The 500,830-nt window shown below is 49.7% G+C and overlaps 19 protein-coding genes and 1 long non-coding RNA gene across 37 annotated transcripts; 11 read left to right on the top strand and 9 right to left on the bottom strand.

Annotated features, from left to right (window-relative positions):
• Positions 1-4,115: 4,115 nt before the first annotated feature.
• LOC122377641 (sodium-coupled monocarboxylate transporter 1-like) lies at positions 4,116-18,090 on the top strand. The gene is made up of 12 exons (XM_043357909.1): positions 4,116-4,560; positions 6,489-6,690; positions 6,910-7,057; positions 7,404-7,578; positions 8,578-8,756; positions 9,306-9,422; positions 9,627-9,756; positions 10,542-10,749; positions 12,548-12,702; positions 13,017-13,246; positions 13,392-13,492; positions 17,428-18,090. Exons 2-12 carry the CDS (start codon positions 6,489-6,491, stop codon positions 17,631-17,633), a joined length of 1,851 nt encoding a protein of 616 aa, XP_043213844.1. The 5' UTR covers positions 4,116-4,560; the 3' UTR covers positions 17,634-18,090.
• A 5,304-nt stretch (positions 18,091-23,394) lies between these two features.
• LOC122377640 (ubiquitin carboxyl-terminal hydrolase 2-like) lies at positions 23,395-25,457 on the top strand. The gene has a single exon (XM_043357908.1). The coding sequence runs from the start codon at positions 23,532-23,534 to the stop codon at positions 25,335-25,337; it is 1,806 nt and encodes a 601-aa protein (XP_043213843.1). The 5' UTR covers positions 23,395-23,531; the 3' UTR covers positions 25,338-25,457.
• Positions 25,458-100,178: 74,721 nt separating this feature from the next.
• LOC122377639 (sodium-coupled monocarboxylate transporter 1-like) lies at positions 100,179-115,597 on the top strand. Its single transcript, XM_043357907.1, has 12 exons — positions 100,179-100,503; positions 105,946-106,157; positions 106,473-106,620; positions 107,017-107,191; positions 107,770-107,948; positions 109,291-109,407; positions 111,874-112,003; positions 112,423-112,630; positions 113,098-113,252; positions 113,465-113,658; positions 114,161-114,261; positions 115,136-115,597. Exons 2-12 carry the CDS (start codon positions 105,956-105,958, stop codon positions 115,294-115,296), a joined length of 1,770 nt encoding a protein of 589 aa, XP_043213842.1. The 5' UTR covers positions 100,179-100,503; positions 105,946-105,955; the 3' UTR covers positions 115,297-115,597.
• A 16,396-nt stretch (positions 115,598-131,993) lies between these two features.
• LOC122377638 lies at positions 131,994-135,126 on the top strand. Its single transcript, XM_043357906.1, has 4 exons — positions 131,994-132,401; positions 132,852-132,986; positions 133,312-133,523; positions 134,574-135,126. Exons 2-3 carry the CDS (start codon positions 132,860-132,862, stop codon positions 133,509-133,511), a joined length of 327 nt encoding a protein of 108 aa, XP_043213841.1. The 5' UTR covers positions 131,994-132,401; positions 132,852-132,859; the 3' UTR covers positions 133,512-133,523; positions 134,574-135,126.
• Positions 135,127-135,257: 131 nt separating this feature from the next.
• LOC122377637 (translocon-associated protein subunit beta-like) lies at positions 135,258-148,363 on the bottom strand. Of its 2 annotated transcripts, none has more exons than XM_043357905.1 (5): positions 148,195-148,363; positions 147,499-147,624; positions 146,652-146,927; positions 145,966-146,049; positions 135,258-135,793 (listed from the first exon to the last, which is right to left on the bottom strand). In XM_043357905.1, the coding sequence occupies exons 2-5, from the start codon at positions 147,619-147,621 to the stop codon at positions 135,659-135,661; spliced, it is 618 nt and encodes a 205-aa protein (XP_043213840.1). In that variant the 5' UTR covers positions 147,622-147,624; positions 148,195-148,363; the 3' UTR covers positions 135,258-135,658. The 2 variants fall into 2 exon arrangements, with proteins under 2 accessions (XP_043213840.1, XP_043213839.1); XM_043357904.1 differs by having other exon boundaries at positions 148,182-148,334.
• A 226-nt stretch (positions 148,364-148,589) lies between these two features.
• Positions 148,590-157,427, top strand: LOC122377636 (myosin light chain kinase 2, skeletal/cardiac muscle-like). Of its 2 annotated transcripts, none has more exons than XM_043357901.1 (11): positions 148,590-148,644; positions 149,801-149,905; positions 150,300-150,443; positions 150,784-152,131; positions 152,482-152,627; positions 152,959-153,125; positions 153,691-153,815; positions 154,112-154,195; positions 154,885-154,971; positions 155,203-155,376; positions 156,843-157,427. In XM_043357901.1, exons 2-11 carry the CDS (start codon positions 149,817-149,819, stop codon positions 156,852-156,854), a joined length of 2,376 nt encoding a protein of 791 aa, XP_043213836.1. In that variant the 5' UTR covers positions 148,590-148,644; positions 149,801-149,816; the 3' UTR covers positions 156,855-157,427. The 2 variants fall into 2 exon arrangements, with proteins under 2 accessions (XP_043213836.1, XP_043213837.1); XM_043357902.1 differs by having other exon boundaries at positions 148,639-148,775.
• Positions 157,428-157,696: 269 nt separating this feature from the next.
• Positions 157,697-163,983, bottom strand: LOC122377635 (argininosuccinate synthase-like). The gene is made up of 9 exons (XM_043357900.1): positions 163,587-163,983; positions 162,612-162,738; positions 162,108-162,226; positions 161,225-161,370; positions 160,608-160,729; positions 160,197-160,339; positions 159,414-159,552; positions 158,396-158,497; positions 157,697-158,030 (listed from the first exon to the last, which is right to left on the bottom strand). Exons 1-9 carry the CDS (start codon positions 163,776-163,778, stop codon positions 157,876-157,878), a joined length of 1,245 nt encoding a protein of 414 aa, XP_043213835.1. The 5' UTR covers positions 163,779-163,983; the 3' UTR covers positions 157,697-157,875.
• A 2,387-nt stretch (positions 163,984-166,370) lies between these two features.
• LOC122377616 (photoreceptor-specific nuclear receptor-like) lies at positions 166,371-188,121 on the bottom strand. Its single transcript, XM_043357855.1, has 9 exons — positions 188,070-188,121; positions 175,650-175,781; positions 173,168-173,477; positions 172,831-172,934; positions 168,682-168,796; positions 168,289-168,458; positions 167,699-167,940; positions 166,933-167,176; positions 166,371-166,630 (listed from the first exon to the last, which is right to left on the bottom strand). Exons 1-9 carry the CDS (start codon positions 188,119-188,121, stop codon positions 166,392-166,394), a joined length of 1,608 nt encoding a protein of 535 aa, XP_043213790.1. The 3' UTR covers positions 166,371-166,391.
• Positions 188,122-196,522: 8,401 nt separating this feature from the next.
• On the top strand, positions 196,523-197,938 carry LOC122377633. The gene is made up of 2 exons (XM_043357899.1): positions 196,523-196,624; positions 197,467-197,938. Exons 1-2 carry the CDS (start codon positions 196,540-196,542, stop codon positions 197,889-197,891), a joined length of 510 nt encoding a protein of 169 aa, XP_043213834.1. The 5' UTR covers positions 196,523-196,539; the 3' UTR covers positions 197,892-197,938.
• A 6,647-nt stretch (positions 197,939-204,585) lies between these two features.
• Positions 204,586-211,565, bottom strand: LOC122377632. The gene is made up of 2 exons (XR_006255892.1): positions 211,464-211,565; positions 204,586-205,167 (listed from the first exon to the last, which is right to left on the bottom strand). It is a non-coding gene; the product is annotated as an uncharacterized LOC122377632 (long non-coding RNA).
• Positions 211,566-224,879: 13,314 nt separating this feature from the next.
• On the top strand, positions 224,880-257,368 carry LOC122377631. Its single transcript, XM_043357898.1, has 2 exons — positions 224,880-225,007; positions 253,229-257,368. Exon 2 carries the CDS (start codon positions 253,260-253,262, stop codon positions 256,914-256,916), a length of 3,657 nt encoding a protein of 1,218 aa, XP_043213833.1. The 5' UTR covers positions 224,880-225,007; positions 253,229-253,259; the 3' UTR covers positions 256,917-257,368.
• Positions 227,179-227,784, bottom strand: LOC122377615 (ribonuclease H-like). The gene has a single exon (XM_043357854.1). The coding sequence runs from the start codon at positions 227,782-227,784 to the stop codon at positions 227,179-227,181; it is 606 nt and encodes a 201-aa protein (XP_043213789.1).
• Positions 257,369-261,590: 4,222 nt separating the features above from the next.
• Positions 261,591-284,419, top strand: LOC122377630 (N-alpha-acetyltransferase 35, NatC auxiliary subunit-like). 4 transcript variants are annotated; one of them, XM_043357894.1, is made up of 14 exons: positions 261,591-262,068; positions 267,520-267,622; positions 267,848-267,996; positions 268,460-268,686; positions 269,226-269,385; positions 269,735-269,939; positions 270,267-270,448; positions 273,361-273,555; positions 275,044-275,184; positions 278,146-278,324; positions 280,723-280,930; positions 281,922-282,092; positions 283,045-283,134; positions 283,510-284,419. In XM_043357894.1, exons 2-14 carry the CDS (start codon positions 267,532-267,534, stop codon positions 283,642-283,644), a joined length of 2,133 nt encoding a protein of 710 aa, XP_043213829.1. In that variant the 5' UTR covers positions 261,591-262,068; positions 267,520-267,531; the 3' UTR covers positions 283,645-284,419. The 4 variants fall into 4 exon arrangements, with proteins under 4 accessions (XP_043213829.1, XP_043213830.1, XP_043213832.1 ...); XM_043357895.1 differs by having other exon boundaries at positions 261,999-262,064; XM_043357896.1 differs by having other exon boundaries at positions 262,067-262,106.
• A 93-nt stretch (positions 284,420-284,512) lies between these two features.
• LOC122377629 (inositol polyphosphate multikinase alpha-like) lies at positions 284,513-286,665 on the bottom strand. The gene has a single exon (XM_043357893.1). It carries the CDS (start codon positions 286,655-286,657, stop codon positions 285,659-285,661), a length of 999 nt encoding a protein of 332 aa, XP_043213828.1. The 5' UTR covers positions 286,658-286,665; the 3' UTR covers positions 284,513-285,658.
• A 91-nt stretch (positions 286,666-286,756) lies between these two features.
• On the top strand, positions 286,757-296,941 carry LOC122377628 (trichoplein keratin filament-binding protein-like). The gene is made up of 12 exons (XM_043357892.1): positions 286,757-287,015; positions 287,298-287,405; positions 289,681-289,817; positions 290,222-290,330; positions 292,040-292,243; positions 293,226-293,452; positions 293,761-293,889; positions 294,303-294,409; positions 294,731-294,857; positions 295,366-295,633; positions 295,921-296,067; positions 296,256-296,941. Exons 2-12 carry the CDS (start codon positions 287,328-287,330, stop codon positions 296,292-296,294), a joined length of 1,572 nt encoding a protein of 523 aa, XP_043213827.1. The 5' UTR covers positions 286,757-287,015; positions 287,298-287,327; the 3' UTR covers positions 296,295-296,941.
• A 128-nt stretch (positions 296,942-297,069) lies between these two features.
• On the bottom strand, positions 297,070-365,933 carry LOC122377626 (mitogen-activated protein kinase kinase kinase 15-like). 5 transcript variants are annotated; one of them, XM_043357888.1, is made up of 28 exons: positions 365,800-365,933; positions 353,521-353,606; positions 338,981-339,094; positions 333,492-333,686; positions 332,584-332,747; positions 331,609-331,777; positions 327,903-328,012; positions 326,736-327,019; positions 324,884-325,043; positions 324,325-324,487; positions 322,243-322,412; positions 321,094-321,280; positions 320,223-320,356; positions 319,385-319,502; positions 319,077-319,221; positions 318,511-318,677; positions 315,654-315,749; positions 315,130-315,269; positions 313,515-313,664; positions 305,032-305,118; positions 303,570-303,657; positions 302,258-302,404; positions 301,767-301,925; positions 300,445-300,550; positions 299,795-300,227; positions 299,302-299,491; positions 298,557-298,633; positions 297,070-297,854 (listed from the first exon to the last, which is right to left on the bottom strand). In XM_043357888.1, the coding sequence occupies exons 2-28, from the start codon at positions 353,599-353,601 to the stop codon at positions 297,716-297,718; spliced, it is 4,173 nt and encodes a 1,390-aa protein (XP_043213823.1). In that variant the 5' UTR covers positions 353,602-353,606; positions 365,800-365,933; the 3' UTR covers positions 297,070-297,715. The 5 variants fall into 5 exon arrangements, with proteins under 5 accessions (XP_043213823.1, XP_043213821.1, XP_043213825.1 ...); XM_043357886.1 differs by lacking the exon at positions 365,800-365,933 and adding an exon at positions 357,077-357,314 and having other exon boundaries at positions 313,515-313,655; XM_043357890.1 differs by lacking the exons at positions 353,521-353,606; positions 365,800-365,933 and adding an exon at positions 353,365-353,426.
• Positions 365,934-377,312: 11,379 nt separating this feature from the next.
• Positions 377,313-389,605, bottom strand: LOC122377625 (proteasome inhibitor PI31 subunit-like). 4 transcript variants are annotated; one of them, XM_043357882.1, is made up of 7 exons: positions 389,566-389,605; positions 381,989-382,148; positions 381,079-381,231; positions 380,286-380,399; positions 379,639-379,781; positions 378,887-379,000; positions 377,313-378,295 (listed from the first exon to the last, which is right to left on the bottom strand). In XM_043357882.1, the coding sequence occupies exons 2-7, from the start codon at positions 382,124-382,126 to the stop codon at positions 378,142-378,144; spliced, it is 816 nt and encodes a 271-aa protein (XP_043213817.1). In that variant the 5' UTR covers positions 382,127-382,148; positions 389,566-389,605; the 3' UTR covers positions 377,313-378,141. The 4 variants fall into 4 exon arrangements, with proteins under 4 accessions (XP_043213817.1, XP_043213818.1, XP_043213820.1 ...); XM_043357883.1 differs by lacking the exon at positions 389,566-389,605 and adding an exon at positions 383,597-383,801; XM_043357885.1 differs by lacking the exon at positions 389,566-389,605 and adding an exon at positions 383,557-383,593.
• On the top strand, positions 387,363-412,577 carry LOC122377624 (basigin-like). Of its 3 annotated transcripts, none has more exons than XM_043357879.1 (9): positions 387,363-387,459; positions 390,819-390,941; positions 391,542-391,826; positions 398,089-398,203; positions 408,836-409,014; positions 409,329-409,442; positions 410,542-410,733; positions 411,079-411,214; positions 411,709-412,577. In XM_043357879.1, exons 2-9 carry the CDS (start codon positions 390,884-390,886, stop codon positions 411,746-411,748), a joined length of 1,119 nt encoding a protein of 372 aa, XP_043213814.1. In that variant the 5' UTR covers positions 387,363-387,459; positions 390,819-390,883; the 3' UTR covers positions 411,749-412,577. The 3 variants fall into 3 exon arrangements, with proteins under 3 accessions (XP_043213814.1, XP_043213815.1, XP_043213816.1); XM_043357880.1 differs by having other exon boundaries at positions 387,398-387,459; positions 411,712-412,577; XM_043357881.1 differs by lacking the exons at positions 387,363-387,459; positions 391,542-391,826 and adding an exon at positions 390,085-390,186.
• A 1,147-nt stretch (positions 412,578-413,724) lies between these two features.
• Positions 413,725-423,494, bottom strand: LOC122377622 (chromatin assembly factor 1 subunit A-like). 2 transcript variants are annotated; one of them, XM_043357874.1, is made up of 13 exons: positions 423,128-423,441; positions 422,761-422,811; positions 420,883-422,006; positions 419,172-419,347; positions 418,515-418,746; positions 417,830-418,031; positions 417,245-417,438; positions 416,825-416,905; positions 416,601-416,699; positions 416,254-416,386; positions 415,824-416,006; positions 414,996-415,493; positions 413,725-414,905 (listed from the first exon to the last, which is right to left on the bottom strand). In XM_043357874.1, the coding sequence occupies exons 1-13, from the start codon at positions 423,132-423,134 to the stop codon at positions 414,298-414,300; spliced, it is 3,588 nt and encodes a 1,195-aa protein (XP_043213809.1). In that variant the 5' UTR covers positions 423,135-423,441; the 3' UTR covers positions 413,725-414,297. The 2 variants fall into 2 exon arrangements, with proteins under 2 accessions (XP_043213809.1, XP_043213808.1); XM_043357873.1 differs by having other exon boundaries at positions 413,725-415,493; positions 423,128-423,494.
• A 275-nt stretch (positions 423,495-423,769) lies between these two features.
• Positions 423,770-432,098, top strand: LOC122377623 (39S ribosomal protein L54, mitochondrial-like). Of its 3 annotated transcripts, none has more exons than XM_043357878.1 (5): positions 423,770-424,010; positions 429,960-430,067; positions 430,297-430,373; positions 430,777-430,912; positions 431,772-432,098. In XM_043357878.1, the coding sequence occupies exons 2-5, from the start codon at positions 429,983-429,985 to the stop codon at positions 431,888-431,890; spliced, it is 417 nt and encodes a 138-aa protein (XP_043213813.1). In that variant the 5' UTR covers positions 423,770-424,010; positions 429,960-429,982; the 3' UTR covers positions 431,891-432,098. The 3 variants fall into 3 exon arrangements, with proteins under 3 accessions (XP_043213813.1, XP_043213811.1, XP_043213810.1); XM_043357876.1 differs by having other exon boundaries at positions 423,947-424,007; XM_043357875.1 differs by having other exon boundaries at positions 423,947-424,007; positions 429,902-430,067.
• The last annotated feature ends 68,732 nt before the right edge of the window (positions 432,099-500,830 follow it).

Genomic DNA, 500,830 nt, shown 5'->3' with positions numbered 1-500,830 from the left:
ACGATGGAAAAATGGAAAACGATCGACAGTGTATGCCGCGCGACAGTATGTGTGCGCAACCTGTTGCCATATGCTTAGTGTAGATCTGCAAATAAACGTTAAGTACCTACACTTATTTAAGCTGTATTTCTTATCGCTTTTGTTATCGCTGTTCAAAAATAATTATCGTTATCGTTGTATCGCTTATCGTTTCGTTATCGCTGTTAAAAAAAACAATTATCGTTATCGTTTTATCGTTTATCGTTTCGTTAGCGCTGTTAAAACAATTATCGTTATCGTTTTATCGTTTTATCGCTATCGCTGTTAATGTTTTGAAAAATTTAATTTTATCGTTTATCGTTTAACGTTATCGCAAACCTGTCTTATCGTTTTATCGTTATCGCAGGTCCGAAAATTAGTTATCGCGGAAAGCACTGTGCAATAGGAGCGTAATTAAATTATCAGAAAGTCCCGCAATAAAGAGAGGTAGGTAACAATAACAGGAGCGATAAAATTGGAGACATGGGTGCGTACTTAGGAAGGTAATTCGAAATAATTAGGAAAACGTAAGCATAAAATGAACGGTGGTGTTAGGCGCACCCAATATTCTTGTACATAGGCGCACCAAAACAAATAGCCATTCCTCACCACGGTCAACAAACTTGAACTCTGCGGAAAACCCGCGGTGTTTCTCTGGGTTTCTCTCGGAGACAAATTCCAGCGCCAGGCGGCGAGAGGCGCTGAACCACGAGCGGCCCACGCTGCTGGTGTGGCACACAGTGACGTCACCGGACCGACGGTATGACGTCACTGGTGGAAAATGGTCGCCGCCGTCGGGCCAGTGGAGGAACAGCGAGAGACAGCCCATTGACCCGGGCCTGGCAGAGAAATGGACGAAACAGCTGGTCACCATGAGAAACTGGGAGTTACATAAGGCGGCGCTATAGGGACAAAATAGCAGGAGGAAGAGGCCACTGCCGCTTTTTTAATACGGAAACTGTTAACTACCCTACCTACCTACCCCCTGCTTTCACAAATCACACCTTTTAAATATCCAGAGTCGTCGTTTTAAGTTTTTGTAATCAAAATGAACATCATATTTTGAGTGGATGGTAGATAACGTTCGTGGATGGATAGCTATGAGCTGGATTAACGCGTTGTTATGACAAAAATTTAATGTTTGCACAAAATCTGTCACTTTAAATTACGCAATTTGAATTTCAAATTCAAACTGATAGCCATTATTGCTGCTCTACACCCACGTACTGACAGCAAAACTACATCAAACCACATAAGACGTTTCCACTCTCCCACATGGCACCCCGAAACGACTACTGCGGGAGGGAAATGAATACAACGGGATAGAAACGCAATAAGATCACAGAATGTGACGGAGGCCCTGTGGTTTGTGCGGTCACCGTCATAGAGATCTTATATACATATATCTTATATCTTATATATAGAGAATAGAGATCTTGTATATAAGATCTCTATGGTCACCGTACCCGGACGGTGACGGCTCCAGGTCCAGATCTGTGACGGTCAGCTTCACAAGGTGGTTCGGTGGTGCCACCAACACGTGCCGTTCGCACAGAGCGCGGTCCGCGAACGGCGCCGGGTAGCCGCGACTGGAGACCTGACCCCGACCCTCCGGCACTGAGGAACCGTTCAGCACCGCCAGCGTGCAGCCTGGAACGTAGCACATCGAACGTAATGTCATTATGGTCCGAGATCCTCGTGCCGAGAATTAGGCGTTCTAATGCCCCCCTTTCACCCAGCTCCTGAGTTATGTAACGCCAAGACGCGGCACAAGCAGTAAGCGACGTTCGGGAGGTCGTCAAAAATAAAAAGTACATTGATAACTTTTAAGTTTACGTCAAATATTGAGGAGCAAAGTTCATTGAAGGCCAGACTTGTCCATTTTCTAACGTTTTTACGTTTGCATTTTTCATTTTTAACGTTAACATGTTCTTCCCCACGGAAAAACAAACCTGGTGACTTAGTGAAGTGACCTTGAATGACCGAGGTGCGGTATTTTCAGCATGAGCAGAAAAGGACGTGCCCTGAGCTAAGCGTCCAGCGACTCAACGTCGTTGACAAGCTACTGGGCACTGAGCTCCTTTCGCCTTTCGCTTTCTTTTTATTTTGTAGGATGGGGCTCTTTCGGTCCAACAAGACCGTTTCAGAGCCGAAAGGATTATGATGATGGGGGAGGAAAGACAGGGTGGGTGGCCAACCTGGTGCGCCACCGAGGCTGCTGAGCCTGTCTCAATGGAAAGACAGCCCAGCCTTTACTAAAGGTCACCCCACCGCAAGTTGGTCTGCCCTGAGAAGCTGCCCACGTCGGATGAACGTGACCGTTCGGTCCAGATTAGGGGTTGGAGGCGCGGCGGAGAAGGATTTGATTGTCCAGAGGGTGGAAAAGACGGAACGGTGTTCGGTTTTTCGCTGCGAGAATTCACATATCTCGCCCGAGACGAATGTGCTCCCATCAAACGGCCCGAAGTTCAAATAGGCTAACAGTTTTTCACGGTTACGACCGCACTGACCTTCAAATGGCCCCCTCCCCGTCACCAACAAAGAACACCAGGTTAATAACCCAGCACAAACCAATGGGAACAGAGCACCTTCAGTGTTCTAGAGCGTCCTTCAGTTTCTTTCAGTGACAAAGGCGCGAGAACATTAGTTCAGGCTTACGTGACGGAGCGACCAATATTAATTAAAATCAACGCTTATTGTAAAAGTCAATGCATCACACCAAGAGGCCGCATGCTGGACTACGGAGATAGCATGCAGCCTTCCACTGATCCTGAGTCATCACATGGATACGTTACCCCATTGGCTGGCAGTCCAGCTGTCTGGCAGGGAAACCGTCTGCGTCGCCTGCGCGTCCACGAAGCACATCCAGACCAGCACCTGTAAAAGGTACCATATGTAAAGTTCACAAGATACCTACGTACAAACTGTGATTACTGACGGCCGTTTTCCACCGTTACACGCAATAACTTCACTGGCATTCTTTTTTTGTGTAGTGGAAAGTGGCTAGAAGTTTTAGATACAAATCACCGATACAACTAAAATTAGGTTTGCTGTTAGGTAAAGAAGTAGCTTTGAGACAATAATAAGTGGATCCCTCCAGCCTAAGATTGAAGTATCAATATGTGAGCTTCCTTGTGCTAAAAATAGACACCGTTCTTCTTGAGACATCTGCAGGGTTCGTGTGGGCCGAATCTGCATACATCCTGTATGGCAGCGACAGCGATGGACCATCACGCAGGTCACATGTGTATAGCATACCCAAGGAGCGCGCTATCGCTTCAATTATAGGCATGCACATATTCCGGTGGGCTATTTCTGAAAGCCTTTGGTGCAGGCCGAGGTAATGTGCACAGTGAACTTGTGCAGGTCATGCAGTTCGTGATTCCGTGCCGGCAGCATCAGAATGCTGTGCACATATGGTTGCTCGATGTCCAAGGTCTCTGGTGTCAGACGAATATGCACGTAAGGCACGAGTCCACGACCAACGTCATAGAGGATATCCGGTTGCTGATTATGTAAGGACATATGTGTGTTAAGAGGTTATCGGTAGAGCCAACAAATAGCTAAATAAAAGTATTTTCATTTAGTTATTTGTCGGCTCCACCGATAACCTCATAACACAAAAGTACAGCCGATGTAGCTGCACTTCCCAGTCGTCCGGTGACCAGCTGAACAATGAGCAGTTGGTGGTCCAACGGTCCAACACATACGAACAGCTGTTTATCGACTGACCACGTATGTAACAAGGGCTGATTAGGTGATTATCGATCTACCGGCTTCATTCACAGCAACGGTGCAACAGCTACCTACATAGGTATGGTGACATGATTGATCGACCGACCACACTGCGCGCCCCTTCTATGCATGAAGTAGGATAATCACGGTAAGGTCATCATTTTTACAGTCCTATTTGTGCCATCTCGTACTTCTAAGCGCAAGCTGCAAAACATTTCGCAACAAATGCATCAAAGGCATAAACTGCAATCTGATTGTAAGCTTTGACTTCCAACGGGACCTGTTCACTCGTTCCGCTCGTGCCCGGGCGGCTGAAGCCCACTGAGGCCGAGACTGGTCCACGGTTGTGTGTGCTCCGCCGTTTCACCCGTCTGGCGAGGCCTCCGGTCGAGTTGACTACAGCGTCTGCTGGTGGCTACCGCCGTCCCCACCTGCCGCAGTTGTGAGCCGGCAGCCGCGCGGGTCTCACTGTGTCAGCAGCGCGGCGCGTGATCAGGAGCGGGCCGAGGGGCACTGTGGCCTAACTGTGGCAGAGGCTGTGCATTGTGGCAGCAACAGGAACACTGTGACTGAGCTGTGACAGCAGGTGTGGGACACTACGATAGCCGTGGCTGCGATCAGAATGCTGTGACAAAGCTGTGGCAGCGACAGGATGACTGTGACGAAACTGTGACAGTGCCAGGCATCCTGTGGACTGTGGCTGCGACCGGGACACTGTGAACTGTGGCTACGGCAGGCGTACCGTGACTGACTTGCGGTGGCAGGAGACGGTTCTTTGTCGACAAACGTCAAACACATTCTGACACGGTAAGTGGTGCTGGCGGTCGGTGAAACGGCACATTTCGGAGTGATGGGATTGGAGTCGGTTGGATGGTAATGGTTTGTAACGATAATGGTCTGTAGTTTGTTGGCCTGGATAAGTTGCGCATAGGTCACTAGAATGCGATAAGGAATTAATTGTGTACGTGTTTCATGTTTGTGCAACGTGCATAATACATAGGTATCGTGCCTTTATAGGATTAAGAATACATAAAAAGCCATGTTACAAAATGCTTGTGGCATGTCAATTTGGTTTCCGAAATAAGTGGCAAGGGAGTATTCCGAGGCATAAAAAGTATTAACATAAATGGTATTATTATTAGGAGAGAGCACGGTACCCAGTGACCATATGACATATACATACACTTGTATGACGTATAGGTACAATACCATATTACGCATGTATCATTGTATATGTTAGCTGTTATTATGTTGTTACATATTCATGCTCTTTTTGTTCGGATTCTACCGGTAGAATCCCCTATCTAAATGTTCACTTGAACGTCTTGGACATATACGTTTAAATGCAAGGTTCTGATAAAGACAAGGCACCCCTTCCTAGGTTACGTAACCAGCATATGAATGCCAGGGGTCGGCTAAGGGGTACAATATCACATCGAAACGAAACAATTTTGTTGCGTTTTGCGATTAACATCCATATTTTTTGGGGGTCACGCCGGTGGAAGACCCTGCGTTTGCAAATGTATTTTTGTTGTTGTTGTTGTTGTTGTTGTTGTTGTTGTTGTTGTTGTTGTTGTTGTTGTTGTTGTTGTTGTTGTTGTTGTTGTTGTTGCAACTCTTGGTTGCGACGTTGAGCTAATATTGCGATGGCGCTTGGTTTTTACTTAAGACTCTATGGCCTTCAGCGGTCTACCTCGGCCAACAGAAACACGACATTCACTGCAGGTTTCCGGAACTTCAGTCGTCTCGCAACTATGTAGGTCAGATACCATGGAGGAGTTTCTGCCCAATGCCCATCCCTTCCCACCGAGCCTCTCCAGCAAAAGACAAAGAGTGTAGTGCGCAGGTGTAGTGCGCTGAGGCGCAGGTCTTTACACCACCCATGACGCTCAATGTATGCCGAACGACACCACACATAGTCGTAAAGCCGTCCTAAAATCTGTTAGCGGTAAATATTATCCATCAACTATGACACAGACATTTCTAAGGACGATTTAATTTAGGCGCCTTTCTTGCATGATTAAGTTTTATTTGCACTTCTGTGACTTTTTTTTACTGTGAAGAACAATGTTATATTCACTTTTTAACCCGCGCCCTGATGGGGTCTGCCGAGCAGCGCAGTCTGATGGGGGGGGGGGGGCATTTTGGCTCCCCTACCTAAGATCTCGAGAACCACGCAACATAGCGACAAGCGACAAACGGCGTTGGATAGCCCCAACAGGGAACTACCTTGTGACCCGATTTCATTGACCCCAGTCCAACCGATGACGTCACAGGTCAGGTCAAAGGTCGAATTTTCACCGTTTACAGGCATTTCAAGAAATGCGTTGTAAAATCGAATAAAATGCATTTCATTGAAAAACATCGATGGGGACATGTTCGTCATACACATATTTTGCTATTTGAGGTCACTGATACCAGGTCAGGTCACCGAGGTCAGGTCACTGAGGGTCACAATATAAAAAAAATATCATGTGATGCAAGTTGTATGGTCCATTTTCTATGCCAAATGCGATTATGTGGGACAGGCACTATAGGCAGCCCTTGGGGTCAGATGAGATTATGTTTTGGTGAAGGTCAGGTCAAGGTCAGGTCAAGGTCAGGTCAAGGTCAGGTCAAATTAGGTCAAATTTCAAAGTTGATATTTTTGCATAAAATGGGTATCGATTCGATGCAGCTCGTCACGGGGAGTTCAATGGTGGTGACTGGTGGATGATTCTGCTGCCCCTCTGCAGATGGAGGGAGCGCCGTCCTTCAGCGTGGTCGACTACTGCGTGTTTGGCGGCACGCTGCTGCTCTCGCTGCTCATTGGCGTCTACTACGCCTGCCGCGGCCAGCACTCCAATGACGAGATGCTGCTCGGAGGCCGCAACCTGCGCGTGCTGCCCGTCTCCATATCGGTCATGGTCTCCTTCCTCTCCGCCATACTCATTCTCGGTTAGTGAGGCTCCTTTGAAATTACCAGACATCAGGGAGGAAGCCACCATCAACAGATTGAAGCCAATAGTCTCCGGCATGGGCCATGAGATGCCATTTGATGTGGAGCAGTCTATGCATCCGCCATTTCATTTCTTTTCTCCGCCTTTGTACAAAGCGCAATTACGCATTATTAATTTGACAAATGAATGATTGCGCCCCCCCCCCCGCCCTTTTCAGGTGTTCCTGCCGAGATGTTCATGAACGGAGCTGAGCTTTGGCTCAACTTTATAACGTCTATTGTGACTGTACCGATAGTCGCATTTCTATACGTTCCTATTTTCTATGCCTGTAAGCTTACATCAGTGTACGAGTACATCCAAGAAAGGTAAGTGAAGTGTTGGGCATATGTTGCACGGATGTAACGCAATGGGTGCATTACTTAGTTACACCGAATGCATAACATATTCGTACCTTACTAGGTACAATCTAAAACTTTGCTCGAATTTCGATGGCTCCTTGGTCCTTGCAGTAGGTTTTGAATACCAAAAAGCTATCTACCTTTATCTTTTTTTGTCGTGGATTATATGGAAACTGGAGTTCATCGTATCCATTGTATTACCTTCAAGCACAATTGAAGTTTTTATGCTCATTCATACATATACATAAACTGTTGTCTGTTACGCTCATGCATGCCATCGATACGATGCCTATTACGCCCACCTTGTTTGCAGGTTCGCCAGCCCGGCCCTGCACGGTGTCGTGGTGGCCAGCTCGCTGATACAGATCACCTTCTACATGGCTCTGGCTCTGTACGCGCCGGCGCTGGCCCTCAGCTCGACCACGCCGCTCACACTCGAGATGAGCATCATCGGAACGGCCGCCGTCGGCACCGCCTACACCGCCTTCGTAAGGGAGCCTTACCGTGTGAACCTTACACTATACGGCCGCCGTCGGCACCGCCTACACCGCCTTCGTAAGGAAACCCTATACCCACCGAGTGAGCCTTTTAGTTTTAACCTTCATATACGGCCGCCGTCGGCACCGCCTACACCACTTTCGTAAGGGAACCCTACCCACCGAGTGAGCCTTTTAATCTTCATATACGGCCGCCGTCGGCACCGCCTACACCGCTTTCGTAACGGAACCCTATACCCACCGAGTGAGCCTTTTAATCTTCATATATGGCCGCCGTCGGCACCGCCTACACCGCTTTCGTAACGGAACCTTACCCACCGAGTGAGCCTTTTAATCTTCATATACGGCCGCCGTCGGCACCGCCTACACCGCTTTCGTAACGGAACCTTACCCTGTGTAAAATGGCACCGCGACTACACCGCCTTCGTAAGGAAGCCTCGCCGTGTGTAAAATGGCACCGCGTACTTACACCGCCTTACGTGAAGCATGGTTAACGGCCGAGTCATTCGTAGAGTCGGCCGAGTCGACTGAGTCACGGTGGCGGATTTGTTGATCCATTTATTTGGCCCTGTAATGTAACCACCCACATACCAGAAATACAAATTTAAAGTGCTTATACACCTGCATGTGTCTTTGTTTTATGTCAGTCCCATTGCGTGAGCTGCAGTTCCGTAACGATTAAAACTGTGAAGATTATTTTTCTTTATAAAAAATGAGGTAGTGTGCACTGTGCACTCATTGTTTCGCACAAGTTTCGAAAAAAGGTTCGTCAAGCGGTCTACATATTACTGTCTACCACATGACTATAACCACGTCGGTTTTCTGCAGCTCAAAACGGCGCCGTTACAGACAAAGGCTCGTTGTGCAATGTATTCCATAGATCCCTCCGTTTTCAAACAGATTAGAATGTTATCAAGTTTAACGAGATTATGGTTCCCATGGAAAAAGGTCCATAAAACTGACTGGAAACACCGTGCCGTTATTTTTCAGGGCGGTATGAAGGCCGTGGTGTGGGCCGACGTCCTTCAGGCAGCCATCATGGCCGCCGGAATGGTCGCCATCATCGTCCAGGGAGCCATCAACGTCGGAGGCTTCGGTAACATTTTCACCATCAGCGCAAAGCAAGACAGGCTGAATATTTTCAACTTCAACTTTGACTTATGGGAAAGGTGAAAAGACAAATGGTAATACCATATACGCTTCATTAATTTGTCGAAATACTAGCCAACTAGGCATAGGGTAGAACAAATGCATTCACAAACATGAAGACATGACGCAAAAATAAATACTAGTAGGTAACGCTCGGGCACATACATTGGTAAGCGCCCGTACGCGCTTTTTATAAAAAAAAGGTAGAGAGTTTCTGAAATACGGAACTGGAAAATTAGAAAGGTTTTAAATAAAAAAAAAACAGTCTATCAGGCTTAGATGAAAAGTGTTAACTAGGTATATACTTGGTTTTCAACGAAATCGGGTAGCGGTAAGCGTGACTAATGCTATAAAAATGCCCTGGGAATTAAAATGAATGATTGGCCCTGGGAGTTAAATATGTAGGTACTTGGATATTGTAGTACCTATTACATTACCAACTCTACGAAAAAAAAGCGGATCAAACTCACTCGACTAGATATTGTAGCATTGAGATCAGAGATGCATTTTCTATATTCTGTAATGTTGTTCGCTAACCGAGGAATGATAACTGAGCTTTGTGATTGCAGGCATAATTTCTGGAATCTCTTCTTTGGCTCGATATTTGCGGGCGTGGGGATGTCGGGAGTCTCACAGCCCGCGGTTCAGCGGTACAACAGTCTGCCCAGCCTGACAGCAGCAAAACAGTGAGTCATATCGTCCATACCTCCGACATAACTGCCTCAGTGCTCCGGCAAGCCTGAGATCTTAATAATGTGGCATCGTTTGCTTCGTCTGATGTAGAGGACAGCGCATGCGCATCAAAGCAGTCCATAATAATCTCAGAGCGGCTCAGGACCAGCAAGGACGCTTTCTTCCGGCTGCCACTTAATTGATTGTTACCTTTACAGATGCTGCCTTCTGTTGGCTCCCGGTTACATGCTCTTCGGGACTCTGGCCTGCCTCTGTGGACTGGCCATATTTGCTAACTACGCCGATTGCAACCCACTAGAGCAGGGGCTGATCCAGAGAAAGGACCAGGTGAATGGAGCTTTAAAGAAAAAATAAAACGTTAGCTAGAGTATCACATACAGGGTGTCCGGAAATTATTTGCCCCTTGTTCATTCAGCTATAATCCCACCGTGCACTTTAAGAACTGTTGAAAATTTGCTATGACCGTGCCTCAGGCTATCCACAGATGTCCGTTAGTCATATGACTTAACCTGGTCACCTGACCTTGATACCTGTGAGGCGCCAGGGGCCAGTGTTTCGCAGGCGTAACTTGCATCTGAACGTGATGTCTACTATGACGAAAGAAACTTTTTGACAAAACGTCATCGCGCTGAAGTTATGGTGAAGACTGGAATGAAGTAGAAAGTCAAATCGAATCCTCTGTCCTAATCCCAATCGAAAGCCTATAAGGAATCATGAAGGAGAAGCTCATCAAGATTGTACCAGCTCCCACAGAAAACGGACTTTAGGGAAACCTGTGAAAGGTGTGGCTGAACATCAGCGCGGATACTCTGGACATCTTGATCTAAGGAATGCCATGGTGGATGAGAGAATGGGTAGGACAGGGCAGGGGATATATCGGTAAATAAACCATGACCCGGGGGCTCTTTGCTTATTAATTATTGCGGCCAGCTGATGGAGGGGCAAATAATTTCCGGGCACCCTGTGTGTATACGGTCTCAAAACGCTTGAAGTTGGTGTTCGCTTTACCCTTGATAAGTGATTTAGGTAAAATTCCAAAATAATTCCCAATCGATAAATATGCGAAACAATGCGCTCTTCGCTGATGAAATGTGTTTTGTTCTCGTTTGCAGCTGGTGCCGTATTTCGTGTTGGACCAGATGTCCTACCTCACCGGCCTACCGGGACTGTTTGTGGCCTGCATCATGTCGGGAGCTCTCAGCACCGTGTCTTCTGGTCTGAACGCGCTGGCTGCGGTCACCTGGAAGGACTTTGTCGGAAACATCCCGCTCTTTATGAAAATGTCGGCCGAAAAGCAGTCGTGGGCCCTCAGAATCATCAGTAAGGGAAAAAGATGTTAAGATGTTGGCTGGCAACAGTCACCACAGGTACTCATATGCGGTAGGTTTGCTCATTGCTGGACTGAGCTGTCAGTCGTCGCGAGACTAATACGGTCTTGTGTGGCAGGTCTGCTGCAGCGCAGGATAAACACGGTCTTGGGTGGCAGGTCTGCTGCAGTGCAAGACAAACACAGTGTTGTGTGGCAGGTTTGTACCGCGGAATTGACACCGTGCTGTGTGGCACTGTGTCAGTACCGCGGGACTGACACAGTGTTGTGTGGCAGGTATGCTGTACCGCGGGACTGACACGGTCTTGTGTGGCAGGTTTGTGCAGCACTGACACAGTGTTGTGTGGCAGGTTTGTGCAGGACTGACACGGTCTTGTGTGGCAGGTTTGTGCAAGACTGACACGGTCTTGTGTGGCAGGTTTGCTTTACCGCGGAATTGACACAGTCTTGTGTGGCACGCATGCTGTATCGCGGAATTGACACAGTCTTGTGTGGCAGGCTGCTGTACCGCGGGGCTGACACAGTGTTGTGTGGCAGGTTGCTGTTGTACGGCGGGACTGACACAGTGTTGTGTGGCAGGTTGCTGTTGTACGGCGGGACTGACACAGTGTTGTGTGGCAGGTTGCTGTTGTACGGCGGGACTGACACAGTGTTGTGTGGCAGGTTGCTGTACGGCGGGACTGACACAGTGTTGTGTGGCAGGTTGCTGTACGGCGGGACTGACACAGTGTTGTGTGGCAGGTCTGCTGCAGTGCAGGACTGACACAGTGTTGTGTGGCAGGTCTGTTGTACCGCGGGACTGACACAGTGTTGTGTGGCAGGCTGCTGTACCGCGGGACTGACACAGTGTTGTGTGGCAGGTCTGCTACAGTACAGGACTGACACAGTGTTGTGTGGCAGGTTGCTGTACGGCGGGACTGACACAGTGTTGTGTGGCAGGTTGCTGTACCGCGGGACTGACACCGTGTTGTGTGGCAGGTCTGTTGTACCGCGGGACTGACACAGTGTTGTGTGGCAGGTCTGCTACAGTAGGTACAGGACTGACACAGTGTTGTATGGCAGGTCTGTTGTACCGCGGGACTGACACAGTGTTGTGTGCCAGGCATGCTGTACCGCGGGACTGACACAGTGTTGTGTGACAGGCATGCTGTACCGCGGAACTGACACAGTGTTGTGTGACAGGCATGCTGTACGGCGGGACTGACACAGTGTTGTGTGGCAGGTTTGTTGTACCGCGGAACTGACACAGTGTTGTGTGGCAGGCTGCTGTAACGGGGGCTGACACAGTGTTGTGTGGTAGGTTTGTACCGCGGGACTGACACAGTGTTGTGTGGCAGGCATGCTGTAACTCGGGACTGACACAGTGTTGTGTGGCAGGTTTGTACCGCGGGACTGACACAGTGTTGTGTGGCAGGTTGCTGTACCGCGGGACTGACAGTGTTGTGTGGCACGTTTGTACCGCGGGACTGACACAGTGTTGTGTGGCAGGTCTGTTGTACCGCGGGACTGACACAGTGTTGTGTGGCAGGTTTGTGCAGCACTGACACAGTGTTGTGTGACAGGTTGCTGTACCGCGGGACTGACACAGTGTTGTGTGGTAGGTTTGTACCGCGGGACTGACACAGTGTTGTGTGGCAGGTCTGCTGTACCGCGGGACTGACACAGCGTTGTGTGGCAGGTCTGGTTAGCGCGGAACTGACACAGTGTTGTGTGGCAGGTTTGTGCAGGACAAACACGGTGTTGTGTGGCAGGTCTGTTGTACCGCGGGACTGACACAATGTTGTGTGGCAGGCATGCTGTACGGCCTCGTCGCCGTGGGCCTCGCGTTCGTCGCCAGCAACCTCGGCGGCGTCCTGCAGGCTACCATGAGCATCACCAGCGCCTTCGGAGGACCCCTGCTCGGCGTCTTCACACTGGGCATCTTCGTCCCCTTCGCCAACGGCAAGGTGAGGTCGGTCGCCACGCCATAGCCACTACCCCGGCGGAACAATGATTCATACCACCAGACGAGCGATATGATAGACACAGTGTGCGTACCATGTGAGAAATTATCAAACTAATTCAATTTCTAGTTTAGTAGTTAGTTTTCAAATAAGTTAATAAAGAAGTGATACTGGTCTCAGATGACAGGTGTTCCGTCATTCAAAATATTAAAATATATTTACAAAACATCAAAATCGAGTGTCGCTCTAGATCGTTCCACGATTGGAAAACACCACCGTGTGAATGCCTGCTGTATCCGTCCCGACCCGTCCGACAGGGCACCCTGGCCGGGTTCGTGACGGCGCTGGCGTTCTGCATCTGGATGTCATTCGGCGCCTTCAGCAGCGGCGCCCAGCCGCCCCCGCTGCCCTCCTCCGTGGCCGGCTGCGGTACCAATCTGACGTCACTGGCCGCCGCGGTGACGTCATCCACCGCGGTGACGTCATCCACACCAGCGCCGACCGCGACCACGTCCAGCGCCCCGGAGACCGGTGACGACGCGCCAGGGTAGGCAGCAGTCAGCACGACTAATAGTTGTCTAGTCAGATGGTCATATGCACTAAGTAATATCTTCGGAATAAATATTTTGGGAGCAAGTGGGCATTTGTTATACCAGCTCTACACCATGGTGACCTGTACCCCCTCCCACCAGTGTCCTGGAGCAGTACATCTACACCGTGTCGTACCAGCTATACACCATGGTTGGACTTCTGATCTGTTTGCTGGTCGGCATCATCGGCAGCATATTTACCGGTTAGTGAGCCCACTCACTTAATGTCAGTCTATCCGGCACACTGCCACTGGAAGATATAATTAGATTACTGTTAGAGTGAAGAGTTTCTGATCACTTTACAGATTAGCAATTGCATTGAATGTTATGCAATCAACATCACCTTGTGGAAGTGCAGCCTTGACTTGATGAGTGCTTTTGAGAAATAAAATGAAAAAATAGGCGTACCTTTTGGCGAGACATGCGCGCTCGCCCGCAAAGATCCTTCCTCGCTGCCTCAATGTTGAGGGAGCGCCGCCCCCTCGGCTCTCAAGTTGGGGTGGGGGGGGGGACCGGCGCCCCGCTGCCCCCCCCCCTGTTCCCGGGTCTACGGTAACAGTTACCTACCTGCTTGTATTTTTGTTTTGGTTTCAGTGCAGACTAACTTTGGCATTTTAAAAAATCAAGCTGATAGGTCAAGATTTCATTTTAAAAAAGCATAGAAATGTTTCAGGGAGCAACGCGCCCTGTTGGGGGCCAATTTGGCCCCCCTAAGATCTCGAGAATCACGCAACCTAGCGACAAGCGGCAAACGGTGTTGGATAGCCCTATCAGGGAACTACCTTGTGACCCAATTTTATTGACCTAGGTCAAACTGATGACGTCACAGGTCAGGTCAAAGGTCGAATTTTCACCGTTTACAGGGATTTCAAAAAATGGGTTGTAAAATCGAGTAAAATGCATTTCATTGAAAATCATCGATGGAGAAATGTTCTTCAAACACATATTTTGCTATCTGAGGTCACTGATACCAGGTCAGGTCACAGAAGTCAGGTCACTGAGGTTCACAATATGAAAATATCATGTGATGCATGTATTATGGTCCATTTTATCTGTCAAATACGATTATGTGGGTCAGGCAGCCTTTGGGGTCAGTTTAGATTATGTTCTGGTGAAGGTCAGGTCAAGGTCAGGTCAAGGTTAGGACGAATTAGGTCAAATTTCAAAGTTGAAATTTTGCATAAAATGGGTATCGATTCGATGCAGCTCGTCACGGGGAGTTCAATGGTGGTCTTTGTTTTGCCCTACGTGGTCTAGAATCGCTAAAAAGTGAGTTCAAAAATTTGACGTCATCATTTTTGAATTTTTTTTCGCTATAACTTGGCCAAAAAACGAGATATCGATCTGAAATTTGGTATGTATATAGAAGAGCGCAGCGACTATCACATATAGTCCGTTTTTTTCAAAATTTGGATTTTTTATTTTTTTTAGTTTTTCAAAAAAAAAATATTTTTTTTGAATTTTTAGGGGTCAAAACCCCAAGTTTTTGAAAATCCAAGATAATAGTTTTGTAACGCCGCTTTTTGTCTACTAGACCATATGTAGAACTTTGAAATTGCTTGGTAACTGTAGATTTGGTGAGCGTTTCAAGATTGCATGTTTTTTGTTCATTTTTGCTCGAACATGACCTCAGTTTGACCTCAACAACTCCTGACCTAAGGTGACCTAAGACTTGAAATTCGGTGTGAAGGTGTCAAATTGATGCCCGGGAAGGTACTGAAAATTTGGCGGCGCTGCGCGTTGCCGTTTTCTTGCTATTCAGGAAAAACCACAGGGGGCCAAATTGCCCCCCCCCCCCAACGGGGCGAGGGTTAACAGAATAAACATTTTACAAAGAAATATTTCGGCAGAAATAAAGCGATTACATGACAAAAAGTCAAAAGACAAAAAGTCAAAAGACAAAAAGTCAAATGCCAAAAAGTCAAAAGAGAAAAAAGTCAAAAAGATAAAAGTCAAATGGCAAAAAGTCAAATCCACTAAAAGCCAAAAGACAAAAATTCAAAAGGCAAAAAGTCAAATAAGCAAAAGTCAAAAATGCAAAAAGTCAAAAGCAAAAAGTCAAAACCGCGAAAAGTCAAAAACATAAAAGTCAAATGGTAAAAAGTCAAATAAGCTTAAAGTCAAATGCAAAAAGTCAAAAAGGCTATAAGTCAAAAATATAAAATCAAATATCGGAAAGTCAAAAGCAGAAAGCCAAATGGACAAAAGTCAAAGACGCTTAATGTCAAAAGGATAAAAAGTCAAATACAAAAAGTCAAAAACCAAAAATAACAATTGCATAAGAGTCAACACAACAAAATAATAGTTTAAATGGCAGAAATCTGAAGAATGGTGGTTCAATGGCGAAAATGTGACTTCGAAATCATTTAGTAACTTTCGACGTGTCACATAGATTTCGACGTCGACGACGTCTCAGAGCCTTTGTCGTACGTATATCTACTTGGATCTGATTTCATACGAGATCCAGGAATACATTATATGAAAAACTTTGAGCTTTGTTAGCAAAAACGTAACCATTCCATGACCATTTACCCTTGATTAGGTCACTTGCCGTTGTGGGTAGTCTTCTTGCTCTCCCAAGGTTAAACGTTAGATGTCAGTGAATTGACTTTACTCAAAATTTTGCGATACGTCAAAAGGTCCGTCTTGGATGGATCAAGTTAAACGTCTGTTGCCCAAATTTCAGCCTCCTATCACCACCTGTTTTCGAGGAATCCGACTTAAAGCGCCCTTTTCCCCGCCAGGCCTACTACGTCCGGTCTGAATCAACCCTCGCATGGGGGGGGGGGGCCAGTTGCAGCTCCCATTAGTTTTTTTTTCTGAGATGGTTGCTAAACAGATCAGCAGAGCGCGACAATATTTTGCATTGCCTATAAGCGGCATCTTTGCGCAACTTAAAAATAAAAAAATAATTGAGGATTACGAATTGACAGATGTGGCATATAGGTAAGTGCATGTATGGCCTAAACTTTTTAAATTCATTTTAAAGAGATAAAAAAGAGATAAAAAAGAGATGGGGTAATTTTTGCGTTTTATCTCTTTTAAAATGAATTCAAAAAGTTTAGGCCATACATGCACTTATAAAAAAATAATTGACGGTCATGTCAGGTCACAGAGCTATGACGTTATAAGAGGTACACCGTACAGCCTCAGGCCAGAAGTGCGTAAAATCGCAGATTATCGCGTGTTATTGGGAAATATCAACCACAACAAAGATTTTGCGGGCTATTTCGGAGCACGAGTGACCTTATCAAGGTAAAAGGAAGTCAGGGGCAAGTCAGGGGAAGGTCATTGACCTTTTTTTGCCTCTGGTGACCGGTCGTGACCTCGACTATAATGGGGTGCATAGGTGTCCTAACTTCAGCTTTGTCTTTTATTCAGAACGTCTAAGAGTGTATATGAAGCATTGTGATGCAAAGCATGAAATGGATTGATTACATCAGTTTCAAACAGGTATCTATTAGGTCGTTCAATAAGTACCTAACAGTCAATGGTTATATTATGCTGCGTACCCTTATATGGAAAATCCTTAAAAAAATGGAAGGCTTCCAAAAATGGAAGAATTGACCACAGTTTTCCCCGATTGATCTGACCTTTGAGTGGTATTAATCGATCAACAATTAACAATTGCATGATGCATACGTTGAAGGAGTAATGTCTTCATATTAATGTGTTTAAATTAATTTTCTGAAAAACACGTTTTTTTGCCATTTTTGCCATTTGACTCTCTTTGGACTTTTTACTTTTGACTTCAAACATTTTGACTTTTATCCATTTTGACTTTTTATATTTTGACTTTTATCTGTTTTGACTTTTCCGCATTTGACTTTTTGCTTTTGACTTTTATCCGTTTTGACTTTTTCACGTTTGACTTTTCTCCTTTTTGACTTTTTGCCATTTTGACTTTTTGCTCTTTTGACTTTTTAGTTTTGACTTTTTGACGTTTTGACTTTTACACATTTTGACTTTCATCCATTTGACTTTAATCCCTTTTGACTTTTCGCATTTGACTTTTTGTCTGTTGACTTTTTGTCTTTTGACTTTTTGTCCTTTGACTTTTTGTCCGGTTACCAAATAAAGCACCTGACGAGAAACAAAGAAAAAATACGATTCAATCCACGACTGGTTCCTTTTACAGGATGCAGCCGACATCATCATTTCAAGAAGTCGCTGGTTAATCCAACGGCCTTCAGACTTCTGAACCGGTTCAACCGTCATCAGGACTCGTTCGATCTGAAGAGCGGCGTCCACAACACCGGCTACACAAACGATGAGAAGGAGGCTGAGAGTAACTATCAGCTGGCGACGTACAGAAGCGGACTGGAGCACACGGAGGGGCACTAAAGGACGCCACTCGCTGTGTACACCGATACCCAATGCTATGCTTTATTGTCATGGCATTGCTGAATTACTCGTTTGAGCAGTTATCATAGTACGATTGACGCTTTTACTTTTTGACATATTTGGGGAGTACGTATAAATGAATCCGACATTTTATGTACGTACAAATGTGGTAGTGAAAAGTGATGTTCCATGTTGTGTTTATACTACGTACTTTTGTGGACGTTTTTATAATGAAGAGGTAAGATGCAAATAATGATGCATTTGTTAGGTATTATAGTAAATAAGAACTAGCAATTGAACGTATGTATGAGATAATAGTTATAAGATTAGCTGTTATCGTTATCCCTTATTGCGAATATAGGTGCATGCAAATACCACATTGGATGACAAATAGTTATTCAACCAAGGTCTCTATTGTTCTCACGTTAAAGGGACAGTATCATCGAAAAAAATCAATGTATGGAGCTGATTTTTTTTACTAGCATTTCTTATTTTTCTGAATCAGAAAAACATAGTTTGAGGACCGAACTCGGTGAAAAATATTTTTTCATGAGCGAGTCATTTTCATGAGCGAACCACCACTACAAGCATGGCCGCCACTTTGGAAGCCTGCGAAATTACTACAGAACTGGCGCAGATAATACATTATTGACGCTACGCTTACGCGGCCGCTCTTCTGATTGAGTTGTCGTTGAGATCGAGACTGATCAGATGACGTCATACATATACGTCATACATTGGAGGGAGATTGTGATTCAAGCTGGAGGAATTCCTTTGTTGAGCCGCTAGAATCCGAAGGAAACAGCGGAAATTGCCTACGACTATTTAATTAATTTAACGATGATGAATAAGTGCGAAAAACGTTTTGGCTTTATAAAATTTGATGAAATGACCAGGGTAAAAGTTTTATTACTGGCGGTCAATTCAAAACGGCGCAAACATTTAAACAGTGAAGATAGTGAAGCACGATTCAAAGTGTAGTACACCTTTCGTACTTTGAGCGGCGATAGCGGGATAACGGTGTGGAGCTTCGAGGATCGGTCTTCAGTTCCCGTACCAGAAAGGTGGGGCCTATGCAATGTCAAATTTCATCAAAATGGTGATACTGTCCAGTCCGGGGGAAAGTGCCGGTCAAATGCGTTCAGAGAATGGTTCTATTAAAGGTAGCGTGCCAGCTTTCCTGGACCGTATGGAGTTAATGGCCCAGATAAGGAGAACCGGACGATAGGCGTTATCACAAGTGTATTCGCGGCCATTGGGGCGACGTAAGAAAAGAAGAAAACAACTGGCCCCAAGAACGTTAAATTATCAGTTAGCATGCACCTTTTCCTTGATGTGTAGATAATTTACCATTAATTGTTAGAGAAAATTGCATTTAAAATCTTCCGTTTATGCATTTTTCATCGTTTGCACAATACGTTCTTTTACTAAGCTAGAAACACTAATTAGGAATAGTTCCCGCATCTTGCAGGGGCGTCGCCACGGATTTTTGAGTGGGGGGGGGGGTCGGGTTTCTAGTCTTCACCCGATGGGTAGGGGTGTTTTTTTTTTGCCACACTTCCCAGTTTTGTGCGTGCGTATGTGTGTGTGCGCGTGTAACAAATCGGCGCGCAGCGCCGCGAAATTTGGTATAACCTATTAGGTAGGTATACCTACCTACATCACTTGCGTAAAAATTATCACTGGTCACTTAAGGTCAGGTCGCCATGTCAAGTTCAGTTATATGGTATACCTCTATCAAACTTTCCCCTCTCGCCATTCTTGTAGCTTTTCTCCCATAACTTCGAAATTTGGTACACTGTATACCTAATGTAAGGGGTTATAGGTACGTGTCAGCAATTCATGATTCTGAGGATTTACATCGATCTGGAGGCAGGTCAAATACGTGACCTCATCATAAGAAAATAATGAGAAATTAGAAAAAGCACGAATGCCTCCTGCTTTCAAAAAGTTCGTCAGAACCGCAAAATATCTTTGGAGCCATGACAAATCAGCTCATCATTGCCAGGGACAGGGTGCAACTTATGGCGAGTGATGACTCGAAAGGTCATTAGTGGAAATGTCCATCGATGGCCACCAGCATTTTTTTTTTCTACAACTTTTGACGAAGACGCGGTAGAGCGATGACAGCACCTGGAAGGTGTTCACTGTTCAGCTCAACAACACGGATCCATTCATATGCAGCAGGAGGTCCTTTTTCGATCAGGACATAACGTCGACCTGAGGTCGTTTTAACGTTAATTCTGAATGGTCAAATTTTAACTCATGTGACGCGTCTCAAAGAGATAAACACGGTGGTGACAAGACAACATATGTAATATATATTCCCGACCGGGGCTGGGAAAATGCGTTTTATTCACCGAGGTTTTTGTGCGGAGTACCGAGTGCCGGTAGGCACGAGGTCCGTAGCCAAAAACCGAGGTGAATAAAATTGCATTTTCACAGCCCAAGGTTGGGAACAAGGCCCTAAAACATAAGGTTGGACGAAGTTTTCTACCAAAAATGTACTAGAATAGCGCGCGAGTCGAAGCTATTTCCGTTGTTTCTTTACAAATATGTCGCAAACAAGCTTTTTCTGCAATAAATCATTATTTTGAAGTTAAGCAAGCAGTTGCTATAAATTCGATAAGCGAACATTTATTTTTTATATAAAAGCCTAGTGGATATAGTCCAACTCCAGTTGAATAATTGGAGTTGGATGTTTAATTGAATTGATTGAATAATTGATGAATAATTGGATGTTTGATCTAAGGATTGAAATGGTCGGACGTCTTTTGGTTCGTCCCGCTAACTTTGCCCATTTCGCGTAGATAATCAGTTTTGTACATACATATTGATATTGACGTGCTCGTAATTTTACGTAGAATAATTTGGTGATAATTTGAACGTAAGAATATGTAAAGTAATTAAGATATAAAGCTGTGAAAAATCTAATATTTTCGTTAAAATCCATAATATTCGAGTAGACGAGTCTGGCCTACAGCGCTCGATTTTTCAGAGTTGATCGCGTGCTTACAATTTAGCACTCCCTTCACTCACTTAGCACCAAAGGAGAAACTAATCCTGCCACTTCCGAAACGCCTAAAAACTACGATGCACAAATGGATATCGATTCCGATTCATCCATAGAGGCCTATGACCCCAGCAGCGGAAAGTGGGTCACCGCAAACAGCAAGAAAACCCCCAAGAGAATAAAAGACATATCTGTAGGTCCCACTCATAACTCATGCCGCAACCCAGTTCCTGTACCTGTGACGAGTAAATCTGACCAAGCAACTACAATATCGCTAAATTCCAGCATCCGACCTACATGCCCACTTTGTGGAAAAACCGGCACCAGGAAGCGGTACATGCAATGTGCCATCTGCAGTCGTCACTGGCACATGTCATGTGTCCGTCTCAACAGGGCGCAGGCGAACGCGCTCCACCGCTGGTGGTGCCCGGACTGCGTCAAGGCTAGCTCCGAGACTCCATCCAGCCCGGAGCCAGGCCCCAGTCTGCCGTCCGCTCTAACAGCGCCGCAACAGCCGGAGCCTGACGTAGACCTTGGGCTCACGCTGGCCGGCCTCAGGCGCTCCCGTCCAGTAGTGCGGAGAATTCCCAAGGGAGCCCGGATCTCCGCAGCCGACGCGCTGGCGACTCTAATAGAGAAGGCCGTCATAAGCAGCGAGGTGGGGCCGTGGAGCAAACTTATGCGATTCCCGTATGAAGCATTAAGTGCGAGAGAAGGGGCTAACAAGTCCAGCCTGACAGCGAAAATAAAACGACAGATATTCGCTTATATCGACGATCGCACTGACCCGTCCGCAACGGACCCCCATCACTACGACGAGACGACTCTGAATGCGCCGAAAACTGTCGCCAAAAACCGAACGAAGGACAGGTCGAGCGGAAAATGGAAGAAGGCCGTGGAGTCTAAGCTGTCGGACGGAGACGTGAAAGGGGCTCTCCGTCTTCTCTCCTCCGCTGATGCAGTTGCCCAAGACACAAGCAAGACCATCGACGCTCTGCGAGCGAAACATCCACCAGCCCCTGAAGACATCTGCCTGCCATCACCTCCGGACGACACGACTCAGCCGCTGCTAGCTTCCTGTGCTGATGTCCAAGCTGCAGTGAAGTCATTCAACACGAGCTCCAGCGCGGGACTGGACGGACTCAGTCCGTCTCATCTCCAGGATTTGACGGGCTACACGTGCGGGGAGGCCGGCAGAAGGCTCATCACTGCTCTGACCCGCTTGGTGAATTTGGCCCTGAGCGGAGACATTCCCCCCGCAGCCCGAGAGGTCTTTTTCACTGCTTCTCTGCTGGCCCTTGAGAAACCATGCGGCGGTATCAGACCCATAGCCGTCGGCTCTTCGTACCGCAGACTCGCCACCAAGGTAGCGATTCGGCCTCTATGTTCGGAACTCGGAGAGAAGCTGCGGCCCGTCCAGCTGGGCTTTGGAACAACCGGAGGATGCGAAGCTGCCGCACACGCCACCCGACATTTTGTCAAGCTCCTCAGTGAAGAGGATGTCGTAGTGAAGATCGACATGCAAAATGCTTTTAATAGCATTCGCCGCGACCACTTCCTGGCCGTGGTGCGGGACAGCGCACCCTCTTTGTACCCGCTCCTGTGGCAAGCCTACTCGTCACCGACGCCTCTTTTCCATGGCACTGCGAAGATCATGTCGGCCGCCGGCGTGCAGCAAGGCGATCCATCCGGTCCTGCAGTCTTCGCCCTGGCAACTCATGGCATCGTTAGCTCCGCTACATGCTCTATGAACACCTGGTTTTTAGATGATGGCACCTTGGGAGGAAACCGCGCCGATGTATATTCTGACCTGAAGAAACTCATTCCAGCGATGGCCAGAGTCGGACTGCAAGTAAACCCTTCCAAGTGCCAGATCATCGTGCCAACGGTCGACAACAAGGGAGAAACCATCAGCCAACTCCACCACATCATTCCAGGTGCATCTGTCCTGTCAGAGGATGAACATTGAACAGACTGTCCTCGGAGCGCCACTGACGGCAGCCGCTGCGGAGCTTTCAGCACAGGACAAAAGGGAGGACCTCGTGCGGATGGTCGGGCGGCTGAAGAGACTCGATGCTCATTCTGCGCTCTACCTGCTCCGCAATAGTCTATGGCTCCCCAAGCTTCAGTACTTGTTGCGGGCTGCGCCATTTTTCCAGCATCCTGCGCTGCTGAAACAGCTAGATGAGGTCATCAGAGCGGCGATAGAAGAGCTAGTGAATGTCAGATTCAGCGACATGAACTGGGAACAGGCCGTCCTACCTACCGGACTCGGAGGGCTAGGACTGAGGAGAACGGAGGAAGTCGCGCTCCCGAGCTTCATCGCTTCGCTCCACCGCTGCCAGCAGCTGCTACATACCATCCTGCCGGCAAGCTTCGCGGATAAAATCTTAAACGAGCTGAAGCAGGCAGAAGAGGAGTGGCTCGTAAAAGCTGGCGGCAAGATGGCTCCTGCAGACGACACACGCGACCGACAGAAATCCTGGGACGCTCCGATCGCCGAACACCAAAGGGACCGCCTTCTGCTCGAAGCCAACCAATTCGACCGCGCTCGTATCCTAGGCGCAGCGACGCCTGAAAGCGGAGCATGGCTCAGAGCTCTCCCGTCTTCTAGTCTGGGAACCCACCTGGACAACGAGACAGTGAGAATCGCAGTCGCTCTACGTGTCGGCGCCGATGTTTGCAGCGGCGTCCACGCCTGCAGGTGCGGCTCGCCTGCCGACGTCAAGGGACACCACGCTCTCACCTGTCAGTTTAGTGCTGGAAGATTACCGCGCCACACAGCACTGAACGACATAGTCAGACGTGCTCTGTCGACTGCAGGCATACCAGCTCAGCTCGAGCCGTATGGTGTCGACCGGGGCGACGGAAAGAGGCCAGACGGCATGACCATCTACCCATTCTCGCATGGCCGTTGCCTAGTTTGGGATGCGACATGCGTCAATACATTCGCAGACTCAAGACTGGGAGGTGCCGCGCTGAAGTCTGGGGCGGCGGCCAAGAAAGCAGAAGACGAGAAGCGCCGAAAGTACGCCCAGCTCACCCAGCGTTTCAGGTTCGAGCCAGTTGCATTTGAGACAGACGGCGCCTGTGGTCCTACGACCAAAGCCTTCCTCCAAGAGCTTGGTGCTAAAATGGCGGCGGTCAGCGGCGACCAGCGAGAGATGGAGTGGCTTTGGCAGCGACTCTCCATCGCCATTGTGAGAGGTAACGCCGCTTCAGTTCTCTTGGAGTGTGCCACTGACCCGTCCCAACATCACCTCAGCGCCGAGCGCCCCAACAGGGTGAGCGCTGAGCAACAGCTGGCGACGGCGGCCGGCTCGAGGCGGTCTGGCTGCTCGGGTGGTTCCCGGTTAGTGGCAAGCCAGCAGAGGTGGTCGCCGCCGTCGCCGAAGAAGTTGGACGAGGAGAGCAGGGCGCTGCAGCTGCACGGCGGCAAGGCGCACACGGCTCGCGAGCTACAGCTGACCTCAGCCGCAGACCCCGACAAACACGGCAACGATCCGCTCTACACCGGACTTCCCAATTACGGTAACTCGTGTTACCAGAACGCCACAATGTACGTTGTGTCTCACCGCTCACTGCCCGGCAACCCCAGCGAAGACGGCGGCGGGACTGGCAGTCAATCTGACGGCAGACCGCTCGGTCTCACCGGCCTCAGGAACACGGGCAACACCTGCTTCCTGAACACAGTCGTCCAGTGCCTGAGCAACACACGCGCTCTCCACGATTACATACTGCGCGATGGACGCTCCTCAGATGCCAGCATGCCTGCCGCCGCTACGAAAGGATCCCTCATGAACACATTCTGCGCTCTGATACGCGACATGTGGACATCCTCGGACGAAACGGAGCGGGTGCTCACCACCGCACCACTCAAGTCGATGATCCAACGGCTCGCGCCGCGCTTCATGGGCTCCCAGCAGCAGGACGCGCAGGAGTTCCTCAGATATCTGCTGGAGGGACTTCACGAGGACGTGAACCGGGTGACGAGCCGGCCAAAGCCGATCACGACCGACATCGACGACTCAATGAGCGCCAGTCAAAAGTCAATGGAGGCCTGGAAACGTTTCTTGCGCCTGGAAAACTCCAAGTTTGTTGACCTGTTCGTGGGCCAGCTCCAGGCTACCCTGCGGTGCACGGTATGTGGCCACGAATCGGTTACCTTCGACCCGTTCTGGGATCTGAGTCTGCCAATCCCGTCACGAAGTGGCCAGGTGCGCCTACAGGCCTGTTTTGACCTGTTCACCAAAGAGGAGGTGCTCGATGGCGACGAAAAACCGACCTGCTCAAAGTGCCAGAAGCGCCAAAAGTGCACCAGGAGCCTCTCGATCCAGAAGTTCCCGCGCATCCTCGTGGTGCACCTGAAGCGGTTCTCTACTCAGGAGAGGTTCGGCGGAAAGCTGAACACCACTGTCGACTTTTCGATGAACGGTCTGGAGCTGTCGCCCTACTCGGCTGGACAGACGCCCTGCCGGTACAGCCTATACGGCGTGGCGAACCACTCTGGCACGCTGCTCTCAGGACATTACACCGCTTACTGCCGACACCCGTACACGGCAGAGTGGTACGAGTACAACGACTCGCGGGTCCACGTGATGGATCAGAGAAACGTCAACAGCGGAAAGGCATACGTGCTGTTCTTTGAGCTGGCCGGCTCGAAACACCGCTCCGGCTCGACCCACGTCTAGTCATCCAGTCACGGGAGAGGAGCCTGCGATCGTCACCCGCTCGGGCCCTGTGTAGTCGCACCGGCCGGCGCACATTCTGCACGGACAACTCTAGCCAGCGGCCTATCGTGATTTGTGATATTGGGTGTAAAGTGTTGTTAAAAACCAGAACGGTCTTTTTTTATCGTGAACTGTAAACTGTCTCGCATAGCAATACAGGCATTTATGTCGAGCAGCTGGCATGTAGCTTGTTGAATAATCAAGTAGCTACTATATTTGCCAGATGTGACACATATTGCGCACTTCAGACAATTGCGTTGCTAGGACGTTGCTAAGGACTCTTTCTCGTGTTTTGCTGCCTGGTTTTTGTTGTGAAGTGAGGGAAGTGAGATAGATGGGCAGGCTTTTTGATTCTTTTTTCTGGTTTTCTAGGACCGTCTCAATTAATTAACTTGACATACTTTTCTTGCTTTTTTATCAGAGGCTTTTTCAATAATTGGTAGATTTTAGCGTGGAAATAAAAGGGCGAGCAGGCCACAGGGGTAAATGCAAGCCGACTGATAGTGAAATAAAAGGTAGAAGTGTCTGTTCCATTAGAAATTTAATGTGATGTGATGGAACATGAAGCAACATGATCAGACGCAAGAACCACCAATTAAGAACCCAGAACCAGCAAGCGCCATGCAATCAAGAGCAGCCATGGCAACGTTTGATTAGCTTTCAGAAACCCTTGGAAGACGCCAGACGGTGAGCAATCAAGAGATCTTACAAGACCAGTATAGTTACTTGAAAACGAGAGCCGCCAGAAAAATCAGTAGATTCTTCAATGGCAACACATTTCAACATCTATCTAGCAATGATTTGCACCAGCGAGGTGCTCTCATTGTGTTTTGTGTCTGTATCCATAACTGCTCAAAAAATATTTGTCAATAAATAAACAAACAAATAATGCGTCTTTTTCTACTGAAAATAAGTCCTCCAAGTGGCAGGGGATGAATAATAGAAGGTACCTACCTAATTAATTGTCATCTATTCAATCAATTCATAGGCAATTCAGGGCATCGATCGGCAGCGCCCTTACTGCATGCTACTGCGGATCGTCGATGGGTTTCTTGATGACTCTGACTCTGACTCAGACTTAAAAAATCAACTCTGACTTTGATTTCAAATGTCAGCTCTGACCGAATCCGACTCGACAGCCCTAGCAGGTCTGCGGCGGCAATGGATTTTTGGTGACTCCGACTCCGACTCTGGCTTTCAAAATCGACTCCGACACTGACTCTGGTCAGAACTGTCGAATCCGACCGACTACAACTCCAACTACGGAACCCTGAAAGGTCTGCGGAGGGGATCGAATTTCGGTGACTGACTCAGACTCCAGCTTTTAAAATCTACTCTGACTCCGACTCGACGACTCAGGTCAGAACTGTCAACTCCGACCGACTTCATGACTCCGACTCCGGAGCCCTACTGGCAGCTATCACGCCAGGGAGCTGCAAATCGTATGTTCCATGGCGTTTTATGGCATTAAAGTCGATAATGCGGCTGAATCGCACTATGAAACACCCTTATTGACTGCAAGAACCACGAAAGTTAGCGCATCACCACTGGAAAACGTGACAAGTTATCGATTAATTGGCCCTGGATTTGGATAAATAACATGTTGATGATCATATTAGCACACATTTACATTATCATCTACCTCAAGGCTGCCCTTCAGGCGGCTCTAAACTATGGCAATTTCCCTATCTTCAACATGTAAATGCCCTCGGGCGTCCTCGTGGTGACGTAGGCATGGGAGTGCCAGGTTGGTAGGAACTAGACTTCAACGCCCCCTGGTTGGGAAGAGATTTACCACATGCCGTACCGGCGCAACAGTTAATATCATATTAATTTCATATCTATTATTATATTCTTAATATTGTGTTAATATTATATTAATACTATGATCATATTTATAGTCACCGTGATTATTTTTTTGTGTTTTTCATTATTGGCCTGCGTTGAGTATGAAAGATGAAATTTCCTACTTCCCCCTTATTTAGGGTTTGAAAAAGCTGAGGATGAAGATTGTGAAGCGTCAGAAGTTAGAATAAAGATATGGAGTCCACTTCCAGCAGGAGTGAGGAAACCGTGAGGAAAACTGAAGATTGGGTGAACCGCTTAATCAAACGCGTCTTGGATCCCAGCTGGAACAATGTCAAATGTTTCATTGTGGTGCTTCGCGCATTTGAAGTGTTCTCTATATAGGGCCTTGGAAGTGTTCGTTTTTTGCGTGCATTATGTTGTAATAAGTGTAATAATCAGTTCGCTGACCATGTTTTGCAGCAATAAATACATTGGCATTTGAACGATACCTATACCCTTGTTTAGTTGAATTACGTTGACAGCAAAAGTAAGTGAAAACGCAGTCACTTTATTTTGCTCACTTCTGCTGTTGCTGTTAGTGAACACACAATTCGTAAATATCTTCTTTGAAATTGGTTCTTCCGCTCAGAATATTCAGTAAAATTTTGTCTGGGAAAATCAAAAAGCCCTAGGGCCGAATCGTTTCCCAAATACCTTCAACATCAGGGGCGGATCCGGGAAAACTCCAAGGGGAGGGTCATGAATCGAAGTGGTGCCCCTACCTATACCCAAAATTAAAAACTCAACGAATTTCGTCCACAATCAACATTAGCCGAGGCGGGCCGAAGCCATTTCCCAAATGCACGTGCTAATGTTAAAGGGATATCCCGGCATGTGGTAAAAACAAAAGCTTCTTATCCTAGGAAAAATAAAATGGGAAATCTTTCAAAGGTGGCACACTACCAGGGTATATTGAGTGAAGGGTAGGACGAACTTTGGTAGGAATTTCTAGTATAACTACTAGAAAACCTACTATATGTGGTCGGGACTAGCAAAAAGTTAGTTCAATCTAGAATATGGTAGCGCTTATGGTTGGCAGTCGTGACGCGCACGTGACAATCATTTCTTTAATTTCTTAAATAACAGGTTTTAAGGGCCGATTAGTGGGCAGATACATTCAATTAGCTATTAATAATTGATTATGCAAACATTCAAGAATCTACATCATTTAATTCTAGCCAAAATCACGCGGCGCTCCCAGGATTCGAACTCACGACCCTCGGATCTGTAGCCCGATACGCTACCGACTGCGCTACCGACGACCGCGAACCGACGATCGGAGAGGCGGATCGCGGGTGCTGGCGTGCAGAGAAATCTTTACCCTGTACGCCGTAGAAGATCGGCTGGGTTTCGTGAAAAATGGTAGAGGAATTGTCGAAAGAAAATTCATCGATCTATCATTTGCATAGGCGTAGGAACGTTTTCAAAAGTGGGGGGGCCAGGGTCCCAGAGGTCCAAAACCTAACCTACCCCCAAAATCCGATTTCTCCTCGGATTTCGGCCACTTTGTTTTCGCAAACATGCTCAGAGGTAAAAAAAAATCGAGACAAAAAAAAAGAAAAAAATTGGTTGAAATTTCAGGGAGTCTCCCGTCCATAAACTCAAACTGATGGACGCGTTCCCCTGTCCTCCGCAGCCGTTGGCACCCATGCAAATTCCAGAGGCATCCAGCAACTTTTTCATTACGAGCAAGCGTGAAACGTGCAAAGCGAGTCTTTTCAATATACCTATAAAAATCAGCATGAACGGCCCAGCTAGGCTCAGCCAGGCCTATAACGTTTTTAAGAGGTTTTATATCAGCGACCACTGCAACTGGGCTGATTGCCTATCACTTTTCAGAGGCCGGTGTGGGACTTTTAGACGGTCTGGGCCTTCAGAGGCCAGTTTAACCCTCCACGGCCCGGTCCTATAGGTTTTCTACATACGCGCTGGCCGAGGGGGCGGGGGGCGGGTACGACCCCCCTCGCTGTTTCGCCCCAGGTGGAGCTAGCGCGTCGCGGTAAAACGAGCGTGTGCGCCGTTACGAGACGCAGAGATCGATACCCGATTTTATGGTCCTAGGTCAACCGGTGACCTCTGACACCGTTCCGTGCTTCTATCCTCAGGATACTGAAATCCTTCTCCTCCACACCGCCACCCCCCTCCGGGCTGGACAGGCAACTTTATCTCATGCGGGCTGCTCCCTTGGAGCGGCACCGCTGCTCCCGAGGGAGCGCACCCCGTAGCCGAGTGCAGTGAGTGCCTTGGGGCTGGGTGGCCTGTCCTCTGGACGGGCTCAGCCCCGGCGACTCACTAGGGTGCCTGCCCAGTGCCCAGACCAATGTCTCCCCCTATATCCTATCATCCTTCCGGCTCTGAAATGGTCTCATTGGACCGAAAGGGCCTAACCCAACAAAACAAACAAAAACCGGTGACCTCTGAGGTCAGGTCAAGTGCCTCAAGGCACGGTTCCGTTTTTGGTGAATAACTTCGCAAAAAATGGCCGCAGAGCCGCGATTTTGCCAGCATCGTGTTCGCCTCTCTCAGGCGCGTCGAATGATATGCTTTTTGTTTGGGTGAGGTAAATTTAGGGTGTTGACCTCGGGTCACGGTCAGGTCGGCGTCCCCAGGTCACGAAATTGGTCGAAGGAGGTCATGTCGCATATCATTCGATTCGGCAGGTCTTCTTGAGTCCATAGGTGGCTTTCCCGACTCGCTAGCTCAATTTGATCGGTACCTAGTTATTGACGAAAAACTAATAAGACCCTTATAACTTCATAAATGACGTCGCGCAAGGTCAACATTGCAAAAGTGACGCATCGAACCTTGCAAGGAGTGCATGAAATCACGATTCGGTGTGCTTGAGATAGTTGGAGATCGATCGTTCCCGGCGCCAGAAAAAGTTTTCAGTTTATCCCCATTGACTTATACCTAATGGTGAGGTCACGAAAATGACCTGACCTCATATGAACTTTAGGAAAAATCCGAGATATACATTATACAAGTTGAGAGACTCCTATTGGATACTAGGTCCTCCAAGGTTCATTTCCCTGTGAAATCTCCTCTGGCAGTGAGGGCGTTGCGAAGTTGCGACATCTGAAGACCGTGCAGAGGTTCACTTATGACCACATGGGTCAGTGACCTGATCTGACCCGAAAATGCGGTTGGTGTCGAAAGATCCCGTTTGATTCAAAGGTCAGGTATGCCAAGCTTCAGCTCTCTATCGCCGGCGTGTTCGGAGCTATCGCAAAAAAAAACTATGGAGGGGCAGCACCCGCCCCCCCCCCCCCAGCCTGCGAGGGTTAAGGCCCTCAGAGACCAGTACAGGGCCTGCAAAGGGCAGGATGAGACCTTAAGATGCCGACTTGGGCCATCAGAGGCTAATGTGGGTCCTTACAGGCCAGTATGGGCCCTCAGAGATCAGTGTGGGACCCTAAAATGCCGGCATGGGCCGGTGTTGGACCCCAGAGGCCAGCAGAAGACCCTCAAAAACCAAGATGGGCCTCAGAGGCCGGCATCAGGTCTTCAGAATCCCGTGCAAGGCCCTCAGAGACTAATGCGTGTCCTTACAGGTCAGCATGGGCCCTTAGAGGTCAGTGTGGGGCCCTAAAAGACCGGCATGGGCCGGCGTTGGACCCCTTAGGCCAAGGTGGACCCTCAGAGGCCGATGCGGACCCTTAGAGGCCGGCATCGGGTCTTCAGAATTCAGTGCGGGGCCCTCAAAGGCACCTAAAGGCTAGTCTTGGGACCCCAGAGACAGAAATGAGGCCACCAGAGGCCGGTGTGAGGCCCTCAGACGCCGGCTGGGCCCTTGAGGCCGGTTTAGGGGCCCTCAAATGAGGTCAATGTGGGTTCTCAGCGGTCAATGTGGGCGCTTGACCGCCACTGAAGGGCCCTCCGAGATCAGTGTAGGACCCTCAAAGACTGGTTTGGGAGCTGTTAATAGCTAGCGTGGGATTCTTGAGTCTCGTGACAATCGAATAAGGGCCAGAGCCCCATACGCCCATGGGGGCCCATTGGTTGTTTGGGGGGGCCAAATGATATGATGGCCCCCTGATTAGCCTTTGGAGGGGGGAAGGGCATGGCCCTGATCCCCCTCTGCGACCGCCACTGCACTGAAAGTGGAAGGGGGAGGGGCAGAAACAGACATTGCTGGCCCCCAGGCTGTTTGAACCGAGGCTGAGGCACGGTCACCCTGGCCCCCAGCTAGTACGCCTTTGACGAACTATGCCGACCCCAAGCAGATAAGGTCAAGCGTTGGTCGTTTGTATACGCATTCTCCTGCACCGTGCTAGTATTGTCTTAGTATTCTGTATTGCCTATACCTTTTTAGTGCTCGCTGTCCCGCGCCTCGTATTCAACAAAATGTTGTCACCAGGACTCACAGTCTTGTCTCTGATATGGTTTCCTTCATTGAGTGAAGGAAATTGCGGCCAATAACGCTGTAGAAACAAAAAGGAATCCTCATTAAAGGGCAAGCTGAATAGTTGTCAAATAACCGGGTGGTAGGTTAGGTACAGACACACTGAAAACAATTTCACCCGAAGCTGGCGAATTAAGCGTTGCTCTGCGGGTGGTATATGTGTATTAACTCGCCATGTCCAGATTCTAGCTAGAGGGTAAGCAGACTTGCCTGCCTTATTACTCGTAAATATGCACTGTACCCACAGTCTGCAGTAAGGTAGCTACCCAGCACCGGATATTGTCCCCGCGGGTGTCGAGTCATTGGCACAGCCCTCACTGAAAGAGTTGGAACTACTCGAGGTATCGTAAACGCGTATCCGTGGATGGCGAACCTTTACATAACCTGCCCTGAAGGAGTTGGATCTACTGTTACAAGTAGATGGCGTTGTCTCATACAGTTTTGAATTACAACAATTTTTTAACTTTTTTTTGAACCAATGATATGTTGGCACATTGTTTGGCGGTTTTCAAGTGGGGGCGAAAGTACAATTGTTAGGGTGCATCTTTAAAACCACTGCAATATTCATCACGGGACGATTGGCAACGCTTTTTCTTCCGAAACTACCAAGTGAGACCATTTTGATTTTTATATAGGTCACGAAAGCAGCGGCGTCACATCTTCTTGATTTCGGGCGGTCTGCATGACTGCCGGTGACTGAGTCAGGTCGAAATTTCTATGGGAATTCGATTTGACATTTCCCACCGATGTGAAACTTTCTCACCGATGTTTTCTAGGTGTGAGATTGCTATAATATAGGTATTTTCCCGCAAATATGGTCAAGCGTGGGAGTTTTTTTGGCCCTCGTGACTTGGTCGGCGAAGGGTAGGCGTGGAGGGTAACCCCATCTCCTAGGAGTTTGTGGGGCGTTGCTGCCAGGTAGGCGTCAATGAATACCTTTCGATGGAGGGGTCGCGAGTCACTGGTGCGCGAATAGTCGTGGAGGGTTACTACTCTCCAGAGTGAATTGCGAAAGTGTTAAGTCCTAAATTGACTCCTGGGAGGGTGGTTAAAAATGGTTGCGGATAGGGGTACCCGCGAGGCACCGGTTTACTCGCCAGTTTTGGGTGAAATTGTTTTCAGTGCAGCAAAAAGTGGGGGGGCCAGTTAACATTGCTGGCCCCCCCACCTCCGAAAGTGGGGGGGCCATGGCCCCCCCGGCCCCCCCTGTTCCTACGCCTATGATCATTTGAGACTAAGAACCATTGATTCCTTCAAAGGTTGACCGAGATATTGCTCGCCGAAAACAGGCCATTTAACATGTAAACCCTATGGGCTGGTAGGAAATGTACGCCGTGGAGCAGCAGTGCTACCAACTAACTTCGGCGGGGGCCGGCACACTACCTTTAACTGGGAAGGAGATGGCATAAAAGAAGTGTAGGAAAGGGTGCAGGGCGTAGAGCGAGAGCTTCGGCAAAGGCAAGGCTATATAAGCCAGGTAGAACGCTCCGGGAAAAAAGTTGGAAACAATAAATTAGTTGCGGCATTCCCTGATGACGCGAATGTGGGTCAGCGGCCGGCGGCCGGCGGCCGCTAACACTGTATGAGGATGAATGCACGGAACTTTTGCTTGTTGGAGATTGCGCTAGGCAGTTAAATGTTAATGTTAGGATATGTTTCGAAAGTAAATTGAACGACGCTTCGAACGCCGTCAATGAATTTGCGATACGACTATTTGTTTAGTTAGAGCCGGCGAACTTTTACCTTCCGACCGCGCAGGGAGGCGATATGGTGCCACACTGACGGTTTTTACGACAGCTCAAAATTCTTTTGAGCTAAAGAGCTGAAATTTGACATGTCCGATCTTTTGATCAAGCTGGATCTTCTGGTACAAGTCGCATATTTAAGGTACGTCAGGTTGTTGAGCTATGTTGTCGCTCGTGAGCCTCTACATTCCAAAAACAACGCAATTTCTGAACACTCAGTGCCAAGAAATCCTTCACAGAAAGATGACACTTGGCGGAAAGAATGGCTGTCGGCTTCTTACCGTTTGTATGTATCGTGTTTTCACAAGAGTTTAGTAAGGTCAGGTCCCTCACGTCACCTCCCCTCATAACTCAATAGGACTAGGTGTACTATCATAGAAGCGTCTATCAATCGCCGGAAATCCTAGCCAATCCCACTGGACACTGGATCCATACCCACATGGGGCCCTCCTGACTGGCCACTCCCTCTGAAATCCACAATAACATTGGGCTGCGGCCATGGTTATGTATTAATGCCTTTCACTAACAGAAATACAAAAACTTCAATTAGCACAATGCACGCCGCCACAACAGTCCGAGTCCGACCAACGTCCCTGATATCGACTAGCACTCGGCCGGATGCACATATGCGGAGCCAATCAGTCCGAATGTGACCTGCAGCTTACAATTGCTGTGTCGCATGGCGCATGGCACAGGACGATTCCTAGCAGCTGTCGGCTGGAGTGGAGAAACAGCACGTTGCGACACACCGCGCCGGCGACAGAGCTCAGCAGGGCTGGTTGGAGGCTGGAGCCGGAGGTAAGGGCGGACACAGGCACAGACATTGCAGGACAAATAACAGGATGTCAGTTAGGGATATAATTCAAGACGAATGATTCAAGACGGACTGAAATAATGCACATTTTGCTCACTTGGATACCAACTTCAAACTTGACGTTTATAGCACCACGGAAACAATGGCCACACAGGAAAGAAACAAAAGATGAGGTGTTTTTAACTCAAGGTAAATAGAGGTTGCATATGATGGAACAGCCCGAAGTGCAGACAAGCACATATTTTTGGTAATAGCTATCAGCTGTCCTACTCCTCTTCTCCCTTCATCAACCACTGGAGACATCTGAGGAAACACCAATGTCCATAACAAAAGCTTGCAAAGTAGTTTTATGAAGCCAAGGGAAATATGCCTACATCATGCATGTAAACTCAAAATTACACATGCATGACAAAGGAAGCTTATGTAAAGGGAAGAGTTGGCAAAAGCATTCAGGGCGTATTTTAACATGTTAACTGGGTCGGCAATTGCCGACCCAGTCACGGAGAATGCCGACCCAGTGACAGCCGTTTGCCGACCCAGTTGCCGCCCCCTCTAGGATGCAGCACGCACATGCAGGCTAGGTGCCGTCATTCATAGCGAGGCTGCTGCCCTCCGAAATGATAATGCCGCCTCTTAAAGTGAAGCAGCCGTCTATAGAAAGTGATGATCCCGCAACTCAATGGGACAGTGCCGCCCCTGAATCTGTTAGTAGCCCCACTCAATGTACCAAATGGTGCCGCCTTTCTAAGCATCTGTGGAGCCCCGCAATGTGATGATACCGCCCCTCAAGAAGATGATGCCGCCCCTTTCAGTATCGGTGGCGCCCCTCAATGTGATGGTGCCGCCCTCAAAGTGCCGGTGGCGCCCCTGAATTGATGGTGCTGCCCGCCAACGAGTCGGTGGCGCCCCTCAAAATGATGCTGCCGCCCCTTAAAGTGTTGGCGCCGCCCCTTACAGTGTCAGTGACGCCTTTCGAAGTGTCGGAGGAACCCACCAATATAATGGTGCCGCCCCTCTAGGTATCCACATAGCCCCTCATTGTGATGGAGCCGCCCCTCAAGCAGACGATGCCGCCCATCAAGAAGATGATGCCGCCCCTGAATGTGATGGTGCTGTCCGCCAACGAGTCGGTGGCGCCCCTCAAAATGATGCTGCCGCCCCTTAAAGTGTTGGCGCCGCCCCTTACAGTGTCAGTGACGCTCTTCGAAGTGTCAGAGGAACCCACCAATATAATGGTGCCGCCCCTCTAGGTATCCACATAGCCCCTCATTGTGATGGAGCTGCCCCTCAAGCAGATGATGCCGCCCCTCAAGAAGATGATGCCGCCCCTTTCAGCATCGGTGGCGCCCCTCAATGTGATGGTGCCTCCCTCAAAGTGCCAGTGACGCCCCTAAATGTGATGGTGTCTCCTGTCAACGAGTCGGTGGCGGCCTTCAAAATGATGCTGCCGCCCCTAAAAGTGCTGGTGCCGCCCCTTACAGTGTCAGTGGCGCCCTTCAAAGTTTTGGAGGAACTCATCAATACAATGTTGCCGCCCTCTAACTTTCTGTAGCGTCCCTCCATATGCATAATGGTGCCGCTTCTCAAACCATCCGTGGCGCCCCTCAAAGTGATGGTGCCGCCCCTTACAGTGTCGGTGGTGTCTCCTCAAAAGTCAAGGTGCCGCCTCTCAAAGAAATGCTGGTGTCCCTCGAAGTGTCGGAGGCGCTCCTCATTGTCATGTTGCCGCCCCTCAAACCTTCCGTAACGCCCCTCAACGTCATGGTGCCGCCCCCCCCCCCCCAATGTGCTCACGGCGCCCTTAACCCGCGAGTTGCTGGGGGGGGGGGCGTTAAACGCCCCCACTTTTTTCGCCGGGCCATAGCATAAAAACGGCGCGCCGCAGGCGCGCCAAATTTTTGGTACCTGTAGGGAATTGACTGAAGTTTATTGTGACAAAGTTTCAAAAAAATCGGTCGGAAAATTTTTGAGATATCGAGGTTTTAGTGACGTCATGATTTCTGAGTTTTCGACCAAAAACGGCATATGTTCAAAAAATCATATAAAATCACAGAATAGACAATACAGTGTACCAAATTTCGAAGTTATGGGAGAAAAGCTACAAGAATGGCGAGAGGGGAAAGTTTGATAGAGGTATGCCTGATCAAAAAGTATCCGACCCCATTGGTTTGCTCGAAGGCCATTAGGCTCAGGTGTGTGATACCCTGTGTGGATGATACCTTAATCGTTGTGCACATGCACACATATTTTCAGCGTCCACGTCCAGCTCAGTCACTGTCCAGCGTTGCTTGTATGCACGTGCCTACTGCTCGGTCGTCGCATTTCCTCCCAGCGTCAAGATGACCGAAAGAAATGAGCCAAAGATATTGCTTCAAATTTTGTCAGAAACTTGGGGAAACGCAGTCCGACACTATCAGAAAAGTTCAGATGACATTCGGCGATGAAGCGATGGGCGTTACCCAAGTCAAGTTCTGGTACAACCGCTTCAAGAACGGTCGAGGTTCAGTAGAGAGCGACATGCGGCCTGGCAGGCCCTCGACGAGCAGAAATCCTGAAATTGGTGTTGACGACGGTGACGATTAGGGTGTTGTTCATCATGAGTATGCTCCAGAAGGTCAGACGATCAACAAACAATACTATCTGGAAGTTCTGCGTCATCTACGGGACGCGGTGCGGCGTAAGAGACCGGCGTTGTGGGCGACGCAGGACTGGCAGCTTCACCATGACAAAGCGCCAGCCCACTCAGCCCATCTCGTACAGGAGTTTCTGGCCAAGCTAGGCATCACGCAGGTGCGGCAGGCCCCACACTCACCTGATATGGCCCCATGTGACTTCTGGCTGTTCCCCCAGTTGAAAATGCCGCTGAAAGGCACCAGATTTCAGGACACAAAGGGGATCAAGACGAATGCGACAATGGCCCTGTTGGCGATCGCGAAGAGTGACTTCTCACAGTGCTTCCAGCAATGGAAGGGCAACTGGGCTAAGTGTGTAGAGTCGCAAGGGGCGTACTTTGAGTGAGAATACAGTTCGAACTCTGTAAGCATTCGCGTTTATTGTTTGGGGACAAAGGTCGGATACTTTTTGATCAGGCCTCGTATACCGTATAACTGAACTTGACATGGCGACCTGACCTTAAGTGACAAGTGATAATTTTTACACAAGTGATGTAGGTAGGTATACCTACCTAATAGGTTATACCAAATTTCGCGGCGCTGCGCGCCGCTTTGTTACACGCGCACACATGCACATACGCACGCACAAAGCTGGGAAGTGTGGCAAAAAAAAAAACACCCCTACCCATCGGGTGAAGACTAGAAACCCGACCCCCCCCGGCCCCCACTCAAAAATCCGTGGCGACGCCCCTGCCTTAAAGTATCCGCGGCGGTCCTTAAAGTTACAGTGCCGCCCCTTACAATGGGGTGGCGTCCTCAAAATAAAAATGATGTTGCCCCCCCCCCGAGTAATGTTGGCGTCTCTTCTAAGTATCGGAGGCGCTCCTCATGGTCAGTTTGCCCCACATCACTGCGCACATGGCGCCCTCCAATGTAATGGTGCCACCCCCAACGCTCAAAGAGATAATTACCCTTCTCACAGTGTCGGTGGTGCCCCTCAAAGTGGTTTAAGTGCCCTAAAAAGTTGGTGGCGCGCCTCAAAATGATGCTGTCGTCCCTTAGCATATCTGCAGCGCCTCCAAAATGATAGTGCCTTCCCTTAACCGGCGCCGGGCTGAGGTTTGAACCCCCCTCCCGACCCCTATAACTTGGCTACTGGGCCAAGTAGCGACACGCGGTAAGCGGCATTCGAAAGAGTGTCAAAAACTACTTGGGTTAGTTGGTTAACCGTACTTTGGTTAGGTCAAGTCAAATGTCAAATATCAGGTGACCAGAGGTCATCAAAGGTGAAATGTTGTCTGTTTCAACATTTATTGACAAACTGGCGATAACTCGGGGAAGAATAGAACTACAGCACCGCGAAAAAAGCGCATTCGATTGCTCTTCAACGTTCCTATAAAGTCCTCAGACTTGACCTAACATCAACGGCTTAACTCCAGAGCACAACTAGTTTAACCCGTGCCGGGCCGGGGAGGGTTGGAGTGGACAGTGGACCCCCCTCCGCACCTCTACTGAGCTGTTTTAATGAAGAACCTTTTTACTGTAATAATTATTGACTCACGAAAGTTATGACATTGTTTTTTCAGTACTGTGCTCCTCTCGTCGAGATGCGTCGAATGAACTATAATTTGACATTCAAATGTCATTTGGGAAATTTGAGCTCATGTCCAGGTCATGACCTGACTGGTAAAGGTCACGTTGCATATCAGTCGATTTGTATCGTCAAACTGATATCATCTAAGGTGTTTTCATCGCTCAGGCATGTCGCATGTCTCTATCAGAAGTTATTGAAAAAACTGATGGAGGCCTTCCATGACCTGACATGACCTCAAGGACATAACGAGGGGTCGTGGGTGGCAATTTTCCGATTAAGTGTTTCATTTTTAAGATGTTTAAATTCGTTAACTTTGACATTTGTCTACCTAAAAAAAGAGGCATGCATGCCCTGATTTTCTCCCATTTCCTTATACCTAATGGAAGGGTCGCAAAATTGTCCTTACCTTTGGTCAAAGACATAGCAATTTCGAGACTTACATTTTATATATACAGTTACACACTGTTTGTCTTATCAATCGCTGAAGTTATAAAGGGATCGTTCAGTCGGTGTATCTCTGGTGAGCATTTGCCTGTTCCGTAGCTCAGTTGGTAGAGCACCGGACTCCCCGCATTGTCTTCGCTTGCGTTTTGTCCGCCGGCCGATCCGGAGAGAAAGTTACCGAGTGAAGGTCATTCAAATTTCAAAAACTCAATGAAAATGTCACTGGGGTCACGAAAATATTTGAGTAGGTAGGTATACCATTCATTAACTTGGGGGGGGGGGATGAACGTATCGTTACAATACGCTGTTCATTACGCGAGTAACTAATGAATAAAAAATGTATGACTTCATCCTTACTCCATCCGCTCTTCCTCTCCATAAAAAGAGAGTTAATTGTGTTGCATTTTATTTAGATGCAGAAAAATAGAGGCGTCAAAGGATATGGCCGAATATCAGCGACCCTTGCTGTGTAAGCAATGGGGCTTGCAATGGGGTATGACAAGTGGGGGTAATGGCCCCGTCCACGGTTCGTCGGAAGGTCATCTCAGGCTCAAAAGAAACGGTATATACCATTCGAAAGCCGACGGTGAGCTGAATCCAAAAATGTAATTTTTATGAAAATCGATCGATGGCCTTTTTTGAAAATTGCGTTTTTGTAAAAACTTAATAATACTTTATTTAACGGGCTGTCCCGGACATTCTTGAAAACATACACATGTATTTTTGAGTTCCAGTGAAAGCTAAACGCCAAAAGAACAATATTTAGCGAAGCAATATTTCCAAACATTAATATGCGTCTCCCACAGCCGACAATAAGGCGCAATCACACAGCTCAGTGTCACGATGGACCAAAGTCAGCCACACAGAAGCGTGAAATGACCCTTATCGACTCGCAGACCGGGCGCTCTCGGCCCGCCTGACCAGCCACGGAAAGAACGTTCGGCTCTCGTTCTACTAAACAAATGTCATATTTGTCAGTTTAACTGCCCACATCGCTATTAAAGCTATTCAGGATACCTGTGAAGAAAATTCATTGTTCTGCTTGATTTACAACATGCTTTAATTAACAATTTTCTTATACATGTTTTGTTCCATCCAGCTGCGATCAGTGCCCGCGCAGGGGAAGTGAGCGGGGTTTCACTGTCAGAGGCTGTACTGGTGACAGCTGCTCGGCCGTGCGACCGGTCAAAGGTTACCCTGCCCCGCCGGGCGCCACCCCCACTCCACCCGAGCTGAGGCCGGTACAACCTCTGACATTTCAGCGCGGCCAATTTTCCTTATATGGGCATGATACCAAGCTCAATTGAGCAAAGTAGACATGAACAAATGCAAATTAATGCATGATGTGAAGATGACAGAACAATGAATTTTCTTCACAGGTATCCTGAATAGCTTTAATAGCGATGTGGGCAGTTAAACTGACAAATATGACATTTCTTTAGTAGAACGAGAGCCGAACGTTCTTTCCGCGGCCGGTCAGGCGGGCCGAGAGCGCCGGGTCTGCGAGTCGATAAGGGTCATTTCACGCTTCTGTGTGGCTGACTTTGGTCCATCGTGACACTGAGCTGTGTGATTGCGCCTTATTGTCGGCTGTGGAAAACGCTTATTAATGATTGGAAATATTGCTTCGCTAAATATTGTTCTTTTGGCGTTCAGCTTTCACTGGAACTCAAAAATACATGTTTATGTTTTCAAGAATGTCCCGGACAGCCCGTTGAATAAAAGATTATTAAGTTTTTACAAAAACGCAATTTTCAAAAAAGGCCATCGATCGATTTTGATAAAAATTACATTTTTGGATTCAGCTCACCGTCAGCTTTCGAATGGTATATATCGTTTCTTTTGAGCCTGAGATGACCTTCCGACGAACCATGCGTCCAGCGCCCATAAAGTGGGCACCACTCGTGCGACCTGCCGACCACTGTTCTAGAGCCATAAAACACCGTGAATGTTTTAAGCTTGACGATACGGATCGACTGGTATGCAACATGTTTTATTTATGGTGAGTTCATGAACTTGACCTCAGGTAAAATTTTTAAATTAATTTTTGTAAAGTCAAATTATAGTTCATTTGTCGCATTATGACACGAGAAATACTAGTTATATCCCGGAAAAATAGACGTAATACCGCTGAGCTTAGGTAGGTTGAATCTAAAATCATTACTTAGAAAGAGTTATAAAAGAACCGTCGAACGTGTCTTTTTTGTCATTAAATATCAGTAGGTATGGCGCGGCGGCGCCCCCCTCAGATGCCAAGTGCGGCCCCTATGAGTGCAAAATGCCGCCCCTAAATGTGATTGCCGACCCAGTAAATCCCTTAAAATACGCCCTGAAAGCATTTCATAGTTAAAACTATTCAAAACTGCACACAGGGCAAACATAAAAAGCAGCAAGTGTGCTGTTCTGTTATGCTAAGAAATAGTCCAAAACAAAATACATCTTTTCATGTTTGAACTGGTTGTTCTTCAATGCCACTTCATCCGAGATTAGTTTTGTGTTGTGTGAAGTGTGTGACCCTGTGCGGGCGTCTGTGCCTGTCTGTGTGGGAGTGAAGTCACTGAGCGCTCCGGCGACTGATCCCGGTTGGTGACCGAGCGGATGCCTACAGCAGGGTACGCTAGTGTGAGCTCTCTTGTGTCCGTATGGATCCCCCCACCTTGTTTCACACTTAGCATACCGAATTAGACCTGCGCCGGTCTCTGTCATCCATCACCGATCGCGCGATTGTGAACCACTGTGCGATTGTAAACCACTGACGAGCCGCTTTGGGAGATTCAGGGCCGTATTTATTTGATTTATTCTGATCGCGTTGATCGCATTGAATTCCCAGCTGGGTAACATTTTCTCTCGGTCTAGTTTTGTGTTCTTCCGCGATTTGTAATGCCTCGGCGCTTACGGCCGAGGGAGGTCTGTTTTCTCCACTTCTGTTTGCATGAATTGCGGCCCGCGTTTGGTGACTGGCCGCTGGCCGCGACACTAACGCTGAACTTCACTATTGTATCGTCTAGTTATATCCTACGCGTAAGAGAGACAACAGCGGGCAGGCAGAGAGATTCAGGCCCAGGGGAGGCTTAACTTTTTTCCGGCTCCGCTGTTCTAGCCGAGTTAAGCCTTATCTGGTAAGAAAGCAATGGGCAGGAGAGGTTCAGGTCCAGGGGCGGCTTAACCCTTCCCAGCACCGTTGTTAAAGCTGTATAAGTTGTTATTTGATAGTGAATATATGAACAAATGCGTCTTAAAAAAAAAAAAAAATCCATATCTTGATTACAGATGGGCTGTTGCTGTAGGCTGATGAAGTGACACTTGATTGCCTTTGTGCGAGTTTCAGTTGCAGCCTCCTGGGTACTGCACTGGAAAGCAGATTGAATTGAATGCCTCTGAAAGATAGGAATACAGGCAAAGTTAGCTGCAGTAGTGTCAATGATAAAAGACATGACATTTTTGTCCTTTGACATACATTTGTTGAAGTACAAAAAGGTACAAAATAAATTGGTTTGTTTCAAGACACGCGCACTGCACAAAGCCGCACAGACATTACACAGGGATATGAAATTGGTACACATAAAACTTGATGATTAAAAAAGTCAAAACTTGCAATAATAATTGAAGTAAAAGTTACAATCACAATCATTTGATTTAAAATGACTTGACAAGTCACAAGACGCAACGCTCCTATTCACTTAAGAAAGGTTTTTATGCTTTCATTATCCTCCACATATCAACCAGCTTGATACCAGGCTGTGCAATAGTGTGTACATAACCCCATGTTGCCATTTTATTTATTTATATTTATTTATTTATTTTTATTAGAGCAAGTGGGGTTACAACAACAATGCTGATGTCAAACCCACATCTGCAACCCATACTGCAGTTTCAATCACCTTACAAGCACACCTTCTGGCAGTTTGATAGGCAGAATGGTCATTACTACTTTCGATCCTCATATTCAACACATATTCCCTTTATACAGATATAGTTTAGAGACCTGGTTATGGCAAGCATTTTCGAGAAAAGATATGATTAAAGTCCAAGACAAAGGTCGAGAGAAACAACACCAACATAAAACACCGACTATGTAGCACTAATACTGTCAAATTCATAAAAATATATACATAAGTCGATCAGAAATTCACTGTAGATTTCGAAAATGGTGTCAAATGCCGCTCAAGTACCCCCATTCGCATGTACGAAGCAATAAAACACTGACCTTCAATTCCGCGTGCCATTCTCCATAGGCCACTGTGTATTAAATAACGCGTTCACTGATAGCAAAAAAAAAAAAATGAGACCCACATATGACGCGTTTGCTACCAACCAATCAGCGCTCGAGATGCCGAACGCTGATTGGTGGAGAGGGCCGTCATTAGCAGTCCATTACACGTTGTTTTCCTTGAACATGTGCGTGAGCGCTGATGCTGCTCACGGGTTGTTACCATTTTTCGTAATGCTGAAGGCACGGGAGCGAACCCCCCTGGGCAAAGGAACCACGTTCATTGCAGAAATTCATTGAGAAATGGCCCAACAGACAACATGATGTGCATTGTACTCACGCATATGTACTTACCACACGATGGCATGATGTGTTATTGTCATGTTGCTCGAATGAGCCCATTTTGCGTGCGTTGCGTTGACCGAACGTAAGAAAATATAAACATGATATGTAATCGTATTTCGGTTACATGAAGAAGAAATCATCGAAATAAATATGTGATTTAAATAGGTGATCGAAAAGCTAAACATTGAGGATGCCTTGGCGCGTCGTTCATCCATTGTTTATAACTAGGCTAACCATATCTGAAACGTTCTATCCTGAGCCAAGTTAGTGTCTGGGCACAGATAACAGTAGTACAGTAGAGGTAGAGGTAGGGGTAGTATAGTCGACTACAGAATGATGTTCCACTCCTCAGAAGCTATCAGTTGACCGGAGCGCTAAGTTGTGCCGTTTATCACGCAATTAAGCGTGTCGATTGTGAGCATTGGGACAAAGGCCCTATCTATTTATTTACTACACTGCACTTGCTCTCAGACGTCATTAATTGACAATCAGCGAGCTTATTACGATTTCCAAATTCTTTGTAGTTTATTATCGGTGGCCATTTGATTCTCACGCCCAAAACCTATCTTCCCGACCTATGTTGTGACTGACCATCAGCCTAACGTCCTCCCGCCATTTGTCCCGCTCCACACCCGAGCAATGAGCACTCGCCTGCTGAGGACTGGCGACCTACAACGGGGCCTGTGGCTGCCCTCGGACGTGGGCCGTGGGAAGCGGCGTGGAGGAGGTGCGGCTGCCGGCGCTCGGGGGCCGCTGCGGCTCACAGATGCGATGCGGCTCCCCCTGGATGGCGTCCTACTCCTGGGGGCCGCTCGGCTGTTGGCGGCGGCGGGCCTCTACTCGCTGACTGTCAGTAGCGACGGGCGCCCACCTGCTGAGGACTGACGACCTACAACCAAGGTATATAAAAACACTAGGTAACACCGAAAAATTCCTTCAACATGAAGGCAACGGGTTCAGGTCTTGACAACTAGTGCTAGCATGATTTGCAAGATACTTGCTACGTAACTACTTTACAGATTTTCCTAATACTTTGCTATTACTTATGTTTCGCGATTTAATAAAGACATATTTTTAGTTATCCTCATTAAAATTCGTTCTTGCCAAGAAATTTGTAATTTCACGGTATGACATCATGCCTTCAGGAAGCCTCGGATATCTCAGTATCTAGGCAGTGAACCTACTTAATTCTGATGTTTTTAGAAATGAAATTGATTTTTACATTCTCTTGATATGAACTTTTTGGAAAACAACAGAAAAACATTAAATTATCGCTTTTCAAAGTGCCATTTTGTGCTTGATAAGAAGTGATGGCCCTTAGACAGAGCGTTCCTATAAAAAATCTAGAGTGAGCTGGCCTCTATAAAAATTAAAATTAGCACCAGTATTTAATTGTCTGTTAGATGTTAATTTTCATTAAGCTTAAGGTTCTACGGAAAAAGGCGAAATTCGCCCCTAAAGGCTTCAATGTCTGAATGAAAAATGGCACTATGGTAAAGAGGTAGTTGAAAAATGGGAGGGAGCTGGCCTCTACAAGTTGTTGATTGAGATAGATAAGCGTATTGACTTTCGATTGATATATCTCATTAAGCATATGGTTTTACGGAAAATGGCTAAATTTGTCGAAAACTATCTCGTTTTTGTTATAAACCGTATATTAGAAATGGCGACGTGCGCCACTTCCGTCGCCGACGCCATTTGGACGCCATGTTGCCCGAGATTTGAGCGCTTGTACGCCTTGGCTTCTAAATTTCAAGATGAATATTGAAGGCAGAAGACGGCGTTGTGCATATGGGGGGCACGCACTGATTTCAAGTGAGTCGGAAGTGCCAAAATTGAACAAGATTGGTTCCAAGTACGTTTCGAAGTCCGTCATTCAGGCCCTGGGAATGGGTGACCCTGGCAAGCTTGCTGGACGATACCTGTGTCATAAGTGTATTTCCTATGGCAGGTCGCAGATGAAAATTGTTCAGGTGAGATTACTTGACTGATGTGTTGGCTCATAGCTGGGCTCTCCAGTTAAGTTTAGTGAAATTTAGTGTTTAATGAAGTTTAGTGAAATCCGATTTTACATAGTTTGCAAAAATACTTATGAATTGTAAAGTTCAAACACTTGTGATCGCAAGTTTTTAGTGAAACAGGCCTCAGATCTGCACTTGTGTCATACTGTTCTGTGAAATAACAAATGTACAGAAATGGTAACAATCGAAAGCTCTTTGGATTTAAATCTGCTTTCGATATCGACCATTTCTACTGCACAGCAACACACCTTTACCACCTACGATTATTTTCACAGGCCGCCGTCCGTGAGGACGCCTCTCCACTGCCGCCTGTGGAAGGGGGATCTCACCATCAGCCAGCGGCGCTGCGCCTCACTGAAGGCAGAGAAGCGCGAGCTGACGGCCGAACTGCGCCGCGAGCGTCGGCGACACCGCGCCGAGGAGCGCCGCTGGAGGGCCGAAGAGAAGCGGCTGCGCACACAGCTAAGCGACGCGGAGGACGCCGTCACCCAGCTGAAGAGCGCGCTTGGTGGGATTTTCTCCGACCGCCAGCTCACCACCCTGCGGACCGGGCGGCGCGTGAACTGGGAGCAGCAGGACATCGTCCGCGCGCTGGTGATCCGCTGCTGCTCGAGGAAGTGCTACCAGCTCCTCAAGGACAAGTTCCAGTTCCCGCTGCCCGGACTCTCCACCCTCCGCCGCTGGACTCGAGGCTTCCGGACGTCACCGGGGATCCTGGACATGGCTCTGCAGATCATGCGCTCGTCCGCAGACGCCATGACGTCGCATGAGAGGCTGCTCGTCATGTCCTTCGACGAGATCACCATCGATCCCCGCGTGGCGTACGACTCCACGGACAACGCGGTCTACGGCCCCAACGACAAGATGCAGGTGGTGATGGTCCGCTCCTTGTGCAGTCGTTGGAAGCAGCCCGTCTTCTTCGACTACAACAAGGACGTCACCAAGGACCTTCTCCACCGCATCATCGCCGCCGTGGAGTCTGCCGGCTACGTGGTCGTCGCCATGGTGTGCGACCTGGGGCCGGCCAACCGGAAGCTGCTGTGGTCGCCGAAGGCCGCTGACGGACTGGGCATCGACCCGGAGGACGGGTTCTTTGCCCATCCGTGCGACCCCAGCCGGTAAGTCAACTTTTCTAACTTTCTTATTCATCGGTTTTTAACTTCGGACACTAATTTCTAGGGAGACCATAAATAAGCTTATATTTCGATGTTGTGTAGCAAGTTTATGTAGCCACAGCAACTCTTCATTCATGTTGCATTGAAACCAAATATGTCATGTATGTCATGCCGCTGGCAACGATTGTCTTGATGGCCTTGGTACCGGCATTCAGCCTTTCGAAAACCACTAAAATTGTAGCTTAATTTCCGTGTAAATGCTAGCTGACGGCAACTTCGTTCCGTTTCACTCTGCAGAAAAATCTTCACCTTCGCGGACGTGCCACACCTCCTAAAGCTTCTCCGCAATCACATTCTCCGGCAAGGCCTCCAGCTGCCAGGCGGCCCTGTCATCGACAAGAAGGTCTTTTGCAACCTTCTGGAGAAAGATAACTCTGAGTTTCGGCTATGCCACTTTCTGAAGTGGAAGCACATCACGGTGAGCAAGTTATCAATGTTAATTACCATAACCAGCAGCATTATGAATGATATGTGCCATCAACTTGGATGATTAATTCCGTGACGCTGAAAAGCAATGTCTTTTTACATTTGATGCAAAGCTGTGATAGTGTAGCACATTATAGTGTGTGTTAACTGTAGTCAAAAATTTATCTCGTCATTGGAAACAAGTTAAAAATTTACGAAATTTGACCCTTCAGTGAGCCTGAATGTTGACCAACAAAAAGTCAACCAACGTCATTATTTATTACTCCTTTGGTTCCCCGTGTGTCGCAGGTGCGGGGTCAGGAATGCCAGCGCGTGTACCTGGCCGCCCAGCTCCTCAGTGAGCGCGTGGCCAAGGCGGTCTCGCACATCTTCGGTGACCGGTACCGGAAGGAGGCGGAGTTCATCGCCCTCGTCGACCAAGCCTTCGACACGTTCAACTCCCGCCACGTGTCGGACGGCAAACTACACCGGTCGGCGTTTGGGCTGGCCCATACCATCGAGGACCAGTACTCCTGCCTCCTCAAGTTCACGAAGGTGATGCGAGACGCGCGCGTGGTCGGCAGCAACTCGATGCTGCCCTTTCAGAAGGACTTCGTGATGTCCTCCACCGCTCTGCGCGGCCTGTACAGCGCTGTGCAGCGGCATCACGGGCTCAGCTACCTACTGACCTCCCGGCTCAATCAGGACTGCGTCGAAAACTTCTTCTCGCAGGTAAGCATTCTAACATCAGTCACACATTTTGATGCAACTCAAATAAAACACGGGCGATTCTTTTCTTTCTTTCTTTCTTTTTTTTATGCAGGTAAACATTAAGAGCAATATGCACATAGACTATCACGCAAAGCCCTTTGTCCTGGTATTGTATCTAGCCTTGAAATTTATTTTAATTTGATTGTTTTAACCCTCGCCGGCCGAGGGGGGGGGGGGCGGGTGCCGCCCCCCCCCATAGGGTTTTTTCGCGATAGCTCCGAACACGCTGGCGATAGAGAGCTGAAACTTGGCATACCTGACCTTTGATCCAAGCCGCATCTTTTGACACCAACCGCATTTTTGGGTCAGGTCAGGTCACTGACCTATGACGTCATAAGTGAACCTCTGCACGGTCTTCAGATGTCGCAACTTCGCAACGCCCTCACTGCCAAAGGAGATGTCACAGGGAAATGAAACTTGCAGGATCTAGTATCCATTATGAGTCCCACAACTTGTATATCTCGGATTTTTTCTTAAGGTCATATGAGGTCAGGTCATTTTCGTGACCTCACCATTATAAGTCAATGGGGAAAAATGAAAACTGCTATTCTGGCGCCGGTAACGGTCTCCAACTATCTCAAGCACACAGAATCGTGATTTTATGCACTCCTTGCAAGGTTAGATGCGTCACTTTTGCAATGTTGACCTTGCGTGACGTCATTTATGACGTCATCAAGGTCATATTAGTTTTTCGTCAATAACTCTTGATCAAATTGAGCTAGCGAGTCGGGAAAGCCACCAATGGACTCAGGAAGACCTGCCGAATCGAATGATATGCGACATGACCTCTTTCGACCAACTTCGTGACCTGGGGGTGCTGACCTGACCTTGACCTGAGGTCAACACCCCAAGTTGACCTGACCCGGACAAAAAGTATATCATTCGACGCGCCTGAGCGAGACGAACACGATGCTGCCAAAATCGGCGCTCTGCGGCCGTTTTTTGCGAAGTTATTCACCAAAAACTGAACCGTACCTTGGGGCACTTGACCTGACCTCAGAGGTCACCGGTTGACCTAGGACCTTAAAATCGGGTACCAATCTCTGCGTCTCGTAACGGCGCACACGCTCGTTTTTTCCGCGACGCGCTAGCTCCACCAGGGGCGAAACGGCGAGGGGGGGGGGTCGTACCCGCCCCCCCCCCCCTCGGCCGGCGCGTATGTAGAAAACCAATAGGTCCGGCGAGGGTTAATACGTCTCGCCCGAATGTGTAGCTTACTACATATCTGGGTTGTGTATATAAGTACTTTGACGGCATTTTTTCTATCCTTAAACAATAAACATTCATGGTTACTCGTAATGAAGACATTGGTCTTTTTTATATATATTAAGTGTTACCCACTCACACTCACCTCTTTTGTGTTATAATAGACTTTAATTACCTCACTCTGATAAACTATGTTTTGTTTCACTTCTTTGATTTCACTGGGTGACCCGGTAATGGTAAAAAACAATAAATATTAGACCTGTTGTCACAGTGGTTAAGTTATACCCCGCATCTTTAATGCCCACCTAATCGAGTCTTTTTTTAGGTATTTTACCAACCACTGTTTCTATTTCAGTTGAGAGGCATGGGTGCGGCGAACACCAACCCCACGGCAGTGGAGGCCAAGAACCGCCTCCGCCTGCTCCTCATAGGAGCTGCGCCGACAGTGGCCGCCGCAACCCACGACGACCCGCGCGAGTCCGGGGCCTCAGTACTGCTGGAGGAGAAGGAGCCGACTTACCTGAGCGCCACGACGCTGGACCTGGACCACGAGCCGCCAGTGGAGCCAGAGGTGCCGGACGCGGACGTCACCGCGGTGGAGAACCTGGTGACCGCCCGCCAGCCGTGTCCGGGACCCGCAGCCAGCGCCGGCGCCGCCCCGCCACCTGCAAGCCTTCCCTCTGGAGCAACCGGTGTCGCCAGTCTCTCCAGGCAGGCGCTGACGTACGTCGCGGGGTACGTGGCCGCTAAGTGCGCCACAGTGGACAGCACGCTCGGCAAGATCACGTCCGATGCCAGCGAGGTACCCCGTGACGAGCGCTACGCCTGGATTGACACCCTCAGCCGCGGCGGCCTCACGGTGCCCAGCGCGCGGTGGCTCGATGAGGTTGAGCAGCTGGAGGTGCTGTTCACCACGATGCACGGAGGAGATGTCGACCGCGGCCCCGGCGTCGTTAGGCGACTTGCCGAGGCTGCTGCGCTGAAGTTCCCGCAGCTGCATCCATACGTACTGAGGAAGTACGCTATGACTAGGACGCAGCTGCGGGTACGTGAGATCCGGCGCCTCATCGGCGACAGAGAACGTCTCCGAAAGGAGCAGCCTACCTGCAGCCGGGAGGCCAAGCGTGCGCGCCTGTACGTGCATCCTGGTGATTAGACTTCAGCGTGGCCCTGCTTTGTGTGCCGCGCCGGCTGTGGCGGAAGCCGGCGGCGGCGTGCCGCAAGACTTTAGCGTGGTCTCGCTTTGTGTGCTGCGCCGCTGTGCTGGCTGTGGCGGGAGCCGGCGGCGGCGTGCCGCAAGACTTTAGCGTGGCCTCGCTTTGTGTGCTGCGCCGCTGTGCTGGCTGTGGCGGGAGCCGGCGGCGGCGTGCCGCAAGACTTTAGCGTGGCCTCGCTTTGTGTGCTGCGCTGCTGCGCTGGCTGTGGCGGGAGCCGGCGGCGGCGTGCCGCAAGACTTTAGCGTGGTCTCGCTTTGTGTGCTGCGCCGCTGTGCTGGCTGTGGCGGGAGCCGGCGGCGGCGTGCCGCAAGACTTTAGCGTGGCCTCGCTTTGTGTGCTGCGCCCCTGCGCTGGCTGTGGCGGGAGCCGGCGGCGGCGTGCCGCAAGACTTTTATGGTATTGGTGATCAATGATCATTCACATTCGTGATCGTGGTAACCTCGGTTATTTGCCGTTTGTGAGACTGTTTGGCGCGGTGAGAACTGATATTTGCAGAGCTGAGTTCGGACCGAGCATGTTGGTTCTGCGCTGTTGGTTACTACTCTGTGCTCGTGGTAAATTCACATTATCATTTATACAATTAATGACAGCTCAAGTTTCGCCTCAGTTTTGCGTGTGAGTGGTGAAGCTTGTTTCCGTTTTAAAGTCGTTAATGTGTGTTTTGTGCGCATATTTTTAACCCGGACTTCTTGAAGCATTGAGATGAATATACGAATCGCTGGGAGGGATGCAGATTTTTGGCTCCTCATCAAACTTCCGAATGGATGGTCGAGACAGATTTTTTTGGTGCATTCTCCATCAGTAGGTCAACAAGTCACGTCGATGTCAGGTTAAGTCTGAGACAAGTCACTGCATTGGGTTTACAGACCAGCTAACGTCATTCATATTGGAGCGTCCGAGTTCTTAAATGTATGTGGAAACCACTGAACTCTAATGGTGGAAACCGATTTCGCTGCGTGTGGTGGGAGGGTGCTAGCAGCGGCCGTGAAACGTCGCTCACGACGACGTACAGTACGCCGGGATGTCATATAATTAAAACTTTCAGAAAGCGCGTTCTCTCGGCCTTCATTTACACTGGAGATAATAGGTGGAGAACCAGCACCATTTCAGAGTTATTTTATTTACAGAAGCGGTTTTGCATCAAAGTCCCTGCCGTAAGTGTTGTGTCTATGCCTGCCGCTGGATATTCGGCATCAGGGATATATAGTTGCGGATGTAAAATAAGAAGCGATGCCAAAATTAGATCAACCAGGAAAGCGACTCTGCTAAATTCAATTCTATCCATTTTCTCACAAATACGCCTATGCTTTACTACGCGGATAATATGCTATTTCTATTTACTGGTAAAGACTCAATTTATAATTTAAGCCTTTTGATAGCTACTTGATTATACATTGAATAACACATTATAATGATTATATTTTGACACAATGTAATAATATAAAGTGTCAATTTATAATAATAGAATTTGAAACATTGGTTAATTTTTAATGTGAACGATATGTACCGTACGCAACTGTTCAAAAGCAGCACACGCATCAATCAGCTGACGCCACATTCCCGGTGGCGCTGCTCACGGTGCACGCCTGACCTACAACGGGGCCTGTGGCTGCCCTCGGACGTGGGCCGTGGGAGCGTGTTTCTTTTTTTCCAACCAAAGGAAGGCGCTATACCCGAAGATGCTTCTTGGTAAACAAACCAAACAAAAACAAACATAACCTAACCTCACCTGACCTAACCTACAACCTACAAACCTACAACCTACAACCTAACCTACAACCTACAAACCTACAACCTAACCTACAACGCGCCAAAAAGCTCGGCCGGCGGCGGGGATCGAACCCTAGTTATTTGATCACGAGGCGAGGGTGCTCACCACTACACCACGCAGCCAGCTGGCGGGTGGGAGGTGTAAGTCACTTTTCAATGACGCAATGGGATATTCTCCGTATAGCGCCTTCCTTTGGGTGGAAAAAAGAATTACGTGCCGTGGGAGGCGGCGTGGAGGTGCGGCTGCCGGCGCTCGGGGGCCGCTGCGGCTGGCAGATGCGATGCGGCTCCCCCTGGATGGCGTCCTACTCTTGGGGGCCGCTCGGCTGTCGGCAGCGGCATTCTGACCCCTTGGGGCTGCTCGACTGCCAGCGGCGGCGGGCCTCCGCCTGCTGGGGAGTGCGGCGGCCTAGGACACACTACCCGTGGCCTGGATGGTGTGCGACTACCGGCCCCCTGGTGCCGCTACGAGGAACAATGACGTTGCGCCTCTCAAACTAGCCCCACGTTCGATGTCTCTCGGACGGCGAAGATTCTACGTCGTCCGGCCAATCCCGTCCAAGGTCATCGGGGGCTCGGTTGCGGTTATGGAACGTGATTGGCCGGACGGCGTAGAATCTTCGCCGTCCGAGAGACATCGAACGCGGGGTAGGTTTGGCCTGGGCCGGGCGTGACGGCCGGTCGAGTTCGGTGTCCGGTCGGCTGCGCCCGACCGGACCATTTGACTGTCGACGACGGGCCTCCGCCGTCAGGGATAACACCGGGACTGGGCTATTGCGCCTGGACGTTGAACCGCTGGCCGCGGCCAGGATGGAAGCTGGGGCATAAACTTCTCTGTCGGTGGGGATAGAGGGTAGCGGGGAGGGGGAAAGAAAGGGTTACGTCGGCGCCGACGATTGGCTGTTTTGCCCCGGGCTTTCCGTGCGCAGCCGCCAGCCGGCGCCACCGTCGGAAGGCCGGCCATGCTGATTGACAGATGCGTCGCCAGGTGAGAAGCAGTGGAGAGTCGTTCAGCCGACGCTGGACCTCAGGGTGTAACGCTCTTATGGTAGGTGAATACCACCGCTGAAAGTTTGGCAGCATGTTGCAAGGGCTCAGAAAGTCGTATTCTTATGAAGAAACGAATGAGCCCAAGTTTTGAGCCTAACATAGTTACAGGTGACGCAGATTAATGAAACTTTGGTCACATATTTTGCCAGTATTTAATGTGAAAGTTTGAATGTGTTATCGTCAGTATGTAATAACACAGAAGCTATGCCTAACTGATCATTACTTATTGAACGACCTAATAATAAAGATCTCAACGTAACTGAATAGACCTCACCCGACCCATGTTACAAATAGGTACAGGGCCCGGCGAAAGCTTAGTCCTCTACCTATGACAACAGTTACCCGGTTCCCAATCTAAGGCATAACGATTTTTTGGCATGATATCAAGGTCAGACCAGGTCTGACCAGGTGAAAACGCTTAAACTGTGCATACAGGCTGCACCCCTGCATTGCACGGTCATTGGCCTAAAAACTGAAGTCGTGAACGGATCTCGGGCCATGGGTCACCGAACTACGGCCAGTTTCACACAGATTGTCCACCCGAACGGCAGCGTCGCAGAATGAAGGTCAGAAATTTCTGCATCGGGGAGCTGAACCAGACATTTGGTATCCTCCAGGCCGAACTGACACGGCATGCCATTGCTGATCAGTTGGGACATCTGCCTGCAATTGTATAGTCCGGCGATGGTGGGATAAGCATACGGCTACTGGCAGTGACGCCGATCATCCCAGGTCGGGTGTTCGCTCACCATTTCGACCGTGACAGAAGTCGCATTTAAAAGGGCGGTCGGGAAGAGGAGCCAGTTGTTGACAAAATTGGCCAAGCGGCTCACGTGCAAGGACTATCTCATCTCCAGACAGACCGTGAGACGCTATTAGAAGAGCTCTCTGAGGCCCATTACTTAGAGCTACAAGAGCCTCCAGCCGCTCCGAGTTCTGTTCCGAATCGACGCACGTTTGATGACAGATCGACATGCCTTTTCGTGCAGGACAGACTCAAACGGCTCATCGTTCTGCCAAGGCCCAGCGGTGGTGCGAATCGAACCTGCCGGACTTCTGAAGGAAGGAGGTGTTAGCCGGCTACCATCCGGACCAAATCCTGATCGAGAAACTTTAAGCTATCGTCCAACAGGGCCTGAACAAACAGAAGCCGGCGGCCAGCCCCGGCGCCCTGCAGTTACAGCTCAAAAGGGAATGGTCAAAAAGCAAGCCGTCTGTGCTGCATAACCTGATTGCCAGCAGACCAAATCGTGTTTGTGCTCAAATCCCTGTTCGTGGGTGCTGAACGTTAAAATGAATTACATATATGGCATCTTACAGAGTTTTTAACATATTTTTGATACGACAAAACTCATGTCAGACCCGGTATAGACACGCAACTAAAATGAGATGAGTGTACGTACATGGTATCCCAGAATTACCCGAACATTTATTTTCTGGCTAAAAGTACGACTGCGCTCGCTTCTAATGATATACAAGCATCATACTTTTATAAGATATCCCTTAGCTATCGAGCTTGGGGACTGTGTGCTTTTGGTGGCCGGTACCGACTCGAATTAACTATTATCCAAAGTCAAGTAAGAGTAGTCCTTTTCCGTTTTCAGCTTAAGCCACTAATAGGCAACCATGGTGAATCAACTCCCACTCTCAACTTTGTAAACGGACTTTCGGCATGGTTTTTGCTGGAGAGCTTCAGCAGCTCATCTGCAAGCAGTTAGGATTGAGCAAAGCGCAATTATATCAGCTAACGAAGCCAGAGAGAGCAAGAGATAAACCTGATTGACAAGCTTGAGCTCGGCCAAAAAGGGCCATGCACCAGTTGTCAAACAGGTGGTTGCTTGTCATAGACAACAAACGTCACCGATCTAGCTAAAAACTAGCTAAACAATAGATCAGGATTATCTACAAAACATCTGTCTACTTTGCACCACTATCTTCGACAAAACTTTGGAATTTGGGGTCCTTCGCCAGAAAAATATGCGAAAACTACGGGAAAAGCAGCGCAAATCACTACAATTAATCCCAAAAACATAAGAGATATACAAAAAAAAAAACAGTATATTGAAGCACACTTTGTGGTCTAACGAAGGTATTATGTCATTTGAACCGCCCGAAAAAGGCGTATGTGAACGTCAGATGGCTACAACGCCCCAACAGCAGAGACGGCCAGGCACCCGTCGAAAATCAAATTGTGAGACATTTTGAACCACCGTGCACTCATTGGGCTTGATACGATGGCCCAAAGACAACCGTTAGCACAGAGTACACCTTTTTGCGTTGTTCGATGGCCAATCAGCAAAACCCATTCGTCTGATCAGCACATAGGTGGCGCCAGTGAGAGGCATTCCGGCAAAACCTTCAGCATATGGGCAAAACGGAATGCTGATCCCACTCCACAGTTCGTCAGTTGGTATTACCTTCGCTATTCGCCATAACTGATTGAGTTCCGGCAAAATCTTTGACGATTTGGATAAATGCTTCGTCATTCGTTAATATCCCTTCGTCTTTCACCATAACATCCCCATGCTAATTTCGGCATTCCTCATAACATTTCGTCAAAACTAAAAACAAATCGCCCCTTTACAGAGAAGTATAAATATGACCACGTTTATACAGTGCAGTGCGAGGCATAGCCACTGTAGGCCGGCAGCCCGGAAAAGCGCTAGAAATTCCTCCAAACTGACTGTCCGCAATATGAACAAAATAGGTATCATTAAATCCCAAATTGATCGAAGAATACGATTCCGATGCCAGTTTTCCCCTAAGGTCAAAATTCAGGTCGTCAGTTGTCACCAAACACAAGACAATTTAGACTCTCTAGTGGCCACCACATTAACTGATTTTAATGATGATCTTTAGTGATAATTTATTAGTTGACCAATCGTCGTTTTGAACGAAATTTTCAGTCAGACTAGTTCAGGGCACTGTTGTTCAGTGTGCCAACAACATTCTTACATATTGCATCGCTGTTCTGCAAGACAGGCTAGCTTTTTGCAAGCAGCTGCAAGACCTAAATAAAAATCATATCTAAATTTTCAAATAGACTTTTATAAAAACGTTATTTCGAGCGGCTAAAAATGAACATGCTATACTATCCTCTGATCACTCATCTTTCGTTCCATATAGGTGCTTCGCTGCTTTTCCCTGCTACTTTTCGAGATATGCGCCAGTCAACCACATGATGTAGGGGCAATTGTCACCTCGCCGCTCTACTGAAGGTCCGGCGCTCTTTAAAGCGCTGAAACTTGTGAAAAACGGACGCTTATAATCTGAATAAAATATATGTCCCTGAGCTCAGAATTGACCAACGCACACAATTCTGTCAAAATTTTTGGGCCAAAGTCAATAATTCAGTCAGTACTAACCCCCAAACACAAGTCAGTGACAATCAACAACAACTTGCTCTTTAGTTAGACTTTTTGAGAAATGTTATTTCGAACCGCTAAAAATGACCATGCCATACAAACCACTAATCATCTTTTTGTCATGCCCTACTCGCAATTTTTGCCAATGCCTGCTACTCTTCGAGGTCACGTGACCTCACCATTTAAAGTAAATCGGGAAATAAGAAAACTGTTGTTTTTGCGCATGGAATGATCTCAAACTACCTCACGCACACGGAATCGTGATTTCATGCACTCCTTTACAAGATCCGATGCTTTACTTTTGCATTTTTGACCTTCCGTGACGTCATTTATAACGTCACTAGGGTCATAGGGGTTTCTCGTAAATAGCTCGTAATCAAATTGAGCCAGAGACTCGGGAAAGCCACCAATGGACTCGGGAAGACCTCCCGAATCGAATGATATGCGATACGACCTCCTTCGATAAGTTCGTGGCCTGGTGGGCTCTGACCTGACCTTGACTCGAGGTCAACACCTTTAGTTGACCTCACCCGAACAAAAAGCATACCATTCGACGCGCCTGAGCCAGGCGAACACGACGGTGCCAAAATCGCTGCTCTGCGGCCATTTTTTGCGAAATTATTTACCAAAAACCAAACCCTACCTTGGGCTTTTTGACTTGACCTCAGAGGTTACCGGTTGACCTGGGACCTTAAAATCGGGTATCAATCGTTCCGTCTTGCAACGGCGCACACGCTTGTTTTTTTCCGCGAGGCTCTAGCTCCATTAGGGGCGAAACGGCGAAAAGGGGTCGTACCAACCCCCCCCCCCCCTCGGCCGGCCGAGGGGGGGGGGGGTCCGACAATAGGCCCGTCGAGGGTTAAGCAGCCCCACTTCTTTTTTAGCATGTTTGCTTGTCACTGAGATCAACAATTCTGTCATCAACAATTCTGTGATCAACAATTCAATCAATCAACAAGTTGGAAGCCAAATATCATCATTCTCTGGCTTCAGAGACATTATGGACGCTAACGAATAAGTATGTTGATATTGCACTGCGTACTAAATATCCCAGATTAATTATATATCTAATAAAATATATATAATAATATCATAATACATACAACTATCTATTGGGTTGGGCGGCCGCTGCCACCACCCGCCGTCTCCGCCGGCTCCCCAGCTGCGTCTGCAGCCGCCGCCTCTGCTGCGGAGCACCGGTAGCGTCGGCTGGCGGCACCAACCAATCAGCGGCCGAGTTATTCCCCCGCCTCAGCCAATCAGCGACCGAGTCGCCTCGATGTGTCGATTGTCCCGAAGAGTCCCGAAGTGTCCCGAATTAGTCCCGAATCGTCCCGAATTAGTCCCGAATCGTCCCGAATGCGGCTACTTCACAGACCGATGGGAGCGATGAAGCTGGGGCATAAACTTCTCTGTCGGTGGGGATAGAGGGTAGCGGGGAGGGGGAAAGAAAGGGTTACGTCGGCGCCGACGATTGGCTGTTTTGCCCCGGGCTTTCCGTGCGCAGCCGCCAGCCGGCGCCACCGTCGGAAGGCCGGCCATGCTGATTGACAGATGCGTCGCCAGGTGAGAAGCAGTGGAGGGTCGTTCAGCCGACGCTGGACCTCAGGGTGTAACGCTCTTATGGTAGGTGAATACCACCGCTGAAAGTTTGGCAGCATGTTGCAAGGGCTCAGAAAGTCGTATTCTTATGAAGAAACGAATGAGCCCAAGTTTTGAGCCTAACATAGTTACAGGTGACGCAGACTAATGAAACTTTGGTCACATATTTTGCCAGTATTTAATGTGAAAGTTTGAATGTGTTATCGTCAGTATGTAATAACACAGAAGCTATGCCTAACTGATCATTACTTATTGAACGACCTAATAATAAAGATCTCAACGTAACTGAATAGACCTCACCCGACCCATGTTACAAATAGGTACAGGGCCCGGCGAAAGCTTAGTCCTCTACCTATGACAACAGTTACCCGGTTCCCAATCTAAGGCATAACGGTTTTTTGGCATGATATCAAGGTCAGACCAGGTCTGACCAGGTGAAAACGCTTAAACTGTGCATACAGGCTGCACCCCTGCATTGCACGGTCATTGGCCTAAAAACTGAAGTCGTGAACGGATCTCGGGCCATGGGTCACCGAACTACGGCCAGTTTCACACAGATTGTCCACCCGAACGGCAGCGTCGCAGAATGAAGGTCAGAAATTTCTGCATCGGGGAGCTGAACCAGACATTTGGTATCCTCCAGGCCGAACTGACACGGCATGCCATTGCTGATCAGTTGGGACATCTGCCTGCAATTGTATAGTCCGGCGATGGTGGGATAAGCATACGGCTACTGGCAGTGACGCCGATCATCCCAGGTCGGGTGTTCGCTCACCATTTCGACCGTGACAGAAGTCGCATTTAAAAGGGCGGTCGGGAAGAGGAGCCAGTTGTTGACAAAATTGGCCAAGCGGCTCACGTGCAAGGACTATCTCATCTCCAGACAGACCGTGAGACGCTATTAGAAGAGCTCTCTGAGGCCCATTACTTAGAGCTACAAGAGCCTCCAGCCGCTCCGAGTTCTGTTCCGAATCGACGCACGATGACAGATCGACATGCCTTTTCGTGCAGGACAGACTCAAACGGCTCATCGTTCTGCCAAGGCCCAGCGGTGGTGCGAATCGAACCTGCCGGACTTCTGAAGGAAGGAGGTGTTAGCCGGCTACCATCCGGACCAAATCCTGATCGAGAAACTTTAAGCTATCGTCCAACAGGGCCTGAACAAACAGAAGCCGGCGGCCAGCCCCGGCGCCCTGCAGTTACAGCTCAAAAGGGAATGGTCAAAAAGCAAGCCGTCTGTGCTGCATAACCTGATTGCCAGCAGACCAAATCGTGTTTGTGCTCAAATCCCTGTTCGTGGGTGCTGAACGTTAAAATGAATTACATATATGGCATCTTACAGAGTTTTTAACATATTTTTGATACGACAAAACTCATGTCAGACCCGGTATAGACACGCAACTAAAATGAGATGAGTGTACGTACATGGTATCCCAGAATTACCCGAACATTTATTTTCTGGCTAAAAGTACGACTGCGCTCGCTTCTAATGATATACAAGCATCATACTTTTATAAGATATCCCTTAGCTATCGAGCTTGGGGACTGTGTGCTTTTGGTGGCCGGTACCGACTCGAATCAACTATTATCCAAAGTCAAGTAAGAGTAGTCCTTTTCCGTTTTCAGCTTAAGCCACTAATAGGCAACCATGGTGAATCAACTCCCACTCTCAACTTTGTAAACGGACTTTCGGCATGGTTTTTGCTGGAGAGCTTCAGCAGCTCATCTGCAAGCAGTTAGGATTGAGCAAAGCGCAATTATATCAGCTAACGAAGCCAGAGAGAGCAAGAGATAAACCTGATTGACAAGCTTGAGCTCGGCCAAAAAGGGCCATGCACCAGTTGTCAAACAGGTGGTTGCTTGTCATAGACAACAAACGTCACCGATCTAGCTAAAAACTAGCTAAACAATAGATCAGGATTATCTACAAAACATCTGTCTACTTTGCACCACTATCTTCGACAAAACTTTGGAATTTGGGGTCCTTCGCCAGAAAAATATGCGAAAACTACGGGAAAAGCAGCGCAAATCACTACAATTAATCCCAAAAACATAAGAGATATACAAAAAAAAAAAAACAGTATATTGAAGCACACTTTGTGGTCTAACGAAGGTATTATGTCGTTTGAACCGCCCGAAAAAGGCGTATGTGAACGTCAGATGGCTACAACGCCCCAACAGCAGAGACGGCCAGGCACCCGTCGAAAATCAAATTGTGAGACATTTTGAACCACCGTGCACTCATTGGGCTTGATACGATGGCCCAAAGACAACCGTTAGCACAGAGTACACCTTTTTGCGTTGTTCGATGGCCAATCAGCAAAACCCATTCGTCTGATCAGCACATAGGTGGCGCCAGTGAGAGGCATTCCGGCAAAACCTTCAGCATATGGGCAAAACGGAATGCTGATCCCACTCCACAGTTCGTCAGTTGGTATTACCTTCGCTATTCGCCATAACTGATTGAGTTCCGGCAAAATCTTTGACGATTTGAATAAATGCTTCGTCATTCGTTAATATCCCTTCGTCTTTCACCAAAACATCCCCATGCTAATTTCGGCATTCCTCATAACATTTCGTCAAAACTAAAAACAAATCGCCCCTTTACAGAGAAGTATAAATATGACCACGTTTAATGTTTATACAGTGCAGTGCGAGGCATAGCCACTGTAGGCCGGCAGCCCGGAAAAGCGCTAGAAATTCCTCCAAACTGACTGTCCGCAATATGAACAAAATAGGTATCATTAAATCCCAAATTGATCGAAGAATACGATTCCGATGCCAGTTTTCCCCTAAGGTCAAAATTCAGGTCGTCAGTTGTCACCAAACCCAAGACAATTTAGACTCTCTAGTGGCCACCACATTAACTGATTTTAATGATGATCTTTAGTGATAATTTATTAGTTGACCAATCGTCGTTTTGAACGAAATTTTCAGTCAGACTAGTTCAGGGCACTGTTGTTCAGTGTGCCAACAACATTCTTACATATTGCATCGCTTTTCTGCAAGACAGGCTAGCTTTTTGCAAGCAGCTGCAAGACCTAAATAAAAATCATATCTAAATTTTTAAATAGACTTTTATAAAAACGTTATTTCGAGCGGCTAAAAATGAACATGCTATACTATCCTCTGATCACTCATCTTTCGTTCCATATAGGTGTTTCGCTGCTTTTCCCTGCTACTTTTCGAGATATGCGCCAGTCAACCACATGATGTAGGGGCAATTGTCACCTCGCCGCTCTACTGAAGGTCCGGCGCTCTTTAAAGCGCTGAAACTTGTGAAAAACGGACGCTTATAATCTGAATAAAATATATGTCCCTGAGCTCAGAATTGACCAACGCACACAATTCTGTCAAAATTTTTGGGCCAAAGTCAATAATTCAGTCAGTACTAACCCCCAAACACAAGTCAGTGACAATCAACAACAACTTGCTCTTTAGTTAGACTTTTTGAGAAATGTTATTTCGAACCGCTAAAAATGACCATGCCATACAAACCACTAATCATCTTTTTGTCATGCCCTACTCGCAATTTTTGCCAATGCCTGCTACTCTTCGAGGTCACGTGACCTCACCATTAAAAGTAAATCGGGAAATAAGAAAACTGTTGTTTTTGCGCATGGAATGATCTCAAACTACCTCACGCACACGGAATCGTGATTTCATGCACTCCTTACAAGATCCGATGCTTTACTTTTGCATTTTTGACCTTCCGTGACGTCATTTATAACGTCACTAGGGTCATAGGGGTTTCTCGTAAATAGCTCGTAATCAAATTGAGCCAGAGACTCGGGAAAGCCACCAATGGACTCGGGAAGACCTCCCGAATCGAATGATATGCGATACGACCTCCTTCGATAAGTTCGTGGCCTGGTGGGCTCTGACCTGACCTTGACTCGAGGTCAACACCTTTAGTTGACCTCACCCGAACAAAAAGCATACCATTCGACGCGCCTGAGCCAGGCGAACACGACGGTGCCAAAATCGCTGCTCTGCGGCCATTTTTTGCGAAATTATTTACCAAAAACCAAACCCTACCTTGGGCTTTTTGACTTGACCTCAGAGGTTACCGGTTGACCTGGGACCTTAAAATCGGGTATCAATCGTTCCGTCTTGCAACGGCGCACACGCTTGTTTTTTTCCGCGAGGCTCTAGCTCCATTAGGGGCGAAACGGCGAAAAGGGGTCGTACCAACCCCCCCCCCTCGGCCGGCCGAGGGGGGGGGGGGTCCGACAATAGGCCCGTCGAGGGTTAAGCAGCCCCACTTCTTTTTTAGCATGTTTGCTTGTCACTGAGATCAACAATTCTGTCATCAACAATTCTGTGATCAACAATTCAATCAATCAACAAGTTGGAAGCCAAATATCATCATTCTATGGCTTCAGAGACATTATGGAGGCTAACGAATAAGTATGTTGATATTGCACTGCGTACTAAATATCCCAGATTAATTATATATCTAATAAAATATACCGGGTGGCCCAGAAAAAACGTTCCCAACTTTAAAGCAACATTTCTCAGAAAGTGATAAAGACACAACATTGAAACTTCCAATAGTCAATGCGGCATACATTTTCAGTAAATTGTATTATTTTTATGTTATTCGGGCAACTACTTTTTAAATGGTTCGTGTTTCTAGCATGCCATGTAAAAATTACTTTTTTGCTCAGATGTTTACTAAAAAAATGTGAGTGAACGGGCCACTTCCATCTCGGTATCACGGCCTGTAGCCATGACTGCTACTGGCTAGCCTCACTGATGGTTCAGGCCTTAGGGTGGCACATTCCCTCTAGCCCTTATTCGGTCGATTTACTGTTTGATCTTCTTGAAGGGAGGGCAATCAGCAGTAACCCATGCACCGTGCCACTCCTTCTACTCGAAACAGGACTCAGTGTTGAAACGAATGGCATCCATTAACATCATTTTGGCTCAGTATTTGAATATTCGGCACATAAGTGGAACAAAAATATTTAAAATAACAACACACGTGCCGGTTTCATTCACGTGTTCCATTTTTCTTTTTTTCCTAACATGGTACGTCTAAGCCAATCATCACTACCGTCCAACATCGGCAAAAAAAGCAAAAACGTCTTCCTTAATTCAACATAAGATTGCTGGCTTGAAAATGATGATAGAGTGTTATAACTTGGCATACCAATGCGCAAAGAAGTGACGCAAAATTGGTGAGAATTTTGGCTCGTTATTTGCACTCAAATTTGAGATAAAGGCCTCCAAAGTTCGGAACGTTTTTTTTTTTTTTTGGCCACCCGGTATATAATAATATCATAATACATACAACTATCTATTGGGCGGCCGCTGCCACCACCCACCGTCTCCGCCGGCTCCCCAGCTGCGTCTGCAGCCGCCGCCTCTGCTGCGGAGCACCGGTAGCGTCGTCTGGCGGCACCAACCAATCAGCGGCCGAGTTATTCCCCCGCCTCAGCCAATCAGCGACCGAGTCGCCTCGATGTGTCGATTGTCCCGAAGAGTCCCGAAGTGTCCCGAATTAGTCCCGAATCGTCCCGAATTAGTCCCGAATCGTCCCGAATGCGGCTACTTCACAGACCGATGGGAGCGATGTGTGGAGAAGTTGCATATCATCAGCATATGATACAAGTTTACACGCGGCAGATACGTAACACTGGATGTCATTCGTTAACAGCAGAAACATCAGAGGCCCCACGATGCTGCCCTGGACCACGCCGTACGCAACCTCGAGGCTCGGTGCGTTTCCGCCTTTTACGATCTGGTGGCGGTCAGTAAAGTAGGGGAGAGTGGGGTAATTTGGCCGCTTTTTTAGAAAACGATATAACTTAAAATTGACGACACATTTCTGCATTTTCTCAACGCTGGCAGGTGTCACATTCATTTTACTTTACTGGACAGTGAACTTGAAATGATAGAGTAATTACTTATATTGAAATTGTGACGTATTACAAAGGTCTGCAAGGCGGCCAAATTGCCCCACTAGCAGGGTTATTTGGCCGGGGGTGTGGGGCAATTTGGCCGGTGTTAGTTTGCGGTCGGGATTTTCTGTTATATTGCGAGTCAGCTTCAGATTCAGCAATGACGTGTGTCCTATGATCCATTTGCCGCATTTTGGAGGTTGGCTCAGGGGTCACAGGGGTCAAAATAGCCAAATTAGCGGCTCTAGATGCGATCACAGTTTTTTACGAATAACTTTTGAAGTAAGCAAGCTAGGCCAAAACTTCGAGTACCATCGTAATTCTCTCGTCAGTCCGCATCGAAAGATATATGTGTTGACCTTGAGAAGCCAAGGTCAAAGGTTGACCTCAGGTCACGTTGCATCAGGTCGCTTGACCTCAAGGTCACGTGATTTCAAGGTCATCATGCATATCATTCGATGCGTCTTGGCGAGCTGAATAGAATGAGACCATTTGTGCGGCTGTACCATTTTTATGCAAGGATTGATTAGCAAAAAACGTTTGGTAGCCTTTGATGACGTCACATGCTCTTACAGTTGACCAATCGGAAGTAAGGCATCAAAGTAGTCAAAGTTGGTCATGAATCATGTCATTTCTGGTACAATTGACCATGAAAACTCGGCCGTCCCAACATAGTGACCATGAGCGCACCGGCCAAGTTGCCCCGCTAGTCCCGGCCAAATTACCCCATATTGCCATTCTGAAAATTTTTGTCTATAAAGTCATCACGGCTTTACGGAATTAGATAAAATTGCTCTTGGAACCGCTGAACACCCCCAAGAATGGCGCTATAATGTATGAATTCGTTTTTAGCCCAAATACTACATGTTATACAATTTTGTAAACAGAAGTAAAAGTTACCATTTTCTAATGAAATTAACGTTTTATTAATTTTGAATAAAACTACGAGGGGCAAAGTTTTGACATTTGTCCTCCAGTTATTTCTACTCATGACAAATGAATAGAGACTAGATTTATTTCACTCACTTTTATTAGACATCGTACAGGTGGGGGCGGCCAATTTACACCACCGGCCAAATTACCCCACTCTCCCCTAGTCGGCAAACCAGTGAGGGGAAATGCCGTAGCACTCGAGCTTCGATAAAAGGGCAGAACGATTAGCGCATTCAAAAGCCTTGGACAAATCAGTGGAGCTAATTGCAATGACCATGCCGCTGTCGATGTTGCTATAAATATGACTGACTATGTCTATCACTGCATGTTCGGTAGAATGATTGGGATGATATGCATATTGTGAGTCAGCTGAAATATGATACTGGAAACATATTCTAAAAGTTGCGTGCAGACCACCTGCTCCACAAGTTTGCCAACGACGCTCAGAATACTGATAGGCCTATAGTTGGATGGCTCGGTCACCGAACCTCCCTTATGTAATGGCACCACTGTTGCTAACTTCCAAATGAGAGGGACACATCCGGTGGTGAGAGAATGATTAACAATATGCAATAGATGGGGACCTACAACCGCAAAACATCGTCTAATAACCTAATTTGCACCTAATCTGCACCAAATGTGCAACAAATGTGTACCAGATGGCCGTCGTGAAAACGGCCACAGTCTACCTAGTACCTACCATTCAGGCGGCGTAACGGCCGGCGTCGGCCGCCGCGCCGCTCCGGCAGGATGTTTGACTTTGCACCGCTATTTCTAGAAAAGTTCCGGATCAATTTACCTATTGCTTGCACGGGAAGATTTGCAGTTTAATTTTGGACAGGTACCAAAAATTAGACGTTAATATAATGGTTACGGCGTGAGTTATTGGCGACAAACAGGTGGGGTTGGAGAAATCCGCCACTTCCACTGCGAGTGCTAGGTACATTGCACTTCTTGTAGCTATATCATCCAAAGCTATCGTTGGCCCACTCTAATTTTCTCAGCACGTGTGCCTTACGTGTAGTGGAAGACTATATCTTAATTTGATCAAAATCGAAGGGTACCCATTTTTCGAAAAAAAAATATTCTAAGAAATTAATTTAAAATAAAATAAATTCAAAATTATCAAAAATTGTAAAAGTTGCCAATGTTGGCTACTCAAGCTAGCATAACTCCTTATGTACACGTTTCAGTTTGTTTGAAATGAATATCTTGGAAGCTGTTGGTCTTAAAAACTTAAAAAACGTGGAAGCTGTTGGTCTTAACCCTCGCCGGCACAGGCCATTTTGCGTCCTTCGACGGCACAAGGGGGGGGGGGGTTGGTACGACCCCCCCTCGCGTTTGGCCCCTGATCGAGCTAGAGCTTCGCGGAAAAACCGAGCGTGTTGCCCGTCACGAGAGGAAGCTGAGGATACCCAATTTTAAGGTCCTAGGTCATCGGGTGACCTTCCAGGTCAGGTCAATGACCCGAAAACCGGGAAAATCGGGACCTGTTAGAAAGTCGTAAAGTGTGGCTGCTGTGTGGTTTTCCGGGGTGCTGATCACGAATATCGTGTTAGTTTTGATCAGAGATGATGTCTTTAAGCATTTAGACCAGGTCGGGTCAGGTCAGGTCAGGTCAACCGGTAGGGGTTGTGACGGGTATTCGTAATACGTGTCAACCGCCTCTGACAGCTTCGTAACATGTTACGAAGGCACCAAAACTACTTCGTAAATGTTCAAATGGTTGCTAAATTCGAATTCAGCTCCAAAAACTAGCCTAGAAACATGTAAAACTCGAAAAAGTGAACCGAGGTCACCCGAGGTCACCAAAGGTCAATGACCTGACCTGACTTTCAGGTGACCTTGACACCCACCCTAATGTATGGGAGCAACATCAAATCACATGTTTGAACGTTTGAAACCACGAAAAACTTGCAAACGCGCGGCTAATGCGAGCCGACATACGCCGAATCGCGATTCCGGCCAAACATGGTCTCGGAAAAGAGGTCACAGGTCAAAGGTCATTTGGGTCAGGGTCATGAAATTTTCAGGGTAGGTGTAAAATTGATCAATGCGAAGGTAAGGAAAGTTTCGTCGCGATCGGCCGCTTTTTACGCGAGTTATTCGCGAAAAACCTTACGGGGGGGTGCATCAACCCCCCCTGTGCCGGCGAGGGTTAAGATTGCAATACATGTCCAATTCTGCTAAAAAAGCAGAAGTTTAGCGGCTTGTATCTCTGTAGCCCGAGGGCATATGACAAAATCCTTTCACCCTCAGAGGCTTCGCCCAATAGCCAATAAGTAGGGGAGACCCGGGAGGTATGGCCCGGTTTTTCACTCTGAGCACGTGAAATTGCCTTTCGCCTGCAAAGTGTGCCTGATATTAGGCATCTGGGATCAACTATTTAGTCTCGAGATAACTTTCAATAAATAATGTGCTTTTTCGATCCATCAGAATACACCGGGAGGTATGGGCCATGGCTCGGGAGGTATGGGCCGGTGCCATGTTTCATATTCTTTTCTCGACAATGAGAACAATACTCTTAGCTGGTATCTAACCATGATCTCTCTTACAGCCCGGAACCGCATAAGAACCGCATAAGCATAAGAACCGCATAAGAGGAACCGCATAAGCGGCCAATAGCTTACTTCATGGAGGTTACTTGGGCACATATGTATTTTGGTAAACTCATTCATGCACCATGAAATAAGATAAATAATATTTTTCTGTTCGAATGAAATTTGAAGTTAAATTTTCAACCTTGCGCGACAAAAATAAAACTTATTGAAGATGACACTCAATGAAAGCATCTTTTTATTGAATTAGGATCAACGGGAGTGGGTGGCCCGAACCTCCCGGTTAGGACGCCAGAATTTGCGTAGCATCTCAGCTCATAATCTTGCAAGAAAACTTCAAATTGTCTATCCAGTCTTAATTTGCATGCTTTAAACTTTATGTTAGTATTGGTCTGATATCATAAAACGAGCCTGGTTCAAATTTATCACGAATTTTCTCTGTGTACAGTATTTTACTCGAAGAGGGCAAAAAAAGCGCTTTATCGCCGCTCATTGCCAAAGAAGACTGAGGAAGATTTTGAAAATCACGTGGGTTGTATAACGGAATGGCTGCTACCAGTTTACGCGGTCAAATGTGTAGAAATACGCAACACTTCTTCAAAACTGCGATGGCCTATACCTCCAGGGGGCCCATACCTCCCGGGTCTCCCCTATACCAAGTTTGAACAAAATCGCAGAGGTGGCCGATTTTGGCTGTCCCGGTTGAAATGGAATGGTCGGATGGGTCGTCGTTCGAACTGTAGGGTAGGGTGGGGTAATTTGAACATATTTTTACGTCTTCTCCGTCGTACCAAATTCCAGCTCAACCCTGGATGAAGAAAACTGCTTCAGTAGCGCAAATGTCACTTGCTTTCACCTTGCAAGCCTCATTTTTGGACGAGCCGAGCATACCTTGAATAGCATAGCCTCACTTCTTCACCAAGTCACGGTGTGTTCGAATTGCCCCACCGTGGGGTAATTTGAACATACTGCCTTTACGTGCCATAAAAACGATAATCTCGCCAGCACCGATGTTGTTTGACCCATAAACAAATAGGCAGAACAATTATAAACATACCTTCATTTGAAAAATCAACACAACAACAAAATTAACTGTTGCAGAGTATCAATATCTGCACGCTGCACACCAGTCAGTTGACAGAAGTCGCCTCTCTTTAATTAAACAGAACGTCTATCATTTCCGTTCGATAAAAACTCTCCCAACCTTACATATTAGAGATGCACCAAATTTGCAATTTCATTACCCGCCCCGCCCCGCAGCTACCCCTTGCCCAACCACAACTACCCGCAAGCTGATTTTGGCTGAGCCGAACCCGCAAAAAACCCGCAATATTAAAAACCTGCCTTTGCAAGGAAAAAATACAGCTGGGTCAATGCTAGAGCTATATAAACCTTACTTGCTTCATTGTTGTGCAGAAAAAGGCAGCCAAACAAATAGTAAGGACTTGAAGTTGCTATGCTAAGTCCTCAGGAAGTGCACACTGGATAATGGAAAACGATTAATGCATCAATACATTTGAAATTCCTTTCTGAAAAGAATTCAGTAAAATCTTTCTCTCACCTTACCCTTCAGCATTGGCTGAGGACCAAAATTTCACTCTGGTTCCTCTCAATGTTAGGCTTCTGGAATGATACTGTTATCAAAATGAATGTTGATATAAAAAGATATGCGATTTCCAGTTAAGAATAAATAGTGACACGGTGAATAATGCGTATCCATAATCCAGTCGATCTACACATAAAACAAATCATGCAAAAGCCCAGCAAAAACCAACTAACCAATGAACCACGCATTTTTGGAAACATGCGTCAGAAGCGTCAGCAACAGCTGATTGCAAGGAATGTTACAGCGACTAAATTATTGCAGCCGTAGTTAGTGCGAACTTGTTGCGAAAACACCGTTGTATAATGCATATTAATGTGCCATTCTGATATTATTTTACACAACAGCTAAAGTTTTACAATTCAGAGGTTAATCACCGGTTAGGAAATAAAGAGACAGTAAATACTAAATAAAATGTAATAATTTTATAGTTGGTCTTGGTAATGCTCTCCGGCCGGTCCTCTCTCGGCAATCGGCATACAAATGATAAGCACGTAAAAAGACAAAAGAAATAAATGCGACCAGCTACGTGGTTTTGTAACATGTATAACTGCTATTTTGAGGTATTCAAAAACCAAGACAGAAAGATTGATTGTAAAATTATTATTGCGTCATCAATGACAGCTTTCCTTCGCCTCAGAGACCAAAATTGACGCAGTCAAATGCCAATCCTTGTCAGAATGTCGAAAGTGCGCCAGTATTGTATTGCCGGCGTTATGTTTGGGCCGCATGCCAGTCAATATTTTGATTTTTTTGTAAGGGTAATTGCAGGTAATTGGTGTGTTATTTTCGTAATATAGGGTGGGACAGAACATAGAGTAGGATAGGTAATCAATGAATTTGCATCAAATTTTGTTTAGCTCTTTTTTATGCCGACCAGACGCAAATAAAGTAACATGGGGCATTTGCTCTGCTTTTCAACATCAACATCTCATTTTAGTCTGGGTTCTTCCATAATGTATATCTAGTGCACACTGCACATAGACTTCAGTTCAGCTTCCTATAAGTTTGCTTTCAGGTTCTTTTATGTTTTATGGAATGCTTTCATCAGCATTTATTTATGCTTTGTAGTTTGTTGTTTGTACCCTGGTTTGGTCATTGCTAGACTGTGGATGCTATTGCTGGTTGTTTTCAGTTTTGCATTTGAAATGTGCTTCCTTGATATATTTTTATATTTGGTTCTGTTTTAAAAGTTGTTTTGATGAATATTGTATTGTTAACCTGAGCAAATGCACTTGGCATTGTGTTTTGCATCTAAAAAAAAAATATTATAGGTTCTAAAGTCTGACCGCCAAATACCCGCCACACGACAAGTTTTGCTTCTCCAACCCGCCAAAAACCCTGCGGGTTTTGAAAACCCGCAGAAAGCGGGTTTGCGGGTTCAAAAAGGGCATCTCTATTACATATGTTAAAGTGGTGCCAATCGGAACCTGGACATTCAGAGTTCCGATTCTGTCCAATGTCCAATTCGGAATTGGTTGGACAAAGGTAGCAGATTGGACAGCATTGGACGATGGCTTGCTACACTTCAGCGTTTTTATAAAGTAATCGTGCATAGCATTGATTTGCGAATGGAAAGCTTAGTTAAATTTTCAATATCATGAACACTTTTCGGCTGATAAAATTACATTATAAGTAGGTTAAATGACAGTTTTGAGTGATGATTAGTGATTACTTTGTAATTTTTGGACATATTTGGCCAAATGGCGGACTTTAACAGTTTTGGACGGAAAATCAACGAAAATGCCGGACATTAGACTGATATTAGACATAAATTTTATAAAACCGGCATCACATAGGTATCTGCTACTGCTTTGGGTCGAAGATATCGGCAGAAAGAAAACTAGAAGCGTTGTTTTTTTCGGAACTATCCCTGTCTTCATTGAAATTATCACACTATGTTCAAATTACCCCACGCTAAATGTTATTTTGTGATATTTAAAAACAGGTTTCAAAAGCAAATTTCTTTGATTGAAGGCATTATTAGTTCATTGTACAACAAAAGTCCTTGCGTATTAGGCGCTAGCATTGTAAGATTTTGCGCTGCAATGAAGTTGCAATGACGTGTTGTTTGGCGTTTTTACTTGCAAATTGATTTTCTACAGCGTGCGTCAACATATTCATTCCATGAAACTTTAAACCCCGTTCATATGATAGCCCTTTTAGTTACGATAATTTCCCTCATTGGTTTTATTGTCGTGCCACTTATGGATTTTCCGTAATTTTGTGTTATTCATACTATGTTCAAATTGCCCCACCTGTTCAAATTACCCCACCCTACCCTATCGTCCTTCGAACCGGTAAATCGGCCGTTTGTGGGCGGCCAGCTAATGTGCCGGCCGTCACCAGTCTCAAACACCCGGCCAAGACGCAGGTCTGGAGCATGTTCAGCTGCTGTGCATGTTCCAATTGCGCATGGTGTCACAGAAAACCACCCTCAAGGACGAGTGTTACCGGTTCGTGTTCCTCTCGTCCAGACGCATCGAATGAACTATAATTTAACCTTGAAAGGTCAACTTGAAAATTTGATGACCCTGACCGGAAAGGGTCATAATGCAATCAGTCGATCCGTATCGTCGAGCTGAACACATCTAAGGCGTTTTCATCGCTCGCGTTTTCATCGCTCTAGCCTGCCTCTATTGAAAGGTATTCGCGAAAAACTGTTAGATACCATTCGTAGCCTGAGATGACCTCAGGGATATAAAAAGGCACCATTTTCCAGTTAAGCGCGTCATGTTATTCGGTGTTTGAGTGTTCAGAATGACGTTCGTCCAAATAAGGCGTATTTAAATTTTGTCCTATTGACTTATAATGGAGAGGTCGCTAAATTTATCTGACCTTAGGTCACCGATATCAAAATTCCGATATATGTACAAGTTTTATACATACATACCTGTTACTTTTATCAATCCCTGAAAGTTTTAACCCTCGCCCATGTAGGGGGGGGGGGTTAGTGCAAAAACGGCGGCGCGCAGCGCCGCCAAATTTTGGGTACCTTATGGGGCAAACCTTGCGCATCTTTTGATAAAAAAAAAAATTTGACCGGGTCATGTCAGGTCACGGAGTTATGACGTCACAAAGGGAACAGCCTCCGGCCGGATTTTCACAAACTGAGTGCCAACGCCCGAGGTTTCCTGCCGGTGGTACGGACATCGGTTGATGGATCGTGATGAAACTTCCCATGCATGTTGGGGCAAGTATTGGCTATCATATGGTATAAGAAACTTGACCGGGTCAGGTCAGGTCACGGAGCTATGACGTCACAAGAGGAACAGCGTCCGGTACTATTTTTGAAAAGCGCCCGAACCACTATTTTGCTAATTCTTGTCACCTCAATGGGAATATGCAGCAATGTTAGCTTCTATAGGGAGCAAATGGACCTTCCAAATCCAAAAATACAATCACATTTCAAAAATTTAAATTTTGATTTTTCGAATTTCTGCCGCCGACTGTGACCTTGCCGACTTCCGGCGCTCCCAACGCGCCATTTTTAGAGCTAGGGAAACGAAATACATACCAAACGATAGAGAATTGATCAAGGAACACGATAGTGAAGGTTTCAAGTCGATATCTCCCACCGTTTTGCCGCAATCGCCGCGGAAAGTTGAAAAAAGTCTATTTTTCCGAAAATTTGACCTTTGACCGGTCAAAAGTAGGTCAAATGTTGACCTAGGACCAAAAAATATACCACCAATCGCGAGATCTCGGCGAGAGCAATCCGTTGGTCTTTTCCGCTAAGCTCTACGACGCTCCGTTTTCAAACGCCAAGGGGGGGGTCGCACCCCCCCCCCCCCCTGCATGGGCGAAGGTGGCAGATCGCCGTTTACGGGCGAGGGTTAAAGCGATCGGTCACTTGGTGTAGCTATGGCAGAAATTGAACCTTGTTATGAGGTGAGGTCACTTGACGTGACCTTGAATGATTTTTTTAGATGTTGGCGAAAAACCGGAGGGGTGTTCAACCCCCCCCCCCCCCCCAGCAGGACGCAGGCTAGCAGCCTCTAATGATGACAAGCAGCTCGCCCGAAGAATCAAGAACTTGAAGTCTGCGCCTCAGTCTGCGCCTAGCGGTGGCCGTGACCGGACGCGCGGGGTCAGCTGGTGCGCGCCGCAACTGCTCCGGTGGTCTGGGCCGCGAGTGGTCAGTGGTCACGGGGGCGCTCAGTTGGTTGTGGCTGAATAATACGGCCCATGCCGAGATTTAACAGGAGTGGTAGCAAGTGTTCTGCTGAGAGAGTGGCAGAGACAGTGAGGACGGAACGACGGAGAACTGTGAGGACGGTGTCGTGAGTGCAGCGGACTGGGGCAATTTTAGTGGTCGAGCGACGAGCTCCAGGTTGGAGGACGCTGCAGGATTGGGAGCGAAAATAATGGGCTCAGCCAGGCAGAAGAAAGATGCAAGCGGTCGCGCTCAGGTTCGCGAGGGTTCGCAACGCCGGACGGCGCCACCGCTGCCGCCTGGTGCGGCGCGTCGGGCCCAGGCGCCGCCGGCGGGCGGGGCCGGTGACCCGGGCCGCTCCAGTGGCGGGCCCAGCCGCGGCCAGGGGTCGGTCAGAGAAATGATCTCCCAGCTCAATTCGAAGAGGGAAGGATCTGAGCACAGGAGCAAGCGGCCCAGAGATGCGACCGACGACTCGGAGACTGAGGTCGAGACGGACGCGGAGCGGGAGACGGAATCCGGCGTCCTCACGCCGAGACTGCTCCGGGCGGAGCTGACCGAGCTGACGCGGGTTCTGTCTACCAAGATGGAGGAGTCCGTGGAGAGGCTACGACAGGAGCTCGGCGACATGCGGCAGCGAGTGCTGGACCTCGAGGGACACGTCGAGCGGCAGGGCGTCGAGCTCGACGAGCTCCGCTCGGCGGTCGACCGGCGGGATGTGAGGATCTCGGAGCTGGAGGGAGCGGTCACGGAGCTGGAGATGGATAGGAACCGTCACTTTCTCGTCTTCGATGGGCCCGGCGTTCCTCCTCCTCCGGACGACCGGGAGCCGTGGAAGGAAAACGTCTCGGAAACTGTCGTGAAGACCGTGCGTAAATATCTGCCGGACATTGAGGTGAGGGCGACTGACATTGTGCAGTCGTATCGTGTTGGAAAGGGGAAAAGGATTGTTTGTCAGTTTGTGTCTGTGGGTCAGAGCAGCGTGCGAGAGCGTATTTATCAAAAACGTGTTTCATTAGGAAAAGATGAGAATGGTCGTCGACGAGACAAAAATGATCAGCTTTACGTAAATGAAAGATTATGTGACGCAGCGGAGGCTGCCTACGCTAAACTGCGCAAAGCGAAAAGAGAAGGAACTATTCATAGTGTTTTTACACGTCAGGGACACATCTTTGTTCGGTTGATTGAGCACGGTCAGGTCATAAGAGTGCGTAACTGGAACGACCTGAGTGACGTTCTAAAAGCCAGTGAATATCATGACGCTTAGGTCACATGGACATGTTTGTTCGTCATGCTTTTTGTCTTTGATTGTTTGGATTGGGGCTTTTGCGTTACACTGTGTTCTGTGCTCGGTCTCGGACCGTTGCTCGCTGCACTATGCCGCTCTGGGTCTCGGTGCTCCCGCAGCTGGCTGGCCTGGGTCCGCCGCTGCGTTGTCTCGCCGGCGCCGGCCGCTGCCTGTCGTCTGGGGTGTGCGTGCGTGCGCCGCCCCTGCCCGGTTGGCGGGTGGGGCTGGGGCAGGGGCTCGGGCGGGGGAATGCGGGGAGGGTTTGACGGGCGAGGTGTGGAGAGTGTGCGAGAACGTGTCCGGCGATGAAAGCGCTAAATTTAGGTGGATTTCGAATGTTACGTGTTGGTATGATTTTTGTCAGTTTCATCTTTAGTCATGGCTGAATTAAGACTTGCCTCATTCAACGTACGAGGTTTAAGGCAGAGAAGTAAGAGACGTGCTATTTTTCATTTCATTCACACAGTATATCCCAATCACATAGTAGCATTACAAGAAACACATTCTTTGGCATCAGATGCTAAGGCATGGAAGGCTGAATGGGGTGGAGAAATCATTTTTGCACACAGTCCGAGCGTAAATGAGTCCGGAGTAGCCGTACTTATTCCCAGATCGTTACAAGCGCGCTGTTCTGTTCTCAGTGCGGAGTCCGATGATCAGGGCCGACTTGTTGTGGCATCCTTACAGATTGAAACATCATGTCTGACATTGTTTGCGGTTTACGCGCCTACGCGAGGGCACGACAGGCAGCAAATGATTTTTTATGAAAATATCCGTGAGAAATTGGAGGCTTTGTCCATAGAAGAACTAAAATATGTTGTTTTATGCGGAGATTTTAACGTACAGTTAAGTAAGCACGATGTCGCAACACAGAGATTTCGACCTACACGAGCCACAAAAGTTTTAGCAGGTATTTTAGAAGACTTGTGTTTGGTGGATGTGTGGAGGGAATTGCACCCGGACACCGTTCAGTATACGTGGCGACGCCTTGAACCTATGCAGCAATCGCGGATTGATTACATAATTGTCAGTAGACACCTGGTCGAGAACCGCATGGTTAGTGGGGCGGATATCCAACCCGGGGTGTTGAGTGATCACAGTGTGGTAACTTTTACGGCAAAGCTTATTTCTCTCAAAAAGGGGCCAGGATTGTGGCGGTTTAATAAGTTGCTCTTAGAGGATAGTGAGTTTGTCTCGGAAGCTAAGCAAGAGATAAGCCAGGCAAGTAGGGCGCAACATATTTATGAGTCAGTTCATGACATGGGCTTAAGATTAGAAATCCTATTAGGTCAAATAAGGACTATAGCTGTGCGTAGGAGCAAGGCGATGGCTAGAGAAAAGCGAGATAGAATAACGCAGGCCATTAAAACAAAAGAAGAATTAGAAAAGGAACTTGCTAGTAATCAGTCCGCGGACGTGATATCGAGATATGAAGAAGCAAAAACGGCGTTGGATGAAGTGCAGGAAGAGAATGGGCGACGAGCAATGCTCTTTTCGGGAGCTCGATGGTTAGAGCAGGGTGAGAAGCCCACGAGATATTTTTTCGGACTTGGTGCTAAAAGAAACGCGGGTAAAAACATAACCGTTTTGAGAACAAGTAATGGGGAACTTCTATCAGAAAATAAAGAGGTATTGCGGATGTGTAAGGAATATTTTGAGAAGTTATATACTTCCAGAGTCTGTAGACGGGATGCTAATGATCCTGATGTTTTGGAATTTTGTTGGCCAGTATGCCCGCAGTTGAGTGAGCCCGATAAGGCATCGTGTGAGGGGCTTATAACGCACGAAGAGTGTAAAGACGCCCTCCAATCTATGCTTAACAATAAAGGTCCATCAGTTTCAGGATTTTCCAAAGAATTCTTTTTGTGTTTTTGGGACGAGTTAGGTGATTTAGTTGTCGATTACATAAACCAAGCAAGAGAAAAAGGTCAATTCTTTTGGACGCAACGTAGAGGAGTGATAACTCTCATCCCAAAGAAGGGTGATCAGACTTTGTTGAGGAATAAACGTGCTATATGTCTTTTAGACACGGTTTACAAAATTGTGGCCAAGGTTGTTGCGAATCGTCTTGCGCGGGTTGTGCATCAGATAGTATCTGAAGATCAGACCGGAGCCATTAGAAATAGATATATTGGAACCAATTTACGGACGATAGCAGACGTAATTGAGCTGTGTGAAAGGGAAGATAAAGAGGGCATTTTAATGGCTTTAGATTTTAGAGATGCGTTTAACTCTGTTGAACATGCGTTTGTATATGAAACGTTGAAGCGTTTTAATTTCGGAGATGATTTCATTGGATGGGTAAAGCTACTTCATAACGGATCTGAATTGTCAGTTATCAATAACGGTTATACCACAGATTGGTTTAAGCCATCTAGAGGATTGCAGCAAGGATGTCCCGCCTCTGCACCAATTTTCGCACTTGTGGTAGAAATTTTGGCTTTAAGTATTAAAGCGAATAATGATATTCAAAGAATACGATGGAAAAGTGAGGAATACATTATAACTCAGTATTGCGACGACACAACCATATTTGTCAAAAATCATGCTTCCGCAGAACGGGTCTGCAGCCTGGTTCAAAATTTTGGAAGTTTTTCAGGTTTGATGCTGAATGTAGATAAGTGTAATTTTATGTGGTTAGGAAAAAGTAAGTTGTCAGAGCGGACAATATGCAGGACGCGTCCTAAATCAGAAGTTAAGATACTTGGAGTTTGGTTTAGCGCTAAACATAATTGTTGTGCTGTTAATGTAGATCCTGTTATAGGCAAAATTAAACGCACTTTGAATATGTGGATGCAAAGGGACCTCACGATAAAAGGGAGGATAACGATAGCGAAATCACTTATAGTATCGCAAATGACGTACCTCATGGCAGCGGGTGAGGTTGATAATGCACGCATCCAAGAGATACAAAAGCTTATTATGAAATTCATCTGGAGGGGGAGGCCACCGAAAGTAGCTGGAAGAGTACTGAGACAGAATGTTGAGGAAGGTGGATTGAATGCGCCTGACCTTGACATGATATATAAGGCGCAGCGGGTTGCATGGCTGAACCGAATGATGAAACATTCAGAGCTTACATTTGTGAGAATGTTTTGTCAGAGACTGAAGATCGAATCATTGAAAGATATTTTGAGTGGTCACTACAGTGATAAGTGGGTTAAAGGACTGAATTTGTCACCTTTTTATAGAGATATGCTGCTGTGGTACAAAGATATCATCCCACGGAAGGAGCCCAGCTGCGGCAGAGAGGTGCGGCTGCAGCTAATTTGGCATAACCAGGCAATTAGGATTGGAGGGAAAACTATTTACTGCAACGCGCTCGCCAAAAAAGGGGTACGCTATATTGACGATTTCATTGGAGAAAACGGAAGGATGTTAAGCTATTCGGAATTCGTGAGTAAGCATGGGGTCGGATGCGTTGATCCTCTGACGTATGCTGGACTGTGTCAAGCAATTCCTGTACAATGGAAGGCCCTGGCTGTTAATACTGCAAAGTTAACTATGGCAGAAAAGACGGCTACTGCTAAAATTTATTACGGAGATCGTGAGGTCGAATTGTCTGGGTTAAGAACTAGTAACTTTTATGCAATGCAGATGCCAACTTTTATACCTACTGCCCAGGAGCGGTGGACTGCGGAAGGAATCGATTTTGGAGATCGCTGGGCAAAGATCCATAGTTTGCCATTTAAAATAACCAAATCAACTCGTTTACAAAGCCTCCAGCACAGAATAACTCATCGATATTTTCCCACTAAACGATTTTTATTTAGCAGGAAAGTGGTGCCAGACCCCTTTTGCGACGAGTGCGGTGAGGTAGACGATCTGCAGCATTATTTCGTGACGTGTCCGCATTTGAGTGCTTTCTGGGATAGGCTTTCGGATGCTATCAGTAACAAGGTTAGGAGACGTGTTCATCTGCAATCTGACAGCACGACTGTATTATTTGGATGCCTGATGGGTCCAAGGTCGCTCAATATGGTTATATTGTATGCCAAGCAGTTCATTTCTCATCAGAAATTTTGGAATGGTGATGTGAGGTTGGATGGCTTTTTGAGATATATTTGTAAAATGTTCGAGGTAGAAAAATGTGCGGCGAAATGGAATGATAACCTAGAGGCATTCAGAGACGCATGGAGGCCATTTATGTCAGACGGCCTCCAATTGGAACTGTAAAGTGTCGAGAATGTATTGTGCAACGTGCAGTGATTAGGTTGCATGGGTACTGGCTGCGTTCTTACGTAGGTAGTGCGTAGGGAGGAAAGTCGTGTTTATGTGGATGGTTTTATGTGTGTTTTAGGTGTATTTAGGTTTAAGAAAAAAAAAAAAAAAAAAAAAGACCTTAGGTCACCGATATCAAAATTCCGATATATATGTACAAGTTTTATACATACATACCTGTTACTTTTATCAATCCCTGAAAGTTTTAACCCTCGCCCATGTAGGGGGGGGGGGTTAGTGCAAAAACGGCGGCGCGCAGCGCCGCCAAATTTTGGGTACCTTATGGGGCAAACCTTGCGCATCTTTTGATAAAAAAAAAATTTGACCGGGTCATGTCAGGTCACGGAGTTATGACGTCACAAAGGGAACAGCCTCCGGCCGGATTTTCACAAACTGAGTGCCAACGCCCGAGGTTTCCTGCCGGTGGTACGGACATCGGTTGATGGATCGTGATGAAACTTCCCATGCATGTTGGGGCAAGTATTGGCTATCATATGGTATAAGAAACTTGACCGGGTCAGGTCAGGTCACGGAGCTATGACGTCACAAGAGGAACAGCGTCCGGTACTATTTTTGAAAAGCGCCCGAACCACTATTTTGCTAATTCTTGTCACCTCAATGGGAATATGCAGCAATGTTAGCTTCTATAGGGAGCAAATGGACCTTCCAAATCCAAAAATACAATCACATTTCAAAAATTTAAATTTTGATTTTTCGAATTTCTGCCGCCGACTGTGACCTTGCCGACTTCCGGCGCTCCCAACGCGCCATTTTTAGAGCTAGGGAAACGAAATACATACCAAACGATAGAGAATTGATCAAGGAACACGATAGTGAAGGTTTCAAGTCGATATCTCCCACCGTTTTGCCGCAATCGCCGCGGAAAGTTGAAAAAAGTCTATTTTTCCGAAAATTTGACCTTTGACCGGTCAAAAGTAGGTCAAATGTTGACCTAGGACCAAAAAATATACCACCAATCGCGAGATCTCGGCGAGAGCAATCCGTTGGTCTTTTCCGCTAAGCTCTACGACGCTCCGTTTTCAAACGCCAAGGGGGGGGTCGCACCCCCCCCCCCCTGCATGGGCGAAGGTGGCAGATCGCCGTTTACGGGCGAGGGTTAAAGCGATCGGTCACTTGGTGTAGCTATGGCAGAAATTGAACCTTGTTATGAGGTGAGGTCACTTGACGTGACCTTGAATGATTTTTTTAGATGTTGGCGAAAAACCGGAGGGGTGTTCAACCCCCCCCCCCCAGCAGGACGCAGGCTAGCAGCCTCTAATGATGACAAGCAGCTCGCCCGAAGAATCAAGAACTTGAATAAGAAAGAAATCAATGCCAGATATGCTGTCATATATGGAACATAACATTCTTGAGTAAACGTCCGAGCAAAAAAGCAAGTTTTACATGACATGTTTGACACACGAGCGGTTCGAAAAGTAATTCACCGAATGGCATAACAATCACATCATTCACTAAAAATATGTGCCGCATTCATTATCCGAAGTTGCTGTAGCTTTAGCTCTTAAAAAAATATCGATTTAACTAAGGTTGGAAGCGTTTTTACTGGGATTCATGAACCGTAGTCCATGAAGCTCCGGATTGCTTTTACCACGTCGTGCTCCGTCAGGTCTGGTCCACAGTCGATACGTTTGCCACCAACTACGAGTGCTCGCGGAGAATTCCAGAGAATCAGTGTTCTCAGCGAGCTGCACCGGCGGCGCAGTTGCAGCACGCCGTCGAGAGTGTAACCGGTAAAGGTCGACCACCGCTCCGAGTAACTGCCCCTACGAGTATGGATCGGCAGCTCCAGCTCGACGAGCGGTGCGGCGCTCAGCTCCTTCAGCAGGTCGTCAGTGATGCCGTCCATGCCGGACAGACTGAGTGAGCGGAGCGCCGACAGCCGGCCGAGCCGCGCCAGCCCACGCGACGTCGGACCGCAGCACCTACACAGAGTGAGCGCCTCCAGGTCCGGCAGCCGCTCCACCAGCCTGCCCAGCTCGCCGTCGGTGATTTTCACATGGGTTAGGCTGAGGTGGCGCAGCGTCGGCAGACCACTGGATGGCAGACAGGCGAGAGGCAATACGCCACGGCATGTTAGGCTCAGTCGTTCCAGCCGGACAAGGCTGGTCAGCATGACCCCAATATCATCTATCTGATAATCCATCGGTACCTTGAACCACCCTTCATGCAACGACAAACGTTGCAGTCCTACACATCGCGATAAGTTAGCCAACGTTCCCCTGCGGAAGGTAAAGCAGGACACTGTTAGGGCGTTTAGCTCTGTTGGTAACTGGGAAAAGAACGCACCGGCCTCTACTCCGGCAGAAACATGAAGCGCACGGAGACCCGGTAGTGCCGACACCAGCACTTGGAGGCCGGCGTCGCTGATCCTGTCTATGAGCGTGACGTCGCTCAGCCGGGGACAGTTGGCGCAGAGTCTTTTAAGGAGGGACTCGTCGGACTCTGAGGAGCGCATCCAGATCATTCGTAGCTTTTCCAGCTGCGGCCAGTGGCTCGAACTATCCACTAGAGCTTGTCGCAGCTCCTTAGGGCACACTCGCTCCGACCTCGCGCTTGAGTAGTCCATATGATCTATATCGAGTTCACGCAGCCCGGACATCCGCAACAGAAGGTCTGTCAGAAGCGACACTGCTTTTGACTGCCGCGACAGTAGACCCGGTCGGCTTCCGGGATCGGAACAGATGTGTCTCCACTCGGACCTGTCTAATCTGAAGGAGCGCAGCCGGCTGAGGTGCAACGCCACGGCGTCCCGGCAGCGGCTCGACACCCGCTCCAGACTGAGCAGGGAGATGTAGTCCAGCCGGGAGACCACCTCCTGCAGCAGCTCCGGCGGCAAGTCGTCCAAACACGCCATCCCGGCGACCCGGCCGTCTCTCTGGGAACCAGCCACGTCCTGCAGGGAGAGCGGAGCCAACTTCTCGGTCAGGTCTGCAGCGGTATCGTCGGCAGGAACGGTGCGCTCACTTCCAGTGGTTCCGGTCGCGGGAGAAGCAGTAGTGACACCAACACCACTCCCGGCGGGTTTGTCGGGACCCACAGCGGCCATGGCGTCACCGACCGCTCGACGGACTCACTGCAGTCGCTCGCTGGTGCGCACTGACGAGCGTGGTAGACACTGCGACGGACGGGACGGACGTGCGGCAGCTCCGATCACACCGCTAAAGGCTGCCCCACGCGTAGCCCCACACGCCCGGTTCCGATGGCAAACTGCTCAAACACTGCTGATGGCGGCGGAATGTTGATTTGATGGCCTTGGAGTTAGTTCGCGGAGCCAGCGGTGACGGCTCTGCGGTCGGCTGGCCTTGGAGTTAGTTCGCGGAGCCAGCGCACACTGGGCGGATTTGCCATTCTAGCGCGATACAACGTGAATGTCAACTTTGCAGATAAGAGGTCTGCACGGCTGCAATTTTCCACAGCCTAGCCGCCCCACAGCCGTGACTCCACAGCAACAGCCGCCCACAGCCGTGGCAAACTGTGGGCAGCCAGCCGTCAGCCAGCCGTGGCCACTTTTTGAAAATGTCCATTATATGATCTTAGTATATTATATGACTTAATTTTTGTTAAAACAAACACACTTAAACACAATGGGCTTAAGATTCTCAAACTCACAGTGCATGCATATACTGAAAGATCCATGAACCGAAGAAAATGGACCAGGATTGACGATAGCAGCACCGATACAATACAAAGCCGCGATCGTGAACGGTGAATCAGCACATCGTCGCTGACCAACAGTGTGGCGGTGGATAAAAGGGATGAGGCTCTCCTGAATGTGTTTTGTTTTGTTTTGTCCGTGTTTTTGACGTGAGTAAATGTGCAAATGTTATGAATAATTAGATTTGCACCCGCGGATACGGATTCTGAGCAGTAATCGCCACGCATTTTGACTGTGGATCGCTCTTAAATGTAAATACAATACAATACAATACAATACACTGTAGGTAGTTCAAATCAGGGCATGACTATTGATGCAAGACAGAACACTAAACCTGGTAGCAAGCATCATGAAAGTTATGAGAACTGAAACTGGAGTTATGAAACTGTCAACGACTCAGACTCCCACAATAAAACAATCATCAACTCTTGCTTTTCTATCTTGCCTCACATTTTCTTTGTAAGTAATGTCATGCCAGGCTATGTATTGAGCAAATGTCCAGCTTTTTAACCCGGCAAGCGGTGGGCCTCCCGGCCACCTTCCGCGCGGCGGGGGGGGGCATTTTTTGCCAATTGGGGGCTGGCCACTTTGCCCCGCGCATTCCGTCCGATACAAAAATATTCCAGCTCAGCTATTGGTGGGGTAAAAAGCATTAAAATTGGTAGAAGACATGTACGATAACCACGCAATGCATGAACAAGAACGCTTATAAAAATTACAAACGGTTATGGAATAAAATAATATTTAAAATTGTAAAAATAGTTGGTAACCTGGCGAGAAATGTGTTTCCGTGTTTCACAGAACAATGGTGATGGGCCGGAAACCCCGGTCTGGCTAATTCGAACGACCGCGAAGAGAAGTATAATTGGAAATAGAGATTGCAATCCCGGAGCGTTTTGCCAATCCCGGGATCCCGAAAGTTTTTATTTCGGGATCCCGGGATCCCGGGATCCCGGGATCCCGGTCTTCGCACTAAAGGTCGTAAGAATGATTTCCTACTGACATATATGTTTTGCGTCTTTTAGCTTACCACAACCAAAAGCCATCCTTAGACCATGTCATTTGCATTAAAAGCGATTGAATTTGCGAAGGAAACGTTTCGATTTGATTACCATTTATTCCCAATTGGCCTTTATAAATCGGTGCGTCGACCAGTGCGTTTACTATCTCGTCATTAAGACGGGTTCCAGCACATCCACGCCTCACTCACTCTTCGTCTACACTATTCGTAGTTAGCGCGACAGTCTTAACCCGCGCCCCCACTGGGGTCTGCGTATAACACGCCCTACTGGGGGGGGGGGGGGGGCTATTCATAGCCCCTCCTCCTAACTCCGAAACTACTGGGCCGATCGTCAGAATTCTAACGGCATCTGATAGCCCCGGAAAAACTGTCGAGCGAAACCTAATTTCATTGACCTCGAGGTCACCGATGACGTCACAGGTCAGGTCAAAGTAAAAATTATTAGCATTTTGTCTTCTTCACGTTTTGGGCTCTGGCTGCCGTCTTACAAGTCAGATCAAGCTCATTTTTGGTTCACACACTCGTGAACAGATGCTCTAGATACTCTGAGGGTACCAAACTTGTACTTTGATTTTCAGGTCAAGGTCAGGTCATCACAGGTCACGAAAATATTATATCATGCGTCGGTCACGTGACACATGTTTTATGGTCCATTTAGGCCAAAAATTTCGAATTTGATGTCGTCTGTGTCATTCGATGTCATTTTGAGTCAAATTTAGCTTAGGTCAGGTCACTTTCAGGTCAAAAAAGGTCAAATTTTTAAGTTAAAATTTTTCAACAAAAAAGGTGTCTATTGGATGCAATTTGAGCTCAGGAACACGATGGTGCTATTTATATTGGCGTACGATGTCAAATTCGTGCTGAAAAATTGATTTGAAAAATTAATAATTGTTAATTTTTTTGCAATAATGCGTATAACTTGGCCATTTTTGAAGATATTTAGCTAAAACTTGCTAGGGTTAGTCATAATAATGCGTTCTATCACATATATTCCGGTTTTTTCGAAAAGTCAAACATTTTTTGAAAAAAAAAGTAAAAATATAAATTTTGAATTTCATTATATAAAATTTTCGAAATTTTCAAAATTTCGAAAATCCGAGATAGCAGTTTGATAGCGCAGTCTATTCTGAGTCCTCTCATGCAAAGAAATTGGATCTAGTTTAAAAACTGAGCTCTTGGGAGCGATTGCCGTGGTTCAATGTTTTGCGTCGAAATCGGCCGAACATGACGTCACTCTGACGTCATTTCCGGCCGACCTATGGTAGTTACGAAGTTCAAATTTTGACACAAGGTGTCAAATTAATGCAGCTGAAGGTATTGAAAGTTTGGCGTCGATACGTCAAGCGTTTTGGAAGTTATTGCAGAAAAACGGGAGGGGGGGCTATAAATAGCCCCCCCCCCAGTGGGGCGCGGGTTAACCCTATTAGTGGCAGGCTCCTGGCTACCCCTATTAGTGGCAGGGGGGGGGCTGTTTACGACCCCCCCCTTGATATCTCGAGATCTAACGGGCCGATTTTCAAAAATCAAACGGCATTCGATTTCGCTCAACGAGATCTACATCAATAGGGGGGTAGAGGGGGGGTAAAAACGGGCAAATTGCAGATACATTTTAGACTGTTTATCACGGCCAGGTTTCTGAACCAATCTTAACGCAACTTTTGCCGATCGATAGAGAATGAACCAGGAATTTACATGGATCCTAAAAATATGCATTTTCAAAAATCATAGGCGGATACAGATCATTGAGATTGGGGGTACACAAAAAGTATAGTAAATAAGGTTTTTGTTGGTACTGTTTCTAAAAAGGGTGGCAATGGTCTTGTTATGTTACAATTTTCTTATGAGAGAACGACTAAAATTGTATTGGTCATGCATAGGCGGTGTCAGGGCACCTATGTTGGGAGGTAAAAAATAACCCCCCTTTTTGGACGCCTGGATCCGCCTATTATAGCAAAAACGTGTCAAAAGCGGATGCACAATAACTTTGTATATGTTATCACATGATACCTTTCATTCACTGTTCGTAAAACTGGTGCAGCATCGTGATCTTCGCCCAAATGACTCGCTTCACGAATAAGACCCCCCAATTCCCAGTGCTCTGGAGCCGCCCCTGGTAAAGTTATGAACTTGAAATTTTCAGGGAATGTGCCCAATTTAGTTTTAGGAAAAGTCAGAAAATTTCAGCATCGTAGCTTCAGCGGTTTCGGAGATATTCCCGAAAAACCTGAGGAGTGGATAAAAACAACCCCCCCCCCTGCCACTAATAGGGTTAAGCCATTGCTGGTAGGTCTGTCTATTTTAAAACTCGCGACCAGTGTACGCCAAATTTGGCAGCTCCCTATTTCACAATGTTTTCAAGACGTCGCTTGGTCACTTCACCTCCTTCCGGTTCCGCTTTCATCACTAATATCTCTCAGACTTTGCTCCGAAGTCGCTTTGAGGGCAGAGTCACTGACTGGGAGAGATCCACTCTACCGTCTTGAAGCTTTGAATCAGTGAGCTCTGCCGTCACTTGCGTGACATCTGTGACATCTTTCTGCGACACGAGCTCAAAGACTGTCTTGATGACCTCTTTTGTTCCGGCCACGGACGGACAAGTCAGAATCGTTGAACGATCCGTGATCCTGATAAAGATGTTGCAGCACTGATGCTGCAATTTTGTTGGCGTTCGGGACCCTTTTTCGTACACATCTAAGCGGCTTATCCGCTGTGGGTGATACCCGGGAGCCATCAACACGGTCGATTGTGGACGGCCGCTACGGGGTGCCAGCTAAATAGTTTCTCTGCTTTATGTCACGCAGCACCATGAACAGTGTAAATAAGACTCGTGCAGCGGCTGCATTCTTTTTATGGTGAAAAACTGATTTTTCGGGATCCCGGGATTGGCGGATTTTCGGGATCGGGATCGGGATTAAAATCCCGCCGAGATCCCGGGATCCCGATCCCGGGATTGCAATCTCTAATTGGAAATCATAAATTGAACTGACGCCAGCTGTGGAGGGCTAAAACGATGGGTGGCCGCTTTGCCCCGGGTGGCCGCTTTGCCCCACTCTCGCCTGCACGCTGTGAGGTCTCTAAAGTACCTATGCTAGGTTCTGTAAGTTTCATCTCCCAGTGAAAGCTCCTCTGGCACCGAGGGCGTGGCAAAGTTACGACATTTTAGGGCAGTGCAGAGGTTCACTTATGACTTCATATGTCAGTGACATAACAAAAAACAAAAAACGTATGAGGGGCGGCACCCGTCCCGGCGAGGGTTAAAACTGACGAGTGACGACAGCCGAAAAATCCGAAGCGCTCAACGCTGTAGCAAGCATCTCAAAAGACGGACACGACAGTTTTAAAGGAAATAGTTCACATATATGTTTTTAAATATAACCTTATGTGATTGCGAAATGCAGAAGGTTCCAAAATTAATTACAAAATGAATATAATTCGGACACTGTCCTTCTTCAGTTCAGAATTGCAACTTAAATCGATTTAATTTAATTTGTTAGGATTTCATTTGCAATTCTGAACTGAAGAAGGACAGTGTCCGAGATATATTCATTTTGGAATTAATTTTGGAAACTTTTGCATTTCGCAATCATTGAACATAAGTTTATATTTAAAAACATATATATATATATATATATATATATATATATATATATATATATATATATATATATATATATATATATATATATATATATATATATATATATATATATATATATATATATATATATATATATATATATATATATATGTCATAATGCTGTTCATACATACAAGTACTTCGCCATTTACTTGGAAATAGTTCACTTTTAACATGGGGTTTTGAACTGGAATAGCAGTTTTGTAGCTTGTGCTGAGACTAGCACAAATCAGAAGCTTTTACGGCCCAAAGATCGCCCTAGACGAAGATATTCCATTTCTCGTTCCGAAAAGAGTGCCTTGGAGAGGAATGCGTGCCTTGCTGAGGAATGCAGCCACGTCATCGCCAACCAATAAGGATGCTGCTTACAGCAAATGGGTTTGTCCTACGCAATATGATTGGTCAACGCGTACTAAGCTTCCGCGTCAAACAATATTCTATACAGAATACAGTTCTTCCTATATTAACCCGCGCACCGACGGGGGGGGCGGATATCCGCCCCCCCCCTGAGGTTTTTCGCGGATAGCGGGAAAACCGCGGCGCGTAGCGCCGCGAAATTTTGGTATGACTATACCCTCATCAATTTTACACATGGTGTGCAAGTTTGAACTTCCTACCTTTTAAGGTCAGGTCAGCAGGTCACTTTGAATGACCCAACCTCAAGTCACTTTTTTGCAACTTTGTCACCGTGCCACAGCTACAGTAGATGTCGGAGGCCTTTGAAAGTCGCAGGATATTATTAGGTCATCAGTAGCTACAATTTGTATATCTCTGAATTTTGATATCGGTGACCTAAGGTCAGGTCAATTTCGCGACCTCCCATTATAAGTCAATGGGGGAAAAATCAACTCCCTGTTTTTACCACTAAAACGGGTCGGAATGGCCCCATATACTTTACATGACTTCATATACGATCAACCTTCACTACCTTGAGGTCTGTTTTGCTGTTGGGCAGCTCTGAGGTCATGTGACGTCATCAAAGGTCACCAAAGGTTTTTGGCCAATAACTCCGTACAGGAACAAGATACAGACGCGTGGATGGTCTCATTGTGTTCAGCTCGTCAAGACGCATCGAATGATATACATGATGACCTCGAGGTCACGTGACCTGAGGTCAACCTTTGACCTTGACCTTTCGAGGTCAACATATATATCCTTCGATGCGGATTGACGAGAGGATCACGATGCTGCCCTTAGTTTGTTCCTATCTTGACTAATTCGAAAGTTATTCGAGAAAAACTCTCTCCATATCTAGCGCCGCCATTTTGACTTTTTCGACCCCTGTGACGTCATCTTTGACCTGACCTGAAAATGACCTTTGTAAAAATTGTAGATCTTGGCCGTGCGTATCCGATGCCGTTTACCGCTTGTCGCTATCTTGCTTCGTTCTCGAGATCTCAGGGGGGGCGGTCATCCGCCCCCCCCCCCCCCCCCCGTCGGTGCGAAGTTGGCGCAGACCCCCGTCGGTGCGCGGGTTAAAATATAGAAAATAATCTTTTTTATTATTTTTTTCTTCGCTGATCATTTTGAGCATAAAAAAGAAGAACTCCATTGCAAAAAAGCTAATTTCGGGAAAGTGAACTTGTTGGCGCAGCGTATCCGGCGCCGATACTTCGGCTGACTGATCCTCGGAAGTGGAAGAACCAGCGGTTTACAACGAACGAGTTTGTTTGTGTATTGTGGAACCAGCCGGCTCAGCTTTGGCTCAGCTGACCGTGTTATTCCGCAAAATGTCTTTGGGCCTGTTCCAGCGCCTCCAGAAACCTCCAGAAAGCTCCAGAAAGCTCTAGAATCCTCCAGAGAGCGTTCCGGCGCCTCCAGAAAGCTCCAGAAAGCTCTCGCCAAAGCTCCAGAAACCTCCAGTAGCCTCCAGAGAGTTGGGAGGTCCAAATTTCTCTGGAGGCTCTGGTCTACAATTATGGCGCACATGTGACAATCACGAATGTAAACAAAGAACTTTTGACTGTTAATTTTACAACTTGAATGTAAATTAAAGTACATTGCTGTAATTTTGTTAATCTTTTTTACTAAAATTGAAAACAAATTTTGCGTTTCAAGAGAGAACAATTGTCATTCTTTTGGTATCTATGACGCCAATCTCCAGAAATCTCCAGATTGCGTTCCAGCGCCTCCAGTAAAACCTCTGGTAGAGCCTCCAGTCAAGAATTTCTTCTGGAGGCGCTGGAACAGGCCCTTTGTTTGCTTAGTTTAGTTATGTGTTATTTTGAAAGATTTTGTCAACGGCTAAATTAAAGAATTATAGTGGACAGGGCAGAACCTCGGTGAGTAATTTCATATACTTGCCTATCTACTACTGTTACGTTCCATATCCTCGGCGTTACGTTCCATATCCTCAGTAATTGTCAGTATCTGTGTCAGAATTTGTTATGACGAATGCTTGTTTACTTTTGTGTTTTGCTTTGTTTCAGAAACCACTTTTGGACTCTCACTCGATCATGTTCAGTTCAAATATATCGTCAAGTTCATTTCAAATAAATCACAAGTGATGAGTCGGTGCGTTTAGAGATCTGACCGTCTAAGAATTGGAAGAACAGAAAGGTAGCCGGCGACAACAGTTTCGAGGGTTCACCTACATTGAGGTATGGACAAAATGGAGACATTATACAAACTCACTGTTCATGAGCTAAAAAATGAGCTGTCAAGAAGGGGCAGAGCCTGCAAGGGTATTAAGAAAGACGTTTTAGTGAGTCGTTTGAAAGATGTTTTGGAATCGGGAGGCACTACCGTGGCTGATTTTCTCACTGAGTTCAATGCATCAAAAGCTGCTGATCTTGCTGAATTTACCCGTGGCCTCACTAGTAGATCTAGGGACAATTTAGGATTTAATGCTGTAGCTCCAGAGAAAGACTGTGCTCCTGATAAGCCCTGCAAGGATGCTGGTATAAATGTCAATGACAGTCAGGAGGCTGCTGAGGCTCAGGGGCTTGACACGAGAGATGACAACCACAAACGAGCTGCGTCTGAGGTAGCCAGCTCTATTGTGTCAATCGGGTCTACCTCATCGAGGCACTCCTCTTGTTCGCGCGCTTCTGTGTCGTCACTGAGGGCAAGGGAGCAGGCGAGGAAGGCAGGTCTCCGGGCAAGGATCGACATGCTGAAGGAGAAGCAGAAGTTGGAGGAGCAAGCAGTGGCGCAAGCAGTGGCAATGAAAATGAAGAAGGAAGAATTTAAGCTACGCATGGAAATCGCAGAGGCTGAAGCAAGGGAGCAGGTCTTTGCCGAAGAAGAGACGTCGGTCGATGCAAGAACAAGTCAACCACATCTGGTAAGATCTGCATCACTCATAAGCCATGCAGCATATGACAACGAACATGAAGAGAGTACAGCCATAGTGGCATGCAAGGAAGAAGCTAGAAGGTGGGATGTAGAAGAAGAAGAGGCCAGAGAAAACAATTCTCCCGAGAATGATGACAGGGAAGGAGACACGCTGAAGGAAGCTGGAGAAGAAAGAAGCATGGATCAACGACAGGTGAGCAGTGAGACGTACCAACATGTCGACACCACACAGGCACTCCTGACCCACCTCCAGAGAGGACAGTTACCGAATGTCGAAATTCCAGTGTTTAGCGGAGAGATAACAAAATACCGATCCTTCGTCCGGGCCTTTGAAAGTCGCATTTTGTCGAAAACCGAAGATGACGAGGAGAAGCTGTTTTTCCTTGACCAGTACACCCGAGGAAAACCACGAGACGTTATAAGAGGCTGTTTGCACATGTCACCTGGTGCAGGATATCGGGAAGCTAGACGGCTGCTAGAGCAGAGGTATGGAGACGACGACTCTATCACGAATGCATTCGTCGACATGCTCATGGAGTGGCCCCTGGTGAAGCCTGGGGACGTAGAGAGCTTGGATAGATTCGCATTGACGCTCAGGTCCTGCCATAACGCAATGGGTGGAATCACATCAGAAGGGAGGGAAACCGACCACCCGAAGACGATGCGGAGAATACTTGGGAAACTTCCGTATCAGCTGCAAGACCAGTGGCGCCGTTTGGCTGACCGGATTCAAGAGGAAGAGAGGAGAAAGGCTAGGTTTGAAGACATCGTCAACTTCGTGGAAAAGGAAGTAAGAATACAAACCAATCCAATGTTTGGACGTCAACACAACAGCAAGAGCGGTGAGCTTGACGGTTCACGGAAGAACGTTCAAACCGTGTCGGCGACAGTCGTCGGAGCAGATTCTGGACGTCATCAGACCTCGCGAGTGTGCTTGTTCTGCTCCAGAGACCATTGGCTAGACCAGTGTGATGACCTTAGAACTTTGGCGCCTCATGAGAAGAACAAATTCATCAGAGAGAAGGGTCTTTGTTATGGGTGCTTGGGCAAGGGCCACCTGGTTAAGAAATGCGCAAAAAGAAGAACATGCACGATCTGCAAGATGCGGCATCCTACAGTGATGCACAACAGATCACCGTCATTGCCTGGTGCAAGCAATGATAATGACAACCACGAGGGGGACATCAGTCGGGACAACTCCAGTGCCAGCCAGTTGGTAACAAACGGCAGGGTAAAGCTAGACAGCGCTTTAAGGGCTAGCGCTGAGTCAACATCCACAATGATGGCAGTACTACCGGTAAAACTGCTCTGTTCGGATCACAGCAGTTCTGTGGAGACTTACGCATTTTTTGACAATGGAAGTTCGGCAACCTTCTGTTCGGAGTCTCTATTGAAGCAACTGAAAGCCGAGAGTAAAGAGATCAGGCTGTCGATGACTACTGCGTCCGTCGATAATCAGCAGCTAAACAGCCGTGTGGTCAGGGGCCTTGCGATTTCGGACATGAATGGCGATATCTGCATTCAGCTGCCTCCGACATACACCCTCAAATCCATTCCCGTGAAGTCAGGAGACATGGCATCGAACGACGAGCTGAAGCAGTGGACTTACCTGCAGGACATCCAGCTGACAAGAATTGACGCTGAGGTTGGCCTATTGATTGGTAGCAACTGTCCTGAAGTGCTCCAGCCCCTGGAGGTGAGGCGTAGTGAAAATGGTGGACCATTTGCTGTTCGTACTGCGCTTGGATGGGTCATCCAGGGTCCAAGGCGAGGCTACCAAGCGGAGGCCGAGGGAGTGAAAGTAAACCGCATTCAAGCCGCTAGGGAAAATTCAGATCTGCATCGCAGCTTCATCGATCTTTACAATCAGGACTTTAGAGATCATGACAGCTCTGTAGAGGTGGGTCTGTCCAGGGAAGACCAGTTGTGGCTGAAAGAGGTGGAGAATGGAGTGCGGCACGTGAACGGACGCTATGAAATTCCACTTCCACTTCGGAATGCAGGTGCCTTTCCCAGCAATAAACAACAAGCGGAGCGTCGTGCAGAGGGTCTGAGGAAGCGGATGCTGCAGAGCGAGAAATATCTGACTGACTACAAGAAGTTCGTGAATGAGCTGGTTGAAAGGGATTATGCAGAGAAGGTGTCTAAAGAAAATAGGGGTGCGCACTTGGGAAGAACGTGGTACATGCCGCACCATGGCGTCTATCATCCCATGAAGCCGCAGAAGATTAGAGTTGTATATGACTGTTCTGCGAGCTATAAGGGCGTGTCGCTGAACGACAGGCTTCTGCAAGGACCCAATTTGACAAGTTCGTTAGTTGGAGTACTCTTAAGATTTCGCCAAGAACCGTTTGCCCTCATGGGAGACGTGGAGAAGATGTTTTATCAAGTCCGTGTACCTGTCCAGGACAGGAGTCTGCTTCGATTCCTTTGGTGGGCTGAAGGGGATTTGTCTCAACAGCTGGAGGAATACCAGATGAACGTCCATCTGTTTGGAGCAGCTTCATCACCATCATGCGCAAACTTCGCACTACGAAGAACAGCCCAGGACTTTGGTGATCTGTATCGACCTGATGTGGCAAGGTGCATAGAGAGGAATTTCTATGTAGATGATTTTCTGAAATCTGCCGCAACTGAAGACGAAGCAGCTGACATCGCGCTACAGGTTCGTGATTGTTGTGCCAGAGGAGGCTTCAATTTGACTGGGTTTGTAAGCAACAGTGAGAAGGTCATGTCGCGTCTCCCGCAGACAGATTGTGCACTGACTCGCACAATGAGCCTCTCTTGTGGTACGCCATCTGCACAGAGGGCACTCGGAGTGCAATGGGACATCATCAATGACACCATGAGTTTTCGTGTCGAGGTTGATCCAGGACCACCTACGAGAAGAGGAATCTTGTCTACTGTCAGCGCCGCCTATGATCCTTTGGGATTAGGTGCTCCATTCATTTTGCCAGCGAAGTTCATCCTCCAGGACCTGTGTCGTCTTAACTTGGGATGGGATGACAATATCCCTGAAGAGCATGCTGAGAGATGGACGCAATGGTGCAACGACCTGAAGGAGCTGAAACAGTTCAGTGTGAGCAGGAGTCTGTCACCTGCTGACTGCAAGGCGGTGAGTCGTCAGTTGCACCACTTTGCGGACGCCAGTGAGAGAGGATACGGCACTGTCAGTTACATCAGACTGGTGGACGAAGAGGGGAAGATTCGCACGTATTTGCTGATGAGCAAAGCAAGAGTGGCACCGTTAAAAGTATGCACTATCCCTCGGCTCGAACTCTCCGCAGCTGCCCTAGCCGTTCAGATGAACACCCTGTTGCTATCGGAACTCGAAGTACCGATGGACGCCGTCTTCTTCTGGACAGATAGCATCTCAACCCTCAGATATATACAGAATAAGACCTCGAGGTTTCAAACCTTCGTGGCGAACCGCCTCTCGATCATACATGCTGGCTCGAATCCCGATCAGTGGAAGTACGTGCCGTCATCTCTCAATCCTGCTGACGACGTGTCACGTGGTCTCACGGCGCGACAGTTCCTCGACTCCAAACGTTGGACTGATGGCCCTGAGTTCCTCAGCGGGCAGATACACGTCTGGCCTGATCAAACCAGCGCACTGCAATCAGTAGAAGGCGAAGAACCCGAAGAGATCAAGAAAGTGACGGTGAATGCTGCTCGTGTAGATGAAGACGATCCTACCTCACAGCTTCTGAACAGATTTTCAGATTGGCACAGGCTAAAAAAGGCAGTTGGATGGCTGCTTCGAATCAGAGCTACGCTTCTCATCCGAGCGAAAACGAGAAAGAAGTTAAATGATGGCACGGAAGACGTGCAGAGCAAAAACGTTTCTGCGCGCCTCACTGTGCGCGACCTTCAGGACGCAGAATCTGCAATCATCAGATTCGTACAGCGACGGGTCTTCCCTGAGGAGATGACCAGAACTAATGTGAAGAAAGGCAGCCCTCTGTATCGCCTTAGTCCACTCGTAGTCGATGGGACTCTGACCGTCGGAGGTCGTCTGAAGAACAGTGGGCTTTCAGATCTGGTGAAACATCCAAAGATTCTTCCCAAGCAAGGCCACGTCACAGACCTGATCATCCGTGACATGCACGAAAGAACTGGTCATCAGGGACGGGAACATGTTCTGGCGGCCTTGCGCTGCGAGTATTGGATTGTGAGCGGGAACACAGCTGTCCGCAGAGTTCTGTCCCAGTGTGTTGGGTGCCGGAAACGACAGGCTGGCGTCGTCACCCAGGTGATGTCTGATCTACCAGAGGAACGTGTAACCCCAAACGAACCTCCTTTTACGCGTGTTGGTACTGACTACTTCGGGCCATTTTTCACAAGAAGCGGCAGGAAGCAGATGAAGAGATACGGCGTGCTGTTCACTTGTCTCACAACCCGCGCTGTGCATATCGAGATTGCTGACAGCCTGGACATCAGCTCCTTCATCAGTGCACTGCGTCGCTTCCAGGCAAGACGAGGTCAAGTCAGGCATATCCGCTCTGACAACGGAACTAACTTCATCGGCTCCGATCGAGAACTGCAAGAAGCGGTAAAGAACCTGAACAGAGACCAGGTTCACGAATTTTTGTTGAAAAGAGGCATCACATGGGTATTCAACGCGCCAGGCGCTTCGCATCATGGGGGTGTGTGGGAGCGGCTTATCAGGACTTTCAGAAAGATATTAGGCGCGCTTCTCAAAGAGCAGACCCTGACTGATGAGTCACTCCGTACGCTGACGTGTGAAGTCGAGGCTGTGATGAACAGTCGACCCTTGACACCAGTTTCCAGCGATCCAGCAGATCTGGAACCACTGACGCCGAACCATCTGCTGCTGCTCCAAGGATGTGCTGAACCCTGTGGCGTGTTTGATGAGCAGGACACGTACTCCAGACGACGGTGGCGTCAGGTGCAGTACCTGGCAGACGTTTTCTGGAGACGCTGGATGGCAGAATATCTGCCTCAGCTGCAGCAAAGACAAAAGTGGATGAAGGTCAACAGGAATCTGTCTGTCGGCGACCTGGTCTTGATCGTCGATCTGAATCTACCCCGACCACAGTGGCCTCTGGGTCGGGTGACTGAAGTGTTCCCAGATGCACAGGGTCAAGTCAGGACTGTGACAGTTAAGACCGCCAGATCTGTATTCAAGCGGCCCATCTCCAAACTGGTACTGGTGCAGGAAGCGATTGTGTGAGCGCCGGACGTCCTTACCTGCCCTTGTTGTTGAACCTGTGTTGGTTCAAGGGGGAGGGTGTTGGCGCAGCGTATCCGGCGCCGATACTTCGGCTGACTGATCCTCGGAAGTGGAAGAACCAGCGGTTTACAACGAACGAGTTTGTTTGTGTATTGTGGAACCAGCCGGCTCAGCTTTGGCTCAGCTGACCGTGTTATTCCGCAAAATGTCTTTGTTTGCTTAGTTTAGTTATGTGTTATTTTGAAAGATTTTGTCAACGGCTAAATTAAATAATTATAGTGGACAGGGCAGAACCTCGGTGAGTAATTTCATATACTTGCCTATCTACTACTGTTACGTTCCATATCCTCGGCGTTACGTTCCATATCCTCAGTAATTGTCAGTATTTGTGTCAGAATTTGTTATGACGAATGCTTGTTTACTTTTGTGTTTTGCTTTGTTTCCGAAACCACTTTTGGACTCTCACTCGATCATGTTCAGTTCAAATATATCGTCAAGTTCATTTCAAATAAATCACAAGTGATGAGTCGGTGCGTTTAGAGATCTGACCGTCTAAGAATTGGAAGAACAGAAAGGTAGCCGGCGACAACAGAACTATTCCATTTATTTCCCTAGATTTCCGTCAGTAGTATCCTCTCACCGCATTAACTACATATCAGTTGGTAGCCAGCAGTCACTTGAAACTTCAGCTGAGGTAATATCAAACCTTTTTTTAAAACTTTTGATACAAAGAAGTTAGAACAGAGAGATGGGAAAATATCTGCCCAGTGCTGATTTTCAATTTTGCTTTTTATGCATTTTTTAGCTAAATGATCATTGTTTTCCGCATACATGATCATTGTTTTCCAGATAAATGGTCATGTCGTTTATACAACTGACCTCGGATGACCTCCAATGACCTCAATATTGACTCTTTAACTGTAATAAAGGCTGCCGTCCACTGTGCGGAATGCTTGCGGTCCGTACGGAATTTAACACAGAACCCTATGGGCGCATCCGGTCCGTACGGAAATCGTGTGCGGACCGCATCCGTGTTGTGTGGACATATCGCTGATAATTGGCGTAATTATGTTCAGTCCTGACTCAGAGGTTACGGTATGCAAGTCGCGCGTGACCTCCCTCGAGCGAAATTTATTCAAGTCGAAATCGGGTTAGCAATCGACATCCGAAGTGGTTTTCGCCAAGGCCGTATGTTTTCGCAGAGACGAGGTACCAAAGTACGACGTGTTGAACCTTGTGCGGAGAACGCAGACGGAATGGATGCGGACATGGGCCGTCGCCCGTCTTCGAGTTTTCAATTGGAAATTTAACCCTCGCCGGACCTATTGGTTTTCTACATACGCGCCGGCCGAGGGCTGGGGCGGGTACGACCCCCCCCCTCGCCGTTTCGCCCCTGGTGGAGTTAGCGCGTCGCAGAAAAAACGAGCGTGTGCGCCGTTACGAGACGCAGAGATTGGTAGCCGATTTTAAGGTCCTAGGTCAACCTATGACCTCTGAGGTCAGGTCAAGTGCCCCAAGGTACGGTTCAGTTTTTGGTGAATAACTTCGCAAAAAACGGCCGCAGAGCCGCGATTTTGGCAGCATCGTGTTTGCCTCGCTCAGGCGCGTCGAATGATATACTTTTTGTCCGGGTCAGGTCAACTTGGGGTGTTGACCTCAGGTCAAGGTCAGGTCAGCACCCCCAGGTCACGAAGTTGGTCGAAAGAGGTCATGTCGCATATCATTCGATTCGGCAGGTCTTCCTAGGTCCATTGGTGGCTTTCCCGACTCGCTAGCTCAATTTGATCAAGAGTTATCGGCGAACACCTAATATGACCTTGATGACGTCATAAATGACGTCACGCAAGGTCAACATTGAAAAACTGACGCATCTAACCTTGCAAGGAGTGCATCGAATCACGATTCTGTGTGCTTGAGATAGTTGGAGATCGTTCCCGGCGCCAGAATAGCAGTTTTCATTTTTCCCCATTGACTTATAATGGTGAGGTCACGAAAATGACCTGACCTAATATGACCTTTAGGAAAAATCCAAGATATACAAGTTGTGAGACTCATAATGGATACTAGATCCTGCAAGTTTCACTTCCCTGTGACATCTCCTCTGGCAGTGAGGGCGTTGCGAAGTTGCGACATCTGAAGACCGTGCAGAGGTTCACTTATGACGTCATAGGTCAGTGACCTGACCTGACCCAAAAATGCGGTTGGTGTCAAAAGATCCGGCTTGAATCAAAGGTCAGGTATGCCAAGTTTCAGCTTTCTATCGCCAGCGTGTTCGGAGCTATCGCGAAAAAACCCTATGGGGGGCGGCACCCGCCCCCCCCCCCCCTAGGCCGGCGAGGGTTAACCCGCGCCCCACTGGGGTCTGCGTATAACACGCCCTACTGGGGGGGGGGGGGGGCTATTCATAGCCCCCCCTCCTAACTCCGAAGCTACTGGGCCGATCGTCAAAATTCAAACGGCGTCTGATAGCCCCGGAAAAACTGTCGAACGAAACCTAATTTCATTGACCTCGAGGTCACCGATGACGTCACAGGTCAGGTCAAAGTAAAAATTATTAGCATTTTGGCTTCTTCACGTTTTGGGCTCTGGCCGCCGTCTTACAAGTCAGATCAGGCTCATTTTTGGTTCACACACTCGTGAACAGATGCTCTAGATAGGTACTCTGAGGGTACCAAACTTGTACTTTGATTTTCAGGTCAAGGTCAGGTCATCACAGGTCACGAAAATATTATATCATCCGTCGGTCACGTGACACATGTTTTATGGTCCATTTAGGCCAAACATTTCGAATTTGATGTCGTCTGTGTCATTCGAGGTCATTTTGAGTCAAATTTATCTTAGGTCAGGTCACTTTCAGGTCAAAAAAGGTCAAATTTTGAAGTTCAAATTTTTCAACAAAAAAGGTGTCTATTGGATGCAGTTTGAGCTCAGGAACACGATGGTGCTATTTATATTGGCGTATGATGTCAAATTCGTGCTGAAAAATTGATTTGAAAAATTAATAATTGTTAATTTTTTGCAATAATGCGTATAACTTGGCCATTTTGAAGATATTTAGCTAAAACTTGCTAGAGTTAGTCATAATAATGCGTTCTATCACATATATTCTGGTTTTTTCGAAAAGTCAAAAATTTTTGGAAAAAAATGTAAAAATATAAATTTTGAATTTTATTATATAAAATTTTCGAAATTTTCAAAATTTCGAAAATCCGAGATAGCAGTTTGATAGCCCAGTCTATTCTGAGTCCTCTCATGCAAAGAAATTGGATCTAGCTTAAAAACTGAGCTCTTGGGAGCGATTGCCGTGGTTCAATGTTTTGCGTCGAAATCGGCCGAACATGACGTCACTCTGTCGTCATTTCCGGCCGACCTATGGTAGGTACGAACCAACTCCTTATCCCATCCCTCAGCCCTCCCCACATCCAATTAACCCATGCGTGCGAGATACCTCCGTTGCTGGGGTTTGTCGTCGGGGGTCCGGCGGCCGGCACGGTGCCGCGCCCGTCGCCCGGCGGCCCTTTCGTCCGGCCCGCCCGTAGTGGCGTGCCCGCTGGCGCTGCTGCCCGTGCCGCAGCCGGGCCTGGCCCCGCTCGGCCGGGACGGCGCGGCGGTCCGATGGCACAGTGTTAGATGTAATATGTATGCATAAAAAAAGAGCTGTGTATAACCGTTATATCTCGCACGGGTGCGTGGTTTGTATGATTTCTGCCGAGTGTGGACGACTGGGGCGTACTCTGGTAGTTGGTGCAGCAATCGGGCGGCCAGCTGTGTAATGTCGTGCACGGGAAGAGAGGACACTCATACCTATTAGGAATCGGGTACTATAGGGCTGGGGCGGCAATGTATGTAGTATGCCCGCCCGCGTATTTAAACGCCACTGCACTTGGATGCTTGATCACGATCATGATTGATAATAAATGAATACATGATTTAAAAAAAATGGTAGGTACGAAGTTCAAATTTTGACACAAGGTGTCAAATTAATGCAGCCGAAGGTACTGAAAGTTTGGCGTCGATATGTCAAGCGGTTTGGAAGTTATTGCAGAAAAACGGGAGGGGGGCTATAAATAGCATCCCCCCCCCCCCCCAGTGGGGCGCGGGTTAAGATTGAATTTCTACTCTTTCAAGACAAAGTACCTAAATAAATATTATTTCCTTGGCATGGCACCATCTTGTTGTGCTAGGCAATGGCCATATTTTCTTTTTGTAACAACTGATATGGAGTGTGCGTGAGCTCTCCGTTTGCTGTCCGGATGCGGAGACATTCCTGACGGACTCCGGACGGAGACCGCATGCGCCCATAGGGCTCTGTGTTAAATTCCGTACGGACCGCAAGCGCTCCGCATAGTGGACGGCGGCCTTTAGTATTCGAGTAGTTATCAGCTTCCTTTCTAATAGCATGGATTCGATGAAAATCGCTTGGTTTACCTATGCCAGAGCAGTGTTTAATGGGCGGTCATCCGCCCGTTCGGTAAGTAAATGCGACTTGTACGCGATCACCGCAACATATGCACAAAAGCTTGCAGTGACAAGCATGAAAGAGACATGCATCACGTAAGCACAAAGCTATACACACGTAAATACGCCGCTGACCATGGCAGTCACGGTTTCGTTTGCACGTGAGAGCCAGCCGGCAGCGTTTTCTGACCAGTGGCCATGACCGGGCGCTGGGCAGTCGGGTTTCTATAGCGGCCCGGTTCGGTCACCACGGCCCAGTCGCAGCGCCGTCGGCGTCGCTTTAGGACCGTCGGAGCCGGTTTCGAAGGTGCACGAGCGGCAGCGGCGGCAGCAGCGGGGCAGTCTGAGGTACGCTGGTGCCGCGTCGACAGCGTTCGCTCCGCGCAGCCCGCCGCTCACCGGGCCGCAGTACAGTGAGTGACGTGCGTGCAACGGTCAGTGATACCGTCCGACCCACGCGCGTCAGAGATCAGGGGCTGATCTCACTGGTGGAACGACCGACGACGGCATAATCGACGCACCGACGACCCTACAATACCGACCAGTGACCGCTACCGAACACCGACCGACAGAAGGGCAGGTCAGTGAAAGCCACGTGAGCGAGTGCCCGTTGCGCAACGCACAGGGTCGAGCGGTGCCCGCGGAGAGGAACGGCACGAGTTCTCAGGCGCGTGCACCGTGCCCGGGCCTCTCTAACCGGTTCTCACATTCTCCACATGAGCAGCGCCCCGGGCCCGGGCGAGGCAGGCCAGACTCGAAGGCCGACAGAAGGGCGTCAAAACACGCCGACAGATACACACAGATAGATAGCCAGGTGCGCACCAAGTACGCAAAGTGGCCGCTTTTCGCAGTGACAGAATTAGGGCACCCCTCACCTACGTGATTGGACGAGGCCGACCAATGGTTCTGGCTTTCTAGGCTAACGTACACGTGAGTGACAAGTGCTTGGCTGCCCGCTTGTTTCGATTGTGAGAAAGCAGTACACTTGAAATGAGTTACGATGTGAAATGCCATCAAGTATCAATCGCTTTCACCAATGACAACCACCGGTGGAGTTACCTTCTATCCGTCTAAAAGTGTGTCCTGAATGCAACGGAGCATAAAACACTAGCATTTCATGTCTTAATTCGTCCCCATATGGCTATAAAGCGCTAAAGCGGAAACAAGTAAGCCATGCGAGTTGTGAGCACCCCATAATGAACCACTCATTGTAGTACCAAACAATGTCGCCGCCACGGGACGTCAGCATGACACGATCCAATCAGCGCACTCGTTTACCCTAAAGAGGATGAATGAAAACAAATGACCTTCGCTGACAGGACTACATGGCCAGGCTCGCTGAGCGTTTTTGTTGTTCCCTTCCGGAGGCATGACGGCTCCGCAGCTCCCTAACCCTATAGCCATGACTCGAACGTCGCCCTATTACAGATAGTTCATCCCATCCTCAACGCGGACTTCATAACTTGGAACTCCATCAGAGTGCGATCAGATCCCGACCATACAGCGTTGGAAAAATATGTGGTGCCATGCAGCCCAGCAATGTACTCTAGTTAAATAAATCTGCAAATTTCAAATGCTTAAGAGATTTAAGCATCCTAGATAAGCCGACGATAGCTATCGTTCCTACCTAGGTAGGAACTTGAGAAACGTGTAAAAGGTCTCATAAAAATGTGACAGAATGTGGTGCAAACATAAAGGATTTAGTCATAGCTCATGATGAACAGCAGCAATTAAAGACAACTGAGAAATAAGCTAAATATTAAAATATGTAGCAAACTGTACGGTTCCCATCGTTCTACAATGACACCCGCTGGTCCGGACAAAGTTAAGGACACTAGGCAGAGTCAATTGTTGATCAGTCAGCGCAAGCGAGCGAAGCTTCAACCCATCATTGACAAGGTAAAAGAGGTAACAAATCGCAGTAAAAGCCAACATCACTTCGTGGCGACGAAAAGCTTGCACGAAGGAACAAATCTGTATCACCGTTCGTTTGTCGTCACAGATCAAAAACTTCTCTTTCTTCAAGTTTTACTTCTCCGTTCGTAACAAGCTGAATGCCAAAGCACGCTGCCACTATACCTAATAGCAGGTTTGATGTGTCATCGGATACATCACGCTCAAATCAGGCATGACAATGGGCAGAGCATGTCATGTAGCCCCGCACTGCATCGTGCAAAGCGGCCCTTGAAGGAGAGTCACGACAGCGAATTATGCAGTTCGCGGACACCAGTTTAAATGCCTTCTGCATGTGGGCATAATATACATAACTGGTTCTAGGCCTAAGAAATGTGGATGTTCTATTACCTCGCAAACCAGAGTTGTGACATTTTCGTCTCACCGTGCGCGTTCCACCTTATTTAGAGCAAGAGATGATCCTGTTCTGCTCTGTGGGCCGGGGTTGCGACTTGCGTGTCACTGTGAGCTAGAGATCAGTCAAATTTGTTGTATGGTGATTGGTGAGCCAAAGGTGAGCAGGCGACTAAACTGTTCGGGCCGCCGCGGGAGCCAGCTGCCATCCCACGGTCTGACGTGGGCAGGACGGAGGGGGACGCATGCTGTGACCTTGGCGGTTGCGAGGAACGTATGCACATGCATGCAAGATGTATGCATATTGCATATTGCTTACATGCATGTGCACATACATAAATGTGTTCTTAAGCCCTCGAGTGAAACCCTTTTCTGATAATACGCTAGTGGTTGATTATAGCAGTCCAACCGCTCCTGGACACCAACTGACTGCATACACCGGGTCTTCCCGAGCCGTCCCGCCGCCCGCCGCGCGGAATCACGCCGACCTGGCTGGTGACACGGTCACAATTGGTTCGCGTGCACCGCGTGGTACATCAGTCACGAAAGGTGCAGCGCACGGTCGGCGTGTGCACAACAGCGTGACCTCGTCAGCGACCGGTCTGTGAAGGCCGACGGCGCCTCCACAGCTCTGTGCAGCTGCAGCGCCGCTTCGACCGGCGCTCTCGAAATACAAACAATTCTCCAAGCGCCGCTGGCCAGTAACTTATCATTTGATGCCTTTGCATGGCAATTGATATATGCACCCGTCATAAAATCAGATCTATTTGTCGTCGATTTTTATATCGATCGAGCATGTGGTAGAAGAGCTATGGCGAAATACATTTGATAAACTTTCATCTTTCGTACTTACAAGTAAGGGCGTCAGCTGTCGAGGCAGAAGGCACGAGAAGCAGGAGGGCTCAGGGTGGCCGTACCAAGGCTTGACACAATGCCACATTAGTCGAAATGTCCCTCATTGTCCTTCCATAGCGATGAATTGCCGTTTGAAATCCTAATCCGGAGCATCATAGCTATGCTATCGCAATATGTCTCTCCGTGCATTCGATGCAGATCTCTCAACGTAAAACAATGGACAAGTTTACGCATCATGAATGGTAGCTGCAAAGATCTACATACTCTGTGTAGCACGCAGCAGATTCTTAGATGCTTGGTAGGCATGCCTAATGACAGCATTTTCTGTGATAACAGTGGAATAAGTACCTATTTTCACGATAAAACATAAATCGTCGATTATCAATAAAAAAAAAAACAGAAGTGTAGGTATGATACGTGCCTTATCGATACATAAAGATTGGAGGTTCTGATCAAACAAATGAGCCCACACATATTTTCAACAATTTGGCGCGTAAAAAAATGATTGATAACCCCAAAAAACGTCCGAATTGAGACCATGGCATGTACTAATTAAACCCATAGATAACATGAATCATATTATGTTATGATTCATGTTTCTATGTTAAACCTGATCCCTCAGGCTGACACTTTAATCATTTAGTTTGATAATGAAATAAAAATGCTAGAATAGAGATAAACAACTAAATGACAAGCAAACACACGGCTGGGCCTGTTTGGTAGGAACAGAGTCAAAACCTGGTAGAAAAAAAAATACGTTATGGCCCAACCGAGCATCGAGGCTAGTTGTATGTTAATTGTATTGTGAACGGTCAGAACTGCACTCCTAAGAGCATGCGAACAGACTGATTCCTGGTAAAAGTAGACGGCTCTACGCCCTACGGCTTACAACTGTTAAATGGGAGCTGATACTTACTATTACGATAATGAAAAAAGATACATGTTACAAAGCCGTCCCAAAGCTGACACTAGACAATCCCGTCTCAAAGCGGGACAGGATGCAGCACAGGTGCTAGGCACTAACCACCTGTTTTTGCATTAGCAACTGTAGGCCGGATGGTATACGTCAGGACGCTATCTACTTTCGACGCTGATATATGTGTCCTTGCAGAGATGCATGTGAAGTAATCGGCGGGGTTTCGCAACGGTCGTGTACGCCACCTGAATGCACATGCAACTGTTAAACAGGACGGCTGATGACCGTCCTTGGGTTACCGAGCCACCTACTCACTTCAAAGCAATGCTGCATCAGCAATCCTGTACCATGGCACACGGTATTTTAATTGTGAGATGTGCTATGGAACATAATATAGGTACCTATACGTTATTTATGCAGATATTTACCTACAATTTCGAGACATTCGGGACGTCTCGAATCGAATCGACCTGACACCCGTATTTACGCGACAAAGCCCTTGAGATAGACATGCGAGACGAAACTTTTTGGCGTCATTTCCCACCGAGTGTCCTAGAGGTCAGCGAAGGTCAGGGACCCGAAATTTGCACAACAAAATATGATCAAAAGTCAGTTGTGGTCCATTTTGAGAAAAGCCTGGCACAGCACACCTTTACTATTGTTATATGCTTAAATGTTCAACTAAATCGGATCATGTCTCGTTGGGCTACTTTTATCGAGTTCCCAACACATGAGTGTCAGCGATGCATCGCTGGCGCGATGGCTTAACCCTATTCCTGGCGGGCTCCGCCGGGACAAGAAACTGGCGGGGGGGGGCCGATTCGGCCCCCCCTTCAGATCTCAAAAACTACACATTGCAGCGACAAACGGCGAACGGCGTTTGATAGGTCGTTTAAAGATCTACAACTTTTACATAAAACATTTTCAGGTCAGGTCAATATTGAGGTCACCAGAGGTCATCAACGATAAAATGTTTTGGAATTAGTTACCTATATAACTTTTAAACTAAGAAACATAGAGACATAAAACCAATACATTTTTTGTTGCTCTCGCCGAGGCGATGCGAAATAAGTATGTGATGACCTTCACAGGTCAATTTAAAATTTGACCTGAGGTCAAGGTCAGGTCATTCATCAATGAGGTTGTGGGGTATGGTCATGCTGCATACCAAACGACGCGCCTTGACCAGGCGAGCAGTTTGGTACCACTTACAAGTCTTTAGCACCATCATGTCGTGATTTATTGACAGAAAAACGATTTATGACGTCACATGACCTCAGATGACGTTTGCCGGTGCCCCTGTCAATTAGCGGCACCAGGATCATCACCGATGAGATAATCCTCCGTAATACTGAAAGAACTGGGTGTTTTTGACTCGTTTACACGAAGCAGGAGGCGTTTCAATATTTTCCCATAGGCTTGCAATGTAAAGGTCACGAGTCTGGCCTGACCTCAGGTCACAGATATGAAAATTCTGAGACATAAAAATTGCACATACTGGTACCCTAACTAAAGCCTGAAGAGAAGAAATTGATCGGTCAAAAACTCTAGCTCTGGCGTGATTGCAAACTTTTCTGAGGTAGGGTCACCAAACCGCCTCTGGTGACCTGACCTGAGGTCAGATCAACTCAAAATTTTCAGAAATGTTGCGTAAAAGCCTTTAAGAAAAAGTCAGAAAATTTGAGCTTCCTAGCTCAAAGCGTTTGGGAGATATAACCAAAAAACCTCAGGGGGGGGGGCTCCTGAGGCCCCCCCCCCCCCGCCAGGAATAGGGTTAAGCCAACGCTCTGTCCACGCCATTGCTCCCATTGCCTTCGTTTAACCCCACCCAACGTAACCCCTCGTTTACAACTAAATGACACCTATACAATCATGTGACACCTTAACCTATGTAGTAAAGCTGCAGCGCGATCTCAGAGCCGCCGCGCCGTGTTTCCGCCGCAGGTGCGCCACGATGGGCGTTCGGCCGACGTTCGGGCTGGTCGACTACTGCGTGTTCGGCGCCACGCTGCTGCTCTCGCTGCTGATTGGCGTCTACCATGCGGTGCGCGGCAAACAGACCAACGAGGACCTGCTGCTGGGCGGACGCAGCATGTCCGTGCTGCCCGTGGCCGTCTCCATCATGGTCAGCTTCCTCTCGGCCATCCTCATCCTCGGTGAGTAAAGGAGGACTCGCAGGTGTATCATTGTCTAGAACGATGAGTATAAGATAAGTTCCAAATGGCCCCTACCCGTATAGTTTTCAGTCATCTGTCGTTTTTTTTCTTATTTCGTTTTTTTTCCTTTGTAATGTCTTTATCGTGTCTATACGTAAGAAAACGAGTAAAATGAGTGTGATCGGCCATAAAGCTACATTGCATTTTCACTTTGTCTGTTAAGCAAACTGAAGAGTTCGTCGAACTTTCAGACCGATTTTCCAAGAACACTACCTGTATCATAACACACATGGTTGAAGCTACCTCGTACCCCAGGCTCACCGGCTGAGATGTACATGAACGGCGTGCAGTACTGGATCTGCAACACGGCCTTCTTCGTCATCCTGCCGGCCGTCGCCTACCTGTTCCTGCCCATCTTCTACCGGTGCGGGGTCACCTCTGTGTACGAGTACCTCCATTATCGGTGAGTCAGCTAAACCGAGCACTTGTCGCACACCGCGGCGGGTTTATGATGACTCTGCAATCCCACCAAACCAGCATTGGCGAGAGGCTAAAACGAAGAGTCGCGTCACGCATCAGTTCAACAGCATTGTCCGGCCCTGAAGGTTAAGCGCTTTTACAAACAACGCTGCACCTCATGCATCATCGTAGCTAGCCATTTTTATGCGCTTTCTATGGTTTAATCAGGAACTCAATGCTCACATCTGATGCTTCTGAAAGCTGGTTTCAAACAGGTATATGCTCAGTTAAAAATTGTAATCTACATTTCTGACGAAGATATTCGAAAGTCATATTTATGACGTACCTCCAGCAGTCTCCAGTCTCCACTCGCCCCTTGAGTCACGCCGCTGCGCCGCAGGTTCGACAACCGTCTGCTGCGCACGCTGTGTGTGCTGGTGTACCTGCTGCGCACCTCGCTGTACATGGCCATCGCGCTGTACGCGCCCAGCCTGGCGCTCAGCTTCGTCACCGGTCTGCCGCTGTGGATCGCCATCGTCGGCTCGGCGGCCGTCGGCACACTCTACACCGCCTTCGTGAGTAAATAAGCCCTGAACACCACCTTCCTGTGCAGTGAACATCTCTCCTTCCACACCGTCTTCGTGAGTACAGTCTGAAACACCAATTTGGAGAGTAGAACCCTCTACACCTCCTTCGTGAGTACATTGAACACCATCTTCCTGTATACAACTGCCTGCGGCACCCTCTACACCGCCCTAGTAAGTAAGCCCTGTACACTGTACAGTGTACACCGTCTCCGTGAGTACTGAGGGTCAACAGTAAGACCACGTTCACTTCTGATCGTTCCATGGTCCGTAACCGGCAAGCTTCAACGCTCGACGTAACTGGTTGAAAAGAACTACAAATTTCCTTTCAATATGTCTTCTGCCCATACCAGATACACATACACCCCACAACAAACATTATGTTGGAATTCTCTGTCGGAAGCTCCTGACGTATATCCTACAATCCTCCAGTTCGTTCTGACCAAGTGACTTAGGTATGCCTCACGGCCCTGCACAGAGTCCTGATGGAAGCTGGCCTGCTGACGTATGTCCACGGTCCTGCCAGGAGGACTTGTGGAAGCTCCTGACGTTTGTCCACGGTCCTCCAGGGCGGTCTAAAGGCGGTGGTGTGGGCCGACGTCCTCCAAGCAGCCATCATGGCCGCCGGAATGATCGCCATGATTGTCCAGGGAGCCATCAACGTCGGGGGCTTCACAAACATATTTACCATTAACGCCGAACATCAAAGGATGACCTTCTTCGACTTCACCTTAAATCCGTGGCAAAGGTGAGCATAAATCTTACATCGCATCGCCACAAATCATATAAAAGGCCGTCTCCGTAAATGTTGGTTGTCTCTTTCAATTTGCGATAATTAAAACAGCACCAAATAAATTGTGTAAATGTTGTGTTATTAACGATTTGTGATGTGATCAAATGTAACGAAAAAGGGACTGTGATCTATGAAGTAAGCTATTTTTTATTTAATTACGCAACTGCTCATCACAATTAGGGTAGACCGGGGCAAGTCGCCCCGCCGAGGTAAAACGCCTCACCGATGTTTCTCGGAACTGGCAAGGTTCTGGAGAAACATCATCTCTTCTATAAAACGTGCACTATATGATCATTATATGAGCAGACTGGAAAGAAATTGTGATGACTCTTTAGGAAGATATAGCCAAAAATGTGTTTTTGGGGTGATTTTTATGTTTTGTTGTCAGCTTATGCATCATGGCGTTCTGTTATGGTCCACATCAGGTTAACGACTTTTATGTATTTTGAACAACTTTATCTAACGCTTATAATGCCGGCTTGGTTCGCGTTAAATTATGCCTTGCTGGAGTGCAAGGCGTTGTTCTCTGACCAAACTACGTGATGGGGTAAAACGCCCCAGTAGGTCGCGGGGCAAAACACCCCATGGGGCGTTTTACCTCATGTGTTGTTCGGACTACCCACTTCCTAATGTTCGGTAGCTGGCTAACAGTAAGTTTCTATGCATTTATATGTACTTTTCTCAGCAACTGGATGGCAAAGGAAGTATTTTGTTAACATTTCCATTGCAATAATTTATTATTTGGGCTTATGAGGCAGGTGAAAAACCTGCTCATACAATAGTGTTTTAGCTGAACACCTGATAGGGTGGAAGGAGCTAACTTCAGTGCCGTGCTTCCCAAGGTCTAACAGACCTCTCATATAAGATTTAAGTCAACTAGCATGTTTAATCTTTAATCTAGAGTATGGGGCTTCTTGCCCCAGGCCGTGGGGCGTTTTGCCCTGGGGTTGGGGCAAAATGCCCCATTTGCAGATGCTTCACAAATCACTTCCTAGCTAGGAGTCCGATCATAAGTGAATGAATTTTAGGGGTGGAATTTAAAGTAAAATGTCCAAAGAACGCATTGAGCACAAATTTAGCCTTCCAGGTGATGTGGGACAAAAGTTGTGTAGCAAAATAAATTATCTGGGGCGTCTTGCCCCGGGCTACCCTACAGTAAAGCCTTAGGCACGCGATAAGCAACAGATATATCCAACCGAAGATGCTACATCTTTTTTCGCTTTAAACGAAGCCAATCATGCATGACAGTGAATCGTCAGACTTGTCACACGTTCCGGATCGCGTGTTTCGTGGGCAGGCACAACTTCTGGAACCTGTTCTTCGGCACGCTGTTCCTGTGGACGACCGTGTTCGGCGTGAACCAGACGTCCATCCAGCGCTACATCAGCCTGCCCACCCTGAAGGCGGCTCGCATGTGAGTATGGCACAGCCTTCACCGTCTACTCAACACGGCCGACAAATTACTACTTGATAAACATTTGGTTATCAAGCAATTTTGTTTTATTAATAATACCTTGCTTCAGTTTTTTAGTTAGTTTTAGTTGTTTAATCTAGATTTAGTGAAATAGTTTTGGTAAATATAGGACACAACGGATGTCCACTTTCGTGCAATATCATCTAAAATATCATCGATTGACTATCGGTAATTATCATCGGTACCTGATTATCGGACGGATATAATGAAACGGCATTCTTAGAAATTTGATTTCAAGACTGACCTCGACTTCAAAAAAAAAATCATCCACCGAGCGGCTAATGTTTCCAAAACCGCATGAATTCATTGAATAAAGCTATCAAGATTCAAGATGCACGATATCTGCACTGCAGTGCCCTGCCTGTCCATTCGGCCTGCTATTCGACGTCTCCTTGGTTGACCCGCACAGGTCGGATTCTGCCAACCGCAGACGGAGGCAAACCGACAACCGGTTCCCGGCGTGCGCCCTTATCTGTCGGCGGTAATGCTCTTTTGAGATGCTAGAAACTGGTTTTTAATCACATCTCAACAGACTAACAGTTTATTGATAACAGAAATAAACAGTTTTGAGGGATAGAGCTGGCACATACCTAATGATCATATTTAAATATGCTAATGTTAATATTTTGTTGGCATTCCGAATAAAAGGCGCCCTCTCGGTGAGAATCAAGAAGGGTCTATAATTGTCCGGTTTCCTTGCTAAACTCAGCGTCTGCCTGAGAAGCCTGGTAGTATCCAGAAACTGCGAAGACCGGTTTATCATGACCGGCAGCGGTCGCAGGGACAGGCATTCCCGTCCGGTCTGGTCCGACACTGGTGGAAGGTGCAGAGCTGGATCTGGGTCAGGTGCGGCCGGCACACGGGCCAGGGTCGTGTCAGCACGGTGGCACCGGTTCAGGCCGCAGCCGAAACTCACCGCCGGCCGGCATAAGTCATGGGTAGAAGTAGAATGCAGTGGAATCATTCTACTTCCACTTCAGCGGAAATAGAACATGCAGCAATGACAAAATAATTGATACCATAACAGCAATGGTTCAGTGGTTCATTCCACCAAGACGCCAGATTTATGTAGGGATCAAAGTGGCAAAGCTGGAGGAATGGATAACTTACATATAGGCACAATAAAGCAAAAGCCCTAAATACAAAAATGCCTAACATCGAAAAAGTTATAAAACGAGATGAATTTCAGGCTGACTATGAAAATCTTTAATCTTTTATCAATGAAAATCTATAAATTATCGGGTAAGCTAAATGATAGGGTAAAAACGGCGCCAGTTGCATTATTATAGACACTTTTCTAGCACCCGAGGACGCTGGAGTGGTCCAACTATGGCACATTCAACTTGACTTGCTGGTCATTACCTGACCTCGAGTCACACGACCCTTCGGCCTGCAGCAGCCGGCATTAATTCCGTACCACAGGCCATCCAGTGGTTCGTGGAAGACCCCCGTTGGCCGTTATAAGATATGTAGCGATAGCAATGGCACAGCACTTCTTATATACAGCAATCCGTCAAACTAATGCGTCCAGTGCTAGATGCACGCAGCCATGATATGCGTATATTCCCAGCCAAAGTGCCGAACACGCGGTAGATTAGTGACCGTTTATTTGATATCTGCCGTGAATACATTCACAAGCGCATCGATGAGAGCGTTAAACATAAATCATAGGTGGAAATGAGTAACTGGCCCGTCACGTTATGATTTAGTGAGCCTGAAGGCCGGAACCCTCATTACTGACACCAACTATATGTAGACTGTAGAGTCAGCCTATGATTGATGATTAGGTATGATGTTAAGAGTTCAGCCAGGGTGCACTGTCCACGTGCACTGTGCACTTGGTGCTTTCGGCATTACCTGCATAGCTACCCTTTGACACATGCCCGCAGTCGAACTGTGCGTGATATCATTCCGAAATTCGACGCCATGTTCTCACCTGCGCCCAAGGCCATCCTGCGCCCAGCGATGTAGGTATCTCTTGGGTCACGCCCTTAGCCCCCCCCCCCCCCCTCCCGCCGGCAGTCCGCGTACTAGCTGCGCCAAGGAGGCGAGTATACCTTTCCCCAGCCGGTGCGTACCTTTTGTCTTGTCACTTGTCATGCATTCACGCTAACCCCTTCCTGCCAGATGTGTGTGCGGTGTGTCCGTCCGTTGAACGTCCCCGCCCTCCGACAATGCGTGTGTGGTCTGCTGAACACACTTCCTTAGACAGTGCTGTCTGCTGAACAGCTCTTTCCTCCGACAAATGTGCTGACAGCTGGGCTGGACACACCCCTCCCTCTCTTATACAGTGATGTCTGGTGAACGTCTCTTTCCTGCGACAAATGCGCTGACTCCCGAATGTCCCCACTCGCCTCCGCCAGTGCCTCTCTGCTGAGCGAACATCCTCCCCCTTTCCTCCCACAGCGCCTGCCTGCTGAACGCGCCGGCCACGGTGCTGTACACGACGCTAGCCTGTCTCACCGGACTGGCCATCTTCGCCACGTACGCCGAGTGTGACCCGCTCAAGGTCGGACTCGTTGAGAAAAAGGATCAGGTGAGAATGAGCAGTTTAAAGAAGAGGGACACTAGGCACTGGACCGGTAAGAATGAGAAATTCCACTTGAGAAATCAGATGGGTAGGAACGAACCATCAACCAGCCGGCCTGAACGAACCTGAAGCAACTAAGGACAGCACATTCCTTTTTAAGGATTAACTCATTAAACTCCGAAGTCCGAAGTCCAAATCATATCATGTCGGAATATTGTTGATATTTAAAACGAATTTGTACCCATTGACCCCCGGAATACACATTTCATGTGCTCACTGAGAGATGGCGACATAATTGATGTCATTTGAGTCTTGAGACATTTAAAAGTCATCATTGACCGCCTGAAGTGCTGGCATCCGCCAATTATTGCGATGACAGAAACTCCGTTCCGATACATGACAATGTGTTTTGTTCTCGTTCCCAGCTGGTGCCGTATTTCGTGTTGGACCAGATGTCCTACCTCACCGGCCTACCGGGACTGTTTGTGGCCTGCATCATGTCGGGAGCTCTCAGCACCATTTCGTCAGGACTCAACTCACTGGCTGCAATCACGTGGCAGGACTTCATCAGCAACATAGCGATGTTCCAGAACATGACAGAAGTCGCCAAGTCATGGGTGACTCGCATTATCAGTAAGCGATTTCACTTCCATGGTGTTTGTTACTCTTCGAGAGACTTTGACCTTCTCGTTTAAATTCATGATTTGTGCATCAGCTAATGTTGTTTTGAACATGATTGATCATTGCAGATGCTGATTGCTGATTGAACTGCTTAGTCACTATCACTAGCTCAGCTTTTTCATGCATAGGTATTAAATTCAAACAGCATCTGCATGACTGTCGCAATGAAACCTATATCTGCCACAAGCCAGTGTCACTTATACGTACGTAAACATAATAAAGATACGGGATGATGGCGCTCATCCCTGTCCCGTTGTGCACACAGCTCTGCCGTAATTGACCTGACACTCAACCCCATACCTAACTGTTCTCCCTATAGGAAGAACAGTTCCTAACGCTCACCCTTGTCCCGCTGTATATCTCTCCAGGTCTGCTGTAATGGACCCAACACTCACCCTCGCCCCGCTGTGTCCCTCCAGGTCTGCTGTATGGAGTCATGGCCGTGGGGCTGGCGTTCCTGGTCAGCAAGTTCGGCGGTGTGCTACAGGCCTCGCTGGCCATCAACGGCGCCCTCAGCGGACCCGTTCTGGGAGTGTTCTCGCTGGGACTGTTCATACCCTTTGCCAACGGCAAGGTGCAGTTGTTTGTCACCACACCAATGACATGTATCGTTCTATATTGTGCGGCTATATCTCGCTCACCAAAGTCTCTGAACATAATTCGTAAGCCCTTCAGATGCGCATAAAGTTGTTTTAAAAACTTCCAAATATGTCAAGAGTAAGACTGGTTCATCTCCGTCTCTCAATAAAATCGCGCTGAGATGACCACTGACTGGTGTGTCGGCAGGGCGCCGTCGTAGGCATGCTGTCGGCCAGCGCCCTCAGTATGTGGGCAGTGTTCGGCGCGTACGGCTCCGGGAAGCGACCGGCCCCCCTGCCGACCTCGACTGCCGGCTGTAACGTGACGGTCGTGTCACTGAGCACGCCACTGCCGACCGAGCTGACCACTCCGGTACCCACCGGACTGCCTGAGGAGGATAGGTGAGGGGAGGGCGGGGTGAACTGACCTTGACCACTCCGGTGCCCATCGGCCTCCCGAGGAGGATAGGTGAGGGGAGGATGTGGTGACCTGACCTGGCCTTGATGACACCGGCGCCCACTGGGCTGTCCGAGGAGGATAGGTGAGGGGAGGGCGGAATGACCTGACTTAATGACCAACCCGGCCTTCCCGAGGAGGCTCGATGAGGCAAAGGACGAGACGGCCATCGTCTAACCAAAACGGGACATGCGATGGCACCGTTCGATATTTCATGTCACACTCCGACCAGGAGCTTTATCACATGTAATTATCCGTTTTCTGTTTCTTGGTGTCGCTTGGTGAGAGGTCATCTCTGATAAATGAATGAGCAATAAAATAGGTATAATAATTATACAAACCCACCAGGAGTTTAATCATAGCTTCATACTGAGGGAAGAAACTTACAGAAGCTTATCGTCGCCTGGTGCCGGCCAGTCCTGTGACTTATCGCCCTCTGTTTTCCAGTTGGATCGACCAGTACGTGTACGGCATTTCGTACCAGCTCTACAACATGCTCGGCTGCCTGCTGTGCGTCATCATCGGCTCCATCGTCAGCCTTCTCACAGGTCCGTAAACAAAATAACCTCTGAGAATGTCATGCGTTCGCAAATGTGTTCAACTGTAGGTATGTACGCATTAGAGAACCTGTTCAATCTTTATCTCATCAGTTAATTATTACGGAGCGAGCGAAGCGAGCGTAGTCTTTCCTTAGATTAACGGAAATTTCTGAGTATGAGCGGCCGGCCGGCCGTGGTCACGCTTTTGCGAGGCTTATATCTCAGCAACCACTTGACCGATTTACATGCGGTAATTTTTGTAGGGTAGCTTCATTCCTTCTACCAAGTATTGCACTATTCCCGATGCATGTGGGTGACCCCTTATGCACGTGCCACGTGCAAAACGAAGAGGTGTCACTTTTGTATTTGTTGCAATATCTCGGTAACTACTGGGCCGATTGCGCTGAGAGTTGGCATGTAGGTAGGCACCCACTAGGCAATACATATCCATGTGCCAGAGTTGGGGGGCTGCTGCACGTGCGCACGTGCAGGGGTCGTTTCCAGATCTCGAGAACGGCTGGACCGATTGCGCTCAAATTTGGTACACGGTTACGGAGCAGTTAGTAGGGTGCCGTGCACAAGTCAGTTGGGACCCATTTTGCACGTGCGCACGTGCAGGGTGCCGCTTCCAGATCTCGAGAACGGCTGGGCCGATTGTGCTCAAATTTGGCACATCGCTAGAGACCGGTTAGTAAGGTGCCGTGCACACTGCACAAGTCAGTTGGAGGTACCCCCTCGCAATTTCGCACGTGCAAGGCCCACCCTCTCGCTCGCTCCGTTAGTCGCCACAAAAGGCGTTATACTGGTTTTATTATTATCTCATCCATGACAAAGCTAAACGTCAGCAGGCCTGACCAGAGTGGTGAATTGGCGCTGTTTGCAGGCTGCAACGATCGAGAGGTGAACAAGAGTCTGGTGAACCCGCTGGCGTACAAACTGCTCAACTGGGTCAACTGCTGCCGAAGAGACTCCTCGGACGCCAAGTACGCGGCCGATAACCCCATCTTCACCATGTCGACCTACAAGCAGACGGCGGCGGACTGAGGGCTGTGTTATCGCGCAGTTTTACAGAGCGTGGACCTCGCGGCTCAGTCAGTGGGCCGACTGGCCTGCAGGTGCCGCGCTCAGCGTCACACAGGTGGCAGCGGCGTCTGTTGGGACCGCTCGGGCGTCCAGCGAGGGACCGAGCTGCGCCGCTCGCGGATCGACTTGGGTCGGATCAGTCGCTTTTTGATATTTTATCTTTTATAAGTGTACGAATGGATAATGATTGTGATGTTTTAATCTAACATTTGTAACTAGGTGACTCGTGCTTCACGCGCCAATAAATATAAAAATACTCAATTATCTTGTATTATGTCGATATCCGACTCACCAGAGGCGCGGGAACTACTTTCAGATGGCGGGGGGGGGGGGGGTACACACGGGCGTAGGAACGTCATGAAAAGTGGGTGGGCCACCCTGTCAAGGGGCCTCCTTTTCCAGGGGGCCTCCTATTTTCAGGGGCCTCCAACTTTTGCATCGTCCTGATGGCTGCTTTCAAGTATGACCTCCAAATCTAGCTTCAGAGATCGGGCAGATGTACCCAGGGGCGTAACCGCTTAAGCGAACAGTGCGGAAAGTCCGCACCATTTTTAAAACTTATTTCCCCTCCGATTTTTTTTTAGAATCTATTTGCCGCAAACGGCGCATGACCCCTGAAAACCCTTACACAAATGTCTTCCTCGTTTCCCAGGTGCCCCCATTAGCTTCATAGGCGCCCTCTTTGGCATATAAGCGCCCTATGTATAGTCATCAGAGACATCCCTATATGTCCCACACCCACAGTCGCCCCGTTGTCGCATATACAACCTGTTATGGACACTTGAAGGCGCCTCTCTTTGCCACGCCGGTGCCCCTGTTTCTTATGAATGCACCCCCATGGCATTGATCAATTGCAGTCTGCAGACCTCTATTGCATGTGGACGCCCATATAGTAGGCCTCAGAGGCACCCCTCTTTCGCATTGAGGCACCCCTATGGGCTTCATAGGGGCCCCTCTATTGCACGTAGGTGCCCTACTGTCTCAGAACCGCTCCCCTTTGGCATGCAGACGCCCATCTTTCGACGGAGGAGCCGCCGTGGTTCTTAGAGACGGCATGTTGCTCCCAGACGCAGATGGGGCTCTCGGAGTCGACAGTGTGGGACCTTCAGTCGCTGATGAGTGCCCGCCAGATGTTGACCCTCGGAGACGCCGGTATGGGGCCCTCAGAGATGCCGGTATGTGGCCCTTAGAGACACCGGTGTGGAACCCTCAGATACTTCAGTGTGAAGCCCTTACAATTGCTGGTGTGGAGCTATGAATGCGCTGGCGAGGCCGGTACATGGGCATTAGAGCTCAGTGAGAGCTTGTGTGGTGCCTTCAGTGGCCTTGTGGAGCCGTTAGACATCAACATGGTGCTCTCAGGAGCCGGTGAGTCCTCAGAGTCACCGGTGTGGGGCCTTCAGAGCTCCGAGATACTGGTGTGGGGCCCTCAGAGGTGTCGGTGTGGGTCCTTCAGATGTAAGTATCTATAGAGCCTTGAGATGCACAGGTGTGGTGGCCCACAGAGGCGCCGGTGTGGGGCCCCCAGAGCCACCGATAGGTATAGGGCCCTAAGAGACACTAGTATGACCCTCAAAGGCGCCGCTGTGTGGCGCTCATAAACACTGGTGTGGAGCCATCACAGGCGGGTGGAGCCGTTAGAGGCCGGAAAGGGCCCTTAGATGCCTACAAGGAGCCTTCAGAAGCACGCGTGGCACCCTTATGGGGATAAGCGTGTCTACTTAGGAGCCCTTGAGGTGCTCTCATGAGCTCTGTGGGGCCCTACCGAGCCGAAATATGGCCACGGCCAGTTGCCGCCGATGGCTCTTCGGACTATCATTCTCAGGGGCCTCATCTGCCTAGTTTGAATAGAAGGGCCTCTCAGACAATCAGTCTCATGGGCCTCCTCTGGCTAGTATAAATAGAAGGGCCTGTTAGACCATCCATCCTAGGGGCCTCTTCTGGTTAGTATGAATAGAAGAGTCTCTCAGACCATTAATCTCAGGGGGCTCCTGTGGACAGTATAAATAAAAGGGCCTCTCAGACCATCAGTCTCGGGGGCCTCCCTAGAAAAGTGTAAATGTGGAGAGAGGGCCCCCTCAGATTCATTAGGAGTGGACCTCTCTGACTATCAGTCTCAGGGGCCTCTTGCGACCAGTATGAATATAAGAGCCTCTCAGACCATCGGTCTCAGGGGCCTCTTCTGACTAGTTTGGATAGAGGGCCCTCCCAGACCACCGGTTTCAGGGGCCTCCAGTGGCCAGTTATATGAACAGAAGGGCCTCACAGCCATCAGCCTCGGGGGCCTCTTCTGACTGGTGTGAATATGAGGGCCTCTCATACTATCAGTCTCAGGGGCCTCCTCTGCCTAGTGTGAATATAAGGGCTTCCCAGGCCATCAGTCTCAGGGGACTCTTCTGACTGGTGCCGGATTGAGGGACCTCCCAGACCGAAAGTTTTAGGGGTCTCCTGTGGCCAGTATGAATTGAAGGGCCTCTCAGTCCATCAGTCTCATGGGCCTCTTCTGCCTGGTGTGATTATAAGGGCCTCTCAGGTCATCAGTCTCAGGGGCCTCCTCTGACTACAGTGTAGATGGATAGGCCTCCCAGACCATCAGTCTCAGGGGCCTCTTCTGACTATTGAGGATAGAGGGGCCTCCTCTGACTAGTGAGGGTAGGGGGCCTCGGCTAGACCGCCAGTGTCAGGGGCCTATTCTGACTAGTGTGGATGGAGGGGCCTCCCAGACCACCAGTCTCAGACCTCTGACTAGTGTGGATAGAGGGGCCTCCCAGACCGCCAGTGTCAGGGGCCTCCCCAGACCAGTGTGGATATTGGGGCCTCCTCAGATCCACTAGGGCCTCTCAGGCCATCAGTCTCAGGGGCTTCGACTGACAAGTATGAACAGAGGGCCTCCTTGGATCCATCACGGCCCCTTGGAGTCTGTGCGTGGGGATTCGTGGAACTTATTTTTACCGAGTTTGTTTATTCTGGAAGGTGACGACGTCCTCTCAAATCGAGACGAGGGGCCTCGAGTAAAAAGTGGGTGGGCCAAAACACATGGTTGGCCCCCCCCCCCCCCACCTCGAAAAGTGGGTGGGCACTTGCCCACCTGGCCCCCCCTGTTCCTACGCCTATGGGGGTACACCATAAAGAGATCAACCTAGGGTACCCCAAATCTAGTTTTCTCACCGGTTTTAGGCCACTTATTTTTCATCTCTTGGCTTTTCCACACTTGGCGCCCCCACGGCCCCAGGGTTGGAGGGAGGCAGGCTGCCCCTTCTGCCCCGTTCCCACGCCTATGATACCTACTGAGATGCCGAAAAATGTCGTGCAATTACCGAAGAGAGCTGATAGGTATAACTCATCTGACATTGCATGATGTTGCATACAAGTTACAACTCATCTGACATTGCAGGTGTTGTTCGCTGCTGCCTAAAGTAGGATCCTTGGTAGTAACACTGACAGCATTTGCCATAGACCGGAGTGTCAGTGTCGCCCGCGCATGGGTAGCAAATTATTGAATATTGATAAACTTTATATACGTCATTGAAGCCTATGGACCAGAATTTCAATCGACCAGATTCCTGTCTTCCACGGAAAGATAAATCTCCCGAAGGACTTACCTCAACGGAGCCCGGCGGCAGTCCTTTCTTCCAGCGCATCCCGGCGATCTGGAGCCCCCACACCACAGTGGTTCGTTGTCTCGAGCCACGCCGTCTCGCCGAGCCTGCGACCTGTCCTCCCGAGCACCGCACTGACCCTCGATCACCCCCGACACACCAGAGCCCACCACTGCACTGGCGCTCGTCTCCCAATCGACTCTGGTCTGCCACAATAGCGACCCGCACACGATCGATCCTCCACGGCGACTCTCGACTCAGCAGTCAGCCCCCCGGCCCCGCCCGCCGCCCCAGTCGTCCTGTCACGTCTGCTCGGCCGAAGAGCATGCCCCGCGGCGATTCTGCTTCGCACCGACTGGCCGGGGGAGGGGAGGGGGAGGGTGATGGAACGATATCATGAGACGCGAGGTGTCGAATTACCGCAGCGCAGAGGGTGGCAGCAGAGGGCGCATACGGGTGAGGGAGGGGCTGGATAGAAGAGGAATATAGCGAGATACCGAAAGAGAGAGAGAGTGATAGCAGGCTATTCAAGGGCTTAGTCGCCGATAGCGATCATTGCGATTCACGGGGAATAGCGATTGGTGGAGGCTGGGTGGTGGGTAAAGTAAAAAAGATCTGAGGGATGACGTCAGCGGCCCAGCCCGTTCAAAACTGCTCGTTAGAAAAACCACCGTCTGGTGGTGGTGGATAATATAGCTCCAAAGTCCATCGGCTACAATCTACATCAGCTTTTCGGCACCACCTCATTTGCAGGTCAGGTCAGACTCAGGTCACTGACCTACGGCGTTCCTTGTCATGCGTGAATATTTTGCACGATGTCCCGATCTTGCAGCGCTCTGTCTTACAGCTAGGGAAGCTTTTATACAGGAGGATGAAAGCCATTATGTAGAAAGTAGCAGGCCTCCGGTAACCTACAGCTTGTTTGTCTCGGATTTTTAAAGGGACCCTCCCACCTTAACATTAGATTTGAGTTGAGATAGCCAAAATGGGGTCCCTGGCTCACAATTATCGGTTTCGGCACTCACAACATCGAGAAATGCCTTTAATCGGAAATATTGAATTTCAAAATTGCAGCATTTTGATTCAGAGGGGCTAATGCATAGGAATACCCCTCTGAATGCGTGACGTCAGCGCAGATATCTAACGATTTTTAAATGTTTGACTAAAACGTTTTGTAGCTCGTGGTGGATGCTGCTTGGCGCGCAACAAGTGCCGCACTTTCAGCTGCCAAACTATTGCTTCCAAATAAAGTCGCTAGGAACAGCGGAGATCCCAAAAAATAAATAAAAGTAAAAGTCTAATATCTTGAAAACCGGTGAATATTTTTCGGTGAAATTTGGTAGATATTCGTTTTCGCTCTTTCTGAACCAAGCGACATCACTTTCATGCCAATTCATAAACTTTTTTGAAGGTGGGAGGGTCCCTTTAACAAGTGGCAAGGGTTATCTTGAGTCATGGGTGTAACTTTGTATACTTTCGAGGTCCCATGTGGGACCCCAGTGCGAACATTTGGGACCCCAATTGTCATTTTGGGACCCCAATAGTGGAGGCCCCCGAGACGCACCAGCTACTTTACAAACGGAGGTCCGATGTTCATATAGAAGGTTCTCTGTATAAATAGGAGGCCCCTTGGACAAATCGGAGGCCCTGTTGGACAAATGGGAGGCTCCCTGGACAAATAGGAGGCCCCTGAGCAAGTAGGAGGCCCCCTAAACAAGTAGGAGGCCCCATGGACAAGTATTGGACATAGGAGGCCCCCTCTGTACGAATAGGAGGCCCCCTGGGCCTGGACAAATAGGAGGCCCTAGACCTAGACAAACAGGAGGCCCCTTTCACAAAAGGAGGCCCCCTGGACAACTAGGAGCCCCCTGGACAAATAGGAGGCCCCTTTCACAAAAGGAGGCCCCTGCACAATTAGGAGGCCCCCAGGACAAATAGGAGGCCCCCTGGACGAATAGAAGGCCCTGGATAAATAGGAGGCCCTCTGAACAAGAAGTAGGCCCCTGGATAAAGAGGAGGCCCCCTAAAATAGGAGCCCTCTGGATAAATAGGAGGCTACTTTAACCAATAGGAGGCCCCCTGGACAAATAGGAGGCCCCCTGAACAAGTAGGAGGCCCCCTGAACAAGTAGGAGGCCCGCTGGACAAATAGGAGGGCTCTTGGAAAAATAGGAGGCCCCCTAGGAAAATAACAGCCGCTTGGACAAATAGGAGGCCCCCTGGACAAATAGGAGGCCCCCTGTACAAATAGGGGGCCTCTTGAACAAATAGGAGCCCCCATGGACAAGTAGGAGCTAGAGGCCCTCTGTACGAATAGGAGGCCCCTGAACAATTAGAAGGCTCCCTTAACAAAAAGGAGGCCCTTCAAAAAAGGAGGCCCAAGTAGGAGACCCCCGGACAAATAAGAGGCCCCTGCACAATTATGAGACCCCTGGTCGAATAGAAGACCCCTGGATAAATAGAAGGCCCCTGGACAAATAGGAGGCCCCTGAACACGTAGGAAGCCCCCTGGATAAAGAGAAGGCCCCCTGGAAAATAGAAGCCCCCTGGATAAATAGGGGAACTTCTGGACAAACAGGAGGCCTCCTGGACAAATATGAGGCCCCCTAGACGAATAGGAGGCCACTTGGACAAATAGGAGGCGCCATTAACCTATAGGAGGCCCCCTAGACAAATAGGAGGCCCTCTGTAACAGTAGGAGGCTCTCTGTACGTAGAAATAGGAGGCCAGCGCTCGACCTGTAGAAGCTTAGCTGTATGTACAAAAAGGAGGCTCTCTGTGCAAGAAGTCGAAGTAGGAGGCTCTCTGTACTGTATGTACCTACAAATAAGAGGCCCCCTGGGCAACTTAGAGGCTAGGTACACAAATCGGAGGTCACCTATAAAAAAGCGGGACTCTGTTGGAATACCTGTTTGAAAAATTGTTTTCCTGATATTCAAATTATTAAATCCTCGCCCGCACATGGGGGGCAGTGGTTTCCACCCCTCCCCCCCCCCCAGGTTTTTTCTGTTCTGCACTCAACATTTTGATTGCTAGAAGCCGGATGTTTCGTATAGCTATAGCTGCTTCTCTATCCTTTCTTAGCGTCCATTGAAAATTCCAAGTTTCTGTGGTTTTGGTTTCGGAGATATGACCTTATTCTTCAGGTGATGTCATAACCCAAGTGACAAATACCCAACATCATGCGTTGGCTATGGGTCTTATGAGCTTTTGACACCTTGATTTCGGCCTTTTTTGCCAGTCTTACCTCCCACCTATCATGGAACATGTTGTTCAATGATGTAGACATGCCAGGGTCAGGGTCAAGGTCAACCTAGGTCGTCTAAAAATATTGCGTTTTAGGCGAGCTGAATTTACTTTCGTGCAGTTTCTTTGACTGCATTTTTGGTAAAAGCTTCTCAGTTCATGATCTCATGTAATATGGACACATTCACAATCGGTGCACACATCAGTATACACACAGACACCCACAGACATACAAACACATATCATTGACCTTGACCTTACTTGACCTGAAATGATCACAGCCAGCAAAAACCTAGTCGGATAATGTGACAAAGAGGTTCTAGCTGGCTTGGCACCACAATACGGCAGCGTCATCGGTATATGATGAGCAGCGCACGTGATATTCCAACAGGCAACGGTGACCCCAAACAGCAACGTTCTTTAGTTTGACCTGACCTGGAAGGTCAATGACTGCCTGATGAGGTAAAATTTGGTATCATTGGATTCGTCTCTTCCCAAAGAATATGTTGCTCTTGACTGCGAAGCTTAAAATTTTGTTTGAATAAATTGTGGTGATGTCGAATAAAATACCTACACAAGCAGCGGGCCCACCCATCATATACCGATGACGCTGCCGTATTGGTACCAAGCCAGCTAGAACAGCTCTTTGTCACACTATCCGACTAATTTGCTGGCTGTGGTCATTTCACGTCAAGTTAGGTCAAGGTCAATGATATGTGTTTGTATGTCTGTGCATGTCTGTGTATGTACTGATGTGTGCACAGATTGGTTTGTGTGTCCCTGCCTATTACATGAGATCATGAACTGAGAAGCTTTTACTAAACATGCGGTCAAAGAAACTTCACGAAAAGTAAATTCAGCTTGCCTAAAACGCAACAATTTTAGATGACCTAGGTTGACCTTGACCCTGACCCTGACATCTGTACCTCCATCGCAGAACAACATGTTCAATGATAGGTGGGAGGTAAGATTGGCAAAAAAAAAAAAAAACGACATCAAGGTGCCTCAAAAGCTCAGAAGGCCCATAGCCAACGCAAGATATTGGGTATCCGTCATTTAGGTCATGACATGACCTAAAGAACAAGATCATATCTCCAAACCCAAAAGCCACAGAAACTTGAAATTTTCAATGGACGCTGAGAAAAGATAGAAAAGCAGCTATCCAAAAATCAGATTTCTAGCTTAAAAAATGTTCAGTGAAGAGCAGAAAAACTAGCTTGGGGGTGCAACCCTCCCCCAGGTCCGGGCTAGGGTTAGCCCTCACACTTTCTGGGGTCGGTTAGATTCCTTGCGCAATGCTGTGCCGTTAAATTCTTTTTTATAATAAAGGCTTTTTGTTTTATTGTCGAAAGTGAAAAGGCCAGAAAGTTTCGTCGATTTCGGTCGACGCGGGGGATATTTACATACAATGTCATCCTGCTGGCCTGGATCCATGAGTAAGGTCAGGTGACCTACCATTTCTTTATTAATATAAAAAAAAATCATGGCATCCGGGCTGTGACGAAAAATAAGTGACCTAAATCCGATGAGAAAACTGGATTTGGGGGTACCCTAGGTTTGGCTTCTGAGCCTCTGGTCCCCCAGTGAAAATTTCTTAGAGGAGGCCCTGACGTGGTTCGTAAATTACCGCTTCCGCAATTGGAGGCCCCTAATTGCTTGGAGGCCCCCACTAAATGGAGGCCCCCTTGGACGTTTGGGACCCCAATGGTGATGTCAAAGTTTCACCCATGTCTTGAGTTAGGCCCGACACGTGACCTCTCCAGGCGATAGCTGAAATGATATGCGCATTGCACAAGAGCAGCACAAAATTGAATGTGGTGGTTCATACGCCATTTGCATAATCTGATTGTTCTTTTTTTCGGACGGTGTTTGACCCAGACATTTTACCAGGTCATCCCTGATGTCACTGAAATAAACAGAACAAAGCGACCGAACTGGACACTTTCAGCAGAGTGAAGCCAGGCGCCTGGTCCAGCGCAGCGGGCGTGCTCGTCGCGCCTGGCTCACTTCTCCCGAGCCTCTACCGCCGGGATCCTGCGGCCAATGGTGGCGCTGTGACGTCACTATCAGAACATCTCCCGTGCTGACCTCAGAGACAGACAGGGAGTCGGAGAGAAGGGAGCCGGCGTGGGAGCTACTCGCCGGGCCTCGGCTCACTGATCGCCAGAGGGTTGTTATCAACATGATGCTCTCTGCCGTCCTTACGCTTACGAATCGGAATCGACGGGAATTAGGGAGTGAAAGGATGGGGGACTGAGTTGTCAGTGATGTCACACCTGAACTGCCTTTGGCAGCTGAGGTCCACTGCTTTTGATTGCTTCTACGAACTGGCGCCAAACTAGTGAACCGATTACGATAGAGCTACAGCGTTACATACATTAGGACAAGGTCGTGCTTGTCCCCAACAAAGTTGATGAGGCAATGCATACATAATTTAAATATACCTATTAGGGTGGCACTTAAAAATCAATTTTTGATTTTAAATGCGTGCGGGTGGTTTTCCAGTTCCTTTCCCGTAAAAAATAAGGGAGACAAATTTTTATGGGAAAATATTGATGTTTAGAAGTCGCGAATCAAGGTCAAAGTTCGGATTTTGGTGGCAGATTTCAATATCATTAAAATCGTTTCGGACTTTCCTATTACGCTGTAATCGGATGATAATGAAGCATTTCCTAGTCATTTTCATATTGTTTTTTGATATTTCATGCAGCTTCGATCACACCAGAACGCTGGTCTATGTACTCCACTACTCAAGTGCCTCCTCTTTAGTAGATTATTGGCGCCTCATTGGAGGGAGGGGTATCATGGGCAACGGGCACCCAGATCACTTTGTTTATAGCCTGGTTAGCAATTGCAGTCGATCTTCGGGTGTCAGGTTAGCGTTTTCTGTGATCTTTTCAACGGCATGGAGGAAGAACTGGCGCTAATATTTGTCTTTCATGAGTGCCAGTCCTACATCAGCGCCATGCCGCGCCTGGTGAAGTCATTCACCAACCGCAGCTCCCGGACTACACGAGCTGCGGTTTGGTAGTTGCTGTCCTCCCAGTGGCCTTGGTCATTGATGATGAGCCCCGCGTCCAGGTCGTGGATCCTTGAGAGCTTTTTGAACGACGATGTGAGGAAGCTCACCAAGGTCTCGGTCGCGAGAGCGGCGTTCATAGTGTCCACTAAGGACTTATGGGGAGGGTCCTCCCTCTCCTACAAGTCTATTGCCCGCACCATGTCTTGATTGAGCCCGAGGGTCGGGGTCTAAAAGCTCCAGAGTCACCAGGCAGCCGATCACTCAAGTACTACAGGTGACGGCCGAAGACCAGGACTGTCGCCTTCGACAGCTCCTTGTCGGGGTAGGTGCAGAACGAGTTCACGAAGGTCAGGTCCAGAGCCGGCGCAGTGGCAATAGAGTCCCAAACCAGGCGGCGGCGGCGGCGGCAAACTTGCAGGCAACGGACAGCGCACAGCGTTTGATGACCTGGGCCTCGGCCGCCGTCAGCCGGAGCCGCTCCCTGAAGAGGAAGGCATCCACAATGCAGATGGTCTTTGCCATCCACCTAACTCAATGGAGTACTCTGAGGCGGAGAAATGGATGCCGTGCTTGGAACTCCGCCGAGAGCAATTACGCAGAGCTTCAGAAGTTTTCGGTAGTCTTCCCGGAGCTAGGCATAGTCCAGCGATGGAAGCGATGGAAGCTGACCAGCAGCTCGTCCCACTCCAGAACGTCGTCGACGGCGAACGCCACCGGTGTGATCCTGTAAATGAAGTATGAACTCCCACCCGCCTTTGAAACTCTTAAACAGCCGGATGTAGAGGCCGCTCGAGATTCTAGGGCAGGTGGAGAAGGCCTTCTCTAGGCCCAGCTCTTACACGTGGTGCCGGCAGGCCAGCTGAAGGACGGGCCGATCTAGCTTCTGCTCGATAAGGGCTAAAGTACCGTTCACCAGCATGCTGTTCGCCGTCGTGGCGTCGAAGCAAAAGGCCACAGTTCCGCTTCTCCAGTTCTTAGTCCCCCAGAGCTGTGAGCATGGCCTCCTGTGCTTTGATGGAGGGGAGGTTGGGAACGGCGAGGAGCTTGGCCACCCCAATCCCTCCCCCCCCCCCCCATCACCAGGACCTAGAATCGGTCGACGCTCCTTCTCTCGCGGTTCAGGATTCGCGGTTCAGCCGGAGTCGTATCCTAAGTTCCATGCCGCAGTTGATAACAGGCTCACGTGTTCTTCACACATTACGGTTGGGCAGTTTGGCCCGGTCGAGGCCAGTTCACTGTTAGAGACGTCCGCTCGCCCGCATACGCTTGGGAGTGTGCGTCGACGTTTCTCTCTCATGGTAGCCATCGTCAAAGACGTTCCCTCCGTGTGTGCGCCGCAACGGCCGGCTAAGTCTGTTGCTGGCACTGACACTAGAGTCGGAAGAAGCGCCCACGGAAGAACATCCCGAAAGCACAATAAACCAGTGCAGCTCAATGCACACTCTCGCCTCTGCTTTCGCCCGCCGACGATAGGCTGACTCCAACTTCTTCACATTCTCTTCGACAGAAAAGGAGCATGTCTCAAAAACCGATAGAACCGTGGGGCTCGTCCTCCCTTTGGAACAAGGGAGACCGGTCACTCCTCACACTAATCAGAGGAGTGACCTTCTGAACACGACACCGTATTCAGAAGGTGATAAACCACTGTGCACAGGTCGTCATGGGGGTCCGACGCTCGGCTCATGTGACGCCTCTGTTGGCAGAGCTATGCTGGCCCCATATAGACAGGCTGGTGGCGGAGAATGACTGCAGTACTGTGCATTACTTGTTGAATAATGTTCATGCACCGAAGTGCCTCTCTGAGCGGTTTGTACAACGCAGCGACGTGTCGAGCAGACAGACTCGAGCCACTGAGAATATGCAGCTCGAACTGCCGAGGGTCCGCACCGAACATGCTCGCAAGTTCTTGTATTACCGCGCCTGTGACGTTTGGAACTCGCTGCCAGCAGACATTCGGTCGTCACGCACGTCGGCCACTTGTCGCAGGCGTTGTCGACGATTACTCAATGGTGACTAGTCACTGTGCGCGTAGCTTTCGGTCATTTGTACCGATATGCATTTTACTTTTTAACTCCCATGCTTTTCATGGTTTTTACTTTTAGCTTTAGTGTTTATTTTAGCTTTATATATGTGCCTACCTATTTACTGTATGACACTTGGACTGAAAAGCCGTGAGTGCATGGAGCTTCCAAACGAAATAAATGATGATGATGATGATGATGATATGACCATCAGATATGATATGACTAATCAGAGGATGGATAATCAAAGGATATATGGAGGATATGACCTCCACTGTGAGAAGGCACCGGTCGCAGGCCAAAACAGGCCTGACATGGGTAAAGCAGCCCAGATCAGACCTGTCTTGGCCTGACCTAGACTGGCTACGATCGGCCGGAAGTGATGGGATAAACAATAGTTATACAAATAAAGGTCAAAATACGTCGGAAATGACGCTTAATGACCACATATGTCATTCCAAATAGGTTTAAAGCAGTTTCCAAAAAGTTGATTTTTCCCAAAAAATGTCAACTTTGACCTCAATTCGCGACCCCTAAATATCAATATTTTTCAAAATCATTTTGCACACATTATTTTTTACGGGAATGGAACCAGAAAACTACCCGCACGCCTAAAAATCGGAAAACATAAAATTCACCCCATTGCTAAGTGCCACCCTAATACCTATCGTTATTGCTAGGATGAGCAAGTTTATGCGTTCTTATCTTTCTAATGTCCATTAAAAGTTATTTCTGAAAAACTGTTGGTGACCTCATGATGACCTACCATGACCTTCCGAGTGACCGCTGATCATCGGTTGCAACCTGAGTTGCAAATTGTAGGTATATCGAAATGCAATAATTCAGAAAAAATCTTTCGGTTTAGGCGTTTTTGTTCAAACCGCGATTATCTCGCAAGCTAAGAAAGGCATAAACACCTACGCGAAAAAAAAAAAACAATAGCTATATCGTGCCTCTTATAAGCTATTTCAGAACTATGAAGAACATTTTTCGATGAGGTCATCGCCGAGGTCACTGGAGGTCACCAAAAGTAAAATTACCACGAAAAACTTTTGCCGATTTTGCAAAATTTTTCACAAACGGCATATAGGTAGCTAGCTTGTGACCCTGAACCAAAAGAGCCCGGAGTCGCGGAAAACACATTCGATGCTCATATCAGGAAGTCTCTCCGAAGTCAGGAAGTCTTTCAAAACTCCTTCGCTAGCATCTCCTCAGATTTGACCTCAGGCCAACGGTTTGCCTCACAGTGAGGGCAAAAATCACAAAATAAGACGGATTTTGCCGAATCATTTTTCAAAAGTTTTTGCAGTGACATTGGCGTCAATTATTGTACGAAATTTATTTTGCCATCATCGCGTTTCTCTCGTCACGACGCATCGAATGAGCGAGTTATCACATCGCGAAACAGGAGTTTGATAACGGGGGCATTCCACGATAGATCGTACCAGGCCCGTCACCCTCATCTCTCAGATTTTAATGAAAATCGGTCCTAGGGGTAATCATAGGCCCCAAAGACGCCTGGCAAAATATCAGACTTCTCAGGTCAAAACTTTTTGAGTTATATTGCATTACATTTTTTTAACTTCGGTTTGTAGCGGTGAGTTTGATGGCCTATAACTCAAGAACGGGTTAAGCAACCAACAAAAAGTAAACAACACTAAGCTTGCGATGAATCAAAAATTAATATTACTATTTAAAAATTCCAGAGAAAAAAAATCATTGTTGAGCAAAAACCTTAATCTTTTTTCATTTGCCTCTAATGACTTTTGGGACCAAAATTTTTCACATTTTTATTTTTTCAAAATAAACTTCATGTCATTGCAAATCGACATGCAAAAAATTAGAAAGGCGTTCTTTCTATAAGTTCCTCATTTTCCCGCAAACAAAAAGGGTTTCGGAGGGGTTGACACGACCCCAGCACGCCGTTTCGCTTCTAATAGAGCTAGAGCCTCGCGGGAAAAACGAGCGTGTGTGCCGTTACAAGTCGCAGCGATTGGTATCCGATTTTAAGGTCTCAGGTTAACCGGTAGCGTCTGAGGTCAGGTCAAGTGACTGAAGTTACGGGTTCGGTTTTTAGTAAATAACTTCGCAAAAAATGGCCGCAGAGCCGCGATTTTGGCATCATTGTGTTCGCCTAGCTCAGGTGCATCGAATGGTATACTTTTTGCTAGGGTGAGGTCAGCTTAAGTAGTTGACCTCGGGTCAAGGTCAGGTCAGAGCCCCTCAGGTCACGAAGCTGGGCAAAGGGTATCATACGGCATATCATTCGATTCGGAAGGTCTTCCCGAGTCCATTGGTGGTTTTCCCGACCCTCTAGCTCCATTTGACCGGGAGTTATTGACGAAAAACTCGTACGACCCTAATGTCGTCATAAATGACGTCACGCAAGATAAACAATGCAAAAGTGAAGCATTGGACTTTGAAAGGAGTGCATGAAATCATGATACCATGTACGTGAGATAGTTTTAGATCATTCTCGGTGCCAAAATAACAGTTTTTATATTTCCCCATTGATTTATAACAGTGATGTCACGTAACCGACCTGACCTCATGTAACCTTAAAAAATTCCCAGATATACAAGTTGTGAGACCTCTGGAGGACACCATGTATGCGTCCTGTAACTTTTATCTCGGACAGCTATGATCATTGGCGTCCAAAACAATGTCAGAACCAAACAGCCTTTTTCACCCTCGCTCTTATAGGAAAGACGGTTGGATGAACCCTCTTTGCACTTTTTTTCAGATGACTCAGACTTCAATTGAAATTTCAGTAACCCGTGATGTCACTAGGCAGCTTTACCACGCCATTTGTAAGCTCCCCTCCCGAAATCACTATTCGAAACCGTTATCGTGACGTAAAATAAATACATTTATAGAAAGAACACCTTCCTAATTTTTTGCATACTTCTTTATAATAAGCCAAATATTTTTTTTTAAGAAATAAAAATTCAAAAAAATTTGGTCCCAAAGTCCAAAAAATACAAATGAAAGAAAACTCGATATGTCATATATCAAAGAAAGCATATTTTTCGAAATTTCAAAAATACATTTTAATCTCTGTTTCATTGCAAGTTCAATGTTATATAACATTTGGCATTTGAATAATCCGTCTTAGAGTTACAGCCCGCCAAACTTAGCGTTGCAAAGCAAGATCCAAAAAATGTTATACACCATAACTCAAAAAATACTTATCTGATAAGCCTGAAATTGTTACAGGTGGATTCAGAGCCCCTGACTACCCCTGAGACCAATTCTCGTCAAATTCCAAGAGATGAGGGTGTCAAATTGGAAAAAAGTGGTACGATCTATCGTGGAATGCCCCAACGGTGTGTTACAAATTCTACAATTTCTCCGAAAACATTTTCACATTGATGGATGAAACATTAAATTTCATTTTTCCCCGATCTTCAAACGTAGCAGCAATGTCTCTCGACAACCTTTTCGTTCCAGGCCCAAAAATGGCCGAATATGACGTCTCAATTTGTATGTCATTAGCGATCGGTCTAGCATCGCCTCTGAAATGATGGTAGTTAGGATGCGTAGAAGATGTAGGATAGGGTAGGTTAGGTAGGGGAGAGTGGGGCAAAGCGGCCACCCGGGGCAAAGCGGCCATCCATCGTTTTAGCCCTCCACAGCTGGCGTCAGTTCCAATTTATGATTTCCAATTATACTTCTCTTTGCGGTCGTTCGAATGAGCCAGACCGGGGTTTCAGGCCCATCGCCATTGTTCTGTGAAACACGGAAAAGCATTTCTTGCCAGGTTACCAATTATGTTTACAATTTTTAAATGTTATTTTATTCCATAACCGTTTGGAACTTTTATAAGTGTTTTTGTCCATGCATTGCGTGGTTATCGTACATGCCTTCTACCAATTTTAATGCTTTTTACCCCACTAATAGCTGAGCTGGAATATTTTTGTCTCGGACGGTATGCGCGGGGCAAAGCGGCCGGGGCAAAGTGGCCAGCCCCCAATTGGCCATAAGTTGTTTCCATCTGGATAAAAACATTATTTATATTCAAATGTGTCGTCATGCATTCATCTTGGCCACTTTTCGGTTACATGAGTTACCAAATTATGCAATTAAATGTTTTTCCAAGAAAATTCTTTCTTTGTTTAGCAATAGGTGGGAAGATAACAAAGTAAACATCCATCTTCCCTCAAACCTTGTCACCATCAAATACCCTAGTCGTGCATGAGGCAACTATTCTGTTTCTCATATCGGGACTTGAGAAGTCGCCAGTGGCCGCTTTGCCTCAGGGATGGGGCAAAGTGGCCAATATGCTATAGGTTTAAAGTTTTGTCAATATCTCCCATATGTGAACGCCTTTGGAAATGAAACGCAGTTGGAATAAAAGACAATTTAATAGGGATCACATTGGTATAGAAAGAATCTTTCCAAGTTTAAAAATCAAGCGTCGGCATCGTTAGAAACGTTAGGGTGGCCGCTTTGCCCCACTCTCCCCTACTCAGCAATACTTTGAAGTTTGACAAACATTGAGAGGAGACGACAGGACTTCCCCTCTCCATGGGCGCGAGTGTAGTGCCCTCACGTGCCCCAACTGATCACTGTGCAGGTTGCCAGCTCATTAAACGAGCACGGCCGAGCCACGTGCCACCAGGTATGCTAAGTGAGGGCCCTCGGTGTCGAGGAGGCCCGCGTCACCAGGGTCGCCCGTCGCTCCCTCAGAGGCGGCGCACGGCGGGCCGCGCTCCTGAGCCCACTGGCCAGCCGTCCAGTTAGCCCGCACATATGTTGGCGAGCTCGCTGTCCCCCGTGCCGGCGGGCCCTGGTCACGTGCAGGGCTCTCGCAGCAGTGTCCCGTCGTCTGACCTACAGCGGTACCCCTTGCCCCGGACACAAGTACAAGCCGAGCGCGCCTCTTGCGGCAGCAGTCGCGCGGCGGCATAATTTGGCGAATTCAGTCGGCGGGCAGCCGATCTTGTCAGACCAGTCAGTCGCCGGTCGCACTGCATCGCGCCCGCCGCCGCCGCTGTCTGCCAGCCCTCTCTCCGACGTCTTTCTGTCAAGCCAAAGTTCGTAGCCTCCGTGTCCGCTGTGGCTGTGCCTCCGGTGATCGGATTAGTGTTAGTGGCCAGCCCAGCTGCCACCATTCCTGACCAGAGCAGGCGAGGAGCGTGTCCGCTCGGTGGAGGCCCCGCCTGTCGCCTCTGCCGCGGTGAGTACCAGGCGCCGGACCTCTGCACCGACTGACCTCCAGGGAGCGCCGCCAGAACGCGGTCACAGGCGGCCGGCCGTCACCGCGCGGCAGCTCGGCCGCCGAGAGGACCGAGAGCTGGGAAAGCTGGGGACGGGGGCAGGGGCGGCAGACACAGTTGCTCCGGTGATGGCGATTTGATGAACATCGGACGGCAAATATTGGAAAGATCAATTCCGACTCAGCTTATTCTTAGCACCAACTAGCCTCGCTCTTTTACTTGCTACATTAGCATCCAGTTGAGGAAATCACATACAGATCTAGCGGCCATAGTTCTCATGCATCCACTGCATTTACTGAATGTCGAGGGCCGTAATTGCACCCGCCCATTCACAGAAAGTACAGCTGGAAAAGTGGCTCCCGGTCCGCGTCTCACGGGCGCTCGCTATAACTGCCCTCTCCCGTTTGCAGATAGCACCATGTCTGTGCCGTTTAGCTTCCACGCAGTCGGCAAGGTTCGCGAGAACCTGGAAAAGGGTGAAGGTTTCACCCGCGGCAATGCCAAGCCGTCGGCACAGCCGCAGGCCGGCTGGTTCCCCGGCCAGAGTGAGTTCTCGAGTGCTTCAGATGTGTTATATAAAACGTTCGGGATTGTATCCCGTTCGTCGTTCAAGGTAACGCAGGTGCTTATTGGAGGTATCCATTCGTTACGACTTACGTGTAAATAATTGCATTTACGAAATGCTGCGCTAGCACGTCTTCAGCTGGCTCTGAGTGAAAGTAACAATCACGTTCGGTTGATCCCCATGCTGTGCTGGGTCCTCCGGTAGTATCTTGACGATGTTTTTCCAGTGGCATGTGAAATGCCGAAATACACCCTACACGTGCATTGATCGCAGCTGATGACCAACCACCCTTCGTCCGTTTGCAGTGGCCGCTGACCTGCTCCAGTCGTACTCGAGCAAGATGATGAAGGCCATCTGGGGCCAGTACAACCGCTACTCGGTGCACAACTTCAAGTCGAACCAGGCCTTGCCGCTGGTGCTGGCCGCTCAGTCCGAGCCGCTGGGCCGGACTGAGCAGGCGGCGGACACTGCGTCCGCCGCCGCCGGTCTCCTGTCCTCCCAGTGAGGACACTCACAGGTGAGAGACGACCTCTCCTGTCCTCCCAGTGAGGACACTCACAGGTGAGAGACGCATCTCACAGGGAGAGACGTCCGCTTCTGTCCTCCCAGTGAGGACACTCACAGGTGAGAGACGACCTCTCCTGTCCTCCCAGTGAGGACACTCACAGGTAAGAGATGACCTCTCCTGTCCTCCCAGTGAGGACACTCACAGGTGAGAGACGCAGCTCACAGATGAGAGACGTCCTCTCCTGTCCTCCCAGTGAGGACACTCAGGTGAGAGACGCAGCTCCTGTCCTCCCAGTGAGGACACTCACAGGTGAGAGACGTCCTCTCCCGTCCTCCCAGTGAGGACACTCACAGGTGAGAGACGTCCTCTCCCGCCCTCCCAGTGAGGACACTCACAGGTGAGAGACGTCCTCTCCCGCCCTCCCAGTGAGGACACTCACAGGTGAGGGTCGTCCTCTCCTGTCCTCCCAGTGAGGGCACTCACAGGTGAGAGACGCATCTCACAGGGGAGAGACGTCCTCTCCTGTCCTCCCAGTGAGGACACTCACACCTGTGAGAGACGTCCTCTCCCGTCCTCTCAAACCACAGCTGAGAAGCGTCCTCTCGTGTCTCCCAAACTCACAGATGAGTAGCATCCTCTCCTGTCCTCCTAGCGAGCAAACTCAAAACTCACAAGCGAGACTCGCTTCCTCCCAGCAAAACCGTTCGATATTGCAAAAACTTCTGTGACTCCAAGCTGCACTGATCGAGGGTAGCACCCGCTGAGTACAGTATCCCCACTCAATGCTACGGGGATACCGTACCCAGAAGCACCGTTCGAGAGTACAGTGTCCCCCTACCTCCCTGCCCCGCCGATCAGGGGCGCGATACGCTCTCCGGCCCTCCCGTCTGCTCTGTGCTGTGATGAATTATACATGTCGCGTCCCAAACCGGTCACCAGGCTCTCCCAGTGCCCAGCGAGCAGACATGGCGCCCGTGAAAACATCGTGTGTGAGGACGTAGTGAATCAGTCTGTAGTACGGTATCACTGACCGGCTGTATGCGTGCGTGTGATTCACAGGAGACAATGAGACAGCATGCAGGCAGTCAGGACCATGTATATCATGGTCCCGACAACAAGCCTGCATTAGAGAATGACGTGAGAAGATCAAATGGTCACTGCAAGAACGGCATCAACGATCGACTGAAACGCTGGTCCGGTAACCGATGCAATAATTTCCAGATAAGAATTTCCGTCCGCACATAGCAATTGTATTCCGCTAGTTAATGACGTTGAAGCTGTGCAATGCTGTGTACGCCTCTGCCTAGAGATGATTCCACATGAATAAGGGAGTCTGTGGATCACAAATAGCTGCCTTCCACTTTTTATAGTAGCCTAGTATAGAAGGTATTGGTTTTGGTGGCCCACGTGGCGACAAACTGCTTGGTGCTGTATCTTTTCAAAGTTGTGACTGTTTCACTGTGTTACTCAGCCTGTTTAGTGCAAAAGTGTAAGAGCATCATGCTCATGTGCTCGCAAAGATAGTGTTTGCTAGGTGCCATGTCGTAACGCGCTAAGATGTGTGTGAGATAACACCGAATATAGTTATAATGAATACAACGGATTCAAACCACCATCCCTTTCATCAATCAACAGTTTGGCGTTAATGAGCACACACAAAATCGGTCCAATGGTCCAAATCTTTGAGGTTGTCAGTTTTCTCCCAAACTACGCCATCTGTGCTGATCGGGTATGTTGGGCTGATAATTTGTCACTGATTTATTTTACCGTCATCAGGTACAAAAACAATGAGTGGGTACTGTGTGAATATCACAAGATATTGAGGTAACCATCCTCGTGCATAATTACCACAGCAATGCATAAATCATACAATCGTGGGAAGAATTATCGTACCGAGACTAACAAGACAAAAGCTGACTGCATCTCACCGTCCACTGAGCGTCACTGGCAGACTACGTCACAGCAACAGATGAGACCGAACGGAACGCGTCCCACCAACGAAATCCGACCATCAAATGACCTATCGGCGCGGAGCACTGGCTAAAACGCACCCATCACCTCCCCAGGCACTGCCTGCCTGTCCACGGCACTGGTGAGCACACACGGCACTTCAGCTTCTCGCACCTACCGAGAGATGGCAGCAGCTACTCGCGCTTCTTGCCCGACTCGGCCCTCTTCTCGCGGATCACGGCATCGTACTTGGACTTGGACGAGTACCACAGCATGAACGGGATGCCGAGCGACGGCAGCGTCATCACGGCAAACACCACCCAGTCCAGCTGTGGGAGGAAAGGGGGCGTCAGCATAGGGGGCAACGTCATCACATGACAGCGTCATCCCGCCATCAGCGTCATCACGGCGAACACCACCCAGTCCAGCTGTGGGCGGCGGGGGGGGGGCGTCATCACAGGGGGAGAGCGTCATCACGACGTCAGCGTCATCCCGTCATCAGCGTCATCACGGGGAGTACCGTCCAGCCCAGAGGCAGCAGCATTAGGGGCAGCGTCAGCACGTGTTCATTTTACATATTTTGTTCATTGTGCGAAATCTGCGCATTTCAGATCCTCTTGGTGACAAATCGTGACAAAATGAAGTAAAAGAAAAGTGAAACAGAAAACCCGGCTTAGCATATTAAATGCAAAGCCAAGAAGAATCTTTTCTCAAAGCATACGATTCTGCCATAGACCCGGGAACAGGGGGGGGCAGCGGGGGCGCTTGCCCCCCCAACTTGGGAGTCGAGGGGGCGGCGCCCCCTCAACTTTGAGGCAGCGAGAAAAGATCTTTTCTCCCTTTTCCGGACTTCTTTCCTTCTTGTTTCCTGTATACATCTACACATCAACACACGGCATTTTCCTTGCCATCTGAATGGTTTCTGCTGATACAGTATCGATTTGACAACATCTGCTATTGTCATCCCGCTTTGATTTGGGCCTGACCTTGGCCATAAATTTGGCAGGCCAGATGGCAGATTGTATACTGCACCAGCTTGAGTCAACTTTTAGAAATACATAACGTACAACGGTGGTAAAATCGTTGCTATGGGTATAACACAGTTTACCCGCTCCGGGTGTGATGGAGGGGTGTGGGGCAATGAGTGCACTGACGTGGCGACCTCGGAGGGCCGGTATGGGATTAAAGCTCAGCGACACTAAGGGCTTGTCAAGTGCCTTCGGTTATCGGTAGCTCCCTCAGAATCACCGGCGTAGGGCCCTCAGAGCCGCCGGTAAGGGGCCTTTAGAGGCACCGGTGTGGGGCCGCCATGCAGGTGCCGGTGTGGGCGCTCAGAGGTGCTAGTGCGATTCTCTCAGAGGCGCCGATGAGGGTCCTTACAGGCGTTGCTGTGGGCCCTCATAGACGCTGGTGTGGAGCCGTTACAGACGGGTGTGGGGCCTTAAGAGCTGCTGTCGCGAACTCTCTACAAGCCGGCAGGGGGTCTCAGTGACCGGCAAGGGGTCCTTAGGCCGGCAGGAGAAGTCCTGTGGGGTCCTTACAGACCGGCATGGTACTGTCAGACGCCGGTGGGGCCCTCAGTCACCGGTGTGGGGCCCTCAAAAGTCACCAGTGGGTGGCCTTTAGATGCACAGGTGTTGGTTGGGTCCTCAGAGCCGCCAATATAGGGCTTTAATAGGCGCTGGTGTAGGCACTCAGAGTTGGTGGTGTGAAACCCTCAGAGACACCGGTGTGGGCCCTCATAGGCGCCGACGAGGGTCCCACAGTTGCCGTTATGGGGCCCTCAGAAAAATAAGTGTGGGACCATCACAGGCGGGAAATACCCCTAGAACAGAGAACTGGCCCCTCATAGGTCGGTAAGACCTCTCAGAGGCCAGTAACGGGCCTTTGGTGACCACCAAGGTGCCCTTAAAGGGACCCTCCCACCTTCAAAAAAGTTAATGAATTGGCATAAAAGTGATGTAGCGTGAATCACAAAGAGCGGAAATGAACATCTACCAAATTTTATCGGAAAATATTCACCCGTTTTCGAGATATAAGACTTTTATTTTTGTTTACTTTTTGGGAACTCCGCTGCTTCTATGACGTCACATAAAGGTTTTCTTTACGTCGGCATTTGGAAGCAATAGTTTGGTATCAAAGTGCGACAAATATTGCGCGATACGTTTATCTTATCAAGGTCAATATATGATGGCCAATAACAGTTGGTGACATACCAGGGAAATAAGCTAAAATTAGAGTGCTCTATTTATTGCTCCTGCCCCATGTTGAAGAGATACCCCTAAAAGCGTGATCTTTTATCGGCCCTTACGCAGCAAGGCAGTACTTCTCAGGCCGGTGGATGGTATCAATAGAAAGAGAATGCGTCAAAGATTAACATGGATTAATTAAAATAACATTGAAATGTTAATTAAGCGTGGAAATTAGTCCCAAACTTAAGCTAATTATTGCTCCTACCTCGGCGACAGCGCTCCCCGCAGTCAGCGGAGAAGCTAAAATAAAAGCCACCATCCTCCTCCGTAAGTCAATTTTAGAGCGGCCGAGTGGGCCGATGCGGGGCCACCAAACTGAGGTGAGACGTGGCTAGCAATTGCGAACTGCCATAGAAATCAATATCTTAAGACGTACAATATGGGATGATTACTCTGAAGCAGGAGTGAAAGCATGAGTAGCTAGCAAGAAACGAAATGCATAGATTGGTTGAATTATGTACAATAGGCACAGCTCATATGAAGCCATTTCTTTGATGTTGACATTTGACATAACCCTTCCTCTCCTCACCTACGACTAAGTACGTTGGCAGTTACCGGCATAGTTTTTTTTTAGCACGAGTGTAATTCGCCATCGGACCGCAATGCATGTTGCTAGGCTGCTGCAATTACAACGAACATACGAATACTGCCTTCATTTGTAGACGTTTGTTTTTTAGGCGGTCTTTGACGTACAAGGGGGCATACCTGTCGACAAATTGAGTTTCTCCGAATTTCAAAAACTCCCAGAATTCCAATTCCTTATGCACTGTTGTAGGTACAGCTATGTTCACAAGTTTTCGTTTCCTCCTGCTCTAAAAAGGATGATATTTGTCGATTTCGTGCGTCGCTGATAGAAGGGTGCGTTTAATAATTAGGCCCAACGCTTTCTGCATCCGCGAGTACCTTGAAAAGGGAACAACAGTTTCCATTTATTACACTATGGGACAAGTGACAAAATGACCACCGCAACACGCATGAAACGGAGCTCATATTCCTAAAAAATGTCTACAATCACTTCTTTTCTGACACTATTAGCAAATACCATCTCAAGTTAGGTGGTTGACAGACAGTCAATGGAGATCTGGGGAGACTGAGTGATGCCAATTCACCACTTAACTGATAATGAGGGCCGAGGGAAGAGAAACATGCAACATGCACAACTGACAACTTGACAAGTGACAAAACACTACCACTATTGCGCAGTGCACAACAAATTTCAGCAGCCAGCCCAAAAATGCTTTTGGTGGCTAATTGCAAAACAAGTCACTAATAAATGTCTTAGTTGCAGCTGAACACTGCACAATGATCACACTGTTCACACATTGAGTGGGATGCCACAGGTGGTTTGAATCACACTTTGGTACAACTGCAAATCTGAAGTGTTGTCATGAGGTTCATGCCTCCATGATCACAGCACTTTGGTTGTGGTTGGCATAACACTTGTAGTCTGCAGAGTTCCACATGAACTGCAGACACCTCATCTGGTGGTCTTCATGTTGCTCAACTTCTTCAGGAGGCAAATGTCGACCACCCAGCGGAAGCATGGTCCTGCAGAAAAGAAAGGTAATGCATAAGGTACAAACATTATCTGCTGAAACAGCCCCTTCTGTTTGCTGTTATTAAACTTTTAACATAACATAACAACATGTATTCCATGTATATTACATTTGTTGAAGTAAAATACTGCCCGCTATTTCAAAACCAGAAAATAAAATTATATTGTGGCATAATTCACATGCTCAGCTATCAGTATAATTAATTTAAAATTTGGCATATTCTATATAACACATTCATAGAATGTTCTACTTCACGTCACAAGGACTCACAATCTTTCTGTTGGGTGTTTGATTGACGCATTAACTAGGTTTGTCTTAGGTTTTATTATTGCAAAAAATTCATATTGCATTATTGTATCAAAATACTGCCAGCAATAACAAAACAAGAACATGAAATGTCAATGAGCAAGCCGCCTTTCCTAAAAATGGATTACTTTGAAAATAATTTTAGTTTCTTTGAAGGAAAAGGAGAAATGATTATCAGGTTATTATCAAAAACCACTCAACCAGCAAGTGGCTGGGTGGTTTCACAGCAAACATCAAGCCAAAACATATGCTTACATTCATCTAACAATTGAGCCATTTGACTACACAAGGATATGTGAGCAGAATAATAATACAATCATCCAATGTTGACTTCCTTGCAAAGTTTATGCCTTATTTTATGAAAATGTGTCACTAGAATATGATACTTATCATCGAATATTATTTAATTTACGATTTATTTCGATCGGAACGCACATGGGGTCCCGCGCCATTTTCGTCGACGATAAATATGATCGTGTTTCATGAAGAGATAAGGGGTTTCAATGGTCTTTCAAAGCAATAATTTGATGCAAAAATTTGTAGGAAATAATATAAAGCTGGTTCAAATGGCCATCAACCATTTAAAACACCGAAAATACTCACAACTCCGTCCCGACGACCACGCAGCACCGCGCACGCCACACTACTGGCACAATGCCAAAACTGCCGTCACAGCAGAAATGTTTTTTTTCTCGATTGCAATTGTGGAATTATTTATTAAACAGAAGATTATCTTTCCGAAAAACCGACTGATTTCATACACAGATGCATGGAAAATAAAAAAATCCCGGTAAGTTTATTTGTATTGTTTTGTCGATTTTGACATGCTCCTAGTTTGCAGCCATATTTCGATATGTTCTACAGGGAGTTCAGAATTATTTCATGACCAATATTTTCCTCATTCATTTTCCCGTCGATCATGAAATTTTTAGAGCGGAACAATTAGTTTCCAGGCGGTCCGAGCGGTTTTCGTGAGAAGGGTGCAAAAATCGGCGTCATTTTTAGAGCCTCGACACCAGCTCAACACAGGACCCTATGGGAGACGGTGAAGCAGCGGGAGCAATTAATAGAGCGCTCTAATTTTAGCTTATTTCCCTGGTGTGTCACCGACTGATAAAGGATTCCAGGATAATTCTTCTTATGGCATTTCTTCGTATCGCAATTCTTCGTCTGCAAATCTTCGTCAGGGCATTTATTCGTATCGCATTACTCTGTCTCGCATCAGGGTATATGAAAATCGGCTCGCATTTCTTCTTCAACGCAAATATATGCAAGAGTAAGAGGGACAAATAAATGCACCGACGAAGATTTGTAGACGAAGAAATGCGGACGAAAAATTGTGCTACGAAGAAATGTCATGCGAGGATTCGTTCGGGTACCATGACATTTATGTGATTTCAAAGTCAAGGTTCACAGCTGATCTGCTAAATCAAGCCAAGAATCCAAACTATCAAAAAACTATAAATATTTGTTTGTCACAGAGGTCTCAAGCAATATAAGGTTGACATTGTTGAATCAAAGATCTACTGCCACAACTCACATCTCCTGCCTTAGTTTATCATTGTTGTTTTAACTTGCTTTCAAGAGAAACAGAAGCCAGTATCTGATATCACTTCAGATGATTGTTTCAAGATCTGAGTTCAAATGGAAATAAAAGCAAGATCAAGATGAAACAAGGATTATTGCTGTTAAAGTAGTTTGGCCATGATACAACAAGCATGTAAATCATTAGCCAAATCAAATACTGGTTGGTTTGTCAAGATGTTTGTTGTCTGTCGTCTGTCGAGCTGCTATGAACACTGAACGCTCTCACTCTTACTTTAAAGAGAGTAGTTTAAAGGAAATAGTTCACTTTTAACATGGGGTTTGGAACTGGAATAGCAGTTTTGTTGCTTGCGCTGAGACTAGCACAAATCAGAAGCTTTTACGGCCCAACGATCACCCTAGACGAGGATATTCCATTTTTTGTTCCAAAAAGAGTGCCTTGCAGAGGAATGCGTGCCTTGCTGAGGAATGCAGTCACGTCATCGTCAGCCAATCAGAATGCTGCTTACAGCCGATGGGTTTGTCCTACGGGGCATTCCACGTCAAATCGAACAAAAATCGGCTGTTTTGCACCTTACCATCAGCGATTTCATTATAAATTTGTGAGCGAGTTCCTGTGTGGCCCCGGACATTACATTGATGTTTTTTTGCACATTCTGACCACAGGTCTTCTAAATATAGGGCATCCAATTTTTACAAAATGTTGCATCTTTATATTTTTGAACGACCATAACTTTGGTGGTACTTGTTTGATTTGAATGAAATAAACCTTACTGTTTAGGTAATTTCTTAAGCATTTGTTTAGAATTGCACCTACTTAAATATATGACCTTGAAATTTGCTTAACTCTGTTCTTAAGCACAAATATTGAAATAGCAAAAAACACGTCACCTTCGATTTGGCTCATTTTCATATATTTTATTGCCTACCATATTCTTAACAACCTGTGAAAAAATTGGAGTGGGCCATTCATAAGTTTTGAAGAAAATTGCACATATGCAAACGTATGTTAGCACGCGCAGTGGAGGGGGAAGAGCGAATTTCGCCCACCCCTCCTGTTTTTCGCCAATATCTCATAAGATTAATGCGAAATTAATTATGGCTACCTGTCAAGAATTGAATTGGACATCTCATCGTGCAAGCAATAAGAAAATCGGTTCACAACTGTTCTAGTAATAGCGGTGTAAAGTGAACATCCTGTCGCCGCAGCGACGCGGCGACTCCGCAGCCGGCGCCGACCGCTACGCGCCGCCTGAATTGTAGACTGTGCCGGGACGGAACGGAACGGTTCCGTCTTTACATCGCGCCGCTCCCTACCGCTGATTACGTTCGATTCGCGTCAAATTTTGTGAGAAGACTAAGAACAGGCAATCTTATGGTGAAAGAATTTTGAAAATCGGTTGGTAAACAATTGAAACATGAACGTGTAAACACAAAATTGTGATTGCTGCGTTTCCCGCATCGGCCGAGCCCGCCTCAGCCGGCGACATGTTACTCTTAGCAGGCCTCTAACTGCCATATTTATTATTGGATTAACTAGAAATTCCTCATACATACTAAAAAATGTATGTTCTTTCGGATAGTGAAGATCAAAAGACGTGAAGATATCGTTGCGTGATAATGTTTTCGTTGAATTTACTTCATGATGCATTTCCACACGGCTCAAAATTCACCGCAAAATACCGTTTGCCTGAGACACTTTTACTATGGAACGTGAATGCTTGACTACGATGACTATGCATTTCCATTCTCGCAGAGTTTGGGATATCACTAATCAGCAATCATTCATTTCAGAAAGTGTACACAAGCAAGCATGTCTTGACTCTGTCTTTCAAGGTCACGCGCGGTTGCGTGATGTTGATGCATGAAAACGGCGTTTGCCGCGAAAGTTATGAATGGCCCACTCCAATTTTTTCACAGATGGTTAGGAACATTGTGACGGACATAATATGTAAAAATTAGCCAAATCGAAGGTGACGTGTTTTTTGCTATTTAAATTTTTCTGTTTTAATTCAAGGTCAAATGCATTTCAAGGTCACTTCAATTTAATTTTATAATTAAAAATCAAAGCCTTATCAATTGCCTATAAGACCCTGTTAATATCATTTTGATACCAGAAAAGGAACCAGAGTTATAGCCATTTAAAAAATTGATGTGTGGCATTTTTCGCTATATTCGATGACCTATATCTCAGCGATACGTTATCAAATTTCGAAAATATTATACGTAACTCAGTTTTGAACCATGCCCAGTCTGCCTACAAATTTTCAGAAAAATCGAAGGGGATGACGGATTTCGGTGTTTGATTTGACGTGGAATGCCCCTACGCAATATGATTGGTCAACGCGTAATAAGCTTCCGCGTCAAACATTATTTTATATAGAATATAGTTCTTCTTATACTAAAATATAGAAAATAATCCTTTTTACCAAAACGTTTTGTTTTATTTTCTGATCATTTTGAGCATAAAAAAACATAAATCCATAGCAAAATACTAATTTCAGGAAAGTGAACTATTTCCTTTAAGTTGAATGGTAGTGAGCTGTAATTAGACGAAGCAGCTATTCAGTGCTCACATCAAGGCAGGCTAGGAAATGGCATCAACTGTGGTGGGAGGAAGCAGGTTCGGCAGCCCTATGTTGTAAACTTCTGTTGTGTCTTGTGTTGGATCAACTGATGTTTTCTGCTCTGTTTTGTGCAGTGATAGTAGCAGGTAACTGCATGTCACTTGTCAAATTATGTGAATAAACGAATTCATAGCATTGCATTTGTCTCTCCATGCAAGGAACAAGTAAGATGTTGTAGAAAATGTAATAGAGGGCTGCATTGCTGATTTTGCACTTTATCAGAGCTTTATTTAGAATTGCTTTCCTGAAAGCTACACACAGGCCACAGCACTGAAATTCACAATGTCATAGCTTTTGGCAGAAAAAAAAGAAAAGACTTACCTAGGTAAAATTGGCTGAAAGTATGGCAGAGCAGGTCTTGATGCGTATGCCCATCCGTGTGCTTGCTGAAGCCGAACTGACTGCAACACATTAACTCTGACCCACCATGGTGGCTGGCATATCCTGAACTTTCACCACTCTAAACAAGACAACTTTCAGCCCTCAGCATTGTATTAAAACACTGTACATGACACTCAAAATTTGTTTCAGTGCGATCCACAGACATCAGTCGCCATTCACCAGGCCAGTAAAAACAGAATAGGTAATAGCTTCAAACCCATGTAGTCAGAGTTACTAGGTCTGCACCTCAAAACAAAATCCAGGTGACATTCACCACGCCAGTAAAAAACAGGTACTTAGGTAACTAACAGCTTCAAATCTGGTAACATGTTGGTCGGACTTTACACTACCATATTTACATGGAATAATATGATACCAAACAATAGTGCAACCATTCTGGACAACAAAAGCGTATGATTAAATTAATTTAGAATACTTTGGCAGCATGATTTACGAGCACGGGCAGGTGTTACCTACCAGCCTTCTCAATGCTCATAAAACCAACATTGTAGTTTTGATTTTACCTTACATGATAACACACTTGGCTGCAATGGCACATTTAATTTAATACTGTGAAAAGACCAGTTATAACCACTTCACAAGCACAATTGCACCTCATGCCGACATTCTTTTCCAAAGACAGCAGCGTCTTTCGTCAAAACCAGAAGATCAATCCCCTTTCACATCAAAAATATTTCTTCATGGTGTGATCTCCATATGGAAACCTTGCAGGAAAAGAATTAATGTCAATTGTCAGCTCTTCAAATTTCTTTGGACTTTAACTTGCACTACCATATCCAGTTTGCTTTGATATTTTGTTTTTTATTCCATGTTGAAGTTGAACACCAAGCTCCAGATATAGCAGGCAGCTTGATCATCTTCGGCCTTGGTATAATATCAGTCCAAGTTCCAGTGGTGGACAACGGTGAAAACAGGGCGCCTGGGGCGATTTGATCAAGGTTCGTGAAATTTACACGTGATGTTTGGGATGTAGAAAGCCCACGGAGGGGGAGCAGCTCCAAATATCACGTGACTAAAATGCCCTGCGGCGCCCTGTTTTCACCGGCGTCCCCAGTGGTGGGTATCTTCTAATATTCAAATTAAAATGAAAATCAATAGGCTTTCTCAGCGCCGACGACGGACACGTTGGGAGCTCAAGGTCAGTAAAATTCGGGTTCAAGGAATGGCGGGCGTTGAAATGACTGCTGACGTCATCAAAGAAACCGCTAATGGTTAAGAGATAGGGACTAAGCTGGTCCCACCCTGCAAGTAAAGGGAAGAAATTTCTTGAACACCATAAAGCTGCGGGGGTTGCGACCAGGATAAATGGTGATTTCTGAGCCTGGCCGCAAACTTGGCTATCTCAACTCAAAACTAATGTTAAGGTGGGATGGTCCCTTTAAAAACCGCAAGAGGCCCTCAGAAGCCGGCGTGGGGCCCTTATGGAGATCTTAGTGTGGCTATTTAGGGCCCATGAGGTGCTCTAACGAGCCCCATGGGGCCCTGCTGAGTAGAAATATGGCCATCGTTAACCCTCAGCGGTCAAATGGCGCCGCAGGGCCCCTCGGACCCGAGGGTCCCTTTTATCCCGATGGGGGGGGGGTACGTGTCCCCTTAGACCCCTAACTACGCCACTGTTTCATATGCATCATGGCAGGTATTTTAGGCTCGCCCCCCCAACTTGAAAATCGTTCCCGGGCCCCTGGATTCTGCTCTGGGTGCGGCCGCATGAAACCACCAAAAGGTTTTAAGAATCACGCTCAAGGCCCGTTACTGATTCATCGTAGGGTTGGGATACTATCTACTACCCAGGGGGAGAACACTTCCCACTCACCAGGTGCGGTGAAAACTTTTTGTCGTAGTCGCGGAACGCCACGATGCCGCCCTCGCCAGGCTCGCTGGTGAAACCGACCGTCTCCTGCGGGCAAGAGCGGTGTTTTGTCAGAAACGGCAAGGCGGCGGCCTGCACAAACGAGCAGCAACACAGAGGGAGAGGAAGGGGTGCCATCAGGAGCGGAGTTTGCGAGCGAGGGCAGTAACACCGGCGTCCGGCAACACCAAAAATAAACGGAAGTTGGTTGGAGATTGCTGGAAACCACCACGACTTCATCCAGAGAATACCTATACATCGCGAAACGCAAAAGCACGTCTGGCTTCAAAGGAAAACTGCATTTTTGGAGCCAGTTATGTACCTATAATAAGTGGCTATTAAAAAGAGGAATAACCCGTTTAGCATCATAACGATCGATGCTCAGGCATTGTCGATAAAAATCGACACACGAATAACTACATGACCAAACAAATACCCATCTTGCATGTAAAACTAAGTACCAGCCTGCCAGCCGCTGAATATTGTGCATCCTGCTTCCCGTAACTCTGTATCGGTGCTAATTATTTATTATCATATTATCAGTACAAACCTACTCATCATAATCCAAAATCGGCACGCAGTGACCCCTCCCCTGCCGTAAAAGACCGACACACACCCCAGCTCCCACCGCCCCGTCGTCTATAGCCCACCTCTGTGGCCGTCTCGCTGGCCAGGTAGGAGACCTGGGCGGCCGTGAAGTTGAAGTAGCCGTACTTGAGCGGCCGCAACACCACCGTGTGCGAGGCGTTGGCGCCGGGCGCCAGCCGGTCCAGCTGGAAGTTCACCAGGCCCGACACCGGCTTGAAGTCGAACGGCCCGAAGCCGGCGTCCTGCACGCGCACCTGCAGCGCGGCCGCCGTGCCCACGTTGTAGAGCGAGTAGCGCACCACCACGTCCAGACCCTCGACCAGGTACTTGTTCTGAATCTGTTGGCAGCGAGATGATCATGTCACGGTGGGAGCGACACTCACTGTAAGGACACGTTGAAAACAGATCGGTACCTACTGCAATATACCCTGACCTACTGCTATGGTTCCATGTTGGAATGCTCAGCTGACTGCAGAACATGTAGAGATACAATAGATACCCACAAATTATTGAGTATTGCTAAATGGAGAAAGATATTAAAGTCAAACCAAAACAAGAGTCTTACAACAAAATTCAGGAAGCAAACATTGAGTGTTGTATGAAAAAAATAGATATCTGAGAAGGTAATATGCAGCATGCACCATGCAGTGTACCTGGCATTATCATGACATGAGTAGCCCAAGCTTTAACAAACCATATGCTACCTATGCTGGGAAAGTAAAGGGATTGACATTCCCAATTCCCAGCTGCACTAAACATTGCACTAGCTCTCATCTTTTTCATGGGACTCAAAACTAATAAGTATAATTTAAAACTCCAGAGACTGGGATTCCAGTTCCTGCTTCAACAGCTTCTGCTTGATTCTATATAAAAGTGTACATTACTTATATGTCCAAATGTTCCACTTACCAGTTTGGATGCCAAAATCCTTGCAACATTCTCTTCTTCTACCTTAAACTGCTCTTCAGCACTCCCATCACTTGAAACCAAAGTGCCAAGAGCCAACAGCCCAAGGATAACTAGCAGCTTCATGATCTGAAATCACATACAGAAACTTGAAGTAGAAGTGACAAAAAACTACATAAATGACAAGAATGTGTACTATGCCATGTTTTAAGACTAAAAAAGAGGTGGTATGATATGGCTTTTTATTAGGTGGCTTTTTTGATTTTCTGCATAAAAAATGCACCAAAATATGCCTAAGCTTTATGCTTTTGAAGAGGATGTTGGTTGACTTTAAACTATTACGTATAATAAGTGATGCATAATGTATATTGCATGCTAATGAGACATAAATAATTCATTTCAGTGAGGAATCAGCGGCCTTGTTATTAACTGCAGATACAATCAGGCAATCAGCTAGCTCAAGCTGGCCAGCTGGCGACATATGATAGCCATTAACATATAGACCATTTATATTTGTTATATATTATATATCAATGCTATATCTCAATTGACAGCAACCACAACAGCCGATAGCTTGAATATATGCATAAAAATGAAAATTGGAATAGCAATTTGAAATGCAAGATGAGATAACGGTGCTCGCTTCTCCATCTCAATCTCTGACGCACTGATTCCTAGGTACATACCATTCTAATTCACCTTCTTGCACGGCGCTTCAAATGATTTTCTTGGACCTCTTAATGTAACCGTCACCCTTTTACAACGAAGCTAAAAGACAATATCAATCAATATCCTCAATTTTCTATCGACTATCAACGGGCAAACATTTTAGGGGAGGGGGGAGGGCACTGGGGAGGGGCTCCACGTCATAATCGTCTACGCTGCGTCATTTCTCCTCACAACACTTCCTAGACTTTTGAAAAATATCGTTTATAAATTTTTTTCAATATTTTTTTTCTTTTTTTGCTTTTTTGAGTATCAAAACATGTTAAATGAATTTTTTTGAATTATTAAAATAATAATAAAAATGATATAAGCGTAAACAAAGCCTGTCAATTTATTTACTGAGACAAACGCGGCTATTTTGAATTTTCAGGCGTCATAAATGAAAACACGGACACGCGACTGTTGGCTGTGAACGATTTGGAGGTTGTTTATATTTTTATATTTTTCATTTCGACATTTCTTTGTTCGAAAGTTTTGAAGAAAAATTAGACAGGGGTTGCTTTATTTAGCTACCAACTTTGGAAACATTTTGGCTACTGTGGATATCAATTTCTGTTGGTGATTTGTTCTGAAAATGCTTGCTTTTGTGATGAATTTCTCCAGTCTTGGCTCTTATGGTTCTGACTCTAATTGTTTGGAAAAGTTTTATGCGATCATGATATTTTTATTGCTTTGCATCTTACATTGCACATGCTTGCATAATCATTTTACCATGGTATGCAGTGTGCAGATATTGATAACATATTCAGTGTGGGTTTGATACAGAGGATCTGCCGCTGAGCTATACATGACACCACTCTGACTGGGCCTTACTAACAACTGGATAAAATAAGCTAAGCTGACTGGCCAGCTGGCGACGTAAGATAGCTATGTTAGGTATTTATTGATATAAACACGGTAGGAGATGAACATGAACGCGTAAAATGGTACTCATAGAAAAGTTAAAAGATAGATTTTTAGTTACTTGTATCTGGCATTGATATGCAACAAGCTCTGCTTGCGCCACCATATGGCGCCAGCTGGCAAATCGCCCAGAAAATAATACAGCCCCTCTGACTCACCACTGACTGATGACTGGCTTGCTACCATTATAATATATGGTAGCACTTATGGCCACACTTAGAATACATACCAATTGGGAATTGTGAAAAGCTTTTTGATGACTTAAGTATCACCATATTATATATTAATGTGTTGGAGAGTCTAATAGAAGGATGACGTTACATGACGATGATAAAGGATGACGGTATTATTACTCATTATATTGATGTGCAGTGTCAAATGCAATCTGACTCTGTAGTCTGTACCACTTTAGGGTCTGCACTGCTAAGACAAAACCAGGAACCTGTTTCTAGCAAATTTGCTACAAGTACTGTTGCCAGAGCAATTTGTAGCACAGTGTACTGTTGTAGAGCTGCACTGGCTGAGAATCAAATTTTGTAAGGCTGTTGGAAATGTATGCAGAAATATGTTTGTAGCTCCAACAAGTTCCATCTTCCTACAAGAAAGTGCTGATTTTGAAGGTGAAAGATTGCTGTGCACTTGTAGCAAAATTAAAATTGATCAGCTGTATTTTCAGTGTCCAGTGCCAACTAATGGAGTCTGAATCAGAAGATACCGGCCTCTCTCACACTGGACCATTGTCACAAGGAGCATTCACATATCGCAAGAGCATCGGGAGATGGTATGTTCCTGTTCTGTACAGTGCCTACTTGCTACATGACCAGTGCTGTTCACCTTTGTGGCTATATTTTACTCTGGATCAGTACCCTTGTTATCCTGGTGATAAGCTGCAACCAGCTGCAACCAGGACTGTTTATTTGTGTGATGTGTGATTGGTTTGCTAACTGCATATTAAATGGAACATTCAGCATACCTTTCTTCAAGGTTGTTTTCAAGCTGTACACCAGTCTTTTCCCTGATTTGTGACTCCCTGGCTTTTAGTAAATGTTCACATGTTATGCGAGCTACATAGGATCAGGGTGTGTTTAAATGTAGCAGAAAAGTGTATGTACAGTGTAAGTGGCGCCTCACATCTGTTCCCTGTTTGACTGTTGACCGTCGCCGTGTTACGGCAGTCTGACGCTGCGGCCCCAGCGCGTGCCGGCGAGCTCGATCCGCGATGAAAACAACAGCGGCGACGAGGATGGCCAGGCGGACACGGCCACGCCGTCCAACTCCGCCACCATCGGCACGGTCTCGGCCATCCTGGCCGCCGGCAGGTGGGCGCCCGGCGCGCGCGGTCGGTCCTTCTTAGTAGCTGGAGAGCGCCCAGTTGAATGTCATTTACATTTTAGTTTGTGCATTGGAGTTAAAGGTTTTATAAGGCATTTTGTGTCGAGCTTTACCTTGCTTGTTGCCATTGACCTGCGTTTCAGTTCTAAGGAAGGGCCTGGATGACGCTGTTAATTAATATCTGATATTGTCCTTATCAATAATTACCATATTTAGACATCATGATATTATGATAATTATGATGATAAGTACAATAATTACGATATTAGATCGAGTGTCCCGTGTCTGCTGTCTATGTGCGTCACATGCCTTTCGTTCTCCCAACAGGCGCCTGGAGCGGAACCCGAGCGGCGAGCCGCCGCCGTCCGACTCCTGTCCGGACAAGGAGAACATGTCCGGTCGCGGCCTGGTGCACCCGTACGACCTGCTGACGCCACTGCCGCGCCGCACCGGGCCGACGCCGGCGACCGGCAGCGGACGCACGCCGCGCCAGCCGCTCAGCCGCATCGACACGCCGTACAAGGTGGCCGAGCCGGACTCGGCGCCGCCGCCCCCGGCCGCCGGCGCCGTCAAGCGGCCGTTTGTGTTCGGTGAGCCGTCTGCGGAGAAGCGACCGCCGCTGCAGCACGCCTCTCGCTCGCATTCGTCGCTGCAGTCTGCGGCGTCGGCGACGCGCCTGACGCCCGGGCTCAGCCGCGGCCTCTCCGAGGGACGGCTGACGGACGTGAGCGCGGTGCGGCGCTCCATGCCCGTGATCTCGGAGCGGTCGGCGGATAGCACGCCGCCTGAGCAACGCGTGGCGCCTCTGAACCAGTCGGGCTCGGCGCCGGCGAGCGGACCGACAGCGCGCGTGTCGCCGGCACCGTCCGCCGAGCCGACGGGGCCGATGGAACCGCGCCGTGGCTCGGCGACGCCCTACCGGCGGGCTGAGCTCGGCACGGACAGACTGACGGCGCCGGCGGACACGCTCGGCGGTGTGCCTCAGACTGGGGCAGGCTCCGCGCGCGAGTACCAGTCCACGGCGTACCGGGCAGGTCAGACCGGCGCCGGAGCCGCTCCCGCGCCGTCCGTCTCACATTGGGACACAGCCGACGGGCCGGGCGCTCGATCACACGCCCGTCTGGGCTACCGTCAGGACCCGACCGCCGGGCTAGGCCAGCAGCACACGCCCCGGCCACGAGTGGTCGGCCAGCTGACGACGGCGTCTGCTCAGCGTGTGCCCATCTCCAGCCACCTGTCGGCATCCTCAACCTTCAACCGTGTCTCCGAGTCCCGGCAGGCCGCCTATCACGCGTCAGTATCTAGTGCCGTTCAGTCGAGACTGGGTCAGTCGGCGTCTGGCTCGGCCGTCTCCGCGGCCACCACGGTCGTCTCAGCCTCCAGCGTCCACGTATCCAGCTCTGTATCTGGGTCCTCTGTGTCTGTGCTGAGCGCGGCTCCTCGGTTACCGTCCGGGCCAGTGGCGGACGGCCCGGGTCGGCCCAGGACCGCTCCGCCGCCGCCGTCACTGGTCGAGCACGGCACGCAGACCGAGGAGTCGGGCAGCACGTCCATGCCGCCGCCACCCACCGAGCTGTTCTTTGGGAAGCGGCAGCTGCGCACGCTGACGGTCAACCATCGGGACTACATTGTCATGAAGCAGATCGGACGTGGTGGCTCCAGCAAGGTGCTTCAGGTGAGTCAAATCGACGCAGATTCAGACGTGGGAGAGGCTGGTGTCCGGTAGTCAGGCAGCTGGGTATTAGCCAGGCACTCCGAGCTCTCTAGGGCCTAGGCTACCAGAACTTGTCCGTTCTGACTTCTGGAAGTGTTTCACATGGTGCCTTGATCTAGATTTGCGGCGGGAGGATGGTCTTTTTAGCTGAATTTCGGTAAATTTCTTCATTCGTGTGTCTTATCACTGTTTTCCTCGTTCATCGTTCTTTGTTTATCGTTCTTTGTGCGTTGTTTGTTCACGGTCGGGATATTTCTCACGAATCACCTGTCGTATTTGCCATAACTAGCATCACCACCCCTCTCCGCTAGGTGTTCGACTCGGACATGCGCTCGCTGGCCATCAAGCAGGTGTATCTGGAGAACACGGACGACGCCACGGCCAACGGCTACAAGAACGAGATCGAGCTGCTGCGCTCGCTCCGACACTCGGACCGCGTGGTGCAGCTGATGGACTTGTGAGTGGTGCCGGCGGCGACGTGGGGAGCGCAGAGAACTGTGCTACAGGGGGCGTGGTGTTTGGTGATCTGAAATTGCGTCTGGGTGGGTTTGACTATGAGAACTGTGAATCATCAGATGTTCCCGATTGACAAGTAAAAGCGTACAACTCTGCCATCGACAACACTAGGTACCATAAACAGCACTACCATTGATAGGAGCATGCAACGTTGTCATCTGCCTAATTCAGTACCAGGCTGTTGATCTCATCACATTTGCTGAACAAGTGTAGTCATCTTATGGAGACGCTGACCGACGCCTGACACCTGACGTTTTGCTTGTCTCCCTCAGTGAGCACCGCGTCACGGACCAGATGTTATACATTGTGATGGAGAAGGGTGACACGGACCTCACCAAGCTGCTGCAGTCGTACACTCGTCTCAACGAGGTGGATGCCAACATGTGCAAGTTCTTCTGGGGAGAGATGCTCCGCTGTGTGGACGTCATCCACAAGGAGAGTGAGTATCGGGAGGGTGATAGTGAGGGCACATGGGGGAAGAACAGATTGCTATATCATGGGAGGATGAACCGTAGAATGTTGAGTATAAGGAATATATTAGAGGGCGGAGATGAGATTCAGTTGTGAGAAGATTTGGATGAAAGCAGCTACATCAGTGGTCTGGCAAAGTACTGTAGAGGGCGTTAGGGAAGGGAAGAGAGTGGGAGTGTAGGTGATGCCGGGTAAGTGGAGATGGGATGAAGGAGATTGGGGTAGCTGACTAAGAAGGTAGACGAGAGTCGAGAGGGGTGAGAGTTGTGTGTACCTTGAGGATCATTGAAGTGATTTAACTACCTATGCTATAATGCATGTATAGGCGCTTTGACGTTTGAAAAAGTAATGTCATTAATTTACGTCATTGTTCCCTGTTATGAGCTTTTAAAACCATTAAAATGGTTAGATCACGTTCGTCGAAAATACATAATTTGCTGAAGGCCTGCAGCTTATGTGATTTTGTCGTGTGTTTCCGTCTTGGGTTTATGCCTCAGTCCGAGCCTGACCGTGTGACTGCCCTCCTCCGTCAGACATAATCCACTCGGACCTGAAGCCGTCCAACTTCCTGATGGTGGCCGGCCGACTGAAGCTGATTGATTTCGGCATCGCCTCCCAGATACAGTCCGACTGCACCAGCATCATAAAGGACTCGCAGGTATAGTGACAGGACGGTCGCTGGGTTCGGCTGTTATTTCGGATCCACCATTTTACGGTGTACTTGTATTATACACCACAACAGCTTGTGTGGCAACTGGCAACATATGAAATCGTGAACTGAGAGCCGCGTTGTATGCTTAAAATCAAAGCTGACTGGCTGGATGGAATGTATCCGCCCGTCCCTACTGACGGTGTCTGTAGCCTGACAGGCAAAAATCAGTTTTGTTAAGTATCGTTCTGTTCGTACTACAAAACACTCAATTTGTGCTCACCACACGCTGTTGTTTGCTGCAGGTGGGCACCTTCAACTACATGAGTCCGGAGGCGATCGAGGCGCAGCAGGTGACGAGGAACGGCTCGTCCCAGACGGCGATCAAGGTGAGAGGCCTTGGTGAAGCGAGGAGTGTGGGAGGCGACATAGTGATAGCCGGGATGACTGGGGTAGAGCTGAGACTGGGCAGGAATACCTCTTGCGAAAGATGGAGTTAGAGAGGAGCCGGAACGGTCTGGCGATAGGTGGGGGGAGGTTGGGTGAGAGCGGGGAGCCGCCAGGGGGGGGGGGGGGGGGCAGTGCCTGAGCGGTCGGGGGTTTAGCAGGGCGTCAAAACATCCCTCCTGGCTCGGAAGTGATGCGTTGAGGTTCGGTGATATCGCGTCTCTCCCAATGACGGCCCCCGTCGGACGGCGTCTCTGCTTTCAGCGGACCCAGCGCGGCGTCTGGTCATGAGCAGACGCTGGTCCAGCGACTGCCCCGCCCTGTGTAAACGCCGCTCGCTTTGAACTGCGCTCTCACGCCGCGCGATCGCGGCCACCAGTCATCGCTCGGCCGCACTCTGTTTATTTTGGTGTCTGATTAATGTCATTTGTGTTTGTCAGCCTTCTGGGAAATTTCCATACTGGTGTATTTATTACGTTCGTTTAATGGTTCGTGGTTTCGTCTTGGCCAGGCTGTCCTAGAAGCATGTGTTACCTCATCACAACAACGTTCGACGGCCGAAAACATTTAACTTTCTTTTGCGATGTTAGCTGAAACGTTTTTACAGTTCGATAAATGTGTGCCCTTTCAGATAAGCCGGAGGTCAGACGTGTGGAGCCTGGGCTGCATCCTGTACAACTTTGTCTACGGCATAACGCCGTTCGGACATATCAAGCAGGTGAGGACCGACGCCAAACCCTCTGACTGGGCTGACTGACATTGCGGAAGCGTATGTATGTACTGTATACTTCTGGTCGGACTCGCCATAGTGCGAGACCGCCTGATGCAGGGCTTGGAGTCATTGTCTGTATCGCCTAACCATGTCGCCGAACTGGACCAACCTACCCCACTGACATCCCTCTGTCATCCTGCATACCCCACTGACCTGACCTGCATCCCTCCGCTGCAGCCGATGGGAAAGCTGGTGGCCATCGTGAACCGGGAGCACCCGATCGAGTTCCCCCCGGTGGCCGACTGTCACCTACTCGCTGTGCTGCGGGGGTGTCTGCGCCGCGACCCGTACCAGCGGCCGAGCATCGAGCAGCTGCTCTCGGACCCCTACCTGACCGGCTGCCGGTGTCAGGTGAGATAGTCGGCCGGGTCCTCAACGGTGGGGAGGGTTGGTGCGTGTGGGGAGGTCTGTGTGCTACGGCCTGAGCTTAGTGTTTGTGCGTGGTGTGTGTGCAACTGTATGTACTGTGTGTTGGGCAGTGAGTGGTAAGAATTGGAGCATATGTCAGGGCTGTGGAATGAAGACAAGTACATATGCACGGACTCGAATTAGACTTCGAGCCAGCAGTTTACATAGAACCACATGGAGCGCTGATAGCTCACTGAGCCTGCCGGAATAGCCAGTGCACACCCGCACACGGGGTGCTGTTTTGTGTGCTCTTGCCTCTTAGGCTGTGAAGATATGACATTGGTATGAACTAGGATCGTCATAGATTGCGTATTAAGTTGCAACAGCCATGTGTCGTGAGCTAGCCTGAACGCAGTCAGTACAGATATTGTTAGTCTGTCTTTCCTTCGGCCGATTACTGCTCGAATAACGTTTGGTATGTGTGGTTTGTGGGCTGGGCGCCGATGACTACTACAGTTTGTGCTCCCTCAAACCCAAATCAGCCTCGTCATCATGTGTGGTGTGTGCTTGGACCCATCGTTTCTGTGTAATATGTGTCTATTGGTACTTGGTAGAGTTGTATGCTGTGTCGTCCATGTCTAGTTACGTCTGTATAGATAACCTAGAGCTGTCAGTGCTCTCACAACACAACGTCCTGTATGCGGGTGTACGCTGGCTGTTCGTATAGACTGTGTGCTCCCAGCGCTCTATGTGGTCCTATGTGTGCTGTCCGGAGTCTGTGCTGAATGCTTATGTACTCGATGCGTTGGCACTTGCATGTTAGTTGAGCAGACGCTGTTGTGGGGTTTAGACGAGCGACGTGAAACATCAATGAACACGGCATTATTTTTTCTTCCTCTAATCGTTTAATGGGCGTGTTAGGTATGAATGTCAAGTCACACACAAGCTGCTGCACGTCTGCTTCATTTAGCTGGCGTTTGTAATCAGACGACTGCCTACCAAGTACTAACTCGTCCTCGAATCGCTACTGTCTGTTTTGGTTTAACCTCTGATTACAATGGTTTCATTAGACAGCTGTGTGTAGATTCTTCCAATATCAGTTGACTATTGCACTGTCGCTGGTCGGCGTCCCAGCATGTCGTACTACGTGTATGCCCCACCCCAGCACCCGTTTGTGTGTTCACTGAATAATCGGTGCCGCTCGTCTTCCCGTCTGCTCGTCTCTCCCGTCTGCTTGTCTCTCTCGTCTGCATCTTCAGCCTGTCTCTCCCGTTCACTCATCTCTCCCGTCCTCTCGTCAATCCCGTGTCCCTAGTCTCCGTCTATCTGGCCGTTCTCCGTACCTACCTTCCGCTCCCACTGACCGGTCCCTTCTGTCTGTGCCGTCTCCGTATCTCTCCCGTTCGCCCGCTGACCAGTCCCGCCCGTCTGTGTCGTTCATCACTGACCGACCCTGTCTGTACCCGCAGTGTCAGAAGTGAGCCGTCGCCGCGCAGTGTGCGTCTACTCCGCCGGAGCTCTGTACAAGCCACCGTTGAACCGGGTCCGTGTCTAGGGATCCGGTCGGCCGTCCGACCGTGTCCGTGGATCCACTCTGACCGGCCCGAGGGGTGAGTGTCGAGCCGCTCGATCGTCCCCACCCCCGGGACCCGAGTGTTGCTGATCGGTTAGTGCAGAAACCGCCTCTGAATCGCGGCGGTTTGTAACATGAACTACTTGCTGATGGGGCCAGACTCGGCGACGTGCGGCGGCCCTGGGTTATGCCACCAGGGCTGCCTAGAGCGAACGAGACTTTACTACCACGCCCCGCGCTGTGGGCAGGGGCGAGCACCGGAGCGGACATATGTCTGCTGCCAGCGAGCGCTGCCTATCCTAGAGGGTACGGCGCAGACGTGCCTTGCTGCGGTCGTCTTCCCTGGCTGTCCTGACTGTGTGAGTGTTGTATGTTGTGAATCATAGCATGCTGAGATATGTGTCCAGAAAACTAGTGCTTTGGGGCCGTGCCAATCTAGGCTTGCGCAAATCGCCTTTATAAATATACGCAGGAGTCGCAATTATTAGTTTGGTGTTGTGTGGAGATTTTGCCACTACTGAGGAAACATTACTGTCCTAAACAACTCTTCTGTTGCCGCTTGCAGATTAATGTTTTTTTTTTTTACAAATAAAACTCTGAGTTTTAGAAACATTAGCAATGTGGGAGGCCCGCAAAAGTCATGGGTGATTTTGTAAAGCCAGGATTCCAGTAGTAGAGATTGAATTATTGTGGCATTGCAGAGAATGTAGCAATGACATATTCGTGGAAACTTTTCCCTAAAAACAAAACTACCAGATGGATGATGTATTTGGTATATCGGCTGGCACTGTTGCGGAGCTGCGCTCCCTCAGACATACACTCCCACTGTCACACGGTCGTTCGGAGCCGGCGCGCTCCCCCTTCCTCCGTCTACCTCGGCCGCCCCGCGCGGCCGCCCCTCGCGCCGGGCCGGACCCACGGCCGGGCGCTCAGCTGTGCGCTGTGCGGTGGCTCTCCCGCAGTCGGATGCCGTTGATTTTGATGAAGCCCTCGGCGTCCATGGGCTCGTAGTCGCCCTGAACGTCCATGGAGACGAGCTGCTCGTTGTATAGGCCGACTGGGGCGTCCCGGCTCAGAATGTGTACTGCCGGAGGGAGGGGTGATATCGGTCACACCGGCTCAGAGAGGAAGAATCAGGTATACCACTGAACCAGAGGGATGGGAAAGAATAAGAACGGGCACCAGCACATGAAAATCGGTTTGTAATCGGTCACGCCAGTAAATGAATATCGGAGAGGGATCCGTCGCTCCATTGCACCGGGTTGCGTTAGGGTAACGAGGGGTGGAATCGGTAACTGATACCCCGGTTCTTCATGCCTGAAATGGGGTGAAGTTTTTATCGGTCACGCTCTGATATTGTGACCTAAATACCCTTCTTTCCTTCTATATGACCACTTAGAGAGTCATTGGCACTCACACTGCCGGGGAGTACCCAGTTTCCCGACTGACCTGAGCCCTTGTAGAGCTTGCAGTGCACAGTGCCGGTCACGTCTTTCTGCGATGCCTTCACGCAGCCGAAGACGTACTGGCCCTCCGGGCTGAACCAGAAACCTGGTGGCATCAGGGGCAAAAGTCATGGGTGTTCAGGCGGGGAGGCATAGTTGTTTGTCATTCCAGCAGGGGTCGATGGTGATCATTTACAACGGTGCGGTTTTGTGAGGGGTCATCTTGAGGAGTCATCTGAGACGATAAACTAACTATGAGGCAGGCATTTGCAGGCGCGTCGATTTCTTGCTCCAAGCCAACTTCACGTGCTGTGTCCGTGAATTTCACGGAGGGTATACGACATACGTGTATGTCGGTCATCACATGAGTCTGTACAGCGACACTCATGTCTCTGGGTCGCTGCTTCCAAGGTCATGTCGCAGGCACCACCACAGTGTCTTCTAGAGTGTGCCAGACGCGGCTGTCTGTCTCTGTCAGTCCCGTCTGAGCGGCCCCAGCTGTGCCGTGAGCGATGACACTGCGCGTGGCGCCATTGACACTCCGACCAGTGTTTATACGTTACGTCATAGGGATCTGGTGTCGGACATGGGCACCAGTAAGGCAAGTCATGACCAGGACAGTGAGCAAACCTGGAATGGTGCTGTGGAATGTGCGCTCAGTTGACTGCCGATTATTTGGCCCCGTGGCTTCTCGGTAATGTTTGTCAGTCCTCTGTTTTGGCTTTTTGGGCATACAGAAGTAAAGAATGGTGTAGCATTCACGCTGCGTATCTGTCTCGCGCAAATCCGCTCAAATGCCATAATTTGTCAACTGAAGTACGTTACATAAAAACTTGATAGCCCACTGCCGAAGCGATGATAGTTGATGCGGACACCCATCGTTGACCGCAGAGCCAGTTCAGTGTTTTTTCTTACCGTTAAAGCCCAGCCCCTCACCATTGTAGGCAAGGTTCTCACCGCTACAGTTCACTCACCGCTGTAGGCAAGGTTCTCACCGTTACTCACCGTTGGTTCTCACATACCATTGTAGGCGAGTTTGGCCAGTTTGACGGCGAGCTCCTCCTTGATGTGGAACACCTCTCTGTCCAGCGTGTAGGTCTCCAGGTCCAGGTGAGTCTGATAGAGAATCTCACCCCCCGGACACTCGTACACGCCGCGGCTCTGTCGGCGGGGGGATGGTCGTGTTAGACATCTAGTGGGTGGTCGTGTTGGACGATAGGTAAGGCGCCGTGTCAGATATTTGGGGGATGATGTCGTTCCGACGTTTGGACTTTAAAGTGCCATGCCCAACGTCTGAGTGATAACGTCGAACAACTTGCGGTGTATTCCGCAAGTTGTTGCGGTGCTGAGCTTCGGTCGGTAATGACACCGCGAAATGAAAGCCCAACTGTTGACTGGGTAAATGGCTTGGAAGCGGACAATCATCTACATACAATGGCGAGCAGGGATGGGCGTTGAATGGCGTGTCCCAAGTGCCCTTAAAATCTAAGCATCATCAAAAAGAACAAAACTGCGGTGAATAAGCATTGTGCACTGTGGTTTCCTGCGTCATTGATGAAACACAATGCCACACATCACAATCTGTGATGTGTGTTGTTCACCGAGTTTCGCCATTGGGTGTGACTGGATTTGTGACATTGTGTCATTTATGACGTTGGCGTCAAAGAGAAATCTGCGTGTAACGTTCCATTGTCACGTTTCTAGCATGTAACGCTGCATGTTCGTTCCATTGTTTCTCTCAAATCAGCACTGCCCACGTCAGATCCATATTCGTACGTACATCTATCCTTCGTCCCGTCGCCTACCTTGAGTCCGACGAAGCGGTTCTCGACGATATCGATGCGTCCGACGCCGTGTCTGCCGCCGACCAGGTTCAGGTGCTCCAGCATCTTGTACGGGTCGGTGATCTCCTTGATTTCGGTATGGTCCATCACCCGTACGGGGATTCCTGTCCAAGAAAACACATGGCAGTTAACCGTACGGTTATAGCAATGATGGTGTAAGGGACTGCGATCAGCTTGAGCTTGGTTGCGCAGGCGTAATCAAGTGTAGCCTGCAAAAGACGAGCACAGCGCCTTGCATTTTTGCTGACTTAATTGATAACTGCTTTGGTTTTTAGATAGCCCCATTTTGTTACATCGGTCTCATCTCATCAGGCCGATGTCCACCCACACGGTAAGCATTTTTCCGTCTCCAACTAACGACGGCATTCTCACCTTCCTTGAAGTGGATGGTGAGCAGATGCGGCTTGTCGGGCGCGCTCTCCGGGTCAGAGGTCATCTGGTACAGGTCGCGCGGGGCCACCGTGCTCGGCTTCTCCAGAACACCCGACTCGTAGCTGGAAACGCGCCAAGTAAAGGTCATCAGTCCCGACTTGATGCGGAAATCCCAGCGACTCCCGATTGTCTGCCCTTTCAAGGCGTTGGGTTTGCGTGAGGCGTCCGGTTTCAGTGGGGAAACACCTGTGTTGTAAACTTTGTATTTATTCATTGTTCAACTTTTTCTTCGCAATAGCTTTTCATTTCTACGTTGTTTTACTAGGTACGCTACCGTTTATTTGTGTGTACACTGTGCTTACTGTGTAATAACTACTGCACTATTCATATTTACTCATTTTAGCTTCAATGAAAGTCGCCATCGAAGTAACGTGCCTATTGAAGTTGGGGAAAGCACAACGCATATCACACACTTTAGTGTGTGATGTGGCAGTGTGTGCCATGCACTGTGTGATGTGCAGTGGCCTGTGTCATGGTTCTGTGTTATGTGCGCTGTGCAGCGTGTATGGTGACCTGTGTCCTTGTCCTGTGCACTGTGCTGTGTGCTGTGCGCCGACCTAATGTGCAGCAGGTTGGCGTCCATGGACCACGGCTTCTTGGGCGTCACCGGCAGCGGTATGCCGTTCTGCTGGGCGTAGGCGAACAGGTCCGCACGACCCTGGAAGCGGTTGTAGAACGAGGGCATCCGCCACGGAGCCAGTGTCTGCCGGAGGGGAGAGCAGTGGTTTACTGTGCCTGTGGGGCAGGGTTCTGTAGTCTAGCTGCGTCTTAGCATCATCATGATCTTCATCATCTGCGTCATAGTGTCCTTAGGTCATCCCTGACTGGCCAGGACTGGAATATTGAAGCGCAGACTCTCAGTGGCCGCAATGGGATGGTGGCATGCTGATAACGCCCCTTCTGCTAAACAGGGGCCCCTATTCATTTCGCAACTGTTTATCATAAGCACGAGCAGTGTCGTAACTCTCAGAAACACTAGACAGTCATGCTCGGTCAAGGGATTCCCATGCCATGCATTGCATATTTTACAGATGCGTTGCATATTCCACAGGGAGCGGTATGATTATGTTTACCATTATTATCCCGTACCACAGCGCAGGCTCGTCAACATCAGGATATATACCCTTCGTTCCACCACGCACCAAAGCTGCATGCTGGCGTCTCGCAGTTATAACCAATTATGAGTTGACCGTAAAACAGCTTTATATCGGGGAGAACCATGGGTGGCACTTTTACAGGTTCTGTTAAGAAACCGACTTCTGACTGTTTTTTGAATATGTGTCTTTCTTTGTCGCATGGCGTTCGCCCGATTTTTCTTGGTTTTAGGGCCTAGGCCTACTGCGGTCTGTAGGTGGAATTCGGCTGCCTTACGATTTTCCGTAATCCATACTATTTATATTTACCTGAGAGGCTAACTGGCGGTCAGAGGCCGATGTTTACCTTGATGTTGGGCGCCAGGGCGGCCACGCCGAGCTCGAAGCGCACCTGGTCGTTCCCCTTGCCGGTGGCCCCGTGGCTGATGAATGAGGCCTTGTTGTCGATCGCTGCCTGCACAATACCTGTCCAAAGACGGGCGGTATACATGAGCAGAGATGTCGGAAGTTGACAGAGACATGCCTCTACCTATTGTGGTGACGCTCGTTTGTTAAATGCAGGATCTTGAACGAGCGAATTCTCGATTCTTGTTCGCCTCTACACAGTGTCCTCCACATAAGTTCTACCGACTCGTAAGAAATACAGTGCTCATTTTCAACCAGTGGCAGCAGACTATTCGTGAACTCAGCTAACGCAATGCATGTCGAAAGAATGGAATGGTTTTTTTGGAGTCATTATTTGGAAGCAATTTTGCAAACAATTTATCACGTAACCAGACCGGTATGCCGCTTCCTTTCATTCCGACGGCATCGAAATACGAGTCCCATTAGCTCGGCGCGCTCGTCCCACCTTGCACGATGCAGGGTCGAGCCACGGACGTTCCGAGCAGATAGCGTTTCTCATAGATGAGTCCGCACTGGACGGCCGGCCAGATATAGTCAGTGACGAAGACATCGCGTCGATCATCGATAATCACCTGAGGGGCGCAGAGCGAGAGGAGGTCAAAGAGAGAGAGAGAGAGAGAGAGAGAGAGAGAGAGAGAGAGAGAGAGAGAGAGAGAGAGAGAGAGAGAGAGAGAGGGAGGGAGAGAGGGAGATACAGACAGACAGACAGACAGACAGACAGACAGACAGAGACAAGGAGAGAGAGAGACAGAGACAGAGAGAGCGAGAGAGAGAGAATGGAAAGAGAGAGAGAGAGTGAGTGAGAGAGAGAGAGAGAGAGAGAGAGAGAGAGAGAGAGAGAGAGAGAGAGAGAGAGAGAGAGAGAGAGAGAGAGAGAGAGAGAGAGAGAGAGACGGGAGAACACGTGTTTCGGAGCCGGTGACAGGCGAGGGAGCCAAGAGACGGTGCGGTTATCATATTACACTGATAAACGCATTCCCTGATTCCCGATTGTATAATGGGATTCTGGCTTTTCTCGACCTTTGGCGGATATTGGAGCTGGTGACCAGGCCGAGACGGGACGGGAGCTGGTAGAGCCAAGGGAGGTCCTGGGATACGGGATTAGGGGACTGTCGGAGAATGAAGATGGTGACCGGGTGGGAGCGAGGGATGAGTCCTTTGAGCACCAATTGATAAACATATTTGACGTTACTTGTAATTTGGTTGACCTGTAGGTGTAATTTTATTCAATAAGCATTAAGCTGATGTAGCAAGTGACCGAGGCTGGGACAGGAGTGTTACGGAAGGCCAAGTGCAGGCCGAACATATGTATATGGTTTTGGGATTTGGCTTCCAGGGATGATGAATAAAGGTCGATGTTTCTTATTTTCCATACCCGCTCCAATGTCAATATAAAAAGCGACAGTTTCAGTTCACCCACCTTGATAGCTCCGAGTTTCTCGGCCTTCTGTTTGGCGGCCGTGAAGTCCTCGTCCTGTCCTATGTTGGCCAGGTAGGCCACCACCTGGTAGCCCTGTTCACGAAGCCACACCAGGATACACGACGTGTCCAGACCGCCCGAGTAGGCGAGCACCACCGTCTTCTGCGCACCGGAGTCCGCGTGGGAGGCCATTTGGAATGCGGAGAGAAATCGGTACGGTTGAATAAAGTGCGGTTAGGCGGTGAGTTGAGTGAGGCTGGGAAAGTGAACCGACAGCGACTGAGAGAGGCGGAGGCTCGGCCGATACTGTGCGCCGGTCGACGGTGACACACCAGAGCGGACGGAACAGAACCGAGCGGGCCGCCACCAGAGGGACGAGTGGTCGTCGGGGCCGCCCGCTCCACCGCGGCGGATAGTACCCCTCCCCGTACCGTGTGATCCCGGCCCCGCGGGCTCTGTGATCTAACCACTCCTCTCCGCAGGCTGAGGGGCGTTTCTGGTCGGGTGGGCTGTATGGTGGCAGCTGTGACTCGGCGTTTTGAGCACTCAACGACCGGCGGTGCCAGACGCGGCGGCGGCGGCAGCTGGTCGTTCAGTGCACATTGTGCTCCCGGTCCCGACCGATCGGGGGAAGGGGGCTGAAATGGGCGGGGCCGAGGTGTCGGCAGAGGGGAGCTGCGATGGGAAAGGTCACCATTTACCCTTCAACCCCGCTCTCCGCTCTTGTATTAGCTAGAAGCGGTTTGTCAAAGCACGCACTTTTGTTTCTATTTATTTATTTTTTGATAAATTATCGAGACATTTTTTAATGAAACCCTTCCGCCTATCCCGTCCCTAGCTATTTGAAAGTTTTGTTTCCAGTTGTATTGGTGAATCAAAGAATAAAAAGACCTTTGACTTCATCTCAAATCTTATTAACCCATTCATTTTAAAATGCATTCAACCTATTCGATCGAACACGCTCTTGTCTGTTTACAATGTGCGATGGCCTTGATTGTTTTTTTTTCTTTGGTATAACTCGATACTTCACTGAGTGAAACAGTACTCCAGGAAAAAAAATATTGGCGAATCGATTTATTTTTATCGACTGAATTTAGTTCGGGAAGTTGGGAATGGCGCTCGATCATGGCACAATGACTGCATTGAGGCGAACACAGCCCGCACGTGTGTATGTAGTTACGTGCGCCACAAGTGCGTGGGCCTGCAGACCGCCGTGTGCTGAGTCGTGTGCTACGAACACGCTCCGGATGCGTGCAGCACATGGCGTCTGTATGTGTGTATGCCTGCATATGGTCGGAGCGGGATGAGACTGCACTCTGCCAGAGGGGCGTGCCAGTGCGGAGCTTTTTATCATGGTGACGTTTAGGTTTTGATTGACCCCAGGGCCAAAGTTTTGTGCGTCCTAATTCAGTTAAGTGATCAAGAGGAATTATTTGGGAGTTATGTTTCCGTTATCAAATGACTGATCCGTTCCTGGCTTTAGCTTGTATGACATTTAAATAAAAATAACTTCGCGTTTAAACGGCGCCGTGGGGTTTTGACAAATACGGCGTTATGAGAAACCTTTTGTAAAATGAAGTAACGTTAGCCCCATGGTTGCGCGATCCGACTTATCGCAATGGCTGTAATAGGGAAGACAGCTCTGGGCAAAACACAGTGTAAGCGGTAATACATTTATTGGAAACTGTTTGCGGCACGTAAAACAGCAGTAGGTATCGCTGCTCGCGGGTTCGCATGTGTTTTCCATTACATACTGCTGCAACAAAACAACTTCACTTCAAAGAAAAAGACATGGCAATTGGCAAGTAGGTACACACCTCCGATAGAACGATAAGTAGGTATGCCACAAGGAAAATTACATTTATCTCTGAAGATGGAAGGTAGGTATGGTATGTCGCATGAGCTATTGCACGGCCCCATCCATGAATCTATATAAAAATCAATATAACAATTATCGAAGGAAATGGAATGTCTAAGCAAGAACATGTCAAATGCCTACGTATGTATATACAGGATTGTTCGCATCCTCTCCGACTTGTCGGGTGCAGGGGCCATATAGGTGTCCACCACCAGCGTCTGTCGATTTGATTCAAAACTGACAAACGTACACTTTCTTATTTCAAGTGATAAAATTCTAAATGTAACTTTATGTCCTACATGATTGCATCGAAGTGACTACGCTGCGTAACCGCTTAACTCGATGAATAACCTTTATCATGCCTTTATCGTAATAAAAGCCAGGATTTTTTCGTAGCATTCTTAAGCGGCGCACCCCCTACGGCATTTTTTTGTGATTCAATATGCATGACAAACTATCTACTCACCAAATGACTAGCAGCATCGTGCAGTGGCAACACTGACACTCGAGATGAAAAATGCGATTGCCTATTGCGATGGGTTTGCAAAGGATGGTATACGTATCTCGGTGTCCTAGAGACATGGACACATTGCACTTCAGTATTTGTGGCCGGTCGCTAACTCGTTACATCAAATCCACTCACACTATCTCTTTGGTTGCCCGCAAAACACATGACATTGACTAGCGGACGCTGCGTTCCCTCCTATTCCACTCATTACCGTGAAACTTCTAAGTTTCCTGTCTTTGATTTTGCATGTCTTATCCAATGGCCATTTTGGGGCCGTTGGTTTTACAGTCTCTCACTGGCTTGAGATTTCACCCTACACCTACACATCAAACACCGCTTACTCCTCACTGACATCCGTCCTTTCTGATCAGCTCTCCCCTCTCACGAGAGACAAAGCGCTGGTCCTTACTGGCCAGCCCTGCCGCCGTGCGCTAACCGCTCAGCTCTTGAACATGTCGCAGAGTAGCTTCTCCATGGGCGTGTTGCCGATAGTGCGTCGGAAGAAGATGGCCTCGATGCGCGGCGCCGGCACCGCCCTCAGCAGCGGCAGCATGAGCAGCATGCGTCCGAAGCGGGCCGGCTGGGCCAGGTGCTGGCCGCGCGCGTGTTGTCCCAGCATCACCTGCGCCTGGTCCTGCAGGTTCTCCACCTGGGCCGGCTCCTTCAGACCGCGAGCCTCTGGAACGGACGGGGGGCAGTCAGGAGACGGTCGGACCGAACAGAAACGGTCCTAGAGCTCAGAGGCGGGCGGGGAAATCAGGAGAGGAGAGGGGACGATCATATGGAAGATCCGGGGATCAAGGTCCCGATAATCAGATACATATTTATTTCTCAAAGCTAACAGCCTGGCATTGCATTGCAAGTTGACTTGCCATAATTTGAGCGTTTCGAATTTTGAGCTAGCGTTCGACTCGACGAGGGCAATAATTTATTTAACGGGATAACTTTCTGGTCTCAATATCGGTCTGAATAACACTAACCCGACTTGAAGAGGACGACCGCCTTGAGGCAGGCAAACTCTGCCGGGTCGACGGCGATCAGTTTGTACTTGGCGCAGACGTCGGCCAGCCGGCGCACATCGGCCGCCAGGTGTCCCGCCTTGCCGTCCGGTACACTCTGCACGTGATCGGAGACGCTGAACAGGGGTGGTGTGTCCAGTGGCAGACACCACTGGATGGCGCACAGCAGGAACAGCTCCGACCACGCCTCCTCCAGCAGAATCACCTGCGGATGGAGGGCAGACGGCGTGTGAGACTGGAGACTAGGGATGCTGACTGACGAGGCACGCTACTGGTTGAAAGGGTTATTATCACTGGACGCTTGTGGGGATTACCTTTTTAGATATTAACATTAAATTGACCCCTCCCCCTAAAAACTAACATGTCCTCTTCGTTTGTTCGGATGTATTGCTCAGAATCGAGGGAGTAGGTATAGAAAAACACGTTGAAGTCCAGCTTGTATTTCCACTCACAGATGTCGCTACCGTCCGGCGCCTGAAGGTATACTGTACCGCATGACACTTATCTGCGAGCCGCTTACGGCGCGCTGAATGTGCACGCAATAAGTCGGTGTAACTTATGTGTAGGGTAAAACACAATACTTTAAAAGTAACTAAGTGAACTGATTAAGAACGACGCCGTTGATTTTGAAGTCATATATAATAAATTCCCCATCAGTATCATTTTCCGGTCTCCGAGCAAAAGTCGCTTTCTGCGGCTTTCGTCTCCACCCGTCTAGAACTCATACCTGGTCCCTGAACGACAGGCTGGCGAACGAGGGCAGATTTTTGGCCCACTTGATGGCCATGAAGAGGAGGCGCGCAGAGTTCTCGTAGATGCTCTCCTGCGGCTGTGTGCAGAAGGCTGGCCGCTCCAGGTAGGAAGCAGCCGCCGGGTGCAGCGGCGGCCAGCCGGCAGAGAGGGCCAGCGGCGGCGGCAGCAGACCGCAACCCTCCTCCGACTTGGGCTCCGGGCTCGACAGCGGCTTATCTGGGGTGGTGTAATTGACGTGTGTCAGGAACTGAGCTCGAGAGCGAGACATCAGTTGAAGTAAGAACTTCGTGTCATTACTATTTACGCTCTAATACTTCACCGTGTGTGAAGCCTCGCTAGAGATATTTTAATTCACCTGGGATACCTTAACATATTACTGATTGCACGAAACTTTTATGAATGCATTTCTTTATTCCTAGTTGTGCTCTTATTCTTATTCTGCCTTTCCAGTGTACCGTATTTTGTGCATCCTCCCAGGAAATAAGCCACACAGCTTACCGTGCTGCTCGGCCTGCGGCTGCTGCTGAGGCTGCGACTGCTGCTGTTGCTGTTGCTGCTGCTCGCCCGAGTCCCGTCGGAGGCTCATGTCCAGGCCGGTGGGCTGTCCGGCGGCTGTACCGGCCAGACTCGCCAGGCCCGGTCCCGGAGGTGTCAGCGACAGCGAGACGCTGCTGCTTGGGTGCATGAAGCCGCCGCTCATGTAGTGCTGGTGCGCCATCATCGACATCGGCGGACTGGGGGAAGAGGGCATTGCGTTATTAGGGCCGAAGGCGATGAGGAAACGCTGAGATAAAACTTTGGTTCAAAACAACGGTGTGTCTATCTCCTTCCTTGAGCTCTTTATGATTTTTTTTCGCATTTGCTCTGGGTTATTGCACAAATCTTTATTAGACATGGCATGCCTTCTTATCGCAGTGCATCGATAACCGCTGGCCAGTTGACAGAGAAGTAACTGACCTGAAGACGCCGACGGCCACGGCGGCCTCCCTCATGGCTCGGTCGTGGTCCATTTCAGCCAGCACCTCGGGCCGGATGGTGGCCGTGTTCCGCGGCTGGCGCTCATTCTGCACGGCTGGAACGGACGATAGCCTGGTCAGAGACAGGGCTGGAACGGACGGCAGCCTGGTTAGAGACAGGGCTGGAACGGGCGATAGCCTGGTCAGAGACAGGGCTGGAGCGAATGGATGGCAGAGACAGAGCTGGAACGGACGATAGCGTGATCAGGGAATAGACATCAACTCAGTCCGAAACGGGGGGGGAGACAGGAGACACTACAGCCCTGACCCCAGTTAGACACGGGGCTGGAACGGACAGACGGGAGACACCAACTGACATAGGGGTCACCACTGGCGGTGGGCTGCACCGACATTGGACGCGGCTGGCCTGCGCCTGGGGTAGATGGAGCCACAGTAGGTGGCAGCACAGGGCTCTGGCCTCGCCGTCTGCACTCGATAGGATAAAACCAGTAAAACGCCTTTTGGGCGAAGAACGAGCGAGCGAGATAGTGAGCCCTGCACGTGCGGAAGGGTGCTTCCAACGGACTTGTGCAAAGCACCCTTCTAACCGGTCGCTAGCGGTGTGCCAAATTTGAACGCAATCGGCCCAGCCATTCCTGAGATCTGGAAGCGGCATTCTGCACGTGCGCACGTGCAAACGGGGTCCAAAATGACTTTTGCACGGCACCCTACTAACTGGTCCCCAACGTTGTACCAAATTTGAGCGCAATCGGCCCAGCCGTTCTCGAGATCTGGAAGCGCCCCCTGCACGTGCGCACGTGCAGTAGCACCCTAACCGCAACACATGGGAATGCATTGCCTGGTGGGTGCCTACCTGTATGCCAAGTTTCAGCGAAATCGCCCCAGTAATTACCGAGTTATTGAAATGGGAACAAATTTGACACCTCTTAGTGTTGTATTTTGCACGTGCACTGGGGGTCACTCACATAGATCAAGAGTATCCGACCTTTGGTAGAAGGGATGCAGCTACCCTATAAAAATTACCGCAAGACAATCGCTCAAGCCGCTGCTGAGATATGGGCCTCTCAAAATCACTACTTTTGCAAAACTGCTTGAACACCCTTGACTTTTCACGTGGCACGTGCCACGACGGTCACTGAGATGTATCAAAAGTAGTCAATTACGGGGTAGAAGGGATGGGGCTACCCAGCAAAAAAGACCGCAGGGCAATCGGTCCAGCGGTTGCTGAGATATAAGCCTCTCAAAAGCGTTACAGGCCGGGCCGGGCCGGGCCGCTCATACTGAGATTTTTCCGTTATATTGAAAAGACTCACTTCGCTCGCTGCGCTCGCTCGCTCGTAATTAGGATTATTCTAAAGGCCTGGCTACACTATGCGTTTTCTGCGTGCGTTTTTTGCGAGTTTGCGTGATTTGCGGAATATCGTTCTAGAAAGAAACGACATTACGTTTTTGTTATATGTTTTTCATATAAACTTTTAATTAACATAAACGTTTTATTAACTTGTATATAAATATTAAAGGGACATATTTGTGTTATGAGGTTATCGGTGGAGCCAACAAATAACAAAATGTACTTACTTTTATTGACGTTTCGGTTTCAAACAACCTTCGTCAGAATAGAATTACAAGTTACGTCTCATATTTCAAAAATGCACATATTTCAAACACTTGTGTTTGAAACACTTGTGTTCAAACACTTGTGTTTGAAATATGTGCATTTTTGAAATATGAGACGTAACTTGTAATTCTATTCTGACGAAGGTTGTTTGAAACCGAAACGTCAATAAAAGTAAGTACATTTTGTTATTTGTTGGCTCCACCGATAACCTCATAACACAAATAAATATTAAAGAAGTTTGATTAAAGGGACTATCCCACCTTTAACATGGGGTTTGAGTTGAGATAGCCAAGTTTGCGGCGAGGTTCAGAAACCACTATCTATCTAGGTTGCAACCCCCGCGGCCTCTTGGTGTTGAAGAAATTCGTTCCCTTCATTTGAAAATGGGCCTTGTACAAGGCCCTATCTTCAACATGGAGCGACCGTTAGTGTGACGTCACCTCGTTTAGTCATTCTGATTTAAATGGGTTTGTTCGTTGAAAAATCGCTTAAAACTTGGTCTGAACTTTGTTGTGGTGCCTACAGAGTAAAAAGAATCAGCTTTATGACAGTAATGTGGCCTGGGGAAGGAGGTAATTTTGGGCTGTGACGTCACATATTTGAAAGTTTGTGTTAGGAATATGGGAAGCCTAAGATGTTTAATGAAAAATAAATGCCAGAACCGTGTTCCTGGTCATCCAATCTATAAAGTCGGGCACAATTTAACTGGTTTTAACAACATTTTAGAAGGTGGGATAGTCCCTTTAATAACAACCTTTTTTCTAAAACGATATTACGCAAAACCCGCAAACACGCAAAAAACGCACGCAGAAAACGCATAGTGTAGCCAGGCCTTAACTCTGATCTGATTCCTAGTGACTTAAAGTTTTCAGCATTTGTTTAACAAGTCTAAACAATACGCTGAGTCAAAAGGGCCTTATTGTATGTAAACGGAGTCGCGAGCTATACGACAGGAGGCGGGGTAATGTATTCCGGTTGGTGATCGGTCTATTGGCTTATTCATCATTTCATATACGGGCGTGTGCTACACCTAACTATTATTAATTTAAATCGCGCTCCGGAGGGGGGGCCGAAACGCCCCCCTGTCTTTTTCCGTCGATATCTCCTAAGCGGTTGGAGATATCGCCACCAAACTTTCAGGGCCCCTCCGGGCACCAATTTTACACATTGTGACCAAAAATTTCCAGAGTCTATGATAGGTTGGCCACAAATGACGTCAGAATGATGTCATGTTCTGGCATTTTCGACCGAAAAAAAGACCTTCGCGAGAAGAGCTGTCAGGCCTACAGTTTTGAAGATACAGAAAAATGATTATTACATAAGAGGTGTAGAATTGACAGGGCTACAAAACTGCTATATCGGATTTTTGAATTTTCTTTTAGTTTTGAGCCCCAAAAATAAAAAAGCATTTTTTGGATATATTAGCCGAAAATCCAAAAAGGTTTTTAAGTTTCCAAAAAACCGGAATATATGTGATAGTACCAACCGTCTTCTATCTACATACCAAATTTCAGATCGATATCTCGTTTTGGGCCAAGTTACAGCGAAAAAACTGTTCAAAAATGATGACGTCAAATTTTCAAACTCAATTTTTGGCAATACAGACCACGTAGGGCAAAACAAAGACCACCATTAGACTCCCCGTGACGAGCTGCATCGAATCGATACCCATTTTATGCAAAAATATCAACTTTGAAATCTGACCTAATTTGACCTGACCTTGACCTGACCTTCACCAAAACGTGACCCAAGCTGGCCCCAAAGGCTGCCTGACCCACATAATCGCATTTGTCATGTAAAATGGACCATAAAACATGCATCACACGACACTTTCATATTGTGACCCCCGGTGACTTGACCTCTGTGACCTGACCTGGTATCAGTGACCTCGTATAGCAGAGTATGTGTTTGACGAACAATATACCATGGATGCTTTTCAATAACTTACCAATTTACTCGATTTTACAACACATTTCTTGAAATGCCTGTGAACGGTGAAAATCCGACCTTTGACCTGACCTGTGACGTCATCGGTTTGACCTAGGTCAATGAAATTTGGGCACAAGGTCGGTCCCCGGTGGGGCTATCGAACGCCGTTTGAATTTTGAAAATCGGCCGGTAAATTTCCAAGATCTTAGGGGGCCGACCCCCCCCCCCCTACGGGTGGTAGAGTCGGCCGATAGCCCTACGGGGCGCGGGTTAATCATTCTTCAGTTTATTGTATAGTTACTTTCAAATTTGATCACTCCTCAATTTAATCGTCTGTGTCAGTTTTACTTAACAAAGTTAAGTATTGCTTACTTATATCACTTTGATACCGACTACAAATATATACTGGTCACATGAGGTCAAGTGGTGGCCTTATAAAGTTCATATCGCGGCGACCTTCTTGGCATTCATGGTAATCGTAGTTTTCGTTAAAGCAAAATGGCACTGCCAGTAATCGTAGCGATGTAATAGGTTTAAATACATATGTGTAGGTCGCCTTGATAGTTGCAATAATTATCTTACCGTCCTTGTTCATTCCCATGACGAGGCATTTTCTGAGCCGGCACGCCTGGCACTGGTTTCTGTGAGCCTTGTCGACGACACACTTGCCTGTGCCAGCCTGGCATCTGAAATTATGGCAATAAATGATTATTTGAGATGCATCGACAATGAAGGGTTAATTTTAATTGATATAATTTATTGTTGTTTTTGTTCGTTGGTATGTAGATATGTTGTGATGTTTTAGTGACATTGTTTGCTAATTAATTGATTGATTCATTTATGGCACCTTCTCGGATCTAAAGTCTCAGCAACGTCCATTATTTCTCAATCTCCCCTCCGCCGCCCCCTCCTACCGTACCGGTAGATGAGTCGTCGGCGAACGCTGCGCTTGAAGAAGCCGCTGCAGCCGTTGCAGGCCATGATGCCGTAGTGTTTTCCGCTGCTCGTGTCGCCGCACACCACACAGCTGAGGCCGGGCGAGCTGCGTCGGCCGAACGGTGTCGGAGTGGCAGGCTCGTCCCTGCCCACCTGCACCACGCCGAACGACCCGGCCGTGAACGGCAGGGCCAGCGGAGCCAGCAGCGGCGCCGGACTGGCCGGGGAGGGCGGCGCCCCAGCGGCCGAGATGGGGCCCGCGCCGGACGCCGAGGAGGACGGCGGCGTCACGCCTGAGAAAGAGTGGAGACAGGTGACTGTTATCACTTTTGGCGAAAGGCTGTGATAGGTGGTGCCGTGCCTGAGAAAGGGGGGGGGCAGTGGTAACGCCTATGGAGACGGCGGTCTCACGGCTGGGGAAAGGCGGGGATATGCGGCTGTCACTCCTCGGAGAAGAAATAACAATCAATAGGAGAAAGTAAAAAGTCATGTCAGCCATCACAAAAGGCCGAGTCAGACGGACAATAAAATGCTGGAAAACGGCTGTGAGTGAGTTGAGGCAGCCGTGACGGGCCTGAAGGCGGTTTCAGTCATCAACGTTTAATGCGAAAATTATGTCATCTAAGCAGCAATATCAATATGCAGTCATTCACAGTCTCCGTACAACACTTTTTGTATAGAAATTAGATGTGATGGTGATATATCACAATCAATTTCTGTCCTCAGTTCTGTTAAACACAGTGATCATGGTATTTTCATACCGAAAGCTTTGTGTGTTTAAATATGCATTTGACGTGTTATTGTTATTATCACAATTTCTTATTTGAGTAGAGCCCTGCTTATGAAATGGAGCCGTATAGAACGGGACCCTCTATAAGTTGCAGCGCGCCGTGCTGGTCACAGCGCACATTCTGATCAGAAGTTGTCAAATAATATTAATATACTTCAGAATCTATTGCGCTGGAAAAAACCAAGGCCATAGAACTACGGGAAAACGGTAACCGTCTGAAGAAGATCAATTACATGCAAAACCTTCGGGTCTCTTGGGAAAAAGGCGTTATGGTAACAAAGAGCGAATATTGAGCTAACATTCTAACATTAAAAAATGCATCATGTGCACTCTGCTGATCGAGCACAATTGCAACATCAGTAACTATGGCAATGTGTTGCCCAGACCGAGTACCGACACTTGCTTCTCGCGACTGGCGGTGCCGTCAACCGTCTTGAACACCTGCCGCTAGATGACACTAGTTGTCAAGCGCCTGAAATGATACTGTACCGCAAGACAGGAAGACTGCTCCGGCGCACGTTATTTGCTGTACCGACTTCTCAGTAGACCGTTTTGAGTGTTGTTCTTTTCTCTTTTTCTTTTGTTGATCATCGGTTTTCGTGTCATTGCTATGATCAGATGTCACTTTGGATGTGAATGGTTGATATTGAAGCAAATAATCGAAAGTATCAGCATCACGGTCATCATTGGATCTTTTTACCATAATAGAGAACTTATCTTGTTTTTCAACATGTTTGGTTACCCGAAGAAACGTGAGTCATACTGAGTAAAAACGAAACCTTAGTTTGCAGCTAACCGTGGTGATAACGAAACAAATGACCATCGGAACAAATAGTGCATGGACGCGTTTCGATTATTAAATCTTCATCAGCATCCATGCACTATTTGTTCCGTGTTTTTCTACATGTCTCTATCAATATACACAAATGACCATGTTGAAAGTTGTCGAGAAATTAGTCGGATAGCTGAAAGTGAATTTATGCATATTACAAAAAAAAAAACGTCAGAACGGAAATGAAAAAGCATAAGAGTCTCATTACTCATCAGGTCAGACTCTTATGCTAGAAAATGGGTAACGTTTTGATTATCGCGGATCTTGTGCACCTGTATAGCAGCTTCCACAAACGATTGATTGCTTAAAGATGTAATGTAATGCACCATGTTTTATCCGGGCAGTGTCAATTGTTATGGCAATCACCGACAACAAAGAGACCAACAACCAACAAAGAACAACTAACAACCAACCATTCTGTCAGAACCTAACCAATTTGTGCAACTGTGCAGCGTCCACTCTCCGTCCAATTCTGGTACCTCTCCTCAGACAGAATCGGCTCACGTCCATTCAGTTAGCCATCTGGTGCACGACGCACCGCGACCGGCGCGGCTCCGCCATCCGGCCATTTGGTGCGGGCGCAGCGCGACCCAGCGCGGTCTCATCCGTGGGATATCGCTTTCATTCCTCCCCACTGTGCGCCGCCGGCCGCGCTGAGCCCACCCGTAAGCCAATTCTGGCCGCGCCGCGTCGTCCGCATCGACCTGGGACGGCGGCCGCCAGAAATGGCGCGCCGCCGCCGCCCGCGCGCTTTTCCGCGCGCGCGCGCGCCACCACTAAATCCGGGCGACTGAATGCCGCTCCCTGGAGATCGAGAGCATTACTCTTTTGATGAATCCGCGCCCGGTTTGAGTGTCTCTCCCGACGCGGCGGTGATCCCTAATCTGGCCGCGGCCACCTGCGCCTCTCGCCGCGTCGGCCGCGACGACGACGGCGGCGGAGGGGCGTCGGCAACGACGGCCGACGGGGTGGGGGCTGGTCGTCAGGGGGTGGAGAGGGGAGAGGAAGAGAAAGAGATAAAAGAAGAGAGATAAAGAGTGAGAGAGAGAGAGAGAGAGAGAGAGAGAGAGAGAGAGAGAGAGAGAGAGAGAGAGAGAGAGAGAGAGAGAGAGAGAGAGAGAGAGAGGAAAAAAATTGATTGAGGCAGACAGAAAGGGTACATACTACCTAGCTATTGTGGCTAGTGAATTCAATAAAGCAATAGAATTCTAGTACCGGACGACGTAAAAGCGCGCTTTGAGTTTATGACATTGATGCCAGAATCCATGAGATGAACGGCAATTCATTTATGGACTGTTGAAATAAATTCACTATGAAACAGACATGAGCATGGATCCGAGAAAATAGATCTGGGATCTGATCCCACGGATCCTGATCTCGGATCCGACGGGATCATAGATCCATCTTTCAAATTTATCGAGAGATCCGTAGGGATCACAGATTCGAGTCTCATGTTTTGCTTGAGATCCAGTAAGGTCATAGATCCTCACTAATTTTTTGTCAACACAGAAATCCCTAAAAAACACTTGTCGCAGCTCATAAACGTTCTGTTTTAGTGATTTTATGTGCTCGCACGTTATAATCCATAATTTAGTGGCACTTATTGACACAGAAACCCCTTGAAACATGGTTTCAAATGTTGTGCATGATGGGATCCACTCAGATCATAGATCCATGTTCTTGATTCATCGTCAGATCGTATGAGATCATAGATCCAAGATGAATTTTTCACGCCGGAGCCGATGGGATCATAGATCCTAACCTGCAGTTTGCTTCGAGATCCACTGAGATCATAGATCCATCGCTCGGATCCATGCACATGTCTGCTATGAAACATTGGCATTATGAAATGGTTGAGCTTTCCACTTTTATTCAACACGTTTCTTCGTTATCATATGATTACGATCAATGTTATCAAAAAGTGATGATTTGCGACAAATGCCAAGAGTTACACTGGTAAGCATATTAACCCTATTAGTGGCAGGCTCCTGGCTACCCCCTATTAGTGGCAGGGGGGGCTGTTTACGACCCCCCCCCCTTGATATCTCGAGATCTAACGGGCCGATTTTCAAAATTCAAACGGCATTCGATTTCGCTCAACGTGATCTACATTTCTAAAAAATAAAAATTAAAAAATGTCAATAGGGGGGGTAGAGGGGGGTAAAAACGGGCAAATTGCAGATACATTTTAGACTGTTTATCACGGCCAGGTTTCTGAACCAATCTTAACGCAACTTTTGCCGATCGATAGAGAATGAACCAGGAATTCACATGGATCCTAAAAATATGCATTTTCAAAAATCATAGGCGGATACAGATCATTGAGATTGGGGGTACACAAAAAGTATAGTAAATAAGGTTTTTGTTGGAACTGTTTCTAAAAAGGGTGGTAATGGTCTTGTTATGTTATAATTTTCTTATGAGAGAACGACTAAAATTGTATTGGTAATGCATAGGCGGTGTCAGGGCACCTATGTTGGGAGGTAAAACATAACCCCCCTTTTTGGACGCCTGGATCCGCCTATTATAGCAAAAACGTGTCAAAAGAGGATGCACAATAACTGTATATGTTATCACATGATACCTTTTATTCACTGTTCGTAAAACTGGTGCAGCATCGTGACCTTCGCCCAAATGACTCGCTTCACGAATAGGACCCCCCAATTCCCAGTGCTCTGGAGCCGCCCCTGGTAAAGTTATGAACTTGAAATTTCCAGGGAATGTGCCCAATTTAGTTTTAGGAAAAGTCAGAAAATTTCAGCATCGTAGCTTCAGCGGTTTCGGAGATATTCCCGAAAAACCTGAGGGGTGGATAAAAACAACCCCCCCTGCCACTAATAGGGTTAAGGCATAACATTTTGCATGTGTCCGGGAGATGTTTAATGCTGTAGCAGTTAGCACTGCGCCAGTGGCAGTGCGCGTCCAGCGTCTGCTAATATGAACTCGTAAAAAATCGGAGTTTGTTTCCAACATTACTATGCCAACATTAGATGAGTCACAAAATATGACAGCCAACAAATACAGATGCCCTTTGATCAGCTCCAATGGCCTCTGTCATCTGTAGTCCCGCCAAGAAACGGCCAGCTCAACAGCGGACGATAAAACCGCTTCCGGCGTCTCAAAGCGACAATTGCGGCTACACAAAGCCGCAGCCGGCGCGGCGGCCGCCGGAGCGTGCGGCGCGACCGCTGTCCGCTGATTGGTTTGCGCCGCGATGCGTGAGCACCGCCGACCGAAGCCGATCTCTGGGCGGCGCTCCGTCAGCAGCACGCGCTCTTTGATCAGCCGCCCGATCACGTGACCGGCCGGCCGATCGGCGTGCTCTATCTCCCGGTAATGCCGCTCTGCCACCGACGAGGCCGATCGGAAATTAATTGCGCCCTGGGGCGCTTCGACGGCTTTTAATCAAGCCCAAATGGTATCCAGGAAAGATTGGGGGGTGTTATATGCTAATAGAAATGCTAATGAAATCTGGCAAATAGCATTAGACCATTTAATTTCAGTTGGCGCCCGAGAGTAATAGAGTGGAATGCCGCCGGCAGGGTGACGCCGCCTGCTAACAGGTTCATTGTGTCGAGCCGTCACCAGCCGGAAAGTTTGCGACAGACAACTTGCACAACTTATGGCTGCTGCGCTGCAGTGTCGCGCGCGTGAGGAAGCCCCTTGTCTTCAGCGAACTGCAAAGAGTATCTGCATTGTGAAACTTGACGAAGCCTCGCTGACAAGGTAAAAGGATGAGCAACTCTTTTGCCGTTATTGTTGGTAATCAAAATCCAATGTAGATAAGGCTCTTTATTTCGATTAACACATGGTTTCCCGTGTGTAAATGGTTTTAACGCACGACGTGGATGGATTGGAGCACGAGTGTGTTAATGCACGAGTGAAACGAGTGCATTAACGCACAAGTGCTCCATTCCATACACGAGTGCGTTAAAACCATTTATGCACGAAAACCATGTGTTAAACTAATTAATACATGCTTAACGGTGCGAATTTGAATTAAAATTAAAGGTAGTGTGCCAGCTTTCTTGGACCGTATGGAGTTAATGGCCCAGATAAGGAGAACCGGATTTTTAGAACTTATCCATACCTTCAAAACTCATGGAAACGTCTTAAATTCTTCAAATTTTGAGTACCCCAGTGCGAAATTCGCCCCGACGGGTTGTCGGTCGTACCCCAACCACATTTCACACCACTATGAACAATAAATGCACACACTGAAATCGCTATTACCGATATGCTCATCCAATCAAGTTTCGATAAACCCGTTCATCATCATCTCCTGCGGTTTCGAACACGCCTGTTAGGTGGCTTCTGATGCTCGTCGAGGTCGGAATTTCCAAATACGCGTGGTGCGTCGGGCCGCGCGCTCTGACTTCGGCCAAGAAAAATGCGTCAGCTGATCATTGTCATTTCTGCCACTTGCGTGTGGTGAAATGGGGTCTTAACTTATAAGACGGCTTTTTCATATCAATTATTTTACATAAAATCATATTTCAAACCATAAATAATGTTCGACAGCCAAATAAAAGAAACAATACCAATACGGGCTTACAGTTTAAGGCTCGACATTGTGTTGTCTACGATTAGACAGCTGATAACTCATTCCCGTACGTCGTATGGTCGTAACACTATAATGACCTTTGCTTATTGTCACAAGTGCGCCGCATTCGCGATTGTTGCCCGACGCCTGTTTGCAGGTGAGCCCACTACAGTTGTTATACATATCTAAAAACCGAAAAACTTTTAGGCGAAAAAGGCACTATTCCAGGCCCATTTTTGATTTTTTTTGCGATAATAGGTAAAAACAGAAGCTTCTTATCCTAGGAAAAATAAAATGGGAAATCTTTCAAAGGTGGCACACTACCTTTAAACTTAGTCCATGACACTAAAAGGGCCTTTTATGGGAATTCTTAGAATAAAGTCAATGACCCTTCCGAAAAAAACTTCAGTTGAGAAAGTCATCATTGCACGCGCGTGCACCAATTTAAATTGGTGCACGGCTACCTTCGAATTAACGCACGGTTAATCTCCAGTGAACGCACCGTAAAGTATGTATTAATTTGGAATATATTACGCCACACGTCGTAAATAAGCATTTCACTGCCACCTCCGCCACCTAAATTGAGAGTTGGCCGGCAGCCAGCAGAACCAGTCCGACCTTCGACCCCTGCCGGGCGTCACGGTTTGTCGGGCGGTCCTCTCCCGTCCCCCCACCCCCTGCGGCCCCCTAATGGCTCCGTATGGCGCGCGAGGCACCGATTGAGTTAGCGCCAGCGACGGAACAGTCGGAATGCTGATGGTGGCAGCCAACCAGCCGGAAACTGCACAGATGTGATTACCGGCGCCGGCGGCGCGCCGGTGAGCCGCTCTGTCCAGGTGGTCTGACTCGAGTGGCCGTCACTCCCCCGCCGCGGCGGGCTGCCCCTCTCAGCACTGGCGGACAAGTGTCGCGCACGCCGGGAGGTAGGCGCGAGCAGATGACAGGGCGAAACGCAGCCGCTGGAAACGGGGTCGAGCGCGCCACCCGCGACTCTGGTCTGAGTGGCGCCCAGACGCTGTTACGGCGCCGGGGTAACTCAATCACCCACAGGAGAAACGTGAACTTCCTTTTAGTTGTGCTGCGCTAAGCGTGTGCAGCACAACTAAAACAGCAGCACAACTACAGTGGACGAATCGGCTTACGCCGAAAGAGCAGTCAAGGGCTGTGGGTGATATGTTTGTTGTTCCACGTCAGGTGTTGGAGACTCATCTAGAATACATGTAGCTACCGGTCCCCTTTGCGTCTGACACACAATATTTGTCTTCGATTATTGCCGCTGATAGCCCCGCCATTGACACATTGATACCATTGATGCGACGGCCCATGAGAGCGGTGACATGCGCAGGCGGCGCGGACGGCGGTGTCTCTGACGAGCAGACAATGCTCCCGGCTGGCCCGACTCTGCCGACCTGTCCGGCGCCCCGTCGAGATGACAGATGCCTGCGACTTACTGTCCGCTACACATCAATTCTCTTATTTTTGACACGGCGCACCGGCGACACAGGCGATCAGCATACATTTGCATAATGTCATTTGCGGCCGTGCCTTTCGCGGGAGTGGTGGCCGCGCGTGGCACGTCCGCGCTCCTCCAATCAACTGAGGCTGGCTCGCGCCAGATCACAGACAAAGCGGGCGTCGCGTTAATTCCTGTTTTGATGTGATTTGATTGGGGATTTATGGGATTACCGACAATCATGGGCCACAAAAGAGGCGCCGCGCCGCCACCGAGCCTGTGTGACAAATGGCTGCACGGACACGGTAGGTACAATAACAGAGAGCGAAAGCTGGTTTTTACGCGGAGGACGTGCGACTCGAGATAATGTGAAGGTCATATGGCATACGGATACCTGCTACCGATGTAACTTCATTTTGGCTCCATGACAAGCTGGTATGTTAAGACTAGTCGCGAAACATTCATTTTTCAGGTATGTATGCCTAATTGAAGCAATAGAATATTGATTAATAATTTCCACTAGCCACGAAACACCTTTTTGGGATTATCCGCAGGTCACACATATGACATATAGGGAAAGGGGGGCTTTGCCGAGCGACAAACTGGAAATTTCGACCACCACCTGTAATTACAGTACCTACAAAGTGCACCAATAATATATTTGAGGACCGATTATTCTCTTTGGTGCAGATTCGGTCCAATTAGGCTCATTGTCTTTCTTAAACGTTAGCAGTTTGGGTTGCACAAATGCTTATAGTTACACCTCATTTTTTTCAAATTATCTGCCATTATTTTCGATTAAAACACTTAAATAGTTCATGATATGAAGATATTTGCTGTAAAAAGGATTTGGTGCAGATTTCTGCTCTGGTCAATTTACCGGGTGGGGCACAAAGATTTACCTCTTGATTTTCTTAAATATTTCGGCCCTGAACAAAGATATCAAATTGATTTCTGGCACATATATACAGTAACATGTACACATCTCAGCGTCGGCATTATGACTCAATATGGTCACCTTTGTCCTTCACCACTGCCTCGAAACGTTTCTCTGCGGAGGGGCACGAGCGCCGCGCGGTGTCTCCGCCAAAATTCGACGGTGCCGTCTCAAGGGCCAGCTTCAGGGCGGCGATTCTGCTGTGTGCCGCTGCACATACCCTCCTCTCAAAGATGGTCCAGATTACGAAGTCCATCGGATTTAAGTCTGGATTTGATGATGGCCGAATGTCTTTGTCGCAGAACCCAGGCATGTGGGTCTTCCACCACGGTTGAGCGATGTTGGCCGTTTGCGGCGGCGCACCGTCCTGGACGAAGACGTATCCGCCTCGGCCAGCGTCTGAGTGACCCAAGGCAAAACATTTTCCTTCAGCAGATGGAATTAAACCTGTAAATTAACTTTCACAGCCTCCTTGATGAAGATCAAGGTTCCTTTTGAGCCGTCGGATGCGACGGCAGCCTAAACCAACCAAGACACCAGCAGGCTTCTGGCGACGAAAAATGCTGCGCATAGCAGGATCAATGCTGAATGGACCAGCTGCCAAAATTCTGACGCTTTGGGAGTGTCTCTGGGGCTCAAGCATGAAAATGTTGTCATTGGACCAGAAGAATGCCTTGTTACCGGCGCTCCTGATTTCCTCCAATGTCCTGTGTAGCCGCTTTTCCCTGGATGCCGCCGAAATTAGGTGCCGATGTTGGACTTCGTCGACACTAACCCTGTCCTTTTAAGTCATTTAATTACACTGCAAACAGTTTTTTACGGCAACACCGAGCTGTTTGGCAACGCTTCAGGAGCTATGGCCAACCTACTTCAGCGCCGCAATGTGGGCTCTCTTAGTCATCTTCGCCACAGGCCCACAGCTCACCAACAAATCTTACAAAATGCAAAAACGATCTTAATGTTGATACATGAGTCAGTTGGGAAACTGCATGCAAAATGTTATCAAAATCTGTCCATAGCTTTGGTAAGTCGAGGAGTTTGGCACGCCGCAGCGGCCGAGCCCATCCCGTCGGGACAGGTGTGCCCCGGCTCAGTGAGACAGGCTACCAAACTGTTCAAGCGGTAACACCGGACCAGCATGTAGAACTGATCTCACGTGTTGCCGAGGCGAAGTGGCCGAAATACCGTAACAGGAAATGATCAAGGATAAAGGTTTAGGACGGACTAGTCCTGTGGATACATAAAAGAAAGGAAACATTTGCGCTCAAGTAGGTATTATAATAGTAGGTATAGTAGGTACTAGTAGGAACTATAGTAGGTATAGTTCGTTTTTTTTTCAAAAGGACTCTGGCTCCAAGTATGTTTTTCGAAAAAGCACGCGTTTTAGCGAGCAAAACGAGCAAAAACTGAACCTGAGAAAATAGATACGTGAAGAATCATTGACCTTTTCCTCGAAAATGTAAAAACAATGCCAAAAGTTATATTGAATGCGGTGAGCTTTCGGCTACAAGCCTTCGTCAAACCAACAAAATGACACAATACAAGATTCAAAATTCATGTCCACATGCAACACTCTAGAACTGAATTTTTTAAACTGCCATTGTCGATACTCGTGCCTGTTTATGGAACAAACCTATCACTCCGCTAAAATCCAAGTAGACATAATGGTATGCAACAACATGTGATAAAGATAGTGATGCACCAAACACATGATCTCAGATGTCACATATCGACTACCAGGCGACGGGGACCGTCGGCATACAATCACATGATAGGCCATACAATCACATCAGATTGATTGATAGGCCGTACAAACACACGGATACCTAGGCATACAATCACATGATAGGCCAAGAAGTATGTAATTGTGTTTCTTTAATATATCTATTCTCGCTATGTTCCTCGCTCAAGCACTTCACACCATTAATTTCATTGAACCTGAGAAACTCGAACGTCGCCTTATTTTAACATGTGAAGTATTCCCGATAATTTCCATACGTTCGTTTTGGAGCCAGATATGAGAACAGTGGTGACGTCATGCTGTCGAACTTGTATTGCAATGTAACGTATAACGATCATGGACGAAACCGCTTACTCGATTATAACCTCGGCAACAGTGTAAAACGAAGTCTCCCCCAAATTCGTCGAAACTTTGTCCCATCGTACGGACATTGGGTGCCTGCTGCCACCAGTGACGTCATCATAGTATGCTAATTTTTCAAGACACAACTTCCGGGTACTTACCTTGCACAATTTGAAATCGGATATTTTTTCGGTAAGAAATTCTTGGCCAGACGCTGAAGATGCCAAAACTCACGTGAGAGCTTCGATAATGCACTTGGAGCCAGCGTCCTTTTGAAAAAAAAAAAACGAACTATAGCTATTGATTTGTTTAGCAAACAGCGCAGTAGCTTGCAAGTTGCAGCATAAATTTGAAAATGGATCTGAGATATGGTCGCACGGAATGGATCCTGATCTCGGATCCGATTGGATCATAGATCCAGCTCGTTAATTTATCTAGAGATCCGTAGAGACCATAGATCCGAGTCTAATTTTTTGCTTGAGATCCAGTGAGATCAAAGATCCTCACTTATTTTTTTGTCAGCACAAAAATCCCCAAAATTCATTTTTTGCAACTCACCGACGTTCTGTTTCAGTGATTTTATGTGAAGTCATACATAATCCATAGATTTGTGGCACCTATTGAGTTATTGACATAGATAGAAACACGTGGAAACCTTATTTGAAATGTTGTGCATGGTAGGATACGCTCAGATCATAGATGACATAGATCCATGTTCTTGGTTTATCATCAGATCCCGTAATATCATAGATCCAGGATAAATTTTCACGCCGGATGCGGTGGGATCATAGGTCCTAACCTGCATTTTGTTTCGACATTCACTGAGATCATAGATCCACCACTCGGATCCATGCACATGTCTGCAGGTGGGCGTTTAGGATTACTGCTCGTTTTTGGCAAAATGGCGATGACAAAATGTGTATTGCTATTTGTTTGGCTCGCGAATGTGCGTGTATGATATGGATATAATGTACATGATATGACATGGATGAATGATCCGATTCCGGTGGATCAGCACCAAGCACCATTTACCCTTATTACGGAGCGAGCGAAGCGAGCGTAGTCTTTCCTTAGATTAACGGAAATTTCTGAGTATGAGCGGCCGGCCGGCCGGCTGGCCGGCCGTGGTCACGATTCTGCGACGCTTATATCTCAGCAACCACTTGACCGATTTACACGCGGTAATTTTTGTAAGGTAGCTTCATTCCTTCTACCAGTGGCGGATCCAGGGGGGGGCTGCGGGGGCTGGCAGCCCCCACCCAAGGAAAACTGGCGCCACTGCGCCGAAGGCGCAGTGGCGCCAATTTTCAATTCGCAACTCATCGGAGTGCCGCATACTAGGACTAGGATGCAAAAATCAGTCGAATAACGTCGTTTCAGTACGCTCCGCACCGATATTTCCAATCGTGTGGTGTCACTGTACATACATACTGATCCTGGGCGCCTCTTGTCAGGGCCACTGGGCGCCAATATTTCAGCGCCAATACGATGCGACTATGGCGCCCATCCGGGGCGTGGCGCCCAATTATGACCTGCAGCCCCTCCCCAGTGAAAATCCTGGATCCGCCACTGCCTTCTACCAAGTATTGGACTGTTCCCGATGCATGTGGGTGACCCCTTATGCACGTGCCACGTGCAAAACGAAGAGGTGTCACTTTTGTAATTGTTGCAATATCTCGGTAACTACTTTGCCGATTGCGCTGAAAGTTGGCATGTAGGTAGGCACCCACTAGGCAATGCATATCCATGTGCCAGAATTGGGGTGATGCTGCACGTGCGCACGTGCAGGGGTCGATTCCAGATCTCGAGAACGGCTGGACCGATGGCGCTCAAATTTGGCACATAGTTAGGGACCAGTTAGTAGGGTGCCGTGCAAAAGTCATTTGGGACCCATTTTGCACGTGCGCACGTGCAGGGTGCCGCTTCCAGATCTCGAGAACGGCTGGGCCGATTGTGCTCAAATTTGGCACATCGCTAGAGACCGGTTAGTAGGGTGCCGTGCACAAGTCAGCTGGAGGTACCCCGTCGAAATTTCGCACGTGCAAGGCTCACCCTCTCGCTCGCTCCGTTAGTCGCCCCAAAAGGCGTTATACTGGTTACGGAGCGAGCGAAGCGAGCGTAGTCTTTCCTTAGATTAACGGAAATTTCTGAGTATGAGCGGCCGGCCGGCCGGCCGTGGTCACGCTTTTGCGAGGCTTATATCTCAGCAACCACTTGACCGATTTACACGCGGTAATTTTTGTAGGGTAGCTTCATTCCTTCTACCAAGTATTGGACTATTCCTGATGCATGTAGGTGACCCCTTATGCACGTGCCACGTGCAAAAAGAAGAGGTGTCCGTTTGGTAATTGTTGCAATATCTCGGTAACTACTTGGCCGATTGCGCTGAAAGTTGGCATGTAGGTAGGCACCCACTTGGCACTGCATATCCAGGTGCCAGAGTTGGGGTGCTGCTGCGCGTGCGCACGTGCAGGGGTCGTTTCCAGATTTCGAGAACGGCTCGACCGATTGCGCTCAAATTTGGTACACAGTTAGGGACCGGTTAGTAGGGTGCCGTGCACAAGTCAGTTGGGACCCATTTTGCACGTGCGCACGTGCAGGGTGCCGCTTCCAGATTTCGAGAACGGCTGGGCCGATTGTGCCCAAATTTGGCACGTCGCTAGAGACCGGTTAGTAGGGTGCCGTGCACAAGTCAGTTGGAGGTACCCCCTCGCAATTTCGCACGTGCAAGGCCCACCCTCTCGCTCGCTCCGTTAGTCGCCCCAAAAGGCGTTATACTGGTTTAGTTTCCAATGAATTCGTTACCGCCAAGAGTGGAAATGGAAAACGCAATACGTTCGGCATGTTATTTGGTTTCATTATGGAGGATTTGAGGGTTATGTTTCCCTCTTAAAAATGTAGGCATGCGCATGCCCAGTCCTTTTGTGTAACTTTCAAACACATGGGCAGATAAATTAGATTTCCCGAAAGCAGCCCGACGGTACAGACTGCGTGATTCGTGTCGCTGGTTCTGTCTATGCCTGCGACATCTATATTGACATGCTTAGAGTTCATTTAGCGTCTCTCGCTGAGTGCTGCACGATTATAGATTGCTCGAATCAAGCTTCAATGTCTGGAAGGCAGCTTTCTATTAATATTGACACATCAATATGTGCTTTCAATCCTGTAAACGACCAAAGATGTATTATTGATTAATAAAAGATTTAAGACCCTGTGACCGCGATGTTGAAACGTATCTGTTCCTTAAATGCACATTTGATTCAAATAAGGTTAAATTGATACTAGTTCTGAGAGGCATCATTTAGAGAGAGAGAGAGAGAGAGAGAGAGAGAGAGAGAGAGAGAGAGAGAGAGAGAGAGAGAGAGAGAGAGAGAGAGAGAGAGAGAGAGAGAGAGAGGGAGAGAGAGAGAGCTTCCGCTTACTCTGTGACCCTACTTACCTTACCCCCTGTCGACAAACAACAAGCATTACAAAGCTAATAATCATCCCAGTGTTTATTAATTTGTGAATTGTGCTCACCCAGGCCATATCATCACCATCAGCAGCAGCAGCAGGAGCAGCAGCAGCAGCAGCAGCAGCAGCAGCATGCTTATTCCGCGACACATTTGGTGACAATGTAGAACAGCACATAGATCAGATCGCTAATGGTCTAATATTTATCTCATCGCTGAAGAATTTTGTGAAAGTCGGCTTATACGGACCATGCGGCGCAAGCGACCAATGTCTACGATGCGACCATACGATCAATCGCTAACAACTACTTCAACATCCATGCGATCCTATGCTGCTTCTTCAACTTCTGTTGACGGTATCTATGGGGTTTATCAGATGTGCAGTGAAAATAGGACAAAAACGAATGTGACGAACGTGGAGCGCCCCATGTCATGTTTTGCGCTTCATTTAGAAACACAATGCGGTATTATGATATTTACAGTGGCGGATCCAGGGGGGGGGCAAAATGGGCATTTGCCCCCCCCCCCCCCAAACGGCATGATTTTAACATTACGCCTATGGACGATGCATGGAAAGAATCGATAAATTGTTATGGTTTGCCCCCCCCCCCCAAAAAAAAAAACTCTGAGCTGAATCCGCCTCTGGATATTTATACTATAAGTTGTGAGCTGTACCTACCTACCTAAGTAATATCAACTCGTACAACAAGTAAGTTTAAACGGCTGTTGCTAAATATCGATTATCTCATAGAACACCACTGCTGACAAATAAGGCATGCTCATTGTTCATCTTACCGTTTTGTCTCTCGGCCTCCGAGGTGGTCTCGGCTTTCTCGGCGTCCTCCATGGCTGGCCGGCGGTGTTCAAATGTCGCCACGTCGCCCAAGTCGGTCACTCCTCAGCTTTATACAAGATGTCTTTGCCGTCTCCTTGTCACCGACTTCTCACGGCTTTGGTGTGATCTTATATTGGCGGGGGCGCAGCGTTTGTCTCAGGGACCCAGGAAAATTCCTGTAGCTAGATGCACTACTTTTGAGTAATATTGTAAGGCCCAAACTTTATTTAGGTGGAAAATCTGAGAAAATTTTGTCGGAATCGAGCCGTAGCCGGAGATGCCGCCAGCGAACTGCACCGAATCATAGATTCTCACGGCGGCCGGCGACACCGCGAAAATCAGCGGCTCTGATTGGCCGGTGGGAGGGATTATCCGGCCGGCGGCGGCCGCTGATTGGCTGCTGGTCGGCGGTCGAACGTCAAATGTTCCGCGGGCCGGCCCCGCCGCCGAGAGAGCCCGGCCATGTAGCTGAGATTGTGGGGATCGGGAGCAGCCCTCTGGGAGACGACGGCTATCAAATGGACCATCGACACAGCGCGGCAATCTCCGCCAGTTGCGGTGCTCAACAGCCGACATGGCCGGCCGCCGGCGCCGCCGCTGCAGCCCACAAACGCTGATGGCTGACGGACCGAGGTGGTCGCCGGTCGGCAGAGAGCTGGGTGAAGGCAGAAATCTGGTTGGGATCATGTGATAATGCACAATGCACATGCTACATATGTAGCTTGATGAAAATGAATAAAAAATTAATAGAAATAGATACAAAGAAAATGAATAAAAAAATAGAGACATGCTTTGAAGTTTGACGTCATTAACGAATCAGGATAAAACCTGCTCCATGAGACGGAAAATTCGAATTGTAAGGTGGGTGAAGGTTTTTTATTCATGCTAGCTGCTCCGATGCCACTGGGCACTGAGCTTTGACCACTGAGTTACGTTTACAATGTTTCGGTCTTTTACAGAATGCCGTCATAACGTAGGTAGGTATGTTATATTAGGCGAGCGGGAACAGCCAGGAAATTTCTGAGAGAGTTATTGTATTGATTGCGTTAAGTATAGTTAGGTAGGCATGTGTTATATTATCATTTGTTGTTGTATGGTATTTGTTAACCCGCGCCCCAGTGGCAGTCTCCGCCAACTTCGCCCTAGTGGGGGGGGGGCATATGTTACCACCCACCTCTAACTCAAAAACTAAGAGGGCTAGAAAGACGCAGTAAAAAGCAGTCGATAGCTCTCAATGCGTACGTTTGAAAGTATTTCGGTCATTTTCACCTTAGAGCAATATTGGGGTCACCAGAGGTCATCAAAGGTCAAAATTTGCCAATTGTCATTATATTTTTCAGAAAACATGCCGCTATCTCAGGAACTATGGTAGCTAGAAAACGCATTGAAGAGCAGTCGATAGCTTTTGAACTCTTCTTTTGAAAAGATCATTATCAATATTGACCTCAGGTCAACGGTTTAGCCTCCAGAGGGCAAAAACTCCAAAAATAGCTGTTTTTTCGAAAAGTGTTTTTCGACAATAACTTTCGACTACAAGAAGCCACGACATTTCTATTGCCAGAATCGTGTTCCCCTCGCCGAGACGCGTCGAATGAATTATAATTTGACCTTGAAAAGTCAACTTGAAAATTTGACCTCTGGTCAAGGTGACCGGAACCTGACCGGAAAAGGTCATGTTGCATATCAGTCGATGTGTCTCAACAAGACAAACACAATGAGACCATTCCCAGCTTTCTATCTCTTTCCAATCGCGAGTTATTGGCAAAAAACTGTTTGTAGCCTCAAATGACCTCGGATGACCTTTCTAGAGGCTATCAGCCAAAATGACACCTTGGTCATCACGAGTGGACTAAATCATTGTGATTCTGAAATATTTGGACTGTTCCTATGCGTACACACGGATCTAGAGGCATTTTCATTTTTCTCCGTTGACTTGTAATGGAAAGGTCACGCCACTGACCTGACCTTAGGTCACGGATATAAAAATCCGAGATATACAAATTGTAGGCGCCCATAACAGCATGCAATCCACCAAGTTTAAAACCTTTCTGACAAACACTGCAGGCTGGACATGATTGCAAACTTTTTTAGGCTCGGTCAGTTAACTTGACCTGGTGACCTGACCTGACATGACCTGGGGTAAAAAATTTCACACATTGTCCAAAATTGATGTACCAAAAGCTACCCCAAGGGGCGCGGCGCTGCGCACCGCGGTTTTTTATTCACACGCAAAAAAACGCGACAGGGTGGTAACATATGCCCCCCCCCCCCCACTGGGGCGAAGATTAAAGGCTATTGTTACGCTGTGATCCGTCGAGCTTTTACCATCCTAGGACCCATAGTGGTTGAAGTCAGCAGCGGCTATGAGCTAGCCTTATAACATCATATGATCCATCAACTGTGAGCATTCCGTTAACACTGGCACGTCGAAGGAGAGGACCATTTTAGCAACTGTTCCTCACGTAACGTCTGAACTTGCTTGACATTTCAACTTGATGACATTTGCTCGTTTTCCTCTCAAAGAAGGAAAAAAAACTTATTTCAGATATAATTTGCTTTTGCCTGCTCGTGCTCAGCGAAACATGAGAAAGTAAGATCCGAGAATTTGTATAATTGGCAGAGCTGGGCGCGTTCCTCGATTTTCGGTAGTGCGTTAGCGTTCCTGCGTTCCTCCGGCCGCGGTTAGTGCGTTCCTGGAATAGCGTTCCTCAATTTTTTTTCGCTCGGTGCGTTAGCGTTCCTGCGTTCCTGCGTCCCAAACTATTAACCCGTATTGTATTCTGGCTCTACCAAGCAGCAAATCTTACCAAAATCAGTGCAACGCAACACTGTAGCGGACAAAGTAGGCAAATCGCGCCAGTCCAACACTACAGGCGTGTTCTTCACAACCGAAGTCGTGGACAAAGAAATACCGCCGAACCACGCGGCGCGGGCCCAACCAAACACGGGGCGAATCGATCACAGAATACCCAGAATGACCCAGAATGGCGACGCGGGGCCGAAAAGCAACTCGACATCTCTTTTCCGAATCGAATATCTGAAATACGTTTTACCAATATCATCCGTAGGGTTTTCAACAAAAATACGACCTGGTTAAAAACAATAGTTAAGTTGAAAGATGTATCTAAGTAAAAGTTATCATATTTACTTTACACATTTAATGCCTGAAACCGAATCGAATAGTGAACATCACCACTAAATCTAAACAAGCCTTCCTCGATTCGACCGACAAGTGGCGCCTCTACCGGCAAACACACGTATTCGAGATTCAAACATTCGACACAGAGGTCATTGGCAGCAATATGATTTTTCGGGTGGTTCCGCAAGAACGCAGGAACGCTTCAAAATTTCGGGTGGTGCGTTCCTCTTACTTGCGTTCCTTTGAAAAACTTTGCGTTCCTGCGTTCTTGCGTTCCTAAAAAGGGCGGTGCGTACGTACGGAAGAACGCAGGAACGCACTAAAGGAACGCACTTGCCCAGCTCTGATAATTGGAGAACCTTTTTGAGGAGTATGCTCCCTTCAGCGTTTGCATTTTGCGATTCGTTGCTTGCGATAGACTCCGTGGCGTTAGAGCCATGATCATGGACCTGCAGCTTATCGACACTAAAATAACTCAAGGAAATGATAGAACGCAATCAGCGCAGATGCCCTGCAATATTCCAATAGCTATTGAAGAAGATTGACTTCGAACGATCATCGAATCGTTCGATCATCAAACGAAGTGTGTGGGCATTCTCGTTTATTTTCACGTTTCTGACTTTGCTTACCTATTTCTGTTTCGTCTCGTCGAAGAAATTAACGTTGGATAGAAAAAGGAAATCGGTGTGTTTTAAAATGGCTCTTGTTCATGCAGTTAATCTATAACGATGCTTACTTCTGTAAAATTTTTCAACTGTGCTTAAAAAACAACGATGCGTCAGAGAATGCAAAGAAAAAGGCATCGCGTATGAAGCTGTACATACATGTCCAATTCCATGCCTAAGTATAATGTCACTCAGCGGTGGCTACTACCAGCTGCAGAAGTGATATCTCGCTGCATTCACTAGCATACCGTCATTACAGACCCGTTCAACCAGATGCTCTAAAGAGCAACAATGCAGCTCCATGGTTCTGACTGCAGCAGTTACTATGCCACTCTGTCCACCCCACCCCCTCTCGCTCCCCCCATCGTCTGCGGAAGACGGCCGGTAGTTACCCGTCGCGTCGTCCTGATGGGATATGTGGGAGGATAATGGGTCCACAACCCACCTCCTAATGACCGTGCAGTCGTCGCTGCCTCCACCGCTATAGCCGCCGGCTGACGGCTGCTCCTGACGGCCACTGTACTGAGGTGGGGCTATCTCAATGTCACACCTATGGTAAGTACCACAAAGAGAGAGAGAGAGAGAGAGAGAGAGAGAGAGAGAGAGAGAGAGAGAGAGAGAGAGAGAGAGAGAGAGAGAGAGAGAGAGAGAGAGAGAGAGAGAGAGAGAGAGAGAGAGAGAGAGAGAGAGAGAGAGAGAGAGAGAGAGAGAGAGAGAGAGAGAGAGAGAGAGAGAGAGAGAGAGAGAGAGAGAGAGAGAGAGAGAGAGAGAGAGAGAGAGAGAGAGAGAGAGAGAGAGAGAGAGAGAGAGAGAGAGAGAGAGAGAGAGAGAGAGAGAGAGAGAGAGAGAGAGAGAGAGAGAGAGGAGGAAAAAGAGACATGATTTTTTTCGAGAGGGAAGCTGCGAACTTCTGTAACTTCACAGGAGTAAATAATAATAATATTTCAATTTAATTAATAATTCCACCTGGACTGAGGATTCGCCACTGCCCAGTGCCCGCCTTGCATGGCTGCGGCGGACTTTCGTCAACCGATGCGTGGCCGCCTGAAAGTAAACTGTTCCGCAGCGCACGCTGGAGCTGCGGGACAGTATAACTTGCAGTGCTGCTGGTAGGTATATGACAGATGCCCACCTGTCCGTCAAGACAGCCCCCACTCATTGTGTTGAGCTGGTAGCCGGCGGGATAGTCGGCGCTGTCCTCATTGCTCGTCATCTGGTCATAGGGGAGACACGACAACACCTGCTTTTGGTTGTGGAAAGTTTGTGCATAAGAGGTGCACTTAAATTCGTTATGCTCTCTTTTTCCCAGTTTCCAAATCCTCGTACTTTTATTTGGCAGCAAACTCATTCATAGACCCGGGAACAGGGGGGGCAGCGGGGGCGCTTGCCCCCCCAACTTGGGAGCCGAGGGGGCGGCGCCCCCTCAACATCGAGGCAGCGAGAAAAGGTCTTTCCTCCCTTTTCCGGACTTCTTTCCTTCTTGTTTCCTTTATACATCTAAACATCAACACACGGCATTTTCCTTGCCATCTGAATGGTTTCTGCTGATACAGTATCGATTTGACATCTGCTATTGTCATCCCGCTTTGATTTGGGCCTGACCTTGGCCATAAGCTTGGCAGACCAGTTTTATACTGGACCATTTTGAGTCAACTTTGAGAAATGCATAACGTACAACGGTGGTAAAATCGTTGCTATAGGTACTCGTATAACACAGTTTACCCCTCCGGGTGTGAGGGAGGGGTGTGGGCCGGGCAATGAGTGCACTGACGTGGCGCCCTCGGTATGGGATGGGATGCATGGGATACATTAGAGGGCCGGTATGGGATTAAAGCTCAGCGACACTTAGGGCTTATGTGGTGCCTTCCGTTATCGGCAGCACCCTCAGAATCACCGGCGTAGGGCCCTCAGAGCCGCCGGTAAGGGGCCTTTAGAGGCACCGGTGTGGGGCCGTTATGCAGGTGCCGGTGTGGGCGCTCAGAGGTGCTAGTGTGATTCTCTCAGAGGCGCCGATGAGGGTCCTTACAGGCGTTGCTGTGGGCCCTCATAGAAGCTGGTGTGGAGCCGTTACAGACGGGTGTGGGGGCTTTAAAGCTGCTGACGCGAACTCTCTACAAGCCGGCAGGGGGTCTCAGTGACCGGCAAGGGGTCCTTAGGCCGGTAGAAGAAGTCCTGTGGGGTCCTTAGAGACCGGCATGGTACTGTCAGACGCCGGTGGGGCCCTCAGACTCACCGGTGTGGGACCCTCAAAAGTCACCAGTGGGTGGCCTTCAGATGCACAGGTGTTGGTTGGGTCCTCAGAGCCGCCGATACAGGGCTTAATTTGAATAGGCACTGGTGTAGGCACTCAGAGTTGGGGGTGTGAAACCCTCAGAGACACCGGTGTGGGCCCTCATAGGCGCCGATGAGGGCCCCATAGTTGCCGTTATGGGGCCCTCAGAAAAATAAGTGTGGGACCATCACAGGCGGGAAATGCCTCTAGAACTGGCCCCTCATAGGCCGGTAAGGACTCTCAGAGGCCAGTAACGGGCCTTTGGACTTTGGAGACCACCGAGGTGCCCTGAAAAGGCGCAAGAGGCGCTCAGAAGCCGGCGTGGGGCCCTTATGGAGATCTTAGTGTGGCTATTTAGGGCCCATGAGGTGCTCTAACGAGCCCCATGGGGCGGTCAGCGGTTTGACCTTCAGCGGTCAAATGGCGCCGCAGAGCCACTCGGACCCGAAGGTCCCTTTGAACCCGATGGGGGGGGGGGGGGTACGTGTTCCCCTAGACCCCTAGCTACGCCACTGTTTCATATGCATCATGTCAGGTATTTTAGGCTCGCCCCCCCCCCCAACTTGAAAATCGTTCCCGGGCCCCTGAACTCATTTCATGTCTATTTTCGATGCAGAGTCATCACGACCTGCCAACGACCACCCAGCCTCCAGCATTCCTGCTTCTTCCTAAGCAAGGGCGGCATACCTACACATCACGCACCTCCTCCACCACATCCGTCCATAGGTTATTGTTCATTGCCTATCATGTTTTCCAACGTGTCACTGGTGTCGCCCGCTGTTTCAGCCGTATACGTTCTGTGATGGTGTAACGCGGCCCCTGCCGGTGCCAGCTCAGCGGTAGCCCGCTGCCATGAGGGGATCAGATGGGGACAGGTGCTGACACGTCAGTCGCGTCCATTGTGCGCCGGAAACCGACTGACGGTCCGTCGGAAATCAGCCTGATTGCCGATTAGGTCCTGCAGATTGGGTGGTGAGAGCGGCTGTTTAGGTATTCACGGGCACCATGGGTACTCACGTCTCGTGATGAGAGTGGAATCATTGACGCCGGCGCAGGCTCATGCCTAACCTAATTGAGGGTAGCGTTATTATATCTGGAATCGTTTTTAAACGCATTTTAGGTTTAACTTTATATAGACAATAGATGTTCAAGAGGCACTGAACGCATTATGTATATAAGAAATATTCGCATAGATAAAACAGATGCCTACTTCTCCTGAATGCCCCTTCTCCTGAACACCGCATCGCTACCATCCAGTTGTACATAAGCGGTTCAAACAGCTAGACGAGTGTGTTGACGGGCCTGTCCCCTTTGGACCACATCTGGCCGGGGCGTGGCGACTCGTTTTTGGCGCGTGGTGTGACAGAAAAGGCGCGGCGGCGTGCGGCGGCAGCGCCGCGTCAGCTGACTGGTGGTGCCAAACGCTGCCGCCTCAGCAGCTACACGGCCGGTACACCGTTAGCGGACGGGCGCACGCGCCACGCTGACCCAACTCGTCGCGCAGATCTGGCATGGACATCTGATGAAGGAACGTCTGATTATGGGGCGTCCGCTTGGGAACAACGTCCGATTACGGGGCTCTCTCGCGCTAATCGGTGGTCGGTAGTTGATTAATTTACGTGCGCTGCCAAAAGCGAACCTAGGGACATTTGAGCAGCGTGATCGCCTCTACTAGGCTCTGACGCATTTCACACTGATTTCACGGGCTTCAGAAACCGTCGTCGGCCGTCGCTTCTCCCCTCCGCTGTTCCATCGTCCCCCGGCGTCCCACCGCGGCGCTGTTGGGAGGGCGGGGCTGTGGCCGACACCTGTGGCCTCCCCGCGTGGCAGATGAGGTTCGAACTGCGCTGACAGAGCTGCCGGAGTGACACCTGACCTGTAAGTATCTGAGCGCTGGGTGGTGGCGGTGGACGACAGGCCTGCTGAGGCAGCACGGCAGATGACGGCTCGTGGTGACGGGAGACGGGGAATGGTGCGAGGGAACGGTGGGTGCGTCGCACATGTGCGTCGCGTGATATGAAAAACTGATTGCTTATCATGCGTATGTGTGTGAGATGCATGTGTATATCACACACGCACATGGCTCCCACTGACACGAGCGGCCGGTGATGGGGATGGAAGGGATTTGCACGAGTAGGGGTCTGTTCGGCACTTAGTTGGTGCACCCGACATTTCGTGCCGACACAACCTCCAGGTGCCTCTCTGACCTTTGCAACACGAAGCGCGCGTCATAGCTTGACATGCCGATCATCTGTCACCGGTTGAAGGTCTCTCGGGGGCGGTAAACCGATCCTTCCAATGACTCTGTGATGCACCCGGTGTCAGTCGTGGCACTGAGTCGCTGATGAACGGAGATGGCACTCAGTCGTCCAGCAATGGTCCTGGCGGTGCTGCTGCCACTGCTGCTGCTGTCGGCGACCGCAACGGCTAGCCCTCAAGGCAAGTTGGTATAAAGAGTGTGTGCTTTGCGTCACGTGGATGAGCCTATCGTCATCGTGCTCATATGCATTTAGAGTTGAAGGCATTAACCCGCGAATGACTGGGATATATTTCCTGGGGGGAGGGGGCTCTACTTTCTTCGAAGCTATACTGGCTGGGTTTTCAAAATTCAAAGTACGATTTATATCCTTGGGAACTGTCGAGTAAATTCTAATTCTATTAACCCCCAGGTTACCAATGATGCCACAGATGAGGTCCAAACTCCGAAGTACCTACTTTTTTAACATATAAGACTCTGGGTTCTGGCCGCCGCTAAGCAACACACATCAAGCTCATTTCTGGTTTATACGTACAGCCCACCGCTAAAGTAATGTGCAGTTTTCTCAACGGATGGCTTTGATTGGCACTTTGTTACTGCGGAGTGATCGAAAAGAAGACGTCAATAAATCAAGTTGCAGCTGCAAGGGTGATAATACATGTAAGTTACATTCCAAGTTTCATTGTAGTCTGGCTAATCGTTCGTAAGCCTCAGAAGCAGAACATACCCATGGGCCATGACTGAAACCGCACCTTACTTCTGCTGAGGACTGTATGTAAGTACACACATACACACCCGTGTATGTTGAAGACACTCTGCTTGTCACGAGCTGTATGTACGTTCCTTGTACATTGCACCTAGAAGCTGGGTCAGGCTTGCAGACACAACTAGTCGTGCAAAATTTAAGGCATGTGTTGTGTAGATCATTCATAGGTCATTATTCGAATTTCGATTCGATGTCTCGAAGTGAGGGGCATGCTCATAGGCTTGTGGGTGCACCATTGACCAGAGTTTCTGTTTTCAGCGCAAGTAGAACTACCAACACAATGTCCGATCGGCTATCGGCGCAGTGGTGGGACTTGCGTTTTTGATTGCGAAGTTATACAGTGTCCAGGCACGACAGCCCTGGCCTGTCAACATAGATGTCCACCTCCCGGTCCTGCCGGTTTTCTTGGCCCAGGAGACGGCCTGGACGACCCTGTAGTGACGAGCTGTCCGGTGAACTCGGAGCCGTGTAGCTCGTCCGTGGCGAACGGCCTGTGCTCCCGGGACGGTGGCTGCTCGGGCTCGCTCAAGTGCTGCCAGTTCGGCTACAAGGGCACCTGCCAGAAGACTTGTCTACCCGGGTGCCCGGCGTGCGCGCCCGGCAAGACGTGCCGCCTGGACCGGGCGCCGTTCCCCTGTGTGGGCTCCACGTGCCCGGCCATCACGGCCTCCTGCCAGTCCTGAGCGGAGCGACGGACTGCGGTCCTCACGGCTTCCTGTCAGGTCTGAGCTGGGGGACGGACTGCGGTCCTCACGGCTTCCTGTCAGGTCTGAGCGGAGGGACAGACTGCGGTCCTCACGGCTTCCTGTCAGCCCTGAGCAGAGCGGGGGACTGCCGTGCGACGCGACCCGGCTGCGGCGATCAGACGGCGCAGACGGTTTGTGTCGCATTGCCGGCAGTCGCTGGTCGCTATTTCTGCCGTTTTTCCTTCTCTTTGTAACAGGGCATATTTTAACATACTGACTGGGTCCCATTTTGGGACGCAGCCCCCTGCCTTTGGGACGTAGCCCTCGCGAAATTTGGACCACTGCGTCCCACACTGAAATGTCACGGTTTCAGCGGAAAAGTGCAAGCAAAAATAAGTTAGCATGCCTCGGTCTTTTACTATGCAACATATGTTGCCTTTCTGATTGCTTTGTGCCCTGATTTACTATGCACCTAAGCACATACATGCGCTCTCCAGTCCTTGTGCCCTACCCTATCCTAGGGTCGTACACCTTGTTATGTCCTGCCCTACTATACCCCTAGGATATGTGACCTGCCCAGTGCCCAGTGCCCTGTCCTAAGGTCTTGTACCTTGCCCTGCCCTTCCTTCAGGCCCCGCGCCCTGCTCTGCATTCAGGCCCTGTGACCCTCTCTGCCCTGCCCAGTGCCCTCAAACCCGATACCTTGTTGTCTTCCCGTCTTAAGGACCCGTTCGGTGCTGCTGCCGGTTCGGTGCTGGGCCCGGATTTCGGGAAAATTGTGCATATCTAGTCCTGTTCCTTGCCCTGCCCTCAGATCCAATAATACTTACCTATATTGATAAAAAAAATCAAATATAAGATTTTAGCTAAAGCTGGAGAGGATTATCCCTGGACCTGGGCGGAACCCAGGGAGGCGAGGCGAGTTATCACAACTCACAAGCAGCATGAGTGTCACCTTTAATCCCCTACGCTCCCCCTCCCGTGTGGCACCATCCGCCGCCCACCACCCATTCATGATTTACATTCGCGTAGTCGCCGTGCTGGACCTGTCGGAGCCGAGCCGGACGTGCGAGCCTGAATGTTAGGCTGACCCGGGAGGAATCGGCGCCCGTCCTTCCGGGGATTCCCGGCCATTGAAACCAAGGCCGTATAAGAGAGGTAGAATCATCCCGCGATTTCCAATGGACCGGTCGCTAAGCATTAGCGTGACGTCACTGGTGGAGACCGGGCGGCGCCCGGCTCCAACCTGTACGTCGGGTAGGTACATTTGGCATCGTATAGTTGTTATTACTGAACAACGAACGTAACGACAACTAATGACTCTTAATAACTTTTTTACTCACCTAAAGCTGATTTCTTTGCCGGTAGGTACATTGCCGACCAGAGCCCCAGGGTTGACAAATAACAATCATGGGATATGGGTTGGTTGGGCGACCTCGCAACGGGAGGAGGAACGATTGCAATTGTTGTGTTCCGCACCGCCGATTGCATTCTCTATCTGCACCCGGGGGAGGGGAAGCAGGGGGCACGTGCCCCCATCGGATCAGGGCTCCCAATATCCCGATCAGGGCTCCCCGCTCCCAATATCCCACTTGCTGTCCCTCCACCGGCACATTACACAATGACACGTGTATCTCACCTGCATTATATACTATTTCGCTTGCAATGTGATATGTGCCCTTTCCGATCAAAGCATGTGCCCTATGCCACCTTTGGGACGCAGTAAAAAATCCTTAAAATATGCCCTGCTTTGTAATATACGGGCAAATGTGCCTCTGTGTCCACAACACGAGGCAACGAATATCGTAACCCTTTCCCTCGGTGACAGGTGACAGCTGACAGGTTCACGGACAGGTGACTCTGCCTGTCATACCTGACAGCTAACCGGCGAATGACGCAGTTGTGTGGTATTGAGAGACATAGGTAAAGAAAGAGTTGCATTTAAAGCATTGAGCAACTAAAGTTTGCAGCCGTCGGCTCGCCTGCTATGAGTTTTGTGAGAGCTTTGAATGAGCCTTTCGCTTTCATGTAATGCTGTAATTTCCATATAATTATTCTCAACGGTATTTATAATTTGAAATTTTGACACTTGTCATGTATGAGTATAATACAAAGGGCCTTCAGTGAACCGCTGCAAATATGTTCTAAGGAGTAAACAATAAACAATAAACATGGCTTATTTTTTTCAGATTTAAACAAAGGCTACCTCAGCCTATAGCCCCTGAATCCCAAGCTGTTGCCGGTTTGACAGCGGCGGCGCGGCGGCCGGCGCGGCGGGGCGTTCTCCCGGCAGAGTGGCGGCCTCCGGCGCGGCGGCCCCCGGGGACCGGGGACCGGGGACGGGGGAGGCCGGGAGGCCGGGGGCGGGGGAGGGCGGGTCGTCCGCCGCGCCGCCCGTTTAATCCCGGCCAATGGCCGCCGCCTGTAGCACCGCCGCGCGTCACATCTGAATCACAAAACGTAAGAAAACTGGCCGACCCTCATCAGGCTGAGTGGTTCGCGTCGTTACAGTAAAGATAAGATGGGACGGCCGGGCGCTTTGGTGCGCTGACTCGATAGTCGGGCACGGTCGGCGGGGGGAGGGGAGGGGAGGGGAGGGGTGGGGCTGGCCGACGATCCAGGCAGCAAACAGCGAGGCCCAGCGAGCTGCAGCCCAACCCGGGACTGCCAGGCTCCGCCCAGCGTGGTGACAGGGTGGATGGCAGCCAGTTTACATAGGTGGTTCATCTTCGCAATATTAGGTAGGTACTTACACACAGATCAATGACACATTGCCTTTTCAGGAACTTTTTTAAAATCATCACCTGTGACAAGGGGGTGACAAGAGCTTTGTTAGGGAAGGATCGACTATACTGCAATGACCTTCGAATAAATAGCGTTAGTGAAAGTATACAAGGATTCATAATAATGCATAATAATGGGGTAGTTTTAGATCCATTGTAAAAATCTGCCACGTTGAATGCGGTCATTAAATTATTTGTCACATCATTTATGCACGGAACGTTTTAGGGAGACAGTTGTCTCCCTAAAATGTTGTGAAAGTGGCATTTTCCTCATAATAGGTAGGTAATCGACGAAAAAATAAGATAAAAGATAAAACATGATTTCTATTCCATTTTTTTTAGTGAAATATAATGCCAAAATCAAACTTATGTATACTAGTCATAGGTTATAGTCAAAGAGCAAGAAATCAAAACCATAAATCATCATCGATGTGCCTACTGCCTAATGTGTGCAGTAGCCTGGGCAATTGGCAATAAATTCACTTTTCTCGTGTATTTGTTAGCATATGGTACGGGTTAAAAAGGAATAAAAACACTTGTGTCTAAAATCTGGTGATCCACACAAGTCAGTTGGGGCCTCATTTAGCACATGTAGCACATGTTACGACTGATACGCACACATATTTCACTCGCTCGTTCGTTATGCGCTGCTCAATAAACGTTTCATTTTGCGTTAACTACCTATTAATGGTGGCCAGACGCGCTGCCTATGGTGCCGCCGCAGTGGCAGTCTCGGCCATCTCTCGGCCGCTAGGCGAAGCTCCGGCTCCCGATTATAGAGTCCACCGCGGCGCCGGGAGGGACGGCCATCGAAGTCTGATGGAGATCCGGCGAGCTTCGACGATAAATCATCAGCATTTGTTGATTTGAAAGCTGCTGATCGCTCCATCCCGCTAAAATCGTGTCCGCTGTGATAAATGGCCGTCGGCGGGCATTGAGGCTCTGCAGTGAGCGCTGAAAACTCCGGGCGGCGGCGCGGCGCCGGGCAAGTTTTCCAGTCGGAGGCAATGTCCCCGAGTCGAGAGCGACGTGGCCTCATCAGGGCCGGCTGCGAATCGCCGCACTCACGCGATTACCACGGCGCGGTGTCGCCGCCGACTGAGTGGGATAAACCGGGCGTCGGCCGCTGACAAATGAAGCGGCCGATCGACGCCGCGCCGGCTTTGTCCCGCCCGCAGTGACCGCAGTGACCGCAGTGACACGGGCTGACCGCGCCATACTGAACTACTGAACTACGCACCGGAACTGCCCGAGACTGCCATTACATTATCGTAGTTATTATTACATACATGATAAAGCATCTTGGCAAAATACTGTTTTCCCATATTTCCCCGAAATGTATTTCCTAGATAGGTATGCGTATTGCACGATTGCATTATGAAGACTTAATAAAACTTTCTTTTGAGCCGAAAAAATCGACAGAATTATCCAATCGACATCATTATCCCAAACCTATGTCAAGGTTTGTTAGAAGGTACTTCATGTTTTTCGACTAGTATTGTGAGGTGTCATAAATGGACCTACACTCATATGCCGCCAGTGTTCATTTACCGCGGATTTGCTTTGTCTGCATCAAATTGTCGACAGAGAAAAATCGTGCTGAACTTCTGACATTGAGTTTGGGGTAAGACGGGCGACTATGAATCCAATGGGTCTGTAATGGTGAAAATATTTTTGTTGCTGTAGGAAAAAAAGATGCATAATAAATATACATAAGAATATGTTCGATTCCGATACTCACAGACATGTTAGAAATATTCCTTCGGCACAGTTTATTCTCGAATAATGAATGTGAAAAATGGCTTCCATGAACTAGGGCCTATATACGAGCAGACGCCTTCTGCACGAATCTCGTATAGGTACTGCCATTTCCGAAGCACTTGAGAGTTGAGACCAACGAGCGCTGGCCGCTGTATCAATGCTGCTAATCTCGGGCATTCGTTGCGAGCTGTGCTGGTCGGTGAAAGAAGCTGGCCGTCTTGCCCTACCCATGTGACCGTCTTACCCTGCGGGTGGGGTAAGACGGGTTTTTGCAAGGTTTTGCAAAAATAGCTGCAATTTATTTGTTGAATCAGGTCTAAGTCTCAGCTTCTGGCAAATGGAAGTAAAATTTCTGAAAAAGGTTTTCACTCAGTTTCCCATTTCTATGTTTCTAACCGGCCGAAAAATGGCTCCAAAGTTAAGGTGCCCCGTGCCCGTCTTACCCCACTTTCCCCTGCTGAATCACCAGCTGACTTAGCCGTGTTTTGGTGGATCACCCCCTAAGCAATAATACAGCTGACGGCGACTCACAGCCATCTACCGACTGACCCGGCCTGGAACGAACTAAGCCGCGATGGCGTCGACAGTACAGTTGGGCGCGCCACTATTGACCCAGGCGCGCCGCGCTCGTCTCTGAACCGATTGCCGGCAGTCTTGTCACGACCATTTCCGGATGACGAACTCTGACAAATCGGATTTGTTGGCGCGCTTTGTGAAGTGGCGGCCGGGTCGGGCAATCGAATCAGCGCCAGAGTAACATCAGGGCGTGGGGCCGAGTTAAAAATGGCAGCAGGCCGCCGAACGGAATGCCGAGTGGCCGACGCGCCGCCGCCATTCTGTCCTCCGGCCGCCCGAGTCGGCGACACGGCAGCGGGGTTAGGTTAGACAGGCCGACAACTAGGCGTGGAACAAAAGACAGTAGGTCCGGATAGGCTAATTGAACTTAAATAGCTAGCAACGCCTGGAAATTGCAAACAAATGAATTCATTGCATAGCTGCATTTTTGCCTACGTACTTATGTCCATGTCTATTATCTAGGTACTATGTGTCTTCTATTTTTACCTAATATTAATAACATCCGTCGTTGTTACCTATTCACAGGAAAAATGCCTTTAGAGCCAAGCTGGTCATTATATAATATATAGTCACAAAGTCAACTGAAAACGCGCATTACATCAAGTCTGATTGATATCAGTGCCCAGTGGTCCTTGTTCAACGGTCAGTCTGAAAAAGTTCAGCTTATCCTATAACGTACGCATGGGTTGAGAACCTGCCCCGGCCACCCCGGCCGTGGCCGGGGTAACTTTCAGCCTACCCCGGCGCGGCCGGGGTAACTTTTCCACTCTTGTAAATTTAAAGCTGTCGCCATACGAGAAAAGAAAACTGTCGTTTTTCGGATGTTGACTGCCATGGGCGTAATACTGCAAATCAGGGAGGTATTTACACTATTTAGGTACTCAACTTACCATGCGGTGGCGTTGAGCCCAAGGACCCGCGTGTGGTTGCCAATGCCAAGATTCTCTCAAATCGTGTTCAGTTTCGAAAATTTGAAAAAAAAAGAGAAAAAAGAACCACTGCTTGACCTCACTGCCTTCGACTGGCCTGCCACAAACCGCAACCATACCGTCAGGGCGTAGCCGTCAGGATGCTCATACACCGAGCGTCCGTCACGCTTCGAGCTCGGACTGTTGTAACCGGAACGCGTGCTCTCGCCACGCGGAGTCCAACGCTCAAGCGATTGAGCTACGAGACCGGGACCGGTCGATATCCCTGGATAGACTCCCTATTTGTCTTATAAGAGGTTGAGCCACCCAACATTGAAAAAGACTGTGTCCCTGGATGTCAGTGACCCATTTTAGTGCTTTGGTTCGAACGCTCAATTTTCTCTGTGAAGCTCCTACGAGGTGAGCTGTCATCTTTTTGTAGCTATTTTGAGACACAATAAAAAGCTGAAAACGCAACATTTACTCATAATGACTCATGATAGGTATGGTTTGGATATGTTGTGAAATTGCATATAAGTTTAAGTAAAAAAAAATCACTGAAAAGAAAATCGCCTTTTCAATCATCGCCAACAATGTTATGAATGATACAATGTCGGATACAAAGCTCACCCTTGAACAAACACAACGTCCATTAACCATTTCCATGGGTCAGAATAGGGGTTTATTTATGATCTTAGTCGTCTTTCCGACTATCGGTCGCCGGCCGGGGTAACTTTTTCAAACATTCTCCACCCATGAACGTACGCCGTACATACAGCAAGCAAGTAAAATCACGAAAATACGTCAGCTGAGTTTAGCACAATTTATTTTTATGCTAGCTTAGGTATCTAAAAGTAGCAGAAACGTCTCCATGTGCTCCTTTGATCGCCGTATACCTATAACTGGCGTTTCCACGGGCACGGCAGCTATAGCTACCTATCTACGATACATCGTAGATAGGTATGGCTATTGCCTAGCTACCGTACCATTATGATTGCCACGCATATTGAACATGTTATGAATTTCATGCTCAACATCGATATGGGTGACATGGAACATCAGTCTGTCCGAATCTTGATCACGTGCGCTGGCTTAGTTTTCCGTAATCACTGCACGTCAGCGAACAGTATCTGGCGCAGGAGCAGCCCTCTCTGGACCAGCAGCAGCGCTCCCACTTGCCGCACGCGCTGCTGTTCTGACACAGCTCAAATCGTAAAATGATTGTGCTGCTGGTGGCATTTGAACCTGAAACGGACGACAAGGTTTTCAGATGCAGAGGTGAAAAAAATGTCTACGCTGTCTCCAACTGTATAAGCTGGCATACTGGCTCTGTCTCCAGGCAAATTGTAAACTTTTTTGGCTGAGCAGCACACGAAGCCCTTATTTATACAACCTTTACAATTTTCTGGCTTTGAAAGACACTCAATCAAGTTCTGTTAGATAAAAGGTGAAGTATTTTCAAGAGCTGAAAAAGGTTCAAAAAGTGGAAACAGAATATTTTGGATTTTGGAGTTGCTTTTGGGGGAGTGTTCCTTTTATACCTTCAAAAACTTTCTGCCATCTTTCTGCCATCTGGACCCAACAATACCCATTGGAATACTGGTTGTGTTTATACTGTGTTCCCATGCTTTTGAACCGCAGTTACCACGAATGCCGCTAACAAATGCGAAGGGTGTATTTGTTTCTGGGATAGACTAATGGCTAGCCTTTATGCTTTAATCGCGAGGTCAACTCAAAACGATTGAACTGATGGTTTACCAATGCTTATAGAGCTTGTGTCAGACCAGACAAAATCAGCTAAGCCCTGCGTCAGTCGTCCTGGACCAACCGTTCGATTACGGACGGTCCGCGTGGCGTTCGCATTGGGGTCCGCCTGATAAAAGACGCCGTTGTACCATTTTATGGCACACAGATGTTACGGTCGGTCCTTGGGCAATGGGCAGCAGTGTGGAGGCTGTGAGGGGATCGGCTAGACGTGTGTGCTAGTGGCTGCTCTCCTTCATCTACACAAAGGCAAGGTAATTGAAATTTTCAACTTACTTTGCTGTTAAATCAGCAATGCTTATGAATACAATGGGTGTTATTTTCCTAAAATAAAAGCCGGACGCAGTTATCAGCTTTCGAAAGGACTATCGCTTCGGAGGTCGGCACTTCAAGCAAATCGTAAGAATTACCTACGAACAAATTTAGGTTAGCAGGGCGTTCAATCATTTCTATGTATACCTAAAACAGACAAAAAAGCAGGCTAGCACTGCACTTGTGGGCATCATTACCGGGTGTTATTCCAAACAGAGGGCTAGTTAATGAGCAACACGCAAATGCCTTAATTTGCCTACCAACTCTCCAATTAAAAGCAAGTCATATTTGGGTAACGTCGCGCCTGCCTTAAAATGACTCGCGGATACTCCAGTCAAATTATTTATACCAACCTTATTTATAAAGTGCAATGCTGCCCGTCGTCCCCGGAAACCCCTCCCCACCCCCTGCCGCCCGCTCCCCGGCCCGTCCGCCACGGCCGGGCCAGGCCGGCCCGTGGCCTCGGGATCCGCCGACCTTCAGTGTAGGTGGCGCTACTGCCAACTGCCGGACCGGGGCCTTACCGCCGCCATGGCCACCGTTGGCAGGTCGAGAAATGCAGAACTGCAAGGGACTGATTTGGCTACTGGAATGAAGTCATGCATTGATAATGAAAGCGTCATCTCGCATATCCCTACTATTTTAAAGCTATAATTACCTTTGAATAAATGCTTCCTCTGCCATGCAGAAATCTAAGGCATGGGAATAAGCCAATGAAAATAGCAGATTTGCATTGATATAAGCACCAATGAAGATTTGGATTGTTTTAAATCATTGAGATGCATGCACATATTTAGACTGATCTCTGTCCTTACCTGATAGTGTCAGCAATATGGGTGCTTTGATATAGACCACAAAGATTCAATATTTGTAAAATCAAAATGATGACTTTGGAGCATTTGCCCTTCACTTCCAACAGGAAGTCCAGAAATGGTTCAATAATATAGGTAAATGCTTGTTGCAAAATGCCAATGCTTGCATTGAGGCTGTGCACCTCAATCTGCAAATATCAAACCATGTGGTTTGTATAATGGGTACATAGAAACAAGTTTTACACATCATGGGCTGATGCTAGGACCAGCTAGGATAAGAAACAACATCAAGCTTAAATAAAACTTCTAATGAATACTTAATCTAAAATTCTTGAAATTCACAGAGAAGTGCAATCAGCAACAGAAACTTCAGGTTTGTCTTTTCCTTTTGAAGTAGGTATTTGTAGAATAAAATGCAATCAATGTATTGTACCACCTTCACATGCATTCCTAAATCAGTCAATCAGAACTGAACTTTGAACTGAAATATAAAACAAATGAAAGGAAAACGACTGTTTCTGCATCAACTATATAATAAAAATCATCCACAAGGGATTTTGTACAATATATGTTACTTTTATTTGAAAAGTTCGATATTTCCTCAGTAGGTACCTATTGATTCCTCAACTTCGATAATTATTCCCCAACCTCAACCATTGTCTTATTTTATTCTTACCTAGGTAGATCCAACTAAGATCCAACCACTCTCTTACTTCAAGCACACTTCACTGTTGCGCTACTATCCCAACGGTATTTTCAGAAGCTGCGCCGCGTTGTCACAAGTGCGCAGGGTTTGTGCTAGCGTTTTCGCTACTGAATTTTTTTCGTGTCTCCGGAGACAGCCGTAAGGTCTAGTTTCGCGGCAAGCGTCACAGAGAATCGTCTTTATGGATTCCGGCCGGCTCTAGGAGTCATCACCTTCTCACCACCTTCTGTCTCCGGTGTCTCCGGGGCAGCCTATGTATACTGTATAGTGTATATAGTGCTCTGTGCTGTGGAGTAAGAAGTTCTCGTAATGAACTAAGACTCAATATGATTGATTTTTTTGCGTGCATCAAATAAAACGAGAAGAATTTGACGACAACAATGAAACGAGATTGTTAGATATCCAAGTGGTTGTGTCTCCGACGACCTTCCTTTATTGGATTGACTCTGTCTCCAACACCGGTTGGAGAGTTGACACCTTTTTTCACCTCTGTTCAGATGAACTCCCACGGTTCGTCCAACGGCAGACCAATGCTCAGCACGATATTTCGAGAGAGTTTGAACTGGTTTGGCCCAGTTAACCCTATTAGTGGCAGGCTCCTGGCTACCCCATATTAGTGGCAGGGGGGGGGGGCTGTTTACGACCCCCCTTGATATCTCGAGATCTAACCGGCCGATTTTCAAAATTCAAACGGCATTCGATTTGGCTCAACGAGATCTACATTTCTAAAAAAATAAAATTAAAAAATGTCAATAGGGGGGTAGAGGGGGGTAAAAACGGGCAAATTGCAGATACATTTTAGACTGTTTATCACGGCCAGGTTTCTGAACCAATCTTAACGCAACTTTTGCCGATCGATAGAGAATGAACCAGGAATTCACATGGATCCTAAAAATATGCATTTTCAAAAATCATAGGCGGATACAGATCATTGAGATTGGGGGTACACAAAAAGTATAGTAAATAAGGTTTTTGTTGGTACTGTTTCTAAAAAGGGTGGCAATGGTCTTGTTATGTTACAATTTTCTTATGAGAGAACGACTAAAATTGTATTGGTCATGCATAGGCGGTGTCAGGGCACCTATGTTGGGAGGTAAAAAATAACCCCCCTTTTTGGACGCCTGGATCCGCCTATTATAGCAAAAACGTGTCAAAAGAGGATGCACAATAACTTTGTATATGTTATCACATGATACCTTTCATTCACTGTTCGTAAAACTGGTGCAGCATCGTGATCTTCGCCCAAATGACTCGCTTCACGAATAGGACCCCCAATTCCCAGTGCTCTGGAGCCGCCCCTGGTAAAGTTATGAACTTGAAATTTTCAGGGAATGTGCCCAATTTAGTTTTAGGAAAAGTCAGAAAATTTCAGCATCGTAGCTTCAGCGGTTTCGGAGATATTCCCGAAAAACCTGAGGGGTGGATAAAAACAACCCCCCCTGCCACTAATAGCCTATAGTCTGGGCCTCCTCAGTCCTCTTCAGGGTTTTCGCGAACGCACAAGCAATAAGAAGGCAGAACCTGTATGCATAGGCATGTTGCTCAATATTTGAGTAACCTACCTACCCTACCTACCTACCCAACCTACCTAATAGGTAAGAGTAACCTCTTGCCTATTGCCTGCAGATATAGTACAGGAATGACAACGCCTATAGGTAACTATAGGCGCGGTATTCGTGCAGGGGCAGTGCGGGGCAGCTCTCCCTCACAACTTTAGGGTCGCATGGGGGCGCTGCACCCACAACTTTCAGCTGTGGGTCCAGAAAACAAATTTTGAAGAGACGGAGTTTAAGAAATGAAATGCTCCTATTGAACTTGAGCGCGGTTCATCATTTCCTTTCTTTGGCAACGTTAGCAGAGCTACAGACTGACAACCCTGGCAGTACCAGAGTTGGGTACCAGAGTCAACCCTGGCTGCAGGCTGGGAGGCTGACTTTACAACTACCTAGGGGAAAGTGGGGTAAGACGGTCAGGGTAGGTAAGACCACGTAAGACGGGCACCCCTTCTGCAGACCAAACCAATAGCGCTACGAGCGAGAAAAATTAGGACCAGAACTGTCTTTCCCACTACACACCACCATTGAAGTCTGGTGAATTTGTGTTCAGTCGAAAATCTTTTATTTTGATTTCTTTTAAACACTCATTTCATTGAAAACATCCTTAACCCTCGCCCGTAAACGGCGATCTGCCACCTTCGCCCATGCAGGGGGGGGGGGGTTGGTGCGACCCCCCCCCTTAGCGTTTGAAAACGGAGCGTCGTAGAGCTTAGCGGAAAAGACCAACGGATTGCTCTCGCCGAGACCTCGCGATTGGTGGTATATTTTTTGGTCCTAGGTCAACATTTGACCTACTTTTGACCGGTCAAAGGTCAAATTTTCGGAAAAATATACTTTTTCAAATTTTCCGCGGCGATTGCGGCAAAACGGTGGGAGATATCGACTTGAAACCTTCACTATCGTGTTCCCTGATCAATTCTCTATCGTTTGGTATGTATTTCGTTTCCCTAGCTCTAAAAATGGCGCGTTGGGAGCGCCGGAAGTCGGCAAGAACACAGTCGGCGGCAGAAATTCGAAAAATCAAAATTTAAATTTTTGAAATCTGATTGTATTTTTGGATTTGGGATGTCCATTTGCTCCCTATAGAAGCTAATATTGCTGCATATTCCCATTGAGGTGACAAGAATTAGCAAAATAGTGGTTCGGGCGCTTTTCAAAAATAGTACCGGACGCTGTTCCTCTTGTGACGTCATAGCTCCGTGACCTGACCTGACCCGGTCAAGTTTCTTATACCATATGATAGCCAATACTTGCCGCAACATGCATGGGAAGTTTCATCACGATCCATCAACCGATGTCCGTACCACCGGCAGGAAACCTCGGGCGTTGGCACTCAGTTTGTGAAAATCCGGCCTGAGGCTGTTCCCTTTGTGACGTCATAACTCCGTGACCTGACATGACCCGGTCAAATTTTTTTTATTAAAAGATGCGCAAGGGTTGCCCCATAAGGTACCCAAAATTTGGCGGCGCTGCGCGCCGCCGTTTTTGCGCTATTTCCGAAAAATCTCAGGGGGGGGGGTTGCACCAACCCCCCCCCCTACATGGGCGAGGGTTAATGTACATATTGTGCAAGCTTTTGTGTGCAGCTCTATAGGTAGAGTTAAAAACTCGCAATCACTTGTGGTGCACTCATATGCCACCAGTGTTCATTTAGGTACCGCGGATTTGAGCTTTGTCTGCATCAAATTGTCCACAGAGAAAAATCGTGCTGAACTTCTGACGTAGAGTTTGGGGTTAGACGGGCAACTATGAATCCAATGGGTCTGTAATGGTGAAAATATATTTGTTGCTGTAGGAAAAAAAGAAGTATTTCTAATAAGAATATGTTCGATTCCGATACCTACTCACAGACATGCTAGCAATATTCCTTCGGCACAGTTTATTCTCGAATAATGAATGTGAAAAACGGTTCTACATGGCTTCTGAACTAGGGCCTATATAGGTACGAGCATACGCCTTCTACACGAATCTCGTATACTGCCATTTCCGAAGCACTTGAGACCAATGAGCGACTGTATCAATGCGGCTAATCTCGGGCATTTGTTGCGAGCTGTGCTGGTCGGTGAAAGAAGCTGGCCGTCTTGCCCTACCCATGTGACCGTCTTACCCCATGGGGTGGGGTAAGACGGGTTTTTGCAAGGTTTTGCAAAAATAGCTGCAGTTTATTTTTTGAATCAGGTCTAAGTCTCATCTTCTGGCAAATGGAAGTAAAATGTCTAAAAAAGGTTTTCACTCAGTTTCCCGTTTCTATGATGTTTCTAACCGGCCGAAAAAAATGGCTCCAAAGTTAAGGTGCCCGTCTTACCCCACTTTCCCCGACATACGCATGGATAACCGCCCACGAATTGGAATGAACGTTAATTGGTTTACAGTGTAGATGTGCCTTCTTACCTGAAGCTCTCTGACCGATGCACGGGAAAGTCAGCAGCGAGAGCACAGCAAATATAGAGAGAGCTCTCATGGTGACTCTTCCACACTGACAGCTAGTGAGCGACTGTGTAGGGCGTCACAGTGTTACGCTGTAGTGTCATCCGTGGGCCAGTCGCCCGGTAAAAATTGACATTGCGTTTCTAAATGTCACGTTACGGTATAATGGATTTTGTGCTACTCCCGTACTACAGGTAGGTATAGGTACCTATATAGGTACATATCTGCATATTGCATATGCACGTCGACGGGCAATTTGCGCTAGCACCGAGATCACCTGTAGTCACCATATTCGAAACGGCTGATGAAATCGCAAACGGCGAATCAATTGGTAGTGTTATAGTCTCCGCGCGGTCAGCCCATATAGGTACTCCCTATACTGGCCTATACCCAGCCAGCCATCCCAAACGGGGCCCATATGGGCTGGAAGTGGGGCATCTGGGCGAATGTGGGCTGGGCTACATCTGGGTAGGTATGTCATGGGCGTCCAACTGGGTCCCAGATGGGCTAGATGTGCTAACTTTACGTGCTGGACTTGGCCAGCGGCTCCACTGTGCCGCTACCCTGCCTGATCTGTGCCGCTACCCTGCCAGACTCCTGATCTGACAGCCGCCTGGGCACACCCCTGCCCACGGTTCGTCGGAAACTCATTTCATCCACAAAAGAAACGAAATATACATGGGTGGAGAACCTGCCCCGGCCACCCCGGCCGTGGCCGGGGTAACTTTCAGCCTACCCCGGCGCGGCCGGGGTAACTTTTCCACTCCTGTATATCCTAGAAGCTGTCTCCAAACGAGAAAAGAAAACTCGTTCTTCAAATGTTCACTGCCATGGGCGTAATATTGCAAATCAGGTAACTAACTATTTGCTTAATTAACATACCATAATCTCCAACCCCAGGACCCGCGTGTGGTCGCCAATGCCAAGACTGCTCTAAAATCTGGTTCAGTTTCGAAAATTTGGCGCGTTTTCGGCGCACTTTTTCTGAAACAATGTTTGACCTCGCTGCCTTCGACTGGCCTGCCAGTGCCAAAGACCGCAACCATACCTGTTTATAATAGCGTACTCGTCAGGATGCTCATAAACACCGAGCGTCCGTTGCACGCTTCGAAATCGGACTGTTGTAACCGGGACGCGTACCTACTCTTGCCACGCGGAGTCCAACGCTCTACCGACTGAGCTGCGAGACCGGGACCGGTCGATATTCCTGGATCGACTCCCTGTTTGTTTTATAGGAGGTTGAGCTGCCCAACATTGAAGAAGGCTGCGTAAGGGGTTTGCTTATGATGACCGTTGACAACAATGTGAGCACATCGTCTTTCCGACTATTGGTCGCCGGCCGGGGTAACTTTTTCAAACATTCTCCACCCATGGAAATATACCATTCGAAAGCTGACGGTGAGCTGATTCCAATAATGTATTTTTTGTCGAAATCGTTCGATGGCCTTTTTCAATTAAATTGCGTTTTTGTAAAACGTAATAATTTTTTATTCAACGAGCTGTCCAGTGTCCAGGACAGATCTGCCTCTATAGGGGAGAGTGGGGCAATGGCGGACGGTGGGTAATGCCGGCCACCCATCTCCAGTGAGTACTTTGTCCATCACTAATCAGCTGATATTGTTTACATTTCAGTTGAGCGCCATTCTAGCACGTGGTGCAAGTTTGTCACGGTAGCTCCATTATTTTCATTTTTATAGCGTTAAATGTGTTTTTCGTATCTGATTTTTAATTTTTGTTGCATCTATTTGCTGACTGTGAAATGTGTCAACGCATTTTCAGAAGTGCTGCTTTGCAATGACCTTCAATTAAGCCTTTCTTAGGCGACTGCTGGATGTGAGGCGTTTGCGGCGCAATGCCTTTGACTGCTACCTGCTTTCTTAAAATAAAGCTGACCTCGGGGTAATACCGGACACCAGGGGCGTCGTTTTGTATAGGCCTGGGAGTGCCCGAGCACTACCAATGTTCAGCTGAGCACTACCAATGTGTTGTTGAGCACTACCAACATTTTTCTTCACTTATTGAGAAAATTGCATTCAAACATGTCATACAAATAAAATGAATGAGGTTCTTATGTATAAAATCAACATGATAGCAAGTAACTTCAATGGTAAGTGGTAACTATTGATAAAAATCTATAGACTTACTCCACAAGTAGATTGAATTTGAATTGGTTGACCAATTCAATCTTCTTGTAGCGTACCTAAGTCCATAAATTTCCATCAATATCTAGGTATCATTTTCACTTTCCACATCATGTCATTACGTCAAGTAATTTCAAGTTATGTGGTACCTACCTACCTACCTACATACCTACCAAGTTTCACAAAAGTCAGGGGCGTCGTTTTGTATAGGCCTGGTAGGGCCCGAGCCTTACCAATGTTTATTTGGGCCCTACCAATGTTCGCTGAGCCCTACCAATCTTTTGTCACTTATCAGTTGATAAAAAATCAAAATAAACAGATAAGCAAATATTAAATAAGCACATATGCAAGTACATAAATAAGGCTCTAGCCACAGTAGGTGCATGTAGCAGGCTGACAATAGCCGTGTTTACATAGGGTTCCCTTAATCTTCCCCTATTTCTCCCCTATTTTCAGATCGAATTTTAGGCATCATAGCGATCGCGTGTAACGTTGCTATGGGCGCTATTGTTGTTAGAAGCATACAAAGCATCGTTTATGCTGTAAACAACATAAATTGGGCTTATTTAATACTCGAAATTCAACAATTCATATTTTGAAGTATTTTTATCCTGCCCTTCAATTCCCTCTTTAAGCGACAAATAGGGGAGGATTTGGTAGCGTAGCGCCTTTCCAAAAGCTGCTACGCTACCATATCCAGTGGTTCTCAAACTACCAAATCACAAAAGCGGCGTGCTGATTGGCCGGCAGTTCCGAATCGTCCGACTGGTGGTCCCCGACTCGACAAGCGCACGTGCGCCGACTGAGGATTTTTAAGTGGCATTAACGCATAAACGGCAGAAAGTCAAGGCAGAAATTCGACAGGTGCGGTGTTCTGATATTGCCGTGGATGTGATTACACCTACTTGAATAATAGCTCAGCCGTTTAAAGTATGTTAAATGCCAGATAGTTTTCTGATTTTTCTTGCTTTGAGCTTTCATGTGCTATCACTTTTACCTCAGTGTCTAGTCTGGAAGCTATTTGGGAGAGCCCTAAAGGTAAGTAAAAATTGCAAACTGCTTCTAGAATGACTTAGTTGCGCCATATTTGTAGTGAAGCGAGGTAAAGGAGACAGAGGATTCCTTTATAAGGGACATTTAAGAGACAAATAGGGGAAGATTAAGGGAACCCTATGTAAACACGGTTAATGAGGTTTCACGTGTCTAAGACTCCGGTCCTTAATGGATTTTAAGAGGCTCGAAAACGCAATTGGTTATAGAGGTCCATAACTGCCTCTGAGTCCCGCATACCACGCGACCGCCCCTAATAGACCCCGATCCGTCTCCACACCAGCCGCTGGAGGCCCTACACCGACTTCGGAAGGTGCCGCAGTGCTCCAGAATAGGCCATAGGTATATTGATTTGAGTGGGTGATGCAGCCTGATTCCCCAGGGTTCAAAGCCAGGTCATTACCGCATCAGACCCCGAAAACTGAAGCTCGTAACTACGAGGGGCGTTCAAAAAGTTTCGGGCCGAACAATGAAGGAGTTGGAATTTTGGCCTGCAAGGCGGTGTGTTAAATGATGTGTTATTGGGATGTCCACTTACGCAAATTAAGTAAGTGGCCATTAATTAAGTCTCTTCTGTGATAGATTCGGGCTTCTATTCGTAGCATAGTTCGCCATTTCGGATAGGATGGGCGACGCCCAGAAGAGAGCAGTGATTCGTTTTATAGTAGTTAGTGCAGAAAAGGCACCAAGCGTTAACCCTCGCCCTGGGCATTTTTCATAACACGGCCTGGCAGGGGGAGGGGTTGATGCGACCCCCCTCCGCTCGTCAACTTTCCAAAACAGGGGCACACAATTGATGATGTGCGTCCATTCGATAAACATCGAACATCGAGGAGAGGCTATAGGGAAGCTGACGTAAAGTGTGCACCTGATCCGTGACCACGCACCTGCGTACATGGGCGGGATGACGAACAGTGAAGCGATGAGCTTCGAGTTGTCGCATCCACTTTTTCTCTCCGAACCTTGCACACTCTGGTTAGTGGTTGCCACCTCTTCCCCAACATAAGAAAATTAGCAGCGGCAACCTCGCTAACAGCAGGGAGACGAAATCAGCCGTCTTGGACGTGCAGGATGGGTCCAAAACCCACTTGGTTATGGAGGCCTTGAGGGCTCTCGCGAAGCGCTGCGCGAAATGTGTTTGTCTTAACGGTGTTTATTTGAATAAATGAACTTTTTGGTCTAATGAGTCGATGCTAGTGTATCTCTCTGCTCCTTCATGGTCGGGCCCGTAGCTTTCTGAACGCCCCTCGTACTGTCATCCTTTTATTTTGGCAAGCAGGTCTTTCTAACTATCGTTGTGTTTCCAGTCCTCGTTAGTTGTCGAACCCTTCAATTGGCGTGGGTCTTCAAAACCGTTCCTGGCCCCGCAGCCGTCTTTTTTAGTCGGCTTGGGCCCTCAAAGCTGTTCCTGTCCCCTTTCAGCACAGCCGTCCTTTTAAGTCGATGTGGGCCTCTTTCAGAATGGCGTGCATTCCTCCGACACTATTGCCTATATAACTGCACGTTTTGTGCATGGCGTCCGCTGTGGACCCAGATTTCCAAAGTTTTTTTTTGTGTTTTTTTAAGATTTCGGTTAGTCTTGTCAATGACCAGGGCGAAAAATAAGTGGCCGAAATCCGATGAGAAAGGCAGATTTGGGGGTACCCTACCGCCCCGTCATATATGGCCAGCCGCCGCCTTTGGGCACTACCAATCATTTTCGGAAAACGACACCCCTGCCGGACACGTGTCCGGAATGACTCCACGTGGTTTTGTTTGCGACTTCCGTCGTTAAAGCTCAACGTTTCGGGTTGCTGTGTTTACGGCTGTGTTAGTTTGCTTGCTGTGTTTACGGTTGTGTTAGTTTGCTGCTCTGTTGGTGCCGCGCTGTTGTGTTGCAGCGAGTGCAGTGTTGTGTTGCAGTGCAGTGTACTGTTAACTGCTGAATACAGTTGTCGTTTCTTAATTCTCACTTAAATTTCCATCAAAAGAACGGTTTAAGGATGAATACCAGCGACGATATTTCGATTTTTTGTGCTATTGCACTTAGTGGCTGGCATTACCCCTCGCTTTTTTGCACCTCCATTTTTCACCACATTTTCGCGTAGGCTCTGAATCTGTCATCAGTGATCTGAGATACTAAAACTGGGTGCTATCTGAAAGCCTATTCCTTTGGCTATAACCACAGTCAAAATCACCATAAAATAGCTTCAAATAGGTATAGGTATAGGTATAGGTTCAGTGGACTAGGATTAGACAATGGTCTATTTGGTGTCCACATCGGTCATAGGTCATTGGCCGTGATTTAAAGACAAATTACTCAGGAATGGTTGCGGCCCAGTGTCGGTCTAGCCTGTTCTTGAAGCTGTCAACAGTTTCGGCTTCGATCACACCTTGCGGCAGAGAGTTCCAGTGCTGCACACTGCGTCTTGAGAAGGCCATTGCTCTCGGTTTGTGTCTGGCTCTCTGTACTTTCAGTTTCTTGTTATGTCCTCTTGTTCTTTCCTCTGTGTTCTCTTCAAAGAACTTGTCGAACTCTAGTCCAGTCATCCCTCTCATGATTTTGAACACCAGTATCAGATCGCCTCTTAGCAGCCTCCTTTTCATGTCATAAATCTTCAGCCGCTTAAGTCGCTCCTCATAAGGTACATTCTTCAGCCCTCTTACCAGTTTGGTTGCTCTGCGCTGGATCTTATCGAGTTCCTTGAAGTCTTGGGCCATGTAGGGACCAACTGCTTGCATGCAATATTCTAGGTGAGGCCGCACATACGTTGTGTATAGCATCTTGAAGCTGCTACTGTCAAAGTTGACAAAAGCTCTTTTTATCCTTCTAAGTGCCGCTGCTGCTTTGTTGGCCGCCTGATGACAATGCAGTGTGGGTTTCAAGTTACTCTCCACTAACACTCCCAAGTCCTTCTCCTGCTCTGTTTTCTTCAATCGGTGTTCAATTCCATTCTGAGTTAAGGTGTAGTTTGCCCTCTGGTTCTTTCTACCACAATGCATCACTTTGCATTTGTCTACATTGAACTGGAGCAACCAATCCTCGGACCATTTGGACAGTACTTCTAGGTCTTCCTGTAATGCCTTTGTGTCCTGATCTCCATTGATGGTCCGATAGACTTTTGTATCGTCAGCAAAGAGTTTGATACCGCTCTTTACTAGTTCCGGCAGCTCGTTCACATATAGTAGGAATAGCGTTGGTCCTATCACAGAACCTTGAGGCACCCCACTCTTGACTTGACCCCACTCGGATAGTCCTTCACCAACACATACCTGCTGTCTGCGGTCTCGTAGGAAATCTCCTATCCAGTCAGAGATCTTGCCAGCTATACCATAGCTCCTGAGCTTCTTGCTTAGTCTTTCGTGGGGGACCGTGTCAAACGCCTTTTTGAAGTCGAGGAATATTATATCCAGATCCAAGTCATAGTCCAGTGCCTCTGTCCATTCCTCAAAGGTCTCCAGCAAGTTTGACTGGCATGATTTCCGGGTGGTGAAGCCATGTTGATGTTTGCTGAGCAAGTTGTTGATTTCCATATGATGCATCAGTTGCGCTCGAATGATCCTCTCAAGTATCTTACAAACTTGGCTGGTCAGACTTACTGGTCGGTAATTACACGCCTTGCTTCTGGATCCCTTCTTGAATATTGGAGTGATTTTGGCAGTTCTCCATTCTTCCGGCAGCCTACCCTCGTCTAGGGTTTTCCTGAAGAGAGCACATAATGGCGATGCCAGTGATCCTGCACAGTTTTTTAGTACAATTGGTTTTATGTCATCAGGTCCAGCAGCCTTCTGAGGGTTAAGGTCACTCAGTTCCTTGTAGACCAAGTCTGGAGTGATTGTCACATCGTTCATAAAGTTCCTCTCATCCTCCACTCTTGGTGTTGGGTTCGGGATTTTCGTCTTGTCTTCATCTACAAAGACACTTTGAAAAAAATCTTGGAGAATTTGAGCCATTTCATTATCATTTTGTGCCAGAGACCCATCATGCTTTTCAAGAGGACCCACTGTGACCTTCGCTTTGTGCTGAGCTCGAATGTATCTGTGGAGGTTCTTTGGTTCTTGTTTTGATTTTGCAATGATGCTTTTTTCATAGTCTCTCCTGACTTTCCTCAGCATCTTTGAGGTGCGGTTTCTTTGAGTCTTGTACTCTTCCAAAGCCTCCGCAGTTTTCACCTCGGTGTAGTGCTTCCAGCATGCATGCTTCCTCTTGACCTCCTTTTTCAACTTTGGTGACCACCAAGGTGCTTTTTCTAGTTTCATGCTTCTTTTGCCTATTAATGGGACATGCTTGGCAACTTCTGTTTGAATCTGAGCTTTGAACAGCCTCCAAGCTTCTTCAACCCCTAGGGTCTCAATCTCAGCCCAGTTCACATTGTTTAGATCATGATTCATTTGCTGGTAGTTTCCTTTGCTGAAGTTCCTCTGGATGCCCAGAGTTGACTTTTTCCTGTGAGTACCATTTGCTGTGTCTGTGTAGAAATACTTCCATGTTAAAACCACATGGTCACTTTTCCCCAGTGGACTCTCACTGACTAGCTCGTCTACTGCCATATCATTGTCACTGAAGACGAGGTCAAGCTGTGATGGTACACAGCCTTCCCGAAATCTTGTGGGGAAGTCTACATGCTGGTGTAAAAATATGTCTTGTGCGACATCAAAGAACCTGGTTGCATGGCCGTCCAATGGCCCTCGGGAGGTCCCGCCTTTCCAATTTATTTGGCCATAGTTAAAGTCTCCCATGACAAGCACACAATTTGCATTTATTTGATCAATTTGCTTGAAAAGTTCCAATAACAAGTCATTGTTCTCGGGTGAACTTGAAGGGCTCCTGTAGCATATCCCTATAAGTATTTTGACTGATAGGCTTGGTCTTACAATACCCCAAACGGATTCACCGAACATGGAACCGTTTAGTTCAAAACATTCTGTCAGCCTTAGGTTGTCTCGAACGAAAAGCATGACCCCTCCACCTTCCTGACCCTCAGCTCTGTCCTTCCTTAATGCAGGGTGATAACCTTGCAACAAGAAGTCATCTTTGGTCCATGTCTCAGTTATGCCTATAACATCTGGCGTACTGATTTGAATTCTACTGAGTAATTCTTCATGTTTGTTTCTCAAACTGTTTGCGTTGGTGTACATACAATTTAAATGACTTTTCCCAATCACGTAATCCCTTTTATGAGGCCCTGTGGTTGACTTGCCTGTTTTGTTGTTCTCCTGGAGAATCTCTCCCTTGTCTGGGGACCACCTTGCCCCGAAATATCATGTGTGTTTCCTTTCCCTTTTCAGCCAATTCCTGCCTGAGTTTCCTCCGAGCTTCTCGTTCTTCTGGTGGCAAATCTCTGGTAAGGTATATATTTGGAAAACCTCTGTCCTTGAGGCTCCATCTGTTCTTCATGAGCTGTTCAACATCTCTCTGGTCTCTGAGTTTGACCAACATCAGTCGAGGTTTTTGATCTTCCATGGTTTTGTTGTCTTCATTCCTTCTTCCCAGTCTGATCACATTTTCCACCTCAATGATCATCCCCTCTCCTAGTAGCGCCGCGACTACATTATGGAAGCTGTCTTGGTCATACTGCTTTCTCAACTCAGGATTGCTTGATTTGCTCTCAGGTATATTATGGAGTAGTATGTTTCTCTCTCTTACTGTTTTTTCATCATGTGCCTTCATGTAGTTTCTCAGTTCCTGGGCACTGCTCTTAATTTCCTCCGTATACTTTGGCATCGCTTTGACAGAGTCTATCTGCCCTTTGAGCTCTCGAGATAAGTTTTCTAGTTCGACGTGATGAGTCTTCATTTGTTCTTTCATTTTTTGTTCTAAGAGATCTAGTCTTTGGTCTAACTTTGTTTCCGCTTCTATATCAACATTCTTATCATTGATTGCCTGAAGGATGTTTTTCTCCATCTCCTCAATTTTGTTGCTGCTGATGGTTTCTGCCTTCCCCAAATCTTTGACTTTGGGGCGACATTTGCAGCACAAAAAGCAGAGGTCATACTCATCAAGTGCCCAAAAAGCATCATCTGAGATATTTTGGCATTTTGGGTGAAACCACATTTCGCAGCCATCACACATGATAGAGTCATCTGAGTCATCCAGCGTTTTACCACATGGATTTCTTCCCCCATTGCAAGTGTATGTTTGTTTCGCCTCAATTTTTGGAGATCCTCTTTTCTTACCTTTCTTTGGTCCATCCGACAATTCCCCACTCGCTGTTCCAGCACCGGATTTTACCTCTTTTTGCTTTTTATCACCGTTTCCACCATTTTCGTCTTTTTGAGACAAACTCGCCGCATCTTTTGAAGCGTCCTCGTTGCTCTTAGAGGTGACTCTTGTCCTTCCCATTTCGATTTGTATCTGGCCTTTTATGTTCAGTTTTCTTTTCCAGCACCTTCTTTAAATTGGCATTTCACCGTTCCACTTTGTTTATGTGCGATAATTCGATCAAAGACACTCTGAGGCCTTTCTCCGCACTATTTCTTCCAGCTGTGAATAGCTAAGCTATTGAGCAAAATGCTTATGGTGTCGCCATTGCCCCACTCTCCCCTATATCCTGATATGCCCGGCCTGGATCCCCCCTGAAATTTTGACAGATCTCCACCCCTGGGGGGCACATTTTTTGCCCCCGGTATCTCCGAAAGTAGGTACTGAACGGATCCGTAAAATTCAAACGGCGTTCGATAGCCTTGTCAAATTTGTCGAGGAAAACCAAATTTCATTGACCTCGGGGTCACCGATGACGTCACAGGTCAGGTCAAAGCATAAGCGTAGGAACCATGGGTGCAAGGGTGCAGCTGCACCCACAATATTTATCCAGTGGGTGCAGACAATGTATTCTGCACAGGGGCGGATCCAGGAAAACTCCAAGGGGAGGGTCATGAATCGAAGTGGTGCCCCTACCTATACCCAAAATTAAAAACTCAACGGATTTCGTCCACTTCATTTTGGTGGTGCCCCCATTTTCAGTTTTTTTTTCTTTTTCTTTTTTTAGTCAGTATCTTAACTCTTAGCCACAACCACATTTACCAATTGTAAGCAAGTATATATGAATGTGCTATGTGTATATATGTTGTGGACGCTGAGTAGTGAGTACTTACCAGGAACGTTATCAGGTAAGCAAATCGTTGTCAGTCCGACGAACTTGACCCTGGCGTCTAAAGCGTCTGTTCTCGACACTTCAGGCTTGTCAGGGGCACCAAAGTCCTTCCAGGGGCACCACGAACCTGTCAGGGGCACCTACGGCCTTGTAGGGGCGCCACAGGCCCGCCAGGGGCACCACAGGCCTGCCAGGAAGCAGGGGCACCACAGGTCTAGCAAGTATACACGACAGGCCTGTCAGGGGCACAACGGGCCTGTTGGGCCCATGAGCACCCCTAGCGGCAGGGGCACCACAGTCCTTCCAGGGGCACCGCAGGCCTGTGAGGGGCACCAGCGGCCTAGCAGGGGCACCAGTCAACACAGGCCTGCCAGGGGCACCACAGACCTGCCAGGGGCACCAGAGGCCTGCCAGGAGCACCACCGACCTCGCAGGGGTAACTTGGGCCTGTCAGGGCCCAGGGGCACCACGGGCCTGTCGAGAGGCACTTCAGGCTTTTCAGGGGCACCATAGTCCTCTCCGGACGCAGGGGTAGCAGGGGCACCAGAGGCCTGCCAGGGGCACTACAGGCCTAGCAAGGGTCTATCAGGGGCACCACGAGCCTGTCATAGCCAGGCATCTCAGGCTTGTCAAGGCCCAGGGGCACCACAGGTCTGTGAGGGGCACAAGCGACCTAGCAGGGGCACCAGTCAACACAGGTCTGCCAGGGGCGCCACAGACCTGCCAGGGGCACCACAGACCTGCCAGTGGCACCAGAGGTCTGCCAGGGGCACCACCGGCCTCGCAGGGGCACCTTGGGCCTGTCAGGGGCACCACGGTCCTGCCGAGGGGCACTTCAGACTTTTCAGGGGCACCAGTCTTCTCCGGGCGCAGGGGTACCAGCGGCCTAGCAAGGGCACCAGAGGCCTGTCAGGGGCACCACAGGCCTAACAAGGGCACCACGGGCCTGTCAGGGGCACCTCAGGCTTGTCAGGGCCCAGGGGCACCACAGTCCTTCCAAGGGCACCACAAGCCAGTCAGGGGCACCAGAGGCCTGCCAGGGGCACCACAGGCCTAGCAAGGGCACCACTGGCCTGTCAGGGGCACCTCAGGCTTGTCAGGGCCCAGGGGCACCACAGTCCTTCCAGGGGCATTACAAGCCTGTCAGGGGCACCAGAGGCCTAGCAAGGGCACCACAGGCCTGCCATGGACACCACAGGCCTGCCAGGGGCACCACCGGCCTTGCAGGGGCGCCTCAGGCCTGTCAGGGGCACCACGTGCCTGCCGGGGACACTTCAGGCTTGTCAGGGGCGTTACAGTCCTGTCAGGGCCCAGGGGCACCAGGCCCGTGGTGTCCCTGCTAGGCCTGTGGTGCCCCTGGTGGTCCTGTGGTGCCCCTGTCAGGACTGTGATACCCCTGATAGGCCGATGGTGCCCCTGGCAGGTCTTTGGGCCCCCGGGCCTCAAGGGGGGGGCCATGACCCATGTGACCCCCCCCCCTTGGATCCGCCCCTGATTCTGCACCCATAATCTGAACCAAAAACCCCTTTTTCATCAACACTACTTCCATGCAGCGCGGCAAATTCAGGATATGTTGCCCTATTCATCTTTCGAAGCATTTGCTACTGTGATCAGTGATGGTCTTCAAAACTTACATTTGTGCTGAAAAAAGGGAAATGGAGCATGTGATTGAACACATACCGAACCGATGACCCACTGTCCAAAATTTTAGCCCGATATCTTCGAAAATGGCTAAGTTGGCCGCTTTTACTTTTTGCGGTAGTCAATATTGACAATATTAGCCCTCGAATGTGTGCAGCGTTTTCCAGCTTCTAATGTGTAGGGGGAGGGGGAGGGGTCGGTCGGACCCCTGGCGTTCGGCCCCTGATCGAGCTAGAGCTTCGCGGAAAAACGAGGGTGTTGCCCGTGACGAGAGGAAGCCGATGATACCCAATTCTAAGGTCCTACTTCATTGGTTGACCTTCCAGGTCAGGTCAATATTCCAAAAGTCGGGAAAATCGGGACCTGCTAGAACTGCGTAAAGTGAAGCTGTTATCGGGTTTTTTTCGGGGTGCTGATCACAAATATCTGATGTTAGTTTTGATCACAGATGATTTCTTCATGCATTTAGGCCAGATCGGGTCAGGTCAGGTCAGGTCAACCATTAGGCGTCCTACCGGCTATCCATAGTAGGTGTCAACTACCACTGACGGCGTCGTAGCATGTCACGAAAGCACTAAAACTACTTCGTAAACGTTCAAATGGATGTTAAATTCGAAATCAGCCCTATAAACTACCCTAGAAACATGTAAAACTCGAAAAAGTGAACCGAGGTCATCAAAGGTCAATGACCTGACCTGACCTTCAGGTTATCTTCACACCCACCGTGATGCATGGGAACCGGAAGAACATCATTTCACATGTTTGGACGTCTACAATCACAAAAAGACTGGAAACGCGCGGATAATGTGAGCTGACATACGCCAAATCGCGATTCCGGCCGAACATGGTCTCGAGAATCAGGTCACAGGTCAAAGGTCTTTTGGGTCAGGGTCATGAAATTTTTAGAGTAGGTGTAAAACTGATCAACTCGAGGGTACTAAAAGTTTCGTCGCGATCGGCCGCTTTTTGCGCGAGTTATTTGCGAACAACCATGGGGGGGGGGTTCATCCGACCCCCCTACACATGCGAGGGTCAATGCTTCCAAATGCACTTATCGGTTGGTACCTTTTCGACATGGTACATCCTCAAAGCTCGTAACGAGCCTTCGCTCGGGTGTCGCCCCCCCCCCCCCCCCCCCGGTTCACCGGCCATGGCTGGATTTCTGCACCCATGCACCCACAATGTTCCAGCCGTTCCTACGCCCATGGGTCAAAGATAAAATGTTTTGCTGGTCACGGGTCTTCTAGAGAATAACACCGAGTAAAACGCATTTGGTCGAAAATTCTACTGAGTGGGAACAGGCCCCTGATCTGATATCAATATTCCTTTACTACTCCCTGACATCACGATCAAAATATGGTAGATAATATACTTATATGGTAGCTTTTCATATGTGGCGCAGCTGCGGCGTTCACGAGAAAACGTTTCCCGCCACACTGATGCGCTTGGCTTGCCAAGCTGAAGCGTTTTCAGAGTTTTGTTTTGTTTTGGGAGTAGGCCAGCTGAGGTCCACTGAGGTCCAGGGTGTTGCCTGCGTTGGTGGTTAGTCCAACTTATACGGCCTTGGTTAGTCCCGTACAATTTTCATAACAGCATGCTTTTGGTAAGTGTGCTGTAACTGTGTTGAAAACTTGAACAGTATGATCTTCGCGTCATTGCAAGCTTTTAATTTGCATCAGCACTACTGTAGATAACTCAAACTCGGTCGTGTGAGAATTCAATGGGACAATTTGAATTTGGTGACCAAGGGCTAGGTTTACCAGCAGGAAAATTGCCTTCTGTAGCTTTTCTCGTCTCAAACTGCCCCTGAGCGCCATACCTGCCTGCCTAACAAATGTATTTTCTTATATCAGCAGTTATTTGTATGTATCGTGCAGGCTGTTTAAGCTTGTGAGAGCCTTTGAAATGAAACTTCTGCCAGCCCTCAGCAGGCAACTTTTTTGTCTGCAAAACTGGCCTCAGATGAAGATCAGGGTCATTAAGAGCCGTAATAGCCAAAATGGCTATTACGGCTCCTTGTGGGACTTAAAGGGACCCTCCCACCTTAACATTAGTTTTGAGTTGAGATAGCCAAATTGGTGGCCATGGCCTGAAAATACCGGTTTGGGCACTCACATCATCGAAAAATGCTTTAATTCGGAGATATGGAATTTCAAACTTGCAGTTTTCGGATTCTAAGGGGCTAATGCATTGGTGTGCCCCCTTAGAATTTGTGACGTCAGTGGAGATCTAACGATTTTTAAATCTTTTACTAAAACGTTTGGTAGCACGCGGTGGTATATGCTGCTTTGCGCGCAACAAATGCCGCACTTTCAAATAAAGTCGCTAGGAACAGCGGAGATCCCAAAAAGTAAACAATTGTACAAGTTTAATATCTTGAAAACCGGTGAATATTTTTCGATGAAATTTGGTAGATATTCGTTTTCGCTCTTTCTGAACCGAGCGACATCACTTTCATGCCAATTCATTAACATTTTTGAAGGTGGGAGGGTCCCTTTAAATGGCTCACTCAAATTTGTATTTTTATAATATGGCCAAACAACAAAGATTAGATGCTGATTATAGCAGCTCAAACACCTCTAAAAGCAATCCCTATATACATACAATGCTAACAGAAATCGCCCACTTATTCACTGGCAGTTTTAATGGATTGTTGCGCTGTACCTAGATAATGTACAGAGTGCAGTTCTATGTTCACTCAATTTTTGTTGGCATAAAGCAGGTATCACACTTGTTTTTGGCAACCAAGGAGAGGCACTACACCCAGGGATGCTTTCTTATAAAACCAAGCCCAACCAAACCTAATTTTACCTTACCTACAACCTGCAACCTAAAACCCACAACCAGCAACCTTCAACCTAAGACATACCACCTAAACTTGAAACCTAACCTATGGTGTCTCTTCTTGGTTGCAAAAACAAAACAAGTGTGAACTGTGATGCCTTCTTTACTTCTACCCATTTTTCTTTTGTCAGCATGCTGCAGTTTCTTGGCTTCTCATTGGTTGAGCTCACATGGATGGTTTAGGCTTGTCAGTGTCACCAGTGAAATGCCAAGGTACATGGGATGATGGGGATCTAAAAAAGGTACACACTACACAGGGATCTCATCTCCATATATAACAAAATCTGCCAACTGCAATTGAAATAAAGAAAGATATAAAATGCTCAGCAGGAAACCTTAAAAACCTTATGAAATGATGTCAGTAGGTACCTAACTAATATATACATATATACAGCCTGTTAGCGAGCAAATACGCCTTTCTGGATATCTTGTCGAAGACGGCCGGCGCTCGGAGCGCGGAGGTTGTTGTTGTTGTTGTTCTCCCCGGGTCGGCTCACGGCCGACCGTAGCCCAACGGCTCTTGGTGACTGAGGTAGCCGCGGCTCAAGGCCGCCACGGCCCCGCCGTCCCGAAGCTGCGTAGGGTCCGGTCTGATGTTGCCGAGTAGGCGGAGCCTCGCGCCAGCCAAGCACGGGCACCTCAGCAGTACGTGCTCCGGCGTGTCCGGGCCCTCGCGACACACCAGGCAGCGCGCCGCCGGGCAGGCCAGATCACTGCACTGTGGGCAGTCGCGCTCGGGGCGGCGTCCGATTCTGTGGAGGTAGCTCTGCGAGCGGCTCCAGTGTCCCGCCCGCAGCTGGTGGACGTTGACCGCCTCGTCGCGAGACTCCAGGAGCACCGGTATCGGCATCCGGTCTCCCATGATGGTTTTGAAGAAGCTGTCTGGCCAGCTGCGACGCCATGCCTTGGTGGCGGAGCGGCGGACTGCCTTCACCATCGAGCGGACGTCCGTGGGACGGCGTCTTGCGACAGGCTGGATGCCTCTTTAGCCAGCACGTCCGCTCTCTCATTGCCGGGTATTCCGCAGTGCGCTGGGATCCACTGCATGAAGACTCGGCGTCCTCCGTCCGTGAGCGCCAGGAGCAGTCGCCATACGGCGGCGCCGAGTGCTGTCGCCTGGCTCCCAGCCCCACTCGCCAGTGTGGCGAGCGCCTCCTGCGAGTCGGCGCAGACGATGACCGGGCTCTCCGCCAGGCCGCCCTCCAGCCGCAGCAGCATCTCCAGTGCCCCGCGGATCGCCACCAGTTCGGCGCGGGTGCTGCTGCATATCTTGCCTGCAGGGGCTCGGAGCTCGTGTTCCTCGCCTGAGGGGAGGATTATCAGCGCTCCACTCCCTCCGGCTGAGACACCTCCCTCCGCCGAGCCGTCGCTCCACACCCATACGGCGTCGTCTGGAAGGGTGGCCAGATGCTCCTCCGCTCTCTCCCGCCGGACGTCGGGTGGTGCTGTGCGGCTGATGTGGTTGCCGATGTCAAGTCTGAACTGGACCCTGGTGTCGTCGATCCACGGCGTGCAGGCGCTCCTCCACAGGTACATCTCGCACGCCCGCGCTCACCAGGGCGCGCGCCCCCGTGTCGCGCCAGGCGGTGGTGGTGCGGAGCCGCCGTGGGGCCGTTGCTTCGGCCACCGCGCGCAGTGGGTCGCCGCTTCTTTGTGAGGCTGCCAGACAGCTCAGTCTGGCAGCGAGCAGGTCCCGGCGTGCTCTCACGGGAACCAGACCGGCTTCCGCGAGGAGCGGATCCCTCGGCGTGCTCACGGGGCACCCGGTGATAACGCGGGCTGCCGCGCGCATCTCTCTCTCTCTCCAGTAGCTCTACGTGGGACTCGGACGCTGCAGGGAGCCATGCAGCCGCCGCGTATTCCAGGGCACCGCGGATGTAGCCGTTGGCTACTACTCGCAGCTGTGGCTCCCGCAGACCCCAGGAACGCCCGGTCATCTTACGGAGCTGTGCGATCCTCGGCTTGGTCTTCTTCCGGACGCGCGCGCAGTGCTCGCCCATGTGAAGTTGCCGGTCCAGGGTTACGCCGAGAAGGTGAAGGTGTCTCCCAGCGTCCACTCGTGCCCCGTCTACGTGGATGTACAGGTCCCGGGCGTCGACGTGGTGCTGCGACAGGGCTAAAACTTGCGTTTTGCTTCCTGCCAGCCGCATCTTCCAGTCGCGGGCCCATTTCGCGATGGCATCCGCCGCTTGTTGAGCCCGGTCCCTGGCTTCCGCTATCGTACCGCCGGAACACAGTGTTGCGGTGTCATCGGCGTACAGGAAGACAGAGGTGCCCGGGATCCGCTTCAGCGCCGCCACGAGGTCCGCCGACCACAGCGTGAACAGGGTCGGTGCGAGGACGGACCCCTGCGGCAGGCCAGCTCGGAATGGGCGGTTCCGGCTCCGTGACCCATTGACCTCCGCGCAGGCGCGTCGGTCTCGGAGGAAGTGGTGAATCCACGTGACAAGGCACCGTGGAAGGTGATGGGACATCTTCAGTCGCAGCATTTGATGGTCGATTACATCGTAGGCGCGGGAGAAGTCGTAGGCCGTCAACACGAACCTGGCGGCGGTCTTGCCGTCAGACGGGCGTCCCTTCGGTGGCGGCCGGTTCCACCCGTCCTGGACTTCTTGTATGAGTCGTCCCAGGTTCTCCTCTGCAGAGCGGCCGCGGCGAAAACCGACCTGCTCTGCGGGGATAATGTTGTCTCGCTCCAGTAGGTGCGTGAGCCTAGCTGCCACCATCCGCTCCATCAGCTTGGCGACGTGGCTGGTGAGCGAAATCGGACGGTAGCTAGTGACCTATTGAGGGTCCTTCCCGGCCTTAGGGATCGGTATGATGATTGCTCTCCTCCATACCGAGGGGACTTCAGCGGAGCTCCACGACTTGTTGATGACGTGCAGTAGCGCGGCCTGGGCCACTGCACGCTACTGCACGTCATCAACAAGTCGTGGAGCTCCGCTGAAGTCCCCTCGGTATGGAGGAGAGCAATGCCGCGCCGCGCCGCGCACACATGCGTCATTCGGCCCCTGTCCTGGTTCTCATGCCCACGTGGCACGTGTTGTGCTACCACGAGGGCTGAGACGAGACGGGAGCACGACAGTCTTGAACGTGGCTCCGCCGGTGCGACACGGCGCCGGTGTATACGATGTGGCCGACGCGGCCTGACGATTTCGAGTCTGACTCCAACGGTGCTCGACGGCCCGGTGCATGACGTGGCTGACGCGGTCTGACGAGACGACGATTCAAACTGTACGAGGGGCGTTCAAAAAGTTCCCGGCCAAACCATGAAGGAGTTGGAATTTCGGCCTGCAACGTGGTGTGTTCAGTGATGTGATATTGGGATGTCCACTTACGTAGCCATTAACCAATCTGCCCTGTGATTGGTTCAGGCTGCTAATTAATCGCAGGGGCGCGGGAACTACTTTCCGACTGGGGGGGGGGGGGGGGCACACCATAATAGAGATTAACCTAGGGTACCCCCAAATCTAGTTTTCTCACCGGTTTTAGGCCACTTATTTTTCACCCCTCGGCTTTTTCAACAAAAAAAGAAAACATTTGCAAAAAAAGTGTGGTATTCCGTCTCAAAGCTGTGGGGGCACCGCCCCCACGGCCCCAGAGTTGGGGGGGGGGGGGGGCAAGCTGCCCCCACTGCCCCCCCGGCTCCCGCGCCTATGATTAATCGTAACATAGTTTGCTATTCCCAGTCAAAATGGGCGATGCCCAGAAGAGAACAGTGATTTGGTTCATGTATTGCAGAAAAATGCACCAAACGTTATTCACGAAAAGCAAGTGCCAACACATGTTGAGGTTTGTCTTTCTTACAGTAGCGTCAAAAAGTGGGCATCTCTGTTCAATTTTGGTCAACAGATCATTAATGGTCAACCCCGCAGTGGCCAGCCGTCAACAGCATTGACTCAAGAAAATATGAAAAATAAGCACTTCTTTGTGAAAAATGACAAATGTTCTGGTCTAGAACAGCGCAGCAGAAGCGGAGGTGTGAGGTGTCCTCAGGTTCCTCAAAGCCATTCTTCAACAGCGTATTAACCCTCGCCCATGTAGGGGGGGGGGTTGGTGCAACCCCCCCTGAGGTTTTTCGGAAATAGTGCAAAAACGGCAGCGCGCAGCGCCGCCAAATTTTGGGTACCTTATGGGGCAAACCTTGCGCATCTTTTGATAAAAAAAAATTTGACCGGGTCATGTCAGGTCACGGAGTTATGACGTCACAAAGGGAACAGCCTCCGGCCGGATTTTCACAAACTGAGTGCCAACGCCCGAGGTTTCCTGCCGGTGGTACGGACATCGGTTGATGGATCGTGATGAAACTTCCCATGCATGTTGGGGCAAGTATTGGCTATCATATGGTATAAGAAACTTGACCGGGTCAGGTCAGGTCACGGAGCTATGACGTCACAAGAGGAACAGCGTCCGGTACTATTTTTGAAAAGCGCCCGAACCACTATTTTGCTAATTCTTGTCACCTCAATGGGAATATGCAGCAATATTAGCTTCTTTAGGGAGCAAATGGACCTCCCAAATCCAAAAATACAATCAGATTTCAAAAATTTAAATTTTGATTTTTCGAATTTCTGCCGCCGACTGTGACCTTGCCGACTTCCGGCGCTCCCAACGCGCCATTTTTAGAGCTAGGGAAACGAAATACATACCAAACGATAGAGAATTGATCAAGGAACACGATAGTGAAGGTTTCAAGTCGATATCTCCCACCGTTTTGCCGCAATTGCCGCGGAAAGTTGAAAAAAGTCTATTTTTCCGAAAATTTGACCTTTGACCGGTCAAAAGTAGGTCAAATGTTGACCTAGGACCAAAAAATATACCACCAATCGCGAGATCTCGGCGAGAGCAATCCGTTGGTCTTTTCCGCTAAGCTCTACGACGCTCCGTTTTCAAACGCCAAGGGGGGGGGGGGTCGCACCAACCCCCCCCCCCTGCATGGGCGAAGGTGGCAGATCGCCGTTTACGGGCGAGGGTTAACTCTCGCCGGCACGGGGGGGTTGATGCACCCCCCCCTAAGGTTTTTCGCGAATAACTCGCGTAAAAAGCGGCCGATCGCGACGAAACTTTCAGTACCCTCGCATTGATCAATTTTACACCTACCCTGAAAATTTCATGACCCTGACCCAAAGGACCTTTGACCTGTGACCTCTTTTCAGAGACCATGTTTGGCCGGAATCGCGATTCGGCGTATGTCGGCTCGCATTAGCCGCGCGTTTGCAAGCTTTTCGTGGTTTCAAACGCTCAAACATGTGATTTGATATTGCTCCCATACATTAGGGTGGGTGTCAAGGTGACCTGAAGGTCAGGTCAGGTCATTGACCTTTGGTGACCTCGGGTGACCTCGGTTCACTTTTTCGAGTTTTACATGTTTCTAGGCTAGTTTTTGGAGCTGAATTCGAATTTAGCAACCATTTGAACATTTACATAGTAGTTTTGGTGCCTTCGTAACATATTACGAGGCTGTCAGAGGCGGCTGACACGTATTACGAATACCCGTCACAACCCCTACCGATTGACCTGACCTGACCTGAGTCTGACCCGACCTGGTCTAAATGCTTAAAAACATCATCTCTGATCAAAACTAACACGATATTCGTGATCAGCACCCCGGAAAACCACATGGCAGCCACACTTTACGACTTTCTAACAGGTCCCGATTTTCCCGGTTTTCGGGTCATTGACCTGACCTGGAAGGTCACCCGATGACCTAGGGTCATAAAATTGGGTATCATCGGCTTCCTCTCGTGACGGGCAACACGGCGTCGTTTTTTCCGCGAAGCTCTAGCTAGATCAGGGGCGAAACGCGAGGGGGGGGGGGTCGTACCAACCCCCCCCCCCCCCTTGTGCCGTCGAAGGACGCAAAATGGCCTGTGCCGGCGAGGGTTAATATGTTTAAGATCTCTGCAAGATGCATCCCCCGTTTGCTGACTCCAGTGGAAAGGCATACTCGAAAGGAGGCGTAACGCGAAAACTTTGGCCACATATCGAAGATCCAAAACAGGTCATTGAACTACTTGTTACCGTGGATGGATTGTGGGTGTCACACGTTGACCCTAAGGGCGTGACTGAGTTGCACAAGTGGAAGCACACTGAGTAAAGGCCACCAAATGTGTGTGACGTATTTAAGTCAGTCGGCAAGGTGACAGTGGTTGCATTTTGGGATGCTGACGGGGCTGTGCTCGTCATTTTTCTAAAACAGAGGCGCACAATGGGGTTGGGAACTCGATTTTTTAAGAATGCATGAAAATGATCAAACTATTTTCACAGAATTTATGGTGCATACCATTGCCTCATAAAATCAATAAGCTGAGAGAAATGGGGGAAGAAAGATAGGAAACTTGTTTTGAAAAGTTCTTGAAAAAGATGCTCTTGATGCTGTTACGTCACATGTCACCTTCTGCGGTTGACAAATAATGGCGCATCTGGCGCCAGGGGCTCCGCCACGGTTTTGGGATTGGGGGGGTCCGACCCAAAACACAAAACCTCGCTGGCGAATCCAGGGTGGGTAGGTATTTTGGACGAATTCACCCTCCCCTCCCCCCTGCAGCTCCCGAAGATGATGAAAAATCACCGCTTTTTCTAGAGCTCCAAGAAAGCTTAATAATTTTATCGGGAGAATTCTGCTTTAAACCGAAAAACCAAGGTTCAATTTGCACAAGGAATCGAAAACCGAGAAGCGGAGCCCATTGACACCGACATTGCGGCCTCTCAAATCAACGTTCTTGAGGAGTGAAGGCCGCTGTTGCGCGCTCCAAGGGCGGTGGTGTTAACCATCAGACAGCGCATTAGGCTCTCAGTGACTGGCATGGGCTTGAGAATTCAGGGACCTTCATAGGCGCTCAGATATCTATCTATGTAGGCTTTTAGGCCAGTGCCGGGTCCTCCAAGGCCGTAGTTAAAGGAAAGCGCAGGGCTTTAGGAGTCGTTGAAGGGATTTGAAAGCCCTGCCCTCATACATATAGCAGTATGGACTCCTTAGATGCTGACATTCAGTCTCTGTGATCAGAGAGTGACCTATCTTGACCTGAAAATGGATATCAAAATGCTGCAACTGAATCAAAGGTCAGGTTATGCAGGGGATTCTGTAAGAGTTGTGACTTTTAGACGTATCTCTACCGACATGCATTCAGAGTCCTGTGCAGATTATTGCAGATTACCTCAGAACGGTGTGAGGCTGCTTAGACTAGTACGGTGCTCGAAAGACCGGCTTAATCCCCTTCCCCCAACACTATCGGTTGACCTCACATGGAAAAAGGATTCTCAGGTCAATTCGAAGCTCATTTAGGGCGGGTATTGTGTCTAAGAGGTGTCCTGCAAGCTGGACATCTCTCACGAAATTATAGCCGAATCTTGGCATGCTTAGCTAATCCTATAGCAATCTTAAACGCATTCATTTTAATAACAAAATGGTAGAATAATGGCTCTCCCGTGCATACGAGTATAGGTCGGCGAGAGTTGAGCACTTCGTGTGTCACAACATTTTAAGGGATCCCTACATTTCTAGATCTTAAATTCCTTAGCTTTGCGACTGTCAACGTATTCTAAATTATTCAACACATTCTGTGAATGATTTGGTCATTCTTATGCGAAAACAAGCTTATAGTTATTCGAAATATTGGGGGGTACTGTACCCCCCAGGTAAATTATTGAGGGGGTCCGGACCCCCGCGTACCCCCCTGTGGCGGAGCCCTTGTCTGGCGCACCACAGATTACATGTTATATCAATGGGTGAAAGATGTTGTTTGCTTCACTCTGCCATTCGCGCTGTTTTTAACTTTAAATTATGCTAAAACATTTACGGATGAAATGTTCAGTGTCAAAAATTGATGTGTCTGCCGTGTACTATATTCCCACTGAACATGAGCGCGTGATAAACATTTTATGTACCTCGAATTTTCAAATGATAAAGATGATGAATCGGAGGATGCTGAAAAGCAAAAGCTCATTCCAATATTTGGACTACTTTACGATTAAAATGTTTACATTCCTGTCATCTTATTGATCATTTATTTGTTCTTTTTAATGAAAATAACTTAAGGCGTTGAGAATCGAGGTAATTTCTATCTACCGTGCCTTAACTTACCAGCAACAGCAATCTATCTACGCCCTACGGTGGCAAGGGAGACTGTGAAAGAAGCGTAAGATGGATTCTAAACAATTCTTTTGTGATATACTGAAGGGCAAAGTGCAGAGAAGAGCGTACAAGTCCTGTTTTGTGCCAGGCTGTTGCAGTAGCACTTATGAAACTCCGAAAACGATCTTCGTTCATGTCCCGGAACAACATTACCCTGAGGAGATGATCGTCTGCAATAGCAGGAAGAGCTGATGCAAGTACTTTGAAATCCACTATCAAGTCGGTGCTATTGTTGTAATGATCACTGTGAGGTGAGATATTTTGTGCAAGGGCTGAGTGTAATGCCCAGGAACTGACCTCCATTCGCCCCCTGACCGGTCAGGGTTATAAAATTTGAGTGGATGGCGGTCCGTTTGGGGTTCAGATGTCAATTGTATTTTGTTCCTGTCAAACAATACATGTTATGCTGGCAGCGAATGTGTGTAACGTCGTTTTTCGAAACAGAAGTTAGAACTGTAACGGCAGAGTGCTTGCTGGTCTCATCGTAAGTATTGTAAGTGTTGTAAGCAAAAGCATTGTCAATATTGTAAGTATTGTGAGCATTGATGTATGGTAGACATCACCTCACATGATCTCGGCTCAGATAACCCTCTCCGGTGTCCCTGTCAGTAAATGGCACCTGGATCATTACAGATAAGATAATTTGTCATAATTCTTTAAGAATTGGGTGGTTTTGACTCGTTTACTCGAGGTGCAGGTCGCATTTCAATACTTTTCCATAGGCTTGCAATGTAAAGGTCACGACTCTGACCTAACCTCAGGTCACAGATAAAAAATTCTGAGATATACAAACGACACATACTGCAGGTACTGTTTTGAGACTTGATGAGAGGAAATAACTTCGTGAAAAACTCAAGCTCTGACGTGTTTGCAAACTTTTCTGAGGTGGGTTCAACAAACCCGCTCTGGTTACCTGACCTGACCTGACCCGGCATTTTTTTTTTTTTTTGCTGAGATGTGCGCAATGAGCATTTAGGAAAAGTCACCAAATATGAGCTGAATGTCTCGCGGCGTTTGGCAATTGTACAAGAAAATCCTGAAAGGTCTCCCCGTCCGAAATACGGTTAATGTGTATATGAAGAGTTGCAGATGCCAAACATACCCAGATCTAAGACTGCAGTTCCCAGCGCCGCTGCAACGTTTTTAAAACAAACATACATAGGACATACAAACATGTTTATTTGCATCTGTTTTGGATAATAGCAAGTAGCAACTCATGGCGCCATCACCCGCGATAACTGTTAGGATTTGAGATATATCTTTATTTAGGCCATTAGTTTGGCTGTAATGTTTATTAATATTACTTGGGCGGAGTTTGGTAGTTTTTTATTTAACTTGTGGTATGTTGTGCTGATTGCGGGTTGTTCAAACCTTTCAAATGTAAGGACCTTATTGAACTCAACCCTACCCCTACACTACCCTACATACCTACGACTGGACGCTTTCCAAGCCCACAAGCATCACGACGCCGAGATGGAATGTAGCCGAGAAATCACCCTCGCCATCTGCTCTAGAGCTAATCGTGTGGGGCGGCGTGTGGGGCGCCGTTTATCCTATGGGGGTGCACTTCTAGTGGATGGGGGACGGGGGTGCACCTGCACCCCTTTCATCTGGAAAGTTACTTCCCTGATTACAGCTCCCCGTATTGCACCTAATCAGGGAACGGCCAGCAAACGAAGGAACTATTTCTGGATGACAGGCGAATAACCGCTCACGCAAGGAGCGGAGCTCCGCCCCGTCCAAAGTGGCCAACAAAGCAGAGACAGAAGCAGCATCACATCTTCCATCAAAGAACTGGTTTCTGGCTTGGAAGATGAGCTCCATCTTTGCATCCGAGTCGGTGCTGTCAGGAATCAGCTGGTCTAATGGAGTGAGAGTAGTGAGACGACTAGCTATTGTATCAGAGCTGCCTGGTCTTCGTAGCATTTGCACCGATTCTTCTCGATCGGACTCTGAATTCTGTCCCTCCTGCGTATTACTTGAGGCATTGCTATGTAGCTAAGTCTTTGGCAGAGTTTCATTATCCATGCTTTGCAAACAGTGCCATAACAACACAGTTAATTAATCACCAAGCTTCTTTGCAAGTTCCAATACAGTTAAATCGCACGCGATTTGAGTGCAAAAATCAAGAAAAGTGCCAACTTGTTCCCGTAAAATATTTTGAATATTGACATAAAAAATGAGTAATTTCCAGATAAAATAACAGCGAAATCAGTTTTCGCTTGCCAATAAAACTCACAGATATTGAAGCTCCATTATTAAAGGAACATTTTAGTATATGCCATTCTTGATAAAACTTCTTAGCCACGCAATACCAGCGCAAAATAAAGAGACACTGAAAACACGACCAATCACTCCGATTTACCATAGGAAAATACATAGAAAATGTATGTCTCAACTGCGCCAAATATACAGACAGTTATATACCTACATGTGACGTCATGATTAGCCCGACCAATCAGAAGCAAGCTGTTTTCAGCCACAAATAATTAATTTCTGAACTAACTAGGCATTTTTATAACAAAGTGATTTTAAATTAAATCATTAAAAATTCTGAGCTTTTTTATTTTACCAAAACATACAGAGCATGCAGATAGGTCCCAACCCTATTGATGATGAATACTACACCTCCCTTCGATAACAGTAGCGAGCAGCAGATATCGAGGAGAGACTAGGGAAGCTGACTAAAAGTGTGCGCCTGATCCAGGACCAGGACCACGCACCATCACACATGAGCAGGATAACGATCAGCGAAGCAGTGAGCTGTGGCTTCGCTGGTTGCTTGACGATATTTCGCTCGTCAAAATCAAATTTGTTGAATTTATGGACTTACCCCTGTTTTGGACGAGCGTTTTCATTGAAAAAAGCTGAAGACGGCTGCTGCGTCAAAATCCGTATTTATTTCTGCATGCTAGTTAAACTAGCATGCAGATGTGCTAGCATGCAGTGCTTACTTGCAATGCAAGGCCTTGAACGCACAAAGGGTCGCTTCAGGTGAGATACAAAGATCTCCGACATGAAATTTGATTTCATTGTATGGGCTTAATGAGCAATGTCCGGACTCCGGAGTCCGAGTCGATTTTTGAAGCCGGAGTCGGAGTCGGAGTCACCTTTGAACCCATCAACTCCGCAGCCCTGATTCCAGGTGCTTTCGTCATGACGATCTAGGGGACGATTGAGATGCAGGATGGTCTCCCTGGATTCGGGTCTATCTCTGACGCTCCCCGTATCCTTTAACATCTTACACCAGCGCTTAGTGGTGAGAACGGGGACTCCAAAGTGTCAGACAACGAACTTCTGTGTGTTTCAGCCTAGTGCATGCCAATAGCGCGACTGCGCACCCCTAAACTGTTAAACCTCCGTCCTCCATGTCTGGGCCGTGGTCATGCGCCAATCACTGGGTAGACAATGACCCAGGATAGTCGCCCACTGAGTCACGGTTAGCTGTTCAGATAATTCCTGCATCAGGGAAGGATGCAGGATGCAGTCTCCATTACCACGTGTCGCTACGTGGCCCAGGAGCTTAGGTAGACGGGGGGGGGGGGGCTCAGACCCCCTCCCGGCCCGGCGCGGAAGTCGCGGAGCATCGGCCCGGCGCGGGTTAATGCCATTCTTCAAGGAGTTGCGAGGGTTTTGTTACGCCACCGCACAGGTCAGTGTTAAATCGTAAAATTCTGCAGAAAAATTCTACATTTATTATCATGAAAAACGCCATAGTAGGGTCCTATAGTGCTCGCAGGTCTAGTGCGATGATTTTTTCAGGCTAATTTGAAACTCTTTTCTCTCGATCACAAACGCCTTCGCAAACACCCATAAAAACTACGCAGGAACATGTCTGAACACATGATCAACATCATCATCGTGAACAGTGTGAGCCAGTTCCTACAAGATGGGACTACTCCAGTAGCTTGCGAGGACGTGCTCTTTTCTTTGAACACAGGTACCGTCTATAGCTACCTCCTGTCTTTGAGTCCGAATGTAGGCATTGCTCTCTAGTTTTCTGCCTCCAGTCTAGTTTTCTGTCCCCACACCGCGGTCGCTGGCCGCTGCCTCTGTCGCCAGCGATTGTGCGTTTGCAGCGATTGTGGGTGTGGCATACTAACTGATAAGGAGGGAACAGCCGCTTGACGCGGCAGACGGAGTCGAACGCATGTTCTGCAGATCGGGTGTAGGTAGCCGGCTTTCACGGCCTATACCAAATTGGCAAATTGTAGCGCAATTTCTTGTCGGTGTTCATTTTCCAACGAACCTCTTCCAGCAGGGCGTATTTTAAGGGATTTTCACTGGGTCGGCAATCACAATTAGGGGCGGCATTTTGCACTCATAGGGGCGGCACTTGGCATCTGAGGGGGCGGCATACCTACTGATATTTAATGACCAAAAAAGACACGTTCGACGGTTCTTTTATAACTCTTTCTAAGTAATGATTTCAGATTCAACCTAAGCTCAGCGGTATTTCCGGGATATAGTTTTTCTCTCATCATAATGCGATAAATGAAATATAATTTGATTTTACAAAAAAATAATTTTAAAATTTTACCTGAGGTCAAGTTCATGACCTCACCAGAAATAGAACATGTTGCATACCAGTCGATCCGTATCGTCAAGCTTAAAACATTCACGCGTTTTATGGCTCTATCTAGAACAGTGGTCGGCAGGTCGCACGAGTGGTACTTTATGGGCGCTGGACGGGGCCATTACCCCCACTTGTCATACCTCATTGCTTACACAGCAAGGGTCGCTGATATTCGGCCATATCCTTAGACGTCTCTATTTTTCTGCATAGGTATAAATAAAATTCAACACATTTAAACTCTCTTTTTATGGAGAGGGAGAGCGGGTGGAGTAAGGATGAACTCATACATTTTTTATTTATTACAGGGTGGGCCAAAAAAAGTGTGTCACTTTTCAGCAGCTATTTCTCGAAAGTGGTAAGAGATATCAAAAAGAAACCTTTACAACTTAAAGAAAATCGTTTGACAAATTATATGATACCCATTTTATGAAAAAGTTTCAGTCGAACTGATGTTGCCATCCCCATTTCAAAAATGGGATATGTGCGTCTTTTATGTTTGCACATGTGCTCGAAGTGGGCACCTCAACGCTCAAGGCACGTCTGAACACGGTTCAGGAAGCTGGTGCCCACCCTCTCCACGGTGGCTGCTGTCACTTCACGCACGTACTGCTCGACGCTGAGACGCAGCTCCTCCAGGTTACCGGGCTTGTTGCGATAGACGCTGTCCTTGCAGGCTCCCCAAAACCAGTAGTCCAGCGGGTTGAGGTCAGGACTGTGAGGATGCTTTTCGCTTCCCTTGGTGATCACGCTACAAGCTTTGTTCATGCAAGATGTAGCGCCACCGCACACGGCCCGAGAGACACTGCAACTGCTCCAAGAGCTCTTCGGTTGCCGTGTGATCTCCAAGGGAAGCGAAAAGCATCCTCACAGTCCTGACCTCAACCCGCTGGACTACTGGTTTTGGGGAGCCTGCAAGGACAGCGTCTATCGCAACAAGCCCGGTAGCCTGGAGGAGCTGCGTGTCAGCGTCGATCATGGTACGTGCGTGAAGTGACAGCAGCCACCGCGGAGTGAGCGTCAGCTTCCTGGAGCGCGTTTCCGGATGGCCTTCAGCTTGGCGGTGCCCACTTCGAGCACATGCGCAAATAAAGAGATGCACAGATCCCATTTTTGAAATGATGACAGGGCGTATTTTAACATGTTAACTGGGTCGGCAATTGCCGACCCAGTCACGGAGAATGCCGACCCAGTGACAGCCGTTTGCCGACCCAGTTGCCGCCCCCTCTAGGATGCAGCACGCACATGCAGGCTAGGTGCCGTCATTCATAGTGAGGCTGCTGCCCTCCAAAATTATAATGCCGCCTCTTGAAGTGAACCAGCCGTCTATAGAAAGTGATCATCCCGCAACTCAATGTGACAGTGCCGCCCCTAAATCTGTTAGTAGCCCCACTCAATGTAATGGTGCCGCCCTTCTAAGCATCTGTGGAGCCCCTCAATGTGATGATATCGCCCCTCAAGAAGATGATGCCGCCCCTTTCAGTATCGGTGGCGCCCCTCAATGTGATGGTGCCGCCCTCAAAGTGCCGGTGGCGCCCCTGAATGTGATGGTGCTGCCCGCCAACGAGTCGGTGGCGCCCCTCAAAATGATGCTGCCGCCCCTAATAGTGTCAGTGACGCCCTTCGAAGTGTCGGAGGAACCCACCAATATGATGGTGCCGCCCCTCTAGGTATCCACATAGCCCCTCACTGTGATGGAGCCGCCCCTCAAGCAGATGATGCCGCCCCTGAATGTGATGGTGCTGCCCGCTAACGAGTCGATGGCGCCTCTCAAAATGATGCTGCCGCCCCATAAGTGTTAGTGCCGCCCCTTATAGTGTCAGTGACGCTCTTCGAAGTGTCAGAGGAACCCACCAATGTAATGGTGCCGCCCCTCTAGGTATCCACATAGCCCCTCATTGTGATGGAGCTGCCCCTGAAGCAGATGATGCCGCCCCTCAAGAAGATGATGCCGCCCCTTTCAGTATCGGTGGCGCCCCTCAATGTGATGGTGCCTCCCTCAAAGTGCCAGTGGCGCCCCTAAATGTGATGGTGTCTCCTGTCAACGAGTCGGTGGCGCCCCTCAAAATGATGCTGCCGCCCCTAAAAGTGCTGGTGCCGCCCCTTAAAGTGTCAGTGGCGCCCTTCAAAGTTTTGGAGGAACTCATCAGTCATCAATACAATGTTGCCGCCCTCTAACTTTCTGTAGCGCCCCTCCATATACATAATGGTGCCGCTTCTCAAACCATCCGTGGCGCCCCTCAAAGTGATGGTGCCGCCCCTTACAGTGTCGGTGGTTTCTCCTCAAAAGTCAAGGTGCCGCCTCTCAAAGAAATGCTGGTGTCCCTCGAAGTGTCGGAGGCGCTCCTCAATGATGTTGCCGCCCCCTCAAACCTTCCGTAACGCCCCTCCACGTCATGGTGCCGCCCCCCAATGTGCTCATGGCGCCCTTAAATGTGATTGTAACGCCGGTCAAAGTGCTCCTGGCAGTGTCGGTGGTGCCCCTTATAGTGTCGGTGGCGCCCCGAACAGTATCGGTGGTGCCCCTCAAAGTGATGATGTCACCCTCAAACAAACGGTGGTGCCCTTCGAAGTGTCGGAGTCCCTAAATATCATACCTATTGCCACCCATTAACCATCTGTAGCGCCCCTCCATATGATGAAGCCGCCCCTTAAAGTATCCGCGGCGTTCCTTAAAGTTACAGTGCCGCCCCTTACAATGTGGGTGGCGTCCTCAAAATAAAAGTGATGTTGCCCTCCCCCCCCCCCGAGTAATGTTGGCGTCTCTTCTTTAACCCTCGCCGGACCTATTGGTTTTCTACATACGCGCCGGCCGAGGGGGGGGCGGGTACGACCCCCCCCCCCTCGCCGTTTCGCCCCTGGTGGAGCTAGCGCGTCGCGGAAAAAACTAGCGTGTGCGCCGTTACGAGACGCAGAGATTGGTACCCGATTTTAAGGTCCTAGGTCAACCGGTGACCTCTGAGGTCAGGTCAAGTGCCCCAAGGTACGGTTCAGTTTTTGGTGAATAACTTCGCAAAAAACGGCCGCAGAGCGCCGATTTTGGCAGCATCGTGTTCGCCTCGCTCAGGCGCGTCGAATGATATACTTTTTGTCCGGGTCAGGTCAACTTGGGGTGTTGACCTCAGGTCAAGGTCAGGTCAGCACCCCCAGGTCACGAAGTTGGTCGAAAGAGGTCATGTCGCATATCATTCGATTCGGCAGGCCTTCCTGAGTCCATTGGTGCCTTCCCCGACTCGCTAGCTCAATTTGATCAAGAGTTATTGACGAAAAACTAATTTGACCTTGATGACGTCATAAATGACGTCACGCAAGGTCAACATTGCAAAAGTGACGCATCTAACCTTGCAAGGAGTGCATCAAATCACGATTCTGTGTGCTTGAGATAGTTGGAGATCGTTCCCGGCGCCAGAATAGCAGTTTTCATTTTTCCCCATTGACTTATAATGGTGAGGTCACGAAAATGACCTGACCTCATATGACCTTTAGGAAAAATCCGAGATATACAAGTTGTGGGACTCATAATGGATACTAGCTCCTGCAAGTTTCATTTCCCTGCGACATCTCCTCTGGCAGTGAGGGCGTTGCGAAGTTGCGACATCTGAAGACCGTGCAGAGGTTCACTTATGACGTCATAGGTCAGTGACCTGACCTGACCCAAAAATGCGGTTGGTGTCAAAAGACGCGGCTTGGATCAAAGGTCAGGTATGCCAAGTTTCAGCTCTCTATCGCCAGCGTGTTCGGAGCTATCGCGAAAAAACCCTATGGGGGGGCGGCACCCGCCCCCCCCCCCTCGGCCGGCGAGGGTTAAGTATCGGAGGCGCTCCTCATTGTCAACTGCTCACATGGCGCCCTTCAATGTAATGGTGCCACCCCTCAACGCTCAAAGAGATAATTGCGCTCCTCACAGTGTCGGTGGTGTCCCTCAAAGTGGTTTAAGTGCCCTAAAAAAAAAATTGGTGGCGCGCCTCAAAATGATGCTGCCGTCCCTTAGCATATCTGCAGCGCCCCCAAAATGATAGTGCCTTCCCTTAACCGGCGCCGGGCTGAGGTTGTTTGAGCCCCCCTCCCGACCCCTATAACTTGGCTACTTGGGCCACGTAGCGACACGCGGTAAGCGGCATTCGAAGGAGTGTCAAAACTACTTGGGTTAGTTGGTTAACCGTACTTTGGTTAGGTCAAGTCAAATGTCAAATATCAGGTGACCAGAGGTCATCAAAGGTGAAATGTGCATGAAATGTTGTCTGTTTCAACAGTTATTGACAAACTGGCGCATAACTCGGGGAAGAATAGAACTACAGCACCGCGAAAAAGCGCATTCGATAGCTCTTCAACGTTCCTATAAAGTCCTCAGACTTGACCTAACATCAACGACTTAACCTCCAGAGCACAACTTGTTTAACCCGTGTCGGGCCGGGGAGGGTTAAAGGGGACAGTGGACCCCCTCCGCCCCTCTACTGAGCTGTTTTAATGAAGAACCTTTTTACTTTAATAATTATTGACTCACGAAAGCTATGACATCGTTTTTTTTCAGTACTGCGCTCCTCTCGTCGAGATGCGTCGAATGAACTATAATTTGGCATTCAAATGTCATTTGGGAAATTTGAGCTCAGGTCCAGGTCATGACCTGACTGGTAAAGGTAATGTTGCATATCAGTCGATTTGTATCGTCAAACTGAAATCATCTAAGGTGTTTTCATCGCTCAGGCATATCGCATGTCTCTATCAGAAGTTATTGAAAAAAACCTGCTGGAGGCCTACCAATCCATGACCTGACATGACCTCAAGGACATAACGAGGGGTCGTGGGTGGCATTTTTCCGATTAAGTGTGTCATTTTTAATTGTTTTCTGATGTTTAAATTCGTTAACTTTGACATTTGTCTACCTATAAAAAGAGGCACATGCCCCGACTTTCTCCCATTTCCTTATACCTAATGGAAGGGTCGCAAAATTGTCCTTACCTTTGGTCAAAGACATCGCAATTTCGAGACTTATATTTTATGTACTTACAGTGACACACTGTTTGTCTTATCAATCGCTGAAGTTATAAAGGGATCGTTCAGTCGGTATATCTATGGTGAGCATTTGCCTGTTCCGTAGCTCAGTTGGTAGAGCACCGGACTCCCCGCATTGTCTCCGCTTGCGTTTTGTCCGCCGGCCGAGCCGGAGAGAAAGTTACCGAGTGAAGGTCATTCAAATTTCAAAAACTCAATGACAATGTCACTGGGGTCACCAAAATGTTTGAGTAGGTAGGTATAACATTCATTAACTGGGGGGGGGGGAGGGATGAACTTATCTGTGCAATACGCTGTTCATTACGCGAGTAACTACAGGGTGGGCCAAAAAAAGTGTGTCACTTTTCAGCAGTAATTTCTCGAAAGTGGTAAGAGATACGAAAAAGAAACTTTCACAACTTAAAGAAAATCGTTTGACAAATTATATGATATCAATTTTAATGGAAAAGTTTTAATCGAACTGACGTTGCCATCATCATTCAGGGCGTATTTTAAGGGATTTTCACTGGGTCGGCAATCACAATTAGGGGCGGCATTTTGCACTCATAGGGGCGGCACTTGGCATCTGAGGGGGCGGCATACCTACTGATATTTAAAGGGACTATCCCACCTTTAACATGGGGTTTGAGTTGAGATAGCCAAGTTTGCGGCGAGGTTCAGAAACCACTATCTTTCTAGGTTGCAACCCCCGCGGCCTCTTGATGTTGAAGAAATTCGTTCCTTCATTTGAAAATGGGCCTTGTACAAGGCCCTATCTTCAACATGGAGCGACCGTTAGTGTGACGTCACCTCGTTTAGTCATTCTGATTTAAATGGGTTTGTTCGTTGAAAAATCGTTTAAAACTTGGTCTGAACTTTGTTGTGGTGCCTACAGAGTAAAAAGAATCAGCTTTATGACAGTAATGTGGCCTGGGGAAGGAGGTAATTTTGGGCTGTGACGTCACATATTTGAATGTTTGTGTTTGGAATATGGGAAGCCTAAGATGTTTAATGAAAAATAAATGCCAGAACCGTGTTCCTGGTCATCCAATCTATAAAGTCGGGCACAATTTAACTGGTTTTAACAACATTTTAGAAGGTGGGATAGTCCCTTTAATGACCAAAAAAGACACGTTCGACGGTTCTTTTATAACTCTTTCTAAGTAATGATTTCAGATTCAACCTAAGCTCAGCGGTATTTCCGGGATATAGTTTTTCTCTCATCATAATGCGATAAATGAAATATAATTTGATTTTACAAAAAAAATAATTTTAAAATTTTACCTGAGGTCAAGTTCATGACCTCACCAGAAATAGAACATGTTGCATACCAGTCGATCCGTATCGTCAAGCTTAAAACATTCACGCGTTTTATGGCTCTATCTAGAACAGTGGTCGGCAGGTCGCACGAGTGGTGCCCACTTTATGGGCGCTGGACGGGGCCATTACCCCCACTTGTCATACCTCATTGCTTACACAGCAAGGGTCGCTGATATTCGGCCATATCCTTAGACGTCTCTATTTTTCTGCATAGGTATAAATAAAATTCAACACATTTAAACTCTCTTTTTATGGAGAGGGAGAGCGGGTGGAGTAAGGATGAACTCATACATTTTTTATTTATTAGTTACTCGCGTAATGAACAGCGTATTGCACAGATAAGTTCATCCCTCCCCCCCCCCAGTTAATGAATGTTATACCTACCTACTCAAACATTTTGGTGACCCCAGTGACATTGTCATTGAGTTTTTGAAATTTGAATGACCTTCACTCGGTAACTTTCTCTCCGGCTCGGCCGGCGGACAAAACGCAAGCGGAGACAATGCGGGGAGTCCGGTGCTCTACCAACTGAGCTACGGAACAGGCAAATGCTCACCATAGATATACCGACTGAACGATCCCTTTATAACTTCAGCGATTGATAAGACAAACAGTGTGTCACTGTAAGTACATAAAATATAAGTCTCGAAATTGCGATGTCTTTGACCAAAGGTAAGGACAATTTTGCGACCCTTCCATTAGGTATAAGGAAATGGGAGAAAGTCGGGGCATGTGCCTCTTTTTATAGGTAGACAAATGTCAAAGTTAACGAATTTAAACATCAGAAAACAATTAAAAATGACACACTTAATCGGAAAAATGCCACCCACGACCCCTCGTTATGTCCTTGAGGTCATGTCAGGTCATGGATTGGTAGGCCTCCAGCAGGTTTTTTTTCAATAACTTCTGATAGAGACATGCGATATGCCTGAGCGATGAAAACACCTTAGATGATTTCAGTTTGACGATACAAATCGACTGATATGCAACATGACCTTTACCAGTCAGGTCATGACCTGGACCTGAGCTCAAATTTCCCAAATGACATTTGAATGCCAAATTATAGTTCATTCGACGCATCTCGACGAGAGGAGCGCAGTACTGAAAAAAAAACGATGTCATAGCTTTCGTGAGTCAATAATTATTAAAGTAAAAAGGTTCTTCATTAAAACAGCTCAGTAGAGGGGCGGAGGGGGTCCACTGTCCCCTTTAACCCTCCCCGGCCCGACACGGGTTAAACAAGTTGTGCTCTGGAGGTTAAGTCGTTGATGTTAGGTCAAGTCTGAGGACTTTATAGGAACGTTGAAGAGCTATCGAATGCGCTTTTTCGCGGTGCTGTAGTTCTATTCTTCCCCGAGTTATGCGCCAGTTTGTCAATAACTGTTGAAACAGACAACATTTCATGCACATTTCACCTTTGATGACCTCTGGTCACCTGATATTTGACATTTGACTTGACCTAACCAAAGTACGGTTAACCAACTAACCCAAGTAGTTTTGACACTCCTTCGAATGCCGCTTACCGCGTGTCGCTACGTGGCCCAAGTAGCCAAGTTATAGGGGTCGGGAGGGGGGCTCAAACAACCTCAGCCCGGCGCCGGTTAAGGGAAGGCACTATCATTTTGGGGGCGCTGCAGATATGCTAAGGGACGGCAGCATCATTTTGAGGCGCGCCACCAATTTTTTTTTTTAGGGCACTTAAACCACTTTGAGGGACACCACCGACACTGTGAGGAGCGCAATTATCTCTTTGAGCGTTGAGGGGTGGCACCATTACATTGAAGGGCGCCATGTGAGCAGTTGACAATGAGGAGCGCCTCCGATACTTAAAGAAGAGACGCCAACATTACTCGGGGGGGGGGGGGAGGGCAACATCACTTTTATTTTGAGGACGCCACCCACATTGTAAGGGTAACTTTAAGGAACGCCGCGGATACTTTAAGGGGCGGCTTCATCATATGGAGGGGCGCTACAGATGGTTAATGGGTGGCAATAGGTATGATATTTAGGGACTCCGACACTTCGAAGGGCACCACCGTTTGTTTGAGGGTGACATCATCACTTTGAGGGGCACCACCGATACTGTTCGGGGCGCCACCGACACTATAAGGGGCACCACCGACACTGCCAGGAGCACTTTGACCGGCGTTACTATCACATTTAAGGGCGCCATGAGCACATTGGGGGGCGGCACCATGACGTGGAGGGGCGTTACGGAAGGTTTGAGGGGGCGGCAACATCATTGAGGAGCGCCTCCGACACTTCGAGGGACACCAGCATTTCTTTGAGAGGCGGCACCTTGACTTTTGAGGAGAAACCACCGACACTGTAAGGGGCGGCACCATCACTTTGAGGGGCGCCACGGATGGTTTGAGAAGCGGCACCATTATGTATATGGAGGGGCGCTACAGAAAGTTAGAGGGCGGCAACATTGTATTGATGACTGATGAGTTCCTCCAAAACTTTGAAGGGCGCCACTGACACTTTAAGGGGCGGCACCAGCACTTTTAGGGGCGGCAGCATCATTTTGAGGGGCGCCACCGACTCGTTGACAGGAGACACCATCACATTTAGGGGCGCCACTGGCACTTTGAGGGAGGCACCATCACATTGAGGGGCGCCACCGATACTGAAAGGGGCGGCATCATCTTCTTGAGGGGCGGCATCATCTGCTTGAGGGGCAGCTCCATCACAATGAGGGGCTATGTGGATACCTAGAGGGGCGGCACCATTACATTGGTGGGTTCCTCTGACACTTCGAAGAGCGTCACTGACACTATAAGGGGCGGCACTAACACTTATGGGGCGGCAGCATCATTTTGAGAGGCGCCATCGACTCGTTAGCGGGCAGCACCATCACATTCAGGGGCGGCATCATCTGCTTGAGGGGCGGCTCCATCACAGTGAGGGGCTATGTGGATACCTAGAGGGGCGGCACCATCATATTGGTGGGTTCCTCCGACACTTCGAAGGGCGTCACTGACACTATTAGGGGCGGCAGCATCATTTTGAGGGGCGCCACCGACTCGTTGGCGGGCAGCACCATCACATTCAGGGGCGCCACCGGCACTTTGAGGGCGGCACCATCACATTGAGGGGCGCCACCGATACTGAAAGGGGCGGCATCATCTTCTTGAGGGGCGGTATCATCACATTGAGGGGCTCCACAGATGCTTAGAAGGGCGGCACCATTACATTGAGTGGGGCTACTAACAGATTTAGGGGCGGCACTGTCACATTGAGTTGCGGGATGATCACTTTCTATAGACGGCTGGTTCACTTCAAGAGGCGGCATTATAATTTTGGAGGGCAGCAGCCTCACTATGAATGACGGCACCTAGCCTGCATGTGCGTGCTGCATCCTAGAGGGGGCGGCAACCAGGGGCGTAGGCAGGGGGGGGGCCACTGGGCCATGGCCCCCCCCTTGGGCGCCGAAGGCGCCCTTTGCGATTGGAGGGCGCCGAAGGCGCCCTCCAATCGCAAATGCAATTGTGATATAATCGAATCGAAAAACAATCGCGACTGGAGGGCGCCCTCCAATCGCGAATGTGTTTACAGGGAAAATACGGATGGAGGGCGCCCTCGGAGGACGCCCATTCCAAATACGCCCTCCAAATACGGTTGGAGGGCTCCCTCGGGCGCCCTCCAACCACATTTGTAGGCTGTAGCTCTCTAAGCGTAACGGTGGTCGCCTATGTAAGCCGCTGTCCCGTAAATAAGCACCCTCTCACCCGAAGGCGCCCTCCTGTAGGTCGCCACCCTGCTACATATTGCCGCCCTTCTGCTGATCGGCGTCCTCATAATTATTGGCGCTCTCCTACCTATTGCCCCCTCATGTGAAATTTTCAAGGCCGCCTTTCTCATTTTTGGCACCCTATTGTTCAGTGCCGCCCTCCTACCTATTGGTTCCCTAGTCCTTCCTGTTGAATGTTAATCGGGGCCCTTCTCTTATTGGCGCCCTCGTGTTGATCGCCGCCCTCCTAACCACTGGCACCCTCCTGTTGATCACCGCCCTCCTATCCACTGGTACCTGCCTGTTGACCAGCGCCCTCCGCACAGACGCCCTCCTGTTCGTGTCATCCTCTTGAGCAAAGGCGCCCTCCTCACCATTGCCACCCCCATTTTAATCGTCACCCTTCCGCTCATTAACGACTTCCAGTTGATGACCGCCCTCCCACCTATTGGCGACCTCTTGTTGATCGCCACCCTCCTATTGGTGCTCTCCTGTTCCTCGCCACCCTCTTACTTGGTGGCGCCCTCCTGTTGATTGTTGATCGGGGCCCTCCTACCTATTGGTGCCCTCCTGTTGATCGCTGCCCTTCTATCCATTGGCGCCCTCCTGCTGCTCGCCAACTTCCTACCTATCGGTGCCCTACTATCGAAACTCGGGATGTTGATCGGGGCTCTCCTACCTATTAGCGCCCTCCTGTGGATCGCAGCCCTTCTACCTATTGGCAACATCCGTTGATCGCTGCCCTCTTATCATTTATTTACTCCTTTGGCATGTTTTTCAACTTAGTCGTTCTACGAGGGGGTACCCAAAAGAAACGGGAATTGTTTCATATCTGTTCATTCACTGATCCCTACACATCGTCACTCATGTCATTCTTAAAGTACTCTCCCTGCGAGACAATGCACCTATGCAGACGCGTTTTCCAGCTCTCAAAGCAGCTCTGGAACTCTTGCAAGGTGATGCCTTGCAGAGCCATCGTCGTTTTTGCTTTTACCTTATCAAAGTCGTCCAAATGGTTTCCCTTGAGGTCTTTTTCATTCTGGGGACCAGGAAAAGGTCACAGGGTGCCAAATCCGGTGAAAAGGGAGGGTGGATCCGTGGGGTCATGCATTTTTTGTCCAAAATTGTCTGACACTCAAGGCGGTGTGCGCTGGCACACTGTCGCGATGAAATCACCACTCCCCGCTTCGCCACCTGTTGGCGAGTTTTCGTCTCACCGTGTTTCACACACGCCGCAGAACGTCCAAGTCAAACGTCTGATTGGCAGTTTGACCAGGGAGGAACAATTTCCTTTTGCACACTTCCCTTTGCATCGAAAAAAACAAATCAGCATTGTCTTGACATTTGACTTCACTTGGCAAGCTTTTTTGGGGCGCTTTTGGGATAACATTTGACCACTTTTGAAGTGCGAAAATCATTCATAAACCCGCGTCTTGCTCACGGCAGCATATTTGTATACTACTTGAAGCATTGGAACCGTTTCAGTCGCGGACTTCCCCAGCAGGAAACAAAATTTCACAGATGCGCGTTGTTGCTCAGTTCCGCTATGCATAAAAAAAAACGACGGATCGGGCGGGAGTGCTTCAATAAATACGTGCGCCATGCGGCCGCGCCTCTTTATTTCGTCACCTCACGGTGCAGACTAAGTCCCAGGGGCCAGACTGGTTTGCCCCTAGCAGGGCAATGCCGAGCTACAACTGGCTTGGCCTACAGAGAACGATTCCCGTTACTTTTGGGTACCCCCTCGTATTGCACATAGTTGATGTCTTGCCTGTGAAAACTGCCACAAATGAACGTGCATTCAGCACAATGAATGAAGTACCTATACCTACCAAAACTATCTACGCTCTACGATGCATAAAACACGTCTTTGGTCTTAACGGATTGATCCTACTTTACGTGCATCATGGCATCTATATGGATTACGATTAAGTATTGTCAACAGGTTCGGCCGCAACAGCAGGCATCTGAAGTTTCGGTGATTGAAACTGGTTATGTGGGTAGGGGTACACTGTATGCATCAGTGAGAAGGCTATGAAGGCTGGTCTGAGGTAATTTGGATGATGTTTACGCATCTCGCGCTCCGGTATCAATCCGATACGGTGATCTGGTGCGTAGATATGCCACCGCCAATAAACTTTTATACATCGACACCCATGAGCCAAGCTTTCTATACAGTTTGTGTGGCAGCGGCCCGACCAAACCTTAGGTATTTTTTACACCTTCAAATTTGGTAAAAGAGCGAGAGGAGCTTTGAACGGTGATCGTATAAAAGGCGTGCCTAAAAAGCGGAGGAAAAGGTTGTTTTCAAAAATTTCGCGCGCCTTCGGCGCAGCATTTCAAGAACACTTGACCTTTTGTGACCTGGAGTATAAAGAATACACACGATGCAAAATCAATGCAGCACGACCTATACGAGGTTACGCAAAAAAAAAAACTGGTGGCATGGTAAAAAACGCCTCCCAACCCCCCCCCCCCCACCCCGCTGAGCGATTTTTTATCTCGCGACCGTATGGCGCCCTCCTTGGGTGAGGTGGCGCCCTCCAAACCCTTGGCCCCCCCCTTCGCGATTTTCTAAATACGCCGCTGGCGGCAACTGGGTCGGCAAACGGCTGTCACTGGGTCGGCATTCTCCGTGACTGGGTCGGCAATTGCCGACCCAGTTAACATGTTAAAATACGCCCTGTCTTCCAGAATGATTGTCAGACCCTTGCCTCCCTGCAGCCTCTTGAAGTCATAAATTAAAGGACAGCATGTTGTTTTTAGGGATGAGGGAGCAAGCTGGTCCTTCGCCACAAATGGTGACAGAGCCGCGATTGTGGCACCATCGTGCTCGTCGTGGTCAAGCGCTTTGAATGATAGTTTTTTAGGTTAGGTCACTTTAAAGGGACTATCCCACCTTTAACATGGGGTTTGAGTTGAGATAGCCAAGTTTGCGGCGAGGTTCAGAAACCACTATCTATCTAGGTTGCAACCCCCGCGGCCTCTTGGTGTTGAAGAAATTCGTTCCCTTCATTTGAAATTGGGCCTTGCGCAAGGCCCTATCTTCAACATGGAGCGACCGTTAGTGTGACGTCACCTCGTTTAGTCATTCTGATTTAAATGGGTTTGTTCGATGAAAAATCGCTTAAAACTTGGTCTGAACTTTGTTGTGGTGCCTACAGAGTAAAAAGAATCAGCTTTATGACAGTAATGTGGCCTGGGGAAGGAGGTAATTTTGGGCTGTGACGTCACATATTTGAAAGTTTGTGTTTGGAATATGGGAACTTATTGGGAAGCCTAAGACGTTTAATGAAAAATAAATGCCAGAACCGTGTTCCTGGTCATCCAATATCCAATCTATAAAGTCGGGCACAATTTAACTGGTTTTAACAACATTTTAGAAGGTGGGATAGTTCCTTTAAGATGTTGCATGTGTCAAGGTTAGGTTAAAGTCACTCGGAGTCGGGTCACAAAACTGCTTGGAGGATGGCATACTGCATATAATTCAACGTGGCGGTTCTTTCTGAGTAATTGTTTGCTCAAACGACTCGCTAGCTCAATTTGATCTGCAGTTCTTGGCGAAAAGCTCCTATGGCGCCAAACAACATTAGCGATGTCTTAGGTACCTACATAGCGTCATGCAACGTCTGCAATGCACAATTTAAGCCTCAGCGCTGGAACAATCGTGATAAATCACGATTCCATGTGCTTGAGATAGGATTGGTGCATTTCCACATACAAAACATGCCTGCAACCTTGTGTCATGTGTGTCACAGTTCACTGTATGGGAGTAGTAACGGGAAAGAGATTAGAAATGATGACTTGTTCAAGAACTTTCATGAACGTTCACGAGCTGTTTGTGAACAGATGATTTTACGTGAACATGTGACAATTAATTAATAAAGTCGTTAACTATTGAATAGACAATCAAACGAACGGTGTTTACGAACTGTATTCGAACAAATATGCAAACACTAAATCGTGATCTTACTGGTCTGGTATCTACTGTTGCGGCTTTGGTCCACTAAAAATCGCACCATTGTATTGGTTCTGCAGTCTGCACCCTGTCTTGTATCCCTCGTATCATTGTTTGAAATGATGGCGGCTCTGGTCGCTTTGTTAATTGTTCCCCGTGGCCCACGTTGTTCCCACTTTGCTCACAGTGTCGTCCCATCTCCACTTTAACCTTCTAAATACTTTGCTTAAAGCATTAAATTTGACCTACCTTTCCCGTCTGTGTTCTCAGATGACTGAGGATTCATAGACTTCTCTGAAGTATGGATGCATCAGGCCTGTTAGACGACATAGACAAGCTGTCTCGGGTCCTAGATGGACCGGATGAAGAAGAGTTTCTTGTTAATGATGACAACTACTCAGTCAAATCAAACTGTCGAGCACTCGGTGATCCATCCGGTGAGGCTCCCGCCTACGCACCGGCGTCACCTGGAAAACAAGGATGTGGCCAGGCCTCACAACCTGGCATGCCACAAGATCCAGCATGTGATGGCACAGCCTTCACAGAAGTCGAGAGTGCACAGGGTACGTTTTCTCTCCATTTTTCGGGCGGTGAATCAATTGGTGAAGAGGGCTGTGTTCCAGAACCTCAGATACTTCAGGCGACCCATGCTGATATTGTGTCCTCTGCAGAAACGTCTCATTCACTTCCGCCCGCATCATTTGCAATGACACAGGTCAAGAATGCCTTGGTATCATCATCGCAAGTGAGGAATTCCGAGACAATGTCGTCGCTTTTGCTGGCTCCCCACTCTGACGATGTGATGCAGGACTTCGAACAACTGCAGGAAACGTGTTGTCCGGACTTTGATCCTCCAGATGCTGTGATGGCCGAGAAAAAATGTGCAGAGGCTAAGAGTGCAGTCAATAATTCTGTTGAGAGCGCCCTTGTCTGGAAAGTTCATGAAGTGTCGGACAGGAACGGGTTTGAGGCTCTGCAGTCAGCTGACCTGTGTAGTAAATCATCCGAGTCAAGCACCACGGCTCGAGCCGAATTCGGGGGTGTCGACGGCGACGCGGACGCTCTAACCCAGCTGCGAACAAGATCCGGTGCCGGAACATCAGCCGAATCATCGGCGCTGCAGGGCGACATCAACAAGTTGTCCAGGGTGCTGGCAACTCCGGTGGCGCCACCGATGCCCTTCGAGTGTGTCGTCAGCCAACCGACGGAGTCATCTGATCCTAGATGCGCCCCGTCGACAATACGCAGCAAGAGCAGCGGAGGCCCGTCATCTATAGCCTCCATCTCTGGGGTGCAAGTATCGTCTGTGCTCGGTGACGAAGTGCTGTCGCAGGATGACTTCTTGGACGATACTTTCATTGGCCAGGATATCCCTGTCAACCTGGAAAATTGTCTGGCGCTGAATGCTGCCTATCAGGAGGTCGTCGACGAGAACTTGACGGACTTGGAGCATCTTCTTCGCCGCAACCGCGCAAAGCAGGCCGAGATTACTGCGCTTTTAAACTCCGACCAAGACCTTCGAAACTCTTCGCAGGGTCCAAAAAGCCGCGTTCCAAAATGGAATTGGCAGATGTTTGTTGATCATTTCGTCGACAAGGATGGTTTTGGTCCCCTCGCCAACGCCGACACCAAAACCAAAGTAGCGAAAGATGAGTACGATGATAGACGCTGGCCACGGCCATGGCTGCAGTCTGAGCGCGAGAGCCTTTTCGAGGTGGTTCTGGCAGAGGCATCGCAACGCTACTTGCGGGCTGTGCAGCATCGGGTGCGCGCTCTGCGCGAGCTACTTCAGCAACTGAATGGAGTCGCCGAGTCTAAGGAGGTTGAGGCAACGCTATCAGACATTAAGAGCAAGCTCGAAGAAGCCAATCAGCAGCTGGCCGAGGTTAAAGAGGTGTCTGTGATCGACATTCTGACCGAAATGGACGATGAGTACGACTGGCCAAAGATCGCTCTAACAGCTGCTGGTGGCCAGCGCACAGCGACAGAATGTCGCCTGCAGTGGTGTAACTTTGTGCGACCTACTATCAGTCATGCAAAGTGGTCGCCTGAGGAAGATAAGCAGGTTCTCGCCGCTTCTTCAAACCGACAATCCGGAAACCGATGGCTGGAAGCTGCCAACAAGCTCGGTCGCACTGCCTTCCAAGTGTTCCAGCGCTTCGCGGCCGTGTTGTCTGCTCCAAAACGTACCTTTTGGACCAAAGAAGATTCAGAGCACCTTATGCAAGTCGTGCGTGAAGTGGGCATCGGCAACTATATAAACTGGTCCGAAGTTGCCTTGCGCTTCCCCGACCGCAGCAGCGTTCAGTGTCACCAGCGTTACCTGAACATATCCTCGGAGCAAGTACGCGGCCGGTTCTCCGAGGAGGAAGACATTCGCCTCATCGCCGCCGTCGAGGAATTGGGAATCCGAGACTTCTCCAGGCTGAGAAAGTTCATCCCAGACCGTTCGGCGAAACAGCTACAAAACCGATACATGCGCTACCTGGCGCCCAATGTGTCACGTGGCGAGTGGACAAGGGAGGAGGACGAGAAACTGGTGCGCTTCGTGTGCGAGAACGGACCATTATGGTCGCGGGCAGCTGCTGAAATCGGCGGTGGCCGCAGTGGCGATATTTGCCGAAACCGTTTTCTCCGCATCGAAGCAGCATTCAGTGGTCGCGGTGGTGTTCCCGCCACTGGCAACCTGGGGGGCTCCGTGCATAAATTTTACTCCACTTACTACGACAATCTGCGGCCGCAGCTCAAGAGTCGGTTGGAGGGTCTGATGCCCGATGGCGAGAAAGACTCCACGGAGGCCCGACGACAGGCAGCGATGATGCTTCTCAACGACAATGTGAAGCCACTGCGCCGAGCATCCCGCTGCCCTATTTTGAAACGTGATCAGGAACGTAAGAAGGAGATGAAGGCAAGACGGAAGGCTGAGAAGTCGAAGTGGGAGTCTGCCAGCGAAATACTCTTTTCTGAAGGTGGAAGTCCGTATCGACGTGCTGAGCTGCCAGCGGCTGATGCAGAAGCAGCCGCAACCGTGGCGCGTGTCTGGTGTCTGCCGCCGCCGACTCTGAATCGCCTGGAGACGTGCGCAGAGAGCTCAATCACCGACTTCGATGCCCGAGCCCTGTCTCAATGGTGTGATGCCACGCTTCCTGATGCACCTGAGTCGTCACTTCGACAAACGGTCTCGGATGTCCTCCAGCGTGAGTACAACTGGCGTCGCATGCCACTCATGCCCGCCAGCTACGCCTCGTGCTCCGCGTTCCGTAGCCTCTTGCTACAGCGACCACGGCTTGAAGAACAAATCGCACGCAGCGTGAAAGCCCAAGACCGCAAGGGCAAGATTGCTGAATTCAACGAGAGAATAGGACAGTGGGCGAGAGCGGCAGTGTCTGGTACCGACAAGGGTGCCGAGGAGGATGAAGCGCCACCGCTGTCGGACCATGCTTCGCGCCACTTTGATCAAATGGTACGGGTGCGGATCACCGAGAAGTCACCCGGCGGTCCGCCGCGACAGTTCTACATGACTGTGTCCGCTGCTGAAGCGAAAAACCACAAGGAGCTGGCGAGTCTCATCCTCCGCCAGGTCCCAAACATGGTGAAGATGGACATCTGCAAGGCTCGTCCGGTGACTGGCGGCATGCAGCCTCCCTTGCCCCCCGGCCATCCTCCGGCGGCTGACGCAGCCGATGCCTGGCACCTGCTGCTGGCGCGCTTCGTGTCCATGTTTTTCTGGCCAGCCCTGCTTTCCCTGCAGCCACCACCGAACTCCGCTGGTATGGACGATCATCTGAGTGATCTCGACGAGTCCGATCCGGTTAACCTCAATCACGACCACCTGTGGATGCTTGAGCCGGAAACTGAGACCTCAAAGACAGTGTGGCAGCTGCGTCAGGGCATGAACAAGCGGAAGCCCGGCGCAAACAGGTCGAGGCCGAAAGCGAAGAGGAGGAAACAGCAGTAAAGGGGTTTGTGAGATCTGTATACGACGTTGCGTTCTTCAACAAACACCCAAGACAAACACCAGCCGCAGTATGCTCAGGCTGCTGCTATTGTCGCGTTGATGATCGCCAAGCCTGGTAATTGCGTACAGTGAAGCTCCTGGCATATGTGTCTGTCGTGGATGAATGCTGTGCTTTACGTGCCAGCCCCAGCTTTGATTGTTTAGTTTTCGGTATCCGTTCTTGCCGGGACCTGCGTAGTTTCAGCTCCGTGGTGATGTGCGCTTGATTTTGCAAGGCGATGAGATTTAACTAAGCAATAGAGATACCTACTGTGTTTTGTGGAACTGCCGTTGGTCACGCTGTTTTGCAGAATATTTCGTGTTTGTATTGGCCAATAAGATGGTGATGCATTGATGGTGCAGCGTGATACTGAAGATAGTACAACTTTCTAATAAAGCCAGCGTTAAAGCTTTCTCTGATTTCCCCTCGCTCAGATCGATAAGCTCTAAAGTGGTTCTATGTTACGCGTAAAACGCCGGCGCACACGAGGGCTCAGCCAATCGAGGCCAATTGCGAGGAAGTCTTTTAGTCGCACAATTGTCAGCCCTTTTTGTTTTACTCATGCGCTCTTCCGGATGATCATTGCACAATGCACATGGTTGAATGGTTGAAAGCTAAAATGACCGCCCTAGCTAAAGTGTTAATCGCTCAGCCCGTCGTGGGGGTTGCCGAGAAGCACGCCTACGAACTTTTTCGTCAATGGTTCCGGAATGGCGGCTGTTTGATCCATTCCGCTCTCTATGCTGCGAAAAGTACGCGTCCAATAACTGGGGACCATTCTGGCTCCGCTGACCGTCGGTGTCCGGGGGTGATCGCGAGAGAACAAGGGAGCAGATGGACAGTGTTTCCCTCCGCCCGTGTTTGGCAGATGGACACCCGCCACCGCCCGTGTTCAGTCGATGGCCATGAACTAAATTGCGTCACAAATCGCACGTTACGCCAGTGTGATTAGCAGGATAGTGCCAGTGGAGACTGGTCGGCAGGTTACATAGGCAGCAGCGTGCCAGAATTCAATCGAGGCAGTGTTGACATGTTTGAGCCGAGGCACCTTTTTTATATAGGACCTAAATTTAGTCCGAACCTTTTGATAGGAAGGATTCGCAAGGACAGAGCCACCGCTAAGCGTAGCTTGTTGCGGTGATCCTGCCCTCTACCCTCCGATCGCGCAATTCCAGTTCTATGGCAGAATTTAGACTTAGAGTCCAAAGTTTAACGTGCGCACACAGCCGCGCACGGCCGGTCCCCTCACTGACTTCGCCTGGTTACGGCCTGCCACCAACCGCAACCATACCTGCCAGGAGGCCCATAAATGTCGAGCGCCCGTCGCGCTTCGAACCCGGACTGTTTTAACCTGGAGCGCGTGGCGCGTGCTCTCACCACGAGGAGTCCAACGCTCTACCAACTGAGCTACGGGACCGGCAAAGGGTAGTTTACGGGACCAGGAGAAGAGTAGTTTATGAGTGCTCAAATGACCGAGGTTCACACTACTAGGTTCACGAATCAAGGCCGTTAGCGCCGCGGAAGTGAACATGAGGGTTGCACCAACGCAAGTAATTGCTATGACAAGGATGACGCCAGTGTTCACTGTTCAGTGGGTAGGGGAAGGGACACTAGTGGCTGGAGGGGATCAAAGACTGAATGAGCTAGGGCCTGGGCTGGGGGCAGGGGGGTTCGCTCCCGTGTCTTCAGCATTACAAAAAATGGCAACAGCCCGTGAGCAGCATCAGCGCTCACGCACATGTTCAAGGAAAACAACATGTAATTAGCTGCTGACGACGGCCCTCTCCACCAATCAGCGCTTGGTAACTCGAGCGCTGATTGGCTGGTAGCAAACGCGTCATATGTGGGTCTCATTTTTTGCTATCAGTGAACGCGTTATTTAATACACAGTGGCCTATGGAGAATGGCACGCGGAATTGAAGGTCAGTGTTTTATTGCTTCGTACATGCGAATGGGGGTATTTGAGTGGCATTTGCCACCATTTTCGAAATCTACAGTGAATTTCTGATCGACTCATGTATATATTTTTATGAATTTCACAGTATTAGTGCTACATAGTCGGTGTTTTATGTTGGTGTTGTTTCTCTCGACCTTTGTCTTGGACTTAAATCATATCTTTTCTTGAAAGTGCTTGCCATAACCAGGTCTAAACTGTATCTGTATAAAGGGCATATGTGTTGAATATGAGGGGAAAGTAGTAATGACCATTCTGCCTATCAAACTGCCAGAAGGTGTGCTTGTAAGGTGATTGAAACTGCAGTACGGGTTGCAGATGTGGGTTTGACATTAGCATTGTTGTTGTAACCTCACTTGCTCTAATAAAATGGCAACATGGGGTTATGTACACACTATTGCACAGTCTGGTATCAAGCTGGTTGATAGGTATGTGGAGGATAATGAAAGCATAAAAGAATAGGAGCGTTGCGTCTTGTGACTTATGTCAAGTCATTTTAAATCAAATGATTGTGATTGTAACTTTTACTTCAATTATTATTGCAAGTTTTGACCTTTTAAATCATCAAATTTTATGTGTACCAATTTCATATGCCTGTGTAATGTCTGTGTGGCTTTGTGCAGTGTGCGTGTCTTGAAACAAACCAATTTCTTTTGTACCTTTTTGTACTTCAACAAATGTATGTCAAAGGACAAAAATGTCATGTCTATTATCATTGACACTACTACAGCTAACCCTGCCTGTATTCCTATCTTTCAGAGGCATTCAATTCAATCTGCTTTCCAGTGCAGTACCAAGGAGGCTGCAACTGAAACTCGCACAAAGGCAATCAAGTGTCACTTCATCAGCCTACAGTAACACTGCCCATCTGTAATCAAGATATGGATGAAGGGGCATAGAAGAACAACCAGTTCAAACATGAAAAGATTGTATTTTGTTTTGGATTATTTCTTAGCATAACAGAACAATACACTTGCTGCTTTTTATGTTTGCCCTGTGTGCAGTTTTGAATAATTTTAACCATGAGATGCTTTTGTCAACTATTCTCTTTACATAAGCTTCCTTTGTCATGCATGTGTAATTTTGAGTTTACATGCATGATGTAGGCACATTTCCCTTGGCTTCATAGAAGTTAAAACTACTTGCAAGCTTTGGTTATGGACATTGGTGCTATATATGATGCTTCAAATGTGTCCAGTAGTTGATGAAGGGAGAAGAGGAGTAGAACAGCTGATAGCTATTACCAAAAGTATGTGCTTGTCTGCACTTCGGGCTGTTTTACTTCCTTGAGTTAAAAAACCCTCATCTTTTGTTTCTTTCCTGTGTGCCCATTGTTTCCATGGTGCTATACGTAAACGTCAAGTTTGAAGTTGGTATCCAAGTGAGCAAAATGTGTATTATTTCAGTCCGTCTTGAATCATTCGTCTTGAATTATATCCCTAACTGACATCCTGTTATTTGTCCTGCAATGTCTGTGCCTGTGTCCGCCCTTACCTCCGGCTCCAGCCTCCAACCAGCCCTGCTGAGCTCTGCTCGCCGGCGCGGTGTGTCGCAACGTGCTGTTTCTCCACTCCAGCCGACAGCTGCTAGGAATCGTCCTGTGCCATGCGCCATGCGACACAGCAATTGTAAGCTGCAGGTCACATTCGGACTGATTGGCTCCGCGTATGTGCATCCGGCCGGGAGCTAGTCGATATCAGGGACGTGGGTCGGACTGTTGTGGCGGCGTGCACTGTGCTGGTTGAAGTTGTATTTCTGTTAGTGAAAAGCATTAATACATAACCGTGGCCGCAGCCCAATGTTATTGTGGATTTCAGAGGGAGTGGCCAGTCAGGAGGGCCCCATGTGGGTATGGATCCAGTGTCCAGTGGGATTGGCTAAGATTTCCGGCGATCGATAAACGCTTCTATGATAGTAAACCTATTGAGTTATGAGGGGAGGTCACGTGACGGACCAGACCTTACTAAACTTGTGAAAACACGACACATACGAACGGTAAGAAACCGACAACTCTTCTTTCTGCCAAGTGTCATCTTTCTGTGAAGGATTTCTGGGCACTGAGTGTTCAGAAATTGCGTTGTTTTTGGACTGTGCAGAGGCTCGCGAGCGACAACATAGGTCAACAACCTGACCTACCTTAAATATGCGACTTGTACCATAAGATCCAGCTTGATCAAAAGATAGGACATGTCAAATTTCATCTCTTTATCTCAAAAGAATTTTGAGCTATCGTAAAAACCGCCAGTGTGGCACCATATCGCCTCCGCGCGCGGTCGGAAGGTAAAAGTTCGCCGGCTCTAACAAAACTAATAGTCGTCGTATCGCAAATTCATTGACGGCGTTCGAAGCGTCGTTCAATTTACTTTCGAAACGTATCCTAACATTACCATTTAACTGCCTAGCGCAATCACCAACAAGCAAAAGTTCCGCGCATCCCTCCTCATACAGTGTTAGCGGCGGCCGGCCGCCGGCCGCTGACCCACATTCGCGTCATCAGGGAATGCCGCAACTAATTTATTGTTTCCAACTTTTTTCCCGGAGCGTTCTACCTGGTTTATATAGCCTTGGCTGGGGGCCGGGGAAATTTTAGTGCACACTGTCCAGATGAGGTAATGGTGCCAGATATTGGATGAGGAAGCTTAGCGGCAGAAAGAGAAAGACCGCCAGGTTCAGCTGAACATAATGTAGGTAGTTAAATTACGGATTATCCCTTACGCAGATTCTGCGTTGCATAATGAATGAATCATTTAGCTGTTGCTTCTTACTTATACCTTTTACATATATGGCGCACAGTAAAAGCAAGCTGCTGAGCTGCTCGTGAACCGGTGTCCGTTAGAAGCAAACTGCATGGAGGCGTTCATGTACTACGGTTAGTCACGTGATACTCTATTACAAAATGTTACAAATACTTTTTACTTTTCAAAATTCATTTTAATATATTCAGCTTCATTTGAAACACCATTGAAACAACTTAAAATGCTAATATAATCATAAGAAATGGACATAAAGGGTAAATACCATGCACGAAAAGTAATTTATCACGTGGTAAAAGTCAACAACTGAAACCAACTTCGCCCCAGCTTCGCCCGATTGACGTTTCTAGCGACGACCTTGGCGACGACAGTGTGGAAACGTGGAAGTTCCTGGATGTAATGTAGGTAAGTAGTTTTGCTTTGGTTTTCCTTTTTTATGTGAAGTAATATTTCTTTTTTATGCCGAATGTAATTATATTTCACCCCAATACCGATACAACTCGAAATCAGGGGAAGTTCCTGCTTTGCGCATTGGGTGAAAACAAGCCATAGGGAGCCATAGGAGCCATAGGAGGCAGGAGCAATAAAAGGGACCTAGAAAACTGTCGAAACAGTCACCTTCTTCCAAGGAGTATGTTTATTGCCATTAGAATCCAGGTGAAAAATACAACAATCGACAGGAGTGGTAATAGTGCCATCAGTAAAGCACCTTTTGGGGCAATTAATGGAGCGAGCGAGAAGGTGGGCCTTACATTGCAGTTGCACGTGCGAAATTGTGAGAGGTAATTCCAACTAACTTGTGCACTGCACCCTAGTAACTGGTCCCTACTCCCTAGTGATGTGCCAAATTTGAGCGCAATCGTCCTAGCTGTTCTCGAGATCTGAAGACTGGAAGTGGTAGCCTGTACGTGATGTGTGCACATTCAAAATGGGTCCGAACTGACTTTTGCATGGCACCCTACTAACCGGTCCGGCGGTACACATGGAGGTCCCCGCTTCAAAATTAGTTAATCCCTATAATATAGACATCATTCTATAGAGAAACTCATGTTTAGTAAGAATAATGTGGTTTCCAGTTATCTGATCCATAATTTTAAGACCAAAAGCTAACTAATCGTATTCTTACCACGATCTCGGTGGAGCCGCACGACGGTCTGTTGTCAACATGTCAATTGTTGTTAAATACCATTACGCAGAAATGTAGTATCTTCATAAAACCCAACACACTAGGGGAACTGTGGGAAACCGGGGTTTTGGGTGGGGGGGGGAACTATTTTTATGAAAAAGTGATAGATATACACAAATAATTTTGGAATTACGGTTCTGTATTTTTAATTTTTAATAGAAGAGAATTCGGTAATTTTCTTTTTCGGTAAAGCGCCTCACGAGATGCGCCAGATCTGTCGACGAATGATAGCGACTTTTCTGAAAAAGTCTTCAGAAATGTCTCGTTCGTAAATATTTTCGTTCGTGCATTTTCTTTATTTTCGTTTTTTGGTCCGTGCATTTTTTTGTCTGTACATATTTTCATTCTTCGTCCAACATTTCTTCGCCTGTACTGTACATGTTTTCGTCTGTGGCCAACTCGTGGCGAAGCAGTGCAGTGCCGAAGGCAATGCCTTAGGAGAGATTACAGGCAATAGTAAATCAAATATTTTTAGGTTAAATGGTTATGTATCTGGCTTCAGGCCAAAGGCCTGAAGCCTGATGCATGACCACTTAACCTGAAAATATTTGATTTACTATTGCCTGCAATCTATTCCTGCAAGTAACTATTTCCTTATCCGGTAGGCAAAAATCAGTAGGTTAGGTTAGGTTAGGTTAGGTTAGGATTCCCGGTAGGCAAGAATCAGTAGGTTAGGTTAGGTTAGGTTAGGTTAGGTTTCTTAATGCCTGGTAGGCAAAAATCAGTAGGTTAGGTTAGGTTAGGTTAGGTTAGGTTAGGTTAGGTTAGGTTAGGTTAGGTTAGGTTAGGTTAGGATTCCTGGTAGGCAAGAATCAGTAGGTTAGGTTAGGTTAGGTTAGGTTTATTTATGCCTGGTAGGCAAAATCAGTAGGTTAGGTTAGGTTTCTAAGCTCGGTAGGCAAAAATCAGTAGGTTAGGTTAGGTTAGGTTAGGTTAGGTTAGGTTAGGACACCTCTTTGAATTTCATCGAGTAATAATCGCTTTTCTCAAATTTAAAGTTGTCCGCGCTTTAGACATAACAATTTGAGAACCTTGGTATTATTTGTCATTTCTGGCTGCGATAAAAAATTGTGCACGGGCGAAACGCATCTGATATTTTTGCAGCCTTGATTGTTTATAAATTGTGTTCATCCGCCGTAACCAGCATGGCGTCAGCGTCGGTTGCGAGGGGTGAGGTATGTGGTGTTTTGGGGTCAATTTTGCCAGCTTTAAATGGTAAGCTGTTGCATTTTACTGGCAGGGAATGTTAGATAGTTGGATTATAGCATGTTGTGATACTAATTGGATTCATATAATTAAAACGAAAACGCTTGGGGACCTCCGTGTTTCCGACCACTGGTCCCTAACCATATACCAAATTTCATTGCACTCAATTCAGCCGTTCTCGAGATCTGGAATGGACCTCTGCTCCTGCAGCAGTACCCAAACTGGGACGCTGGTGAAAACAGGGCGCCGGAGGGCATATTAGTCACGTGACATTTGGAACTTCTCCCCCTTAGTGGGCCTTCTACTTGCCTTCTACATGCCAAACGTCACGTGTAAATTTCACGAACCTTGATCAAATCGCCCCAGGCGCCCTGTTTTCACCGTCGTCCCCAAACTGTGGTACATGGATATGCATTGCCTAGTGGCTGCCAAAGTACATGCTAACTTTCAGCGCAATCAGCCCAGTATTTACAGAGATATTGCAATTGTTACACAACTGACACCTTTTGGTTTTGCACATGGCACGTGCACAAGGGCCACCCACATGCATTGGGAATAGTCCAATACTTGGTAGAAGGAATGCAGCTACCCTTCAAAATTGCCTCATGTAAATCGGTCAAATGGTCGCTGAGATATATAAGCCTCGCAAAAGTATCCGCACGGTCGGCCGGCCCCCGGCCGCCTGCTCATACTCAGAAATTTCTGTTAAGCTATCAAAGATTTTGCTTGCTTTGCTTGCTCCATAACTAGACAAATTTGATTAGTGCAAATCTTGGTCTCAGCGGTGTTCACGGGCACCGCACACTGCTGTGTGCGGTGTGTGCGGTGCGTCCAGCAGGCGTGGGGGTAGGGGATAGGTAGGCGGTTCTGGCGTCACGGCTGCTTGCGGTGGATGGTCCACTGTGGCCAGTCCCGACCGGCCACAGCGGTCGCTGTGTGGGGCGACGGAAGGCCGACGTAGGGACGCAGTGGGCGGAGCTTGGAGGCTGTGTGCGGTCCGACCGCACACAGGGCCGGTGAACAGCCCTTCTGTTTTTTTTTTTTTTTTTTTGTAAGACTTCGGTGAATGTGAAAACAAAGTCCAAGCACATGAAAAACAATCTAACCTGACTCAACCTTACCTAAGGACTGTTTGACTGTGCAGCCAAAATAAAATATGTTGCAGCATACAGCAGCACACATGCGCGGTGAGGGCTACGTCCCAGGTCAGTCCCGCCCACACTGGCCCCAAGCTCAAACAGTTTTTCACAAAGAACTTTTGATAGAGGCACACTAGAGCGATGAAAGGCCCTTGGATGTGTTAAGCTCGACGATACGGATCGACTGATATTCGACATGACCCTTTCGGGTCAGGTCATGACCTTGACCTGAGGTCAAATTTTCAAGTTGACCTTTCAATGTCAAACTATAGTTCATTCGATGCGTCTTGACGATAGGAACACGATGCCGGTAAAGGCAAACTCGTGCAAGGCTTGGGTCAAAAGTTGTTGCAGAAAAACTGTTTCCGAAAAAAATCGGCCATTTTGCCAGTTTTTGCCCCCTACAGGCAAACCGTTGACGCTAGTTCAAATCTAAGGGCAATGCTCAGAAAGAACGTTAATAGGGCTATTGAATGCGCTTTTCCACGGCGCCGTAGCTCTCTTGGTTTCCAAGTTATGCGTTGGCTTCTTGAAAACAGTCCACACTCGACCTGAAAATCGGCGACATTTTGCGTTCAATGACCTCTGGATACCTGACCTTTGACCTGACCCAAAAAAAGTGACCGAAATGTTTTCGGCATTATTTTTGGCGCTCTTTCGAACACCGCCTTCCGCGTATCGCTACGTGGCCCAGGAGCCGATTTAAAAGGGGTGTTCAAACACCCCCCCCCCCCTCCAGCAGGGCGTGGAAATCCAGGGCCCCCAGCGGGTTGGGGGTTAAAAAGTAAAGGAGAAAAAACAGTGAGCAAATAATGTTCAGGTCAACCTTGACTTGGGCAATTTTTCTAGGGTAGTTGCATCCCTTCTTCCAAACATCGGATACTTTCGATGCATGTGGGTCACCCCCACTGCACATGCATAATGCAAAAAGGTTTCAAATTTGTTTCCATTACAATAACTCTGTGATATAACTGGGGCGATTTCGGCGAAACTTAGCACCAGGCAATGCGTTCCCATGCATTGTGGTTAGAGTGCTACTGCAGGTGCACACGTGCAGGGACACTCTCAGTCTCGCTCGCTCGTTCTTCGCCCGAAAAGCGTAGTAAGCCTGAAACAGACTCTTTCCGCGTTCAGGAAATCGCATGCGAAAGCCTATTCAAATACGTTATAATTCTTCCCGCATCAATCGCACGCACCTCCCGGATGCGATTGATGCGAGAAGAATTATAACGTATTTGAATAGGCTCTCGCATGCGATTTCCTGAACGCGGAAAGAGTCTGTTTCAGCCTTTACTGGTTTTAAACGTTCCAACATGTGGAATGGTGTTGGTCCCATGCATTATGGTGGGCACCAAGGCCACGTGAATGTCAGGTCAGGTCATGACCTTTGATGACCTTGGTTCACTTTTCCAAGTTGAATATGACATATGTTAGGTAGTATGCTACTTTTGGAACTGATTTCGAAATTAGCAACCATTTGAACATTCACGAAGTTGTTTTGGTGCAATCGTAATTCGTAACATGCTACGAAGCTGTCAGTGGTGGTTTACTATGAATATCCGGCAGGACGCGTACTGATTGACCTGACCTGACTTGTCCCGACTTGGCCCAAATTCATGAAGACATCGTATGTGATCAAAACTGACATGAAATTCGTGATGAGCACCCGAAGACACCCGAACAACCTCACTTAATGAAGCTTTGACAGGTCCCGATTTTCCTGACATTTGGGTCATTGACCTGACCTGGGGGGTCAATTGTTGGGGGGGGGGGGTAAAATTGGGAGTGGAAAATTGTCTTTAAAAGTTGGAGGTTTGAGTGAAAACAAAAGAGTATTTTCATCTGAATGTCGTTTCCCATCACAAATGACAAACACTGGGACATTGGACAAATAAAAATATAATGTACCATAGGTATTAGGTACTATATAGTTGAATAGCTTGGTAGGTTGAATTATGTGAGGTTAGACTACATTACTTTAGGTTAGTAGGCAGGTTAGGTTAGGTCAGGTTAGGTTAGGTTATGTAAGCTTAGGTTAGGTTCCTAACCTGACCTGACCTAGCCTAACCTACTAAACATGTAGTCCAACCTCACCTAACTTAACCTACCGAGTCATTCAACTATTTACTGCCTATGATGTATTACGTCTAGATGACGAAAGTCGACAAAACAATTTTGATTAACTATCAGAGGACGGTTTAGTTATGTCCTAGGGCTTTTCGAAAGGTCATGAGTCGATACGTAAATCCCCTGATTTCCCGTCATTTTTTTCCCCTTACCCTTGATGGATATGCTGCTATCTTATGTGTGATTTTTTCTTTTCAGAGAATTGTAGACATGGATTTGGCACCATCAGCTCCACCTGAGCCCACTGAAGTTGAATACCACTGGACAGACATCACTGATGACTTCCTTAACGCATGTAAAGGTACGTTTGAGTTGAATGGTATACACTTTTATTTGTCTTTGATGCGGCTGTGAGCTTTGTATTCCGGCGAATGCTTGACATTTGCTGTCTAGCTCGTTGTTTACTGTGTAGTCCTGTCCTATAAATCACCGATTAGGGTAAGTCACGTCTAGCATCGCGCACTGACCCATTGTTAGCAGCTCCGCAGTCGTCCAGCCGCGCTGACCGCGCAGCCCGCTGTTTCAGATCTGAAGCTCGGAGAGCTGGTACACGATGACATGTTCGGCCTGTTCGACGCCATGTCGGCCATTGAGATGATGGACCCCAAGATGGACGTGGGCATGCTGTGCAACTCGTCGCAGCGACAGATCCGCAGCTTCCAGCAGGCGGTCGAGGTGAGCCGCCGATACGCAGATGAAGGGCGGGACTGGTCTGATCCGCAGTCACCGGCTGGTCCGGTCGGCTGTTACAGCTGGTCTGATTTTCCGCTGCTACCGACCGAGGTCTCATTTCTGCAACCGACTGGTCCCATTTCTATTACAGATCAGTCCTTTTTTGGAAAGCGGTACCTAACCGGCCGGCTCATCCGCTGCTACTTAACGATTGACTGGTCCCATTGGCTGGCTGACCGCTCCCATTCACCATAATTTCACCTCTTAGTTCGACCTGTCACACCCCACAGTCGCCCCCCCCCCGAAAGTCAGTGCGGATGGAGGGCTCCACTGTTGCTTCCATGCTCTCCCCTAGTCCACTCCTGCCATGCCATCCCCTTCCCGCCCCTGCTCTGCTGTGCCTCCTGACCCGCCTGCTCCCGTTGTCGACCCCACACCGACTGACGCCCCTCCACTCGTCCCACAGGACGGCCTGCTGAAGACGGCCGACCTGACGCCGCGCGAGCAGCTCGGCGTGATGGACACGTCCCTGGCCTACCTGCTCTCCTGGCTGGAGGGACACAGCCTCACGCAGACAGTGTCCACCAACGCCTACCTGCAGGCGCCCCACAGCATCCAGGACCGGTGTGTGAAGGCGTTCAGCGTCGCCACCATCCAGCTAGTCAACACCATCTCGGAGCTGCTCGTCCAGGTGTAAGTGATGTGACGTGGTCGAGGATTGGCGACGCTGGCAAGGACTGGTGCGAGGCTGGTGGGCTGGGGTGGAGGTCCGTTATTTTGTATCAAATATGGGACATAAGGTAATGATGGCTAGCACTAGCAGTGTTAACAACATATGAAAATATGCATATGAATGTTCTGCTTCTTTTATTTTACCTAGCATCGAGCAATATCTAAATGGTATCATGTTTGTGCCAATTAATGTTCCTTTTCACCGTCATCTTGCGACTGGATATAAGTGCCAGTAGGGTAGTGCGGTGCCAGTAGTAGTAAACTTGTACCTAGTTTATTTCGTTCACTTGCCATAGCTCGGGGATCAACCGCATTATGAGGTACTGCAAACCACTATACTAACGACCTCTGTAAGCTTCCCAATTATGTCGAGCCTGCTGCCTCGTGAGTCGTGGGTCCATCTGACACCGCCGAGTGCTGACCTACGTCGGCTGGCGCTACTGTACGATGTAAACCAAACTCCGCTGACCGTCACCCGGCCTCCCTGTGGGATCCGACAGAGCGCTACTGTACGAGGAGGAGGACTTTCAGCCGCAGTCGCTGCCCGACCGGACGGGCGTGACGCCTCTCCGTGCCGTCGGTATGCTTCGGGAGGCGGAGGAGGATGTGACGCGCGAGCTGCGAGCCAGGCGCAAGGCGGGAGACACGGCTGCCAGGGAGGTGAGTAGGAGACGCTAGGGAGGTGAGAAGACACGGCTGCTAGAAGGGAGATGGGAAAGAGACGTTAGGGAGATGACCAATAAACTCCAGGGCAGTGAGGAGTGTATTGGAGGCAAGGGATTAGGGAGAGTTTTCGATTGAGATGACACACTGTGTAGGAGGATTGTATGGCGAGCAGTCAGTGGTTATGCTGTGGGGACTGATGGTATTTTCGTAGCAGCTGTGTGATGCAAAGATAGACGTCGTCTGAATCGGCTGCCTTCATTGGCCCTTGTCGAGGCTGTGCTGCAGGAAAAGGGATACTTTTGACACCGGGGACGAACTTACGTACTCCGCCTTCTCCCCATAGGAAACCGAAGAGCTCGTTGCGGTACAAGCGCGGTTAAAGTTCTTTCGCTGCCTGTTTCAAGCTGTGCTAGCCTTCTCAAAGAAGGAGAACCAGGGTCTGGAGGAGGCGTGGAAGGCGCTCTCCTCGGCCAAGGAGCTGCTGCCGGTGCTGAAGAATACGTGCCCCATGGGTGCCAGCTACGAACAGGTGGAACAGGCCGCCAAAGGTGCGTGCACTGGCCCGTTTGGCGCTATAACTAAACACGGATAGATTGTTGATCGAATATTGCTGCCGCTGTCTGCCATAATAGGGCTAGTCTAAGTGACGACTGAATAATTTTTTGTTTCCGTCTGTCGAAAGACTGAATGTTTTTGTTAATGTTTTTATACCAAATTGGTTATATTTCAGTGCGCAGCTAGCATTCTACAAAACATTGGCATTTTTCTTATACAGCTGGCTGGGCACAGCTCGTTTCCAGTCGCCACCAATTCGCACCCGTATCTCCATCGACGGCCCCCTACGTCACCGCTCCGGTGTCGCCCTCTGTCGACAGGCGGCCACCTGGTGACGATGGGGTTCGACCCGCTGCTGAACCAGCGACAGCTACCGCCGGCCTTCCCTCGCTATCCGCGGCTGCGCGCGTTACCGGCCACCATGGACGAGCTGACCGCCCTGCTGGACCGGCTCCTCCGGCTGCGCACCGTACTCGAGTGCAAACATCTGCACGCGCTCATGGTGGGTGGCAGGGGGAGGCGGTGGGGTTGGCTTTGTTGTTAGGGCGGGTCGAATGCATGTCCAAAATGTAAATTTCGTTTTTTTATATCGGCACACTGTTTTTCCTATGTAAAAAACAATTTTAAAGACATTTTATTATGTGCACTTTTTCGATTTGAGCACTCCTTCAATACTTCAATCGCACTTTTTCTAAGCGATTTCTCTCTACCGAGTTATATGCGGCGGCGCTACTGTTGAGGCAACTAACACAGGAAGTCACCCACAAATGACAGTGTTGAGACACGCTCCCTCCTCTCCCCAGCTGTTTCTCAACACGCCATGCTCTTTCAACTTTTCTCACATAGAAAACGAGATAGATATTCCATGGTTATCGACTCTGGGAAACAGGATGGGGGGGGGGGGGTAACGAGGCATGTTCCCGCACCCGTGATTGATTGTGTGCGATATAATTTTGTTGCGCTGTTCTCAATGTTTTATTTGACGAATCTGGCGCTCCGCGCCGGGCATACTGACGGAGTGGCTGCGCCGGGGTCAGTGATGTGATAAGTGGTGGAGGGAAGATAGCAAGGGTAGGGATTTTTTTTTTAGGGTAGGGAACAAGGGATTTTTAATGTTTGCATGGGCTTATCCTTTATATCCCTTGGTCCCGTTAGTACCAACCTATATAATCAAACATACTAAAGCGGAGAAAGCTGTTAATTCTTGTGTCCCTGCCGGTTTTCTGTCCTATCAATCCTTACCAGTTTCCTGTGATTTGCAGATGGCGAACCCAGCGGCTTCATCGTCTCGGCCAAAGACTAGGCGTCATGTTGCCAGTAAACTAAGTGATTTTGTCGGTGGAGGGAAAGAGTTTGATCCAAGCGAACTGCCGACTTTGAGAGCAGTTATACAGAAAGGCATCCTCGTCAAGCAGAAGCTAATGATAGAGGAAGAGACAGCAAAGCAGAAGATTGAGAGAGGTGACATTTTGAAGACGGTGGTCCCTTTAATTCTGGGGCAGTGGCACAAGGCGAATGCAAAATTCTGCCCTCCTGTGATCATTAAGGAGAAAAGCTTGGCCGTGAGGATTGAAAGGCTCTGGAAAAGAGTTGAAGATGTGGCGTGGGGGAGGGTGAAAAATAAGAAGGAGAAGGAGGCGGTGGAGAAGCTGTTGGACGAGCTACTGGACATCACCACCTGTCACCACCGCGTCATGCTATGCCAAGACCCGGAGTCAGGCTGTGTTGACCAGGATAAGTGCAAGTTCAAGGCTCATGTCAGGTGCTGTTGCCCCCTGGAAAGCAAAATCCCAAAGATGGAGCTCAGATGGCTCTATAGCCAAAGGCACAAGAGACAAGAAAAGTCAGACGTGGCGATTGGTGGCGACGACAGGCCAAAATCAAGGCGACAGAGATCAGCAGCGAAGAGGAAAGCGCCGAGTCAAACAGGCGGCCGCCGAGGTCTGCGGGCAAGAGGCCAGAGACGGCTACATCCGTGCCAGGGTCCGTCACAGGGAGGCGATGTCCGCCTTCGATAGCAAGAAGGACATACTTGCGACCTTCTAGTCTGCATGTGGTCGTATGAGGTGATGTCCACCTTCGCTTGCAGCATTCTAGTCCGTATGTGATCGTGGAACCGATGTTTATTCCAGTCTAGCCGATGTCTAGTCCACCGTTTATGTCTAGTCCAGTCCAGTCCAGCCATGTGGACTCCAGTCCAGAGCCGATGTTATGTCTAGTCCAGAGTCGATGTCTAGTCCACCGTTAGAAAGGACTGTGATGCACTTAACGTGTTCTGATGTCTGCGATTTATGGAGAGGTGTACAAAGTACCTTGAAATACACTCTTCTGTGGTGTTTTCATTGTCATTTCTCTTGGCTGGTCAGCATTTCGTCCAAAAGTACGCTGATATGTCTTTGAGAGCCGCCAGGATCTTTCGGGCCAATTATGCATATACGCCACAAGTCATGGAGGATTAAAATTGAACATTAGGACAAAATGGTCCAATGTATGCGTAAAAAAATGACAAAATTATGATTCTAAGACCATAGAAACCCATGAAAACATGCCCCTAACAGTTACAAAAGACACCATCGCATTGCTCTGACACCATAATTTTTGCATTAAACTTGCCTGCTGATTTCGCCATTAGCCGCTATATAACAAGCCCAGCAAATACAAAAGTGCGATTGAAGTATTGAAGATGCGATTTAATCGAAAAAATATCTTATACAAAGTCGCTTTAGAATTCAATTTTACATAAGAAAAACAGTGTGCCGAAGCAAAAATAGAAAACTCGATTATTCGACCCGCCCTATTTGTTGTATCATCGTGACCCGGTCTGTGCTTGGGACTGTCTGTTGTACCGGGAGGTGTGTTGGAAAGGTGGGGTGAGAGGAGAGGCTGTGCTGAGTTGAGTTGGGACTTCGGAAGTGGTTAGTTGACTGTTGAATGGTGGAGCACACTCAGGAAACTGAGATGAAAATCGTAAATGCTGTGCTGCGACCTGCTGATGTTTCATCACATAGCACAATTTTTTTTTTTTTTTGAAGACTGGTTAGCAGCTGTGGAGGACGTGCATTATCGGTGCGTTTGGATCGCGACTGGCAATGTTTGACCGCAAAATCATACATAATTTTTGGGCTAAAGCTGCGGCAGTGGACCTTAGAACCTTCACCGATTTACCGTTCCACTGTTTCGCTTTGCTGGAGCACCGTGCACCTGCACCATCCTAGTCGTTTTGCGTAGGTCCCAGCCCCCCCCCCCCCCCCCCAGTGTCAACAATCACTCAGCCTATCGTCCCCTTATGTGACCAGTCACCCCGCCTCTCGTCTTCCGCTAGGACCGATGTTGGACAGCCTTTTCCCCGATATGACCTCGCGCCCTCTCTCACCCCTCTTAGTGACCGTTTTCTCCGACCCTCACCGCCTGCAGGACTACATGCAGGCGTTCAGCGCCACCAAGCCGTGCGTGTTCTCTCGCACGGTGCTGTTTGTGATTGCCGAGCCTCTGCACGGTCTGAGCAGCCGACCGAGCCCGGCTGGAGCTCAGACGCTGCTGCAGGCGGCACGGGCCTTCATCGCGCCGCCCTCACTGGCGCCCAGATCACCGGTACTCGGCAATGAAAAGGTACGGGGATGTGGGAGGGAAGGGGTGGAGGGGTGGTAGGGGAGAACTGTGGTGTGGGGGCATGTTAGCATGAATAAAATTGCGGTAAAAGACTAGAGAATGGAGATCGTGCAGTCTGCAGTCGCTATTTGAAATGAGTGACATGATAAATGCACCCATGTTGAACAACAAATCATGCGACAAGTCACTAAGTATCCAGTACGCTGTTTAGTGTTAGTAAGCATAAGCTGTGATGTAGGATAAGATTAGTAAAAAAGAGATAAGAAAGCGCTCTTAAATGCTAGAAACTCCTTCAAGATTCTGCAGCCTATCATTTACTACTGAATATACCGATAAGGACGTTAAAAAATTCGTATTGCAAGTGCAACATTTTATCGTTGATTCCAGCTTGGATGCTAGTTTTATGTATGCTTACTTACGTCAAAGGTTAGTGGCATTCCTAGAATTCAGGACTCGCGGAGCGCGTTGCCAGGCGGCCGCTCTGATCAGTGTAATCTCAGTCTGTCCGGGTTCCCCAGCTGCCGAGCGGATGCCCATTTTTTGTTCCTTTTCTGCTGCCGGAGATATGCGATTCTGTGAATGTTACCTATGTTGTGCGGCTCGGTTGCCAGGTGGGCCGGCGGCTGCCGTCTCGGTTTCTCGGAGAGGATACTCCGTCACATTCTGTCCACAATATCGTGACTCTGCCATGTCAGTTGTCCTCGAGCGCTCGCAGTTTCGGACTATTGTTGATTGTGTGCTCCCACGAAACATTTCACGGCCCTGTCCTGGCATGCCTTTATTATGTTGTTTCGTTGTCCATGCCGTCTCCTCAAGACATTCCATTTCGTTGTCCTGCCAAAAATTCATTGTTTTGTTAGGGATGAATGCGTTTTTATTGTTATTCATTCTCAAGAATCTGCTAATGGATTCATATTTTCCGCTTTTTGATGTCAGATATGCAAATTTTGATGACTGATGACGCACATGCTCCTTTTACGATCCATTTAGGTTCCGTACCTAAGCACAAAAACGCATATCACATGCATTTTACACCTCCTTTTAGTGCTGTCAAAATTCGTCCACACTTCTTTTTATCCCCTATTGTGGGACTCGTGTAAAAACGCCCCAGTGGCCTAGTCTGTCGGCGCTTTGCATGCCGTTTGTACACTAATGTGGCTCTGGATTTATCGGTGTAACCGTGGGCTTATCATCGACGTGATGATGGGCGTGCTTTTGTGGCTGTGGGTGTGTCGCTGTGACTGATGGGTGCTCCCGGTATGACCGTAATGTGTGTATCGCTGCAGTAACTGCTGGTGTATTCTGTGACCGTGTGGGGGTCGCTGTGACCGTGAGTGTGACAGAGTGACCACTGACCAATGGCCAATGACCATGCATGCTGGCTTCGGCCCATGAACACGAGGGATGCGTTCGTGCGTCGTCAGTATGACCGTGTGTGCCGGTGTGACCCTGGGTACACTGATGTGACCTAATGTATCCCGCCCTCAGGCCAAGGACGCTGTGGACATGTTCATGTGCCGGTGCCAGGCGGCCTTCTACCAGCTGCTTCAGGTGGCCGGCCACAACCGGGCCCGGCAGCGACAGAAACTCGAGATGGTGCTGGCTGACCTGGCCGGGCTGCAGGAGGAGGTACGGCGCGGGGAGGGGAGAGGGGGGAGTTCGGGTCGCGCCGCTGCGCACCACAGGCCGGGCTGGCAGTAGGAGGAGGTGTGGCACGTATGAGGGCCGGGTGCTGTGACGCTGAGGTATTCTGTTTGGGTTATAGAAGAAGTTCGGCAAGACGGCTGGGAATGGGAGAGCTCCTTTCGCGCTTTACAACACAGTTCGTGCCTCTTTGGAATAGCCGAGTATGGGCAAAGTGTGGCACGATTGTGCCGTAGGCAACGCTCGCGCCGATGTGGTATCGCTGGGGGGACTCGTGGATGAGCTAGAGTGGTATTCAGGATACCTGCGAAGAAAGTTCATTGTTCTGCTAGATTTACATGTTTTAATTTACATTTTTCTTATACAGGTTTTGTTCCATCCAGCTGCGCTCAATACCCACGCAGCGGAAGTTAGCGGGGTTTCACTTTCAGACTACTGGTGACAGCTGTTCGGCCTGCGACCGGGCAAAAGCTTGCCCCGCCCCGCCGGGCGCTACCCCCACTCCAGCCCAGCTGAGGCCGGTGCAACCTCTGACAGCTCAGCGCGGTCAATTTTCCTTATATGGGCATAATGCCTAGCTGAATTGAGCAAAGTAAACATCAACAAATGCAACTTCACACATGATGTGAAAATGACAGCAACGAATCTTCCTCTTAGATATCCTGAATAACTGAAGTAGAATCGTTAAACTAACAAATATGACGTCCGTTTAGTAGGGCGACAGCCGAACGTCCCTTCCGTGGCCCGTCAGACAGCCGAGAGCGCCGGGTCTGCGAGTCGATAAGGGTCATTTCACGCTTTTGTGTTGCTTACAGTTACTTTGATCCCTCGTGATACTGAGTTGTGTGATTGCGCCTTGTTGCTGGTTGTGAGAGACGCATGTAAATAGTTGATAATATTTTTTCGCTACATATTGTTCTTTATGCATTCAGCTTTCACTGGAAAACGAAAAAACATTCAAGAATGTCCTGGGTAGCTCAAATTATTACGTTTTTACAAAAACACAATTTTTTAAAAAGGCCATCGTACGATTTCGATAAAAATTATATTTTTGTAATCAGTCCACCGTCAGCTTTCGAATGGTATATTTCGTTTATTTTGTGGATGAAATGACTTTCCGACGAACCGTGATTACGGAGCCAATTAGATTGAAGAGGGTGTCATGATGAGGGTAGGACGGTGCCGGTGCCGGTGACCCGGACTTGTCGGCTTAGGCTTAGCAAGTTCCCTGAAGGTGAGGTCTTACTGTAGTCCCTCTCTTAGGTGAAAGATAATGCGGGGTCCTTCGACAGAAGTCTTGTCAGCGGATAGAATAACGGAGGCTTCAACACGTTCGGTGTGCTCTAAGGCTAAGTAATACACTGGATCAGTCTAAGAATTTCTGGCCGTTTTTGCCGACTGCACTCACAGCGACAGAAGATCGGAGGCCTGAGACCATTTTTACCAAAAGAAAGAATTGCCGGTTATGGATTTATTTTTGCCTAAAGTCGCTCTCGAATTTCGTCTGCCACGTGGAAAAATAACCACTGATATGGAAAATAATATCAGCCTATCAGCCAGCCTAACTAACATGTTTTCACATAAGCTGTATTTTTTGCGTGGTTGTTTAAACTTGTGGGATTTTTAAGGAAATAGTACTAGCAGACGGATATTTTTTCTGTTGGTAATTCTGGCCCCTGATCCCTCCCAATCCTGGCCAGGACATTCCCTGGGATGATGTTTCACAGGCTTCTTTTACCGTTTTGCCCGCCCACGGCTTGTCGCTGTCGGGGCCTACACAAAACTGCTCGGCCATAGCTGATGCTTGCATCATTATTCTCGCTTCCAGTGCCATTTTAAAGAATCCCTGCGACTTACCAGTTAGCAGTGTCCAGGAATGCGAGGGATCATTTGAATGCGTTCGTAGAAACGGCGTGCCAGGCGCTGGCTAAGTCGCTTCGCACGACTTCGACGAACCCCTGTGCCGAGCGACTTAGAGCTCCGAGCAGATTCATAACCGTGTCTAAAAACGGCCGGCTGCATTCTGCCGGTCCGTATCGACAGATCTGAAAATGCCAGCTGGATTTATGCCTTTAAAAAGTCGCATTCCACCGTGTTATCCGGAGATCAGTCTCGTTTGCGATTCGTTCTATATGCACCGGCGCCCAGATATGTGATCGTCACCAAATAGGTCTGCGGCATCAGCAATTTGTCAGCAGGTAGCCGCTACTGGCGGCAGTCAGCGGCTTGGATGCACGCGAGCAGCTCGTAACTGCCATGCTAGCTGGGGTGCCGATGAGCTCCACCGTTAACGTAATCAATCTGCCCTTACTGGTTTGACGCTCCTTTCCTGCTAGGTATTGGCTCCGTGACTGTAAATAACACTCATTTTATCGAACTCCGTCCATGGGTGATGTCATCATACTGATTCCGTTCTGAATCAGTCCGCACCGTCGGTATTTCAAAATGTATGAGGGAAAGGGGATCATGTATTAATCATGGATGAAATCACTGATGTATTAGGGAAAGGGGAATGAAATGCAGGTTAGTTATTCACCCCGACCGTTTCTTTTCCATCTCCCGTCCCTTCTCTCGCTTCCTTTATTACCTTATGTTTTGGTAAATACATAAGGTAAATACATACATATGTATTTTTGTCCGATTGCTGAACCGTTCGCTGCTCCTCGTTTTAGCTATGTTCGTGTCCAGTCCAGCACGTAATCAGCCAATCTTTCGTGCTACATGTGGCACATAATATTGCAATGTATTTTCATGATTTTCAAATAGCCAATTAAAGATTCAGCTAGATGTTCTGCTGTGTCTACTGTTTCCCCATAAGCTGTGGGTCTGATTGGCGGCCTTTTCCACGGCCTTTTCCCGTTATCCACGGTGCTCCTACTCTCCCCAAGCGGCGGTGTCTATTCGTCCCCCTGACTGACGCCCCCTTCTCCCGTTGTGTTCCGCCAGGCGGAGCGTGTGGACACGCTGCTGCACGCGCTGTGCCTTCAGCTGGAGCCGGCGCGTCACCACCTGGTGTGCTTCACCACCTGGATCCTGTACCACGTGCTGCGCGTCATGATCCAATACCTGCTCTCGGGCTTCGAGCTGGAGCTGTACAGCGCCCACGAGTACCACTACATCTATTGGTAGGTGAATGGTGCTTACCACTACATCTACTGGTAGATGACTTTAGTGTATACCACTACATCTACTGGTAGGTGAATGGTGCTTACCGCTACATCTACATCTACTGGTAGGCAGGGTTACTTTTACAGGAAAAGTCGAGAGGGGGAATAAAGTTCGGGGCAAGGGCGGATCCAGATGCATCTGAAAGGGGGGCCCAATGCCATTAGGTTTTTGTTAGGATGGCGCCTGCAGAACCGTACCTACCCCCAAATCCTACTCTCTCCCCGGATTCTGGCCAATTTATATTGTTAGGTTACCAAAAAATAAATTAGCTAAAAAATATACGTAGGTACCTACCTTGGCGGTAAGGGGCGGGGGAGGTCCCAACTTGACTGCGCCCTTACAAATGTCAATCAGTAGTATCAACCAATTACCCTGGCCAAACATCAAGTAGCGCCTTTCTAAATAGAGAGAGGTTAACACGTGACTATTTTTGCTAGGCCAAGACCGATTGAAGGACCCTGGTTCGAAGGAAGACCCTTGGTTCGGAGAGGTCATGACCCCCGTCCCCCGCCGGTTTCTACGCCGACGCCTGTAGCGATATGTCAGTGATTGCGAAGAGACGGAAGAGACAAGACAAGAGACGGTCCCACCGACCATCCGATCGGTATCGGGTCAAATCTGTAGTTCCCGCTGCACTGAACGTAAAATGGTTGGATGGAACCTCAAATTGAAAATTATCTAAGCGCCAGCAACGTTGATTGATGACTAGAGTCTGATCAACGATGATTATAGAATCTGAGTAGCGAATTGATTGAAAATGGGCTAAAAAATAAATTTGAAAGGGGGAAATTCCCCCTTCCCTCCCTAGCCGTTCACGCACAATTTGAAAGGGGGAGCGGAATTTTCGAAGGGGGGAATTCCCCTTTCCCCCCTTTAAAAGTTACCCTGCTGGTAGGTGACTTTAGTGTATAGTTACCAGTATATCTACTGGTCATTAACTATAGCTGGAGCTGTACAGTTCGCACGAGTACCACAGCTACATCAGCTACTGGTCAGTGGTCAGTCATGGCAGTCGTGCACTCTAGTACATCTGTAACTGGTCAGTATTCTCCGTATCCATTAATATTGACCTACTATGACCTAATAATTCCAATAATTTAACAAAGTACGCTGACTTGAATATCAAGACTTTTGCGGACTGAAATATGATAGAAATTCTCGAGTGGCCTCGATAACCGTGGAAGCCGTGAACCTTCCCGATAAAGTCCAGCGTAGGACGTAAATCTCAATTGAACTAAGCGTGTAGTTTTGATCTCAAAGCTAGGGCCCGGCCGGCCGACAATGACGGTGCGGTGAATTCTTTACTACACCTTGCCACACTCTCGGGCCGGGACCGAGAGCAGGGTGAGCGTCAGGGTATTCAGTGCATTTAACCACTGCACTGATCGGCTAGGGTATTATCCAGAGCTGGAAGATGCCATCGCTCATTAGTCATAGAATGATTGAAAGCTGCACGTTCCATGGAAAGACCTAGCCTTGGCTGGCTTTTTCTACCCAGTTCTGATGAGCTGAGTAACGCTTGACGTCAAAATGTCTTAGCTCTGAAAACCCGCCAGTCACCGTTTCGTGTGCGGTGTGACTGATGCAATGTTTCCGATCGGTGCGGAGACATGTGTCGACATGGATGTCTGACACTGCACGCCCACTACCGTCCCGATAAACACGCGTTCACTGAATGTCATTACACGCTGCACTCATGTCCCATTTGGAGTGCGCTCAGCACGCGGGGTGTTTCGGGGTCACTGAACAGTTCTGTGGTGACGAATCACTTCGCGGCCGTGACCTTTGGACATTCTTGTGAACTAGCTAAACATCTCTGGTATGCGGGGAGAGGCGCGAGACTTTTATGAGACACTCAACGATAACATCTCAGCTATGTGACCGTGAGCGCGACTTAAACGCATCAACTGCTAAGCCAGGCGTCTCATCTGGACGTCGCCCACGGATAGGGCGGTCCCTCTGACTATCTTGACTGAGCTGAGCGTGTCAGTGTACCCTCTGACCTCTCCTCCCCGGCGCGCGTACAGCTCCCACACCATCAAGTGGTTGGTTGCCAACGTCGCAATAATCGATGAGTGTTGATTAATGCCTCTATAAGTATAGCCTGTTATATACATTGCTGAAGTGTCGGCACGAAACCTCTTCTCATTTTACGGGAGTGTCTGTGTCATTCAAATTTACTATCCCCTAAACACATCGGCTGACCAACCACTAAATGCTGTGAGAGCTGTACCTCTCGCAATGTCTACACCGCTGCAGCGGTCCTCCCTGACTAGTGACTATCCTGACTGGTACCTATTCTAGAATGACTGTCTGTGTACCGCCTGACCGCTTTGTCCCCTGGTACTGACACAGGTACCTCTCCGAGTGTCTGTACGGCTGGATGGTATCCACGCTGAACCGAGCCGACTCCTTTCTGGCCGAACACGACGCTGCCATGGAGCTGGCCGCCCAGCGCGTCCGGAACAGTAAAAAGAGCCGCGCCAAGAAACGCAAGAGCCGCTACGAGCGTGACATCGTGCTCACTCAGGCGTTACAGAATCTCTGCGGGGGACTGCATAAGGTGAGAAAGTGGCAGCGCTGAGGAGCGGATCGGGTCGTCAAAAATTGAACGGCCTCCGCTGACTCAGCAGAAAGGGAATGGCGTTGTTTGGGGTTCTTTGAGGACCGGATGTCGATCTGCAAAAGAAACGTGTCAGTTGTGGTTATTATCGGTATTGAAGACCCCGCTGAATGGGGTGTTGGGATGTTCTGTGGTTTGGTGTTCCCCGGGTTCATACTCTGTTTTGCCGATGTTCGCTATGCCCCGGTATCCGGTGTGGCGGGCTCGTCTAGACAGTGGTTCGTCATATGCTCGCTGACTTTGTTCACGTAATGTGACGTGACGGTTCGCTCTCTTTGACCTGCCGTGTCTGCCGGTGATCGTGTGACGTGCTCCTCGTGGCCTAACGTGTATCTGTCTGTGATCGCCTGTTAAATCGGTGTCGGACCTCTTGTGCCGCCAAAGCTGCTGAAGAATCGGTGAAAGAGCACGTGTTGATGTGTCTGATGGCCACTGTTTGTCTTCGTTTTGTCACGTTGGTGAATCTTTTGTCTAGTGGTTGGTGTTTGTACCAGGAATGGAATATTCCGATAGCAGCTGTTTTGTGCCATAATATGCCACTGGAATTCGCCTCAGAAGAACGTGTCAGGTAAGGGCCAGTGCTATTTCACCTGACGAAGCAGCTAATGTGTCTTCTTCACTGCCATATCAACTGTGAGGGAACGGTGCTGTTAAGACGTGCATTTAGCGCGTGGCTCAATTGACCACATCTCACAGGCTCGGGTGTCACACCTAGTTCATCTCCTGACTCGCACCTATCCGTACCGTAGCCTCAGTCGCACCTTCCGCCGTGTGTATCCGGCCTGATATGACCTGCCCTGACCCGCCCTGACCTGACCTGCCCTGCCCCGTCCTCCCGCCAGACGTGTATCGGGCTGCAGGCCGAGGGCTGGCTGTGTATCTGACGCCATGTGTATCTGACCTGCCCTGCCCTGCCCTGACCTCTCGACAGACGTGTATTGGGCTGCAGGCCGAGGGCCGGCTCCAGCGGCCGCACGCCGAGTTTGATAACGAACAGGTGCGCTACGAGCACCGCTTCTGGCCGTTCAGTGCCGTGGTGACGCCGCCGCCCGTCCAGTACGGACACTACCGGCATATGACCGGCGCCGGGCCGCCACAACAGGTGGGTAACAGGGGCGGGTCAGTGGTGGGTCGCACAGGCTGGCCAGTGGTCAGTATGACGCCGCGGCCCGTCCAGTATGGCCACTATCGGCATATGACCGGCGCCGGGCCGCCACAACAGGTGAGGGAAATAGGCTGCCCAGTTTGTGGCTGCTCCTCAGCTGGTGGTTGGTCCACACGGGCTTACTGCGAGGGCTGCGGGCTGGCTGCGTGAGCTGCTGCTAATCTAAGACCGCCCTAGTAGGTGGTCAACGCGGGCTAGCTGCGCAGACTGCCGCTGGTCTGAAGTAGCCCGTGGCAGTCAGTCGGTATTAGGTTGTCAGCAGCGTCGGGGGATGGGCTCTCTCCATTTTTTTTTTTCAGATTGAGAAAGGTGCGGCAGTGCTGATTTGTGTTTCAAGTGATGGAAATCTTAGTGTATGCCGATTTCATGAGAATCGTTTTTGGCATGGTTCGTTACACAAGGGAGCCTATGGAATTACGGATGTGCCAGGTTATAGGAATCAGTATTTTGAGGCGAGCCCGACCACAAAATTAATCCAGTACTCGTGTGCGTTCGAGGGGAATAAATCGGCTCGTTTCACCTTTAGATCCTCTCCTGGCCATCACATTAGTGCAACCACAAAACATGAGGCGCACGCCGCTCGTGACTTGTGAGCCGTGCGCGCCCAGTGACCGGCCGACCGTTCTCAGGTGACGGGTCAGAGCTCTACTCAGAAACGGTGTGGTCACACAGCTGACTAGCTCTAGCTTGCGGCCCGATGGTCATCTGCGGTATTGGAAACGCGACTCGCATGGACTGCTATGTGACGTGAACGCACAACATTATGCAGTCAAAGGAATTGTGTAGGCGGGTTTTGTAGGTGCACAACGGAATTCATTTTAACTTTCTGCTGTGTGGCTCCTTATGACGCGAACTGTGTGTTGACCCGCCGCGCGTGGCTCACCGGCAGAACCGCGCCGTGCTGGCGTACTCCGAGGCGTGCCAATGCTTCCACCAGGCCCGAGGGCTGCTGGAGACGCTCCCTGCCAATGATGCCGAGGTGAGCGATCCGCGCGGGCCGCCGGGTCCACCCCGGTTCTCAGAGAGGCGCCCGCGCGCCTGTTGTGGTCAGCCGCCTCTGGCGTCACAGTGGCCACACCACGATCCACGCGGTGATAAAGGGGCACTGAGAATGCCGCAACACTTGTCGGGGCCTCTTTTCCGGTGGGGAGTCTGAGTGGCGTTTTGTGTACGAGCTGTGACGTGAATGAGAGTTTTACAAACATCAGGTGTCGTTTATTGTGATGTTGTGCCGGCTTGGTGTGTGTTTATTCTCGGATTTGGAGTACGTCTGTGGTGTGTTGGGTTGGGTGTAAGTCAGTGTGTACACCCCATTATCTGTCCAGTGACGGGCCCGGTCTGCCGGCGTCCCCAGGTGGCCGTGCTGACCAGGATGGCCAAGACCAACTACGTGGTGGCCAGGATCCTGGCCGGCGGACACTCGCAGGGCCGCTCGCCCATCTTCGACTTCTCCAGTCACAAGTACTTCCCGGTGATACGGATCCAGTGATGGCGCCGCGCCTAGCTCTCGCCGAATCTAGCTCCTGTGCTGACCGCCGCCGGTACCCCGCCCGTGGTGGGGCCGCCGCCCGCCTGCCTGCCGTGCCGCGCGCGGCGCCCGGCGCGCTGTCGGCACGCTGTGGTCGGGTATCGGCAGTTTCCTGTCATATCGACTACCGCGGCGTGCAGTCAGCCGCTGATAGGCGCCGCCGCCGGCGCGGTGATTCAGCCTCCCGTCACCACTTCTCACTAATCGGCAGCGGTCTTTTGCGAGCGGCGTGTGTGCTCGGCGGTCGGGGGCGGTGACCAATCGGCGGCACCGCCGGCCCGCCTCTATTGGTCGCCGTTCAAGGCCATCGTGTACACATTCCGGAGTGAACGCAGCCTAATGGGGAGTCGGCGGCGCCAGGGGCCCCCGAACTCGTTACGAGCCGACCGGCGGGCGCCGCCGTCTCGGCGGCAGCAGCATCTATAACGGACCGGCCGGTGCGCCCGCCCGGGAGCCGTGCAGCAGGTAGCTCGGATTGCGGGTGTTATCGGAGTGTGCACGTGTGTATGGGCTCCCTCCGCGTGTGTCTGGGGAATGAATGCGTCAGGGTGAGAGAATGGGTGCATCTGGGACATTTGACGGGTCCCTCCCATTTGCAATAATGTATGCCATGATAATGGAACGTCATCAGATTTGTACATAGGCGGCAGCGTGCTACATCTAGTCAGATACTTATTGCATTGTGTTGACTTACCCGCATTGTGGTAATGTTTCACAATAAAAATGAACCGCCGAATGGTGTATGTCGTGGTGCAGGCCGCGGATTAGCCTTGTAATCGGCTCCGTTTTTACGTCAGCCAACCACCTGTGTTCCCGGCAAAGCGCTGAGTAGCTCGGCGACACCGTGCGGCGGCGGCTTTGTTTATTCGCTATACAACCGTAAATGGGTACAATGATACAAACCCGATGCTCGGTCGGGAATCAGGACAAAATGCCCGCATGCATCGCACAGACTGCACAACTGGATACCTGTAACGTTTACAGTGAAACTGTTTCACGTGAATGCCCGTGCCATGGTGATGGTATCTGGACTGTGCCGAACGGGAAAAATAGCTCACTGTCAGTCACGGTACGCGGCTGACGGCGGGTCACGAGACCGGCTGCCGAACTCAGGGAGCGGGATCGCGGAACGGCGTCACCGGCACGTGCGTCACCCGTGGAGCCGACCACCGATCGAACGCGACAAACGGAAATGAGCGTACGATTGCCGTGCGATAGCGGGCCGCTCAACACACAGACGCTACGTCCGGCGCCGACAGCCGCCCCCGAGTTGGCTAAACACACTGATAAGAACGGAGGCGTATGGCGTGGACATGATTCATGACTCGGGTCCAGCGGGCGGCGTTGTTTACTCGGGGTGATACCGAGTGAAGCGGGCTGCAGGCGGCCGGAACGGCTGTAATTCACTGCCGATAACCGTGGGAAATCCGCTCGGGATCCGAACAGTTCAGCCGACCGGCACGGCATGCGCTATTCCTGAACGCTTTGGCACGCCACACCGCCGAAACACGATACTAGAGCTATGATATGATGGCAAGAAACGAGGCATCGTCAGGAAAACGGTGACGCAACAACGGCGGTCTACAACGAACACAAGCTGATGGACTAGTTCTATTGATTCTAACGGCATATCTGACCAACTACCTAACGACATTGAGCGAGCGGATACAGCCTTATTCATCGTGCTTCTCTCGTGGAGAGGCCACGCCAGCCGGCGACAGACCCATCTCGTCGCGACCCTGGCCGTCTGTTCCTCTGTTCGTCTGGCTGTCTGTCTGTCTGAGTCAGCATCCGACACCGCCCCGCCAGCCGCGGGCCGTTTCACCCAGTCAGACCAGCACACCAGGAATAACACTAGCCGGTCGGCGGGGCGGCCCGTAACGCCAGCGATAACACTAGCCGGTCGGCAGGGTGTCCCCGGCTACCAGCGATAGCATTAGGCGGTCGGCGGAGTCCCGGGCTACCAGCGATAACACTAGGCAGTCGGCAGGGCGTCCCGCACCTCGGTCACCAGCCGAATCACGTTCCGCAGCCCCTCCTGGTAGTTGGCGTCCGGCTCGCCGTCCGCCGGCCACGCGTGCGCAAAGTCGATCATGCGCGCGATGGGCCGCGCGGCGGCCAGCACCTGTTCCTCTGAGCGGCCGGCGTCGGCCAGCAGCGCAGCCGCGTCGTATGTCAGCAGGATGGACGAGGCGAAAAATTTGTAGCGGCGCTGTCGGCTGAACCAGCTATCGATCCGACCCAGCTGGGCCAGCAGCGAGTCACAGATGGGCCGCACGCCGGAGCCGCATGGCGCGTTTAGGAACGTACGGAACGCGTCCAGCACCGACTGGCCGTCCAGCGCCTTGCCGAACGGCTTGCCGTGCTGGATGGCTGATGCGTTGGTGATGTCATAGACCGTCATCCCGGGAACGCTGAAGCCGACGGTGGCACGTGTGCCGAGGTATTTGGACGCCTCGTGTTTCCGCTTCTCCTCCGGCGCCGTTGGTATGGAGGTCACGCGACCCATCTTCAAGTCCAGCACACAGGCGTGCCGGAAGCCGTAGGTGAAGTTTTCCATCTTCATGCAGAGCACGTCCCGGTCAGCGACCTTGACCTTCTGAGTGCCAAAGTACTTAGGGGTCAGCGTGGCCAGCTCTTTATCGATTGGATCATCGGCGTTAGATATCCTCTCATAGAAACGGATTTCGTCGTCTTCAAGTGGTTCAGTCGCGTCTGGACATACCGGCTTCAGAAGGCTCCCATCATTGTGCATCATAATGCCAACCATGCCCTTCTTGGCGTTGAACATGTGACCACCGCCTTGATTATCGAGAACAGATATGCCGTCCGGCAGTTTGTGGTCTACTTTGGACGTCATCTCAACAAACACAACAATGCCAATGATGGACAACGATTTGTAAATCGGTACCCACCGTACCCGAATCCACAGCGAGACGCACCGTGCACGACCGACGACGTGAATGCGGCGCATGCCGCGCCCCATTTTATCTTAGCTCCGCCCACTTCGGTTGCCAAACAAGTACCAAGTACTTACCAAGCAAGTACACGTAGCAGCTTTGTCCACCACTACCCATTCCAATGTTTGATAACAAACGCGGCGCGTCTGAGACGGCGCGATATTTGTTTATTTTACGTTTTTTACGCAAGAGCCTCTGAACATTTTACGGATTTTACGGTTATTGTGCACTTGTGGTCGGTTTGAATTGAAAAAGGTTCCAACCCTTACTCAATTGCGGTCTTTTTGTATATTGATTCATCAGCTACCTCAACCTTAATTCAAATTGAAATCAACAGGAGAGCGTACCTGCGCATTTCGCTATTTGCTCAAGGTGAGTTGATTCGAGTGTTTGAAACTTGGTTTGAAACTACGTACAGGTAAATGGGCAAATGTACCTGGACTTATTCTTCAATACATTCAAGCTGAAAGCCCTATGCAGGGTATGCGAAATAGTTTTATTTGCTTTTCAGTTGCTCTGATTAAAAATTTAGTCATTTTTGTACAAAAAGTCAAAATATTTGCTGAGAATCTGACAATTTGTTGTGGATGATAGGGCATTTAAAATTGAGAATTTGAATTGACATGCCTGAAGATAATTTTTTTCTGATTTCAGGACGAGCAGCTGTGCTCCAGATCATTGAGGATGTCGTACCCACTGCAGATACGAGATCATCCTATTCCTGGCCGTCGCTATGCGACGGTTGGGAGGGGAGCATTTGAGGTAAGGACAAATTCATGTTGTTTTGCTAGATCGTTGCAGTGATTATAACTCTTGCACAACATTCTGAATGTTATGCTGGAGCCAAACAGCCTCCATGAAAGAGCCTGTCAAAAATCCTTGTTTACCATCACTGCTTCGAGATGCCCCTATTCATGTCAATCCAAGGGAGGGAAGGCTGGTGTGGGCCCTTAGAGATCAGGTGGGCTCTAAGAAGCTGGTTCTAGCTGCCCTCATTTTCCAGTGTGGGTTCATCAGAGGCTGATGTGGCCTGTAGGACATCACAGGTTTGGTATGTCCTCAAAGACTGGCATGAATGCTCATATAATTTTGTGGTTCAGTGAGTGGACTGGGCCCTGCTTCATGGTATGCCACTACCCCGCACTACCAGTTGTTGGTGTTTTAGATTATATGCAAATGCAAGCAAAGTTATTCAGTTTTCTTACATTTGTATGGAAACAAAAGCACCAATGCCTTGTTACAGCAGGTAGGGGCATGTTGAGAAACAGGTTTCTCTGTGTCCCCTCGGAGACTGATATGGCTTTCCAAAGGCCACTGTGGATTGTGGCATGGTGGTTACTGTCCATAGAGACTGGCATGTTTCTCAGCTCCTCAGAAGCCTATGTGTTGTGCACTGTGCAGGGCTCACTCCCAGGACCCACTTTTTGTACTGTCCTTCATCATGCATTGCCAAAACCAGTGACTTTGGTATAAGCAGGCTCATTTTGTGCTTTGTGCTTGCTTGTCTAAAAAGAAAAAAATCAGCCATTGTTTGGATAACACCAGAGATTATACCATGATATGACTATGATGTAACTAGAGATCTAGGGGTCATCACTCATGGATGCTCTCCCATTTCAATTTTCTGGAGTCAAGCAATATTTGACAAAAAGCATATTAGTTCTAGCTCATTAGCTATATAGCTACACATAGCATAAAAATCAGCGATGGCTATGACCCAACCGTAATTAACCTTCGTCCGTATTGGTGTTTTGCCAGTCGCGAACGTATGGAGAGGGGGGGGGGGGGGGCGTTGGACAACGCCCCTTGCCGTTTGGCGCCTGATCGAGCTAGAGCTTCGCGGAAAAACGGGCGTGTCTCCCGTGACGAGAGGAAGCTGATGAATGATGATACCTAATTTTGAGGGCCTAGGTCATTGGTTGACCTTCCAGGTCAGGTCAATGACCCAAAAGTCGGGAAAATCGGGACCTGTTAGAACATCGTAATGAGTGGTTGCTGTGGGGCTTTTCAGGGTGCGGATTACGAATTAAATGTTGGTTCTGATCAGAGGTGATGTCTTCATGCCATTTGGTCAGGTCGGGTCAGGTCAGGTCAACCAGTAGGCTTCCTGACGGGTATTCAAAGTAGGTGTCAACCGCCACTGACAGCTTCGTAGCATGTTACGAAGGCACCAAACTGCTTCGTAAATGTTCAAATGGATGCTAAATTCGAAATCAGCTCCAAAACTTAGCCTAGGAACATGCAAAACTCGAAAAAGTAAACCAAGATCATCAAAGGTCAGTGACCTGACCTGACCTTCAGGTGACCTTAACACCCACCATAATGCATGGGACCAACCTCATACCACATGTTTGAACGTTTGAAACCACAAAAAGACTGCAAACGCGCGGCTAATGCGAGCCGACGTACGCCGAATCGCGATTCCAGCCAAACATGGTCTCGAGAAATAGGTCACATGTCAATGGTCATTTGGGTCAGGGTCATGAAATTATCAGGTTAGGTGTAAAATTGATTAACGCGAGGGTACAGAAAGTTTCGTTGCGATCAGCCGCTTTTTACGTGAGTGATTCCCGAAAAACGTTGGACCCCCCCCCCCCCTCATGTAGGAGCGAGGGTTAAGTCAACAAATTGGATAACATAACATTCGCGGGTAATCTTGGGTAACAACAGTTCAGTCTACAATATGGACTACCAAGTTGAAATGGCAGGGTTGCCATAAAATGATGAGCGCGTACAAAGCTTTATGACCTCTTCACCGATCGCCAATCAGAAAATAATAAATTCTATAGCATCACAGTGCATATTGCATCGAAAGAAGCCCCCCCCCAGCGAAAAATCGATTAGACAAAGTCAGTTCCTGGAAGAATGGCTGTTTTAATGGTTCGGGCGTTGCGGATTTCATACCGTCATCCACGTCTTGGAGCTACACAGTGGTAGGTACAACCGTACAGCAGTCATTGCGTTGTCCTTTTCTGTGTCTCGATTTGTATTGTTTGTGAGGACAATTAGTACTAATGGTTACGCCTCATGTTTTCAGGACAAAATAGCAAAAATGAGGATGAGAGAAGAAAACTACTACAAGGTGTGGAACAATGTCGTTAACTATTACGATGCAATGGATGTCAAGACGAAGTCTCATAGCAAGTGGGCATCAAATGACTTCTTTGTGCGAAGGTACGTTTATAACGCTACTGGAGTAGGCGCTTCTTACTTTTCCATGTGTTTTATCGTAAAATTGTGTATTTTGTGATATTTACGTCTCCATAAATGGAAAGCGTGATGAAAGTATTATACTTTGTGTTAGATCAACTGCTCCATCCAAAAGTTTGTATGGATTTTATTCGATGTTGCACTTTGGTTATATTTCAGCGTGCTGTTATTTGCATTGCCTCTCATAGTGAGGCCCATTGTTGTGACAAGCAGGCTCATCGGTTCGAGGTTCGTAGGAGGAACGCCAAAGCTCAAGAATTCCTCGCAAGTTTTTTCCGATATAGCGGCTCTGATGATGTTCTCTCGCAATAAGTAGAAAGTGTTTTCGATTGATGGTTCATCAAATCACCCCTTTCTCGCGTCGACAGTTACCAGAATTACTGCGAGCGGGAGCGTGCGAGACAGGCGGAGGCCAACCTTGAGCTGCGGCGCTCCAAACTCAAGGAAAAACTGCAGCGGGAAGATGAATTATACAAGGTAAAAACTCCCGCCGTTTTTATCCACTAAATTAAATAGGGCGATGATGGATGATGAATGAGAGGCACTCTTTCTTGTCTGTTTAACGACGCTTGTTGATTGGTGCTGTATTCATGAAGTTGAAGTGTTTATGGAACGCTGTAGCCACGTGTCGCCACGTCCTAACGGCGTTAGCGACCTCTAATTTCGTACGGACGCCATTTAATTGCGTCCCAGAAAAGCTATTTCTGGCACCTAAAAGCTGACTCGCCCCAAAATTGGTCCTTAGCACCTATTTGGTGGATACCAGCACCAATCATGGAAAATGACCTTAATTAGCTGTTTCTGGCACCTATTTATTGGTACGCCTTACTCTTTTTTCTGAATCTGGCACCTAAATGCTGAGCGTAGCACCAATCTAGTAGAAAAATGAACTACTGGCTGGTAGAATCATGTTGTTCTGGTATGATGACCCCTGGAGTCTAGCCTAAAGGTTGCCAGTGCAGTTACACTCTAAGACAGCCCCGTAGTGATCTCAGCATTGTATATGACGTTTAAGTAAGCAAATAATATTGATTTGTTTGAAAAAACAATGTCATTTAAATATTTAAAAGTATTTATTTGTAATGCTTCAAGGGAAACATTTTTGTGAGTAATTGTCTCGATTTTGACCATTAAAACGGGTATTGTCTTTTTTGACGTCATCAAATAGCTCCAAAAAAGAAATGTAATGTTTTCATTCCGTTCAAGGCCGCTGAAGAAACGCGGGATCTTGCGTGGGACATTGTCCGTTGTTTGCCGCGCAGAGTTGTGCCTTGGTTGTGCCTTTTTCATCCGTTTCTTACTTATGTCATATGTGTGCATGAAGCTTTGATTTTGTTTTTGGTTATTGTGTGGCCGGTCAGTCAAACGCCCCTGTAGAAACCGGATGCTGCGTTTGATCGAGATGGAGTCAGACGATGATTGCAGAAAGCTAATAATATTGAAAAGAGGGCCGGTTGCGTGGCATGTCTGTTCAGAGTTGACATTTTGCTTTACTCCAGTTTATGACCTGAGAGCCTGCCTGGAAGTGACGGATCCAAACTTTTCACGTTAAAATGGCTGAGGGTGCAATAATCTCTAGTCTCTACATAGCGGGCTGGTATAGGAGCGTCTTGCTATGCTGCACCATAGCTGGCTAGTGATTCTCTTTTGGCTAGAAATGGCATTAATCATTATCTCCACTGGCGAAAATGGCACTTGACATCACCGAATGCAACGTTCATGTTGTTAGGATACATAAAATCAGGAAGATTACGCGAATTAGGTAGGCAAACGTGGAATAAAATAGGTGCTGGATGTTTTGGTTTTGGTGCTGAATCAGCAAACAACAAATACGGAGTTCAACTAGACGATCTGGCAACTTTAGGCTGTGTGGAAGCAATTAGGTGCCAGATTCAGATATTAGGGTCGAATAAGCATTTTGGGGCTGATCAGCAATTAGGTGCCAGAAACAGCTTTTTAGGGACCAGAAACAAATATTCCCCATTTCGTACCATCTTCCAAGGCACGCTGTAACAGACCTCCCCACCGACAGATGGAGCTGTCGCAGTGCCGGGCCAGTCTTTCCTCTTCCCACCCCCTTTCACACACCCATATGTCATAGGAGCTGTCACAGCTTCGGGCGCACTGTCGGTCGCGCGCCTACCGCTGTCACAGTCTGTTCTCTACCCACCCGCTCCCGCCGACAGATGGAGCTGTCACAGCTGCCGGCGCACTGTCGGGCGCGCGCCTGCCGTTCCGACTCGGACGAGTACCGGCTCCGCCAGCAGCGCGTTGAGTCAATGCGCGCCCAGCTGGAGGAGTCCCAGAGACACCAGGAGCAGGAGAGGCTGGAGCAGGCCCGCCAGCGACTGGAGCAGCACTGGCGGATCAACAACGCCGTGCTGCGGCAGGTGAGGGGATGGTGGGAGATGGGGAGACGGCTGGGGACGGATGACGGGGACGGAAGGCGTGGATGGTAGGGTGAATATTCGTTATGCGATATGTTTACATTGTATACATTCCATAATATTCGTATAATGCACCAGTATAACGCCTTTTGGGGCGACTAACGGAGCGAGCGAGAGGGTGGGCCTTGCACGTGCGAAATTTCGAGGGGGTACCTCCAACTGAATTGTGCACGGCACCTTACTAACCGGTCTCTAGCGATGTGCCAAATTTGAGCACAATCGGCCCAGCCGTTCTCGAGATCTGGAAGCGGCACCCTGCACGTGCGCACGTGCAAAATGGGTCCCAACTGACTTGTGCACGGCACCCTACTAACTGGTCCCTAACCGTGTACCAAATTTGAGCGCCATCGGTCCAGCCGTTCTCGAGATCTGGAAACGACCCCTGCACGTACGCACGTGCAGCAGCACCCCAACTCTGGCACATGGATATGCAGTGCCTAGTGGGTGCCTACCTACATGCCAACTTTCAGCGCAATCGGCCAAGTAGTTACCGAAATATTGCAACAATTACAAAACTGACACCTCTTCGTTTTGCACGTGGAACGTGCATAAGGTGTCACCCACGCGCATCGGGAATAGTCCGATGCTTGGTAGAAGGAATGAAGCTACCCTACAAAAATTACCGCGTGTAAATCGGTCAAGTGGTTGCTGAGATATAAGCCTCGCAAAAGCGTCTGCACGGCCGGCCGGCCGGCGGGCCGCTCATACTCAGAAATTTCCGTTAATCTAAGGAAAGACTACGCTCGCTTCGCTCGCTCCGTAATAACAAATATACGTTTTGCCGGGAGACTGATATTGATGAATATACACGAACGTGTGGCTCTAGTTCCTACCCGACCATCCCATCTAAACCATCGTTATCGTGTCGACCTCGCCGCCACTCTGAGTTCTAACCGTTCCTCCCCCCCCCCCCCCCGGCCCCCAGGTGGAGTCTGAGCGTCTGACGGAGGGCGCGCGGCAGATGTGGGAGCAGCAGATCCGCGAGAAAGCAGAGCGGGAGCAGCGCCAGCGCGACCAGGAGGATGCAGAGGAGGAGGAGCGCAGGAGGAGGTGGGAGGAGGAGGAGCGGCGACTCCAGGAGGAGGAGCAGGCCCGCCAGCGCAGTCTGCGGCAGGCGCAGGAGGTGCTCGATAAGCAGATGGAGGAAATCAGGTGGGTGTCTGCGGCTAACGGGGCGACATAGTCGTGATATCATGGCACAGTTAAGCGAGTGAAAGCTACCACTTTTTGCAGCCGGATTTTAAGCTGTCGAAACAAATAAAAACGTTTGTGTCACCGGTCCATCTTTCATTCGTTGAGCTAACTTTATTTGGGAGAACGATCTTGTATTATTGGCTCAGCAGTTGCGTAGGTATTCAATGTGTATCCAATACCACTGACGAGCGATACCACGATCCGGCGTTCCTGGCTCACTGGACTGTGCAGTCACACGGATTTCGGTCGTCGTCTCTGTGCCGCAGGGAGCGGGAGCGTGCCGAGGCCGAGCTGCGGGACCAGGAGAACGAGCTGATGGTGCGCCACCAGCAGATCGAGGAGACCATCGCTCGTCGCCAGGAGGCCGAGCGGCGGCGCAGGTGTCGCCAGATCAGGTACGGTAGTTCAGGTACCGAGGAGGGCGGGCTCGGGCCATACAGTTACGGTGAGGGCTGGATACGGGCCATACAGGTCACAGGCAGGGGTGGATGGAGGCTATACGGTCTGACGGACCATACGGTCATAGATCGAGCCATTACGGGCCAAACGATCGTAGACAGTTGTCGGGACTTCAGGATTTCGGTCACAGACGTTGGCGTTGGGGTACTGATTTTCCGGCCAAAGATGAGTTCGGGCTGCAGAAGCCTTCCAGTCACGGACGGGTCGGCAGGAGGGCGTTCGTGTACCCAGTGCCCAGTCTGCCCAGGTTGCGGCAGTACAGTGTATCAAGGCTCTGTGCCCTCCAGTGTGTTCCAGGGCCAGCAGCGTAACGCCAAATCTTCCCTTATGACCTTTCTGTGTTACCCAGTCTGTTCCAGGCGCAGCAGTGTAACGCCAAGCTACGGCAGCGCTCGGCAGAAGTGGAGGAGGCGCTCAAAGACGAACAGGATTTCCTCGACGCTCTGATGGCCTCAGGTAGGTGCTTTGAATCAGACGGTCTGGAAACTCGTATTGTAAATTATGGAGAAATAATGTGTTTGAAGTCTGGAAATTGTTTAGTAGCCACGGACTTGCATTGAAAGGCTGTGTCTGTGACACAGATTCTGTTTATGTCTTTACTGTCCATGCATGAAAGCAAGAGGTTTCAACGGCTGTCTTTGCTGCAGTACCCGGATGTGTCCGATTGCTGTTCATCTTCAATATTTCCCCAATGTTTTCTGGGCATTTCGCCATTGCATTATTTTTGCTTTGATGCGATGATGCTTAATTATTCCGTTCCCACATTTCCTTGTGCAGGAGACCGGGACCGTCTGAAGCTGGCAGAGGCGGCCGAGAGAGCCGAGTCCAAGCAGCTGAGACAGGTGCTGCAGAAACAGCTGGAGCTGGAGCAGCAGCGGCGCGGCCAGCTCGAGCTGCTCTTCAAGTAAGAACAGCTAGGGATATGATAGTGCTCTGGGTGGGTTTTGCGGCTGTGATAAGCATCGAATCATAGATCGTGAGCCTTGTGTTTGTGGTGAATCATTTATTGTCATTGATCACATCGCTACTTGGTTTGGTAGATTGGATAAGTGAGTGCCTCGTGTTGACTCTTGAGTGAGTAGCAGCGTCCCAGGAATCCCCTAAACGAAGGCTATTAAGGAAACGGGCTGACTCGTCATCGTGTGACCCTGCCCCTGAGACATCGAGTAGAGACACTGACCCTTGCCTTCCCCTCCCCTCTCCAGTGAGGAAGCGGATCGGCACTTGACTCCCCTCCCCAATTCCATACACAGTGGTCTTACTGTTACTTATGACCAGTGACCTTTCCCTTCTGCAGTGAGGAGTGACTGACCCCTGGCTTTCCCTCCCATCTGCAGTGAGGAGGCGGAGACTGACTCCCCTGTCCCACATACACAGCGAGGACTGACCACTGACCTCTCTCCCCTCTGCAGTGAGGAGGCGGAGCGTCTGTGGCGCCGGCGCGAGGCCGACTGGGCGCGCGAAGAGCAGGCGCGTCGCCGCCTCATGGAGGACGTGGTCGCCAGCTGGCGGCAGCAGAGCGAGCAGCGGCTGCAGCGGTGCCGCGCCGACCGGCAGCGCGAGGCAGAGCTGCGCGAGGCGGCGGCCGCGCGCGCCGAGGAGCAGCGCCGCTTCGTGCAGCAGACGGAGGAGTTGCGCCGTCAGCGGCAGGCCGAGCTGCGAGACAGCTGGGCCAGACAGGTTAGCGGCAGAGAGCTGCTGAGGCTCAGACGGTGCGGGATGTGACAATAAGTTAGTCGCTGTTAAAATCACCAACTTCACACCTACCTGTGTAGGACTTATCCTTGGCGACTTTTACTTTTCACTGGACCGTATCGGCTTGGCTAAGATGATGTGTCGGTTGCTTCCGTGTGACAAACTATTTTGCCTTCGTTATCACGCTCAGCCGATGCCTAGACACAGTTTTGTCTGTATGCTGCGTTCGCCGTGTCAGTCTATCGCTGACTCGCCTTCCCGCTCCGTGTCAGGTGGAGGACAAGACGCGCCGCCGGGACGCCGAGATACGAGAGGAGCAGAGCGAGCTGCGGCACCAGCAGGAGGCCGACCAGCGCGAGATGGAGCGACTCCAGCAGGAGCTCAGCAGGATGCAGTTCAACGCCAGGAGCTTCAACCAGGTGAGACGCGCCGGGAGGACCTCAGGAGAGATCGTGGAGGGTGTACATGAGTGAATGCATCTGTAAGGAACGATTTAACCCTGAGCAACACACTGGGCTATGTTCAAGGTGCCCTGTCCGAGAGATGTCGTGTTGTCTATGGGATCATATTCTGACTCATGGTTTCTGGCCGTCTGTCTGTTTCACAGTACCGGGACCACCGTCAGACACGCAAACTAGCCTGGTGAGCTGGGTGGACGGGCGGCGACGTCAGCCACTCGGCCCTCTGTGATCTCACAGCGCTCGGAACAGAAACAGCTGCCTTGGGACCAATCGTACGTCGACGCAACTCTGTGGACCAGTACGCGCGTGAAGTGTCATACGCGCACAATCATATGTGATCCCACAGTCTATGGATAGGACCCTTGTCGTATCCGTACAATACCGTGTCATACTTACTCTGGACCATCCGTTGAGTCACCCAAACTGAAGATGGACGGATTAGTGTAAAACCCTGTGGATCTACCACGACCTAGTGGCCAACTCTGGATTTCTAGAGTAATGCGCTGGGTGTTATCTCCGCAACGGGAACCGGTGCCTTGTCTTCATCGAGTGTATGTCGTATCCCGCGTGTGTGTGCCTTTCTCTGCTCAAGTAGCGTTCGCTAGCGAGCGTCACAAGCTCACTGTGTTGTGCTATAGTTTAGTGAAATACTGCACGTGTGTGCTGCGGCTCGCCACGACAGACTCCCGGCTGGCCTGCATCACTCGGCGTGACCATCTCACAGTGTGGCGAAGAGTGTGTTTTCAGTCGAGCTCAGCTACAATCTGATCGGATATGTGTTTGACATGTGAAATGGCGTGTTTGTAGTTATGAATAAACGACACATCGTTAAGCTTTTATATTCGAGTGACGTCTCATGATGATCTCTAGTGGAATGCACAAAGGATATCGCAATTGATATCTTTTCACATTGATATCGCAAACCGCCGCCGCTCCTCCCGCACAAAGGACAGTCGTGGACAGTTATCAGTTACCCATGTATTACCATTGTTATGGACGTAACACAGTTAATATGTAAAACACCAGATATATGCTCTCTCAGTTTGCGCCGCGGCGGGGTGCGCGGCCGGCCTATGGCACGGGTTAGTCCATGTTTCAGAAACATTCGGCCAGGCGGGCCGGCGCCGCGCGGCAGCCGTCACATTTGTACTGGTGCAATATCTACAGCCGGCCGGCTGGCGCGCGCACTCTCCGCCCGCCGCGGCGCCTCGCGCGTCGCCTTATTGTCGGGAGGTACTTTGTACTAGGCGCCGCGCCGGCGGGCCGCCCCCTACCGCCGACCGCCGCCGGGCCGGGGGCGGCACCGCGTCAGACGCACCGCTCGGAAGGCAAGACATACTCTGCTCGCTCGCAGCTCTCGGGGCTTAACTAATATCACAACCTGGCGGGCCGACGTGGCGCCGCTCTCTGTCTAGCGTTACTCACGGTTAGCCTATCTAGCCACCTGTGGGGCGCGCTCGTGGCGCGCGGGGTCGCGTGCCGCCGCGGCGCGCCGCAGGTACTGTCGTCTCACGGGGGGCGGCGCGGCTGGGCCGCCAGTTACACGGGTTAGCGCGGCCGCCGCGCCGCCGGTGCTGCCTGGGCCGGGGACCGGCCGGCCGGCCGCCTACAGCTGCGGCTCGCCGGGCGCCGCGCCGGCCGGCCGCTCCTCCCCCGACAGCTCGGAGGTGGAGTTTTGCCGAGAGAGCGCCGGCCTCCGTCGGTGCTCGCAGAGCGCGCGCCACAGCCGCAGCTCCATGCCGCCCCTGTAAGAGGGAGGGGCCCACAGTCAGCGACGGAGCTCGCGCAAGCCACAGCCGTCCCTGTGAGAGGGAGGGGGCCCAATCAATGACGAATCGCTGAGGTGGCAGCCATATCAGCAAACAACGATAAAATGGTGAAGGGGCAACGGGGAAGTCAGTACGCTTGGACACTCAACACAGACCCCAATCGATATCAAACTGATGTCATGCATTCATACACAATGTGTCATCGTGCACACACAAAGGGACATGACATTACTGATTGCACACAGTCCCAGTTTGAGTAGTGAGTACTCCACTATCAATGCACGGAAATGATGAAACCCCCTCTGCCCGCGCAGGCCGAGCTGTACTGAGCGGGCCGGGTTACGGAGCCGCGGTCAGGTGCACCAGTTGGTCAACAAAGAGTCGGAACAGTCAGCGACCGGGTCATCGGTGATGAGATGGCATGGCAAGACAGAAGCAATCGGGGGGGGGGGGGGGGGGGGGGTAACAGGGCACTGTGGAGCAGCCGCCAGGAGTGGGAGACTGCGTTCAGTCGTCATAGATTCTTTCAGACAAGCCACACACAGTCACACACCTTGCTAAAGCAAGGTGTGTCCATACTTACACCTACGTAATGTATCGAGCATCACAGTATGAGATGTGCACAAATATTCGCCCCGTCCCCCTTAGTTCATCCTACCCGCCCAAATCGTCACTGACCTGAGGTGCAGCCGCCGCAGGTCCTCCCGGGTCATCATGGCCAGCACATCGTCCAGGTGGTAGCCCTCGTTGATGAACTGAAAAAAATAGACAATGTCAGTGAGCGTGATACTCATTACTCAGCTGGGCGAAAACGGGATAACCATGCGCAAATAAAACACCTGACGACAAAACGACACAAACCACACACACAATCCAAGGTAAGTATGGGCCCGTTATTTGTGCAGTTCCATGAGTTGACCGTCGGCAGACGGACAATTACTGTCGAGGGCGTCATGAAATATGAACATTGATCTACCCTCTTTCTCGTGGCCCTGACCGCAGGCAGTGCGGGGATTATGAATAGTGAAATTGGCACAGAGCCCCCCCCCCCTCCCCAACCTGCGGATGGAGCCGCCTCACTAAGCCGGACGCAACTTAATATTGCCAACGATGAAAGCACACTGCGCAATTAGCCCGGCAATGCACTGCCATTGCATTTCACATATGTCGTGGACAGGAATGAGCTCACGTCGTGTGCGCAACCGTACTCACCCGCACCGGGTGAATACAGTAACTATTGACATTCACAATAGCGCAGGCACGACCGCACTGACCCGCACTACTTTTTAAATATAGTACACCTGCAGTAATTGTACCGATGTTCCAAGTGAATACAGTGCCGCCTCATACTGATCCATGGGACTGGGCCAATAGGTACCAGCACATGACGTGTACGGAATATGGTGAGTGCAGCTTTGCTCACCCGTGAGACGGTGAGGTGGTCGGCGCCGTGCTGCACCAGCCAGTCGACCAGGGAGCCGTCAGAATCGGCAGACACCTGGATGTGAGGCGGCGCGCCGGCCGCCGGTGCCGTCAGCTGGCCGCCGGCCGTCGGCGGGAGTACAGGGGAGGCGGCGATACCCGAGTCGGCCACCGACACCTGCGAGCTGTACCTGTGAGACAACGGGGGACGGAGCGGTCAGCACAGGGACAGGGTAGTTATACAGGGGAGGCGGCAATACCCGAGTCGGCCACTGACACCTGCGAGCTGTACCTGTCGGACGGAGAGCCGAGTCACGAAACAGGACAGACGCCCGCCTATCATTTGTACCTACAGGACTGAGTAGCAGCAAGGGATCAGGCGCCGCACAGCGTTTGCGAAGAATGGCACACTAAACTGCGCGGTGGATTGACTAATGCGTACACAAGTATATCTCCACGGCTGGTCCGAGAAATCCATGGCACGGCGCACTCACTCTGTGTCCTGCCGCTGGCGGTGATGTGGCTGCTGCGGGCCGCCGGGAGACAGGCCGGCCAGTAGCTGGATCTGCAGCGTTTTGTCGGACAGCGTCCAGCGCAGCAGCTCCTTGTAGTCGCGCTGCGACTCGAGCAGCTCGCTGAGCAGGCGCTTGTTCTCGCTGCGCAGCCGGTGCAGGTCGGCCAGCGTCTGCGGCGTGTAGTCGTCGTGTCGCACAGAGTTGATGGTGGAGACGCCGCTGGTACTGCCCTCCTCGGCGGGCGCCGGGCCGGCGGCCGCGGCCCCTGCGCCGGCGGCGGCGGCCGGCGGCTCAGCCGGCGCGCCCACAGCCGGCTCCGGCGGGTGCAGCGTGCCGCCGGCCCCCACCGCCGAGTCGGCCTCGTCGGCGTCACCCTCCGACTCCTGGTCGCCGAGCAGGTTGGCGCCCAGCTCTGCAGAGAGGAACAGATAATAGGTTAGAGCGCACATCATCACAGGGCAGCCCATGGGACAACGATAGCACAACGGTCCATTTTCGTAACGTTCTGGTTTCTGGCTACTTCTGTAAAGGTCCATCTCCCCAAAGCACAGACTAGTGGCGGCGCGACTGGCAAAGCTGTCACACTAGGGAGACTGAATCTCACGCCATACCCAAAACCCTATGCTTACCGGGAGACAGTATGAGAATGGCCATCTGTATAGCGCTGCGCACCAGGCTGTCCAGAGCGAACATCCAGTGGGGCTTGATGTTGTGAGAGCGGAGCGCAGTGTTCACCTGGCGACATAATGGTGGATGACGTCAAAGGAGGGCAAATAGTCGCTGCTTAGAAGAGAAACCGGCAAGACAAGAATCACTAGGGAGACAAGAGTTACTGGGGGCAACAAGTCATTCGATGGACGCGCATGTTACTTATGAAACACCGACCCATCGGAGGGAGGAGCATCACTGGCGTCGGCACATCAGACGAAACAAGGCGAGGTGTTTTCAACACTTACAGACGACATAGTGTCCGGACGACTTAAGGCGCAAAAATATCCTACGTTTAGAACAAAGTCAAACAAAGGCCCAAACCCCAACTGCAGCCAAAAACGCTAACAATGATATGAACACCAGACATGCACATTGCACAATGCACAGCTCGCACACGACTAGACCAAAACTGCAGACATGAACACTTAAAATGCCGCCGATCAGGCACGTACAATGTACATTAAACAGTGTCCGAGTGTAGTAAAATGCCGGACTTCAGATATCACCACTGATGCCGAGACTGATAGGCACCACGCTACCCGGCCTATGGCTAACTCACAGTCCAAACCAGAGAACTGGAATGAATAGTGATGACATCCTGGACGTCAATTTCCACAGCACAGTTTTCCCTTTCAGCTATAGTTCCAAAAAATAGTTCAACGTTCGTGCAGCATGGTCGACACAGACACCTTAATGTTGCATTTTAATTCATGAACAAAAGTTTTTTCCACTACAACTCAAGGATGAAGCACCGCGCGTGCCACGTCTACGAGGAAACAACAGAGCAAGGCTACACAAATGCTCCCGCTTCATACAGAGAACGGAAACAATCTACAATGACTTGAAACTTGATATAATTTATGGCACTAGACAGCAAAAACGTTGGCAAGCATCGACAGGATCAGCCACTAGGACACACCGGAAGTCTGGACCCGCCGCGCGTGGGTGTGGCGTGGGCGACGGGACTGAGCGGGAAGGAAGAGGAAGACAGCGGTTGGCTACATCATCATGACCGCCGAGCAGAAATACCCGATAAGAGCGGCGATTGCAAGAATAGCACCGCCACTGCCAGTACCAACTTGGATTTCAAAGAAAGTGACGAGCTGCAAATGAAAGCCAAACAAAACACGGCATGGATGGAGGCAAGACTGGAATCGGTCACCACTCCCGCCCTGATTCTCTCTGGGAACCCGAGCTACCAGTACTGGTACCGGTGTCTCCAGGAAGCGGCGCCACTCACCGCGTCCTGGAAGAGGTAGAGTGCCCGGTGGATCTGGTCCATGGCACGGCCGTCGAACTCGAGTTCCTCACGCAGTGAGTTGATGGCCGCCTCCAGCGCCGTCTTGTTCTGCTCGGGGATGAAGTCGCGGAGGCCCTGCAGCAGCAGCGACAGCTGGTCCTGTGGACCGGCAAGACAGCATCGGTCAGCGGCGGATGAGTGGTGAGGGTACAGACACAGAGCCACTCAGACACATTATAGTACCTTCTACTCACCAACAACATATAATCTAACATCCGGATCACAATATTCGCACAAGCCTCCCAACGGCAACAATACTACACAGTACAAAATGCTTCCATTCACATCCCACTTGCATTTAAGTACCACTACCCTCACAGAACCTCATTGTAGTACCACACAGATACTGTAGCTACCAGTCTCCTCTCTCCATCACTCTCCTATTCGATCCATCACCAATCACCATCCCAGCATTCGGCCGCCAGACCTACCGTGGTGAGCATGATCTGTCCGATGCCCGGCTCGTTTCGGATCGACTGGTACCAGACGTCGACAATCTTGGGCTGGTCCTGGGTGAGAACCCGGTGCAGCGTCATCCGCCGGTGAGAGTCCTTCTTCAGCAGGTAGAAACCGTCCTCCTGCGCGCAACGGAACGACACGGTCAACGGAAACTGGGAGGGAAATGAAGGCGAGTCATGGCGCACGAGGCCAGCTAAGGCAAGATTAACTTGAAACGGACATTTTTAGGGCTGAAAAAAGGCAGAAAAAAATATAGACCTAACAAAAATAATTGAGAGATCCAGGGATGCGGAGCCGTGGAAATTTCAGACGGCTCCGGCTCCGGCTCCGGCTCCGGAGAAAAAAATCGGCTCCGGCTCCGGCTCCGGCTCCGGGTGAAATGTTGTGGCGGCTCCGGCTCCGGCTCCGGCTCCGAGTAAAATGGTCCGGCTCCGGCGGCTCCGGCTCCGACTCAGTACATCCCCGATGCAATCAATTAAATACGGGTGGAAGAAAAAATGGATTGGTTATACGCGTTACTCTTTGCCATGACCGGCTCACCGCGTCCCCGCGCAAACGCACCTCGGAGAGAACTGGCAGAACAAAGGACTAGGAAGCGATGGCATTGGAAACGCAGTCGCCGCGAATTGGAGTTCACTGAACCATCGTAAGCTGACACCAGTCTCGGCTGCATTGGGGGTGGGAGTGGGGGAGGGGGGATGGGGGGAGGGGAAGAGACGGTGCTGGGAGTCGCAGTCCACTGCACTGGCTTGAAAACAATGGCCGTCACCTGATGACCGGTCCTCATGCTCTGGGGATGCAGTAGACGTGGGGGGGGGGAGGAGCAGACAAGAAGTTGATTGCGTACTGTGGGATACTGGGGATATTCGGCTTTTTTCATTCATTTGATGGCCCATGACGTAAGTAAAGTACCATATGTTTTACTGCCTTGTACTGTCAAACCGAACTAGGTCAATTATTTTTTTCCTCTTCAAAAAAATAAAAAGGAGCCGGAGTCGCCCCCTTTTTTGGCGGCTCCGGCTCCGGCTCCGGCTCCGGGCTATATTGCTTCACGGCTCCGGCTCCGGCTCCGGCTCCGGGCAAAATATGCCGGCTCCGGCGGCTCCGGCTCCGACTCCGGCTCCGGCTCCGCATCCCTGGAGAGATCAACAATGAACAGAAAGATAACTTGCCTAATAACAGCGTGAGCAACTATTCGCCAAAGAACCCTATAAACCAGCCAGAGGACAACAGCCCAACACTGCGGTCTGAACCGATGTCGGAGTGGGCGAACAAGGTACATACCAGTTCCCGTGGTGAGTCGACATCAGGGCTCATGAAACCGATCGACGAGTTGCGCCGCAGGATCACCGTGTCGTCAAACTCGGCACTGCTGAAACACGTGACGGGCACGGGACTTCGTCAGAGACACACAAATGAGACACACGTGACGGGCACTGGATTCCGTCAGACACGCAGTTCCGCCGGTGACAGGCGCGGGCTGTAGTCAGAGATTTGGAAGAGTTCGCGGACTGTCCATTTCTTTTTTTTTAAGGTCCGGAGGACTGACCCGAATTATTTGGAGGCAGACAATCTAGGAATTTGTGTTGGAATATGTCGTTCCTAGTTCATGAAATTTCGCTGTAAAGCTACATTTTGTTGGGTGAATTTTCTCTGGCCTCATCAAACTCGTTGAAACGAGACAAACATATGAATAGAAATTATTTTTTTTTTGCGCAGGAAAGATAAAATTTGTGAGTCTTGCTGGTTACTTCATGCGTTCGCATTCGTGAATCTACGTTAATGATTTAATCCAGCGTTTATATCAACTTAACCATGCTTCTAGACAAACAATATACATGTGAGTTTCACCAAAATTATGAGCAGGGTGAGTGAAACAAACTGAAAACCAGCATTGTCAGAACATAGCACACTTATGATGTGACACGCACTGAATAACAAAACCTAAAAACAAAGATATTAACTTATTGATATCGCTCTATCTCTAAATCGTGCACGTCGGAAGCACGCGAGGATCTTGGTAAACGAAAAAAAAACACTATCCATGCACCTATATGGCACTAGACTAGATCACACGCAAACGGTACATGTTTTACCGGTACAAGGCCAGAGGCGAACTGCACCCAGAGCGGTAGAGCGACTCGGCACTAGAACAGCCAGCGGCGGGCCATCACACACGCGCAGGGACGGCTATATGGGAAGGACGAGTACGGTACCCCGCGGTATGCCGGACGCCGACTGTAAGCCCCCGCTGTGTGCGGTAAGCGCGGCTAAGTCCACCGTGTGGAGGGCTCACCACGCAGTGGGCCCGCCCGCCGGGCCAGCACGCCACAACACCGCGTAAAACCGCATCAAAGCATCCCTCTCCCAGGGTACCCAGAACACCCGGCAAATCTGTAGCCCCCAGAAAGTGCGAGAAAGATAACTAAGTCTCCCGGTAAAACATATCCAGTCCACACCAGTCACCAGCAACACACGACAGCCATACACAGACAGCTAGAAAAGGGCAATCTAACCAGCCAAAATAACCCCCATTCCGAGAGAGCACATGCATTTACGACAGTCGGGAGCGGTGAGTGTTCGTCGGGACAAATCGCGCGCGTTGTGAGAATCAATCCGCCGAGACCGCGTGCGCCGGTAAGTCCGAGAATAAAGAGAGCAGAGAGCAGAGACCACCGCCGCTGAGCGCGGCCGTGCGCCGGCCGAGCAGTGCCGCGCGGGGCCGAGCGGTGGTCGTCCAGCCTACCTGGAGAAGGAGAGAGTCGAGCAGGAGGCAGGAGAGCCCACAAGCGCCGCGGCCGAGCCCGACGGCTTGGCGCCGCCGTACGAAGCGCTAGAAGAGAGAGCAGAGAACGGCCGGCCGTTTAACTGCAGCCCGGGTAGGCGACTCCCCCGCTCTGCACACTACACAGCAGTTAGTGGGAGGGCGGGCGGGAGGGCGGGAGGGTTAGATAGGATCATGCCGAGGACGGGGGAGGGGGAAGGGAGACAGACCAGCCTCATCACCACCCTCCGCAGCCTCAAGCCAGCCCCCATGGCACGTGCGGGGGCTGCCGACCCGGGTGGTCGGCAGCGCTATACAATACACATGCCTGCCTATCTAGATAGCAGTCATTACACAAACACGTGGCATCATCAGGAAACTTTCAAACAGATAGCCCGTTAGCACAGAGACAATGCACTGTCACAGTTATTGATATAGATTAGGCCCATCTAAGTTTGGTTAAGGCGTTGGCATGGCTTAAAATACGGGATATAACCGTGAAAACACATAAATCAGCGTTTTTCAAGCTTGCGTAACTAATTGGCCAAAATAAGCCACTGGAACAAACTATCCGTGCCAATAGCGCAGCTTTCATGGAAAGGTTCGCATGGCTCGTCACCTCCTTTCTCCAGCGCTGGAGCTCGACGAAGTGCGCCGTTAACCCGACCAACGGCGGCCCGTATTGAGGCCGTGACCGGGGTCGTGACCCACCGCTCGACCCGTGACACGAGCACTACATTCGCGGCCTCAGGGACACTGCATGTGGTTTGCCATACATGCAACTGGCACGACAAAAGGCCCGCGCTGACCAGACAAAAACCAAACAATGGAACGTGGTATGCGAGTTATCTGCGGCCAGACCGAACCGGTAAAATAAAACGAAAATTTGCTATACGTGGCTGCAGCAAGCAACATTTGTCAAGAGAGAAGGGAACGCCAGTTAGTCGCATCAATGCAACATCTCGCATTCCTATGGGCTAACGGCTACCCACGAATTTGCCTTGCTACTTCTCACGTGCATTCATGAGCATAAAAGCAATTACTTTTTATGTGTTTACGAACAGATATTGGATTCGTCGAAATCCCCAGCCGCCGACTGGTCGTGCCGTCGTCTCATACGGTCGTACCACCGATGCCTGGAGCGGCGTCAGTGACGGTGGAGCCCAGGCATTGGTGTTGACGTCAGCCCAGCGGGGGAGCGCGCCTGCAGCGCGGCAGCGTCCTCTGAACATGACGCACAGCGCACCATGAACCACCCACCAGCGTCTGCCGTCTGTCGCCGTTATGAACCACCCACCACGTCCCCGGCGCCACATTCCATCCCTCGACAGAATAGACGGCAGTGTGGTCAGCTGACAGTGACAGCCCGGTACGACGAACCCCGTCAGTCACAGACGAGTTGGCAGCGGCGACCATCACAGACGGGGGGGGGGGGGGGGCGTCTAGACCGCTGCAGTCACGTGCGACCGATGACCAGGTGCCACGTGGCGGTGACAGCACCCAGTCCAGGTGAGGGGGTGGCAGTCCATCTGCAGTGTCCCTCTTCATTCCGAACCGACCCACATACGTCCCGGGGCCAACCTGACCCCACCCCGCTCGATGTGTGACGCGTCCACTCCAGGTAAACGGTAAACTACGCGGCGCCCGGCGGCGTAGGTATTGCAACAGCCGCCGAATAACCATCACGAATGGCCAGGAATGCGGATACCGTTCGCAGTGCGCACGGAGACGGCATCCGCCGAGACCAGCTGATTCGAGACCAGCTGATGACGTCATCGGAGGCAGTGGAAAATACCGGCGGCGCTGAATCCGATAATGCGAAAACGGCGTGACGAGGCATGCCGCGCTAATGAGTTTGTCATTTCCAAAGACATCGTGCCAACGAGGTATGCTGGATTGACACGGTACATCAGATCAAGACCGATACCGAAGGGTTGTGAAGAGCCACAATCCGTTAGATGACGAATAAATAATCTGCAGGCATTGTCTGCAATAAAGTGAACGAAGGAGTAGCAGTGCAGCTCACCAGAGCACCCGTGACATTCTTCGCTAAAAGTACGGAGTTCAGCGGTAAACAATTCACAGGAACTTCGAAAAAGTAGCACTCGACAGAACAAAAGCAGTATCCACCAGACAGGAAAGACGGCAGGCAGAAATCGTGCGCAAAAATATCCTGTGCAATAGGGTCACCGAGACAGAAAACAGACACCATTTTACTACGCATCACATTCACTACGGATGGGTTCTGATACAAATCAGCCTGGACCACGGCGCAGTTCTGATGCATCCTCTGCCGTCACGACGCCAGAGCAGATGGGCAGTGGGGCCAGAGGCGCTGATCAGTGGACCCGTGAGGTAGGAGGCAGTGATCAGTGACCCCACGGGGCCGGAGGCAGCAGCCGTTGACCCCACGAGAGCTGATTTCAGAGCAGCTGACCTCAGGAGAGCTGCTCCCGACCCGCTGACACCACCACTCGTCAGCAGGCCGCTGGGAGCGTCACGTCACGCCACTGAATCAGCCCGTACCACCGGGCCCAAGCCCCCCTACCCATCCCGTCCGCCAGTCAGCCGTGCCTCGTCCATCTCCGGATCCGTCGCCGAGTGTATGTTTACCCGACACCTGGCGTCTCTGTTTACCTGGGGCTGGTGGGTGCCGGCGGCAGCGGCGGCCCGGAGCGCTCCTGGCGCAGCGGCACCGGCGAGTGGCGGCCCGGCGACGGCCAGCGGAAGTACACGTCCACCAGGTCGGCCACATCGTTCACCAGCAGCAGTGGCAGGTCCGGTTTGGGCCGCATGGCTCCCTCTGTCTTCTCACGGAGGTTCTGTGTCGCTAAAGCTCGGTCGATGTAGGCTGACCGGCCGAGCGCTACTGACCGCTATCGTCACGCCGCGCGGTATTGGTGCCGCTATTCGAACGGTATCAGTATCGGAGGCACGCGATCAGCCGTCGTATCGGTATCACAGCCGCCGCACTGCGGCAAGGTCAGGCAGCCCGCGGCGTCGGTATACGGGGCGCGTCCGAATGTTATTTTTTGAGCAGGCACTCGCTGGTGTATTCACAGACTGGCAGTTCCTGTAGACGAATAGCTGCTCAACCCGGTAGCTAATTATCACAGTGTCTACTGGCCACTATTCCTTCCGGTCTTCGTTCACTTCACGCTGACCAACCACCGTTCACGTCTGATCACTCTCCTCTTCAAGCCGTCTTCACTCCTCCTCGCTGCTCACTGGTCCGCGTCGCTCGCGACACTGCACACCGCTCGACGCGCGCGGCACCGCTGCGGGACCGGCCCGGACGGCTGCTCGGCCTCAACTGACGCTGCGCCGCCGCCTGACTCAACCTGCACCGCCGGCCGGCCTACGACGCGTAACGCTGGCAATGACGGAATCCACGGGCCTCTGATAGGAGGCCGGTACAGTCCCACCATAATCGGCACGTGTAATATGGGGAGCACGACGTATTTTGATTAGAAAGAGGGTCAGGATTGACGAGTTGTGACAAGGGGTGCCTCAGCTACTGTCAGGCCACCTGACGTGTCACTCTGAATTGCAATCTTCAGGGGCCTCAGGTGGTATCACGACGCAAGCTCCGGCTGCAGGTGTCATGACCGACACAGGGGGGATTCCGGCATTAGAACGCCACAAGAACACGGAGTTACGTAATGTCCATTACCACTGGAATTGCATCGGTCAGAGACACAAAGCTAAGTGGCAATGTAAGCCGCGGGGATAAAACAACCATCTCACAGCGGCGTGCCAAATGTCACGGCCGTCCGGCGCCTGGCGTCCTGCAGAGCTCCCTCAGCGCCCAGCGATGTTGATGCACGGTTCTCGGTAAACAACTGCCGTCATTGCGCCACCTGATCAGTGCACACACGCCCATGATGTCACTCCGATGACATGACCGTTCAATATACATAGACCGTCGCGGCGCCGACCGGGGCCGTGCCGAGACCCGGAACAGACGCCGAGCGGAATTCGGCTGCACGGAGATCCGTCCGAAACGGCGCCTGTCTCCCCTGGGAGGGCCGGTTCCCCGCGGATCGCTGCAGACTCAGACACTTCCTCCGACATCCTGGTATTGCTGAGCGGAAGGGGGCAGAGATAACGGCGGACGACACAGCGCCCCTTCGGTCACGTCCGTCGCTGCAGGGTGACGCGGGGCGGAGACAGGCAGGGATAGTATGACAGCCGTTTGGGGGCCGATTTGGGCCGGCCAGCGCGGTTTGGCATCCGCCGTTCTCAGAATCTGCTGCAGATACGAGCCGGGTGGGCCAGAAAGAGCGCCACAGAATGCTGGCGTGCGGACTCCCCACAGAATCCAGCAGGTTAGATCCGTCAGAAGAGAGTCCAACTGGGCTGAACGAGTTGCCCGCGTAGGAAAACACAGCGATACAGCGTCGATTATGTCAGACAGAACCACCGCAGCCAGGTGGTCTGCCGAGCCTGGTTTAACCGGGCTGGGGTGTTGAGTCGTTGACCTGGTGACCTCACAGACGCGGCCGTCAGGTCACGCCAGGAGCGGTAGCATGCGGCAGTCGGTCGGCGGTGCGCGTCCGGTAGAAATTCCTGCACACGCCGGCCGGTGGGGGCTGCGGGAGCCATCCCACGGCGGTACGACGGTGCAACGGTGAGTCAGAGATCAAAGGAACCGCCGCACGCGAACTCAGTCGAGCTCAATAACAAACATTCCAGCTTCCATGCTGAGCGCAGGATTTGATTCTCGTGTGGCGCACGCAGTGGTAGAGACGCATTAAAAGCCAGCAGGCATGAGTCGACTGCGCTTGCCTTACGGAATCATTCAAGTTAACTTCGTCAGGAGTATGGAATGGTCGTCGAAACTTGTCAATCGAATGTCGATCGATGTCGACCGAGCCAGGGGCCACTCCCACTTTGTACAGTGCCGGCCGGGGTAGACAGACTGAACATACGGTCTGTTGGCTATGGAATGCATTTACATTACACGAACTGCAGGCCGTCGGCCGGCACTCCCCACAGTAGCTCGACTGCCCGCCGGCAGCCTCCAGTGGGCGTCAGAAATGATCGATTGACGGACGTTTCCTCGCGGCCAGCGGTTGATCCTGTCAGTCTAAAATATGTACAGCCGACAACATGCAGCTTGGAAAACAGGTAACTCGCGCTGTATCAATCGCCTGCCGCACGCCAACTACAGTAAAAACGTGCGGGTGATGCATTTTGGAACAAGGTCCCCGCCATGCCTGTTGGTGGGGTATGACCTTGGTCGCGCGCAGTAATGCCACTTAGTGGGTTGAATGACCTTGCACATTGCTATAACACATTGCTATTGACTGTCGGTACGGGTTGGTTGATGCTGACATCGTTCTAGATTTAGAACAAATAGCACATCACCTCGATCAACAGTCAATCTGCCGTGCGTCGCTACGCTACAGCGCTACACGCGCTACAGCGCTCACACCGCGCGGCAACATGACGTGCTACTGTAACTCATTCCACCACGATAATACATCGCGCCGCTGTAAGTCGCTCATCAGCCCGACGCAGCACTTCATGATGCCAATCCCGAGCTATGGCAACAGCAGTCATTACCAAGTTCGTCCGTCGGCACCTCCTGTTTAAGATCACCAGGACAGCCAGTCACCCCGCGACAGTCAGTATGTCATCGTGGCCCAGTGTCTTTAGCGTCTCTGACCCTGACTCCCAGGGTGTCACTGTCACGCAGCGTCTTTTAGCGCCTCATCAATACGTTCACAGCCAAACCACGACCGGCGGACTTCAGCCTCGGACATCACCACCGAGCGACCGGCTGTCACCACGTCGTCGCCGAGTCGCCATTGCTGTTAGCACCTACAGCACCATAGCGTTAGCTCCACGAACCGCCCCGACCGAGCGCCAGCCGGCGGGTACAGGGTTCGCCGAGCCGTCTGATGACCAGGAAACCGGCCGCGTTCGGCAGATGGTCTGCACCGGACAGAGAGCGACTCTGATCTGTTCGATCAAACGGCCGAGATCGGGATCTGAGAGGGGGAGTGATTCGCGGAAGGTGGCGGTGTGAGGGAAGCATTTCCGACAGGCTCCCACAGGCCGACTGGGGAGGCGGGTCTGTGTGTCTGGCTGAGTCTCCATGAGTCTCCGTGAGTCAGCGCAGTGCAGCCAACTGCGGTCAATCGACACTGATTTGCCGAGACAAGCTAGTCCGATGATCATGACCTTTGATGATGAAAATTTGCAGCAACAATAGCACCGGTTGGTAACATTGGCGGGCAGAACAAATTCAATAACGCCACCGTTCGTCGCCTGACATTGACAATGTCAACAGGGTAGATAATAAATGTATAAATAGCGCACTGCCCGTGTTACATCCGTCTCAGAAACAGGTTTTTAGCACGGCAGCTGTATCGGTATTCGCCAACACCACACAAATCCAGTCCGTCACCACCACTTTGTTGCCCGTCAGTCATGGCGCTGGCCGCTCTCCGAAATGACTCGTTCTCTGTAGACTGAGAATTGGTTCATTTCGTCATCCCGTTACCAGACTGCACATAACCGCAAACTTACTCATAGAATCGGCATCACATCACGGAAAACAATTGCCGCTCCTTTGTGAGTGTACTAGGAAGAGGGCTACGAAACCCACAACAATACCACCAGTATGCTTGTTGGCTTGTTTTGTATCAGTACTGATTTGCAACTAAAATCGTGGGATATATTTCTTTAAAAAAGTTGTCGGTACATCCATCTTCTAGATGTTTGCACAATTCTTCATACCGGAGTGCCGGAGCATGAAATAACCTCTCTCCCCATTTCCAATCAACAGGAAAAGGGAGACGCCCAAAACCCACCGGTAGCCGATGACGTCACAAAGGAGTGAGACCAACCCTAACCCACACTAGCACGTCCTTCAGAGTCAGAAAGTCGGGCACCGGATAGCCTGATAGTTGGGGCACCGCGACCAGTGACCACTGACCAATGTGGGCCTGTCCCCGGTCTCACCCCGTGGACGTGACGTCACAGCTCCCCAGTCCCCACACATCCGCCGGCCCCTGGAGGACAATGACGTCACACAGGAAGCCGGGGCCGCGGGCGCGTCACGCGGGAAGTACCATGATGACGTCACTGGAGCACAGAGCGAGGAAACCTGTGTCCGTCGGTCACCGGACCGGTACCGCACCAGTCCCAGACTGAGCTGCTCGTTAGCATTTCGAGCCGCGTCAGTAATCGGGCGATAAAGTAACGGGCCGCAGAGACATTTAGACGTCTTGACTTACATCAAGCTTATATCATTTTTGAGTCAAGATAAGGTATCGTTCGTATCAGCGTTCATCAGGAATCATCAAAATACAGCCCTGCGATGTTACAATATAGTAAGTCTACCAGCGTGGTTTACATTTTTTTTTTTTTACTTTAGATAAGTTGCATTATGCTTTCTTACCTTCGCAGCCGTCTCCTGGTAATGCAACATTGGACAAGACAAACGTGCAATCTCAATGTGAGGAGCAAGCCACTGAATACAATGACAAGCTAAGATCCTATTGATAATAATTCATTAGCCCTGATTATTTCGTCTTGCAGTAGACAGACCGATTACCATTGTCGATCGGTCTATACAGAGACGAGGCATGACGGTCACGTGACTAAAGCACCGGGTCGGAAAACCGAGCCGAGATCGGGATAAAGCCATCGGCCGTTCTCTGATGGTAACTCAACGCCACATGAAAGCCGCCGAGGCCGTGCATGGTTCCATGCCGGAAAACCGCGTACACCAGCATCAGCCGCACGCGGGCGCGGCGGTCTGACCTCGAGGGCTGCGTGAAAGTTTTGCAGCCAACGGCGAGTTTATCCGGACCGAAACGAAGGCATGTCGGCGCCGGGCTCCGTGAAACCACGCGCCCGTTTTACAGAGAGCATGGCTTGGCTTCGATACCAACCATGGCTCTTTCCAAGAAGAGCTCAGTTTAGAAAACCAAGTTTGGAATACGGGAAAGGGCTGCAGAGCTCAATGGTGTTCCAAGAAACCTGCTATCAAATCAATGACATATGCTCGAATTCTATGTTGAACTGAGGACAGTCTCGATGAGTATGTTTTTGGTTGGCCGTTATAAGCCTGCAATGGTGGGGTGAAAGGTGTATGACCTGCAACTAACGGATAAAGTCTCCCCAGATCCACAATCAACAGTACACCCCCGGCGCACAGTTCACCCTTACACAATTCCCTCTCCCAGAGGCCAAGCGACCGGCGATACAGCAAGCGGGCCACCGTCAGCCACTGATGCACAGCAGCCCAGGCACCCGGCCCGACAACTAAGCACTTATCCAACACATTCGTATAGTACAGCACGTTTCAAAGCGGCCGGATACCGGCAGTGTGGTACAGGTGACTGTTCTTTCTACAGAATACCGGGCATAGCCTGGTTACCTGTTTCTATATACTCGCTCAGTGTCTTACCCCGCCCGTCCATGAGCTTCCCTCACCATCCGTCACTGACCTTTCGTCGGGTGACGAGCCGAGGCGCGGCAGCAGCGCGCGCTCCTGCTTGTTGACCCGGTCGGCCGGTACAGAGATGCTCCTGTTGAGCTCGCCCATGTTGGCCGTCATGGTCAGTCGCAGGTTCTTCTTGCGGCCGTGCCTGCCGGACCAGTGAGGTCATACAGCATCGCCACAGAGAAGCGGATCAGCGACATAAAGCATCGCCACAGAGCTGACCAGTGAGGTCATACAGCATCGCCACAGAGAAGCGGATCAGCGACATACAGCATCGCCACAGAGCTGACCAATGAGGTCATACAGCATCGCCGCGGGCTAACGAACGACAGACCATCCGACCCACCATCGGTAGAGCTATGTAAGAGGGTTGATGTGAGGAAAAGCGGCATCAACGCGAGGTTGCGCCCACAATCCTGCCTCGTTCAAAGTGTCGGTGGTTTAACCAATGAGAAGAACAACAAGTAGGCCTAAAGAGTTGATTTCGCGCCAAGCTTTCGTGATCAGACAGCACGATGAGATCTCAAGGTTAGATACTAAGGTAAAAACGTTACATCCAGGATGACTCGATGTTAATTATAGCAGTAATTTTGACCAAGAAAAGAATATTTCATGACATCAGTCCACAACGATCCGAAATAAAAAATCGCATAATCCCGGACAGGTAATAACTCGCACAACAGCTTCACTTGGCCATAAAAATAACACAGGTAACTCAGCAGTTTGGGAACCAGTTTAGGATGACGTGATCCACATCTTACCTGCATAGTTCGCAAACAATTAGGACTGTCCTTGAACAAACTTGAGCCGTGCTCGGTCAGTACCAGAATAATGATGTCAGCCGCATCACGCACCAGTGAATGGGCTTGCCAATTTTATGTCTGTTGCACGTCTAATGACTTCAAATCAGAATGACTAATTATGAGACCGACAGTCTACTATTGAGCTGACTGTAAAAATCAACTAGAAACAAGAATTGAGCTGCTTTGTTCCAAAGACGACCGGGGTTTATACCAGTTACTATATAGGAATCGGTAACAGTTTGTGCCTTTGACTTCGCGTGTCTATTGTGAAAGAAAAACAGATAAATGAGCATGATTTTTCCAGGGACAAAATATACCTACACATAGCGGCTGACAAGCGACTTTTAACGAGCACTTAATTTTACACACACAAAAAAAAAACATACACAGGGCAATTCGAAAACACTCCAAATCGACCTATTAGCCGACTAAACCACAAGTACCACCCTCACGGACACCATGCGTTTCTGGCACAACCGCGCCATCTATCCCACATACATAGAACCATCCTGAGCAGAGACCTGTCGTGAACCGTAGTGCGCCCTCCGGTGAACGGAGGCAGTAAAACATCGCATGGCACATTACCGTGAGCAGATACAGCGAACCGTGACCCATCGCCGAGGACACTTCACCACAGTCAGTGACCTAACGTGAGCCGTGACGATTTTGGCACACCGCCCTGGGCAATCACCCGCCACGTGAACAATGACTCTCCACACCAGCCTGAACAGATTGAACTATCCCGTGAACCGTGACGAGGCCAACTGCAGTCGTGAATTCGCGACCTCTGGCTGTACCCGAGCGTCATCTACTTACTCGTTCAGGAACGGGTCGTCGAGGAGCATGGCCGCAGTGGCGCGCTTCTCCGGGTTAGCCTCGAAGCAGCTGAGCAGAAACTTCTTGGCCTTGTCCGAGAGCGACTCGGGGATCTGCGGGTGCATCTTGTAGAATCCCACCTGGAGGAGGCGGCGGGGCACAATGTAAGAAATAGCGATCCGAAGTAAAGCCAGACATGAACATTGAACAACGATATCAGCTATGAACGTGTCTCGACTAATGTGGCAAATTGTGGTCAATAGTAGCGGTGCCAACTGCCACCCTACACATTTGATTCTAGAACATCGATTCTATCAGTCTTTAACGCTAGGACAAAAGCTTAAACCAGAAAGGCATATTCATCTTTAAGTATCGACTTCCCCCCCATATCTGTGAAGATCATCATCTCTACAGGTACCCCAGGCTACGAAACAGACAGGATCCACACCAAACTATCTTGCCATTGACCTGCGGCGTTGGCCGTACACCGCACAGACACTGATCTAGCGCTGCAGCGGTCATACCTTGAACATGGCTGCCTCCGGGGATCCGAGCTCGATGAAGGGCGGTTTACCGGTGGCCATTTCCACCACGGTGCAGCCCACCGACCAGATGTCAGCCTGTCAACAGACAGAAACAGTGTCAGATCGGCCAAAAAGGCCATTGACCACGTGTCAGCCTGTCAGTAGTGTAGTGTAGTATCAGCCTGCCAGTAGTGTAGTGTAGTATCAGCCTGCCAGTAGTGTAGTGCCATATGAGCAGACGGCCGAAGGGACAGAGAAGGGGGCGCCACCAGCTGCTCGAAGTGCCCCACTGCCCATGGGTGGACAAGAGGAAAACTTTCAAAGTCTGAACTCCGAAACATCAAACAGGGGTTTTCGATCTTAGGGTTTCTCCCAAAACGTGATAGCTAAGGTTAGTCCAGATTGCGCCGAGCCGTATCATATGAAGAGAAAGTCACTGAATAGGTACTATCTTCGGAAAAGGGAAAATGAATTTGAAAACCCAGCAGAGGCTAACCTAGTGAAATATGACAGCATACAAATAATTAATAACTCAACTCCACTCAAAGCTACTAATATGCTACCAGTTACCACCTACCAAATATTACCGTTCGTAGTCCTAGTCACGTCCTGTCAAGGACAGGTTATGAGGTATATACTGATACAGCATTGACAAGGATTACGTGAAAGCTCAGCCGCATAATCTAGCCTCAACGTTCAGGATTAGCACAGAGATGCGGCGTCTTTGATCTACGATTGCAGCTCAATCGGGCTTATCACGAGTGCCATCAGCCGTTCCCCAAATATCTGCGCCAGAAGCAGCTCAGTCGGTTCAACTAACGGTCTTCCAAACAGGTTAGTGAGCAGTTCGAACAACAGAGGATAAACAGACAGAGGATATGGCCCGGTCGGCGCTGGACTTTCCGCACACATAATGTTCCAGCGCGGTATATTCTGAGATAGGGCGTGTAGAACACCGGATTCATGGCACTGGCTGACAGCGCCGCGCCGCTCCGAGTTCTCAGAAGGCGCAGCGGCGGCGCAACAAAGACCCGTGCGAAGGTCGCAGGTTAAACGGACGATGAGCCTGGCAATGACGGACAGAACAGCAGGAAAAGGCGAGCAGCGGCACGCCGTCTGGCCACTGAACCCACACGAGTAGCGTGTAATGTATGGCGGGTAGGGTGTTTCATTACACTATGGTAAAATAATGTTGGTTCAAAACTCAGCCATATCGACTTTGCCCCAACTCTACCCGTAAAACTGAATCGATTGATACGCTTGAAACCCAAATTTAAGTATATTTAGGGGTCGCACACTTTTGTCACCAAAACTCGTTACACAGAGAAGGGGGCACATCCTTCTTTGGTGCGCTTGGGCAGCGCCTTCCGGTTGAGTTCCACGACTCGCAGGCCATCGTTGTTAGGGCCCTGCCGCCCTCAATAGACCGTTGCAGAGCCCTCAGATGCCAGCATAGCCCCCGCAGCGTGGTTGTGTTGGGGCCCTCAGAGGCCGGCGCTGGGCCGCCTGAAGCCAAATGAGCCCTCAGACTTGAGTTGGGTCTAGGGCCATCACGAGGGCCCTCAGAGACCGTCGTAGAGACCCTCAGGGGCCAGTGGGGCCCCTGGAGTCCTGTGGGACCCTCAGCGGTCGTCATGAGGGCCCTTAGTGGTCGTTATAGGGCCCCAGGGGACAGAGTTCGTCGTGAGAGCCCACATAGATCATCGTAAGGACCCTCAGAGGCCGTCATAGGGGCCCTCAGAGGCCAGCGTGGCCCCTGGAGTCTCTGTGGGACCCTCAGCGGTCGTCACGAGGGCCCTTAGTGGCCGTTGTAGGGCCCCAGGGGACAAAGCCCTCAGGTGGGAGCCCTCAGAGATCGTCATAAAAGGGCCCTCTGAGGCCGTCGTGGGGGCCCTCAGATGCCGTGTGGAGCACCAAACGCGGCTCGGGACACTTCTAGCCGGTGTGGAGGCCCCGACTAGCATGGGGCGCTCCTGACCATAAATAGACACCCCGGATGATTCCACATCAGTGTTCGTTTCCCGATCACTGGTTTTCAGGAGAAAATGTATTGGATGGTGCGACGGGCCCCTTGTATGGATTTTGGGGGTGCAAAAAAGATATGTTTGCACCCCCATGTTTTTCGATGAGGGTGCAGCTGCACCTCCTGCACCCCCTATTCCGCCGCCACTGCCTGGCTTTCTCAACCAAATCAGTTCGCAGGAAGACTACTCATGTTACGGCCAGAAACAGAATCAGAGATGAAAAGTCGCAGAAATGTGCGACCTCTAAACATCATCAGAATGAAGTGAAATTTTACACAGAAACTTGTGAGCAGATGACATTTGAGGGGAACATCGATATGACTCGCAATATGGCACTTTGAAAATGTGAAACACCCTAATGGCGGGGGTCGGGCCCGACAAGGACAGGGTCGGATCAGAGTGGTCAGGACCTTCACACTTTCCTGCATTGCATTACAAACGTCCGCACTCGCAGTCATCACAGTGACTCTGAACAAAATCCGATAGAGGCAACACTTCCATAAGCCATACCGCTCCATAGAAGAACCATTTTCAACAATCAAAATTAGAATAACGTCCCGATAAGATTACAATGAAATATGAATAGTCAAATCACCCCAGCTGGAATTATAATAGCTGCAGTGAGCAGCTCATCATTCATTCTGACTTTACCCCTCTCCATGTCTGTCGTTAATTCCTTGTGTTTCGGCTTCCTCTCTTTTCATCAGCCTTTCGTCTATCAAGTCCCAGATCGTTCCATCCTGTCTCAATCCACCTTCACATCTCTCTACATCACCTCTCCGCTCTGTCTAGCTCTGTCTCTCCTCACCGTCGCTGTGATAATTCAGACTCACCGGCGCGCCGTAGCCGCGCTGTCCCTTGTCGATCACCTCCGGCGCCATGTACTGCAGCGTGCCGGTAAACGTCTCGGCCGTGGGACACAGGCCGGCCAGCCGCTTACTGGTGCCGAAGTCGGAGATCTTCACCATGCCGCTGTACGTGTTCACCAATACGTTGTCGCCTGTGGGGAGGTGGGGTTTGATGTTAGTTAGAGGTAAGGTGAGGCTTTAGAGGTAAGGTGAGACAGGCGAAAAATTAACATTCATATCTCGGAAAGTTTGGTCTGTTACAGTCGGTAACGCATCGTTTTATTAATTAGAAGAAAGTCATTTCGCTCTACACTTACGAATAAATGACACATTTAATCATGATGAGGCATGCAAGCCAACCAAGGTGAGCCAAGTATGATTACAGATGAGGACAGCTGACAGCTGTACAAAGCAGCACACAGTGAAAAGTCTTATGGCCGGCGCACAGCCCCCTGAGCAATGAGCATTGAGCGGCGACCAAGACCAGCGCTGAGCCTTCAAAACAATGAGAGGTCACCCTGACCCGGCCGCCGACCGTCCGCGCGTCCCACCTTTGATGTCGCGGTGCACAATTTTCTGGTCATGCAGGTACTTGACGCCCTCGAGGATCTGCTTTGTGTAGAAGGCGATGGTGGCCTCGTTCTTCAGCGGACCCCACTTGAGCTTCAGCATTGCTGACAGACTGCCTCCCGGCACCTGGAAGAGGTACACACCGTCAGTATCGGTTCAGCGAAGAGATACTATCGATAAGTCATTATTAGGTTCTAATAGATATCACAAAGAAACCCAGCCAGCTTTGATCCTAAGAGCACAATGTCATTCAATGCCCCACAAGATGCCATATTTTCCTCGTACGCACTTCTTCCATGAAGATTTTGAAGAATCCGTCCGACGAGACAGATCCGAGGTATTGCACAATGTTCCTGTGGCGCAGCTGCTTGTGCAGGTTGATCTCTTCGTGCAGAGGTTGCACGTCACTGGGGGAGGGGACGGTGGTGTCAGGTCACTGTGCGCTCAGTCACAAGCGATGGAATCAACCATCATCGCGGTCATCAGGAACATTAGCGAAATCAAGAGCAACTTATATTCTACAATGTAACTTATTGCATACAAAAAAAAAAATGACTAGAAATCGTTAGCCACAAGTCACAACTCTGTACCTCCCTAGCTGCAGTCCAAGCGTCATACACACTATCAAAGCTCGATGAGAATACCGAGGAAGCCCTCCGCGTCTCAACCGTACTTGTCACTTATATCAGGTTCCATACCCAGCACTGATCAGTGATCACCCAAGGCACCGTTCCATGCTTCTATCCTCAGGATACGGAAATCCTTCTCCTCCACGCCGCAACCCCCCCTCCGGGCTGGACAGGCAACTTTATCTCATGCGGGCTGCTCCCTTGGAGCGGCACCGCTGCTCCCGAGGGAGCGCACCCCGTAGCCGGGTGCAGTGAGTGCCTTGGGGCTGGGTGGCCTGTCCTCTGGACGGGCTCAGCCCCGGCGACTCACTAGGGTGCCTGCCCAGACCAATGTCTCCCCCTAATTCCTATCATCCTCCGGCTCTGAAATAGTCTAATTGGACCGAAAGGGCCTAACCCAACAAAACAAACAAATCACCCAAGGCTCCCCTCCAACAATGCTCAAGTGTTTGCCAAAGGTCCCCTCTCCTAACACTGGCCGCTGCATTCGCCACTCACCCGAGGTTCTTCTCGGGGATCTCCTTGACGGCGATGCGGACCTGGGTGGTGAGGTCGCGCGCCGCGTACACCACGCCGTAGGTACCCTTTCCGAGCACGATACGGTGACCGACCTCGTCCACCTCGTACTCAAACTGAGGAACGGGGGGGGGGGGGGGTCAGAGGAGGGTCGCCAGTCAACTATCAACAGACGCTGTCAATGAGATCAGGTTTAAGGGGTTTAGAGCTACCCCACCAGTTCAGAAAACAGAGAACTTCGAGGAGTGATGTTGCAATAATTGGCACTGGTAGGGGCGATGACAGGGCGACGACGGAATCATGAGTGTGAACAGGAAGTAACAGCACTTAGCCTGGTTATCATACTCGTAATTCAAAACGTGTCGGGACAAATCAGGACCAGAAAGCCCCGCACTTGACGATAGGGCAAAAGTAATGCCGTTTGTACACAAGAGGCCTAACACTAACCCTAACACAGCCAAACGCTATCGACAGACATCAATATCATCGTTGTGGGGTAAAGTCCCTTCACAGAGCGACGCCAGCGCAATCACCTGTCTGATCCCTGAACCCACACCCTATCTAGCATGCAAGCTGAATGCACCTAAAATGAATGTAAACGTAACGCAAGGCATGGGTAACACACGGTGCTGAGGACGTTGCGTCGCGGCAGCCATTTACTCGTACAGCATTAAGCCTCACTCTCATACACGACACAGTTCGAAACAATGCCCGCGACCGCACCACTCCTTTCTTCTCCCTTCAAGACAAGACGGTGCCCAGTTCCCATTTCCCATGGGACTCTCTCCCTCTCCCTACTCTCTCCCTCCCACTACACGCCGAGACACTACAGCGCCACGCATCAGTACGTTACCTGTGGCGCGGTGCCGAGCGAGCAGTCGTTGCCCAGGTCGTGCACCATGCCCTCCATGTCGGCCGTCATCTGTAGCACCAGGTCGTAGAAACGCTGCCGCAGAGTCGCCGACGGGAAGAACATCTGGAAGTCGTCAGAGTTCTGGTGCACGTACAGGAACACGCACCGGTCGTCCCGTTTGTACTGGCTGTGGAACAAGATGGAACAGGGTGTGAGCGGAACGGCGGTGGGCAGCTGAAGAGAGGGATACGGCTGACAATGGGGACGCCGTCATAGAATTGTTAACTGTCTTATAAAAGCTGGTGGTGACTGGTGACTTGTCGACTGTCGCCCAGTGAGCGATTACTCAAAGTTTTGCCAAAATGTGAGCATGGGTACAGTGACTGAAAGTTGTAGAGCACATCGACACCTTTTTTTAAACCCCACATCTGCTCTCCCGTGAATTTCCGGGAGGCACGAAAGATCTCCTTTTAAAAGTGTCCAATCGTCCGATCCTGATCAAATATGTGTGTTCGTAAGCCTGTTCTGGTATTGCTTTATCTGCCAAGACAGACAAATTTGAGAAAAATCGAGTTATTGTACCTTTTTTGAAGGTCTCTAACCAACTTGTCTGAAATTCACCGGAGGACAAATGTGGGGTTTAAAAAAAAGGTGTCGATATATCAAGATTCATGACGTAGGGGCAATCAGAGATATACAGAGGGAAGAAAGGCTCGGAATAACTATCTTTGAATGTCGTCAGTGCCAGTAAAACTGGAGCCACTTTGGAGGCACTTTCATCATGTCAGGCCGATTTGAGCGTGACAACCCGTACGTGAACAGTAGCTATCGTTAGCTACTGTAGACCATTTACAGACTCGACAAAACGATCTGCACGAAACGGTCGCTACAAACGGTGAGCAAAAGATGGTCACGAAACGAATTTAATGATCAGACCCGTGCCCAAGTAGCCAATTAAAATCAAACCAGAACTAAAAGGCATAAAATGCTTCCATTAGCCGCTTTGTTGGCGTGCTTCCAAACCATCGCCGCAGTTAGCTTTTACAGTTTGGCCACAGCATGTCAAGCACAAAGCACAACTGTCCCAAACCGACTGTGACCATGTCATGTCCCAGCACAGTCATTACCCTCTACTCTTCGTATTCTCACCTGATGCTTTTGATGTTGGTGGCCTCGAGCACCCACTCGTGCACCCGGCGGCACTTGCCCTTGAGGCTGTCCAGACAGAGGTTGGAGATGTGCATCGACGACGTCTCGGCGTCCAGGTTCATCACCACGTAGCTGGGCATGTACTCCTTGGTGGGCTCCAGCACCAGCACCTGAGCCAGGAGGACATGGAACAGTCAGGGGCGGCGGAGGCCGAAAAACGGTAGCAGTCGAATATCAAGGTGCCCTGTGTTCAAAGGACAGCCTGTGGCAAGCGCAGCCTTCGCGACTTTACTACATTATTGTGATTATACTCGTTCGCAATTACAACTTATCGAAGCCGTGTGACCAGCACGGAGCGAGTTTTGACAACAAAACAATATATTGAAGCATAGACTTCTGCATACAGAGGCCTATCATTGAAGAGCAGGTTACCGAGGATAACTCTTCAATTGATCCAGCCCAGCCCAAATACCACTACGACAGTCAAATCATTCATCATGATAACAACATCTCAAACATCAACACTTTAGGCTCATCTGATAGCATCCAGATCACGCCTATAGCAATAGATCCCGCTCCGAAATCAGCCCTGTCAAAACACCCCCGGGCACTCCCGTCCCCACCACAACAGTCGGCGCCGCTGGCGCTGATGGTATGGCGATAATGGCTGCATACCGATCAACACCACGCTGTACCCTGGTCCACTCCGCACTGAACATTACGTCATTGGAAACATGGCACCGGTCTGTTCTGAGAAACAGTCACCCGGCGCTGCCCCAGCCGCCAGCCACGTCACAGCCCGTCCGGACGAGGCAGGGATGACGCTGTTCGGACACCAATGGATGACACCAGTGGCTGGGCTTCTAAAGGTGCCAGTTTCTATATGTTTTCCTATCATGCAGATGGATCTGATGTTTCGTATTTTAGAGCGCCGTGAATTGCCGCGGTGCAAAAGCATCCCAACAATGTCTCGACCAGTTTCTGAGAGTGAGAGTCCAGGCATATCACGTTGGAAACGTACAAGTGCGCAGATCAACTATGGCTCAGGAAAACACTGCATGAATAATTACAGCCAGTGCGCATCATCCGTTCTGGAACCAGCAGGGGTACTAGCTTGTCTGAGAGATGCAGCCGTGAAACGCAGTCGAGTAACGTCATGACTGATTACACTTTCTCAAATAAATCTTTATCTTCGTACCCAGAAGGCTGACTGTGAGCTGGGATTGGCGTTACTGGCAATGAGTGCAGGATAGTAGTGTGGTATTAGCTATCTACCAGTATAGCGCCTTTTGGGGCGACTAACGGAGCGAGCGAGGGGGTGAGTCTTGCACGTGCGAAATTTCGAGGGGGTACCTCCAACTGACTTGTGCACGGCACCCTACTGACCGGTTTCTAGCGATGTGCCAAATTTGAGCACAATCGGCCCAGCCGTTCTCGAGATCTGGGAGCGGCACCCTGCACGTGCGCACGTGCAAAATGGGTCCCAACTGACTTTTGCACGGCACCCTACTAACTGGTCCCTAACCGTGTACCAAATTTGAGCGCAATCGGTCGAGCCGTTCACGAGATCTGGAAACGACCCCTGCACGTGCGCACGTGCAGCAGCACCCCAACTCTGGCACATGGATATGCAGTGCCTAGTGGGTGCCTACCTACATGCCAACTTTCAGCGCGATCGGCCAAGTAATTACCGAGATATTGCAACAATTACAAAACTGACACCTCTTCGTTTTGCACGTGGCACGTGCATAAGGGGTCACCCAAATGCATCGGGAATAGTCCAATACTTGGTAGAAGGAATGAAGCTACCCTACAAAAATTACCCCGTGTAAATCGGTCAAGTGGTTGCTGAGATATAAGCCTCGCAAAAGCGTCCGCACGGCCGGCCGGCCGGCCGGCCGGCCGGCCGCTCATACTCAGAAATTTCCGTTAATCTAAGGAAAGACTACGCTCGCTTCGCTCGCTCCGTAACCAAACGGCAATCCAACTGGCGATTTGTTCATGTTTGCTGTCTCCTAAAGAGTAATTAATCCTTCCGATTTGCCGTTCCCGAAATACGGGCGAATATAGCACAAATCTCACCGGGAATCGAATGGTGATGGCGGCCGCCTCTTCTTGGATGCCCTCGGAGAAGTAGTCCATCCAGAAGTTGAACACCTCCATCTCAGGGATTTTCTCACTCTCCTCGGAATGTTTCCGAAACTTCTGAATCAGCGTTATGTTACCTATCGTGGATTTTAGGTACCTGAAACAAGACAGCGACTCAGGGGAAGAACATCCCATACTGATCCCGCCGGATGCGCCTACATCTCAAACCGCGATACATACCAAATGCGACAGCTACACTTTTACAGAATGTATGACACGTTGAGGGCGTGCAATTTCCCTAACTAGGCAGCTGACACATAACACTCACCGGAATACACACAAAGAGAAACCCCACATTTGTAGACATTATCTTTGACGCCTTTCCTTCGTCATATAGATAACAAACTCCATTCGTCTGTTGCGGGAACCCGTGACCCACAACAATGACATGACAGTCGCCGACTCACGCGATCCAACTATACTCTAGATTCTCTGCAGTGCAATCTGCGCGACACTGCCCCAAAGGGCGGGGGTACATACCGCCCTCACTCACCAATTGGGGGACTTGAGCTTGAACATGCTCTCAGCTGCCTGGATGGCTTTGGAGTAGTTCTCGGCCAGCACACTGATCTCGAAGAAGGTGGCAATGTCCCAGTAGTCCTGCAGGGTCGACAAGCTGCCCTTCTTGCCGATCAGGTTGTTGAGCGTCATGCCTACGGGGGGGGGGGATGTCGAATGTCATTGTGGAGCCGGGGAGCTATGTCTTTACATGGTGTATAAGTGACGAACAAAGGCAGGAGACGGCGGGCGGAAAGGTCGTAGCTGTGGACAAGGACAGATTAAAATATACCGTGGTGGCTTTGTCCCGTTCGTGTCACAAATCATATCTTTATAACAAAATGCAAGGGATTGCAGACAATAAAACTCGACTTAATAGTATTATAAGCGAGACATGGGTAGCATGCTGTGGGCCATTCTGAAAACATGTCGGGTATTACCTAACCACCCTGGCGGTGGACGCTACCCGCAGTAACGATGAGCGTGATTACCTGGCTGGGCTGGGGTCGGGCGGCGTCAGGAAGGGCAGTAAGGACCGGTTGTCGGAGTGGACGGCTCCGGGCTCAGTGCTCAAACATCCTATCACCAGGGCACAGGTCCTGGAGACGCATCGTGTTATTAGTTATTACACTAGAGTCGAACAGTGAGCTGGCTCACACATATGCTTAACTTCAGCTTTACAGTTTAATAAGACTGAAGCTTGGCTTACACTAAGTCTTACACTTAGCTAAGACTGAAGCCTCAGTCCCAGTCTTCAGAATCAGCCATAGCCTCTACGCACGTCATCACCATCCCTCAGTCCTTGCATATCATAGACACAAACATAAAACACACACCGACACAGAGAACAGACACAGACACACACAGAGCAGACACAGACAAAGATACAGACACCGGCAAATCCCCAGACGGCGTCGGCGGTAGGACATGAATCAGGCCGGCCGCTCACGTAACAGAGGACATTTCCGTTTCATTACACTGGCCGGCCGAGCCTGTTCTCACGAGTGGCGGCTTTGATCGGGGCGGATAGCGCGGCGCCGGCGGCCGGCCACCTCAGCGCGCCCGGCCACCGCCGCCGCCGCCGCGCGTCACCGGCCACCTGCGACGGATGGGCGGACGGCGGGTCGGCGGAGCTCGGGAGCTTCCTTCCGACGGAGAGGCGTGGCTTGACTGAGATCTATGCCGTGTGGCCTCACTTGTATTGCCGTCTGTACTGCGTGGTTCCAGCAGCGTTCTGTTTGTAATATCGACACCTTTTTTTAAACCCCACATATGCTCTCCCGTGAATTTCCGGGAGGCACGAAAGATCTCCTTTTAAAAGTGTCCAATCGTCCAATCCTGATCAAATATGTGTGTTCGTAGGCCTGTTCTGGTATTGCTTTATCTGCCAAGACAGACAAACTTGAGAAAAATCGAGTGATTGTACCTTTTTTGAAGGTCTCTAACCAACTTGTCTGAAATTCACCGGAGAACAAATGTGGGGTTTAAAAAAAAGGTGTCGATATGTGGTATGAGTTTTACTCAGGTCTGGCAGCGTTTAGTTTTGACTGTACCACTGTTGTACCCCTTGGCCTCAGCTGTATTGCGGTCTATGCCGTGGGACCACAGCTGGAGCGATTTGGCTCGACATTCTTTGCTTTCACCGCGCCTTTCCTGGCTTTCCGTTTTATTCTAGTCATCCAGGCCCCACCTTTGTGTCTCATTCTAAAACAATTGCAGGTGCCCTGTCTTTCACAAGGCATTCTTAACATACACCTGACCATTGCCACCTGCCACTACGCCACCGCATTACGACCCTTTCTGCACCTCTCCCCACCCTCCCCGCTCGGCCTCCCGCTGAGACTCACCGATCTGCTGCAGCTCGCGGCTCTTGGAGAACTCGTTCCCGGCCACCACAAGCAGGGTGGCCAGGTTGACGCCGGCGTACTCGTTGGGCTGCACCTCGAAGCCCTTGCGGTACCAGTGGATGGCCTTCTCCAGGCTCTCAGAGTCGGTGTGGCCAGACTCGACGAAGATGTCTTTGTAGATGCGGCCGCAGAGACAGAGCATGTCGGGCACGTGGTTTTCGGTGCGCTCCAGGGCCTCGTGGATCACCTTCAGCGCCCGGTCGCGGTCGTTCTCGCCCTTCCGTCTGCGGCAGACATGAGAGAAACGTCATATCAGCCGAGAATGTCAATAACTGTTACGGAAACCCACCGCCGCACTTGCGGTAGACTCGCAAACAACCACAGAACTCCATGGGACAATCAGCCACACTCAGTCACTTCAGTCAGCCAAAGCCAATCACAGTCAGCCACAGCCAGCCACATTGACACCAGGTCAAAAGCCCGAAATGTCATTGTCAATGACCTAGAGACGGGTCCATCACCCAGCTCTGGCCCGAGTACCAACACATCACAGCCCCCCCCCCCCTTCCCCTGGGAGCACCACCATCAACAGACGGAGGGATAGAAGGAAGCACTTAGCATACCGAGACAGAGAATCACCGGTCAAAGAACCATCCTCCGTTCATCATGGGAAGAAGAGACCGCCCCCACGAGTCACTTCAACTAACTCAGAGCACGGGGAGCAACCACACGTGCAATGACGTCATCCAACAAACGGCGCCACAAACGGCCACAGACTTACCAGCTGTGCGGTGTCACTTACTGAGCAGACAAATCACAACAAACTTACATGATGTTAACTAACACAGCTGAGTAAACATGCCGCTGTGCTTCTCTAATCTTACAACAAAAATAACGAACGCTGTCTGATGACTCATACACATCATTGAGTCGTGGGAAACTTGAAAAGTTGAGCGCAATTAGCTGAATAAGAGGCAATATGGAGGCTCAGACTCTCCCATAAACCCATAAACCCATAAACCTCACCCATTTCAAGTTAAATGTGCTCCTGGTCCTACCAAGCTAAAACCCCTCCCATTTCCTCACATTTTCCAAGTGACTCGAAACACACCGACTCCAGTGCTACAACAGTTACCGCAGCGTTACACAGACACGCTGGGCACGCACCTGGACAGGGCGAAGGCGAACAGATGTCGGATGGCCACGGGCGACGTGTACTTCTTGTGGTTGGGCAGCGTCATCAGGTCGTCGACCAGCTTCACCATGGCGTCGTAGTCCTGCCGACCGAGACACACACTGCGGTCAGGGACTGACGTGCTAGAGAGGGTTTCAGTCACTGTAGTGAGGGACTGAGAGTAAGATGCATCAATGACAAGGGAAGGGAAGACACATCAATGCGGCCAGGGCCTCAAAGATCAGTCTGTCTCAGCCTTTGGTTCACCACCTTGCAAGGTACACCACTAGCACGCCATGACAGATGTCTGCAAACATCCAGTCACAGACGGCCATGATGTCACTACTCCAAGACTCACGGAGCCAAGCGCTAAGGCGGTATTAATGAGTTGACATAGCAGCCCAAAACGCTAAGCACACAGACAGCTCCGCCCAAGGTGCAATGCTCGATTAGATAGCTGACAGTCATGCCTGCACCGGAACAAACACAGCTATCGCCCCACCCCCGCTTGAGACTTGAGCCTGTCTGTGCACACCCACAATTCAGGCGCCCCGATCACAGTGCACACTGCACAACTTCCGTGCATATCCACATTCCAGTTGCATCCCACCTCCCCTCCCCCATTCATGGCCAAATATTGAATAACCTGGCCCATGCGAACGTGGTTAGGCATTCGGCAGATATGGAGCAACACCAATAATTGTGCAACTATCATGGAACAAGTGAAAAATATATGAAACTCAAAAATGAGACATAGCATTCCATAAGGCGAAAATAATACCATCTAAAAACGTCGTCAATCATCCAGTGTACCTCGCAGCAGGCGCCTTGCCAATGGAAGCATTTACAGCGGCGGACTCACTGCAGCCAGGTGACGAAACAAATACCAAAAGCACATGACGTGCAGTCAAAACCAACGCCTATTTTTAAAATGAATGCTTCCTTCGACTGTCAAATAGGACTCGATATTACAGAGGAAGGCTACATGGAAATCAGCAAGCAAAAGCATATTCCAAGTCCACCCAAACTATAACCGGATATCTAACGCTCTTCGCGCTCCCCACATCGACTCCGACTCCGACTCCGTGTTCATTGCTCATGCACCGTGCAATGCCTACAGCGGAACGCATGCTGGCAAAATACGTGCGGCAAACAAAACCGAATAAAACGAATAGAGAATGGTATGCCATACCAGCGACAGTTAACACGCAGCATTCCATCCCCTGTTTCCCTCCAAACTTGCCAGACATCCGAGGCAGCCAGACGAAAAGACCAGAGGTTAGCAATCGTCTTCATACAGACCGTGCTATTCGACGGAGGGGCTAGACGGCAGCCCGAAACGGGAGGTACGAACACTAACATGTCTCGACGCCCCGGGGATCGGCTCCGCGAATACCACACCATAACCGGATGGGTTATGACGCGATGGCCAAACGGACATCACGAGGGGGACGGATCCGTGAGGACCGTGCCGTGCCTCGTTTGGCAGACGGGCTCATAACACACGGCCGTGGCCCGTATCACGGACGAACCTACGCCCCACGGGTGGACAACTCCACCACGCCGTAACCCATGCACCGGACGCCGACTGCTGATGTCATGATGACCTTATCCGGCGGCTGGCTTATCGTCGGCGGCAGCTCGGAAAGTAGCCCCCCCCCCCCCCCTCCTCATGACACCAGACGGCTCTCAGCGGCCTCCTCCATCCGCGGGCGTTTGAGCCGGCTGTATCAGAGGAATGAGTCGGCGCCGTGGCGGCTCCATGGCGGCTCCATGGCGGCTCCGACCGGACGGCCGAGGCGCCGCGGTATGCGCACTGAGGTGTTTTCCGGGAAACGGCAGTGTCGTGGTTAGATACGGAGTTCGCCGAACACTAATGCGAAGTCATTCCGGCGGCGTTAGAGGAGAGAAGGCTAGCCGGAGATCTTATAAGCAAAGGGTAGGAGGCCGAGAGGCGACCAGAATGGGCGAGAAAACGAGGACTTCTATACGGGAATAAAGTTGCTGCGGCTGGCGGATGACATAAGGACGGTATAAAACTAAGGCAATACGTAGTACATACCTAATGCCTATCGAGTACCGATGTAAATATTTGGTATAGTTCTCATAGATTTGCACAAGGTCAGTGAAGACTTAACGCTAGATCCATGTGGTACGGTGAATACCTTAGTTGAATATTCACTTTGTTCTACATGGGAAAACTAGCAATGACTGGTAACCACATACTGTTGCTTGATCAAACAATTGCCGGCTATTTCCTGGACGAGAAGTCGATGCCAGGAAGTGACGTATAGTGGTCTACAATACATTAGATCTAAATGAAGCCGATATACCCACCAGCTACATATATACAGTGCCGCTATCAATCAGTAATTGTCCGCCGGTCGACAGACACTCGGTTATCAGTGCGATGCGCCGCTACCATCCCTCCAGCCCAATGTCACACCTATTGAGCGCGAACACCGTCGGAGCGGCGGGAGGTGGCACTAGCTGGTATTTTCAGTATGGTACGATCGTCTGTCGCTAGCCGGGGCAGTGGGGCCGGCCGGCTGATGAACCGACCGGCCACTACCACCCCCAGCAGCGCTGCTGTTCCTCCGAGAACGCCGGCACGGCGCACGGCCACGCGCCGGCCGGGGTAAGACGGAGGTACGGAGGTGCACTAAGACGCCGGCAATCGGATCAGGCGAGCCCGTCTCCATCCGTGCGGCGAGCCTCGGCTAACAGGCATTCCAGAGTGGTGGGTCACGATCACGGACGCGTCACGGTACTGACGGCGAGCCGGTCACAGCCTAACACGAACCAGGGGTCCGGCCCTCGGCGCATCGGGCTGTGCTAAATAAACAACGCTGAGCTATCCGTATAGAGTGACTATGGACTTCAGGAGCGTCTATATACTGAAAAACGCCATGAACCTTGCAGCTAACGGCACCAGCATCCACCCAAAAACGAGTTCGGTTGCTAATTCGTCGCTGAGTGATCCCCAATAAACTGGCATTTTTCACTAAATAAAGCGCCTTTTAATTGGACAACAGCCGTGTAGCCCAGCGGAGCCTTGACTGGCGGGCTACAGCAGACGCTGGTGGGGAATTCATGGCGCTCCAGCCCGGCTGCAAACAAGGGAAATTCATTTGCCGACATGGATGACGAAATGGCTGCGGTCTAAATCCACCCCGTTCTACGAGTCAGCATTTTATCATGCAGCTGTTTAGCCTTCACTGGTGCTTCAAGTGCAGCACGAAACGAGAACGCCAGCAGGGCAGGGTACAAAATAGCGTCATTTACCGACACCGAATACCAGTTGTTGTTTCTGTGACTGCTTGGTTTTGCGATGTGAAGCCTCTCAAAGACGACACTATGGCTATGGTATGGTACGACACAGGCCAGGATTAGTCATCTGCTGATGCGGAGAACACTGGATTGATTGCCATCTGCAATCACGGTCACACTGCATGACAACTGCGCAGCGCTTGGTCAACAAACTACGTACCTACTGTAGTATAACTCTTGATGATTCAATAGACCCAGACGTATAAGGTTCGGTCAGATAATTTACAAACTCCTCAGCATCATAACCGGTCATCGCGTTCCTCAGGCACAAACCCACTCATCATCTCTCATACCACAACAGCCCACCAACCACCCACACACCCATCCACATCCTACCGACCACGGGACCACCACCAGACCACCACCCACCTGAATCTCGCGGAAGGAGAGCAGCATACTGAGCACCACGTCCGCCGACAGGATGTTGGGGTCGTCCAGCCGGCGACGCATGTTGTTGAGCGCCTTGCTCATATCCTGCGGGCTCACGGTCTCCCGCGTCTTCCGCAGGTCGGCCAGGAACTTCTCCTTCATGTGAACCCTGGAGGAGAGGGGGTGAGAGCGTCAACATGTGAGCCAGTGACGTCGGAATAGCACCCAGTGACGTTAATATCCAGTGGGACAGCCAGCATCTGTAGAGGAGTGGCCGGCGGACGCGCACGCCAGTCCCAACAAACGAGATGACACGGCTTAGCGGTGCCACGACCGAAAGAAAGCGCGACAGAAATCACGCCCCGCCGTGTTAGCAGGTGGCGACGCGAACCAGCGGCCCAGGTGGCCAGTGACGCGCAGTCGTGACGTGCAAGATGTGACGCTTACGGGGTGACGCACAACTTAGGGGTGACGCAAAGGTTATCTTCTCCCATCCCTCCCTGTCCTGCATCGCCCTATTCTATCAGCACAGCTGTCGCTAGTCGAGCGGTGGGACCGGCCGGCTGGTGGACCGACCGACCACTGCCACCCACAGCAGCGCTGCTGTTCCTCCGAGAACGCCGGCACGGCGCACGGCCACGCGCCGGCCGGGGTAAGACGGAGGATGGCTTGGTCCGGTTAGATCGTTCGGGATACTGACTGATCATATCGGATACAGCTATGAGCTGTTTCACGCGTGCGCAATGCGCATTGGGATTGGAGATAAAGATCAAGTAAGAACATTTTCATCTACTCCCTCACTCTTTCCCTTGAATTTCCGTTTGTCGCACCAGCTGTTTAAAAAAAAAAAAAACATTGCAGTTATATTATCAGTTTCATTCTCGACGGAATCCACGCCAAATTACGAGAAATCCCCGCCGCGTCCATCCGTCTCAGTTTTAGGATATGCTAGGGCATGGGGCGTTGCTGTCTTACTTGGCCTGGATCTCGACATCCTGCAGGTGCCTGGTGAGCCGGATCGAGAGCTGCTCGCGCGTCTCGAACGTCTCCTCGTTGGTGAGCGGCGAGTAGTCTGTGACACAGCACTGGCCCTGCTCGTTGGTACGGTACGAGATGAAACCGTAGTTCTTGCAGGACGCCTGTAGGTAAAGATGAAACGTTAGCGGTGTAGATCTTGCATCTTGCCTGAATGGGAGACGTGGAGATGTGGATTGAAACTAGGAAGTCATCTAGGGGTCCTGTGATGTTTGGATGAGTCACTGGCAGTCTCCAGCCGGTTCCGTTGATACGGAGACTACACAAAAGGTCGCAACCTCTCATGACGTAGGTAGAAAACATACACAATCACGTCACCACACTGGTTTAGGCGGTAGAAGCACTCAGTCGCCACTAGTGTCGCCACAAGCCAAAGTGCGGCAAATACCAAAAATATATCGAAGTGGAGTGTGAGCTGAACCCAATGACACGGATGTTTCAGGCCGCAGTGGTCCCACCAGACATGACATTGTAGTTCAGATGAATCAGGGACTGCGATACCGGGCGGCGGAAGACAGGCGCCTACGGGACAGGATGTGGCGGCCGCTGGATGGACGGGCGGAGGAAACGGACGGCCGCGGAACCACTAGGCGATTCTGATGAAATGCTGCATGTTGGTCAGGGCCGAGAGCAGACACAGACAGTCACAGCTTAGCAATCTGCGTAGGTCCACAGCGACGAATACCCCGACAATCGAAATACACCAGCACTGACACAAGCACAAACACAAACACAACGAACCGTCACACATAGACACAAACTCTCGACCGCGCGGATACTATGCGTGACTACACGCTGACCCATCAGACCCACCCCACCCACCGCTTCCCTAGCTAGTCGCTACTCACCTTGAGCGGCGCTGTGATCTCCGTGTTGTAGTCGAGCGTCAGCAGGATGTTGCCCTTCATGCCGAAGCTCTCGCGCACACCCAGGTGGTAGAACAGCGAGCTCTGCTGCATCTGCACAGTCAGGTCGACCAGCGCCACGTCTGCGTTGTAGAAGCTGTCCAGGACATTGGTCTCACCAAAGTCCAGCTTCTCAAACTGAGGGAGAGAGGGAGGTGACGGTTAGATATGCATGGTGATCAAAGCGGCAGAGGGGTCACTTTAACAGGGAGACTGAGCAAGGGTGCAAACGCGGGGTTGGGGCGGGACTGAAACGCTGACAGTGAAGAGATAAATAATTTACGCATCTGAAAGAGCATGTAGCGCCACTGCCAATCCGCTGCAAGGATGGCTGCTATGAGAAGTAAGCATTCATCGAACGTAAGATAAGAACACTTTCGGTCGGTCCAAGCCACGAGAGCTAACCGAACCCTCTTCCCTCTTGGTCAGCCGAGGGCCGGGAGGGTCAGCCGAGGGCCGGGAGGGCCAGCCGTACCCTATCACCCCCGGCCGCCGTCCGTCCGTGACGGTCCGGGCGTGGCGGTCCCACGCTGAGCACCAGCACACGGACCAGTGACCGCATGACTCGCCGGCCGCAGAGGTCAACCAGCCGGCTCGTGAGTGGCGCGTCACACGGGAAAACCCATTCATAAGCGGCAGTCAGCCGCCGGCCGGCCGAGCCACGGCGCTGCTCACACTGCAGCACAATACACAGCCGGCGCCCGGTGGCCGCCCGGCTCAACAACCGGCAAAAGGCGGCGAGGGCTGACGTCAAAGGCAGTTTTGCGGCGACAAAACAAAGCTGATGCCAGCAGACATTTTGTCGCCGATTACACGGATTTCCCCAGCGGGCTGGCGGCGCCGGCTCGGAGTAACGGGATCGGCGCAATCAACACGGATGGCGGCGGGCCGATTCACCCATTCAAACGGCGCCAATTTTCTGGCTCACCGCACTGACGCAACCGTGGCGCGGCAATCGAGCCCTGATCTGGGGCACCCGGCCCGTGCCAGGGCAGACCCGCTCTGCTCCTGCCGCCGCCCAGGGAGCCGGCACGACCACTGCAGCTCCCACACAAAACCATACATTTCCGAAGACAACGCCCGGACACAGGGGCGTAAAAGCGTATCGCCGCCCAGAAGCGAATCGATTTGGGCCGGCCGCCCGGCCCCAGTGGCGCTCCCGTCTGTCTGCATTCTGCAACACCCTCCCACCAGCAGCCGTCTGCCTACCACCCTCCCATTGGCGACAAAGGGACGAAAAGTGTGCAGCACTGTCACGAAAACCTTTAAATTACATTAAAATCCCATGGAAAGTACTTCATGAAGGGGAATTTGCTCATTGACAGTTTCCAGGTATTGTGAGACGGCCAAAGGCTTAAAAAAAAATATTTGCTTTGATCATCTTCTGATATCGCAAGCGTCGCTTCCCCAGAAGAATAGTCATACAGCATTTTCCTTCATTATGTGAATGGGTCCCCATACCACAATTACAGAAACCTTCCGAGCGCAGTTCCATGCCAGTCCCGATTGGACAATGGTAGCGGTCAGTTGACCAGACAGTACAGCTCAACTCCAGTCCAGCAGCTCTGGACCGGGGCCGGGGGCCGGGAGCCGGAGCCGGGGGCCGCACCGGGTCGGTCTGCTGTCGTCTGGCCGTCTATCCCTCTGCCGGCTGACATCACCGCTATGCCGACGATGAAGCCGATGAGCTCACAATTGTTTATCCAGCCGGCAGCCGAGCGGCGGCCCCTGCCGTTTGCCGGGCAGGCTCCGGGCACAGCCCAGTAGGCCAGGTGCGACGTGGGGGCCATCCGCCGAGTCCAAACACTGAGCTGCACACAGCCGCTATCCTGGTTCAGAAGTGGCCAATACCCTAATTTTCGACAAATTTTAAAGCGTGATTTTCTTACATTTTCGGGTCGTAAATTGATCAGACTGTATAAAATATCATCCAGAAAAAAATATTGCTCATTCTGGCACAGATTGGTGGGCTCCCAAAGTACACCGTTTTGTTTTGCTCCGTGAGAACGAACTTGTGGTGCGATTTTCATGTAAATGTTGACGAGTCTCCTGTCATATTCTTTGCTTGAAAATGCGTAAGTAAGATATCAGCTGAAAGGGGAAAATGTGCGGAATCCATTGGTAACAATAGTGCATCTAAAAAACTTCCCACTCAGTTATTGTAAGCTAATTGTTGCACACTTGCACAAAGCAGATGGGCTTGAGGATTTCAATATTTACATAGGCCTACCAAAAAACGCACAGCGTGCTTCACATCGAGACAACGTCGATAACATATACCGTACAATTGTGATTCATTTGCTGAAAAAATTAGGTCGGCATCACACTGCCGGCAAAAGTTATTGCAGTTCTAGTGACGCTAGGTCGCCGCCCGGCCGACCCCGGTCAGGTCGGCCGGGCGGCGGCCGTGCAGCTGACGTCCGTGCGGTTCGGCAGCTGACCAATCAGCTGCGAGAGAGGAGCGCGGTCCGCGCGGTCCGTCTAATCGCTCCCGACAGTTGTTTGTGCTGAGGGGTGCTCGACGCTCGTGTCGATTGCATTTGTTGGTTGTCGATTGTCGATTGACTTGTGGGTATACTTTCTGGTGACCAATAAATGTACGTCGTATTAACTGAATGTAGTCTGATCAAATTAAATAAAGCAAAAAGACATCCAGCCAACAGAACATCGTAAGAATGTACGATATGATTGATAACATTCATAGTTTTGGGGAGCAGCCATCGACCAGAATGAACCTTACTGGCTTTTGTATGTAACATTCGCATTGCTTTTGGAAAGTTTCAGTCAGATATCTTCAGAAATGGCAATGTTATCGGCTTTTGCATTTTACCGTAGTCGGTTAATCACAATTTTCGATATTGTTTAGGCAATTTCAGTACGTTCTTGACATCGGAAACCAAAACGAATGGCATCATCGTGTTCCAGAGCTCAAATTGCATCCGATGCACATCTTTTTTGTTGAGAATGTTCAACTTCAAAATTTGACCTTTTTTGACCTCGCCGTGACCTGACCTTCATTTGTCGAATGGAAAAAAATTCGAATCGGACGACCCAGATGACATCATTTTTAGATGCTTTTGCCGAAATGGACCATTAAAGGTGTGTCGCATGACCTTAAAAATGTATACATTTCCTTCCATGACCTTTTCCATGACCTTTTGTGACCCATGACCTTTCCATGACCTTTTGTGACAAAGTTAGGTTTCGTTTGTCAGCTATTCCTATCAGAAGCCGTTTGAACTTTTAGTATTGAACGAGTAGTTTCGAAGACAGCAGGGAAGCTATGCAGAATCCCCTCCCGAGTCACCCACGTCATGGGATATACCCGTCATCCGCGGATTACAAGCAAAAATATTTTTACGGCAATGATGTATCAGCATGGATGCTCATACGTTCCCATATGTGACCTTACGGTTGACTTCACATACAATAAAAATTTCTTGGCAAAATGTCAACTGGTTAACGAGTTATCGCATTTTGGCCACTTCCGAACTCAAATAGCGGCTGTGTGAGCTGGTGTGATCCCCCGCCCCCGCCCCCTCAGCGCTGCGATGTCATGACGCCGCACTCGAGCCGGTCCGAGAACCTGTCACCTCCCCTCCCCTCCCCTCCCTCCCCATCCAGTGCCGCCGAGCGCGGCACTCGTCGCACATCTCAATGCGGCGGTGGCACGCGCGCCCTGTCCGAGAGCCGCTCCTCCACCGCACATGGTTCTCTGTCACGCCGGCATCCCATGCCGCCATCATAGTCACCGCCAGACGCGTCCAAAACGCGATACTACCGCGATGACGCCGTGACGTCTGCCGGCCGGCGGGGCGTCACGTGACGGTCGGTGACGGCCCGATGACGGCCCGATGACGGTCCGTAACGCGCCGCCGCCGTGGAGCGTGCAGAGGTGCCGACAGCGGACGCACATGTATACACAACACGGTCCAGCACAGCTGCACACACAGCCGACAGATGACGTCACCTACGGCGGCCGCCAATCGTTCCCGGAAGGCCGACCGAGCCGGAGGCGACGGAGACGGCGGGGGCGGCGCGGAGCTCTCCGGTCCCAATGGAAACAGACTTGGTTAGTCACTGCACGTCGTCGCCGGCGAGTCGTCAGAGACCCGCCATCGGCACACACTCGCAGCTAGCAGTTTTGCTCGTAGTGACCATTGGACTTGCTCGGGCCTCGGGATTTTCTCGGTCGGGCCCTCAGCGCCGGTTACTGAACTTGGAATCGGCTGGGTATTGCACACTGTGGCACTGCTGAGCCAGGCGGCTGGCCGTCAGTGACCAGTTCTGACGCCATACTTCAGTGACCTGCTGGGAGTCGTTAAATAAGACTTAACATCTACCTGCTCTGAATTTACGAACATCCGGAGAGCACAAACATACATAAGCTGGGTACAATCGGGTGCACGGATAATACTCGGCGTGAGGCAAAGCTCGTGACTCCCCGGTCACGAGGCAAGCCTCTGACCCGCCGTCCCCTCTCTCCTCTCTCCAACCCTCTCACTCCTAAATCACCATCAAGGTTCCCTCTGAACCACCCTCCCCACGACCGCCGCAGTCCCCAGAACTCCGTCATTTCCGGAGAGGCAGGGCACGACTGGGCAGCGCGCGTGCGGCCGGAGCGCTCCCAACTGCGGCCGCGGCAGGCTGAGGTTCGGTCCGCGAGCCGCACTGACCCCAGCACGCGACGCCAGCGGCTCACGAACATGACGTTACTGTAGCATACCTCACTAATGGTTCAGCCAGTTTCGAGGAAACCACCGAAAAAGAGCCCAAAGTAATTGTGCTGAGCTATAAGACAGGAACAAGTACTCGGGCCAGCCAGCACGCCCGCAGTTCTAGTCAGGACATGAATAACCAGATCCCGTTGCAGAGTTCACCGAACACGACGGGAAAAGGAGCGTTACTGCAAAGTGCAAGGGGCGCCGTCCCGAGTATCACGATCAGGAGGGCGGCAGCGGTACTCGTGACTGCCGGCGACGCGTTATCATCAAAGAAAGCTGACAGCAATCAGTCAAGTGATCGCAATCAGTTGCCGACGTGGTCCGCTGAGGAGGGCGGTGATGGATTAGCCAGTCACCACTTCATTAACAACACATCGACCAATCAACAGAAGGAACACACGCGCATCACAAAGAAATACACCCGCGTCTCATAGCTTCTTCTCAATTCGTCATCGTTATAACTGTCTAACTAACGTCCCCCTATCTGGTCACTGATATCTGTGAGTGGAAATACCATTGAGTTAGTGGCTAGTGTTGGCGAGTCCGTCGTCCGTGTCCGTGCCGGTGTAATAACCTATCGTCCCTGGGCAGGCACGTTACCTGGATCTGCGGACAGCTGACGCTGCTGTCTCAGTAGCTATTGGTATGGTGTTACATATGGGTTATGTAATAGTTGCAGAGTCCGTTATCCCTCGGCCGGCACGTTACCTGGATATGTGAGCAATTGGCGTTGCTGTCTCGGCAGGCCAGTTTGACCTCCTCCCATGCCTTCTTGCGGTGCTGGAGCCGCTCGTGCGACTGCAGGTCGATCACACACACCACCTGTGGACAGCGGCGAGTGAACACACGCGTCAGCAATGACGTCATCTCACACCTGGTCAGCGCTCACACCTGGGCGCGGCTTAACACGCCGCAGGTATGGCAGTCAGTGGCTTCCTCGGCTAAACCGTCAACACAAACACACTCATCACCGCAGTTCGTCCAGGCCGTTGATCCGTACAGAATCGGTTCACATTACACAGGTTGTCCAGGTATATGTACAGGATGGGCTCAGCACTGTGGCCTGCCAGTGTTGACAAACAGGTGGTGGATGGTGTCAGCGACATGGTATGACACCACGCCCGGACTGTGATATAACGGACACGGAATGTCACGGAATGGACACAGAATGTCACGGAACGGACAGGGGATGTCACGGCACGGACACGGAATGTTGCAGAGCGGACAGGGAATGCTACAAAGCGGACATGCGGTGTTACAGAACGAGCACGGAATATCAGCCTGGACAGTAGACACTAGACAAAGACATGGAATGTCACGGACCGAACGCAGGATACATATCACGGAGTGGAAAACTGATACAAAACATCACGGATCGGGAATGAAATGCCAAGTATCGGCGGCCCTGATAACAGTTAGCGGAAAGTGGTCCTATGCACCACTCCGCCGGCTTCGGCGAACCGCCGTGATGCAAAGGAAATACTCGGAACATCGGTTCCTAGACAACATCTGCCTGAAATAGCCTGGCCGCGGTCAAGAGCTCCCGCAAAAATGTAGCAGTATGTTTGGAATCATCGACAATCGAGCTCAGTTGAAGTGCTCCCCGCTCCTGTGCAAACCACAGCCACCATTTCCAAATCATGCAAAATTGGGACACGCTAACGGTATAGCGCTGATGTGTTCATGATGCACCAATGGCCGTCACATATTTCCCGTTGTCATTTTAACATGGAACGTCGCTCTGCAAAAACAGCCAAACCCGTTTCGTGATACGGTCTGTCCGAACTCTTAACACCCAGCATTGCGTAAGAGTCCGGGCTCATAGCGGACATAAAAGGGACGCCGGCCGGCAGTGGCATGTGGCGATCCTAAGCCCACTTATTATGCCGCCTTGGTAAAAGAGGCGAGCCTCAGTCCACAGGTGTGCCCACTGCGGACACGCGCACGGTCACAATGGCGCCAATCCAAGGAGCAACGGGCTGGCGTAAACCTGGACAGTTGCACGAGTTAGCAGAGTTCGTGCCTCAGACCGGTCTATGAAGAAGCAATTGTAAAGTGAAGATGTCCGACAATAGACGAATGCTAGAGAATAATAGGACAAAAACGACAGGCAGCAAGCAGAGTGTAGCCTATTAGTATCGAACCAGTCGGTTTGCTCCCTGGCCTGCAAGTCCCACCAAGCAGACTGGCACTTGAGCCAAACGCTTTCCGGCAGGTACAACACGAGGGAATCAGAAGCTGTTGTTGGATGTTGTTGAGCTGTTTCTGCAGGTAGCTGGACTTTGACCCATGACATCCGGCTGGGCCGGCACACGGCACAATCCGGCACGGCGGACACGGTCTACCGCTACTCAGAGTTCACGGCGAACCAACCCGCGGTCAACGTGACCAAACAGCTACCGTATCAGCACGGTGGCAATCCCCCTCCAGCGCGACCAGAACCCCAGACTAGTCCATCTGACCACAACCCTCCCACACCAGTCCACACTGGGCAGAGACCGGAGTGGGACATCCCAGCCAGCAGTCACCGCAGTGTCGTGCACGGCGGGCGGGGTGGGACGGCCGGCCTGCGCTCACCGCTGGGACAGTCCGGGCGGGGTGTCGGCCGTCCCGTTCGAGGTCAGGTGAGTCATAACTAAGGGTAGTCACGGAGAGTCGGCGGTGCGTGTCGCTTCGTGATCACACTCGACCGGCACGATAGCATGGGAGAGAGAAGCAGTCCGGCAGCGTGACTGGGGACGGTGTCGCTGAAACTGGCCGTGCGCACTGGCTACCGGTGCTACAGTTACTGCTCCTGTACGCACTGGCTACCGGTGCTGCAGTTACTGCTGCTGTGATAAGGGACTACACCGAGTGCATGTGTTAACGATGTGTCTGTCGCACTGTCACCGGGTGGAACTAGAGATCACGTAGGAAAGATGTCCGTTTTGGACGGTCAGTCACCCGACGGAACTAGTAACGAACGGGATATCCGTTGCCGCTTGCCAGTCACCTGACAGCTGGAACAGACTGGGATGTCTGTTGCCACTGTCACCAGACTAAACTAGAGTCGATAATTACAATGTTGCACTGCAGAGGCATAGCAGAGGATGAGCGACGACCCGTGCTCTCAGCAGCCACGGTCGGCGCAGCCCGTCACCTCGGTCACTGGTATCCCCCGGACTGCGCGGGTCATCGACGGCGTCCAGAGGTGTCTCTGGAGTCGTCCGACGTCAGAGATAGTTCAGAAGGCGCGAATGTTAACCGAGGAGCAGTCACGATAGTCATCCGTCCAGCTCCAATCCCGTCCACCGAAACATTGTCCTAGTCCAACAACACCCGTCACGAATCAGGCGGCCATTAGTTAGCAGACTGCTGCAGCATTTGGAACTAACGAGGCTCGCCTGAACTACGACTGCTAGGAGCTCCCTGGATTCCGGAGAATCCGGATCGTGATCAGCACGAGCTGTCTGCCCACATGTGTGCCCTGTCCGATGACTCAGGTCGGACTTGATTCACTCCAAGGCTGTCCCAGCGACTCAGTCTCCCCACTCAATCAGCCAAGGCGCCCGAAAAGGCAACAAATGCCTACGTAATCTTACAGAAACACCCAATCAATCGCCCTCTGGCAATCCAAATATACTCCTGATACACGAAACCTAGGATTGCGACATCTTCCATTCTGCCTCTCCCCTGTGTGTTTTCCCCTGCCCAGCCCCGGGGCGAGGCTGGCGGTCACCACCGCACACCTTCGGAGCCCCGTCCTGCGCAGCGAGCGCTCCGGGGCGCCTCTCAGCCACCGCTGACCGTCTGCTGACGGCCGAGCTGACGACGTCCCATGCTCCCGGCAGCCGGTGGTGACGTTATTTCCGTGGAACGGCCGCCGCCGCCGCAGCCCCGGGCCACGGCGCGGAGGAGGCGGCCGCTGCAACCGGTCCGAGCACGGTGCTGCTGACCCGAGATGACCCGGCCAGGCACCGCACGACATGGCATGGGGTAGTCAAACATGGCACGAGGTACGGTATAGCCTAGACCGGCCAAAGACGGCACGGCAAACGGAGAGAAACGGAGTCTTGCTGCAGCTCATTGAAGGATGGCGTTGTCGTTCCCTTTTCACCTGAGGACTAAACCACACACAACACAGCTGGTGGGAAGCCCCGTTCAGGGCGAAAAAGGAAAATGAGAGGAGTAGGTACTAAAGCAATTCATAAACATTCTTGCAGGCATCGACGAAACAATCACGAGGGTTACCGATGGGCGATGATGTCTGCATAAAACATCAAAGCATGACGCCATGACTTGCACAACGGTGGTCTATCTCTGATTTTTAGCAGCGTGCCAAGTAGTTGACCATTCGGTCGATCGTTGAGAGCACCGGAAAGTCCTGGTGCTTTACTATCGGAGCTGACGCGAGGGCGATCCCGATCGAACGATTCACGATAACAAAGCCAGACCAAGAGAGTTGGCGGTAGCTAACGGTCAACGCTCGCAGCGAGGAGATAGAACGGCTCCTTTCCTACTTTGGTCACCCCACCGGACCATCGGCAGTAACCGACCGCTCCCCAGTGGTGCCCCGCGGCTATTCGCTTCCACTGCCTACCTTGAGCGGAGCCTGTGACCGATCATCGGCACGATTCACTGTCGAGCCGCCCATCCCGCTGCCGGCGCGCACAGCCCGCGAGCCCGGTACGGGGCGGCACACCATCCACGGTGCGGGCAGGCCACCGGCGGCACGGACCGCTCACACTCGCACACAGACACTACACAGACACTACACGGTCCTGTCCGCACAGCCCGCTGGTCCGCTCCGCACTGCGGCGCCGCGCCGGACCGGACCACCTCGACCGCAGCGCTCGACCGGCCGGCCAGACCGCAGCGCCGCGCCGCCAGCGCCGCCACTGCCACCTCGCGGGAGACAGACAAACTGCTAGCCCACGTCTGCCCCGGGGGCGAGTTACCTAAGTGTGGAACTACCCAGCGCCGAGCCGGCCGGATGACGTCACACCACGGCCAGTGCCGGCGCGGCGGCAGACTGGCCGAGATTGGCATGGTCTTAACTTGGCGAAGAGGCATCGGACGCCAAACTTCTGCTGCAGCTATTAATCACATTTCATTCGTTTCTTCCATGTGTATGAGCTATCAAGTCCTTCGAATACCTAATGTGTAGGTGAGCGTACCTGCATTTAGCAGTGTGTGCTATGCTATGTGGATGGGCACATCCGACAGTCGACACACTGCGCAATGGATTCCGATATTGCTTGGCTGATTCTGGCTTTGTGTCTTTGAACGAACCATTGAAAGGGAGGACGTCATTTTTAAAGGTTGTTAGGTGCACTCAAACGTTTTTAGATAAGCAGCTGCTGATTGAATTTCTGGCGAGGGTTGGTGGAACGCTCTGTTTACAAATGATTATCTACCTACCTAGTACCTACCTGCAGTGGCAAATAACTGGGTCGCGGTCAGTTAGGCATGATTCACGAAGTCCCTTATCTTTTATTAGACTTATTAAGCCCAATGTGCAACATTTGCGTCTTTTCGCGTTGTATCGGGTAGCAAATGAGAAAATCTGCTTCTTCTCCACAGCCCTCAATTCCAGAAACCGTCCTTTTCCTTATCGCATCATTCCAGAACATAATTTTCAAACATGGGTATCTTCCCCACAAAAAAAAAACTGAAGCAGTTTCCTTCGGCTCCAATGCGCCGCTCGCCCAGGGAGACGGAAGTGTTATATTCTCGGCGGTCCAGTCTCCATTCTGCAGCACACTCAAACTTGGCGGACCCCCAGCGCACGACTGAACGATTCGTATTGTTGTGAGTGACTGTGACAATTCACTGGTGGTTTCGGAATAATTAACAGGCGGCGCAGCCCAGTGCCTCTTACAATGAATTACAGTGGCGAATGCACTATTGCAGAGAAGAAATGGATTGAGCAGATGCCCAGCCTCGCTGTATTATCAACTAAACATTAGGTACGCTTTACATTTTAATCAGGCAATCATGTAAACAAACGACTTGCGAGTTGCGACCCTTCCGTCTTACATAATTCGGCAGAATGCCCCTGAGTCGGCTAAACTACACTGCATCTCTTCAAACCTTAAGTATTTTACAATTTACCACTCAGCTATGCAACAGGCTTATAATTCACTGCTCAAGTCTCAACCCCTTTTTCCCTATCATCTTTTTGGCACAGTCAATCGCCATCTGCGCTGCCCACTGTCCAGCAAATAATCCGGCCGTCTCCAGTTCTCTGGCAGGGGCTTCCAAACTCAAGCGAACTCGCCGAAGTTTCGCCATTCAATGCGCAGGATCTGTACAATTGAGTTTGAGAGCCTCTGGGTTGGCTCGGCGCGCCTGCGCCGCGCCGTTGCACGGTCTTGCCGAATACCAGATTAGCGCGAATTTAATCAAAAACCCGACTTTCGATAAACTGTTATTTATACATATCAGTGGGTAGGAAATTGTCTGAAGTTATCTGATAGAACCTTATTTTTAAGCCACTTTACCATTTGAGGACTTATATCCCTGCCGAAAGTAGACCCACGCTCCGGTTCCTAAAATCGGGCTATGGTACTGATAAATATGTCCAGTTTTCAACGTAAATTTTACGGAAGTTTCGAGAAGATATATGAGAAAATAGCATATCACCGGATAGCACAATTCATGATGAAGCTGTTTCTGCTATCATGGTAGCTTTTCAATGAATGGTTTTTGAGTTTAATGAGTTAGAACAAGAGCCCTGCATGTGTATCGTTCTCACGATAGTATTTAATAAAGAAGTTGAAAAATGTCAAAATGGATAAAAATGGATATGACGAATAGGGCATGGCTGAACTCTCCGCACCTTTCTGAACATAAGCGAGCAAGTTTCAGATGCCAGTTTTTGCCTATTTGCCGTCAACTCAGCTTTGAACATGTCTAGTCGGCCGCCCTATGTGACCTGACCAAGGTCGGGGGCGGCGCGGCCGGACAGGCTCCAGCCTAATAAACTATCTCAAGCACACGAAATCGTGATTTCATGCACTCCTTGCAAGGTCCGATGCTTCACCTATGCATTGTTGGTCTTACGTGACGTCATTTATGACGTCACTAGGGTAATAAGAGTTTTTCGTCAATAACTCCCGATTAAATTGAGCTAGCGAGTCGAGAAAGCCACCAATGGACTCAGGAAGACTTGCTGAATCGAATGATATGCAACATGACCTCCTTCAACCAACTTCGTGATCTGGAGGACTCTGACCTGACCTTGACCCACGGTCAACACCTTAACCCTCGCATGTGTAGGGGGGGGGGTCGGATGGACCCCCCCCATGGTTTTTCGCGAATAACTCGCGTAAAAAGCGGCCGATCGCGACGAAACTTTCAGTACCCTCTCATTGATCAATTTTACACCTACCCTGAAAATTTCATGACCCTGACCCAAATGACCTTTGACCTGTGACCTCTTTTCCGAGACCATGTTTGGCCGGAATCGCGATTTCGCGTATGTCGGCTCGCACTAGCCGCGTGTTTGCAAGCTTTTCGTGGTTTCAAACGTTCAAACATGTGATTTGATGTTACTCCCGCGTGTGTCAAGGTCACCTGAAGGTCAGGTCAGGTCATTGACCTTTGGTGACCTCGGGTGACCTCGGGTCACTTTTTCGAGTTTTACATGTTTCTAGGCTAGTTTTTGGAGCTGAATTCGAATTTAGCAACCATTTGAACATTTACGAAGTAGTTTTGGTGACTTCGTAACATGTTACAAAGCTGTCAGAGGCGGTTGACACGTACTACGAATACCCGTCACGACGCCTTCTGGTTGACCTGACCTGACCTGACCCGACCCGGTCTAAATGCTTCAAGACATCATCTGTAATCAAAACTAACACGATATTCGTGATCAGCACCCCGAAAAACCCCTTAGCGGCCACACTTTACGACTTTCTAACAGGTCCCGATTTTCCCGACTTTGGGTCATTGACCTGACCTGGAAGGTCAACCAATGACCTAGGACCTTAAAATTGGGTATCATCGGCTTCCTCTCGTCACGGGCAACACGCTCGTTTTTTCCGCGAAGCTCTAGCTCGATCAGGGGCCAAACGGCAAGGGGGGGGGGTCCAACCGACCCCCCCCCTACACATTAGAAGCTGGCAAACGCCGCACACATGCGAGGGTTAAGTTAACTTCAGCCGAACAAAAAGTATACCATTCGACGCGCCTGAGTGAGGCGAACATGATGATACCAAAATTGCGGCTCTGCGGCATTTTTTCGCGAAGTTACTAATAAAAAATGAATCCGCGCCTGGGTCACTTGACCTGACCTCAGAGGTCACAGGTTGGCCTAAGACCTTAAAATCGGATACCAGTCGCTGCGTCTCGTAACGGCGCACACGCTCGTTTTTTTCCGCGGGGCTCTAGCTCCATCAGGGGCGAAACAGCGACGGGGGTCGTACCAACCCCCCCCCCCCCCCTTCGGCCGGCGCGTATTTTGAAAACCAATAAGTCCGGCGAGGGGTAAGTGTCAGTTTTGGAACCAGAGAACCATTTTCAGTGGATCCGAGCAGCGCTGGGATTAAATTCGCGCTAAACTGGTGTTCGGCCACACTGTGCGTTGGTCCGGCCAAGTACGCGAGTGACGTCATGTTATAAGCGTCATCCCCCGACCAAAGTCACCAATCAGAGCCCTAGAATCGACTTGTAGTTCCACACTTAGGTAACTCGCGCCCCGGGGCGATAGTGGCGCCAACAAGGGCATTGAGGTTTCGTCTGTCTTTACAAAGGAAGCTGACACCGGGTCTGATCTGAGGTGAATCAGAAGCTGGTCTGCCTCTGGCAGGAAGAACAAATGCACTGAAACAACCTATTACGACTTCGCCGCAATCTGAGCCTAACTGAGCAGCTAAGCAAGCTAAGCCTAAACAGACGAGTGAGTTCAACTGAGCGAGACGAAAGACCGAACAAGCGAGGGACACAAGCGAGCTAAACTTAGCAAGACGATTGAACTAAACTGAAAGCAATGAGCGAGTTTAATTAAGCGAGTCAAACGAGCTAAACTGAATCAGACACACGAGCTCAAAATCGTGGGATAAGCAAACTACACTGAATGAGTCCAACGAGCCAACGAGTGTGAGCAAGCTAAATCGAACGAGTCAAGCGAGCCAAACTCAGTAAACTGGGTGAATTGAGCTGGTCTATGCGTAAGAGAAAGGTGAACTGATGAGTAGAGGGTGTATCTGCAGCACAAATGAGCAGAATTGAGCGTAACACATCTAGTCAACTGACATAAATCAGTTCACACTTGTCATGGATGGATAAGAGATGGCCAAATGGGGATATCAAAATAATCAGGCGTTTACTTTCCTTACGATATAGATCTGTAGGGTTGAGATTGTTTCATCCAGCTTAGTTGGCTGAAATAAATTAATAACTGCTTTCTTTAAGTACTGCCTTCTGCTAACAGACGCCCGCTACTGAACATATGAGATTCTCTCATTCTTCTTAGAGATTCTTAGATAAATATTCTTAGAGACCACAACAGATAATAAACTTACAGCACCGATCCCTTTTTGATAAACAATTAATTCGGCTTTATCATGGAAAACACTGTCATATCTGCAGAGGCGTCAAGGCATCTATGGGGCAAATCGATGGTTGCTTAGGAGGGATACCATTACCGACTAAATACTCTGCCAGAAAACAGTGAAAATAAAGGCCAGGCAGTACAATATTCTTCACATTCCGAGGAATCGCCTTTAGTTCACCTTGATAGGTCAGCGGAATAGATGCCTTGCCCTTGGCATGCCATATTGTTATTGACAGTTGGTTAATTTTGGAACAATAAATCACAGGGCAAATGTGAACCACAAAATCAAACACAAACATCATAGATTGACATCAGAGTTCACTCTAAAAATAAAGCTGAAAACTATACCAAGCACGGGGGCTCATCATCAATCTTCGAGTTGGGAATTCGGGAAATCTGCATTGTGGTTTCAATTTGACCGTCACATACCTAATGCTAGAGCAAAACTCACATGGTCCTCGTTGCAAGTGCATTATGTAACCGAATAATTGATTCCCAGTTCACAATGGAAATACCTACTATCGTTTCCAAAAACATATTACAGTACAGGGTGGGGCAGCATAATCGGGAATGCTTTTTGGGCTCTGGTCATGAGTAGGCATGGCATTATTTTGATAAATTATATCATGGCAATGAAACGCCCAAAAGTTGTGCATCATCTGACAGGACTACATCCATGAGCATGCAACTTCCTGGAAAAGAGCAGCAAAATAGTTCGACGGTGCTCCAAGTGCTTTGCGCGCGCCCATAGACACTAATGTTAAACGAGTAAAACAAGAACATTTTGTTTAAAACAATGCCATTCCACGTAAAGGTTGCTGGACAGGTCAACGTGTTATCACGGACGATAAGGATTGTGTGGGGATACTTAGGACAAAAAGTTAACGTAATCGTCGTAAAATAACTCTTAGCAGAGGACATACAAGATGACTCACTTGAATATAAGGAAGAAGCTCTTGAGCATATTAAAAAGAAACAATGTTCAAAACTTCAGCGACCAAAAATCTTATCACCGACTGGAATACGATAAAAAAGAATGGCATGCCATATGGGGGATTGTATCGAGAATATTGCAGCGGTCATGCAAAGTAAACATCCTGTTGAGGTGATGGACCTATGGGTGGTCTTCAAGGGAGGTGCACGTGGTGCACCCTACTTCATCGAGCCCGGATAAAACGAGCACCTCTGGTAAATACATCCACACTCTGGCAGACACACGTGGAGTCGTCGGAAGAGAGGATCACTGACGGTCCAGATCACGTCTTACGAGGACTCTGTCCGTGCTGGTACTGCAGTGAGGACGACATGTTATTGTGTAGGGCACCTCCACCTGAGATGAACCAAAAACTTCTGGTCCTTCAACTCCGCCGATTTAAATCCGACCAAATTCTTTATATGGAGCGTTTTTTGGTAGAAGTTTAATGAACAACTTATCATCAGTAAAAACGGTCTTCAGTGCAAGGTACGAAGCTGATGGGCGATCATGGACAAGCAGGAGGTTGCACGTGCATGCGCGTGCTTTTGGACCCGCCTTGAGAAGGTCATCGACGCGAAGGGCGGTCAAATAGGATGAGGGATAGGTAAAAGGTGACCGATTGATGGGATGTTGTTAAAATAGTGCTTGGAGCTATATTTTTAAATTAATGACCAAATAATCCCGTTTGATATTTATTCCCGATTATGCTGCCCCACCCTGTAAAGCTGGGGCGCCCAAAGGTCAATGCAAAAGAAACACAAAATGGAAATATAATGACCAATAATGACATCAGAACATATCACACACAACACTGTAAATGCTCCACGACTCAAAAGATGGCCTAAAATTTCATGAGGTTCAACACCCACTATCAGCTGCTTCGGCAGTAACTGCCTTCAACAGCTGAGCTACTACAGTTGAGTGCAGGCAATGACAATAACAACACGAAAACCCAGTAAAACCACAGCATAATAGGAAACCAGTATAACGCCTTTTGGGGCGACTAACGGAGCGAGCGAGAGGGTGGGCCTTGCACGTGCGAAATTTCGAGGGGGTACCTCCAACTGAATTGTGCACGGCACCTTACTAACCGGTCTCTAGCGATGTGCCAAATTTGAACACAATCGGCCCAGCCGTTCTCGAGATCTGGAAGCGGCACCCTGCACGTGCGCACGTGCAAAATGGGTCCCAACTGACTTGTGCACGGCACCCTACTAACTGGCCCCTAACCGTGTACCAAATTTGAGCGCCATCGGTCCAGCCGTTCTCGAGATCTGGAAACGACCCCTGCACGTGCGCACGTGCAGTAGCACCCCAACTCTGGCACATGGATATGCAGTGCCTAGTGGGTGCCTACCTACATGCCAACTTTCAGCGCAATCGGCCAAGTAGTTACCGAAATATTGCAACAATTACATAACTGACACCTCTTCGTTTTGCACGTGGCACGTGCATAAGGGGTCACCCACGTGCATCGGGAATAGTCCAATACTTGGTAGAAGGAATGAAGCTACCCTACAAAAATTACCGCGTGTAAATCGGTCAAGTGGTTGCTGAGATATAAGCCTCGCAAAAGCGTCCGCACGGCAGGCCGGCCGGCCGGCCGGCCGGCCGCTCATACTCAGAAATTTCTGTTAATCTAAGGAAAGACTACGCTCGCTTCGCTCGCTCCGTAACAAACTGAAGTTGCAGCCTACTCTCGTCCTGTTTAAAAGTCCGTGCCATCTAACGTTTCCCTCAGTCAAATATCAGACACACAGTATTTCTTTTCGACACGAGCGGCCCACCATGAAACAGTTACTTGATAGCCCTGGGCTAGGGCTTGAGCAATGAGCATAGCATTCGCACTCGTCTAGCTGACAGAATGACCCTCAAAACATGCTACGCATTGTAATCCACTTCTGCGCACTGTAACAGTAATTATTTGGTAGATCAACGAGTAGCTTATCTGTCATACCAGTAGCCTAGACATTGCACACTACACAACCTTAATGCAGTCATCAGAGAGGGAAAGTTTGACTATTTTTTGTAGGGGAGACCCAATTCGTCGGTAGTAGCGTCTTAAAACACTCAATACCTCAATAACAACAACCTCAATATTGGAACAGCCTCATCTGGTCGGATAAGACTGAGAGTGGGAGCAATATGTTCATGACGTAGAGGTTGTTGTTTTTGTTGTCGTTCCGGCCGTCGGGCCCGGTAGGGCCCACATGGGGGGGTCCGGAAGGGCCCCAGCCCCCCTCGGGGGCGACACTTGCGGCGTCCGCGCAGGGAGGGCAGTAGGCCCCCAGACGGGTTCCGACGGGCGTAGACGATGAGTGGGGCTGGGAAACCAGCACCCCGCCAGAGTGTCTAGCGCCGCGGGCGCTCTGCAGTCGGCCCAGGCGCCGCAGGAACTCGATGACCCGGCACGGGTCAGAGAAGCCCTCCCGCAGCGTCGGGTCCTCTCTCCCAAAAACGTCGTGCCGGACGCGGGCCGTAGCGGGGCACGACGTCAGGAAATGTGACGTAGAGGTCGGAGGGGCCAAAGACCTGCCCAATACTCCACAGATCTTGGTGTCGTCTCGGTTCGAAGGAGCCACCTACTACCGAAAAGCGGAGTCTGTCGCGTGCTCAGGTAGCTAAGTCTCCATCTCTCACGGGGCCACCGACTTTGAGCTCTCTAGAGCAAAGCATCACCACTGGGGGCTGGAACCCGGGTATCATAGGCGTTGTATTCGGGCATTCGCACTCTCATACCACGCTTATATCCAAACTTGTCTCATTAACTTAGAAAGCCAGGAAGCCAGTTTCGCGATCTTCAAGCGGAGGCCCTCTGCGTGCCAGACCACAAGAGTGAGGAGACATCTCCAGGTGAGTGAGGCTGGAAGCAGCATCGTCAGTGACGGACACTCCGGCAATGCCGCTCACCCGACCGCCCACCAGAATCCACCCCTCCACCGTCGGTCACGACAGGGGGCGCCGCCCGCGCCCGTAGAAATTGTCCCTTTGGTGTGGCGCTACCCTTCTGAATGAGAGGAGGTCGAACAGCAACGCGGCGGCCGCCGAGTGGCCGCCGCCAGGGCACTGACTGAAGAGGACAGTTCGAGTCCGTTTAGCCTCCTCTGAAACCGCCTCAGCCGAGGCAGCCCTGGTGGTTCTACATGGTTCTACCTCAACCACCATATGAAGGTGAAGCTGGCTCAGGCCCTGCTGTGAGCCTGCGGAGCCAGCCTACCCGCAGTACCAGCTACCAGCCGCCCAGCCATGGATGGCGCTGGTCTCACACCACACCGTGTATAGGTGGCGCGCGTGTACCGAACCCAACCCGTCACGGCCGCCGTCTGGCATCGCCACGCCACGCCAAGGTAAAGCCGCCTCACATTTTCCTGTCCGCTAAATGCGCCCGCGTTTTTACGGCGCCGATTTACCATGCAGGAAAGCGAGAGTCGACCGTGAGGAGCTCGTCGTCGGCTCATCTGCTAGGCGCGGGGTCCCGGTGGGGACCACTGGGAACGGCTCCGATCCGACCGATCCCGACCGGTGAGCTCTGTCGGGACGGCTTTGAAACACGAGTCGATCAATTCAACAGGTGGATATGATCACATGTGAAGCCCAGCGAATGGCTTATCGTGACCTTGAGCGGCGCACGTGAACGTAGCCGGGCCGAGCACGTGATCGAGCTGGCACGGCAGGGTACCAATAAACAAACGAAAAGCAGCGTCCCCTTGTCGACCGCCGGGCCTGTCAGTCGCCAACAAAACCGCCGACTTTGCTGTTTGTTTACCTTCCTTCTCTCATTTGCATCCAAGCTATTTCCTGTAGCTCAGTCAAGGTCAGATAGCAAGGAAAGTAGACATCCATAAATAGCCGCGTGGAAAAGAGTCCGTAGGGCCGGTGCTGGTCACACAATCGAACACCAACCGCAAACAAGCCCGCGTCTTTATCGCCTGATCCCCATCCGGCCCGCCATAAACTTCATACGACGCGTCGCCCGACCGCCGCGGCAGCAACAGACTGCCCGGACATCGGCCGGGCCGATAGGGGATCACTCCGATCTGTCAGGGATATCTCGGAAGACAGGTTAGTCATTGAGAATCAGGGTTAGTCAGGGTCAAGGTCAAGGGTTGAATAGTGGTCAAGCAGTGTCAGTCACAGATGGGTAAGGGTTCCTCAAAAGTCGGATTAACACCTTTAGACATCCCTGAGGATCTGTTAGGATTCAGAGTCACGCTCGGTCAGTCGTCGGTGTGGAGTTCGCCGGGATTTGCTCAGGAGTAGATTAGGGGCCGGTCAAGGGTCCTCGACTCCTCAGTGTCGGTCAGGATCACAGTCGGTCAGTGGTTGGGTTGATCCACAACTTCTAGTGGTCCACGGAGCCCAGTCAGGAATGTTTCAGGGTCCTCAGGGGTTAGTTAGGGTTCAGAAGCACCCAGGACTCACCTCCATCCTCGGCCGAGCGATTGCCGTGCAGGCCGAGTGGACAGAACCCTCACTGAGCCGGCTGTACAGTCCGTATGTCCGGGTCATCAGGGGTCAGTAAGGAGTAGATCAGGGTCCACAGGGGTTAGTTAGGGTTCAGAAGCACCCAGGACTCACCTCCATCCTCGGCCGAGCGATCGCCGTGCAGGCCGAGTGGACAGAACCCTCACTGAGCCGGCTGTACAGTCAGTATGTCAGGGTCATCAGGGGTCAGTCAGGAATGTATCGGGGTCCACAGGGGTCAGTTAGGGTTCAGAAGCACCCAGGACTCACCTCCATCCTCGGCCGAGCGATTGCCGTGCAGGCCGAGTGGACAGAACCCTCACTGAGCCGGCTGCACACACTGTCGGTCATTACCGCTGAAACGCAGACGGAGAACCAGGTCAGTCGGAGGCAAACTGGGCGGAGGAGGCTAGACAGAGACGGAGACAGTGGGCAGTCGGGGGTAGCCAGAGACGGAGACTGGGCAGTCGGGGGTAGAAGGGGCGGAGGCTAGACAGAGACAGGGACTGAGCAGTCGGGGGTAGACGGGGGGAGGTTAGACACAGACGGAGACTGGGCAGTCGGGGGTAGACGGGGGGAGGTTAGACAGAGACTGGGCAGTCGGGGGTAGACGGGCGGAGGAGGCTAGACAGAGACGGGGGCAGTGGGCAGTCGGGGGTAGAAGGGGCGGAGGCTAGCCAGAGACGGAGACTGAGCAGTCGGGGGTAGGCGGGGGAAGACTAGCCAGAGACGGGGCAGTCGGGGGTGGACGGGGCGGAGGAGGCTAACCAGAGACGGAGACTGGGCAGTCGTGGGTAGACGGGGGGAGGCTAGCCAGAGACGGAGACTGAGCAGTCGGGGGTAGGCGGGGGAAGACTAGCCAGAGACGGGGCAGTCGGGGGTGGACGGGGCGGAGGAGGCTAGCCAGAGACGGAGACTGGGCAGTCGGGGGTAGGCGGGGGAGACTAGCCAGAGACGGAGACAGTGGTCAGTCGGGGTAGGCGGGGGGAGACTAGCCAGAGACAGAGACTGAGCAGTCGGGGGTAGACGGGGCAGAGGAGACTAGACAGAGACGGGGACAGTGGGCAGTCGGGGGTAGGCGGGGGAAGACTAGCCAGAGACGGGGCAGTCGGGGGTGGACGGGGCGGAGGAGACTAGGCAGAGACGGAGACAGTGGGCAGTCGGGGGTAGGCGGGGGGAGGCTAGCCAGAGCCGGAGACTGGGCAGTCGGGGGTAGACGGGGGAGGCTAGCCAGAGACGGAGACTGGGCAGTCGGGGGTAGACGGGGGGAGGCTAGCCAGAGCCGGAGACTGGGCAGTCGGGGGTAGACGGGGGAGGCTAGCCAGAGACGGAGACTGGGCAGTCGGGGGTAGACGGGGGCGAGGTTAGACGAGACTGGGCAGTCGGGGATATACGGGCGGGGGCGGGGTCAGACGCAGACAGGGAAGCGGGTTAGTCGTGGGCAGACGAGGGCGGTGTTACACGGGGACGGCGGGCCACTGATAACTGATGGGGGACGGGACGGGAACACGCGGGTACTGACAGCAGAGTCCCAGAGGCTGGTAAATCGAGGCATCACCAGCCGTAGCGGGCGGTACGGAGCTGCCGGATCCGCGGGATCCGGGCCGTCCCGTGGGACACCCCCAGCTCCTACCGACACCTAATTTCAGCTATAAAACGACACACAATACCCGGTTATTCAATGCAAACAACAGACAACATCGCCGATCGACTTGTCATGACTCAGCACCGAGTGAAAACACGTTCACATCGACACTGAAACTAAAATAATCCAGTCACTGCCGAAACAACAGGCACCACACAACCACAGCCAGTGCGATTCGGCCTAATCCGATCAGGCGCCGGAGCGTCAGCAACACCGAGCTATCACGGCCGAAAAAGGTTCCGTTCCGAGCCCAGTGCGGTTACCGAACACTGCCCGCTCTGATCCCGCTCGGTACGACATACCAGAGACTGATAGCCGCGCACGGCACACAACTACTGCTCTGTTCTGCGGCCGACACTCGCTCAGCCGGTGAAAGGCCACCGATTCACACCCGTCCGTCAGTCACCGAGAGCTCGAGTGCGCAGATGAGCGCGTCCCACGCCGAGCTCGTGGTCCCAGCCCCGTCTGTCTGTGCCCGAGGTAGACCAAACAGGGTCCGCTCCCAGGGTCTCTGTGGGACGCGACTGCTGGTATGTACCGGCCCGGAGACAGTCGCCAGACGGTGGCACGGCGGTATACAGCTCACATATCGGCCTGATACGGCCGGCCCGGCCGCCCGCGGCCACCGCCGCCCGACCCAGGAGACCTTGTGCACCGGCGGCGGCCGCGGCGGGGGCGACGGCGGCGGCCGGCACAGGGGCCCGCCGGCCGGCCGATGTCGGGCCATGGCGTGACGGCCGGTGCAGGACAGCAACACCTGACAACAGGCAGCCCGCGTCCAACACATCCGGGACTGTTGGGCGACGTAAACACACACCGCAGTCTGTCGGCAGCACGACAAGACCCACCGCCCACCCTGGAGCAATGGAGGGCGGCTGCTACAGCTCACACTCATTACAGATTCGGCCGCTCATCGGACACGCTTCACCGGCACGAGCTCGCCGCGACCGGAGGGCGGCGGTGCACGGCTGCGGCCGGAGCCCGGTGGCGCCGGGCCACGGCCGCCAACCCATAGCGCACCCAGCCATTGATGGAAACCTGACACGCCATTAACACGACATAAACACGGCTGGTCAGACCGTCACGTGCATCACGCCCTGGTGGCACCGGTGGTCAGCAGGGCCACCAGCGCGGCGGCAGCGGTCGGGGCCGCCGCCGCCACCTTACACCCGGTAGTATGGACACGGCGGTCGCGTCATACACTGTCAATCACCGGGCAGATTAGCGACGCGCCGCAGCCACAACACAGCGCTGCACCAGCCGCGGCGCTCACCAATGCGACTGTACGCCGCGACTTAGTTCTGTCCGGCGACCACTTTACAGCCATCCTGTTTGGGAGGGCGGCACCGGCAGGGTCGAATGAAAAACTGGCCGCATGTCGCCACATCCGACCGACCTGATGAAACACATTAACAAATTGAGCGGCTGCCAGCGGCCGGCCGGCGATGACTCACCGCGACCGTCCGGCAGCGGCGCGACATGGCCGGCCGGCCGGCGGGCCATGGCAGGGCGCGCGCCCCGGGCCCGCCGGCGGCCGCATCCACCCACCGCCAGGACCCGGCTAACGGTCCTCGGCGAGATGCCGGCCCGCCGCCAGCCGCCCCAACTGCTGCAGCGCGCGCAGCTGATACACCGCCGACCGTGTAATGCTAAGCATTATGCAAAGCAGGCCACCGTGGCAACTGGCAGAGTAGTGTTCAGAGCTCGTCAGTGTCCGCCCGCCAGTCAGTCAGTCTCAGGAGAACACATTCAACGACGGCCAGATTTGTATGGATGGCATTCAAAACTGAAAGTATTTCTGGAATGAACACCGCATAAACACTTCACCCTAGCCGATAAGAATTCTCTCCTTTTGACAGAATATTAAGCATGTTGTCTCTTCCAGTACCTACAAAGATAAGCAAAACCATCATCTCTCATTTTCTTCAAAAATGAAAAGAATCACCACTGAAAAAGGCAAATTATCCTATATCCATGGTCCGCAACCCCTAGGACTCCAAAAACCTTCCGTCGCCATTGAACCCAAACCACTCACGCAACACCTCAAACATTTTACACCCCCCCCCCCCCCCTCCCATCGCTGCCTGTCCAGTTTTCGGCTGAACTGACAACCACGTACCCGGCGACCCCGACCTCTGGCCGCCCCCACTTCAGGCCGCCTACCGTGCACTGGCCGCTCACCTCTGGACGCCCACGCGGCGACAGAGCGCTCCAATAGATCGGTATCCATCCTATGTTCAACACCGGGCGCCCGGCGCGTCGCGCGCGGGGGACGGCCGCTCGCGTGTCCAGTCCACAGCGCGGCACCCACACTGCCACGGACGCCGTGAGCGCCGGCACGGTAGCACGAGGGGCGCGCGCGCCGGTCGGGCTGGCCCAGCGGCGGGCGAGCGCTGGTGGACCACACTGACCGCCGGCGGGCACTGGCGTATAAACAGGCCGCACACGGCCGAGTGTTCCTCGACTGCAGGCACGCGCCCACACCGCCGCGCCGGTGCACCCCGCGGCGCTCCGCCCCCAGGACCGGGGATGGGGAAGCATTCTTCCAACGCCGGTGGCCGTCCGCCACGACAGCACGGTGCAGTCGCGGGCCGAGGCTGCCCGACTGCACCGGTGGGCATAAATCAGAGCGAGAGCAGCCGCGGCCGGCCGGCCGGTGTCCGAGGACTGGAAACAGCACCCCGCGGCCGGCTAATGAAGCCCAGAGTAAACAGACGAGTGTCGGCACCGGCGGCGGCAAAGACGCGCCCCGCGCCCCGCCCGGCGGACAGTTCCGGCGAACTGTGCTCTGTCCGACCAGACGGGCGTGATTAGCGCCCAGAGTCCTTCTGGAGGAACGTGATCTAGCCACAGTATGAGGAGCACATACGAGTAAATGAGTTAAGCATAAGAAGTTTGAAGGTTATGAGCGAGCATGAAAAAACACAAATAAAACCCAATACCTACATAAAACACAATACATAAAACCGAGCGTGCGGAGTGCAGAGCCAGAGTAGAAAGCGGAGCCTGTCGGAGATGACAGTTTTGACCAGAGGAGTCATAGTAAAAAAGTTGTTCTCGGAGTCGCTGGAATCTAGCCGACAGACTCAAGGAATCTGAGTCGATATTAATTCGTTAGGCATGCTCTAAGCTTGTTTTGTCGGGGAAAAATACGCTCAAATTTTTTAGGGTTGCACAACTCTAAGCCGTCTCCGATATTGCAAAATCAGATACAGAGGGGCGGGTTGAATGCATCAGGGCCGAAATTCCTGTGACCTGTGGGGTCGTTGGATTCAGACCCTCTGCGCACACTGAATACCAAAAACCCTTAAACTCTCTCTTAGACCGTCGAGATGCGAGGTCCTCTCAGTCCAGCTTGGGGTCCTCTGAGGCCAATGTAGGCCCTCTGAGACTGTGAAACGACCTCACGGAGGAAATCCCTCTTAGATCGGTTGTAAGGTCTTAGGTTGGCACCCGACCTAGGTACCTCAAATGACGAATATATAATCATTGAAACAAATATAATATTCGAACTCAGGAGCAAGAAAAATAAACTTATACACCTCACTTCGAGGCGTTCTGGCAGGGTCCGATTTCCCCGACACCTGGGTCGTGGACCAAGAATAGTACGGCATTTTATAAGATTGGGCCTGGTCAGCCAATGAACTAGGACCTTAAAATTGGCTATCATTGTCTTCCAGTGGTCACGGGCAACACTTAAATCGTCCACGCTCGGTTCTTCCGCTGAGCTCGAGCTCAATCATGAGCCGCACGGCTGGGGGTTCTACGGATCCCCCTATACGTTAGACGCTGTAAAAAGGTCAATACGAGAGAGGGCTCATCTTCCTCGGCCAAGGGGAGGAGGCGGGTGCCACCCCTGCGGTTTCTTGCGTGGCGAACACGCTAATGATAAAGCTGAATGTTTCGTTTGATCATTGTCTGATTTGATTCAATTGATTCATTTGATTCAAGACAGATCTTATGACATCAAACGCATTTTTAGGTTAAGTCAGGTCACTGACCTTTGACGTCACAAGAAAATCTCCACAAGGTCCTGAAATTTGCACCTTCGCAACGCCTTCAGTGCCATAGGAGCTTTTGTAGGGAGATATAACTAGGACTTAGACCTCACGGTTCGTCGGAAGGTCATCTCAGGCTCAAAAGAAACGATATATACTATTCGAAAGCTGACGGTGAGCTGAATCCAAAAATGTAATTTTTATCAAAATCGATCGATGGCCTTTTTTGAAAATTGCGATTTTGTAAAAACTTAATAATCTTCTATTCAACGGGCTGTCCCGGACATTCTTGAAAACATAAACATGTATTTTTGGGTTCCAGTGAAAGCTGAATGCCAAAAGAACAATATTTAGCTAAACAATATTTCCAAACATTAATATGCGTCTCCCACAGCCGACAATAAGGCGCAATCACACAGTTCAGTGTCACGATGGACCAAAGGCAGCCACAAAGAAGCGCGAAATGACCCTTATCGACTCACAGACCCGTCGCTCTCGGCCCGCCTGACCGGCCACGGAAAGAACGTTCAGCTCTCGTTCTACTAAACAAATGTCATATTTGTCAGTTTAACTGTCCACATCGCTATTAAAATTATTCAGGATACCTGTGAAGGAAATTCATTGTTCTGTCATCTTCACATCATGCATTAATTTGCATTTGTTCATGTCTGCTCTGCTCAAATGAGTTTGGTATCATGCCCATATAAGGAAAATTGGCCGCGCTGAAATGTCAGAGGTTGCACCGGCCTCAGCTCGGGTGGAGTGGGGGTAGCGCCCGGCGGGGCAGGTAACCTTTGACCGGTCGCACGGCCGAGCAGCTGTCACCAGTACAGCCTCTGACAGCGAAACCCCGCTCACTTTCCCTGCGCGGGCACTGATCGCAGCTGGATGGAACAAAACACGTATAAGAAAAATGTAAATTAAAGCATGTTGCAAACCAAGCAGAACAATGAATTTTCTTCACAGGTATCCTGAATAACTTTAATAGCGATGTGAACAGTTAAAGTGGCAAATATGACATTTGTTTAGTAGAACGAGAGCCGAACGTTCTTTCCGTGACCGGTCAGGCGGGCCGAGAGCGCTGGGTCTGCGAGTCGATAAGGGTCATTTCACGCTTCTGTGTGGCTGACTTTGGTCCATCGTGACACTGAGCTGTGTGATTGCGCCTTATTTTCGGCTGTGGGAGACGCATATTAATGTTTGGAAATATTGCTTCGGTAAATATTGTTCTTTTGGCGTTCAGCTTTCACTGGAACTCAAAAATACATGTTTATGTTTTCAAGAATGTCCGGGACAGCCCGTTGAATAAAAGATTAGTAAGTTTTTACAAAAACGCAATTTTCAAAAAAGGCCATCGATGGATTTTGATAAAAATACATATTTGGATTCAGCTCACCGTTAGCTTTCGAATGGTATATACCGTTTCTTTTGAGCCTGAGATGACCTTCCGACGAACCGTGACCTCCCGAGGCCTCACACTTGCACATCTCGGATTTTTCCTAAAGGTCACCCAATGTCATTTCGCTCACGCGACCTCACCATTAGGTTTAAGCAATGGGGAAACATGCTTATTGTTCTTTTGGCGCCGGAAATGATCTTCAAGCGCATGTAATCGTACTTCACTGACTCCTTGCAAGTTGCAATGCTTAACTTCTGCATAGTTGACCTTTGCGTGAGTCACCAGGGTCATCGGAGTTTTTAGTCGACAACTTCCGATCAAATTGAGCTAGCGAGTCGGGAAAGTCACCAATGAGCCCAGGAATCAGGAAGACCTGCCGAGCCGAATGATATGCGATAGGGCCTCCTCCGACTAGCATCATGACATGTGTGGCTCTGAACTCACTTTGACCCGGGGTAAACACCTCAAAATGACTTCACCCAGACAAAAAGTATATCATTCGACCATAGACCTCTTCAATCTACATACCTACATTCTCGGTATGTACAGGTCTATGATTCGACTCATGACGAACACGATGATGCCCAAAGTGCGGCTCTAAAACAATTTTTTGGCGAAGGTATTGAGCAAAAACAACACGCCTATCTTATGGCACTTCAGCTGACATTAGAGGTCACCGGTTGACATGAGACCTTATAATCGGGTAAAAGTCGCTGCGTCTCGTAACGGCGCACACGCTCATTTTTTCCGCGAGGCTCAAGCTGAATTAGGGGTGGGACGGCAAGGGGGTCAGATCCGCCCCCGCCCCTTCGGCCGGGACATATGTGTAAGACTGATAGGTCCAGCGAAGGTTTAAATTTCGCGCCGAGAGGGCGGAGTTAACGAAAATCAACTCGCAGCACCACATACCACCGAGAAGGAAATTGAAATGTTTTCAAAGGCATGACTAGGAAAGTCTAGGAACCAACGTCATCATCTGATCAAGAAGAAAGGAAGAAGGGCGCAGGGTGGAGTAAAATAATCTAATAAAAGACGTGTGAGGACTAAAATGAGAGCATGGATGCCTAATAAAGAACTCATTTTCCTCCCTTACACGCATGACTATCGCGAAGCGATATTACCTAAACCTAGCTGGCATTTACCATTATGCATCCCTTGAGGACACACAAATGGGGGGGAGGGGGAGGTGGTACAACACCCAGTAACTCTGACGTTTGTTACCTAATAAAGTCATATGAGAATTTGGTTTCACGCTTTCGCATTCACGTTTTATTGGTAGAAAACCATAGATTCATCTTTTTCTAAAGCGGAAATTTTTAGCCCGTGACCCGTCGCTTTCCTGCTTCCCCAGTCCCTATTCTCATCACTATTTCATTTTGAGCCAGTTGCGACTCAACCGTCCTACAGCCCGGGAATCTGGAGCTTGGCGACTTAGCGACCTTAATTGGCATGCTTGAGTTCTGACCGATGGTCAAGTCAATGGTGAATCCTCCCGTAACCTCATGCGGGGCTCAACGCAGTTGAGCTCCTGTCCCTCTATTCAATCGCCCTCGGCTGAAGACTCGATGAAGCGTGGGTGACTTGACAAACTTACTCTATTACAAATCGACAATTAACTTACAAGGTGGCTGTGCAGCTCACCACAGAATGCTAATAGGTACACACATCTGGGCAGCAGCAGGGCTCAGACAGAATACAGCCCCTTGCACAACAGACCAGAGTTTGAGAAGCACTGGTCAGTGGTCAGAGAATGTTTTGGTTCAGGGACTGAACAGATCAGCAACTCATACTATTTCAATTTTTAATAGATTAACACACCAGCAGGGTTCTGTTTGGTGTGATGATACTGGTCCAGTAGACATTACACTACACTAAGCCCTGTCCAATGGTTTGATACAGGCCACAGTTGAGGGGGTATGTTTTTAGTCCTACAGTGCAGTGGTATGCAGCCAAAGGACTATCCAATGTCATGACAAAACTGGCCCCTGTAGAAGACCAGAGGTTACCTGTATTTATCTTCAGTAAAAAGATTTTGGCTCCACATAAACTCCTTTTGTACTTATACTGGTCCCAGTGCACCTATATACCATTTCAATCCTGTTTTGATGATGTTTATCAATGATTGCCACAGGGCAAAGGGACACATTACATAGCCAACAACCGAAACCAAGACTAATACATTTCTACCCACAAAGCACTGCCACCCTAGTTGATCTGTGTGATCATGCACTGCAGTAAGCAGTTAGTAGTTAGGTATGTAAGGTACTATCTAGAATATTACCAAGTGATGCCAAAAAACCTCTGAGCGCATTGCCTCATAAGTCATAAGAAGGCTATCTATAAGCTAGGTATAAATAGAGACATGAAGTCAGGGCATATTTTAACACACTGACTGCGTCCCATTTTGGGACGCAGCCCCCTGCCTTTGGGACGTAGTCCTCGCGAAATTTGGACCACTGCGTCCCACTATTGCGAATTTCGATACTGGCCAAAAGCAATTACAACAGCCCGCTCCCAATATCCCGCTTGCTGCCCCTCCACCAGCACAGTACACAATGACATGTATCTGTCTGTACATTATCTCACTTGCATTATATACCTACTATTTCGCTTGCAATGTGCCTTTTCCGATAGACGCATGTGCCCTATGACACCTTTGGGACTAGTGGTGCCAATTTCATGAAATTTCAATTCCAATTCCGATCCAATTCCAAGAAATTGCCAAGTAAATTTCCAATTTTGTCCAAAGTGGGGGCTGTTCCAATTTTTAACGATTTTTGCATTTTTTGCGTAAATTTTAAAAGTGTTTAAAAGCGTTTTAAAGGCCTCCGTTTTAAAAATTTACATTTTAAAGGCCTTGTGTTCCGATTAATTTCCAAAAAATGTTAAGAATTCCGTCCAAATTCCAAATTGGAATTGGACAAAAATTGGAATTCCAAGAAAAGAAATTCCGATTGGCACCAATATTTGGGACACAGTAAAAAATCCTTAAAATATGCCCTGCATGAAGTTGTATGCTCTAACCAGCTAGTCTGGGCAACAATCTTGAATTTGATTTGATCAGTAACCTTGAATATAAATAACAGTGGAGGCACCAGTGTAACTGAAAGCTTGTTATTTTGATATGGCATTGAAAGAGTGGCCTCAAAATATTACTTAGAAAGAGATGCTTGATGTATGACAATAAGTTCAGCCCTGAGCTTATCAAATTTCATTGGCTATTAGTTCAATAGCAATTTATAAATAAATCTGGGAAGCTCTGCAGGAAAAGCATATGATTAAGATGGTGCTTCATCCCAGACTGCATAAGGAAAAGTTTATGAAATTCATAAAAGTATATCAAAATTTAGATTTCAGCACCTAGCCTATAGCCAAATGAGGTGGGTGATGTTGGGGTGATGATTTTGACAGTGTTGCCCATTGATGTTGGTCATGGTGACAAATATAAAATGCAAGAGCTTATTACAGAACATGATCCATCTCATTACAAAAAGTAACAACGAGTTGAGGTGGTTGCAAATCAAATTGATGAGCAGACATCAATATCCTGAACGATTGAACATGTTCGTAACACATTATTAAACCCCATCATAGCATAGTTAAAAGTAACAACCTTTAATGCTGAACGCTGCAGTTCAATCATTATACATGAAAGTACAAACAAACAGGAATAAGCACCGTTTATCAGCGTGCCACACCACGATCTCAAGGCAGAACCAGAACTCAGTAGGCGGAACTATGGTCAAGCGTACCCATTTTCGGGAACGCATTTTCGTTCCCATGTTTGGGAACGATAAACCCAAATATGGGAACGCCATGTAGGCATTATTTAAAACAAGAAAAAGAACCGTTAAATGACGTCCAAAAAATATAAAACGATTGTGAACCGCCTGATATTTGTCTCAATATTGTTGGGAAAGAGTTTGATATTGTAAGGCCCATCGTAGTTTCAAATCATTCCCCTATTTCTAAAGCAGTCCATCATCCGGGCCGCGAGCCCAAATTTGGGAACGCTCTCGTACACTGGCGCTGCAAGCGTTCCTTATTATGGGAACGGCGTACCCAAAATTGGGAACGATTTCACCGACGCCTTTCAGGGGCTCTTTTCATTAACAAGCATCACGTCCAACGCCGCAAATTATTGTTAACGCAACAATCATCAGATGACCTTTCCGGCAAGACCGTCGCATGTTTCGCCCGGTCTTCTGCGCTTTTATTCCCGTCGATCTCGCAGCGGGCACGCCCCCCTCTGCAGGATTACGTAATTCACAACGCTCAGCGATGTTCAACAAGGTCTTCCATACCTATATCCACCGTCCGCGCTGAGGGTGGAGACATGTCAGGCACCTGTCTGTTTATCACCGATAGTTGACGAGTACAAGGAAGTATCCAAAAATGGGAACGCTGAATATGTCACACCCTCAAAACACCTAGTCCCAATGAAAATCTAGTTTTTTCCTTTCTTGATGAGTGTAAGTGGCAAAAGGCCTGGTAGGATGGGCACGAGGAATTATCGAAATCAGCATAAAAATTATAAATAAGCCACACAGAGCGAGCTATATAAGAGAAATTCCCCCAAAACGATCACGCTTAGAAACACGGAAGACAAAAACCACGCTCATGACGCTCCTTATAAAACAGCTCTAAACAGCTAGCATCCAAATAAAATATGTCTTTCCAGGATGATAAAATACAGCTGGATAATTTTCAACCGCTTAAACTGAGTTTACAACAGTAGCTCGGTAAATTCACTCACGTTCCACGCGGTCGTCCGCCCCGACACAAAAGTCAACAATATTACCTCGGGACCGTCCGCGTCTTCGCTTGCATTTGTCAGCATCTGGTGTCGATAGTATGAAAGTTCATAACCACGCGAAAATTATTATACTTTACCTCAAACTAAAAAATGCTTCATTTTCCTTAAAATTGCATGTTAAATGTCGTATAACCCATATTTCCACCATTCTGTCATTTTCAAAAAATCATTAAAAATATCATTCCACGGTCAATTTCCTTGTTCCACGGTCAGATTAAAGATAACTTTATGGAGATTTAGTATATACTTAAATCAGCGTGCACTTTTTTGAGACGTGATGCACTTTTGAGTTTTAGTGGGAGAACGGCCGAAAAATTGCCTTCCGTTCTCATAAATGGGAACGCCCGTTCCCATATTTGGGAACTCCGTTCCCAAAAATGGGAACGTTCCTATATTTGGGTACTCATGACCATAGTTCCGCCTACTGAACTCACTGTGCCTACTAAATTTGGGCCAAGTCAGATAGTGACAGGCAAATGAGTACCGTTTCATGCATGTGTATAAATAGATAGATGTAGCATGGTTCTGTAATACAATATCAAGCAGTAGCTTAAAATCAAAAACAAATAGATTTCAAGGTCTCAGAAACATCCCATCCATCACATTGCAGTTGATGTGCACGAACAGCCGCGTCCGCCAACGCTGTTTAATGCGCAGTTCGAGTCTTACCAAAAAATAGGAAAGTACTTACCATTTCTAGACTATGAAAAGATGTATATGCGCTGAAAGTTCACACTTCACAGCTCAACACCCAAAGACGCGGCCAGCACCTCGAAAATCCGTGCTCACCCCTCCAGCAACGAAAAAAATCTGCGATTGCCAGACGCTCGGAGCGCTGTTGCCAGGCACCGCTGAAAATGAGAAAATTTTAGATATCTCTAGATGAACAATGGAAAGTCGCAAACTACAGCGGAATATGCGAATTTCAGCATACTTCCCAAAAATTGGTGTTTATGAGCTATTAATTGGACATAATGATAAGAAACGGACTAAAAAACTAACATAACTGCCTCAGCTGACATCTAAGAAGTGCATTCTCTTCAAATAGCGTACCCACTGCCACTTACCGTCATTTGCCGATGTTGTGAATGGTCGAGCCCAAGTCGAGCCGAACCGAGGCAGCGTTGAACCGTGAAATCAAAATTCAAATGGTGGCAATCTAACGGTGAAATGGGCTAGTCTGCTAATCGTCTGCATTTCATATCCTCGTCCTCGTTTTACCACATTCCCAAAGGTATTTTCAGTTCCAATGTCGCATGAGCTGAACCTCCTTCCTCCGGTGACCTGTCACTTGTCAAGTGAACGTTTTCGGTTCTGCTTCCACTCGAGAGGGCCCGCTGCGTCGTTCCACGCACAGGTGGGGTAAAAACGGTCGGATTTAGTCAAAACGGTCGGTGCCGATGGTGATGTGAATCACTGGATAGTTACTGGTCCTAGTGGCCACTGCCCAGTGACGATAGTCTGCCTGTCACTCACGAAGCTGAACCCGCGCGGACTGCTCCAGCTGGTCCGTGGTCATTGGTGACCATTGTGTAAAAATGGAATGTCCCTCGAGTTCGCACTTTGATATGCCCTATGTCAGTCTTCCTCCGAGTCCCTGTCTCGTATGGTGTCTTGCGCCCGCGTGTGCCATATCAGAACACCCGAGACCTCCGTGGTGCGTCGGCCGTCTCCGCCCGGTGACAGGTCACCCTCTTCTACGCTGACCCCAGCCTGGGGCGACGGCCGGTCACGTGACCTCGCCGGCCGAGGGCGGGGTCGGTGCCACGCCGCCCGGTGTCCGTCTGCTGAGCTGCCGGCACTCGCGGTTTAGTGGAGTTTTGTCGTTCGCCGCGTTTACATAGGGATTGTTGCAAGCTTATAGCTCCGCCCGTTATGTTGCAAAAGCTGCGAATGGTGATTTACAATTTACGAAATAATCCCTTCTAAATATACAAAGATTACTGCGTCGAAATTATCGCAAAATAACTGGGCTAGAGCCTCGTAGTCGTCAAAAATGCTATGTAAACGCGACTGTTATGAGACTGGCCACTGGGCACTTGTCACCTGACAAGACAGGTGTCCTCTCCGCAAGACCAGGACAAGACAGTCCTCGTTGGACAACACCCTCTTCGGGGTGACCGTGTTGCGGCAGGGCGGACTGTGCCAACGGGACATTCCCGTCCCATCGGGACGGTGTCTGCTGTTTCAGGCCGAATGAGCTTAAGCCCCTTACAAAACAAGCAAACAAACAAAATTTGTCATACATACCCTCTGACTTGAAGCTCTCAATAATCCCGGCGCCGCGTTGGACGTTTTAGTCCCCACCGGTGATTCCAAAGTTTCAAAAGGTTCATCATTCTATTGGTGAAGCTGATATGCATGAGACGTCATAGCAAAAAATGACTGGTATGCCGAGAGCACTCTCTCGCTCATTTTTATGTGTTTGCTGGAGACTTAATGTTCGTGCCTTTTGAGCACATCTTATTTTCTAAAGGCCCTTTGCCTTCAGGTAATAAACATGCATACGTATTTGAGGTCGAAACATTGACTTAGGTCCTCATCCTTCCTCTCTTGTTAAGATGAGACTCTCTTCTTATCTGAGCACGTGCCTAAGGACGTGCATCTAGCCAGCCGGGGTTCAGAGGGGCACGGCACCCGTATAACAATCCGGGAACGTCTAGCGTATGTAGACATCTCCTCGGAAGATAAAATCATTGCTACGTAATCCCTACAAGTAACGTTAAAAACATCAGCACTATGCTTCGTGACTATTTCCTTGAAATACCAAATAGTGGGGTGTAAGGGCAGTCTGCAGCGCCAGGACTGTGTTGGCCCAGTAGTCACACGGTCACGGAACTGGTGTCACGGTTTGGCAGTGGGCTCCGGCCGCTCAGCTCCGACCACCCAGCTGGTGGGGTCAGTCCCGTGCCGTGAGGGAGGTGTTAGGTCCCTGAGGGTCGACGGGTCGGCTAGGATAGTTGTCATGGAGGTTATTAACTGTAGCTGGGGACCAGGCAGGATCAACCAGAGTAGGTGTATAAAAACAATCAACGGCGCGTGACACGAGATAAGGTGCTTATGTGTTTGCTAGGTCTGGAAAGAGCGCTGACATACGACGTTTGGACATCCATCATTCTCCGTAGATATCGTAATTGCAGGAGGTTCAGTGCCGCCTCTTCTAAGATGTGCCTCATCAGTGATATGAATCCAAGAGGGAGGTAAAAGGTGAATAATGATAGGAGTACCTAGATATGTTATAAGCACACCGAAAGCCGGGAGACGACTCGGTTTGAATGTCTAACTATAAATTAAATCAACTCAGCAAAATAAGACCTCATGTGAGTATGACACAGCTTGAATCCAAATGATAAGCGTACCTTTGGGAGTCACTCCTCTGCCCTCCCGCTCCAGTCTCAAATATGAATCAATCGACCTTCGGCAGCGTTGCCATGATTTCAAATAGCCCGAATGTCCGCCGCCCGAGTATTCTTCTTAGGTCGGCTGCTCGCACTGTTCCCAATTTCAAATAGACGGTCCGTACTGTTCCAGAACCTTAAATAAATGGGCCGCCTGTCCGTTCCACACAGTTTTGAGTCACAAAATACCCACACAGTTCCTTAGCTTTCAGTTCACTGGTCTGCCTACACCGTTCAAAAGTTCTTAACCGCACGACAAACCACACTGCTCCAAATTTCGAATCACTAGACTCGACGAATTAGCCGCGTCCCGTACCGTACTCAAGTCTTCTTAGGTGGCCAGGTAATAATGCATACATACGTGCGACCGTACGGTAAATAGCGAACTAAGGCCGGAATCGGAAGTGTCAAGAGTCGTCCTGTCTCTTTGAGTTGGACACCCCGCAACTTCAAAGCAAAACGAGCGTAACTCCCTAACCACTAAAACACTTTCCGTTCTAAGACGCGGATTGTCGTCGGCTGAGTGACGGCCGCACGGCTTAGTGGTCTGAGCTGGGCCCTAATACACCGGCCGTGCGACCTTCTCAGAGGGTTCATATTTATATATCCGGCAACTGTGAGCGGACCAACTAAATCTAAGCCGCTCCGTGAAGAAGACGCGTTTCATACAGGCCAACACATTCAAACCGCAGTTCATAGTAGTGCCATAAGGTGTTATTTTGGCTGAAACGTTCGCAACTCACAAAGTCGACGTCCTCGCCAATCACCAGGCTTATCTCGGATGGTATCGCAGAGCAGCGAGATCGTACGACCATCTGGATCGAGCGAGATGTCTGATGCAACTCAGCCGGGATCTGGCGATAAGAAAGCTACGGAGCAGAACAGAGATTATGTTACGAGAGTATAGGCACCAGGCTGATTAGAAATCTTTGCAGACTCAGTTCTTTTTTGCGTGTTATCATATCTGTAGCAACTACTTACTGCATAACCCAAACACAAGCCAGAACACATGAACAGTTGACCATGGTTACGCTGGAGAACAACACACAATGAGGCATCAGCCATAGTCAAAGCCAACATATAGTCCGAGCGCTTCAACCCTAGTCCCTATGCACTGCAGCCCGTCGTGTGTTGACTGTCCTGTCGTCCTTTGCCGATAGCCAGCCCGGCCAAGCCTTTGCATGTTATGGCTGTTTGTGAGGGAACGGGCCAACAGGCGACTCGAGCGGCTATCATATCATGTCAAATACACTCCGGTTCCATTCGAGCAAACAGCATGCAAGGCTGAGCTGATAGCATACTTTAACTCACGCCCTTGGGACGTGCACCTCAGCTTTACCGGCTCGTGGCTCGGACGGTAACAACCCATGAACTTCGCATCAGTCTTCCTCCGACGGCGATTTGGAAATGGACATTGGATGATTGGTAGGCGTACAAAGTGCGATAAACTATCGAACAAAGTATTCAGTACCTATACACGATACGGCCGGAGTTCAAAGTGACCACGGAGATGAGACATTGCTTCCATTGCAGATAGCAGACGAGAATAGCGGCCAGCGGGTGTCGCTGATTGGACACTGTTGCTCGCACCTGGTGATGCCCACCGTTACACTACCGCCGTGACCGTGACGGCTCAGCTAACCTTTGGGACCCTGTCGACGTCACAGTCGAGCAGACGCTGACTGGGCGGGGAGTGTCGAGCCGACCCCTGATGGAGGGGGAGGAGAGGTGTTGTGTCGATCAGGGGGTGAAGGGGTCGCGGCAAGTGGCAGAAGCTCCTAGAACACGGAGCTGGCAGTATCGTATTGAGGCTGACGAGGCTGGATCCCGGGGCGTGCGAAGGTTCGGGAGAACCACGACGCTATGGTTCGTGGCACACACAATGGGGAGGACTTAATTGCCCCATATAGGGAGCCAAAAGGACATCACCATCCCACTCAATGCGCTGCGAGGACCTCCGCGTCCCCTCAGGGCGATGAGAGAACATCAGTGCTTTAGTTCGTGCCCACAGTTCAAGCAGGGAGCTATGGGGACCTCAGCAGTTCTGTGGTCTGCCGTCTGTGCCCCACAGCCCACAAGAGGGACTGTTTCGCAGGGGACGAATCAGTCGGCTCGATCTGCAGATTGCGGTAGTTGGCTGAGAAGGATGATCCTTTCCTTGTCCATATTTCAAAAGATCACCTGTAGAGTCACCTCAAATCCGTCAGCCGTCAACAGTGGAGTCCAATCAGAGACATTCCAGGCTCAGTGCGCAGCACTGACGTCCGACGGTCCGACGAGACTTCTCGACGCTCAGCCAAACCACAGAGCTGACTGCGGACGCCATGCAGACCCATTACAGCGCAAAGAGCGGTGTCGCGGAGGACGAATGCCTGTCGGGGAGACACGACAGCACAACTCGCCGGCTTTCCTTTCCTGTAAAGGTGTGGATCCGACGCCGCTCGCCTCACCGCTCAACACACCATACTCACAGCGTGTGGGCTCGTACCGTGTGGGCCCACCGCGGCGCCAGCGTAAACTCGCTGCCACGACTCGGCTGCGCGGCCGCAGAGGGCGGAACAGACGCCGCGGCCGCGGAAAACTGGTATCCGGTCCGGGCGGCTCGGAGTGCCGCGCGGCCTTGCGGGACGAGGCGGCGCCGCAGAAAAACGTCCACACAAACCGGCACCACCTTATCGTGGTGGGAAACCGCCATCAATGTCCCATTGGCGGGGCAAAAATGGGCCTGAGCCGGCGTGGCCATTGTGCTGAGAGGCGGGGCGGCCGGCAGCAGAAGCCGGGGAGGAATGTGGGAAGGAGAGACCGATCGGTGGGAGGCGGCCCTCCTCGGAGCCGACAGGAAAGAGGCGCCTCCGACTGTCCCAGGGCGAGCGCGCCGCGGTCAGGAAGGCCAGTGCGGCCCACGAGTTTCACACCTACAGAGAGTGAGCCTCCTCCGACACAACCGGTCCGCGTGGGGAGCGCACGATAAAAACGCGCCAATTACCAATGTCGAATCATGCATTCATGAATAGAAAACGGCACACATCGTTCATCAGAGCAAGGCGCTCGGTAGGCGTGCGAGTGTGCTTGAAAGGATAGCCACACAATTTCAGATGATTATTTATAGCATTGCCCCACTATTACCTGAATTGGTTCACTACTCACTAATAAAAAGCATGCCTGCTGACTGCTCGCAACTCTTCTATAAGGCTAGGGTGCGTGCAACGCATAAAATTGCGTTGCGTTCACTTTTAGGTACACTTACAAAAGCATGCATTATCCACACTTAAGCAAGACGTACCAGAATTACTATAGGCCGTTGTGGATGGACTACAATACCTACGTGCCATTTATTTTCAAATTCCTCTAACATAATCGAACCGCGGATACTTGACCTATGAAATGATGAAGCAAAGGTTCACGGTGTTCAGTGTCTGTGCATTGTGCACTGTGCACCTTCACCCTGCAGAGGCTGCGGTCCAGTTTCACTCTGTAGTTTGTTACCACTCACGAACCAAAGCGATGCGGCGTGCCGTCTTTCTTCTGTCCCATCCATGGCGATTTGGGAGCACGGCAGTACCGGCTGTTGTCAACTGACGGATACGGCTCTGTCGGTCCGGCTAGCCGATAGCGATGTTTTATTGTCCCGGACAGATCGAGAATGAAGTCCAATCGCACGGCCGTAAATGGGTTTGGCACCGCACACACAACAGGACTGTTTTCCATTCTCGCGAACGCGATAACGCTATCGTCAACCGTTGTCGATAGCACTGAGCCAACCCAATGCTCCCTTTGACAGCGTAAAGCTGCCCCACAACCCGCAACTGGATGCATGCTTGGGCACAAACGCAGATGCGATTACTGACTCAGTTTCACCAACCAAAAATACTCCTTTTTCCACCAGACCCGAACTTGGTGATTCACTTCAAGAAGCTCGATCGTCGGGTCGGTGTCTCACCCCTTATAACGGTCCGGGCTGGGGAGGGACGACCCTCGTGCCAACAGAGACCCCCGCGGGCGGTGTCGAGTGGCGGCTCGCTCAAGTAGCCGCTGGTGTTGACTCGATCTCGGTCGCAGGCCCGTATCGGACTGTTTGGTCTACTATCGCCGGGAGCCGCCGCCCGCGGCACCGTGCGGGTCGCCAGACGCTGTCCGCTACACGAAAACATGGTCCTGTCCGTCGGGCGCACAAGTCATTAGGTGAGGTGTATGCCACCACATCAGTTCGTAAAATCCGGCCCGTCCTGCAGGCGCCAAAAGGCTTGTGTATATGCACTGAAAATTGCCTTGTGTACCTATTGGGAAAGACCACTCTGTCCGCACGTAGAGTCTCAGATCTGCTCGGCAGGCGCCGAGCTGTCGGCTCGAAGATCCACATGTCGCGCTCACAGGCGAGCCAGCCTTGTTGATATGTGGAGTCGCAGGTCAGCCAGGCAAACGCATGACCCTGGGGCTAACACTCGCCGCTCGACAACAGACCCGCCGTTCGGTAGGCGTTGAAATCACGCGCTGGAAAGTCCAGGCTGGATGAAAGCGGTGGACGAGCATCGTAAGCCCAAAATGACGGACAGCAGCGGAAAAAGCAGTGGCTTAGCGAACTTGGCGAATATGCATGACTCATAACAATAAACACTTCCGTAAACTTCACTCTACAACAGATCTTGCCATCGCTTCCCCGCTGAGCATCTTGGTCAGTCCGCCAGAACTTTTCAGCGGTCCAGCCGGCCCAGTCAGGGGTCCCATCGCCAGCTCGGCCGCTGTGAGGACGGTCCCACGAAGCGTGCCCGGGTGGGGTCCCGGAGACGGTGTCGGATCCCTGGCGGCATCGGGTTCGGCTCTCGGTTCCTCGGTCAGGGCCGCCCGCGTCGTCCGGCGCCGCTGAAGTCAGCTCGGCCGAGCGCTCAGCCGGCACGGAACAGCCAGCGCCGAAGACGCCGGATGGGTGACGTCACATCTACGTCACGGAGGCGTGCGGCACGTGATCGCTGTCTTGGTAAACCGCACCGTCGGGATATAGTAGCACGCCAGCGGGAAGTGGTCGCAGCGACAATAGCCGCAGCCGCATAAGTGTCTTACCGCGATGGGAAACACTGGAAAAAGGCCAACAGCGAACGTACAAAATCGGGCACTTTGCTGATCGTTGGAGTGACAAAACCACAGTAAAAGCAAAGCATGCAAATTCGAATAGATTGCAGTGATTTGGCAAGCGAACAAAGAATCGGTGGTGCTAAGCTCGAACCTTGAAACAGCTACCACAAAGAGTTGAATAGAGAATACGTCCGAGATTAAAATAAAAAGATGAATGCTTACTATCGTTGTTTCCAATATAAGACCCACTCACTGATAACATTAAAATTCGGAGTAAAACAGGGCCTCGTCTAAGGAATTTTCACTGGGGGGGCAGAGACTGAAAGAGCCAAACCTAGGGTACCCCCAAATCCTGTTTTATCACCGGATTTAGGCCACTTGTTTTTCGTCACAGCCCTGAGACCATGATTTTTTAACAAATTTCTTTTTTAAATTTATTTTTCATCCCGCGCCGGGCCGGGGGATTTTGGAAGGGGGTTACCCTGCGGTTTTTCGCAGAAACGGCGTCAAGTGACCTCACCTCAGAAAAAGTTAGAATCCGCGTCACAGCTGCACCGACCGAGCGATCACCTTAAAACTTTCAGCAATTAATGAGAGTTACAGTAGGTATATAAAAAATGGATCTCTCGGAATTTTGATATCGGTGACCTAACGTCAGGTCAATTTTGCGACCTCTCCATTATTAGTTAATAGGATAAAATTGAAGGGCGCCTTTTTGGACGAATGCCATTCCAAACACTCTCAAGCATTGTGTTACAGGTAAACTCGACAAGCTGAACCGAAAAATGGCACCCATGACCTGTCCTTATGACCCTGAGGTCATATCAGGTCATAAAAGGTCCCATTAGTTTTTTGACAATAACTTTTGATAGAGACATGCTAGAGCGATGAAAACACCGCAGATGTGTTCAGCTTCACGATACGGATCGACTGATATGCAACATGACCTTTTCCAGTCAGGTCATGACCTTGACCTGAGGTCAAATTTTCAAAATGACCTTTCAACGTCAAATTATAGTTAACTCGACGCGTTTCGACAAGAGGAACACGATGCTGGCAAAATAAATGTCACTTCCTTGAGTCAAAAGTTTTTGCAGAAAAGCGTTTTTTCTGGAGGCTAAACCGTTGACCTGATGTCAAATCTGAGGACACACCGGCGAAAGAGCGTTAAAAGAGCTTTCGAATGGGCTTTTCAGCGGCGCTGTAACTCTATCGGTTCCAGAGTTAGCCGTTGGCAGTTTCCAATTTTTTTTTTTTAATGTACAAATTTTGACTTTTGATGACCTCTGGCGATATGACCTTTGACCTGACCTAAAAAATGACTGAAGTGTTTCCGTCATTATTTTTGACGTTCTTTCGAATGCCGCTTACCGCGTGTCGCTACGTGACCCAGGAGCGGAGTTAGACGGGGGGGGGGGGTGTTCAGACACCCCCGGCCCGGCGCGGAAGTAGCGGAGCACCGGCCCGGCGCGGGTTAACATTGTGTTACCCCCTCACCAGACAATGATAAACATACGTATCCGTGTTGGGCGTTTGATTGAGTGTGTGTGGGGGGGGGGGGGGGCACACACGAGTTGGGTCACTGGCCAGCTGCTAATTGACAATTTGCTACTTGGCGCTCTCAGCTCTGAAAATCACAAACCTCTGGCTTTTCCCGTAGCCATAAACAGTTTTTGAACAAATTATTTTATATTTCTCGTTAAATCCATGTAAGACTCCTGGCAAAAACGTATTGCAGATGAGGTACTTTTGTGAGAAGTTCACGTGTTGACTGGGGGGGCAAATGTTGGCCACTGGGGGGGCAATCCGCTCAACTGGGGAGGCAATTGCCCCCCAGTTAACATGTTAGACGAGGCCCTGGAGTAAAACGTGAACAGATATCACGACTCAACTCAATCGGGCACTTAAAACAACAATGAACCATTCACCAACAATCACAAAATACACAGCGCCACCTGACACGAGGTTGGCACTTGGTAGGGCACTACAACACTTCACCTGCCTATCGGAACACAATCCTTCATATGATGTCTCACATCATGACCGCGGAGTGGCACATTTACCCATATCCGCCCACATGCTCGTCATTATGTTACCGCACAAGTGTCATAGAGGCTGCAAAGCACTGCAGGACAGGTGCAGCTAAGCCACAACACGTGTCTCGAGCATTTTTATCCACGCAAAAAAGCCGCAGATGCATGTAAACCTTCCCAGTCCTCAACGTGCAATGACGCATATGTTTTGTCGGTGATATCATTTAATTACTCATTGAATCCTTCAGTCGCCGGAAGAACGCCTGAATAGCGAGCACGGCTCCTCAGAGACAGATAAACGGATTTCCGTTTCCGTCGAAAAGTAGACTTCCTGTGAGAGAACAAAGTGTTCGTAGAAGGACGCATTCCACAACCTCCAGTCACCAGTGAAATGCAGCTGTCTTGTGATGTCACTTGGCAAGTGTCAACAGCAGTCGTGCTTGGCAGGTCTGGCATGTTTGAGCGTTCAACACTTTTCCGTCGTTCCACAAGGAGTTGAGCCGGGATAATTCCGCCGCAGACATCACGCCGATGCGTCGCGTGAGAGTTGCCTCCACCCGAGCAGATTTTAATCACCTCGACCAGTACTGACGGAGGATCAGTGCTCCGGCCTCTGGACGCTCACTGTTGGCCCGTCAGTCAGTCGCTCCGTCTGAAATCTATCGAGAATGACCACCGTCCTTTGACCCCCAGCGGGGAGGAGAGGCGGGCGCGGCGGGCTATGATGAGTCAGAGTTTCCTTCCGCTCGACCTTGGCCCACCGCTCTGAGTCAGTGGCACTCCGGACCTCGGCGCCGCTGGCTGTCAGATGGTGGCACGAGTCACACGCTTGTCATCTCGCCGGTCATGAAACACTACAGCCCGCTGGTCATGAAACACTACGGCCCGCGGGGGAGTTGTCCTGGCCAAGCCGGTGAGTGCCACGAATACCAGGCAGCTAACCAAATGGGAGCAGAAGGAGCCAACACCGGACCGGCGCCGGGTCGGCGTGAGAGAACGCCAGGTGGCAAAGGTGCCCAGCAGCCGTGTCTTCGCATGCCTCATCCCTGACTCAGAGATAATTACGTACAAATCAGGTCAGAAACATGCGCACCTGTCACATTCCCTCGTCTGATCAGTGTCTGAGCAGAGAAACGGCGACTGAGACCGATCCGGGCCTGTCTACCGAATGCTGGTAGAACTCTGGCCCTCACTGAGACTGTCGGGCAGCCCTCTCCCAGCTGAGTCTTTCCTGAAAATACTGGCAGATCCAGAGGCGGTCCTCTCCTGGCACTCCATACTGCCGGCCAGAGCCATCCCCGCGGGTCCTCAGCTCTAGCGGCCGGAGCACGAGACCCAGGCTTTGCGTCAAGACGGACCATGCGTTGGAGATAACCCCAGATCAAACAACACCCGAACGGCCGAACAGCAGCCAGCGTTGGGCAAACCGTAACAGAAGTCCCCGAGATCCACTGTGCACCCGGCACCGTGCAGACCCGCCCGCCGCGCCACTTCTGTGCTGGAGCAGCGCTACCAGCGCGCGGCGGGAACCCGATAACCTGGATAGGATAACAGTCGTGTTATACGCTAGATATTCGATATACCGCGGATCTGGCCGAATGAAAGCCGCAGCTTAGGGTGACCACTGATCCTTCACATTTAGCATTTTCACGACCTCGTGGTTTGAAGGAGATCCTCGCAGGAGTCGGCTAAACTCGCGCAACTATCACAGACCTGTGTATATCGAGCTCACACCTCACTGGCACAGTCGGCACTCAATTCCCAGCAGCACACAGTTAGTCCACTCAGACGTATTCGGCGTCACTGCACCTCTAAGATCTACAGCTACTGCTACTGCGTCTGGTGCGGGCACTTCTACTGCAGCTGACCACATCCTAATGGTCAGATCACTGCACGGTATCAGGACATCCGAGCAAAGCAATGTGGCAGCACAAAGTCTATGAATAGCTAGAAGGCAGGCAAGCGCAAGTGGAAGAGGTATCACACAGATATGTAAGTCTTTCTCCGATGGCACAGATCTTGCGCTCGTAGTCCATAGTTACGTGATGAAAAGTTGAACATAACAGCGTCCTGCTGTTTCAACAAAAATTATTCTACAGTGCAAAGAAATAATTCTTACTTGTAGAGCATGATAAGCCTTACATGTTAAAAGACACCGTTTACAATAAAGCTGTAGTTTAGCAAAGAAATCATGAAGAACAAGAGCAAAGTTACGTTACGTCAGGAAGCAAGCAAGGGCACTGTGATTATCATATAATCTGTAATCATCACTTTCTCAGCAATAACTTTTCCTTGCTCTGAAGCGGCGCGATAGGCACTGCCCAGTCGACTAAGCATCTCTCTTGGTTCTGTCTGCTCCAACAAGCCTGGGTTTCACAGCACTAAGCCTACGCGCCTCTGCCGCCGCGCACACGGAATGAGCAGGCAGGTGCCGGGGCGTGAGTATTGCTACTACCATCACTGTCAGACGGCTCTCCTGCCTGCGTAGGAACTGGGAGTCTCGCTGCTCCAGCCGCCGGCGTCTCTTGCCGCTCACATGAACATGTTGTCGTAGTCTGAGCCGGGCATGCGCAGGTGATCGGGGTCCGGTTCGCCGGGGTGCCGGGGGCGCGGCCGGCCGCCCGGGCCCGGCCCCAGTCCCGGCGGGCCGAACGGGTCGAACCGCGCGCCAGGAGGCACACCGGGCCTGCAGACGAGACGGGGTAGGTCAGGCGTGGGTCAGGCCAGGAGAAGATTGGGTCAGGCGTGCGTCAGTCGTCAGGTGCGGTTCAGGTCGGGCATACGTTGGGTTAAGTCACATTAGGTCTACGTCAAGCGAGGCCACAAGGTGGGGTCAGACGTGGGTCGGGTGAAAGTTTGGCGATTGACGGTTGAAGAACGGTTGGTATGTCGTCAGATGGAAATGTGCGAGGGGCAGTAGGTTAGGCTGGTATGTGGTGTCTGAGTACGAGACGACGCGGCGGAGAAATAGAGGGCGCTGTGTTCCAGACACGAGTCTACACTACGTGGAAAATATGCTTATGTATCTGGATTCTTATGGAGCTATCAACTAGATATGACAGGAAAAACTGTTCTAAATTGCGTTAATTTGACACACTGTTTAGTACTAGCTCAATTCGAACCCGATGCACAGTTTGGAATTCGTGAGCGAAACTAAAAAACAAATTTACCTAAGCCATCATCAATGAGGGATCATCAGCTCGACCCAGGGTCAGTCATTCAGACAGACCCAAAGAGTGGCATAGGTTCACGGCGCGAAACGCGCCCAGACACTCACGGCAGGTTGGTGACGGGCGGCCGCCGGGGGTCCATCAGCATCCCTCCACCGAGACCTCTGCCCAGCGGGTCCAGGTCGGCGCCTCCCACCGCCAGCGGGTGGCTGTGCCGATCACTGGCCAGGGCACAACAGGCGTGAACGTGCTGGTTAACAATGGGGTTCATAGGTGGAACTTTGTGCCGAGCTGGGAGGGCCCGAGCTCTCCAAATTCGACACCGGCTTGGCTTTGGAGCCGCAACAGACCGCAGAGGTCAAGGTCACCGCTAGGGCAGCGGCGGATTTGCTGCGTCCGGGCCCTCCCAGTTCCGCACAAAGTTTCACCCGTGATGGGGTTATACGGCGGGACACGAACTGAGACACGATAAGACACACTGGAGATTACGGAACAGCGTAAGCATATGGATTTCAGAAAAGGGAATGAGGCAGTGGACATGACGGAGAGATAAAATACCTCGATTTCATAAACGTTTGTTCTGAACAGGAGTTATCTGTACAAGAGTTACGGCTATCAATTTCATGGGAGTTTGATGCCCCTTTTCAGTATCAAAGCACGTAAAGGGTAACTTGCTACTTCAATAAGACCAACACCAACTGTTTTAACTTTTTACCGTTGAAAATGAGCCAAGTAACTAGAGTGCAACTAGTGTTCGCATTTGCAAGCGAGAGCAAGGTATGTGTCGTCACCACCAACGACATGGTTGGTGGTGTCCCCACACGCTGGCTTGTCCCCTATCCCCTCCCTGACCAGTCACCTGCCGTATCCGGGGACCCGGAGCGGATCGACGGCCGGCTCCGACATCCTCCGCTCCTGCGACGAGCCTCTCCTGGGACTCCGATCCTGCACGCGCAGGCTGCGGAATCCAGGGGCCAGAGCCTCCACCAGCTCCTGGGTGATCTGGGGGAGGTGGGGTGGCGCATTACAGTCACCGGTCACAGTCAGATTGACAGCAGAGTGGTACGATTCAACGGATAAGACTCATCTTCAGTGACCATTATGGACGTCAGTGAGTTTGTGAACTACTGAGCAATCAATTAACTCTAAAAAGGGCTCGAGGATGCTACTAACCCTTCTTAAAATTTGTCCCATGCTCCTATGTAGATATCCACTGGGCAATTAAATGCCTTTTCAAACTTCACCTCGCAGAAATGCAAACACATAGATAGCAAGTCTAAGAATGACCAAAATGACCCAAAATTATTTAATTTCCATTGAAGATATACGTGCAAGTGTTCGCAAATACGAAAATAAGCAGCACGTGAGAGTCATGTTGACACATTTCCTCATAGTTGACATAAGCTAGCGCAACAACAAATGAAAAACATCATTGTCGCTAAAAAAGAGCCGATAAAATGGCTGAGTTCGGAAGTAATTTGCATAAGCATAATCACTATCCCTTACCTGATCTTTCAGAGTTTTTACATCCTTGTAAGCGGAATGGAAATCTTTGAAGTCGTCCGATACCATCTCGGAAATGGGCTTGTTGAAGACGGAAGTAGCATCACTGTCGACTTTCTACAAACGGAAAAACCGAGCGGTCAGTGGTCACCAGGGCAAAACACAAGGGACACAACGGCATATTGTCACAGGAATAAGAACGCCTAAGGCCCAGACAGAACGGCTTAACTGCAGCTTACTATATGTAGATGGCGATGCTTGGGTTATTGTCCTCGTTTGTCCCTGATCAGTGCACTGCACTGTAGAAATATACATGAGATGCGCATTAGTCCGTAGATCTTTGCGCATCCAGGCAGACACAATACCGCCAACGCACATACCAGGCTGCACAGAAATTTGAATTGCAAAGGATACCCGACTGCGCAGAAGATGTCCGACTGGTTCGTGTGTGCGTTGCAGAGTTCCGCGAGCAAAAGCGACCTGCCTAGCTACTGGCTATAGAGTTTCTGTTCGCCAAATACGTCCCTCAGTAGAAAAGGGCGGTTCAAATTCCAAGCCAGTGTCGCATTACTGGTCTTAGATGTATCATGCGTCATTATGGAAGCCTCGACATTTTCTCTCAGACAGTAAATCCGACAGTAAATGTGGAGGCGGCAACTCAATACAACAATCAAAGTTCTGATGGTAGACTCTTGGTACCAGACCATGTTTCACGTAGGACAAACGACAGTCTATAAAATCATTAGTCTACACCAAACACCGATTTCTAACTAGCTGTATGGAAGCAAACACTCACGCTCATGTTGGTGATGAGCTGTCCCTCGACGACGAGCGCCTTGACCAGGTATCGGCTGCGGTCGCGGCCCACGTAGCTGAGCTCGTAGACGCCCTCCTGGTCGGACCACCCGGGCGGCAGCACCTCGGAGGAGGCACTCTGGTTCGAGATGCCCTGCGATAGGCGGGAACGACGGGATTACAGTCAGAGGCTGTGCTGTGAGCCGTGTGGCGGCCATTCAAAACCCACGACAGGAGCAAGAATTTGACGTATAAAAAGAGGAAAAATGTACGGACAGGCCAGGCTGAGCAGAAAAGTTGGTCGCAGCATCATTATACAGCAATTTCAATAGAAGCCAAGTAGTAGCCGTTGGGCACCTAAATATAATGAACCATAGAATATCGTCAGATACCTTCGCGCATTTAAGATCGACACTGCTAGCACGATGCCAGACCTAGCGACATCCATCCAAGAGGGTCCGACAACGAAAAGGCCCCAAAGACCACCCCATACCGTTCCTACCACGACGCTGTCCCATCGGCCCGGTTCTCTTCTACTAATCTCTACCAAATCACTGTCTCATCGGCCCCACCCTACCCCATTCCCACCAGGGGCCGTCACGTCAGCCTGGCTTCACCCCGTCCCGATCACAGTGCACTGACCTGTCAGCCCAGCTATAACCCAACCCGACACACCACGGCACAGTCTCGTACCCTAACCAACCAACCCTGTCCCCACCCACCGACAGGCGACATCCCATATACATAGTAGATCTGCACCACCAATACCACAACCCACGTGGCCTTTGATTACCGCGGCTGGTCCGTCACTCTAACCCATCCCTATTCCCTACCACTGTCCCGTGTCAGCGCAGCCCCTCCCTTCCACCTCTACCCCTGCGTCCATCGGCCACCCCGTCTCTCCGTCTGACCTGGGCGGGGTGCTCGGCCTGCAGACCGGACGAGGCCAGCGTCCAATGCACGAACAGCATCGCGGCGTCTGCCGGCCGCTGCAGCGCCTCTCTGTGTGCCACGTGCACCAGCTCCAGGCCGAAAAACGGGTCGGCCATTGCACCGGCTTGAGATCAGCAACTGAGAGCAAACCAATGGGAAAGGTTATCACTTATCAACTGGTCAGGCCAACCAAATATAGGGTGTCCCATAAGTCTCAAAGCTTTTTTTCCTTTTTGTCCTGTGACAGTGCTATGCCACCGATTAGGACAAATGATACCTCAAACGAAAGAGAATGAACGAAAGTTTTGCATTTTCATGCGTGCAACACCACGTCAGTCAGGTGGCCCCCGTTGTGAGTCATACAAGAAAGAGCGAGCGCGAAAGAGCACGCTCTCCGCCGCCCTCAACTTCTCCTGATTTGCGACACTCTGTAGTCCGTTGTCACTTTGCCCGTTTCCTATCGGGTACAGAGCCTTCAGCCCTGTTCCCTGAAACGATCACGGCAAGCTGTGCTGCCAGCTGCCCGGCTTTCTTGTGCGCATGCGTGATGCTGCGCACATCTGCGGAGGACCCCGGGTTAGCTCGTTCCCCTTTACCGCGGCCTTCTGCAGCGGTCGTTTTAAATAAGCAGTGCGGTATGATGTCATTCAATTCCATTTCCAGGACATATCAATATCGGGAATATCACTCAACATTACACCAGCACCGGATAAAAGACAATCATCTGGAGCACTGAACTTCTATCATCATACTGTACTGCACTCCGAACTTCTGTGTTTCTCTTCTGACAAATCCGCGAACAAACTACTTCAAGCACGTAATGGCTTAGGGCACACTACATTTCGTACAGGGCATGGGCAGGTTCTTCGGGCCAAGTAATCCGATCAGTCTTCTCAAGCCCTACGAAACCCCACTTAAAGACTGGTTGCAACACCAGTTAGGTACCTCACACGGGTAAACTCCACTCCAAACATAATTTCAGCGGCTAGGAGCCCGAGGAGAGTGAAGTTAGATAAGGTAAGGTCTTGTTGTCTTACACCAAAACTTCTAAAATTGTCCGCTTGTGCCAAAAGTTCTTCGTCCGTTCGTGCAACGAAATTTTGGCGCAGTTATGCTGAACCCTGCACCAAAATTTTGCAGCAATATGCCCATTTCCTGGACATGTCGATGGTAACAATGATTTTTTCAGTCTGGATCACATGCCAATTTTGATTTTCTAAGTTGATCTCTATATCATGCTATCATGATATTGATATGGATTGTGCCTGTGGCAATGCAAATAGTGTGGTTTTTATACAATTTTCAGAACAGGGTGCAAAAGGTTACTGGATGCAAATTGCAAATATACGCCTCGCGAGGAGGGCGGCGACCTAATTACGCCGCGCAAAAGAACCCGGCGGTCCTAACTAAGACCTCACCAATGCCAAAGACCACTGCCGCCAATAACCGTGCAAAACATGCACAATTCAAATTAGATGCAAAATGCAAAACAAAAGGGCCTTGAAAAGAAGCGTTACAAGATGCATGACCTTGAAAAGTTCCCTACTGAAAATGATGTTCACATTGGCGCCGAAGAATGTACCTACTTGTCAGTTCAGTTGGGCAAACTAGGCGGCGTGAATCAAAATATGGAGGCATCAAAATATTGATTCTAGTGGGCGGAGCTTTGACCATATATGGGCATAGAATCAATATTTTGATTCAATTTGGGACGTTCCCACCTTCAGACGACCCGTTACGGCGGAAATAACCCCCATGACGGCGAGATTTTTCGACAAGTCAATTCAAAAAACTTCCCCGCTTCAATTTTTCGCTGCATGGCTATCAGCCGTTTGTCGCGCGTACCTTTACGGATGGCATAAAGATTTCGCCGCCATAATTCAACAAAAACGTGCTGTTAAAACTTGCTCTGTTTATCATTAACGACGAACCTTTGTAATTTTTTCATAATTTGGTCTAAAAGAAAATAAAAAATGCGTTATTTAGTTGTATAATTCATTTATAAGAAATATTCTTTTTCTTTGTATCTAGCCACGATTTCCGGTTCCCGCCATTTCGCGCCGGCGTCGTGGGTGTTTGGATGCAACGTAGTGCTCCCGGTTTTATTTTGTTTAAGCGACCTTTTCTGAAGTGTAAGTAACAATGGATCATATTTTAAGATACTTTGAAGTGTGTTTTTCAATTTCAGGCATGTGATCTTAACGTTTCTTACCGAAAACTCGTTTTAAGAGATGGTTTTAGGAACATGGCGCGGTAGCGACGTCAGCGGCGCGGGACGCCTTCTCACTTTTCTGTTGTCTTTTTAAGCTATATTTTTTTTGAAAATGATGTCTTAGGTGTAGTATTTCAGTGAAATATGATGTCCTTTAAAAGTTACGGTATAAATTAGTTACAAGAAGCCTAATGTTTTGTCTCACATGATAGAATTGTTGGGTGGACTCATGAAATGGGGGCAGTGCATGTCCAGTATTTTACATAATTTGGATGTTTTAGCCTCTGCTTGTGTCTCACTCACCCAATTGTTGCTACAACTTTAATTTGTAAGTGCAACAAAAGCAAGTTGCTGAATGGTGTAAGCCATATTTACATTATGCGTGATCTTCAAGAAAATTACCTATGTGTCTAATGTACGTCAGTCCAGGGAATGCTGGATAGTTAATTTTCAGGATTGTCCATGCCAAAGTTAATTTTAGAGGCCAGTTTTATCAACACAAATAGCTGCATGCTGGAATTTTTTGCCTAAAGACTGCTTCACATATGGAGCGTTAACATGATGGGCACGTAAACGGATAGGGCTGTACCGTTCATGCTCTGTATGTGTAGTAACTTTTAGACAAAAAAATCCAGCAGCCACCTATTTTTCTGTTGGTACAACTGGCCTCAGATCTACTTTTTTGGCAGAATTTATATAACTGCATGAGATGACAGTTGTTGGCTCACCTGGTGGCGTTCAGTGGAAATTTAAGTGACATTAAGTATTTAATTTTTTATTGAATATATTCTAAAATTAATAGTTGCTGAACAAATAGAATAATAGCACATATAGTTTCCTAATTTATTGTCCACAAATGTCCTAATTATTGTGTTCTGTTCTGTTGTTTGCTGCAGGTCAACCAAGGCTCAAACACTGGTCGTTGCGGGGATCGGCTTCAGAGGGTCAAGGATGGCGTCTTGAATCGCTGTTCAGTCGACAGGCAACTGTATGACAACGCCATCCCTGTCAACCAGAGCGTCGACCGAAGTAGGGCGGCGTTGCGCGGACCTGGCCGCACCCGACCAACCGGTGGAGTACCTGACTCGGGCTTTGCGGAGACTACCTACATCACGACCTTTTGAACTTTGATCTCGTAGCGAGAAACAATATGACGTAAGGAAGTGTGTATGTGGCTGGCGGGGCTGAGGGTGAAATGCGCCACGTGTTTATCCAAATGAAGCGAACCAAAACACAGACAGGACTGATTGCTTTTCGGTCGAGAATGTTCTGAAGATGCTGATCAGTACACCGATTGGTGACCGTTTTCGGTGGTAATATGGGATCTTGTGGTGTTCCAAAGCGACCTGCTTTGGGTGTGGACATAAGTGGCTCAACCTGACAGGATTGATGTTTTAGGTAGCCGTGCTAATCATAAACCCTATATTGAGTGTATCTGTACAAATTTTGTTTATATTTATTTCATGTATTTGATTCGAAACCGAAAATTGCTCTTTGTAATTAGGCAACATCGAGACGTTGAGGTCATTCTCCAGACGTTTATTTGTTTTTCTTACCTGTCCACGGTATGTCTTATTGGTTAGGTCTCAGTTTCAAATATTATTAACTGCATGTTTTGCAAATGCGTAGCCATATTGAATAAGAGACGTGTCCTAAAAGTGAGTATTGCTTTGCATGGGATGTGAGCATCAACGACAGGGCTTTGTGATGGCAAATGTGTGGCAATTGCAGGGATCTTTGTGAAATGTGTTATGAATATCATCGTATTATTTGCGAATGCAAATACATCCGTGTATCATATTTTCATTCAAATTGTGCAATTTGTGCAACGGGCTTGAGTATATTGTTCGGCGAAATATCTCTTACTGTACTCCACAGAAATGGGACGGGATACAGATGCGTAGAAACACATTCATGAACACGTGAAAGACGATAAGTTAACTTTTTTTTACTCAAAATCAATGCTACAAAGCAGGGATGTGGAGCCGTGAAAATGTCAGACGGCTTCGGCTCCGGAGGAAAAAATCGGCTCCAGCTCCGGCTCCGGCTCCGAGTAAAATGGTCGGGCTTCGGTTCCGGCTCCGACTCAGTACAACCCCTATACAAAGGTCAGCACGGCTCCCTTCACGCATTCCCTCGAAGGGTTGCAGCTTTGAGCAGGGAGCCAGGGTGAGTGCTGAAAATCCCTGGTCTACCGTGGGAATAAGGTCTAGAAAAAAATTACACGATCCTGTGCTGATAATATCTTCATGAATTTATTGAATTTGCATTATTTGCACACAAGAAACGTTCCATAAATCAATTTGAAGAGTGAAGTACGTCTGCAGAAAGTCAGTTCGCAGAATCAATATATTGATAAACCAGCTGATTTCAGAATCAAAATAATGATTAGCCAGCTGTTTGCGGAATCAAAATATTGATTCTCGCCGGGATTAGCCGCCGTGATGAATCAATATCTTGATTATTTTCAAGACGCTTTCCTAAACTAACCTAAGAGGTTAGGGCTATTGTTTCGTGCCTGGCGGGTAGCTTCAACGTTGCTCTTCATTTTGTGAAGAAACTATCTTGAAATTGTAGCCGGTTGCTGAAGAATTGACGTTTCTGTGATGGTCTGCACGTATGCCCATATATGGTCAAAGCTCCGCCCACTAGAATCAATATTTTGATGCCTCCATATTTTGATTCCCGCCGCCTAGTTTGCCCAACTGAGTTATGTTGTCAGTGCCGTTGGAAATGAGTTTGCAACGTTTTGCTTGGATACAAATTAGACAAGGTCAACCAAAAATAAGAAAACTATGATGCAAAGCTAAAAGCAGTTCGATAGGTGAAGGGCATTATTTTTATCGGTTTCAAATTGTGTAGTTTTGGTTTGGCTGTGGTGTAAAGACTACTTTAGAGCTGCGCAAATTTCTGAAACAAGCAATTCCTTTTTGTCGACAATATTATAGAGGTGAAAACGATGAATACCATTTTTTCATGAAGACTTCGACATTTTTTACCTTGAGTGATTTGTAAGTTTTTCTTGCTTTCTTTTTAAAAGTTAAAAATAATTGTTTGCAATTCGCCTGTGCAGACTTTTTCAATGCATCTAAATATTTTCCAATACTTGCGCAGCTGTTTCATTTGTGGCTCTGGAAAGTTTTCAGCGAATGTTTACAAACCGCTGTTTTCCTTTGGGTGTGTGCTGAGGGGTGGCGGCGTGTTGTGCTGAGCGTGTGAATCGTGGATCGATAGAAGGTGAAATGTCTCTTATTGAATTGTTCTTTGCCTTAATCCTCTTTTAAGTAGTCCAGGGATGGCTTCGGTACCACTGGCGATAATGACTAATTTCAATTTGGTCAGGCACCACTTTTTCGTCATCGAGCTCAAGCTCTGGCTCTGCTCGTCAGAGTCGTCCTCGTGCGAAGTTGATAATGAGCTTCATTCTGGCCTCATTTTGGGCTTTCAATGGGTTCATTTGTTTCATTTCATTAACTGTCTGTGTACTGAATTGCTGCCCTCTGCAATACTTTTTTGTTGCACTGTTACTGGAGGTTCCTCCCATATCCATAATTATTAGTGACATCAATTTCGACTTCCAAGAGCCTTATTCCTAGTGGCGCAGCTGTAGATTAGCTTGGTCCTGGGGCTGGCTGTCATCAGCAGGGGGTTACGGTTCTATACTGCCACATAAGGAGGGCTCAGGGTCAGGACTCAGGAGACAGATGACGTCACGGGTGTCAAGGTTTTGTCGATTTGTATGACTTTGCTGTTCAGTAAATTATCTTTTTTAGGCTCTAAGGGAGCCTAAAGGTTAACATCAATTTGCCTTATAGTATAAAATCCTTGGAAGATTAATATTGGGGAAGATTGTTAGACACCTGCTGACGTCATCTGTCAAAGTCACCTATGTAAACAAACAGCTAACCATTCTACCTCCTATTTACGGCTTTGGTCACCAGGAATCAAGGCCAGGGCCTCCCAAACTCTGGAGAAGCACTCATTCAATCCATATCCAGTGTATTGATATTTGATGTGATCATATGCCAGTCGGGGAAACTATGGTAAAATCTGCCATTTTTAGCAGTCTGCTATTTTTAGCAGAATTCTGCTAAAAATGGGTACGAATCTGCTAAAAATGGGTACGGTAAAAAGTACTGTTTGAAAACTGGTCAAACATTCATCTTTCACTCAGAAACACACTATTTTGCATGCAATGTCTATACTACAATTCTCACATTTTCAAATGAACCTATCATTTGCCTAAAAACTTTAAGGAACAATGCTGTAAATTTTGCTGATTCAGGAAGCCCCAAATATTATTAGAAACTGCTATTTTTAGCAGCTGCATCTGCTAAAAATAGCAGAAGATATATCTATGCATCTACTGATTAATGGTGAAATGTACATGTATAACTGAGCTTTGGCACCCCACGCCCACTCCATCCACCAGAGGAGGCAGTACACTGTTGCCTAGCAGCACCATCTTAAGGCAATGGCACAGTTGACCAGGCTGAGACAGAGACCGAGACCGAGACCGAGACCGAGACTGAGACCGAGACCGAGACAGAGAGCGAGGGAGAGAGCTTTTTACAGCATTCATAAGTGTGGAAGGTTTCTTGAAAACAGTCTGATTACTGCAATACGTGTCATCATGTACCCCACATATCAAAGTTTACTAAGTCCTAGCACGTCCAGACAAGACAGAGACAGTATGCATTTCAAACAGGCAAAAGCATGCAGACACATACAGAAATAACATCAGATTCTTAAACCGTGAAGCCCCATTACCCATATGGCCCTCGTAAGATCTGTGATAGACTCACACCATGCAACATTCAATATTCATCTGGTCACGCAATCACTATGCAATGATAATGATCAACAAATAAACACACACCCACACCAATGTTTTTTTAGGTTTGGCAATTTGATGTTGATTTTTGAAAATAATACTCATCTTGAGGAACAAAACATGTGAAAAAAAATAGTAAATAATTGACCACCAGCCTGCAGCCTGACGTGTTTGACTGCTAGACTGTGCCAAACTTCTACTCATTTCCCAAAAAAGAATTGTCTTGATTCAAAATAGCTGGTCATTACATACACTTTAAAGTCTGGAGAATAAGATGGAGGTAACATTTTTAACCAAACTGGATTATTAAACCACTAAAATGACATCCTAACCATTAAGGTTGAAAAGTCGTGCCAAGACCCAGCAGGGCATAAGCTGCTGTTTGAACAAAACCAGGCAATGCTATGTGCCAAATTTACCATTATAAGAAACACTGTGGCCAGGGTCATCTTAACAAACCACATAAACGGCTAAATTAACTATTAAAATATGCCTACATAGCTATTTACCCCTTCAATGGTATGACCTTGATAACATGTGTGTCAACCAATCATGCCAAATTGTGTTTGTTATAGTGATGGCCTGTTCTAGTAATGAATCTCAACCTTATGTATTTTTTTGCTAGATTTTGTTTTCAACATTATTTTCTGTCTATTCTTAATAGAAGAAACATAAAATACCTAAAACAATGACCAATTTCTAGGAAATTTCAGTGCATTCATCTTCCAATGGCAATATCTTATTAAAAAATAGTCGGATTTGAAAGAAAATAGAAGAGGACACTCTCAGCACTATTCTCATCATGAATGTGCCAGGCATTTGATGCGCATTTGCTTCAAGTAGTGCGCAAATCTGTTTATGTATGGGTCCGTACCCAAATCTGCTATATTTGGGTACGATGACGTCACGTGCGTACCCATTTTTAGCAGGTCCGTACCCATTTTTAGCAGATTTCTGCTAAAAATAGCAGACTGCTAAAAATGGCAGATTTTACCACAGTTTCCCCGACTGATGCTGTAAATATTATTTTGCTATTCCACCAGAGTCCATCTCCAGAATTACAGAAATGATATTTATTTATATAATTAAGCTCCAAGAATATGAAGAGCACCTTACTTGGGCATCCCATGGTAATTGCCTCTTTTTCAGTTTCCACCCTTTAAAAACTAAAGAAATTCACAAAGCAGGAAGATGAAAAGAAAGAAGACACCCTTTTAATCCCTGTACTCTAGGTTGAAAAGTAAGATCACAAATCAACACCTACAATACTTTATACACGAAGGTTTTGAGTTGCATTCAACCATATCTTAAGTCAGGAAAGGTTATTTTATGTTAGGTAAGGTTAGGTCAGGTTTGAGGTTAGATTAGGTTTTGCTGTTTTCATCTGTAGTGTTCCTTATTTTTCAGCATTATATGATCATACAATGTCCTAGGTTGATATGGTCTGTAACAATATGGTGTGGTTTTTATTCCACTTCGAGCCTAGGGTGCAAAAGCACAAGCTCACCCATGACCCATTCCATTTATATGGCCTTGTTATGCATTGAACATGTTACAACATTTCAGGCATTTGTCTTTGCATGTGGCAAAGCTCACACTTAAGTTTTTAACCACATGCAAATACATTTCATCATATTTTCAGTTATCAATCAGAACCTATGTTTTCATTGGTCTGTTTAGACAAACCTTAATTATTAGCTTTTGCAGTTTTGTGTGATTAAAAATGCATAATGTTGTGTTTGACAATTTTTTCATTTTTCAGGTGTTTTCCCTCAAACATTTTCTTTGACTAAGGATTGTACCATTCAAAGTGTACCAGAGAGGTGCATGATGAAGCTCATCTTGGGTGTTTTGTGCTCATTACTAATTGCTGGAAGCAATGGAGGTAAGCATTTATGCTTAAAATGTATGAATTGTCTTTCTGATCATTGTCATGGCATAATGTTAATGCCTTTTTAAATGAATTTCAAGAAGTATAGTACTTACGTAATATATATGCCATCACTTTTTTCTTTGGAATGCTGTTATTTCACTTGCCCCAAAGTCTCTGCTTTGCAATTGGGAAAGCATGGTGTAATTTGAAGAAAACTGCATATGCATGCACTCTTGAAGGGGTTCCTTGAAATGTGCACAGATGCCAAAAACGTTGCTTGTTTGGTGGATATGTTTGCATACATCATTTATAAATGCTCAAATAAAATCATTATTATGTCACTTTTTCTTGATTGCAACATTAGAAAGGTAAGCATGTAAGGTACAAGGTACAAGCATAGCTCATTGCTGCTTGGTCTGTTGCTGAGATGTTTCATGTTCTTTGAATAATGCAATGCCTATCATTTTCACAATCACTTTACAAGAACCACATGCGCGAGGACACTGCACAATGACAACCTGATTGAGAAGTGGAATTTAAAATGTCTTGACACGCCATGACCTGATGAGTGATGGTGACTGGAGCACTGGCCGGCCGCGGCGCTTTCGGCAGGCGCCGACGAGGCCGATTACACAGGCTCGTCGTCGCGCTTTGTGGTGGAGAACACGGAGTTTGTCGTGTCGTGCCGCGTGCCCGAGCTGAGTCGCATCAAGTGGCACCGTAACGGCGTGCCGGTGCCCGTGTCCGGGCCCGACTCGGGCTACTCCGTGCGCACCGAGAAGCGCGGCGTGTTCCTCGTCTCGACGCTGACGGTAGCGCGCGCCCAGCACGCCCACTCGGGCAACTACAGCTGCACCACGTTTGTGGACAATGCCCACGAGGTGATCGTGATCAGCGGTAAGCGGCGCACCGTCGCTAGTAACCCTCCCTCCGCACCAACCACCGTGACGGCAACGGAGTGGTATGAGCGTCACTAACAACAGGGACTCGTCTAAAAGGCTTCTTGGTTAGTTGTGGTTTCTCGTCAAGCCGTCCGTCTCGTAGCTCGGTTGGTAAGGTGTTGGAATTCTGGTGGTGAGAGCCCGGCTTCGAGTCACTCCAGCGCCCGATATTTGAGACTCCAGGGCCCTGTTTCACCGGTGATAGCAGCACGCTGCTTTTACACGTGTCAAATTGTGTTTCCATGGAAACATCAATAGGCCCATTGTTCCAACACTACCACAAGTGTGACGTCAGCTCGCGCAATTTGATAGCAGCATGGTAGCAGCGTCCCGTGAAACACCGCCCTGACGGGGATAGTCTGCGGTTAGTAGGAGCAGCCGCAGCCAGTTGAAGTCAGTTGAGTGGACAGACCTTGTCAAGCTTTGATGGCCACGCTTAACTTTGGCACCTAAATTTTCCCGTTACCTGGAGTTGCCCTATCGTACGGAGGGGGCGGGTCCTACGCAACAAGTTCTGCTTGGCGTGAGGTCCGGCTCTGTCAATCCGTCCATTCAAGCACTCGAGCTAAATTGATAATAAACGTTTTTTTTTCGTCATTCACTATGGTTATATCTTGCTTTATTTCTTACTTGAGTGGTCTTTAGACGAGCCCCTGACAGAGAAGCAGCTATGCGTTGGTGCTTAGTGATGTGTTTTCTGGGTGTGCTGTGACCCAAAGCCAGGTTTGTTTTTTGTGATGTCCTCAGAACCGCTTGGGCCAGTGATTTCGGTTTTTGGAATGCGTGGCCATCCGCTCCCAAGTTTCGTCTGAGGTCGGAGCCATTTTGGTTACACCTACTTTTCGTCTGAGAGGTTGAATCTCATCCCCGTTACCCATAGCTAACCAGTTTGAGTTCATCTAATTTTTAACCATTATATCAACGATATACTATTGCTATCATTTTTTTTGTGTACTTCCTCGTTTTGTTTTGTGCTGCCTATTTTTAACTACCGTTAGTTGTTGTTTTACGTTTGGCTGCTACTAATTTCTGAGAGTGAGGCAGTGTAATGGCTTTAATCGTTCTAATTTTGACGTGGCATATACCTTTGCTCTGTGCCAAGAATCGAGATTTTGTAGAGGAAGACGTTCCATTTTATGGTTCATTTTCGTTCGTTCTTCATAGTAGGTTTAATCGACCAATGTCGCAAGCTCAAATGATTAATCCGTCCACATGTTGCGCCCTTGACCGATGACTGTCATTGATACAGCGATCTCCGATCTTCCCTTGACTTTGGATTGTTGTTATATCGCGTTTGAATCGGTTCAGCGTCCAGCAACTGTATGAAGCATTAACCTTCGCCCTGGTGGGGGGGGGGGCCATTTTGGCCCCCCCCTGTGGTTTTTCAGCGATAACTCAGAAACCACTTGAGTTAGCGCCCTGAAACTTTGTATAGCTGTTTATTCAACATTTTTACATCATGTCCTGTTTTGGGGGGTTCGGGTCAGGTCAGGTCAGGTCACAAGGTCACCAAAACTGACACCACCTCTAAAAAAGTTCAAAGCTCTCTCAAAGGCACAGCTTTTATCCGATCGATGTAAAATTTACAGTACTTGAAGATGTCACCCAGCTCTACAAAATGGCTATCTCGGATTTTTTATAAATGTGACCTAAGGTCAGGTCAGGTCATCGCTGCTCCCCATTATAAGTCAATGGGAGAATCGAAAAGTAGTTGTTTTTCAGCTAAATCGGGCGTGATTGATCCTATATTTCGTTATTGAAGTGTCTTGGGTCAGCAAATCACAGCCCATGTGAAACCATTTGCTTGTGACCTCGCTGAGGTCACGCTAGGTCATCTCCCTGGTCACCAGAGGTCACCAGCGGTTTTTCTGCACTTACTTGTTATTGAATAGAGATAGAGACTCCGTTCGACGTTTATCGTGTTTGTCTCGTCAATGCGGATCGAATGATATGCAGCATGACCTATTTCGGTAAGGTCATGACCTTGACCTGAGGTCAAATTTTCAAAATGACCTTTCGAGGTCAAGCTATATATCATTCGACGCGTCTCGACGAGCCAAGCACGATGGTGCATGAATCGTTTCTCTATTTTCTCGTGAATGCATGCTATAGTTAAAAACATTTTCAACAAAATTTGCCAAGTTGACCTTGCATGACCTCTGTAGGCCAAACCGTTGAGCTGAGGTCAAATCTGACGAACCTTGGCGAAAGAGCTTGAAAAGAGCTATCGATTGCTTTTTTCCGCGGCTCTCTAGCTCTTCTAGTTTCCGAGCTACAGCGGAATATGTCCGGCAACACCGAAAACACTGAAATTTGACCTATGATGACCTCTAGCGACCTCAATATTGACCTTAGCGAAAAAATGACCGAAATACTTTCGAACGTACTTGTTATGGGCTTTCGTTTGCTTTTTTCCGCGTCTTCCTAGCCCTCTTCGTTTTCGAGTTAGACGGGGGGGGGTCATTTTGGCCCCCCCCACCAGGGCGAAGGTGGCTCAGACCCACACCAGGGCGCGGGTTAACGCCGATAAAAAATGACACTAGTTAAGAGGTGATACTGCAACTTTTGTTTGCTTTGAATGGTGGTATGGTATGACGTTCGAAAGTTCCCTAGCGCACAAGTTGTTACGGAAGATTTCTATACTGTCTTCAGTTTAAACGACAAAGCAAACCGAGTGATGTTAGAAATCTGCTGTGTGTCGCAATGTGAGATGTGTGGCTGCGGCCAAGATTACTTTACTTATACTGGAGACTACTGCTGCCGCGCAGAGAACCTGGCTGCGGCTACGTTGCTTTGTTGCATTTCTGAGGAATCGTATAGCCGTGGACGCCGCCAATAATTCCACAAATTACCATAAATGACCCTTTGTTTCGCGAGTTTCTGCGGTTGGAACCTGGGAGCTGCAGTCTGTGGCCTTGACCTGAGGGTCACTGTTTGTGTTGCGAGCATCTGCTGCAATTCTTCGGTGAGATACTCGGGCTCCTGCACATTGCCTTTTAAGGCCATGTTTTACTTTTATTTTTATTTTCTTTCTCAATCTCAATTGTAGTTTTGTTTTATCACCACGCTACAACATCTCCACCGACTCCCTCTCAGCCACCGTTCCAGCCGCCTAACAGGCGCTGTTACCAAACACCTGTTTACCGAGCACACTGTTTCCAAACACCTGTTTGCCGAGTCAAATGAGTCACGCGCACCAAGTGCTCAGTACTCCGCCGTCCGCCCTCCGTCGGCTGAGGAAGCTGTCTAGCTCAGCTGTTGGCACCGACCGGGCGGCGGGCTTGGCGGCGAGCCACTTATTTTAGGCGGCGCTGGAACAGAGGCCGTTCGACAACGCCCGCTCTCTCTCTCTCTCTCTCTCTCTCTCTCTCTCTCTCTCTCTCTCTCTCTCTCTCTCTCTCTCTCTCTCTCTCTCTCTCTCTCTCTCTCTCTCTCTCTCTCTCTCTCTCTCTCTCTCTCTCTCTCTCTCTCTCTCTCTCTCTCTCTCTCTCTCTCTCTCTCTCTCTCTCTCTCTCTCTCTCTCTCTCTCTCTCTCTCTCTCTCTCTCTCTCTCTCTCTCTCTCTCTTTCTCTCTCTCTCTCTTTCTCTCTCTCTCTCTCTCTCCTCTCTCTCTCTCTCTCTCTCTCTCTCTCTCTCTCTCTCTCTCTCTCTCTCTCTCTCTCCCTCTCTGCCTCTCTGCCTCTCTGCCTCTCTGCCTCTCTCTCTCTCCCCCCCTCGTGCGCCCAGCACCTGTGTAGGAGGGCGGGGCGGCGGTCGGGCGGGGTTACCGTGCCGCGTGACCTTTCACCTATCAGCAGCGAGGGGCGACCTCTGACCTTACCTGACCGTGAGGCGCTTCCAGTGGCTATGTCGCCGTGGATGCACCGATTTCAAGTGTGTTTTTATAGGGGAAGGAGTGGAGGATCATTGAACACCGCAGTATCGGCATTCATTACCGTCATAGCTGGTTGTTTTTTGTTTATTGCGGGTCTTTGTGGTATCCAATACATGACTGGCTTTTAAACCACAGTGTCATACAATGTGCAACCGAGGTAAAAGATAGGTAAAAACATATTAAAGTTCACAAACATTGAAAAGGTTAAAACACGTAAAAAAGACATTGACACACTAGCATGAAAAACTCGAGACTGTGGAGCTGAGAGGTCGGTGCGCAGTATGTAAGTGGGTGGCAGTCGCCATCGCCGACAGGCTACTTCACCGACATTAGAGACGCTTTCACACGCTTTTGACTGACTTTGTCGTTTCCGCGAACATTGTTATGCAGCCGGCTCCAGTTGCGCACAGCGCGGACAGGCACGCACATCCTGGTCGCTTCCAGGCGGCATCGGAGCGTTTCTACTATGGACGTCAAACCGCTTGAGACCCCACTTTTTTGCGATTATTTTAAAATGCGTCAACTCTCGTTGACAATATTCTGGCAATGTGTGTTTCAGAACCTGCCGAAACTTTTATTACTAAGGTATTTTGACGCCAAACGATTATGAAAGGTACTTCTCATTCACTCGTAATGTTAAATTTCACGGAACGAATCTGCTGTTTGGGTAGAGGCTACGCGCTCATGGGGCGGAGCCACGTAATGACGTCAGCGCTAAGCTCCGCCCTACCCCTCCGGCGCTCCTTGCCCGGCGACCGGTCACTCGCGTCCCTCGCTCCATTCAGGCTTGATGGTGGGCGGTAGCTGGTAGCGGTAGCGGGCGCTGGTAGATGGCATTTAGAGCAGATGGCGCTGGTGGCGGGGCTCGAGTGTGGCCGAGCGCAAGCCTCTGCCCGGGCCTGAATTGACCTTAGCATTACGAGTGAATGAGAAGTACCTTCCATAATCGTTTGGCGTCAAAATACCTTAGTAATAAAAGTTTCGGCAGGTTCTGAAACATGCATTGCCAGAATATTGTCAACGAAAGTTGACACATTTAAAAAATATCGCAAAAAAGTGGGGTCTCAAGCGGTTTGACGTTCATAGTAGCTGTCCGGCAGTTGATGCTCGCGTGGTTCGCTGGGATACGTCGGCTCTATCCTGGTGTTATGCCCTATGAAGCACCCCAGTCGGGCAAGCTATCCCATAGAGCACTTCGAATGATCGTCCTATGCTTGCTATGGGGCACGGCACTCCAGCGGATCATTCTATCTCATGAAACGTCCCCAGCTGGTCGTTCTACCTCATGACTATCGCACTGCAGCCGGCAGTGCTGTCCCCCGTTGCGCTCCAGCCTAACGCCCTACGTGGCAGACGGCCCATCGCTTGGCCCGGTCGTTTCGGAAAAGACGACGCTGTCCGCCCACGGCGTGTGACTCAGCCGACTTTCCTGTTGAGGCGCCCCCGGTGCGTCAAATGACCACTGGATAGTGAACACTAAGCAGGAACAGGGAAATCGCCGGCGACATGCGGGCCCGGCAGACCGGTCTTCGCGCACTGTTGCTTTGTATAAATAAGGTGGATATGTTGTGGGTGACCGATTGACTAAATCAGACGCAGATAAAATAAACTAGAAGTAATAAGATATCATTAATTACGGCGTTGTTATCCTTTTTCGTTATTTTTGTATTAATCTAAACAATAACACCAAATTTAGAGACGCCTGGTTTGCTGGGGTGCCCAACAACAAAATAAACCGTCAATGAAAACTGCTTCGTCGCAGCATTGAGAAGAGTCGTGTGAAGACTGGAACATGTTGAATATCAAGCCCCTTCTCTGACGTATCGGTAAGGGATCCATCGCCACCGTGCTATCTCCTGTGAGCATTGGGGCCTTACTACTGTAGGACTGCCTTTGGCCGCTCGGCGGGTTGATTCTAGTCAGTCCATTGTGACCAGTCCAGTGTCCACCCCACCCGAGTCATCACTGGAAATGAATGAACACAATGGGCACAGTGTTTTCCCGGCGAACCTCGGGTGAGCCCGTGTGGACGGTGAGGTTTCCATTCTGCGGTTTCCAGCGCTTCCATGCGGTCAGACATCGGAACTTTTTACATTGAATAGCTCTTGAACTGAAAACTGGCCAGTGGTGTACCTACAATTACACGGAGAGGCAGCTTCTTGCTCTGAAGCTTCCAAGGGAGATGCAATAACTACAGTACGTGACACTTTTTCAGTTTAAAAGTGAACTGATCAAAGCTAGGTTTGTGCGGAGCAGTGCAGTATTACCTATTACCTAGCATCTGTAGGGATTTGTTTTTTTTATACGCGCCGTGATGATACCGGTGATGGGCCGTGTGTTCCAGCGGACATGGTGCGTACCAACGCCGACGAGACGGACGGCATACTGGTGATGACGACCAAGACGCTGGTCATCAACTGCTCTACCACGTCTGACGTGCCCAGCAACACCGTCACTTGGTGAGTTTCCGACACGGGCACACTTACTCAGCGGTCGTGGTAGGGTCGCACTTGGTCACGCCATTGGGCTAGGACATTATTTGGACGCTTGGTCACAGTTCAGCGTTTGGTCACACTACGGACTCACTCACTGGGAGGAGGGGGGTGGGGAGCGGGGGGATATACGCCTAGAGATGCTCTGGTCGTGTTGTATTCGTCTGGTTTGATCGTTTGTCGAAAGGTTGTATGCTTTATCGCATGTCGGGGTCTGTCTAGCAGTGTTGGAAATTCTTAACGTTCCTGTGTGCCTCTGTGCCTGTGATTGTCTCTGTGCTGCACTCTGGTATTGCTGGTTTCTGTTATGCTCTTGTATGATGTGTAATTTAGAGGGTACGCATCACACATGCCCTGTGGTCGGTGCAGTGTGCACTGTGCGTATTATAGAACGACTCCGTTATAGCTCATTCGCCCCAGATGAATAGCCTGATTTCCTGTCGTGCAATCAGCTATGCCAATGATATCAAAGCTTGACCGAAGATCCGTCAACTGATCTAGTGCAACGGGAGCTGATCTAGGCGGTCATTTACCGTCCCAATGTGTGTCCGACGTTTGTACGTGTGGAAGTGTGATCGGCCGGTATCTGCACTTGACTGGGTTATCTGCGGCCCTACGGGATGACCGCCGTGAACAGACCATTGAGAGCCGCTATCAGGGCCCGGTCTGGGTCGATTGATATTGGGTACCACGTGCTACTGACACAGCCCGGGCCTCCTCGTGGCTGCACGGAGACGCCACGTGCCAGAGGCACCACACGTGTGTGCGTGTGTACGGGGAGGGCGGTGGGCATGGCACTGATCGCACTGGCGAAAATTGAATGCCTTACATGGTGTGACTGGGTCCAATTGCTGACCGAGATGGGATTTTGCGACATATCGTACCGGGACGATCGGCTGATGCTCGATATGTTGTAACTACATAGTTGTTTCTAGGTTTTATTGCGGCGACTCGGGGTTTTGTTAACCCGCGCCCCACTGGGGTCTGCGTATAACGCGCCCTACTGGGGGGGGGGGGGGCTATTCATAGCCCCCCCCCCTCCTAACTCCGAAACTACTGGGCCGATCGTCAAAATTCAAACGGCGTCTGATAGCCCCGGAAAAACTGTCGAGCGAAACCTAATTTCATTGACCTCGAGGTCACCGATGACGTCACAGGTCAGGTCAAAGTAAAAATTATTAGCATTTTGGCTTCTTCACGTTTTGGGCTCTGACCGCCGTCTTACAAGTCCGATCAGGCTCCTTTTGGTTCACACACTCGTGAACAGATGCTCTAGATACTCTGAGGGTACCAAACTTGTACTTTGATTTTCAGGTCAAGGTCAGGTCATCACAGGTCACGAAAATATTATATCATCCGTCGGTCACGTGACATATGTTTTATGGTCCATTTAGGCCAAACATTTCGAATTTGATGTCGTCTGTGTCATTTGAGGTCATTTTGAGTCAAATTTAGCTCAGGTCAGGTCACTTTCAGGTAAAAAAAGGTCAAATTTTAAAGTTATAATTTTTCAACAAAAAAGGTGTCTATTGGATGCAGTTTGAGCTCAGGAACACGATGGTGCTATTTATATTGGCGTACGATGTCAAATTCGTGCTGAAAAATTGATTTGAAAAATTAATAATTGTTAATTTTTTGCAATAATGCGTATAACTTGGCCATTTTTGAAGATATTTAGCTAAAACTTGCTAGAGTTAGTCATAATAATGCGTTCTATCACATATATTCCGTTTTTTTCGAAAAGTCAAAAACTTTTGAAAAAAAAATGTAAAAATATAAATTTTGAATTTTATTATATAAAATTTTCGAAATTTTCAAAATTTCGAAAATCCGAGATAGCAGTTTGATAGCGCAATCTATTTTGAGTCCTCTCATGCAAAGAAATTGGATCTAGCTGAAAAACTGAGCTCTTGGGAGCGATTGCCGTGGTTCAATGTTTTGCGTCGAAATCGGCCGAACATGACGTCACTCTGACGTCATTTCCGGCTGACATATGGTAGGCACGAAGTTCAAATTTTGACACAAGGTGTCAAATTGATGCAGCCGAAGGTGCTGAAAGTTTGGCGTCGATACGTCAAGCGGTTTGGAAGTTATTGCAGAAAAACGGGAGGGGGGGCTATAAATAGCCCCCCCCCAGTGGGGCGCGGGTTAAAGGGACCCTCCCACCTTCAAAAAAGTTAATGAATTGGCACGAAAGTGATGTCGCTCGGTTCAGAAGGAGCGAAAACGAATATCTACCAAATTTCATCGAAAAATATTCACCGGTTTTCAAGATATTAGACTTTTACTTTTGTTTACTTTTTGGGATCTCCGCTGTTCCTAGCGACTTTATTTGAAAGTGCGGCATTTGTTGCGCGCAAAGCAGCATATACCACCGCGTGCTACCAAACGTTTTAGTAAAAGATTTAAAAATCGTTAGATCTCCGCTGACGTCACAAATTCTAAGGGGGCATACCAATGCACTAGCCCCTTAGAATCCGAAAACTGCAAGTTTGAAATTCCATATCTCCGAATTAAAGCATTTGTCGATGTTGTGAGCAGTGGCGTACGCACATACAGGACATTCCGTGCATGCCCTGTCCCTTTGGCTCATCGTCCCCGGCGCCCTCAGTGACTGGCGCCCCTCTGTCCAGTGTTGGCGCTCCTCCAGTCGATAGCGGCGCGCTTCTAGTTGATGGCGAAGCCCCTCTGTCTAGTATTGGCGCTCCTCTGGTGATAGTGGCGCCCTCCTAGACGATATGGTGGGCCGGTGGCGCCCCTTTGTCCAGTATTGGCGCCCAGGCGCGGATCCAGGGGGGGGGGGCGACGGGGGCGGCCGCCCCCCCCCCGCCATCCGAAAAAGGCGCCCATATCCCGCGGCAGAGAGGGCGCCCCGAGCAGAAGAGCGGCGACACAGCAAAGGTTCAGCAGAAATAGGGCGCCTCCAGCAGAAGTTGGGCTCACCAAGCAGGAGAGTGACGCCCAATTGCCTATTCCCAGCAGATGAGAGTCGCCCCAGCAGCAGATGGGCGCCCCCAGCAGAAGAGGGCGTCTCGTTACAAGAATATAAAATACCTTCTGTTCAAGAGGGGCGCCCCTGGCAGCGGAAGGGCACCCTTAGCAGGAGACGTGTCCCCCTGAAGAGGAGCGACGCCCCAGCAAAAGGAGAGAGGCGCCCCCATTCCGAGAAGAGGGGCGCCCTGACAGCAGCTGGGCGCCCCAGCAAAAAAAGGAGCCCCATAATAAGAAAATGGGTGCCACTGGCAGAAGAGGGGCGCCCCAGCAGAAGACAGGGGTCTCCAGTAGGAGACGGGCGCCCCAAGCAGAAGAGGGGCGCCCCAGCAGAAGAGAGGCGCCACAGCAAAAGTTAATCAGAAATAGGCAGCCTCCAGCAGAGGTTGGGCCCGCCAAACAGGATATGGGCGCCCCATTGACAATATCCGGCAGAAGACAGACGCCCCAGCAGCAGATGGGCGCCCCCGGTAGAAGAGGGGCGCCCCATTACAAAAAGAAAAGGAGTATATTCTACCAAGAGGGGCGCCCCTGACGACAGCGGAAGGGCAACCCCAGCAGAGGGGCGGTGCCACAGTAAAAGGAGAGGTGTGCCCCGCTCCGAGCAGCAGAGGGTCGCCTCGCCCCAGAAAAAAAAAACAGGAGCCCCATAAGAAGAAAAGGGGTGCCTCTGGCAGAAGAGAGACGTTCCCCGCAGTGGAAGGGCGCCCCCACAAGAGTGGCGTCTCCAGCAAAAGAGAAGTGCCCCCTGCAAGAGAGGGGCACCCCACCAAAAGTTGGGCAGAAGTATGTTTTCGGCAGAAGTGGGGCGCCTCCAGCAGAATTTGGGGTCGCCAAACTGGAGAAGGCCGCCCTATTCACAGTAGAAAAGACTCCTTAGCAGCAAAGGGGCGCCCTAACAGAAAAGGTGCACTCGTAGTAGAAGTGGGACGCATCAGGAAGAAGAGGGGCACTTCTAGCAGAAGATGGGCGTCCCAGATAAGTGGGCCGCCTACAGCAAATTGGTCGTTCTTAGAAGGAAGAAATGAGGCGACTTAAGCAAAGTGGGTCTCTCCATAATGGATTAGGCGATCCAAGCAGAGGTTGGGCGCCCCCGGGAAGTGAGGCATACCAGCATAAGTGAGACGCTTCCAGAAAAAGGAGGGGGCATCACCGGGAGAAGGAGGACTGCACCAGTAAATGGAGGTCACCTTTTTGCTAATATCTTTTCCTAGGGTAGCGGTGCCCATCTACGACCCGTGCCGTGCTGGTGGTCTGAGTTTTCCGTGTCCTGCTGGGGAGAGGGGGGGGGCACACTCCCTCGTCTAACTCGGCTCCTGGGCCGCGTAGTGACACGCGATAAGCGGCATTTGAAGGATCGTCAAAAACAGGACGAAAACAAAACGGTCATTTTTTAGGTCAGGTCGAATGTCAGGTCACCAGTGGTCATCAAAGGTAAAATGTTGCCTGTTTCAACATTTTTCCGTTTTCGAAGCAGCGGCACATAACTCGGAAACCAATAGAGCTGTAGCGCCGCAGAAAAGCGCATTCGATAGCCCCTTTAAAGGTGTTTCTGCAAGCTGCGCTCAGATTTGACCTCAGGTCAACGGTTTAGCCTTCAGAGGGCAAAAGACTCTAAAAATAGCCTTTTTACGAACAATATTTTCCTGCAATAACTTTTGACTCAAGAGAGTCTCGACATTACGTTTGCCAGCATTGCGTTTCTGTCGTCGAGACACGTCGAACAAACTAAAGGTTGACCTTATGAAGGGTAATTTTGAGAATTTGACCTCAGGTCAAGGTCATGACCTGACCGGAAAAGGTCATGCTGTATAGCAGTCGATGCGTATCGTCGAGCTGAACACAGCTGAGGTGTTTTTATCGCTCTAGCTTGAATCTATCAAAAGTTATTAAAAAAAACTGCTGCGGACCTTTCATGACATGGGATGACCTCTGGGACATAATGAGTGGTCACACTAGGTGCAATGTTCTTATTCAGCGTGTTAATTTTATATGTATCCCAATGCTTGATATTGTCTAGAATGGCGCTCGTCCAAAAGAGATGCCTTTCAGTTTTCTCCCAAAGACTTAATTATACCTACCTACCTAATGGAGACGTCGCACAACTGACCTGACCTTAGGTCACAGATATCGAAATTCCGAGATATACATTTCATGGATAGTGTTGCTTTCATCAATCGCTGAAAGGTTCAAAGCAATCGTTCAGTCGGTATAGCAATGGTAAGCATTTGAACTTTTTCTTAGGCTAGGTCACTTGGCATAACCTGGTGACCTGACCTTCCATCACCCGCGTCAGACATTTTTACATGTGCAAAAAAGATGCATGATAAGGTATGCTGAAAATGGCGGCGCTGCGCGCAGCCGTTTTTCAGATATTTGCGAAAAATTGAGGGGGAGCGCGATAACGCCCCCTAGCACGGCGCGGGCTTTTAGCTCCGGATTTTGACGGTTTGGCGCCCCCTTTGTATGGAGCGCCCCCGGATTGCCAGGTCGCCCCTATTTCGACTTGCCGCCCCCCCCTCCTCCAGAAAATTCCTGGATCCGCCCCTGTTGGCGCCCCTCCAATCGATAGCGTCGCGCTCCTAGATGATGGTGGGTGGCGCCCCTCTGTCCAGTGTTGGCGCCCCTCCAGTCGATGCCCTGGTCCTTCGCAAATTCCTGGGTACGCCACTGGTTGTGAGTGCCCAAACCGGTATTTGCAGGCCATGGCCACCAATTTGGCTATCTCAACTCAAAACTAATGTTAAGGTGGGAGTGTCCCTTTAAGAATTTATTGTCCTTACCAGAGGAATCGGTGTCTCTGCTTAGCTGAGCGTCTGCATCCGTACTCCCTACATGGTGAACCGCCTGCCAGGGTTTGCATCACAAACACCAGTACGAGCGGGAGCACAAACCAACGAGAAACACAGACAAGACACACGCCCATAATGTAAGCTGTACTGTGGCCTTCACTGCGCAGCGATTAACCAGTCTTGCGTCACAAGGGAGTGCCGTACTCATAACAGACTTTCATGGACGGCGCAAACCGCTTCAACTCATTGTACTTTGGCGTTTGTCAGGCCCAGACTGCCAGGTCACGCTACGCCAGCTGTTCTTACTCGATCTCGCTCCTTCGACCATGACTATTATACGCTAGCAGCTGCCCAGCCGCGCGCCGGTGCCAGCACACAGCTCATCGGCCGCGTCCCCTGTATGTTTGTGGATGTGACGCAATCGGTGCTCATGTGCGACGCTTTCGCTCGTGCTGGCTCTCCCAGAGGTCACGGCTCTGGTCGGATCGTCGGCCGCCTTGCGTGTTTTGCCTCATATCCCGTCTGCCGGCGTTCCTTCTGTTCCGCATTGCGTCTTCCCGAGCGTTTGTTTTACGTCTGCTAGCTGATTTTACTGCTGTAATTTCGATCACGCATCTGTTCCCCTGACGAGCCTGCTTCATATGCGCAAAGTACATATGTTTTCTCATTTATGATGGCGGCTCGAGTGTTGCGACTGCACAGTGCACACAGGTGCCCGTATCTATCCCGGGGGCCCGGGGCCTCGCAGAAGGTGGTTGCTGGTGGGTAATTGCCATGCGCTGACGGAACATACAACAAATACTGGGCATATGACCTGTGGAATATGCAGCAGGTGGATGGGTCATGCAGGTGGCAACCCGCCAACCCGTGTATTCATGTCTGGTTTTGTAATCCGTAACACGGCTGTGCAAGTGCACATATTTCACGGCTGCTGCGGTCTGATTGTTAGTCGTGTTAGCGTAATTGCGGCGATGCTAGCGTAATAACTGGTGGCGACCTTCACGGTGCTACGGTCACTCCGTCGCGCCGCCCCCTCGCCGAACCTCTGCCGTCGTAGACCAGCAGTACGTGATGGCTCGTCAGACAGGAACTCCGGCCGTGACACCACCCGTCACCATCCGTCACCATCGTCACACCGTCACGGGATGTGACGCTACAAATGATACGGGCGCGCTGCAGACCAGTTGTGTCCGGCCCCCACCGGACGGTGACGCCGGGCACATGTCCTGTGACGTCACACACACCTCGATGGCCGAGGTCATGAAGTGCAACATCGTATTATCAGCTACGGGCCGGGATGGTGCAGACTTCAGAATTTGTGCACGCAAGTGGTTGGTTGCCACGCCGAGTTCCCCATTGTGTAGCGCTATGTAAATGATGTTTGTACGGGGAGAATGTCTATTCTTGACCTTGGCGTTCGATCAGCGTGTGGTATACGGTACCATCCGTCCGTTTGTCTATGTTTATTCTTTTTATTTGAAGTTTCCCACCCGTTTCCCACTCAAATATCAGCCTATTTCATACGCAACTAATTCTAACCCACGTAGTTCCATGATCCATAACAGTACCTATTTGCTTTCAATACATGTGTCGAGTGGATGTTGCCGCCACGGTTGTGTATACTATTTGATTTACTAAAAAGTTAACCGCTCATTTTCGCTTCATTATCACAGGAGCTCCGTGTTTTTACACGAAAGTGTAAACGTGTCGACGGTTGACGTGTTCGGTCTGAATTCGACCGATAAAACTAACTGGTGCTTTGTGGACCCGCTCGATCATGTATTATGTACCTATTATTATGTGCCAGTCTGAATGGAAGTAACGCAGGCTGACTGTGCTGTGACCGTGTCCTCTGGTAACGGTTGTGTTTTCGTGTATCTTCTGAAGGTCGGTGTGGGCACGCCACTATGATAATATACACACCTCAGTGGTGTGTGTGTGTGGGGGGGGGGTGGAGGGCAGTAAATGAACAGCTGTGCGACGCGCTCACTGCAACACGGGGGGGGGGGGCGCACGCCCCTAGTGGGTACACTGGAGGGGGGGGGGCGCAGGGAGCTGCCGAGTAGGGGAAGGAGGGTGAATTGCGCCACCTTAAGGAAAAACGCTAATTGTAAGAAAACCGCTGGAGATATAAGCATGCATCGGTGACCATTTCAAAGAGGAACTCATTGGCTACAATTTAAGAGCCTCCCGATCAATTAAGAATGTTTCGTTTGCTTCTGACAGCTGCTTTTTCAGAAACATGTAAAAGGGCGCATTTGCCAACAACTGCTGTAAATTGCGCCAGGGGGATGGCGCAATTAGAACCCAATTGCGCCCTATACTTTAACATGGCTAAGCGAATGAGACGGAATGCATACACCCCCGCAGTCTAATGTCATTGCGGCTTACTTTAACATTCATAATGTTATTCACGCTGGTTAAATAATAAATTTAGGTGTAAATCGCGATGTTTTTTTGCCCAGGTAGATAACTTTACATGTGTTCGTACGCTTGTAAAAGTGCAACGAAAACGTTTACTGTAACCGACTAGATATATGTGAACGTATGCGCCTATACGGTTATATTTCCAATCGTTTCTCTCAAAATTAATAATTTTCATTATTTCGACAGTTTTATGACATCAGTTTTTACTTTTTTATCATAGCTGTCACCTCTCACGCCTGAGTCCATGTTGAAAATGTCGTATTTTGTCAATTACACAAGTTCGTAGCCTAAATGGCAGCTGCATTATACAGGGTGTCCGGATAGTTCTGGCGCTTTTCAACATTTTCTAAAACAAATGCCATTGGTTCATAGATACTAATCAATGGATCATAACAATGACCAGGGACACCAAGCCACATGCTTCCGCTACGTGCTCATTCAATGTAACCACCGTCGGCGCCGACGACGGCCTCGACGTAGGGAATGAAGCGTCTGCGGGTTTTGACGATGCGGGGCATTTCCAGGTCCTCCCATGCTGTCATGATGCGAGTCTTCAGCGACTCCAGGTTGGGGTGAGAAATGGCCTAGATCCTGTTCTACAAAACGCGTAGCACGCCTTAGTCGAGCGGGTCAGGTTAGGAGAATAAGGCGGCCTAATCTCATTTCGCCACGGTGATCTGGCCCGGCAAGCTCCTCTGTCAGTTTAGCTTGAATGGCGGCGGCGTTGTTGGAGGGTGCTCTGTGCTGTTGAAATGCGAAGTGACCCTTAGGGCATGTCGTCTTGACCCTCGGGTTGATGTGGCTGTCCAGGAACCCCTCGTGGGCCAGCCTGTTATTCATTTATTCGACATTGACGAAGATGATGGGACATTTTTGTCCATCAGACCCCCGCACTTTCTTCGATTGCCGCGTTGAAATGCTGCTCCGTTCCCATATCGCGTTCGAAACGGTCTGAGGATATTTTTTAAGGAATTCCCGAGTCGAAATAAACCTTTACCTGCTAAACCATTCATCGAAAAACGCCGCATCGCGCTGCAACTCGCGCCTCGTTCAAGTCGCACCCGGCCGCCGCGCGCAGGCATTCAGCGACAAGGCGCATCTTCGCCCATCTACCCATCACTGAAAACGATTTCAAGGTCATATTTACACGACCCCTGGCTGAGCAATCAACGAGGGGTCATGTCTGTGATGATTGGCTGAATGTCCAATAATCACAGCGCGCGTTACACGGCGTCCAAAAGAAGCGCCAGGACTTTCCGGACACCCTGTAAGTTTGACGAGAGAAATAATTTGCGGACTGACGACAGCGGGCTGCTCCCCTGCCTGACCTTAAACTCCTTCTTTATTGCAATCAGTTAATGATGCATTCATGCTGTCGTGATATACAATAGCTACACCATTATTCTATTTGCGCCCCCCTGGCGCAATTGCCATGGGCGCAATTAAAATTGAGGTACTTTTTAATAAAAGCGTGAAAGTTATCAGAAAGATGTTGAAGGAAATTAACTGTTTTAGTGAAATATAATGAAAAAAGGGTTTTTCTTTCTAAATATCACTCTGAAAATCACACAAATATCACACATTTTTATAGCCAACGGCTCAAAACACTGCAAAAAAGCTAAGAAAACGCCGTAACATCTTTGATGGCGTAATGAGCCTCGCTGATTGGCTTCATCGGGGAGCTTGGGCCATAAAAGGAACTATCCAGTGGGGAAAATAATGTTTTCGAACACAAAATTCAAACCATGCCATTGAATCCGTGGGAATGTTGGTGGGCGCAATTGGTTAGGAGGGCGCAATACACCCACTTTCCCCTATATAGGTACTGGGAACGATTGAGATAACTTATCTTTTTCTTTAGAATACCTGGACAGCTCACTTTTTAGAGTTCTTGTGTTCTGTCACTCACTTCTTTCTACATTTGATAGGCCAGCTCCACCTATATACCACCTCTTTTTTTCTTGCCTGCTGTCGAGCCGTTTCTGTGTCATTTGAGTTGCCGAGAATTTAAGCTGCTGTACTTCCTTGTCCTTCGCTCACGTGACCAGTGACCTCCATCGAAACTGTAAAATTCACGTCTGGAAACAAGCTATCTGGAATGTAATGGAATGAGGCGTGAAATGTAGCTGTTTTTCGCGCTTCTGTTCCATATGTATATCCTTCGCTTCACATTAGTACCTTACCGACACGATAGCACATATGTGCAGCCTGCCACTGTAATATCTGTGCCTCAGATATAGGTCGCATAGTCCCTAAGTCTGCCCCTTCAGATGACTGCGTTCCTTAGTCCCGGACTGTGTCCGGACAGGCTCTATAGTTCCTGAGTCCCTATGGGTGTACTATAGTCTCTAACTGCGTTATATAGTCTCTAACGCCCCTCGCTCCCCAGGTACAAGTCTGTCGAGGGCGGCGAGCAGGAGGAAGTCATCGGCGACAGCAACGTGATCGTCGAGGGCGGCGTGCTCACCATCAAGAAGCCGACCGAACTCGACGCCGGAAACTACACGTGCAGCTTCGCCACGGCAGCCGTGACGGACAAAACGGTCCAGGAAACCATCCGCGTCATCAGTGAGTGTCCGAGCTGTCTAAAAAAGGTCACACTGGTCATTCAGGTCACACTATGACAAACGCAGGTTACACTCTGACCATCCAGTTTATCATTAAGTGTCTGTTATCGAAAAGGGGTCACATGACACCATTTTCGACGAATTAAAAATCATCAAATTAAATGGTCATGCAGGTCACGGCGTATCATAATTGAATCGCTGCAATAGCCGTTGATTAATGAATATCTAAAAGTTCGCATTATTATTTTGTAGATTGATAATGGTTTCTTTGAATTGTTTAATGTTCATAGTCCGTGCTTCTGTTTTGTCCTGCAGCGAATGTGACCGTTGCTATGCCGAGCCAGTCGATCAACAAACAGGAGGGAGATGAGGTGGTCATCCTGTGCGAGCCCTTCGGACGGCCCCGGCCCGCCGTCACTTGGACCAAAGGCGAGTCGCCGTCACCAAAATAGATCTTAGTCTGCCGTGACCCAACTGTCCTGGACCAAATGTAGCTTATGCCCAGGCTCCACTACGTTTTCGGTGCGATTTTGCGATAATGTGAGAATTCGATGCCCTTGGGAATGCCAGAAAATGTCCGTCTTGTGCACTTTGCGGAAATCGTATTATTGCAATGTCATGCAATAAATGTCAAGTAATAAATGTAATAAATGTAACGTCATAAATGTAAATGTCACGCAATATCGCTCACGCATTATCACATTATCGCAAAGAAGTTCAGATGCCTGAACTTTTTTGCGATAACGCGATATCGCAATATCGCAAAATCTCAAAATCGCACCGAAATCGCGTAGTGGAACCTGTGCTTCAGTCCACGTGACTGAGCCAAAGGCTGCTCCATTCCCTCACCTAAACCAAAGGGGTCTGTCTGTCTGTCCGTTCTGCTGCCGCTGTGCACGTGAGCCCTGCCCGGCCGGCGGTGCTGCCCGTAGTGAACCCGCTGCTCCCGGCGGTCGTGGCGGGACCGTTGGGTAGTCTGGGCGGTTTACGGCCGCGCCGTGGGCTCGTATGACAGGTTATGGGTGTATTCTGCATCGCTCTGCACGGCTGGAGCGGTGTCGGGCAGGAGTGGCGTCCGCTGGCCAACCAGGGAGAGCATGAATGGAGGAGGGAGGGAGAGCGGGCCGCTCTAGCTAATTATGCAAACTTCGTGGGCAGAGAAACGATACCAGAGATACGAAATACAAACTTCGTGGTATTTCGAGTAAGGTGTTCTTAATGTGGAGAAACGCAGGGGAAATGATTGTAAGCGTGGGGGGGGGGGGGGTGTCTGCGATCTCTCACTGCGGTCACGTTTCTGTCCGTTTGATATATGTGATAGGGTTGTTCGACTCTTTAGTGCCCAGGGTTGTTCATGACGAGTGAATTTTTGTGTTCGAAACGGAAAAGTGAACCCCCCACACGTCTGTGCACTGGTAACTTGTCTCTTCGATTTTGCGCACGGATAACTTCTATACTACCCTCCCACTCACGCTACCCGCTACCATTACCATCCCTTCTAACTGCCTCCCCCCCCCCGTCACGGCAGACGGCAAAGACGTCAAGGTCGCCATCAAGAACTCGACGTCACGCCTGACGCTGAGTGCCGATGACGACGGCAATGTCGACGCGCGCCTGACGCTAACGGATCTGCTGCGCCCGGAGGACGCTGGAGACTACTGCTGCCGTGCGGAGAACCTGGCCAACGCCGCCGAGGCCTGCATCATCGTCAGGGTCAAGGGTGAGCGGCGCGGGGGTAGACTGTATGGACTGTGAACTGTGGAGGAGTGGAGGGTGTTTTGGGGTAGGTAATCAAGGGGGTTAACTTAACTACTTACACTACTAAGGTGGTACAGGGGTTGCCGGGGACGACACTGGATGCCTGCGGGTAACGAGTCGGCTCAGGGTTGTCTGTTAAGTGTTTGGTGCATGAAAAGCCGCCGTGTGTGTGGGACTAGCACTCAGTACCAGCGTTCGGATAGCTTGCGACCCAATTGGCTCATTGTATGCTAGCGAAACGTCCACTATTAAAATTTTATTTCGTTTCAGCAGAGCATGCTTAACACAATGCTGTGTATTTCCGCAGACAAGTACGCCGCTCTGTGGCCGTTCATTGGCATTGTGGCCGAGGTGATCCTTCTGACGGCCATCATCTACATCTACGAGAAGAAGAAGAGCAAGCCCGACATGGACGACAGCGACACCGATAACGGAAACGACAAGTAAGGGAAATCAGACTAGGTGTGTAGAAACGCTACGATGATGTATCTACTATCTAGTCGTGTAGTTAACGGGTTGTGCGGATTTCTGGTTATACTATTTTTCGAAGTGACACTAAGCTCTCACGGTGTGCCGTTTTAGACCAGTGTTCAAAATTTTGTTGATTTAGGAGATAAACACATCTAAATAATATCAGCTTTCAAACCTCAACTCTTAGTCTATTTATGAACGTTCTTCTTCTCCCAAAGTCATTATGACCGTTCATTGGTCATTGTATCCAAATTTCATCCTCTTCCTGAATCCTGATTCATTTTCTGTTTTCGGGTGTTCCTGGCCTCTGACACCGAAGTCCAAATATGACTATGGAACACTGTTCCACATCATTTATTGCCGCATGCTGTTTTAGTGCTGGCGCCAGCCTTCTTGCGTTTGTGGCTTCAGAAGTGTGAACGGTACATTGCTCACACTTTCGTTTTGTCTGTTTTGTTTCCCTCAGCAGGCCGGAGCCGAAGGGAGACGTCCGCCAGAGGAAATAGACATCTAGCGGCAAAATCCAGCACCTGTAGTTTCATCTTTGCCCGCCAGGTGGCCGGCGCGCGGCGAACGGGCGAGCCCCGGTCGGTCTCTGGGTGGCTTTAACGGAGTTCTCCGCTGTCTCGTGGTGGCCGATACTCTGTTAGCGATACTCGCCGCTCTGATAGGGGTGCGACAGGTGGAGACGCTCTCTCTAGTAGGCCGTGGGCCGGGGCGAGCGGCGCGGAGCTCCTGGACCCTCGGAGAGGGACAGTCTGTAGCAGACTTCCCTCCTCTGAGTGGCGCCTCGAGCCCTGATTATGGATTGGCAATAGTGTGAGAGGTGATTTCTTTCTCGCGCGCGTCGCCCGCTGCCTTAGCTTCCGCCGGCCGCTAGTCACAATCTGTACCGGCAGATGGCGCTGTCGGCGCTGGCTGGCGAACGACCCAGTTCGACTCAAGGCGAGAACGAGGTCGTAAATCGAGACTCACTTTCAGTCTGTAGCTTAGATCAATGTGCGGTGATGTGGGTTGTAGACGTCTCTTCGGCGGGGTATGTGTGCGTTATTTACCAATATTGAGGCTCGTTTGTCCCCCCCCCCTCCCCCACGGCAAACAGTTGCCGTAGCTGCAGTGTGCCCCTCCCCCTTAGGCGGATGCCCGTTATATTGTTGGTACTAGAGACTTCTATGGTGCGCGTTGTATTTGACTTGGTTTTACCCGTAGACGCAGGCTGCTCTGGTTTTGATATAGGTTCGGCCTTGCTAATTGGTGTTGTGGTCAGCTCTTATCTGTACGCGATCGGCGCGGTGTTTCGGCCCGTTAAATTACAATAAATGACCCTAAATTAAACCCATATTTGGATGGATCGAACCTCTCCTGTCGCTAGCCAGAATCAACCTTATTACCTAAATACCTAACAAACCCTCTACCAAGCACGGCACATGCGTAATGTTTGCTACCAGTGGCGCGGGAACCGGGAGGGGGGGGGGGGGCTACCGGGGGCTGAGCCCCTCCAACTTTTCGGCTGGGAAAGGGGGGGGGCCTCGTAATGTATTTGAGCCCCTCCATCTGGAGGAATCGAAATCGGAAATCTACCACCATGATTTCATAGATTCATACATAGGCGCGGGAACCGGGGAGCAGTGGAGGCAGCTTGCACCAACTATGGGGCCGTGGGGGCGGTGCCCCACAACCTTTCATATGGCCAGGAACCGTTGGGACAGCTTGTCCTCCCCAAATTAGGGGTTGTGGGTTACAAAGGAAGAGAGCATGTAAGCGAAAAATCCACCTCTTTCACTGTCTCGGCAACTCATTTGGCAGATTAAAACCTTTATTCCAGGTTGCCAAAACGTTTCTTCGCTCAGCTGAGTGAGACGGCATACCTCACTATTTTGCAAATGTTTTCGTCATTTTTTCGTTGAAAAGGCCAAAGTGTGAAAATAAGTGGCCTAAAACCGGTGAGAAAACTATATTTGAGGGTATCCTAGGTTGATCTCTATTATGGTGCAGCAGTGGCGCGTGGCAGATCCAGCTCAGTTGTTTGGGGGGTGGGGGCAAACCATAACAATTTATAAGAATTTATCGATTCTTTCCATGCCTCGTCCATAGGCGTAATAAAATTATGCCGTTTGGGAGGAGCAAATGCCCATTTTTTTTGCCCCCCCCCCCTGGATCCGCCACTGTGGTGCAGCCCCCCAGTCTGGAAGAAGTTCCCGCGCCACTGTTTGCTACTCTGCCCAGGTGCATACCTGTTCCGCTCGCACAAATACCGTCCCAACTGATGAATAATAACAGCGTGAAATAGCGACCAAATGGCCATTTGTAAGTTGAATTATACACGAAATGTTCGCCAAACGCGTTCTGCTTGGCTTTGGAGGAAATAATTGACCAGCACACAGCAAACGATCTAAAACTTTAAATTCCCCTCCTGAGTTGTGCATTGGGTTCAGCTGCCAACGGCCTTGCATATGTCGCATCCCTCTCGGCAGCATCAGACTGATGGATCAGAATGTATTGAAAACGGCAATAAACTCTCGAAGAATAAGTTCCTACAAGAACACCGAGATACTCGAGTGGCTTGACTAAAAGACCGACTACGACCGCACACACCGAGGCGGAAAAATTCCGACTCACATTCTCGATTAAAAGAACCAGCAATCTCTACAAAGCTACTGGTAGGGACAAAACGACATATTCAGGACATTTAACCAGATCGAACGTTAGCATAAAGGAAGTCTCACATGCAATGCGAGCCTTTAAGTTCATTCACGAAAACCACGAGGCCCACAATCTTACGGGAACAGCATTCTTTCCTCCAGGCTCGATCATTCAGTTTGCACTTGCGCTCAAAAGTTCAGTATAACTCGGCTACTAGTCCTAGTTCATCCACACAAGACAAGGTACCCCTAGCGTTCACACTTGGTCATCTAACGTCCATCCGATTCTCACTAGCGTCCCCTCGCGCAGTGCGCTGTCCGCGACTTTTATCGGCCTAGTCGGACGAAGCACAAGTCTTTTTCACCGCTCCATGGCAACAAATACCTCACCTTGTCCACTCATAGCGTAACGCTCAGTCCAGTGTAATCATTTCTACGTCTCCAGAGGATGAGGCGGCTTTCGTCGGAGCGGGGACAGCTTTCGTTGGAGCGGCGGCAGCAGCTGGAGCGTCCGTAGCCGCAGCGGCAGGGACGGGCGCAGCGGCGGCTCTCGCCAGCGGCAAGCCACGAGGCAGAGAGATCAGAGTTATCTTGCGAGGGGCCGACTCGGGCGCCCTGGTCTGAGCCGGTCCGGGGGCGGAGGTCGGTCCAGAGGTCTGCGCGGAGGAAGGAGCGGGGGTTACAGCGGAAGTCGAGGCGGAGCCGGCCGTCACCGGCGTCGGTATCAGCCGGCGCGCCGTCGGCTGGCCGGCCGTCACGGCCGTGGGAGTCAGCCGTCGCGCTGCCGTCGGCTGGGCCGCCGACACCGGAGTGATGGTCAGCCGCCGACCCGGAGCGGGGGCGGGGGCGGCCGGCGAGACGCCCGACGGGCCCGGCCGTGGTCCCACCGTCGTCAACGGCACGCGCCGCTTCGGTGTGCCGCCCGCCGCGGCGCTGGTGGACGGCCCTGCAGAGCCACCGCTGGTGGACGGACTCGCCTTGAAGAAGGTGGCGATCCCCGGCTGGGCCGGCTGGCCCGCCGCCGGCCCCTGCGGCGAGATCAGCTTGGTCGGCACGATCTTCCGCTTGGCCGGCGGCGGGCTGAGGAGCTCGCTGCGCGCCTGCTCCGCCGTCACCACTTTGGCGAACTTGGTGATGAGTGAGGTGGCCGCACGGGCCCGCTCCGGCGTGGGTACCGTCGCCACCTCCGCCCCCGCCGCCGTGGGGGACACACCTGGAGTCGCGCCCTTGGACTGACGCGCCGCCGTCTTGGTGATCCACTTCCACTGGCTGGGTAGGGGGAGCTCCACCCCCAGGGAGGCCAGAACGTCATCATTGACCATCCAGCAGCAGCGACCCTGCAGCGGGCCCTCCGCTGTGCACCGGGTGTAAGAGGCGATGGCCACCAACTTATCCTCGATCTTCTTCTTGGAGAGCAGCGGGCCGCCGGTGGGAGTGCCCTCGGCGGTAGACGGTGGGGTCTGGCCGGCCGCCGCCGCCGCCGCTGCCGGATCAGCCTTCCGCGGTGAGCCGCCGTGCACGCGCCGTTTCCAGAAGGCGGCGAACTCGCGCACCAGGAACGGCTTTCCGCGTGTGCTTCCGTGAACGAGACGCGCCAGAGGCAGCAGCGCTGGCGACGGACGGAGGCGAGGTCAGATGGGGAGGAGCTCCAATCTTTCACGTATCCACACAATTATATGACGCACACCAGAATCGAGCCAAGACATTGACCACTCCGTTGCAAATTATGACTGATACTATTATTGTCAGTTATCGTGAACAGTGAACACATTGTATTTCAGATTGCATGAAGACCAGATACTCTGCGTTCTTAGAAATACGAGGCTCAACGATTTATCCTGAGCACCGAATCTTCCCTCACATCACTTAGCATGCTACCAAAATAATACCCCTTACCACTGTCCCACGCCACGCCATCCCTCACTCTCACACCCCTCACCTTCGCTGGGGAACTTCTTGAGGAACTTTAGGCCGGTCTGCGCCGAGGAGGCCGGCGTTTCGGAGGGCGAGGGGCCGGCCAGGGGTGTGCTGGCCACCTCTCCACTGGCCACAGTCGGTACGGGCAGGGTGGAGAGAGCGCGAACGGCGAACGGCCGCAGCAGCTTCAGCAGCTGCTGGAACACTGTGGGTGCGGAGAGAGACCAGTCAGGAGTGTCCGGAGACTCGGGGCATGCCCCGGCAGTTCACCTGTGCAGGTGCTCTGGTACCGGGCGTGATGCAAGAATGATGCACATGACTAGACGAATTCAAGCACGATAATAATCGATGTTACTACGTTTTACAAAAAGGCTAGCTGTGATTTTGCGCCTTTGAGAAAGGTAATGCAGCGAGCCATAAGTTCAATTTTTAACCATGGGACAGGTTCTTACTGGGATCGGTGTTTGTGTCGTCCCTCCAGACGCAACCGATGAGACGCGGCTTCAGCGCCGTCGTCTTCTTCTTCATTTCCTTCTCAAACTCCTCGCCCTTCTCCTTCAGGCGCGCCTTCTGAGCCTCCGGCGACTGGGGAATGGAGGGAAATATATACTGTGATGTCACCGTTCACCGCAGCCTCAGGTCAAGCTACGAAAACCGACTGACATGAAACGGCTAGGCATAAGGCATCGCACATGGCATCAGACTTCACAACAGTGACACGGCCCGTCATTGAAAATATATCCAAAATACAGAATGTACCGACGTAACAGCTGCTTCTCGCGTTTCATGGTATACTCACAATCATCTCCTCTTCATCCTTCATCTCTTCATCACTGAGGTAGCCGTGAGGCACAAAGTACTCGTTGTCCACTTCGTAATCATCCTCAGACTCCACCTCCTGCAGAAAGGGCGATATGGTCAGAGCAGCTAGCGACAGACGCTACAGTGTCACACCATACAATTACATACCGAGCGCAGAGATATTGCTGATTTAGCGGTCGGTTTTCCGACCGAATCTCGTACCTTCTCTGACCCGCTGAGACTCTCTCCGTTGGGATCCTCCTCTTCCCAGTCATCGTCAGAGTCCTCCTCGTAGTTGAGAATCTGAAACACACGGCAACATCGTCAGAGTCCTCCTCGTAGTTGAGAATCTGAAACACACGGCGACGTGAAATAACGTCACATCGGCAACATTTACAAACGAGTTGTCACGCTTTACACACCGCGGCGCTTACCACAGCCATATCCCAAAACATCGTCCGCTTCCAAAGAAGACATACCATTTTTAATTTTAACATATAGCCTGATGGACTAACTCAGTGCCCACCCCAGGTTTGCGGTGCCCAACCATTTTACTGCAAGCTATTCCTAGGCAGCGTCACCCACCCCTCTCCCATTCGCTCCCCTCCTGGGCCGAGATCGACACTTGGGTTCCACCCGTACCTCCGCCTTGCCGAGCGGCCGTCGCCCGCTGACCACCGGACACCGCTTGCTCCAGGTGCCCCAGTAGGCGGGCCGGCGGTTCTCGTGGAACATGAGCAGCTTGTAGCGCAGTTTACGGGCCGTGGCTGCCGCCGTCGAGAGGTCAATGTTCTGACCCAGTCCGTCCAGCTCGCGCTCCTCGTCCTCATCCTCCTCTGTGAATGGCACGGCAGGGACAGTTAGACGTTAATAAGTAATAACTGACATTTTTGTTGCATCGCATGGTGACTGTCAGTAACTGACGTTCCACCATAAACTGACGCAATCTGACCATAATCAGTTTGTGGTGAGCTTACGTCAGGTCAGTTTTCCGTAAGGACCATTTGTTGACAAGAATAGTTGCAAGTAATGCTTAAAACTATTGGTTAGTAGTTAGTACGCTAGTCCTGAAAAATTAAAATAGTACCACCGACGTAGGGAACAATGAATAACTTGCACTTTTCAGATACCTTTCATTTCATTGTCGAAAAGTTGCCGAATGAACTGTCAATAGCTGATCCATAACCACACCCGACCCCAGCCCCGCGCCTGCCGGAGCGCACTGACCGATGATCTCGAGGTCCTTCTGCAGCGGCGGCAGGGTGCGGCTGCGACTCTGCGGCTGTCGGCAACCGGAGCGCAGCTCAGACAGGTACAGGCGGTCGCGCGGCGGTCGCTCCGGCGCCGCCAGCGCCTGCTCGAGCTGGCTACTCTGGCCGGCCGAGAGGGCGGTCCGCGCGCCCGGCGCCAGCACCATGTCTTCCTTCACCTGAGCGGCAGAAACGGGAGGGGTGGATTCGATAAGTGAAATATAATGTAGGTTTGATCAATGTATGCTACACACTTTTCCCATATGGGTGGATATCACGATCAACCAGTCCTCAACTTCTGCATCGCACAGGGCAGCGATGCAAAATAACCATGAAAAGAATGTTGACAATTATTAAGAAAACGCGAAAAACGCACGCAGACAGAAGCTCAAATACCAAGCCAAGTGATGATTAGAACGGGGCTTCGATGACCAGCTCACTGGGTTATGATTTTTTAATTAAGTACTGAGCGATCTCGGATTGTGATGGCCGTGACAGACAAGGAAACAAAAAGCAAAAATATAACTATCACCGAGTGGTCACGCATAGACATATGCATTTTGAATGTCAGGCCCATGCTATTCGATGCTTTTAACCCACACTTTTATCAGAAGCAAGTCGTGAACCAGTTTGCGCGGAGGAACGAATCAACCCATACTTACCCTGAACTCCTGGAAGAGTTTGTTATCGTCTTCCTTCTGTTCTTCCTGCTCTGCTTCAGCTTCTTTTGGCGGCTTCTTCACGAAGAAGCTGGAGAACATCGACTTAGCCTTTTGGAGTTTTCTTTGCTCTTCTTCCTCGGCCTTGCGCTTCTCCTCTTCCTTTCGATTCTTCTCCTCTTCTTTGGCCTGTCTTTTCTCGTCGATCAGTTTCTGTTTCTCCGCTTCCTTTTGTCTATAAAAAATGAACTTTTGTGAGCATTCCAACATCGAGATGTAAATCGATACTAATACGTAAAAACAGCAGTGAGCTTTCAGCTTGCCCTACACATCTTTATATTCCCAACTCCACTGATGACAATACCCTAAGGCTTTAGCACCTTAATGTCATCGTCCATTCGACTCGTATACATCAAACCGGGAATCACCGATCTTGCGTTGTGACCTGACATTACGTCTTGGGAGAATTAATTACGAGAAAATCCAGCCGATCGGAGATGAGGATAGAAGTAATAATAGTAGCGATACGCTTGGAGTTCAATGTTATACCGTAAGTGACGCGTAACAAAGTCATGCTTCCAATAAGAGGGAGCACATCTCAAGGCGGATGGCGCCTTGCAAATTTACCTTTCACATGCCAACCCAGGTTCCAATACTTACCTTTGCTTCTCCAGCTTCTCTTTTTCTTTCTCTTGACGTTCTTTTTCTTTCTTCTCTTCTTTTTCCTTACGTTCCTTCTCTCGTTTCTCCTCCTTCTCTTTGCGCTCCTTTTCCTTTTGTTCATGCTTTTCTTTCCTTATCCTTTGCTTCTCTTCTCTGCGGCGTTGTTTCTCCTCCTGTCAATAAAATATCCCGATAAAGAAGCGTTCAGTAAAACCGAAATCGTATCCGAGGCAAATCGTTGCATTACCAATCCTGTGGGATTTTCTACGAACTGTCAATTCCTAAAGAATGAAGGAATTTTGGATCATTTCGATGGTTTTAGAAGCAATAATTTCCAAAATAATTCCGTGCTTGAAGACAATTAATTTAACCTTCCAGGCGGTGGGAAGGGGAAGGGCATTTTTTTGCCCCCTTTAGTTTTTTCGATATATCTCGAGAACCGCTGCGCAGATCGTCACCAAACTTTCAGTACCCTCCCGGGAGTAGCTAGCGCACATGGTGACCAAGAATTTTTCCAAAGGCTATGATAGGTTGGCCGCTAATGACGTCATTTTTGCCATTTTCGACCCAAACAAAGGTTTCGCGGGAAGAGCTCTCAGGCCTACAGCTTTAGAGATACAGAAAAATGTTCCAGACATAAAAGGTGTGGAATTTGAAGGGCTACAAAACTGCTGTTTCGGTTTTTCAATTTTTTTATTTTGACCCCCAAAAATAAAAAAAATAGATTTTTTGAATATAATAGCCGAAAAATCCAAAAAGTTTTTTGAATTTCGAACAAAACGGAATATGTGTGATAGTCCCTACCGCCTTCTATCTACATACCAAATTTGAGATCAATACCTCTTTTTTTGGCCAAGTTATAGCGAAAAAACTGTTCAAAATTGATGACGTCAAATTTTCAAACTCAATTTTTAGCAATTCTAGACCTCGTAGCGCAAAACAAAGACCACCATTAGACTCCCCGTGACGAGCGAGCTGCATGGAATCGATACCCATTTTATGCAAAAATATCAACTTTGAAATTTGACCTTTTTTGACCTGACCTTGACCTGACCTCCACCAGAAAGTGACCTAAACCGTACCTGATGGTCTTATAACCAATACCATTGAGTTGGAAATGAAAAACTGGCCATAAAACATGCATCGCACAACCTTAGTAAAGTTGGGTAATGGGTTCATGTGGTGACCCTTGGTGACCTTTGGTGACCTGACCTGGTATGACCAGTGACCTCTAATAGCAACATATGTACTAGACAACTGACGCCTTATCGCTGATTTTCGACAAAATGCGTTTTACTCGGTGTTATAGCGCTTCCCCTAGAAGCCCCGTGAACGGTGAAACATTTTATCTTTGACCTGACCTGTGAGTGTGACGTCATCGGTGACCCCGAGGTCAACAAAATTTGGTTTCCCTTCACAAATTTGACAGGGCTATCGAACGCCGTTTGAATTTTCCGGATCCGTCCAGTAGTTTCGGAGATACGAGGGGGGGGGGCAAAAAATGTCCCCCCCCCACCGCGCGGAAGGTGGCTGGGAGGCCCACCGCCTGCCGGGTAATGGTCATTACGATTTCCGTGTTTGGTCGGCTAGGATCCAGGCACACCGCACAAGCTTGCTTATAATTTTCAATTAATAAAAAACACAAAAATAAAATAAAAAAACAACACATTTACCGAAAAAGACAAAGTAAAGATCACACGAGTCTCACCAGTTTCTCCTGCTCCCGTTTGGCTCTGATGCGCTCCCGCTCCAGCTGCTTGGGCGTCTTCTTCTTGGTGACGACGATCCTCTTCGTAGAAGGAGTGGTGGGAGCGCTGGACGGCTGGGCGTCTGCGCCGCTCGCTGCCCCCTCCTCGGCTGACTTTGGCTTGGCGTCATCCAGCACCTCGACGTCATCAGCACTCTCGTCATCGGCGTCATCGTCCTTCTCCGAGTCGGAGCTATCGGCGGGCGCAGAGTCAGCGGCGGAGTCAACTGGCCGCTCGGCGGCTTTCGCAGAGTCATCCGCGGAGTCAGCCGGCGGCTCGGGGGCTTTGGCGGAGTCAGAGTCATCCGCCGTGTCCGCTCCTGCCGTATGTGCGGAGGCACTGTCCGCGTGCGGTATCTTTTCATCCGCAGCAGGCCGGTCCGCGGGTTCAGACATGGCCGCGTCACCGTCCTTATCAACAGTCGCCGCCGATTCAGATGTCTTTGTGGCCTCTTCGGGTTTTGTTTGAGAGACGTCAGATTCGTCACCCGATTGGGACTTCTTTTCTTTTGGAGTTGCAACAGCATTTGATAGCGACACGTCATGCTTGTCATCAGATTTCGTCTCCAAATTGTCTGCAGGCTGGACTTCTTCCTTTTCCGATACCATCGCAGTGTCACCGTTCACGGTAGCCTTTTCCGATATGTCGGCCTTATCCAATGTTTTGACAGGCTCCGATTCACTCTTCTTCTCCATTACAGCATCCCCCGACGCCAGCACGTCTCCGTCACTCGCCGCGTCCACCTCGTCCTTCAGCAGCGGCTCGGCCCTGTTCTCCTTGTCCTCGCTCGTGAGGTCGACCACGTCACAGGAGGTCGACACCTCTGGCACTGGCGATTCGACGCGCACAAACTTATCGAGCAGGGCGCGCGGCCGCCGCCGGGGCGAGCTGGCGCGCGGCTCGTCAGAGCTGGAGGTGACCTCAACACACTCCGGCTCAGCAGTCTTGGGCTTCTTGGGTACAGCAGCCTTGACATTGCCTGGGTCATCCTTGTTATAGGGGCGTTTCTTTACCGGTTGTGCTTTACTTGTACCACTTGCTGCAGCAGGAGTAACTGGACTTAGTATCTTGAATGGAAGTTGGGCTGAAAAGCAGAGTGAAGCTTGTCAGTGGTAAAGAAACAGACACAATCAAAGGGTTAGGTTGGGTGTGCCAAAAAAGGTCACAATCACTAGGATTTGTTGTTTTTATTCAGTAAATGTTTGAGATCAGTCTGTGGCTTAGTCACAAGTACTTCTAGTTTTTCTTTTTTGACAATGCACAGGAATCCTTTTATGCATACAATCTATCAGAAAATTTTACCTAGGTAGTTAGAAAAGGAAATACATAAATGTGTCAACAAAAGCCCATCACTGGCCACGGCCCACATTGTCCACACATTATCATGTTGCCTGTAACACTACAGGTCAATGACTCAACCCAGTTAAAATTGTAGGGTAAATAATCCAGCTCCTTCAGCCAGTCAGCCTACAGGCTAAAATGATCCCACTAATGCTAAGCCCAGATGCTTGGTACCTTTTCCACCAAATTACTGGCATTTTCCATTCTGTATCTCCATCCAAAGGCAAAGGACACTAATGCACACCATCATCAGTCATATTGAAGCATAATGTAAAACTTAATATTTTTGGTAAAACTTCTGCAACATGGTCACAAATGACAATGTTGTGGAAACATTTCACCAAGGGGCATCAAAACAACAGTCAGTCTTTGGTCTAATCTCAGCTACCTAGTGAGATGGATGCAAAATGAATTGAAAAACTGCATGCCTCTTCTCTTATCTTTTTTTTACCCCTCACATGTCAGATTGAAAATAAGAAGGTAGGTAAGTAACTTGCCTTGTTTCAACTTCTTAGGCATCTTGTCATGCTTTCCTTCATGAAGATTTCCTGTGAAAAAAAACTAGGTGATATGCCACAACAAAAAATAATGCATTAGAAGCAGTAATAGGTACAGTTAGATCACACACTTGAGGAAAATTGAGGAGCAGGAACTATGGAGCAGGTTGTAGAAAATGTTTTTAAAAATGTTGTGAAACAACCTAATAGTAAAAGAAACAACAACAATTGCTTGTTAACATTCATATAAGTACAAACACAATGTATCTCGCTGGGACGTAGATAGGTACAACCTGAACTTAGCGAGCAGGCATTTCAAATCCATTTTGATTTAAGCCTTAACAATAAAATTACATCACATACAAACCTGGCATGATAAGATCTTGAAATGAGCTTCAGGCAGTTCCCTCCTGCTCCTCTCAGGCAAAATATTCGTCAGAAGCTTTGCCAAGAGTTGAAGATGTCGGACAGTGCTTCGGCAGACGCTTTGCCAGATTGAGATCAAGATCGATTTCCAGAAAACAAGGGCCAAAGATGAAGCAGTTGTAGTAAATAAGTGACAAAGATGTATTTGTTATATGTCCTGAATGTTAAGGTCAGGCATCCAGAAACCAAAAAAATTCAGAAAGACCGCTTCGATCCCCTCCCTGCACACACAACACAAGGGAAAGTTGTGTTGGTTTATCGTCAACAACAGCTGATGTTCGGGCCTTAATTTTCGCGCGCCCCCTATAACACACTTTTTGTAAGATTTATCTGTCTTTCAATCTCATTCATATAATAAAATTTCACATGATATTTCCGAAATAAATATGATTTCAGTGATATTAATTATTTGTAAAAAACGAACAAAAAAGGAACTGGAAACTGAATACTTAAAACACTTAAGTAGAGACATTTCTTACGCTCTTGTTGCAAAAAGAAAGGGAAAAGAATGTGTTCGGTAACAGGAAAGATAGTTACTGTGATGCCAAAGTGTTGTTTTGACCTGTGGTTTTGACAAATGAAAGGGACAGAATTCAAGAAAAGTTTTCGTAAGCAGGTGGTAACAAATATCATAAAACATTTGGCTCAAATATTTGTATAGTGATTTACGGTTAGGTGCATTGTGCTACAGTTTTTTCGCAAGATTTTTTTTTTCGGACAGTCACACTTTTGGTCCGTTGCATTTGAAGTATTCAAGGTAATTCAAGGTGAATCCGTAAACTGCACAACATAAGCTTTAGTGCTTTGGAAGTCTTAAGCTAGTAGTAAGTAACTATAGACAAGCAGAAGCTCCATGTTCATTGTTCATTAGGGCGGGTCATCCGAGAACTTTTTTTCGAGGACACATAATGAAGACCGAAATTCCTACGGAGCATGTCACAAGAAGACTGTGTGAATTTTTTCAATTTTTTTGGTTGAGGTTGCGGGTCGCCGCAGCCAATTAATCAACCGGGTTTTTCGCTACATTTTCACTGCACGCGAGTTTTGAGCACAAATGATTATGATTAATTATTTTCAAATATATACCTCGAAACTTCAGCTCTTCCTCAACCTATTCTGCAAGTCTGTTGGCTGTATCTCTTTAACTGTGGCCATGGTGCCATGCTCTCTGTATCGGTTTTCCGCAACTCGATCGCAGCGCCATCTCTTGAGAGGACTGTTAACCTTGCGTCGGCCGAGACAATATGCATTCTGCTGATGCGATCTTAGGACGCTGATGAAAAAAAAAAACGTAAGGCACAGGAGCGTATATAGCGTGAAAGCTGTCAATTGCAATTAAAGTAGCCATGAAATGTACATATTGGGGGTTCACCTGACTTTACCACAGCCATTATGCGCCAAGTGCGATAGTGTCCGCTGGACCTATTAGTCATTTGATTCTGCGCTGAGACTTCAGCAGCATTATTTTCAGTTTTGGCTTCGATTATTTCCTTGCATGTAAATTTAACCTTTCTTTTGAAATGTAAACCTAGTGTTAGAACTGAACAGTAGAAGCTCAATTGCAAAATAACTAAGTACTAAGTTAGCCTCGTCAACTTAGCCCGGCTTCATCTGACAACAGACTGAGGATGAGTTGCGAGGTATCCTGCTGATCGGCGATCCGCGTATCATATCACTGCCCGAGTCGCGCGTTCTCATCGGACCATCAGATCCTATTTTGATGACCTATTGGGGCTGGGCCACCGCAACAAGCAGTGGAGCATCGAGCTTTGAGGGAAACTGACCTCATAATAACCGCGGTAGTAGCTGCTAAGTGGTCGCCGACGCAATTTGTGATCCCAATCATGTGACATTGTTGCAGTTAGTGGAAAGGAGCCTCCATGTCGAAACGGAACTAATGCCGCGTGGTGGTCCTCGGTGACACTTCACATTCTGTTCTCGGATAGGCAAGTGATTACTAAGGAAATGCCCTTCTGCATTTTACGTGCATAAGGAATAAGGATGCGTCGTTTATCATGATAAATAGGATAGCCGTGCTGGATCATCGGCTATGACGAGCCTGTTGGACGAGCATATTATTGCTTCAGTAAATGAGCCCGGTAGTCAATGCTTATTCTATTTTACACCAAAATCAGACAAGGGCCAAACTATTAAACAAGTTTACAAGACTTGTGGAAAAGCCACTGGACTAAAGCTGCGCCGATCAGTGAACCATTTACCAAGAGTGCCTGTGCATCGAGCAGGAACCGTTCGTGCCGTTTCGGGCAACGCCATGCAGTCCAGATCAGAGAACACTTCTGAACAGCCCGGAAGCAGGCGTCACGCTCTTGACAAATCCTGAGGTAGCTGTCAGTAAGGAAGCTTGAGCCCTTGAATTTGGTAAAATGGCTTACGTTGGCAGATTGCAAGTTACGTATTCCGTCGCGATCGCCCATCATACAACATATATTGACCAGCTTCGAACTATCACCGAGTTCAATGTTGTTCACTATGTCCCAATGTGGTCCGAAATTACGGAGTAAACATTGCAGAGACGGATTACTCCAAAGCATCCAGCTATTGCGAGACCTCTCAGCTCAACGGTCTGTGTTATTCGCCCAGTGATCGACAGGAATAAGTACCGGGCTCACTATAGGAAACTTTTTTTGGGCTGTACTGGCCGATACAGACAGACGGCAAACAGTGCATACACTGCGATGCTTGCTGAACTAAGGAATGGTGATAAAAAGACTCGAGACACTTATGGCAAAAAAGTATAGGAAGCGAATGAGGCAGGAGACATAAAGATATGCGATTCTATCAGCATTTTGCAATAAACAAGTCATGCACTACATGCAGCTCATAGATCGGTCCAAAGAGCGCGTTACAGAGTCACCAATAGCAATCTCGCTGCAAGAGGGTGACCTTCGACCCGCTGCTTAACAAATTAATTTCGATCCGGTGCATACCCATACTCACTACTCAGGCAGTGGAGCGAGCCGTCCGGTTCCTAACTTAGGCAGCATACGTTGCTGTTATTAAGAGAGCACGTCTCGGTTACATCACGTGTGCCATCAGGACGCAATGCAACGCTCTCATGCCGGCGTTTGAATCAATTATCGAAGTGTGATTTTCTGTCCTAGGACGGTTAGGTGGCTGGCTACATTGCATTCAAAAATTGATTCCTGAAGTATTTCGGATCGAATGGGTACAACTCACCTAGTGTCAAATAAGGAACACCAGACACCTAGGAACACCAAAGAACACCATATACCCGACGTGGCAGCGGCTGCGTCAGCTTTTAACGGTCGGAAAGCCGTCAAAATCAATGTTATGCCAAACTCGCTCAATGATGGTGCTGGCTTCGTTGCGCTCAGAGCGCCGATGCTAATCGCTATTCTGAGCACGATTCTGCCACTGGGGTTTCCAAACTTTGTGAAGAGGTGGGGATAAGCATGTAGAACTTGGAAAGTGGTAAATATAGTACCTTTCTCGAATTTTTTCCCACTACATTTTGCAAACAACGAGAAAAATTAGCAAAAGTGGTCTCGAAAAACCGTTGACGGCGCGCCCAGTTCCTTTTCAAAAATTCGCAAAAAATATGTTTTAACCGTTTTATGGATCAGCCCGTAGGAAAATCGCTCTTCACTTGGAAACTTTTTCCATCGACCCGCCCTATTGTTCATCCTTAAATTGTAGTGTTTCAAGACTTCAAGTTAACTTCAACTTCAAGAAGACTTCAACTTAAACTGGAACTTCTGTGAACTTATGAAGCACTAAGCAGCATGCATGGGCAGAGACAGTTTAACTTCTTAGATCAGCTTAGATGAGATTAGATGAGATTTTGCCTGGTAGTGTTCTACAGCTAGCAATCACCTAAATTAATTATGAATAGTGGCATACAAAGGGGGCTGGCAGTGTATGCCAAAAGGGTGAGGTCTTAACCAAGATACCTATAAGAAACAGGTAGGTCCGATGTTTTGAGTAAAGCCCACGTAAAGCCCTGGTGACGTCACTGACATTTCTTATATGGAGAATTTCGCCCATAAGAAAAATATTTTACATACGAAAATTTGTATTTCATTCGGAAAAAATACATTCTATCAATATCATCATGAAACTTATATAATTTAATTAAAAAACTTGAAATCCTTTGAGTGCTTGTCCCAACCCCTGCTATACCTTTGGTCACGTGACTTCCATGATAAACTTTGCGTTTTGCAATGTTATGACTTAAACAGAAGCAATAAATGTTACAAGCGTATTATTTATGATGTTTTAGGCAGCAATCGTGTAATAACATCCTTGAATTATATACATTCTGCTTAAAAGAGGTCACGTGATGTTACCAGATTGTGCTCGGACAGCATCTTCTTGAACTTCGATTTTGAGTACTTTTTACCTTCATTGAGTCCTAATAACGGACGTTTTTAGTTATAAAATGAAGCAATGAATCTATTGAGGGCAAAATTTAATCATTTTTGCACTTTCAAGCCGGGCTATCCTGGCATGAACTTCGGCCGGTTTGTGTGTGAAGCCTATGGTGAAGGGAAAACTTCACGCCCGGCTGACGTCACAGACCTCGGCTACCAAATCGTGTCCGGTGGGGGTCGGTCTTAACCCGGCAGGCGATGGGCCTACCAGCCACCTTTCGCGCGGTGGGGGATTTTTTGCCCCCCCCCCCGTATCCGAAACTACTGGACGGATCCGGAAAATTCAAACGGCGTTCGATAGCCCTGTCAAATTTGTAGAGGGTAACCAAATTTCATTGACCTCGGGGTCACCGATGATGTCACAGGTCAGGTCAAAGATAAAATGTTTCACTGTTCACGGGGCTTCTAGGGAAAGCGCTATAACACTGAGTAAAGCGCATTTTGTCGAAAATCAGCGATTAGGCGTCAGTTGTCTAGTACATATGTTGCTATTAGAGGTCACTGGTCATACCAGGTCAGGTCACAGGTCAGGTCACCAAGGGTCACCACATGAGCCCAACTTTACTAAGGTTAATGCGATACATGTTTTATGGCCAGTTTTTCATTTCCAACTCAGTGGTGTTGGTTATAAGACCATCAGGTACGGTTTATGTCACTTTCTGGTGGAGGTCAGGTCAAGGTCAGGTAAAAAAGGTCAAATTTCAAAGTTGATATTTTGCATAAAATGGGTATCGATTCGATGCAGCTTGTCACGGGGAGTCTAATGGTGGTCTTTGTTTTGCGCTACGAGGTCTAGAATTGCTAAAAATTGAGTTTGAAAATTTGACATCATCAATTTTGAACAGTTTTTTCGCTATTACTTGGCCAAAAAAAGAGGTATCGATCTCAAATTTGGTATGTAGATAGAAGGTGGTAGGGACTATCACATATATTCCGTTTTTTCGAAATTCAAAAAACTTTTTGGATTTTTTGGCTATTATATTAAAAAAAAATCTTTTTTTTTATTTTTGGGGGTCAAAATCCAAAAATTCGAAAAACCGAAATAACAGTTTTGTAGCCCTTTTGATTTCACACCTTTTATGTCTGAAACATTTTTCTATATCTCTAAAGCTGTAGGTCTGACAGCTCTTCCCGCGAAACCTTTTATTGGGTCGAAAATGGCAAAAATGACGTCACTCTGACGTCATTAGCGGCCAACCTATCATAGCCTTTGGAAAAATTTTTGGTCACCATGTGCGCTAGCTGCTCCCGGGAGGGTACTGAAAGTTTGGTGACGATCGGCGCAGCGGTTCTCGAGCCTCGAGGTATATTGAAAAAAACTAAAGGGGGGGGAATGCCCCCCCCCCGCCTGGAAGGTTAAGAAAATTTAGATAGATAGATAGATAGATAGATAGTTTATTAAGAGCCTCCATTGACATGGTTTTTATGGTGTCTACGTCAATGACAAATAAACAGACATTGTAAAAACGCTTAGGCAAGACAGGTGCTACATAAAAATGACACACTGGCATAAAACAGTGAATATAAAACACATGTGAGAACCGTGCTTATACCTACATGACAAGTGACCGCTGACTACCTGTGGCTATTCCACGCACTCGCCGCACGATAAAGAAAACTTCGGCGGGCAAACTCGGTGCGGACCCGGGGCAGCTGCAGCCGGCCGTCGGACACGGCGCGGGTGCTGCGGGATGACACATCGGCTCGCAGTGCGAACTGTTGGCGCAGAAGTTCGGGAGTGATAGATGAGTCGAATGAATTTATGTTTTTGTTATTCAGATTATCCACTCTGGGCAGGAACAGCTACTCTGTGCAGCAGATGTACCTCACAATGTGAAAACAATTAGATAAAAAAGACCCTCGAAGGTGCTCCACATGCACTGTCATTTGCTCAGTAGGTAGGTAGTTCAAGGTGCTATTATTTTCTTTAGGGCTCAAATGGGTCTGCAAATTGTGGTGTCCTCTAAACTTAGGCTGAATTACCAGGTAGTCACATTGATTGTCTAAGTAACATATGTAGGTTTTCCCATTGCTTGGATGCAACTGCATCAGTCACATAGTATGCTGTGAATTGAAATGCATGCTAGGTCAGGGTGCTTGCCCTTACACAATATATATAGTACCTATGTAATTACCTTGCCTGGGTGATAGCAAACTCATGCTATTTTAGTGTGGGATTTTACAGCTGCACAGTGCACAAATAACCTCTGTAAACTTGTAGCAATGTGTCCCATTATATATTTAAACACATTGGATGTGTTGACTTTTGGCTATTGAACAGTTGATATAACATCACCTGACAGGAACTCTGGTGTATCTACAGCAGTGCTGGGTGCATAAACAAGTGACTTTTGGCCACAGAAGCTGCCCTGAAGTCGCTGTCCATGTACCGTCACTGTTTGAGAGTTGCTGCATCACAGGCTGCTGGCCTCTACAGGCCACTAGCCACTTCAGCCATCAATAATGCCTGTAAGCACTAACAAATACTCAGTGATTGCTACTTTCCTATGATGCTCTTTGATGTTCAATTTTTTGAAGTTTCATAATCCATGTCCCATTATATCTAAGCTGAGATTTTTACTAAATGCTAGAGTACTTATAGTCATCCCATTTGTTTGAACATGAGTGAAAATAATAATACAGTAAGAAGTGCTGTTTTTATCCAAATATGCTTGACATATCTGTGACTATTTTTCAGTGCCCTCAATGGCAGGTGGTAAACTGGGAAAGAAGGCTGCCAAGGCTGGAAAGGCTGGATCGCCAGTAGAGAAAAAGGTTAGCTATACTCCTTAGATAGTACTCCTTAGATAGTACCCCTTAGATAGTACTCCTTTCTATCATGACGGATGGTTGTTTTAGACTCCTCTATGTTTAATATACTCGCCACAGTCACTCATCATTTCAAACCCAAACTGCGTACATGAATAAAAAGTGCTCGGGAACTAAAGGACCTAAACCTCACTACTATTTTGTTTAAATTCCAGATTGTCCGTGGGTAAGATTGAGTTTTCAAGTCACTTTTTCATCAACACGATTGAATCTCAATTCTCAATGACATTTCATCATAAATCTTGTTAACCTGTTGCGACCTCCGTTGTCACTAGTCTCTCCCGATGCGGCGCGCTGTTTCCGTTTCTCGACGCCAGGTGTCAGTACGGTCGCCCCTGTGTGTTTCCAGGTGGTACCCGTGGAGACGGACCCGGAGCGGTTGGTGCAGTACTGCTGCGGCTCCAACATCATGGCAGACGGCGAGGACGTCAAACTGGGGCCCGACTCCGAGTACCCGGACTGGCTCTGGGAACTGGATACCTCCGGTAGGTCCATGGGTCTTCACGTCAGGCAGTGTCTACCTCAGACGAGAGCCTGCGGTCGCTGGGGGTCGGGTCTCGTCCGCTTTCTTGATGCAGCCTGTCTCCTGTCCTATGTCTTTTTTTCGGACTGCTACAGGCTACGGGAATGTGGATTATCCGCAACCCATCCCATGACCTGGTCGCTTTGGTGATGACCTGCACGGACTGCTTCTGTATTTGTTTCGAAACGGTTACCTGCACAGTGCACACCTTTCAGCGATCGCTGGGCGACCAGCGCATCGCTCCGTGATCCTGATATTCCATGGCTCTTCGATACTCCCGGCATGATCATATCACCAGGGTCTCTCCCTGTCTGCTGAAAAGGGTGATTTGTCCTTTGACATGGCTCTATTTGTGTACGGCTGGAGGGATCTATAGTTGTTGGTGCCGTGCTTCAGTTTGCCTTAAGGCGGTGCCAGCGGAAAGGGTGTTGCTTTATTCATGTCGTTCCGTTTACCTAACCTGAAAGGGATAAAAAATGCGTTACTAACTTTTATTCGTTGTTGATAATTTATTCTCCGGTTTTAAGTAAATTCCAAACTTCTTTGTCTTTGTGGAGATATTCTCATTTGTTGAACGTAAAATATGCATTGTGCACCAGCGCTTCTAGCGTTGGTGATGTTAACAGCTGCTTTTTGTGTTGGAAATCTTATCAATTGTAGATCCATCAATAATGTGCTGGCTCGTACAGATCATTCATTTGGATATATCAGTCGATAGACCGATTTCCCAATCTACAGGACTGAAGCTCTTCACTGGCAGCAGTTGCAGATTTCCGTAAGTTCTATTTTCACAGGCTCTGATCAGCATTTGTTTCCGTCAGGCGTGGCTCCCCCTCTGGAGACCCTCTCTCCCGACACACTGGAGTACTGGTGGCTGGTTAGGAACCGGGCCATGCGGAGAAACAATCAGCTGCTGGCAAAACGGAAACTCAAACGCTGAGCAACGGTCACTCAGGTTTTCGTGGGTGCGATTTTTTACGTTGAACTTTGGGAGGTGCAAGCTCTGGGTGATTCATGAACGCAAGTCAGAGAGGGCAAGTGCGATACGTGGGTTTCGATTCCGAGGACGTAGATGGAAGTGTGTGGCGCTGTCATTGCTGGTTACGCTGTAATATTGTGTGTTTATCTCAATATAGAAATGATCGGAATCTTCTGTACGTTGTAGTGTGGAAATTCTGTCCGATCCTCCTCGGTGGATATTTTTCCTTCGTCACAACCAGGATTATGTGGTTCAGCACATCCCTCAATTTCTCTATTTGGTCTGCTTTGTTTCCATTGTCCCTACCTAAACAATCATAGCTTTCTACATTTTCTGCTGTGCCCTAGATATTTCACTTCTTATAAAATATACAATTTGGTATTACCCATTCGGTCATGATATTCCACTAGAATTTGGACAGGTAGCTGAACTGATGAATGTTCCGCTAGTTAGTCATGGAAATGTATTATCAAATGTTACACTAGGCAGAGTGACTGATGGTTGACCAAATTTTAACCAGATTTTCCACTTTTTCGACAAAGGATGACATGACTTTCTCAGCAGATGCTTGGGTGTAGGCTGCGATGAGTTCGTTATTTTCGTTTCAGAACTTGCCATTTTTTCACAAGCTGGACAGGTGATTGACCAAATGCTGCACCAGGTAGACAGCTGGGCTGTCAAAATTTTCCACCTGTGATACAGATGGCCAAGCCCATGGGACGCGTGGCAGGCCGTCACAAAAAGGCGTCGCGTTCTTTGGGCCGAGGCACATGCACATTGCACGTGTTGTGAGTCCACTTCTGGGGATAGTTCAGGATGTGGGAACCAGAAGCAATGTGCAGTTTTAACTGTCGTTCGTTTATCCAGGTACGCCTTTGTGTGGTGGCCCCGGGTGACGTTACGCCGACTGAAAACGCTACGTGCCAGCCCGTTATCGTCGCTCCAGAACGCTTCGTGGCGTTTTATCGCGGTTTCAATTCCATCAACCACTAGACAAGTTGCAGCTATTTAGTTCCACTACTCACGAAAGCCACTATGAATAGTTCACTTACCTGCAGACTGCCGCATTCTCCTTTAGGAATGGTATGCTCTTGGTGAGACCAGCTGTCCCTCGCTCCCTCCTCCCCTCCCCTCCCCTTCCCGCCGGCGTCCACCGTCCCTCCCCGGCTCATCTCTCCCCCGGGCCCGTTCTATTCTGGCCGCCGGACCCCCTCCCCGACACGCACACACGGTCCACTCAACAGGGATCGCCCCCAGGATCTGTCCCGAAATGAACCCATTAGAGTTCCATTCTCACTTCTCTGGCGATTGTTTTGTTTTCGTCCGCCGCGTAAATCTTGTCTCGGGTGTCGCCAAACCAGCCAACACCTGAGCCCATTTCACAGGGCATTAAACGACTTAACGCGGTGCTATGTCTCTGTCCGTTTAGCGTGCCTTTAGTGGGCAAACAACTGGAAACTGTGAGTGGCCCACACTGGCTGAGGGGTCGCGATTCGACCCAAAATGACTGAGGAACTGCGGTTTCAATGCCGGCCTGAAGTGGCCCACTGTCTGAGGGGTCGCCAAGTTGACCCAGTGGTTCTGGTACGAAAGAAAAAAAAAATGAAAGCCTGCCGCTTATCTAAAACTAGTGGATTTTCTCAATGAGCGGTACGAACTGAATCTTCTCGCAAGCAAACTGTTCTACAGCAAACATCTCTTGCCTTAACTTTGCCTCGCTTGCAAAATTGGAAACTGTTTATGATTGACAATTACCTACTGTATGTATTACGCCTTTTGTGCTTTGCACCATGGGTATCATAACCTCAAGCAGTGGCGTATTTAGGGGGGGGGGGGCATGGGGGCCATGCCCCCCCCCCTTTCCGCCCAGCCGCCCAGATGGCGCCCCAATTAGCGCCGACTAGGCTGATGCCGTTTTACAGAGGGAACATGAATAAAAAAGTGATGTGCAGGCAGGGATCGAGCTCAATATCTCTTTGGGGGGTGCCTGGACACCTAAATGTTCTCCAAGGCACCCCCAAATACGACCTGAGCCCCCAAATGTTGAAGGGCGCCCCTCCGGATACCAGAATATTCCGAACCCCCGGGGTCGATGGCGCCCCTGAAGAGCCGCTGGCACCCATCTGAACGGAACAGTCGCCCCATTAAAGGTTGATGGCGCCCCTCCAGAGCGTCCGGCGCGCCTCTGAAGATCACAGTCGTCCTCATCCGAGGTCGTTGGCGCCCCTCAAAAGTCACTGGCGCCCATCTAAACGGAGATTACAGCTGCCCCATCTTACGATCGATGGCAACCCTCTGAAACCAATGGCGCCCTTCTAGAGTAGGTACCCGGCGTCCCTCTGAAAATCACATTCGCCCCATCCGAGACAACGCCCCTTGAGACTACAATCGCCCCACCCAAGCTCAAGGAGCCCCTCCAGAGCGTCCGGCGCCCTGCTGAAGGCAACAGTGGCCCCATCCATGCCCAATGGCGCCTTCAACGTCCTTCTAAAGATCACAGTCGCCCCCATCAATCCGAGTTCGCTGGCGCCCCTCAAGAGCCACTGGCGCCCACCAGAACCGGAATTTCAGTTGGCCCATCCTAGATCAATGGCGCCCCTCTGAAACACTGGTACCCCTCTGAAAATCCCAGTCGGACCATCCGAGATGAATGGCGCCCATCCAGACCGGCCGACGCCCTACTGAAGGCAGCAGTGACCCCATCCAAGCACTGCACCCATCTAGAGCACCCGGTGCCCTTCTGAAGATCACATTCGCCGTATTCGAGATCGTTGGCGCCCTCCAGTAAACGCTGACGCCCATCTGAATGGAGACTTCAGTCGCCCCGCCCCATTCAAGATCGATAGAGCCCCGCCCCCTGAAACCACTGACACTAGGTCAGTGGTTTCAGGGGGCCCATTTGACAATGGGGCTTTCTCATCGACATCAAAGGCCCTTTTCAAGATGCAGCAGCCAGGCGGCGCCGAGCTGGGCTAGGATGTGCCAAGCGTTTCTTATAGGTAAGGCAGCCTCGTTAGTGCCACCCCTCGTTGCGATACCGCCCCTTCACCGTACAATGCCACCCCTCAATTCAAGTGGTGTGCCTCAGCGCAGTGCCACCCATTATTGCGATGCCGCCCCCGCCAAGCAATGCGGTGCCGCCCCTAGCTCACGCGTTTTTTATTGAACGTGTTGGGGGTGTTTGAACACCCTTTTCTAACTCATCTTGTGGGTCACGTCGAGACACGCAGAAGGCGGCGTTCGAAAGAGCGTCCAAAACTATTACAAAACTACTTAGATCATTTTTAAGGTTAGGTCGAACTGGTCGAAGGTCAGGTCACCGGAGACAACCGAAAATCAAGTTTCGCCGATTTTGACATTTTTCGACATGGCGGCGCATAAGTCAGGATCAAAGAGATTGAGCTACAGCGCCGCAGCAAAGCGCATTCGATAGCTCTTTTTATGCTCTTTCTTATACGTTATCTCAGATTTTACCTAAGAAAAACGTCTTAGCCTCAAAATATACGTTTTCGCGGAGGGTGTTTATCTGTAATAACTTTTGGCTTAGACCTGCACGAGATCAGTTTAACTGGCATCGTGTTCTATTTTTCGAGACAAGGCAAATGAACCGGAATTTCGCATTAACCTTCCAGGCGGTGGGGGGCATTTTTTTGCCCCCCCCCCTTTAGTTTTTTCGATGTATCTCCAGAACCGCTGCGCCGATCGTCACCAAACTTTCAGCACCCTCCCGTAAATAGCTATTGCACATTGTGACCAACAATTTCTCCAAAGGCTATGATAGGTTGGCCGCTAATGACGTCAGAGTGACGTTTTGGATTTTTGGATTTTGACCCCTAAAAATCAAAAATAGGTTTTTTTAAATATAATAGCCGAAAAATCCAACAAAATTTTTAAATATAAAAAACGGAATATATGTGATAGTCCCTACCGCCTTCTATCTACATACCAAATTTGAGATCGATACCTCTTTTCTTGGCCAAGTTATAGCGAAAAAAAAAACTGTTCAAAATTGATGACGTAACATTTTTCAAACTCGATTTTTGGCAATTATAGACATCGTAGCGCAAAACAGAGACCACCATTAGACTCCCCGTGACGAGCTGCATCGAATCAATGCCTATTTTATGCAAAACTATCATTTTAGACAGTTACATTTTAGACAGGTACTAGCTTTTTGTCACTAGCTGACAATGGCGCCCCTCTCAAGGGAAAAAGTCGCCCCCTCGAGCACCATGGCCCCCCTTTCGTTGATTTCTGGCTACGCCACTGAGTCCTCAAGCACCTCAAGCTAAATTACCTCAATGAAATGCAAATGTTCAACCGGTTGTTTGCAATGAGTTAGATGCTTGTCGGCTGCATGCACTCCAATTGCCTTACATGACTGTTGAAACGGTTCCCAGTGATATGGTTTCCGTGTATCCGCGGATTTCCGGCTGGTTTGTGGTGTCCCTGTGGGTCTTGCCGTGGGGACCCGGCGCCCCCGCGGCCCGGCGGGGGTCAGGCCGCCCGCCGGCCGACCGCCCGGCCAGCGTTAATTACCCCATTTGCATCGTGTCGCGCTAATCCTATCGGTGAGCGGCGTTCATATATCGCACTGATGGGACAGCGAGTAATGAAACTCGGCGTATAAATCAATTTTTCGCCGTGTAATGGCCCGCTAAATGAGCGGCCTAACACGCGGCCATGATGGGTGGCGGCGCCGGCCGACCGTAATGGAACGGCAGCGCCGGGCGGCGACAGGGGGCCGCGCCGCGACCCGGACATGTAGAGCACTGCCGTGGCGCAGAGAGGATTTAATGTGTAGAGGAAGGGAAAAGCAAAACAATACGGACGTTTTTGCTAAGTTGAATCAAATGTGAACCGAGTGTTTCTCCGGAATATTTGTCTCTATGGCGAAGCAGTCATGTTACGTGTACCTATGGCAATTGTTTTTAATGACTGTTTATGGTTTAAATTCATATTTGCTTTTTGCTACCGTTTATCTTATATGATTCGATCCTTGCTTTCTAAACGGAAATCTAGAAATCAATAAACTGGAACAATGAGTCTAACTGAAACAATGCACTGAACTGAAACAATGAGCAATGAACTGAATCAATGAACTGAACAACGAACTGAAATCTGGATATCAATGAATAGTGCCGAAAGACATCACCTGCTATTTAATATTTGCTTTTAATGAACAACTGGCAAGTGTCGTTCACTTTTGCTGTGGGGGGACGTGTCTATTTTTGAGTACTCAATAGCTGCCGAATGGTATCACGGCATACCTGTGATTCTTGTGGGTGGTGGTCTTGTTTTGTTTTTGTTTTCTTTACCTAGGTAACCTTCTCCCGCACTCAGCCTTCATCTGAATGCCATTGACTGAGAATAACATTAAAAGCCCCCCTCCCTCCCCCGCATACGACCTGGGCTCATATCAAAATCGTTAGTAATAGTATAGATTGAGACGGACACAACACATTCGGGTGGACGCGTTTCGTCGAGAGACTTTTTCAACACCCCTTCAGAAATGGAAGCAATACAAGCACACACAAGAATGTGTGTGTGAATTCTTGTGTGTGCTTGTATTGCTTCCATTTCTGAAGGGGTGTTGAAAAAGTCTCTCGACGAAACGCGTCCACCCGAATGTGTTGTGTCCGTCTCAATCTATACATTTGTCTCTTACTACTCAAAATCGTTAGTATTGTCCTCCATTTCTGTTTTCATTCGGCTCATAATGCTTTATTCGCGTTGTTGTCAATAGTGACTTCAAGCAATGCTATCCAGTATCCAGGTCATAAGCCTAAAGTTGCCGGACCCCCTACCATCTCGAGCGAAATGGAACGCTTCAACTGTCACATATTTTCTTTTTCATCAATACACCTACTTTTGTTGTATTTCAGCATTCACGTTTTTAGTACCTATTATTTTAATTGCTTCATATGCGCTGTCGTATAAGCGTGATGCTTTACGAGTATGCTGTCGTATTGCCAGTCCGCCCAGGCCCAATACAGTAAACACCGGTGCACGGGCCAGAAGGCACGACTTTTCCAAGTATTTTCATGGCAAACAGTGTGTGGTGGCGCAGTAATCGATGGGCAGATGTCATTTGGTCCACCCTTCCCCGAGCTGTTGTGTATCGTCGCTCACCCTTCTGCCCCATTGTCCCCAGCGCCTCCCAAAGGGCGCGCCTTTTTTCATTAGGCAAATAAAGCGGGCGCGCGTGGCGCGAGCTGGCTGGCCTGGTCTTGTGGGGCGCGGGCTGGCCTGGTCTGGTGGGGGCAGATGAATGGGTCTGAAGGGTGTGGTAGGGTCACGGTCTGATCTGGCGTCGTCTGATGAGGACTTGGATATGATGGGGTGCGCAACCGCTTAGCGTTTTCTTCGACGGCACATTCATTCAACAACGCCTGTCGCAGGCTGATGCGTCAGTTGCGCTGTTCGGCAGCATTTTATCAAACACCGTCGTCCCCCACTGCGCCTCCGGACGTCTTTTTAGCGGCGCCGACCGGCCGGCCGACTGCTTGGCGGTCACTAATCAAGATAGCCCCACATCCGGAGGCTATGCGTCCAAGTTATCAAGGAGCCGGCTCCAACTTTGGGCCCATACTTCACCGTATTTTTGTCAAACGGCAGTGGATATTACGCGGACCCGCGCTTTACTGCACTCGCGGGAGCCATAACTAAGTGTTTCATTTAGCCGGGAAAACAGTGACAGGCCCCGGCTATAGATAACTTAATTTCGGCGGCGGCGCGACGCCGTTCATCTTGGGCGGACGGCCGGCGGAGATTTAGCACCGGTCCTGCCCTGGTGCGGTAGCTGGCGGAGGTCCGCGCGGCGGGCCTCGGCGGCGGAGGGTCGGGTCACCGCCGCGCTGCGGGCCTGGCAGCACTTTGCAGGACATTCGGAGCACCGCGAACCGTCGCGGCGGCACAGTGTTCATGGGACCTTTGAGTTGCTTTGACGTTCAAGCTCATTTGTTTTGTATGTTGGCACTCCTCTCGTATTATTATGCACTATGCAGCGTGACTGAGTTGATTTTTTCCAAGTGCTGATGTTCTGTGGCTCGGAAGATATCCAATCATGCATATCTAGGGCCGTCTGCTTATCATTCCGTCTTGTTTACCATGGACAGTATAAAACGTTAATCTTGCCGGAAAAAGACGGGATATCTAAAGTGAACTGCTTAGTTGCCTGAATAAGGCGATCGTGCGGGCGGCACGGTACAGGGCTCATCATCCATCGCCCCCGACCAGGTTCGGCCGGATTAAACCCCGGTCACGGGGAGTTCAGAGGGCTCTGTCGGGTGTTGAGTGACATGTTCGCTGTACATCTCATCCGACATGATCCGGTGCATGAACAGCGGTGTCACGCCACGTGTGGTTGCCGTGAACCGTGGGCGGGGTTTGCAGCAAAACTTCCTGAAGTCAGTGGACGAAAAACAACCATGGTGACGGGTAAAATGTAAATCCTTATAACGAAACTGTAGTTTTTATTGGTGGCATGCGACGGTAGCATGCCATTATGTTTTGTCATAGTGCAGTGAGCTTTGCCTAATGTGGGAACCAATGAAAACGCCTTGGAACAGTATTTTTGCCATATTTGTGGCCATTAACATGAATATTTTCTCACTAATTTGGTTGTTTGGTGTCTCCGTTATCAGGTGCGATATGACAGTGTGACCGCGGAGGCGCCGTTAGGTTCAGTATCTGCTTGGATGGCCTGAGCTGGCCTCTGAGATCTCCTGGACCACTTCCCCACATCCCATCGATGTTGCTGCGCTCGGTGAAGCGGAAAATCGCGCATCGTCGCCGTGTCTACCCGACGGCGGCGTTTGGACCGTATTCATCCGAGCGAACTCGATCTGTGCTCAGTAGCCCGGGAGATAAGCTTTGCATTCGACCGGTCAGGGGTCTTATCTGCATTTGGCCGGTCGTAGGTCGAACTTGCTCCCTATTCGACCGACCGAGGGTCAACTGTCAAGCTACACTCGGTCAACCATGGTCGAGCGTCGATCTCTATATTCGGCCGACTGCAGGGTATGACTCTGATGTGCCCGATCCGGGATCGTTCTCTGTATTGTATTGGTCACGAGTGGCCTGGGGCATCAAACTCTTGACATGTACGGCTCTCGCGAGATTAAGCGGTAGGTTTTGTACTTTTACATTTCCGGTTATATCTCAGAAACTAATCGATCTACTTACGATGAAGCCATTTTACACGATCATGGCCGGCTTGTGAATCAACAAGTCGATCGCGTCTTCAACACTAAAAAGTTTAAGACGACGAAGATATAGCCTGTAGTACACTAAATTTTCTAGGTGTAAAACCTACCGCTAAAACCCGCGAGACCTGTAACTCGGCCTACCTTTGGTTCAAACTGTTGATACACTCGACCTTGGGTTCAAACTGCGCACTCGCACGCTGAGTATGGGTCGGACCGTGACCGGTCAGCTCATCAAACTGTTACGGAGCTGTGAGAGCGATTCAGACCGAGCCAGGTCAGGTGAGAGGTGCACCAGATACTGTGTCAGACGGCCACTCGGTGTGAGCCAGTTCACTGCACGGCTCCGCTCCGCCAACCGCTCGGCATGAGCAAATTCATGGCGCGTGTACCGGCTCTCCGGAGTTGTGTTCGTGTCCACTGACCGTTTTATGCAGGGTCAGGTGGACCGAGGCGCGCCCCCGGGGGTGTCGAGTGCCACCTGCTGCTGCACTGACACGAGCTATCCCGACGGCAGAAGTCGGTAATGGCCGTAATGGGTGTGGAGAGTGGGCAGAGCAGATGCGCGACTGGAAAGTACAGATCGTAGAGATATGGATAAAAAGGGTAATTATGTCGTACAATGGGCAGATTATGTTTTGTGTGGTGACCAGAGGGCGATGTGCTCGGTTAAAGATGGACAGTTAGGTATTTATCCGTTATACATTCAAGAAATACCGGGATCCCAACTACTGGAATAGCGGAGTTTTGGTGGTTTGCTCACGAAAAATGTTCAAATATCGCATAAAGAAGAAACCGTTAACTCCATACGTTCGCCTGTATGCAGCTTGCAAGCGTCCGCTGTCCGCTCCATGCGTCGTCCAACCCGATCGTTTAGTGTCTTTCCAGGGAACTGAAGTCTGCTCTCCCAAATTCGCCGTCGTTTGCTCGATACTCCTATACCTGTATCCTAGTCCCCCCGAGAGCTGTTTCTCGCCCGCTCCAGAGCGGCGCTGCGCGGCGGGTCGCCGATGTCGTGCCGTCGCTCGCGACTTTCCTGGCGTCTGAGGCTGCACGACAGCTCACGGCAGGGTCGCTGATTGCCTCTCGTTGCCGCGCGGGGACGGAGCAGCACGGCCCGGGCGGCGGCTGCACGTGTGGACACGGCGCGAGAGGCGCCCGTGAGGCGGATTTTTCTCGTTACATCACGCACCGAGCTGTCGCAGACCGAGGCGGATTAGCGGATGGAATGTCGATCGGCCGATGAAAGAAGTGGACGCATGCAATACAGGGCGATGACATGACGCAAGTCGGGTGCCGAGCCGACGCCAGGAATGTGTGGGATGGGCACAGGATCGAACGGGACGGGACGGAGACCGCCGTGCATGTGGATTATCGGATCAGAGAAAATATCACCTTATAACTGTTCCTGCTGTTTCGGGCTGAAAAAATATATTTTTTCATCATAAATCTAATTTTCCTCATTGAATAATTTCCGATTCAGCGGCGGGTAGCAAGTCGTATATTAGAACTCTATGCTATGGCTGCCTGGATCCTGCGGCGTCCGCCTATGGATTCATCGGGCACGCTTTTTGTTGTCGTCTGGAAGACACCGCTTGGCTTCGTGGTCGGATCGCCGTGTATCGCACCACCCCATCTCACCCCTCTCCGCCCCCCCCCCCCCCTCCTGCGGCTGTCACTGTAATGGCGCGGCGGCGAGGCAATCGTGGCTATAGTGGCGCGCGCGTTCCGCGTCGCCACCTTCCCGCCGCGGCGGGGATATAAAATAGATGACAATGTGCCGCCGGCCCACTAATGGCACACCAAACTGCCAAATAATAGAATTAGCTCGTTAGCTTGATGCAAAGGCTGTCAATCGGCGGGCGACAGCAGCACCCGATCGCCGCCAGCCGCCCGCGCTGCAGGAGCGCGCGCGCGCGCGTCCGTAAAAAGCGCGGGTGATCGGGCGCGCCAGAAATGAGTGCGCGCCGGCTGGCCGGGTCGATTGGAGTGCCTGGGGGCGTTCCAAGGGACACAGGCCGTCTGGAGAACAAGGCTCAATTAAGATGTGAAACAATATGAAAATAGCTTCATCTTAACCCTCGCGGGCCGGGGGGGGGGGCGTTTTTTCGCCCTCCCCCCTGGCGAATATTTGCGATAGCTCCCGAACACTTAGGGTTAGGAAAGCGAAACCAACTTCTCCCATCAATTTGACATCTTCTGAAGTAAAAAATTTGGACTTGGCCCCCTTGATGACGTCACAAGGTCCATTTTTCTAGACCCCTGCACGGCAAACTTTGGCGTCACAGACGCAAACTTCAAATAGCTGCTAGAAAGAGGTTTAGAGATAAATACAAATTACGAGCACGGTTGTGTAGCGTTTGACCTAGAGAAAAATAGAAAAATAGTTTTGGTGACCTGAGGTCAGAGCTCAGGTCAACGACCCCGAAATGTGGTTTTAGTTTTTTCGCAAATAACTTCGACAAAAATGGTCCTAGAGCTACGGCAGTGGTACCATCGCATTTGCCTTGTCAAGCCGCGTCGAATGATATATATGTATTTTGTTCGGAAAAGGTCAAGTTTTATGTTGACCTCATGTAACCTCGAATGACCTCTGGTTGACCTTGACACATGAAAGGTCGTTTATGATGGATTTGTACCCGCTGATCACGAATCTGGCATCTATTTTCCTCTAAGCCTTCATTTAGAGCTTCCGGATGGCAAAATTGTCTTACTTATTATTACTAACTTGAATCAATGAAATAGCCTCTAGCAGGGATACTCTTCTGTGACCTTGACCTTTGAGCAGCCTTGTATCGTAAGATGAACCACAAATAGGGAACTGATAAGCCTCAAAACATTTCAAAACATCTTGGAAGTTAGCAGGCAGGATGTGCGAAAAAGTGCCAAGTTTAGGTCAGTTTTGAGCGTGACCTTGACCTTGACCTTTGCTTTGGAGCACATTTTCGGAATCCTCAGATTCTCTTCTTTCGTTTGACACCCAATTTTGCCGGTTTGATGCAGTCTGCCGTCCTCTAGGAGGCTTACTTTGAGACCACTACACATGTGCCGGTTTTTGCCTTTGACCTTGACCTCTGACCTTGGAAATTGACCCGAGGTCAAAAATTTTAGGTGCCTTAGAATCGTCTCGTAAGGACCTTTCGTTTGGTATCGCTGTTGTTTCCGTAGCTCCCTTCTTTACGGAGTTAGACGGGGGGGGGGGGCGAAAAACGCCCCCCCCCCCGGGCTGCGGTGGTTGGGATTACCCCCCGGGCTCGGCCGGGTTAAAAATTGTTTCATGACTGTTGTCATTACTTCTTTGCCGATATCAGTCGATTGGTATTTTCAGCTGAACTTTTCCAAAACGTTTTCGTCGTTCTTGCATGCCTATACCGAACAGTTTTGTTGAAAAGCTTCTGGTGAACTTACTTGACCAAAGATGACCTCTGGGATATAAACGGGCCACGGGTACCATTGTCCAACTCAATAGGTTACAGATCATTTCCTTTTGTCAGGCATGCATCATTCGTGGCGGTGTTTCTTCCATCCGTAACAGCTCAGAGGTGTGCAACCGACAGGTATTTGGTAACTTGAACGACACTCTTATAAGCAGCCGTGATGCTCGAGTGAACGATTGATTTAATTAGATGCTCCTATTGGACGGTTATTCCGCACCACAAGATAGAAGCACGTCCCCTGTGCACGTATTGAGTACCCTGCGCTGCTGTCCAATGATCCTAACACCTCAGCTGGTGACGAAACCTCCAGTTAACCCGTGGGAAACTCAATCAGCTCTGATTGGCGCCGGCCGCTATCGACATTTCACTGATCAATCAAACGTGCTCCAGTGAGTTGCACAACGATCCGTCGAGCGGCTGCAATCGCGCGCGGCGTGACTCCGTTCCCAGCTGCTCGGCTGACGGAATCAGAGTCAGAGTCAGAGTCAGGTCTGTCAGTTCGGTAAGCAGGGCGACGGCTCCGTTCAATGCTGAAAATTGGTGCACGGTTTGTCAATATACTTTCCGACAACGGAAGGTCTTGCCGCGCTTTGTTTCAGCTCAGGTGAAGAAAATTGTCTGCAGAACCATGGTTGAGGCCGTTATCAGACGTCCGGTGGAATATTTTTGCGTAAAAATTAAGATTCAACTTGTGTCGTTTTCTGACGTTGGATTACTGTAAAAATCAAATGGAATGAATTTACATAGCACTGTGGCGTCATAGCACTTATCGGTCTCAAATTCGAACGATGATCAGAGAGTTTTGTGCCTGACTACTACGATGAACGTTCGTCCAGGGGCGGAGCTTCCTATACAGTTGGTGGGGCGGCTGCTCCACCAACTTGGTATTTTGCCCCACCAATAAGCGTTTTGCCCCACCAACTTTAGTTGATTTCTAAGACTTTTTTGCTTTGCAAATTAATCTTTTTCGCATTGAAGAGCTTTGGAATGTTTGTTTAATGCAAAATATTATATCTGTAATGATATGAATTGATTCAGTGTGACATTTTATTCAACCTCATAATCGGACATTGTGGGTTTGACGACTTTTTGCCCCACCAACTTCCCTGGAAAAGCTCCACCCATGCATCCGTCAAGCCACTAAAGAGGTCTAAAGCAGAACTACAGATGCAGAGCCGGACTGGACTCCACTCTGCATCGTCTCTCCCCTTCCCCTGGTCCCCAGAGCAGACGATTACGTGACAAAAGATCGTAAGACAAAAGATCGTATGGAAAAAGATCGTAGGAAAATGATCGTAAGATAAAGCACCCTTGATGGACCAACAGCCCCTTAGTTCCAACATCGGCCGCTAGGTGACAGATGGCAGCACCTGTCTCCAGTCGTCTATGGACCTGTAAATCGACCTGGGATGATTGGAAGTGGCAAATAATGTTACCTTTAAAACTGTGAGCATGTCATGATGCATAGCAGGCCACTGGGCAGGTAACTGGTGCCTAAGATGTTTTTATCATGGTTGATGCATAGGTGCCCAATGCCCATCAACACGAAGGGCACGCTGCTTGTCAGGCTAAGTCGGCGCTGGCCTGATTTCGATATCTACCTATAATGTATTAGTGTGAAATCACCCATTTCATTGAAACATCTGTTCATACATTTCATTCATAACTAAACAGGGCAGATTCATTTTGCAGAAATACTTACCAACTTAAAAGGATTAAAAAAAAAATAGTCCGAACCTTTTGATTGGAAGGATTCACAAGGACAGAGCCACCGCTAAGCGAAGCTTGTTGCAGTGACCGACTGCCTTCTACCCTCCGATCGCGCAATTCGGGTTCTATGGCAGAATTTTCAATTTAGAGTCCAAAGTTTAACGAGCGCACATTAGCCGCGCACGGCCGGTCCCCTCACTGACTTCGCCTGGCTACGGCCTGCCACCAACCGCAACCATGCCTGTCAGGAGGCCCATAAACGTCAAGCGCTCGTCGCGCTTCGAACCCGGACTGTTGTAACCGGGAACGCGTGCTCTCATCACGTGGAGTCCAACAATCTATCGACTGAGCTACGGGACATGAAAGTTGATGCGTTAATAACAAGCGAAACGCCGAAGCTGTGGAACGTTCGCCTTGCATGAGAGATTTGGAGCCAGATAATCAAATTGTCGCCTACCAATGCAGTTATTCTAAATTATAATTGCTTCGAATTTTACATCGGCCTGTAGTATCGAGATACAGAATCATCTTCTACCGTTAGTTTCAAAATCGAATTTGTACCAACTCTCTAAATAGATGACCGATAACACAGTCAATTAGCCTGTGATTCTCGTGTTGAACCAATATCGGACATCAGGCAATGTGCCGGAAGCGGTCAGCATAGCTCCTTTGCTCGCCTCATATCCTATCATACCCCGGGAAAGTCCAGCATGTAGCGTGCCCTCCACTGCGCTACTGTGGGGGCCGACAGGGTCCTTGTCTTTGTTGTGCAGTATCTGCTCTTACTTCTTACCAGTCGTATTGAGGATTATATGTGAAAGCTAGCCATTCATCCCACACATAACGTGCTTGCTGTTTCCTGCTTTCTGTTTGTTGCTGCTTCCTGCTGTCACTCAAAGATCGGAGGTTTGTGCTGCTGGTAGGTTGGTAGGTACGTCTGACGGTAACTGTAAGCAAAGTCTAATAGAGGATAAGTGATGGGCATTGAATAAATGAAGCCACATATAGAATGGAAAAGTCGATGCACCTGGGGGAGTGCGTTTTGTTAATTGAATTTAATCAACAACAAGATATTGAAGGAAATGGCCCGAAAGGCACAATCTCTTATGGGTTGTGAAAGGTGATCGTTATTCGTTATTCACGATCATAATGACTATAAAAAGCTGTGCTCGGAGCGTATCAATTTTGGTTTCTTGCAAGCCTTCTCCCTAGTTCCATATTCACTGATACCCATTCGGGTGAGGAACATCCGCTGGCACTGCTGTTAGAAATCGTTCAGAGTCATCGAGCTACCAAAAGTCGTACTTGGCAAGGTCCTTTGCTACTGTCCTGTTAGCGTCGCTCAGACCGAGCATCAGTGCCTTTTCTAATTAGCCGTCAGCGCTGCTTCCACTAACCCATCAGCGCCGCTCTGTCCGAGCTGTTAGCGCCGAGCTATCAGCTTCTCGACTACGGAGCTACATGTAAGCGTGTCGCCTACTGAGCTATCACCACCTCTCCTACTGAGCTACCATCGCTTCCTTTGCCGAGCTATCGACGTCTCTCCTACCGAGCTAACTATATCAGCGCTGGGCTGTCGGCCGCGGCGGATCCCACTCCTCTCCCTTCCGATGACCGGCGGCCGCAAAAGGCGGCCCTCTGCCGATAGCGGGCAGCCGGCGCGGAGGGGGTGGGGCTCGCCGGACCGCGATACAGTCACGGCGCGGACAGGTCGCTCCGTCATCCGCCACAAAGCGGCGCCGGCGACCGAGACGGCATCGGACCGCCATCGGACCGCCATCGGTCGGTGTCCGCCCGACACCGCTCCCCAGGGACGGAAAACAAACGGGCGGGCGGTGATAGGATCAGCGAGCGGGACGTGCACCGGGCCCAACCGCCGACCGATGCAAGGTCACTCACACCGGGTCCCAGGCTAAGAAGGAGGAGGGGTCGACGGGCGACAGACGAGGAACGGCCGAACGGCGCGCGTGGTCGGCTTTCATGCAGGTGAGGCATGCCAGCGCCAGTTCAAAAAAAGAACCGTGCAGTTACACGAGTTCACGGCTGATGACATGCAGTGGTGGTTTTCGGTTTTGCGAGCTGTTACAATCACGAAATCACTAAGAACTGTGGGAACCTTTAGCCTTTTATCCTGGTTTGGTGATTGCTCTTTGTTTGTTTGTTTATCTTGTGGCGGCTGAAGAGCAAACTGGTCGATATAAACGAAATGAACGAAATGAGTGACGCCGAAATGAAGACTTGACAAAGGCATGATCTGGCAGATGGCATATCAAAGCTAAATGAGTTGATCTGATCCCAGAGTGCTAGTAATTGAGTTCAGCACATTCCAATGAGCACTATAGAAACTTCCTTCCATCTGCACATCTTTGACCTGACCTGGCAATCCTTCAAACGGCTTACGACCCATGTCATCTCGGTTGAGTGAGCGATCTTGTCAGCGGTCAGCCCGGCGGCACATCCCGTGGGCTGTGCCGTGAGCTATACCAGCCGTATGCTCTGCCGTGAGCTATGCCGTTGGCCTTGCCAGCCGTATGCTCTGCCGTGAGCTATGCCGTGAGGTATACCAGTCGTTTGCTCTGCCGTGAGCTATCCCGTGAGCTCTGCCGGTCGTATGCTCTGCCGTGAGCTATGCAGTCGGCCGTTCGATCAGCACTAATTGCCGGCTGACCGGGACGGTGAGGTGCCCGCAGCACTGCAGCAGCTCGACAAAGCGCCTGACCGGCCGGCCGTCAGCCAACCGAAACGGGTTTGCAGTTTTACGATTGGCGGCGCGCTCATGTCTCACTGCCATTGGTGGGCCTACGCGCTGGGAGAATTACGTACCAAGACATAATGGTCGAGTTACGTGCCGCGTCGCCGGTCGGCAAATTACATTGGCGCTCGTAACTCGACCAAACGACAGCGGACTGGGCGCTACGAGCGGCGCTGGAGTCGGCCGGGGGCGGTGGGCGGCTCAGCCCGACCGGAGTTGAGGGGAGAGCCGAGCGGTCACCGCGCATCCCAGTCAGAGAGGGAGCCGGTCATATGAGGGAGCCGAACGGTCACCGCGCCGATCAGATCGAGTCTTACCTCCCCGGTCAGATGGAGCTGAGAGGGTAGTACCGGGCAGTCACCGCGTCGGTCAGAAAGGAATGCCGAGCGGTCACCGCGTCGTGCAGGTCAGATAGGGGGAGCTGAGCAGTCACCGCGTCGATCAAAGAGGGGCAAGGGGTCACCGCGCACCCCGGTCAGAAAGGGAGCTGAGACGGTCAGGTTGAAGGAGCTGAGACGTTGATTTATTCCACCGCCGCTTGGTGACAGCTCGGCTCCCTAATATGAATGCGACTTTGAGTCGCAGTCGCATGGTCAGGATGTCATTCGGATTGTCAGGGTGGTTAGTCGAATGGTCAGGATGTCAATCGGATTGTCAGGATGTCAGTCGGATTGTCAGGATGTCAGTCGGATTGTCAGGATGTCAGTCGAATTGTCAGGGTGGTCAGTCGAATTGTCAGGGTGGTCAGTCGAATGGTCAGGAAGAGCGGGTGTTCGCCCGGTTCGAACGATACTTTGGGTGTTGGATGATTCTATTGGCTGCTACAATTGATTCACACCAAGCTTTTTAGGTGGATAAGAATATTTTGTCAGTCGGAGCACCAATGGCATTCATTATCACTGGTATGGTCGCGCAAGTCAATGGCCTTGAATTTACATGCTAATTTCGAATTAAGAAAATTACGTTCGGGCTGCTTTCTGACGCCTCTGTGTGCGACAGAAAATGGGAGATGGATTTTCTTGGTCTCTTGATATCTTTTTTGCCATTAATATTTTCGTTGTGCGTGCACAAGCGTTTGAGATGTTAGAGCAAACGCCTAGTCATGCGTCGTGATGCGGAATTTTCATAGCTTTCGTTCTAAACTTGCTAAATTTGGTTAAATCCGAGATCCATTAGCGCCTGATTCCAGTGATTCGAACCGGATGTCTCTCATAATCTGTGGGGCAACTGGCCCGGCTTATCCTCTGTTCACTGGTTTGCTCGTCTTTATCATTATGATCATTATGAAGCCCCAAGCAAAGGCCTCGGACATAGTAAAAAAATGTTGAAATCCATGCATCGGGGGCCAAATGGGGGACTCAATTCGAAAGTGCAACTTCATCTGAGGCTTGCGCATTTGCCGATTTGCGTCAGTGTTCTAAGTATCTCAAACTGCTAGGTATCTTGCGGTTCGTTCAGATGCCTAATAAAGCTGATGGACTAGGAAGACAGACTCCGTTTGTTTCGGGGTAGCTCGCATCCGGCCTCAGCTGAAGCGCACCTCGTTTGCTCAGATAAGGTTGATAATCCTTTTTTCAGCCAAATCAAAATTCTCTTTTATCAAGCTCCAGCACCCTGAAATTTTTGTGACCACCACAGGAGCCGCCCAATTCGTCGAAATTTGGCCAGTACCAGACTTCCCCGCTACAGGCACATTCTGGGCACTGCTCTCACGTCACCGAAATCGGCGCACCCGGAGCTAGTGTGACGCAGAGGGCCGGCTCGCGTGCGGAGACGGGGCAGCGGCGGGCCAGTCCGGTCCTGCCGAATCCGACACCAGCCTCCGAGGCGTCCCAGTGTTCGTGTCCGGACGGTAAATGCCGACTTCGGGAGTTGCATGCCGGATGCCCAGACGGCACCGATGTTATCTCGGTCCGTCTGCGGTGGTTTGGGTCTCAAATAGCAGCTTTTGCGTCAGTGCTTGAGACTGCGTGAATTGCAGATTGCAGATGTCTCGTAGGGGGCAGCCAATAATACCTTGAGGTGTCACGTATTTGTGAATAAGAGCGCGATGTTCCTAAATACTTTGGGTAGTTGGGAGCGGCAACTAATGCAGTTTGTTCGCACCCCTCTGCTCTGAAGCCAGCCCGGATGCTGTTCAATCTCTCCAATCAGCTGTGGCGATCTCCAGTAACGGTGACGGCCGCGCCTGTGCCGCTAATCTGACCAACTCCTGCACCCACGGCAGCGGCCCAACTGCCACTTAGTGCGCCCCGCCGAGCCCGCGCGCGCACGCCACTGCTCCCGTTTGCATGCGTTCATGAACGGGCGGCACGATTATCGCACACGGACTCTGCCGGAAAGTTCCTCTCTCGGACCGGGCAATCGCCGCTGAGCCCCACCAAGGACGCCGTTTTTACTCTGGACGAAAGCCGAGTGGCGCACGTCTCCCTACACACGCGCCGCCGGACCTTTCGCTGGCGAGGTTCAGATATCGGGATGCTGAGGTCATTGGTGGTCGTCTGTGGTCGCTCGGTTACTGCTTTGTCGCGGAGTATGGCGTCGCCACATTGGGCGGGCTGAGCTGCGGTGGGCTGGGCGATGGTGGTCCTGGGTTTCTCACGCCCGGGACCTCTGTGGTCGCCAGGGTTCAGAGGTGCCTCATTGCTGCCACTGTCTGTCCGCCGCTCGTCGGCCCTCCGAAAACAGCATGGCGGCCGGAGCGCCACCTCGTCACACGCGCGCCGCGCTCGTCACAGGCCGGCCGGCAGTCTACGGCGGGACATCGTGCCGCAGTTGGCCGTAATCGCCGCGGGGGCGCCACGATTGCCGCCGCTAATTAGTGCGCCAGGTAGAGCACGGCCGACCGCAGCCGGTGTTAGAGGCTCGTTGTTGGCCGCTCTTTGAGCGTCATTTAATTAGCTGCACACACGCGGCGGCCGACCGATGTGAGTGCAGCGGCGGAGGAGCGGTGCAGGGAGGAGCGCGGCGCGGTCCACTGGTGTACAATTAGGGGCCGTTGAAGACGCCGCCGCCGCGGCAGACAGCGCGGCAGCTCGCTGTCAGCCGTCGACGTCGGACGTGCACAGCACACTGAGTGACGTGCATCGCATCCATCGCAGCTGCAGCGCTGCAGCCGGGAGGGGACAAATAACCAACCGGCCTGCGCCCTGTGAGAGAGGCGATATCCAATAAACCGGCCGGCTTTCGACTCGGGAGGCAGAATAGCCAATTAGCTGCTCCCCATTCGGTATGGTTGAGGTAGTTGGCCCATTAGAGTGCACACCTTCAACTTGCCCGCGGACAGGGCGCTTCGCTTCTCGGTACAGATAAAATGATTATCAAATCAACAGCCATCCACTTGTTATGAGAGACTTCAACTGTGCAGCGAACGGTAGCACCAAGGCCCTAAAACAACTGTAGCATACCGGACAAAACAATCAATGGCTCTTGTGAAAGTAAAACACGCAACTTTGCGATTTCAACTTTGCTTAGAAGTGGCTCAATGACAAATACCTATTTGGCTCAGTATACATACAACTTTGATTCAGTATTTTAGTGCACTTTGCGATCTAATAACGCTGTATGCCACGATAAATATTTGTTTATATCTAGGTACCACCTAATAGGTATTTTGTCCATCACTACCTATTCGCCAGAACCCGTGCAGTCCTTGTATTTACTGGGATGTGCGCTGCGGCGGCGGTGCCGGCTGCAGTCGTGCGGCCGGCTCACCGGCTGCACACACCGCCCACCGACCCGGCGCGGCGCGGTGACGTCCCACCCAGCCCAGCGCCCGTGGCGACCCGTCCAACTCCTGTCGTAAAGCCACGGCCGCAAAATGGCGACCGGCCGGCGGGCCGGCTTTATCGCGTTGTCCGGCCGCCGGTGATGATTGCGCCGCTAATTTGGAACCGGTCCGCGGCGCCCTGAGAGATCCGCGCGCCAGATAGGTCGCGCGGCGGCCATAGCGGCGTGCCGGGCGCCGCGGACGGTCACCGGCCCGCCGCCGAGCCGGTCACCCACCCGTCGGACACGGAAAAACGACAGGACAAGGAAAGTCACCGTGTGGTGTAAATACAGTGACCCGGACCAGTGCAACAGGACAAGGGCAATTGTGGTCATTTATTGCCGGTCGTTGAATTAATCGTTCTTCCAAAAGTTGTTAAAATTCATGTTTTCATGTTTTCCAAAAGTTGTAAGAAAATGCATGTGTTCACGATAGAGCAACAAAGATTTTCGGTTCAATGTAGGTGTAGGGAGTTATTTTCTACTCTAGACGCCACGATGTCCCATTCATCATTTACAATACATGATATCCAACCAGCTTTCAATGGTCTCTTGCTGAGTGCAGATTTTAGAGAACAGCTCTTACTGCATTACCTGTGATTTAATTTTCAATAGAAGTAACGCTCTTATTTCGAAATTGCGCGGGAGGGGATACACTTGCCAAAATGTGGATTCTTTTCATCCACTGACAATGCTAAGCTTATCAACATATATCAAGATGTTCCTCGCTAGAGCGCTGCATACCATTTCTTCAGACCCTTATCCGTGGTTAATCTTGCGTTCCTACATTTTTTTGGCCTGAAGATGATACGGTTGCGTTACATGATACTAGAAACAGCAAACACCGCATTTATCATGGCAAATCACTGCCAAATGTGGCAAAAAGCTCTAGGCTTCGAACTCTCAGGTATCTTCTTTTCAACTTCGTAGCTCCTCATTTGTTGTCACTTTCAAGTTTTATATGCAAACAAGTGTTACGCTGGGCGCTATAGTCGATCTGCAGGTTATTACTTGGTCGTGCATTGCAGTCTCTATAAATGGAACCCTCCTTTCACTAGTCGCATCAAGCCGACGAGGCTGGTTAGAGCTGACGAACATGGGGGCACAACCCGCACCGCCATCGGATTGCCACTAGACCTCACTTGGTGGACATCATCCCATAAAAGTCGGTGTGCGTGAGCGGCTGACTTTTACCGTATGTAAAGCGCGGCTAACAAAGCAAAATGTAACTGAAACATCCGTGTTGGGCTATGTCATATACCTACCTACGCTCGGCGCACTTAAGCACAAACTTATTTTAGCAACTCCTTGGAAAAGGCTGGGAGCGTTTTGATTTTTTGTAAAGACTTTTCACGCATGTGTATGTATAGCAATACGTATATTTTCCACATCATACACAAAAGCCAAATTGTGAATAATAGACAAAGCTGTCAACTTGCCAATGAGGGCTTCGCTCAGATCGCTATCAAAGCTAGCTTCTTTTTTTTAAATAATAACGTTCAAAAGCATTACAAAGTGTGGTAGCGCTAAAGCTTCTTAGCTTTAATCTGAGAAGGAAGATGCAAAGAAAGCCAATGGGACTTTTGTATATTAATGCCTTCGCGGTACTGTTTGAACAATTACTGAAACCACCCTTCCTGGAGGATTGTATCGAACACGGATCTTCACCCTTGTGAACTGATAAGGGCATCACGCTAACGAGAAGTGGGTTTCTCACCCTGAAAACTAACATGGAACTGGAGTGCACGGTTTTCTGAGTCACACTCAGTGCACATTATGTGCAGAGTAAACCACCCTGCAGGATTTCAGACCACCGATCACGGGGCACAACACAGGGGTTGTACAATTAGATAAGTCAGAAAACATGCCGTCAAAAACAACAACAATGGGGGGGGGGCATTCGGGTCAGCCTGCCCCGCCCCCTCCCAACTCTGTGGCCATGGGGTCGGTGCCCCCACAACTTTGAGACTGAATACCGCACTTTTTTGCAAATGTTTTTCATTTTTGTTGAAAAAGCCAAGGGATGAAAAATAAGTGGCCTAAAACCGGTAAAAAAACTAGATATGGGAGTACCCTAGGTTGATCTCTTTTATGATGTGCCCCCTGTCTCAAAGTATGTAGTTCCCGCGCCCCTGCTTGGAGTATAGCTGTTACAGTTAGTATGCGAAATCCGTTAGTTTGCAACGCAACTAGTTTCGTTGCAAACTACCTGACCGGCCAGGTAGTTTGCAACGAAACTAGTTCCGTTGCAAACTAACTGACCGTCCAGTTAGTTTGCAAACTAACTAGTTAGGATGCAAACTACCTAGGTACGTTGCAAACTACCTAGTTACTTTGCAACGGAACTAGGTGTGTTGCAACGGAACTAGTTGTAATGCGAAATCGACGAGGCAGTGGCTCATTTGTCGGTTATATTCAACTTTTATGTAAATTTTAACAACGGTTGTTAAAACAAAGCTGTGTTTTTCTAACGGGTGACACTAGACATAAGACGGGTGGTCACATTTAGGATAGAAACAGTGAATTAATCGGATTCGACTACATAACGTTGCGATCACTGGCGGATCCAAGATTCTTACAGATAGGTGCATCCAGAGGTGGGGAGGGGGGGGCGCCCGAAATCGCTCCGCCATCCACGCAGCGCCCGAAAGCGACAAATATTTACTTATTATGAGAATGAAACGAAAACTGAACAACTTTTATAATCAAATACTTGTTTTAGACTGCACAGCCGTGTGTTAGGATTGGAATCAAAATCCGAAAGGTTTTTGGAATTAGGAGAAACTTTTTGGGATTATGTCTCCCGCAACGTTTAAGACCATCTTTCTGGAACCGCTAGTGATCACCATAAATGCGTAGACATAAGTGGAAAGAAAGGTTCTGCTGCCGATTTCGGAATAGGGGAGACCCTGGAGGTATGGGCCCCCCGAAGGTATGGATATGGACCATCGCAGTTTTGAAGAAGTGTTGCGCATTTGTACACATTTAACTGCGTAAACTGGAAGCAGCCATTCCGTTATACAACCGACGTGATTTCCGAAGTCTTCCTTAGTCTTCCTTGGCAATGAGCGGTGATAAAGCGTTTTTGCCCTCTTCGAGTAAAATACGGTACATACAAAAAAAAAAATCGTGATAAATTTGAACCAGGCTCGTTTTATGATGTCAGACCAGCTCTAACATAAAGTTTAAAGCATGCAAATTAGGACTGGATAGACAATTTGAAGCTTTGTTGCAAGATTGTGTGCTGAGATGCTACGCACATTCTGGCGTCCTAACCGAGAGGTTCGGGCCACCCACCCCCGTTGATCCTAAATCAATGAAATGATGCTTTCATTGAATGTCCTCTTCAATAAGTTTTATTTTTGCCTCGCAAGTTCCAACATTTAACTAAAAATTTCATTCTAACAGAAAAAATATTATTTATCTTATTTCGTGGAGCATGATTGAGTTTACCATAATACTTATGTGCCCAAGTGACCTCCATGAAGTAAGCTGTTGGCCGCTTATGCGGTGGCTCTAAGAGAGATCAAGGTAGATATACCAGCTACGAGTATTGTTCTCATTGTCGAGAAAAGAATATGAAACATAGCACCGGCCCATATCTCCCAGTGTACTTTGCTGGATCGAAAAAGCGCATGATTTATTGAAAGTTATCTCGAGACAAAATAGTTGGTCCCAGATACCTAATATCAGGCACACTTTGCAGGCGAAAAGCAATATCACGTACACAGAGTGAAAAACCGGGTCTAGCCACTGTCCACTGGAAGAAAATTGCCTTTACACAAAACCGGTCCATACCTCCCGGGTCTCTCCTATTCCAAAACCGTATACCGCTGACGAGCTCCTACCTCCACAACCGATCAGTCTGTGACGCAGCCTGCCCTTTGATCATTGCACAGTGGCCCTTTTTCAGAATTAGCACGCATAAATCCAAAATATTTTTTCTCCTCTTTTGAGTAAAAAGCAGTCTAATCGTGTGCAAAACATTCCAAACTATCCGATGGTGCCATTTTTACCTCCTAAAAAATAATTATCTTTGGTAAAACTGACCGCAAACACGAAGTTTGTCGAGAGGCGCGCGGACACTACCGGCGGACCCTAAAAAGTAGGATAAGATGAACATCAATTTGTAAGGCTTTCGGTGAGAAAATATTAAAAATTAGTGGCATGGCTGTGAAGCTGAGTTTACGTAGAAGCCCTAGAAACCACAATTTTCATTGTACAAACTTAAATAGACCACTTTTGCCAAATATTGTGGACACAATAACAAGACAATTATTAACTGGAGATGGCGGCATACATATGAAGCTTTATGTTAAGTAGCACACTCTGGGACATGTCGTATTATACATCGTTCGAATCGCTGATCTCTTCTGACCATGTCCACCAAAGGGCATTGCGCCATTTTGCGCCATTTTGCTTCTACGGTGGATAACGTGAGCCAGTTCAGTCCGCGAGCGGCTGTGGCTCCTGTCCGATACGACTAAGCTCATTGACCTGGCTCGAAGCTGGTGTCACCTGGTGTGCGCCTAAATGTGGCTTGACTTTTGCCATAAGATGTGCTTATTGAAATGTCATGTAGGCATAACGCTGTGCTCAAGAAAAACTGTCCGATTTCTTGTCGCGTTTGATGTCCAAGCCGCACAAGTCCCGTGGTCGGCTCTAACGTCAAAAGCGCCTATGTGTTTGTATTGTTCGCGTCGCGCTGACCTTGTTGCTGCCCGGCCGGGGCCGACTAACGGTGGCTGGCAACAGCTGTAGATGCGATCACGTGACGCCCTGGGGCGTCCTGGCGGTCAGTGCAGCGCGGTCGGTTGGCGGGCTCGCCACACTTGCGTTCGGAGCGGCCTGGGCCGGCGGGCGAGCCGTGCGAACGTGCGCCAAATCTTGGGCCGAGCGGCCTGTCGCTGTTGGGCAGTTCGTTTCTTTTCTTCTCTTTGCATTGGCAGGGAATACGTCCTTGATCACGTGGTGATGTCTTGCACCACTTTCAGGTAATGTGAGAATTAATGCGTGCTAATTCTGGAAAAGGGCCACTGTGCATTGGCTGTTACCGAATGGCCCGGCACTGCTAGGTCGCCTGGCTAGGCAAGTCGCATAAGGAGTCGGCCGTTGAGACAGATTCTTGATCGCACGCTTACCCCGGACCGCGGACCATGGGACAATACAGTTCAGTTATGTTCTGTGCGGCGGCGGTGGTGACTGACCTGTTAGTGTGTGTCGCAAAAAAAAATCAAAATCGCAAAATGCCCCCGGAACTGCCCCTCCTCTGGATCCGCTAGTGATCGTCACATTATGTAGTCGAATCTGGTTAATTCACTGTTTCATCCATGAATTGTGACCACCTGTCCTACTCTTATGTCTAGTGTCGCCCGTAAGAAAACACAGCTTTGTTTTAACAACCGTTGTTAAAATTTACATAAAAGTTGAATATAACCGACAAATAGAGCCACTGCCTCGTCGATTTCGCATTACAACTAGTTCCGTTGCAACACACCTAGTTCCGTTGCAAAGTAACTAGGTAGTTTGCATCCTAACTAGTTAGTTTGCAAACTAACTGGACGGTCAGTTAGTTTGCAACGGAACTAGTTTCGTTGCAAACTACCTGGCCGGTCAGGTAGTTTGCAACGAAACTAGTTGCGTTGCAAACTAACGGATTTCGCATACTAACTGTAACATAGCTATCGTTAGCCGTTTTCACGACGGCCATCTGGTACACATTCGGTGCAGATTTGGTGAAGTTAGGCTCATTGAGTTTCTTAAAAGTTGTCCATATGGGTAACACAGATGCTTAAAGACATCATTTTTCAATGAGTCATTTTTTTCATCATTTTTCATGAAGTACGTGTAAGGTATGTACTTTTTTGATGGTTAATTTTGTTTGGATTGAAAGTATTTTGCGTTATTATAGCAAAACACAATTCCATACATACATACATACATGCATACAATACATATTTAACAAAATTCCTTCGATTTCGGTGCATGAGAACATAACAAGCTTGCAAAATTTTAACGTTCTGAACAGATTGTGTGCATTAAGGCCTGGCTACACTATGCGTTTTCTGCGTGCGTTTTTGCAAGTTTGCGTGTTTTGCGTAATATCGTTCTAGGAAAAAAGTTATAAACAATATAATTTTTACTTTGGTTATATACAAAAGCTAATATAACTCTTATGTAACTAAAATTTAAGGTGAAAAACATCACAAAAACGTAATATCGTTCTTTTTTCTAGAACGATATCACGCAAAACACGCAAACACGCAAAAAACGCACGAAGAAAACGCATAGTGTAGCCAGGCCTTTATTGTGCACCTCCCTTAAATTTGATACGCGTGTTGCTGTTGATATGAAAATTTGTTCTGCACGCTAATAAGTACTCCCACGAGTATTGTTAACTTTAAGGGGTTATAATAAGCATTTTATGGTAGTGATTAGATATTCTAGCCATGGATGGCTTTGCAAGTGTGGGATCGTTGCGAGTAATAATATTTTATGAGTTAACTATTAATTCTGAGCAGGTAAGCGATATGGACGGCGAGAGGAGGCTGATCCGGGGTATAGGAGCACGCGACGGGCGCGCGTGGCGTCTGAGGGACTGCGGTCAGCACTCAGCCCACAGAGTGTTAGTTCCTGGTCGGAGATTTGTACGGGGGATTTTTCTAAATGTCAGCAGTGCCCTCCACCCAGGCGCCTGCGTCAGACCGGCGCCGAGGAAGTGTTCGGTGATGGACATCGGGAACGGCTGATGGCTGCCGAGGCTCTTAATTGCTTGATGTTTATCTTAAATCGGTTGGAAACTTATAGGTAGCCTTACTCCCGCGCTGTCACCAATGACTAATGAACGGACGCCATGGCCGTGACTTTTGTTAGATTTTCCATTTAGAAATTTGAAGTACCCATTTACTTCACAATCAGATGCAAGGGAACATTTGGGGCAAATCCGCCTCGCGTCCAGAATACATGCAGGCTTTGTCGTTTTTCTAGAATAGAAAGAAAAATTAACAACTTTTATGAGGAAAAGTTTGCTTTAAACTGCACAATAGTGCATAAGGAAACGAAATCCAACGAATTTTTCTTTTCTTTTCTTAACTTGGACGAACTTTATCTTTCCCTCGCAGCCTCCGAGACGCCTTCCTAGATTCTTTTACGATTCTAATCACGATTCTACGATTCTAATCCTTCTACGATTCTAATCAGGGTTGCGGAGTCGATCGATTTTCGGATGACTCCGACTCCGACTCTGGCTTCAAAAATCAACTCCGACTCCGACTACAGCTCCGGTTTAGGCCGTTTCCCTTAAAGGGACCCTCCCACCTTAACATTAGATTTGAGTTGAGATAGCCAAAATGGGGTCCCTGGCTCACAATTACCGGTTTCGGCACTCACAACATCGAGAAATGCCTTAAATCGGAAATATTGAATTTCAAAATTGCAGCATTTTGATTCAGAGGGGCTAATGCTTAGGAATACCCCTCTGAATGTGTGACGTCAGCGCAAATATCTAACGATTTTTAAATGTTTGACTAAAACGATTTGTAGCACGCGGTAGTATATGCTATTTTCGCGCAACATCTGCCGCAAACGCCGCACTTCTAAAATAAAGTCGCTAGAAACAGCGGAGATCCCAGAAAGTAAACAAAAGTAAAAGTCTAATATCTTGAAAACCGGTGAATATTTTTCGGTAAAATTTGGTAGATATTCGTTTTCGCTCTTTCTGAACCGAGCGACATCACTTTCATGCCAATTCATAAACTTTTTTGAAGGTGGGAGGGTCCCTTTAAAATCCATATCATGATAATCATTAATTAAGCTCATAGTGGCGATGTTTTTATTTTGCCTGAAACGATATTTTGTGAGTTCCAAGGCCTTACATTGTAAATATGTTTTATAAATAACATTCAAAATAAAAAGCGGGTTCTGGCAAATCCACCGTCTTCTGCTTCTTTCGCTGAAAACGCTCGTCCAAAACAGGAATATGGCCTACTTAGTTAACAACAAAATTTGACTTCAAAAGGTCAAAGAGCGTAATATCGTCAAGCAAGCAGGTGCGTCAGCTGCCTTTATATGAGAGATGGCAGTCTTTATACATACATGCTTTGCCGGGCTGGCTTCATCTCAGTCTGTGTTTAACTGTAGGTACCGATTGTGTCATACTTTTTCAAACTGCGCCGGCTGTGTCAGCTGTGTCGGCCTCTTTTTGACATTTCGGCCGTGCCAGGCAGTGTCGGCTGTGCACTGTGCCTGTGCAGGTGCACTGAGTCTGTGGAACGCCGTGCGCATGTTTCAGCTGCGTCGGATTTTTTCAACCTTGCCAGATGGCAGATATTGTCTGACATATCAGGCTGTGCCAGCTGTTACGTCGTTTCGGCTATGTCAGACTGTGTTGAGTTTGTCAAAATTCGTCAACTTTATGTGCTGTGCAAGGTTGTCAGTTGTGTCAGACATTGTCAGCCGCCACCGACCGGCGACCAGCCGGCGGACTACCGGCAGCGCCGGGGTCTCTAGAAGAGCGCCCCGGTCCGTCGGTCCACGGACACCATATCACCGGCCGACAGGTAATCAGACGGAGCGTCATCGAGACGCCGAGTTTTTACACGGCCGGCTCCTCTCCCGGCCGGCCACAATTTATAGATTTCATTACATCCGCACGGCTGGGGGTCGGGCGGTCCTCACCGGGCAGACAGTTTTTGTCGCCGCGGCCGCCGCCGAGTTAGTTCGGTCAACCGATCAGAGATGGCGCGGGCGTCGCTGAACGGCGGAGGCCAGAGCTCTGGAGATTGGGATAGGTGTGATGGGGTGGATGGCTTCATAGGAGCCCATGGTGCTAGTTTGCAATACTTAAACGGGGTCTGCTACGAATAGTTTTATCCTATTATCATTTCATTTTATTACATTTATTTTTTGGTAGGATGTGAAAGTAGATTACATTTATGTTTTGTAGGCCTATTACAAGCAATTCGGCGTCAAAGATGGCAAAACGCTCCGAGGCAAGGAAGAGGGCTCTTATGGCTGCTTGAAGTAACGACAAGGAGTTACTTCGTGTAAACGGCCTAGAAATGAAACGGGTTGTATTCCTGTACATATCCCTCCCGTTCCGCCGTCTAATTCATGCCATCACATTTTTTGTTTTCCTCCCTGACGGTTCCGGAGAGAGGGAAGACCAAGCCTATCAAATAAATCGGCAATATTGCATGAAAACACATAGCCGGAAAACAAAGATGCGAGTCAGGCGACCGGCCGATTCAATGTGAATGAGCCACCCCTCGAGGTCAGTTGCTGATTTTTCACTCAGTTTTGAGCGTTGTCCGGTTCCCTTCCCTGGCTGAACTCTGCCAGTATCTTCTTTCTTTTAGTCCAGTTGAGCAGGTGGAACGCCCTGGACCATGGCCAAAATCAAAGTTTAATTTCATTTCACCCATCTGTACTCTGATCCACCTGTTGACATAGCCGCTATACGAAAGGAATGTGGGCAGTTGCTAACCGTTTAATGCCCCAATCCTGGCCGTGATTAGCTCAGTTCAACTGATTAAATTTAGCGATTTTATCAACTCCTCTAGTTGCCTATTTTAGTCCATCGCGCTGGATATACGACGCTAAGTCGTAAAATCGGCCCAATTTTCCCTCTAAAGTTGTGTGGCCCAAGCGCGCAGATATGTTGTCACAGTGGTGCTAGCCGTAGCAAATCGGAGTCACTGCCGCGATTTGTCAGCTGATGCTTTCACTAACAGAGTGTCAAAGTGTTTGGCTTATCGGCAATAGCGCTGAACGAGCAGCAAACGAGCGCTGAGAAAGCAGTCGGTCGATGGTTTATCGGTTCATGCAGCTGCCGACGACAAATCAGCGTCGTTTTGGAACGATAGAAAACTGGCAGCCGATTCTAAAAGCCGTCCAGGCCACCAGGAACCGCAGTAGAGTCATCTGCGCTACATTTGACTTGATGATGTGTCCCTCTGTTCAGTGCAGTTTTGTTCATTTTTCATCGGCTGCCACTTTGAAGCTGATTTACATATGCACAAATACCGGCAAAAAAGTGTCTGTTTCTGGGCCACTTCGAGAAATTGTCAGATCGTGAGATTCATCAGCTTACAATCAGAAATGTAAAGCTGAAAACTCATTCCAAGTTTTTGTCTTTATGACAAAAGCACGTAGGTACATTCTCTGCATTTACTATCTCTTTTTTTTTTGTTCTAATTACAATAGTTCCCTGAATACACTGTGTGTCAGGCTATGCTATGAGGCTCATGATCTTCTCTTAAATACTTTTTTTCAATCCCTACGTACCTCTTCCTTTTAGCGTTGATCCTCTCCATTGACCAGTGATATTAAATTCATACGGTTTTTCGTATTGGTGCTTTTCCAGCCCTCTAAATTTTTCACCTAGGATGCCTACATATGTATATGGGTAGGCAAGCCTGTCTTTGTCATGCTTGTGGTAAAATAAATCTTACGAAAAATAAGCTAGGGTGCAATTGCTAAAATGCATCAGTTTCTTGATAAAAATTATGTAGGTATATTTACTTTTCCTGTCAGATAGAACCGGTTTCATTTGATCGTTTCTCAAATTGATGACTTTGTTTTTTAAAGCAGCGAGGATGAAATTTTCGAAATGAATTATATTAGCGCAAATTTTGCCTTAAGTGTGCGAACCTGCACGATCATTGTCCCATGAAAAACAGCTTGCAGAACATACGCTGCTATTTTGGTGCTACATTTATGGATACTTTTTCATGATTATCGTGGTCCTAGAAATATATTTAAAGCATTGCTCATTTTGTTAAAATTTGTTAACCCGCGCCGTGTCATTTTTTAGGTCAGGTCAATGGTCAGGTTGCCAGAGGTCACCAAAGGTCAAATTTAGTCCATTTCAAGAATTTTGTAAACTGCCAATGGCTAACTCGGGAACCAATAGGCTGCAGCGCCGCGGAAAAGCGCATTCGATAGCCCCTTTACAGACCTTTCTTAATATTGTTTTCAGATTTGACCTAAGGTCAACGGTTTAGCCTCCAGAGACCAGAGGGCAAAAACTCTAAAAATTGTCATTTTCACGAAACATGTTTTTTCGGTAGGTAATAACCTTTGACTCAAGAGAGCCACGATAATTAATTTGCCAGCACCGTGTTCTCTCGTCGAGACGCGTCGAATGAACTTTACGTTGACCTTGAAAGATCATTTTGAAATTTGACCTAAGCTCAAGGTCATGACCTTACCGGAAAGGGTCATGTTGCATATCAGTCGATCTGTATCGTCAAGTTGAAACATCTGACGTGTTTTCATCGCTCTAGCACGTCTCTATGAAAAGTTATAGTAAAAAAACTGCTGGTGACCTTTCATGACATGAGATGACCTAAGGGGCACACAAAGGGGTCACTGGTGCATTTTCCGACTTAGTTTGTCATGATGTTTAGAACATCCCATAAACCGATGTTTGAGAGGGCTTAGAACGACATTCGTCCAAAAGAGGCGAATTTAAATTTTCTCCCATTGACTTAGAATGGAGAGGTCGCAAAATTGATCTGACTTTAGGTCACAGATATTAAAAAAAAAAAAATCAAAGACGTACATTTTATGCATACTGTTACTCTTATCAATCGCTGGAAGTTTCAAAGTGATCGTTCAGTCGGTGTAGCTTTAGCGAGTCTTTGAACTTTTTCTGGGGTAAGGCCACTTGACGTGACCTGGTGACCTGACCATGAATGAACCTGGGTCTGAAATCTTCACAGCATGTGCGGAAAAGATGCATGAACAGGTGAACCAAAACCGGCGGCGGGCAGCGCCGCTGTTTTTTAGACATTCGCGAAAAACCTGAGGGGTGGGGGCGTGAAAACGCCCCCCCCCCCTAGCACGGCGCGGGTTAACATTGAAAAAGCGAGGTAAATGGCGTCCATGTAGACCCACTCTATCACAATTTTATTGTTCATGTGATGCAATGTTGTGAATCACCAAGCCATTCGCTGGATAAGTCACTATTGCACCGCAGGTGCACTTGTCCACCGATCATTTTATTTGCGTTTCTCATTTGCACAATTCAAACACTCGACACCCCCTGTCTGGGAACGCTGTCATTTCCCACACTTTATATCTGGATACATCATAATATCATTGAGGCATGAAGTGCTCATTGACGTGAGATGCACGATTTACTGGCGGAACCCGGAGGTAATTCACAGATGTAACGATATGCCTGGGCAATCGCTGTCACCGCCGTACGGCTGCTCAGGTGCCGACGATTAACCTGCAGGGTCTGCACGTCACTGGCGCTGTCAGAGCGGGTGACAAACAGCTGGATAAACCCCGTGTGTCAGTCAGTATCCCCCGTGCCCCCACTCTGCCCCGTCACCGCAACCAGCCCCGGCCATCCGGCGAGTTGCAAACTCCCGCTGAAAACTGCAGATGCATCTCTTGGGAGCGCAAGATTTACGTGTTGGGCCTAGCGCAGGTAGCCTTGCACGTTAAAAGCTGTTTTCTGGCCAACAAAATATGTTTATGCGGTTCCCTTTAACCATATCCTGAGCTGTTGCCACTGTAAGATTGTCAACAAATATGTTCATGGAGCATTTGCAGCGACATTAATATGCAAAGTATGGTGCCGATCAGGTCTGGCCGATCAGTTCCCTCTATTCTTGAACGGACGGTGGCATTCGATGGCGGTTTGGCGCTGTTTTCCTGCACCTGTGCCGGTTACCTGGGTCAGATTTCAGGGCCGCGGGTTGTCCCTGCCGGTCACCTATAGGGGTCACAGGGGCCGCGGCACAAGGCCCAGACGGCCAGCTGCCGAAGTCTTGGAGGACCGCCGAGAGGACGCGCTGGCTCCAACTACGCCGCCCCTGGCTGGAGTTGGGCTTCAAAACTTTAAAGTAGCGGCTACAACTCTAGAGGTATGCATGCTCAAGCATGGCTGATGAATCGTTCATTTATGTTTGTTTTAGTTTAGTTTCGGCGTCTACTTATCTTACTTTCGGCTTTCTGGTTTCCCTGTTGTGAAGCCAACTTTGCCCTCAGAGTTGCGCCGGACAGCTGTATGCATTGCTCAGTCAGTCCCTCCGCACTAGGCATCTGCAAGCTGCATCATCAGTTGATCCCTTCCCTTTTCATTGGACAACTACGCGTATGGTCACTTGATCCCCGCAGCGGCTGCCCCTCTGATCAGCTGATCCCTCCGCAGTGGGCACTCTGTGATCAGTGAACACCTCACTGCCGTCTCCGCGGGACGGCTTGTGGTGGATACAGGATAACATCAACATCATCCGAACACTCAGCTCACCTCGACATACAGCGGCGCACCGCGGCGGACCGGGACGGCGCAGCGACGGGCGGCGTGCTATCAGGATTAGGACGCGATCTGGGCGACTGGTCACGGTCTCACCCCGCCGTGGTGGCAGTCGTGGTTGCCAGCGTGCTCCAAAACTCGCCCCGGGCGATGTTGGTGGGACGACCCGGACGATTTGTCATCCGCCCGTGCGCCGATCGGATCGGTCACCGCGGGCCGAACACGGTGCGGCGTGACGCGGCACTTCTGGCGCAGGCGAGACGATGGTGTCGGCTGCTGGTTCTGCCGAGATGAGGAGAGACTGTGGTATTGCATAGGTGCTGAGATGAGAGAGGACGGCAGTTTCAGCTGCTGATTCTAATGAGATGAAGAGGGACGGCAGTGTCAGCTGCTGGCTCTAACTGCCACTACTGGGGTGAGCAGAGACGGTGGTGTCAGCTGCTGCTTATATTGAGATAAGAAGAGACGGTGTCAGCTGCTGCAGTGGTACTGGGCGAAGAGAAGACGGTTATGTCAGCTGCTGGCACTACATACCGAGATGAGATGGGACGGTGTGTTAGCTGCTGATTTTGGGCTGAGAGAAGACGATGTTGTCCGGTGGCCGGTGCTGCTCGCTGGCTCTTAAAGAGAGGAAAAACGGCGGTGTTGGGCTAATCCTGCCGAGTTGAGAAGTGGAGAGTGTCAGCTGTTGATAGTTACTACTGAAATGAGAAGGAACGAAGTCTGCTTGTGATTGTCGGTTCTGCAGAGCTGGATCCGTGCAAATAAGGCATGTGGACTTGCGAAACTATGCGGTTTGGATAGTGGGTTTGCACATAGCACGCATACCACGGTCTGTGTTTGCGTGACGTTCAGCACCGATGTATCGATGTGAAAGCGGCCCAATCATGCTACTTTGCCGATGAGTTATCAGTGCGCTCAGTTAGGTGGAACCGCTGGCCTGTGAAGGGTCCTGTTAACACCACCGGACCGAGGGCTGATCCCTGTGGGTAGGAGCGGTCAGCCGTTACATAACGGCGGTGTCTCGATGGCGGACCGATACCGGCCGGTGGGGGCTGTAACAAACTACAGGAAGTCAGAGATCGGGGCTAGCGGCTATCTGCGCTGACAGAGCCGGTCATGCAACTTGCGCTGACCAGTGACCACCGGTCGCTGACCAGTGACCACCGGGCTCCGACCATTGACCTGTCCACTTTGAAGGCTCGGGGAACGGGTCCAGCAACCCCGAGAAAATTCACTCTGGCTAGATCCTTGATAATTCTTTGAATGGAAAACAGTGCTACGGCTCACTAGAAATTATCCCAAAGTAGCGTTCATTGTACCGGTAACGGAGATTGTCCTCACTTTGTCATATTCCTATCGTCAAATCGCAATGCTGAAGTGTTTACCTAGACTTGCACGATGCACATTGCACATGCCTAGCAATTGCTAGGCTGCATTTAGCATTGCAAGTTTTATATCACTCATTCATTTTTACAAGACTGCTGCTTGAAATTAGTGTCTCATGCTGATACATAAAGTGATGATGCTTGTTACTCCAAGTAGCTATAAAATTATTGTGTGGAAAGTAGAAACTGATATTTTCTTATCTTCTAAGCCTTATACATGCCACAAGAGCTCAAACAATGAACGTGCATATATCCTTCTTCCTTCATTCACATATCAGATCGGTTGGTTTAGGACGGATTGGCCTTACTTTACTTAGGTATTCAATTATATGATAGTTGTGTAACCCTGGTCGAAAAAAATGTTTTGTATACGAATGTCTTTTTAGCTTTTAGTTGGATTTAGGTGGTTGCCGTGAAAAGTTTCAACTTGGATAAGTAGTTGATACGTATGCACTATTTTCATCGTCATGTTCATAAATGTTTCTGCATAGATAACACGATTCATGTAATCATATGGTTTCCGCCAAAGCTTAACCCGCGCCCTGGTGGGGTCTGTTTATAACGCGACCTGGTGGGGGGGGGGGCTATTTTTTGCCCCCCTCGTATCTCCGAAACTATTGGACGGATCCGCGAAATTCAAACGGCGTTCGAGAGGCCTGTCAAATTTGTTGAAGGAAACCAAATTTCATTGACCTCGGGGTCACCGATGACGTCACAGGTCAGGTCAAAGATGAAATGTTTTATCGTTCACGGGTCATCTAGGGAATGCGCTATAACACCGAAGAAAACGCATTTTGTCGAGAATCAGCGATAGGGCGTCAGTTGCCTGGTACATATGTTGCTATAAGAGGTCACTGACATTACCAGGTCAGGTCACAGGTCAGGTCACCAAGGGTCACAGGTCAGGTCACATGAACCTAACTTTAGGTACTAAGGTTGTGCGATGCATGTTTTATGGCCAATTTTTAATTTCCAACTCAATGGTGTTGGTTATAAGACTATCAGGTACGGCTTAGGTCATTGTGAAGGTCAGGTCAAGGTCAGGTCAAAAAAGGTCAACTTTTAAAGTTGATAGTTTTGCATAAAATGGGTATTGATTAGATGCAGCTCGTCACGGGGAGTCTAATGGTGGTCTTTGTTTTGTGCTACGGGGTCTAGAATTGCTAAAAATTGAGTTTGAAAATTTGACGTCATCAATTTTGGACATTTTTTTTCGCTATGACTTCGCCAAAACAGAGGTGTCAATCTCAAATTTGATATGTGGATAGAAGGCGGTAAGGACTATCATATATGTTCCGGTTTTTGCGAAATTAAAAAAAACTTTTTGGATTTTTCGGCTATTATATTAAAAAAATCTGTTTTTTTTATTTTTAGGGGTCAAAATCCAAAAAATTCAAAAATCCGAGATAGCAGTGTTGTAGCCCTGTCAATTCTACAGCTTTTATGTCTTTATCGTTTTTTCTGTATTTGCAAAGCTATAGACCTGGCAGCTCTTCCCGCGAAACCCTTTTTTGGGTCGAAAACGGCAGAACATGACATCATCATCATCATCATCATTTATTTCGTTTGGAAGCTCCATGCACTCACGGCTTTTCAGTCCACATGACGTCACTCTGACGTCATTTCCGGCCAACCTATCATAGCCTTTGGAAAAATTTTTGGTCACAATGTGTTAAATTGATGTCCGGGAGGGTACTGAAAGTTTGGTGACGATCGGCGCAGCGGTTCTGGAGATATATCGAAAAGTCTGGAGGGGGGGGGGGCAAAAAATAGCCCCCCCCACCAGGGCGCGGGTTAAAACTATGCGTGAAATTTGACAAGCTTGACTGCTGATTCTGTTGCGTGACGAGCTTAGCAGACCAGAGCAGCAGACTCGCCTCCTCTGGTCTGCCCGGCGGTCCTGAGTATCTTTTCTGTCCGCTTCTCCGGTCTGCCCGGCAGCCCTGGGTATCTTTTCTGTCCGCTTCTCCGGTCTGCCTTGCTACCCCTGGTATCTTCTCTGTCCGCCTGCCTGATCTGCCGGCTCTGCTCTCTATCCGCCTCTCCGGTCTGCTTGCTACCCCCTGGCATCTTCCCTGTCCGATCACGGCGGGGCTCCACCGGCTCCGCGGGGAGGACGGAAACAGCTCAGCGGGGCACGTCGGCGTCGACAGGCCGGTGACTTTTTACCACAGGGTCCGCCGCCGACTGTCCGGCCGAGCGGCCCTAATTGGGCTGACCGACCGGCGCTCCGGGTCACCGGGGGACAGCTCGGGTCAGACAGGCTGGGGTGGAGTGGGGAGAATGGGGGGGGGGCTGTGTCTGGGTAGGGGAGGATTTGTGTCCATCGAACCAAACAGCCATTCAGAGCTGCCGTGTCGTCCCAATAATGCTCAATCGCGGATGTCCACACACAACGGTGCGATCGACTGTACTATACCCGGACTGCCAGTTGAAGTAATGCTGCAGCCTGTAACCATTTTCCCGTGCCCGTCTGGTATATATTAGACCTGTTGACGGCTGATATCGACCATCACCGGCCTGTGTTAGCTGTGCTGACTGGGCTGTGCTGGCTGGGCTGTGCTGGCTGGGCTGTGCTGGCTGGGCTGTGCTGCCTGGGTTGTGCTGCCTGGGCTGTGCTGCCTGGGCTGTGCTGCCTGGGCTGTGCTGGCTGTGCTGTGCTGGGCTGTGCTCGCCACAGGCATGCCGAAGCGAAGCTCGTAGGGCGGGCTCAGGCTGTGCTCCCGTTTGAATGGCGTGCTCCATTGGAGGCTACGCCCGCTGGTGGTGCCCGTATGACCCGCTCTGCACCGTGTGGGCGGCGGTAAACAGAACCGACCAGCTCAACAACGAAGACATATGTATCGGTAGGAATTGGGGGCCGCCAGCCACTGGCTGTTTCTCACCCCGCGGCATAACGTATGGCGACTGGATAGACAGCCGACCTTGGAACAAAAGCTGGAACCCCAAGGCCTTGTGCAACAAGTGTAAAACCAACAACAGCTACAGATCTTTCTGAAACTAACATGGTTGTACCTCCTAACGCCATCAATCGATTGGGTATTTTCAGTACATGACTCTCTCGACCGTTGTTGAATGTTTTCATTTTTCTTAGTGCACCGAAAGTCAACAACTGACCCATTACTTCGACTTGAACTTCAATCATTGATCGTTTATTGATGCATTCTCTCGCGGAGCCTTCAGGTACAGTTGGGCGTCCAAAGTGTACGACTGCTCAGATTTGAGAGGCACCGAGCGAGCCATTGTCAATCCGGCCGAGGTATCCATCCGGCAGGCAGGCCGGCCCACCTCTCCGTCCAGTCGCGTGCAGGCGGCCAGCGGGCGGCGTTTTTTGGCGCGGCGGCGGCACCGGCCGGCGCGGCTGAGCGCACAGTGCCGATGGCGGCGATAACGACGCATCAGACGAGCCGCGGCGCAGCGCGTCACGAGACGGCGCTCCTCTAACGACGCACCTGTGTGTCGGCTAAATGGCAGGCTCTCGGCCGGCAGGCCGCACCGGCCCGCCCCGCCGCGCGCGCGCCGATGCCGCCGATAGGCCCCATTGTGATGATGACTCTCCGATATGACAGCGCCCAGGGCCGTCCCACCGCGCCGGCCATGCGTCGGAATGGAGAGAAATGGCCGGCTTGTTTTCATTCGGTCTCTACACCGGCCGTGCTCAAACTACGCGGGCACGGCTATAGGGTGGAGAATGGCTGAGTTTGGGTCGCGCGCGAGCACCGAGGGCGTCACGAAATTCTTTCAGTCGGCTCAAAAGTCGGCCGCAATTGACGAGTGAGCTGTTGGAGGAGTGTCTATTGACTCACCCGGCCGAGTTCCTCGAACCATTGTGGCCATGTGCAGGCGCTCTTCATATCTGACTAAGATCTGTTTCCGGCTCGGCGCCTTTCATCTTTCCGACGCTAGTCCCTCCGCCGACTCTCGACTCAGACTCTGTCGCAGCGTCTCTGACTTCGACTACGACGCGACAACATCTTCCACTCTACGACGTGACTGGCCTGGGCGGCCCTTTAATCTGAATACGATCGCGGGGCAGCAATCTGCGCCCCGCGGCTCCTGGCTCTCGAGCCGGCGTTGTCTCGCCGCCGTCCTGTCGTGTCTCCCGGGGGAAATCAGGCCTCGCCGGACCGACGTGCGACTTTTGCCAGCCTCCCGGCCGTAAGCAGGCGATGAAAGGGCAGCCTGTCCCCAGGAATGTCAGAGAGTGGGCCGACATTATGATGCGGGCTGTATGGGCTCGCCCCTGTGACCAATTAAGGCCGTGCTCTGGGCCGGTTAAAGGCCGCGCCGGTGACTGGGGGTGCGTCCCCGCCTGTCGCCCTGATTACGGAGATGCTCGCGCGGGCGTGCCGTGCCGGGCCGGGCGCTGAAGGGGTCCCACGGGTGCTCTAAATGGATTCAGAAGGGTGATCCGCGGCCTTGGAGGAGGCCGAGGAAAAGATCGATCGATGGCTGTTACTGGCTCATAGGGACACGAATACAGAGGCCAAACCTTGCTGCCGAAATGAATACCTAGTAAGCACGTTGGCATGGGCCATGGAGATAATTACTTTATGATTGGAAAATTAGTAGAACGACATAGGACTGGCGCGATTGCCACGCCCACGCTAATGTCACATTGCTCAGACACACCTGCAGTGCTTGTGAAGCACAGCTCTCTCATCGAAACCCTCACGTGGTGTTATAATTCCAGGAAATCCCAATCTTCAAGCTACCGCCTCTATGCTTCGCCAAACGGTATAAGTGTTCTGGAACCGCAGTAGGTGCTTATTTCGTTTTATCACCGGTTAATCGGCAATTCCCTTCTCATGTAATGAAAGCTCTGGCGTACACACTGCCAAACACAGCGAACGACTCAGGTAGAAATTATGCTCAACAACGTAGGTATGCATGTAATGGAGTAACAAGTATAATTTTCTTACTGTCTGTGATGCCGATATCGTGAAATTGAAACCAATTTTATCCTTAGTTCAAACCCATGTAATGCTAAACGCCACTTATTTCAAGCTACTCAGTTGCAAACTACATACAAGTTTGGACCAAGGAACTTCGTCGGCGCTATTTTAATCTTCATTGCATCGGCGGGTTCCTTGGCTAGTATTCATATGCCTCCTTATGCCATGCCCCTCCCCGGCTCCCTCCCCTGCCCGGTAGCGAGGCAGGGTTGTTCCCTCCGCCCCGATCCGTCAAACGCAGCCCCGCGGAAAACGCGCCGCGACGGCGGCCGATGCGGCTCCCAAAACGGCACTTTTTATCCGCCCTTTGTCCGGCCCAGTCCCTATAATGTGTCAATGCGCGGCGCCGCCGCCGGCCAGGGTTATAATCCGCTGTATGCAGAGCGGCCGTCGTGGCGCACAATGCGCGCGATATGCCGCACTATGATCGATGCTGACACGGACCGATATGACAGCGATGCCAGGAGAGCTGAGCAAATAGGCCGGAAAGGGTTACGGGAGAGCCGCGGCCTGGGGCGACGCGCGCGCCACCGGGGACGGCCGCGGCAGGGGAGTGGGGGAGTGGGGAGGGCGGGGAGTGAGTATCGGAGGATTGGGGATGGATAGGATGGAGGACGAAGTTACTGGGGTGGGCTGGGGAAAATGGGTGGGTTGGATGGGTGGTGCGCAGGTCATGGGACGTCGAGAGCGAGGTATGTGGATCGAGGAAATCAGTGGATATAAATGACAAGGATGTGGGGAGATTGATGCTTATGATTTATGAAGGTTACAAGGACCAGCCGTGATTGATGTGGAACTCTGAAGAACTCACAGCTTTCAGATTGCACCTGATTCAGATTGCAGAGGCGATGAAGTCTCCTTTTCCTTTGCTGACGTGAGATATTCAAATAGCGATCTGCTTTCAACAGGTAACCTCTTACCCTGGCTTACCCAGAGGTCACAGATGTTCCTTCCAAGTTCCATCCCTTTCATGCCTGTAATCAGTATCTAGATATCCTAGAGGTAACAGGCTGTCCTTTCAATCACTCTCGCCCGTACCCTAGTTAACCTAGAGGTCACAGACCCTCGGGGTCACACTTTCCGTCCCTCTTGCGCGTATCATGGGTAACCCAGAGGTCACAGACCCTCGGGGTCACACTTTCCGTCCCTCTCGCGCAAACCCTAGCTAACCTAGAGGTCACAGACCCTCGGGGTCACAATTTCCGTCTCCCTCTCTCGCACGTACCCTCTGCGACCGTCCGCCGCCGCCGGCTAGGTATGCGCCTAATTAAATGTCTCGCATCTCTCGTGCGCGGCCGTAATAAATTCATAGTGCGCGCGGACCGCGGTCCATCGGCAGCGGGTCGATGTCCGCCGGACTCCCCGCTGTGACAGACGGGCCAAATTCAAATTGTCTTCAAAACAAAAACCGAGTCGGGATAATTTGAATCCGGTGCCGGCTTATTTACCGGTGTTCTCTGCGGTGCGCGGCGCTCCGGCGGCGCGGCAACCCTTGTTTATCCGGTGTAATAACCATCCGTTCAGTCCCATACCGACGCCGGCAGACAGCTTTGATCGGGTTTCAATTTAGAGGTGCGCTGGTGGCGGGCTTCCGGTGAGCTTTTTAGCCGCCGTCTGTTACCATACACAAAGCTGGCCCGGTCCTCGTTCGGTTATGAACTGGGAGACGGCTCACGGGGCTGGCTGGCAGCGGCCGGCGCCATTCATTGACGAGCGGGGAGGGAGGGAGGGTTTCCTATCAGGTCCGACCGTCCGACCCGTAACTCTGCCTGCTCTCTGCCCGCCGGCAAGCGGTCGTGGTCGGCATACCGTATCAGTAATCAGCCCGGCATGCCGCATCAATGTGCTGGAGCTCACCTTATTCTGTAGCAGTGCGCCATGGCTCACCTGATATACCGTATCAGCGTGACATTCTGTATCAACGCGGCAAACCGCATTAGCTGTGCATTGTGCATGCTGTATCAGTCAAACAGTTCGCAGTTCACCTACTGTATCAGTGCCACATGGTTCACCTGCATCAGCTTGACAAACTGTATCATCAAAACATACGGTATCAGCGCGCCGCAGTCCACCTCAGAAGACAGCCGTCTGCAGGATAATTGTGATACATGGGCGCCGGCTGACATGAGATATGTGATACATGGGCGCTGATATGGGATGCACCATGCATGGGCGCCGGCTGACATGAGATACCAGGGCGCTGACATGAGATACATGGGAGCTTACATGTGATACCTGGTCGCTAACATGGTATACGCGACCGCTGACACTGGATATCTGAACGCTGACACGGGATACCCGACCGCTGACATGGAATTCCCGACCGCTGATATGGAATATGGGTCGCTGACATGAGACATAGGCATCGATTTGTAGGTGTATTTACCTGTCCGCTAACATGATATCGGTGTCTGCGGCAAATACCCTGAGGCGCAGACAACGTGAACGTGCGCCACACAGGATGCCAGAAAAATGAATGCGTGAATAATGAAGTGAAATACTGTGCGAAAGCGACATTCGTGCCTGTTTCGTGAGAATTCGACATGGGTAAATGACAGTAAACACGGCATCGGGGAGGAGGCGAGCAGGCAAGCAGTTTCACTGGGTTTATCCAAGTACTACGGACCTATGTCTTATAAGAATGCTGTGGAGTATGGATACGGTCACTTGGCCAGCATACTCCGGAAAGGTCCTCATCAATCCAAACTTCGGAAGCTATGCATCACGTTGATATCCTTCTTCACTACACTATATATGCCAGCTTATTATCACTTATTTACTTCTCACGACATATTAACTCGTTATTGTTTTGATCTCCGACCGACTTTCGAAGACGTACCTATGATGCAAGCATGTTTTATTTCACAACCACGTCAACGTTTTGCAGCATCGTCATGAATCGCAATGTAATTACACATCATTATCACGTTAATTTCACGATCGGTGCACAGATCGTGTCATCCTGAGGAAAACCTCGGCGTGTAATCATGCCACAGTTGTAGTTAAATTACATCAAGATCATGGTGATGATGTTGCATGTCATGCCGTTTAATTGTGGGTGTTGACGTTAAATGTCGCAACGGAACTTTTTAGATTCTATGTTTCGATTTTCTTTCCAAATTTAACAGTGAATTAAAGCGTATTGCTATCAAACATTCCACAGGAAATGCACATCGTCAGCACATGTTTTATCTGAAAGTTGTCTGTTGGCGGTTTTCCGTAGCAGTATCAAACTCTACTTTCAACTGAAACTGGTTTTAACAATTGATGTAGATATCGCGCACTTCTTACTTCATGTGAACAGCAAGCGTTGTAGGTTGATCAAATCACCACCTTTATCTTCGTGGCAATCGGAACGTACCGCGCTCGAGATATTTCATAGAGAGCATAACGACTTGATTGGAAAGAGGCCTTTGAATGAATGATGTTTCATGTGGTCGGCAGAAGTCGCTCGCCACTCGCCAGGCAACTGTTTCTCTTCACCTTCAGTGTCCGATGCTGTCGTTGATCCAGAGGCCTCCAGCCTCCTTGGAGATGGCGGTGGCTGTACCGGGACAGCACGCCCGCACCATGTCCACCCCTCCCCCTCCTCCGCCCCGCCCGGCCACCCCGATCGGCCCGCGCCGGCCAGCGCCGCTGCACTCGACCACTAAATGATTTGACACCGGGAATTTTACTGCATATTACACTCCAAAGTTATAGAGGCCCTTTGCCGCAGATAAAGCCCGTCGGGACGGCAGTCACCGGCCCTCCCCGAGAGGTGTGCGGCGCTCGCTGCCATATCCCCCACCCTGACCCCGCCCCCAGTCCTGCGTCGTGCACGGTGCACGCCCCGCCCGCCGCACATGTCCGCGTAATGAGGCGCCGTTCCGAGCGGCTATCTGACCGCGGCGAGCGACCGAGGGTGTCAATTAGTTTCCAGTTCTGCAGCCAAGTCGCCGCCGGCTCGCCTCTCCGCTGCATACGGGCCGGCCATGTCTCCTGACGGCCCACCGGCGCACGATTTACCGGCACTGATGTAATCCCGCGGAAATTTGTCGACCGCCGGCGGCTGCGGCGACTGCCGGCGCCGGCACTCGGGCTGCGCTAGGACAGATCAGAGTGGCCGCGGAGAGCGCGTCCGGCTGGCGGCGCTGGTCCGCACAGAGCCAGCGCCACTCGTAAAGGTTAATGTCGCCCACCCATCAGCTGCAGCAGCGGCTGGGAGGTCACAAGGAGGGCCCGAGTCTGCCGAGAGCCCCAACAGAGCTCTACGTGGGTGGCAGGTGCCGCGGGCGGCGGCCGGAGAGACCGTATCAGCGCGCTTCGGGAATATGATCGAGCCTGGGTGGGGTGACCTCCCCACTCTGACGAGACTGTCGTGAGCTGGTGAGAGGTGCTCTGGTGGCGATCTTATGGGGTTAAAGGGACCCTCCCACCTTCAAAAAAGTTAATGAATTGGCATGAAAGTGATGTCCCTTGGTTCAGAAAGAGCGAAAACGAATAGCTACCAAATTTCACCGAAAAATATTCACTGGTTTTCAAGATATTAGGCTTTTACTTTTGCTTACTTTTTGGGATCTCCCCTGTTACTAGCGGCTTTATTTGGAAGCAATAATTTGGCAGCCTTAAAGTGCGGCAGACGTTGCGCGCAAAGCAGCGTATACCACCACGTGTTAACGATGGTTTTAGTCTAAGATTTAAAAATCGTTAGATCTCCGCTGACGTCACAAATTCTAAGGGGGCATTCCAATGCATTAGCCCCTTAGAATCCGAAAACTGCAAGTTTGAAATTCCATATCTTCGAATTAAAGCATTTTTCGATGTTGTGAGTGCCCAAACCGGTATTTGCAGGCCATGGCCACCAATTTGGCTATCTCAACTCAAAACTAATGTTAAGGTAGGAGTGTCCCTTTAACAGGAAATGAAAGACATAGCTTCACATTTCATGGTAATGCTTTACAGAAAACAATGTCTCGAAAACATTTTTTTGGCTACAAATAGGGAACAACCCAGGACGAAATACTAAGTATGTAAACAGAATTGAGATGCTTATTTAATTACTCCCTGTTTATTTTTATCCACAAACTGGAATCAGAACAGCATATCAGCTGTACCTAAATGTCATGTCCGCCAGCTGCTCTCTATGAAGTTAATTCTCTCAGCGCGGAGAACATTGGTCGGGAACGGGCGCGGGAGAGCGGGGAGTTGACGGCCCAGCTGGGGACCCCAGTCGGCAAAGGTCAGAGGTCAAACACCTCCTGTGGTTCGCCGGAGGTGAAACGGGTCACGGGGCGGATCAACACGGTGGAAACAGAATACACATCGGTAGGGGAGAGTGGGGCAAAGCGGCCACCCTAACGTTTCTAACGATGCCGACGCTTGATTTTTAAACTTGGAAAGATTCTTTCTATACCAATGTGATCCCTATTAAATTGTCTTTTATTCCAACTGCGTTTCATTTCCAAAGGCGTTCACATATGGGAGATATTGACAAAACTTTAAACCTATAGCATATTGGCCACTTTGCCCCATCCCTGAGGCAAAGCGGCCACTGGCGACTTCTCAAGTCCCGATATGAGAAACAGAATAGTTGCCTCATGCACGACTAGGGTATTTGATGGTGACAAGGTTTAAGGGAAGATGGATGTTTACTTTGTTATTTTCCCACCTATTGCTAAACAAAGAAAGAATTTTCTTGGAAAAACATTTAATTGTATAATTTGGTAACTCATGTAACCGAAAAGTGGCCAAGATGAATGCATGACGACAGATTTGAATATAAATAATGTTTTTATCCAGATGGAAACAACTTATGGCCAATTGGGGGCTGGCCACTTTGCCCCGGCCGCTTTGCCCCGCGCATACCGTCCGAGACAAAAATATTCCAGCTCAGCTATTAGTGGGGTAAAAAGCATTAAAATTGGTAGAAGGCATGTACGATAACCACGCAATGCATGGACAAAAACGCTTATAAAAATTCCAAACGGTTATGGAATAAAATAACATTTAAAAATTGTAAACATAATTGGTAACCTGGCAAGAAATGCTTTTCCGTGTTTCACAGAACAATGGCGATGGGCCTGAAACCCCGGTCTGGCTCATTCGAACGACCGCAAAGAGAAGTATAATTGGAAATCATAAATTGGAGCTGACGCCAGCTGTGGAGGGCTAAAACGATGGATGGCCGCTTTGCCCCGGGTGGCCGCTTTGCCCCACTCTCCCCTACTGCAGGCGAAACTAGCGACGCTTAGACATATTAAATTGGTTTTGTGAGACAGAAGCTGTTCGTTTTTCCATGATTAAGCTGCTTTTAACCCTCGCCCTGGCAGGGCATTTTTCATAACACGGCCTGGCAGGGGGGGGGGGGGGTCGATGCGCCCCCCCCCTCGCGATTGGCTCCTATGGCACCTAGAAACACCAAATTTGGTAGGTAGTTGGGCCCCCTGGAGTTCTCGCCCCTGTGCAAATTTGGTTGCTCTAGGTCAATATTTAGGGGGGATTTGGGGGGCATAAATGTAAAAATATCGCTAAAAACAGGTCAAAAGTTTTTCGCTTATAACTTTTAATCTAATTAAGTTAGAGCAAAAAGAAAAGCACCAGTGAACTCAGCACGTCAAGGCGCGTCGAATGATATACTTTTTAGCTTGCTTAAGTGTATTTAAAGTTTTTTTAAAAAAAATTTAAGTAAACTGAAATTGATAAATTAAGTTCAAGTTAACCAAATTGCATCATATCGCATATCATTCGATTCGGCTGATCACCCGGAACGCAATGATACCATTTTTTAAGCTCTAGTGTCATTATGTGCCAAGTTATTGGCAAAAACGTCATTTGACCTCAGTTGTCCTCATTTGACATGACCCATGGATAAGTACACCAAACAAAGAAGCACCAAGTGACCTGATGTTAAGTACCGTGGTTTCAAAGCACAAAAGTAATAGAACGAAGCGGATATCTCCAGTATTTTCCGAATTTAGTATTTTCCCATAGGCTTAACATTACGACATAATGACCTCTAACTGACCTCAGGTCAGTAACCTCAAAAAAGCCGGACTATATGTTATACAACTCGGTGAACTTAGCACATCCTGAAAGTTTGAAGGAAATCAGTCGAAAACTGTGAGTTGGACAGGTGCAAGAAGAAAATTGAAATTTGACCATGACATTGTACCGGTTTTTCTGACCTGGTGACCTGACCCAAGGTCACCCGGACCTGAAATTTTCAGTTCATATGTAAAAAGGTTGCCCCATAGGCTGTGCCAAATTTGGCGGCGCTGCGCGCCGCCGTTTTTACACTATCTTCGAAAAACCTTAGGGGGGGGGGTCGCATCGACCCCCCCCTGCCAGGGCGAGGGTTAACATTTGTAAGCATTTGCGACATACCTTTTAATACACTGAACGACTTGAAATGTTTTCATTGCATCGCCTTTGAAAGCCTAATTAGCATATGTAATTTGACCCCATGGTAGGTATCCACAAAAGGATTTTGCGTCTTTTTACATTTAAGGGACAAAAAGTTTTCAATTCTGGATTTCGCGAAAAAGTAGGTAATTGAATGACACTTCTTTTCCTGAGGGGGGAGGTCAATAGGTGTAAAACACTTCAGTTGGAAGGATCGAACTAGGCTAAGCACTCAAGGGTCGTTTACGTCTTGAAGTAAGCAAAAACATTCAAAATGGCTCATTTTATGGCAATTTAACATTTACCTGCCGATCTCTTATTATGTTATGCAATTGGACCAGGACGACGATCTATTTTGGAAATGGTTTTAATGCGAACGCTTTGCATTAACCCGCGCGGGGCTGGGGGGGGTAAATTTTACCCCCCCTCGCGAATTTTTGCGATATCTCAAAAACGGCGGCGCGCAGCGCCGCCAAACTTTCAGTACCTTTTCTTACATCAATTTGACACGTTCCCGGAAAATTTGAGCGAAATCCGTCGGAAAATTTTTGAGAAATTGACGTTTTAGTGACGTCATGTTCGCCATTTTCGCCTCAAAAACGGCAAAAGTTCAAACGCCGCTAACATCTTCATTTTTAAAGAAACCAAGACGTAACAAAAAAAGGTTATACGTAATTTCACTTTGTCTATCAAATGGCTATCTCGGTTTTTTGAAAATTTTGGATTTTGGCCTAAATTTAAAAAAAAAAAACTGACTTTTTTGGGAAAATCATTATAAAATCCAAAATTTTGAGTCTATCGAAAAAACCGGAATATATGTCAGAGAAGTGGTCTATGTGCACCTACATACCAAATTTTAGAAGAATCAGTTCAAAAATGTGGGAGTTATTCAAAATTTTATGACGTCACGACACACAAAATTTTTGAAAAATGACTTTTTTGGAAGTTCTAGACCTCGTACGGAAACAAAAATAGCACCATTCGATTTGCCGTGAAAAACTGCATCAGATAGACACCTTTTTAGGCCTTAACAACCAACTTCAAAATTTGACCTCACTTGACCTGACCTTGACCTGATCTCGACCTGAAATTCATCCAGAGGTGGTCCATATCACTTATTGAGTGTGCCTATTGAATTCTATGAGTAAAATGACCCATAAAACATGCGTCGCACATGCCCTTTTCTATATTTTGTTTTTGGGTGACCTGACCTGACCTGACCTGACCTTGACCTTGAACTCTGAATGATATTGTATGCAACGAATATTGTCTTGGTAGCCTAAGAACACGTTTTGGGCGATCAGTCTCAGTCCATGACTCCATTCTTCGGCAACTACGGTGCAAGGCCGATACTGTAGAAACTTGCAATTTGTACCCTTGACCTGACCTTGACCTTGACCTCAAACTTTAAATTAAGTACATGTTTTTAGTAGTTCGTGATGAGAGCTTTCGATTGGCGTTTGAATTTTCCAAATCGGACCATTAGTTCGGGAGATAACAGGGGGGGGTAAAATTTACCCCCCAGCCCCGCGCGTTCGGCTGGAGACCCCAGCCCCGCGCGGGTTAAAAGGTGTGTGAAAAGTTAGAAATACCCATTGGCTCCGTGCGTGCATGCCACATACGAATGAGATGCCGGATGCTGAAAGGTGCGGGTACTCGAGAGGTCCAAGCCATGATGGATGGTGGATAATAACTTAGCAGTCCATAAAGCTGATAACTGTTCCGTTAGTAATTGCTCCAATAAAATTGCCCGCAATTAATACCGTCGCACGTCGGACTGAGAATAACGACCTGTGTGCCCTGCCATCAGCTGGTCATCAGCGTGCGGCCGGACCCTGTCATCTGAGGTCGGCCCAGGTCAGGTCAGCGGCGGTCAGCTGATTAAATTAGCGCTGCGTGCCGACGGACCGGCGATCAGTGGCTGCCGGGGCCCTGATTGGGCGCACCCGGCCCGCCGCGGCGTACATCACCCGATCGTGAGCAGGCCGGACCGATCAGCGCCGGTGCCGACCCGACCGAGCGCTGTTAACCACCGCGACCAGCACGGTATTTTAATTAATCTCCTCCCAACGACCACACTAAGCCCCACCCCTGATAACTTATTACTTTATTGACATTGCTAGATGACCATTATTTTAACGACTCATGCTTAACAAAGACACCGCCGGCTACTAAGGTGAACTTTTGTATTCATATATGCTCACAGCCTCATTACAATGTGCATACTACGGGTCCCAGCCATTGGGAGATGCGATCTCGGCGGCGGCGACCAATGGCCGTGCGCGTTAGACGGCGCGCCGGCCAATGGGCGGCGGCGACACAGGGTCGGCGCCGGGGCGCCATCGATCAGCCGGCCCGGTGATCACGACTTGACATCAGGTCCCGGCCGGCCGCCGCCGCCGCAGACGCCGCCTTTGTCTCCGGGCCGCCGGCAGCGCCGACGTGCCGGAGACAATGGAGGCGCGCAGTGCTGCGCCGCCGCCGCCGCCGCCCCCGCCCGCGCCGCGTGCATACCACCCGGTGGTCGTAACACTAAATTCTGGCCTGCATTTTGCAGGTTTGCAGTGGCGGCGGCGCGCCGAAGGACGGCCACGCCGCCGCTCTGAGCCGCGACTATCTGATGCCGGCCGGTGCTGATGATGGATCGTAATGATGTGACAAGGCCGGTAATGGATGCCGGACACAATCACAGCGGCGAATTCCCGACAGCTGATAGGGGGCCACCATTATGATACGTTGTCGTCGCCGTATCTCACGGGCCTCAGACGACGTATGTGACAACTACGATCCGCGTATGGAATATTCGCTTTTCAATCACTCGCATTCGGCAATGATTCATAAAGCTGCGCCTTATCGTGACTTGTGATGTAAAACGGAAATGAATGAATCGTCAGACCGCTAACCTTCCAAGTAATTAGTCTCGCGGCAGATGCGGCCGAGCCCCTCCACCCATGACGCCCCCCCCTACCATCATCAGACCCATCTGTGGCAGCTCTCCAGCCGTGACAAAGTGTCCCTCTCCGCTCCACGAGCCGACAACGGGTGCACGGCTCACGCCTTCTCCAGCAGGCGCGTTTTACAATTTAAACGGCACCAATTCATCTTTCCAATGGCGGCATATTGAGGCGGGCGGCGGCGGCGGGCGCTGGACCGGGTCGGTGCGCTGCCGGGTCGGCGTCGGCGGCGGCACCAGCCGTCAGCGGGCCGCACTCATAAATCACCGACCACCTTATTGCCGCGCCGGGGCCAATCAGCCGTGCCATTTTTCAAACTGTCGCCACCACATGCTGCAATGTCCCTCAAAACGCATTATTTAACAAATTTTAAACCCTTTATTTCGCGGCAGCCGCCAGCACCAGACTGATCAGCCGGCGACTTAATTGGAAATTTCTACCGGAGCGAGCGCGCGGGCTGGTCATGCGGCACAGCTGGTCGGTGGGACGGCCGCTACGTCCCTCGAACACGGCCGCTACGTCCCCCGAGCACGGCCGCTACGTCCCTCGAGCACGGCCGCTACATCCTCCGAGCACGACAGGGTGAGCGGCCTCTTTGTCCGCTCCAGTGACGTGCGTGGCCATCGCTCGGCTCTCAGCTCGGTCAGAAAATCCGGCTTTGCTCGGGGTCCTTGACTCGGCCCGTCCTTGGTCCTTGTCCTGCGGCTCGCTCTCTGCGTGCTCCGATACCGGCGGACCAAAGTCGCACGTCAGGTGTTCTCTCGGTCTTGCTCTTGATTGAATTCCACGCCAAGCTGTCTAGTTGTCTACGCAGTATTTATGCTGCTTTGTGATCTCTTGATATGATCGAAAAGTCGTTCATGTTTTGGTCGTAGAAGTAAAAGAAACTTCACCAAAAGACAGCTCAAGGCAGTAATCATATTCCAGACCGGTTTCGGCACGTTTAAGTACCATCATCAGTGGGCATACATGTTACATTCATGATACATGACAAAACAAAGTTAACTTTGTTTTGTCATGTATCATGAATGTAACATGTATGCCCACTGATGATGGTACTTAAACGTGCCGAAACCGGTCTGGAATATGATTACTGCCTTGAGCTGTCTTTTGGTGAAGTTTCTTTTACTTCTACGACCAAAACATGAACGACTTTTCGATCATATCAAGAGATCACACAGAAGATCTACATTCAAAGACGTTATGCTGCTTTTATTCGTATTCAATGCATTTGCAGTGGTCCTTGACTTTAGCCCAGCCCTGACTTTCAGTAGATACGTTTTTATCTATGTCAGTTTGTTTTCGGTTGTCCGATTTTGTCTGATTTCGAACATTTTCAGTTTCCTTTCGATCTATACTGTGGGTTCTCTCACAGCTCGGTTCGATCCCTTACTGGTCCTGCCTTGTGTCCTGGTTTTGGTCTGATCCCACTGATCCCTTCTAGGGATTCCTCACCTGCCGTGCGCCCGTGGGAGGCGGTTACGGCGAACTTGCCACGGCTCCAGTGACGCTGTGCAGTTCGAAGGAGCTTCTAGCGATCCTCAGCTCTTGAACTGAGCTGGAAGAATCCTCAGCTGTTGGACAGAGCTGTCAACCCGCCGCCTTTGTAGTCACTGCTGTGCAGGGATCAGTAATGAGCTGCCGTCATCCCCTGCTACTGCTCAGTCCGACCGCCGCACGTCTTGGTCGGATCAGTTGTCGCACGTATAGTTTCTGCGCGGCTGTCACTCACGTCTGCTGCGTGTCTGGGCCGCTGTTATTCACTGCAGGCTGTCAAATGCGCCGCACGGGTCGAGATATAGGATGGACGGCGGCTGATCCGTCTTCAATCTCGGACTTGCCTTGTATGTACAGCGAAGGTTTATCGCTACATTTCCAATGGGTGGATTGCAAAATTCCTTGAGACGTTTTGAAGGTCAGGTGAGGTATTTTATTAATTTCATAGCTATTCAACTTTTTTAACTGCATAACTTTTTTGGAATCGTTTAACATGAATGCCGAACTAAAAAGTAAGACATCGGCCAGCTACAGAACATGTCAGATGTCGTAAGGAGGGAAAATTTTGAGGTTATTTGATATTTTCTGTCAAGCATTACGCTCGGCTCAACTTAACTAATCGTCTTAAACATCGGCTCGGCTACTGTATTTGCAGATAAAAATCTAAAAGCACTTAATATCGACCATTTTAAGATGTGCGTAAGAAGACACGCAGTACGTCACCAGTGAATCCAAATCCCCTTGACAGGAACACCTAACAAAGAGAGTTCAACCTGAGGCGGCTTCTGAGAATTACGTGTCAGGGCTGAGGCTGATCCAGAGCGCAGATGTCATCAGCGCAGGGCTCTGGTGAGACCTAATCCAACCAGGTTTCCTGAAGATCTGCGGGTAAGAGGAAACTTCCTTATGAATTCTGTCAATAGCTGCAAATACCTTTACTGGACCTACCAACCATTGAGATTCGGCTCACCTGTCTGAGGAGTAGGACTTATGAACAAAAGTAACTTTTCAGAAAAAACTATCGCGCACACTGTTGTGATCGGCAAGGACCTGCGAATGAATAATAACCATTAGATTAATTCCGAGGTAAGGTCGTGAATGGTTCATAGAAATAAAGATACCTATGCGAGTTGATTTCGTAATCTATCTTCCAGTTAAAATTTTTCACCAGGTTCAACCTCCCAACTATCGAAGTGTATGACATTCCCTCTGACCCGTCTGCACCCTCTTTCCATTTACAATGCCTGCCCACCGATCATGCATTTTCCATCGACAGACTATATGCCGCTGATATACAAACCTTCTCTCAGATAAACAGCGGGCTTCATTGAGCCAATCAGCCGGGTGCATTAGCTGCGTGCCGCCGCTGGGTCCGCGTATTTCTCCGGGTCCGTCCCCGAAATGAGCTACGTCCGTCACCGGGCCGGCCTAATGCAAAACAAACAGGCCTACCACCGTGTGAAGTGGGGCCGATTACACGGCCCGGCCCGGCCGCCACTATCGGCCCATCGGCCGCGCCGACACAAACGCCAAAAAACGCCGATAAGGATGATCTAATATGAATATTAAACGAAAGCCTCGACGACGCGGCGTCTGCGACGGCAAAAACGACGGGGCGGGGGCGGGCGGCGCGGCGGCGCTGCGGGCCGGCCGCCAGCTCCGTCTCGTTACTGATCCAAATGACGCGGCGGGGGGCCGCCCGCCGCCGCGGGGCGCCGGCCGCAGCCGACCCGTTGACAAGAATTCGATTTGAGCTGCATGAATATATCATGGCGGTCCGGGTGGCGCGTGTGCGGGCGCCGCGACCCGGGCACGCGCGCCCCCCGGGCCCCAGCGGGGCGCCCGACCCGGCGCACTCGGGGCACTTTTTGTTTCGGCCACTCGCCCCTTGGAATGCCTGGCCAGTGCGTGCGCCGCGAACGTTTGTAAGCGAATTTCAGTGCCGGTGATGGATGAATGACCGAGTCGATGACCACAACCGCTTAAGCGATCCTAACCACTGTGAACCTAGCCCAGTCAAACACCGGCTCTTCTCTCGGGACCCTCGGTCGGACGCTGTCTAATGTCGAAGCCTCTCGAACCGGTCGTGACGAGATCGCGTTGGCTTGTCGCCTGCCCGGAACCTTGAATCACGATTGACGCCGGTGCAGCCGCTGCCTTGACCTGCGACCCTTTCGTGCGCGTCGGCGCTACGTGGTGACCCCAGCCACTTCCTGCAGAGCGGGCCCGTCGCCGACCGCTGCGGGCGACAGACACCGGCTCGGGGGACCATGTTGGACAGCACTGTGATCACTACCGCGAACTGCCACCAAGGCCGCCACTTGACTCGGCAATGACGTTCCCGGTAGATGCTATCGAGGGGAGGCGTTGTCGCCGCCAGACATTAATATGATATACGGCTGGCTCACATGCGCGCCTGGCTGTACGGGCATGCCTTCGATAAATGGGTGCATAGCGTCAACAGAATGGCTTTTGTCTCTGAGTTACATCCGGTTGCAAAGGCAAGTGTTCGTTTACCATACCTAAAGGCGTATTCCACCCTATTTTCGAGCTACCGAGACGAACCACATAAGTTCCATCTGCGCAGAAATCTGAAACCGAGATGGCCCGGCCTCCCGACTCCGCCCCCTCCCGGTCGGTGGGCGGTGACAGAGAGCGCCCGTGTCGCCTGTCCGTGTCACTCCGGCCGCCATTTTGCCGGCGCGGTCACCTGTCCTGTGCGGCAGGGGGCGGTGCGGGTCGGCCTACAGCCCACAGACCCCGGTAGACATACCCGGGGCCGAGGTCAGCTATGATGTACCGCGCCAAGACAGCCGACCTGTTTACTCGACTTCGGCGGCGCACAACAGACCGACCCGCCGTCGGCGACCGGTGATATTTCACGGCGATTGTGCGCGATGTCGACGGCGAGCCTGGCGCGCCGCCTCCAGCTGGCTGTTATTGTGGCGCACGGACTGCGCCACGATGGCCGACAGGGCGTCTCATTAGCTGAGAGGACGGCCGGGCGCGTGCGGAGACGCCCGTGTTGTTGGGAGATGACCGCGGCTGATGGATCGGGCTCTGTGTCTCTGCTGTGGCTAGTCGGGTCATCTCAGAGGAACACGAGTCAGAAGGAACGCTTAACTGGTTTGGCAGGAATCCATCTGCAAGGAGCACATGCCAGGCATATAGACGTTGAAATGCTGGTGCCAAATTTTGGGGTTTCAGTGCTTATTATAACTATCGAGCTGGACTGGAACGTGAGTGATAACTGTTTACGAGTGAAATTTTCAAAAGACATCTTCCAAAGACTACAAAAATGGGCCAGCAGGTAGGTATGTTAAAAGTGAATACAAATAATTAACACAAATCTATCAAGTTGCAAGTACCTACGTTGTGGTATTGAAAAATGTTTTTAAAAAAATTGACCCGGCCGGCTTGATAAAGATTGCGCTTTTCAAAACAGACCACTCTTGCACATTTGTCCGTCCCGTAACTCAGTCGGTAGAGCATTGGATTCCTGAACGTTCCTTTCCACTGCTATGCAGGTGAACTGGAAACGGGGACGTTGTATGGGTGGGAGACGGTCCCAGCCCCTCTGTCGGTCCCAGTGCCACCTTCAGTCTCAATAACTGTCGGGATCGCGGCGCGGCGCAGTCGACTGTGCCGCGGCTCAATCCGATTACGGCGCCTGACGACATTTGTCTCCGCCGCGCCGCTGCTCGTCCGGCGGCACACCGACTGCGCCACTGCTCGTCTGGTGGTTAAAGGTACTGCGCCACTGTTCGTCTCCCGGCCCACGACTGCGCCAATGCTCGTTTTGTCCCGTGACATATCACTGCGCCACCGTTCGTTTCATACCTGCTAGAAATTTAAGGATTTATATTGCACCATTTCTTTTAAATGTTGCGTTTTTGTGTGGAAAACGAGCGGTTAACTTAATTGAGATGGCCTCAACTGAAAAAAACTCCTTGGTTACTGAAGAAGGAAAAAAAACGGACTGCACAGTGCACATGCTGAATCACTTTCAAATGCTTTGCCTACGTTGGAGCGTGTATTTGTGCTAAATTTCGTGAATATGGTTTCTTCGCGGCCCCATATAGTACCTACTTCTGTCTTCTGCTCTAAACTTAACGATTTTAATAGAACATCGGCCTCGTCTCTCCGTTCCCAAGGCCTGCTCGCCGGCGCGGCCGGCGCTCCATCGTGAGTGAGAGTGTATGAACGGCCGTGCCGAGCCCCCTGCCGGTGCCATGGCCTATCTGTGGTTTTGAGTGTCGTATGTGACAGCTACATGCTGCGCTGAATAGTTACCCACTAGCCTTCTTAACTGATGCGCTGCAAACAAAGCGAACTATGCAAATGCGATGCACATTGCTCAGTGCTGTAGTGTAGTTATATGGTGCCATTCATGCTCAAGAGTCCGGTGTTTGGCGATGCACTGATAAAATGCGCGGTTTGTTGCGTCGTGAACCATATTATGTGCAATGTGCATTGTGCCATGTACGGCAGTGCATGCCGCGTGTATCGCTAATTTGTAATATATGTCCCTTATCTGTACCGCACTTTGTTACGAATGCACTGATTTGCACAATGCATGTGACGTGCCATATTTTGCTTCAAACGTAATCTAATTACGATCTGAGCCATTGTCAGTTTGATGTCTTTTTAATGTGTGCACTCTGTGCAGCTAGTGCATCTAAAATACGGCTGAAAAATGATACATCTTATAGTCATGCTCACTATGGCATGAATTGTTCTGTAGCATTCAAGACTTGTGAAGAGCGACTTTGAACTTCTATTTTATTGAATAACTGGAAATAATAGGGTTTACAAACTAATTGACTCAGTATTCAGAAACGAATTATTCGACACCAGTAAAATGTATATGATCGGTAGCTTTCGGGGGCTGCTGCCTCCTTCATCAGCCTGCTTTTTAAATGCATTAGAACACAAGACAATACGTTTCAAACATGTCTACCAAAAAGTAAGTTTGAATATTTACCTGAATATTTACCTGAATATTTACTGAATATTTACCATGTCCCAGTACAACAATTCCATATTTAAAATAATTGACTCAGCTGTTAAGGGTTTTTATGACTGCGACTCAGTGCTTTTGAAGATAGTGATTGGAGCTTACCTATTCTTGAATTCGATATTCTGTATAAGGAAGTAGCATGGGGATATGATCAGGGTTTCTTACTCGTAACAGCAAGGAGATACCCGTTTCAATGTCACAGCAAGATTAACGGAACATAGGACATTCTAGAATCTAGATCATCCCTTATTTCATCAATATGAAATGATGTTCCTGTCAATTGTTCATATTGCTATTGGTAGTTTGTTTCTGCCATAAGCACACAGTGCTTCCAGCGCCAGCCAGCCCCTGCCGCGACTCCAGATCACTGACACTCCGTTCGTGTCGGGTCGCCTGGGGAGCTCCACGTCTCACCTTCCTCCGCGCCGCATGGCACGTCGTCCGACCTTATCGTACGACCGCCGGCACCGCTACTCAGTCGCACGTACATCGCACAACTGTTCATCACGGCGCACCAACTGTCGGCGAGAGACACGACGCAATCACCATAAATTAGTGCACGCGGCTGTAGACATAACGCACTCACCGGTCCAGGTCATGTGCAGTTAAACGCCACAGATCGGGGACGTTTATGGGGGCAGTATCATATTTTGTAGCTTTTTTTAGTAGATTTTCCCGATCTTATGGTTAACGTCAGGTCAGGAGTGAAACGTACTGATTTAATAGGCACGTCTAAGTCGATTCCAGTGGGTAGCATTCATAAATGTGTCTCAGTCTTCTACTGCACTCGCTTTTCCAATTCGTTCTGAATCTGTGATCGTACTGCAGCGGCACTGATGACACCTGCCCGCCGTTAAATGGTGTGCTAATGTCCGCTAAGGGTGGCGTTACACCGGTGCACCTGTGTCCAGCAGTATTCTATGGGCCCACCGTTCCCAGGCCCGCTGCCAAGTGTCTGACCGGCGCGGCCGGCAATTTGTCCCCTGTCACAGCCAGCCTGGCACTCTAACGGTGCCTGGGTTTGCACACGTCGCACGGCATGATTATTTAAGTGCATTACACTTCAAAGGTGTCGGTAATTAACTGGGCACTGTGTGCCAGTCCGATATGCCAGCGCCGCGGTCCAGCTCGGCGAGCGGGTGGCGCCTGGCTGTCCTGGCGCGCTCGGCGGCGGCTGGCAGCGCGGCGGCGCTGCGGCGGGGTGCGACGCAACGCCATATATCGCCGCCTGTGCGCAGCTGATCGCGGCGACGCAATGCGATCGGCATGTACCGTCGGCTGTCGCTGGCGCAGCTGCTGATCAGCTGTGCGGATGCTTTTGTCCGGACAAGTGTCCGGGCTGCTCAGGCACAACAACCACTGGCTGTCACAGGCGCCGCCACCGCCACCACTGCGACTGCTTCTTCTACTACTGCTACGACTGTTGCTCCCGGTGCCTTGTTGCTGTTGCTACGGCTGATGCTGCAGCTGCATCACTGCTTCTGCTATTGCTGTTGCTGCTAGTGTTACTGCTAGGCAATACCCCAAGCGCTGATGCGGCCAGTGGCCATCGTTGCTGCCAGAACAAGAAGAGTGACAACTTTCGGCCACCTGCGAACCTCCGCTAGCCGTCCGTAAGCACGGATTAGGAGAGATGCTGGCCGAGCCTCCCATCCGTGACCCGCGGGAGTTCTTCCCTGTTACATCGCCAGCTAATTAATGACAAGCTATCAGTGTTGATATGTGTCAAAGAACCCGTGTATTCTGGACATATCCAGTCAATGGAGTCAGACAAACGAGCCCAATCACCCATGAAACTGACAGAACGAATTTCTGATTTCGGCAGACAGCCGTCGCCACCCGAGCCAGCTGTGAACTGGATTCCTGGCGTGATTTCACAACCCTATGTTTACTCACCTTGACCTTAGCTTAATGACGTTATGTTATTGTCATCGATGATATGTGTGAAATATGGTCTTGGTGAAATTTCGTTTCCGCTTGAACCAGGTGCCAAAGTCATGTTTTCACAGTCCCCGGCACCCTTATTATGGCCTACACTCTACAGTGCAGTGGATTACGAAACACCAAAGTCAACATTAGCAAAATAACATGGCTAAGGAACACATCAACACATGATCTTATTTTTGTGAACGCTTTGTTCCAGCCCACTTCTTAAAATTTCAAACGTTTAAAATGTACTCGTATCTGACATCTTTCCATTGGTAGATGGCACAGCTTGCTAGCACAGAGAGCCAGCCACGTCTGCGCCCCCGTGGCCAGTCGGGGTCGGTCGGTCGCACCTCGCCCCTCGGCGTCACCTCGCCGCTCGTCTTCGCCGTCAACACGCCGCGATGTGCCAAAAACATCTCACCCGAGGCAAAACAGAGCCGCCGGCCGGGGCCGCGCGCTCGGCGACGCTCGCCGGCCGCCACGCGCCTCATTCCCATTCCGGCCTCACCGCCACCGGCCAGAGATAGTTTCAATAAATCCGGCAGAAGTCAAAGATTGAAACTGTCTTCGGCGATAATGGAGTATTTTTGTTTCTTATCTGGTGGTGCGACGCCGGTGGAATGCCGAACAGCTTAGCGCGGCGCTGGCGCGGCGGCCGGCTGGTCGGTCGGCCAGCCCCCCTGCCAGTTGGCCAGACACCTTTGATCGGGCTGCTGGACGGTTCGGTGAAATCGACTCCAGTCGCCACATGTCCGGCATGCCTCTGACTGGACGGTGCCGGACGGGCCGGCGGCGGGGGCGGCAGTGGGGGTGGGCTGAGGGCTGCCAGTTGCGGGACGCCGGTGCTCGCTGCGGCGGGACGGTTGACGGTCATCTTGGCACACGGGCTGACCGCGCCCACCGCACAGCCAGTGACGGGTACACAAACTCGTCTCACTGAGACCCCACCGAGACGGACGCAGAGGCCAGCAGCCGCCGGTGGCTCTGATGTCTTCAGATCGTCCATCAATCACGTCTCCTCCAGGCTCCCCGGTCCGTCAGATCGCTGCAACCAGTCCACGGCTCTGACACGGACGTATCTCGTTTGTTCCACCTTTGAGCCCCCCCCCCCCCATCTTACATACAGACTCGCGCTCGCTGCCAATTTCATCGGTTATTTGGCGACGAATGTGTGACAGCCTCTCACAAGGATGAAGTCCGTATGGGACGGAAGACTGTAAGGAAAGAAGAGTCCGTGTTTCGTGACAGCCAGCAAAGATTTGAGGAGCTTGGACGTTCGAATTCCGAGTAACAGGTTTCCTCGGAAGGCTCGCTCGATGACGCCACCGGCTCTGGTGCGTGGGGGGCTGTCCGGTGCTGCGGCGGCTACCTGTCAATCCGAGGAGGCCTGGACTGCTGCCGCTCGGCCTCACGTGCCGCCGGAGCCGGGCTCCGAACGATGAGCTGTCCACGCACCTCTCACAAATCCGGCCGTCGGGAATTAGCGCCGCCGCCAACACGGCGCACAAAGAGCCGCCGACACGGCGCAATCGATGGACGGTGCCGAGCTACAGACGGCTCTGCTCCGCTCGTCTGGCTCCTGCTCCGCTCGGCTCCCACCATGCGCCCGGCTCCCGCTCCGCGCTGTCCTGTACGCCTGTCCCCGTGCGCCTGGCTCCCACGCGCGCCTGGCTCCTGTTCGTGTAGATCCCGCTCCTCGCCTGGGCACCTTTTGCCAGGCTCCCGCTCCGCTCGCCTGGCTCGCCGGTCCTATCGCGGTAATGGCACCGGCCGTCGGCCGTCCGTCATCGACACCGGCGCCGGCAGCGACGCTCGGTGTGCCACAGACACGTCGCAGAGACCCGCGCGGCCCGGAACACGGAGATGCCAGGTTATACGGTGGCGATAATGCAGACTGCAGAGCCGGGGACATGCTGCAGGAATTGATAGCTAGGCCAGAGCACTAGATGTTCCCGACACAGTCGCACTATGCCGGTAACAATGTTCGTAGAAGAGTTTTAGATAAGAGTTTATTATAAAGGGCCGAAATCAAATCACTTGCCGATAAATGTAGAAATAGCTTGAGAAGAAAAACGAATATCCGGCCGATACCGGTGCGTCGGGGTGGCAGCACACCGTCGAGAATTCGTGGGTGCGCCGCAGCCGCACCCCTTCGCCGAACGACCAGGAGCACAGGGACTGAGGCGCGACACTGTGCGCCTCTTTCGGTCCCGTCGAGGTACTACGAGCACAGGGACTGAGGCGCTCACCGTGCGCCTCGTTCGGGTCCCGTCGTTGCACTGCTATCACACGCACAGCCGCCGGCTTTTAACCGACGGGTGAAAGCGAAAGCACAGTATACAGGTCAGGAAACGAAAGCAAAAGTCATTAGAAGTGCCTCTAGCGCCGAGTAAAAGCGCAGAGTAAAAACACAAACAAGTAAAAAGTAACAGTTGTCTGGGGCGTGGCCGCCGCTCGGACCGGTAGCACCACGGACCGGTTTCGTCGGTAACATAGCCGGCCCAGATTTTGCCAGCGAAATCTCAATAGGAACACCGGCGAAACGACTATATACATATTTACAGGTACATGGAACGCATGTTGCTGCTATGCATGGATTATTTTGATCGCTCCAGAACGCATAGGCGAGTAACGGGTCTGGTCAGCTCCCCGCAAGCGGTCTTGACGACCGCAGCGCGCACACGGCCGTCTGTGCCGACGATCGGCCGCAATACGCGGGCCAGAGCCCACATGCCGCGAGGAGCGTTATCCTCAGCCACGAGAACCAGCTCGCCGGGTTTGAGGTTCCCCTCCTCTGTCGTCCATTTCCGCCGGGCCGTCAGGGTGGGCAGGTACTCGCGGCGCCAGCGGCGCCAAAACTCGTCGGCGAGTCGCTGCCCGTGTCGCCATCGTTTCCGAGACGACAGATCGGTCTCGGAGAAGACGCCCGGCGGCAGATTGGGGCTAGCTCGTCCCAGCAGCAGGTGGTTCGGAGTCAGCGCCTCCAGGTCGTCCGGTTCGCTGCTGACGTGGGTTAGTGGGCGGCTGTTCAGCAGCGCCTCCACCTCGGCCATGAACGTCTGCAGAGTTTCATCAGTGAGTACCTGCTGGCCCACGACGGACCGAAGGACAGTTTTCACTGATCGGACGAGCCGCTCCCACGCGCCGCCGAAGTGGGGTGACGCCGGTGGGATGAATCTCCACTCGATCTGCCGCTGTGACAGCTCGTCAGCTATCTGCAGCTGGTTCCACTGCCGGATGGAGTTTCTGAGCTCCCTGTCACCACCGCGCATGTTTGTGCCGTTGTCTGAGTGGATGACCTTTGGGTGTCCGCGTCTCGCGATCATCCGCCTCAGGCACATCAGCAGCGAGTCCGTATCGAGAGAGTGGGCGATTTCGATGTGCACTGCTCTCGTGGCCATACAGGTAAACAGACACCCGTAGCGTTTTTCGTGACGGCGGAGCTTGGTCACGGTTAAGGGACCGAAGTAGTCCACTCCGACCTGAGTGAACGGCGGACAGTGTGACGTCACACGGGCTTCCGGCAGGTCGGCCATGACAGGTGGGCGGGGTACAGCGCGGCGCTGTTTACAGACAGGGCATGAGAAGGCGTACGCCTTCACCGCCGCTCTGCCGCGCAGAATCCAGTAGGCCTCTCGCAGACGACTCAGCACATGTTCTGTGCCGACGTGGGCCATACGACCATGGTAGTCGGAGACGATGAGCCTTGTGACGTCATGACGTGACGGCAGGATGGCTTGATGTCGAGCGGTATGAGTCAGAGAGTCGGCGTGACGTAGTCGGCCGCCCACCCTGATCACTCCACTGCTGTCCAGGAACGGTCGGAGAGTGATGAGCTTGCTGCCTCGCGGGAGCTGCCGGCCCGTTTTCAGCGCAGCCAGCTCGTCGGGAAAAGCTTCCTGTTGCACCTGCTGAATGCACAGCGTCTCGGCTGCCTGCAGCTCGGCGGCCGTCAGCGCTCCCGTAGCCCGTTCCGAGTTTGGTGTCCGGCAATTCTGCACGAAGCGTAGCATCCAGGCGGTGGTGCGCCGCAGTCGCAGCCACGATGAGAACTTCGCCGGCGGCACCAGTTGTGGAGTTGTCGCGATGACATTGACGCTGACGTCTGCGCGTCGTTCTTGATCGGCGGGGTCAGCCCGGCCCTCCTGGTCGCCAGCCACGTCAGCCGGCCATTCGCTAGGAGGGCGGCTGAGGAACGGTGGTCCGCTCAGCCAGCGGTCATCTGCCAGCAGGGCTGGTATGTCACAGCCGCGCGAGCACACGTCCGCCGGGTTGATGACTCCCGGGCAGTGACGCCAGGCCTCTGGGAGGGAGGTGTCTTGTATTTCGGCGACACGGTTCGCTACAAACGTCTTGAATGTTCGACTTTCGCTCTTTATCCATTGCAAGACCGTTTGTGAGTCTGACCAGAAGTGGCACGAGTCGATCGTGATGTCATGCTCCCGCCGCACGCACTCTGCTATCCGCACAGCCATCACGGCGGCCTGCAGCTCCAGCCGCGGGATACTGAGCTGACGAAGCGGGGCGACTCGATTTTTGGCTATCACGAACGCCGTACTGATTCTGCCGTCTTGGTACTGGAGTCGGAAATAGGCGACTACTCCGAATGCAAGCTCAGAGGCGTCACTGAACAGGTGGAGCTGACAGTTGACTGGCGGTTCACGGCCGTCTCGGTAGCACCGGCTGAGTTGGAACTGGTGCAGCTGCGCCCGTTCACCGGCCCATGCTCTCCATGCATTAGTGAGCTGACGGTCTGTGAGTGGATCGTCCCACTGACAGCCGCTTCTCCAGATGTTCTGCAGCAGTGTTTTGGCGCGGAGGGTCCAGGGCGCTAGCATTCCCAGTGGGTCAAAGATGGACGACACTGTGCTCAGAATGCCGCGCTTCGTCACTGGAGTGTCACTATCGGCTGACTTGAAGGTGAACATGTCGGCTGAAACGTTCCACCTGACACCCAGCGTTCGTTCGTACTGTGACCCGTCCAGGTCGAGGTCACGTGTGTCGCCGCTGCAGTCTGCAGCGGGGACTGCCTTTAGTGCTGCTGGTGACGAGCTGGTCCATTTCTTGAGAATGAAGCCACCAGTTTTTAGCAGCTTGCTGAGAGCAGCCTGCATTGCAGCCGCCCTTTCATCATCTTCGAATGAGTCCAGGTAGTCGTCCACATAGAAACGGGTGTGCACGGCGGTAGCGGCGGCCGGGTATTCGTCTCGATGGTCGTCGGCGCACTTCTGCAGTGCGTATGTTGCTGAACAGGGTGATGCCGCCGCTCCGAAGACCAGGACCTGCATCTGGTACACGTCTGGTGGCCTCTCTCGGTCAAAGCCGCGCCACAGGAACCGCAGGGCAGGCTGATCGGCTGGCCGGACGCGTACCTGATGGAACATCGCCTCTATGTCGGCGGTGAGGGCGACTGGACGCTGGCGAAAGCGCATGAGGATGCCGACTAGGTTGTTCGTCAGGTCCGGCCCCGTCAGCAGATGGTCGTTAAGAGACGCTCCGTTGAAGCGAGCAGCAGCGTCAAACACTACGCGTATTTTCCCCGGTTTGTTTGGGCTTGTAACGGCGTGGTGTGGGAGGTACCACTCCCGCTCGTGCTGCACGGCCAGCTCGGCTGGTAGCAGCTTTCGGGCATAGCCCTTTCGAATGTACTCGCTGATGGTCAATTCGTAGGCATCTGCCAGTGCAGGGTTGCGGTCCAGCTTGCGTTCGATAGACCGAAGCCTGGACAGGGCACCGCTGAAATTCCCGGAGAGGCGTACGTCTGCCGACATCCACAGCAGGCCAGTTTCATATCGTCCGCCGGCCCGCTTCGTGGTGCTTTCGAGTAGCTGTATCGCCGCCTCGTCCTGCTTACAGCGTTTCGGGGCCGATGCGTATTTCGTGCCGAATGATTCGGTGGACCACCAGCTGCTTAACCTTTCGTGCAGGCTAGCATCTTCCGTGATTGTCAATGTGGTAACGTGTTGCGCGCTGCCGCCCAAGACACTCTCCGGGAGCTTCCCGGTCACAACCCAGCCGAGCAGAGTGTGAACGGCCCATGGGGCTTCGGCGGGTCCTCGGCGCACTGTCAGTGGCATAATAAGGTCCATGGCGTCTGCACCGATGAGCACTCTGACCGGCTCTGAAGAAACCGGGGCCAGATTGAGGTCTGCCAAATGAGGCCACTTTGATTTAGTCTTTGGCCAGTTCAATGCGGAACCGGCTACGTTTATCTTGGGCGTAGTACGGACACCTTGAATTACATACTCTCTGGCGCCGTCACGTGGCTGGATTCGTAGCTCGATGCGTTTCGAAGCTTGCATGGAGCTGCCTGCCACCGTGCCCAAACACAGTGGCTCGTCTGGTCCACTCAGTCCCAGGTCAGCCGCCAGCTGCTCAGTCATCAGCGACACCTGGCTGCCGAGATCGAGGAGGGCGTTCACAATCCGCTCGCCGCCGGGACCGCGGACGATCACCGGCAGAATCTGGAGCAGCACGCTGGTACTGGTCTGTCCATTGGTGGCGCCGACGTAGTTTTTGTCGGCATCGTAGGCTGGTGTTGTCGCTGGGCGTGGCTTGAACAGGCGAGGGGCGCCATGGAGGAGCGAGTGGTGTCGCGCCTTGCAGTCCGGGACAGCATCACACGGTGTTCTGTCGGGGCAGTCACGCGCTCGATGTCCGCGCTGAAGGCACACCCAGCACAGACCCTTGTCCCTCACTAGTTCAGCTCTTTTGTCGGTCGAGTTGGTCGCAAATTGGGGGCACTTAACCACCGTGTGTGGGCCACTGCACTGCTCACACGGATTTGTTGGCTGTGCGGCCTGCTGCCGTGCAGACTTGGCCGTCACTGTCAGCACGTTGCGCCGGGGGCGAGTGGCAGGGGCTGAGACGGGCTTGCCGTGTTTCGTCGGACTGACGTCCTCTTCTGCAGCGACCAATCGGCCGGCGTCGACGTGCCTTCTGAGCCACCTATCCAGGTCGACCAGAGTCGGGGCGGCCGGTCGAAGGGTCATGGCGTGCTCTCCCCAGCGCCATGACAGGGCACGGGGCAGCTTGGCCACGACCTGCTGGAGGTTCGCAGTCGCTGCTAGGTCGGCGTCGTAGCTGAGTGAGCTCAGCACCATCACTGCGCTGTGCAGGGCCGTCGATAGGGATCGTAGTGAGCTGAGATCGTTGTCTTTCGTCGGTGGCACGGTCAGCAGTCGGTTCATGGCAGCACGAACGACGTGGCCGGGGTTGCCGAACTGACGCTCCAGCTCACTGAGCGCCTCGGTGTACATGTCTGCATCGCAGAGCAGACCGCTGACCGCCTCTCGGGCCTCACCGGTCAGACACGACTGTAAGTGAGCCAGCCTCTCCGTGTCGGTCAGGCCCCGGTGGTTGTGCACCAGCGCTCTGAAGAGTGAGCTCCAGCGGGGCCATTCCAGCGGCGAGCCGCTGAACTGGTCGAGCTTGAGCTTCGGGAGCGCCGAATCCGTGTGATGTCTCGCTGGTCGGTCGTCCGACCGCGGCCTGTCGGAGAGCTGCTCGATCCAGCCAAGTGTCCGCTCTCTAGTGACGTCACTGGGCGGGCTCGGCGCGACCGCTGAGGCTCCCTGACGAAGGAGCGCCGACTGGAACTGGGAGGGCGCTCTGCTCTCCCCGTCATGCTCCAGTGCTTCCTCCTCGAGCCTGAGCTCCAGCTCATTCAGCTCGGCCTCGTCCCGGGCAGCCTGAACCTGGGCAGCCGCCTGAGCGGTGGCGGCTCTCTCCACCTGGGCTACCTTGAGCCTGGCGAGTTCGGTCTTGATTCGCAGTTCGTTGATACGCGATGCCGATGACGTTGCCGAACACTCCGCCTCGCTGCGGGTTTCGGCCTTGCTTGTTGCTCGCCTCTCCGACCGCGTGCTCATCACTGCAGTTCGTTGTACACTGTTCCGAACACTAGTTCGATAGTATCCGGCCCGGAGGACCAATTTGTTCCCGACACAGTCGCACTATGCCGGTAACAATGTTCGTAGAAGAGTTTTAGATAAGAGTTTATTATAAAGGGCCGAAATCAAATCACTTGCCGATAAATGTAGAAATAGCTTGAGAAGAAAAACGAATATCCGGCCGATACCGGTGCGTCGGGGTGGCAGCACACCGTCGAGAATTCGTGGGTGCGCCGCAGCCGCACCCCTTCGCCGAACGACCAGGAGCACAGGGACTGAGGCGCGACACTGTGCGCCTCTTTCGGTCCCGTCGAGGTACTACGAGCACAGGGACTGAGGCGCTCACCGTGCGCCTCGTTCGGGTCCCGTCGTTGCACTGCTATCACACGCACAGCCGCCGGCTTTTAACCGACGGGTGAAAGCGAAAGCACAGTATACAGGTCAGGAAACGAAAGCAAAAGTCATTAGAAGTGCCTCTAGCGCCGAGTAAAAGCGCAGAGTAAAAACACAAACAAGTAAAAAGTAACAGTTGTCTGGGGCGTGGCCGCCGCTCGGACCGGTAGCACCACGGACCGGTTTCGTCGGTAACACTAGACATACCGCATATAGATAAGTAATGCCTGGGTCTGTAACCTATACTGTTACTGTGTCTTGGATAAGTGACAAAAAGAGAACACTAAGCAGTAGCTGCCTGGATGCCGTCCCTTTGTTGGTGATAATGCTGACGTTTTCTGTCGTAGCCCGCGCCGGCAGACGACCATTAGCCGATGGCTGGTGGATGAGCTGGAACCGGTCACTGTTCTGTCTCTCTGTGTATGTCTCAATGCGCGGCGCTGCGGCTCATTACCCTGTGCCGCTGCCACCTCGGGGGTCGGTGGGGGGTCGTGTCGGACCCGGGCGGCACGACGAGCCGGCATTGTTGGCGCTCGGGGACCGGCACCGCTGGTAATGGCACGGGAGAGCGGCACACGGACCACGGCCAGACTGCCCAGTGTCCACCGATGCGCCGTGCTGGGGCTGGTGCCCGCCTCTTGGTGGCTGAGCTGTTAGAATCCCTCCCCCCCCCCCCATCCCAGTGGGACATGTCGATACTTTAACGATCAGATTCATGGCGAACTCACTGTCAATATCCTAAGATAAATAAACTTACGCACATTGGGCACCGGTATAAAGAGCACGGGATAAGGTGAATTTTATTGTGGGGTGTTCCGCATCACTATGGTGCATTTCAGAACACAGTAGCCATTTTCACGACGGAACATTATGCATCGACCTATTCCTTTGATCCGTTTGGTGCATGATAAATTTTAGTAGCTGTTTTCTAGTACGGTTTTCACCCTTCAAATGAACTGTTGATTGCACTGCTCCTTTGCTTTCAAATTCAATCAAATACCTAGGCAAGAGCCCAATGTTCCGTCATAAAAAGGGATATTGCATTTAGACGCTCTATCGTGTACCTAACGAGGTCTGTTATCACTTTGTTACTTTTAGTCAGCACGACCCTAATAATGGCAAGCTTTGTGAAACTTTTCAATAACTAGAAGTAATATAAACGTTTACTTTCCTGCATAAGTCTGTTAAATCTGATGACTGTCGTCGAGCCTAAAGGCCGCCCCACACTGAACCTCGCATGCGGTTGCGAGTTTTTGGGTTTTCGTGTTTCTTCAAAATTAAATGATACAATCTAAGCTGAGTGACCCACACTACTATATAACAAGCGAGTCTGCATGTTTTTAGCTTGCGAGCCACCTATAGCATCGCAATCCAAAAGTTGATTTTGAGTCAACTTTCGATTTTCCTCGCTGCGAGGTCTGCGAGTTCTGCGAGGTTTGCGGGTTTTTCGTTGGAGTCGAATTTTGGTTCGTTGCGCTGGTATTGCGACTATATGTAATTTTCTGAAGGTGTACCGGCTTCACTGCATTCATGAAGTTACCATAAGGGAACGGTCTTATCACTCTATGAATTAGGATTATGTCCGCAAACTCAAAACCCGCAAACTCGCAACCCGCATGCGAGGTCCAGTGTGGGGCGGCCTTAAGAGGCTGCCTTGCACCAAAATAAAACGAAACATTACATTTAGGCGGAAGATCACGTCCGTGATCGGATGTATTCGATACTCATCGCCGCCGGAACCATTCCATGCAGGATGTAAATTCTAAACAAAACACGCCATGTGTTTTTATTAGTCTGTCTCTAACCACAAACATGCTATCTTACGAGCATGTCTCTACGAGTATATGGTTTTCTTATAGATATCCTTAGTGTCCAGGTATGATTCCAGACCTATTACGCGGCATTGAGTTAAGTGTATCGTGATCATTGATGATCAGGCATAGATGAAATGGAATGACTACAAGACGTCATAAAGATATGCACACATTTGCATGCAGAGGATCCTCTCCCAGATTTAGTGTTGGCGATTTTCTTGGCATGAAGACAGACCATTCGGCGAGAGCGCATGGCGTTTTCACTCGTTGTTTTATGTAGCGAGATGATACCTTGATGTCTGTGTGAAGCCCGTGGCAAAGATAATGAGGGGTGTGAGTTGCAATTTAGTGCCCACTTCTCTTTATTGTCGTAACATCTGCAGCCGAGCTCCGGGAAACGTCTCCGTTCGGGCTCTCGTGTCGGCCGGCATACCATCAATTTTCTATTCCGCCCGGTGACTTGGTCAGGTTATGGCGGCCATATTTACCGCGGCCACGTCACTGGGCCCAGCCCCGATGGCGTCGTGATACC

The sequence above is a fragment of the Amphibalanus amphitrite genome, unplaced genomic scaffold, assembly GCF_019059575.1.
Source record: "Amphibalanus amphitrite isolate SeventyFive unplaced genomic scaffold, NRLGWU_Aamphi_draft 000048F_arrow, whole genome shotgun sequence".
Classification (NCBI taxonomy): Eukaryota; Metazoa; Arthropoda; class Thecostraca; order Balanomorpha; family Balanidae; genus Amphibalanus; species Amphibalanus amphitrite.
The sequence above is the reverse complement of the archived record's forward strand: the minus strand, read 5'-3'. Positions and strand labels throughout refer to the sequence as shown.

Bases quoted from the DNA above. Each gene is read 5' to 3' on its own strand.
- LOC122377641 (XM_043357909.1), top strand. From the start codon at position 6,489: ATGGAGGGAGCGCCGTCCTTCAGCGTGGTCGACTACTGCGTGTTTGGC. The intron at 6,691-6,909 runs GTTAGTGAGGCT...CGCCCTTTTCAG, and splicing joins CTCCGCCATACTCATTCTCG to GTGTTCCTGCCGAGATGTTC. The intron at 7,579-8,577 runs GTAAGGGAGCCT...GTTATTTTTCAG, and splicing joins GCACCGCCTACACCGCCTTC to GGCGGTATGAAGGCCGTGGT.
- LOC122377640 (XM_043357908.1), top strand. From the start codon at position 23,532: ATGACCATCTACCCATTCTCGCATGGCCGTTGCCTAGTTTGGGATGCG.
- LOC122377639 (XM_043357907.1), top strand. From the start codon at position 105,956: ATGGGCGTTCGGCCGACGTTCGGGCTGGTCGACTACTGCGTGTTCGGC. The intron at 112,004-112,422 runs GTGAGAATGAGC...TCTCGTTCCCAG, and splicing joins TCGTTGAGAAAAAGGATCAG to CTGGTGCCGTATTTCGTGTT. The intron at 114,262-115,135 runs GTCCGTAAACAA...CGCTGTTTGCAG, and splicing joins CATCGTCAGCCTTCTCACAG to GCTGCAACGATCGAGAGGTG.
- LOC122377638 (XM_043357906.1), top strand. From the start codon at position 132,860: ATGTCTGTGCCGTTTAGCTTCCACGCAGTCGGCAAGGTTCGCGAGAAC. The intron at 132,987-133,311 runs GTGAGTTCTCGA...GTCCGTTTGCAG, and splicing joins CGGCTGGTTCCCCGGCCAGA to TGGCCGCTGACCTGCTCCAG.
- LOC122377637 (XM_043357904.1), bottom strand. The intron at 146,928-147,498 runs GTAAGTGGAACA...CGCTGCCAACAG, and splicing joins GGATTTTGGCATCCAAACTG to ATTCAGAACAAGTACCTGGT. The intron at 146,050-146,651 runs GTGGGCTATAGA...TCTTGCCCGCAG, and splicing joins CCAGCGAGACGGCCACAGAG to GAGACGGTCGGTTTCACCAG.
- LOC122377636 (XM_043357901.1), top strand. From the start codon at position 149,817: ATGGAGTCTGAATCAGAAGATACCGGCCTCTCTCACACTGGACCATTG. The intron at 152,628-152,958 runs GTGAGTGGTGCC...TGTCTCCCTCAG, and splicing joins GTGGTGCAGCTGATGGACTT to TGAGCACCGCGTCACGGACC. The intron at 153,126-153,690 runs GTGAGTATCGGG...CTCCTCCGTCAG, and splicing joins GGACGTCATCCACAAGGAGA to ACATAATCCACTCGGACCTG.
- LOC122377635 (XM_043357900.1), bottom strand. From the start codon at position 163,778: ATGGCCTCCCACGCGGACTCCGGTGCGCAGAAGACGGTGGTGCTCGCC. The intron at 160,730-161,224 runs GTCGGCGCACAG...GCGCGTTTCCAG, and splicing joins GCCAACCTGCTGCACATTAG to CTACGAGTCGGGTGTTCTGG. The intron at 159,553-160,196 runs GTAGGCGACGGG...CCCCGCCGACAG, and splicing joins ACCGCTTCGTCGGACTCAAG to AGCCGCGGCGTGTACGAGTG.
- LOC122377616 (XM_043357855.1), bottom strand. From the start codon at position 188,121: ATGGAGGACGCCGAGAAAGCCGAGACCACCTCGGAGGCCGAGAGACAA. The intron at 168,797-172,830 runs GTAAGATAATTA...CGTCCGTTCCAG, and splicing joins CATGGGAATGAACAAGGACG to CCGTGCAGAATGAGCGCCAG. The intron at 167,177-167,698 runs GTATGAGTTCTA...CTCCATCCGCAG, and splicing joins GCCTGTCGTTCAGGGACCAG to GTGATTCTGCTGGAGGAGGC.
- LOC122377633 (XM_043357899.1), top strand. From the start codon at position 196,540: ATGGCACTCAGTCGTCCAGCAATGGTCCTGGCGGTGCTGCTGCCACTG. The intron at 196,625-197,466 runs GCAAGTTGGTAT...TTCTGTTTTCAG, and splicing joins CGCAACGGCTAGCCCTCAAG to CGCAAGTAGAACTACCAACA.
- LOC122377615 (XM_043357854.1), bottom strand. From the start codon at position 227,784: ATGTACCTGTGGAGGAGCGCCTGCACGCCGTGGATCGACGACACCAGG.
- LOC122377631 (XM_043357898.1), top strand. From the start codon at position 253,260: ATGGATGCATCAGGCCTGTTAGACGACATAGACAAGCTGTCTCGGGTC.
- LOC122377630 (XM_043357894.1), top strand. From the start codon at position 267,532: ATGGATTTGGCACCATCAGCTCCACCTGAGCCCACTGAAGTTGAATAC. The intron at 273,556-275,043 runs GTACGGGGATGT...TCCCGCCCTCAG, and splicing joins CGGTACTCGGCAATGAAAAG to GCCAAGGACGCTGTGGACAT. The intron at 283,135-283,509 runs GTGAGCGATCCG...CGGCGTCCCCAG, and splicing joins TCCCTGCCAATGATGCCGAG to GTGGCCGTGCTGACCAGGAT.
- LOC122377629 (XM_043357893.1), bottom strand. From the start codon at position 286,657: ATGCGCCGCATTCACGTCGTCGGTCGTGCACGGTGCGTCTCGCTGTGG.
- LOC122377628 (XM_043357892.1), top strand. From the start codon at position 287,328: ATGTCGTACCCACTGCAGATACGAGATCATCCTATTCCTGGCCGTCGC. The intron at 292,244-293,225 runs GTGAGGGGATGG...CCCGGCCCCCAG, and splicing joins ACAACGCCGTGCTGCGGCAG to GTGGAGTCTGAGCGTCTGAC. The intron at 294,858-295,365 runs GTAAGAACAGCT...TCCCCTCTGCAG, and splicing joins CAGCTCGAGCTGCTCTTCAA to TGAGGAGGCGGAGCGTCTGT.
- LOC122377626 (XM_043357886.1), bottom strand. From the start codon at position 357,125: ATGGATACCGATCTATTGGAGCGCTCTGTCGCCGCGTGGGCGTCCAGA. The intron at 333,687-338,980 runs GTAACGTGCCGG...TCTCTCCCTCAG, and splicing joins CCAATTGCTCACATATCCAG to TTTGAGAAGCTGGACTTTGG. The intron at 325,044-326,735 runs GTGAGTCTCAGC...CCCCCCCCGTAG, and splicing joins CCGCGAGCTGCAGCAGATCG to GCATGACGCTCAACAACCTG.
- LOC122377625 (XM_043357882.1), bottom strand. From the start codon at position 382,126: ATGGCCGACCCGTTTTTCGGCCTGGAGCTGGTGCACGTGGCACACAGA. The intron at 379,782-380,285 runs GTAAGGGATAGT...CACCTCCCCCAG, and splicing joins TAAAAACTCTGAAAGATCAG to ATCACCCAGGAGCTGGTGGA. The intron at 379,001-379,638 runs GTGACTGGTCAG...TGCCCTGGCCAG, and splicing joins CGGGTCCCCGGATACGGCAG to TGATCGGCACAGCCACCCGC.
- LOC122377624 (XM_043357879.1), top strand. From the start codon at position 390,884: ATGATGAAGCTCATCTTGGGTGTTTTGTGCTCATTACTAATTGCTGGA. The intron at 391,827-398,088 runs GTAAGCGGCGCA...CGTGTGTTCCAG, and splicing joins CGAGGTGATCGTGATCAGCG to CGGACATGGTGCGTACCAAC. The intron at 409,443-410,541 runs GCGAGTCGCCGT...CCGTCACGGCAG, and splicing joins CGCCGTCACTTGGACCAAAG to ACGGCAAAGACGTCAAGGTC.
- LOC122377622 (XM_043357873.1), bottom strand. The intron at 416,700-416,824 runs GTACGAGATTCG...CCCTTTCTGCAG, and splicing joins GTCTCAGCGGGTCAGAGAAG to GAGGTGGAGTCTGAGGATGA. The intron at 416,387-416,600 runs GTGAGTATACCA...TCCATTCCCCAG, and splicing joins AGGATGAAGAGGAGATGATT to TCGCCGGAGGCTCAGAAGGC.
- LOC122377623 (XM_043357878.1), top strand. From the start codon at position 429,983: ATGTACCGTCACTGTTTGAGAGTTGCTGCATCACAGGCTGCTGGCCTC. The intron at 430,068-430,296 runs GTAAGCACTAAC...ACTATTTTTCAG, and splicing joins TTCAGCCATCAATAATGCCT to TGCCCTCAATGGCAGGTGGT. The intron at 430,913-431,771 runs GTAGGTCCATGG...TGTTTCCGTCAG, and splicing joins CTGGGAACTGGATACCTCCG to GCGTGGCTCCCCCTCTGGAG.